Genomic DNA, 576,716 nt, shown 5'->3' with positions numbered 1-576,716 from the left:
AAACAGATATTTTTATTTATAAAAAATAATAGCATGTTTTATTTTAATATTTATTAGAATAGGGCTAGGCAGCGCAGTGGTTAGCGCGTGTGCAGCACAGTTCGGAGGTCATCAGATCGAACCTTCCTGTGTGGAGTTTGCATGATATCTTCGGCTTTCTGGTTTCCTCCCACATTTCAAAAACATGCATGTTAAGTTAATTGGCTGGTCCAAATTGTCCTTAGGTGTGAATGAACGAGCGAATTGTAGGTCCCTATGTTCCCTAAAACCGGCTGGCAACCAGTTCAGGGTGTCCCCTGCCCAGTGCCCAAGGACGGCTGGGATGGGCTCCAGCACCCCCGCGACCCTAATGAGGATAAGTGGTGCAGATAATGCACAGGTGGCAAACAGGCCAGAACAGGCCCGCTAAGGGATTGAATCCGGCCCGCGAGACAACACTCAAAGAAGCGCAAGAGGGAAATGAGCTGCAGGTTGAAATATGTCAACTTGATGTTGCCAAAGGCAGGTGCCTCAAAGACAAAGACACTGTACTTGTATTTCTTCTCTCTCTCTCTCTCTCTCTCTCTCTCTCTCTCTCTCTCTCTCTCTCTCTCTCTCTCTCTCTCTCTCTCTCTCTCTCTCTCTCTCTCTCTCTCTCTCTCTTTTCCACCCCTTTTCTCCCACTCTCTGTCTCTTACTCTTTCACTCTCTGTGTCTCTCTTTTTCTCTTTCTTTGTTGCTCTTCGTCTCTTTCTCTCTGTGTGTCTTTTAAACTTATTTTGCTCTGAGTTCCTTTTTTCCTTTTTTCTCTTTTCTCTTTCTCGCTTCCTACCCTTTGCGCTTTCTATTTCTCTTTGGATTTCTTTACTCCTTTCCCTTTCTTTTCCCCCTCTCTCACGACTTTTTATCTCTTTTGTTTCTCACGCTCTCTCTCTCTCTCTTTTTCTTTCTTTGTCCCGTCCTCTCTCCTTTTCCCTCCCTCTTTCTCTTATTTCTTTATCTTTCTTTTTCTTTCTCTTTAATCTACTAGTCCGGTCCCCGACAGAATGTTTGTTCTATCGCGTGGCCCCCAAGTAAAAATGAGTTTGACACCCCTTAGATAATGGATGGATGGATAGAATAGGACTAAAACCACAATTTGAATGGCATCCATCCTATTTGGCCTTATCAAAAATAAAAAGTTTATGATCTTGCATTAGCATTGTGATGACATTTTATCATTTCTTAGCAACAACTTTTCTTTTGAAAATACTATGAATGTGACCCCCTGGCACCGAGCGTAATTAGGGTTTGTGCAATAAAGTAGATGGGAAAAGTGGCAATGTAAATTGCAAGGCCACGGTGTTCATATAAAGGCAAACAAAGGCGCTACATGATGACTTTGTTTGCCATTCTTGTATGCAAGGCTCATATTGAACAAAGTAAATTGCCAAGTATTATTCCACATTTTGACACCTTTGACGTTTTACATCGCATGTCAAATAAGAGTCCCAAGACTAGAAGGACTTGGAAAATAACCAAACTAGCGCAGTTTTAATGTGAAACGATGTCAGCCATTTTGGGGTAACATGAACGAAAATTTATGACACATCCAAACATTATTTTTTCGTCGATATATGAGCGTTTTCAGGGTCCCTTGCAGTTCACGGCCCAAAGCAAATGCTTGACTTAGCTAACCTATTACAGCAGCTCTCAACTCCACAGTCTCCACATTTGCATAATGCTCAACCAACCCTGTGGTTTCAAGTCACATCATATCCGGTTGAAGGATCTAAATTCTTATGTAATGCTGTACACTTCACTGGACTACTACTTCGATGACGGTCTGCTTATTCACGTCATTTCCGCACTTTTATTCTCTTTCACTACATTTAACATGGTGCCTTTTAAGATTGACGTTATTTTCTAAGATATGGCGTATGTGGAGGTTTTGTAATTGTCAACGTGAATGGTACAAATGCTGAGGAACATTTTCATTAGGGAGGGAAAATCAATTTGGTTTACTAATTGTTATTTTGCAGATCCAAACATCAAGTATTTCTTCAACAAATAAAAGTACTGTACTTTACACACTTTTTTAAACAAATAACTCCTGTAATGTCAAATCTCATCTCATTAGCCGTACCGCTTATCCTCATTAGGGTCGCGGGGGGGCTGGAGCCAATCCCAGCCATCTCTGGGTAGTGTGATCATTTATTTGTATGGCATATATATATATATATATATATATATATATATATATATATATATATATATATATATATATATATATATATATATATATATATATATATATATATATATATATATACTGGACTGTCTCAGAAAATTAGAATATTGTGATAAAGTTCTTTATTTTCTGCAATGCAATTAAAAAAAACAAAAATGTCATACATTCTGGATTCATTACACATCAACTGAACTATTTCAAGCCTTTTATTATTTTAATATTGCTGAATTTGGCTTACAGCTTAAGAAAACTCAAAAATCCTATCTCAAAATATTAGAATATCATGAAAAAGTATACAAGTAGGCTATTCAACTAATCACCTGAATCATCTAATTAACTCGAAACACCTTGCGAGGGTTTCCTGAGCCTTAAAAACACTCAGCTTGGTTCAGTAAACTAAATCACAAGTATGGGGAAGACTGCTGATCTGTCTGCTGTCCAGAGGACCATCATTGATACCCTCCATCAGGAGGGTAAGACACAAAAAAAAATTTCTCAAAGAGCAGGCTGTTCACAGAGTGCAGTTTCAAAGCATATCCACAAAAAGTCTGTTGGAAGGGAAAAATGTGGCCGGAAACGCTGCACAACCAAGAGAGATGACCGCAGCCTTAACAAAATTGTGAAGAAGAGCCGCTTCCAGAATTTGGGGGAGCTTCAGAGACAGTGGGCTGAAGCTGGAGTCCAGGAATCAAAAGCCACAGTTCACAGACGTGTCCGGGAAATGGGCTACAATAGCCGTATTCCCACGGTCAAGCCACTTCTGAAATCAAGACAACGGAAGAAGCGTCTGACTTGGGCTATGGAGAAGAAGCACTGGACAGTTGCAGAGTGGTCCAAAGTCCTCTTTTCAGACGAAAGCAAGTTTTGCATTTCATTTGGAAGTCAAGGCGCCAGAGTCTGGAGAAAGGCTGGAGAGGAGCAAAATCCAAGTTGCTTGAAATCCAGTGTGAAGTTCCCACAGTCAGCAATGGTTTGGGGAGCCATGTCAGCTTCTGGTGTTGGTCCACTGTGTTTCATCAAGTCCAGAGTAAATGCAACTGTGTACCAAGAGATTTTAGAGCACTACATGCTTCCATCTGCTGAAAAGCTCTATGGAGATGAGGATTTCATTTTCCAGCATGATCTGGCACCTGCCCACAGTGCCAAAACCACCAGTAACTGGTGCACTGACCATGGAATCACTGTCCTTGATTGGCCTGCTAATTCCCCTGACCTGAACCCCATCGAGAATTTGTGGGGTATAGTTAAGAAGAAGATGAAAGACACCAGACCTGCAAATGCAAATGAGCTGAAGGCCGCTATCGAAGCATCCTGGGCATCAATAACACCTCAGCAATGCCACAGGCTGATTGCCTCCATGCCACGCCAGATTGATGCAGTAATCCGTGCAAAAGGATTCCCAACCAAGTACTGAGTGCATCAATGGACATTTTCAAATGTTTGATTTAGTTTTGCTGTTATAAAATTATTTTTTTACTTGGTCTGAGGAAGTATTCTAATATTTTGAGATAGGATTTTTGAGTTTTTTTCAGCTGTAAGCCAAAATCAGCAATATTCAAATAATAAAAGGCTAGAAATAGTTCAGTTGATGTGTAATGAATCCAGAATGTATGACATTTTTGTTTTTTTAATTGCATTACAGAAAATAAAGAACTTTATCACAATATTCTAATTTTCTGAGACAGTCCAGTATATATATATATATTTATATACAGTGCATCCGGAAAGTATTCACAGCGCTTCACTTTTTCCACATTTTGTTATGTTACAGCCTCATTCCAAATTGTATTAATTTAATCTCTTGTCTCAAAATTCTACACAAAATACTCCATTATGACAATGTGAAAAAGTTTTTTCTTTTACTTTCTTTGAATTTATTAAAAATAGAAAACTAAGAGATCACATTTACATAAGTATTCCCAGCCTTTGCTTAATACTGTGTTGATCCACCTTTGGCAGCAAATACAGCCTCAAGTCTTTTTGAATATGATCCCACAAGTTTAGCACACCTATCTTTAGGCAGTTTTGCCCATTCTTCTTTGCAATAAGTCTCAGCCTCAATCAGGTTGGATGGGAGACGTTTGTGCACAGCCATTTTCAGATCTCTCCAGAGATGTTTGCTTGGATTCAAGTCTGGACTCTGGCTGGGCCACTCCAGGACATTCACGGAGTGGTTCTGAAGCCAATCTTTTGAGATCTTGGCTGTGTGCTTTGGGTCGTTGTCCTGCTGAAAAATGAACCTTCGCCCCAGCCTGAGGTCAAGAGCGCTCTGGAGCAGGTTTTCATCCAAGATACTGCTGCATTCATTTTTCCTTCTATCCTGACTAGTCTGCCAGTTCCTGCTGCTGAAAAACATCCCCACAGCATGATGCTGCCACCACCATGCTTCACTGTAGGGATGGTATTGGCCTGGTGATGAGCGGTGCTTGGTTTCCTCCAAACATGGCGCCTGGCATTCACACCAAAGAGTTCAATCTTTGTATCATGAGACCAGAGAATTTTGTTTCTCATGGTCTGAGAGTCATTCAGGTGCTTTTAGGCAAATTCCAGACGGGCTTCCATGTTCCTTTCACTGAGGAGTGGCTTTCGTCTGGCCACTCTACCATACAGGCCTGATTGGTGGATTGCTGCAGAAATGGTTGTCCTTCTGGAAGGCTCTCCTCTTCCACAGAGGAACGCTGGAGCTCTGACAGAGTGACCATCGGGTTCTTGGTCACCTCCCTGACTAAGGCCCTTCTTCCCCGATCGCTCAGTTTTGAAGGCCGGCCAGCTTTAGGAAGAGTCCTCGTGGTTCTAAATGTCTTCCATTTACGAATAATGAATGCCACTGTGCTCATTGGGACCTTCAAAGCAGCAGAATTTTTTCTGTATCCATCCCCAGATTTGTGCCTCAAGACAATCCTGTCTCGCAGGTCTACAGACAGTTCTTTTGACTTCATGCTTGGTGTTTGTGCTCTGACATGCACACTCAACAGTGGGACCTTATATAGGTGTGTGCCTTTCCAAATCATGTCCAATCAACTGAATTTACTGCAGGTAGACTCCAATTAAGCTGTAGAAAGATCTTAAGGATGATCAGTGGAAAAAAGATGCACCCGAGCTCAATTTTGAGCTTCATAGAAAAGGCTGTGAATACTTATGTAAATGTGGTTTCTTAGTTTTCTATTTTTAATAAATACAAAAAAAGTAAAAAAAACTTTTTCACATTGTCATAATGGAGTATTTTGGGTAGAATTTTGAGATTAGAGATTAAATTAATACAATTTGGAATGAGGCTGTAACGTAACAAAATGTGGAAAAAGTGAAGCGCTGTGAATACTTTCCGGATGCACTGTATATATATATATATATATATATATATATATATATATATATATATATATATATATATATATATATATATATATATATATATATATATATATATTATTATTATTATTATTATTATTATTATTATTATTATTATTATTATATGGGTATTTATTCTTTTACATGTTTTCCTACATAGCAGCATCAGTCCTCCATAATTATGATCATATCTAATCAAAATGGTATTTCTTTTAAAGAAAACAACAGCATCAATGTGCAGGCAGCCTTGTGAAATTATGACTTCCTTTTTATTTTGCAGGTTGATTCGCTGAATCCTTTGCACTCGTTGAAAAGCTCATTTCAAGTTTCCCTTTCTACTGAGTCTAAAAGCATAGCATCTGGAAATTTTACCCACCTGCAGTGAGATAAAAAGGCCGACCAGCTGAGATGTCAGCAGGATTTGTGTTGCTCACTATGAGAAATTGCAGTGTCTGTACATGTTGATGTTGTAATACTGCCTGCGTAATATGCAATACATGTGAAATAATGAAGATTCAAATCAAATTCAGCCACTTAGGGATTTGAAAAATAAATAAATAAATACATAAATAAAACGTCTTCTGTGTATATGGAAAACTAAATGGTTGAAAAAGAAGAACAAAAACAAGTTCTCTATGATGCGGTCACAATCACGAACTTATTGTCTCTTGTTCACAGACCTCTTTGTCACAGTTTCCATGTCCGGTTTGGAAGGAATGAAAAGCAGTGCTCCAGGGTCCTTTAAGAAGTGGAGGGGAGGGGGTAGACTACCATGAGGGGAAATGACCTGCATTTTTGCCACATTAATGCCGGCCTGCACACAATCGGAAGCACTTTGTTGAAAGTCTGCACAATCAGCTTGTAGTATCTGAATTAGAATACTTTCCAAGAACAAGGGATCTGGTCATGAATGGTTTCCACTCTCAAACACACGTACACAATACACACAAATATGTATCTGTATATATGTATGTGCAGATATATATATATATATATATATATATATATATATATATATATATATATATATATATATATATATATATATATATCTCATCTCATCTCATCAGCTGCACCGCTTATCCTCAGTAGAGTTGCAGGGGTGCTGGAGCCCATCCCAGCAATCATCGGGCAGTGGGCAGGGGACACCCTGAACTGGTTGCCAGCCAATCGCAGGGCACACAGCAACAGACAACTCACTTGCTCATTCACACCTAGGGAAAATTTGGACCGGCCAATTCACCTGAAATGCATGTTTTTGGAATGTGGGAGGAAATCGGAGTGCCCGGAGGAAACCCACGCAAGCACGGGGAGAACATACAAACTCCGCACAGGAAGTCTGGAGCTGGATTTAAACCCACGCAGGAGGTTCCCATGACTTGAACTGTGCTGCACATGCGCTAACCACTGCGCTGCCGTGCTGCCCTATATATATATATATATATATATATATATATATATATATATATATATATATATATATATATATATATATATATATGTATATATATATATATATTTATATAAAGTATATATTTTGTGTACTATATACTATATACTATATCCTATATATTATATATTATATACTATATCCTATATACTATATATTCTCATCTCATCTCATCTCATTAGCCGTACCGCATATCCTCATTAGGGTCGCGGGGGGGCTGGAGCCCATCCCAGCCATCTCCGGGCAGTGGGCAGGGGACACCCTGAACTGGTTGCCAGCCAATCGCAGGGCACACAGGGACAGACAACTCATTCGCTCATTCACACCTAGGGACAACTTGGACCGGCCAATTCACCTGAAATAAATGTATGCATGTTTTTGGAACATGGGAGGAAACCGGAGTGCCCGGAGGAAACCCACGCAAGCACGGGGAGAACATACTATATATTATACTGTTGATATATTTTTTCTGAGTCTAATATTTGACACCTGCAAAAGAGATCGCATCAGATGTGAGATGTTAGTTATTTTGACTATCATGCACTGTTTATATTATTATCCTGTTACTGTTCTTAAGATTCTACTACACCTTTTAATCAAAAAGACGGGCTGAGAGGAGAGCTTTTATAACAGAATTGGAATTTGGCATTGTAATGGTTTCGTAGAGTCTTCCCCTGTTCATCTTGCAAGTTCAAAATTCATTGATGCCTTTTCTACTTAATTTGAATATCTATGAAACCATAAACCTCTGATTTAGACTTTTATCTAATTTTTCTACATTATTATTTTCTTATTATTAAATTATTATTATTATTATTAAATCTTCTTATTTTACTATATTTATATGAATTTTTTTAAGTGAAAACAAATTCTAAAAATAAATCTTAAAATCTTCAGATCAGAAATTTGCATAATTATTTGGCAGTGGAAATAATAATCTAATCAGACAAGTGATTACTCTACTAGTTATTGTACTTCATTTTTTGCATCAATCTTATAATGGGACATTTTGCACAATAATTAAAAGATACACATGACATACATTGAGGAAATGTATACTTAATTAAAATGCCTGTACTAATTGCAATTAAAAAAATCCCATGATATGGTAAAATATAAATAAATATTAAATATTACCCCCCAAAAATAATCAATTTTACTGCCTATCAATCATATTACTTTTTGAATCCGTCCGTTTAAATAATTTCTTATAAATTCATATTTTGCCCAGTTCTGGTTCTTAAATACGCTTTTCTTTGAATACACGTTAACTAAATGTCAAGATAATTATCAGCTCTTCAAAATAATAATAAATACGAATGGGTAAATTGAGCCCTATGTATCCTATTGGTAAGCAAATAATTTAATAGAGAGCAAAAATAACATTAGCAAACTTTGAATAATTTATATGCACAGTTTTTGCATAAGAAGAATGATTTTATATGACAAAATACAAACCCGCACAGTCAGGAAACAACAAAATGAAGCTTGGTGCGTGCTACCATCTGCTGGTAAAATTGCTGTACTACACCCCCCTGCAAACATTAACATATGAACATGAACAATTTGAGCGTACATATTCCTCTCCAGAAAATAAAAAGTCTGAACTCTTCCTAATACAAATTAAACTCATTAAATCTATTATGACGCACACAAACACTTTCAATAGTCGTGCTAAATGAAGGGATGCATCTTGCATATTAACTCTATTTCTGTCTCAATTGCATTATTTTAAGCACCTGAAAATGACGTGGATTCGAAAATTACGCACGAAGTACTTGAGCACAAGCAAAGACAAAGACTCACGCGTGGTAGAAAAATCACTGAGAGACCCTTTCTCTCACTCGGCTATTTTTAGTAGGCCTTCCGGCTAAAAAAAAAACAAAGACATGAATATGGATAGCATGCTCTGCTGTTTGTAAGATTTGACAGCAATATGGAAAAGATTCACACAGACAGGCAGCAAAAATGTAGTTTTTCCTTGACGAATATGTACATTTAACTCATCTTGAGTTAATCTTGTATTTTTATCTTTTTAATACTCATAATATTCTTTTATGTATCCATGTATATAGTTTCTTGGTTTCTATTTCTACGCTGGCAACTGTGTGGACAGCAAAGTAAGAGTTTCATTGTGCAGGGAAACGTGGTTTATGACGATAAACACTTTGAATTAGAATTAGAATTTATGGACACTGATTTTGGTTTGAAAAGCAGTGTGATCTATATCATATTCTGCTATTTACACAGAGACTGTGTGTTCGAAACAGTTTTCCTTGTTTGCCATTAAACAAAAATGATTTTAAAACAATAATCGTTATCATAAAAACAATAACAGCAGTGATGTTGTATTATTAATAATAATAATAGCCCCGCATTGCACGATTAAAAGATTAGGAACAGTGAGATTGGCTACTAAATGCTTACATTGGGGAAAATTATATATATATTTTTAATAGAATTTCCAAATATTTGCCAGGACTCTCTCACTTATTGTATTCACTTAAAAAAAAGAAGCAACTTTTCTTGCTCATTGTGTTCTTTTAATACCTAGGTTGTAAGACGGTCAAAATAAAAGCTGAGAAGTGCAGAATCCTTAATGTTTTACTGCAGAATATTCTGGACACAAATGAGCTAGAGGACAATGCTGCAGGATTTACATGTGCGGAATGTGACTTTTATACTGGGAGCACGCACCTAAGGCTTGAAAGAAAAAAAAAAGAAACTAATACTAAGCTGGAGTTGAAAATTCCCAAACATTACACAATCCCAAAATTAGGAAACTGAGAGCAGCTAATACTATATGGTAGAATTTTTAAAAATGCTATACAAAAAAGCAATGGGAAATCAATGGGGCAAATTTGAGCAAAGAATTTAGATTAAAGATGTTCTGAATTTCAGTTTGTAAAACTATTTTTGCAGTACACCATGCTTGGAAAAAATAAATTGTCTTGGAGAGTACTCAGCAGTTGAGGAAGAAGCACGGTCGTTTGAAGCACATTAAAGGAAACTCAAAATACAAGCATTAAAGGAAATCAAAATATAAGCATAGAGTGTTTTGTTAGATCATGCTGCTTATTGTATGAAAGTATGAGGATATCTGCATGAGCGCGTGACGGGTGGAACAGGATGTGTGGTGCAAAAAAGTGCAAGAATGGAATATTCTAGAACAGACGGTAACTACCACAAGCAGGGTGATGACTCAGAGGCAGTTGGTAAACAACTGCCAGGAAACCACAACTAGGAGGGGCGAACATGTGATCCTGCAGGGGAGGAAAGACCAATCAGAGCAAGCTAAGGATAACTGCAATATACACATAGCCAATAGAATTATGCTAGGATGTTTTTTGCATTGCATATTGTATAGTATAAATCAATGCTGGGCTACTCGGATGGGGTGTGCCTGCTGGTGGGAACAGAGACGCACAAGATTGTATTAAGAGGGACCCGAGACCCAGTTGTTTGTATTAGATTTGTGTGTTAGGAATAAATCCACTCGTGTGTGAAATGCCAGCTTCCTGATGCCTTTATATTGCAGAACAAGCGCGCATATTGTTGGATGAGTGGCATTTGGGGAAGGTCAGAAATTGGAGTCAGATTACTAATTTAAGTGTGTATTTATAAAGTAATAATTCCAACAATATAGACAAAAAGGATATGGAGTGTCTCAGCTAAGTGTTCATTATTACTTTTTAAATGGAGTAGCTGGAAATGGTAACTAATTATTTTTTTTCGGCATTAATACAGAGACCTGATTAAACACAGGTGGAATCAATTTATCATCGTTAGTCATTTAGATCAACATTGAATCATTCCGAGATCCCTACTATACTTTTGGACAGAGTTTGCTGCACTGAAAGTAAAGGGGCTGAATCATTTTGCATACCAACTTTTTTGTTTTTTATTTGTTAAAATTTTTTAAAATATCCAATAAAGTGTGTTCCACTTCATGATTGTGTCCCGCTCATTTTGTATGCTTCTCAAAAAATAACAGTTTTATATCTTGATGTTTGCAGTCTGAAATGTGGCCAAAGGTCACAAAGTTCGAGGGGGCCAAATAGTTTTGCAAGCCACAGTAATTCTCACGGCAGTTAGGAATCCAGTTTCCCAGAAAATCACATTGACCTATTGCTGGTGAACTATTTTCAGAACTGTTTTGCGGGCTACTAAGGTGCTCTTAGTGTGTTACCTGGGGTTTGCGAGCACCACGTTGGGGAGCCTTGATTTAAAGCTTTTTGTCGCGTTATATTTTAGCAGTTATTTTCTTATTTCTAAAAAGAATTTTAGACTTTTGACCACAAAACTGATGTTTTTCTCTCCATCATTCTTATGCCAGCAAGCTCTCTGTCTAGCTTCCTTGCCCTTGACCTCAACATACTTTACTAGTCAATATTATTCAAAGGCTGTCCGTGGTAATTCTCTTAAATAGGCCAGTTTAGGCTCGATACACATGCATCTTGTGAGACAGGTTTATTTTGGTGGGGCTCCATTTTTCGCAAGTCTCCTTGGAACCGGAGAACATCCTTGAGAAGGACGCCACAAGGTGTCTCCACTTTTTTGTGTGGGTGAAAAATATCGACATCCCATGTTTTTCTGTTTAAATAAGAATGCAGGTCCTGTAAGATTTACCAATGACCAGCAGGATGAGCCGCAACTCTTCTGAACAACTTCAATTAGCTCGAATATAGAATATTAAGACTATAAAGCTTTTAAAATTTTTGAGATGACATGTTTCAGTAGTATGTTAGGAGTGACAAGATTGGATAGATTGAGAAATAAAATTGTGAGAGACAGAACTGGAGTAGTAGCTGAACTGAGCAAGCGTGTGGATGAGAGAGTACTCGGTTGGTTTGGACACATGGAAAGGATGGATGAGGAGCGAATGTTGAAGAGGATCTACAGAGCAGAAGTCAATGGAAGGAAACCAAGAGGAAGGCCGCAATTGATGTGGATGGATGGTGTCATGAGTGTTTTGCAGGAAAGAGGTCTAAATATAGTGGAACCTCGAGCTCTTCTTGGTGATAGGAATGAGTGGAGAGGTGTTGTTAAAGGATAGTGGGATGTTTGGACGCGTTCTAGGGGATGGGCAGGGCACTTGTAGGATGCGGCAGGGGTAAACCAGTGAAAGCTGTCAGGCCCTGCTGTTGAACGGAATCAGTGTGTTGTGTCAACCTGACCCGAGTGACATGGCCGCTTTCTCGTGTTCCGTTTCATCTGGAGGGACGAAAACATGACCAACTTGGGTTGGTCATGGTCCAAAATCTTTTGTGTGTGTTTTTTCCCTTTTTTATTTTCTTTGTTTTTGTGTATGTGTTTGTCACCCCTCTCCAGAGATCTGACCAAGGTAGGTAGGTAGGTAGGTAGGTAGGTAGGTAGGTAGGTAGGTAGATAGATAGATAGATAGATAGATAGATAGATAGATAGATAGATAGATAGATAGATAGATAGATAGATAGATAGATAGATAGATAGATAGATAGATAGATAGATAGATAGATAGATAGATAGATAGATAGATAGATAGATAGATGGATGGATGGATGGATGGATGGATGGATGGATGGATGGATAGATAGATAGATAGATAGATAGATAGATAGATAGATAGATAGATAGATAGATAGATAGATAGATAGATAGATAGATAGATAGATAGATAGATAGATAGATAGATAGATAGATAGATAGATAGATAGATAGATAGATAGATAGATGGATGGATGGATGGATGGATGGATGGATGGATGGATGGATAGATAGATAGATAGATAGATAGATAGATAGATAGATAGATAGATAGATAGATAGATAGATAGATAGATAGATAGATAGATAGATAGAAGACAGTAAAATAAAGTTCATTGCACAGGAGTGGGTGCACTGCACTGTACGACATTATTATGAACTGTAAAAGTGTTAAGATGAGCCAAAACAATGCAAGAGCTTTCATGATTCTGTTAAGAAGCTTTGTAAACTGGCCTTTTCAGTCCATGCCAAATGATCGTTTCTAGCTTACCCATTCTCCCAGGGAAGAAAGGAAATGCCATAGAACGTGAATTAATCGCTTGTTGCAAAAGTTACGTCAAATCTGTAAAAATTGTTAAGCTTTTTTTCTGAGCATCTGCATTGCAGTAGCAGAGTAACAACAACCATCCTTGAGTTGAATTAATATTGTTCATTGTTTTTCTCAATGACTTTAACAGACTTTAAATTTTCAAAAATAGTTGTTCAATTCAAGTAACACTGTATTACTAGTACACACTTAAAAAGCAACTACTATTTTTTTTGTATGAGTTGCAAATGTTTTTGAGTATCCATGCAAATGATTTGGTCCAATTCTTTGGTGTTTTGGCTCTTTACCCAAATCATTTAGTCATTAGATCATTGCATCGCCTAATTATTGATCTAAATGCCGTGTCTTGTTTTCAAAAACTGCTTTGAATATTGACAAATGTAATATCACCCAGAGTGACTCAGTCAAAGATTTAGGTGTAACATTTGACCCCAATCTGTCCTTCCAAACACACATTAGGAATATTACTAGAGCACCTTTTTTCCATCTTCGCTAGATTGCTAAAATCTGTCCTATGCGGTCCCAGTTCGATGCACAGATTATAATTCATGCGTTTGTTACCTCCCATCTCGATTACGGTAATGTACTACTCTCCGGTCCCCCAAAGTCAAAAATCAAAAACTGGTACAAAATGCTGCAGCGTGGTTTTTAACTAAGACAAGAAAGTTTGATCACATTACCCAGATTTTAGCTAACCTGGTAGCTTAAGATGTGATTTTAAGGTTCTGTTGGTAATATACCAAATCATGCATGGACTTGCTCCCTCATATCTTTCAGATTTAATTTCCCCCCCATGTTCCGGTCCGGAGCGTATTCTCTATAAATGCTGGTCTACTTGTGATCCCAAGGGCCAAGAAGAGAATCGAAGGTTCGAGAGTGTTTTCCATTCGGGCCCCAGTGCTGTGGAATGCTCTTCTCCCTGAGATTCGATCTGCAACCGCAGTGGAAATGTTTAAATATAGGCTTAAAACACACTTCTATTCTATAACTTATGAATGACCTATATCTCATGTTGACAATATCTGTGTATTATTTGTTATTGGAACATCCATTGCAGCCTGGTCATCCTGGAAGGCGAGTTACCTCATGTGCGGTCCCTTCTCAATTATTCTTCATTTTCCTCATGTTGAGATTTTTGAGTTTTACTTTGCCCTCATGTAGGTTTCAGATCAGGGGATTGTGTAATTGTGGTGGGTGCAGCCCTTTGAGACTCCTTGTGGTCAAGGGCTATACAAATAAACATGACTTGACTTGAGTTGAGTTGAGTTGACTTGACCTATCGTTTGTTGATTTAGATAAAATTAGTGTTTCAAAATTATGTAGCAGAAACATTTAGTCGAGGATGTGTTAGAATAGCTTTGTTGTGTTTGAATTCTGATGATCCTAGCAAATTTTGTCGTTTTGTTTCTGTGCCCTATCCGATACCGACTCCTTTTCTAAAATCTCATATTTGTGTATGTTTATGGATCTGCTTTTTCCCGTCAAATCAGAACCTGACAGCATTTGATCTTTGTGCTGAGGTCCTGGGTTTGAATTTGGCATTTTTTGTTAGTTTGTGTGCTCTTTTTGTACTGATCCATTTGGCATGTTTCTTTATAATTTAATGTGATAGTCTGAATAAAAACAGTGGGTGGCCAAAGTGAGTAGTAATGGTATCAGGCCTTCATCCAGGTGACTCAAACCAATGACTAACATTTGTTTTCAGTGTAGGCAGGGGGTTTTATGTGTTTTTTATCATTGAAAATAAAACCAAATTATTCCTCCTTAAAGGTTAATATTCTCTTCTCTCCCCACAGCTCGTCATCGCCTTTATCTCCTTCACGCTCTCCGTGTCGCCCTCTCCCCACAGAATGGTCTTGTTCTCCTCACTCGCAGCTGATGTGCTTGGGGCGTCCGGAGCTGATGCAAACTGACAAGTCTCTCCATCATAAGAGAGAAGCTGAGGCCGGGCCCCACTTTCCCCGCGCTGGGCTGTTTTTGTTCGCCGCAGCTCATGCGGATAATTTGCCGGGATGCGGCGGAGGGCTGTCACAAGGACTTGGCTCAAGGGCTGTGGGAAAATAACAGAAGCGTCTTGCATGCTCCGGCCTTGCCTTAATGATGAGCATTAAATATGAACATCTTTGTGTAAGCGATGCATTAGGCAGCTCCGGCGTGTCCTCCTCCTTTGCCGCGGCTTTTTTTATTTCTTTTCGGGCCCCTCGTCAGCCTCGTCTCCACTCGTGTTTGCAAATCGGTCGAATAATCCGACTGACATGCCGCCTTGAGGTCATTGCTTCTCTGTTTGCGAAAATATTCTCTTTCTTTTGCACAAACACTGTTCTGCGACTTTGCAGTGGTTTTGTTGATGCATTGAAATGTGGATGCGTTAAATGGGATTGTGAATGTGGTCATTTGAACTTATTCACTGCGGGTAAAAAAAAAATCATCTTTGGATGTCCATGGTCATCAATAGCAAACTAATTTAGGGGAATTGGGTAGTCTTGCACCTGAGGATAAAAGAAAGCAGAACAATTTCTCATCAAGTAACTGTTATATTGTTGCTGTCATTTAGAAAAAAACAACATGTATATCTATTTTTTGTTATTTTTCTATTTTTCATACTAATTGAATGTTTACATGTGGTTTTACCAAGCTTTTTAAAGCTGAGAGCCTCTATTTTTTCACTGATTAGCACGAAGGTATACTAATTATATATGCATTTACAAAATAACACGTATCATATCATTAATACATTGTGTCTTTCTTAATATAAGTTATATGACAGGTTTCAATTATCAGGTGTAGTATTAAAATAGCTCAGTCAACAAATAAAACATTGTAGAGAACATTTCTTTAAATTATGTTTATTTGGGGGCAGCACGGCGGCGCAGTGGTTAGCGCTTGTGCGGCACAGTTCATGTCATGGGAACCTGTCGTGGGTTCAAATCCATCTCCAGACTTCCTGTGCGGAGTTTGTATGTTCTCCCCGTGCTTGCGTGGGTTTTCTCCGGGCACTCCGGTTTCCTCCCACATTCCAAAGACATGCATTTCAGGTGAATTGGCCGGTCCAAATTGTCCCTAGGTGTGAATGAGCGAGCGAGTTTTCTGTCCCCGTGTGCCCTGCGACCGGCTGGCAACCGGTTCAGGGTGTCCCCTGCCCACTGCCCGGAGATGGCTGGGATGGGCTCCAGCCCCCCGCGACCCTAATGAGGATAAGCGGTACGGCTGATGAGATGATGAGATGAGAGATGAGATGTTTATTTGGTTCAGAATCTAATTCGGTGGTTATCAATTCAGCCAGCAGGTAGTGCTGAAAAAAACTAAATAGCCTCATATTTTCCCACCTATCTCATGAAGCAAGCAAAACTCTAAACATATATATATATTTTTAGCTTTAAATTATTGATTTTTCAGTTCATTGATATGGATAAGAAGGAAAGTTATATCCACTCACAAACAAATAACGCACATGTTTGATACTAACAAAAACTTGTTGTTGAGTTATCTTCGGGGGTGTTAGAGGCAGCCCATGGCTTAACAGGAAAATGAAGAAAGCCAGGTCCCTTTTCCTTTTGCCGGTGGACTTCACCGCGGTTGTCCTCATCCAGGCAACATGTACGGGGGAGATCCACGTTTTCTCCAAGCCTCGTGGCTCTGGGGTAGCTTGGCCTCAAGCCTGGAACCCTAGTCGGTCATCTAGATCCAGGCCTCTGAACACCCCCCCCCCCTTTTTTTTTGTGGCCTCTTGGGCAAGGGCGCATGTGGACGACCACTGGTGCGGAGAGCACGGGCTGCAGGTGAATAGAGAAAGTAAGGTGTTCGCACTTCCCCTTCTAAAATGTGATGAGGACACATTCACCGGAGGCGGGTACCCTCACCGGTGAATTCCTGTTTAGGCTCCTCAAAACAAAGTTTTCCAATTACAATAAGTAACATTTTTAATAATAGGCAACATTTTCTTTTTAGACACTCAGTAAAATAATTCATGGCCCGAACATGACACACAGATGCAGATCATTGATATATTTTGACTACAAATGAGTAGTCGGGGGTTTTCAAATTGTTATTACACCACTGGAGAGTCCAGTTAGTTCCCATAGGGGGCAGTTCTGTGGGTGGAGTCGGCTGCAGGCATCATCCATAGAACATCATGCAAAATTTTCTAGAAAATCTCAATGACCCATAACTGGTGACCTCACCAATTTCAGAACTGACTTGTGAGCTACTCAAATGTTCTTAGAGAGCAACCCAGTGCTCTCGGGGAAGACCTCGATGACCCCTGGGTTACATCATACACATGAAAAAATGTCGGCCATCTTTTGGTCATTTTTCTACTTTTCACATTTATGGAAAGCTTCATAATGTAAATAAACCAAACAAAATGATTGCGATGATATGGGCAATATATGCAAAACTAGGGGCAGGACTTCCAAAAAGAGTGACTACTTCTTTATTCTTATGGAATTCAATGTGGGCCAAACTTCTTGAACTTGAGATAATCAAATTTGAAACTGAAAATGAATCTCAAACTGAATGTAGGAAATTGTTATTTAAACATTTAATCTCATGAACATATATTACATATATATTGCAGTCACAAAAGTTTATATATTTTTACAAACGTTTAATATGTAGATACATTTTTAATGTTTTACATAGGATACTAAGGATTTGGAACGCATTACTCAATTACCATATGTTTCTACCCCTCGCCATATGATACTTGCACCTTGCGATCACCACCTCAGAATGGAACCATCTTGGCTGGGGCCTATTGTAACAAACTACCTGATTTTTACCTTAAACACTAACACTATAACTCATACAAACACTCCCAAAATTCACATTTTTAATTGTTTAATGTTGCACACATGTTTGTCAAATGGTACTGTGTCATAACTAACTTTTTTACCGATCCAAACTTCTTTTACATTAATCTTAGAACTGTTTATTTCTGTCAAAATGATTTATATGATTTTAATTTCTTTAAATGACTACTTCATGTCCCAAAGACAAATTTCTGTACCTGGGGATCGGCGCGCCAATGACCCCTCCTTTGGCTGCTACCCAGCTCTTTGAGCACCGACCCCTTTGGCCCCTCCCACAGGTGGTGAGCCCATGAGAAAAGAGACCCACGTCGTCCTATCGGGCTGTGCCCGGGCGGACCAGTGAGCGAAGGCCCAGCCACTAGGCGCTTGCCAGCGGACCCCACCTCCAGGCCTGGCTCCAGAGGAGAGCCTCGGTAACCCGCGTCCAGGCGAGGGAAATCGTGGACCAAAGGTTTTTGTCGTCATAAGAGGTCTTTGATATATGCTTTGTCCGGCCCATCACCTAGAACCTGTTTGTCATGGGTGACCCTACAAGGGGCTTAAAGCCCCCATACAACATAGCTCCTAAGATCATTGGGACACACAAACTCCTCCACCTCGGTAAGGTAGCAGATCATGGAGGAGCCCCCAAAAAACATTTTTATATTTTTTACTGTTAAAATAGGTATAGAGAAGTAAAGTTATGCTGTGCAAAAGAAAAAAGAATCATATGAGCAAATCACCGTAGGTTTCTGTTCACCGCCAAACGACTAGTTTACCTTGTGACCCTTTCTTAGAACAGGTTAATCTTGTATCTAAAAGTCTTCTGATTATAAAAACTTTAACACACCTTTGCATTCCAGTTTATCACATCAAAATGACTGTTCATGGCTTGGTAGGTTATTGGTAAAACTTTGATTATCGATCTCAGTTCGATAACACTGCTAAAGGAAAGCATTGCAAAAAATATTTTTGCAAATAGTCGTTTGATCGTAGTTTGAAGGAAAATAGTGTCGGAGCAAAATTCCCGTCTCGTCTGTGGGCTCTAGCCCATTGTGACAGTCTATCTATTGCAGACTTCACTTCAGTATTTACAGTTTTCACCAGAAAACAATAAAGACATTCAAATTCGTTGCGACTTGACTCCAGGATGTTAATTTGTTTCACTTGGTTTCACCAACATGGTCTTTGAAAACTGTAGAGTGACTTCAGTCCTTACTAAGTTAAAAAAAACACCAAATGCCCTTATAACGAACCTCCCAGGATCTGGCTCCAAAGGACACAATGACTTTGTGAACGCTAACATCTGTGCAAAATCTTCTTAGAGAAAAATGCCCCTACCTCAAGTTTGAGCAGACTCCAGCGACATTCTCCAAGGAGCGACCTTTTTGGAAGGCTCTCCCGGCACAGATGTTACATATTGAAAATAAGATGGGGGTAAAAAACGACTGGAGGTAGTGCTTTGTCGAAAAGGGGGCTGTTCCTCGACGGGGGTTACCTGGGCCTTCATCCGAAAAAGCAAATCCAGGAGGGGCCGCTGTCTAACCAACCAAAAATAAAGTCATATTCATGAGTAAGTCACCCAAGCTCCACTTTGACCTTGCAAGATGTTCAGAGCCTTGCACAAAAGCAGATCATGTTGAGGATCATAAGCAGATCAAATATATGTGTAATAATAATAATTAACTGACCTCCTATGCAATCTTCTTTTCTGGGGTCCTATATTCAAAAGAGAAGAAACTTAACCCATTTTGTTATTAGTCTTTTTTTTGTTTTTGTTGTTGGTGTTTTTATTTATCTATTTATTTTTTATTTTTAATTTTTTTTTCCAAAATTACCCTACACAATGTTATTTTATCATGTAGAACCTAAAATCATAGGACAATGGAGATACTGTAGCTAGAATGATAGCATTCCGGCATACGCCGTCACGGTGTGGTATACTGGGAGCATGGAAGCAGACAGGAAACACATACAAAGAGTATTCAACACAGCCCAAATGATCATTGGCTGCTTTCAGTGTGGAGGACATTGCCGTCTTGCAATACCGCAGCAGTGCCGTCGTCAATTATAAAGGACTCTTACAAACTTTACGTGTTTAGTGGCTTATAAATTGCGCGAAACAATGAAATCGAATTTGTCACAAGCAGAACGGAATTAGGACCCATATGCGTAACGTTAACCACAAGTTTATTGAGATGAAGAAGAAAGGCAGCGCTCGCGATCCGATACTTGCTGGACGCGGGAAGCAAGTCGCTCACAGAATCGGAACGCGTTCCGGATGCGGAAGAGGATCTTCAGGAGCGAGAGATCGTAGAGTCGTGGGCAAAAAAACAGGTCGATAGCCGGGACAGGAGATCAAAACGTGGTCGGGGTCAAAAACAGGTCGTAGCCGGAGACAAATGGGGAAATCGGGAATGGACGGGTGGAAAACGGGTAAAAAAAGCGGGACCAACGGGAGTCAGAGTCGAAATGCTTGCCTTGTAGAAACAGAGGTTTGCTGACGGACTGACAACAGGCGAGTGAAAGGACGGCGCTTAAGTAGGACGGGGAACCAATCAGAAAAGCCAGCAGCGGCTGGCACCAAACCAGTTGGCACAGGTGAAAATAATCAGTCTTCATGACAGAATTTATGATTTATTTTTTCAGCCCTCAAGTCTTCCACCACCTCGTTGACCTGTTTCCCTCTGGTAGGCGCTACAGGTCCATTCAAACAAGGACTAACTGGTTAAGAGACAGTTTCTTCACCAGGACAATCACCACCCTAAACGAGCATGCAAAACTCAATATACACTGTATATTTTCCCTTTTAGGGAATATTTTGTTGCTGCTAATGTTATTGCCCTACTTCTTATTGAATTATTGTTATGATTCACTATTTTTTATTGCACTATTATTACAACTTGGGCCAATCTCTAAGCGCTACGTTGTAAATATTTTGCCTTTTTATTCTGACAATCTTATTTTTCTCTTTTAAGTGTTGATTCCATGTTTTAGTCTGAAGTGAATGTCTCATCTGGTTGCATACAATGTTTCATCATTTTGATATAAATGTGAATAAAGACTATTCTATTCTATTCTATTCTATTCTATTCTATTCTGTTCTGTTGAAGATAGAAAATAGAGTTCAACATAGCTTAATAGGATCATGTCCACAAGATGGAGATATTCACCAGTTTTTTCAGCGTCGAGAAAAACAAAATGAGAGTGAGAGCTGCACACGCTGATGCTCCTACATAGTCGAGTGTGACAGATTGTGTTTGCTTGAGACAGTATGTTATGCCCGCATAACGTCTGAGTGTGTCTCTTTGTTTATGTGGATGTGGTAGAGCGGGGGCGTGTTTGCAGACCGAGCTAACAGGGAGGTCCCAGGGCTGACGGGATCGGATCCCAGGGGGCCCGAAGTGGAGGAGCGGTCAAAACAGATCAGCTCCCGTGTTTGCGGCTGGGCCCCGAGGCCGGGGTCCACATGGGGGTCGACCCTCTGCTCCGAGGGAGGAGAGTTTGGGCACGTCGCTGGAGCCCCGGCCTGCACAAACGTCACCTCCACCTTTGGAGCCGAACTAATAGAAGAAAAAAACGAAATTGAGATTAATGGTGCAGGTAGAAATCGATGTCTAAGTAAATGGGAAATTTCCGTGGACTTATTTTGTATTGAAACTAATTGATAGTATTTGATGCCACTTTTGTTCGGACTGATACTGAGAATCATTGATTCAAAGGCAATACCAATACTACTTTTGATTGATAAAATTCATATTCAGCACTGTATAAAATCAAGTTGCTGTTGTTATTTCTAATTGTATTTATCCTGATTATCAAAGTGGCCAGCGGTTGCGGGTATCGATTATCGGAATCCGGCACACCAATTTCCCCCTAGAGGGCACCAAGCTGGAGGTAGTGGCTGGAGAACGCCCACCTATACCTAATCAGTTTACTTAAGTGCACTTCATTATTTCAGGTCTTCATATTGACTATGCCTGATAGCAGAGGTTGTCGGTTCATTGTTTTTTTACGGTTATGGCACGTCATGTCGTTTTTTTCCCGGGTTTGGACTCTATTACGTTTGTTCTGCGACCATATTTCTCGGTTTGTTTGTTCGTACCTGGATTTTCTTCTTAATTACGATCTTTTTTTGAGCTTGCTTGCATTGGTTCCTACCTCCAGGAAAATTGGCCCCACCCAACACTTGGTATACTGAGTATTCCTCTCAATGGATGATTAATCTGGACCATAACCAAGTCCACTTCTGGAAAGTAATAACCATATGTACATTAAGAGTATGACATGTAACAAAATACTAGTGCAAGTGTACATGGAAAGAAAATTCCAGCAAGGAAGGATGCTGCTTACAAACTACCAATCAACACCTGGGAAATAGAGAGCACTTCTCTGATTGGTTTGGGTGTACTGGCGCTTGTAAAGTGACATTGTTAATCAGTAAAGGAAGTTTTTATCCGTGCAACTTCTTAATAGAAAAATCCCTGATGCATCGAGGACGCGAAAGTCCAACCAGGAAATGGCAACAAAACTATACAGGTAACATCCAACCTACAACCAGTATCAGTGGTAAATCCATTACAATGTCCCAATTTCGCAATATCCTGCTGAAACTGTATCGAGTTACTAAGTGCAGTGGTGGATTGCTGTGCCGGATAGCTGCCAATATAATCTGCCAGGCTGCTATGTGTTTCTAGCAAGTTGTAAGTCAGAGACATTATTTTCCTATATTTACAAGAGGAATATAAATATGCATTAGATAGTGTTGTGGGTCTTTCTGAGAAACCAAATAAGAACAACAAAATATTGTGTTTTGCAAAATTAAATATCATTTTTTATTATTTTGTATTATTATAATAATTTTAAATTTTAATCTGCAACAGCAAATTAATTAAATCAGGTGAAAAAAAATTCTCTTTCTCTTTTTTTCATTTTCCAGAAGGATGAAATACACCATCCGTTTTATACTGACAGATTTTAGAAAAAATACTCTCGAAACATTTATATTCAACAATTGAGGTGTCAAGTCCAGAATAAATGGTAGACCAAATCACGTTACGTTTCTCACAAGTTTTATTGAAGGAAAGAGGAAGGGCTGCGCCCACGATCCAGGGCGCAGAAAGCAAGGCGCTCTTGTACGCGGATTGCGATCCGAACACGGAAGTGGATCTTCCGTAGCGAGAAATGGCGGTGTAAGGAACAAAAAAACGGGTCGGTAGCCGGGACTGTGTGAGCTAGGTGTGGTCGGGGTCGGAAACGAGTCGTAAGCCAGAACGGGAGAGTAGACGTAGTCGTGGACAAAAAGAGGTCGTAAGCCGGGACGGGAGAGCAGACGTGGTCAGGATCAGAACGGGTCATAGCCGGAGACAGACAGAAGCAAAAACGGGACAGCTGGGAGTCAGGGTCGAAAAAAGGCTATTCTCATATTCACTGAGGTTCGTAGACGGACCGACAACAGGGGACTGACAGGACTGGGTTCAAATAGTGGTGGGGAGCCACCCAGAACTCACGGCGGTTGGCGCCAAATGAGCGGGCGCAGGTGATTTCCGTTAGTAATCATGACATGAGGGACAATATAGCTAATGATAAAAAAAATGTCAGCAATAAAATAATTAGCCTGTTTTGAGTATTATTTTTCTTTTTTTTTAACGGAAAGAAAAAAATTAAATGCACTTATAAGAAGAAACAAATTCTAAAAATAGCAAAAATAGACAGATAACATAAATACTAGAATAATCATTGTGTTATAACAAATCATTTAGCTAACCTAAAGTATTTCCTTCTTTTGAAAGAAATGTAAGTCAAAATAGTAAAAGAAGATAAATAATACTTAAAATGAGCAAAAATATCTGAGGGATTCTAACTTTTTCTGCCGTGAATGCGATGAGATCTGTCACCCTCCTTGGATGGATTCCCCTTAAGTACCAAACTACTTGAAAAACAGTGCAGCCTTAAAGTGGAAAATACGGATTTAATATAGCAATCAAAGTCCTGTCTAGTCTGGGAACAAAAGCTGGAGGAAAAAAAAAATGACTAGCTTAAAAAAGTTTGAATACTAAATCGGACATTTTTTGCATGCGGCATAATGATGAAGAAGGCATTATAATGATGCCTATTTTTTCCCATGCTGGCAGTAACAAATTCATCTCTCTTCCATTGTGTGTCTCATTGGAGGATGCCAAGCGGCTAATTCAAGATAATAGTTGACGCGTGAACTAATTAACATTCAGGTTTATAAAACCTTAGCAATGAAGCCGAGCACAATGATGAACGAGGGCCAAACCGTATCGCTGCAACGGCACATGGTGCTCAACGGCTACCTTTGCTGCCCATTTACTGTGACTTAGTGCCCTCAAGCCCGGACCATCTGACCAGAGTAGAGGGCCCCAATAATAGTCGAGAGGACCGGGCGATGGGTCTTAGTAATTATGCCCCACCGCGGGACGTGAGAGCTAAGGATCAGGCTGGGAAATGAAACAAAAGAAAAACAGGGACAATGGCCGTTTGATGAGTTTTTATCCACGCCTCAACTTAGCGGGAATTTATCTGATGCTAGCGTGGGACCATTAATAGATTGCTCTCTTCTGAAGACAAAGTATCAGTAAGGTCGGCTTCTAGTTAAGAGGCATCAGTGATTTTTAACATTTACACGTTTATGTTAATTCGAAGGTTATGGAAAAGTCTTTATTTCTTGACGCTTAAGCTAATTCAGGGGAAAAAAACTTGCGTAAGACTATCATGATTACTGATTTGACTCATCTAACTGCCGCGGGTTCTGATTGGCTCCCTGTCAGTATTTGAACCCAGTCCGGTCTGTCCCCTTTTGTCAGTCTGTCTGTGAACCTCAGTGTATACTAGGCAAGCCTTTTTTGACCCTGATTGTTTTTGCTCCTGTCTGTCTCCGGCTACGACCCGTTTTGATCCCGACCACGTTTTTGCTCTCCTGTCCGGCTATTGACCTGTTTTTCCGTCCTTTAGGATCACAAACCGAGTACAAGAGCGACTTGCTTCCTGCGACTTGCTTCCTGCGCCTAGCGAACGCCGGATCGTGGGGGAAGCCCTTCCTCTTTCCTTTAATAGAACTTGTGAGAAACGTAACACAATTGGGTCCTGTTTCCGTTCTGGTCCTGACAAGGACATCCTTTTGAGGAAGATCACTTTGATACTCTGTGCAAGTAAGAGCTTCAATCATTTGATAATGCAGCTTTGAATTCTGCCCTACTATGTTGTCCTCTCCAATCAGGTTTTGTTTAGAAATACACCTTTTGTGCTTTAGACACGTGAAGCCTAGAAGACATATGTATGTTAAGAGTCCGTGTTCTGTTATTTTTGTCTTACTTTATAAGTTTAAGAGGGCGGAATGCTATGCTAATTTGTGTACTGTATGTGGACCTGCTTTACCATCGTATTTAACAGTCGGTATTGTGTTGTACTTTGTTTTCTGATTTACAGTTCCCAAAAACAATGTATGTGTTGTATTGCTATGTTTCTGAGACATGAACACCTCATCTCATCTCATCTCATCTCATTAGCTGCACCGCTTATCCTCAGTATGGTCGCGGGGGTGCTGGAGCCCATACCAGCAATCATCGGGCAGTGGGCAGGGGACACCCTGAACTGGTTGCCAGCCAATCGCAGGACATGAACACTTCACGAAATGATTAAAAGCACACCTAAGATTCATTTAGGACAGGATGTGCATTGGTGCCTTTTTTATTAAGGTTTGGTGGTAGATGGTGGATCCATGTGGGGGAGGCAGAAGCTGGAAACAGGGGTGCTCAAACAAGGACTGTAGTTATTAACAAGACCAAAGTACCAAACAAACAAGTCATCACAAAGCAGCTAACAAAATGTCAAAACGAGACACCAGAAACAAAAAAAGAACCTGGAATTGGAAAATAAGAGAAGTAAAGTAACAAAGAAACCACAAATAAAGACTAACCTGACATGGAGGTAGAAATAAACATTGTCAATGACCCAACCCAGTATGGTGTTCATGTATAAGGCTTAGGCTCACTAAACCTTAACATTTTTACAGTTAAGAACGGGAGAGCATCTATGTCTTTTTTGAGCATATTTTCAGGGACTTTGTCAATTAAATTCATCAAAATAAACAAATGTTAGTGTCATACTTCTTGTATACGTTTCTCTACTTTTGGGGAGCGTGTTTTTAATAAAGATTTGTAAAACGTTGAACCAGGCGTTGATTATTTTTTTGGTTAGAACATAAGTTTCAAACAACTAAGTTGTCTTACACTTGACACCATTATCACCCAAAGTAACAATAATCACCACCAAAATTCCTGTGGCTAAAATGGCAGAACTGTGAATCAGAGCTGAAGGTAATACACCCATACTTTATTTATTAGCAGTATTTAATCTGATTTATAATGTATTGAAAGACTATGATAGCAAAAATGAATGTCAGAATGCTGCTTCTGATTGGGCCGTGCTTCGCTTTAGTTGATTTGACAATAATTGTCAATGTAAATACCGTATTTTCACGATTATATGGTGCAGCTAAACGCTGACCATGCGCCTTATAATACAGTGAACCTTATATGTGGATCAATATTGAGTCGCAAGGTCTCGCAACAAAAGAAAGCAGCAGTGTATGCTGGGATATACATACCGGAGTTTCATTTGCTAACCAATTGATCAATCATCATTTGAATCGGGCACTATTTGTTAAAGTTATTCGGGGGTAAAGGGGGCGGGTCCTTTTAGCATTTACAGGCTCGCATAGGCTAAAGCGGGGCAAAACAAAGACTGCAATTGGCCGAAAATGATGAATGTGAATCGCATGTTAGGTTACTCTACGGCATGGAGAAAACATGTTTTACTCGTCTGTATCATACCTGTCAACCTATACGTTTTTGCCATACAAAGTACGTTTATTATGCATTTTAAGACGTGTACGACGTACAAGAAAAACTGTACGGAAAAACGCAAATTTGTCAATTATGGGTACCATCCGGTCTACACCGACTATCACGAAACGGCAAATCAATCGAGTCAAACAAGTTTGTCGGGGTAGCCTCTATCTCAGTATTTTTTTTTTCGTTGCAAACAAAACGAGTGGTTTGATGCTACTGTGCTCATGCATCTGCCGCCTGGGGATTTCCCATCATGCATCCTTCCGATCACACGTGAACAAAGCGAAACCAGAGCAGTAGGCCTACATTACAACATAGTTTTGGATTTTCTTTGGATGCAATCATCAAGTTGCAATGTCCGAATCTAAATTAAAACGCCGTAAGTCATTCTGATCTGAAAACAACAGGCGGGGTTTATTGAGTAAATTTGAAATACATGTGGTCTTAAAAAACATCGGATTTCATGTGGTAGTTGTGTAGTGAAAGGAAGTCCGTCTCTTTTTAGAGAACCGGCTTTTTTGGCTCAACTCATTTAAAAGAGCCGGCTCTCAAACGGCTCACTTGCTTTGATGCATTATATTATGAATTATTATGTTGTATAAATGAGTTAAGAAAAAAAGGAAGTATAAAAGGAGACTAGACAATTCCAGCGGCAATTGTAAGAGTTGTGATTGATCTGGAAGATATATATAAACCCGCTTGTTAGCATTATGAGTTAGCATAAAGTTTTACGTTTATTATTCCAGTGTTTTTCAACCAGCGTGCTGCGGCACATTAGTGTGCTGTGAAACATTGTTTAGTGTGCCACAGGAAATTTTCCAATTGTATCTTTACAAAAAAAGATTGCAGTTGTACAGTATTTCTGCTTTCTTGCAGCGATTAGCCAAGTATCTGTAACACTCATTCATATGAGCATGTGGAGGCAGAGCTACTTTTTTCTTTTTATACACTAATCATCTGATCATGATGTAGTTTACAGATCAATTGTATATTGACTAGATTATTTAATTCAATGAAGATGTTTAAGATTGCACATTAAAGATAAAAGAATGAAGATAATAAATTCAAAACCTTGTACAGTGGAACCTCGGTTCTCGACCATAAACCATTCCAGAACCCTGTTCGAAAACCGATCTGTTCGATCACCGAAATCATTTTTCCCATTAAAAATAATGTAAATCGTTTTAATCCGTTCCAACATCTTGAATGTTTACCTTGAATGTTTAACGTTAACATAAAGCTAACCCAGGCTAATCGTACGTTCGCGTTATCGTAATCTTCAGTACGAAAGATGACGCTAACCTGAACGTGTAAAAATAAAAAAATCAGGTCGTTTACAAGTTATTTAGCACCCGGGTCTCCACAACAAGTGTTGAGCAGGTCATTGGAAATGGGGCTGCGTTACAACACCCTGAATGTTGGGCTCCGTTCCAACACCCTGAATGTTTACCTTGAATGTTTAACGTAAACCTAAAGCTAACCCAGGCTAATCGTACGTTCGCGTTATCGTAATCATCGGTACGAAAGATTACGCTAACATGAACGTGTAAAAATTAAAAAAAAAGAATAAAGAAAATAAATATGCATAGGATTTCTTACTTTTGTGGTGGTCAGCAGAAGGCGCAGGTGGACGGTGGGGAGAGGATCAGACACTCGCACACCTCCTTCATATTTTGCTATTATTTCTTTCTTAAATGCAATAGTTGTACGCATTACTTTTCTTTTTTCACCTGTACCACTTTTGCTGCTTGCACTGACTTTCTTCGGAGGCATAATTAGTGGCTACACCTATATTAAAAGTGAAAGCAGAACGAAGCCCGTCCGCACGCGATAACAGTTGGTCACGAAAAGAGCGATCTACACCTGAACGCCGCTCAGGAACCCCCCCCCGGCGTTCGAACCCCGATTTTTTTGACAGAACAGCGAAGCAAGAGTTTCTCGAAATTTTTGGTCGGACTCCGATTTGTTCGAACTGAGAGGCGTTCGAAAACCGAGGTTCCACTGTACCTAAATTTGCTCTTTATTTTTTACATCGTACTTTAAAAAGTTTTTTTTTAAAAAACAGTTCCACCTGGAGATCAGTTTTGCTCTTTTTTTCAGCAACATTTTTCTATAATACATAGTAAAACTTGAAAAGTTACATCTGAGATTGCGACAAAATGGATAAACAAAATAAATAAGCAGCATTACATCCTGAGCCCCAGTAAACACAAACGATAAGAAAAGTGTTATGTCCATTAAGGCAACAGGATCATTTCTGTAGGAAAAAGTAAAAACATTTTAAAACATTTTGAATGGACGACAATGGATGGTGCCTAGAGATTTTTTGGAATGAAAAAAAAGTCCTTTGGTTAGAATAATCATGTTAATAAACACTGCAATATTCTTCGACAGAGCTTGCAAATCTAGTTAATTAGGCAGCCTTGAGCTCAGTCGATTTTGATACTTATGGGCTAGGGGTGACTGGATTTATAAGGCCAATCAAATAGCAGGACAGTATGTCAGGTGTAAAACCAGCTCATAATCAAGATTCTGTATCCGGGACTCTCCAAGACCTGCCCTTGAACCGCCTCCCTGGGGAATAGACTCAAAAAGTATAGAAAAAGGAAGCTATTAACTGACGCAGCCAGCCCACCTTAGACAAAATCAGGCCGAGGCGGACAAAGTTTGTTTGCGCGGTGACTTTCCGATAGTTTGTGTATTCTGCACCGTGTTCTTAATTTGCCGCGTTCCGGCATATGTGAGGCTTTCAGTGAAAGAAGGATGCAATTTACATTTATACCGCGCATGCACATACGAGCTCGGCGGCAAATAAAAACCTGCGCCTAAAAATAAAATGACTGGAGAATTAATTAAAGTCAGAAAGCGCGTGGCAACAAACAGCATCGTCCTATTTAGGGCTAATATCAACTTCGGCTAACTAGCAGCGGGGAACTTGTGATTGATGGCGTCTGTCACCGCCACCGTCTCCGCCGCACCTTAATCCGCCCGGATACACAATGCCTGATCTTTTATTCCTTTATTCAAATTTCCATCGATTGAATGGCGTGATTAGAGGTGTTGCCCTCTCTGGAAGAGCTTAATCTCTGGCTGACACATGGAAGACTTTCTGGACTTTGATGATGCAGCTGCATATCCTTTCGGGCTTTCAAACAACCCGGCGCGTACCGTTACCTCCGTCAGCTGTCTGGAGAACAATCATTCAGTACAAAGCACTGTCAAGGCTTCAGCAAGCACAAGCCTCACCCCGCCAGCCTCTAGTTCACCCACCCGCCTCCCTCTCACTCAGCTGCAATGCACCCTGGGATTGGATAAGAAATTCCCACATGCAATTAGCCGTGCTTTCCGAGGCCGCGGTTTCAGCAACGCCGCACCGGTGCGGTTGCGCTTGGGCTTAATGGCGCTGATTTAAATATAAATATTCATTTCTATACAGTCAATGTAATTACTCGATCAAAGTGCGTGCTTATCATGCAAAGGAATGCCGATAGAAGTATATGCACATGCAACTAATTACATTCCATGAAAGACAATTGTTTTTGTATGTATCTCATGGAATTAAAACCAGCTACAAGCTTTCCTGTGCGGATTTTACATGTTCTCCCCTTGCTTGCGTGGGTTTCCTCCGGGCACTCCCACATTGCAAAAATATGCATGTCAGGTTATTTGACTGATTCAAATTGTCCCTACGTGTGAATGAGCGAGTGAGCTGTCTGTCTCTGTGTGCCCTGCGCCCGGCTGTCCCCTGTCCACTGCCAGAAGACGGCTGAGATGGGCTCCAGCACCCCTGCGACCCTACTGAGGATAAGCGGTACAGATAATGGATGGATGGATGGAAGTCTATCTATCTCACACAGCGACATCTGGTGTTTAAATACTACACTATATCCCTTTTTATAAAAATATGGGAATCATTTTGGTGGTCAACATGAATATTTTTCCAATAGTCATCCCATGTAGAGGTAAACTCGGTCTAAAAAAATCCAGCCCTACCCAACCTCCCCTGCAGGTATTAAAGCCTGAACCAGCCAATTGGTCTGGCTCACCAATTGACATAAATTGAGGGACAGAGCATGAACCAAACCCAAATGTTCTCCTTTTTTTGTGAGGGCTCGGGAGTAGGAAGGGACGGTGATTTTGGCCAAGCGTCTCTTTTTATGTGTCCGACAGTTGCGACAACCGCATGCGCCAACCAGTGTGCATGCTCCACAAAGAAAAAGAAACATTGGACAAAATGACGGATGGATAATATAAAAACCAAGAAAGGCAGCGAGAGAGAATCCTGGCCGAGCCTGAACCTGAACGTAATGATTGACATTTTAGGGCTCGGGCCTAAAATCCTAACTCTAATTCCAGTTACAAAAAAAAAAACATCAACAAGCTTAGATACTTTATTTTGTAAGAATCTAAGGATCATGAATGGATAAACATGTTCTATATGCACAGAAGCCATCGGCACAAAGCTGTCCATTTGAGAATTAAAAATGCATTGCGTCTTCTGTTAATGTCCATTATCTTGCTGTATATCTTTCATGAGAGCGCACTCACACGGTGCTAAACGAACGCAGTCCAGGGAGCTGTTTTATTGATGGCCCTCTTGCTTCTTTGCACTCATTAAGCATAACATAATTACCCTCTTCATTATCCCTCTGCGGTTATGTTAAAGAGCTTGGGCATATGCGTGCGAAGGCTCACCGCTGTTGTTTACCGAATGTTTTTGTCGGCACGTTTGGGGCACAGCCATCGTTTTGAAAGGCCTTCCTGTCGAAAGAATAAGCCCCGAGATGTTCGGCGGAAGCCCAACGAGATGGTGATATATTTATCCCTCAAATAATCCTCAGGGGTGACGACTTCTCCATTAGAATGATAGATCTGAGCGAAACAACACCCACACGGATGAAAATAAAACGATGCTGTGTTGTCACAGCGGGGATGGAATGTCATCTGTGTATCAAATGTGATCATCTTCATGGGCGAGCCCGTCGCGGCGACTCGTAATTTCTTTTGACAGCCAACTCGTCCCTCGGCCGGCGCCGTCCTCCACCTGGGAAAAATGACCATCACCGTCTTACCTGTCATTTAACTCGTGTCGCTGTAGGTTCCACTCTTCTTTGCCAGCTAGCTGGCTTGGTTTTCAGAATCAGATAAACTGTATATAGCAGGGATGCTTACAGTTTTTCAGCATGCAACCAAGTTATAAAATGACCAAGTCAGAAAGTAAATCATCCACAAAAATGGAGATTTAAGAGCAATCTAGCATTGAAAAAATGCTCACAATACAGTGATCCCTTGGTTTCGCGGAATGGGAGAACAGAAGCCCATCTCGAGATTACAAACCGAGAGACACCAGTAGCAAAATAACAACTATAGATCTACAAATAAAAACAAAGAACACAGACCTAAAGTCAATACATTGTCTTTATTGTTATTTTACAAAAGACTTTTATATACATGATGCCTAAAATATTTGCTATTTAATATAATATGAATTTATTGAACTGCTGCCTTACAGTATTACTCAAAGCATGGGTACTTATTAGAGGTAAGATCGGGCCAAAAAAAAGCACCCGAGCCCGACGCAGGCCCGAGGGGTATTAAACCCGACCCGGACCGAGCCCGACTAATTAACTGGATTTGCTGGCCCGGCCCGAAAGGGGCCCGAAATTAAATATTTTATTTATAAGGAGGGGTGATTTATGATAACAAATTAAACTCTGCCTTTTGTTACAACATCTAGGCCTAAGTTAAATAAAACTGTATAAACATTTACATCTTTTATATTTCTGTGTCTGCACTGCAGATGTTACATTAAGCGACAATCTGTCATTGACGGTTTTTTTTTTTTGAGGTAGCGAAAACATTTAAGGGCGTCCGTCATTTTGACGACTTGATCATTGGGCCATAATCCACAGCAGCAGTAGTAGTACGTCCTTAAGATTTTAGCGCAGCACTTTCATTTAGGGGGTGTTGATGTGTTGTGCCATTTTCCGACTCCTATGCAAATCCCCCCCCCCCCCCCCCCTGATCGTATTCTATATAAAACGCTTATTAAAACAATAAAGCGAGCTTTTCTACTATCAATTTGAAATTGCTCCACACTTCACTCTTACCAGAGTGCGTTTTCCTCGTCAGTTCTCCTCTCTTGAGTTTATCCTTAACTTCTTGTTGGTCCGACTCCATATCGGGGATACCAGGCCAAAATCACGCGAATTTGCGGAGGGGAAGATTATTAAGAGGACAGCATTCACGTCACGTCACGTGCACAGAGCATGCTCTGGCTCCGTTAAAAGCAATTACAGCTCCTTCTCCGTTTTATCCAAATTATTTATTTTATAACAAGTATTCCTTGGTCTAGTATCCATACATAGTTTAAGTATATATTTTTAATGAACATATATTTATAATTATTAATTAATTTAAAAAAAAAAAAAAAAAAAAAAAGCAGGACCGAACCCGACCCGACCCGACCCGACCGTATGACTGACATTTCAGGCCTGACCCGGCCCGAAATTGCCTCGGGTTCGGGTTCGGGTTCGGGCTCGGGCCATAAATCTTAGGTCTAGTACTTATCAATATTTCATAGCTAGCTTGAATTTGGTCCCGATATCAGTTGGTGCCGGACAGCACGGCGGCGCAGTGGTTAGCGCGTGTGCGGCACAGTTCTAAGGTCTTGGGAACCTCCTGCGTGGGTTCAAATCCAGCTACCGGACTTGCTGTGCGGAGTTTGTATGTTCTCCCCGTGCTTGCGTGGGTTTCCTCCGGGCACTCCGGTTTCCATCCCACATTCCAAGACATGCATTTCAGGTGGATTGGCCGGTCCAAATTGTCCCTAGGTGTGAATGCGAGCGAGTTGTCTGTCCCTGTGTGCCCTGCGATTGGCTGGCACCCAGTTCAGGGTGTCCCCTGCCCAATGCCCGATGATTGCTGGGATGGGCTCCAGCACCCCCGCGACCCTACTGAGGATAAGCGGTGCAGCTAATGAGATGAGTTGAGATGAGATCAGTTGGTGCCAAAGCTAAATCAGCCGACTGAGATGGGAAGCTGTGTCGTTGCTGTTTTTAGATAATGTGACATATTACGTATATCTAATAAAAAATTCTATCCACTATGTTTTGTGTATTGTTACTGAATGCGATATCTATTGCAGCCTGGTCATCCTGGAAGGGGGTACCACTTGTGAGGTCCCTTCTCAAGGTTTCTTATTTCCCTCATGTTTTGGTTTTGAGATTTTCCTTGCCAGCATGGCAGTTTCAGATCAGGGGATGGTTTAATTGTGGCCTGTACAGTCCTTTGGGATCTTTTGAGATTGACGGCAGCGCAGTGGTTAGCGCTTGTGCGGCACAGTTCATGTCATGGGAACCTGTCGTGGGTTCAAATCCAGCTCCAGACTTCCTGTGCGGAGTTTGTATGTTCTTCCCGTGCTTGCGTGGGTTTCCTCCGGGCACTCCGGTTTCCTCCCACATTCCAAAAACATGCATTTCAGGTGAATTGGCCGGTCCAAATTGTCCCTAGGTGTGAATGAGCGAATGAGTTGTCTGTCCCTGTGTGCCCAGCGAATGGCTGGCAACCAGTTCAGGGTGTCCCCTGCCCACTGCCCGGAGATGGCTGGGATGGGCTCCAGCCCCCCCGCGACCCCAATGAGGATAAGCGGTACGGCTGATGAGATGAGATGAGATTAGATTAGTAGCGCACAGTTCAGAAGTCCAGGGTTCAAGTCCAGCTACTGTTGCCTACTGTGTGGAGTTTGCATGTTGTACTTGTGCCTGTGTGGGTTTAATCTGAGCAAAGTCACGCCTGTCAGGTTAATTGGCCAGTCCAAATTGTTCTTAAGCGTGAATGAGTGAGTTGTCTTTCTCTGTGTGCCCGGCGACTGGCTGCCCAAAAAGAGTTGGGATGGGCTCCAACACCCCCGAGACCCTAGTGGGTATGAGTCGTGCAGAAAATGGATGGATGGATATTTTCCCAGTAATCAAAATTGTAGTTTAGACATCTGCCTTTTTCAACTTTCAACTTGAATGTGTCTTAAAATTCCAAATTATGTTCTGTGATGCATTTCATAATCAATTTAAAATCAATTGACGTACTTCCCTCATGATGCCAAAATCTCACAAATCAACATAATGGGTTGCAGCCATCACATATAATTTTTTAATTGATAATTTCCCCATCAGCACAATTATTTTACAGTAAAAATGTGCACGGGTATATTTCTAGCTAACTAACAATTAAAAGGCAGCATTTTATATACTCTTGGAATTGAAAGTCCGCGAAATTCTCCTCAAAAGGTTATCAAAGTTTGGTCAATGAAACGATTAATTGCACATAAATCACAAGGCTACCACATTTTGTTCACATACGTTTTATGCATTCTGAGCATAAGCATTGACAAGCACGAGTATCAGCTGATAGCAAAGAAAAAAAAACAACAGATTGTGGGCATGTGAATTACTGGCTGATAAGACATTGGGGATTAGAATAAATTACAATAATACAACTCGAAATCCAATTTGGTGTAATACACAAGGAATCACACAACGGTGGGAAAACATAATTGTGTGTTTTCTTTTGAAGTGGATTTGCTCTTCTTTTTTATTGCAAAGGCTGCGTTTTCTTTTATTAAAAGCCGCGCTTTTCCGTTTCCCGGCCTAACTGGTGACATTCCGAGAGACATTCATATTCCTTTCGTTGTTTGCATTTTGCTGCGTTGATCATATTTAAAGATCCTCCGAAGAAATCGCACCTCTTCTGTCAAAGAACTTTGACGCGTAGTGTCAGGCGATGCAAAACTAATACAGCTCAGGTTTACAAAATAAACACGTTTCTCTCGGGCTGCATCGGTAGAAATTGTCTGTGCTGACTTTTACTCTTTTCAAAGGGAATTTTACTACAATTAAAATTGCTTTTTCTTGGCTCCCGGGCTCAAAGTGGGGACCTCAGCAAAGTTGTTGTTTTCTCAGTCTCCTCCATTTACCTCAATTCTATCATCACTGACACAGTGGCGGCAAAAAAAAAAAACTTCAAGGCCGAGCGAGCATAAAACAAATCATTCTTCGGCGTCAGCAGATAATGTGGGCTTGTGATGCAAATCTCTTTGCCACTTACTTTCTGAGTACATTCTAGTTGCTTTTGTGGCACATGCTTTGATGGCGTGTCACTGAGAAGAAAACACCAAGACATGTGTGCATGGGTGTGTGTTCCTGTGTGGAAGGGGCGGAAAATGCAGGGAGCGTGATTAAGTGGCTGTTTGTTTAAGCTTTTTATTTTTGGGACGATTTTCGACGGCGCGTTTGTGTTAGTGGAGGTTATCAGCATATTTCTGACAGTAAGGAGTATGTGGAGAGGAAAACTGATGGTGTCAACACTACAGGCTCTATTTACATCACGGATGCACCATGATTATAGGGCCAAGAGTTATTGGACCAATAACAGCAAATCATGATGTCACAGTTATTGTCCAGATAGGGCAAAAAAACCTAATAGTCATCAGCAGTGTTGGTCAGCAAGGCAGCGCCGTGGATAACGCATGTGCGGCAGAGTTCTGGGGTCATGGGATCAAACCTTCTTGTGTTGAGTTTGCATGTTCTCCCCGTGCTTGCGTGGGTTTCCTCCCATGTTCCAAAAACATGCATGTCAGGTTTATTGGCCGGTCCAAATTGGCCCTAAGTGTGAATGAGCGAGTTGTCTGTCTCTGTGTGCCCTGCGACTGGCGTGCAACCGGTTCAGGGCGTCCCCTGCCCACTGCCCAATGATAGCTTGGATGGGCTCCAGCACCCCCATGACCCTACTGAGAATAAGCGGTGCAGATAATAGATGGATGGATAGCAGTGTTGGGCAAGTTACTTTAAAAAGTTAATTATAGTTACTACTTCTTGCAAAAAGTAACAGTTATTGAGTTACTCTATAGTAAAAGTAAGTATTTACCAGGGAAAGTAACTATTTCTGTTACTTCAAAAATAAGTTGTATGTCAAAGAATTTGAAACTTTGGGCGCCATCGACTTTTATCAGCAGTATTCAGGTCAGTGGAATAGAGAGGAACAGACAGGTAGTTGTGTTATAGAACCTTGTAATATTTATTGCACCTCACTAGCAACAGATTTATCCTACACTTGAAGTGTAACTAAAAGAAATAATACAATAAAATAACAATCAGTAGTAAACACTATAAAGCGAGATCAGTAAATTAAACCTAACTTGAATGGTCAGTTGTAGAGATGGGAATTCCGACTATTTTAAGAAAACCAGCTTTTTTGGCTTGGCTCACTAAAATGAGCGGGCTCTTTCAGCTGACAAATGGCTCTTCAGGTTATTTAATCCATAAATTACCATTTATTATAGAAACAAAAACACATAACAGAACATGTACAAACACAATCAAACCTGACATTATCCAAACCATAAGCAAATGCCAATCCGGAAAGGGAAAGGCAAGTAAAGCTACAAACAAACCAGTTGGCACTAAAACTACTATAAAAAAAAAACAACAACACAAAAACTTGGAAGTGGAAATGCAATAAACAAAGTAACAAAACAAGTGGGTGCAAACAACTAACAAAATTTCCGGACCGGAAACAGGAAAAAAAAAATCTGTTGCAGCAATTACAGTGGAAATGAAAATGAACTGACCCCATTTGCTGTCCAAAGAGTCATTACAAAAGAAGAGGATAATTAGGGACAGGTGTGTGGTGATTGGACGCACCTGTTCCCAGTTACAAACCCGGTTATCGCCCTCTAGGGGAGGGAGGTGTACCAGAGGCGTGTTCAGGAGAGTGATCAGACATGTAGTCTCTTGATAATCGCTTGCCGCGCACTGCTGAACGTTTTGTAATCGCTCGCTGTGATTGCCTTACTGATCCAAAATGGCCGACGACAGTACAATGGATTTCGTTCTACAGCTTGCTTTGAGCGAGTTGGCTGATATGAGCGACAGTTCGCATATTGACACAGTTAAGGTTATCCTAAACGCAGTGGAAGGGTCATACCTGTCTTGCATTGTTCACAAACATTACCAGGCAATGTAAGACGATATATTACATCGCCAACAGCACTCGTCAGGGTGAGATCCTCCATCTTCTGCACTGTCGACGCCATGTTGGAAATCAAAGTAAGCGGTCTTTCTCCCGTGATTACTCGAGCACGCGAGCGCTCAATAATCACTGGCCGTTCAGAAGCTAGCGATAGCTCGCGATAGCAATCACTCACTCTCCTGAACACGCCTCAGATCCTAACAATTACATGTTTATCCTGGAGTGCCATGTCTAATCTTGCTGTAAACAATGTTGACTACGTTTAAATCACTGACAACAAAAGAAAAGCTCAATCCTAACTCTGATGTATATCTTCCTCTGCAATATAGATCACCAATTTATGAAAAAAGTGAGACTTGAGGTCTGCAAAATAAGGAAATGAATCCACCAGATGAAAGGTGTTCATAAAACAAATATCATTTTTGTTCGCTCTACTTAATTAATAAATATGATAACAGTGGAAAATTTGTATTAATTCACTAACTTGGTTTCATCACGTTGTTTATCGTTGAGCAACCTCATGTTTCGCCGCCTGCTCTTTAATTCTGATTAGGCTTCTTCACATAGCTCGCCCTCCTCATCACTCAATTACCGCACAATATTGATTTGTTCGCGCAAAAACCATCAAGGATGCACGACCAGGAAATCGCGAATAATTTGATGAATGAGCTTTAATCTAGTGTTACATTAAAATGCCATCATACAGCGCGATTTGTCAGCGAATTAATGAAGGGAATTAATCGGTTTGGCAGGTGGAACAAGACCCAATCTTTTTGCTTTAAAACTTCTTACAACTATTAAGCTTAGTTGTGTAGAGCAGTGTTTCCCGACCTTTTTTGAGTGAATGAACACTTACCTAATTGAAAACATACCCACAAAGATTTAGCTTTGGTTTCATATTTTGAAGAAATACATTTTCAAATTAGTCTGTAATTCAGCCAAACTACATTATGTTATTAATATTATTATTATCCATCCATCCATTATCTCCACTGGGGGGGAGGGGCTGGAGCCCATCCCAGCTATCTTCGGGCAGTGGGCAGGGAACACCCTGAACTGCTTGCCAGCCAGTCGCAGGGCACGCAGACACAGCACTTAGACAGTTATACTCGTTCATTCACACCTAGGGACAATTTGAACCGGCCAAATGACCTGACTTTTTTTGGGATATGGGAGAAAACCAGAGTGCCCAAAGGAAACCCATGCAGGCACAGGGAGAACATGCAAACTCGACACAGGGAGGCCTAGGTAGCTGGACTTGAACCCTGAACCTCCGCACCTCGGGGCTTCGCGCTAACCACCCGCCGTGCCGCCTATACTTGTTATTATTATCATTGTGATCATCATTTTTATTATTATTCAGATTCAGATTCAGATTCAGATCTACTTTATTGTCATTCTAGTACACGTGTATACAGAACGAAATGTCGATACATCTGACCCGCACAGTTTCCTTGAATGTACAGATATAAATAAAATGTTGTATTGAGTTGGAGTATTGAGTACTAATAATATACTAAATAATTATGGCTATGTATAGTATTTTACAGTAGCGCAAATAGTGCAAGAGGAGCAGCTAACCAGATGTGCAAAATGGTCAGTCAGGTAAACAAGTCAGGTAAACAGTAACAATAACACTGTAACAATATTATAATATTATTATTATAGTTAGTTTACAGTACATCTTGCAAAAAAAATGTTTGTCTGCTATCGTGAAAATGACAATCTGCTAGGTAGCTGGACTTGGTTGTACTTCTTTGTTGTACTCTCTACACAAAACGCCTCTCTTCATTCAATTCAGAATCGTATTTTCTTCATAAAGAAATAGCGAGTTACTGTGATACAATACAGTGATGCTAAAGGGAGAAGGAAAAACATGGAAACAAAGCTCTATCGAAATAAAGAAATACTAAAAAGGCACATCCTTCCTTAAAGCATGGGCATAACAAGTAAAACATCTGTTTTAATCCTAATCCGCCGTCTTCTGCTCCCTCTGCATCCACCCATTACTCCACTGTAACAGGTCAAGTAACATCACACAAAAGGTCAATACAAATTTTTTTTTCTTCCTTTTTATAAACATGAAATTAACTACTGAGCATTTAATTTAAATTAATTTATTAACTAATTATCTTATACTATTATGGGTTTACTCGTTTCTTTTGGTCAAAAACAAAAGTAAGAGTTTTGCTCCAATTGTTTTTTCTAGTAAAATGAAAATAATCAATACTAATACAGTATATACCTAAAATACTTTGAGTTAATGTTTTCATTCAAACTGTTGATTTAAAAAATATAATTGATTTATGAGATAAAAAAAAAATAATTTTGTTTTACTCATTTTGTTTCATTCATAGATCTACTTGTTTTTCAAGTTATAATTGATACATGGATTGTTTCTTTTTTTTACTACAATTGGTCTTTTTTAAAAAATAAAAATACTTGATAATATCGTTAAAATATAGTGATTTGCCTTTTTATTTAAAGGGTTTATTTCATCCATTTGTCAAAATGATAATAATAGCAATCAATGAAATGAATGAAAAGGAACAGAAAGAAAACAAGTCATACTTATATTCCGTACAAATCCTAATAATATCTTTAAATAATCTAATCAAAGTGTCACGGACCAGACAGACGAGGACCACAATTGCGTCACGTTAAGAAAGTTTATTTAGGGATGGGGGGATACGGGACAGAGGGTCATGGAGTGAAGAGAAATCTTGAAGTGGAGATTTGACTTTGAAAAAGACTGAACCACACAATACAGCAACATATATAGTGGTTAACACAGTGTCCCTTTAAAAGTACGCTTTGTTATTGCAGTTTTCTTACATGGTCGGGAGCATGTGGCTTTGTCAGCAGCCGTGTGCTAGGCCAGTTTTCCCGAGGCGAGGGGCCGTGCCGAGCTCCATACGGAGGGCCTGCGCCGGGAGCCCGGGGGCCACGCGGTCCCGGGTCAGCAGATGGGCCCATGATTATTATTTCCAGGCTTGTCTTACCTGACCACTTCCTCGCTCCATGAACAGCTGCTTCACTGGCTTCAATGAGACGCTACGCAAGCGGCTATTTTTCTTTTCTTCTTTTCTGTGTACATAATATAAATCTTACATGTCTTTATTTTAACCTCAGGTGAACATTTTACCCATGAGGGGGATGCGGCCTTATATTGTGTTCCATCTTTTTCTTTTACCCCCAAAACAAAACTACAAGGACTATAAGGAATAAAATATGTTTTCGGAAACATTATAAGTGTCGAACGGGAAGCACAAAAGATCAAGGTTTCACACCTAAGAAGTAGGTTTTGGGCTGCAACACATTTCGATCAATAATATCTGTGTAGCAGGAAGAGACTGGAGTGAGCAGTTTTAGTTTTTTATTACAATAGAACAAATAAAATACATAAAACAAACTATTCTGGGGTTTGAGTACTGTAGATAGATAGATAGATAGATAGATAGATAGATAGATAGATACTTTATTCATCCCCTAAGGGAAATTCACATTTCCAGCAGCATCCCTGAGCTGAGAACAATACAATAATAAAGCCAAAAGAAAACAATATACAAATACCCAGTGTGACGTGCAAATGCCCACTTTAGCATGTTATATAGATTAACTAAATAGTGCTACACAGAACACATAATGCAGTAAGATCCAATGTAGGTGGTGTGGTTTAATGTGGGCCTTTACTCTGCCGGGTGGAGTTAAAGAGCCTCATGGCATGAGGAAGAAAAGAACTCTTCAGTCTGTCCGTAGTACAAGACAGTGACAGCACAAGGCTGTTATGGTTTCAAAAATCCTGACAATCATTTTTATACCAAAGGGGCGTAACACTGAAGTTAGTGGAAAATTCCCAAGGCACCAGCTTCGCACCAGTCCTTCATCCAGACCGAATTCTGCAGGTGGCTTGATAACAAGGCCCCCCTCCCGACAGTAAATCAGAACACCACTGAGATCAATGTAAAGACTGTAAAACGACCAAATTTGGGAATAACGCCGTCAGTAACAGGGTGAACCAAATTTGAATCGCCTTTATTGGCTAGTGCTGTTATTAAAACTTGCCTCTGATTGGTCGGCACTTTTTCAAACAGTAACAAGTGTGGTTGGCCAAAACTCCATCACTCACTACAAAACCGCAGTGCTTTGTGGTTGCAATCGCGCGCTACGTCACATCGCGATGTTGCTTTGATTTCGGTTAAACGTATAGCCCTAGGAGCTATGACTCATTACTTTTTTTAAAGTAACGTCCCCAACACTGATGACTGCTAGATACGTGGATATAATAATGCCAACTAGTTAAGTCAAGTCAAGTCATGTTTTTTTTTGTGACGCCCTTAATTAAAAAGCTGCACAGACCACAGATTATTGCAAACTACAGACTATTATTTCACCATACACGAGGGAAAGGAAAAACTCAAAAACCTCAACTTGAGGAAAATGAAGAAACCCTGAGAAGGGCAAGTGAAAAAAAAGTTAAATAAGTACATTTGTATATATGATTGAAAGGTTTTTAGTTTGGTAGATACACAAATTTAGGAGAGAATAGATAAATGGATTTGGAACTTGCAAGGAGAACAGGAGATGACTATGCAAAAAACTCTCTCATGGCAAATTCTAAGTCTGTTCTAAAAGCCCTAGATACTTCCCAAAGGGTGTGGAAATAAAAGAACAGCAAAACCATTGGTCAAGAGTGACAGTGATGTAAACAGTGCATAAAAACTGCAAACAGTGCGCTAAAATACTTTAAAATATCGGCATCCTATGAAATCTGATTTGGAGGTGTCAAATATTAAAATCTGAATAAATTCATCATCCATCCATCATCTGCACCGCTTATCCTCAGTAGGGTCGCAGGGGTGCTGGAGCCCATCACAGCCATCTTCAGGCAGTGGGCACCCTGAACTGGTTGCCAGCCAGTCGCAGGGCACACAGAGACAGATGACACCTGCCCATTTACACCTAGGGACAATTTGGACACGCCAATTAACCTGACATGCATGTTTTGGGAAAGTGGGAGGAAACCAGAGTGCCCGGAAGAAACCCACACAAGCACGGGGAGAACATGCAAACTCCACACAGGAAGTTTGGTAGCTGGATTTGAACCCATGACCTCAGAACTGTGCCGCACACGTGCTAACCACCGCACTGTTGTGCTGCCCTAAATTCATCATGACAAATCATAAGATGTATTGATTACCATTAAGAGATTAACTCAATTGAAATATTGTTGTGATGATTTAAAAGAATAGAAAGGTTATAACTGAAAATATCACACAATTACAACATTTTGACATGATAATCTTATTGTGAGTTGTTGTAAAGTGGAACACCAGAAATCCTTATATCGTTTTTAACAACAAAAACAACGGCAACAATTTCACTTTTAGATGATTATTATTCCAACATTATAAATACAAGTTGGTAGATGTCATTTTGCACATAATTCATCGTGCAACCGATATTTTCACTTGACAGAATGCTCATGTTTCACCGTGATGTATCAGAGGTAGGGAGAACATTACGTTTCGGCGGATTTTGTCGGGTCGAACGATAGCGGTGAGGATGAAACCCCCCTTTAGTCAGCCAATTCGTCACACTGCAGGGGATGTTGTTGTACAGCACCTGGTGTTCATGCTATTTCTGTGTTCTAAGCGTGCTCGGTAAAAACCATTTGTTCTCGATCCCACAAAGCTTGCAAGGCCTCATTACTTCCCCATTATTCTTTTTCAAGGTTCTGGTATTATCTTTCCCCTTTCCCCTTCTAATTGCAAAGTAGTAAGTCATTTGAATGCTTATTTGAAATGAAAGTGTCCTTCCCGCCGTATGGTAAAGTAGGCCATGAACAAAAAAAAAGCATCAAACCGCCATTTGAGAAACAGCCAAGCGGCTTGAATTTTTTATTACGTCGTTTCTGAACCTTTTGAAATGGGTTTACAATGGAACATATCATGCTTTGACGTAACACACCAGCAGACGCAATCGCGGTTTGGTTGGTCTTCGGGAACTGCTTCAAAACTCATCCCAGAGATAAACATTTTTTTCGATAGATAAGATTTTTCAACAAAGACAGTAACTAAATATATTTGCAATATTTAACAGGTTTCAACAAAGTTTTACAAGTGACCGGTTAGATTCAGCTTGAATTTAATAGAACTACGTTTTGTCTGAAAAGAAGATTTATTTGAGCCATTTTTATTCTAACCCTAATCCTACATTAACGCCCAACCCTAATTCTACCCCGAAAATGTGTCGACAGCCTGCGTTGTCAGCCAATCACAGATTTAATAAAACCATTTTTATTCTAACCATAAACCTAACTCCTAACCTTATCTTAACCCCTTACACAAACCCAAAACACTAACCCTTAATTTAACCCCCTAACCTTCACCAAAACCCTAATTCCTAAACCCTAACCCGACCGAACTTAACTCTAACACTAACCCAAACCCTAACTGTAAACCCTAGCCCAAACCCTCATTCTAGACACTGACCTAAATCTAAACTTAAGCCCTTAAGAACTAACATGTAAACCCTAACCCTACCCTATATCGTCCGTTGACAGACTATGACGTTAGCCAATAACAGACTTATCAGAACCATTGTTGTTCTAAACATAACTACTGACTCTTAATCCTTAACCCTTACACTTAAACATAACACTAACCGTCAACTTAACCTTACCCTAACCTAAACCATATCCCTAACCCTAACTTTCTAACACTATTTTACCCTGAACCCTAACCCAAATCTTTAACCTAAACCCAAACCACTAAGCCCTACCTATCACCTAATAACGTAACCCAACACTAACCCCTAATCCTATCAATATTGGATTATGGCCCTTTTACAACAAGTACAAACTTCCTGAGTAGTCTTCAATATCGAGACAAAATACAAGGGAGTTTGGTAATGAATTGTTTCCGGTTTAAGACCAGCAATACAAATTTGATCATAGGTCTTGCTCCCTAGGACTTTGGAAAGAACGGCGATTATGGATACAAGTTATCTGTATTGACACTGATACTGATACCTTAGCCTTTTTTATTTAAATCATTGCAACCTATTAATATAAAACAAATTTTCAACTTGAAATCGGACTGGATTCCTGGCATATTGTTAGAATCGTGCATGGCACCTTCCACCAGATGGTGCCAATAGGCAGAATGATTGGAGAACCTTACACCTATTGATCATTACCCACACCTGACTCTAATCAGAAGAGGGGTATCAAGGACTGTGCCGACAGCAGAGGCTGTCAGATCATTGCATACCTTTTTTTATGTTTTAACAGCAGAGACTGTCAGATTATTGCCTATCTATTTCATTTGATTTGCATTTCATACTTGTAAATCAGAAAACGTCTACTGGATTGGCTTTTGTCTCTAGTCCTGATACCTCAAAAGGAGATTTTTTTTTTTTGACGAGCATACATTTTAAACATACGATATACGATAGGTGAAAATGACCCCAAATTGGGTAAAATTAAGTTGAATACACAAACATACGACAGATAGAAAGCAAGAATACGGTGGGGTGTATTTCATCTTTTCACGCAACCGCTACATTTAGATTCTGGGCCCCTCCCTCAAATCCCACAGTGTGCTCTCAAGGAAAAGCGTGGAAATGAATTATGGAAATTTTTGATGGAGGAACTCGCCGCATTAGCGTTTCATTTAGCATGCTCGTATCCAGAAGCGCCGTTCTGACCTGCGAGGAAATATGACTCTCCGTGGCACTGGGAGCCCCCAGGGGGGGGTAGGCTGGTATGCATCTCCCAGTCGGAGCACGGCTTGGTCCATTTATCTGCCAGTGGCCTGCTCCTGTCTGATACAAGTTCTCTCACAGGTGGATTTATCACCGCTGCCTGCAGCTGCAGGCCTACCGACTCAATTTGGGCCTCCATATTTTATACTGGCTAAGCGTGGCAACCTCTGCTGGTTCTCCTCAACCTCGTCACCTCCGGGTTTCCTCCTTTGGACATTCCTCCTCTAGTCTATTTTGAGGTTATGAAATGAATAGTGAAAAAATGACAGCTATAACTCCTTCTATCTGATGTTTTACCTGGTAATATGGTTAATCAATGGTTAGTTGTTGCTATTGAAAACCGATTGACAAGTGTTTTTTCCCAGTTATGATTAATGAGTGATTAATTGACTGAACTTCTGTCAATATTGACCCATTGCCGACTTGTGCATTCCAAATATTATCATAAGGGGTGCTCAATACTACAGTTTTGTGTAGACCAACTCTTTAGCAGTCATAGATACGATACCATTCACTGATACTACATATTGTCGCTGCTGTATCATAAAAACTTATCACTATTTTTGTGCTTTTTTTCTGGACTTTTTCACATTTTTGTACTTGGGTCATTGTAAACATCTAATGAATGCAAAAATGGAAAATAACCCAAATATGGAGATACGTGTTTCTGGAGTAGCAGCAATCACATGTGGTCTCCACTGCAAAAAAGATATTTTGGAATAAAAACTTTAAATTGGAAATGTTCTGCATTTATATAGCGCTTTTCAAGTCAATGAAGACCTCTCTAAGCGCTTTACAATGTGCTTCACACTTACCCATTCAGACACACACCAATAGGGAGTCAGCCATGCAAGGTGCCAACCTGCTTATTGGGGGCATTTGGGATTCAGTGTCTTGCCCAAGGACACTTAGACATATAACACGGAGGAGCCAGGAATCGAACCTGCGACCTCTTGATCCCAAGACGAGCTCTCTTAAGGAACGTTTTTAACCATTACCTTTGCGAATTTGTCTTATCTAGCAGTGGGAAGCACATTCCAAAGCGCTTTGAGAGGTCTTCATTGACTTGAAAAGCGCTATATAAATTAAAGCCATTTACCATTTAACTAACTAGAAATACAAATTTAAATATCTTGAAACAAGAAATATGACAGCAAAAATTATTCTTTTATAATGCTACAAAATAATTAGTTAGACAAGTGTGCTTATTTTAATGATAATGTTTGTTATTTTACAAGAAAAAAATAAGCTAAAATATTTTAAAATAATAAGAAGAACAAACTTATAATGAGCAAAAGGAGCTACCCAATACTAAATAAGACAAGTTTGAAAAGGTAAAATGTCTTTGAAAAAAAAGAAAATATATACCTTAAATGAGATATCATGTCTGCCAATAGGTATGCTGTATGTTTTGAAGTGCGGTGGGCAGCAAATACTGCTATTAAAGAGACCTTAAAAACGTTGGTTTTGACACAGATACCCGGTACTCCACCATCTTGTATCATCTTATCAAACGATGTTAACAGCTCACGTTTTAAAGTTTGTTTCTTCACCCGCACTATTTGTTCCACCAACCCACATGAACGTGCCATCAGCTCAATTTTCATACCAAATTAATCTTTTGTGGCTGACCCGCCTCAGCCAACCGGCGCCCGGGTAGGAGGCCAAGCCTTGGGCCGGGTTGCAAGCTGGTCTCAGCCTGCCGGCACAGCCCTGGCTTGCCCTCTTCATGCTTTCAGCGCACCTCCGCTCTCGGCCCTTTACGTAGTCCCGCCGAGCGTACCTGGCAAAAAGTCACAGCGGCGCGCCAAAGAAGATTTATACCCGGTGTTTGACCTACTTGAGTTTGTATCTATATTAGCAAAGGGAAATGCTCGATCGGGGGGGGGAAAGGTCAACAATGTCCCTGGTCTTCCTCTGATGCATGAGGGCGACGCTAGCGGCTAATTTACTACGCAACAGTTGTCCCTTTGGCTGATACAGATGGCGTACGACGGCTGCACAACATTCCCTAAAAGCCTCTAATGCCGCACAGATGCAAAATATATTGATGCTAAATTGTTTGGAGAATGTCCAAGAAATAAAAGAGCCAAATTAGATGGATATTGGACTGTTTATCTACCAGCCCAAAGAGAGGCACCGTTTGCATTGTGGACGGGCTGGTAGGACTGCATTTTTCGTGATGCTTGGAAATGAAAATATAATGATTTATGAAGTAAACACACCTCCGAGGGATGTGTAGTTGTCAAAGAATAGAAATGTAAAGTAGAAGTATTTGTAGAAAGCACATTCGCCTAACACCAAAGGTCCCCGGTTGAGACCAGGTCGAAACATAGGTTGGCCTGGAGAGAGATGGGCGCAACCAGGCTTTACTTGCCCAATCCTAGTGGTTAAGGGATACAACTAACCAACAACTATACTCTCAAGGGTAAGAATAGGCCTTGTAAGAAAGATCAAATTGAGTAAAAAATGTAAACATATTCAATTCAAGCATAAAAATCCCTAATGATTCGACTCCTAATTCAAAATTTAACATAGTAAACAAAAACCAACATAAGAAAATTAGCAGTTAGCTATTTTGCGGTTTGTCTAATCTTACATCAACTAAATGCCAAAGGAGTGCTGCATCTCGATATAGACAAAAGGGACATCATAACAAATAAAGTTTAAAAAAAAAAAGTGGGGGTGGGGGGTAACGTGTAATGCCGTTCTGAAAGTACTGTACAGGACCATAAAGTAAAGATAGGTGCTATTAGATGTAGTAAATTAAGCACAGACAACCCATCATAAATTTGCGAGTTAAGCACAGAATATTGTGGTCAGAAGTTAAAGATTTAAAGCTTTATCTTACCTCACAGTTATACTTCAAATCTGCTCTTAATTCATGAGTTAAAGCAGTTTTAACAATAACTCGGAGTGAAATCATAACAAAGTTAGCAGAGTGAACAGTAAAAGGTTTAGAGCTGCTTTAATTCCTAGTTTAACAATTTTGGAGATCAAGTAAAATAACTCTAGAGCAGTTAAATGTGCTTTAACTCAAAACTATCTCAAACCTTTGACTCTTGAGCTAAAGCAGGATTAACACATAAACTCACAGTGAAAGAAAACTACGCTAAATTGGTGATAAGTCAAAGCTATTGAAATCTGTTTTTAACTGAAAGTTAGCTGTCAAAACTCTGTTTAAGTAACTCAGAATGGAAGATTAATAAGGCAATGTACCAAAGAGTTAATGTTTCAAACATACTTTAACTCCTGATTCAACTCTTTCAGAGTTTTAGCAGTTAAACACGCTTTAACTCAAAGTTACACGACAAAGCTGCTTTACCTCAAGAGTGAACCTCAAGAGTTAAAGCAACTATAATGCAGTGTGTAAATTTAGGAAGTCTATGTACTGAGAAGTTAAAGCTTTAATCTGCTTCAACTTCTTCAGACAATCACTCTAGAGCAGTCAAACCTGCTTTAAACTCCAAATTACACTTCTAAGGTGATTTAACTCAATACTTAAGCTCAAGAGTTAAATGTGCTCTGAAGTTTAACTTTTAGTAAAAGCATGTTTAAAACAAGTCAATGTACAGGTGAGTTTAAGCTGGTTCAACTGCTTCTTCAACTGTTTTAGACAGTACATGAAATTAACTTTTGAGCAGTTAAACCTGTTTTAACTTAAAGTTACACTTCTAAGCTGATTTGACTCAAGAGTTAAGCTCAAGAGTTAAAAGTGCGCGTAACTTTTAGTTTAACGGCTTAACTCAAGGGTGTAAGCTTGATAAGCTAAGGTATTGAGGAGTTCAATCTTTAAAGCTGCTTTAACTCCTGATTAGCCTTTTTCAAACAGTTCATAAAAGTAATTCTTGAGCATTAGACCTTCTTTAACTCAAAGTTACAGAGCTTAAGTGTAAAACTGGTTACTGTAGGAGTTAAATCAGCGTTGGCGCTTTAACTCAAAAGTTAAAGCAGCTTTTAAGTTGTGAGTTGAAGCTTTAAACTTGAACTGACAGTACTAATATTGATGCTTTCAATGCATTTAAAAAGGCAATAAAGTCGTTAAATGTAACTTCACACCAGTGACAATTGATGTAGATATATTATTCATATGAATTCCTATAACAACAGCACAAGGCCAAATTAACACCTTTGCTAATGAAAAACATTACATATTAAAAATGGGACTGTGCTGGTTAAACCAGGACATCCATTCCTTCAAAAAGTTACAAGAACCATACAAAGAAAGAAGAGTTTTTACCTGTCACTGCACTTCAACTTGATAAATGAGGTTGCTACCTGATTTTAAGTCACCTGTGCATTATGTTAATCCTTCCCAAAAATTCCCAAATGAATAACAATGCTTTGCAGTTTTTATACCTTTTTTTTCCATGGCGGCATTAAATGACTACCGGTAAGTCACTTGGCACCGAAGCAAAAAATAATTTGACGCCTTCGGAACGAGACACAGGAGAACTGTGTTGGTGCGTTTCCTAATTTGCATGACAGAATAACCTTGCTTGTGTGTGGAAGCACAAGAAGCTAATGTATTCACTGTATTTGTGGTCACGCTCCTCAGTTTTTATCATCCAGAGACGAGCGTTAAATCACTTCACTGGGGGAATAAGTCGCAGGGAAGGGAAAGAAACCAAGCGGCTTCTGGATCTAATGAATTCCCCTGAGAAAAACACGCCTTTGAATAAAGCCCTAATCGCAAATTAAGTGGTTGTTGCCGTCATACCTTTGTAGAACATACCCACGGACGCTCAAGTTATTTCCTCTGTTTGAGCGGCGGCAACGGAGCTGAGATAAGCAAGCCTGTCCTCAGCCAGTCCGCATTTCCAGATAGGACAGGGCTCATTTCCCGACTAATCCCTTGTTTCAATCCCCACTTCATTTACCGCACGTGCTCCCGAGCTCAGAGGGTCAAATTAAAAGACAGAGACTGTGGGAAGGTCATCCCGGATTTTCCGCCCGAATCCTTGAAAATGTGTCGCTTATGTCCCTTTATGATCTATAAAGCACCCTTTGGATACTGTGTTTTTTCTTCTCTGCGATACTGGACTGGCTACCCTTAACAAGCTAGCGCAAACGGCGGGTACAAAGACGAGGCTAAGTTTCTCTTAGTGATATAATCCCACTGAGCCTTCTTTGAAGGAGTTCTTACACCGGGAAGGTGGAGAGGGCAGGTTTTAATCAATACAGGAAAACAAGAAGCTCAGGGGACGTGAGTAGCCTAGCGGTCGGGATGAAGATTAAACGCCTCTGTCTGGAGCACGTTTGCTTGATGTCAGAAAGCTGGGGTAGCTTCAAATCCATCTATCAAAGGGGTATCAAACTGTGTTTTTCCAACAACGCCGTGTTATATGACATGTATTCTCCCTTAAAGCTCTAGGTGAGCTGGCGGATCATAAATCATCGCAGACAAAGCTCAGCTTGACCTCTAAACGTTGTTATATCGGGCGCTTCGGATGCGGCGCGCCGGATCTCTTTTGGCCCCGATAGGCACGCTTGCTTTATTTGGAACAATGGAGACGTAATCCCACAGGGACGATTCTACATAACAAACAGTCTCTGGTTTGCTTATTTTTTTTGTACTTTTTGAAACCCTAAAAGTGAGGATGCGCTGCACCACTTTGCAACTTTCGTCATTTGAAAAACTTCAGCTCAGTTTTGTGTTTAGCTTATAAAAGTATACAGTTCAAATGTGACCAAGTGACAACATGAACAGAAGAACAGTATAAAAAGCTAGGTCTGTAAGATAATCGTTTTCTCAGTAGTAATTTATTGCACGGGTCACCAACTCTTTGAAGATTACAGCTATTTTTTTTACTACTAATTAATGCCGTGGGCTACCTTTATTACTGTTATATTGTGGTTCTGAGTTTGTATACTATCTATGAAGTCACAACTGTGTCGATGGCATGGATTTAAGTTTGATTTTTGCAATCCGGAGATGGAATAAGAGCTTACTCTGTCCACTCCACGCATCGGCCTGGTATTGCAGTACCTCCGGGAACGGTGCATTCACACTAATCGCTGCATGGCTATGTGGCTAGGACCTTGACTCGGCCTCTTGGCTGAGAGCAAGTGTCTCGGCCCCTTGGCTTTGTAGCGTATTGTGATTTGACCAATAACGGATAACGGATAATTGATTAAGAATATAGAACAATAAACCTTACAAACCCCCCCTCCCACTATTTAAAGCTTCATCACTCGAACATAAAAGCTAAAGCATTAAGGGAGCTGTTTCCAAGAGTAAATGTTTTGAAACAGCATTAACTGTAAAGTTAAAGGAGGTTTAATTTCTGAACGTTATTTTTAAAGCTTTAAATCTACTTTGTCTCTTGAATTATGGCTACGTAAATGGTTAAGGAGGGGGGGGGGGTGTTGTTGAGGTTTATTGTTCTATATTCTTTATCAATTATCCATTATCTGTTATCGGTCAAATCATAATACACTACAAAGCCAAGAGGCCGAGACACTTGCTCCCAGCCAAATGGCTGGGTCAAGGTCCTGACCTAACCGACACATGCCAACACAATTTGAATTCGAAGCCCTAACTTACTATAGATTTAACACTTAAATTGCTGACAGTGGCAGTTACTAGGTATATGAGGGTTAAAACTACCAACTCGGCTAAGATGACCACAATAGCTGGTTAAAATAAAACAATATATTGACTAATCATGTAAAGCTTAATTGGTAGACTGGTACTATGTAAGTGATTTATCACAACAGTTGAAAAACAATATGAATATGCAACATTTTGTTTCTACAAATGTTTTCCATTGCTCAACATACGGTATTTAATGCAAGTGGCTCAGGAGGTAGAGCGATCGTTTTAGGATTAAGGGATCCCAGTTCGAATCCCGGCTTGTCCGTGTTACTTGTCGAAGTGTCCTTGGGTAAGACACTGAACCCCCAATACCCCCAATAAGCAGGTTAGCGCCTTACATGGCTGCACAGATCACGGCCGCTATTGGGAAATGTGAAGCACGATGTAAAGCGCTTTGGGAAGTCATTGACTTGAAAAGCGCTATATATAAAATGCAAATAAAAAATATATATATAAATGCAGATCATTTCATTTCAAGTACATACTTTTCGTGAAAATTTTGTATATGGCAATCAACTTTAAGACTTTAAAAAACTGAATATCTTAACATTCAGGCAGATTCCGACTATTTCCTGTATTTCGATTATGTAAAGCCCTGTAGACACTCACTGAAATCCGATTGAGGTTTTAATCTGACTGCAAATGTTCTAAATGAACTGTTTGTTACTGTGTACCTGACTTGTTAACCTGACTGCCCATTTTGCACATCTGGTTAGCTACTCTTCTTGCACTATCGGCACTATGGTAAAATACTATACGTAGCCAAAATACAATACAACTTTATTTATATCTGTACATTCAAGGAAACTGTGGGGGTCAGATGCATCGACATTTCGTTCTGTATACACGTGTACTAGAATGACAATAAAGTAGATCTGAATCTGAATCTGAATCGTGCATGCATATGCATTTGAGTTATATGATTACTTGCGTGCATGCACACTTTCCTTTATATAGGTTTTTTTATGTCCGAAAGCACTGTGGGATTTGTAGTCAAATGAAGTCTGGCTTACTTGCAAAAAAAGTCTTGTGTGTATTGGTCGATTTTTTTTTTTTTTGGGGGGGGGGGGGGGGGGGGGGAATTTACATTGTATTTTCTGCCCCAATGGTAAAAATGCCAGAGGAATATCCAACTTTATGTAGCAGATGTCACAGTTGTATCCATCTTTATATAGTGTAAGTCTTTGATTTTAGTAAACCATGTACCAACAATCTTTGTAAACACGGGGGTGCAGCAATAGAGCTCAATTTTTGAGCATTTAGAATCAAGCACGGTTCTTTGTTGAATTTATATATGAATACTCGCTAACTCAATCTATATGGGGTTATTACTTTGTCTCTTACTTTGATTAGAATAGAATAGAAGGAATATACCTTTTTATCATTGTTACAAAATGGGTTGAACATATTGTGACAACAAAATTGGACTTGGCACTCCAGTCTCACATTTTACTGAGAGGATTAAAAAAATGTATATACTTTACTTCAAAATTACTTAAAAATACTGAATTCTGATCCCATCTGACTATGCTGGTCAACAGTGCTCGTGTTGGGAAACTTTGACGTTAACCCAAATTACAATGCCAACACAACAAAGGTCTTCATACTTGGCAATGCAATCCCCAAACTGTAACCATATGAATCAAACATTTCACTCACCAAAAATAAAACAAAAATACAACTGAAAGAGGCTTAAAAAGGCTGATGTTTTTAATTGACAATTGCATCAGTCAAAATAAATAATAAGGTTTATGGAGTTATTGGTTGTGAATTTCTGTTTTTTAAAAACATATACAATAAAATGTGTGCTACAAGCCTCATTTTTCCCCAGGCTTTCAGCATTGCGGCTTATGCAACAATGAGGTCAATTTATGCATTTTTTTCTAACGCCCGCCAGGGGGGCCTGAACAGTAAAGGCAGAGGTGGGTAGGAACGGAAAACATTTACTCCGTTAAATTTATTTGAGTACGTTTTGGAAAATTTTGTAATTCTAGGAGTTTTTTTAAATCCCTATACTTTTACTTTTAATTGAGTAAATTTGTGAAGAAAAAAAACGATACTTTTACTCCGCTACATTAGGTAACATTGAAGTGGTTACTCTGTTACTTAATAAATCACCTCCACGTAAGTATGCGTCTGTCTGTCTCCGCTAAGGCACATTCATTTTGACGCAGAACTCCGCCAGGCTCTACCCTGTTCAGCCAATCAAACGTAGTAGCCTCATCCCTTGATGATATTCAACCTCAGCGGGGGGAAAGTTGTTTACGGATAAAACAGATGGAAACTGTTGCTTTGCAATACCGACTATGAAAACACAGAAAAGGAGGAGCACGCCTGACCGCACATCAAAAGCATGTTCTCCTTAAAAAGGCTGCAAAACACTCGCTACAATATGCAATGTCTCCTTTGTTCGAGTTCATGGGCCAGCTTGTTGTTCTGCTTGCAGAGCCAGTTAAGATAAAAATGTGCTACTTGGTGCTACATGTGCTTAATTTATTTATTTGATATTTACTATTTTTATTTTATTGGTAATTAAAGAACTTGAATTTAGGTTGTTTTATTTAATCTACTTTTGAATTAAATGCATTTTTTGTCGATTGGATGGACTTTGATAATTTGATGATATGATTGTTTGTTTTAAAATAACCAATAAATACGATGTTGATACAGTTACTCAGTAGTTGACTAATATTTACACCAAGTATTTTTATTATTATTTTGAAGTAACAGTACTTTTACTTAAGTGAAGTTTTTAGCTACTCTACCCACCTTTACTGTAAAAGTGAGTATGAGACACGTGGAATATAACTGTCGAGGAAGATCCAAGTTTAATGTAACTTTGAATAGCATGAACAAACCCTCATCAAGGAAAATGTGTCAATCAAAAGGGGAGCTCTTACAGCCATTTTAGGAATAATTTTACGAGTCTATTTATTTTCAAACGGAAAAAATGTGGCGAAATGAACGTAATACAAGAAACATATTAATAAGGCGGATTCCTATTTATCTGTCAGCATTATCGTGTGTTTTGGGGTAAATATTTTACACGGTCGGATTCTAAGGAATGTCCTTGATGTAACAAAGCCATTTTTGCATACAAAGAAGTTGAAGACGGCCCAGAGGACCTACTGCTTACTTACGCCTGCTTTATAGTTTTCGGGCATCTTGTTTCAGACTGATTGTGATGTTTTCTTTGATGAGTATATTTTGAAACCATATCTTAAATCTCAACATATGTGGCATGACGTATTTCAGTGACTGGTGAAATCGTACCAAAACGTATTTGTTGATCAAAAGTCTGGCGGCCCACCAGCGGGGGGGCGGGGGGGGTGGGGGTATAAGGGTTATTGATCTTTCTTCGTTATTCATTATCCATTATCCGTTATCGGTCAGTTCTTAATACGCTACAAAGCCTAGGAGCCGGGACATTTACTCTCAGCCAAAAGGCCAAGCTAAGGTCCTAGCCCTATAGCCTTGCTGCGATCGTTGCAAATGCACCGTTCCCGGAGGTACTGCAATACCGGGCCGATGCGTGGAGTGGACAGAGCAAGCTCTTATTCCATCTCCGGAATGCAAAAATCAAAGGCCAAGCTAAGGACCTAGCATCAAGGCCAAGCTAAGGCTAAGCTAAGGTTCTAGCATTAAAGCCTTGCTAAGGCCAAGCTAAGGACCTAGCATTAAAGCCTTGCTGAACCACGACCAGAAATTTCTGGCCGTGAAGAGGGTTATTGTTCTGGAATTTTCGAAATGTTATTAAAACTCTTTTTGTTTAGCGTCTTTTTCTCTTAAATAGCTCATGTTTCAATGTGGGCATGTGCGCCTCGTAGTCAGGTGCAGCTTATGTGTGTACACAATGTTTTTTCCATTAAAAATGTACTGGGTGCAGCTTATCCTCAGGTGTGCCTTACAGTCTGAATTGTATGGTATATTCTTTGCCAAAGGTAATAATATGGATCATATGAATGGAGTTTCAATGAAAAAACTCAGCTGCTGCACACAAAAACTTAGCAGTCTTTTTTTTTTTTTTTTAAAAAGCCTATCTGGGAATATGGAGATATTAAGATGCGGTGATTGAGGCTGTTTAAGGACTTTGTGCAAGCAGTGTGCCTTCCTTTTGTGTTAATTAGAAGCTTGCAGCCATGTTGGCTCCGAGGCTGGATTTGCCTTTGATTACGGAGCACTCATGAGAAGAAGGCCTGTGCGATAAAGACACACTCAGGCTGCTGGGACCCCCCAGCTGTATAAAAGCAAACCTTCCTCCTTTGCACATCCCTCCACAGATTACAGCCGAACGAGAAGGGACGAGAACCTAAACAGCCTCGCCCCCTCTTTCACGTGTTTCGTCTGAATGATGGGAAACGTCGATTGAACCTGAGCAAGCTGCATCAAAGAGGTAAAGAAGATGTCACAGGCTGAAAGGACCCGGGGTCTTGGCGGACAACCTGGGGTCACACTCCAAGAGGCTCTCCTTGAATAATTGATCAATGAGTGCGCGGCGAAAACAGAAAACACAGCTTAGCACTATATTTCCCCTCTCCCTCTTGTAATGTGCATGGAATCCCACGGATCCATCAGCTACATGCAAAGCTCCGCTGAGCTGTGCTGAAAGGCCTTCAAGTTCACTTCAATTATTCAGCATCCCTCCAAGATTATGAATTATTGAGCTAAAAATATGTTCCATATACGGGCGCGGTGCTCGCTGTAGAAAGGCGCACTCTTGCTGATATGTGGGAAGTGTGTTTTGGTGAAACAGCAGGCAGATGGGAGCCATTAAAGCTGTGGAGAGACTTTTTTTGTTTTTTTAAAATGATGATGTGGCTCCCTCATAAAAGAAAAACCAGACAAAAAAACGCTGCATTTTGACTAATTCGATTGTTCCAAAAAACAGTATTAAACACTATACAGTATAGTCAAGTCTCAGTTAAGAGCATACTGGCATACAGCATTACAGTGTGGTATGCTGGGGGCACGTCAGCAGACTTGGGAACCTTACAGAGAGTCATCACCACAACCCAGAAAATTATGAGTTGGCAAGTAGTGGGGGCATTGATCGCAGGACTCCTCTCACCCTGGGTATATTCTCTTTGACCTGCTGCCCTCTGACAGAGGCTCCAATTCCTTAAAAGGACAATGAGTGTTAAAAAAAGTGGTAAAAAAAACCTTCATTCATTAAAAAACAGAATTATTTTGATTTGGCTTCCAAGTGCCTGAAGGTGGTGTCCGTAACTTCAAAATATTATAAATGTGAAGCACATTGTGAAGGTGCTTTGGGAGGTTTTCAGTGACTTGAAAAAGTGCTAAATACGTAAATGCAGACCATTTACCATTTACTTGCTGATGTCATTTGCTGGCTGAAATCATTAATGCAGCCTCTGTCAAGCTGCTTGTGTAGTGCGTGCACGTGTGTGTTTCTCTTCGATGCGTTGGGGGTTTTTGGTTTGGCATTTGGACTGTGTTTGAAACAGTCAGTTTCTTACTTACACCATTTTCCTCCTTGAATAAAAGTAAACCACAAGCATGCACGTGAAATCACTAAAAATACTGTTTCAAAAGAGTGTCTTTTCTGCTCTAGGTCCAGTATTAACAGCTGAAAAATCGAGCTTTATAAAATTCAGCTGTAAGAATATTTGAGTACTAATTTTTACATAGATTTTGATTGCAATGTACGATCATTGATTTAAAATAATCCATCCATTATCTACATCGCTTATCCCCAGTAAGGTCGCGGGGCTGCTGTAGCTCATCCCAGCTGTCTTTGGGCAGTAGGGACACCCTGAACTGGTTGCCAGCCAGTCGCAGTAATTTAAAATAATAATAATGAAAACAGTACCATGGCATTTTGTCTTATTTGTCCGCTTCCAAAGTCCGCTATAAACGTCGAATAATCAATACTTTATAGGATCAGTACTTCTAATTAGGATGACCAAATGTCTTGTGCCCGGACACACTCAGTTTTACTCATTTTGCCTAGCATACAACCCCTTATTTTATTTTCTCGAGAAGTAAAAGCTGTTGAGTTTTACCCGCCATCTGCCGTCAACCCGCCCAGCCAGCTCTCATCCCAACGGCCGTTCCGGCGTTGTGAAATCCGCCCAGACTTCAGTTCGTGAGCTTTTTTGTTTTTGATTTTGGCTAGCGCGAGGCGGGAAACAGATGATGATATTAATTATCAATAGGTCCTTCAGTAAATCAAAGCCATTTTGGCAGCCTATGACGTTTAAAAAAAAAAAAGAGCGAGAGTGGTGCCTGCAATTCGCCGCTGTGTCTTCATTGGCCATTCTCAGCAACTGCTCTCTGTCCACCAGCTTTCAGAAGTGTTTGAATAAGTTCTTCCAGTATCTTTATTTCTCATTTCCATACACCCTGCTTAAAAATCATTCCTGTTCCACTTGTTAAATGTATAAATGTGTTAGTGGATGTCTGATGAAAAAATACATCACGGTACCCTGCCAAATTTCAAATGGCGTGATTGAATTTTGCTCAAGTTAAAACGTCTCGCAATAAATAAAACAGTAAAATATTCATCTTTTCAAGTAAAACTTCTCGTATTGTTGGCACTTCTTTTATTGTTTTATGTCTTAGCAAGAATTCCTCAAGTAACTTAAGCAAATTGATACTCGAAATGAGCAAATTAAAACAAGCAGAATACTCACATGTAACCCGGTGCAGTTTTGTAACCTTTTCCCCTGACATTTAACCCTTATTTAAAACCTCGATGCGGATGACCCTACTGAATTATTTATGAATATCTTCAAAAAACACTGTTAAAAATGTATAAATCCGAGGTCAGACACATACGTCTGATTGTTTTCCCTTTTACTCAATTACTCTATTGCAGTTGAAAGTCAGGAAAACCCTTTGGAATCATTCAATCGTTTGAAACTCTCTCTAAAACCCAAGTTAGCAAATTTTGCCGGATGAATTTTTTTCCAAAGTGTTTTTTTCTACTTATGTAATTACTGTTAACAGTATTTCTTAAAAGCCAATGCCTTCATGTCGTTAAAGCCTCAGAGTAACCCCAAGTCTTTTAATAAAACTTCATTCATTTTAAAAACAGTTTCTATTTATCCATCTATCCATAATAAGCAGGTAGGCGCCTTGCATGGTTGACTCCCTATTGGTGTGTGAGTGTGTGTGTGAATGGGTAAGTGTGAAGCACATTGTAAACCGCTTTGGGAGTTCTTCACTGACTTGAAAAACATTATATAAATGCAGACCATTTACCATTATCTATCCATTAACTGCACCGCTTATCCTCAGTAGGGTCGCGGGAGTGCTGGATCCTACCGCAGCTGAACTGGTTGCCAGCCAGTCACAGGTCACACAAAGACAGACAACTCACTCGCTTATTCACACCTAGGGACAATTTGGACCTGCCAATTAACCAGACATGTATGTTTTTAAAACGTGGGAGGAAACCCACGCAAGAACATGCTAACTCCACACAGGAAGGTTTGATCCCATGACCTCAGAACTCTGCCGCCGTGCTGCATTTTGGATTTTAGATAACAAGCAAAACACATGTACTATCCCAAAAATATGATTTTTGCAAAGAGAAATAGGTTAGAAATTTGTAATTATGTTGCACATCATGAGACGGCCTGACATGTTTTGGCCGCCATCTTACTACTGCGAAGGTACCTTTTCCAGTGGTTGTTTTCACTGAAAGGCAGCCTTTCACCCTGCATGATTTAGTCTCTGAAACCTATGATTCTGGCATTGTTTTTTTCTACTGCTTCTGTATCTAGCCACTGATGTTAGCCACTGGGATACATGGTACGCTTGTTATTGCTTCATGTACATCCTGTTGCTGAGTTCCTTGTTTCAAGGTCCCAACGCCGCAGAAATGATTTGTTTTTGCATATGTTTACAGGCCAGTTTTTCCCACTGGCTACTATACCAGCTTTGACCAACTCCAACTATTCGCTCTTTTGAGCTGCTAAGAGTGTAACCAGATTTATTTCCTATTGCTGGCTTTCTGACACAAGAACATAAAGAAGTCACCTTCAGAAGTGGTGATAGGATGTTAATCTGTTTTTACTATTGGACACCTGTAAAGGAGATTGCATACAATGGCAGTTAATTATTTCAAATATCATTTTGCACTGCGGTTCATTGTTTTGACTGTTATGAACTGTTTTATTCAGGAGTCCCCAAACTTTTTCCTGTGAGGGCCACATAACTTTTCCTTTTTCTGATGAGAGGCCGGGGTCAGTTTGTAACAGAAAAAGTGTGATGATTGCAGGAGTGCCTAAATGTAAAAATTTATTGTACATCTCACCTGCAAAATAGATGGTAAATGTCAGTCTCACATGACACCATTTACTTGTTGACATTAAGAGTGATTTATTGAACAAGTCTCATTAAATCACGTGAGGTCCCGTGAGACTTGCCCCAAACACCCTTCTCTGACCTGTGAGACTATGGCATCTAGTGGTGATATACTGGTACTTCACGTTTTCTGCTTTACAAAACAAGACCAAAATCCCAAAATATAACATTTTAACTAGTCAGCAACCCTTGTTGCGCCGTATAAAATAGTTACTAACTAATAGTTAATAATGAAAATAGTTCATAACATTTTATTGCAAAAGTATAACTTTATTATCAAATACAAATACACATATATGAAGAAAAAAATCAAAATGCTTTCTGGTATTGTTCAGGGGGCCGGACCAAATGTGGAGGCGGGCCGCATTCGGCCCGCGGGCCGTAGTTTGGGGACCACTGGTTTGATTCATTGTTACTTTCGTTCAATCTTCGTGTTCTTTGGGGCGGATCTGCTTTTGTGACCTCTGAGATTTAATAAAAAGAAAGAGCTTAGGGGAGGGCCTTGAGAACAGGTTGGAATTTCTCATCGGGTGTTTCTTGTCGACTCCTCATTTTTCCTTGCAAGTTCAAAATGCATTGATATCTTCTCACCTTACTTCAAGTGTCTGGTAGGTAGGATCCCTTAAAGAGTAGGGTCGTAGGGGCACCATTTCCCGTGGTGTGTCTTTGTCAAGTACAGCCTGGTGGCACCCATGCCTCTCCAGGCCAACATGTGTTTCCACCCGGTCTCAAAGCGGGGACCTTTTGCATGTTAGAGGAATGTGCTAACCACTGCACTACTGAAACACTTTAAATCTATGAGGCATCCATCGGTCTTTTGTATTATGTCTTTTTCAAATTCCCACGTTTCAACTCAATTCTAAGCTACAACAACCTCTAGTGACGAAGTATTACACACTGACACTTTCAAGCACATGGCATATTTAGTTTTAGCTCATCATAATCCAGCTGCTGTATTGCAGCTTCGCTACTTTGCGGATTTCCATCATGAAATGTGCTCTGCATTTTGATTGGCTGAACAATCGCCCTGCCCCTTTCCTGCCTGTGTCTGCCTTTGAGACTATAAAGTTGTGCTCTCAACTGTTCGTTATGTACACGCACATCATTTTTAATTTTATGTTTTTAAAGCCACCATGTCAACAAAAGGCCTCGACCGATGATGCCTGGGCCAAAAACGCAGATTAACATGATTTCTACCGCCAACAAAGTTAGACTTCCCTACCCACTGAATGCAGTTTTCCATAATGTTCACATGATGGCGAGAAAGCATCAAGTAAAAACCTAGTGTCATAGAAATGTTTCTGCCCCTTAGTCCAATACAGCAAGATCATTTTTAAAATTATAATTTTATAGTAAAGAAGTTATTTGTAAAAAAAAAAAACACACACAAAAAACAAGTACAGTGCTTTTTTTTCTTAAAAAAATGCTTGAGCCTGTAAAAAGGATTTGTTGTTCGGTTCGTAAAATAAAGTATGACTATTTAACAAATAATTGAATAAAAGTTTCTACTTTGCGGGTTTTGACTAACCAGGTCGTTTTTAAGAATGCAACCCACCCCGCGGAAAAAGAGGGATTATTGAATGCACATGTAGCGCAAACAACCTTATGCTACACGTGACAATCGGCCAATCGGAAAAAGGAGGGAGCTCTGATGCAGGCAGATAAATAGTGGGCAAGTAGCGAGATGAAGAGAGGGATGGATGGCTGCCCAGTCTGCTGGCATTCAGACCCATCTGGGTTATTGGGAGGCAGTGGCTACCTAATGAGCCTCTTTTACCCCAGAGAGATCACCCCAGTGCATCCCCCCCTGCGCACTCCCCAGGCCCGTCACAGAGAGATGAAAGATCGCAATCCTTCCATCGCAATTGCATGTGTTGCTTTTCCAGCCACAATTTTTTTCAAGTATGTTTTGCAATAAGTGCCACGATGTTACCCCGGGTATCTATGTTCAACATTATTGTTAACACATTCCATTGCTTTATAAAATTCCCCGAAAAATGTGCCGTGTGTGTCATGAAAAGGCATTTAATGCCCTTTGCCTTAAAACCAGTGACTGTGATGAGGATTGCGTCTGGTGAGGCACAGTCTGATTGATAAATGAATAAAACTACATCTTATTATTAATCAATTGATTGTCAGAGGAAAGCAAAATAGAAACTGTAGCTTAGAAAAAAATGTTTTATTTTCATACTTATAAATGATGTATATGCACTGCTCGTTTTTTTATTGTTCCTGAACATGTGATGTCTATCAGGACATTCTTTCCTGTATCAGCTTCTGTTTTGTGTACCGATACTTTTAAAACACAAGGTATCAACCCCACGTATTACTAGTATTAGTACTCAACCACTGCTAACGTTTTGGTCCCTTGTTTGTAGAGCACTGAATAAATTAATCAAGGTATCAAAAATGCATATGTCCGCCTGTCAGTCTGTCCCTCTTTCTCTCCCTCCAACCATCAATTATCTAGTCTGAGAGAGAGAGAGAGAGAGAGAGAGAGAGAGAGAGAGAGAGAGAGAGAGAGAGAGAGAGAGAGAGAGAGAGAGAGAGAGATGATTTTAACTGAGTGTTTTATTGCTAAAAACAAGCATTTATCTAAATAGAGTTCGAAACCGAGTCAGGTTTTTGAATTAATGTTTCCAGGTAAGGAGTGGCTTTAATATAGTGATAGTGATAACGGTTGTGTGAAATTTGCTTAGCCTGTTCAAACCTCCGGGTTCATTTTTTTCTTAATTGAGTATTATAACTTGTCTGTCAGAAAGTGTGAATAGAACCTCTGGTTTTCAAACAAGATAAAGAAAATGTCAGAACCAGACCAGATGACAGACCCAAACGCGTAACGTTTCACAATAAATTTCATAGTGCAAGCTGAGAAGTCAGGTATTGGAGAGCAAGCGCCAGCAATCTAGCGATCGCTGGGCAGGGGGAGCAGAAAGCTCACGTGCTTGGAGCGTGGTCGGGAGGCGGGAACAAGTTGAGTAGCTGGTACGGGCTATCAGAGCGTGGTCCATGGGCAGAAAAGAGTCGAGTAGCCAGGACGGGAGATCAGAGCTTGGTCGGTGGGCAAACACGGGTCGAGTAGCCGGGGCGGAAATCGGAAGGAAAAAGTCAGGGAGCTGCAGATGATCGGGGGGCCAGCTGCAGACGAGCAGGATACAGGTAAGGACGGGACAAACGGGAGCCAGAGTCAAATAGTGCTTGCCTTGCATGTGCAGAGGTTCGCTGACAGACTGGCAAGGAGTGAATGGAAGCGTTTAGTTTAAATAGTAGGGTAACCCATCAGGCAACGAGCAGCAGCTGGGGCCAAATGAGCGGGCACAGGTGAGGGCAATGGGTAATCGTGACAGAAAACAGGGTTTACAAAGGATAGTTCTGTTTCCAAGCAAGGTTTTGATTATTTTATCAGTGATTATGTGTTTCCTGAGAAATATCTACAGGTTAAGGATTCCATTAAAAAGTTCTGGAGGAGCCACTGGTTACATGCTTGTTAGTGCTCTGATGAACCGCTGTGACTCCCCTCATGTTCTGTTAATTATACACTCAATTAGCAGCCTCTTGGAGTCTGTTGCCTTCAAGCCACTCTTTTATTATTGATACCCTCGCTATTACAACGCAGTTGCACTGCATTGGAATTAATGACAATCTGATGGAGGTCTTTGTGATCAGCTGTAAAGAAATCTTAACGAAAACACTGATCGTCTGCCTACGTAGCATCATGCAAACAGACGCAAGCACAAATGCCATAAAATTGAATTCAACGAGACAATCACACCAAATCAAAGAACATTGCTTGCTGCGACAAATTCCATAAAGGAGCCATGAAATGTTCTTGATGCAGCATTCCCGAGGGAACTTGGTGATGGGGGTCTGCTCAAATTACCGCCTCTCGTCTACCAAGGTTGGAGACTAGCATGTCTTCAAATTAAGGAAGCTAAGCGCCTGAGCCAAATTGGAATTCCCGTTCTATTAAGAAGTCATGCCCGGCAGCAACTAATGCCAAATGGGGCCTGTGCGAGAGGAAAGAAGACCATTATAGTGTAGAAATATGAACATACTGATCAATTTGCTGAAGATAAACTTAGCATACGTCTCCCAGTGCTGTCTTTGCAGGATCTGTAACAATAAAAAAAAAGTCCTTTTTGGAACTTGATTAAAACTACGCGGTGAGATCAAAGTGAGGAGCCTGGTGCAGATGTGATGAAATATTTTACAGAGAGAACAGGATAATACGTTGCCTTGACAATGGAACATTAAACAATGCAGACAGTCTGTTTCAGCAGTTTTATAATTAGCAAGAGGCTGCGAAGGGAACGTGGGTCCTTGCCCGTACACTTCCGGAAATACATGTACGGGAGGAGTTTTCTCATGTTTCAATTCAATGGCGTGATTTAACAGATGCTGGAAGGCATTTTTGGGGATACAGCAGCAAGATACTTAATATATCTTCAAGTCATTGATTTAAACAACAGTAAACACAGGGATTAATATCTGAGAATACAGTAGACCCCTGGGATACATTATTCCGTTCTGAGGTGGGGAATTCAAGGTGAAATTGTCGTATGGTGGATAAAAATCTATGGTGATTAGCTAATGCATTCCAGACAATAGCATATTGGCATATTCATCATGAAGTGACGCAAACCAATAGCAGACTAGCTCATACGACGTTGACCAATTGCAGACAGCTATCATAGAGGCGTATGAAAGCCGTAACACGCAGTCATACACAAGAAAACCCCAAAGTTGTATTTTTTACGTTTTTGGCACACAAAATAATTTGTTGTTGATGTCTTATAGTGGGAAAAACGATCTTCTACTGGCAATGGAATCCGGCGCTTCATCACTCTTGCTGCTGCTGGACTTGAGTGCTGTCTTTGACACTGTGGACAATAATATCTTACTAGAACGGTTGGAAAAATAGATTGGTCTCTCAGGAACCGTCCTCTTATGGTTCAGATCCTACCTCTCAGATAGAACGCACTGTGTTAAATATGGTGAAATGACATCTGAGCCCTTTAATGTTACCTGAGGGGTTCCGCAGGGTTCAGTACTTGGCCCCCTTCTTTTCAGCATTTACATGCTTCCATTACTTGATATTATTCACAAGTATAATATCAGTTACCATTGCTACGCAGATGACACTGAACTATATCTTCCGATGGAGGAATCTGCCACACGGACAGACTGACAGGCGGACAGACAAATTGTGGAAATTTGGAGGCCTGCCTCACTGAGATAAAAGAATGGATCTCACTCAACTTCTTGCGTCTTAACTCTGAAAAGACCGAAATGTTAGTTATTGGTCCATCTAAATGCCGTGACTTGTTCTCAAAAACTGCTCTGAACATTGACAAATATATCACCCAGAGTGACTCAGTTAAAAATGTTCGTGTCATCTGTGGTCTGTGCAGCCCTTTGAGACTCTTTGTGAAGGGCTATACAAATGAGCATGACTTGACTTGACGTAAAAGGAAGAAGAAGCATTGTATTCTACATCAGAACATGAGAGCACCATAGACTAAGGACAGTTTAACCCGGGTGTCCACTGTATTATTTCACCTTCAAAATCCCTGCATTTATTTTTCAGAAACTATTATTCCAGAGAACGACCCATGGAGGAACACCTGACATGACCAACAAAGTGTCAAATGAGGCTGAGAACAGAAAAATGTGTCTTGCATGATTTAGTCCATCTGAAAATAAACATACTTTCAGACTACAGGTAAACTTGTAGAGTATAATGAACTGTAATTTTAGATGTGCCGCACAGTGAGAAATCATTAATATTAGAAGAATGTACTGAAGCACAGTATACCCCCATCCATTGAACGTTGCAAGCTCTACTAAATGGGTGGCCAACCAGGTTCTCGAGAGCCGCATGTCCTGCATGTTTTGGGGGTTTCTCTGCTCCAACACAGATAACGCCAATTTTCAGCTTGTTAGCTGGCTTTCTAAGAGATTGACAATGATCCAGGTGATTGGAATCACCTGTATTGGAGCAGAAAAAACACATGCAGGACATGCGTATCTCGAAGACAAGGTTGGCCACCCCTGCTATTATATCAATTCAATCAAGGACTACTGTACATTTTGACATATTTTGGACAGGATTCGACTTTCAGTCACAAGATAGCAGTACACTGCAGTGTTTATCACAGTATACAGTGGTACGTCTTCACAAGATTTTTTCAGATAACGAAAAGCCTCTTTGATATTGCCTCCAGAAACCAAATTAAATCTAGGTTATGAACGTTTGCAGCTCCAGTACCTAAAACATACTTGTTTTTTATTTTGAAAGCAGCATGTACAAGCTGATCATTCACTTGGTTTTTGGTAACTTTACTTGAGTAAAGGGCGGTTTATTATTTCGTAAATAATATTATTTTGACCAACAAAGTGTCAAATGAGGCTGAGAACAGAAAAATGTGTCTTGGATGATTTAGTTCATCTGAAAATAAACATACTTTGAGACTACAGGTAAACTTGTAGAGTAAAATGAACTGCACAGTGGTTAGCGCGTGAGATCAAACCTTCCTGTGTGGAGTTTGCATGTTATCCCCGTGCTTGCGTGGGTTTCCTCCAGGCACTCTGGTTTCCTCCCAATTTCCAAAAAATACATGCCTGTCAGGTTCATGGGCCGGTCAAAATTGTCCCTAGGTGTGAATGAGTGAGTGAGTTGTCTCTCCCTGTGTGTCCTGCGACTGGTTGGCAATCAGCTCAGGGAGTCCCCTGCCCACTGCCCGAGGATAGCTGGGATGGGCTCCAGCACCCCCGCAACCCTACTGAGGATAAGCGGTGCAGATAATGGATGGGTGAATGGATATTTGCTGTTGACAAAGAGGTGGAATTTATATTCGTTCCCCTCTGACCAAATTCCTCTTTCTTTTTCCGTCATCAGACGTTAATGACCCATTCTTATCGTTTCAGGTATTGTTTTTTTGTTGTCATACGAAAAAGACATTTTAAAAAATGTTTTTGAATGTTTTGATTTGCTAATCGTAAACATTATATGGAAAAAACAAAAAATGACTTTTTCATATGCAAGAGACGATATATACAGTAATCCATTAAAAATATGCCTTACTTTGAGCACTTTAAAGCGGATTCGCCATTTATAGTTAAAAATGTGTTCCTGTTCATGACATTTTCCATAGAATATCCAAATTAGTTTTGTAAAAATAAGTAGCAATGCACCTAGAAGAAGAATAAAAATCGGCCTGAGACAATAAAATGTGTCAATCCTCTCTGCTCCTCCCTACAGAACGAAACAAGCATACATCATATAATGTGTATCTGGTCATGATTGATGTATTTTGAGAAAAGATGATTAAAGTTTGTCAATTTCAGTTAAAAATTGGATTTTTTTCCCATAATCACTGTTGATATTTCGCTCATTGTTTTGCTCTCTTTAAAAAAGCTTTAAATCGAAGAAATAATTCCCTCAACTGATTATAAGATTTTCCAATAATGGATTAATTGCAAGGTGGCCTGGAATATGACCTCGGAGGTTAACTATACGTTTGGATAAGGAAGTAATAAACAAGCCATCTTCCTCCCTCCCGAGTCAATTACGTTCCTCCTGTGCCACTCTTGTCTATCTCATTCAAAACTATTTGGAGGCTGACAGCTCATCGGGTCCTCATCTGCAGACAAAGGGATGCGCTATCACCCGACCGCATCAGGCATAGAGAGGCAATCACAACACGGGCCTTCGCTTACTTACGGCGCCTATTCCCCATGACAGCACCACTGGGAGCGCTGTTCTGCTTGCATTGCCAGTCTTTATTAAAAACAAGAGACATTTCCTCGGAAAGCGCACCCGGGCGGCGTTTCACAGCGGTCCGCTTTGCTATCAGCTCGCGCCGTGCTGAGAGATAAACCTGAGTACTGTCAAAAGATGGTGTGTGCCAGCGGATGGCTAATTTTGTTAGACACGGACATCAGAGCGATATGAGGCTTCCGTTTATTTCTGCGAAGGCCTCTGGTCAATCATGTGAAGAATTTCTCCCAAAACGATACGAGGTACTAATCATAGGTTTCCTTATAATGTGTTGGAGAGATTTGGTCATGGAGCTTGTTTTGTTCCGGATGAGTTATGTGCTGTGTGCAAGGATAAATTTAAGTCCAAATTGTAATTTATCTTACCGTACAGATGACCATCTATCATACAGTTCTTTTTATTTCATTCTGGTTTTCTTCATGTAACCCTGAGAGATCAGCCCTGCAACTCATTGACAGCCATAAATGTATAAAGACTACAAAAAACAATTAGATGTGTGACAATATCTGGATACGGCAACAAATCACTAATTTTGAACGATAGCTAGCTGAAAAGTCGCAAAAATTTTGATTAACAGTCACAGTGATTTATTGTTTGCATGCCCACAAACAAATGCGATTTGGCCTACTGTGTGAATGCCACAATTGGTCCCCATGCGCAGAAAAGGACGCGTGACATGCTATGTGCTCATGTTTGTGGAAGTACTGATGGATTTAGCTGGGATGGGCTCCAGCACCCCCGCTACCCTACTGAAGATAATGGATGGATGAATGTCAAAGATTCCTACCAGGACTTGATTATGCCGTTGTACTTATCGCTCACTTTCTCAAGATACTCTCCAGTTTTGCAAGACTTAGATTAACTAGTGGTTTTTCTCTTACCGACATAACTTTATACCGTGATGTCTAAATTCAGTGTCAGTGATCAGTAATCAGATTTTGTAAATATTGGCCAAAGGAAATGGCGTTTGATAAAAGAAGAAAGTTTTCACTCAAGGTAAGCAAAGTATCGTACGTTAATGAAAATCATATTAGTTTCGAAATATGACCGGATTGAAATATTTTAGGGAACATATGCATATAATTCCATAGACAAGTTCGTTTATAATCATTGCTTATTGAAAGGACAACAATGTTTTAGTATGCTCTTATTTACATCACACCGGTTTTGGCTAACCTGCATTGGCTCCCAGTTAGCCTTAGATGTGATTTCAAGGTTCTCTTAGTATTATACAAAATCATACATGGACTTGCTCCCTCTTATCTTTCAGATCTGATTTCCCCCTATGTCCCGGGCCGAAGCCTACATTCTGAGAGTGCCGGTCTTCTGGTGATCCCAAGAGCAAAGAAGTGTTCTGCTGGTTCGAGAACGTTCTCCATCCGGGCACCGCTGCTGTGGAATGCTCTTCCCCCTGAGATCCGGTCTGCAACCTCAGTGGAAATCTTTAAAACTAAGCTTAAAACTCACTTCTACTCTATAGCATATGAATAACCTACTCTTCTCGTCGGCTCCAGAGCAGGGGAATGTATAATAATAGTCTGAAAAATAGTCTGTGTAATATAGTGTAATAACCTGTGAAGCCCTTTGAGACTCTTCGTGATTTAGGGCTATACAAATAAAAATGACTTGACTTGACTTATTTTGAAGTTGAATCCTGGCCTAACAAGGACGTATCTTGTCGCTGGCATTGGCCTTTGTCGTCTGGAATTTAAGTAAGGTCAACAATTTTTACGCTTAAAATTGGTTAAGTTCTCAGACAATAGTTGTTACGAGGCAAGCCAGCATTTAATCAATTACAGCACAAACTTTGCTAATGCTAGTAAAGCCGTGGGGAAGGTGCGGGCACTAGCACTACCGCTCTAGTAGCTAATGCTATATTCCCGCTTTTTGGCTTGCAGCAGTACTTGTTCTTCTTGTAGAAGTTGTGTGTCGTCTCAGCCTGTAAGGATGGAATAGGTTATTATATAAATTTGACCCAAAGACCCATAAAAGAAAATATATTCAAGTGTATTTTTTAAAGCGCAATACCATATATGTTGAAATAAAATACAAATAAAATAGCCAAACCCACTCTCCAAACAATAGCTAATTCTTCAGCACATTTTATTTCACTGTGTGTCATTTGGTGTATTAATCAAATCTTTAAATTTATAATATTACCAGAAATATAACACTTACATCTTGGCTCCCTTCCTCAGTTACTTTACAATGTTGAGGCTCACTTTCCTGAATAAATGTTTCAAAAAGCGGGTGCAAGCAACGTTATTTCATAAAAATGTCACAAAATACTGCAAACATCAAGGATATTGTCGTTTTTACCTTTGGGGCAGACTACTCTGAGCGTAGAGTAGGGTGCCTTGCACTGTGTCCAGGGATCCGCCCACCTCTATTGCGCATCCAATAAAATTGTGACAAGTGGTTTGCTGTCGTTTTCAGGTATTCTCAGTTTGCTCTGTGAGTCTCATCTCATCTCTCATCTCATTAGCCGTACCGCTTATCCTCATTAGGGTCGCGGGGGGCTGGAGCCCATCCCAGCCATCTCCAGGCAGTGGGCAGGGGACACCCTGAACTGGTTGCCAGCCAATCGCAGGGCACACAGGGAGAGACAACTCATTCGCTCATTAACACCTAGGGACAATTTGGGGAGCACGGGGAGAACATACAAACTCCGCACAGGAAGTCTGGAGCTGGATTTGAACCCAGAACAGGTTCCCATGACATGAACTGTGCCGCACAAGCGCTAACCACTGCTCCACCGTGCTGCCCTGCTCTGTGAGTCTTCATCCTTAATTATCACAACAATGAACAAAAGCAGGGGTGTCAAACTCATTTTAGCTTGTGGGCCACATAATAGAACAAAAATTCTCTCGGGGGCTGGACTAGTAGATTAGAGAGAAATAAACAAAGAGAGAAAGAAATAAGAGAAAGAGAGGGGGAGAAAAGTAGAGTGGTGGGACAAAGAAAGAGAGAACGGGAGAAAGAGAGAAACAAAGGAGATAAAAAGAGAAATAGCAAGAGAGAGAAATAAAGAAATCCAAAGAGGAATAGAAAAAAAGAGAGAAAGAGAGAGAAACAAAAGAGAAGAGAGAGAAATAAAGAATTCCAAAGAGGAATAGAAAGAGAAAGAGAGAAGAGAAACAAAAGAGATAAAAAGAGAAATAGCAAGAGAGAAATAAATAAATTCAAAGAAGAATAGAAAGTGAGAAAGAGAGAAGGGGGGAATAAGAGAAGGGGGGAGCAAGAGAGAGAGAGAAAAATAAAAAAGGAAGAGAGAGCAAAAGAAGGTAAATATACACAGAGATAAAGAGACAAAGCAGAACAAAGAAAGAGAAAAAGAAGACAGAGTTGTCACGAGCAGACCGGACCAGAACGGAGGCAGAAAGGGAGAACTCAATTGCGTTGACGATCAAAACTTTTATTTACCAAAATAAAAGTCGCCCAAAACTCAGGGACAAGACAGAACAAACAGGCTTTAACAAAAAAAACGTGCAAACACAGGTTTCTTCCGACTCAAACAAAACAGGACAGAGCAAAACAGAACGGGGATTGCAGACAGAAAATGCAAAACAGAAAATGCAATGAGCCAGCACCCGCAAAACCCCAAAACCCCCCTTAAGAAGCAAACGCGCAAATTAGGCGATCTGCTTCAGCTGTTGCCCAGGGGGCGGGGCCAGACGGTTGCCACGGCGACCATGCTGGACACGACAAGAGTGGAAGAAAGAAATAGAGAGTGAGAGAGAGGAAGAGAGAGAGAGAAGAAAGAGAGAGAAAAGAAAAAAAAGGTAGAGAGAAAAAAAGTAGGTAAAAAGACAGAGAAAAGGGATGACAGAGAGAGTGAAAGAGAGAGCTAGAGAGAGAGGAAGAAAGAGAATAAGTGGGAAAGAGAGAGAAATACAAGTACACCGTTTATGAGAGGCTTTGGCAACATCAAGTGGATACATTTCAACCTGCAGCTCGTTTTTCACTTGCGCTTCTCTGAACGTTGTCTCGCTGGCCGAATTCAATCCCTTAGCGGGCTTGATCCGGCCTGCCGGCCGCCTGTTTAACACCCCTGATTCAAAGGGTTTATTCGCAACCTACTGCGATAACAAGGTATGTTAATGTTACAATCTGACTGTAAATTGTTGTTGAAAATGTGCCCTATATATAATAGACTGAACTGTGAGCCACTTCAGTTTTGCTTTGGCTTCGCATGTACCAAAATTGGGTTTTAACGCAGGCGAGAATCACGCATAAGCAAAAATGTATCTCCGAGCCATATGTAAACATAAAAAGAGCCATATACGACTCGCAAGCCTTAGGTCCCCGACCCCTGTTTTAGATTATAGTAGCTCGAATGCCTGACCAATTTATCAGAATTTATCATCCTTTCATCCTTTAGTGATAATAGTTGTCATAAGCCTTGTAATAATAATAATAATAATTTCCTTTGTATTGTCATTCTAGCAGGAATCATATTGTGTTGTCTGGGAGTTCCAAACCCCAATTTTATAAATGATTTAATATGTTTATAAAAGGCAATAAACTGACTCCAGGCTAGCAGTCTGACATAAAATTGTCAATTTTTATGGGGGTGCCAATCAGTGTTCCCTCTAAGCTGCACCTGCACATTCTCAGCGCACAAGAAAATCTATCCAGCGCAATGTTCCCTCTAAGCTGCGTGTGTAGGTTTTTAGTTTTTCGAGAACTGGCTTCTTCGGCTCGGCTCACTAAAAGGAACCGGCTCTTTCGGTTTCTAAACGGCTCTTCAGGTTGTTTTTGCTTCTTTCATCCCTATATGACCAAATATTATGTAAAATTATGCACGAAATGACTTAAAAGAAGGGGGGATAGAACAAAAAAGAAAAAAAATACCAAAATGAAAAAGTAGTGAAAAGCTGAGAAAAAAGAAACAAAAGGAAGAGAAAAAAAGAAGTAAACTTTCAGAAAAAAGCCAGAAAAAAAGAAAAGAAAGAAACAAAGAAAAAAAAGTAAATGGAGAACAAAAAGAAAACAGTAACAGCTAGGAAAAAATGAACACAATGAGATTATTTAAAAAGGGATTAAATTTATTTTAGAAAACAAACAGGGAAAAAGAAGAAATATATAATTTCCAATTATACGAAGTCAATTTTTTTGCCAACATTGTACTTCACTAAAAAATGTGATTAAATACTGTTGTGTATCGTGCAACTGACTAAATAATCCCCCCAAAATGTTAGTATTATGCGACAAAAGATACCAGGTAAAAAAAGAAATGGAAATCTTGTGAAAGAATTGTTGTAAAAACAAATGACGTTTGTAGGTACAATAATACATTAGTCAATTCATTCAAAAGTGAAAAAAAAATTGCATCGCGGGAAACTCAGCAAAATGTAACGTGATGTCAAGTTTTGGACATGTTTGATAATGACTTAGTTGCCACACTTGGGGTTGCTGTTGCTCACTGTTGTTTCAAGCGTTGCTCACCGACTTTGTGTGAACGCTCAGACCCGTGGAAAATTACAGGGAACATTGGTGCCAATCCAGCTCTGTATACAATCATATAGTACATGTGAAAAACACTCCAGTAACTTAGGTTTATAGCTACAGCAGAAGTAGTTTAGCTAGCATTTCACCTACAAAAGGTTATCACAAGAGGAACTCAGATGTACCGGGCGAGCGGTGTGGATTTCTTACTATTACTGAAAGGATTATAATTTCTTTCCACTGTAATAGAATGAATCTGAGTCAAAGAGGGAAACTGAGGCCGGCGGCTGTGTCTTTTTTTTTCTGGCAGACCGTTCTATCTGGGGCACCGCAGGTGAAAAAGAATATTATTTTAACTGGCTTATTCATGGTAACAGGGCTGTACGTTCACAGGCTATCAAAGGTTTGCGGAAAAACAGAAATAGGCAAGTGCGATTTTGAGCGGAGCGTGGCCGATAGCCAGGTTACTGTGAGCGTGTAAACACAGTTTTCACTCGGTGAGCGGTGTGTATTGCGCAGGTGTTTTTGCTCCAGCCCGGTTTTAGGGAGATGGATGATTTTCTGGGAGTGAGGAAATGGGCACAGATGAGGAAGATACATAATTTCTGTCTGCATGCCTAACGTTCGTGACTGAGTATTAAATTAGCAGCTAAATAAACTTCTTGCTTCTAAACTTGTACAAATATAAATAAATGTCTTTTTTTGCTAGTTCTAATCAACAAAACACCCCAGTTTGAAAGTTGGTGTTCTCATGAACTAGAACGGGACCGGGACCCAAACGAGTGACGTTACTCACACAAGCCTTTTATTTTACGGGAAATGGGGAGTCATATCGAGTTGATATCGAACAGATGGGGTCGATACCGGACAGGACGGGACATACAGGATAGCTAATGAAACAGGATATCGAAAATAAGCAGGACAAACTAGACGGGAACGAAAACTGGAGAAAATAAGAAACGAGACAAAAATACACAGAAAGAAAACTGGAAACCGAAATAAACGGGAACAATACAGGACAGGAAATAGCAACAGGAACAGGACCGAATCAAAACCCACGTCTTGCGGGGCATAGGTTCGTTGATGGACTGACAAAGAAAAAAATGACAGCACTGAGCTTAAATAGACGGAAAGCCAATCTGTCAATGAGCAGCAGCTGCCGCTACACGGGCGGGGCCAACTCAGCGCTACGGCAACTGTGACAGGTGTATGGGATCATTTCACATCAATTTGGCTTAACCGGCCAAAAACACTCCTCATCCTCGATTTTACCTTTAGTAAAGCTACATCCTGAAAAACCGGTAAGTATTTAATAGAAAAATTGAGTTATGAGTAGAAAGTCGTAATGAAGTCATTGCAAATTTAAGCCTGACAAACAGGCCTAGTAAGAATAATTTGCAAATAAAATGAAAATTTTTTAGCCCTACCTTTACATATTTTAGTCGCTCAGTGTTAACAAGTACGTTAGCAACTGATTGTCAATGACTAAATTGCTTCATAACATTTCATTATATAATCCATATCTCAATTGTTAGTCTTCACCATTTTTAAGATCAGATATGAGTCTGGAATCTTAGTCTGAAGTTGGAAAAATTCTTCAAAAGTCAAATACAACTTGTGAGTTATGTCTTTTTTTCATGCTTGATATCCGTCAAGTACATGGTGTGCTCAGTGTGAACATACTACATCATGATTTATTAATGCCTGCTCTTCAGATCACCTTCGCAGGCAAATCTGCAGCCTCATGGAAGCCACCTGGTGCAAAGTAAAAGCGTCCAATCCACAGAGTTTCACTTTCCCGAACATCCCATTACTTGTAGACTGACTTCTCCGTGGAAGTACCTGGGCTGCGGGTTTATTTTTACCCTCCCTGTGTCCCTCCTCATTCTTTAGCTGCTTCAGGAGATGGCGTTAGTTTGGCTTCATCTCTGACAAAAGATAAATGAGCTCTGGGTCCGTAGTGATCCACTACGGCTGCCAGGGGGTTCCAAAATAGCAAACTATTTTTCATACGGAAGCGGGTGATACAGAGCGCGGTGGCGCAGCCGCTAACGTTTACCTTATAACTGCAAACTAGAACTTACGTTTAATTTTCCACTTTTTCGTTCTTTTCCACTAAACTTTCTATTTACCTTGGACGGGTGCAGCAATTAAAATTGATGAAGTGGCTGCCCGGTGCAAGTCTACAGCCGCCTGGGTGGACTTTGGGGTAAACCGATCCAGTACCAGTTGAAATGTAAAACGTCGAGTGATATTTTACTCTTATTTCGTGCAACGATTGGGGTGGATTCCCTAATCCAAACAAAATCCACCACGTAGCTTGCCGGATGGCGGACACTTTTGATACTTACGTTCCGTTCACACAATAATTAACTCTATGGTAAATGGTCAGCATTTATATAGCGCTTTTCAAGGTGTCAACCGGCTTATTGAGGGCATTAGGGATTCAGTGTCTCGCCCAAAGACACTTCGACATATAACACGGAGGAGCCGGGAATCGAACCTGCGATCTATTGATCCCAAGACGAGCGCTCTACCTGCTGAGCTAATGCCGCCCTAATCTCCTTAACTTTTGCTTTCTTAGCATCTGTAATTAGTGCGAATGAACCTCTGTAGAAATTTAGCTGACAGACTACCACAAGCTGAGTAAACCTCTTTGGTAAAACAAGCAATGAAGACCTCCCAGAGCACTTTACAATGTGCTTCACACTTACCCATTCACACACACATACACACACACACACCAATAGCGGCCCTGCAGCCATGCAAGGTGCCTACCCGCTTATTGGGGGCATTAGGGATTCAGTCAGCACAGGCACTGCTGCTAACCACTAACATCGGTGAATATCGACACGCGTTACTAATGCTAGTGTTTCGAGTCAAAATACTATTCACTAGCTGCTCTTGTTTTTTTTGGGATAGCGGAATCACCAACTACACACGCAATAATGTAAGTCATCAATGGTAGCATTAGCTAGTGAATTATGCCGGTGGCTAATGCTTGTGGCTAGCTGCAATAACTGTGACAATTGAACAAAGGTAAAGTTGGCCTGTTTGGTCGAATGAGAATCAGCCAGTAGCACTAGCAAGTAGCGCTAGCTTCTCGCATTGGCAAATAGCGTCAAGAGTCGATAATATGAGCCATTAATGCCAGTGGCAAGCCACACTCCTTTTTGGTTTGAACCTTTACCAACTAGTAACAACCAGTTACAACTCATTAATTCCAATGATAATATTTGTGGCTATCAGTACCAGCTCCAATTTTGCTGACAATTAAGTAAAGGTAGGCTTGTTTGGATGAAAAGGGAATCAGCACATCCTGTGCCGCTAACCACTAGCATTAGCCAACATAATTTGGATCGGAAACATTGTTCATCACTAATGTCAGTGGCTAGCACCTTTATAAATTTGAGAACAAAGCAATAACAGTTGACTAAGCCTGGATTGTTAAAAAACTAATCATCACAGCCAATTCCGCGAGCCACTAGCATTAGTGATTTTATTAGGTTATATTTTATTAAATGAGAGGAGATTAGATTCAACTTTATTTATCAGTGAGGGGCAGAGTTCAGCAGGAAGACAGCGATGGGGAAGAAGCTGTTTTTAACCCCTGTGGTTCTAGTTTGTAGGCTCCTGTAGTGCCTTCCAGTGGGCAGGAGGGCAAACAGTCCATGTGCTGAGTGGTAGGGGTCCTTTATTATGTTTTTAGCTCTCCTGAGATAACGCTTCCTGTAGATGTCCCTGATGGCAGGAAGTGAGACCTCAGTAAACCATTGGGCGGTTTTACCACCCTCTGAATCGCCTTCCGGTCAGCGACCAAGCAGTTACCATACCAGGCTGTGACAAAACTTAGTGATACTAGCGTAGTTACTAATGTTACAATTTCTAGTTGGTTTCGCTACTAGTCACTAGCAAGTGCTGGTAGCCAGGGGCTTTAGCCACTGGAAAAAGTGGTATTGGTGACTCATTTGAGAAATTAACAATGGTAGTGGGTAGCATAACCTATAGTTTTGATGACGAAGAAGTAAAAGTTGAGTAGACCGGGTTGGTTGAAAAGGGAATCACAGCGAGCGTCGCGAGCCCCTAGTATTAGTAACTAGCTACTCGGGTAACTAACTTGTAGTCTGTTGTACTGCCAGTCATTAGCAATTGCTGCTTCCCACTAGCATTAGCCTCTGGCAATACCCGACCGGGAATGCTAGTTTTGGTGTCTAAAATTGTTATCCGCTAACGTTAGTGGTCAGCAGCAATTTCAACAATTTGGCTGACTAATCAGTAAAGGTTGAGCAGGCCTGTTTGGTCAAAAATGTATTCAGCACAGCAAGTGCCACTTACCTCAGTATGAGCAACTATTGACTTAAGTTGCTAATACTAACAGCTCTGATAGCAACGGATAGCACATAAGGTCAAGTCAAGTCATGTTTATCTGTGTAGCCCTTAATCACAAGGAGTCTCAAAGGGCTTCACATTAGCATTATTGACACTTGAGCATTCACAACCCACTTATAACAACGTCTGCTAGGGCTGCACGATTAACCAAAATCTAATGGACTTTGCGACTGACGTAATGCGATTGTATGACACCTTGTTTTTTTCAAGTATTTATGGATAGCAAACCCAGAAGAGGGTGCTGTTTAATTAGGTTTAACCCCTTAACATACCTGTGGATTATGGGAGTTTTCGACCGCTGAAAATCTGGAAATTACTAGCACAAAAAGAACGTTTCCGCTATAATACTAGTCGATTTGGGAGGTTTTACTTGTAAAGAAAAGAAAACGCTTATTCCCAAGAAGGAGCAAACATGGAGTTAAATCTATAGCCATCACTTTACTTGCGTTACAGAGGGATGGTCGCAATGTTTGGCCTATGTGCTGAACTCCAGGCCGCAGAGAAGGCCCGCATGGCCGAGCCGCGCGGCCGACGTGCAATGAGTCAGTCAGTTGGGAAAGAAAGAGGGCGAGCTATTGATCAGCCACTCTTTTTATATGGACCAGGGACGCTTGACCAGATCATGCCTCTTTGGATGACGGTGTTTGAAGTTGCTAATCTTGTTAGAAAGCCAAAAACGTGAGAAATTTGCGTAATATTCTGTACTTGAGAATGCCCCTCCAATCGACATAATTACCATAGGGGAACATTATTTTGTCAATACATTGCCTTGGAAGTTTTGATTACATTCAAAACTTCATGTTGTCAGATTTCATTATGGTACATGATGAATTGGTACATTCGGGAACTGTCCTAAAGGGGACGCCGTCGTTCCATCCATTCCAAAGTGAGTCATCACGAAACAAAGAAGGTGGAAGTCATTTTTGTGCTGGGCTTATTTGCTCTGCAATGCCTTTAGTATTTTAATATTTTTCCCCACTAAATACCGACTCCAGTCATTTAACAAGGTATGTACTGGTAGGTCATGCCTCCAAAAGTTGAGTACTTACAAAAATAACATTACTATCACCAAAATATTGGGAAAAATAATCAAAAATTGCATGGAAATTGCAATACTGGTCTGAAAAATCGCAATTCGTTTTTTTTCTCAAAGTCGTGCAGCCCTAGTGTCTGCATCAGTGACACTAGTGTACCAGCACTAGCAGCATGCACTTTCTCTGCAGCAGTATTCGCACGTTATTAACTAGTTGGATTGACACCACGATTATAATCATAAAACTGGTCACTAATCACTTCTAACTGAGAGGCGGGAAAACAAGTGTAGTGATGTTTCTACAAGGGAATGTCAACAGGAGGATCCAGCATCGCTCGCTAGCAGCCAAAAAAAACTTTCCCATTTAAATGAGGAGCTACACAACTTCTGAGGGGCTTTGAAGAGATGCGCTTGGCACAAACAAGAGCGGCAGCCTCTCCTGTGTTTTTAACGGGCGAAACATGGCTGACACCTGATGGCTGATCAAACAACAGCCCTCTCTCCTAGCATTCTCGTGGGAGCTCATCTTTGTACTGCGGTGAAAAATCTGCAGACCACGCAGCCGGGACACCCCTACACTCAATATTTACCAAAGGCTCCATCACCTAGCCGGCTGCAGTAGATTTGTAAAGGCGAAAATGTATTTGTTGGTTTTGTAGCTTTTGCACTTTTTTTGACGACAAGGCTGTCAGGAATGCCACCCACGGCATGTAGGAGAGACGATTTGCCGTCTAAATCACCTCGGGAAGGGGAAGGTGATGTCCAGGGAGTTTGCCGTCTGAACTCTCTGTGATGCTCGCGCAAAAGGTCAAAGTTACACTTTGCTCGCAGGCCTTGAGTATTCCATTCTCACTTCCCTAATGATGCCTTCTTGGTGCTCCGCGCAAACTCGTTAGCGTCGTATTAGCATGCCTGCAAACGGGATCGTGTGAAGTCAGACTGTCCACGGAGGACATGCGTCTACCCGAGGTGGGATGATTTATGATTTATTTTCCGATAACTCCCAGCTCGTGTGCCGAGCCGGGCCGGCGTTACAGTAGACATACGCCCCCAGGTTTCCCCCTTGAAGCCTTTTCTGGCGTCAACCTTTCAAGAAAACACATTGCTGATTGATAAATACACCAGACCATCTACATGCAAGATTAAGTCGTTCCCAAATCAAGTTCGTATAGAGGATTTCTCGTGTCTCGAACACATTTTCCCCATGAAAAAACACTGACAACAAATTAATCCGTTCCTTAACTCCCAAAATCATCCAAGTAATTTCTAACTAGCTCTCAAACACATCTTCCTAATCACTAAAAACACAAACGAACAGTAATTGAAGATAAAAATACATTAATAAGAAAAAAAATACGTAAAATGCAAGATTATTACAAACCTCTTAACCTCAGACAATTGCTCCCCTTATCACTGATTCTGATTACCCTTATTAAACGATAATAAACTTTACAAACACAACACGGAACCTATTTACTCACAGCAAGACAAACCATGTAAAATCCACAATAATATTAGCGATCTATGATGACGTTGTCTGCTACGAGTTAATTACAGCCAAAATGTGCAAGATAAGATCGGTCAAACAGAAAAACAAGTTCCAAAAGAAAAACCTTTTTTTTGTAAAAAAACATAACATACAAGAAAACTTGTAAATTAACTGGTGTGATATTATGAGAACTTACCATCGAGAAATTGGGCGGTTGTTAATGGGGGTGTAGGTTGGTAGAGGAGTGAGGTAACACGAGAGACCGTTGGCAACACGTTATCATTAATACACTTAAAATAAAAGTTACTGTCACTTTAAAGGTGTGGTCCTTAATATAAGGTGTCCTTAAAAATATTAAAATGAAATATTTTTTGATTAAGGGGAGGATGGACAGTGATTTCATGCGTGTGCTTGCGGCTTTATTTTATTCTAGGATGAAAATAGTGAAATTAAGAAAAAGACGTTTAAAATACAGTCCAGTTGTCAACCTTGCTATAATTAGGCTGGGACTAAGTGTCCGAAATGCTCAATTGCCTTGAAATTGTTAATTTGATTTGTAGCGCTTGCCTCCCCGCTCCTTTTTCGCTTGGCTAGTGTCACTTGGGAAAAAGCTGAAAAGCAAAAGTTTATTCGAGTGCGTCTAAGAATTTCCCATACTTACACGTGCAACAATAAAGCCTGACAGAGGCTGCAATGGTGATTTCAGACAGAAGATGGCATCAGCAAGTAGACTATTTTGAAGTTAGTCACATAAGCTTTAAATAAACTTGAACACGTTCTTAATTTCACTAATTTCATAATCCTGTTTCCTTTTTGTTTTGCCATTTTACTGTTTCAGTTTTTATTTTCCTTCATGTCTATCATTTCCTGCTATACATCATCCTCCTTTTCTCTCAGAACTCATCCAGAACTCATTGTAAGGTCACAAAAAAGCCACAAGAAAGGAATAAACGGAATAAAAAAAAACACACACACGGACACGCAACACAAGAGTGTCGGATCAGAGCTCTATGGCGTGCTAACTGGAATGAGTTTATTAACCCCTAGTAGTCTTGAGCACTTGAATCTCTATTGATAGTGTCTGGAAATTCTCGTAACTTGTATTTTCTCTCATAAGATCTCGTATACAGAGTAGTCACTATATGACTTATTTTACTTGCACGATTGGAACATTTGAAGGGATGATTAAAAAACGATGAATGACAGCAATCCAGTGGTGCCAGCCTCGCCAAGAGGCTGGCAGGCGCTGTGCACCTGGGCCTCCGGGCAGATGGTGAAGGTTGGGGGGTTACGTAAGACCAGATGAAGCCATATGTCTCCCAACCGCACAGAACCTTTAGGAGGCCCGGCGTTTGCCTCCAAATGTGCTCCATGAAAGACCTGAGGGCAAATGTGCGATGCTCCTTGATCTCAGACCAGGTGTTGAGCAACCGTTTGGTTTTGAAAAGAACCAGTGAAATGATAGCTGGTTTGTTGTGGTGATTTACCATCTTCTGCTTTATTTGTGATGAGAGAGATGGATGATATTAGATATTGAAGGACTCAATCAAGAGCCTGACTAAAAATGTAAAAACATTGTTCGATCGCTGGGATATTCGACTACGGTAGTTCCAGCCTAATTTTAGCAAATTTTTGGGTAACATAGCTGCTAACTGCATTAGCAAATAGCATCACAAGGCGTAGCCACTAGCATCACGTTCGTAGTTAATTAATTAAACAGCAAATACTAGTGTCACAGACGTTGACTGCGAATGCTATCATTCTCAACATAGTTGATAGATGCTAATTCTAGTTTATTTCTTTTAATAATACATGAAGGACAATAATCATAATTGTACTAATTAAAAAAAATATTTCTGCCTTATTGCCCACCCATTTTGCGATGCAAACTTTGACAAAGGCACAGCTAAACCCAAAACATTTATGAATTTTTTTGCCAAATTAAAGGTGCAGATTTTTTTACCTTTCAAAGACACCTCAAACAGAAAATCCAAGTTTATTTGTGAAATATGTGCAGGAGTAAGTTAAGGTAAGATAAATAAATAATACAAAATAAATGTAATTCATGCTGGGAGACATTATATGTTAATATCTATTGCTAAGAAAATTGTATATGAGAGAAATAAAGCCTATATGAAAAAAAATCTGTGACCGAAATATGCAAATTGCAAAACAAGTATCATGGTAACTAACGACTGTATCACAATGGATCAAAAAAACTCTAATTCATCACATCCACTACACAGCATCATCTCCAAATGGAAGAGCAGCTTCAGCGACAGACTGTTGTCACAGTCTTGTTCCACAGGCAGACTGAGGAGATCATTTCTTCCTCATGCCATGAGGCTCTTTAGCCCCACCCAGGGGAGTAAAAGCCCACATTAAACCACACCCCCACATTGCATATTTCCGTGTTTTTATTACAGTGTGTATTTTATGTAGCACTATCTAAATACTCTATATCAACACGTTACATTAGGTATTTATGTATTATATTCCTTTTACTTTATTATTGTTTTATTTTCAACATAAGGATACTGCTGGATGTGTGAATTTCCCTACGGGGATGAATAAAGTATCTGTATATCTATCTATCTAATGCAGAGTGGTGGATGGACATAGACCAGCTTGATGGGCTCATGATTGGCAGAGACTGGGATGTCACAGGTTCGAGCCTTGGTCGAGTCAAGACTTCAAATAATTTCTGTCCAGAAACAAAGGATTTTGACGGTTATGCTACGGATTATATATGTCTATGTGGCACAATCGGTTAGCGCGTTCGGCTGTTAACCGAAAGGTTGGTGGTTCGAGCCCACCCAGGGACGACCGTTCATTTTGCACAATGTTGACTATTTTTGCTCCAAATGTATATTGCACAAGCCTTACGATACCAAACTGTATTACGATACCAACTGTATGTAACATCATACATGCCGACATTTCTTTGTGTAAATTATAACTATAACCTTATCCTCCTTGTTTTTATAACCTTATCTTCTCTGTTCCTTTATCGTCTTGGTTCTTTTATCCTCACTGTGAATATGTGTTTCGTTGTCAGAATATGTTAACCCATTTTGTAACAATGGCAATAAAGGTATATTCTATTCTATTTTATTCTATTCTATTCTATTCTATTACCAGTAAAAAATGTGGGTTCCAAGCTGTTTTGCACCAATTCTTTTTTCTTTATTAGGTTTTATCCGTGTGTTTTACTCAATTTTGCTTCAGTTGTATTTTAAAGTACGCACATTTGTATGCTTGTCTGTGTTGATATAATACCACCGTAAGCAGAGGGCTCCTGCGCCCTATCGTGCGGTGCGCCATGTGTATGTATTAAATAAAGAATAACACCAGCAACGAAGACTGCGCCCTTTCACACGGTGCAATCTATGGCTAAGAAAATATGGTAATTTTATCCAAAACCTCACTTTCCTCCATTGAATTTTTTACGTGTTCGGCTGGGACATAGAGGAGAACTGCATGACGAGAGCCTGAAATTACATGATATTTTCACAGTAAACAGCAAGACGCCGTTCTAGGCCTATGATGATCATTTTTACATTTGTAAAAACAACTGTGGATGGCTCAATCCGACAGAGTTATGTAACGGATTACATTTCCAATCAAAATGCTACTTATACTCCAGTGCGATATGCATATGTTATTTCTATCTTCACCATGTATTTTATGGCTGGTACAACTTGAATTATAGTCTGTAAATACAGCAAAAACTTTTCAAATTGGGCACAAATGAATGCATTATGCTACTTAAACTTTTCTCGTGAACTGTCTGGGAATAACAAAAACATTTAAAACGCAAAATAATCCACAAGGCCAGTTGCGCTGGCTAACTGCAAGCAAACACGCACTTCAATCCTTCTTTCCACATTCATTGCATCGTTTACAAAAGCCCCAAAAAAGGAAACGCTTAAGAGGTCTGGAGGAAGTAAAAAAAATAGAAAAAAACACCTTCAGCAATCGGTTCCTCATTCTTTGCTAATTATCCACGCTAGATTTTTTTTTTATTGTGATACATCTCCCTCACAATAAAAGGCTTAAAGATACAAATGAACACAAGTGCTGTATCTCTCTCGCAAACACTTCCAGAGTGACACGCGAGACGTTTGGAGATGGTTATAATAAAGATTAGTCCGTTAAATGGGAAACAATAGAAGCCCCGAAGTGGGACAGGAGGATATGATTCTTCATTGTATTAATCATAGCCGAACAGCCCCGTCTTCTTGGCCAAACAATGCCGCGGGGATGCTAATGGCTACTGCCAGCCATGACGAAGAGAGTGCTCCAAATGATTGATAGTTGTAGAATGCTATCAAGGTGACCTTCGGTCGGCACCATCAGATTGATCAATAACCAGTGTGTCTTCATGTTGGCGTCACACGAAATATTTGCTCATGCACCGGTATAATATTTACCTAAGTCATTGAATGTATACAAAGTGCCACCGAGGTTTGCGGGCTGAGGTTTGCTGAGCCTAGCGCAGCACCCTGGCCCATTGCCCCTCCTAGCATGCTCAGCATGGTGTGCCCTCGGGCTACATTGCTAGCAAAGAGGACCACATGTGCTATACAGACACCATTCGCTACTTCACGCTTTGGTTATCACTGGTTCACTGTCTCGCTGATTCTGAATTTAATTGTCTCTACTGTCACATACCTGTCAACCTGTACGTTTTTGCCGTACAAAGTATGTTTATTATGCATTTTAAGACGTGCACGACGTACAAGAAAAACTGTACGGAAAAACGCAAATTCATCAATTATGGGTACCATCCAGTATACACAGACTATCACAAAACGGCAAATCAATCAAGTCAAACAAGTTCGCTGCGGTAGCCTCTATCTCGGTATCGTTTTTTTTCCCCTTGCAAACGAAGCGAGTGGTTTGATGCTACTGTGCGCATGCATCTGCGGCCTCGGATTTCATCTGGTAGTTATGTAGAGAAAGGAAGTCCGTCTCTTTTTAGTGAACCAGCATTTTCAGCTCAACTCATTAAAGAAAGACGGCTCTCAAACGGCTCACTTGCTTTGATACATTATATTACGAATCATTATTGTTGTATAAAGAAGTTAAGAAAAAAAGTAAGTATAAAAGGAGAAAATGAAAAAAGACAGATTTGTTGTTATCCCCTTAATCAGTATATTACCAACAATAATTTAATGCAGAAAATAATGAATGTATTATTCTACTTAATTATATTTGCATGTATTTTTTCCTTCTACAGTGAACGTCCAAGCTACTTAATTTTTGGACTTTTTTAAATAATAAACCTCATTCATGTCGAGCAACTCAGTATCTAACAAAAAATGTTAATTAACAATATATATGATATGACGAAACACATGTACAATATAACATGTTCAACTACATTTATAAACACGTTTGAAAAAAAAATGGTGTAAGATTATTTTGTATCTTGTAAGAGAAAATACAACATTTTGTAAAGGCATGGGAGCCGTGGAGGTTGACAAGTATGCTGTCATTGAGATTAACGTATCGTGTGTTGTGTTCAGAAAGCGCACTCAGCAAACGCCATCACGAAGGCGTGACTGTCTGTGCGCAAGACTGTGACAGGCTGCTGGATGCTGTCAGTCAAACAGCTCAGGTGGGTGGGCGTTCAAGTCAATGTCTCCGAACCTAAACAAACTAGAAAGATTAGCGACCATTAGCTTTTAGTGACTTGTTACAGTGAAAATAATTTCATCATGTAAATCAGACTCTTGGAAAAATTAGTTGAGGGTAAAGAAATGGTGCACCTTGGATTGTTATCACACATGGTAGTGACTGAGGCAGCGTCTTGAAGGGCAATAGGCGATAGCGAGGCTGCATGTCTGGCGTAAAAACTATCGTAAGCCACCCCTGCCAAGCCTGTATCCCACCAACGCCAGATCCATTACACATGAAACTGATGACCTGGGAAATCCCTACTGTACACATACATATTTAGATTGAAAAAAAGTATAACCTGAGGGAAATGTTTGTGGTTCTGGATCTGTAGTCCACCATAAGCAATCTCCGGCCCATGTCTGATCCCCGGCATGTGCTCGTGAGTGTTGTCAGGGATACAGGCTAGCTTGCTATGTTAGCACCAAGCACCAAGCATAAATGCCAGTATGCCTCCGAAGAATTAGAATTAGAATTTACTTTTATTGTCATTCTTTGTAACCATGCACACAGAACGAAATGTCGATACACCTGACCCTTACAGAGCCGATGCAGCCGTAGCCAAACAGGGCGCCGCCATTTTAGACCCAACTGCTGTGTTGGGAGTCATAAGGTGACCAAACCCCCCAATTCCAATCATTAATGCCGAGCGCCAAACAGGGAGGCAATGAGTACCAAAGTATGACTCGGCCGAGGCTTGAACCAGCAACCTCCCATTCTCGGAGCGGGCACCCTACCATCTAGGCTATCGAGCTGGTAGCCTGAAGAGAGGCCTTACATCCGAGGAGGTCGAGGACCTTAAAGCCTCAGTCAACTCGCTTTGCAGGGATGTGGCATCAGTCAGAGCGCAAATAGAGTAAGTTGCTTCTGGAACTTCTGATGTCATGTCATCCCTCTCTGCTCCAATAATGACGAAGGTAATTTGTCATATTTTTAGTAAGAAAAAAGGTTTAAAGCATTAAGTGTCTGTGCTTACATCTTTGCTTTTCTCAACACAATAACCCTACTTGACATGTGAGCCACCTACACACTCTCATTCGCCGGACATAGTAAGCAACACAAGGAAGTGAGAGCTTTCTCCACATGCGGACAAAGATTCCTGCCATCTAAAGGGGATTTTTCATACCAAAATAATTTACAGAGTCTTTTACTGTTGAGCTGTGCTATACACTTTCTAATTGTTTTTTTTTTTCAAACATTTTTACGTTTTGGCACTCAGGGACAACAGTTCTGAAAAATAAGTTAGATATGAAAACAATATGACAATAAACTATTTTTTGGGGTTCTGCCTTCTAGTCCGGTTAATACGGTATTTTATATAAATATATGTATTGTTCTACCATAGTTGCATACGAACAAAGCTTAATTAGTTCAATTCATTCACTCTTTGAAGGAGACAGACAAGTTTGATTTACTATCTTCTCCAGCTTCGCATTCTTCAACGCGAATCGCCTCACTTTCCTTTTTGCACCTGAGCATTTTTCAGCGGCGCTAATGCCGACATTGTTTATTTTGAAAAGGTCATTAGAGGCGTAGCGGTGAAGGAAGTAGGGCCGTGATGAGCTGGAGGAAGAGGAGGTAGATTCTGGCAAGCTGACTTATGGACATCCAAGAGAGAGGGAGCCTCTTCATTAGCGCGGTGATTAAAATTGATGGGAAGCTATGCGGCGCTGGCTCCCTTCAGCTCCCCCGAGCATAGTTCTCATTCGCCGCTCATTTATTTGGGATGTTGCGTTGATCAATAAGAAGGTTCCCTGCCTCCCGCTATGGGGTCCGGCTGGGGAGGAAAACAAAGAAAAGACGAGCATTACGGAGAACAAGACGGGATTCAAAACCCGCGGGGAGGGAAAACAAATCTTTGACTGTTGTCTCTGAGAGATTTTGTCACGACTTTTGATTTGTTTCACTTTATGAACTTTGTAAGGTGAAAACTTCTGAAGTTGGAATCATTAGAAGAGTTGCGGGGAAAATAATCAAAGTGTGATTGTTTTCTCCTTGATATTTCCTTTCGAATGGGTAAGTACTAATCAATAACATTTTATTTTATTGTATTTATTTGGTACTTTCCCCCTTTCAAGCCTGGGTTTAAACCCACAAATTTGAGCTTTAAATAATCCGACCATTATTTTGTACTACAATAAGTAATTACAAATAAAAAAGAGCATATAAGGAAAATCAATGTGAATACAGTGAACCCTCTTTTAACACAGGGGTTAGGTTCTGAAAATAAAAACCTGATAGGCAAATCAGTGATAAAGAAACATTTTTTTTGACGATTATTATACAATTAAATACTGTATTATACACAGAAACCAAAGAGCAAACTCTTTTTACAAGCAAAGCATTTATCTGACAAAAGTACTGTATATGTACAGGGTTGGGAGGGTTAAAAAAATTAAAAATGTGATCCGATACAATTATTAAGTACTTGTGGAAAACTGTAATCAGTACTATAATCTAAGTATTGATTGTTGATTCCCTTGCTACATCCATTGCAGCCTGGTCATCCTGGAAGGGGGTTATCTCATGAGCGGTCCCTTCTCAAGGTTTCCTAAATTCCTCATTTTGAGGTTTTCCTTGCCCTCATGTAAGTTATAGATCAGGGGCTGTTGCAATAATAGTCTGTAGTCTGTAAATGTCTGTACAGCCCTTTGAGTCTTTTTGTGGTTAAGGTATATACAAATAAACATGCCCCGACTTGACTTGAGCTAAATAAAATATTGAAGGATTGTAACTGGATTTATTTTTATTTATTTTGGATTACTCCAACAGCAAAACATGCTAATAAAAGACAGAAACAATGTAAATAAAATTACTAAATTATGTTTAACATAAATGAACAATGTAACCTTGAAAATATATTGGAGGACCAAAGGTTGGGTATTTGCTTCTAGTCCTACAAAAGAAGTGCTAAAATTTAGTTTGTTTTATTAAGCATAAATATATTTTCCCTTTCACATGGCCGACAAGATATGTTCTTTTTTGTCTACATTAAGAGGACATTTAAAACACAACAATATCTTAAACACACCAATTGTTCACTTTCTAAATTCCCATATTTTTTTTTCTCGTTTCAAGTGGGGTTGCCAAACCTCCTGAAAGTATTCAGATTGAAAAGGCTGAGTTCATTGTTCTTGGAACATAAAAACAGTGGATTATAAACAACAAATAAACGGGAAAATACGAAACGAATATAGTCAAATTTACTAAATGTCCGTGGACGCATCATTTTGCGGTGAACATTGCTGCTTAGTGCCCTATATGCACACGTCAGCAAAATGAGTGCTATAATGATTGATAATAGAATACAAACAAAAAGATTATTTATTTTACCCGTATTGGTCTATCTACAATTCTTTTTTGAAGGATTCGTATGTATTTTTCAACTATTTTCAAATAAAAAGTGCGCTGTAAAAATATTTTTAAAGTTTCTAAAATACTTCAACTCAAAAGTTGAAGTGTTGAAGCTTTAACTCATGAGTTAAAGCTGCTTTAGAGCTTTAATTCTCAGGTTTTAAGCTTGAACTCAAAAGTTAAAGCAGTATCTAAGTATTAACTCGGAGTCCAAGCCTTAATAAAATAATAAAAGCTTTGAAACTTTATTTCTTGGGGTAATTAAAATGTGTTCAGTATTAATAACTTTAGGCCTGGAAAAAAAACTGCCAGTTTAACATGATGAGTTTTTTCCCTAACCTCAAATTATAAAATCTGTGCGATTTGAAAAGATATATTGCAGTTCGAGTGAAATTATATTCATCATATCATTATTTTGGTGACAATTTCCTCATTAGATGTTGTATTATAAATTATATTATTTTTATGTTTTTGAAAAGGAATTGTAAGTAGTTGATTTAAAAGAGTTGCCCTTCTAAAAAAAGAGACTATCCTATTAAAAACTGCTGAAGAAGTCGGTCAGTTTCAACTTCACTATGAACCAAAATATCAATTATTCCAGGGAGAAGTAACGGTTTGATGAAATTCTATTTCAAAAAGATATGTGATTACACATTTATCTGATGGACTATGTTTTTTTTTACAGAAGAAAACACATTCAGTGATATTTATGATATATTGGAAATGAATCTTCTTCACTGCATCAATGTTTCTCTCCAATATGCTCCAAGTTATATTGGAGGAGGGCATGCTAATTAAAATTTGCTGCAGACTTGGTGGCTGGAGTAATATACTGGCAAGGGCACAACGCCACGGGAATTAATTTCGGAGCGCTGGACCGGATCCGGATAATATGCGGACATGATGAATATGGTCCAGACTGTCTGTTTTGCTCAAGTGGCCCTTTGCTCCCTGCCGCTCTGCCTGAAAAAACGCAGATGATCAGTGTCACAGGTCTGATGATCAGAGGGAATATGAGCTAGAACGGGCAATTTTATTGCAAGGCGACAAAAGTTTTTTTCAAAGCGGCAAGCTTTCCTTGTTCAACTTGATCCAGTTGCCAATTCTTGTTAATCAAGCACCTTTTGGATACACGTTCAATTCATGACTATTAATGGCATATACAACACGAACTGAAAGCGCCCAAGAAAGATCTAATTAGAACTGCAAATCCTAAGCTCGGTAGACTTGTCAGCATGTTTTTACAGTTTTGAGGTTTGTGGTTTAAATCTCAGATCTGGACCGATATGATAACAAAATAAGTTACAATACGGTATATACTAGCATGCATTATACACACATAACATGTAAGCCAACCCCCTAAACCTGCTTTAAAATAGATCAATCCATCTATTTACCTTGGTCATATCCCACAAGAGGGGTAACCGACCGCAAGACAAACACATACAAGTACAAAGAAAATAAAAAAGGGAAAAAAATAGCAAAAAACACTCACAAACATTTTTGGACCATGACCAACCCAAATGCCCAAACACCCAAACAAGTTAGGCACCGCTGCACCTAAGTTGGTCATGCTCTCGTCCCTCCAGATGAAACGGGACACAAGAAAGAGGCCATGTCACTCGGGTCAGGGTGACACAACACACTCTTTTGTTCAACAGCAGGGCCCAACAGCTTTCAATGGTTTGCCCCTGCCGCATCATACAGGTGCCCTGCCCATCCCTTAGAACGCGTGCAAACATCCCACTATCCTTTTACAACACCTCTCCACTCATTCCTATCACCAAAATTTAGATGGATCGTGGAGGGCTAGTTAGTAAGAGTGTGAGGGAAGAGGTGAAAATGTCAGAGTTGAATAAGGCAGACTGACTTTTTCTGGGAGATTGACACAGAGGAGGGGATTCCCAGCCCCCTCGCTCAACCCAACTGATGTGTTGGGAGTCATTAGGTGACCAAAGCCCCCAATTCCAACCCCTAATGCCGAGCGCCAAGCAGGGAGGCAGTGAGTACCAATGTTATAAGTCTTACGTATGACCCGGCCGAGGCTTGAACCAGCAACCTCCCAGTCTCGGGGCGGGCGCCCTACCCCCAAGGCCACCAAACTGGAGCTTATACACCACTTAATAATTACACTCGATCACTCTTCACCCGATCGTTCTTGTCACTGTTTTCCAATTTTCCTTCCCTTCCCCTTCCACTAACTTTCTTGGGATCCATTATTATGGGCAAAAAAAGGTGAATAAAACACATTAAATCAGAATAAAATGAGATGTAGTCCCTCTCCAACAAACCAGAATAGAATGAATAGGGAAAGAGATCAGGCGAGTGGAGAACCATAAGGATGTGGCTCAGTGGAGAGAAAGAGCTAAGGGGTCTCTGCTACCGTCCATTTTGTCTTATGCGCATATAAATCAACCCCCTGATTTTAGTATTGTATTTTATAGTTCAAATCTGTCTTGAATAGAAATATATACAAATTCATGTTCATAATACAATAAATGACCACCACCTTGCAATGTTTCTCAGCTGCAACTCTATTGACTCACCCAAACCTATTCATGGCTCTCCAAATCGAGCAAATGAAGCAAAGTCCTTTTTCAGTGGAAAAATTATTCAAAATTGTATCACTGCGAGTGGAAAAGAATAGCTCTATACTGTGGTTGTGTATACTTGTTATAATAAATTTGCTAATAAGTAAAGCCCCAATTCATCCAAACTCATAGTAAAAGGGTGTCAGTACACAAACCCACTAATGAACCCTCTCATGATTATTTTGAAATAGAGTTCAGCAATTGGGTGAGGTTTCTCCTAAAATTGTTTTAATATGCACGACATAAAACAGATCATATATTTTCTTGAATTGTACCAACATTACTCCTCTGCACTGACGTGGCCTGCTCACGGAGGGAGCAGCTACATCCCTTAAAATTGGGATAATCTGAACCTTATGGCATATCTTGTTCCATTTGGGGTTATTTTGGAATTTGTGATGTGAGAAAACATTTAAGACAAAATGGTAAGGGGGCTGATTTTTGAGCGTGTGCGTCCTTGTGTGTGTGTGTGTGTGTGTGTGTGTGTGTGTGTGTGTGTGCGTGTGTGTGTAAGCAATTTATATTGCAATTGGGGGAGAGAGATTTACACTAGGGCAGCACATCGGCGCAGTGGTTAGTGCATGTGCGGCACAGTTCATGTCTTGGGAACCTCCTGCGTGGGTTCAAATCCAGCTCCAGACTTCCTGTGCGGAGTTTGTATGTTCTCCCCGTGCTTGCGTGCTCAGGTTTCCTCCCACATTCCAAAAACATGCATTTCAGGTGGATTGGCCGGTCCAAATTGTCCCTAGGTGTGAATGAGCAAGCGAGTTGTCTGTCCCTGTGTGTCCTGCGATTGGCTGGCAACCAGTTCAAGGCGTCCCCTGCCCACTGCCCGATGATTGCTGGGATGGGCTCCAGCACCCCCGCGACCCTACTGAAGATAAGCGGTGTAGCTAATGAGATTAGATGAGATGAGGTGAGATGAGATGAGATGAGATTTACACTATTTCAATGTAAAAAATATCACTTCTTGGGTACACTTACTTCTATCAAAAAAACGAAAACCTGATATCTTATGAATGCATTTGTGAAGACTTGACGGGTAAACGCAAGTGCAGAGTAGTAAAGTGGTCAACAAAGAAAGGTATTTATTAACAAAATCAGAAACAATGTAACAAACATGAATAAATAAACAGTCAAACAGCAGTTAGAAAATTATTCAAACCAGGAAACAAAAAAACAGACCAAACCTGATATGTAAGTGGAAGACAAAATGCAAATGACAATGGGAGTGAAAGTCAATGACCTGATCCCTCCTGCTGTTTGAAAAGTCAATTTGAAGGGTTAGGCCAGGGTAAGGAGACAGGTGTGCTGGCGTGCCGGATACCGACATTGAAAAATGGTCGAAGGCCAGACAGCCCAAAAACTAACAAACACAAAAAATCAATCACAAAGGCCAGGCCTTCTCCGCTGGAACAGGGGCGGCCAAGGGTCCTTGTCCTTTCCCGCCGCAACAGGAATAGAAACGGCTGAGGGACCTTCTTTTGCCACATGGACAAGGACCATATCCTTGCTGTAGGGACAGGGGATGTGGAATCTTCCCACTAGGTCTTTTGGTAGAGACTCCATTTAGAGGTTTCATTTTGGTTCGGATAATCTCAGGTTTGTTTTTGGTTTGGATATTTTGTTATTTGTTTTGTGAGCACGTGTTTGTTTGTTACTTTGTATATGATTTTGTTAATAAATACCATCTTTTTCTGAGCACTATATCCTCTGGTCCTGTTTCTCTGCATTTGGGTCGGCCAGCCTTCTTGTGATTACTGTCACAATAAGTTTTTTTTGACAGACCAAAGACATGACAAAAGAAAATTGATATGAAACTGAATATTTGGAGTGGTTGAAGGTCAAATATAATTGGTATTTCCTGATTGTAGGTGTGCACTAAGACCCAATTACTTTGTACCAGTATAAATGATTCGTTATTTCCCTGCATGGGTTCCCAAATGACATTACAATAATGTTACTGTTTCAGTGTTTCAGCATTAGCTTAACTCCTTCCATATTCATAAATGAAATGATGAAAAAAAAGAAAAACACTGAGCTCCAAGTGTCATAACATCTAAATGTGGGGTCTCCAAAGTGGTGCCTGCTGGTGCCCCCCAAGGACAGCTAGGGTGTCCGTGGACCTGTTCTGAAAATGGATCATCAGTGCTGAGTTATTGTGGTTTTGTATTAAAATGATTTATTTGGTGACTGGCTGTATTTTGTTCAACCCTGTTGCCAATAATTGACCTGTTAATAACATAGTAGCAACATAGTAATAACATGATAAGTTCTTATTTTAAAAATGAATATTAAACAGACTGCCCTTTGAGCTGATTTGTATCCAAGAAAAAACTGAAATGTTAATTGTTGGTCCAGCTCATTGTTGTTGTTAGTTCACAAACACTGCTCTGAACCTTGACAAATGAAATATCACCCACATTGACTGAGTCGAAAATCTAGGTGTTATATTACATCCTAATCTATCGTTTATGTTACAGGTGAAAAATATTACTAGAATAGCTTTCTTCTACCTCAGTAATATTGCAGAGATTCGACCAATGCTGTCTCAATCAGATGGTGAAATTAAAATGAATGTGGATATTACTTCTTGGCTTCATTACAGTTATTTTTTGCTTTCTGGCCCCCCAATTTTTAGCAATAAAAGTTTGCAGAGGGTTTAAAATGTGAGAAAGTTTGACCATATTACTCTTATATTAACTAACTTATATTAACTAACTTGCACTGGCTCCCATTCTGCCTAAGATGTGACTTGAAGGTTCTCTTCCTATCATACAAATGCTTGCATGGAATTGCTCCCTCTTATCTCTCTGATTTGATTTCTCCCTATGTTCCTACACGGAGCCTCCAATCTGAAAATCCCGGTCTACCTGTGACTTCAAGACCAAGAAGAAGTCTGCAGGCCCGAGAGCTAACTTGCACTGGCCCCCAGTCCGCTTAAGATGTGACTCGAAGGTTCTCTTACTATCATACAAATGTTTGCATGGACTTGCTCCCTCGTGTCTCTCTGATTTAATTTCACCCTATGTTCTTACATGGAGCCTCCACTCCAAAAATGCTGGTCTACCTGTGACTCCACGAGCCAAGAAGAAGTCTGCAGGCTTAAGAGCGTTCTCCATCCAGGCCCCGGTGCTGTTGCATTCTCTGCCTCTGGAGATAAGATCTGCAACCCAAGTGGAAGTTTTTGAATCTAAACTCAGGACCCCCTTCTATTCAATAGCTTATGATTGCTGTAATGCAATTTCTGGACTTATTTCCAGACATTACCTATTGTTTTATTTTAATGATCTTCACTGTGTTTTGTGTACTGTTGCCAATGCAAAATCAATTGCACCCTGGTCATCCTGGAAGGTGGATTACCACTTGTGAGGCCCCTTTTCAAGGTTTCTTATTTTCCTCGTGCTGAGGTTTTGAGTTTTTCCTTGCCTGCGTGTTGGTTTAATATTAGGGGATGGTGTAATTGTAAGGCATGCAGTCCTTTGAGACATTTTGTGATTAAGGGCTATACAAATAAATGTGACTTGACTTGACTTGATTATCAAAAAGAAGCTTGAAAAGGTTGGGGATCCCTGATCTAAACAGTAAGCAATATTTCTTAAGGGTGCCTTCTCAGCGCGGACAATACAAGCCTGGCAAAGCCAGCGTCTTCTAGCGAGTGCGAGAAAAAGACGCAACGCGAGAAGGGGTCTTTGAGGAAGGTCTTTTTGTGTTGCAGCCTTTGAATATCTATTCCTTATGATCTCTATTCGCTCTGCTCAAGTTCGCCGTATGTGTGTGAGCGAGGGCAAGGCGAAGGGTGGAAATCATAACACTGATGATGAGATGACACCCAGCATACTTTGGAGAGCAATTTTGATTCTTTACACATTTTTTTCCTAAAGTCAGACAAATATATCCAGAAGCCACGTCTGTATTCTTTAGGGCGGTCGGAGCGGTTGTTATGACAGCGAGCGTCGTCAATCAGACACAGCGGCTCCAAGAAGTAAAATAAACATGAAACCAGCCGAGTTATATAAAGCTCTCCTTGATGTTCAGCATCATACCTCTTTACCCCTGGTGTGTGTGTTCTATAATGGCACAAAGTAAGGACGGCTCTGTGCCGTCTTTTTCATCTCTCGCCGTCTTTTGATAGCGGCGTCGGCTCGAGAGCGGCAACGAGCCAGCGACCGGCGAAGGAGAAGGAGAGGAGGCTGCTGCTTGGGATTGGACCCGGTCCCCGCACGCCCAATTAAAGGAATCTCGTGCTCGAAAGACGAGTCTGGCAACATGTGTTCTGACATTTGTCTTCCTGAGTGTTGTGATTTACCGTGCCGCGGAGCTAAAGGCTAAATTAGCCGCAGACCAACATCAGAGGAGCCGCGGCAACGTCGGAGGGGCAATGGTCGTCGGAGGATCGGAGAGCCTGGGCGTCTTTTTTTCATCATCGCCGCTGTAGCGAATAACGGTGGTGAATAAACTATTACAACAATTTATTGACCAATTGAATCAAAGAGCCGAGTATATTCTTTTCAAAACTCGTCTCGCCTTTTTGGAGCACCACATACGATTTTAGATCATTATGTCTGAAGAGTGGCTACACACACTTGAGGTGAAATTTTTATATCGTTTGGATAGTTAAACATGATTTAATCAAGACACGCACACTCATGGATTTATTGAATTTTCTTTTACTAATCATCTACTTAAGAAGCTTGAATAGAACACAAAACAGTAATAATAAAATAAAATAAAAACATCTAGAAGTTGAGAACTTAAACTGGCACCATTTGGATTGATTATTACGATATTGTGAATTGATAGTGTTCCCCATTTTTCGTCACACCAATACCAATGCCTAGCAACAACGAGATGTTCTGCGATGTTCTGCTCCAATGAAGATGATGGCCCAGTCTTTATGTCCTCGGCTGTAGAGCGATGAGGAATCCTGGTAGGCTTGAGAGCCGTTTGGGTTGAGGACCAAAGGATGCAGAGTGTTGAAACAGAGGTTGACTGCTGGTGGCCTGAGGCTCCTCTGAGGTAGCTGGCTTTGTCCCACTGGTTTAGCTGCTAGCTTGATCGAGCTTGGCTGCTGACTTGACAAGGTTCTCTGGCTGCTTGTTGAGCTGAGTCTTGGTCAGCACCGGCCAGGGTTATGGTCCAGTTCTGCTTGTTAGGATATGCGCTCCTGGCTTCTTGCTGGCCAAAATCAGACTGCCCTGTGACGTGTACCAGGTGAGACGTGTACCAGCTCTCGGTTTCGGTCTCCTGCGAGGGGCGGACCCCCCGTGGTGGAGTTGCCATGGCGACCTTTGATGTGCAAATGCAAGCTAACGCTCCACACCGCAATAGACAGTACTGATGAAGCTTTGTGGACTGATGAGTCCAAGCGGTGCAAAACACTTTTACATAGTGTAAAACACTTTTACATTTAAGAAAGCAGTTTTACATTTTGGGAAACAATGTCACATTTTAGAAAACACTTTAACATTTTAAGAAACAAAATCACAAGTTTTGGAACAAACATTTCAGAGAACAACTTCACAAGACACAAAACACTTTTACAAATCCCAAAACACTTTTAAATCACAAATTTTACCGGAAAGGCAATGTCCCAACTTCAGGGCTCAACCAGAAGTGACGGCAATGAGTGGCTGTTGCGAGGAGCTAATGTTGATGGTGAAACACGAACAGCAAGAACATGTTATGTTTCGCCCGTTTTGTGGTGAACACACTAGCCGCTTAAAACGGTTTTGTTTTTCTTGTGGTCCGTCCTTGTAGTTTTTAAATACTGTCGCAATACCACTCTTCTTTTCTGTATCTGTAAATTGAACACAAAACAAAGCAAATGATATGAGTCGGTTACGTTGGAGGGCAGAAATGTGCAAAGTGACATGCAGCTGAAAGAGTCAGGAAAAGAAAAAAAAACGCATTAAAAGAAGTACTGTTATCATTTATTGAACTCATCTGGTCCCTTTTGCCTGTCATCTGTGTGTCCCCGTTGCGTTATGCTACATGTTTGCAGGATTTAGCAGTTAACAGCCTTTACCAGTAAGCCCTCTCAAATGAGCACGTATAGATAGGAATTCAGTCTCTTTTTTCAGAAGCGGCTCTTTTGGCTCGGCTTGCTACAGAGAGCCAGCTGTTTTGGCTCTCAAAAGCCTATTCAGTCTGTTTTCGTTGCTTTTATCCATATATTAAAAATATAATGTAACAATATACAGGAAATTACTTTTAGGGGACAACTAAAGCTAAAAATAAGTAAAAATATGAGAAAAAGAAAACCGAAACAACAGACGAAAAAAATCAAATAAAGGCAAAAAGAGAGAAAAAAAGAAGAAACAATCAAAAATGAAGAAAAATAAGAATAAAGCTAGATGAATGAAAAGAATACAAAGAAAATATGAAAAAGGACCAAAAAAAGCAAAAAAAAAAATAAAATAAGAAAAATGCTAGAAAAAATAAAAAAACAGGCTTGGGAAAAAAGAAACAAAAGAAGAGAAGAAAAAATTAAAAATAAGAAAAAAGCAGGTTCTTTCCCAGTATAACCACCTTACAGATGCCCACAATGTCATTTGTCATTTTTCCTGTTGAACCTTTCCTGTACTCAGGTTGCATGTGATTGGAGCTTCTCTACTTTAAAATGGGTGAACATTGGGCTAAGAAGCTCACTGTCTCGGGAACTTTTGGAAGCCTTCATGCTGCTGTACACTGAAAGGGAAATTCTCATGTCTTTAGACAATGACATTCTCATCAACAAAGTTGCATAGACCAGTGCTTGACTTCAGATTATGTTGATGTTTTAAGTAGCCTACTTCAAATGTAGAGTAATACCACTTTAGTGTAAAACCACATTCTGTTGGGAAGGCATGGCAATTTTGATTTTGAATTACTCATACGGTACATAGGCAAAAAGTTTTCATCAATGGCAGAATCTTTGAATAACAGTATTTGTATTAAAATGGTAAAGTGTTTTCTGTTAATTAATCAACATATACCTGAATTTCTTCCTAGTAAAAATGCACCATAATAGCTCACTTCTGTTCCATTCAATCTAATTCCTCCTCTATCGCTAAGTTGGGCCGTAAACTCCCAGGCTTTTGTGCATCGTTCAGTGCCCCTATACAAGGCGGTTGTTTTTGTTTACTGGACCTATTGTAACGCTACTTCTTATAATAAAACACGGTAATAACATATTAAAAACAATGTAATAACACCATAAGTTGCAATTTCAGGAATGTATATGAATCTGGTAGCCCTTGGTGCTAATCGGTAACAAAAAAGTAGCATCTTTGCAGGGTCCATGTCAGGTAACAAGCAAAATTGAGTTGAAGCTCACGTGACGTTTGTCTCGTCAAGTTTTGGCTCCGTCTGAAATATTTCGTTGTGAACGTGGGATTGTTTTCCTCTTTCTCGCTACCTCTCTAGCACTAACAAAGATCTTCCTTCCCTAGACACTGCTTTGATGTCTTCCTGTGGGACGTGCTTGTGCCACACAGGCTCCTCTGCGAAGTCTTAGAACCAGGCTCTAATACCGCTACTAATTACACGACTACAAAAAAAAACCCTCGGCCTTGTACTCGATTTACCTGCAAAACCGTCTCAGACTTCAACTTTTGTGAGAGTTTTCAAAAATAACTATCAAGAAGAGTCGTGAAAAATCAAAAGTAGGTCCTCAACTAACCACTATTTTAATAGTTAACTACTCACCGGCTGTTAAAATTAGTCGAATAACCACGAAAGTGTTCATTTTTCTCTTAATTTAGCATTAATTTGATTTAATTGATAAAAAATACATCTTTTATTTAAACAAACTGCGTATTAATACAAAATTAAATAAAAATCTAAAACCAATTAAGAGCAGTGCTCAGTCAGTAGAGACATATGAACCTCTTTAAACCATTGTTTAGCTTTAGGCAGATAAATAATATATTGAAATCAAGTTAACATTGTTCCTCCCGGTAAACCAAACACAGGCTCTTTAGCAATGCTAGAACAGTACAGACGCTGCCCTACTTACAAACGAGGTTGTTCGTAAGCCGAATTTGTTTGTAAGTTGCTTCAGTGTCATATTTTTATGGAATGTATGTTTAAGGTTTATATAAGTATGCTTAAGGCTTGTATAAGTAACCTGTATTGTTTATTGTTTTACAAAAAAATAAACATTTTAAAAAATAATATGCACATGAAAGACAAAAAAAAGTTAAGTTTAACTTACTTTTGAAAGATAAGTTTAAAAAGTTGGGCGGCTTCCTCCTCAGTGGTAAAAAGTGGCCGAAAAAAAGTGTCCCGACCATTTTCTCAACCGCATCAAGCTTTCTTATTTTAAAAAAAAAAAGCTCGCCTCTTGTTGACACTTTACACCAACCATATTGAACGGATGCACGAGATATTAAACAATAAAAAAGTTATTAGCGGCTTGGAGATACAGTATGGAAAGTTTACACACATACTAGGAAGAGGAAGAGGATTTCTTCTTCGGGGTGGATGCTGGGTGACCTCTCACAGTGCCACACACAGGTAGCCGTCAAGATCAGAACGGAGACAGGACCCACTCGCATAACGTTTCTGCCAGATTTATTAGGAAGAAGGTAAAGGAGTGCACACACTATCCGGAGATCGCTGGTCACGGGGAGTAGCTTGCTCACACGCGGAAGTGGGACATCCGTGGCGAGCGATGGTGGTGTCGGAACGGAAAAAAGGGTCAGTAACCGGGATAGAAGAGCAAAAACGTGGTCGATATGAGAAAATGGGTCGTAATTTGGGACGGGAGAGCAGACGTGGTCAAACTGATCGTAGCGGGACAAAAACAGGAGCAAAAACACAGGACAGGCGAAAAAGGGCTTGCCGTGTAAGAACTGAGATTCGCCGACGGACCGACAAAAGGGGACTGACAGGACAGAGTTTAAATACTGACAGGGAGCCAATCTGTCAACAAGCTGCAGCTGGCGCGACATGGGGGGGGGTCAATTGGGCGCCATGGCAACCGTGACAGAAGCTGGCGCCACACGGGCGGGGCCAATTGGGCGCCATGGCAACTGTGACAGTAGCGGCGAAACAGAGCACTACAGTAATGTCCTGTACTCGGAAAAAGGTGCACACAATACACAATCTAACAGCAATGTCCAAATTTTTTTCGACATCCTGAAAAAATGATCGTATCTACCGTTTTTTGTAAGTCGAATGGTCGTAAGTAGGGGAGCGTCTGTATTTAACAAATGTGATGTGCTTTTTGTGAAGTACTTTTAGTGGTGAACAGCAAAGTGCATAACAAAATAACATAAATATTCTCAACATTTTGAGAGTTTTAACAACTGATGTATGTTGTTTCTAAGGTTTTAAAAATGTATGTTTACTCGTCAGATTGCCCGAGAGGTAAGATCTTGGGCCCGGGCCCGGCCCTGACCGGAACCCGCTTAGGTGCTGCACTTGCAGTGCGCACTTAATTTGAGGGACTCGGCCCCAAGTAAACCCTAAGGTACGTAGTTCAGCTGAAACGCACAGTTTAGCGCTGAAGTACGCACAGCCGAAGTAAAGCTATGTGTTTACTTTGGCGGTGAATTAAAAGTTCAAGCTTATTTCAGGCTCAGTTATCACATCAAGTTAATCAGTTGGTTCGGGCAGGTTCGGGTTTATATGCCTGCGACTCAAGTCGGGTCGGGCTGAGTTTTTTCTGCCTGATCTTACCTCTAGATTGCATGCATTTAATTTCAAATACGTTTGGCAGGTAAAGTATTGGCATAACACTCAAGCTCTCTTTTATAAAGAAATACAAGCATATTAAATGTACAAAATCGAATTAGCTTGAATATCACTTATATCTTATTGAAGATAGTCAGACTCTGTTTTATTCAACAGTCCGACGTACTTTAAATGTTTGCACGTGACCGAGGTACTGCCATCATAAGCAAGGTCTGCGTCATGAGTAGTCTTTTTTTTCCACCGTAGCGAGGCTGCAATAACTCATCTTGAGTTAATCTTGTATTTTTATCTTTTTAATATTCGTAATATTCTTTTATGTATACATGTATATAGGTTCTTGGTTTTATTTTGCTGGCAACTGTGTGGACGCAAAGTAAGAATTAATTGTGCAGGGAATCGTGGTTCTTTCCTGTGCATATGACAATAAACACTTTGAATCTTGAATCTTGAATCAACGTTCATGAACTTTAGAAGTTTTGCTATGCGTACTTAATGTTGACGCCACTGTTTCTGTATATTTATATTACCGCTCTGTTGGGCATGAGCGAATCTCAACAGAGATTGACATGTAGAGATGCCTCACTCTGTTGAAAAAACATGGTTAGAGATAGTAGTCGACATTGAAATTCATTGTCAACTACTTCCAATTTCGAGTTTTCGTCGACAACTTCACCAAATCGTTGCAGTCCAAGTCAGAAGGAAAGTTGGAGTCGGCGGAGAGCATCAACTTGGCAAGGTGAGAGGAAGGCTGCCTGGCGGTCAGCTAGGGGAAGACGACATCGAGCCTCGGGGAAAAAGCTCTTAACTTCTGTCAGGCACCAATAAGCACGCCATTTTTCACCTTCCCGTTTTTAACGGAGAAAATCACCCAACTCTGGAGTCATATGAACTTGATTCACGCGTCGCCGCGAGCCAATTCCGGTACTGACTTCTGGGATTGATGCCTCTCTCGGCCGCTAATCTTTACTTTTTGTATAATAATATTTTACATGAAGAGTATGATCTCTCTCGTGTGAATACATTTGCATACTTGTTTTGGTTCAACTTTATCACGTGTTGTTACAAAAAACAACAGTTGAGTTGCCTTCAACCAGATTACCGCTTGAATTCTATCTGCTTGAATTCTGAATTGTAGATTAGTCTATACTGGTAAAAATAAGTGAATAAAAAAATAAATGAAGTAAAACTAGAAATACATACGTATGTTTTTGCTTCTACTGACAGATAATTTTGTTTTATGATTTATTTAAAGAGTTTTTTGTTCCCCCCAAAAATTAATACTGACAATGTGCATTGTTATCTGTTAAGATACAGTGTCATTCTACTAAAGATATTTCACAATTATGTCATGATTTGCCCATTGCGCTCACCTGCGCTCACTCGTTTAGTCCCAGCTGCAGCTCGTTTCCTGATTGGTTCCCCTCCTATTTAAGCACGTCTTTCTCATTTACTTGTGGTCAGTCCGTCTGCGGACCTCAGCGCATGCAAGGCAAGCACTTTTGACTCTGGCTCCCGGTTTGATCACGGCCTGTTTCCTATATCGATCCCGATCCAAGCTCCTTTCTCCTGTCCCAGCTCCCCGTATGCTGATTCTGTTTCCTGTATCGATCTCCGATCCAAGCTCCGTTCCCCTGTCCCGGCTACCCGTATCCTGATTCTGTTTCCTGTATTGATCCCCGATCCAAGCTCTGTTCTCCTGTCCCGGCAACCCGTACCATGGTTCTCTTTCCTGCATTGATCCCCGATCCAAGCTCCGATCTCCTGTCCCGGCAACCTGTACCCTGATTCTGTTTCCTGTATGGATCCCTAATCCATAGTTTAAAAGATTTTAACAGAGAGACAAGTTTAAAAAAATGAATGAAAGTGAGAAACATTATTGACCAATAAAAGAAACAAATTCCGAGTCATGTTTTAATGAGTTTTTTTTTTTTTTTTTTGTAAAATAAGAACATTGATAATAAAAATTGTGCATTGTTGCGTGTTTAAATATTCTTCTAAAAATACTTTAAAATTAAAAAAATACTTGAAAAATGGGAACAACAGTTATTTTAAAAAACACTCTTATGTCACGCAAAGAAAACATGTTGAAGACGATAATAAATACTTCAAATTAGGAAAATAACATTACAACAACATATTTGTGCAGTCTAACTACAATCAATTAGGTGTACCTGCTCAATAAATAAGATGTTGACACATTTTATTTGAATTTAACATTTTTGAAAAAGAAAATAGAGGATTTGATAACGATGATGATGATGGTTTGCATTCATATAGCGCTGTTCAAGTCACTGAAGACCTCCCAAAACGCTTCACACTTACCCATTCACACACACACTCACACACCGATAGCTGCGTCAGCATATACTCCAAAACTTATACCATCAAAACTCTTCAAAATTATACAAAGGAAAAACTACAGAAACACAACAGCAGAAACAATTCAAAATAATACAAAATAAAACTACAGTAATATTACAAAAATAATACCGAAACACTACAAAAACTTGACAGCAGAAATACTGAATATCAATATAAAATATTAAGAGTATAATTACAGTAAAACTACAAAAATAAATATTCTAATTTAGTGCTTAAAACAGTGAGCTAGTTTGTCATCTTGATTTCATTGTGAGTGTTTCAAAACCAATTCGATTAAACTAATTTATTCAAAAACAAATGTAAAGAAATATATATGAGTGAATATATGAGGCGCCTTAACTCCACCCGGGGTAGTAAAAGCCCACATTAAACCCCATCCCCACGTTTGCATATTACCCTATTTTTATTACAGTGTGTATTTTTCGTAACACTGTTTAAATGGTCTTTATTAACACGTTATATTGGGTATTTTTGTATTCTATATGTCATGATTACTGATGCGATTCACCTGTGCCCGCTCATTTGGCGCCACCCGCCGCGGGTTCTGATTGGCTCCCTGTCACTATTTGAACCTGCTCCTGTCAATCCCCAGTTGTCAGTCCGTCTGCGTACCTCTGTTTTTCAAGGCAAGCCTTTTTCGACCCCTGACTCCTGCCTTTCCCGTTGCTGCTCCCATTTGTCTCCGCCTATGACCCGTTTTGATCCCGACCACGTTTTAGCTCTCCTGTCCCGGCAATCAACTGGTTTTCCATCCCTGACACCGCCATCGCTCGCTACGGAAGATCCGCTTCCGTGTTCGGATCACAATCCGAGCACGAGCGCGATTTTCTTCCCGCCTCCAGCGAACACCGGATCGTGGGCACAGCCCTTCCTCTCTCCTTCAATAAAACTTGTGGTAAACGTCACGCAAGTGGGTCCTGTTTCTGTTCTGGTCCTGACACTATATCTTTGATTTTATTTTTTAACACAAGGATACTGCAGGAAGTGTGAATTACCCTACCGGGATAAAGAAAGTATCCCCAAGTATCTATCTATCTATCTATCTATAACATTCAGATTTCTGCATGTATTTTTATTCATGTATGAAAATATTGGATTGGTTTCCAGGATTGGCCCTAATCTGGTATAATGCAGGTTTTTATTTTAATAATTACAAACATTACATTTTATAATGAAAGTCTTTAATGATCATTAATTAAACTTTTTGAAACAAAAGATTTATGATTAATTATTCCATTTATACAATAGTTTAGCATTTTCATGTTAAGCATTTTTATAATAAATATTAAAAATTAAAATCCTAAAATAAATATTATTTCATAGAAGAGACACAATATGCAGTATAACTTTTGCATCCAATTTATATCTGTTGAGGTTGAAAATGCTTATGGTCATCCACTGTGTTTAGGCTGCAGCTAGGTGGTGCTAATGAGAACCATTCCAATGAGTACTTCCTGATGAAAAGTTAAAGAAAAAAAAATCCCCAAATCATTGTATAATTGGTAAATAGTCTGCATTTACATCTCCAAATTGATATGCACAATGTGTACTATGGTTCCTCCTCAAATGGCTCTCACAATGTGCAGGTCTGCACCCCAAAGTATCTCCACGTAACACAAGTATGTTGCCATGAATGACAACGTTTAACCCTTTGAAGTGTCACCGACACTTCACGAAGCTTCCCTCTTGCCGCGTTCATCTGTCACACCCAAATCATAAATACAATCATTTCCCCAACGCTGTCCCTTTATTCTGTCAACGTTTCTCTTTTTTTCAAATGTGGCTGCGCCTCTTCATTTCCTACGCATGAATAAGTGAGAGGTCATTAATACGTCTCTTTCATTAAGCGGTAAAACTCTGCGTTTCTTGCCGAGACACGAGTTCGCAGGGTTTGAGGCCACTGATGTCCGATTTGTAAGGCTATGTCACCATTGCCTCTTCCGGATCAGTTTTTAAAAACAATCCTTCATGCAAGCATGACAGTCTATTTCATTTCACCGTCTTGCTTCTTTTCAATATTACATTGAGCATCCATCTTAAATTTGAGAACACATTTGTTCTGAAGAAAACCAATTAAAGATTAACAGCCCGCATGTGACTGAGCCCGATTGTCAGTTTGGATTTAAATTAAGATTGCCTTATGTAAATACGAGTTAATTATACATATATATGCTGAGTTTGCTAATATCATCTTCAAAGGAAAAATTAAAGACCCTAATTTAACTAGACTTAATCCGACTTTGCTTTATTGCAATTACAGGAAACAAGGTAATGTTGACGTTAGCTGGCTAGTATGCTAAAAACAGTTGAAAATACAGTTAGAGGCATTAACTGTCATGATTACCGACGTGAATCACCTGTGCCCGCTCCTTTGGCGCCAACTGCTTCGGAATCTGATTGGCTCCATGCCCCTATTTAAACCCACTCCTATCTGTCCCCTTTTGTCAGTCCGTCTGTGAACCTCAGTTAACAATAGGCAAGCCTTTTTCGACCCTGACTTCCACCTGTTTTTTGCTCCCGTCTGTCCCCCGGCTTCGACCCGTTTTTGATCCTGATCACGTCTACTTTCCCGTCCCAGCTCTCGACCTCTTTTGTCCCCGACCACGTCTACTCTCCTTTCCTGGCTTCCGACCCCGACCACGTTTTTGCTCTCCTGTCCCAGCTACTGACCCATTTTTCCGTTCCCGACACTGCCATCGCTCGCCACGGAAGATCCACTTCCGCGTTTAGAGCGACCTGCTTCCCGCGTCCAGCAATCACCGGATCGTGGGCGCAACCCTTTCTCTTTCTTCCAATAAAACTTGTGAGAAATGCAACGCAATTGGATCCTGTCTCCTTTTTGGTCCTGACATTAACACTGATTTTACATTGAATATTTCAACTTTGTTTTGTTGTAATTCCCAGAAAAATAAGCAAATATTTTGACATATAATAGTAACATTTAGCTAAAAAATGTCAAGGTTTTTTTTTTACTGTAAGGCCAAGGAAATACTGGCGAATTTTGACATTAGCTTGTCAGTCTTGCTAACAACAGTTTGACATAGAGTTAAATACATGAGAATTGATTGTACTTTATATTTTCTTGTAATACTAATTAAAAACGAGCAAATTAGACAAATGATTGAAACCTGTAGCCAATACCAACCCGATATACACTTAAACACTATACGAATATTTTTCTTCTGTTATTTTAAAGGGAAAGCTAACAACAAAAATGCTAAATTTCCATGATATTAGCAGCTCATACGCAACACTAACAAACTTTTGTGTGACATTTATGCATTTAAAATGTATGATTAAAGTGTAGTAGCTACATGGGAGAGGAAAAATCAATTACCAGTCAGTGCCTTTGCTAAAGCTAGCAACAAATTTGCTAAATTGGCATCAATTTAGAAGTTCTTTCGCAACACAAAAAATATATAATGTTACTTTTTAATCTATACCTATACATTTTAAATATATTCTTAAATTGAACTAACTAGATGTGCTGTAAAAAGTTAGGAAGGGGAAATAATTCTCCTGTTTACACAGTTGCTCAAACTATAAGGCAATTGCTGAAGTGCCATCAATTTAGCAGTACCTTTGCAACAATCCCAAGTAGAACAACCACGAGAAAAAATAACAATTTGGCTCCTGGATTCTCTCGGTGCAAATAAGGGATCAACATTTAATATATTATCGCCGAACGGTCGAAAACAGTGAAATTGTACGACCTTAAGGGGAATTATTGTATTGGTTTGACTGTGTTTGTGATAGTGGTCAAGCTTATTTTGATATTCCTTTGTTTTGTTCCTTTCTCCTGCAGCCATTGCAGACAAGATTAAAATGGAAGCTCATCATTCTCCTTGGCTGTTGTCTGATCAAACTTTTCATTTGAAGGGTGTCCTATCTGCTGCGTCTCTTGTGTCTTCCTCCAGTGCACAACCTGATTTGAAATATAGCCTTACATAATAAGGGAGAAAAATAGAGTGGTGTTGCGCCCGAGAGCCGGTGTCAGCTTAATCAATCATTTTTAAATGCGGGCAGGCGAGCTTACTTCGTTCACGCCGCATCCTTCCTCTTCTAAACAAAGTGACAGCAGCATAATTCATTTTTACTCAAAAATTAAAAGTGTGTCCTTGTGTCTTTTTGGTTTCGAACACGGGGCAGATTTGTGAGTGTCAGAGAAAGAAAACGTGCTCTAATTGTGAGCGCTCAAATGATACATTGCCTAACAAAAGTATTGCCCCCCCAAGAACTTTTGTCATATTGCTTGCTACATTTCAGGTTTTAAACTTAGAGATAAAAAATTACAAATATTTTATAAGAATCACCAACATGTAAGGCACAATCATCAAGTGGAACCAAATTATTTTAACATTATAGATAGTTACAACAAAAAATCTGAAAATTGGGTTTTGCAAAAAGATTGGCCCTCTGTTCTCTCAGCTTTTTCAAGTGATTTCTTGATGACCCCAATGTCGACCTGAAAAGCTAACAATGACAAACAGAGTACGTCCGTGTGTCATGTGCGGGCAATAAAAATGGAGAGAGCATAAAATCACTGCAATCCTTCCGAGAAGCGGCCGTCCCCATAATTTCAACCCAAACAAGGAGAAAACTAATCAGAGAAGCAGCCGAAAGACCCATGATGATGATGACCTGCAGGCATATACAGCGATGGTGGGACAATATGTATATGATACAACTAAGAGTCCCACTCTGCATAAATCTGCCCTCTATGGAAGAGTGGCAAGAAGAAAGCCCTTTCTGAAGAGTGCAATAAAAAGGCCAATTTGGTGTTAGCAAGAAGCCACAGAAAACATGTGGAACAAGTCTCTCTTGTCACATAAGACCAAATTGGAACTTTTGTAGCTGAATGCAAAGTATTACATTTGCCGTTCGAGTAACACTGCACATCACCCTGAAAACACCATCTCCACTGTCAAACATGGTGGTGGCAACATCATGCTCTGGGTGTGCTTTTCTTTAGCAGGGACTGGGAAGATTGTTAGCGTTGATGGGAAGATAGATGGACCCAAGTCTGTTGGAGTCTGTAGGAGACGTGAGAATGGGGCACAGGTTCACCTTCCAACAGGACAAAAAACATAAACATAAAGCTAAACCTATGATGGAATGGTTTAATACTAAGGTCTTAGGATGACTGAGCCAAAGTCCAAACATAAGCCCTATAGAGCATTTGTGAAAAGATCTGAATAATGCACAAACGATCACAATCAAACCTCAAGGGAATTGGGCTGTTTTCGAACAAAGAATAGGCAAATATTTCAATTTCAAGATGTGCAAAACGTATACTGACAAACTCAATAACACGTGCAAGTAAGAGCTGCTTACGGCTACAGCTTGCCCCTAGCTTTTAGCGGCTCATTACATTGAAAAGGAATTCATCAATTAAATCGGACTCTGAGGAAAGTCAGAAGGGCGCAAAGAAACGGCTGATCACCACTGGGGCTCCATAGATAGCTATCGGGTCCGGGAATCGACTGAGGCGGCGTCGGGTGAGAAAGCAATAACAGGCTTCACTTGCGGCCTACTGCTACGGCTAAGCTAACAACCCTCACAAGCTACCCCTGTGGAGCCTGTATTTCAGCAACACTAGATCCAAGAATGAAATAAATGACCTGGAGCTACAACTCATGAGAAACAGCAGTACAGTGGAACCTCGGTTCTCGACCATAATCCATTCCAGAACCCTGTTCAAAAACCGATTTGTTCAATCACCGAAATCGTTTTTCCCATTAAAAGTAATGTAAAATCGTTTTAATCCGTTCCAACACCCTGAATGTTTACCATGAACGTAAACATGAAGCTAACCCAGGCTAATCGTACGTTCGCGTTAGCGTAATCTTTCGTACAGAAGATTAACATGAACATGTAAAAATAAAAAAAAGGATAAAGAAAAGAATTATGAATAGGATTGCTTACCTTTGTGGTGGACGGTGGGGGGAGAAAAATCATCAAAAGTTTTTCAACCTCTTCCAAAACTTGCGGCAGTTGCTTGCTTATAGCGCTAACTTCCTTAGCCGCATCACTCGATTTCACAGCCTTCTTATTCTTTAGTACTGTACTGATAGCAAGGCTTTGATGCTAGGTCCTTAGTTTGGCCCGATGATAGGCATCTGCTTCACGGCCAGAAACTTCTGGCCTTGATGCCAAGTCCTTAGCTTGGCCTTGATGCTAGGTCCTTAGCTTGGCCTTCTTGGCCTTGCTTGGCCTTTTGATGCTAGGTCCTTAGCTTGGCCTCTTTGATTTTTGCATTTCGGAGATGGAATATGAGCTTGCTCTGTCCACTCCACGCATCGGCCCGGTATTGCAGTACCTCCGGGAACGGTGCATTCGCAATGATCGCAGCAAGGCTTTAGGGCTAGGACCTTAGCTTGGCCTTTTGGCTGAGAGTAAGTGTCCCGGCTCCTAGGCTTTGTAGCGTATTATGAACTGACCGATAACGGATAATGGATAATGAATAACGAAGATAGAACAATAACCCTTAAAAACCCCAAAACCCCCACTGATCGTAGATTTAGCCATGCTGTATTCACTAGCAAGATCAGACACTCGCCCACATTCTTCATATTTAGCTATTGTGTCTTTCTTAAAGGCAATAGTTGTACTAACAACTTGTCTTTTTTCACCTGTCCTGCTTGCACCGACCTTCTACGGAGGCATAATAAGGGGCTAAAACACCCGTACGCCGCTCAGCATCGCACCCTAGCGTACCGGCGAATTTTTGACCGAACAGCGAAGCAAGAATTTCTCTAAATTTTTGGTCCAACACCGATTTGTTCGATCTGAGAGGCGTTCGAAAACCGAGGTTCCACTGCATTTGTAACTGTTTTATTTTATTCATCGTGGGGATGAATCAAGGATCAAGGACACCCAATGCTAGCATGCAGATAGCCAGTTGCTCTCTAAATTACTTTCTTACCCTGAAAAGACAGGCCCTCCAATTTTGTTTTCTTTCCATCCATCCATTAACTGTATGTGCTTTGATTGTGAGTGCTAAAATTACACAAAACCACATTTTAATGGAGCTCGCTTGAAATTTGAATCGTGATAAAAGTGAAAACAGAGAATAATTGAAATCTATGCACCGAGCTTTACACTTAAAGCTTATTCAGCAGTTCCCTGTTTTCTTCACACCCTTTAGGGTGGATCTGCTTTTGTGACTTAAGTTATTTAATAAAAAACAAAGGTACACAACTGAGGACCTTGAGAACAGTTTGGAATTTTTTATCGGAAGTTTGAGCTATCTCCCGTTTTCCTTGCAAGTGCAGAATCGATTGATGTTTTCTCTCTTTATTTTCAGTGTCTACTAAACTTTTAACTTATCACCTATCTTTCATTAAATTCTTCCATCCGTCCATCCAACCATTTTATTCCGTTTTATCCGGAGTCAGGTAGCGGGGCCAGCCGTGGGTTGTCCACGGCGCCTCCTGTAGATGGGTCATATCCGTAACACCTCCATGAGACATCCTTATCCGATGCCAGAGCCACCTCAACTGGCTCCGCTCAATGCTCAAGAGCAGCAGCTCTACACTGAGTCCCTCCTTGATGACCGAGCTTCTCACCCTATCACTAAGGGAGAGCCCAGACACCCTGGGATATTGTTCTTTTGGTCATGGCCCAAAGTTCATAACCATAGGTGAAGATCGTAATGTAGATCGACCGGTAAATTGAGAGCTCTGCCTTTCGGCTCAGCTCCTTCTACACAAGACGGACCGGTACAGGGTCAGCATGACAGCAGACACTGAACCGATCCGTCAGCAAATTTCCTGTTCTATCCTACCCTACCTTGTGGGTCTTTATTTTTCACTGTCTTTTATCACATGTTTATCACAAAGGGGCATTTCTTACTTAATGGTCAAAAATATACACTATGCTGTAGTCAATGACATAAAAAACAATTTTATTCTAAAAACTATGATCACCATGTGATAGTCATCGAGACAGACATGTGTGTGGCATGTTGTAGTTTGGGTTTCCCACACACAGGCACACTAAAATCACACTTACCAGCACCACGAGTGTGGTCTGGAAAAAATTGTTTCAACAAACATAAGATGTAACCCGCTTAGCTTTACAACAACCTTTTGGGTTTTCCTTCGAGTTTAAAGTCATCTTTGATTCAATGGGTAGTTTGTCAGGGGTCACGCAGTCAAATAGCACAGGGTGAAAAGGTCAAGGCAGTTCAGAAGACTTTAGGTTAAGCAAAAAAAAGGGGGGGCATACTTGGCTTGCTTGCTTGACAGTTAAGTACTTCCCCTTGGCTGTTTGACAAAAAAGGAGGCCCTCGCCGCAGCGCGGCTCTCAAATTTAGGCCATAAAATGTCTTGTTGCTGCACTATACAAACATTTGACTGGCTATAAATTTAAAGAGCCTTCCTTGCGGTGTCCCATTTCCATTTCTTCTCAATACTTTGTCACTTTATAAGCAGGAAAAAGTACTCAAAGTTATGTTGCAAAATTACTTTTTGTGGTAAAGATTTGAATTTGATGATTTATGACAGCAGTCCTTCAGTTTTCCTGAAACATCTCGTATAACTCGTGAAAATGTCTGGGACCACCTCAGCGCAATGTTGTTGAACCACCCTAAAATAACCAAACTGCACGTGTGATTTTCTTCTATGGTTGCTGCGCTGTAAAAACATTGAACAGAAGGGATTTTCCCATTCGAGATCACTGTATGATAGGGACAGTGCTGTAACAGTGCGTGAAAGGTCGGCTCAGGGAACGAATGTCAGAAATGTGATGCAGAGGTGTAAACCTGTAGCTCGCAGTAGTGTTTTAAGAAGATATTCATTTGCATTAAATTCACTGCAACAGTGAGCATCCATGTTCCAAATACCAACCATTTAATTATTAAAGTACTGGTACCTGGTGTTAACCTTATTTCAAGGGCAGCTGTCCTCTTCTGGTCATAAACATGATATGGTCAACTTTAATTCAAAAATATAATATGCATTTTCACATAATTTCTAAGATAAAATGCCACAGTTTTCATTAAAATTGCTAAAGAAGGTGGAATTCAATACTTGGTATCAATATGGGTGACAAGTGTTTTCTCTGCATTCTGTATTTGCACTTGTAACATTTCAAACATTCCAAGTTTAATATTTCATTTCCAAATGTCTGCTATGATTAAAAACAGAGAGAATAAGGTGTCCAAAAAATACATGGATAGTTAAGTAGGTCAAATCAACAAAAATAAAGGGTGAAAATGAAAACCAAATATCAAAAATAAAAATCCTCACAAGGGGGTGTATATATATTCATTTTCTGTTTTTTTAAATTTATTTATTCATGCATTTATTGACATTATTCATTTGTGTATTTAGTTATTTTATTTGGGGCAATATAAGTCCTCCATAGTAAGAGCCATGAGTATGGATATTATATTTGTTAAAATACAGTAATTAGTCTGATAATATTTTAAATCTATCTATCACGGAAGTTTCACGGAAATTTCTCCCATTCAGGCGTTTGAAAATTATGTCTAAACTATGTAAAGAAACACTGTTTTGTTCTGCTTAGAATTCATGTTTTCATTGCCATTGATAACAACAGATAATAATAAAATGATTGCCGATCTAAGTTTTGATGAGGTTTAAATAAGAAATGTATTCAATAAAATATTATAATTTAAATATAGCAGAAATACCCTTATAATTCACAGCAGCCAGGCCATGATATAACACAATATTTTTCTTGATAAAGGTCAAACTTGGTTATTTTATATTTTACGGATCATAAAGGGTATCATTTTATGCGTGGTTGTTATTATGACTCTAGAACACAGGTGTCAAACAGGCGGCTCGCGGGCCAGATCAGGCCTGCTAAGGGATTGAATCCGGCCCGCAAGACAACACTCAGATAAGCGCAAGAGAAAAACAAGCTGCAGGTTGAAATATATCAACTTGATGTTGCCAAAGCCAGGTGCCTCTCACAAAGACACTGTACTTGTATTTCTTTTTCTCTCTCTCTTTTTTCCACCGCTTTTCTCCCACTCTCTGTCTCTTTCACTCTCTGTGTCTCTCTTTTTCTCTTCCTTTGTTACTCTTTGTCTCTTTCTCTGTGTCTTTTTAACTTATTTTGCTCTAACTTCCTTTTCGCTCTTTTCTCTTTCTCTCTTCCTACCCATCACGCTTTCTTTTCTTTTTCTCTCCCTCTGTCTTTCTATTTCTCTTTAGATTTATTTCTTCCGCTCCCTTTCTTTCCCCCTCTCTCACGACTTCCCTTTTTATCTCTCCTCTCTCCTTTTCCCTCCCTCTTTCTCATATTTCTTTATCTCTCATTTTCTTTCTCTTTTATCTACTAGTCCGGCCCCCGACAGAATGTTTGTTCTATCGTGTGGCCCCCGAGTTAAAATGAGTTTGACAGCCCTGCTCTAGAACCTAATCCAGGTGTCAAAATTTGACTCTAGTTTTTCAAAACATTAACAATATCAGGCAAAACTGTTTAGAAAACTGTCCCTATTTATTGAAAGTATACTCCAGAATAAACACTTCGATATATGATTTAAAAGAAAACAAAAACTAAACTAAAAGTTATTAAAATCGGCAATACATACATACAAGGTAATGCTTGTAGATGGTTCTAGGTTGTTGATGCATCGAAAATAGTGTCATGAAAATATTTAGCATAGTATAAATCGTTTTTCATCTTGTTTTTCTCCGAGAATTTCCCTCGAGGCGAGAAGCATGTCGCAGTCCACGTGCGCTTGCTTAAATGGGCGTGTCCGCCTCGTGATCACACAGAGCACCACGCTGGATTGAAACGTAGCAACAAGCCAAAAAACAGCCTGCTGGTTGCCACGGTGACGCTTGACGGCAGTCATTTACGACACCTCGCCTTGAGACCACACGCCTCCCCTCGTGTTTGACAGGCGGCTTCAAAGTTTGTAACTTATGTCACTCGCCACCTTAGGGCGGAGAATATGGGAGACAATTTTGCATGCTTGGTGCTAGTGGCAACACGAGTTGGAAATGTATTTCTGCTTTTGAAGGTTTTAGAGGAGTTGAGGAGAAAAAATACTGAATGCAAGATTTTTTTGAACAAGAAAAACAAAATACTCGGGTCTTACTTGTAAGGCCTAGTGTTGGTTTCTCATATCTCCTCTTTTTTTAATAGAGTTAGCATGAGTGGCGCGCTCACTAGCGCTACCAGTGGACAATCAGACGCGCACACCCACCTCCACGCACGCTCGCATTTCTCATTTTCCCACTTCTACTTCAAATTGAATCGCTGAGGCTCGGCGGCGCGGAGGAAAAGCAGAATAACAACCAAAAAACACCCCCTTCAAAAAAGCGGAGAGTTCGAAGTGCACACCGGCGCAGCGGAGGCAGCGAACCGCCACATCCAACATGGAGTCCCCGCCTGATCCAGCCAGCGACCCGGGCAACGGCGCTTCGGAGCCGGCTACCCCGCTCAGGGAAACCCCGGTAAGCCTGGAGACGCTCCGGAAAGCGGACCATCCGGCCCCGGTTCGGAGGCAGACCTGCTCCAGCACTAATAGAGGTGAGCGAAGCCGGGAGAAGTTCCGAATGAATTAAATAAAACCGGTGAAATCACCGCGCTCATCCGGAGCGGGTGCAGCGCAATGTCTATTTTTTTCTTTGCGTTTTTAATATCAACTCATATCATACGAAATATTAAACACATCTTGGATGTGATGATTTGTGTAAAATCCACGCGCGGTGTCAAAAGTTTGAAAAGTGTGGAGCCGTTTATCGATCTAACCCGGTTCGGAAGAGCTTCGTGATCCCAAGAGATTTATTCAACAATTCTTACGAGTGTTTAAAAAATAATAAAAATAAACAACTTGCATTTGGATTTGGTTGCATTTTACGCACCGCGCCTTTGGCGTGGAATATCTCCCACAGTGGGCCTTATTGTTGCTTTTGGAACCATCGTTACTGTACAGCCACCACACCCCCTTTGCACTCCAAGTTGAAATTTAATTTTTGAACCAATTCCTCTGTAAATACTGCCTATTTCTCATCAATGGACTCCACGGATGTTAAGCATCCACGTGCGCCTCCCTGCCGCGTATATTTAGATTGTGATATAGGAAACGTGGAACGCAAGCTGGTTATGTAACAGGTTTAGCCATAAACACAGCAAAGCGCGCACAAGATGAGTGTTAGAAAGCATAACATCAGCAGATCATTTTTTTGTCCACTTTACTGCCACTTTTGGAGCTTATGTTTGGTGAAGGAAACAAGAAAAAAAAAACACACCTCTGGTATTTACACAGCAACCAAGGAAGGGAGGGAGAAGTGTGTGACTTGTGGCTTGGCACAGGCTGACTCTCTTATGTAATAGCGGGGCAAAGGCAGGTAGTTGGGAAGCTCGGATTGATTTTTTTTCTTTCTTTCTTCTTTTCTTCACGGGTCTGACTTTGAGAGTCTCCTAACCTGCTGACCCACATTCACCCCTCACCACAAGCACTGCCACACTATTTTATGCACACGATTAAATAGTGTCTGGAAAAAGAGAAGGAAGGACAGAGGGAAAGAACGCCTCTTGCCTGTTATGTAATGCTGAGCAGGGAGAGGGAAAGAAAAAAAACAGCACACGCATGTTAACCCCCTCCTGCTTTTGGGTTGTCCTGCTGCTCACTTTAAAGAGGGGCTTGTCGAATGTGGGTACTTTAGATTTGAAAACACTTATAAAACGTAGACTTAAAGGAAAATAACAGTACTTGTTTTATATTTTCACCCACTTCTACAAAAAATATTGTCCACTGTTCTCATTTCAAGTATTTTTTCATAATTAACTACATCTGAAAAATATTTACCCAGAAAAAAAACAAATAAACTGTTTTGTAGGAAGCCCATTCCAAAATATATTATTATAATACAAGAAGAACCGGTTAAACATAGGGAAAATTAAAAACAAAACCGATCGTGGACATTTTATTTTACTATTAAAAATATTGTAATATATTTGAACATTTTACAATCAAAAGTGAGTACAGAAATGTGAGTTGAATAAAAATAAAGAGCGAACATATCTAACGTTAAGCTAATTAACAAAATATTTTTCGCAGACCAATAATTCTTGAAATTTGCAAGATTATCAGAAAATTTTCTGAATTTTGCTAAGCATTATTTTTTTATATGAAAAAAAAGTTAGATAGGACGAAAAAAAGAATACTCATAACGGCCATTGTATTTTACTGTAATAATATACAAATATAGTGTAAAAAAACATTTCTACAAAAGCATCTAAAAATGCAAATTAGGAAAAAACAGTGAGCTACTTATCTGCGAATTGGACTATTTTTCTTGTTTTCCTAGAAAAATGCATTAAAATATAAAAAAGAAAAGAAAAATGTAAATCCTAGAAATGCTTTAAAATTTGTATATTGAAGAGACAATAAATGCCAATACAATCATATTTTTCTCTAGTGTTCAATTATCTAAAACAAAAATCTTTACTTTTTTATTTTTTACTCATCTTGATGCTAAAATATTATGTCTGTTACAAGTATTATTTCCTCCTTTTACCTGACAAATAATTCAAAAGAATAGGGAAAAATGATATGCATATCGATCATTTTACTTGACTAAAATAGACATTAAAACATAGTTTAACTTTTTTCCAAAAGTATGTAAAAAAATTTTGAAAATCTTTAAGAAAAACAAAATAGGCAAAATGATCTGCCGATGGGACTTTATTTCTACTCAGTGTACAAATTTATTATTAAAAAAATATTTACCCAAAATAATAATTCCTAAAATCAGCCATTTTTTCCAGATAATATTCCTCGATTCGAAAACTCTGATTTCTTACTTACGTTTATAGTGAAGTAAATGAAAACTATTATGTACTATTTCTTCATTTTACTACACATGAAATAAAGGGTAAAATTATTATTGTTCTAGAATTTAGAAAAAATACATGTCGACTGGGTCTTAAAGTTGATTTGCTTTTCCAAAGCAAGTGATACATTTGAAATTAAGAAAATGAATAAGTACATTTATCTGCAACTTAGGCTATATTTGTTGCCATTGTTCAATGTCCAAATATCTTGAATTAATTGCTTGTTAGGTTGACTAAAATATTTTATCAATGCATCAATAAAAAAGATTAAAAAACATTGCATTAAAGGGCTGCAATAAAAAAGGTCATTTGGCAAGTACAACTTTGTTTCATACAGACGCTCCTCTACTTACGACTTGCCTAAAACGGTAGATACGAACATTTTTTTCGGGATGTCGTAAAAGTTAGAGTTTGTATTGTGTGCACCTTTTTTTCCGAGTACAGGACATTATTGAAGTGCTTCTTTCCGCCGCTACTGGTGTATAGTGGTTCTGTGAGAGGTCACAAAGCATCCACCCCAAAGAAGAAATCCACTTCCTCTTCCTAGTTGGTGTGTAGACATTCTACACTGTACTGTAGAATCTACGCTGAATCTCCAGCACTAAGAACTTTGACATTTTTATTGTCCAATATCTCGTGCATCCATTCAATATGGTTGGTGAAAAGTGTAAAGAAGAGGTGAGCTGTTTCATTCCAAATGAAAGTGTAATAAGAAAGCTTGATGCTGTTGAGAAAATGGTCGGAATGCTTTTTTGCGGCCACTTTTTACCACGGAAAAGGACTGCTTGAAGCGCATCTTCCAAAAACAAGTTAAACTTAACTTAATTTATCTTAATAGAGCATATTGTTTTATGAAAAGTTTATTTTTTTGAAAAAACTATGCAGGTTCCTTATAAAAGCCTTAAATATACTTATATAAACCTTAAACATTCATTCCATATAAAATAAAGCAACTTACGAACGATCGTCCGGAACCTTGTTCGTAATTAGGAAAGCGTCTGTGTGTGTGTATATTTATATATATATATATATATATATATATATATATATATATATATATATATATATATATATTCTGGCAAACTTGGAATGTCAACTCCTATGTGAAATAGCAATAGATCCTCTCGATTGATTGTTTTGCTTTCAGAGCAAAAGTCAATCACCCCTTTCTTTAAATGTTACACCGATTTGTGGATTTAATAGAAAGAGTAGAAATTGATTGGTAGCTCATCTCAAATGATCTTTAAATGGGTGTCTGCAAATGTGATGGCTGTAATGGCAATCTGTTGTTGTTGTGTCACCATCGCCCAATCGATAGTCTCTAAAAAGGTAAATTGCGCACATGTCTTATTGTAAGAGTCGGGGAAAAAAGCTTTGAGTATTTAGTGTTTTTTCTGATTGCTTCTTTTTGAGGGTTTTGTGAAAAGGCCATTAAAAGGACAGCCAGGGTTAAATGGTGGTTTCTGAACCAGACTTTTATCTTCTACACTCTTATCTTGTATACTAAAATTGTCTTGGGTTTTGGAGGTAATTGGATTGCAATGATGAGCCTCACATTTGTATTTTTTATAATTCATATGTACCGTATTTTCCGCACTATAAGGCGCACCTAAAAGCCTTTATATTTTTTAAAAGCTGACCATGCGCATTATAATACAGTGCGCCTTATTTATGGATCAATATTAAGTCACAAAATCTTCCAACTAACTTGCATCCGCCGACTAGATTTTTCCCCGAACGCCAAGTAGTCGGCGGTGTATGCTGGGATTTATTTACCGGCGTTTCATTGGCTAACCAATGTGTCAATCATCATTTGAATCGATCACTATTGGCTAAAGTTATTCGGAGGTCAAGGGGCGGATCCTTTTTTATCATTTACAGGCTGGCATAGGCTGAAGCGGCAAATCAAAGCCTGCAATTGGCCGAAAAAGATGAATGTGTATAGCACGTGGTTGACGGCATACAGAAAGCATTTTTTACTATTCTGTATTTGAAAATATTTTATTCTCCTAGATTTACTAAACCCACGGATATAAGAGGACCATGGCTGCACATTATTATTGAACACAATGACTTCGGTGAGCTACTCTGGCTATATATTTTCCCTGTATCTTGTTTCAGACTGAACTCGATGTTTCTGTAATAAGTGGTGCAGATAATGGATGGAATGGAGTGTCTATTTTTAAATTAAACTCAATTCCAAGTGTTTATTGTCATATGCACAGTAAAGTTGCGAGCAAAAAAGAAAATAGAAACTAAGGAATGGTTGGCATTTCTTGAATCCCAAGACTTTAGCCTTCCGAATGATGGAACGATGCATTTGAGTGACATCGTACAGACACCGCATCCGCACGTGTTCTCGACACGTATTTGCGTCTTTGCAAGCTTTGGGAATGTTAAGAGGGTAATAAGTTTGACTGAACTCTCTGACTGTTTTGTCGACGTTCCCATTGTAGCGCCTTTTAATCCGGTGCGTCTTATGTATGTCAAATATAGGACCAAAAACTATTTTTTGGGGGTGCGCCCTATAACCCGGTGCGCCTTATAGTGCGGAAAATGCGGTAATTAGAGCGTTGTATTAGGACGATACCTGCCACTGATACTGTGCCAAACACATGACACAACACTCAGTATGTTAACTCTGCACAATCATCGGAATCCGATTTTTTTTGTTTTATCAACATTGTTTTGTCAATCCTTAGTATTGCTGCATACTGAAATAAACATCCCAACCACTAACAGCCTAAAAATAGGATAAAACAATCTTTGTAACACCTACTTTTATTTAACTTTTTTATTTATTTTCGAATTTTCGCTAATCAAGCAATTGATTGGGTAAAATAAAATGGAGTTAATTTAAATGACTTTATCTTTTCTACAGCCCATTAGTTAAAAATGCAAATGCAGATTACTCAAATGAGACATAATTTTGTTTCTACAATGTCTCTAATTGTTTCCTATAACAGAGAAAATCGCTTAAATTTGAAAAAAGATCACTAAAGAGGCTGCCAAAATTTTCAATATTGAAAAATAATTTATTAACATGACCTATATTAGAGTAAAAAACAATAAAGTTACGCTAAGTTGTATCTAGTGAAGTTATGTTCCGACATCTGCAAAATAGTTGACTTCCTTAAGATCAATGCACTTCAGAAATGCCAATATTTACTGTTGAGTAGCTGTGATCATTCATTTTTGGACCAGTTTCGATTTAAAAGAGATAAAAAACATTATTCGATACAAAAAATATTATTTTTATCTGTTATTTGTCGATTTTTTTTCCCCCTGAATTACTTCTTTTCACTCCAGTCAAATCAAAATGAGCAGAGAAAGTATCAGATGGCAGTCTATGTAGTCATGTAGTCATGTTGTGGTTTAAATTACATCACCAAGTATTATTACGACTTTCATTGTGTAATCATTCCACGTCATTAGTCACAAATTCAGAATGTGTTTACAAACATGCCGTCAGAGAGATATGCAATTCATAAAAGAGTCATTGATTTTGTAATGTGGTATAACGTCACAACAGCACATCTAGTACTGCAATATTATCAATGGTCCATGTTTACTTGCAAGCAAAAATCCTATTGGAAACAGACTATTGCCAGTGTTCAGATTCTGTAGCGCCATGTAAACTCACACATAAAACCAATGAAATATTTAGTCTGAATTCGATTATTTTGATTATTAATTCAATTGTTTGTGTGCATGCGGAGTTCCTTCATCCAGGCGATTTAATGCTGCAAAGTACTGTGGGACTTGTAGTACAGAGACAAATGATACACATTAACTCTGGTTTATTCGTTAAAAAAAGGAATTGGTATATTGGTTGATATCCCCGGGACCCTAAGATTTTATTTTCTGCTCCAAAGTAAAATATGCCACGGGTGTATTCAATTTAATGTAATGTGGATGCTACCATTGTATCCATTCATATATAGTGTTAGCCCAAGTTTATAGCAAGTCACATAGAGGAGTGTTTTTCAACCCTTTTTGAACCAAGGAATATTTCACTGTACTACTTCATAAGTAGGTAATTAGTAGATACAAAGAAAAAAAGAATACTTAAATAAAGCACACCATTCTTTTTTATTTTATGCTTTTATTTTTTACAGTGCAATCTTACACTTATTTGTTAAACAAATTAAGTTATAAAATGTACTGTCCTACCTCAGGAGCAGATAATTAGTATATAAAAGTATATAAAAATCTACTGCCACCTACTGATATGGATGACTATTACAGTTCCTCTTCTGAAGATAGCAAAAATACTGAATAATGGCCTGATTCTTTTGAAGGATAAAATCGAGCAAATCCCAGCGGCACACTCTAGACAAAGGTTCACGGCACACTGGTTGAAACACACTGATATAGAGCATGTCTTAAAAACACACAAGTAGCAGCACACAAGCACCGTACTTGGTTGAATTTGGTGACATGAATGAAACCATTCTGGTTTAAAGTCCAGATTTAAACGAGGAAAAAAACCTTTATTTGCTTAATGAGGTTGCGCCACTTTTGCCCTTTTAGTCAGAATACTCGCAAATACGTGTATTCAGGGTTATTCGTATGTCTCTAGGCTTGTAAACAATCCATTCAGATTGCTCCAAAAATCCTACTCCTGATCCCAGTCGGACTATTGCCTGCATGTAAACGTAGTCGATGTAATTTCACGAGAAAGATCCCTCGGCACACCCTTAATGAATTCAATAAATCTGCTCGGTGTTCAACATCAGCTTGTAATTCGTATTCACGTTTCAAAATCAGTCTTAAGTGATTTCCTCGTAGAAAACAAATCAAACCTGACATTACCGCTTAGCGGCTGTTTGAAAACAAAATCACCTCCTGCTAGTGGACATATTGCCAAACTTTCATCCAGCTGTTTTTGGACTTTGAATTGAGAACCCCGGCGGCCAATCCAATTTATAAAATGTATATATTAATTTATATATATATTTATAAAAGATTGAGTAACATTTAGTAATTGTGTATGTTAATATTCACCTTTTTACTTTTGTAAGAACATCATGAGAGACCACAATAACAGAAATATCAAAACGTTGATGTGGTTTCAGTTGGGCTTTTCAGAGAAGACGTATGTCATAGGTCTAACCACAATACACATAGTAAGTTGAACCGAGACGTTCACTTTGGACTGGAGGTAAGATCGTGCCTAAAATCTTTAGCCTGACCCCAGTCACGGGTATATAAACCCAAACCCGCCCAAAGCTGACGTATTAACTTGATTTGATAAAGGAGCCTGAAATAAACACAAAGCTTTAATTTGCCGCCATAGTAAACACGAAGCTTGACTCCGGACCTGCGTACTTCAGCACCGAACTGTGGTTCGGCTGAACTACGCAGCTTGGGGTTCACTTGGGGCCGAGTAACTCAAATCAAATGTGCATTGCAAGTGCAGCGACCAAAATGAACGGTTTGGCACTGAAGTGCCAGTCTTGGCGACATGCAGTGAAACTAAAAAAAATGGCACCGAAAAGAAAATAAAATTCTGCAGATTACAAGCTGCAAATAGTCAAAGCTTTGGCCAGAAAGTATAAAGAAAGTTAGTAAAGCTTGTAAGCTATTGGAAAAAAGCAGAAATGACGTCTGGCGTGAGTGAGGTTGCAGGAGGAAGCCGTGCGTCTTCTACACCAACTCCAAGAAGGAAAATTTCTTTGGATTTAGTCATTTGGAGTTTAACCGATAGATTCGTAAGCATTTTATTTATCTAAATAATTACTTGAGTAAAAGTAAGTGGATGCTGCGTAGATCCTCCACAAAGGAGAGAAGAAAAAAACACAGCGAGAGAAGCCCGACCGGCCCGGCTTGATGGTTGACATTTTAAATTCGGGCTGGGTTCGAGTGGGGTTCAGGCCTGGGCCCAAGTGCTTACCTCTGATTTGGACCATGGCAAAGCATACATTCAATAAAAAGTGGCTGTCTGACCATCATTTATTGCCAAAGCTAAGTCTTTGCCAGGTAATGTGTACAAGAAATGATGCATTGTGTGCGAGAAATATTTTTTTTATTTTTATTTTTTATTTTTTTTGTAATTGTGGGTTTTCTTTTGTCAACTCGGTCTTACATTTGATTTAAAAAAATTCTTTAAAAGTCTTGAATTAACCTTGCCTAATGCTGTATGAACCCTGAGAGTGGTTAGCACGTCTGTGGCACAGTTCTGAGGTCATGGGTTCAAATTCAGCTACCAGACCTCCTGTGCAGAGTTTGCATGTTCTTCCTGTGCTTGTGTGGGCTTCCTCCAGGCACTCCTGTTTCCTGCCACTTTCCAATAAACATGCATGTTAGGTTAATTTGCTGGTCCAAATTGTCTCAAGGTCTTGGTGTGCCCTGCGACTGGCTGTTAACCAGTTCAGGGTGTCCCCTGCCCACTGCTCGAAGACAGCTGGGGATGGGGACCAGCACCCCCCTGACCCTACTGAGAATAAGCTTTGCAGATAATGGAAGTATGGAAATGAGAATTCAGGTGGCTTCAATGCCTTTATTTTGTTGTTTCCACTCCTCAGTGGAGCCTGAGCAGCCAAGCAGGAAATAATTTTTAAATAAACACTTTTTTCTTTCTCCCTCTCTGAAAAATCTCAAGGCTCACGGCAATGCCTTGGAGCTTTCACGCCACTTAACCAGACGGCACTTCGCTTGGTGAATACTCAAATTCTTGGCGCTAGTGCTAGAAAAACGATATAAGTGTAAGTTCTCACCCATGTGTCGATTTTCTGCACAAACCATTACGTCTTTTCTGTGTTTCCATTCAAAGAGGCTGCGAGCTCCTATTTTTTCACGACCTCTCGTGTCACACTCGCTACTTTTGAAAAGGATTGATTTGTGAAACAAGCTAGCAAACATCTGTTAGCTCACCTGAAAACGTGTTTCTGTCAGCTGGCTGTGTGGGCACTGACATCTGGTCTCAGTTTTGACTTTGGCAGTGCCCCTGTGGAGGGGAAAAAGAAGGTATTCTGGTTTTGCAGATTTCAAAGGTCAATTTGCATTTGAGCGGAGGAGTGCTTATCTAAGAAGGATGTGAGTTTCTACGTTAACATCAGAATGAAATATGCTGGGATTTATCTTTTTTTTCTTCTTCCTCCCACATGTGAGGAGCTCTCTGTTCTTTTCCTGTGACTGTTTGAAGACACAAATTTAGAAGTCTTGTCTGTGTGGCTGCTGTTTTACATTCATGAAGTTTTTAAGGCTTTTCTCTCATGTTTTGAGGCCTACATGAAGAAACAGACGTAATAATATGCTTGAAAATCTGGTGTATATGGGATATATACCATATATTGCTGTGTTTTGACCCAATCAAATGGTTTAAAAACTAACATTAAAATCAAGAATAATTTTGTAGAATTTATATAAATCAGGGCAGCATGGCAGTGCAGTGGTTAGCGCATGTGCGGCACAGTTCTGAGGTCATGAGATCGAACCTTCCTGTGTGGAGTTTGCATGTATGTTGCTACAGTCTCAATCCGGCCCCTTGGCAATACATGTAGACAAAATTATCCGATTTTTCCAATATATATTTATTAATGCACGTATGTATAAATTATGATGTAGAATTTTCTAATCGTATATTAACTAACCATTTCATCACATTGATTTTGATGCACTCAAGATTTAAAGAAAAAAATGATACAGACGCTCCCTTACTTACGACCATTCAACTTACAATAAACGGTTTAATACGAACATTTTAATTAGATTTTGTATTGTGTGCACCTTTTTCCAAGTACAGGAGAGTACTGTAGTGCTTCTTTCAGCCGTCACCGGCGTGTGATGGTGCTGTGAGAGCTCACCCAACATCCACCTGGAAGAAAAAAAATCTGCTTCCTCTTCCTAGTTTGTGTGTAAACATTCTATACTGTCTATTCTCCAGTTTTCACCCACATTCCAAAAACACGCATGTCAGGTTAATTGGCCAGTACAAATTGTCCCTAGGTGTGAATGAGCGAGCTAGTTGTCTGTCTCTGTGTGCCCTGTGACCATCTGGCAACCAATTCAGGGTGTCCCTTGCCCACTGCCCGAAGATACCTGGGATGGGTTCCAGCACCCGTGCGACCCTACTGAAGAAAAGCGGTGCAGATAATGGATGGATAAGAGACATTATTGGTAGCCTATCGCTGCTTTATAGTGTTCGGGTATCTTGTTTTGGACTGATGGTGATATTTCTGTGATTAGCTGTCGGAATGTTAAGAGGTTGAAACATCCCGCATGTTTATACACACAATGTTAACATGACACATTGGATCATAAAAGGAGATCTTTTCGCCACAGGATGCTTTTTCGGTCAATTTTTTTCAATCTCCCGTTAAATTCATGTCAGTATATTTCACGAATGATTGTGACTCTGCTTCCATGCGCTTCCTTCCTTATTACAGGCTGCATCCTTAATGAAATCGAGCCTTCAATCAAAATTATACATACATTACAGCAGCAGTTAAGCTGTTTTTACTTTTAAAGGTCAAATTGCTGGTGTCCGTTATTTTCCTATTCATGCTGCTGCAAAATACTGCCTGAGGATAATGTGTCATATAACCTTGTTTAAACTCTCAGAGAAAAATTCAGATATTCTATATCAAGCTTACTCCGTAGTGTACTTAATGTAAAAAGTTGTTGTCAGATGTGGGCCAGTTTATTTTTGAGTTGAAATCACCAAGCGGCTTCAAACTGGAGCTGGCAAGCAACTTTTGACTGCTGATAGACACCAGATTTGATGCGAAATCTCCAGTGGTGAATGACAGCTCAGATCTATGGCCCATTTCAAGAAGTTGCTATGCAAGATGAGTACGGGTGGGGGTAAGATAAAAAAAGTTTGAATAGTAATGACCGGAAAAACTCCAGATGCGGTGTTGGAGCGCGTTAAAGGCGTCTAAATTTAATGTGGTACACTGTGACCCGGCTGATGCGTGGCTCTGAAACAACATGGCCCTCTGGGAAGAAACTCCGCAGTGGGAAAGAGGTGCTGAGAAAAGCTCAATCAAAGCCAGGCTTATGTCACATCCCGAGCCGAGGCTTTCATAGATTCTGGCCTGGCAGGTAGGGAACGCTTGTGGAGCGCTCGCTTGCGACTTGGGACCTTTCTCAAGTCTTTGAACCGCATCTGACTGCTGCACATGTTCCGCACTATGTCGTATGTGTCGAGTCTTGTGGACTTCACGCCGACGTAAAATAAACCGCAGAAACTTGAGTAGCGACATGGAGGCTGCAAAACATATGCACATAACATTTATGTTTGGCTTTCGAAATAGAAAGTTGCGGTAAGTCTGAAATTATTTGAGACCTTTCGCATCAGATACTAAAAGACTTTCTAACATACTTAGATGAGTCATAATTAGGAATGAATATCTCAATTTGGTTATAACGGTTTACTTCCTGTTTATTTTTGAGCACTTTTTGGTCCCCTCCCTTTTAGTAAAGGGCACTTTTGGCTGTCTTCCTTTTGATTTTTAGACATTTCCTGGTCAGTGTTTCCTTATTGGGGGAATTCCTATGGAATTCAGGGTACTTGTGAGCAATGTTCCCTCTAAGCTGCGTGCATGCGCAATCGCGCACTGCCTGCACATTCTCAGCGCACAAGAAAATCTAGCCAGCGCACAAATTCAGGGCTCGAAATTGCTAATTAAGAAGCGAATTAAGTCAAAGTTACAATGCATGAATGTAAAAATACACAGGTTCCCCTGACGCTGTTTTCTAAATTCGGTATTTTGAAGTCAATGTCGAACGAAGTTGAAAAGTAAAGTCAGTAGAGTTTTTTGAGAACCGGCTTCTCCAGCTCGGCTCACTAAAGAACCGGCTCTTTCGGGTCCCAAACGGCTCTTCAGGTTGTTTTTGCTTCTTTAATCCCTACACAACCAAATATTATGTAAAATTGTGCACAAAATGACTTAAAGGAACGGGGTAATATCGAACAAAAAAGAAAAAAATACCAAAATGAAAAAGTAGTGAAAAGCTGAGAAAAAAGAAACAAAAGGAAGAGAAAAAAGAAGGAAAAATTCAGAAAAAAGCCAAAAAAAGAAAAGAAAGAAACAAAGGAAAAAAGGTAAATAGAGAACAAAAAGAAAAAAGTAACAGCTAGGAAAAAATAAACACAATGAGATTTTTTTAAAGGAATTTAAAAAGAAATGAAAAAAAAAACAAGGAAAAAGAAGAAAACGTTTGTGTTGCTTTTAAATAATTTCCAATCATACCAAGTCAATCTTGTTGCCAACATTGTACTTCCACTAAAAAAATGTGATTAAATACAGTTCTGTATCTTGCAACCGACTAAATAAGCCCCCAAAAATGTTAGCATTATGCGTCAAAAGAAAGCAGGAAAAAAAAATGAAAAACTTGTGAAAGAATTGTTGTAAAAACAAATGACGTTTGTAGGCCGTAAAACCTTTGCAATAATACATTAGTCAATTCATTCAAAAGTGAATTTTTTTTTTGCATTGCCGGAAACTCAGCAAAATGTAACGTGATGTCAAGTTTTGGACGTGTTTGATAATGATTTAGTTGCCACACTTGGGATTGCCGTTGCTCACTGTTGTTTCAAGCGTTGCTCACCGACTTTGTGTGAACGCTCAGACCTGTGGAATATTAGAGGGAACATTGCTTTTGAGTCAATTCCTGTATTAATGATTTCACTTCCAGTAAATTTCAGAAAACTTTTTGGTCATTTATTTTAATTGTACTCGATTTTCTAGACCTGTTTGCTTACTTACCGTCTTTTCTTCCTGAGTTTGGTCGTATACTTTTAAACTTACTATCAAACCAGTTTTTTATCAATTTTTGGGCACTTTTTGTTCATCCGTTGTCATTAGGTCATTTTTTCAATATCTTGTAGAACTTCCTACAAAATTACAGTTGGGTTACTTCCTGTTTATTTTTGAGCACTTTTTGGTCCCCTCCTTTTTAGTTAAGGGTAATTTTGGCTGACTTCCTTTTGATTTTAAGACATTTCCAGGTCAGTTTTTCCTTATTGGGTTCACTTCCTATGGATTTTGGGGTATTTGTGAGTCAATTCATGTGAGTCAATTCCTGTATTAATGATTTCACTTCCTGTAGATTTCAGGAAAGTTTTGGTCATTTATTTTAATTTTGGTCGATTTTCTAGACCTGTTTGCTTACGTACTGTCTTTCCTTGCTAAGTTCGGTCATATACTTTTAATTTAAACTGACTATCAGACTAGTTTTTTTAATCTATTTTTGGGCACTTTTCGTTCATCCGTTATCATTAGGTCATTTTTTTCAATATGTTCTGGAATTTCCTAAAAAATTCCAGTTGGGTTACTTCCTGTTGCTTTTTAAGCACCTTTTGGTCCCTTCCTTTTTAGTTAAGGGCACTAGTGGCTTACTTCCTTTTGGACATTTTTGGACATATTCAGGTCAGTTTTTCCTTATTGGGGTCATTTTCCATTGAATTTTGGGCATTTGTAAGGAAATTCCTGTGTTATTTATTTCACTTCCTGTAGACCTTTTGTTTTGTCACTTAAAGTGTTTCCTTTCTGGGGTTGGTCATATACTTTTAATTTAAACCTACTATAAGACTATTTTTTTCTTGGCTATTTTCGGCACTTTTCGGTTAACCGTGGTCATTAGGTCATTTTTTTCAATATCTTGTGAACCTCCTACAAAATTACTGCGGGGTTACTTCTTGTTGATTTTTAGGCACTATTCGGAACATTTTTAGAACAGTTTTTGCATTTATGAATCACTTTTTAGTAACTCCCAGTTGTCAGTATTTTGCTTCCTGTAGATTTCAGGACACTTTTTGGTCATTTACTTTTAATTGGAGTGGACTTTCAGGACAGTTTTTGTTTACATTATATCTTCTCCTGTAGATTTAGGTCACTTTTGGTGATTTACTTTTGATGTTAGTCAACTTTGAGGCCAGTTTTTATGTATTTACGCACTTCCAGGACAGATTTTGTTTATTCTAGGTTACTCGATGTATACTTTAGGGTACTTATGGGTCACTTCCGTGGTAATTAGTTCACTTCCTGTGTATTTCAAGACACATTTTGGTCAATAACATTTCATCTAGTCAAATTTCAGGCCAGTTTTTATTTATTTTAAGTCACTTCCTATAGATTTTGGGTCAGTCTTGGGGCGATTTCTGTTGCAATTAGTGTATTTCTTGTGTATTTCAGGACATCTGTTAATCATTTTCTGTTGATTTGGTGGCACTTTTGAGTTTCCTCGCTTTCGGAGTTGGCACTGTTGATTCCAGGGAACCTTCCGGGTCACGTTCTTCTGATTTGAATTCACTTCAAGGCCAAATTTAGTTTACATTGTGTCACTCTTTAAATTTTGAGGCCTTTTTTTGGAACACGCACTGTTGTTATAAGGTCGCCTCCATGTTACTTTCTTTGGGTTTGGGAACAGTTTTGGGTAATTTCCTATTGTACGATGTCATAACCATTCAATTTTGGAAAACTTCAAGGTTCGTTCCATTTGAGTCACTTGCTGTGTAATTTTCTGCATTTTCCATTCCCTAATTTTGATATTGGGGCTATTTTGCATCACTCACTGTTTTGGGGTGCTTCCAGATGAGATTCTATTGATTTTTTTTTTTTAGTAACGTCTTATAGATTTCGAGTCACTTTTCGGTCACTTCCTGTTGTTTAATCACATCCTATTGATTTCAAATGAAAATAACTTCTGCTTATTTTCGACTGTATCCTTCAAAGATGAGACAAAACTGATGAACAGCAAATCCACTTTATATTCAAGAACTCATTTTGTGAATTAATAAAATAAATTCATTTCAAACTTTTATCATTGAAGCCAAACTGATATTGTAGCATGAGTAGTGTACTATTCTCTTTACCCAAGTAAAAAAAAAATCTTGTTTTCCATTTACAGTAGGACAGTAATATAGCAACATAAAACAATACACAATAACCCTTATTGTAGTGAAAATCCATAAGTTTAACTGACCTTCATTATACTACAGGAGCATTGAGTAAAAGAGAAAAAAAAACACAGAAAAATATGTAAGTAAAATGCAGTAATTTATATTTCCTTGCTCTTTTAAAGTTACTTTTGCAGTATTGTTCCCAATAAACTAAAGGAATAAAGTCTACTTTTCATTCCATAACGTTTAAAAACATTGAGGTTGCATAATGCCTTTAAACAAGAGGGTTTATTTTCACTTATTTCGTTTTTGTCTTTTAGTCCTAAATTCATGAATCCTCACCTAAACCTAATCTCCAATCGCATCGTTGAATTAGCGCGATAATGAAATACCATCTGCCTTTTTCATCCGTGGTATTTGCATTTGTCACATTCTATACGGTCAATTTAAAGCTATTAGCGAGAGAACTTTATTAATCACCCGCAATAAACAAAAAACTTTGCGAGATAAAACAACTTGAAAATCAGTGTCATTTCTCTTGGCTCGATGACTTATATTGGAATAACAGGCGCGAGTTAATCTCATAAATAAAAAAGGGAAGCGATACCAATCCGTCCCCTCCAGGTACTGGCGCCACTTAATCGAATTAGCTCCACTGGCGGGCTTGACGGGCTCTTCAAACACCCCTGGTGACTTTTGAGTGCCGATTACAATCAGCAACTATTTTCAGCTTTGATTAAAATCTGAGGTTGGTCACTGATTTTTTTTCTCTCTGCAGCAAAGAATTGACTTATGTGGTTAAAGAACGGCACTGTTTAAGTGTAATTATGTGAGTCCTATTGTAAGACTTTATTTATGCATTCTGAACCCTGCATTGGTTCCCGTGAGATGAACTCAATAGGGTTGATTGTGTGCTTTATACTGTCAAATACATGCCAATCTCACACAACATTTTGGATTTGATTTAATAATTTATGTTGCAGTCTGTTTTTTTTCCACCTCCTATATCTTCTCTTCTTATCTTATAACTCGGGGTTTACAGGCTTTCTTTGTACTGTCTCCATCTGTTGGTCACTCTTTTTTAATTTTTGTGGTGAATTAAGCCTTTTACTTCCTTATTCTTATTTTTCCATCATATTTGCACTAATGTCATTACTGATGCACTTACGACTCAGGTCAGTCTACAAGGCAGTGCTTGTAATCTTGCCTATTTTATCTTTTTCCTATTTCATAAGTATTTTATTATTATTATTAAGTTATCCTGAAGTGCCAGGTCTAATCTTGTTGTGTACTATGCACATTAAGTTGTATTCGATGACAATATAGACTATTCTCCAGCCTTTTTCAAACTGAGAGCTACTTTTTGTTCCTAATTAATGCATAGGGCACCCAGTTTGGTATAATTTTCTAAAAAAGCAATTTGGCTAGACGGCTTGCTAAAAAAGGAGCCAGACAGCTTTATAAAAGAGTAAAAAGCTAAAATCAAAACTAGATAGCTAGCTAAAATGGGGCACAAAAATTAGTTTGATAACCAGCAACAAAGGTAACACGTTATCTATAAAGTTTTATATTTTTGCATGCTATCTAGATAGCTTGCTAAATGGCTAAAAATGTAGGAAACCAGATAGCTAGCTAAAAAAATGCTAATGTTTTGCTCATTCACCTTATAAAACTTATCAAATTCAGTTTTGTTGTATTTTCTGTTAATATATAAAAACGATTAATAAGTGAATTCGTTTAATACACTAATACATTCTCATTCTATTTTCTTAATTAATTAATTAAAAAACATATCAATACATGAGTACATTGGTTTTAGTCCATGAATGTATTGAATGTATTCAACTGGAATGTATTTTTTATTTGAATATCTAAAATAATCAGTAATCATGTTATTACTATGTTATCACTGTTATTACCAGGTTGATTTCTAAAATGGGGTTAAATAGACCCAGTCAACTAATAATAATAATTAAAAAAAAAATTGACTAGAACATAACAATGACCCAGCGCAAGTGAGCTATTTTGAGAAAAGGTCCGCGGGCACCTTGTTGGAGACCCCTGGTCTAGACTATCATCTTTGTTTGCACTGTACACACACTTTTTTATTGACGGACAGGACTCATTAATCTATTTATCCTTAAAATGTTTCATTTAGTCATTTATAGAATAAGGCAACTTCCTTCTCCGTGGTAAAAAGATGCCCGAAAAAAAGTGATTAAATCATTTTCTCAACCGCATCAAGCTTTCTTAATCCACTTTCGTTTCAAACAAAACAACTCGCTTCTTCTTTAAGCTCTACACCAACCATATTGAATGGATGCACGAGATATTAAACAATAAAAACGTCAAAGTTCTTAGTGAGCTGGAGATACAGTATAGAATGTTTACACATGAACTAGTAAGAGGAAGCAGATTTCTTCTTCGGGGTGAATGCTGGGTGACCTCTCACAGCGCCACCACACACCGGTAGCAGGGGAAAAAGCACTACAGTAATGTCTTATAATTGGAAAAACAAAATCTAACTTACAGCAATGTCAGGATATTTTTTGACATCCCGAAAAATATGTTCGTATCTACCGTTTTTCGTAAGTTTAATGGTCGTAAGTAGGGCAGCGTCTGTATTCACTATTTTTCTTTTTCCGATCATAGTCGTAAACAAATGCATCTCTCCCTCTCTGAATATGAATAAGTGATGTGATTATTTCGGAGCTGCTGTTTTTGAGACCTACCTGGGCGGTGACGCTGCGTTAACATGCTGTTTTCCTGACAGTGATTGAAAGAAGGAGCCGCCATTGTCAGCCCTCTTTCCCTGACGTAGCTTCGTCTGATCAATCACTCGTTGCCTTTTTATCAGGCTAATGCAGTACTTAAGAGGCAATCATTAACCACGTGCGGGGGTTGTCATAAAGCCCATTTTTACGTGACGGACAGAAATAGGCACACAAAAGCGAGACGGCGGAGGCCTCGGGGTGATGCCGATAGTGGCGTATCTCGTAGACAGTGCTCATGCGTCGCACTGTGAACTTATCAAGCGCTCGACACTCGGGTACTCGTTCACGATTATTGTGCTCGCTTTCAAGTTCCAATTGAGATGATGAGACTTTGGGATTGGAAGGTGATTGTCAAAGAAAAGTTTTCTTTTGTCATAATTTCTCAGGGAATTGTGTGGTGTGGAGTAGGGCTGCACGATTAACCTAAATCAAATCGATATTGCGATGTGATGACAATAAAAAATACATTTATTGAACTGCAATTCTGTTCTTTTTTTAATATTTATAGTTGTTAATTTGTTCCAGTTGTATACTCTTTTACTCTCGGTTTTTTAGGTTGTCATCTCGAGGTAATTTTGCATGACACCACGTTTGAGTTCTCCCCAAAACAAAATACGAACAGAAATATACTTTTCTTTTGAAATCGAAAGTCACATTGAAATTGCAATACAGGTCTGAAAAAATTGATATATTGACCATTCCATTGGCATTGTGTTGTAATAATGAAGTTTGTATCGTGTGCTTCATTTCTTACATTATCTTATGAAAGGCACACTTCATCTCCTTTTAGAAGAGAATAGAATTGTCTAATAGTCTGTAATATCAACGTTGCCTGGAGCGAGACAAGGTGCCACTAGGCTGTACTTGCCCAAAACACACCTCCAAAAATGGTGCCCCTACGGCCCTAGTGGGATGCAACCAACCAACCAACCAACCAACCAACCAACCAACCAACCAACCAACCAACCAACCAACCAACAGCAAGATTAGACATGGCAGTTCATGGTAAACATATAATAAAGCCTTTGAAGAGAAAAATAAAACACTCTAAGAATAAATATTTATTTTACCCGGGATATTTGCAACTATTCCTGTTACTAGTAGAGGTGCAGTATACCTTTGATGTTCCCAGCTAATCCGTACCATAACCACCTGTATTAAGCACATTTTCACCAAGTAAAAAAAAACCATTAGGGATATTGTTACAATGCTAACCATGGTGGAATTTTAAAGAAACAAATGATACAAGAAAACTCCAGCTTGCGCATTAAAAAGACTCATGTGTATTGGTTATTTCCTCTGGGAAATATCTATTTCATTTGTATTTTCTGCCCCCATGGCAAAATGCCACAGTTGTAGTCATCCATATATAGTGGATGTCATAGTTCAATCCATCCATATACTTTGTATTGCAATGTGTACAGAGGTTGCAAGTAAAATGGTCTCAACATGGTTTCGTAAGGGCTATCCTGTTGATTTTTATTTAAAGACACCAATATGAAGCAATACAATAATAACTTCATTTTTTTTTAAATAATTTTTAAGAAGTTCAATATTTTTTTATTTTATGGAACTACACTCTTCACAGAAAATTCATCTTATGGCACTTTTAGACAATTATGCTTCAGAATTGTTTTTAACATTACTGTTCATACAAGCCAAGAAACTCATAAACTGATCAGTATATTCACACATTAATAGCCAGACGACTGAGCGATTTAAAAAGTCAAAATACAGTAAAATATCCTTTTAAAAGTGGTGGTTTTGTAAGTAGAATTTTATACATTTTCTCCATCTGTTATATTGAACATTTAAATCCACATTAATTCATTTGTATTCTTTAATATTGTTTTCAAAGGGAGTGCAACAAACTAATTACAAAAAATCAAAATAGAATTGAATTAAAGGTATGTTTCAGGAAATTAATATTAATACTTGACTCTTGTATCGGTCTGGAACAATATTTGGGATCAATATCCACCCATCTCAAACTTTTACTCAATTAGCAAAACTTATGAAAGTTATTGAAAAGTGCTAAATGAATCGTACAATGTCAGCGGTAGATTGACAGTAGTTATCCACACATAACAGGTTAACAATATCTAATAAATACATGTTTTTCAAGTGAAAAAATATTCATTAAAAATGAATTTCAAATGTAAATAATATTTTAAAAGCTTATTTAGAATTAAATAAGCATTTTTACACAGCCAATTAGACAAATTTTAGTGTCCAATGAGGGCCTTACAGGGGAAAAGGTTGGTTGCAGGCAAGCTTGCAGGGGGCTCTAAGGTGCTTGCTGGAGCTATGAGCAAGACCTCCTTCTGATATGCAAACGTATCCTTGGATCAGTTCCTCCACTAACTGGTTGGAAATACTGAATCCCATTTAACCTACCCAAACAGCTCGGTGCCAGTATAAGACATGTTTAAGTGGTTGACTGATAACGTTTTAACCCATCTTCAAGCAATTTAAACCTTGTCATAATAATAACATAGTAACAATATGGAGATTACATGTTTAGTTTTTATTATGGAAATGTACATTCAACTGGTTGCCCTTCGCCTTAATTGGTAAAAAAAAGTAGGTCTCCCTTGGATAACAGCTTAGTGTATTTTGATTCTTTAACTTTGAGCTGAATACAGAAACTGCAATCCTTTGTTTTAGAGTTTATCCAAATGGGACAAAAGTTCACCATGATTTTTTTGCTATTTTGAACCTTACAATGACACGGGTGGGTTGACTTATTTCAATGTGGTGGTGAGAAGCCTCTACTGGTCACTGATAAGAAGCTTGTACAAAGATAAATACTTGACACATGGACAAACAACGTCAGGGCGTACGAGATCGCTATCTTGTCTGCATGTCATCGGTGCAGACAGGCTACCCCGAGCTGATTTTGTCCTGCGACTGTGGAACGCAGGCAGGAGTGACTGATGGTGTTGTCCCAGGTCAGACTGATAACACACTGTTTCTGCTGTGGGAGGGTCACGGGGACGTGCTAAGGAGGCAAGGCTTTCCCTTACTTAATGCTTATTTTTCCAGAGATGATCCCGACGTAGTGATCCCTGTATAACATGTTCCATGCATCAGGATCACTTGGGAGAGAGCCCCAGAGTCTTGGAGGATGGAGTGGAAGGTGGGGGACCGGTTGCATTTTTTACTTAACATAGGCTGATCTTGGACATGAAGTGCTCAAAGAAATAGGAACTGAACACTTCTCTGGGTACTCTCTGAGATTTTCCTCTTTATCCAGGCATTTGCTAATATGATTTTACTATTTAAGAACCATAATTCACCTCACATATGCCGTGAATTATATGCTCAATTTTGCCCTTATTATTTGGTTTGTCGTTCCTGTAAAAGCCATGGCCCTCTTTTTACGCGCTGCCTACCATTCCCAGCTGGGGACAACCAAATATGTGCATACAGTACAAGCTGAACCGCTGATTTGAGCATTTTATTGTATAGTTGTAAATCTGACTTGGACGTGAGTATATGCGGTAGGGAGAATATCTCCACGAAGAGAAATTCAGCATTCTCGTACACAAACAGTTTGTGATGGCCCCAACATAACTATATTTAATTGAACTTTGTGGATATAAATAAACACGCCCACCCTTCAGAGAATGTTGACGGGCTAAGTTATATTACCTATGATAATAATTATAATGCAATGAAGAATAGTGCATTGTAACAATAGTGCAATGAAAATAAGTGCAATAACATTTTGCAAAACAATTGAAAAAAACCCGAATATAATTTACAAGGTGTGTATATGTAGAAATCTATCCATCCATTTTCTGTGCCACTTATCCTCGGTAGGATCGCGGGGTGCTGGTGCCCATACCAGCTATCTTCAGGCAGTGGACCTGGGACACCCTGAACTGGTTGCCAGTCAGTCACAGGGATCAGAGACAGACAACTCATTCGCTAATTCACTTCTAGGGACAATTTGGACCGGCCAATCACCTGACGTGTTTATTAATTGGAATGTAGGAGAAAACCAAAGTGCCAGGATGAAACCTACGAAGGCAGGGGGAGAACATGCAAACTACACACGGGGAGGCTGAAGTAGCTGGAATTGAACCCTGGACCTTTGCACCGTGGGGCTGCACCAACCACCCAGGCGCCGCATACATACATTATATATATATATATATATATATATATATATATATATATATATATATATATATATATATATATATATATATTGATATATATGTGTCAGGGTGGAAGTAACGTGGCGGCCAAGTTTCACAGCCTGCGGGTAGTTTGAGAGGCAGTCCATAATGCAGTTGCAGAAGGAGAGCCCCAGCTGAAGGTTTCTCCACCAGGATCTCAGGGACTTTGGTTTTGAATGCAGAGCTGAACAGCATTCTGACATACCTCCCATGTTTTTCCTGAAAAGCCCAGCGCATGAGAAGCTATGTTCATTGCATCATCAGCGAAGCAGTTTGTCCTGTAGGCAAACTGATGAGATTCCAATGTGTGAGGTAGGTAACCTTTGATGTGTTGGAACACCAACCTTTCGAAGCACTTCATGACCACAGGCATACAGTGTAAGTGTGAAAGGCCTGTCGTCATTTAGGCAGACCACTGATGGCTTTTTTGGGGTGGGAATTATGGTGGAGGTCTTAAGGCAGGGTGGAATGGTGGCTTGTGATAGGGACCGGTTAAAGATGTTGATCGAAGACCCCAGCCGGCTCGTCTGTGCAGTCCCTTGGCATGCTCCTGAATTACCAGTGTGCTGTTAGTGGCTTTGGTGTGGCTGCTGGCGTCCTGCCAACATCAAATTGAGCAAAACAATGATTAAAGTTATCTGCCAGTGAAACATCAGCCCCAACAGTCACCCGTTTTTGGCCCCTGAAGTTCGTGATCTTATCTAGTCCCTGCCACATCCTGCTCGAGTCTTTTCGGCAAAGTGATGCTCAATCTTCATGCATAATCTGCCTTGGGAACCCTAATGCCTCTCTTAAGGACAACGCAGGCTACAGAGCAAAGAGCCTTGTTCAATGATCTGAGGGTGGTTCTCTCATGAGAGTTCGAACTGATTTTTGTGGCATTTTTCATACAGGTTTTGATTCATGATAATACAGTATCTGTATTCATGACTTTCAAACACCTCCCACCAAGTTATATGAGGAACTTGAAAGATTTAGTATTCTTCAGCAGTCAGGACATTGATCTGCATTTAATGAAAAGCTGACCAATATACAATAGTTATGTAATAACGACAGTATAAATACATAATCTTGTTAATAACTTGTTTCAGTACTCGTTACCAAGGAAAGTAATAGCGTTGCAGGAACGCGTTACAAAAGAAATCTTCTTAAATCTGGTAATATTTGACCTGTAGATGTCACCGCATTGTGTTGTTTAACTTAAAATGTGTTCTAAAAAGCACAAGGAAGAATACAAACTAGAGTGACCAAACTACAACATTTTCTTTTCCTTTATCCGCCAAACCTTTCGCGAAATTTTAGGTTTTTAGGTACCCGTAGCAGAGAGATGGCTGACAATAATGTCAGCTCGTTTTTACGTGAGTATCATGTTATGTGAAGTGATTGCAAAATTCCTCAACCCATCAGCGTTGGACATTTATATGATACATCATATATTCTTGCATATTACTCATACCATATATATATATATAATATATATTTAAATGAATTATTTTTTTTCCCACCAGCAGAAGGCACTAAATAACACTCATGTCCCTTTAATGAAATATCGTCCGGAAACTCCTGTTTTGGCCTGATTTTACAGCATAAAATACTTACATAAGAACAACCGTCCGAGTACACGTTGAGCAGGGTAAAGCATTTTACACGCCTTATCATTAATTAATTCTACATGGGGAGGGCTTGTCCAATTGGACAGTTTCACAAAGGCCATTCTCTAAGAGAAAACTTTAATTGTTTTGGTTTTACCATTAACCCATATGCCATAAAAGTATTCTTAAATTTCGATTTGTTTACTGAGTATAAAACACTTGAATATATATAATGTATATTATTAATTTAAATGTATTATTCTATTACTGGTAGATGATAAGGTTTTACAAAGGATTATAGTTCATATTATTTAATTACACTTCAATTTTCCATTTTTGAGGGTTGTTTTTCGCATATTGGTAGGAAAATGAGGTAAAAATGTAGTAACGATAATCAAAACATTGACAATTTAAGGATTTAAAAAAAAACAAACTAAATATATAAAGTTAAATAATTTCTTAAAATGACCAAGTTATCTTGTGATTCTCTGTTTTCATAAAATATATAAATGAATTGTTTCAATTTTACTCTAGTTTTTAAACTTTTTTCTTTTAAAAATATATCAATGCTCATTTTTATGATAATCCTTTTTTCTGAGAAAATAAGTTCTCCCTTATTCTCATTCTCTTTTTCTTTTTCTTTATTCTCCCTTTTCTTATATGAAAAAAAAAGTTAAACATGCACCTATAAAGTAACAAAAATGTCCCGTTACATTAATACCTTTGGGTCATTTTAAGTATTGGTTTGATTTAAGAGAAATGAGTTTAAAATATGTTAAAATAAAATGTATTTTTTTTTTATCGCAAAATTATTCGACTACATTAAGAATTGTTTTCCATACTTAGTTTGAATTTTTAGTGAATAAAATAATAAATATAGACAGAATTGAGTTATGAATGTTTCCAATAATATTTAAGAAAAAAAAATGTTGAAATTTTACTCGAATGTAAGAAAAAAAATGAGCTTAATATGTTCTCTCGAATATTGGTCAATTAAGCTTATTGGTGGTATTATTTTTTTATTTTATTATAGACATTTCTTATAAGAAAATATGTACTTAAGAGCCCTTTTCTAGTTAAATAAGGAAGTGCAGCTACATATTTTAAAATGTATTTCTCTTGTAAAATAAGACAACATAGGAAATATTGTTTATTTTTTCCAGTGGATGTTCAAAATCCTGTTCTATTTTGAATAAGTCTTAATCCATCATTACTCAATGTTAACATTTAATACGTGTCTCGTATAAAGCCTTACAGTGCAAGGATGAAACTGTACTGTTTTTTGTTTTTTTTGCGTCTCTGCTTTGGAGGAACGCAGACAGCAACGAACACAATATGAAATCTTTAAGAGCTCTTTTGACACGGTTACATCATATCCCATCCCTGTGTAACATCAGAGTGTCTTATGATCAGCGTGATTCAGACCACGCTTCTGCAGCCACGGTCGGCTCTATAGCGCGAGAGAACAAATTCCGTCTTTGTTATTCGATAACAAGTTTGGCTGTGCGGGCTCTCAGTGTGTGAGCAGATGGTGAAAGGCTAGTGCATAATAGATCTCCGTTTTAACCGCGGTGCACGCCGGGGGTGTCTGCGGATGTCGCCCGGCGGAGTAAAAGAGAAGTGGTGACCTTCTGTCCCCTCATTTACCCCCTCGCGCCCTTCATACTGCTCTCAAATTACTTTGTTTTAGCCAATTAAGGCGGGCGAGTGAGCGTCAAACGGGCCGCCGTTTTTCGCTCACCTGGACCCTGCTGACATTACCGCTCCGTCACGGGAAGCGATGGCCGCTCGCGGGGGCCCTTCGAAGTGGCACTGCGCCATGTCGCAGCCAACTGTGTTTGCTGAGATTAATGTGGCGGCCGCCTGCGAGTTGCAACAGTTTGGGTGGGATTGCTCACTCGCTTGTTTCCCGTGGTAGTCTCGAGCATGATCACGTTACTGTTCTTTTACTTGCAAAGTAAAATTCTATTAAAATTCTACTTTTCTTCTTTCAGAATTTACTCATGTTAGGCGTTTTCACTTTTACGTACAAGTGTTCTAAGGGATGGGCAGGGCACCCGTATGATGCGGCAGGGGTAAACCAGTGAAAGCTGTCGGGCCCTGCTGTTGAACAAAAGAGTGTGTCGTGTCACCCTGACCCTAGTGACATGGCCGCTTTCTTGTGTCCCGTTTTATCTGGAGGGACGAAAGCATGACCAACTTGGGTGCCGAGGTGCCTAACTTGTTTGGGTGTTTGGGCATTTAGGTTGGCCATGGTCCAAAAATTTCGTGTGTGTTTTTATCTCCTTTTTCCCTTTTTATTTTCTTTCTTTTTGTATGTGTTTGTCTTGCTGTCGGTCACCCCTCTCGAGGGATATGATCTGGGTAGGTAGATAGACGTACAAGTGTTCATTTTACACACCTAGGGCGATAACCAACGATTATTTTGATTGTCGACTAGTCAGTGACTATTGAACCGATTAGTCGAATAGTCAGATAATTATTATTTTCTTAAATATAGCATTAAGTTGCTCTTATTATGCTGCAAATGGAAATAAACACTAGAAAATTGTTGTATTTTAGATGGAAGATCAGGTCTAACGATCTAGCCAGACCTGACCAATAAAGTTGATTTGAGTTACCCGGCCCAAAGTAACCCAAAGCTTTACTTCTGTGCATTGCGTACTTCGCCGCCAAAGTGCATGCTTCGGCTGAAGTCCGCGGCTTCATGTTTACTTCAGGTCGAGTCCCGTAAATTATGTGTGCACATCAGCGCAGAAGTATGTGCAGCGAAATATAACTGAACAAAATCGCAATAATACATTACAGGTTAAATGATGCAAATAATACATAATGCGTCTGAAAAGCAGAAAGAAGTTTGTAAATCTTGTAAGCTATTGGCGAAAAGCGACAACGTCTGACGTAAGGGAGGTAGAGGTGAAAAGAGGAAGCGGTGCCTCTTGTACCGTGGCACCAAGGGTGAACATTTCTTGCATTTATTGATTTAGAGTTAAACTGATGGTTAAGTGAGCATGTTCTTTATGATGGAGTTATCTGAATTATACCACTTCAAGTGTGTTTCTCAAGTAAAAGTACTGTTACTTCAGAAAAATATGACTCAAGTAAAAGTAAAAAGCAGGCATCATTAAGCTTAATGATTGATGTTTGGCCCAAGATCTTGCCTCTTGTACATACTGTGAATTCATACAAATATTGAGTAAAAATGCCCTACCTAAAACCAATTACCTCTGTCAATTTTTTAGCAACAGACAAATAAATTATAATTTAAAATCAACTAAACTTTATTGTTTTTTGTTTTCCACGAAATAATAAAACCCACAAATGTCGCGATGTGTATTATATAATGCAACACTCAAATATTTGGAACAAAATAAAGCTTTTTAGTGATATATCAGTATAGTGACACTTCTGGCTCCTCTGCATGATGGAGCTGTGTCTGAGTTGGTTGAGGAGGCTACTCCTGCTACTGGTAACTACAGAAACCAGTACTGTGTATGTGGGGTAACAAATTCCTACCCCAAAAATCCGCCTGGAGAGTGAGTGATGGTCAACGCCAGGCTGTACTTGCCAAGACACACCACAGGAAGTGGTACCTGGACAATACTGGTCGTTAAGGGATCCATGAACCATGAAACATTTGTTTTAATGACGTTAAGCCATGAACATGCTCAATCGCAAGCAGTAAAACATTAATAAAACATATGTGTTGTGCCTTTTTTCAATTAGATTAAATGTTGAACTGCAAAGTCTATAACAAAGGACCATAACAATTCTCAACAGTTTAAAACAAATGGTTTAAACAACTGATGTTTGACGTTTTAACTGACGTTTTTTGTTTGGACTGCATGCATTTCACTTGAAATCTGTTTAGCGGGCACAGACTGGCATGACGCTCAAGCTCTCTTTTATAGCGAAATATACATTTATAAAATGTACAATACATGCCATCATATCACATTGGCTTGAATTTTACTTAACTCTTACCGAGACGATTCAGACACTTTTGCTAGGCAAACTTTCCAAAAAATCTTTTCATTTACGTCATCCATGCTAAAATGCTCCCAAACATCTCAAGTGTTGTTCATGTTGTTTAGTACTTGATGTTTCAGCAGTAATTTCTATATGTTACTACTCAAGACAGAGACGCTATTGCACAGGAGTGACTCTCCGCATACATTATATTCACGTAGCGATGATTCACTCTGCTGGAAAAATATGTCTGGCGACAAGAGTTGACAACAGAGATCATTGATAACCATTTCGATTATCGATTTGTATCGACAATGTCAAGTAATCGTTGCGGCCCTTTGACGCGGCGTTTTCGTCATTGACCAGTACGCTAGTTTGTATTCGTTCAGCATCACATTGCGTTCTTGCTTAGGTCTGTTTGAGTTAGTAAGTCTTCTCCAAAACACGAATGGGTCTGCTTTGACTGTATAACAACGTAGTGAACATCAACTAAATTAGATGTGGCACTCCTGGATAAACATCCATCCATCCATTATCTGCACTGCTTATCCTGATTAGGGTTGAGGGGGTGCTGGAGCCCATCCCAGCTGTCTTTGGGCAGTGGGCAGGGGAGACCCTGAACTGCTTGCCAGCCAGTTGCAGGCCACACAGAGACAGATGACACTCGCCCATTCACACCTAGGGACAATTTGGACCGGCCAATCAACTTGACATGCATGTTTTTGGAATGTGGGAGCAAACCGGGCTGCCCGGAGGCAACCCACGCAGGCACGGGGCGAACATGCAAACTCCACACAGGAAGGTTCGATCGCATGACCTTAAAACTGTGCCGCACACGTGCTAACAACTGTGCTGCCGTGCTGCCAGGATAAACATGTAAGGGCTTAAAAGAGAAAAATAAGATAACAAGAAATGTTAGGAAAAATGCTAAAACATAAGTAGTGCTTGGAGACTAACTTAAGTTGGAAGTGAACCAGAACAATTGTGGAATGAAAAACCAAACAGTCAATCCAAAGGTTCTCCTGACAAAAGTATCTGTTCTGTTATCTCCTATTCTATGATTACGTAAAATATGATTTAGTAAATATACTGTTCATTTTCCACATTTATTCTGCGGATTTCCGTTTTCCTGATGACCTCTGCAGTCCAGCAAATGAATTGTGTGGAAATGTGCATGGAATTTGGCATCTATCAAGAAACAGTAGTGATCAAGATACCATATGTTGATAAATGCTCATAGACGTAAATCCTTTTTTGGGCTACACAATGGCAGGAATGTTGCTAGACAAAACAATAGCAGGCGGCAGGGGATGAGTGCAGAATAGAAGCCAAGTGTGTGGGACTGCGCGTAACTTCATCGCCAAAACCAGCACAGATTTTCCACTTTAAGGGTTTGGACCCAGCGCCAATACTTGACAGTTGGGTGTGAAATTGCGTGCCGGGTCGGAATCACCTCTGGGTCCGAAGGGGCCGGTTTTGGCCGTCTGCAGGATCTTTTCTTCCCGGTTGCGACACTACGGTTCGGTTTTTACCCAGGGAACAGGCTTACCCCCAGCGCCGCTTGATGAGCTCCCGCTAATAGTTGCTCCTTTGAAAGCTGCCAGGCCCAATTGAGGATGAGGGTCTTTTACTTCCCTCCAGCTCAACTTGGCCGGGCTCACCTGCCTGGGGATGCCAGGGGCCCAGACGTCTGTCATTTGTTTCACTTTCAAATGTTGCTAAATGACCATTAAAAGTAAAAACAGCTTTTTGATGATGTTCGGCCGCACAATGATTCCAAGCTATAATAGTAGTAAATCGTACTTGACTTATGGAAGTGTCTATTCATGGTCAAGAATTACAGATTTGTTCAAGAGTGCAGGGGTCACCAACTTTTTTGAAGCCAAGAGATACTTTTTGCTACTGATCAGTGTGAAAGACTGCTCTTTGTGTATTTCTAAGGCAATTGCTTTTTAGTAGGGCAGCACCGCGGCTGGGTGGTTAGCGCACATTCCTACGACGCAGAGGTTCAGGGTTCAAGTCCAGCTACTGCAGCCTCCCTGTGTGGAGTTTGCATGTTCTCCCCGTGCCTGCGTGGGTTTCCTCCAGGCACATTGGTTTTCTCCCACATTCCCCAAAACATGCATGTCTGGGTAATTGTCCCTAGGTGTGAATGAGCGAGTGAGTTCTCTGTCTCTGTGTGCCCTGCAACTGGCTTGCAACTAGTTCAGGGTGTCCTCTGCGGCCCTACTGAGGATAAGCAGTGCAGATATGGATGGATGTTTTTCAACAATTACAATTGGAATTGTCTTCATTATCATTGATAACAATGTAGTAAACATTGCTTACAACGATATTAGGCATGGCATTCCAGGATAAAGACTTAAAAGAGAAAAATATATCAAAACAATGTTATGATCAAAGGATGATTTCTTACAAGTTAGGCAGCATGTATCAAAAAATTAAAGCAGAATATAACATACTATAATATATATTTGTATTAAATCCACCATTATTGATGGACATGAAGATTAAGACCCTAAATTTGAGCCGTTCGGTTCGGTAGTCCCTGAAGCAGCAATTTTCTAATCCTTGCCACATTCTTCGGTCCCTTCACAAGTTGGATTTGCCCTTGCAAACCTCCTTTTCGAAACTTTTCACGCCCCCTAAATGGAAACTGGAGCACAGGCCAAAATTTGAATTTGGTTCGGAGCACCTTGTCAATTAAAAACAATGCCTTTGCAGGAGCCCAATAAAAGCCTCAACTCCCAGACAAATGTCCCGACTAGACGTTCCCAAAAGAGAACGCGTGTCTGCATATATTTCTATAATTCCGACCATCCAATTCATTTTTTTTTTTACAATATTTTTTTTTAGCTCAAGTCACTCGGGAGCTCATCCACTTTAACAAGTGGTGAGATTTGATTCCATTACAACCATCTTATTCCACTCTAAGTGCGTTGTAAGTCTACACATTGTGTCGGCGGTAAGATAACAGATGTTCAAAGTAATGTAATGGAGAATGCAGTAAAAATAAACAGCTTGATCAAATAGTTTTATTTTGATCTGACCTCTTTATCGACAGGGCTGGTATGGGTGCTTGTAATCCTTGAAAATGCATGAATTTTAATGTGTTTTCAAGGGTTGAAAAGTGCTTGAATTTTCGGTGAAGTGCTTGTAAATGCCTATAATTGTTGCCATGTTTCTCAACAAGACTGCTTAAAATGACACTGATGCCGCTCTCTGGTGGCTTCACTTTGCCATTTTATTTCTTCTTCCCTTGTAAGTGACTACAGCTGGTATTAGTCTGTATGGCATTGTCCTATGAAGCGTCATCACCCCCTATGGGTCGTGCCAAAGAAGATATGTGCAGTCTACACCTAAAAAGGGCACTATGAAATGTGTGGAAGGATTAAGTATAATTTATGAATATTTATTATGGGCTATGCAGGGATTCATTGTAATGGGAATAACTTCCTGCAACTGAAAATGTAAGCCACATGTTACTGTCATTTTTACCCAGCACCTTTATGATGAGAGCACTGTCTCAAAAACAAATTTGCAATTTAATCAATGTCTAAAAACACCACTTCATGAATGTGCATACAAGACTATAAATCACATATGTAAAGTGCGGATATATTTGTGACTCTGCCAAATACACGATTCACACCAGATCTGATATGTTTAAGGTAGTGGAGAAAGTCCGTAAAAAAAGCCTGAATTTAGCCATAAGAAGTGTGTACGAACCCTGTATCTAAAACTGTCATAAAACAGTCGATCTTCAAAATCTCTCCAAGTTTATAAAAATATTTGCTCCTGAAATTCCTCAAATAGAGCAACAAACATGCCGACAGATCCAAAACAAAGCGGCTCTGTTCATTCTATTAGACTGTCATTGCCGACAATTTTATCTCTTAATGATTTTTTTCTGTTCCTGAGTTGTGACATTTTAATTGGAATTCTATTCCCGTTAATAGAACACATTAGAGGAATGGCTTCTGGGAGAAAGGTAATATCTTCATGTGATGATTTAGAATTTGCAATTCAAGGGAAAAAAATGAATTAAAATTTGATGTGTAAAATAGTCTCTGACAGCAGTCGTTGGTTTTTGAGGGCGCTCAGGACTCACATTGTCTTCATTAAGTGATTAAAGACATGGTTCAATTTATTGTGTTCACATGGTTAGATTTACTCATTTCCGCTTATAAATCATCTTAATCTGCCTGGTGTGCTCTGGCCTTGTGATCTATTTCATTTTTATGTGTTTAGATATAGTTAAATGTTATAGCTATACTTACTGTTTATATACATTATTTTGGGCTAGGTATTGATTGACATGCAATTTGTTTTATATGTTTTTTGAATATTAACGTCTCTGTCAATGAATGTAAATGTCTGCTTTTATATAGTGCTCTATGAAAACCTCCTTAAGCTCTTTACAATGTGCTTCACACAACCACTCATTCACACACACTCACACACACCAATAGCAGTGTTAGCCATGCAAGGCAACTACCGGCTTATTGGGGGCATTTGGGATTCAGTGTCTTGCCCAAATACATCTCGGCATATAACACGGAGGGGCCGGGAATCGAACCTGCAACCTCTTGATTTCAATACGAGTGCTCTACCTCCTGAGTTACTGTCGTCAATGTAGCCCAACATTCCATAGCTACTTTAATGTGGTTACTTTATGTCCATAACATTTGTTGACAATGGCCCAATGGCTTTCTGGCCAAGTAAGGTATACATATGAATATATATTTGTATTTGTTTTTATAACATCTAGGCCAAGTAATCTAATAATATCCAGTCTCAATTAATAGCAGTATTATCTTCAGTCCAACAACAGATACTTTCAGTTACCAAAAACAACCGTTAGCAAAAAGAAAGAGCATTTTAACCTCTTAATTGAATGTTATATGATACAATGCAATATAAAAGAATAGACTAGAATAGAATAGAATTGTTCGATCATTGATTACAAATGGTGTACATTGAGATTATACGTGGCACTCTATGATAAATAAATTTGTCATAAATGACTAAAGGAAAACACAAGATAACACACAATATTAGGATGGACTTGCACCCAATTTTTATTTTGTCAAAAGGAGAATAGCTGAGCCCGTTTCATTTAAACAAGTGTATCGATGTTGATATGTGTCTTTAAAACATTGAACATGTATTGTGTACTTGAAACTGATGTAGAGTAATACACAGAGATACTTATAGCGGAAACAGTTAAACGATGTATAAAACATGAAGAAGTTATTCTAAAAATAAAAATCACATTTTTGAGCCCCATTCAGTCAGTTCCTTTTGAATAACCTAGAAAAAATACCATTGCTAAATCAGAAAATTGCACTTCTAATAAAGTTCAAGTACACTAAAGGTGTAGATTTCATTTTTTAAATATAATTCTTTGAATTGAAGCTTTTCCACATCTTTGAAAGAGTTTAAAGTATAGCTGCTCTTATCAGTCTTATTCTGTCAACTAGAAAATGAATTGTGCTATAATGCGCTATTGTAGATAAAATAAAATGAGCCAAACAATGAAAACAGCTGATCTTGTTGGCATTTGATCCCACTTTCGTAATTTCCTTTTGATTAATCTTGTAAAAAATGTCTTCGCTAAATCAAATAGTTTTTGATTGGAGGCTTTTGAGCTCTCAATGTTTCAAAAAGGTTCCCATCAAAGGTATGCCTGTTTATCTTTCTTTTTTAAACCAGAAGATCATTTTTTACTCCAATGCACAAAGGGAAAGACAACAATAATGTTATTTATTTAAAAAAATATGATACCAACATAAAAACAAGCTGACTTTTTCATTTTTGTCTCCGTTCCCAGCTATTAATTCAAAAAGAGCTTTGCTAATTTAGAAATTTGCTCTTCAAATAAAGTCACAATATTACAACATTACTCAATGTCCAATAGTCAGGATATAGCAATGAATGAGTCGTCATGCAACCACCCAAAACAACACGGTTGGCTAGCATCTCATTTCAGGGTGGCCACCTGTCAGTTTAGGTCCAGCGCCGAGTCAGCCAAGTGGGGAAGCCCGAAGTGTAAATAAATGTTGCACAAACAGTATGTCAGCAACATTATATAGGCCATTTGCTATTTTTACTGAACGTTAAAGGGCAAAATTCCCAACTTGTGCCATGAAAAAGTCACATTTTTGCTTACATGTACTGACTCTATTTTTTGTCACCTGTGTTGCCTCTGATACTGAAGAACACTGTCTAAAACAATTTTATATGCGCGTTAATAATCTACCGTGTTCAACGTCAAAATATATCGGCAACCATAATCACACCAAGCTTTGTATGCAACAAGAATCAAACCCGGGTCACGCAGGTGAAAGAACTGACAATTAACCACAAGTCAAGTGAAGTCACATTTATTTGCACAGCCCTTAATCAAAAAATATCTCAAAGTACTGCACAGGTTACAATTACACAATCCCCTGATCTTAAACCAACATGCGGGCAAGGAAAAACTCTAAGCCCTCTGCATTAGGAAAATGAGAACCCTTGAGAAGGGGCCTCTAAAGTAGTTACTCCCCTTCCAGGAAGACCAGGGTGCAATCAATTTAGCATTGGGTTACAGTACACAAAGCATAGTAAACACCAATAAAAGCAAACATGGGTAATATGTTTAAATTTGTCCAGAAAGTGCATGACAGCAACAATGCCTCAAGCCTGTAGAATTGTCCAAAAATTCCATGACAGCAACGAGGCAGCTTCTATCTCTGCCGGCTGATCAATGCAGGCGTTGACATGCTTCATGTCCAGACGCTGGTCCACTGATTCATCTCGAAATGTCCTTCTTCCTTGTATCACCACCGGCCAGGCAGTCAGAAAGGACAGGAAAAAAAAAGTAGGAGGTGGACATCAATCATCAGCTATAGAAGTGAGTCTTAAGTCTAGATTTAAAAACTTCTACAGAGGTTGCAGATCTTATCTCCAGGGGCAGAACATCCCACAGCACCGGGGCCCGGATGGAGAACGCTCTCGTGCCTGCAGACTTCTTCTTGGCTCAAGGTGTCACAAGTAGACCTGCATTTCCCAAGCTGAGGCTCTGTGTTGGGACATAGGGAGGAATCAAATCAGAGAGATAAGAGGGAGCAACTCCATGCATACCTTTGTATGTTAGTAAGAGAACCTTAAAGGGACATCTTAAGCGGACTGGTAGCCGGTGCAAGTTAGCTAATATCGGAGCTGTACAGTCAAACTTTCTTCAGAAAGCAATGCATGACAGTAATCAAGCCGAGGAGTAATAAATGCATGAATTATAATATCAGCATCTGATTGAGCCACCAGACCACTAATAATACAGAATACATACGAAAGGGCATTTAATTGTATATATTACCACTGTTTTTAATCATGGTGCCAGAAACAAATGTTAGAGAATGTAGGAATCAGAAATATTGTGATGAATGATAGATATAAAGCAATTGCTCATCACATGCACCATAGAATAGTTTCCCTTATCATGCTTTTTTTTTTGCATTTATTTATATCTTTCTGGCCGACTTTCAGTTTTCTCTATTCTCTAACATTCATTTCTGGCACCGGGAGTCAAACTAGTGTGGTAATCTGAGTCAATCTAATGCTGATTCACAAGGTTATCTGTATCACGAGTGGTCTAGTGGTTAGGTTACGACTTTTTCACTGCCGCAACCTCTGTTTGATTCCGGTTGCATATGATATTTTAAAATTTTTCCACTGATCGATAATTGCAGCAATATATACTGTAAGTATATACAATGCGATACTGAATACGGTAGTTTTAATTCCATGTACCCTGCAGTCCAGTGTGACTTTTATGAAACATTTAGGACAAAAGATGATTTTTGGGGAGTGCACCATTAAATCCAGTGTGCCTCATAGTGCAGAAAATATGGTAATTCCGTGGCTCGCAGAGTAGTAGTGAGCCCTAATTGAAAGCAAAAGCAAAAGCAGTGGGTATGGTGGGAGGAGGACAAGTTGGACAGACGGGGCTTCTAGATTTGTTGGGCCGGGGGGATAAAGTTCCGGTCCCCCGGATCCCCACCCATTCCTGTCAGAGTTTGAGCAAGTTCAGAATTGATGGAGCCCACAGGCACCCCTGCTAATTTTAGTAAAAATCACCTAAGTGGTTTGGATAATTTATCCCGGGCTCCTGTGCTCTCCCCTCCCTTTCCTGATATCTGCACAAAGCGTGAAGGTACCAGGAGGTGACAGAAGCAACAGAAGGATATTTTGTGCCCAGCTGATTTGCTCCGTTTCCACTGTTTCGAACATTTGGATGGCGGTTGACCTTTAACAGCAGCTCCGGCTTTGCACAAATTGAGGACAGGGGAGAGGAAAAAAAAGCAATTTGCACTTTATTGAAATAATGCATTTTAAATGATGGAAATTAACTGGACTGATGACGTTTTTGCCCTTATTGTGGTGGCTCAGTTTGACAGCCAGGGAAAGCTACATGGTAGACAAAAATGTCATTTGAAACTGAGCGAAATACAAAATAAATGAATGTGTCTTGGTGTCGTCGTCATGGTTCACGGATCCTTAAACCGCTTGGGTCGTCTGGGCACCAATGAAGACCCAACTCTGGTCAGCATTCTCCACTGTTGACAGTCCCTGGCCTGTTCTTGGGTCGTGGCAAAGTTAGGACCAGTCCATTCCTTATTGTAGTCCTTTTTCGGTCTTCGTCTCCTCCTGCCCCCATGGACTCTGCCCTGGAGAATTATCTTCTCTAGTCCTGATGATCTTGTGACATGACCAGACCACTAAAGTTTCCGTCCGCGCACTAGACAACAGTTCTTCATAGGGTCCTGTGATGGGGTTGTGCACCGATTCGTTTTTCACATGGGCTAAGTAGCTGAGGCCTAGAAAGTTTCCTTTAGCATTGCATCTCCATGGCCTGGATTTTCTTTTCCAATTTTGCTTTGAGTTTCCATGTCTCACAAATGTATGGGAAGATGGGAGAAACCACCATTTTGATGAGTCTGATTTTTGATTTCACTGCTATGTTTTTGTCCCACTAGAATGGTTTTAATCCGGCAAAGAGCGGCTGTCGTTTCAGCTGTCCTGGTATATTCAATATTAAGTATATTTCTTACGTTGTTATAACAAAAGCAGCAAATCTCCACAGGTAAAAAGGACTCTTACTGGTCAGAATTCTTACAAACCAAGTAGGATCATGACACATTTTACTTACCTCAAATGCATTATTAAAACTAAACTAAAATAAAAACATTGGCATGTATAATTTTATTGCATTGGAATTTTTGCATGGCTATATTATAATAATTATCGGTTGGTCGGTTGGTTCCCTTAACCATTTTCTGTGTTGTGTCTTGGGCGAGTACAGCTTGGTGGCCATCACGTGTTCCAACCCATTCTCAGACCCGAGACCTTTTGCTCGTTTGAATGTGCTAACCACTGCACCACAAAAACACTTAATAACTATAGAAAATAATCTTAGAGTTAATTTTTCTCATTTTAGGAATCTGTTTTTGACTATATTTTTAAATTCCCCCCCCTTTACTTTTTCTAATTTCCCTGTAACTTACAATTTGACTTGAATTTGTTTTAACTCTAAAACTTGTAATTAAAATGAGCAAGTTTGTGATATCAGGCATGTTGACACAGAAAATCAAACATAAATGGGTCAGCAAAATACTCCCCAATTTTTTTTTTATCAATTAAAAGTATTTTTCTAAAGAGTTTAGTAAACCTGCATGTATTAATTTACAGAATGTATTAAACTAAAATGAATATTTAAAATGAGTAAAATGTTTAATTTGTAGTTAAATAAGGTAATTAAAGTATTTTTTCTTATTTTACTAGAATTTACTTATTTTTATTGTATATTTGAATATCCCGGAAGGTCATGCATTAGAAAGAGTATAAATCTTGAACTTTTGTAATTTATTTTATTTTAATTCAAATGTATCTTGATAAAAAAATTAAGTTAAAAAACAAAACACAAAAGATAACAACAACAATACTCATATTAATAACCAAATAATAATGATAAAAAATACATTATAATAAATGATATGAATAAAAGGTAAATGAAAAGATTGATAAAATAAAAAATAAAACCATTTAATTATTTTAACACATAAATAGTTTGGAATTAAGATTAAAAAATTATAATATATTCTAAAATTAGAAAACAAGATAGAAAACAAAACGTTTTTTTTCAGGCTGTATGAATATACATTTTTCAGGCTGTAGCACGCATTTCATATAAGAAATAAACGTTGTCCGCCGATTGTACGTCCATGTTACCAAATGAGAACAAAAGCAATTTCATCTCCTACGTGCTCAACAAACTCCCAACTATTTTCACCCGTCATCAACAAAATTTGCCAACATGAAAAAAGAAAGCTTGTCTCTCCTCGACGCTTCAATTTGCATTGAAATATTAATTAATGCTCCTTCTTGTAAGGAAGTTCAAACACATCCAGGGGCAGCATTCAAAGTAAACACAGCACAGGGCTTTCTTGTTAAATATGTATATTTATTTTTCTGCGCCGTCCTATGAACAAATATAGGCTAAGTTTTGCAAGATATCCTTTACAAGCAAGGTTGGTTATTTGCACAGGAGAGGCTGCTTGTTGGCGTGCAGAGTGCAAGGGAAGATGTACGCGGTTTTGGCATGCTAGCCAACACGTTTTGGCATGAAAACGCACATCGCGTATGTGCCAAACACCTGGTCAAACAGCAAACAACCGAGAGAATGATTGTCTTCAGCCGACAATGCTTGGGATGATCACGAAAGTCATCGCCCCCAATGTTTTGGGTGTGAATTGCAATAAGCTGTGCAAGTAAGGAAAAAATACATTTTGTTGTACAGTGTGCGGTAGGCCATTTGGATATAATATTAATCCTCTCTGTGGGGATCGCCAAGTGAAATTGTCTTTTGACAAACTTATAGTAATTTGCAAATGCATTTCAAACATCCTTCCCCAGGCCGTTTTTAGGGTTGGGGTCTTGCTTTCCCACATAAAACATACAGTACTGGGTTCCATGGTTATCTGTTACAGAAGAACCCCGACTAAGGAACACTCAGTAACCCAAGGAACATTAAAATGGGGTTCCATATTAAACGTTTGTAACAAAATAGTATGCAGTAAGTAGTAGTTATATGTAATATATGTGTATATGAATAAATAAGATTTAAATCGACATGTAAAGGAAAAATGCAATGCTAATTTCCCTTGGTGTGACCTGATTTGAGCTGGTACCTCGGAGTTAGTGGTGGATGCTGAAAGAAAGGAAGAAATGGTTATTATTAAAATTGTTTAAAACTTACACTTGTGCCATTACCTTAGGATATTTATTTGATGGAATCGTCTCATCATTTCATTGTTTTTTGCAATTGTCTTGATCATCCACTGGTTACGGCCATAGTCCTTAACAAGGGTAACGGTGCATGTGCCTGCTCTGTACTTCTAGACAAGCTTTGTTTACATGGTTAGCCTGTTTTGGCTTATTCCTTTACCATCACTGCAAGTCTTTGGACCCATTTCTGATAAATACAGTACAAAAAAATACAATATTGTACCGTACTAAGTCTCAAAGTATTTGCAAGGCATACTAGATTCTGAACTGAACAAATGGAGAAAGTCAATGTGGGAGAGTTTACAGCCAATAGCATATCTGTCAAAGTGGTGTGGAAGCACAGTACAAAAACACAGATCGAGACTGTAAACGGTCTGTAATTCAAACAGAGTATGGCAAACAAGGAGTCAGTTAAGGAGACAACAAGCGTGGTCCAAGATGCAGGTAAGGATTTGGTGGTCCAAGAGTTTATCAGGCAGTACTCTTAATTTGGAAGGGCAGGCAAGGTTTTGGTACACTGGATTAATAAAAAAACTGAGGCAACAGTGCTCGGGACCCGACGAGGAAGGTAATGAACTAGCACATAGCCAAGGGGACAAAGTGTTTTTTTTTTTTTTTTTAACAGAAATCAGGACATGTCACTGCAGCTGTGAGTAGGAAAGTTGACCCGGGAAATTAGTGACCAAACAAGGTAAGGTTGAGTGACATATAGGGGAGAATGTGAGAGGCAGAGAGCTGGAGAGGGAACCCACACAAGAACGAGAGTGCAGGAACGTTACAATATTAGCGGCTTCATAATGGCATGAGTAAACCAATAGCAGGCAAGCACCGTATGACGTTGACAAATAGCAGACAGGCACTTTAGAGATGCAATTTGCAGTCATATGCAGGATAGTCACACAGTCTTGCGCATTTTTGGGTACACGTAAAGACTTGTTGTTGTTCTATGGTGGGGGAAATGCCATAACGTCCAAAACAAAATACACATCATGAAACCAGGTGGGGATGCTGTAACCTGGGGTGTACTGAATTTGCTTGTCAGTTTTGAGAGAAAGAATGCAGGATCAGCATTTCGGGACATGTGCACGGCTTAGTTTCAGCGCACAGCCTCTTACTGGAGTCTTTAACGGCGATCCAATAATGAGTTCCACAGATGGGGTTATTGGCGGCAGTTCGTCCTCCGTGTACGTGGCGTAGAGTGTCAAAGCGTCTCCAGCGTGGGTCGGATCCACTCCAACTTCGAGGGGAATGGATGAAGCATGCCAGACAAGCTGGCAGTTGCGCCTTTCTCCAGCTCTCCTCAACTACCTGGTCTGGAGCGCAGCCAGGGTTAATTATAGGGGAGCTCCAGAGTTTGTGTCACTTAGGACGGAAGGTAGAATTTGTCACACTGCCATGTCCTATACTGACAAGACAACAGATTCTCAAAAAAGTCCACAAGCTCAACTTTGCACTCGACTTATCCCGATCTGCGTTCCACTCTGGTAGAGAAATCTCGAAAATCCAGATGTGTTAAAGCTCGGAGATACTTTGATGAGAAAAGCACGGCAGATCTGTTCTGTCGTCGTCGTCGTCGGAAACCTTTTGTGTCCAGTTTTATTTCCAAATGTCCAAATGTTTTGATTTATGGTTAATGCCATTATATTACCATGTAATGGTAGTAGTGTTCAGAAATGTATCTAAAGGCTAGGGTCATGCTGCAGGGAAATCAGATTATTTTTCACAGACGTGACCCGTACGCAATCTGTATGGCAATCCTTTACTGTTCATCTGAACGGTACATTTCCGATATTTTCATACCAGACAAAGGCTACATTTATATCTGATCCTAAATCTGGTACATATCTGATCTTTTGGAATGTGACTGCAGTTTTAACAGTCAAGACGCGATGATGCGACGTACATGTCATCGATAGGCGACAGACGTCACTATACAGCATTCAGCGAGGCGGCAGGAGGTGTAAAAAAAACTTGAAGAGCATTCAATGGAGGGAAATCAAGGCTTAGGATTTAATTATTTTTAGGGGTGACAACTTTGTGCAGCCTTTGATAGAACAACTACTTCAAAATTGTTAAATATGCTCCACTGTTAACATCCATGAGTACTTACTTCCGCAAACACTAAGCACATTGCGTGTGACATCACGTGCCCTCTTCTGCGCTTGTGGGACACTTGTGGGACACTTGTGGCATTCACACAATATGAATCATCTTGCAAAATTATTGGATTTCACACAAAAATCTGAATTGAGCATTAAGCTATGCAGTGTGAGCCTAAATGCACTGCCTAAAATAAACACACATAGAGACGGACAACTCACTTAGTCATTCACACCTAGGGACAATTTGGACCGGCCGATTTACCTGAAATGCATCTCTTTGGAATGTGGGAGGAAACCGGAGTGCCCAGAGGAAACCCACGCAAGCACGGAGAGAACATACAAACTCCGCACAGTAAGTCCGGTAGCTGGATTCGAACCCACACAGGTGGTTCCCAAGACCTCAGAACTGTGCCGCACACGCGCTAACCACTGCGCCGCCGTGCTGCCCTCTCATTTAAATATTTTATTATTAAAATTACCCTTGTTTTTAATTTGGCAGCACGGCCGCAGAGTGGTTAGAAGTTTTGAGGTCATGGGATCAAATCCAGCTACCAACCTCCCCGTGTAGAGTTTGCATGTTCTCCCCGTGCTTGCGTGGGTTTTCTCCGGGAACTCCAGTTTCCTCCCACATTCCAAAGACCCTAGGTGTGAATGAGTGATTGAGTTGTTTATATCTGTGTGCTCTGCGACTGGCTGGCAACCAGCTTCGGGTGTCCCCTTCCCACTGCCTGAAGACAGCTGGGATGGGCTCCAGCACACCCGCGACCCTGCTGAGGATAAGCGGTGCAGATAATGTATGGATGTTTTCAATTTGATTTTGTTGTGCGATAAAAATGCTGACTAGGAATTTAATATAACTTTAAAATCCTTTGAAGTAGCTCAAACTAAGCAATCACATGCACAGTTGGGAATTGATTAAGAATTTCAAGGTTTCAATTAATCAGATACTTATTTACGGCTAAAAATGAGAACGAATGACATCTTAACAAAATTAAAAAAAAACATCTAATCATGACCACCCAGTTATAAATGGATTCAATGATATCTTATCCGAAACTAAATCGTTTTGGTTTCCACACTATTAATTTAAAAATATTGCCATATATTTGATAAAAACATTTCACTGATTCTTTTCTGAATCAACATCTTATTTGTCTACAACTTAATTACAAGTAAATAAGTTATGCCCGTACAATAAACATTGACATTGTTACGTCATCTGGCTTTCTCTTTCATTTGACTTTTTACCTTACTTCTTTCGTATATTTTCCATCTCGGCTCTGTTGATCAGATTATTTTCATCCAATTCAACAGCTATCTGTATTAACAGGCTACACGCTAATTATGCTTTGACGTCACTCTGTGCTTGCCCTAAGGTTCCTGAATTATTCGCTTTAATTGCCGTTACATAAATTCTACTCATCAGAGTCAGATTTTTAATGGAATCGAGCAAAAATATTTAAAATGCACCGGAATAAGAAAATCTTGTATCTTGTGTGAAGAACATTTCTCGACACCACTGCAGTGTTGAAATGTTCAACTCCATGACCTTTATTTTAGCACACCCTTAGGCCAAAATGTCCACTTGTTCAAAACATATTTCAAAGTTTAAAGGGCATATTTCGTTGGACATTGTTCTACCCGGTTATATTTCCCTGAAGAGTTCAGTCCATTCGATCATTGTGTGACCTTTCTTCTGTTCCCACTCGTCTTTTAAATTAGCCAAACCAAGTGCAGTTAATGTAGCATAGTAACAAATAGCTCGAACTATTTGAGCTCTTTGAGGTTTTATTTAAAAACAATTGAAGTCACACCCTGTTTAGAGATCAGTCTGCGACTTATTATTAGTACGAGATGCTATTAAACCAGTTTGAGAGCAACATTGTAAGACATTTTGGCATGTTAAATACCAACTTGACTTTAGATTCTCATGGGTAAAACATGGATTTAACCTCTTTCCGTCTTTCAACAAACTTGTACCTTTTCCACCAAAAAGGTAAATTAATAAAATGTTCAAAGGTAAAACAAAGATTGAGCTACAGCTTCCCACCTAGCACCAGATTTTCGGCTAAAAACAGCCGCAGTCATTTAAGACATGACCTAGACCAGTGCTTCTCAACTGGTTTGACTTCTGGACCCACCTTTGCACTGTAATTACAAGCTGCGACCCAAATCATGTTCAAATTTCACCTGTAGTACTATTCCATAGTAGAGTATATTCACTTTTTTATAAAACAAAATGACCTGCAAAACCAATGAGACTTCAGTTACTGTATATACTTGGATATAAGCCTTCATCTCCCTTAATCCTAAAACGATCGCTCTACCTCCTGAGCTACTGCCGCCCCCAATTTTCCAACTTCTTTTTAAACTCTATTCAACCTCTTTTCCTACACTTTTTCGACCATTAAATTCTGGTCATGTTTGACAAACTTATCCCACATAAAATAATATTTAGATATAAATTAGTTTATGTTGCTTATCTAGTACGAGAGCCCAAACAAAAGTATTATTGAGCCAGTTTGAGAGCAACATTTTAACAATGCTGGGCATGCTAACAACTAGTTGGACTTTTTACAACAGCTTGTTTGTTATAAAAATGGTTTTAGTAAAGGCTATTAGCTTGAGTAAAAATTGTTTAAACATAGTAGCTCTTCTGACATTATAGATTAGTCTATGTTGTTTACTAATAAAACACCTACAAAAAACAGATGCTATTGAACCAGAAAGCTACTTTTTAACAATATGTGGCATGGTAAGTACTAGCCTGACCTGAGATTCTCATAGGTAAGAGTGAACTTGAGCATCCAAGAAACTTTTCTAAATTAATACTGAAGAGGAAGCTTCCTTGATCTTCCTCTGTGTGTCTGTTCATATCCGGGTTATCAGGCGACAGTTCGGGAAAACACACGCTGGAGACAAGCGGTTTGGTTGATGTTTTTACTCAGAATATCGTGGGCAAGAATGAACTACAAAACGATAGCTGCAATAAGTGTGGAGTCGAAATGGCTGAGAATAACTTTTATACTGAGAGGGCAGTCTATAAGTCGAAACAGAACTCAATGACAAAAGAGCACTCTGAGGAAAACGAAACAAATTACTATGTTAGTGGAAATTTCCGGTGCACAACAGCCCTTTTAAAACTGTACTGCTATGGTTCAAAGACACTTTCTAATTATAAAGTAAAATTCAACTGATACAATGGAGTTGCTAAATAAATGTTAATAGATGTTAATTATCTACGACTAAATAACTCACAAATAAAAAGTTTATAACAGACTAAAATAATAAAGAGGTTGAAAATAAAAACATGATACAATTGTGTCTAAATTTATGCAGTGACATATATAAATCTTACAAAAATACATAAAGAAATCAAGTACCCATTTTACTTTCTGGCAAGTTTCCAGTCAACACACTTTGACTCCATCTTGCCTTGAAAAGAAAAAAGGAAAAAAAAAGTGTGTATCATGAGTTTTTTCTCCCTTATCTAGTTAGTTTTACAACGACCTATTTCCGCCATTGTTGTGCCATTGTTCTGACCTTACGCAGAGCAATTTTCCCAAAGTCAAATTAGGTATAACCATTCAAACATTTTTAATGTAATGGTCTGCAAAATATCAAGAAATGGAAGTGTGTGCCAGCGGGGTTAATAATATTCCTTCTCTTCAACAAGTACCTTGGGATGCCAAGTGTCCTTGAAAAGAAAACGGCGTCTCACTTACGCTAGCTGGCGAACGGCTCTCGTGGGCTCTCCAACTTGTCAACAAGCGCCTTTAATAACCGCCGCTATCCTCCGGGCTGACTATCGTTCTAATTAATGGGGATACCGTATGAAGCACAGCAGAATATAAGGCGCAAACCCAAAGAATAGTCCATCGTTTTGTGTTTTTCATATAGGAGGCGCACTGGTCTATAAGGCGCATGGAATTATAACTACATCAATGGGTAGGGTTACACAAGAAAATTAAAAAGTACCATACTACTGCATTGATTCATCAGTCACCATATATCACTAATCAAAACTGAATAACATTCGATGCAACCAAAACCAAACCCATTCGTGACAGGGAATACAATGGATCTAATCCACTAGATCACTAGGGATAAGAGGTGAGGTCTTAAACCCGAGCCCGACCCGAAATTCTGGTCGAGTCGTACTAACCAGCTCAGTAGCCTAGATGGTAAGGCGCCCGCTTTGAGACTGGGAGGTCGGTGGTTCGCGCACCGGCCGAGTCATTCCTAAGACTTAAAAAGTGGTCGGCGGCGCCCTCTGTTGGCTGCGGCTGCATCGGCTCGCTACAACGGGTCAGGTGCAATCGACATTTCGTTCTGTGTACATTGTTACACAGAATGACAATACAAGGAAATATTATTATTATTATTATTATTAAATGTCCATCATTACGTTCTCTTACCCTGACTTCCACCCATCCATCATCCATTAGCTACACTGCTTATCCTCAATAGGGTCAACTGGTTGCCAGCCAGTCGCAGGGCACATAGAGACGGGCAACTCACTTAGTCATTCACACCTAGGGACAATTTGGACCGATTTACCTGACATGCATGTTTTTGGAATGTGTTATAGAATTGGAGTGCCCAGAGGAAACCCACGCAAGCACGGGGAGAACATGCAAACCCTGTAGCTGAATTTGATCCCATGACCTTAGAAGTGTGCCACAGCCGTGCTAACCACTCAGCCCTCACACAGACTTTTATTGAAAATGTTTAATTTGTCCACCCATCATTGTTCTTTGTTTCTTTTTCTATGTGTCTTGCGGTGGGGGATCCGTGCAATGGATTCAGTCGCCCTCTTGCTCGGTGGGCTGGGTTGGGCTTTAATACCCGTGGGCCCCAGTCGGGTCGGCTGGATTTTTTTTAGGCCCGATCTTACCTCAACTAAGGATAAATACAACACCTGAAAATGCATTAGGTCTCATTATCACACTATTTTCAGTCAGTCATGGTAGCAAATTGTTGATGTCATTTTTGGGCCTTTTGTGTGTCTTCGGAAAGTACAGCCCGGCGTTGCTCATCTCTCTCCAGGCTACGGGTAAGCAGGCATATCAGGAAGGGAATTGCCTAAGGACCCTTTATGGCTTTTTGATATTTGACTTGACCAAGATTTGAAACCTGGTCTCCTGCATGCAAGTCCAAAGACTTTGTCCCTGTACTACCAGCAGTTCTATGTTTGGTACAGTGACTAAAAACAGTGTGGTAATGAGATGAGACTTAATGCCTTTTCATGGGTCATCTGTATTCCTAGTGGTCTAGTGCATAGGATTCTACGCTCTCCCCACCGCGATCGGGGTTGAATTCCCCTTGCATCCAATGTTATACAATTGAGAACAACCGTCCATGTCCCTGTCGGCCTAGTGGTTAGTAGTGCTCTCACCGTTGCTATCCGGTTGGATCCCCGTTGCTACAATTTTTAAGCAATTGTGGTCAGCGATGAAATTCATCAACTGCTCAAAAATTGCACAAATTTCCAATTTTGTCCATATAAGGCGCACCGGAGTAGAAGGCGCCTGTTAAAATTTCTCGCAAATCCGGGTTTTTGGGTGCGCCTTATAGTCCAAAAAATATGGTAAAAGGCTAGCTTATTACGTGCTGGAGAATATTAATTCACTCCAATAGATCAATAGAGACTCATCGCTCTTTCTTATACGCCGGCGTGAGAAAACCAAAAGCGGCCCTCATGCAAGTCAATGAGCACCTGCGGTGTTTTTCCCAGCGGCCGTTTAGCGTGCGCGGTGAGGGACCAGAGAGGTACGGCGGCGAGGGGCCCCCAACCCTCTTTGATAGGACGGTGAGGCGTGGCGCCGAGACTCAGGGGCCCCGTCGGGCTTTGCGACGCCCGTTTGTCGCGCTTCTTTCCAGCTCTTTTACATGCCTTCCCGTGCCCGGCCTGCTGGGAATCGGGGCGTTAGGTACAACAAAAAAGGTGACTCAAGAAAGGAGAGTTTGCCTTATGATTTATTAATTCCGGGTCCCTTTAAATTCCAAGGTAGTGTGATGTACACTCGGGGGAGGCGTTTTAAAACAGTTCATATTCACCAAAACATGTTTTTTTCTTCAGGAAATGAGTCGGTATTGGGTAGGTGAAAAGATATCTGTAATCTCCAAAACCCCCAAAGAAAAAAAAGGAAAAAATATCGAGTTGCCAGAACATTTTGATTTTCTTAAGTATTTTCCTGATTTTCCTTTTTAACGTTTTAAATTCTATACATTTTCTGTTTTTCTTCCCATCAAACATTTTGACAGTGTAGACCAGTTTAGGAATACAATGTATATATACATATATATATTCATGATATGTATATAACAGTGATCATTTTACCTCTGAAAAGTGATGAGTCCCGGAGACTCGCATGCTCAAAAATCTATGGGTCCCAACAGAGATCTATGGGTTCACAAACGTTAGTGTTATCAAGGTTGAAATTGTAAATCGGTGACAAATATATAATAAAAATCTATATATTCATTCAGTTTTAATCATCAAATTATTAATTCATTTTATGCATCAAATTATTGTTGGTTAATATACCGATTAAAGGGATAACCACAAACCTGTCTTTTTTTCATTTTCTCCTTTTATACTTCCTTTTTTTCTTAACTTTTTTATACAACATAATAATTCATAATATAATGCATCAAAGCAAGTGAGCCGTTTGAGAGTCGGCTTGAGTTGAGCCGAAAAAGCCGGTTCTCTACAAAGAGACGGACTTTTCACCACACAACTCGAGATCGGCGTGCAGACGAAAACTCGAACCGTGAGACCAAAATAACATCTGCCGGATCTGCCTGACGAAAAGTTTGGTGTGCGGTAAATCTTTGTTTAAAAAAAATGTAATCGGGTAATAATGACAATTTTGTGTCAAAAAAGTTGCGTCCCGGGGACGCACGTCGATTTGGGACTATGCGTCTCCAGCAAAAATGATGCGTCTAGGACGCAGGGACGCGGGCAAACGAGAACACCGATATAATATCAAATAGAAAAATATAATGAAATATGAAAAAAACAATAGTTTTCAGAAAGACTATTTCAAATGAGAGTAATTATTTGCCAATGAAATAATTCATCTTTGGACTCGGACAAATTCTTTTTTTTAGTTTCTATTTTTTCCCCACCAATTTTTAAACTTTAGTTGTACGAACGGGAGTGGACACTAATTGCAGAATTTTTGTAGCTTGATTTCTTTTTCTTTTTTTCTTTACTTTTTCTGTTATTGTTATTTTTTTCATTTGTCAATTAAAAATCCGTATGATTTTTGTAGTTCTTTAGCGGAGTAAAAGAATGAGGAATTTCCCGCATGGTTTTATTCTCTAATGAAAATGGTGAAAGTAAGAAATAGACTGTTTCAAATACAATCCAAATGCCAGCCCAGACCCACAAAAAATGAAAAAGGAAAAGTGCGACTGAGAATTTAACATAGTTGTACGCGCAACCAAAGAAGACGCAATGATGATTTTTAGCCAGAAGATGGTGTCAGCCAGTACAATGTTTGGAAGTTACACACACCAACTTTGAGTATTATATATTATATTTTATTTAAAGTTGTTAGTTTATTGGTTAGTTGGTTGGATCCTTTAACCATAAGGGTTGTAGGTGCACCAAATCCCGTCGTGTGTCTTGGGCAAATACAGCGTGGTGGCACCCATCCCTCTTCAGACCAACATGTTTCCAGTCGTGAACCGGGGATTTTGCATTAATAATTTCCAAAATAAATCCTGTAAATTGTTAAGAAAGTGCAGTTACTGTATACCTTATTTAGGGAACTATCATCTGTTTGAGATTTAGTTAAATGCTCTCCAGGGATCCAGAGGTTAACGCACTAACCTGTGCTGCATGAGCTGGCCGTTCTCCCTCCAGAGCTTTGCTACCAAGACCCGAAGTCATGTTGCTCGCTTTGTCAGGCGTACCTCTGTTCTATTGCGATGCAATGGAGCCGGAGAGCAATACTTTTTACAGACGTTTCCAGATTACTGCCTTGGGAATCGTTTTGCTCCATAACGCCGCAGTCCTCCGGCTGAGCCAAGAGGATACTTAAGAAAAAGACACAATGATGAAACGTAAGAAAGAACTGTATATATAATATGTGTGTCTTTATCTTTTGAAGCTGTAATATTTTTTTTTATGGAGGTAGTAAGTTGGCGTGGTTTGGAGATGATTTATTTAAAAAAAAAAAGATGGTTGGCACAAACTGTAAAGATGAGGATTCTGATGCAGTATAATGTAAGCTACAGCTTGATGTTGGAATTATTTTCCCCTTACGTATCAGTGGTAGGTGTTGGCTGTCTCCACAACTACCATATAGCTTATAATAAAGCTGGAATTAGACCAATATTGATACTGTTATGTGTCACTGCATATATTTATAGTCATGACTGTGTAAGGTCTTCATTTATAACTTTTGACTTTTCACGCATTTATATCGCCATCACTTTTTTAGTTGTAATTATTGCGCTTAATGATGATTCATATATTTGAGAGTAATTTTTAACTTCTTAATATAGTCCAATAGCCTCTTGTTACATCCATTCATTCAGTTGTTACTCAGTCTCTACATTGTTTCAAGTGGTGCTGTCAATTAGGAGTCAGTAATAGTTTGGAGAAGGCCTTGAGTTTTTTTAAGTACTTAAATCAAGTCATGTTTATTTGTAAAGCCCTTAATCACAAAGAGTCTCAAAGGGCTTCACAGACCACATATTAATGCAAACTACAGACTATTACACCGTCCCCTTATCTGAAACCTACTAAGGGCAAAGTAAAACAAAAAAATCTCAACATAAGGAAAATGAAGAAACCTTTAGAAGCTACTGCACATGAGGTAATCCCCCTTCCAGGATAACCAGGCTGCAATGGATGTTAACAAATAAGACTCAGATATTGTCAACATGAAGTATAGGTTATTCATATGCTATAGAATAGAAGTGTGTCTTAAGCCTAGATTTAAAAATGAAGTTGCAGATCAAATCTCAGGGAAAAGAGCATTCCATAGCACCGGGCCCCGAATGGAGAACGCTCTCGAACCTGCGGATCTCTTCTTAGCTCTTGGGATCACTAGTAGACCAGCATTTTCAGAGCGAAGGCTCCGGACTGGAACATAGGGGGAAATTAAATCTGAAAGATATGAGGGAGCGAGTCCATGCATGATTGTGTATACTACCAACAGAACCTTAAAATCACATCTTAAGCTAACAGGGAGCCAATACAGGTTAGCTAAAATCAGGGTCATGTGATCAAACTTTCTTGTGGCAAAAAAAAAAAAGCCCATCGAAACGATTACTTTTTTAAAAGTGTTTCGTTACTTTGAATAAAGCGGTTTCCTGCTGTCTTCTGAGTTTGTTGCGTTAAATATTTTGGGAACATGTCACTATGTAAAATAGCGACTACTATATAGTAAGATAGCGATTACCTATATAGTATTTACAAATTTGCCGAAAGAAAGGGCGAATGACAGATGCAGCAACCGACTCATGTCGTTTGCAAACGAAACGGCTTTGTGAGCCGTCGCTTGGAAGTGGGAGCTGGCTACCCACCAATCGAGAGCCGGTTTCCTTCGAGACGCTATTTTTCTCTTGTGAATGGTCAAAATGCATTTTCAGGGATTCTTTGCTGTTGACTTTGGATTTTTAGAGTAAAAAAAAGGTTAACATTTTCGTTGTAGATTCATAAATATTTTATTTTACGTTTTCTGTGTTTTTCAATGTTAACGATTAAGTGTTAATTTTGCTTTTTTCCCCTCTATTAAGTTATTCATAATAACATATGATAAATGTTAATATATGGATTAAAAGCTACAACAACCCGAAGAGAAATTTGAGAGCCGAAAGAGCTGGGCTCTTTTTAGTGAGCCAAGCCAAAAAAGCCGGTTGTCTAAAAAGAGTCAGAATTGCCGTCTCTACAACGGACCATTCGAGTTAGATTTAATTTGTTTAACTCACTTTATAGTGTTTACTGCTGATTGTAATTTTTATTATGTTGTTTACTGTTTCGTTTTGTTGCATTTCAAGTCATAACTCAATTACTTTTTGGAAGAAGTAGTGAGCATCTATAACTACGTGCCCAACACTGTCCAGGACATCCAAAATTGCAAAGCTGACGTGCTAACTAGTCATCCGCCTAGTATTAAACACCTCTTCGAATGATGTAACATATTTCATCGGTAAAAAAACCCACTCCAAATTATGTTGATATTCAGCTGCTAAGCATCACCTCATCTGACCCAACCTCGCCGTCACCTCATTATTGGTCTACCATGTTTACATCATGATCATTATTTGTGAACGTTAGGGGTGGTGGATTTTCTCCAAAGTTAGCATAAGTGAGATGATTATCTTTCACCTAACACCGAAGGATAGTCATGTTTGGACTCATACTCGCATACTTCTAGAGCAGTCCTCTTTTTTTACACCAACAGTATCATTTGTGGTTAATTAGCTGGGTGAAACCCTTGCAAACACCCTGTGTTATATTGCTAAATGGTTTAATCTGTTATTTTATTGGTTTGCAGCAACCAGGTTTGACGGCGGCGAGTACCACTGTTCTATCAAGTCAAAGGACGGCAATAAATAAAGATCTGGAAAAGCTTCTTATGATTTGCATACGAGAAATAGTTCGATGGGGACACATTCTTGTTATAGACGGTAGAAATTAAGGAAGTGGTTGCCTAATGGGGAAAACTGCAGGCTTTTAACACAAAAAGACAACCTACTGTAAATTCCGGACTATAGAGCGCACCTGATTATAAGCCGCACCCAGCACATTTTAAGAGGAAAACCGATTTTGTACTTACACAAGCCGCACCTGTATATAAGCTGAATGCGCCCTCATTAAAACATGTAACACAATCACAAAATTTGCCCAAAAGCAGATTTGAGTCCCGCGATTGGAACTGAATATAAAGTACACAGTCCAAAAACTACAGCCGGCAAAATGAACAGAAAATGATACTGGTAATTAAAGTTTGATGCAGACCTGCAAAGTCCAGGTACCCGTTGAAACTAATCCAAGGAAAAAAAGTCTATATTCCCAAAGGTAAGGGTGGGAAAAATATATATCCACTATTGTCCGCCGTGACATCAGGTCTCACTCACCTTTACCCCACTTCCCGTCAGCCCGCGTTTGCTCCGCCCCTCTTTTTTAATTGGCAAAACATATCTGAATAAGTGTCTCAAATAAATACATTAGAAAAATATACAGGTGCAAATACATATTATACATCGGTTACACATATTTACAAAGAAAGACAGTACACCGAGAGAGTTTTCAAAGCTTTAATTATAATATTATAACTTTCATCCCAAACCGTGCCTGTGAAGGATAGCAAAACGCTACTAGCATCACGCTCGCAACACATTAAACGGGTCTGTTAAAAAAACAAAACTGTACTTCTAGAAACCACGGTAAACCGTCCTCATCTTCCTCCTTATAACTGACGTCATCAAAGTCGTCTTCCCTAATATGTGAAAGAGACTTTGTCATATAGACGTCGTCCCACGCCCCCTTATTCAAAAACACGCCAGCAACCCGCTCGGAAAGTGAAATTTATGTGCAGTAGCTGTTTCCTTTTTTATCGGACTGCTCCATTGCTTTTAGTTTGAAAGCTACGTCATGTGCCTTTCTTTTTGCAATTTGCATAATGTGGATATGTCTACGCTAATTTAATTTGTGCACAAGCTAAGAAGTTGCAGTCTTCCTCGGCGCATATATTCCACCGGTCTAAATCTTACCTTTTGTACTCGAGTGCCGCTGGCGGCCGTTAGAAAAATTACATAAATTGGCTGCATCTCTGAATAAGCCGCAGGGTTGAAGGTTTGGGAAAAAAGTAGTGGCTTATAGTCCAGAATTTACGGTAATAAACCAAAAGTGGACGGCCAATGGAAATGTTTGATGGAAACTCTCTGAATCATTTTAAAACCATTCTCAGGTCTTGACAGAAACAACAATTACTTGATCACTATTTACTGTGTCCAGTGATCAAACCGGCACAGTGATTGAAAAAGTGTGCCAAGACATTTTACTGACTTTTTATCATGTAACTGCTCTTTGCCCAGAAAGCTATGTATTGTACAGTAACTTCATCTTCTGCATTTTTTTAGCTGCATATGTTGTTTTATTTATATATCATATACTATAAGGTATATTTATGAACAACAATCAAACATTAGTGTTCCTACAGGGCAGTTGTTGTTGATTTAATGCGGTTTGGGTTGCATTTGATGACCTTGGAACGGATTAATCCCGGTTCCATTAATTTCAATGGGAAACATCTTTCAATTTACAACGTTTTTATGAAACAACGTCACTGTTGGAACCAATTAAATCAGTGAGTAGAGGTACAACTGTATGTCAAAGACTCCATTGGAAATTTCCAACTCTAGATATTGGTAATTGCGCAAAACAGAGATGCTTAGCTCAGCATTCAAAGTAGATGAGGCAAAGAAATAAATAAAGATAATCATCTTAATTATTGTATCACGCCCAAGCAAACTTTGATATTGTCACTAAAAATAGACCGTAGGGTCAAGAAATGTGGTTGCATTCAATGTTTATCGATCATGGTCAGCGATATTTTCAACTGATCATTCGGCAAATTCGGGAATATACCACTGTAAAAATGTGTCGATGAGGCACACCCCCATTTTGAGTTATGCGCGTTATAAAAAGAAAGGGCTTGGACCAGGGCCTTTAGAACAGGTCAGACTTTCTTAACTGATAGATTTTGACCCTCTTCCTGTCTTCTTTCCTATTTGACTGTCCACTATAAACTTATCAGCCAGGTTCTCATTTTAAAGAGCGGATGTGGGGGCAAAATGGGACGTGGCCAGAGGGGGTAAGGGGACTGTAGGGCCGCGAATAGAAAGCCTAAAATAAAAGTAGGCCCCCTCTGTGTTTCTGGCGGCAGATGGAGGCTCATCGGAAGAAGCAATGTCAGCCAGCGATCTTCAAAGCCAGCAGAGCGGGCCACCCGAGACAGATCGCTCTAAAAAAACCTAGCTCGAACCTCCGCTAGGTCAACCCAGTTGAAAACGAAATAAGTTGAAAGTGTCCCGATCATAATTTTTTCAAAACCCCTGAAATGTTAGTTTTAACGACACATTTATCCCGGTCGGTGCAATTTGTCGCCCGTTTTTTTCCGCAAAGAACTTCCAACGGCGGCGAAAGTTGGAAAAACATCATCGCTGTGAAGTTGGCTTTAAATGAGCTAGCGAGCATATCAAAGCGCAGAAATTAGCATGGAGGAAGTTTGGAGGTGCTAATGACTTTGAGGGTCCCTGTGGAAAGGCTTACTGTTCCCCAGAAGTTGCGTTGCACGGAGGGTGTGTGTGAGCAGGAGCAAGAGAATGATTCACGAGTTAATAAATCATGCCAGATGAGTTTATCATGGAGATACAGAAGCTCCTCTGGGTCCCGAGATGAGTGTCTCCAAGCGGGTACAACACATGATGAAATGCCGTTGTCATGTGTATCATTTTTATAGCTGCTAACTTCCTTTTTTTTTTATCCCCTTTTTATATTATTTATTTTTTACCTTGGTTGATTCGAAAAGGACCAGGATGAGAGTGAAATATCTCTGACGTGTTGCTTTAAGGAGCAGAATTGGCTCAGTCTCCGATCCACTGTTTGTTTTCAAATCACTTTTATCAGTTTAATCCCGTTTGATTATCTGCTGGCAACAAATTAACCTTTTTTTTTGTTACTGTAATTGAGTTCTTGGACAGGGAGTTGGCATTTTTGATAAACTTTCTCATCATCTCGTCTTTCGATAAACATCTTCCCTAGTGTCCTGGAAGACGCTCTTATCTTTGATGCTGATGATGCAGCTTGTCATCCAATGGGCACGTTCCGGGATAAGCATCTGTAAATTAAGTTGATGAGTTCCGATCAGGAACTTTTGACGGGGGGGAAGAAACAAAAGAAGAAGCTCTGGATAGGCCTTTTACAGTGATAACTGTCTTGTTGTAAACTGTGGGACATTTAAGTAAACAATTAATTTTCAAAGTAAAATGTTATCATCATGCAATAAACTAATGTTTTAATTTGATTTATATTTTTAACCCCTTAACGTTCTGACGGCCCTCCGGTGGGCTGCTGTGATATGTGACAAGTTAATGGAATATGTTATCATTGGAAAGCCTTAACTCTTGGGATTTAAGACAAAATGACTTTTTCAAAATATACTCATCACAGAAACATCACAATCAGTCACAAACAAAATACCCGAAAAATATAAACATCTTCGGATGTCTGCGAAAATAGCTAATCTATAGAATCCAACTGTATAAAATATTTACTCGAAAACACACGATATTGCTGACAGATAAGTATAAATTTGACTGAAAACCTGTCATGAACCGGAACAGGATCAGGACCCAAACGCGTGACATTACTCACACAAGCCTTTTATTTTACGGGAAATGGGGAATCATGCACGTTAGGCAACAGTCTGGTATGAAATGATAGGAAGCCAGAGGCCGACGAGATCGAGACCAATTGCCCGTGTTGATATCGGACAGACTGGGTCGATACTGGACAGGACAAACTAAACGGGAACGAAAACTGGAAAAAATAATGAACAGGACAAAAATAGACTGAAACAAAACTGGAAACTGCAATTAAACAGGACAAAATAAGCGGGAACAATACCAGACAGGAAATATCAACAGGAACAGGACAGTCGAAACCCACGTCTTGCGGGACAGAAGTTCGTTGACGGACTGATAAAAGGAGAGTGACAGGACTGGGTTTAAATGGCAGGGAAGCTAATCTGTCAACGAGCTGCAGCTGGTACCACATGGGCGGGGCCAGTTGCAGGCCAGGGCAACCGTGACAAAACAATTTTTCTTACTTGGACGTTCCTTATTGTAATTCATTCGTATCGCTCCAAAACTCCCAAAGCAGATTGGTAGAATTATTCCCAATAACGTAGTTTAACCTCCACCGCTCCCCTTTCGATTGATACCCAAAAGCAGGCTTTTTTGAATAGCCTCTAATAGGTCTGAATATCTTCAGGTAGTAGTAACCTAATTGGTTAGCCAATGAGATTTCTAACATAATTTTATGCCATTTTCCAGGGGTAAATTCAAATGACAGCCGAAAATAACAAGGCAATCGTTGATTCATTTTTATGCACCATTATTACATCCAAGTGTGCACAATCATTGATTTGACTACTGGAAAGTGAAGTCAAACACTTACAATTCTTTCACAAAGGCTAAAAAAGGCCAGAGTGAAATACAAGTTTGCAAACATTTTAGTGTAGTCAAGTAGTCGTTTCCAAATGGCTCTTTTTGGAAACCTAGAAAAATGGATAAAATACAATGTTTAGTTTTTCAGCTTGTGAATAAATTTGTCAAGGTAATGCTTCAAGCTATTGTCTCACCTGTTTTTCAGCTAAGATGCCCAAACTAAACTCATCTGCAGGCATTTATTTGAAAAAATAAATCCTGGCCAGAATAAAAACCTTTCCGTTTCTGTGTGTTCCAACTCCGATTACTCAATGTTACCAACACTTGCAGTGATTATTACAGTTTGAGACAAAACTTGAGAGTGCCACCTCTCAAAATCGAACAAAATAATCTGTATTCTGCAAAAGTCCAGCATTCAATTTGCTTTGGGTACGTCTTTGATTGGGATTTCAGGCAAATTGTGCAGGAATGTTAAGGGGTTAATTCTTGGTATTGTCAAATTCAATCAATGAAGAAAAAAGACACAAAAAACGTAGAAATAACAAAAAACAACTTCTGCTCATTTTAAATAATTTCTTTTTTCATATCCAATTTTTTTAAATATAAACTAAAAAACACTTTCAATATATATATATATACATAATATATATATATATATATATATATATATATATATATATATACAATATATATATATTATGTTAGCCCGTAAACATTTTATTTATATAAAAACAAGACAGCAATAACATAGACACGACAGCAACAATTTGAATGGTTTATTATTTCATTATTTCTGCTCGTTTTAAATAATACTTTTCTTTCTTAATTTTTATTTCTTTAGATAAAATAAAGAAAAAAAATACTTGCAATTTTAACATCTATTTTTCTCATTTTATGAATCAGGAACTGATTTTTGTTTAACTCTATACCTTTTAAACATTCTACAAATGCAGATAAAACAGAAAAAAATATTTTGATGTATCGGCAACATGTATAACAATATAACTGTTACTTAAACGGGTTATTTTTGCTAATTTCATTTTCCCCCAAATGCTTTAAAGTTAAAATAAAGAGAAAAAAATCCCACTTACAATTAAAAAAACATGTTTTTCTTATTTTATAAGTCAGGAATTCTTTTTGTTAAAATAAGAAATATTATACTTTTTTGACATTATATGATATGACAAATGTCATGTAATATTCTTCTTATTTTACGAGGAACCAATAATAAATAGAATATAGTAAGAAAAGGGAAAAAATAAGACTAAATATTTGTAAAAATTGGGATTAACAGTAACTCATTTTTGATCAATACCTGTTTCAATATAAGATATAATATAATTCTTAATCCTTGATTTGTACTCCTACTTGAGAAATTGAAACTGGTATCTGCCCCCCGTCAGTATTGCGATGCATTAAGTGGATACCAACAGAGATAGATACCATTATCATGGTATTGGTGCACGGTTATTCTCATTGAAAATTAGCATACTCATCAGTTATGGAAGATTCCAGAACGATTTACTTAATTTAGAGTATTATTTTCCTTAAATTACAGGGAAAGAGTGTTTATAATAGAATTGTTTTAATGTAATTGATAAAAACACAGTGGACACTGTTTGCAATGAGATTAGGCACTCCAGGTTAAACAAGATGAACATGTAATACAGATCGAAAAATAAGATGAAAGAATGTCATGCTAAATAGGCAAAAATATTCATAAAGTAGTACTTAGAGACTGGCCTAGGTTGTGCAATGTCTTTCATAATCATTGTCCAATGAAAAGAAATGTACTACTGTTCAATCTATTATTATGATGCACGATTATTTTGGAGAAGAAATAGTTAATGGTCAATACCAAATAAGACTTTAAGTTAGAAAACTAATATTTCTCTCATTACTGGTCATCCCAGTTCACTCTTTGATAGGCTACTTACATAAAATATTAATGATTAATATTCTATATTCTCAATGGCATTGACATTGATCATTGGCGTACATTGCCGTCATTGGTAGTGAATGTGTTAAAATACTTCTAAAATATATTTAATACATAATATAATTTTTGTTTCCAACACCTAGTCTGCAGCAATTTCCCCAAAACTCTTTGGAATGACTTTGAAGGCCATGGCCAGTGGCACATGTCCTTTTTCCTAACTCTGTGGGGAGAAAGGTGCAATGACTTGGGCAAACAAACCTCGGTCTCTTAATATCAAAGACTTCTTAATTTTAACTCTGTCCAGCGCTGAGCTTATTCTACTTTCGAGGTGCACGATCGGAGAACTCAGATGTGGAAATAACGGCTAAATGACCTCAGCCAACACTGCAAAGAAGCGGTGCTGACCTTCAATAAAGCAACAAAACTGACATACTTCTATGATTAATAGCTTTGTAAAATGATGCCTTTAAAGCTTCATTTCATGATTTTGTTATTAGTTTTTTGTCAGGAACCCTTTCAGTATGATGCAGAAGCAAAGATTAGGACATCCAGTTGTCCTTTATTAAGGCACGCAGAGAAGCAACTGTGTCCAGAGCACCAGAGGCAAAGAAGCGTTACCAAATAGACAGGCAAAAGGTGCGGGGATCTAGTGAGTCCAAGCAGCAAGTCGACAGTCCCAAAGTTCTTCAAGCGGTTATGCGTAGTCTGGCAGGGGTCCAGTACACAGGGTAGACAAGTGCTGCAAGAGGGGTGCTTGAAAAGTCACCAAACTAGCAAGGAACCAAAGGGGACTAAAGTACTAAAAAAGGGAAGAAAATGAGACATGTTCACAACAGCTGTGATGGGTTGAATAGAACCTGGTCAGATGTAAGATGGGGCTGATTAGAAGTAGATGGATAGTGAGAAAGAGGACATACAGAGAAGCAGAACTCTGAATGCAAGATTTTTACATTTTTGTAGTTTTGCTTTGCAGCTCTTTAAATGGTATCATATTTCACAATGTAGAAAATACCCTCACCCTTATTTTACAATCAAATGCCATAATTTACTTTAATCAGTGCTCAAACCCGCAGCCTACACACTGCTCAATTCGGGTTGCCGCTGATTTACGCAGAGCCCCAAACTAACACGATTTAAATTCATTCCCCGAGGGGCAGACTGTAAACAACAGAGAAAAGCAAACCTATGTAAAAGTATTAAATGAAACGCGCTCCACCGACATGCATATATTACACAAATTTCAATTTACAAGTGCAGACTGTTTCTTTTGACTAATGAATTTGAATAAACAAAGTGAAGTTTCAGCATTGAGTTGACAACTTTGGTTTATTACATGTATTGAGGGCACTCATTTCAATAATTCCTGAACTTTAAACGAACTGTCAGTAACTACTGTATTGTAACCCAAAACTTGCCACGTAATATGACTGTAATTTCTGTATATGTTGTGCTTTGTACCTTCCCTGATCCATTATCCCAAATGCATAATGCTGCTCTTTTTTTGCAGCCTATTTCGCCTAAAAAGAAATGAAGCCGCAAGCCATTATCCCCAATGCCATATCTCTGCGAGCTGCGCCTGGCAGAAGGCACTTTTCCCGGAAGGGATGCCCCTGAGGCCCGCTTAAAATGAAATGCTGAGTGCAGGGGCCAGCTGAGCACATTTTTGTTTTTGGGTTGGGATACTTAAGAGTCCCTTTGTGAGTCGCCTAAGATGATCTACACTGTTTAGGTCGTGGTCCATTATCCCTACCTGTCTCTTCCTCTCTCTTTATCTCATTCCTTCTTTCTTCTTCTCTATTTTCATTTCTCTGTTTTTCTTTGGTCTCTTACTTTGTTTATCTCCCTTTCTATATCTCACTCTTTTTTTTCTCTTTTTCCTCTCATTCTTTTTTTCTCTCTATATTTTTCTCTTTTTGTTATCGTTCTCTGTTTTTTCTTTTTTCTTTATCCTTTTTGATTTTTCTACCTCTCTATTACTTTCTTTCATCCTTTCTCTGTATTTCCTTCTCTTTTCTATTCTCTTTCTTTATTTTCTTGATCTTTCTACCTCTTTCTTTCTTTCCTTTTCCCATCTTTCTATTTATTCTTCCCTCTTTTCCTCTCTCTCTCTTTGTTTCTCTCTCTTTCTTTCTCTATCTTTCTTTCTTTGTCTTCTCTCTCTCTCTCTCTCTCTCTCTCTCTTTTTTTTTCTACCTCCTATCACTTTCTCCTTTATCCCTCTTTTTCTCTTTCTTTCTCACTATTAGTTCGGTCCCTATGAGAGTTCTTTTTTAGCATGCGGCCTCCAAACTAATATGCGTTTGACACCCATGATTTAAATATTTTTTTACATTCTGATTAAAATGATAAAAAGTCAATTTAAAACTTAAAAGCGCAAAGAAACATTATTTATTTTGTCTTGTATTGTGTTACTTATCCCGTTGAAGTCTGTGAGACCATTAAATTCACTTTAATTGCAGGATCTTTTTTAAAAGTTTCACTTTTTCACTTTTGTGTATGTCGCTCATTCTTTTCATGTTAAACTATTTTCTTCAAGTTTATTCTCTATTTTCTCTAATATCCTCACCAGGGCATTAAAGTCCTCCACGGCTGCTTTGGACTCCTTCTAGTAATGAGATGAAGTTTCGTCCAGCGGAATGAAGTTCCAATCCTCCGGATGCTTTTCCGTGGAGGGTTCGGAATAAATTTGGCCAAAATGTTTATGATGCTAAAGTCGGAGGCCGGCTTCTCATTAGTCCGTCTTCCGCGGTTCAAGTGCTATGGCGAGGCGAGTCTTTTGGGTTCTTCTTCAAAGGTTCTTCTATTTATCGCCATCAAATGGCAGTGAGTCCCTGCGACACCCCTGTGTGCGTTCGGAGGAACTTGCTTAGTTAAACGCCGCGGAAAAAAAGCGGAAATGTGAGCTGGAGTTGAGGAGATCAAACGCACGGGTGGCTAAGCAGACGCTGGCCACTGTTCTGAGTGTGCTGCATTATTTATGTTCTCCAACATGGGCTTCCTAATGAGAGTCTGATTTTTTTTTTCTTTTTTTTGTGTGAGGCGTTCCATCCATGGAATTCACTGGGACCCGCACTTAAGGGTTGTTGCCTTAAATGTGCGGTGAAAGTAGTGTAGAAGTAGACCAAATATCAGGTGGGCCGATTATCGGCACAAATATTTATTATTTTATATAAATATATTTAAAATTGGGTTATTTAGGCTCAGATGCAGCCAAGCCTCTCTCTCCCTCCCTTCTGCCTTCTGTCTCTGATGCTACCCACCCCACGCCTTCTAAAGGGATAGGGAACCAGTTGCAAAGTCAATAAAGCAGGAACAATAGCTTTAGAAGAGAGTAAACAGAGGCAGCTCTGCTAAATCTTGAGGCCCGGACATGTGTGATTAAGAAATGGCGTAAATGTGTAGTTAACTTGTTTTAGGTAAGCACGTTCGGGTGGAGGGTGAAATATTAGCTCTTATCATAGCATAGTGTGTGTTTGTGATTGACAGAGAGCATAAAAAAGCACGCTAAAGTGGAATGCTGAGTGATTAGCTGATACCATAACATTAGTTTGTCAATCTGGCTCTAAAATAGTATAGCCAAAGCGTTTCAATTTGCAAGTTCCATTGAAATCTCAATGCAAATTTTGTTTTAAGTCATGTTGGTTGTATCGACATTTTTTAATAATTGTAAAAGAATCTATTTAAAGTTTTAAGTGCTTTTATACAAGTTTCTGCTAAGCTTAATTTTATTTACTGCAGTTTTTTTTTATCATGTTAGTTGTGTTGAAATGTATGGTATTGACTGTAAAAGTTCTGTTCTGATCTTTGTTTGTTTTCTCATTATTGATATTTCTTAAGCCAGTTTCTAAGCTTTTACAGCAAATGAATATGGACTCCAAAAATCGGTTGTCTGTCTCTTCTTAATACTAATAATCGGTATCGGCGTTAGCCATGAAAAACAAATGTTGGTCTATGATTAAAGTAGTGTTAGATATTTGGAAAAGTTCATAAATACTGCCACATGGATTCCTGGAGATTTTTTCTTTCTTAATATTTTTTTTGCGACCATAGGCGGAGAGGAAGCCACTAGCATTGGTGTCATTTCATTCAAACATGCAACTCAAAGGTGGTCAAACTACGGCCCGTGGGGCAGCCTCTTTAAGTTGGCTAGCTAACGGAAATTTTAAAAATATAACTTTAATATATCTTTGCTTTAAGAACGGTGCATAATTTAATATTTTGGGCCATATTGAAATGTCTACCAAAACCAGCTTCCCATAGAAAGCTGCATGAAGTGCCCAAGTTGATCAGCCAATCATTTTGCAGAAAACAAAGAAAAAATACAGTATTTCTGCCTTAATCATGACTTTGACTAATTTCTTTAAAAAAAACATTTTTCTGAAAAGTCTTAAAAATGACTTAGGCATTTATGCTATTAGTGTAAAATGACAGTAAATAAAATGTGATTTTGGTGCCACTTTTGTCCCCAGTCTTCCTTAATGTTGGTCCACGCCTCATTAAAAAGGAAAAATCATTAAGCTTTTTTTCTATTCCTACCATTTTTATAGTGTGTTTCTTTTATCAAACCATTAATTGAATTCCATGGTCTGTCTTGTACAAAAGCTAGCATTATCAGTAGAGGAAGACCCAGTTAGCTGCACATCAATGATTATCATTAGCATGTAAAGGGTTTTTTTTCTGTCCCGTGTATTTGTGAAGATTGTGATTACACAGTACTGGATTTTCTTCGCTTTCACATTTAAAAAAACAACACAAACGAAGAAAAAACATATCTCGCGACAATATGAGGCGTTTTTGCCGTTATTGCGTCTAAAATGAACCGGACATGTGTGGTTGCGATCTATTATCCCCAATCGCATATTGCTGAGAATGGGGACCAGCAGAAGGCACTTTTTTGGGACAGGGATCCCGCGGATCTTTGAAAATTCCTAAAAGGCGTTGAATTCAATTTTCTATTAATAATGGCATTAAGAGGTCTTGAATCCAATTTTCGAAAGTCTTAAAAATGTGAACACATGAATAAGATCTATATTCATTTAAACTAAAAATAGATGTATATATTTTTTTAATATAGTTCGCCGATTTACTTTTGTGGCAACATCTCGTGACCACAATCACAGATCTATCAAAACGGTGATGTGGTTTCAGTCGTGAATTTAACTTGCCTTAAGCTGTAGAAACCCTGGGAAATGCATGCTGTTCTAGCCTGGTTAAAATGAAATTTGCGGTTGTTACAGTGATCCATAATCCTTTGTCAAATATTGCTTAGAGCAAGGGTCAGTGTAACGCTTTTTTTTGGTACTGTTTGAGGTCACTGAAGTGTGCCACCGTGAAAAGTGTAAAACGAACTGCACTGTTTTGGCCATGAACCTCTATCTCCAGTCTACTATTGCTGTGGACAAATTAAATAGTTAGTTGGTGAAGTGCATGGTAGTTCTTTTTTTAGTATTTTTTCTTCCTAAAATAAACAGCATCCATGCAGCTGTGCTCTGTTACCCCTGCTTGACTATTGCTGAGAGTGGGGGCATTTCTTTTATTCCCTTTTTTTCTGCCTTAAAATAAATATCTAGATCCATTATAAACTAGCAAAGTGCATTTTTGTCTGGTGTTTGTTTTTAATCCAATTCTGCCCATCAAAAAGTGGACAGCTCTCATGTGGCCGTGATACATTATCCCCGATCGCATGTTGCAAGAGACTGAGAAAGGCCGACTGCCCTTTTGTTGGTCTTAGCGGCTCGATTTTGCTGTTAATTCCTAAATCGAACTGCACTCTTGCGGCCATGATTCCATTTCCCCAATCCCATATTGCTACTCTCAGGAACCGGGAGAAGGCACTTTTGTCTTGATTTGGTCGTTCTGGTCCCTCTATTTTGCAGACTTTTGTATTACACGGAGATTTCTATGTCCATATTAACGACAATAAACAATGGAACACAGTATCCAATTTCATGTGTCGCTTCTACTAAATGTATTATACCTTAAAGGTGGCGTGTAAAAGAATCAAGCACATTTATTCGGGTAAAAATGAACATTAAAATTGCCAAGATTGAATCGCAAAAGTCTTCTTTTTTATTCTGTCATTATGATGTTTTAAACGTGACTCTCTCTGACCAAAATTTCGACATCATGCTTGTTTTTCCAAGAACGGGGACTTTTTACACTGAATCAGTCCCAGAGCCCCAATGTGTGATTCGCGGCCGACTCCACACCCCCTTCTGGAGTGTCTGGCACTCTCACATCACAAGGCAAGGGCCCTGTGGTTACATGCAAAAAATAAAAAATAAAATACTGCTGGCATTGTAATAAGCCAATGCAACAAAATAAGGATTATCACCCCGAGGCACGCCGGTTCAGTGGAAGGACGCTGAAGAAAAAAGCTGAGCATCCATCCTCTTAACATGGCACATCCCTTGAAGAGTAAGCAGCGGGCTGCCGTCGAGCATGTTGTCTTCATCCTTGAATCAGAGGCGGCAATAACATATTCAGACTGAAGGGCCTCAATTAGACACTTTCAAACTCTGTGTAATTGGTGTCTTGCTGCAGATTGCCCGTGGATACGGAGCGAGCAAATTAATGCAGCACAACTTTCTGTCTGTTCTGCTGTGATTGTAGTACGCCGCACTCTCAGCAAGGTAACGGACTTTTGTGTTCAGGAAAATTGGGGAGCTCAGCTTTATGGTCTGCGTTGATTGTGGGAGCAATTGGTCTCGGTATTTAGACACTGCATGGACGTTTTGTGCACGGCACTAATGGTTGGATTCAATGGGGAATTGAAAGGTAACTCTAAAGTATTGTGTTAAGCCCTTCTCACTTTTTTCATGTGCGTTTATTTATCAAATTAGCATCATTCTAAATTCAACATCTTCCCAATATTAACACAATGGAGCTTATTTGTTATCTAATTAATATTCTGGATAGTGAACCCCTCTTTTATTGTGGAGGTGAACCTGTGTTTATACTTAAACTATCTCGCCTTTTTTCTGATTCTACAATCAAATACTGTATTATACTTTGCAACCAAAGAGTGGACCCCTTTTACTGGCTCAACTGTTTGTTTGACAAATAAAATCTTTATATTACATATATAGATATATATAGATAGATATTTACAAATAACTACTTCACTGTCAAATAATAATTTTAATTCTCAATGTGAACTGATAGAGAGAAGACTGTTTAGGCAATAAGAATCCAGAAAACAATGCACTATAAAAATCAGGGAAGTAGCAAGGCCCTGAAGAGTTAACCGTGTTATAGCGAGGGTTAACTGATTCTTAACACGTCCACTCATCTCAATTCTGAATGAAACACTCAAAATACTGGACTGTCAAATAATCTTTTTATTCCTCATTGTGAACTGATAGCGAGGAGACTGTTTAACCAAACAGAATCCAGAAAACGATGCAAGATGCAAATCAGGGAAGTAGCAAGACTATGAAAAGTGAACTGCGTTATAGCGGGGGTTCATTGTATTTTAAACATCTCCACTCATCTAACTCCTGAATGAAACACTCAAAATAATGTACTGTCAAAAATAAGTTTCATTCTCAATGTGAACTGATAGCGAGGAGACTGTTTGGCCAAACAGAATCCAGAAAACAACTCTTTGACACCCATGATTTAAATCATTTTTACAAATCAGTAAAGTAGCAAGATCATGAAAAGTGAACTGCGTTATTGCGAGGGTTTACTGTATTCCAATTATCTTTATTTGCTGCACCGAGCCAGAAGCAAACCCTCAATTTCATCTTTTATTTGGACTCTGGAGGAGGAGAGGGGATTTATGAGAAATTGAGAATACAAGAATCTCTCCTTTGTTAAACATTACCGTATAAACAGTTATATATATATATATATATATATATATATATATATATATATATATATAATATAAGATGTATGTGTATGCAGAGGTTACATTAACTAACAAACACATTTTCATTATTGACATATCTATCAAGAGTTGAACATTTTTAAGGTTTTCCATCATTTTGACGGGTTAAAATTTCAGCCTTTAACTACAGCAGCAGTACATCCTGCAGAGTCTAATGTGGCACTTGTATGAGAGACTGAGAGAAAACAATATTGGATGGGTAGTAATAAAAGGCAGCGAGAGAAGACCGACCGGGCCCAACCCGATTGTAATGATTGACATTTTTAGGTCAGACCGTGACCCATTACTGGGGTCAGGCCCAGGCTTAAGATCTTGTCTCTAATTCAAAAGCAAAAAAAAAACAACAATTTTATCAAGGAAATTGGACAATTTTTAAGTGTCTACCCAAAACCATTACTCATGCTTACAAATCTGTGTGGATAAGCATTCCTCAAGTCATTTTCTTCACATGGTTAGTCCATTATTTTATTTACATATTTATCCATTGCTTCATTTCATTTCATAAAGCGGCTTGCCATACTCTGTTAAACGCCTTCTTGAATTCAACAAAAAACATGATAGAGGTTTATCTGGTGTTCTTAAAACTTCTTACATAGAATCGCAGATTAAAAAAAAACAGTTTCGTACATGATTTAAAGAAGAATATTGGAATTTTCTCTCGCTTCATGGGTGTTCTGACTTGAGACCAAATAGAATGAGCGATTAAAATGAAAAAAATATATTTTATTCCTCATTGTGAACATATGAATCTATTCAAATGTTTCTTGTTCGACGGACATAAGCGTATGGTTTCAAGACCTGATGGTTTGTTATTTAAAGTTCCTCATAATGAAGGGAATAACAGATCACATCCATTCTTCCACAATAGACACATGACTCACATATCCCAGAAAGAGTTTCACGATCAATCACTTGGTCGAATCCCGACAGATGTGAAAAAAAGAGAGTGACTGAATAAACTAATGGTTTTGTTATAAGTCAGTTTAGAAATGACTATTTCTTCCCAGGTCCCTGTCAATGTTTCATGGTTTGTGTTATTCTAACAGTATCCACAAGTTGGAATAGGAAAACAACCTGGTCTCGGTTTCCGCTGTCCCGACGGGAATGACCGTTCTCCAAACCAAACACATCGAGCGCAAAATGCTTCTCCGCTTGTCGCTCACAAACTGACCCGTCTGTAGAAAAGTCCCAATTCGGAAATACCACTGTCAGAAACTTCCATACATGGTTAGCCGTGTGGAGTTTTATGTGTCACCTTGGTTTAAGGAGCCTCTTCGGTTGCGTCTCAGGAAGTGTTTTTGGTGTTATGGCATTCAATATGTGTCTTATTAGTTAGTGATCCAAATATACTGCCCAATTATTTTCATATTGTCCTAACAATAACTCTTAATTCAATTGGAGTAGGTATTAGGTTGTGGAGTGGCTGGAAGCTAGGCTGTGGCTAATGCTCACACAAGAACGAACAATTCAATTGTTTTAATTTGTAATCTGTTTGTGCCAAATATCGATTGGCTGCTGCTAATCAAAAAAATGTAAACACTTTTGGTGAAAATAAAAATGTATAATAGCCTTATGTTGGAGTAGGTGAAGTCAAATCAATTCATGTTTATTTGGGATGCCTTTAACCAAAAGGAGTCTCAGAGGGCTGCACGGACCACAGACTATTGCAAACTACAGACTATTATTACACTATCCCCTGATCTAAAACCAACATGAAGTCAAGGAATAACTCAAAAACCTCAGCATGAGAAAAAAAAAAGAAACCTAGAGAAGGGATAGCACATGAGGTCACCCCCCCTTCCAGGATGACCAGGCTGCAATGGATGTTGCAATAACAAATAATACACAGATACTGTCAACATGAAGTATAGGTCATTCATAAGCTATAAAATAGAAGTGTGTTTTAAGCCTAGATTTAAACAGTTCCACTGAGGTTGCAGATGGAATGTCAGAGGGCAGCGCATTCCACAGCACTTGGTCCCAAATAAAGAACGCTCTCGAACCTGCGGATCTCTTCTTGGCTCTTGGTTTCACTGGTAGACCAGCATTTTCAGAGCGAAGGCCCTGGACAGGAACAGGAAAAGACCGTGGATCATAACTTGTACCCGTCGTATTTGGTTTCTGGATTCCTCAGTAGTTTTACTTTTTCTACTTTTTAGAGAATTCAATGGAATAAATTAAGAGGCACTATACTTTTTAGCTCGGGAATAACACCCATATTTAACATTAGTACCAATACCTGGTACTCATACCACTTTTATAAATACATTTATCCTTCGCAATAACACGGTTTACTTTTGACATTTTCACTAGTTAATGGATTTGTAATAAGCGTTGTTTTCTGCATTCTGAGCTAAACAGTCTCCTCGCTTATTATTACTTGATTGTACAGTAGTTATTGGTAAAAAAATCAAATTCAATAACAAAACTTGTATTCACTACTTTTATTTGTGAAACATATTCTTCGGCCCGTGTTTTTTCTTTGGTTTTAGTGTATAACAGTGTATACATTGTATGATAATTGTAAAAAATATAAACATTTATACTTTAGGGGCTTTATCAAGCTATGCCCCTCCCATGCATTTGATATGCCCCTCCTGCGACTCAAGTCTGGTGACGCCACTGTTCACTGATTCCGCCTATCGTGGGTTCTTTTTAACCGCAACAGTGCTAAAATTTGTCCTATACTGTCTCAGTCGGATGTGGAGATTATAATTCACGCGTTTGTTACGTCCCGTCTCGAGTACTGTAATGCACTACTCTCCGGTCTCCCGAAGTCCAGAATCGAGAGTCTTCAAAATGCTGCAGCGAGGCTTTTAACTAGGACAAAAAAGTCTGATCACATCACGCAGATTTTGGCTAACCTGCATTGGTTCCCTGTTAGCCTAAGATGTGAGGTTGTCTTAGTATTATACAAAATCATACATGGACTTGCTCCCTCATATCTTTCAGATCTGATTTGCCCCTATGTCCCGGTCCAAAGCCTACGATCTGAGAGTGCCGGTCTTCTGGTGATCCCATGAGCAAAGAAGTGTTCCGCTGGTTCGAGAGCGTTCTCTATCCGGGCACCGGTGCTGTGGAATGCTCTTCCCCCTTAGATTTGCTCTGCAACCTCAGTGGAAATGTTTAAATCTAAGCTTAAAACACACTTCTACTCTATAGCATATGGATAACCTATACTTTTCTTGGACAATATCTCGGTATTATTTGTGATTGCAACATCCTTTGTTGTCTGGTAATCCTGAAAGGGGGATGCCACATGTGCGGTCCCTTCTCAAGGTTTCTTCATTTTCCTCATGTTGAGGTTTTTGAGTTTTTCCTTGCCCTCATGTTGGTTCCAGATCAGGGGATGGTGTAATAATGGTCTGGAAAAATAGTCTGTGTAATAACCTGTGAAGCCCTATGAGACTCTTTGTGATTAAGGGCTTTTCAAATGAAAAGTAACCTGTTAGGGTCCAGTGAGTCTCTTTCCACCAGAGGGCACCAACCGGGTTTGAAACCGGGCACAGGTGTGTCCAATCTCCCCACAATTGTCCCTAATTATCCTAGCCCTTTATGTATGACTGTCTGGACAAGTTTTCTTGTTGGTTCATTTTCATTTCCCTTCCACCACCTCCGCTTGTTCGTTTATGTTAGTTCTAGTTTCTTTGTTACTTTGCCCCATGAATTACCAGTTCCAGTTTTTGTCTTTGTTTCTGGTTTGCACACTTCTTTGTTTTGTGATCCCATGTTTGTTTGTCACTTTGTACCTCCTTCAATTATTAAATGCAATCCCTCGTATTGCCTTAAATTCCTGCCTCCCCTACATGGGTCTATCATGTACTGACGCTGCCCTACTTATAAATGAGATAAGTTGAATTTGTTCGTAAGTTGTATGGAATGTATGTTTAAGGTTTATATAAGTAGGTTTAAGGCTTGTATAAGTAATCAGTATTGTTTTGTACTGAGAAATAAACATTTCATAAAATAATATGCTCTGTAAAAATACATTTAAGTTTAACTTACTTTTGGAAAATGAACTTTAAGAGGATCTCCTCTGTGGTAGAGAGTGGCCAAAAAAAAGCGATCCAACAATTTTCTCAACCGCATCAAGCTTTGTTTTTCCACCTTTGTTTCAAAAGTAGCGGCTCACCTCTTCTTCACACTTTACACCAACCATATTGAATGGATGCACGAGATATTAAACAGTACAAATGTCAAAGTTCTTAGCGCGTTTGAGATACAGTACACGTGGTATGTTTACACACAAACTAGAAGGAGTAAGCCGGATTTCTTCTTCGGGGTCGATGCTGGGTGACCTCTCACAGCGCCACCACATGCTGGAAGCAGCGGAAAGAAGCACTAGAGTAATGTCCTGCACTCTGAAAAAAAGGTGCACACAATACAAAATCTAATTTACACTAATATCCAGGAATTTTTTGACAACCCAAAAACATGTTCATATCTACCGTTTTTGTAAGTCAAATGGTCGTAAGTAGGGGAGCGTCTGCTGATGCCACTGTTGCTGTGTGTGTGTGAAGCACATTGTAAAGCGCTTAGAGAGATCTACAGTGTCTTGAAAAGCGATATATAAATGCAAACCATCATTATCATCATCACTCTTTTTTTGATGGTCAATAAACCGTTTCCAAGCATAATTTTCGGTAAATATATATTTTAACCTAGCATGATTGGATCAATGATTTTTTTAAAATTGTATTTTCTGTTTTTTTTAATAGGTTTTTTACTCCCTGTTCAGCAATTGTGACGAAACAGGGCTATCCTTGCCAAGTGGTCGCCGCTTTTCTTCAAAGCGGCTAAGATGTGGTCAAGCAAATGCAGATATCAAACCTCCCGGGGCCGCTTTCGTCTATTTCCTCTCATGAACGGATAGGCAATGAGGATTAAAGCGCTCGGGCAACCATCCTTCCTCTCCCCTCTCTCTCGGACTCTCTTTTAGACTCTCTCAGGCTCTCTCTCACACATAGAGAATGACTGACTGTTAAGAATCCCTTTATCGAAATCCTGTCAGCACACCGCTTTGTGTTTCCCATTAGCATTTTGTTGTGGTGTGCATCTTGAATGGCTCTTTAGCTTTCCAAAAGCTCAACCTGGCAGGGCTCTTTGGAGATCTTTTGGAATCGGGCACAGCGGCCAATACTAATGAAGGGTCTGCCTTAATAAACTTGCACGGGCACCTGTCACCGTCTCAGGTTTGGTTTGTTCATCCTGGGGGAACTTCTTTGCAGCATGACACAGGGCTGGGCAAACATGCATTTGTGACCTCACGTAGCTCAAATATTTATATGGGTGTTTATTCACTCAAGTAAATTGTTATCAATATTTTAACTGGCGTCAAAAAGTTGGAGGCGGTCAACTGGTTGTGGTTTTGCGAGTGGGCAAAATGGAGGACCCAAACGCAGGCAAAGTTCAAGTATGAATAAGTGTATTGTACACAAAAAAAAACATAAAAAGCATTACTTTAGTAATTTCACATTTTATTTTGATTTTTTTTTTTCATATTTTTTCTCAACAATGTCAGCGATAAACTGCATGAAGCAAAAGTTCTTGTGGCATGAAATAAAAATCAGTGTGCAGATTTCCAGGAGTGAAGTATATACATATAATGTAATATATATCTTATGTATGTAAGTGTTTATGTATAAGAGGTAAGACCGAGCCTAGAAAATTCAGCCCGACCCGACCTGAGTCGTGGGTACAGAAACCCGAACCTGCCCAAACCCGACGGATTAACTTGGTCCGATAAACAAGCCCCAAATAAACCCGAAGCTTAAATTTGCCGCCAAAGTGAACACAAAGCTTTACTCCGGCCTTGCGTACTTAAGCACTGAACTGTGCGTTTAGGGTTTACCCGGGGCCGAGTCCCTCAGCGCCTAAACAAACGGTTTGGCACCGAAGGGCACATCTCGGTGACGTGCAGCGTAAGAAAGTGAAACTGAACAAAATAGCACCGAAAACAAAATCAAGCATTAAGTTATTGGCAAAGCAGAAATGATATTTGACAGGAGGGAGGTGGACAAAGCAAGCCGAGCGTCTATTACCTCAACACAGAGGAAGAACATTTCTTCGGGTTTAGTAATTTTGAGTTAAACTGATTTGGTAAACACTTCCTTTTTCTAAGTAATTACTTGAGTAAAAGTAAGTGCAAACGGTGTCCTCACCGAAGAAAAAAAAACTGTGAAAGAGAAGGCTGACTGGCCCGACTTAATGATTGATATTTTAAGTCAGATTTGAGCCCGGCCCCAAGAACTTACCTCCAGTATGTATGTATATATATGGTGTGTGTGTGTGTATATATATATATATGACTACTATATATATATATATATATATCTATATCTATCTCGTCTCGTTAGCTGCACCGCTTATCAGTAGGGTCGCAGGGGTGCTGGAGCCCATCCCAGCAATCATCGGGCAGTGGGCAGGGGACACCCTGAACTGGTTGCCGGCCAATCGCAGGGCACACAGGGACAGCCAATTCGCTCGCTCATTCACACCTAGGGACAATTTGGACCGGCCAATCCACCTGAAATGCATGTCTTTGGAATGTGGGAGGGAACCGGAGTGCCCGGAGGAAACCCACGCTAGCACGGGAAGAACATACAAACTCCGCACAGGAAGTCCGGTAACTGGATTTGAACCCACACAGGAGGTTCCCAAGACCTTAGAACTGTGCCGCACATGCGCTAACCACTGCGCCGCAGTGCTGCCCTTTATATATATATATATATTGTATGTTTACAGTGTACCTGACTTGTTAACCTGACTGCCCATCTTGCACATCTGGTTAGCGTCTCTTCTTGCACTATCGGCACTATGGTAAATAACACAATACAGCTTTATTTATATCTGTACACTGAAGGACACTGAGGGAAACTGTGGGAGTCAGATCCATCGACATTTCGTTCTGTATACACGTGTACTAGAATGACAATAAAGTAGATCTGAATCTGAATCTGAATATATATATATATATTATATACATATATATATTTAGAGAGAGAGAGAGAGAGAGAGGTTAGTAAATGAGTGAATTGATTGCAAAAAAACCAAGCACTTACAGTATCTAAACACAGAGAGAGAGAGATATTTAAATAATGTGTGTGTGAGAGAGATGGTCGGAGTATTATAACTTATCTATTTTCTTTCATTTATTTTGCAAAATTAAAAAAAAAAAAATTGTTGTCCCTGCTTAATGAAGGTGACAATGATATTCGTTTGCGTGCAGATGAAAACAAATCTAGCCGGACTGGCGTCGCTCCCGTGAGTGCGGAGGTGGCCTTTGCCCTGTAGAAAATGCTTGCTGCGTCTGCTGCCCACTCGCTGACTAAGCAAAGGCTACATTTACATAATTATCTGTTTAATTGGCGCGCCTCTGCCAGTACAGCCCCTTGTCTCTCCCACCACCTTATTTTCCTTTTTTTTGTCCACATGAAAATTGTCACGTTGATATGGGGGCAGAGATTACACTCCAAACAAGCGTAGTGCCAACTCATGGCTTTCTTCCGCTTAACCTGATAATGCTTTGGGCTTTTAAATGCTTCTCTGCCCACGCATGTTTTGGGAGATAATTTAAAAAAAAAAACGATGATTAGATATTAATGTTGCACAGATATGGCAAGAGTTATTAAGATCTTACCATGCATTTCTAAAAAAAACAACGTATGTACAAGTTACTATGCTGTTACTGTTATTATTACATTATTACTAGGCTGTAAGTAGTAGAACTAAGATCGGGTCAGTGAAGTACTCAATTATCTGTCTACTATAAGGACTCTAAGCGCATCTAAAACTTAGCAGGGAATTAGCTCAGGAGGTAGCAGGTTCCATTCCCGGCTCCTCCGTGTTATATGTCGAAGTATCCTTGAGCAAGACACTGAACCCCTTATGCCCCCGATAGCCAATAGTTACCTTGCATGGCTGACGCTGCTATCGGTTAGTTAGTGTTCAAAGGGAAAAGTGTGAAGCACATTGTAAAGCGCTTTGGGAGGTCTTCATTGACTTGAAAAGCGCTATATAAATGCAGACCATTTACATTTACAATGTCTATAAATTGACCAAAGTAAAATACACGGATATACGTTTTAAGGGCTGTGAATAGGTCATCTCCAAATGGCCACTATTGGAAACGTCTAGACTTACCATTAGAATAATGTTTAAAACACAATGAATACTTTTTCAGATTATGAGCAAATTTGACAAGGTACTAGGTATGGCTTTAAGCTATTGTCTCGCCTGTTTTCCAGCTAAGATGCTCATGCTACACTCTTTTGCAGGGATTTGATTGCAAAAAAAAATAAAAAATAAGGCGAGAATGAAAACCTTCTATTTCCGTATGTTCCAACTCAGATTGCTCAATGTTGGTAGCAGTTGCAGTAGTTTTCTCTCAATAGACACCAAAGATGTCCATAATCTCCAAACAGTTCAAGAACAGCATTCAATTTACTTTGGGTACACCTTGGATTGGGATTTTAGGCAAGTTTTACAGGAACAGTCAGGTGTTAAAAACGTTTTAACTCCACTGATGTCTTCGAAGGCAACCGATTGTTGTCATGGAAATGAATACTTCGAAAAACATGTGAGAAGGCTGTGATCAAATTGTTCGGACCGGAGAGATATTCTCTCTTCAACGAGGTCCCATCTGTGTTTTACAGTCCAGTGGCAATGGTGAACATTAGTACCTCTAACCCCCTCCCTGAATCCTAAAAAAAAAAACACACAAATACACACTCCCCTTCATCCTGTTTTTATCTTTCAGGATTCAGCTGTGACCCAGGACAAACATGCTTTACAGCAAAACAAATGATTACTCTCATGTAATTACTATCCTTTGTAAAAAAAAAAAATAGGGAAAAACCCAAAATAGTCATGTAAATAAAATTGTACATTGTAAATAGTGTACACGTATCAAGTACATTATCTTCACATACAATAATGGAGTCGACTCTCATCTATCATTTTTAAGATAAAATTGTTTAAGCTCAAAAGTCCTTACACCATTTACACTAGTGAGTTTGTTGTTCTCTTTTTGGTCCCATTTTATATCTATTAAAACTTTAAATCTTAGCCCTTTTGAATGAATGAATCAATGAATGAATAAAACTTTATTTTCAGCGTGATCATTATCATCATTGCTGTCTCCAAAGTTTTTCAGTATACTATATTAAGAGTATCTATTATCATCTTAATAATTCTCATTGGGGCTCATGTTGACAACCCACTTTTTTGTGGTGTGTGATGTCCATCATACAAAGTATCTTTGGACCTGATGCTACAGGGGTCCGCCCGCAGGCTTCATTTTGTTCGTGCTGTTTTGAGTTTTTACCTGCCCTCCTGTAGGTTTTAGATCATGAGATGATGTATTACTAGACTGTTGTTTGTAAGATTCAGTGGTGTGTGCAACTATTTGAGACTTCTTGGGATTAAGGGCTATTCAAATAAACATGACTTGACTTGATTAACCTGTGCATTAAAGTTCGAGCCAGATTGCTCTCGCATTAAGCTCCCACTTGTCTGCCCTAACTATGATATATGCAGAACATGTCTGTTTTATGTTCTTATTAAAATGTATCTTTATGTAATTGTACACTGATATATTCCGTTTTTTTGGTTTCATTTTCACTTTCATCACCAACATATATAGTGTAGATGCCGATTGTGTTAAATGTGCTTCATATAATGATGAGAGCAAAAATAACTAACAAGGTTATTGCAGATTTTGTTCACTTTTTTTAATCACTGCTATTTTTATGATAACCATTTTTATTACTTATTACGAATGAGGACCAACAGGCCATCACCACAAGCACACACAATAATTATGTATTGACATTTTTCTTTACTCTTGTCAAAATGTTTTGTTTATTGTCTTTTCAGTATTTTCATTGGACTATTTTACCTACAAGCACTACCTTGATTATTTTTGTCTTGAATTTTATTTTAAGTTTTTTATTATTTATCTATATTTATATTTTGTCATCCATTATGTTTATCCTGGGATGCCGCATCCTAGCTCTTTGTAAAGAATGCTCACTATGTTGTTATCACTGGTAATGAAATAAAATGTTTATTGAAGGTATTGTTGGATACATTAATCAAAACATGACACAAAGAAAAAAAAAAAACTAATGCTGAGAGTGAGCATGGCCAAATATGGTCAACTTACGCCCCCTCCCCTAAGGAAATTTGACAGATCTGTTTCTGACAACCTTTGCTTAAAGGTTTGCACCGTATTTGCACTAATAACCCGGTCAGGCAAAAAATTCCAAATTTTTGGTATCCTGAAAGAAAGAAAGTTTCTGTGCAAGTTGCTGGTAGGTCTAGGCACCCGTAACTTATATCTGTGACCACGTAAACCATCAACACGACAGAACTCAAAAAATTGATCAAAGGGCACATCGATCATTCCATGCAGTACTTTGAACACAAAAATTAAATCAAATCGAATTCTACGGAGCTCCAATAAGTCCAAGTTCAGTCTTTGTAGTCTTTCCGGATATGACAAGCTGTGCATCCCAGGTATCCGCTTCGTATACCGTCGTTGAACTCCTTCCAGTAGGTTAATGAAAACCATTCTGATTCTAAATCTGTTATTTATTTTTTTACTATAGTTTAGCTTTGCTTTCTATTAAAACATTAAAAAAATGGACAAAATGATCATATACGGCGGTTTTAAGAATGATTTTAGTGACACACTTGTTTTAAAAAATGTGTTAACTATTCATAAATCAACTTTGTACTGTAATACAATTTTTTTTTTCCACTGCTGGTATTAGCTAACAATACCACTCGTAATGCTAAATGCTTATGCTTCTATTCATCCATTATCTTCCCCTTGGGTTCGGGCGGCAGCCTCAGACCTTCCCATCCTAAGCCACTTTACGATCATGAGACGTGCGCAGTGCATTTGGTTGGCTTTAGCAAAACTACTGTACCTAGCAGTCAAATTAATATCCTAGACAATTTCTCAAAAAGTTCAGCCATGTTATTTTTTCATTGTGTAAAAGTGGTAACTAAGCAGTTAATCCCAAACTTTTGCCCTCTCTAGTCATTTGGCTGCCCTGGTAGTTGCCTGTAAACTAATCAAATCTTTTCACGCCAATTAAATGTCTAAAAAAACCACACACACAATTAAGGTAGGAACTACAGTGGTGGTGAGACACACTTGTCGGCTATCATTGCTGAGGGAACTGAGTAGTGGATCTCAAGCTGCTCTTTCAGGGTCCGACTATTTCCCCTCTCTGGTCATTTAGTTGTCTTAAGCGTTGCCTGTAAAATTACAAAATCCTTTCTCGCATATTGAATGTATCAGAAAATACACAATTTAGTAGTTACTAATTTGGTGGTGATGTTGCGTTCGATCTGCGTGTCGACTATCAGGGCCAAAGGAAACCGCACAATTAATCTATAGTCCTACTTTTTGCCATTTCTTGTAGTTTAGCTGTCCTAGGCGTTGCCCGTAAAATGAAGAAGTAATTGTACGCCAATTTGATGTCTTCAAAAATACCCAATTAGGTAGTAACTACGTTGGTGGCGACATTAGAGCTCAATTTGAGTGTGGGCTATCAGCGTTGGGTCGAGGGCAGCTTTGCAACTGACTTCGGCGCCCGCCTGTGCTGCCTTGCGCTCTGTGTGCTGGGCAGCCTCTGATCAGCCTGAGCCTTGCCTGCAGAGAGCTGGCACACTCTCCAATCCTATTCTATGTTCAAAGGTAAAGCGGACATCTCGCAGAATCCCAACCGCCCCCCACCCCCTGTTCTCCTCCTCGCCTTTGATGTGCTCTTCGCCACCGCCATCGTATCTCCGCCACTGCACATCTCCTGGCAAACGATGCGAGCCAGTCCAAGGGATGCTGCAGGAAGCGGGGGTTGAGTAGGGGGTGCAACCCCCATTCCCTGTTTGAGAGCCACAATGCAATTCTACCGATGTGCTTCATATTCGATCGCCGTTTCTCAAGCTCGTTTTATACAAACAATAGCGGCCCAAAGTGGAGAATTAAACCGGTTGCCGCGTTTAAATCTGAGTTGCTGGTTGGTTGGAAAACGAGGTTGGGATTAGCGAAAGAACAATGGCCCCTATCACAATGAACACCCCCCTGCATCCAGCATGTCGAAATTAGCTCAGCGCACCCTGTTTGCTCATCTCTGCTGCATAAATGACATTTAAGAGGTGCGCAATAAATCACCTGATCTCATTTATTGCTTCCAACAAGCATTTTACGAGCCAAGAGTTGCAAATGAGCCAGAGCGCAAATGCAAATGATCGCAACAAGGGGTTAACTTTGACATCAAACAGCTTGTTATGCGCAGTGAACGAACAGAATCAAATAGCCCAAAAGGTGCCCGACCACAGTCGTATCTCTGAGGAGTTTCTGTCGTTGTGATTTATATCGTGCCAAAAACCGCTGAGAATTACAACTGAGGGTGATATTCATTGCTAATGAGACCCAGCTCTGGATGTCTAGTAAGTGAGGGGACTGGTTTCAGAAAGTAAAACCAGGTCTACTTTCAAAAAATGTTTTGCGTCACTGAACATTTTTGAAGGAATCTTGTATAAGTAAACCTGTTTTCAAAAAGGTTCCCTCCAATCACCTTGACAAACGGAACAGAAAGCAACCAATTGTTTTCCGGGCTATGTCCATGACTCTCTGTAAGATTCTGTATACCAGTATGCTCTGAAGAAGGACACCAGCAGCATCTGTTTTAGTTTTTTTTCTTCCGAACCCTGCACATCTGATGTTGGGCTGTGTTTTTAAAAGTGTTGGTCAATATTGAACTGATCTTCTTTTTGAACTATTATTTTTATTTTTTTTTGTTTCAAGGGGTTAAGGTTGTTATCCCTACTATTTCATTCTTAAACAACAGATATATTTAACATAATCAAAAATATTACCAGTTAACCTCTCTACTAAATCAATTGTTGGATAAAATAAGTTTAATTTCCTAGATAATAATCCAAGCCAATCCTGATAATATTGTGCCGGTGGACTATACCACTGTAGTTTTCGTCTGCACACATTTTACAGCAGGTCTTTATAGGGTCCAATGTGCCCTCTAATGGACTTGGTGGTTGATAGAGATGTTTGTGGCGATACCTTGAGGGTTGTTGGTTATTACATTGTTTTTTTCCCAGCTGATTTTTATTCCATACTGGGTTGATGCTTTGTCCATTATAAAGATCTCTGAGTTCCTGTTCCTCTCCAGGCAATCCAGCAATATCATTGGCAAATTGGAGGTTAGTGACGTTGTGTCCACCAATGCTTGACTGTTGGTCCAGGGCTTCGGTCATGTGAGAATGCAGCCTTATCTCGCACTGACTGTGGTTGGGAATTATGCTCCGATCGTACCATTGAGTAACAACTGTTGGCATTGGCATTGGCATACAGCTGTTCAATGGTCTTAACTAGTTTGTGGCCATAATAACTGTACCTACAGACTAACCATAGTTGTACTGATTCTAGCCAAATCGTGTCATTATTTTTGAATCATTTCTCATCCTTCGTTTTAAAAAATAGTTTAGAATTGACCTTAGTGGAGTGATTTATTCCTCAAAATCTGAGATTTCCTTGCGCATGGTCAATGAACCTACATTGAGTGGATCATTTAGACAAACCTAGTTTCTTAAACTGAACTGACTGGAAAAACATGCACTGTACCCATGGCAGGGGAGGTGTGTATATATATATATATATATATATATATATATACTTTGTTATAAGACGATGACAGATGAGTTGGAGAAAAAGGTTTGTTTATTATTTGTCACCATGACTACAGCTATTGCAAAGGCAGCTATTGCAAAGGCATTATTTCTACACATGGGGCACACCCAGGCACTTTTCCACAGATGACGAACGTCCTGGCGACACAATCGTCCGGTTACATAAAGTTTGTCATCACTCCGTCTGACGTCGCCAGGTAACGCTCGCCGGGGGTTAGTTTTTTTGTGGAATTAAAAAAAAAAAAACGCCAATCCGACTCGACACTTGACGTGGTGTCGTGTCGCGTTGGAACCGTTGTCAGCGGGATTTCGAATGAGTATTGTCTCCCACCACGCCCGTCTTCTTTGGCGGCCTGCCAAAATTCTAGTGGGAATGTGAAAAGCAACTGGTAATCCTCTGTGATAAACTCAGATTTTCAAGTCGGTGGAATTGTTGAGAGGATTGATGGGCATGTGCATTTATTATATAGTAGCAGGAGGATCTGGAGAGAATTTGGTATCTAATTGACAAAATGTGCAGTGAAAACCAACTATAATAGTGGATTTTCTATTTTTTTATTTTAATATTTTCCTTATTTTACAATTCGCACATACAGTTATACATGAATTATTTGTTTTCCAAATACGTAAGTTAATTTAAAGAGCATTTTTTTGTTTTTAATGATTATATAATCAACAACTTGTATATATATATATATATATATATATATATATATATATATATATATGAATAATTAACAGCCATTGGGAAAACGTGTTTTTCTACACTGACGACATACCGTAGTCCCTCTGCATTACGCTGTTTCACTTTAGCATCCTCAGTGCATTTCATTTCTTTTTCTGTTAATATTTTTCATGGATTAATGCGTACTTCCTGGAACCACAACCTAACCCAAACAATCGGAGAACTTCCTTCTGAATATTTTACAAGAACGGTGCCAAAAAACGTATCCAGTTTTTATGCCATTTGTGAGATATCTAATTGTGGGTTGGGGGCACCACGAGTAATATTGTTATGCAAATAGAGAGTGTTCTTCCATTTTATGCAACTAATGAAACTCCCAAAACAAGCGACATACTGTGCTTGTGTGCTCCTTGCTCCATTGCTGCTTTACGGCTTGTGAGTGACTTTTCAGAACCATGGACTTAGACTATATAAGGATGGATACAACTGGCATTTCCAAATTAGGAGAAATAAAATTGAAATGTCAAGGAGAAATCCTCTCTTACAATTTATTTAGCGGGGAAGTCGAAATTTGCCTGTATTATTTGTCTCTGTACTACAAGTCAAGAGTCTTGACTGCTAGGTAGTTTTGCTCTATGGTTCCCATTTTGTGGGATTTCACTCAAAACTGGAGCACGTTAATGGCGAAAACTGAGGCAATACTCTACTTGATTAAAACATGTTCACTGTCATGACTGCCATCACAGGAACGTGTTCAAAATTGTAATCTCCCAGGTCAAACTGATACTAATAATTGATTACATTTCCTTGTTTTATGTGCAAAAGAAAAACAAATGAAACAAGTCCCCACCTCATCTCGTCTATTTTATTATCTCCTAATCTATCAGGCAGGCTTTGCAGCCGCGTTTAGACCCTTTGGAACCAATTGCAGGAGAAAGGCCGTCTTGGGACAGCCTGGGCGGAAAGGAGCCAGGCTCATTAGTAAAATCCCACCGTGGGCTAATTCGGCCCTCCAGGAGAGAAGCAAAGAGTTTCCTTGACTTCTTTCCCACATTTTTTGTAAGTCTCAGCAACTTAGCGGGGATACACGTTGTCAGACGAATGTTTTTTGCACGGATTGGTGCTGTGTTGTGGGTGGTCACACGTGCGATACGGCTCACTGTTAAGACTAGGCAGGGGAAATGATCAATATCCATTTCAAGCAATGACGATTAGCGATTGATTTACTATTGGTAACTCAAAAATCAAAATTGATTTCATGTTTTGGTAGTATACATATTGGTAACAGTAATGTTTACCACGCAAGCTTCGAGTTTTGGTGCATATTGAAACTTAAAAACAATACAATTCAAATACACTGTTACCACATCTTACGATCCACCCATCTTACAAATTGTTTGCGTCTCACTAAAATCTTCCTATTTAAACAATTCATTTGCTAGTATCCGAAGTTAGCGATGACACCAACAGCGTGCGGTGTGGTTCATCAGGTAGGTGAAACCCTGGTAACACCTCTGCATTAAATTGCCAAATGGTGAGGTCCGTTAATTCATTGGTTGGAGCCACCATGGCCCATTACCACCATTGCGCATTGTTTGTGTTTCCAGCCACGGGTCCTACAATAATAGGAGAGAAAAAGAGAGTCAGGGCTCCAATTATGATAGGAATGAAGCAAAATGGTATCGCAAAATATTAAAGTGGGGGTAAGGTTGCAGATTTGGTGAGGGAATACTGGAGCATGTCCATTAACTTCAATGTCTAAAGACAAAAAGAGACCCTAAACTCTGTGACAGTGGCAACGCTAGAGGTAAGATATAGGGCCCGGTCCAGAAAGTGGGGCGTTCATAATTTTAACACCTAAAATTCAAACAGCCAAAACAAAAACAGGTGTTTTGATGAAATACATCTGTATATCTCAAGATTATAATTTTTGTTGTAAAATTGCGTGACATTTTCATCAAACTTGATGCAAAAAGTCTGACCAGAAATCAATGTAGCCACCAAAAACTCTTCTTTTATTAGTAATGCTTGAAGAGTTCGAGGCCACAAGGTAGGCGGGTCTCCCACTTAACCAGAATTTATCTTTCTGGCAGTAAGAGGTGGGGCCCTCAACTCTGTTATCTATGGCTTTCCCTTCCAATGAATAAACATCCCATTTATTATTAACTCAGGTTTAAGGTAGTGCATTAATCCTGCCTGACAGTTTTGCGACTTGTTAAGGCTCTGCCCTCTGAGCCTCTCAGCTGTTCGTTCTCTATTACGGCGCTAAATACGAGCCCTGAACATGTGTGAGATTCCCGTGGCAAAGTCTGGGGCTTGCTGGAGTTACAGGAAAGCAATCGGAGTGTTACGTAACAAGGTTCACTAGATTTGTTTGCAGGCCCCAACCGTGAGCTCATCTCACTGACCTGGTAATATGGGGATCGAATTCCAACTGCTCATAACAGCATTTGAGTACACACACCTCCAATATTTGAATCCTGGCTGGGTTTTGCTAATAAACTCATTCAGTGCTAAAACATATAATTATGTGCGCCAAAACATAAAAAATATGCTATTTTGTTTTATTTTAAGAAAAATATATTCTAAAGGTTTTGGCACTATAAAGCCTCTGGGAATGTTTTCAGTATGAAAAATCTCCACTAGATGGCAGGAATGGCTTTGATCAGATCTTTGTCCACAGATTCAATCTTTCAGTCACCACCAACTCAAAATCATTGCCTATATTTTTTATTAAGTTGCATTTCCTGGTATACAAAATGAATATTTGCAATTTGTACTTCTTTGTGGGTCATAAAATGTATAAGGGAATTGACATTTCGTGAACTTTATCGAAAGGTATTACTTAAAACATGGACAGCTGTATTTGATAAATGTATAAAAACATAAACATGTATAATATATACACATTTACATAATTGGATGCATACATAAAGACAGAAATAAAGAAAGAAATATTATCGAAGTGGCTCTGTATTTCTTGTCCGCGTACCCTTTTCGTCAAGTCAAGTCAAGTCATTTTTATTTGTATAGCCCTAAATCACAAAGAGTCTCATAGGGCTTCACAGATTATTACACTATATTACACAGACTATTTTTCAGCCGACGAGAAGAGTAGGTTATTCATATGCTATGGAATAGAAGTGAGTTTTAAGCTTAGCTTTAAACATTTACACTGAGGTTGCAGATCGGATCTCAGGGGGAAGAGCATTCCACAGCACCGGTGCCCGGATGGAGAACGCTCTCGAACCAGCAGAACACTTCTTTGCTCTTGGGATCACCAGAAGAGGCTTCGGACCGGGACATAGGGGGAAATCAGATCTGAAAGATAAGAGGGAGCAAGTCCATGTATGATTTTGTATAATATTTAGAGAACCTTGAAATCACATCTAAGGCTAACTGGGAGCCAATGCAGGTTAGCCAAAATCGGTGTAATGTGATCGGACTTTTTTGTCCTAGTTAAAAGCCTCGCTGCGGCATTTTGTACCAGCTGAAGATACTTGATTCTAGACTTCGGGAGACCAGAGAGTAGTGCATTACAGTAATCGAGACGGGAGGTAACAAACGCATGAATTATAATTTCCGCATCCGACTGAGACAGTATTGAACGGATTTTAGCAATGTTACGAAGATTGAAGAAAGCGGTTCTAGTAATTTTCTTTACATGCGTTTCAAAGGATAGATCAGGGTCAAATATGACACCTAAATTTTTAACTGAGTCACTCTGTGTGATGTGACATTTGTCAATGTTCACAGCAGTTTTTGAGAATAAGTCACAGCATTTAGATGGACCAATGTCTTTTCAGAGTTAAGACGCAAGAAATTGAGTGACATCCACTCTTTTATCTCAATGAGGCAGGCCTCCAAATTTCCACAGTTTAGTGTGGGAGATTCCTCCAACGGAAGATATAGTTGAGTGTCGTCTGCGTAGCAGTGGAAGCAGATATTGTACTTGCGAATAATATCACCTAATGGAAGCATGTAAATGCTGAAAAGAAGGGGGCCAAGCACTGAACCCTGCGGAACACCACAGGTAACATTAAAGGGCTCAGATGTCATTTCGCCATATTTAACACAGTGCGTCCTATCTGAGAGGTAGGATCTGAATCACGAGGGGACGGTTCCTGAGAGACCAATCCATTTTTCCAACCGTTCTAGTAGGAAATTGTGGTGCACTGTGTCAAAAGCAGCACTAAGATCCAGCAGCAGCAAAAGTAATGAAGCGCCAGAATCCATTGCTAGTAGGAGATCATTTGTTACCTTGATCAGAGCTGTCTCAGTAGAGTGGTTAGCCCTGAATCCTGATTGCATAGATTCAAAAAGGTTATTCTCGCATATGAAATCATTCAGCTGCCGTGCCACTACTTTTTCTAGTACTTTAGAAAGGAAAGGTAGGTTTGACACAAGTCTATAATTACATAAGATTTCTGGATCAAAACAATGCGCAACTGTGATTAATTGTTTGGTTTATTGTGTGGCTTTGAAAGTTAAAAAAAATTGATATAAAAATCAAGCATAAAAAAAGGTTGAAAAACACTGACATAGTGTAATGTGGTGTTTTATGTGGTGTGTCTTGGGCACGTACATCCTGTGGAGGGCTGTACCCTATTTTTTTTTTTTAAGCTAACATATCTTGTACTTATTCTCTGCTTCCTGTCACTAATTCATCACATGAATCGGTAAAAACGTGTGATTTCGGGAGAAGAGAGGAGAGGGAGCAAGGGAGCCTGTGCTTGACGGCATTCCCCTATTTGAGATTGTGGCAACACTCCCTCTGTGACAGTGCAAGCCCCGAGTGAAGGATGGGGAGGGCCCTTTTCTGACTTTTTTACCTTGCAGTGAACACAGCACCAAACTCATACTTTGAGTTTAGAACTCAACTTAAGCTTTGTTTGAGAGTTACTCATTTGGTTGCAGTAGCAACTTTTTTTCTGTTGACACAGCCGTGTGGCAAAACATGTTCTTCTTTTTACATACTCGATTGTTTTATTGTTTTGCTGGTCCTCCAACTTTTCCCTTCAAGTTTGTTGATATTGCCACCTAGAATCCCTAATTTTGTCATATATTGACTTGACTTGAGAGCTACTTATTGTGCCTTCTTTTTTTTTTTTCATCTTTTGCTTCTTTTTCTTCGTCATCCTCCTATCTCCCTTTTTATTTTCCTACTTGATAAACAACCTTCCTCTTCAAGATAAATTAGTATCATATAAGTTCACAGAAACAATGATAACCCAATACTGCACGTTATTGTCCTTAGTATTAAATTAAACCGATGGCTATTCTCTATTCCTCTTCTATTTACAACGTGAAAATAAATAAATAAATTAATGGATACAATAAAAAATACACTCTGAATAAATGGCCTCATTAAAATAAATTCACAAATTGTCCAAATAATATTTTTGCCTTTTGTTAAAATGTTAATAGAAAAAATATTTCAAATTGCATGAAGTACTGTTCGCTCACTCTTCTTTGTACACTGCAACAAAAAACACACTGAAATCGAGTTTTAGAAAAATAAATTCTAAATCGGCCAAATAATGACAGATAATTTTGCCTTTTTTAAGAAAATAAGAATCCAAATTGCCCAAAATTCCTGTGGTGTGTCTTGGGCAAGTCAACAAATTTGTTTTCTTTTGTTAAATCTTCGAATATGATCAACATTCCCAATATGAAAACAATATATAATATGCTTAAAAATCTGCCCCTTGTATAGGATAAATATTATTCTTTTTCTTTTTACTTAACGGTAATTTATTTTAGATACTTATTTTTGATTTTTATCTCTTTCTGTTCCCTTGAAAAACTTTGTTTCATGATGAACCAGCCAAACACTACAAATTTGAAACTTTCATGCACATTTTGTTCGTTTTGAGACGATGTTAAAAACAAAAACAAACTTAGATATATTATAGATGTACATATACAATGGAGATCATGCTTCCATTCAGACCCAAATAAATGCAATTCGTTTTCATCAGAGTTCTCTTCAGAGTTCACCAGTTTTTATGAGTCCATACAACATGCTCCTCAGCAAAGCTCAGTCTAGCTTTTTGAATTTTTGCTAATAAGAGGTTTGGTCACTGCAATATGAGCCCTCAGTCGACGAGACACTGTATGACGAGACATATCCTTACCATGTTTAGTATAGATCTTGCAAGCCATTCCATTTGCAGTGACGAATCGATTAACCCATGTCATCGTCCGCAGTTACCTGTCCTCACTTGCATTTGTCTTCTGTGGACAACCAGCCTTCTTGGGCTAATTTGAATAAGTTAGTAGTTTTGTAAAGGTTTAATATTCTTGAAATCCCAGATTTGGATTGAGCAACTTGTTTTAGTATGACTTAGTGTATATGGTCATCCCTTTTGTTTTCATCTGATTGGCAAAATCAGTGAAACTGGCAGTTCTTCTGAATGACCTCAACAAATTTTCTGAATGACCTCAACAAATTCTTTGGAAGGTTCGAGGCACAAAACGGCACCACTGCAGCGAAAGCGGTTCCAAATCAGGACGAAAGAGCACTCCACCTGGACTCATCTGACGTGAGGAAGACCCTGAGAAGGGTCAACACAAGGAAGGCTCCAGGCCCGGACAACATTCCGGGGCGGGTACTTAGGGAGTGCGCCGATCAGCTGGCTTGTGTACTAACAGACATTTTCAACACCTCGCTAGACCAAGCCATAGTACCATCATGCTTCAAATTTGCCAACATCATCCCAGTGCCAAAGAAACCCCAGATCTTATCATTCAACGATTACCGGCCCGTTGCACTGACTCCTATCATAATGAAGTGCTTTGAGAGACTGGTTAAAGAGCACATCACCTCCAGTCTCCCCTCCTCATTCGACCCCTTTCAGTTTGCCTACAGGACAAACCGCTCCACCAGGGATGCCATCTCCTCTGCGCTTCACCTGAGCCTGACACATCTAGAGGAGAAGAACACCCATGTGCGGATGCTGTTCCTGGACTTCAGTTCAGCATTCAACACCATCATCCCACAACATCTGGTAGACAAAATGAGACTCCTGGGTTTCAACACCCCCCTGCGGAACTGGCTGCTGGACTTCCTCTGTGACAGACCCCAATCAGTGCGGATAGGTCAGAACAGTTCAGATGTCATCTACCTCAGCACGGGCTCCCCCCAAGGCTGCGTCCTAAGCCCCTTGCTGTTCACCTTGATGACACACGACTGCGTCCCTAGGTCCGCCACAAACCACATCGTGAAGTATGCTGACGACACAACAGTGGTGGGCCTCATCAGGGATGACAACGACCTGGCCTACAGAGAGGAGGTGGAGCAGTTGGTGGGCTGGTGCAGGGACAACAGCCTGGTCCTGAATGTTGACAAAACTAAAGAGATCATTGTCGACTTTAGGAAAAACCAGCCCAACCATGCCCCACTTTGCATCAACAACAAGGCTGTGGAGGTTGTCAGCAGTATCAGGTTCCTAGGGGTGCACATTACAAACAAACTCACCTGGTCCGTGAACACTGCATCACGGGTTAAGAGGGCACAGCAGCGCCTGTACTTCCTGCGGAGGATGAGGAGAGCCCTCCTGCCCCCACCCTCCCTCATCACATTCTACAGGGGCACCATAGAGAGTATCCTGACCAGCTGTATCTCTGTGTGGTGTGGAGGCTGCAGCGCTACCGACTGGGGTAGTGTGAGGAAGGGAACGAGGACAGCAGAGAAAATAATCGGGACTACACTTCCCTCCATTCAGGACATTGGCCAGAAGCGCTGCCTATCCCATGCTAAGAACATTACCGGGGACCCCTCTCACCCCCATCATGGACTGTTCAATCTGCTAGCCTCTGGGAAGAGGTACTGCAGTGTGCGGTGCAGGACCACCAGGCTCCGCAATAGTCTAGTCCCCCTGGCCATTAGACTGTTAAATGGTCAATCTAACATATAGTTAACTTAAATCTAAACGGCTGCTAATCTGACTTTTTGCACTACTGGCAGTTTTTTATAGCTTGCCACTCCTTGCACATTGCTCTCTGCACTATTGTAATTACAGCGTTATTGTTACAGTGTTAATGTTACTGTGTACCTGACTTGTTAACCTGACTGCCCATTTTGCACATCTGGTTAGCTACTCTTCTTGCACTATCGGCACTATGGTAAAATATACGTAGCCAAAATACAATACAACTTTATTTATATCTGTACATTCAAGGAAACTGTGGGGGTCAGATGCATCGACATTTTCGTTCTGTATACACGTGTACTAGAATGACAATAAAGTAGATCTGAATCTGAATCTGAGTTAGAATGCCCGTTAAATAGGGGTTGAAAGATAATAAAGTACTTTAACAGAATATGCTAGATTAAACCCATTAAGTGGGGGACATCTGAAGGTGTTCTCTAATATTGATCAGTGTATTTTTTGCAAAATACAGGTTTGTTGTTAAAATACCTCATCTATTTGTGAAAAAAGTGTTGTCGTAGCATGGTAATGGACGGAAAAAATGCCCTTTAAACAGTTAAGTAGGGAAGATAGTATTATTTTTAAATTATTCATTTTTTTTAATAAGTTGTTCTCTAATGTTGATCTCCAGTGTATGTGTATATATAATATATATTTCTATGTACACGCACATTATATGTATAATATATATTTGTTTTTTTTATTCTATTTTTTACTCCTTGATATCCTACAATAGCCAAGACGGGCAAATTACGATTGCAAATACTGACTTTTTATTTTTATCCCAAGATCTATATTCATCCATCCTCACGTTTTATTTATTATATTTTTCTTTTTCACTAATAGAACTTGTGCCCCTGCGATTGACTGGTAACCAGTTCTTTTGCCTACTGTCCAAAGATGGCCGGGGCTAGCTCCAGCTCGCCCGTGACCCGAGTGAGGATGAGCAGTGCAGAAAGTTCATTAATTAATTTATAGAATGCTTACAATGCCCCGGAAATGTCAAGTTTACAATGTAAATATTCTATAATTGCAAAAACAAATAATAAAAGGACACAAAAGGGGAGATGGTTGTTTTTGTCATCAGACAAAATGCAATCACAATCGCATAGACGCTGCCCAAGAACCCATTCCCCAAAATCGTTCTTTAAAGTCAATAGAATTTTTCGATAGTTAATGAACGCAGTCCTAATTCTTTCCTCATCGCTGGTTATGAAGGGATACTTGAATCCCGGCCAGTGCTGAGAAAAATCATCTGGTATAAAAGGCCACACAAATTACAGCGACGCTTCTGTCGGATTCTCCGCCGTTCGATTCTGCTCCGTTGCTTTACGAGAAAGGAATTTCGCTCTTACACAATTCGGGTTGTGATTCCATTAGGCAACGTTTTCCATCAAAATATACTTTGTCTAAGCCACTCATTCACTTCCAAAGTGGCGTATTCAGCATTCACACCGTGGCAAATACTCAGCATTCACTTCTCTAAAGGTTTCTTTTCCCCCGTTAATGAAATGGGTATTTTCCAAGGTTTGAAGATCCTCATTCCAACGTGCTTTTGAGACTGTATGTTGGAAACTTATTCAATCCCTCAGAAATGGGATATTTTATTTTGTGGCCGCTTTTCATTTGGATTAAGCATATGAAAGCAATAATAGAGAGGCTCTCATTTCTAAAATTACAAATAGAGAAAATGGGACCCAGAAGGGTTGCCCATTGAAATTGAGAATTGAGGGTCCTGAGTGTGCTTCATCCGTGGGTGTAACCCCGGCATTGTTAACATACCCAAAAGAGAAAATGTTTGATTTTAAACTTTTTAAGGAAACCTCAACCTATGCACCCCACCTTGGAACATATTTTATTATATTTGATTTCCGTATTTTTACGACCATAGGGCGTACATTGTTTAAATGCGCTGCTGTATTTCTGGATTTAATACATACACCAGGCGCACCACACGATAAGGCGTGGGCGCCCTCTGCTGTGGTAGCCTTACAACAACAGACAAGCATACAAGTGTGCGTTTTTCAAAATACAGTGGGAGCAAAACTGAGTTTGGTTGTAGTTTATTTGAGTATTGATTACAGAGTAAAACACGGATAAAAGCTTGTCGGAGTTCGTTTTTCAGGTTTTTCCACTTGCGAACCATCAATTCATTAATTTGCTCAGTTTCCATGTTCGTGTAAATCAACAACCATGGCGGACAAAAACACGGAAAGCATTCAATGGAATGAAACTGAGGTTTTGTATTTACTTAATATTTTGGGGTACGACTCTGTTTAGCCACAATAACTTTCAAATTGCTCATTACGCAACGGCATCCATGAGCACTTCCACAAACAGTGGACGTATTGCGTGTGACGTCACATATACTCTTGCGCAATCAGGACACTTGAGCATTAAGCCCTGTGGTGTGAACGCTAGCTACGTCCGCCGCTTTATATCCCACACAGAGCGCAATGCACGTTAGGGTGTGCCGCACAATTTGAAGAAAATACAAAACATTTATGTGCGCCTTATGGTCGTGAAAATACGGTACTTTTATTTCAGCACATGTTTTTCTGTATTTTTTGCAGTGTGTTAAAGCATGGTTTTCTCACACTGCAAAATAATGTGTGCCTCTTAGTTCCCCATATATTAACGTTTATCCTTTGTAAAATAGGAAAAAAAAATACTTAAATTTAGAGAATTTTTGGTATGGTTTTTAAAGCTCATGTACGATGATTTGTCCAATTCAAACACTATTTTTTTCTCTTTTTTTCTTGAGAAATAATGTAGAAATCACATACAGCCTAGATGGTAAGGCGCCCGCTTTGAGACTGGGAGGTTCGGGTTCGCGCCCCGGCCGAGTCATTCCTAAGACTTAAAAAGTGGTCGGCGGCGCCCTCTCTTGGCTGCGGCTGCATCGGGTCAGGTGCAATCGACATTTCGTTCTGTGTACATTGTTACACAGAATGACAATACAAGGAAATTATTATTATTATTATTATTATAAAATGAGCCATATTTTCTCCGAATGGGTAACAATGTTTTTTCATTTTAATACTCATTTTTGTTTTCAATAGAATATAATATAATAGAATATACCTTTATTGTCATTGTTACAAAATGGGTTAACATATTGTGACAACAAAATTGGGCTTGACACTCCAGTGACACACATTCACAGTGAGGTAAAGAAACCAAGAAGATAAGGAACAGAGAAGATAAGCTTATAAAACAAGGAGGATAAGGTTTGTCTATCTTAATGTGTATTAGTAGTGTTATTAAGTCAATTTTCTTGCAATTATGTCAAGTTAAACAAGTGGAAATCTTAATATTGTTGTCTTCAATAGAGACAAAATAAAAATGAAGAATGATTTGAGTTCTATTGTAAACATGTACGGCAGCCAAACTGTTTGCGCCTGCGCGTCTACATGCTGTTTGACGCCATTGGTGTGTGTGTGTGTGTGTGTGTGTGTGTGTGTTGTCGGGCCCCGCGTACACTGTGCTGGGGGCCAAAACACTAGAGATTGCTTTGATGTGGATTTCCTGTGCCTGGTCCGATCACAGTCATGTCAGCGGCTCCCCACGGCAGGAGGGACTCATTCATGGTGAGGGGCGCCGTGCATGGGGACCTCCTGCCTTTTAGGACCCTTCTGCATCTCATGTGTACCCTGTTTACAGAAATGGAAAAAAGAACAGAGAAGTTGTTCAGAAATGAAGAAGGTTCTCAGGCCAAGACATTCAATTTATGTCGTTAAGTGTTATTGGTGTCCCGAGTTGGGGACAGGTTGTGAGATTCCCGTCTCTCTGAAGATCTTCAAAATGTCTCTTAAGGTGCTCCGGGGAAATGATTGGAAAAGTTTTGCAACGTCCCGCACTGAAATATTCATGTCTGGTTGTGGCTTCAGTCCTCCTTTGAGGACGTTTTTAAATTTGTTTGGTGGGGAAGAGTCCTCTTGAAAGTTGACGTCATATTTCCATGAATGGGGATATTTATTAGGTTTATATTTGTAGGAATGTGACTTGTGAATTGCCTGGATATTCAAAAATGTATGTAACAATTAATAAATCCTGTGTATTTAGTTACATTCAGGGTGTGTATAGATGTATGAAACCCTTTAAAATAAATGTTTTTTTTTCAAGGATTTAAAATTGCTTGAATTTTGTGTGACATGCTTGTAAATGTTTGAAATTGTCTCCATGATTTTCAACCAGTTTGCTTAAAAATGACGCTGAAATGCTCTTTGAATACGCTTCACCATCACATTTATTCTTCTGTCGTGATTAACGGCAGCTGGCATTAGTTTATATGGCTTCCTCCTAAGAAGGGTCATCGCCCCCAATGAGTCACATCCAAGTGCATGCTACACTTAAACAAAGCACTGTGAAAAGTATGTTAGAGCAAGTTATGGGCTACGCAAAAATACATGTACCGTTTCACAGTGGTGAATTGCAACTCAAAATTCAAGCTAAGGAAGTACGGTGGTGCAGTGGTTAGCGCGTATATGGCACAGTTCTGAGGCCATGAGATTGAACCCTCCTGTGTGGAGTTTGCATGTTCTCCCCGTGCTTGCGTGGGTTTCCTCCCACATTCCAAAAACATGCATGTCAGGTTAATTGGCCGGTCTAAATTGTCCCTAGGTGTGACTGAGCGAGTGAGTTGTCTGTCTTTATGTGCCCTGCGACTGGCTGGCAACCAGTTCAGGGTGTCCCCTGCCAACTGCCCGAAGACTGCTGGGATGGGCTCCAACATCGCCATCTACTGAGGATAAGCGGTGCAGATGATGAATGAATGAAAATTCAAACTACATATTACACACAAACTCCTCCACCATGATAAGGCAGCTGCTCACAAAAGAGTTACTTTAAAATATTCAATTTCTAATTTATACTTCCAGGCTGTAAATTGAGCGGAACCAAGAACTGTATTGGCTGACTTTATGGGTAGAGATCCTTTGAATTAGCCTCAGTAACGGGACGAAATTTGGCATCGAAATTTAGCCATTTGTAGAAGTTGCTCCGTGGTTGATGGTTATTTCTGAACTACAATATTGACATTTGGAAGTATTAGAGTACTGACTCCATGCATCAGTATTTTAATCATCTTTGGTCTGTGTAGCCCTTTGAGACTATTTGTGATTAAGGGCTGTACAAATAAACAAGACTTGACTATTTTCTTGGTACCATCTTTAAAAAAATCATGTCGGTTCCTCTTAGTGGCCATTTAATAGCCATGATCTTGAGAAATTAAATACATCATACAATGCCTTTTGATTGTTTTCGTAAGTTCGGGTAAAGTAATATCATCAGTCACTTTTTGCAGACGGAGGGGAATTTTTCATAGTAACCTAGTATAACTGTGATCATTGACTACTCAAGGTTAGCAAATTGGGAAGGGTATCTGTCTGAAAAAATGTGGTTTGAAAAATGGTTTATATTTTGTTAGGGAAATGTAATGACTGTGGTGAAAATAGTTTGATAATTTGCCACAAAGACAATTTAATCAACAAAACTGCATAAAATATCTCGGTTTCCAACAGTTCTCTTTGTTTAAATAAAAATATTGTCGTATCTTTCCCTTGGGTGATTCATCAGCAAAATTTGGTACCCAAACAGAGCCGGTAAACATTAAGCTTTTAAGCACCTCATCAGCTCATCTAATTTTCCTTGATGATGAAACAGCAAAACAAAATGATTTACTGTCCACGTGCAACATTAGACCTTTTTATTGGACTCATATTATATGATCACAGGAGAGCAATAGCCTGGAGCCAAATGATTAGTTCAAAGAGGCAGTGGGTAAAAGCAGGCGAAAAAAATAAAGAAAAAGAACTCCCAGTTCAGAGATCTCCTTGTTCTCCGAGAAGGGGACCCGCAGATGATGATAACCGTTGTGTCTAGTGTGGGGGTCGGCAACCTGCAGCTCTGGAGCGAATGCAGCTCTTTAGCCTTGCAGAATGAATCCCTGGCGCTTTTCGAGAAATGTTTACATATTGTAAAACATGGGGGTGGGAAATATATTTTTGTTTTCCTATGTTTTTAGGAGGACAAACATGAAAACACTTTGAACGCTTATCAATGATGTAAGAATGTGTAGAATAAATACTACATGCGGCACGGCGGCCGAGTGGTTCATGCGTCAGTGGCACAGTTCTAAGGTCATGGGATCAAATTCAGCTAACAGCTTTCCTGTGAGAAGTTTGCATGTTCTCCCCGTGTTTACGTGGGTTTTCTTTCGGGTAATCTGGTTTCCTTCCACATTCAAACTGTCCCTAGGTGTGAATGAGCGAGTGAATTGTCTGTCACTGTGTGCCCTGCGACTGGCTGGCAACCTTTTCAGGGTGTCACCTGCCCACTGCCCGAACATAGCTGGGATGGGCTCCACCAACTCCGCAACCCTACTGAGGATAAGCTGTGCATATAATGGATGGATGGATAAATATTACATTTCAACTAAGGGTGTAATTATGAAATGAAAGGGAAGATAAGCTGGTATGAGTTCACGGGTGGGAAATGACTGCTTTGACTGCCGCTCTCTCACTCGTATTGAGTGGTGAAAACATGGCATACAGGTTGTCGAATGCAGCAAAATCATATATTCTGACATGAAGTCGTGGCTCTCAGGCTTAAACTCCTGTCTTGAGAACTTAGCTGCAAAGCAAAACCCCGGCACCTCTCTCCTCTGCTTATTTTCCACCTTTGTTAGAAGACCTCTACCTTTGAAAGGTGCATCGTCTCCAGTCATGTAAGTGGCTGTTGTAACAAACCAGCAGCAGAGTGATGGGCCATGTACCCCAAGGGTAAAAAAAATAGAACTGCACAAAAATCAAACTTAAAATTATAATTGTATATTTTTACTTTTTCAAGAGACTATTTTATTTTTGTATTTGAAGGCTACAGTAGTTTGTTTTGCACTCTTTTTGTTGACCAGATAAGGGGCACGGTATGTATGTCTCTTTTTTTTGGGAATCCTCAAATTAAAAATGACATAAAAATGTAATTCCTTTATTGCATTTATTTGATTTCATCAAAGCGATGAAACCTACTGTAAATCATCAATATTGTTGTGGAGTTAACCTCGAGGCAGTATCCTACAACAGAGTCGTCACGTGGTGCATCATTCTCCACAGGATGCGCTTCATCTGACTTAGTTCTCTTCATAGTAGGCTTTTAAAGCTAATATAGATACATAAAGCATGTGTTTTATCAATTATAAGGCCTATACAAGGCATTTAGTTTTTGGTGCCTCCAGACAAGTTTGTTTTATTTTGGTCCAATATGACTCTTTCAATATCTTGGGTTAGCGTCCCCCGGTCTCGTTTTTGAACTGAGAGGCAAATTGAGGAAAAATCTGCAAATAAAACAAGTGCCTGTATCTCTAACGAGAAAGGAGGCTGTTTATGAAAGACGATTTTTGCATCTAATCACAACGTCTCCCCCCCACGGGCCCGCTGCCAGTTCTATTCAGACTGGTAGAGCACCTCTTCCAGGAGCTCTGTATTTTTAGGATGTTGTGAAGCTTCCTCCGCCGCATACGCAATGAGATGCTTGCCTTTAGGGGGATGTCGAGTCTGAAGATGATGTCCTTTGGATTTGATTAATTCAGCAATGCAGAGAAGCTGTCCCTGACTTAAAATAGACTCCTTTTTCAAATGACTGCGTCGCTGTTGTTTTCTTACGCTCCCCGTTTGCTGTCTCTGCCAGTGCAAAGCGGTATATATAATAATAATAAAACTATATTAAAAAAAAAGTCCCATCATCGAGTCAGAGTAAGGTGATTTTACTTGAATGAGAGTTCAGATCCCAATGGAATGCAGTACTGTACGCATATTATCGCAACTGGCAATATTGACTTTTATGGACATTGAAAATGACTTTATTTCGAATCCTGTTTCAACATACCGTATTTTCTGGACTACAAGGCTCACCCCAAATCGGCCTGAAATTTGAAAGTGCACCCTTTAATCCATTTTGCTTATAGACCAGAAAATACAGTAGACCAAATTGAAAATGGAGAGTTACAATTAAATGATAGTGTACCAGTATATGGCAACAATTCGTGAAATTTCCTGCATGTTCTATTAAAAAAGGTGATTTCAATTTATATGTGTTTGTGTTTCTCATGCATCCCTAGTTCTTACTGTGGTTTTAATTTCATGTGCCTTGTGGTCCAGTGTGTTGTCTTTTGTGATATATTTTTTAATATACTCTATACAATTTTTGGGAGTCTTTTGGGACATCTTATGATAGAAACAAAATACAAGATCTTAAAATATTAAAAAGGCACAATTTAGGCTAAGAACATGTTTACACTGTACATTACCACCTTTTGGTAGTTAATCTAAACATTTCTTATGTCCGACTGGGTTTTCATCCCAAAAATTATACATTGTCAACGAAGGTTGCATTTGTTAAACAAAATTCACTGGCACTCATTTCCTCTTATGTTCAGACTTTCCAACTTAGCTTCACCAAAAATATGTTTCACTATTTCTTACAGTGTCTCTTTTACCGGAACCAAACGCTTTCCGTTCACTAATTCAGCACCACCCTCCCCGAAAGTATCTACCACATCTTTCAAAAGCTAAATATATCCAATCCAGTTGAACTACAGTATGTCAATCACCCGCCTAATATTCTGTCTCATTTACTTCCATGTAGATCAATGACATGAACAGTCTTCCCAAAGATGAAAAAGCTCTCAAACAAAGAAAGTGTGCGGGCCCCTGACTTTGATTTGCTTCCTTACTAAGATGCTAATTAGATCACTTGCAGTGAAATCGGCTCTCGTTGTCTAAATGTAATGACAAGCCAGTGTGCAATAATGGGACACCGACTACATTATTTAAAATCAAAGCTGTGGACCGAGAAAGACTCAGAGTAACGGTCACATTTGGACCTCGGTGATACATTCTCTGAATTTGCCCCAAACAGCTGGTTAATGATTTATTTATTTATTTTTTAACTACTTTTTAAAAACATAACAAAAATGACAGAAAATTCAAAGAAATTATGTTTTTCATCAAATTTAGCACATGAATGATTTGCTATTTATATCCATTTATATTTTGTTTGACCCCGTCTTTAACTTTCTCTTGCAATTGTAGCTGTGTAAGCTAACTCCATCCATCCATCCTTTATCTGCGCCGCTTATCCCCAGTAGGGTCGCGGGGGTGCTGGAGCCCATCCCAGCTATCTTCGGGCAGGGGACACCCTGAACTGGTTGCCAGCCAGTCGCAGGCCACACAGAGACAGAAAACTCACTCGCTCATTTACACCTAGGGACAATTCGGACGAGCCAATTAACCTGACATGCATGTATTTAGAACGTGTTGGGAGACAGGAGTGCCCGAAGAAACCTACGCAGGCACTGGAAGACTGTGCAAACTCCACTCGGTTAGGTTGGGGTAGCTGGACTTCAACCCTTAACAGCCGTCGTGCTGCGTACGCTAACATTGTCTATACATCTATTTAGAGAATGACAGGGTTTTTTTATGCTTCTTTAAGACTAAATTTATGTGGTATGTGTTTTTAACATGACAACAAATTACCTAGCAGCCCACTAATGTTAGCAGCAGGGCCGGTAATGCAACTTTGCCCGTGCTAGTGTCCTCAATGTTATGTAGGAGCTAAAGCTAGCAACCATATTGGTGATGCTAGTTCCTAAAATAATAACAACTCTGTTAGCACGGAACTTCATTTCTGCAAATATTTTGTCCCTGTTATTTCCATGTGTGAGAAAACAAGAGGCAAAGACAGACGCTACAGAAAAAAATAACATAAAATAAAAGTTATATTATGGAATTCTTTGAGAGATAAATGCGAATCAGATCAGAAGGTTAAGGAAATATATTTGGTCATTATTTTATTTTGTCTGAGTTTATAAAGAAATGAATAAAAAATATAATCAGAGTTAAACATAGTTTTGAAACACATCATGAGACTATAATGTTATGTTTTTAAATTTTTTTTTTTTCTCAGATCTTGTAAAGCATCTTGAAGTCTATACCGTTATAAAAATTATATATATATATATATATATATATATATATATGTATATATATGTATCTGTATGTATGTATGAAATAAAATGATCTGCATTTATATAGCGCTTTTCAAGTCAATGGCTTCCCAAAGCGCTTTACAATGTGCTCCACATTTCCCAATAGCGGCCTTGCAGCCATGTACGGCGCTAACCTGCTTATTGGGGGTATAAGGGGTTCAGTGTCTTACCCAAGGACACTTGGACATGTAACACGGAGGAGCCGGGATTCGAACTGGGATCCCTTGATCCCAAGACGAGCGCTCTACCTCCTGAGCTACTGCCGCCCCATACATACATATATATATATATATAATACACACGCCAGCTCGGCTGGATGAGGTCCAGCACCTTTTTGTATGCCATGTATCAACTCGTGGTCTAGTGGTTAAGTGTCTCGGTCTCAGCGCCGCGGCCCAGGTTCGATTCCGACATTTTTGTTTGCCTTTTTTTTTTATTTATTTTTTTTGCTCATATACATACTGTTTACATTTCCAATCTTATCCACCGTATTTTGTGGCGTCTATTGCCCACTTTCAAATTGTTGGCCAATTTATGGTTTAAGGTGCGCCTTAGTTTGGAAAATACGGTTGTTTTAAAGGTATAAGACGGTGACGTTACATTTTGGCAAGGACTTGCCAAGTACTAACTACAAATAAGGATGGTAATAAATAAGGTAATTGTAATTATTAAGCCCGACGGGATCAAATTGGGATCAGGAAGTGAAGAATATGTGGCGAGAGCGTTGGGCAATTAATCAATTAAAAGGAGAAGTGAACAAACGTGGCAAAGTCAAGCAAAACAGGTCTGCAACGGCGGGGGGAAAGACTTCCCACCAGCGTTCGGCGGTGAGATGACTAATGAATCCTCCGCTCTCAAACACATCGTTCACCTCCTTCAGTGGTAATTAATGACTCATTGGAGGAGGACTGAATTTAACCTCGCTTTTTCTTCACCTATTATCCAGTCCTTTAAAACCGGCCTCCTTTTGCATAGCGAATGCACATTGAAGCAGGAAGAGCACCGGCACGACTGCTCAACACCCTCACCAAAGGTTTACGCAAAGTGTGTTTTTCTAATGAATTAAAGATGGCTCCCTTGCTCTCCGGCTGGTAAACATTGCCGTTCGCCGCATTATACGGCTCACACAAATGAGTGCCATGCTTAAATTCCAAAATTTGGATAATGCTTTAAAGTGAAAAACAGCGGATATGAATCGGATGCACTTCAAACTTCTTTTTAATCAGTGATGGCCTCAGTGCTCGGTTTTTAAGTTTGGGTTTTTGGGGTGTTTTTCACATATCTAATCTAAGGTTTGGTTTGGGCCTTAGTGACCTTCTGTAGTATTGCTCGCTGCTATCTTCAAGTAGATTCTGTGCTGGTAAAACCAGCAGGATATGTCAAAATGGTTCAAATATGGCAGTCATAACCTAGTTTGAGCGAACTTTTTTGTTTATATTGCTTCCGTATATTAAAATTATATTCATGGGGCCCTCTTGGGTTGTTCTCCTGGTGAATATTGAAACAAATCAATGTCTCCCTTTTAACATAAACTCAATTATCAGTCCTGCGGAAAAGGGCAAAGTAGGCCTAGGGTCTGGCACAGAAAACATTTTCCAAAAGGTTAACATAACATTTTATTAAAAATAAAGTGTTCCTTTTCCTATGGAGTTTATGTAACTAAGCCTAGAACTGTAAATTCACCTGTTGATATTATCTGCTACTGTATACAGCAGGGATCTCCAACGGTTTTTCAAGCCGAGAGCTACTTTTTGTTACAGCAGAGGCCACCTAGTTTAAATTGCATTTCTCAATTAACTACTCATCATGTTATGACTATGTTGTTACTATCTTATTATCAAGTTAAATATTGGAAGTAGGGTTAGATAGACTTGTCAACCACTAAAAATCAGTTTACTAGAAAATAACAACGATCCAGCATTGTATAGCTAATTCATAACAGGTCCACAGGCACCCCATCTGTGCCTAGGGACACCATGGTTGAGATCACTGGTATACAGTATACCTGTATAGAAACAGTGAGCAACAGTAAACAAAAAAGGCTGTGTTATAGTAGCTGGGAGTTAGTACACATACATAGTACACATACATAGTACACATGCGCCTTGGCATCGGTTAACACACGCTAACATAGAGCATGTCATATCGAACCAATATGAATCCTATTGGTAGACATGTACATCTCATTCAAATGTTTGGTTGTTATTTTTGTAAAGCCTTCTGCAATGTGAGAAAACATGACAAAAACTAAAGACAACTTTAGGGCTATTTTCTACCACCAGATATACTCAATAAAGCTCCCTTTAAGCATCAACAAGGTAAAACACTGTTTAAGGCTATTTTTACACAGTTAAACTAATGATTATTTTTAAACCATTTACTGTTTACTTTTGTCCTATATTATGAGTATAAGCTTTACATCATCATGATTTCAACCTCTTCATGAAACCAATCGTTTTGGTTTCAATGGATACCAGATAGTAGAGGAGCCTCCTGATCTGACTCAGATACAGCATCTTCATCATCTGGTCGCCGTTGTTGTCAGTGTAAAGCAGGTGGTCGTACAACCACTCAAGTCCTACTGGCTTCCTTGTTGGCTAATAGCCTACACTAGCAGTCCTTAACACTGTTGTATATACCAGACCCTTCCACTATCATACCCACATTCATCAAACCTTACTTTTGTAAAATAATTTTCTATTTTTTTTTATTTTATTTTTTCTAAAGAAAGTTTTTATACTGGTGAACAAAAGCAACATAGTGCATGGACTCGCTAATTAAAGAACTGCAAATCAGTGTGACCTTTTCTTTTGGGTTTAGAGTTGCCTGGTTTCACCATCAAAGTGTTGCTGTCATTCAAATTTCTCGGCAAAGTATATTCCTTTTCCTTATCTTGTGTGTTCAGCATCTTAAAACAGTGTTTGCAAAGATATGTTGTAACAAATGGTAAAAAACAATCTCCTTGCTTTCTTGATAGATAGATAGATACTTTATTCATCCCCGAAGGGAAATTCACATTTCCAGCAGCATCCCTGAGCTGAGAACAATACAATAATAAAGCACAAAGAATACAATATACAAATACCCAGAGTGACGTGCAAATGCCCACTGTAGCGTGTTATATAGAATATCTAAATAGTGCTACACAGAATACATATTGCAATAAAATTCGGTAATATGCAATGTAGGTGGTGTGGATTAATGTGGGCTTTTACTCTGCCGGGTAGAGTTAAAGAGCCTCATGGCATGAGGAAGAAAATATCTCTTCGGTCTGTCCGTAGTACAAGACAGTGACAGCACTAACTGGATACCTTTCTATTTTTTAGACACTAAAACGCTCAGACTAGAGCTTTGCTGTTCTGAAAAAAAAATGCTGTTGAACCCGGTCCTGCTGATTTTCAATTATTTTTTTCAAAGTATTCGAGATTTACTTTTGCTGCCTTAACATCAAATAGGAACAGCTCTCTATCTCGTAAAGGGAAGTATCCGTCAAAAGTGGTGCAGGTCATTGCCTATAGACATCCTGAGTCTGTTGGTCTTGTCCTCATTGGTAGAGACTCCACCAAACCAGAGACCGACCCAGGGTTTGATAGAACCCATGTTATGAACCACTGCCCTACACTGAATAGTGGGGCTCTCCTCCTCATCTAGTTATGGCAAGACACTTAAATCAGCTAACTTCATTCTCCAGGCTTCTGGATCTGTCTTTGGCGCTTTCCTTCATCTCAATCCCTTAAAGAAGTCACCTTCTTAGACTCCGTCGCTCAGGCACATAGATGTGCGCCACCAGGCTGTTCTTGCCCAACACACACCACACAAAGTGGTGCGCTGACAGCCCAGGTGGTTGAGGGATCCGTGAACCGTGAATTGTGAACATTATTGAAAATATCACCATCATTTAAGGAGTATTGCGACAAACATACAATGTCTCACCTGACTTGGACACATCTTCTCGGATGTCAAATCAGAATGTACGCAGACAAAGGATCACAGCGACAGACTTTGCTTTCCGAGGGCCTTTGCCTACGTTTGTGTCTCAGACAATTAATATTCGGACTGACAAGGGATGCCAGCGTTAAGAGATTTTGTCACAGGCAGTCCCAGCTGAAATCAGTCCTCCCCTATTTAAGATAGCCACATGATCTCCTCCTAGCTGGGAAAATGAAAGACGTCGAGGTATGTTCGTTTATATAACCCGTGTCAGGGTGCGTTGGACATGGACACCCTCTTCCTGTCTCTCGACGCCTCATCAGGGCCTCTGATCAGTCGGAGATGCATAATACATCAGACCGTCAGTAAGTGCAAGTAAGACATTCATCAATGTCCACCTTTCAAATTAGATTTCACAGATGTGGCAATCACAAAGATGCATCGGTATGCAGCCAGGGCGGAAGGATAAGTCCTCCATCACGCCTTGCTGCTGCAGCTTTCTTTCTACATCAAACTTACTTTGAAAAGGATCTTGAACACAAACATGCTAATTATTCTTTTTATTTGTGTATAGCGCACACTTGCGTATAGCACGCTCCCCTAATTTTTCGAATGTTGTTGAATACGTGCCGCCGTGATTAAAATCATCATTGACGTTGTATACTATGAACACAATACCAACATTACAATTTCCAATGTCCTTCAAACTCTGATTTATCCTTTTTATCAGTTCAACTTTACTTTTATTCCATACTTTTATGTTTTGTTCTGCATTTGTTTTTATTTTTATTTTCTATTTTTCTATTTCAATGTTTCCTCATTTGGGGGTAACCACACTGGTTGGGTGGGGTTCAATGGCTGAAAATCCAGAGGCCATTGGCTGCCTATCAGTGTGGATAAGCCTCCCTCAAGTCCCTTACTTACCTCACATGGCTAGTCTGTGCTTTGCCATAATCAAGTCAAGTCATTTTTATTTGTATAGCCCTTAATCACAAAGAGTCTCAAAGGTCTGCACAGGAATTTGCACAGACTACTATTACGGACTATTATTACACCATCCCCTGATCTGAAACCAACCATATCATAATTTTTCTCTCTAACTGCTTATTTAGATTTTATTGTATTTTAGACATTGTGTGTGATTGTGTATGAGTTTTTTGGGGTTGTTGGGGCGGGGGATTTTATATTAGTTGGATTTGACTGTCTTGTATGTTATGTTTTTGTACGTCACTTTGAGTGACGTTTTTTTTGTCTGAGAAGTGCTTTACAAATACATTTGATTTGATTTGATAAGATTCTATATATTATCCCAGATATGTTAAAATATGGTGACTTCTTTTTACAAATGTTCCCTTTTTCATAGCTCACACCTACAGGACAGACGGTGCCCTACTTAGGAACTAGATAGGTTCCAGACGATCGTTTGTCAGTTGAATTTGTTCGTAAGTTGCTTCAGTGCTATATTTTGTATCTTCAAGGTTTATATAAGTATGTTTAAGGCTTATATATAAGTAACCAGTAGATAGATAGATAGATAGATAGATAGATACTTTATTCATCCCCGAAGGGAAATTCACTTTTCCAGCAGCATCCCTAAACTGAGAACAATCGAAAATAACTGAGAACAATCGAAAATAACACGGGAGCTGCTGGAGTGGCTGCCATTCGTGACGGCGCCGGAGAAACGATTCAATTTGAATCATGTACAAACAAACAAACAATTGAATCATGTACAAGAAACGATTCAATCTGAATCATGTACAAACAAACAAACAATTGAATCATGTACAACAAACAAACAAAATATTTATGTTTCAATAAGTGGAGTGTTAATAAAATGGGGGGAAAATAATTTCTGATATTGTTTTCTACAAAAAAAAAACCATTTAATACAATATTATGCTCTATAAAGATAAATAATGTTAAGTTTTTCTTACTTTTACAAGATGATCTTCAAGAGTTAGGCGACTTCCTCCTCCTTGGTAGAAGGTGGCCGACAAAAAGTTGTCCAACCATTTTCTCAACCGCATCAAGCTTTCTTATTCCACTTTCATTTCAAATAAAACGGCTCTCCTCATCTTTACACTTTTCACCAACCATATTGAATGGATGCACAAGATAGTTCTTAGCGTGCTGGAGACTCAGTATAGTATGTTTACTCACGAACAAGGAAGAGATTTCCTCTTTGGGGTGGAGGCTGGGTGAGCTCTCACAGCGCCACACGCCGGTAGCGGCGGAAAGAAGCACTACAGTACTGTCCTGTACTCTGAAAAAGGTGCACGGAAAATCTGACAGCAATTTCCGGATATTTTTCGACATCCTGGAAAAAATGTTAGTATCTACTGTTTTTCGTAACTCGAGTGTTTCTAGGTAGGGGAGCGTCCGTACTTATCAACATTTTTTCCTCAACCCAACAGCAACGCGATTGTTTGTTGTTTTCAGTTGTATTAAGTTCCAAAAGTTTGACCTCAAGGTACTCCTTTTACACTTTACTGTTTTTCACATTAAGTATATTGCGGTACTGTGACCGTGGTTGCAAAAAAAAAAAAACAGTAAATCATCCCCACAGTTGTATGTACACGAGTATGTAATTGGCCATTTTCACAAAGGGGACGGGCTGCTAGTTAGAGTACAATTATGTCCTGGAATTGGAGCAAAACCCCATTCTTAACGATGTTTTAGTAAGGCATTGACATTTTAAAAGAGCCCTAAACTTGCAAATTTTGATAGATGTCCTGACTCATGAAAAATCGAATTCAATCTAAAACATATTTGGTTGTACAATAATTAACTTGTTTTTGTTTTCAAAGTCCCTCACAAAGCGGCATGTTCAATCAGTTTACTACAGCGTTATCAAATTCAAGGTATAATTGACTCTCTTACACTTGTGGCTTGTTGTTTTCATTAATGTTTTCAATACTTTTTGGATGAAAGCGTTGGATGAAAGTCTCAGATCCAACATCTGAGACTTTACAATGGTTTTCCTAATCAAACGTTTTCTCTGTTCTCTCCCCATGTTTCTCTCCTTTTGATGATTGCCTCCTTGTCCTACATCAGGTAAGAAACTTGACTTGTTTAGTGACTGATCATTTCATCTGTTTGTTTTTGAGTTCTGTCTTATAGGCTGGGTTGTATGAAGTGAGTCCGTCATTGTTTGCGTTACCCTCAAAACAGTAGTCAAAAATCACCTAAATTGGGTCATAAATCATCTGATCCTCAATTAGATCAATCTCTCTGGGTTTTATTGCATTACATGATCAATTATCTGGGTTATTCCAAAGAACAACACAATTGTTTCGGTTGTTATAAACATTTGTTGATTTGACACAACTTCTGCTTAACTTTTGCAGAAGCAGCCCCCCAAAAGTTTATTACTTTTTTTTTCATTTTGTAAATGTGAATTAAGCAAAAGTACTTGTGTTCAAAATAACACCACCCCCCAACAGGGGGTAATATCTTTCTTTTTTAACTAAAAAATCCAGGTCATTTGTTTAGAGCAACACAACATTTGGTTTGTTTTGTGTAAAATAACCAAGTAAATTGGGTCGAATTGACTCAAGTTATTGTGGGATTTTTATTTTGACAGGGGTTGTTTTAGTGTGGAGGTGGGAGGACTTCAGTGTTTGTTTTTTTTACAAACAAACACATTTTATTCTCTTTCAAAATTTAAAGACCTAGGTGTTGAGTTGGCGGCACGGCGTCTGAGTGGTCCGTGGCACAGTTCTGAGGGCACGGGATCAAAGCTGTCAGCCTTCCTTTGTGGACTTTGCATGTTCTTCCTGTGCTTGCGTGGGTTTCCTCTTGGCACTCCGGTTTCCTCCTACATTCCAAAGACGTGCATGTCAGGTTAATTGGCCGGTCCAAATTGTCCCTAGGTGTGAATAAGCGAGGGTGTTGTTTATCTCTGTGTGCCCTGCGACTGGCCTGGTAACCAGTTCAGGGTGTCTCCTGCCCACTGCCAGAAGACAACTGGGATGGGCTCCAGCACCCCCACGACCCTGAAGAGGATTATCAGTGCCTATAATTGATGGATGCATGGAGGTTTTGAGTTATTTTCAATCAGGGTTTACCAGCATAAGCCCCAGGGGCATCTGATAGCCCCCCGTCCTCACCCAACGCTCCTCTAAATCAAACACCTTAGTGCCCCACAAACTGGTTCTGAAAAGGGCTCACCATTGATGTTTTATTGCGATTTATAGGAGTTATATATCATAGTGACCAACTATTATTTATTTATCTATCTTTTTATCTAATCATTTATTGTATTTAAAATCATCTTAAAATAACTATTTTAAACAATATATCCTGATTTTAACGTGGTAGCTTATGCAAAACCACCCAAAGTGGCGGGTCACATTATCTTAAATATCGAATCAGTCGGGCAGCACGGCGGCGCAGTGGTTAGCACGTGTGCGGCACAGTTCTAAGGTCTTGGGAACCTCCTGTGTTCAAATCCAGCTACCGGACTTCCTGTGTGGAGTTTGTATGTTCTCCCCGTGCTTGCGTAGGTTTCCTCCGGGCACTCCGGTTTCCTCCCACATTCCAATTTGTCCCGAGGTTTGAATGAGCGAGTGAGTTTTCTGTCCCTGTGTGCCCTGCGACTGGCTGGCAACCAGTTTAGGGTGTCCCCTGCCCACTGCCCGATGATTGCTGGGATGGGCTCCAGCACCCTCGCGACCCTACTGAGGATAAGCGGTGCAGCTGATGAGATGAGATCGGATCAGTCCATACCAGTGAGGTATTTTGCACTCACTTTGTTTCAAGAATGTTCTTTTTACCAGCAGCACAGACTATGTTCTGCCTACTCTGTTATTCCTTTTGTTACGTCTCAATGTCGTCCCATGATTAATTACACGTCCTTGCTACAATCGTGTCACTTTGTCTCTTGTTATTTTCCATTCATACCACTATAAGGATGCTTTATTTTATTTTTAGTTTAGCTCGTCTGTAATGCTTATGTTGGGCAGCAATGCTAGGGCGCTGCCAGCGCACAGCAACAGAAAATACTCCGCGAGATCCAATCGTCTCTCAGTCACAGCTTGAATGTTTGGGTCCTCTGCATCTGAATGTTCCCCAAAGGTTTCATAATATTTTTTAGCGTTGTAGCTATTGGCGCTAGGCTTTGGCCTCTGAGTCCAAGACAAGTCATTCATCAAAGTTTCCTACGGCCTATTTTCAATTCTTGCGCCAGATAACTCATTCAATGCTGTTGACGGCTATAAACGCACTTTGTCTGAGCTGGGCAGCTAATGAAATAAAGAATGGAAAACTTCTCAATGCAAAAATCAGAGATTATGCCTCCCAGGAGCTTGTTAACGCCAAGAATATAACCTGCTTGTTGTGCAGTGACTTGAAAGCGAGTTTGCATTGGGGCTGTACTCGGAGCACTCGGAAGGTCTTTCTCGTCTACTCTCATCAGATGTGTGGTCTTAATTTGCCTCGGTGCGCCTGAGGAAAGGTCATGATCCACATGCTTTTACTATTGGTCTCCAACGCGGAGGTGTGACCAGGACCCAGCGTTTTCTTTAGGGGCACTGCCTCTTTTCGTCTCGCTGACAAAAAAAGTCCATCCTTATTTATAATGAGCGCGGCTGTCGGACAGACAGCAATTCATTGGTGGTTGGGGGACGAACCAGGTTGAATCACGGGGGACTTCCGGATGGTTGACGGGATCTACATACTCACTGTAGCGCTGAGGTTCATGCACAAGTCCCATAGCGCAGCTCGTTTCTGGGATCTTTCTTCCACATGGTGACAAGTGGAGCTTGTTCCTGCCATGTCTCTTCCTAGTGGGGGTTTAAGGTTGGGGCGCATGGTTTGAGGTGTCCTCAAAAAGTTCAAAATCAAATATTTTCTCTTATGTTTGTATTAACAATGCCTCACTGAGTTCAAAAAGCCTTTATGGTTTTTTTTCTCACCCCACCAACTTCTTTTATCTTACTTTCATCATCGAGGTTTCGGCCACAGAGTGCATTGGGCTGGTTGGAAGAGGGCTCGGGGGACGGGTTGAAATAGGTTGAAGTTGGCAGTGGTTATGGCTAGAGTGATTGAAAATGGTGAAAGTAAGGAACTGACTGTTTCAAATAAATTCTAAATGCTAACCCAAACCTAAAAAAAAGAAAAGTGTATGGTGTATATAAGAATATTATCCAGCATATATATATATATATATATCGCCATACAAGCAATACAAGGAGCTTGACCGAGGCTGCAATGATGATTTCAGCCAGAAGATGGCTACAGTAAGTAGAATATTATGAAGTTAGATTCACTATCTTTAAAGTAGCAGATGTTCAACACTGAGTTAGTGCTCCATTATTTGTGATAATAATAAGGCCATTCGTTTAATGTTTGTACAGGCTCTGATCTACAAACATGAATGGATTTCAGAATTATTGTTTCAGCGACAACTTTTACGTGTAAAGAACTACCGGCATTTTGTTGCAAGTATTAACTCATTTTAAGCTCATTACACATGCTTTTCCCATTCTCTTTTTTGTTTGTGATTAGCATGAAGGGCCACTAGTGTCATATGCATTTCTAAAATAAAAGGTAATCATGTTATTTCTATATTGAGCCTACAGTTTCTTCCCTTTATTATGTGTTGGTTAGTTGGATCCCTGAACCACTAGGACCGTAGGGGCACCATTTCCTGTGTTGTTTCTTGGGCAAGGACAGTCCGGTGGCTCCCATATTACCAGGTGGTAATTATCAGGAGTTGAAATAGGCTAAGCCAACCACCAAAACATATGCTTTGTATAAGGGAACCAAGTTATTTACATTTATAACTGTAGGCTAATTTTAAAACAACTTTTGGAAGAGTTGATCACATATTTAACTGTTAATTTTACACTCTGTAAAAATTAATATATGTTCACTGGCATCATGTTAAAATGTACTCTTTAGGTGTTAAATTAGCCCTGGGTATTTTACTGTGTGCATAAAAAACTAATCAATTAAGCAATTAAAGTAAGCAATATAACCCCTTGAGGGAGGAATGTGATTAACAACAGAAGGATAAATAAAATGGATGTGGTAATATTTAATGTGTCTGTCAATTAAAAACAAATCGATACAAACATAGTTAAACTTAGACTTTTAAAATGCCTTAGGACGTTAATGTAATTGTTTATGTTATTGTTTAATAGATGTTGCAAAGCAGTTTGGTTTTGACCGCCGTAGTAATGCTGTTTTTGTACGGAAGAAGAAGACACCTGTTTTTACCATGAAATAATGGTATGCCTGTTTTTCTTTGGGCTAAGATAACAACATTACTGTAAAACTTTAGATATATTTTTACATATACTTCATTTATTTACGAGAAACGCAGATTTTATTTATTTCTTTACCCAAAAGTTGTGTGTTGAACAAGTATTGGTTGTAACAATTTGCGGAAGTCAGGGTTTTATACTCGAACAACTGGACCACCAGTAATATAGATGACATATGAAAAGCCATTTGGGTTTCATCAAATTGTACATATCTTCGTTTTGCTTGGTGGATAGCTAGCATATAAGCTAGTAAACTCACTGGCTATCAGGGTGACATGGTGTACAATGTATAATTGAGTCACTTTTCTTACTGTATTTATGTGTGTATAACACGCACACCTCTATTATTTTATTATAAAACCTTATGTAAATGATCTGCATTTATATAGCGCTTTTCAAGTCAATGAAGGCCTCCCAAAGCGCTTTACAATGTGCTTCACACTTTTTCCTTTTGCACACTAACTAACCGATAGCAGTGTCAGCCATGCAATGCGGTTCATCGGGGGCATTAGGGACACTTCAACATATAACCTCTTGATCCCAAGACGAGCGCTTTCTCTACTAAGTTACTGCCGCCCCTTAGGATTATTTCCACCTGCTCTAGAGTAAATAGTCAAAACCCTACTCTGTGGGACTCCAACCCACAACCTTTAAACCTCTCTGATTCTAATGCTAGAAGTCTAATGCAATCTAACGACCTCTTGAACCCAAGACGAGCACTCTACCTCCTGGTCAAAGCAGCCCCTTATAAAACTTTGTGGTTGGACTCAATGGGAATCAAACCCGGATGACAGCGGTGACAGCACCCATTTATAACCACTGGTCCACCAGTGGTAAAGATTATACACAAAAAGGCAGGAGATTTCATCTCATCATACCACCATCTTAGTTACTGTGGTTTGGTGGGTGTATCCCTTAACCACTAGAGTGGTAGGGACACCATTTCCTGTGGTGTGTCTTGGCCAAATACAAACTGGTGGCGCCCATCCCTCTCCAGGCCCAGAGGGAATCGTTTTCATTGTGATTAATTGGTTGTAACAAGTCGCGGCAGTGAATCCGCCAAACTCTTAACAACTGGACCAGTGATTAGAAAAATGTGCTCTCACCGCCATGATCCACGTTTGATTCCCATTGCGTACAACCACAATGCTTGATACCATTTTCTAATCATAAATTAGGGCTGTGTATTGTGCACATATAAATACGGCAAGTCAAGTGACTCAACTGTACCTCGTATCTAGTCTGCCTGATAGCTATTTAGTTAGCTAGCCTATTTGCTACCGATCTACCAAGAAAAAGGAGGACGATAAACCAATGCCCTTTAACTAGTGTATAGGAAAGAAGAGAGAGGCCAAGGGAGTTTTAAAAAGCGCAAGTGTAAAAATAAGAAGCCCGGCAGGAGCGGCGCCACAAGGTCACCTCTGCCGTAGCGTCGAGGCCCGTCTGATCGAAGGAGCGGCCGAGGGGTTGCCGCCTTAGAGGCCAGTCTCAGAGGAATGCTTCAGGAAGATCTCCTGCCACGGTCCAGGCAGCCGCTCATTTATCTGGAATGCCGAGCTCGTACTGCTAACGACCAGCTCAAATTGGACTATTTTTTCCCATTTGTCAGCTGTGCCGGCTGCACCGACTCGGCATCTGTGCGGAACAAAGAAAGTTCACAAACTAATTTTTCTTTTTTTGTATCTCATCCGCAGTCAAAGGTCCTTTAAGTATTGCGCAACACTCTCCTGTGGTTGATGTGATGAGCGCTTTTGGCTTTTCCTGTGACATTTTTAGGGGGTCGCTGCACAACAGGTGGTGCGCAGCAGGATTTGTAATCTGCATGCTGTGCATTGTTATTAATATTGTATTGGAGCTTTTTTCATTTAGTTGTGCTACTGCTTGAAGAAAACATGACTTGTCTATTTAGCTTAGCTTAAGATTTCTATCTCATTAAAGTTAATTGTAGGACAGTAGAAACCTCTCCCTCCTCTCCATCTCTTGTTTCCTTCCATTTCTTATTCCCTTCCCTCTCTTTCTCTTCATCTTCTTCTCCTACTTTCTACTCTAATTTTACTTATTTTGCCCCTTTTCCATCTTTTACTCCTCTTCCTTCTATTTATTCCCCTCATTTTATTTTACTTCTTCCTGTTTTTCATTATATTGTTTTTCCATTTATTTTTTCATCTTTTTATTTCCCTCCCACTCCTTCTTTTTTTCCTCTCATTGTTCTTTTTTCTCTCTAACTACTTCTCCTTCATTACCTTTTACTTATCTCTTCTTCTTCTTCTCCTTCTCTCCATTCTACTAATTATCCAGCTTCACCTTCTCCTTTCTGTATCTTTTTCTTCTATTTCTTCCTTTCAACTTTTTTCCTCTTCTTTTCTCTATTTTTTTACTGCTGCTTCTCCTTTGTCACCTTCTCTTGTTACTCCTACCTTTTGTTCTTCTTCGATTACTTCTCTGTCTTCACCTTGTCATGTTACTTCTTCTTTCTCTTCTTGTTCTTCTCATCCTGTCACTGCTCCTTCTTTGCCTTCCTATTTTGTTTTTCTTCCTACTCTACTTTTTGTTTCTTCCAATTATTATTTCCTTCTTCTTTTCCTGTCTGTCCTTTTTTTTCTTTTTTTCCTTCTTAATTTTTTTTATTTCCCTTTCATTTCTTTGTTTCCCATTCTCCAACTTGTTCTTTGTTTCTTTTTTCTCTACTTGATCTGCTCTTCTTCCTCTCCTTTTCTTTCTTCTTCACCTTATTTATTTTCTTATTATCCTCCCTCTATGTCTCCATCTCTCCCATTACAGCTCATTGTTCTTTTTCCTCCTCCTTTCCCTCATCTTACTATTCTTTATCAACTTATTTTTCCTGCTCTTCTACATTTTCTTTCTCTACTCTCTTTCTTTCTCATCTTCCCTTTTTTCCTTTATAATCCTCTTCCTTTTCTGGTCCTTCCTCTCTCTTTCTCCACTCCTTAGTCTTCACAATCCAATTCTTCCTCTCCTTATTTATCTTCTTTCACTTATCTTCTTTCTCTACTGCTACTCATTTTTCATCTTTTCTTTTTACAGTTTCTTCATCTTCTCTTTCTACTTCTTCCTTTCTCGCCTTATTTGTCCTCTTTCTTTCTTCATCCTAGTTGTCTACTTGTACTGTGATTGAAGTGACAGGCAGTGTTAATCGTAGCATAGGTCAAAATGCAAACAAATAAATAACTTGGGAACAAAAAACCAGACATGGGGACTTGAGACTTAGTGACTTGGACTCGAGTCGACTCGAGTCGCTGTTTTTATGACTTGTGACTTGACTTGGACTTGGCAATCTAAGACTCGGGACTTGACTTGTGACTTGACTTGCCCAAGAAAAAAATACTTGGGACTTACTTGGGACTTGAAGGTGAAGACTTGAGACTTACTTGAGACTTGCACATGTGTGACTTGGTCCCATGTCTGCAAAAAACACAACTTGTTTTGTACTAAACTTCAAACATAATCATCCAGCAGCTGGAATGTAGAATATTCTCCGACAATTAAAAAGCAGAGGGATGCCGCCGCCTGTTCGCAAAGTGTCAGAGAGGAGCTCCTCTGACAAGGTGTGAAAAGTGCCGTGATCCTCTTGACTCAGCCCCTCAGATCTCACTTTGATGCAGCGCTTTGTAGTGCAAGCAGTTGAGCGAGTGGCCGCTAAGCTACGTTACAATATGTGGCCTGTTTGCCCAGCAGGTGCCATTTCCCTCCCTGCCTTATAATGAAAGATTTGGCATCGCGCAGCACACAGAATGCCAATTTCAACTTAGGCGTGGAAGATTGTGTGCTCCACCTGGCGAACAGATAAGCAATGAGCCACTTTAGAAACAGTTAAAAAAGCTGCTGTTTTGAACTTTGTGTGTGGTATATTAACAGTCTATGAAATCGATGGACTGAATTTTCAAACTAGGGTTCATGGAATTTAGGGGTGGGTTGCTGGTTGTTCAACGATGGCCCTTTTAGTGATTTTAGAATCTTAAAACACGTTATTTAACTATTGTGTTTTTTTTACGATTACAGTGAGTTATGCTGTTTATTCAATGGGGTCTTGTGTACATTTAAATAAGACTCGGACTGATCTTTCTTCTTTTTCTTTATTTTCTTATTTTTTGATTATCTTTCCACCTCTCATTCATTTTTTTCTCCTTTCTCTTACCCCTCTCCCATCTCTTTTACTTGTCCCTTCCCATTATTTCCGTTATTTTACCTCATTCTCCTTCCTTTTCCTCTCCTTCTGCTATTTACTTTTTTCCTTCCCAATCCTTCCTCCTTTACTTCTACCTTCTCTTTATTTTGTCTCTCCCTCTCCTTCACCTCCCTCTTCTTTCACCCCTCTTTCCCCTTTTTCTCCTTCTCATTTTCCTTCCTCCCCTCACCTTCTACTTATTGTCCTTTCTTCTCTATTCCCCTTCTTCTACCTCTCCCTTTCCTGTCCCTCCTTATTCTTCTTTTCCCTCTGTTTTTTATTTCACTTGTTTCACTCCCTCTCACCTTTCATTATTGGCGTTCCCATTCTCCTTATCATCCTAATATTCATTTTTTCTTTCATCCTATTTCCCTTTTCCTCTTATCCATCCTCCATTATTATCCCTAACTTCTTCTCCTTGTTCTCCCTTTCCTCCCTCATCCCCACCGTCTTCCCTTTCTCCCTTTCCCTCTTCCTCTCCTTATTTTCATCTCCTTTTCTTTCTTTTCCTGATGTCCCGTATTCTCATTTTGTATCCCGCCTTTAATTCTTCCTCTCTTTATTTATCTCCTTCTATGTTCGTTTTTGAGAAAAACATATTAAAAAAGTTGCTTGTACACTGTAATTCGACGAACACAAACTTCATGAAAACACAATGTTCAGAATGCAACATACATGGGAAGTATTTTGGTTGTGTTCCACTTCAATGATTACACCATGTATAATTCCACCCATTATTTTTAACATATCGACGGATTTGGGGGCCTCATTACTGTCTCGCAGCAACGTGACAAAGGCGCTTACCATTGTTTCGAACACATTTCACGTGTTTTTACCATTGTGTAACATCACTTTCCACGCGCTTGATGACAACTCAACAAAACACTCTCAGATCTCTGTTATTTGTTAGGTTTTGTCACCGTTATCTGTGTTTTGCGATTGTGGTGTAATGAGCGTGCGTGGAAGTGGAAGCTTGGAACTGAATATCAAGGTTAATGAAGTCAACGTGCAATTAACTCAAAGCTGGGCCTTGGCTTTACAGCGACTCTTGGTTAATAAGACTAGGCACTCATGTGTTCACAGTGGCAGATTATGCACCTCTTTAATTCCTTTTAAGTCCATCAAGTGGATGCTCGCCTCTCTGTTTGAACGCGTGTCTAATAAGTCTGATGTCAATATCTCACCGCAGGAGCCACGAAGATGAAGAAAAATCTACACAAGGCTAAGTTTCCTCATTCAAGCGCGGCACTTCTCAGGTTCAGGGAGAAGGCCAATATTCTCTCCACATTCTGTGGATGTTTACCAAATAATCCCACACAACAAGTGAAGCAGAAACTTAATTGTAACTAATTAGCTCCCTGGAGATTGAATTGGATCTGCGTTCTTTATTCCCCAGTTCACCTGCAGTATGTAAATCCAGCTTCCGTGTTGTGGAGCGGAAGGGAGTCGGAAGGGGGGTGTTAATGAGAAACACGAGGATGGATGGGAAGGGAGGCTGAATTAGGAACATTTGAAAATCGGCCTATAACGAGTTCAATTCTTGTCTCGTCTGCCTTTGCTCGTCCAATCGGCTGCCTGGAGCCGTTCCCGTCAGTGTGCGTTGCTGACAGGGAGCTCAGCTCAGCTCAAAGGTCTCTGATGGGTTGCTAGCAGAAGATTAAACACGACTTTGTAAGCACTGCTATTGTTGTGTTCACCTGGTGAAAATGAGCAACCTGTCTTTCTTTTTTTCTGGTTGTATCTCTTTTACCCAGAAAGCACAGTGGAGTCCTGTTCTTTCTTCGTGCACATCCATAACTGAACACCTGTTTTTTTTTGTTGTCACATAAACATCCACACTGCTAAGTATTATTTCTTACCCCATTGACATAATCTAATTTTAAGTAGCTCTCTCCTTGTTTTGAATAATTTAGTGTTGAAAAACAAAACAAACAAACAGGTGGTAGATCGATATTAATATTAAGTCTCGAAGCCCCTCAAAATAAGCAAAGAAGACGATTGATTTTGAACTTTCAAGGAGCACAGGGGATAGCTTAAACCTCTGATAAGAAATTAAAACTTGTTCTAAAGGCCCTCCCCTGACCCCTTTCTTTGCAATAAATATCCAAGTTTACAAAGGCAGCAAAATGATTTGCCGAAAGCAGGGTTGGGTAGGGTTACTTTAACTGGATTACTTTCAATTACTTTTGGATTACTCCAATTCCAAATATGCTCATAAAAGACTAAAGAAACTAAATATGAATAAAATTACTAAATTTTGTGCAGGCTTGGGGAGTAAGGTAATACACAGAACGGCAAAAATGATGTTGGCAAGCTGTTTGGATTGATTTTCATTTTGTTTCTGTCGGATTTTATGTTAGTTTTGTCAGAGATCAAAGCCAGGAGAGAAAGCTTACCACGTTTGTGAGTCATAATTTTATATTTAGTTTCTTTTGTCTTTTTTTAGCATATTTGGTATTGGAGTAATCCAAAAGTAAATGAAAGTAATCCAGTTAAAGTAACCCTACCAAACCCTGGCTGACAGTGACAGGGATGTAAACAGTTCATAAAAGTCAAAACAACAAACAACATTGGGCAATAATAGTCAAATTGATGAAATGCCATTTTGTATAATCTTCTTTGCAGGTGTCTAATATTTAAAACAGAATAAATGTTTTCGCAATTTTTGTTACAATATATAACTTACAACAAGACATGTATACTAGTAAATATAATTTTAAGTGTACAATGTTTCGGTTTCCCGGGGGAAAAAAGGAAAAATTGCCTATAAGAAGAACATTTACACTTATAATAAGCAATCATTTCTGCCAATAGGGTAGCAATTCCATTTTTTGCAGTCCAAACAAATATGTATTTTGCTTAATGTTAAACTTGCCAAGTAAAGGCCACACGGATGTTCAAACTTCAGCCAGGACAATCCTGTTATGTTTCTATAGCAGCAAAACCTTTGGACATGGCCTTAGTCAGGCTAAACAAGTATGATGTCGCTGAAGTAATGGGAACAGATGTGTGTAGATGGTGCCAAAAAGCATCCAGAATAGGTTTCCTTTAAACTCGTTTAACACTTCAAGTTATTTCCAACTTGCTGTAGTTTAATGTTGGTTTAAAACGATGCTTTAAAAATACTTATGCTTTGTAAACAGAAATGAATAGGTTTTTGCTTTGTTTGCAAACGCAAACCTAAAATCGGTTAGGGAAAAACATCTTCATGGAAGTCTGGCAAAAGAGAAAGGAGGTAGGCGTGGAGCTTAGGGTATGTTACATCACCAAACTTTTTCACTTTTCCATCGAGCCGAAATAACTTTGCCGCTGTCAGCCTCTCTACGACAGCGGTTAAACAGTCTTGTATTTGTGAATGATTTTGGATGACTCAGTAGCCACTAGGATCATATTGTAGTCGTAGTTTGTTGTCTGTACATGAGATCGCAAGTCCAGCCCTCGAAAGTAAAAATCCTGCCACAAATTTGCTCCAGCCATAGGTAATACTATTCTGAAGTTTTTTCTTAAATAATAACAGTTTCGGCAGCAAATTTAGTTCTGGTAAAAACCCTAACTACAGTTTGGCTTTAGTAACACGTGCTTCTACTCTGATATAATCTTCTACTCTTCCCCTGACCATTGCAATGTTAACTCAATGACAGCATAATAAACTCTCAGCCACAGTTAGGCTTACTCTACTCTGCCTTAGGCTTATATCAAACCCTAAACCATCTTTCAACACCTATTGGTCCACAATATTTAGTTAGAAGCTGCTACCCTAACCCTTGTGTAATTCCACCAAAGTCAGCTATAGTTCACCTTTAATCACTTGTGCTACTATTCTTCTAAAACTAAGTCAAACCCTAAGATTTTTGGTGTTAAATTCAGCTCTATAACATAAAAAACTTGGCCAAGGTCTTTGGAAATAGCTTATATTCTGCTAAAGCCTTAAACCCAAACCCAAAGCTTAACAAATCTAGAAGGTAATAACTCACATATGGCTCTGGACACACAAACACACACATATGTACGAGCTTTTAACTAAACCTAACCCTTCTGGGATCGGATTTAATTCCTGAACGTCTACCTGTAGTCAAAGCATTCTTGGATCTAATCTAAGTCAAAATACAAAAACAAAATCTCTGTTCCTAGAGCCAAACTGTGCAAGGGAATATATACCGTAAATTGTGGACTATAGAGCGCACCTGATTGTAAACCGCACTCACTACATTCCGGGAGGAAATCCGATTTTGTACATACACAAGCCGCACCTGTATATTAGCCGCATGCGCTCACATTGAAAAAAAAACGCAATAAAAACACAAAATTAACCCTTACCCGATACAGTCCAAAGAACACAGCCGGCAAAATGAACGGAAAATGATACCGGTACTTAACATTTAATGCAGACCTGCAGAGTCCAGATGCCCGTTGAAAGTAATCCAAGGAAAAAAGTGTATAATTCCAAAGGTAAGGGTGGGAAAAATATACATCCACTATTGTCAGCCGCGTTCACAAACACGTCTCACCTTTACTCCACTTCCCGTCAGCCTGCGTTTGCCCCGCCCCTTCTTTGTCATTTGCTCGTACAAAACATATCAGAATAAGTTTCTAAAATAAATACATTACAGAAATATACAGTTGGAAATACATATTATACATGGTTACACATATTTATAAAGAAAGACGGTACACCTAGAGAGTTTTCAAAGCTTTAATAATAATATTATAACTTTCATCCCAAACCGTGCCTGTGAAGGGTAGCAAAACGCTACTAGGAACACGCTCGCAACGCAGTAAACAGCTCTGTTAAAAAAATCATTCCGTACTTGTAGTAAGCACGGCAAACCGTCCTCATCTTCCTCCTTATAGCTGACGTAATCAATGTAGTCTTCCTTCAATATGGGAAAGAGTCTTTGTCACATGGACGTGGTCCCACGCTCCTTTACTAATAACACGCTATCATCTCGCTTGCAAAGTAAGTCCTATATCGGACTGCTCGACTGCGTTAAGCTTGCTCGACTGCGTTTAGCTTGAAAGTTGCGTCATGTGCCTTTCTTTTTGCAATTTGCATGACGAGGATATGTTTACGCTAATTTAATTTGTGCACAAGCTAAGAAGTTGCAGTTTAAATCTTACCTTTTGTACTCGAGCGCCGCTGGCGGCCGTTAGAAAAATTACGTAAATTGGCCGCATCACTGAATAAGCCGCAGGGTTGAACGTTTGGGGAAAAAAGTAGCGGCTTATAGTCCGGATTTTACGGTTATATATATATATATATATATTTGTGACAGTGATAACACTTCCTGGGCCTCGGTTTAACTACACTGGTATGGGTGTACTTCTTGCATAGAGTTAGGTATGAATTTACTGCATTGAAACACACACTCCACACACCTGAACCAAAGCAAGTTTGTACTTTAACGTTCGGAAACGTGCTGGTCGTAATAGTGGCAAGTGTGCAGATGGAGTCTAGAGCCGTCATTGGCGAGGATCTAGCTGCCTGAAAAAGTTCATGAGCTGTTAGACATGCCGGCGAAAGGCAGGATGTGATTAATCTGTCCTGCAGTGTTGCGATAAGAGACCTCAGTTCATGCAGATCACAAGAGTATGGCACTGCCATTCGTAAAAATAAAGAACGGGTGAAAGGACACTCATTTACCCATATTTCACTGGACTATAAGGCACTTTGGCTTATACGGCTCACCTTAAAAAAAGTATTTTTCAAATATGTTGACATAGAAGGACCACTGAACTCTTATTATATTTAACCTACTTTTAAGGGACACTGTATACTATCTTATCCTCGAGATGTCACTGTGTCGTGAAGTGCTACAAAGTACAAGGAAGATTACAAACTATGGAGACTCAAAGTGACTAAGTCACACTATATTTATTATTGTATTTTTCCTCCCTTTTGCAACGAAAGAAAAAAGAACAAAAAAAAGAAAAAGAACGAAAACAGCAAAAATAATACAAAAAAAAAAGAATTTCACGTCCTTCCTGACGTTACCAAGCATGTCAGTCATGTAACGTTAGTATACTGTACACTTATTGAGCCTGTTTCTCTCTATTTTATGTTGATTTTTAGATAACATATATGTTTTGTTTTTGGATTTTATTAAAAAAAACCTACCCCCAAAACTTTGTGCAACATACAGGACTGTCTCAGAAAATTAGAATATTGTGATAAAGTTCTTTATTTTCTGTAATGCAATTAAAAAAACAAAAATGTCATACATTCTGGATTCATTACACATCAACTGAACTATTTCAAGCCTTTTATTATTTGAATATTGCTGATTTTGGCTTACAGCTGAAAAAAACTCAAAAATCCTATCTCAAAATATTAGAATACTTCCTCAGACCAAGTAAAAAAATTATTTTATAACAGCAAAACTAAATCAAACATTTGAAAATGTCCATTAATGCACTCAGTACTTGGTTGGGAATCCTTTTGCACGGATTACTGCATCAATCCGGCGTGGCATGGAGGCAATCAGCCTGTGGCATTGCTGAGGTGTTATTGATGCCCAGGATGCTTCGATAGCGGCCTTCAGCTCATTTGCATTTGTAGGTCTGGTGTCTTTCATCTTCTTAACTATACCCCAAAAATTCTCGATGGGGTTCAGGTCAGGGGAATTAGCAGGCCAATCAAGGACAGTGATGCCATGGTCAGTGCACCAGTTACTGGTGGTTTTGGCACTGTGGGCAGGTGCCAGATCATGCTGGAAAATGAAATCCTCATCTCCATAGAGCTTTTCAGCAGATGGAAGCATGTAGTGCTCTAAAATCTCTTGGTACACAGTTGCATTTACTCTGGACTTGATGAAACACAGTGGACCAACACCAGCAGCTGACATGGCTCCCCAAACCATTGCTGACTGTGGGAACTTCACACTGGATTTCAAGCAACTTGGATTTTGCTCCTCTCCAGCCTTTCTCCAGACTCTGGCGCCTTGACTTCCAAATGAAATGCAAAACTTGCTTTCGTCTGAAAAGAGGACTTTGGACCACTCTGCAACTGTCCAGTGCTTCTTCTCCATAGCCCAAGTCAGACGCTTCTTCCGTTGTCTTGAGTTCAGAAGTGGCTTGACCATGGGAATACGGCTATTGTAGCCCATTTCCCGGACACGTCTGTGAACTGTGGCTTTTGATACCTGGACTACAGCTTCAGCCCACTGTCTTTGAAGCTCCCCCAAATTCTGGAAGCGGCTCTTCGTCACAATTTTGTTAAGGCTGCGGTCATCTCTCTTGGTTGTGCAGCGTTTCCGGCCACATTTTTCCCTTCCAACAGACTTTTTGTGGATATGCTTTGAAACTGCACTCTGTGAACAGCCTGCTCTTTGAGAAATTTCTTTTTGTGTCTTACCCTCCTGATGGAGGGTATCAATGATGGTCCTCTGGACAGCAGTCAGCTCAGCAGTCTTCCCCATACTTGTGATTTAGTTTACTGAACCAAGCTGAGTGTTTTTAAGGCTCAGGAAACCCTCGCAAGGTGTTTCGAGTTAATTAGATGATTCAGGTGATTAGTTGAATAGCCTACTTGTATACTTTTTCATGATATTCTAATATTTTGAGATAGGATTTTTGAGTTTTCTTAAGCTATAAGCCAAATTCAGCAATATTAAAATAATAAAAGGCTTGAAATAGTTCAGTTGATGTGTAATGATTCCAGAATGTATGACATTTTTGTTTTTTTAATTGCATTACAGAAAATAAAGAACTTTATCACAATATTCTAATTTTCTGAGACAGTCCTGTATATACGTTTTTGTCATGAACCAGAGCCGGATCAGGACCCAAACACGTGACATTTCTCACACAAGCCTTTTATTTTTCGGGAAATGGGGAGTCATGAACGTTAGGCAGCAGTCTGGCACGAAATGATAGGAAGCCAGAGGCCAACGAGATCGATACCAATTGCCCGAGGAGATATCGGACAGATGGGGTCAGGACGGGACGGACAGGATTGATAATGAAATAGGATATCGAAAATAAACAGGACAAACTAGACTGGAACGAAAACTGGAGAGAATAATAAACAAGACAAAAATGGACGAGAACGAAACTGGAAACCGATATTAAACGGGACAAAACTAAACGGGAACAATACCGAACAGGGAATACCAACAAGAAACAAGACTGAGTCAAAACCCACGTCTTGCGGGGCAGAGGTTCGTTGACTGACTGACCAAGGAAGAATGAGAGCACTGAGCTTGAATAGACAGAAAGCCAATCCGTCAATGAGCTGTAGCTGGCACCACACGGGCGGGGCCAATTGGGTGCCATGGCAACCGTGACCGTTTTATCCTTCTTAATGGTGCATTTTCTAGTGGGTGCGACTTATACTCTGAAACGACTTGTAGTCCGGAATACTCTGTACATATTTATATGTTTAAATCAAACAATCTTGAACTGAGCATTCCCCACCCCCCCACATATACGTACGTAACAAATGTCAAAGGCCGTTTGGAGTTTCAAGTGTTGCTGACAGCAAACGGCATGCTTGTTGAAAATAATGATGAACCTCGTGTTTCATGCATAATGCAAACACAGTAAGGACGAGCGTTTACAGAGAGAAAACGGTATCACCTTTGGACTTTATTGAAATATAACCTGGATTTGACATTTTCTAATATCTTACATCCAAACTTTTCTTCTTTTTTTCGGTTCAAAGAGATAGGGTCGGTAATTGCTGTACCAAAAGAAAGACGGAGGATCCTTCTGGGTATTGCAGGTGACTGCGGGGACGAGTTGAGATTGGAACATGGTAATTGCAAAGACAAGGGCTGAGAATAAATGGGAGTTGTAGCAGGAGGATTCTTTACTGTCAGGTTGCGGAAGGTCAGGCGCACAAGTGTATGATAGCGTTGCATGTTACGCCGTCTTAGTACACAAGGGACTGATACCTTTTCTTGGATATCCAATTCCTGCCTTTGATTTTCTGACAAAGAGGAAAGGAAGAAAATAGATGAAATGGCGTAAACAGGTGCATCGTTTCTGTGTACAGTGAACTCTCGTTTATCGCGGGCCTCCGTTTTAAAAAGAATCGGTTGTAGAAAACTTAATTTCCTTTGACAATTATTGTACAATTAATTACTTTATTACAGTGTTTTTAACCTTTTCTAAGCAAAGTGTTGCGAATATGGGTGGTAAATAAATTATTCTAAAACATTTCACTGACCAATTGAATTAAAGAGCTGAGTAAATACCTTTTAAAAACTCGTCTCACGCTTTTAGATCATTGTGTCAGGAAAATCTAAAGGGTGGTTACACACACCTAAGGGGAATTTTTTTTTTTACTGTTTTAGATGGTTCAATATACTTTGATCAAGACACACAGATGTTTGGATTTATAGACTTTTATTATACTGTACTTATCATCCACTGAAGAAGCTTGAATAAAACACAAAACACTAAAAAATAAAACAAAAACAACTAGAAGTCTAGAACTTAAACTGGCACCATTTGGATCGACAACAGCATTGGCTTGATTATTAAGTTATTGTATTTAGATAAAATTACCCCTTTAGCTCTCGATTCTGTTCTCCTGGGAAGGGCGGACCCCCCTGTGGTGGAGTTGTCACGGCAACCTTTGATGCGCAAATGCCAGCTAACACCCCCCTCTCCAACCTCACATTCCACCAGTATCAGTCAGATAACATATCTCTGTGATTGATTTAAAACACAGTATTCACTCCACATGTTTTGACATTGTTTGATAATTTTCTGACATTGAAAATTTGAATTCTGACCAAACGTTGAAGGACATCTTTTTTCTTTTTTGATTAAAAGAAATCGTGGTGCACCATGTCTTGATTGTCATTGATCATAACGTAGTAAACATTCGTTGCAACGAGATTTGATATCGCACTTCATGGTAAACACATTAAGACTCAAACGATGAAAGTAAGATTAAAAAATGTTAGAATTAATTGGCACAAATACTTACAAAGTAGTGCGTAGAAAATGACCTAAGTTGTGATTATAGTGCAATGAAAAATTATATTATGGTTAAAACATGTAGCGGCGGCACGGCAGAGCAGTGGTTAGTGTTTCAACGGCACAGTTCCGAGGTCAAGGGTTCAAAACCAGCTACCAGCCTCCCTGTGCTGAGTTTGCATGTTCTCCCCATGCTCGTATGTTTCCCCCTGTGCTTGCGTAGGTTTCCTCCGGGCACTCCAGTTACCTCCCACATTTCAAAAACATGCATGTCAGGTTAATTGGCTGGTCCAAATTATCCCTAGGTGTAAATGAGCGAGTGATTGTATGTCTCTGTGTGCCCTGCGACTGTCTGGCAAACAGTTCAGGGTGTCACTGCCCACTGCCCCAAGTCTGCTGAGCTGGGCTCCAGCACCCCCTACTGAGGATAAGCTGTGCAGATAATGGATGGTTGTATTGAGAAAACATGTAGCAGTAACGTAAATTCCCGAATATGTATGTGAACATTTATACCCATTTTTAATGCAACAGACAAGATATATATTTTTGTTTTTTTGCGCTTGTTTAGGGTGGTGATGGCACTGCAGAAAAAACTGACAATTTTTTTTTCCCCCAATGAAGAATAAATTATCATGTTGCGTTATCATTTTCTTATCATTTGTGGTCACCGCGTCTCAGGAGGTGATACAGGTTACTCATTTTGGTGAACCACGTTTCTGCAATTTAGATATTTTACTATGTTCAACCAAATATTCAGGTTTTACTCTTGTTGTTTTGTTTAGGGAAAGAACACAAAAAAACAACAACCTATAATTTGCAATTTTTTATTATTAGCACAATCTGCTAAATGGTCTTTATTTATATGGCGCTCTTTCAAATCACTAAAACAATTAGGGCAGTCACCTGTGGCACATCTCATTAGCGGTGCAGCTAATGAGATGAGATGAGATATATATTGTCTATCCTCAGTAGGGTTGCGGGGGTGCTGGAGCCCATCCCAGCAATCATCGGGCAGTGGGCAGGGGACACCCTGAACTGGTTGCCAGCCAATCGCAGGGCACACAGGGACAGACAACTCGCTCGCTCATTCACACCTAGGGACAATCTGGACCGGCCAATCCACCTGAAATGCATGTCTTTAGAATGTGGGAGGAAACCGGAGTGCCCGGAGGAAACCCACGCAAGCCCGGGGAGAACATACAAACTCCGCACAGGAAGTCCGGTAGCTGGATTTGAACCCACACAGGAGCTTCCCAAGACCTTAGAACTGTGCCGCACACGCACTAACCACTGCGCCGCCGTGCTGCCGACAATATGTATATATATAAGTATATTTCTAACGGGACAGTGTGTAATTTACAGAATAGCCCTCGTCGCCAATTGATGGAGAAGTTCCAAAACCCCTCATTTTTTTATTTTTCTTGTTTTTTTTCTCTTCTTTTGTTCTTCATTTTTAGCTATTTACCCAACTAACATATTTTTTTTTGGCCTCCTTTATAGATAGATAGATGGTTAGATACTTTATTCATCCCCGAAGGGAAATTCACATTTCCAGCAGCATCCCTGAGCTGAGAACAATACAATAATAAAGCAAAAAGAATACAATATACAAATACTCAGTGTGACGTGCAAATGCCCACTGTAGCGTGTTATATAGAATATCTAAATAGTGCTACACAGAATACATATTGCAATAAAATTTGGTAATATGCAATAATAATATAATAATAATAATAATAATAATAATAATATGCAATAGCCAGCCATCTAACTTTCTGTCAAGTTATTTAGATGGCTTCCACTCTTTTAGCTAGCTATCTCAGTTTTAATGTTTCACCAAAGTATAATTTTTACAATATAGTATTATTATCATTGATACAATCATATTTGGCATTTGGATTATATTTAAACAAAATTATATTTTTTCATATTTCTGTCCCCACAAAATATTTTATATAGCTGATGTTATATTTTACCAGTGATTTTGTTGTTGTGCTCTGTAAAGCCCTTTTTTTACATAGCAGAATCCATACATAGTAGTCGCTGCCATGTTTTTCTGGCATCTTGCCGCTACGCTGTGCTCATTTTTGTTCGCATTAGACCATTTAGTGCCGTCTAGTGGTCAATTACTACACAATTTAGCTTTACCAAATAAACGTACTCCATACAAATACCAGATTTACTGTCTAATAATCATTTTAATCATAAACGTGAACTAAAAGCTGAGATACTGTTTAGCTAATCATAACAAAGAACACAATACACGCTGCAAATCAATGCAATATCGAGACCCTTGGAAACCTCTCTGGTCTCTCCTCACTCGAATCATTATTCCAAAGCATATGATTAATGCTTTTTACGCTCTTGTCAGCATACTTTTACACTTCCTCAAAGATGAAAGACAAACAGGGGCAATTTATTTCCCCAGATTAGATATCGATCTCTGTTAGTGCGCCGGGCGTCCGATATCTTCTTTGAAAAATGAACGTCAAAGTCTCTGTATCATACTTCTTTTTTCTTAAGAGTGTAGAATCCCAGATGCTCCCGCTACTGACACTATCAGGCATCCATCTACGGGCTTGTACTTTTCCTCTGCCACAACTGAATCTTTTTGACACCATGAGACCACAGCCTCTTTACTCATGTCCTCCCCCGCATCTCCTCAGCGGAGTCATAAACTATTTTCTTCAAATTCTCTTGATGGAGCTGTCGTGTTTATAGACTTGAGAGTGGACTGAGAGCGGTCCGACTCCGGCTGACTGGAGGGCCCGGTAAATAATAATAAAGACAGAAAGGAACACAGTGAGCTGGAGCTTCCCCGTGTATGTACAGTTTGTTTTTTGGAGAACCACAGTCTTAGTAATTGACTGTTACACTCAGTGAAGAATCTAAAGTGGAATGACAGCCGGTATACTTCGAAAGTTTGCGAAATATACTCATCCAGAGTTTGCTTAAACCAATGACTGGATTGAAGATAGGGCAGAAGAAGCTTTCCGGGGGAAAAATTCAGATCAAATCAGGGTTTCTTAATGTGAAGTAACGGAATATCCTTACCTCATTTTTTAGAGACAGTTTGTTTCATGGGTTTACTCTTCCTTAGTTATATACTTTATGCTCTATTTACTCTTTCATTAAATGCCGCAATTGTCAAACGATAAGCCCCACCCAATACATTCTTCTAAAGTTATACACATTTTGTTCTTACCTAGGCTGCACCGGACTATAAGCTGCATGTGCCGATGCGCACTTTTGAAAAACCTCGGCAGTCCTTCAAGAATCTGTTCTAGTTCGGGGCACCTGCTTTTGTTACTCTTGAAGTCTTTTTTTTTTTTTTACTTTTTGCTTTTCCAGTTATTCCTGCTGTCGTTTGCTCCATCTTACATCAATTTCTTGATGTGAAGCTTAGCTGCAGCAGCTAATTGCCCTTCTACTAGTGATCCCAAAATCCAAGAAGAAATCTACATGTTTGAGAGTTCTCCATTAGTGCCTCTGTGCTGTGGAATGTTCTGCCCTCAGATTCAATCTGCTACCTCAGTGGAAATGTTTGAATCCAGGCTTAAAACACAATTATGTTCTTCTGTTTATCTCATGTGCGGCCCCTTCTCAAGGTTTCTTCATTTTCTCATGGTGAGCGTTTTGAGTTTTTCCTTGTCCTCTTGTAGTTTTTAGATCAGGGGATAGTGTAGTAGTCTGCGTCAGCCCCTTGAGACTTCTTGAGATTAAAGGCTATACAGATAAACTTGATTCCTTAGACAGATTGATTGCTTTTTACCTAAAAGCTGCAGCATATGCTTTTATTTTTGCATTTTCCATGATGATGGTCAGTTAATACTTATTTCATTTTGTGCAACGTGGCCTAACAAGTCAAGTCAAGTCAAGTCACATATATTTATATAGCCCTTAATCACAAAAATGTCTGAAAGGACTGCACAGGGTTACAATTACACAATTACCTGATCTTAAACCAACATGCGGGCAAGGAACAACTCAAAACCTCAGCGTGAGGAAAAAGAGAAACCTTGAGAAGGGACCTCACAAGTGGTAATCTTCCTTTCAGGATGACCAGGGTGAATTACATTTAGAATTACATTACACAAACATAGTAAACATTAGGTAACATGTTGAAGATTTGTCCGGAAACTGCATGACAGCAACGACGCCCCCAGCCTGTAAACTAGTCCAGCAAGTCTTTGACGGCCACGACGCAGCTTCCCATCTCTGCCAGCTGGTAAATGCAGGCGTTGACATGCTTCAGGTCAGACGCTGGTCCGCTTAATCATCTTAGATCGTCCTTCTTCGTATCACCACCAGGCAGGCAGTCGGAAAAAGACAGGACAATACAAAATATGAGGTAGGCATCAATCATACGCTTTGAAATAAAAGTGTGTCTTAAGTCTTGATTTAAAAACTTCCATTGAGGTTGCGGATCTTATCTCCGGAGGCAGGGCATTCCATAGCACTGGGGCCCGGATGGAGAACGCTCTTGAGCCTGCAGACTTCTTGGCTCTCGGGGTCACAAGTAGACCGGTATTTTCCGAGCGGAATATAGGGGGAAATCAAATCAGACAGATAAGAGAGTGCAAGTCCATGCAAACATTTGTATGTTAATAAGAGAACCTTAAAGTCACATCTTAAGTGGACTGGGAGCCAGTGTAAGTTGGCCAATACAGAAGTAATATGCTCAAACTTTTTTGTCTTAGTCAATAGTCTAGCTGCCGCATTCTGAACCAGCTGCAAACTTTTGAAGCTAGACATCGAGAGACCAGAAAGCAATACATTACGGTAATCAAGCTGAGAAGTAATACAGGCATGAATTAAAACCTCTGCATCTGATTGGGACAGCATCGAACGAATCTTCGCAATATTACGGAGGTGGTAGAAAGCTATTCTAATAATATTTTTCATGTGTGACTGAAACGACAGATATGGATAAAATATAACACTTAGATTTTTGACCGAGTCACTATGGGTGATCTTACATTTGTCTAGGTTCAGGGCAGTGTTTGAAAACAACTCACGACAATGAACTGGACCAATAATCAACATTTCAATTTTTTCTGGGTTAAGGCGCAAAAAATTAAGTGACATCCATCTTTGAATATCAGTAGGGCAAGCCTCCAGATTTCTACAATTTAACACATTGAAACTTCTACCTTTATGTTGTTTATTGGTTGTTGTGACTTGCGACTCCAACTGTTCTACTCTTACCTGTTCTGCTCGGATGCCCCTGGCGTCTATTAGAAAAGAATGCAAACATACGCTAATTGTTTGGCAAAAGTCTAATCTTATAGTTTGGAAATTACGGTACATAAATTACAGACAGGATTACATGCAGCGGATATTTAGTATGTTTATTGAGAAATCCAATACTAGCAATTTTGTTGTTGATCTGTGATGTTTGTGTGTCTTAATTTACATACTGGTACCCATTCAACCTTTTGGTATTCCTTTCTGTTTGGACGATTAGATAAATTGTAATCCAAAATATGCGTCTAAGACATTTTTTGTATGATAGATTAATAAAGAAGTATTTTGAATTTGTATTATGTTGGGAACAAGCATCATGTTCTTATGAGTCAGAAACTAGCTCCCAAAAAATAACTTTTTCTTTGTCTACCCTAAAGTCTAGCGTCATCTTTTGCTGTGACTTTATTATTCATATTTTGACTCACATGTTCGCATAGTGTGTGCCATAATATATTCCCAAGAACTCTGTGACACATTTAAGTCATCAAAGAGACACATTTCACTGAAAGCACAAAAACATGAAAACGGGACACGACAAAACCAACAGAACATGACAGTTTTCCCTTTTTCTCCTTTTTCCCCAACTTTCCCTTTTTTTCTTTTCCTCACGTATGTATCGCTGGAGACGATGAACTGATCCGTAAAAGGTTTTATTTAAAACATTTTACAGACACTAGCTGTACCAGGTCACACGTTCAAAGACAAAATGGCTCAAGATCCTTCTTTCATTAAAGGGGCGGTCATGAAGCTGAAAAGAAACCTCTACTTAAACGAAACATTGGAAGGCATGCAGCGAGGCAACAGTGTCCAGAACACAAGAGGCAAAAAAACCCGTTACCAAATAGACAAACACATGGTTTGGAGATTCAGTGAGTTAAGCAGCAAAGTCGACATTCCTAAATTTCTTCAGGCAATATTTGTAATCTGGGAGGTTTGGTAAACTGGGTTGTCAAGAGCACTGTGAATGGGATGCTTAGAGGCAAAGAACCAATGGGACAGAATACTAAAAAAGGAAAGAGGACGAGTCGTGATAGGAGAAAACACATAGAAATATCTAGAAAAATGCTAATTGCTGTGAGGGGGAAAATGGAACCCGGAAATGAGTTACCAAATACGGTGAGATTGAGCGAGGAAGAGAGAGATAACACACACAAAAATGGTCAAGTCTGTGTTTGGGGTAATGTCACTCAGAGTTCAAAGAGTTCCAAGAGTTTAAAGTAGTGAGGTATCAAAAAGTTCTAAGGAGCATTTAAGAGGACTTGATACCTTCACTGCTTTGCCGGATTATTTTCATCCACTCTTGCTCACTGCCAAGCTTTGATAACTCATGCAATTAATTATCCTGTCAGCATGGCATTGGTGTCTTTGTTGAATCCGATCTAGCCCCTAATCACAAAATATCTCGACGGACTGCACAGGTTACAATTTTACCATCCCCTGATCGTAAACCATCACGTGGGTAAGGAAAAACCTCAGCATGAGGAAAATATGAAAGCTTGAGAAGGGGCCTCACAAGTGGTAATACCCTATTCCATAATGACCAGGGTTCAACAAATTGTCATTGGGAGGCAAAGCATTCTACAGCACAGAGGTCTTGATAAAGAACGCTCTCCGGCCTGCAGACTTCTTGGCTCTTGGAGTCACAAGCAGACTGGCATTTTCCGAGCAGAGCCTCTGTGTTGGAACATAGGGAGAAATAAAATCAGTGAGATAAGAGAGATCCATGCAAACATTTGTATCTTAGTAAGAGAACCTTGAAGTCACATCTTAAGCTGACTGGGAGCCAGTGCAAGTTAGCCACTATAAGAGTGATACGGTATTATGGAGGTGAAAGAAAGCTATTCTAGTAATATTTTTCTTATGTAAAATAAAATACAGATTAGGATCAAATATAGCACCTAGATTTTTGACCGAGTCACAATGGATGTTAATACATTTGTCAATGCTCACAGCAGTGTTTGAGAACAAATCACGACGATGAGCTGGACCAACAATCAGCATTTAAATTTTTCTGGGTTAAAATTTAAGTAACATCCATCTTTGTATCTCACTAAGGCAGGCCTCTAAATTTCTAACTCTTAATGGAGTAGTTATCTTCAGTGGCAGATACAGTTGAGTGTCATCTGCATCACAATGCAAACTAGTATTATAGTTGGGGATAATATGACCAAGCGCAATCATATAATACTAAAAGAGGTGGGCAAAGTACAAAGCTCTGTGGAACGCCACATGTTACATCAACATTTTCAGAGGTTTAGATTGCCGTAATTAACAATACCCGAGCAGAGTGATCTATTCATCCAATTTAAAACTCAATGTCTTAAGATCCCAAACAGATCCTTCGACAGTGAAGCCGTAAACTGGTCAAGCAGGCAAGTAGTTCATTTGAAGCAACTGACCATCTGTGTTAGACTATTGAGGGATCACTAAAACTTGAAGACATTTCTGAACAGCTGCTGACACGGAGTTTATCTTTTCGTTTAAAATTTTGTTCCAGATGAGTTGTATCTTTTTATTAAAAAATACCACAAAGTCATGGGCAGAATACGTAGAGCTATTGGGGTAAGTTGCTGTCTAGATAGATAGATAGATAGATAGATAGATACTTTATTCATCCCCGTAGGGAAATTCACACTTCCAGCAGTCTACCCTGTTGTTTATTAACAGATGAACATGATGCCCGAGGGGTGCTTGTAGCGAAGTGGATGACGTCAGGCCAGTCCAAAAATTCGACATCCCTGCGGCAAATGGAGAACTTTTCTTTGCGAAAATCCAGGGATACACCACCTCGTGTTAGCAAGTCCGTCCGCCTTCTCTCCGATTCCCCCCGGCTTTCGTGTCTCTGTTTAGCAGCGTTGAAGCCGGATTGCTCCGGGTAGCTCCGGGTGGCTACACGTTAGCGTCCGGAATGCTAAACGTGAGCCACGTTTCCGCAAGAACACAGCAACTGCGCTCCCTGTGCGCTTCGATGTTTTCCAAAAGCACTCGATGATCTTATTTGGTCGTGAGTTCGCATTTACCATGATTACGGATGGTACCGAAGACTTATAACGCCGCTAGCCGCTTCGCTAGCTCCGGCTTTTCCCCACGATGGGCCCCTTCATCACGCCGGCACGAGAATTCTTAAGGGCACGCATTTCTTGTGCGTTAAAACCCATGTCCATAGGATAGTAGTAATCCATAGTGTAGTTGTCAAAACGGGAAGAAAAAACACCGAAGATAGGAGCAAACAATAAAACAACAGGGCAGTTGCTGAAAAAGGCAGCCGCTCGTGGCAGCGCCGCTTTGATGAACTAAGTAAGTCAATCTACGTATGTACTTTTCTGCATCACTTTGCTATTTTGTTTTTGTTTGTTTGAGTTAGTGAGTAACTTTTTCCACCTACCCTTCTGAAAAATAGTTTACCAAAATCTTATTTTCGTGTCTACTTTTGTGGGATCTGTATCAGAAACATAACTGAGAGTGCAGGATCGTGACGAAAGCTAAGCATTACTGAAATAATGAACTTATACTATTATGACTACATCTCTCGTAAAATTATCGTCACTCCATTACGTCATTTGCATTTTATATTTCTGCTTCCACTTACCAGTTTTAAGCATTATTATTGTTCCATTTTCCTCTCAGAAGAACAAAGCCGCTGTAGACGAACACGTGTTCTGAATAATTGTGCGTCTTTGTGTAAGAAACGACTGCGGAGGTGAAGTCACTGCTGCACATATGGCGAATAACACACAAGGTTCCCCAGATGCACAAATCAAATGTACATTCATGTGTGTTAAATGGGCCTTTGGCTACACTGGGTCACGCCTGGAATCCAATGCGCTGGAATGCGGATTGATCATGTGGATAATGGGCACTCGAATGAAAAATAGTCATGAATCAACCCCCTTTTATCATTTTTATTGTCTTATTTTACTTTCACTGCTGCTGTTCAAAGAAACATTTGATTTCCAGTTACGCCTTAGTTAACAATTTCTTCAGCTTCGTGGCACTCTTTGAAATAAAGCCATTTCCTCGCGGTCCACGTCAAGAGAACGTTCCCGGTTTCCTAACCGGCGCTCGCCACCTCATCACTTTGCAAATGCTTTTCCTTGGTCGGCCTCTTTTATTCCGTGCAGTCAGGGGAAAAAAAATACAGTCGCTTTGTACGCCGTGCCAGCGTGACAGCCGAGTGTGAATTATCTCACCCGTTCTGTCACAGTAAAAAAAACACAAAAAAAAACAAACAGGAGACGGCCGAGCCAGACATCAATTACTGAAGCGACTCCGGGGGAAAATAAAAGCATTGGAATCTAATGAGTTGGTATCGTTTACCTGCTGTTATATAATTTATACGCTGTTAACCCATCCATCACCTCTGTATGTAGTAGAGGCTGAGTCTACCAGTGAACGGGCCTGGAAAGTGGAATTTGAGTTTGAATTTTCTTCTTCATTTCGCCTCGGCTCGCTGTTTATTTGGCCGGGCTCTCATCTCATGCAGATTTAAATCCCGCATTCCTCAAGTCATGCTGCAAAATTTGAAAAGCTCCCATCAAACACAGAGGAACGCAAAGGACGCTTTGCACCGCGGGCTGTGCTGTGAGTCACCTCGGCTTGGCAGGCCCGACCGCTCTGACAATCCTAATTGCTGTTTTGGGATCTTTATATAGATTCTTACTGCAGTATTTGCATTTTTTTTAAACATATTTTAAAAAATGAATGTTAAATATTTGGATATCTTCTTTAAATAGTGAATTCATAATGGATTGTAAAAAAATGGAGGTTCAAAAGTTATCAAGAATTGGTACTCTACCCCTACCCCCCAAAAAAAATCAGTCAATACATCTCTAAAATGCTCAACAATTGGGCTTCAGCATGCTAACTCAGTTAAGTCTCACAATATACAGTATTTTTAAATGGTGGTGGTTTTTGCCCAGTTGAAGGGTGTATTTTTTGTTCTCTTAAAATGTTTCATTTCTGATAAATTAAGAAAAAAGTTACTGGGGAGAGCACACATAACCTAGGCTAAAAAAAGATACTACTTAACAACTATTTTGTCACATTTTTTACCAATGTTTTTTATATTCTTTTTAAAAATTATTATACACATGTTTTCTTTGTACTATTGACACACTTTTTGCTCTAATTTTTGTTATTTTCACGAAAAATATATTACAGTAGTTTTATTCTAATTTTTACGATGTATGTGAAATGTTTTACTAGTATTTTTTTTTTTACTTTGTCAAGTCGTGTTTATTTGTATAGCCTTAAAATATTCAAGATAAGATTCAACATTCAAGATTCATATAAGTAGTTTTTGTACTATTTATGTAGTTTTTTTATTTCTTTTTTAAATTCATCACTTGTTTTCTGATAACAAATAACAAATATATATATATATATGTGTGTATATAATCTTTAAGTCGAATTCTAAGGTAAACATAAAACAAATTTTGCCATGTATACCCATTTTTGTATTTTTTGGTATTTTTGAAAAATAAACATTTATAAAAGAAATTCTTATCAAACATGAGTTTTCATTAAAAATACTATGTGAATCACACTTCCAGTAGATGTTAACTAATTATATTCATTATTTTTAATTAACTATATACTTGTAATTATGTTGAAATTATGTTTAGAATCTTTATTTTTTTAAATGCGCATACCTCGTTCTTTTTTCTTCCCATTATTTGGTATTTTCCACTTGTTTTCTTATTATATATATATATATATATATATATATATATATGCTTTTTTAAAATGATTTTTAAATACATTTTAACATATATTTTATATTGTAAATGTTCTGCATTTATATAGCGCTTTTCAAGTGAGTGTCATGGCAGACTCTGTAAACATAGTCCCAGAGTCAACAAACGAGAAGCAAACAAAGCTTGCTTTAGCCTTTATGCTTAGTAATGCTAACTAATAAAGCGACTAATGCCAGTTTCATGCATTTTAAGACTAATGTTAGCATTGAGGACCCAGCAAATGAATATTTCTATCCTCTGCTTGCATTATCTTTAACTTTAATGCTAAAAATGTAGCTAATAATGCAAATACCAATGCTTGCATTAAGGACACGGTCACTCGTCGATAAAACAATGAATTTATTTTTGTCAAACACGATAGGGGAATTGTCAGAAATGTGTCCAAATATTTTGCTTGCACAACCACATTAGTTTATGTACTTTTACAATTGTTCTTGTTTTTTAATGCATTATTGTGTTTAAAAATAATACTCAAAATTGTAAAGAAATAGATACAAACATGTTTTTTTGAATGAGGATTTAATTGCCTTTAGACGTGATACTTAAGTTTTCACACTTAATAAAAATATAGCCAACATACATTTACAATTCCCACTAACATTACCATCCAGTTGCAAGTTTTTTCAACCAATTATTTTTTTCCATTTTTTTCCATTTTGCTAGAAGTGATAACAAAACTTACAGCGTTGTCATAACATGGCCCCAACAGATTGCCATTAATAATAATTCAAACTCCACTCAGTTTGCACCACGGACGACGGTTTCTTTCTGATCTTTTCCTCTCGACTTCAATCACTCTCTTCCCGACTGCAAAATTCTCCTCACATTCTCATCCCACTCCTTTTTTCATCGTCATTCAACATGTCCACTTATAGATGTTCTATTATTTCTATATTTATGTATTCCACATTTGATACGGAATCACATGTTAACGAAGAGCGTCATTATCGACCTTTAATATTTAATTTTCCGCTCTGCAGCTGAAGACGATGGAGAATGGAGGGGGTTTGTTTCACTGTTGCATCCTTATCTGCATTTTCTGCTTTAAAGTCGTCCGACCGAAGAAAAAGCGAGTGTCTCCATGTGAAAGGGAGGGTCTCACTTCCCAAACTTGGTCTAACCTCTGATTCAGGAATATCAGCTTAGGTTGAGATAGGGCCTAAAACAATCCAGCCCGACCTGACCTAGGCCCGCTGACCAATTAACTGGATTTGCAGGACCAAGCCTGTAGCAAAGCCACAATTTCACATTTTATGTGTGGGGACGCAGGAGGAGGACAGCGATTTATGATAACAAATAAAGCCTGTTTTTGTAACGGAATCTAAGTTAAAGAAGACTCTACAAATAAATATTTTCTATTTTCTTTTTACAATTACAATGACAAACAATTTTAAGTCATTGACATATTTCTTAAGAGTTGACAAGAAAAAATTAGGGCTCGCCATCATTTTAAAAATTTGGCAATGAATTAAATTGAAAATTAAAGAGATGAACTTTAAAAGAGAGAGAGGCAGAGACAAATACGAACACTGAAGAGTGATAATAGACAGAGACACGAAGGAGTCATTTGAATTCACATGGCAAAAGTTTAATGTGACATATAAAGGCTTTCTGTCATTTTGGCTGGTTGAAAGTGGGCCATAGACCACAACAGCTGTACGTCCTTAAGAATCTAGTGCAGGACTTTTAGAAAGAGAGAGGCAGAGATAAAAATAAGGACACTGACGACTGAATAATAGACAGAGACATTAAGGAGTTCTTAAAATTGACTTGGCAACAGTTTAGTACAAAGGTAACACTTAAGGCCGCCTATCATTTAAATGGGTTAAAAATTGGGCAGCAAACCACAGCAGGAGTACATCCTTAGGAATTTAATGTGGTACTTTAAGAGAGATAGGCAGAAACAATTAAGATCACTAATGGTTGGATAAGACACAGAAGGAAGGAATTCTTTCAATTGACATTGCAAGATTTTAGTACGATGGGAACATTTTATGGTCTTGCGTCATTTTGACAATTTGAAAATCGGGCCCTAAAAACAGTTAGACTTCCTTAAATAAATAAATACCTTAAATTAAGTGAGAAAGAGACGGAGATAAAAAGAAGAACAATGATGGGTGGATAACAGACAGACAGGATAAAGTTCTTTGAATTGACATTGTAAAAGGTTGTTACCATACGAGTTGTGATAAGGCGACTTCTTGTTTTTTGGGGACCATGGTCTCTTGTGGCCAGAACTACTTACTCACAGCCTCGAAACACCTCAGCGAATGGTGGTGTTAGCGTAGCAACATCACAGTGAAGTGACAAGATTAATTAAAAAGTCAGAGAGAGACAAGCCCAGCCTGAACATAATGATTGACATTTAAGTGTTTCCAATATAATTTTATGGGTGGACAGTCCGGCGGGGAACGTGGGGCATGTTCCCCTGGAAGGAAACTTTGTACATTTTAAATTAGAACACATCAATCAGGTGCATTTTTAGAGCAGAATCAATAAGTTAGATCTATGATGTATGCTCTTGTAAACTATTGAATCATAAATACACTAGTTATAAAAGACAATGACACAGCAAACAAGTCGCACCCCCAAAGCATGGAAAACGAGACAGGAGTTAAATGCAAAAAAAAAAAATGCTAGTTATCTTATTGGACTAAAAATAAATAGGTTTGTTCTGATTCTGTGCTATATTAAAGTATCGTATCAGTGTGTAAACAGACCAAATTAAAGTTAATTAAATGTAATTACAGTGTCTGAAACTCATGACAAAAAGTTACCGGACACCAGGGCTGACAACTCTGAAAAGTGTCCTTCCCAGCCATAACGTTGCCGGCCCCGTTTTTCACAACTTGAAACACAATAAGATGACTAATCACAAAAGAAAACATTGTTGCAAAATATTAAGGATTGATAATCAGAATAAATAACAGACCAACACTTTGAAATTAAGTTTTTTGTGAATCTACTTATAACATTCATTGCATGTATATGACATCGCTGTTTTCCATCTGCCATCTGTATGTACCTGTATTTGCTCGTCTTCATTCATGTAATTTTTGCGTTGCGTCGTCTGCTACAGGCCACGTGAACTCCTCTTTCCACGATGCTTTTAAAGTATGTTTACGTTTTGTAGCGTCATAAATTTTGTTCGCTTCTTTTGAATATTTCTTCTGGGGCTGAGTTTTTGGCTTGATTCCTAACCACTCATCCATTTTTTCTTGTGTTCTCTGTGCTTCTCCTTTGGAAAATGATATGCAAATGCACGACCTTATAACGCTCGGGAAAGTCCGGAAGCATGAAGTTATTCGATGCAGGCTTCTGATTGGCTGCTGACTATGCAAATTGCCAAACGAACCGAAATTCCCAAATTTCCAAACCGAACGAAGATTTTAAAATCGGAATAAATCAAACATTTGATTTGAACAAAAATCTTTCTTTGTTTTTCTGTTTTGGGTTTTTTTTCCCCCTTAAAAAAGATGCACGCCCCTGGCGTCCGGGCACACGTTATTTTAGACACTGGTAATAATCATATAAGATGATTTGGTCAGTTACAGTATTACATACCAGTACAGTTGAATTCATGAATGCTGCTATGAGAGGATGTTGGTTCTTCTTCCATCATTGACAGGAAGTTATTGTAATGTACAACTTTGGAGCTACAGTCAACGCCCGTGTCCATCGAATAATTTTCCTACTCTGAGCAAAATTTTCTAATTGCAGTTTTCGCACTCAAAACACCAGCAGTGTGACCGGGTGCTAGGCAAGTTGTCTTCACAGAAAATATGGCACTAAACCTTTTTTTCTGGTCACTAAGCGGTGAAAAAATGTAAACTTGGGGAAAACGCAACATTCGTCAATGTTACATTATATCCAGCTGTCGAATCCCAATGCAGGCGGGGCGGGGAAAACATGTCATCTTTCCATCTTTAGACAGAGATACATAGCACAAATACAGACCATAGCGTTTGTAATCTTTATATAAAATTACATCTATGAGTTCTTTTATTTTTTTACTAAATTTTTCTTTCATTTATTTTTAAAGTTTATTACATGTTAAATAATACACGTTTATGACCAGAGTCTTCCCTTGATTCGGAAACACTTAATTTTAAGCCCGGCCCTCGTTAAAATTTGGGTAGGTCTCAATTTTGGGCTTGGGCTTAAAATGTTACCACTGTTTTTTATCATTGTGGAAACCTCATCTGAATATACTGCTTTAAAGATGCCAGACCAACGAAGAGGTTTAGCAAGTGTGTCCCTGTGAAGTCCTCGTTTTCCAAACTTGCTCTAACTTCCCATTCGGGTACAACGCACGGGTTTTCCCCACAAACCGGATCCCTGTCCCCAGCGTTAGCTCCGGAGAGGCGAGCGAGTGCCCTTGTGATAAGGTATGAGGCCTGTCTGCCCTGACTGACAAGCTCGCTCTCACCAGGCCAGCGCCTGCCGCTCGATAAGAGAAAATGTCAGTGTGATTTGGGGAAATGTCATTTATCGCGGCTTTCTGGCCGTGTCTGTAACTCGGACTGATTATAGTTGCCGGACATTTATATCACTGGGGTGGCTGGGAAAATTGTATAAATGCTATGTTTTTTCGCGATAACGGCATCCGTTGTAATGGATTTGATTCCGCTCCCTTGGCTCACCTCCCGCAACCGAGTGGCAGGGGACGTCGTTTGCGGAGGTTTGTTTTACGTGGGGTGAATCTGCGGCCATCTGCAGGTGTCTGCTCACATGTCCCCGTGTCGGTTTTATACCTGATCGAAATCAACATAATTTGGAGGAAGTCACATTTAAAAGTGTACTTGTGGAGGCTTCTGATATTATTATCTGCCACGTGTTTGTGGCCATTCTGTGATCAGGCCTGCATGCCTGATCAATGTCCCATTAAAATGCAATTTCTCAAAAATTATTAATCTAAATTGATTATTGGTATTATACTTTAATACACTGTACTTACTATATTACACTTGTGCTTTTTTATTATGGGCTTATTGAAAAAAAGGGAATAATTCATCATTAAAGACAGAATTAAGAAATTGACAAGTGCCAAATTTGCCACGACCCAAAAACACGCTAGGAACCGTCAACAGTGGGGGAAAGCTGTACAGAGTTGCGTCCTCATTGGTGTCTTTGCGACCCAGGCAGTTCACAGATCTGTGACACTTATCGTGTCAATGATTTTTATATATGACAGCTAGAAATTAAATGTTCTAAAAAAATCACAATAAGCCTGGTGAGCTATTTTTTAGACGCAGTCCGTGGGCTACTCAGTGGTTCTTTGGGGGCTACTGGTGATCATGTAAGTGACTCCTATTTTAATGTAAACACCCCCAAAAACTTCATATTACAAGTTTTTTGTTGTTGTTGTTGTTCTTTATGTAGTGCATCCTTGTTTCATTTTAATGGAGGAAGACAATCTTTTCAGCTTATCATTTCCAGCAACAAGTCCCAGCAGAGATCCTTTATCAACAGTTGAGTAGTCACTCCTACGAACAAATTCTTATGTTTGATGCAGTTGTCTTGAGACACAAATCAAAACGATGTCCGTTGTTTCAGCTTTCGTCTTTTCAAGCTGCCTGCAAGTGATGGCAACCGCAGTTCATAAGCTTGCATATTCTTCGACTTGTCATTATTGCGAGGGTATGTGATGACAGAATTTTCCTTTTCAGCTGTTCTAGGTTTGATTGGTGTATTTGCGATAAAGAATCGTAGATTTTGTACTCTCGTCACAGTTTTGGTGTCGAATCCTAAAATCCAAACTGTCATCTATTATTCAGTATCGCTATCCTTACACAACCTCAGTTAAGAAAACAACTTTGGTTTAGTTTAGTTTTTTCTTCCCCACTATGGACTTGGAATGACATTTGTGGGCCACCTTGATAAAGCAATTCTTCTCGCTACCTCGACCACGCAGATATTTCCTGCAACTTCTCTCATTCGTTTGTAATGCGTGATCCACGGCCCCGAGTCGACGTGGACATAAAGAAGCGTCTTTAACATGGACTTCTCTCCAGCCTCCCGGGAGCTCGCCGGGAGTGTCGCTCCTCGCTCTTAGCTAAATTTATTGCTAGCTCGACTGCAAACGTCCCGGCATATTTGTCAAACGGCTGCACCTGTGAGAGTCCAGCCGCAAGATACATTTTCTAGGTTGGGGAGCGTCGTCCCAGGAATAAATCTCCCTACTTTTTTTCAGTTGTTGTTGTTTGTTGCATTGTCTTTGTTTGCGGCTGGGAACGAGCATTATGTCACATGGAGTGGAGTCTGAGAAAGCTGTGATAAATGGTGCTCTTTGCTGACACCTTCATTGGGTTATTTATGGCTCATTAATTGAAGTGAAAAGAAAACTTGTCGGTTCAGTGGAGGTTGGGGAGGAGAAGTAAAGGGGAAGGGGGGGTTGAAAAGAAAAGGGTCTTCTGGAGGAGAAAGAAAGAGGCAAAAGTCTGGTCCTGGCTTCCTTCCTTCTGCAGGCAGTGACCTGTTCACTTCCAACGGGTCGTGAGCGTGTCAGGAAGCTTCACTCTAACTGTCCACTGCTTGATTATTGCACTGTAATTTTTATAAGATTATAGCTATAATATGTACGTTTTTGAAAGCCTGAAGGATCAAAGTATTGATACAATTGTGTTAGAATCAATACCGTACATTTATTTACAATTGTGATCATGTTGAGTCTAAATCAGGGCTCACCAATATGGTGCCTGGAGGCATCAAGTTGCCCCGTAAGAACAGTTGAATCGGCCACAGAACAATTCCGAAAATAACTCCCCATTGACTGGTTGTTGATTTACTATGAAATGGGATTTTTAACTGGCATGAGAAATCATCGGCATGATCATTGTTTTTACTACATGGTCAACTTTTACCAAGTTATGTTTAAAAGTGGATCACTCAGTGCCCTTTTACAACGCACATATTTCAGTGGTTTACTGATCTTATTTTAAACTGACTTCTAAGAATTGTAACCTGCTAGTAACCTAATAACATAGTAATAACAGTCTTCATTATTTGGGAAACTGAAACTTTGCACTACTACTCAGTCACATTAAAGCTTTAAAAAAAGCCAGGAACTCTGGTCGAAATTATATGCACAGTATCGTTACCCTTTGTATCGTGATACCGTCATAAATTGACTGTTTGCTGGCTTTATCAATGTTTCTTTTGTAATTTAATTAAAAACATACATGTTTTCAGTCCATTTTAGATAAATATTGAACATTTGTTGTAAATAAAAATTAGATTTATAGTTGTCTTTAATGTTATTGATAAAACAGCATGCCACTCCTTGATAAATACACAATACATAATTAAAAAGGGAAAATTATAAGATAAAAACAATCAAATGATATATTTAATCAAACTAAATGAAATGTATGTGAAACCTGTTCAGGGTGTCCCCTGCCCACTGCCCGAAGATGGGCTCCAGCACCCCAGCGACCCTACTGAGGATAAACGGTGCAGATAATGGATGTATGGAAGGATGAAAATGTATGTGAGCAGTTATTGGTCAAAAGTTTTTTTAATCAAAAATACAATGCTATCATCTATTGAGTGTATACACAAACCTTCCACTTCTTTGATCAATTCAATTTAATACTGTAGTTTACAAATTTTTCGTAAGTTTAAGAAGAAATCCTGTGAACGAGTACATATCATGATATCAGAAGTTTGGGGTCAAAAAGACAATAGCGTTTCTTGGTAAAAAGTTACTTTTTTATTAATCATATGAGTTTGAAATAGTAGTCGAAACATTGGAAAGGTTAAAAATACTGATTTTCTTTTGAAAAGAGAAGTACCCGCCATCATTGGTTTTCTTCAAATAATGGGAATTTCTAAGCAACCCCATACCTAATAAGTAATGTAAATTTTGTATTATCAAAATAAAACTATTTAATTATTGATTATTCAAGTTCATCTTAATATGTATATTGCCACAAACTATTTATGCCAGTGTGGCAATACGTGAAGTGCAAAACAATTTGAAGACGAGGAATTTCTTAATGGAACCCTGCCCAACCCACCTGCATGCTGTCGTTCGAATCTTCTGTATAAGGCAAACCTTTACTATAGTGCTTTTTCTTACCTTCTTGTTAAACGCAAAACAAACCCTTTAATAAGCTTAGTCACCGTGTGTAAAATCATTCCGAACTCCCAATTGCTGTTGATATGCGCTTAATATATCAGCGAAGTTGTGGTTGTATGTGTTTTGGCACATCCGCCCTTGGATTTGTCTGAAATTTCAATAATGTGAAATAATCATCCCCCCACCGGAGCACAATTCCCTTTGAACGCGGCGAGTCTTGCGAGGAGAGGGAGCCACTTCAGACGCGTAAGCTCACCAAGCGCACTTGATTAACAAGTGGATTAACTATGCTGGTTTCATGCCGCCGTGTACCTCAAAGCACTTCAAAGGTTGCGGCGAGGTGCCGTAATGAGGGCTTCCTTGACGCCGCCACAAACGTGGCCGCCCTGCGTTGCGTGAACCTTGTCGGTTTTTTGTTTTTTTTTCTCATCGGGTGTGCTCTCTTGATTTGGTGGCTCTTTTCTATTCTTTTACTCATCACTGTCGTTCTTAGAGCACATTGTTTGTTTGCTGTTATTAGTGTCAATGAATTTGTTCAAACCGGACGGATCTATTGACACTATCAAAGATGTTATATAACGAAATTGTGAATATGCTTGATTGCTGTTAAGATTGTCGAGAAGAGTTGTTAAAACCTCACATTGGTTGTTTGCTGTTATTAGTGTCAATACATTTGTTCAAACCCCCCAAAAAATTGGTAGAATCTCATTTTATAATACACAGGCATAATTGCCGGGATTGCCGTTGTCGGGCATTCTACTTGGGCGAGGTTGTTGGGTCCTTTGTTTGTTGAAAAAGCTCCAGGGAGCCTCTAAGGCAGGAGTGTTAAACTCATTTTAACTCGGGGGCCACACGATAGAACACACATTCTTTCGGGGGCCGGACTAGTAGATTAAAGAGAGATGAATAAAAGAGAAAGAGGGTGGGAAAAGGAGAGTGGGCAGGACGAAGAAAGAAAAAAAAGAGAGAGGGAGAGAGCGCTGAAAAACAAAAGAGAAACAGTCGTGAGAGAGTGGGAAAAGAAAGGGAGAGGAAGAACAAAATCCAAATAGAAATAGAAAGACTGAAGGAGAGAAAAGAGAAAAGAAAGCGCAAAGGGTAGAAAAAGAGGAAGAGAGAAAGATAAAAGAGTGAAAAGGAAAAAAGGAAGTTAGAGCAGAGGAACAGAGAGAGAGACAGAGAGAGAGAGAGAGACAGAGAGAGAGACAGAGACAGAGAGAGAGAGAGAGAGAGACAGAGACAGAGACAGAGACAGAGAGAGAGACAGAGAGAGAGAGAGAGAGAGAGACAGAGAGAGAGAGAGAGAGAGAGAGAGAGAGAGAGAGACAGAGAGAGAGACAGAGAGAGAGACAGAGAGAGAGAGACAGAGAGAGAGACAGAGAGAGAGAGAGAGAACTTCATTACTGTCATTAACTAAATTCAACAAAATATTGTATAGATTAATTGTGTTACGTTATAGTAGACATAGAAATGTACTCAACATAATATCAAGGGGACACTGGATATATTTCTTTGCTTGCAAATATTTTACAGGGACATTACATCCTTAAATGCTTAATAATGTCTATACAACTTAAATGTTTCTTCCTGAATTGACATCTGCGTTGTCACTAATTCTCATGAGAATGAATTAAAAACCAAAAAGAAAAACATTCCAAAGGTCAGGCAACATTCCGGAACAGATTGTGTCAGCCCATAGAGGTTCGCAGGGTAATCTCGGTCTCCTTCATGGATTACTCTTGTTTATTTTGTTTAGAACGAGTACTCGCCCATATTATCCCCCACGTCCTTGAACTTCCTAGTCCGGTGTCGACTCTTGTGCGGCCCGAGTCTGACGCTTTCACGCTGTCATCGCCGTCAATCACATTTTTGACACTCTCCCATCAGAAAGGAAGGGGAGGCATGTCTCGGCCTGTCATACACTACTCCAGAATGTATTTTGGTGGATGGAGACAGTAGGGAATGTGCGGATTCAATTTCCTGGCGTGACTTCTTCAACCCCCACCTAAGACCGATAGCGATTAAGGGTAAGCGGATCGATCCAAATATCAATATTATCGATACGGAGCGAATACTTAGATCAAAACAATGCTTCTGTCTTGGGATTGATATTCTCTTCTTATTAACTAGCAGTATACTAATATTCTTAAGGGGTCGTAAGATTATACATAAACTATAACTTTTACATTTTATCCAATTGTGTTTCCACCTTATTTGCTCACTTTATTTTCAAAATATTGTGCAATTGAATGACAGGTGCTACACAAATTGACAGTTGTAATTTAAGATTATTTGAGTGTTTCTAGCTAGGTTTCATGTCAAGACAACCCAGATAAATACCAAAGCAATCAATAAGGATTTGTTTTTATGTAATGGCGGCTCTGGAGCATCGTGCGGCTCTTTGGGTCTCCCTAGTGGACCTCAACAACCTTGCCCAGATGGAATGCCTGGCGATGCCGAGCCCGGAAAAGCCTAGCCAATTTGCTTGTTTAATCGAAGTTAAATTAGTTTAGTGCCTAAAATCATGGTGCAGTGTTTCTTGTGCAGTAATTATAAACTAACACAAAGGGGGATAAGCAAATGATTCTGCTATTCTCAAGCAAAAACTATCTGGATTGGATCTGTACCAATCACTACTACCCTGTGTTTACTCGTATTGAATCAGTTGCAAAATTCCAAGTATCGCCTAGTAGCTAAGTTTCATCCATCAGTGCTGGGGTCTGACACAGTCGACTCAAGTTCCAGCAACGGCTACTTTTTTATTTTTTTTTATTCTGATCTGACAAGCGCACAAGAGATAGTAATCTACACTTCAATTACATCGCACAAGTCATCAGATGCTATCTTGGGCTGGTGATAGAATGTGCTCTGAGGCGGCCCAGCGCCGCTCCGAAACTGCCTCTGGAGAGGTGCAATAACACACAAACACAACGTAGGAACACGGCGTAGAAACCGGGAGTCTCTGTGTATTTGTGAAGGAGAAACGACGGTGAGGGCTAAAGGAGCCAAGAGACCAACAGGCCGACAGGAAGCTCCACTTTATCAGTACGGCACACGTATTCGCCGGCAGGATTGACTATATAACCTCAGTTTGTCATTGAGACGATCCTTATCAGAACATTTCATTTACTTTTGCAATGAGGAGACTGTAATAAGGAAATGCAGTTAAGTGAGTTTGAGGTTTTCATTGTGGTTGAAAGATGACCGATTTGGATAAGTTTAAAGGAAGGCCAAACTTTGATTTGATTGCATTGAATTAATTCCACCATTGTGGTCTAATTTGTCCATTTTCCTCTTGTTTCCGGTGCTGTCCTCGGCCTTCGTCTGTATATCAACGCATTCTGAAGGTAAGTGCTGCTGCTTGATTGACTTTCTCAAAACACTTCTCAATGTTCATATGGTTTTACTAACATGTCCAACCTTATCCAAGACGTTTTGTCCGGGAAAAAATATGACAGAAATATATTTATACTGGGTTAGTATTAATGGAAATTTAGGAATTTTGTCAGTGATCAAGTGTTTGTTGCTAATATTTTCATTAAAAACTATTATTGGGCTAATTTACATCATGCATGTTGTTGAGCAGCTTCAGGCTTGTAAAATGTTTTGGGATGTCACAGTTTTTGATATTTTGAGCCGTGTTGTGATGAATTAATCATATCCCTGAGACACATTTGCTTTTTACTTTGTTTACAATTGAAGTTTTAGTAATCTGGGATTATATTACACAATTTCTGACTGACATGTTTGGCGACCATATTTTTTTTAAACGACCAACAAAGCAGTTGGTTCTGGCCTAGCAACTGCGGTCTCCCCAAGACAATATTGCGCTGCCAACATACGTTTATGCATCCAATAAATCACTAGATGGCACTATATTTTCGTACTTGATTATGTGATGTTAGAAATGACAGTTTATCAGTTTAAACTTTTAAAATGCTTTGTGAATTGTGGTTTTATTATAGAGATCACAGATACAGTAAATATCCGTCAAGTGATTTTCCTATTTAAGCACAGTTTTCTTTGTCCAGGCGGTTTGGCTGTATAGCCAGTTTTAGAGAGTATAACAATTCATCTTTCATCAAAAAGAATACCATAACCTGACAAGATCAGCTAATTGTTAATGTTTTATGACTGGTTTATTGTTTTAGTACCCCCACTCAAATGAGTTGAGGAATTAATGTGTTTTTTTTTTTCCTTTTTTTTTTGTTGTTTTTACTTTAGTTTTTTTGGGTTTGAACAAATTTATTGACACTAATAACAGAAAACAATCATGACAATCTCAACAGCAATTAAGCACATTCACAATATTATATTCCAATATGACGCTTTTAACAGCAAACACAAAAGTCAATTTCTGACATTTCTGGAATTCTATCATTTTTAATCTATCAGTTCTGAATGACGTATGACCTGTCTGTCATGATATACAAATTATTTATGACATTTTCATTGCTCTTATGACAATTTTATGACAGGCGGGCGTTGTAAAACAATAATATGTGGTCATAAAGCAATACATAAAAGCTCATCTTGCCAGGTTTATGACCCTTTGATAAAGCCCAAGTTGTACTATCTCTGATCTGGTAACGGTGCATTCACAATGATCGCAGCAAGGCTTTAAGGCTAGGACCTTAGCTTGGCCTTTTGGCTGAGAGTAAGAGTCCTGGCTCCTAGGCTTTGTAGCGTATAATTTGAAGTGTAAAATAAATAACAATAACCGACTTACTGATTTCTGATTACAGTTAGATTCTGCTGGAACCAAGCACATATTGACTAAAATAGATATGTGACTGGATCGAAGAATGAAGGACCAGCACATGTACTGACATGCCCAGTTCTGTCAAAATGTCCCAGACACTAATATACACATGGTTTATTTAGTCTATGGTCACTCTGGAATCATTGACCACAGCCAGTTAAGTGTCTTGAGACTCATTGAGACTTGAGATTTTCTTGCGTCATCTCATCCACCTACCAATTTGATGGTTTCAGTTGGGAATGCACTCATCTCCATCGATACAATTTTTTTATTTTTATTTTTTAAAGAGCCGACCCACAGTTGCACGACTCCTCCACAATGTGGCAGCTAGTCTGCGTTTAAGCTCCCTGCTTGTTTAACACGGACAGATTTAGACATGTGGCTGGATCCTGAACACTGACTGAAGACTCTCTGAGAAAGTGACTGATTCAAAGTAGAGGAAACATCTTCTGAGCCATGGACATTACCTCACACAAAGAGTGTGTCTGTTTTGCCTTGCATTTCCTCTGCTAAAAGTCAACACAAGCAGTAGATACTTTTGTCAATATCTATTTGATTAGCGAATAGCAAACCTAGTACCTCCCTTTCAATTTGATAGCTTGCTTAACTATTTTCCATGCTCGTGCCTGTAAGGCTTGCTAGCTCTGTCTGGCAACGAGTTGGCCAAAAACAAGTAGTCTTTAATGAAGTTCAGAGTTATCTTTATTTATATCCATTGGTTGTCTTCATACATTTATACTATTTGGTGGAATGTTTTTATATACATTAAGTACATTCATTAATATAAGTGTTTTCATTTGCATGCAGGAAATTGTTTGTGCAGGAGCTACCCTTTTGGAGAAATCCAAAATAAATTGTTTACATGCCCAACAAAAAGAAAAATAAACCCATGTGCAAATATTCTGAATACAATTACAAATTGTAATTGCAAAGAAGTACTAGAGTTTGTGTGTCTCTATATCTGTATATTGTATTTACACTACAAATCCCACTGTTCTTTTAGTCATAAACATTTTCCAGATGAAAGGCACCGTGCATGTGCACAAAACATCAGATTACTTAATCACATCTGTTTGCACGAGTCATCAGACAATGAAACGCGTAACCTGACGAAGGCAAGTTGAACTCTACCAGACGGACTTAGACCTGAATTCCGTGAGCCTTTACATAATAGAACAATAGCATTAATCAATTTCCGATCACATAATTGCCTGCATGTAAACATACCTACTGTTGCATTCCTATCTATATTACAGTTTTTCTCAAATCCAATCCTAAACAATTTTTTTAATCCAAATTAGTATTAAATTTTTTAGGTATTGATTATACAGCCATATTTTAAGGAAACAGAATCAGATAAAACCTGTTACACTGCTATGCTTCTTTCTGGAACTATTTGTAGTTTTGCACCACACTATACGGCGGCACCTCTTAGTTTTGTTGTAAGGCTGGGATATTTTCCCCAACACTTTCAGTTCTACTGTTTTGTCTGGACATGACACGACTGGGTTTTTGGGTTTACAGTAAGGCATTGTTTTGTTCTTTGTCAACAAAGGCTCACATGCTTCCACGCTGTCGTTTTTTTAGCAGTGCTGGTTTCCTGTTTGTCTTTTGTCCATTTGCGGCCATGAACAAACTTAAAAGACACGTTGTAGTTTGTTCTCTACGTCTTTGAAGCGCCACTGAATTCTGGAAACTCGAAGTGTAGTTTCAGTTCTTGTTGGCTGGTTGTCCAAATAAGTATTCACATTCAATACGGTTGACTGCCAGTAACCTCTTTTGATCTGAGTTTTTCATCGGCGGTTCGCCGGAAATGGCTCCAGTCTGTTTCAGGGGAGGAGATGGCAGTGAAAATGTGTTCCCTGTCTTTTGTCTGTGCATAAAAGCACCTTGATGTCGGAATATCTAACCGGATGAGAAAACGTAAATATTTCGGAGCTGCTACGGTCTCCGGAGCATGCGCCTGTCTAAATGAGTGGTTATTGACAGACCCTTGGCGTCGTGAGAATCGGGCGCTCTTTGAACGCTAGCAAATGCAATCCTCTCTGATGCTCGCATTTGAACTTATTTTGATGTCCCTGAGCATTAAGGGAAGTGACAGCTTACAAATAAATCCATAATTATCACATCTGAAAAAGCCACCAACCCAAACTTTATTTGCATACCCGACACATGGAGAAAGACGAGTAATAAACCCTAAGGGTCTCCCCAAATCTGCCAAAGTTGCGACTGTCATCTTCTCAGCCCGCAGGTAGTCAGTCGCTCTCTGAAGCTAGCAAAGGCGGACCAGAGTGAGACAATGCAGCTACGTTATAGAGAGACAAAAGTAAATGGGCAGCACAGACTAAGGTTCAACAGAGTACAAAAGAAACTGAAGGACAAGATTGTTCCCATTGTGTTTCCGCCGCGGATTTCCCCACAGAGCCCGACGTGCCGAGGCCTCACGGGCTTCATTTCACCCCTTCAAAACCCCAACATATTTCTTTTGAGTGTCCTGAAGATAGTAACACAATGACTGGCTGTAGAATTTCATCTTAATTCTACCTGGGAACACAAAAGACTAATCACAGCCATCACAAAAGCGCAGTTCCTGCAGCTCATTGTGCGATAGGACAGGCTCAGGACGCATAAAGGCCCGACCCTCCAGAGAGCCGGGAGGCGGGAAGAGGCGGTCAAACAGGAGAGCAGACCAGACCAGGTGACACAGGAGATTACCGTCTGCTCCTGGGCTGGCATGTAAGACCAGGCATCTATCAACTGAGGTCATAGCCGGGAAGGGACCAAAATCACTGACAAGACCAGATAACTATTCAAATGACCTTTATCTGATCAGCACTTGTACTGTAATTAGCAGTTGTGACATATATTACAGTACCTAATACAATCTGTCTGTAATTCAGGCTTCCTTAGCAGCTAAACCAGACACTTAGATATAATATAATTGTCTTTATTGTTTTTGCTTACAGCGTGATGTAATTTTGTTTACAGTGTGATTAAACTGGGCACTTGATGATAAACATTGCAAGGTAGTGGTTGTAGACTAGTCCTTAATGTATTTGCAGAAAAAAAAAATAAGGCAATATCATAAACATCAGTTTTATTTTTATTTACTATTGTTTATCATTATTATTGGTGTTATTGTTATTATGATTCATATTATTGTTATAATTATTGTATTTGTTATTTTTTGTCATTCTGTGCCCTTGTTTAGGGTGGTGATGCATCTGGTAACCAAACTGTGTCTGATCCTTAACATTTATTATTCAGTTTTTTTTTTTAAATCAAACTTTAACTTGTCACAAAGAGGGTTAATACAACAATCTGTTATAAGATCAATGTCAAAATCAAAACTGACTTTACCAATAACATCTGAGAATCAATGCCTTGCCACTAAGTCTAAAGATTAAGGACAAAAAACTATTGACAACAACATTTTAAAATTTGGACCAACTGTCTTTTTCAGGATTCTGAGAATGCCCAATCCAATGGGTTAGCTAATGATAAACCAATTGCAAAAACAGTTTTCAATTACTTGATATTTTAGTCGTTATTGACGAGGAATGGGAGAGTGGCATTACTAGTTGTCGGTATCTATGCCTATACATGCTTGGTTTCAGGTATGCTACTTGAGATCATAGCTGATACTTGTATCGACTGCCTTCTAGTGCCATTTAACAACAAGTTAACTACAGTTAATTAAAGGAAAATCAATCTTTGTGAGATAAATGCAAGATGAAGGAAACTATTATAAGGGTTCCTGATCACCTTGCAACAACTTGACTTTCACTATTGTGTTTTCAATAAATAACACTGCTTTCTGGGGGTTTGCTATTGTATTTTTGATTAACGGTGGCTGGTATTAGTTTGTATGGCATTGTGCTATGAAGCGTCATCGCCCCCTTGTGTTGCGTCCAAGAGTACAGGTGCATGCTACTCCTAAACAGAGCACTATGAAATGTGTTTTACTGCAAGGATTACGTTTAATTTATGGACATTTATTACGAGACATGGAAACAATTATGGGAGCGTTTCTCAGTAGTCAATTGTAATTAGAATAACTTCCTGCAACTGAAAATGTAGGCTAGATAGTATCGCCATTTTACCCAACACTTGTATGGGGAGAGATCTGTCTCAAACATTTCAAGACAGGTACTGTTCTGATTCACACATATATTCACAATTTTCAAGATCTAAAAAAACATACTTTTCGTAATACAAACACAAGATTAAGTGCAAATGTAAATCACATATATTTCACAAAATACATGATTCACACCAATATTCTTCTTTAATGATACTTGAGGAATTGGAAAATTGGCTTTGGAAGTCCTTAAACAGTGCTTGAAAATGACCATGAAAAGGGCATACAGACTCTGTATTATGTATTTTTCTTCATCTATTACAGAGGGAAGAGGAATAGTACTGAAGTATTCCTACTATTGCTAGATAAGCCACTATTTTGTAGATGCTTCTCGTGACTGAGACTCTTTTAGTAAGATTGAGCAGCTCCACCTTTCAAGCATATCCCCCTCCTCTTTTTCTCCGTGCTAACCCTCCCCGCCAGGTTGATCTCAAGCTCATCTAATTGCTAGCTTGGCTTTAATTAGCATGACTTGTTTGCATGGCAGCAATTAGGAATTCAAACAGGGTGGAGTGACAGATGACATCCACCCCCTCCTCCTCCTTCACTTCCATCCTTGCCCAGAATCCTCCCCTCTGATTCATCTCATCCTCATTCCCCCAGATCCTGTTTTTAAAGTTTTATTTAGGGTGTCATTTATTTAACAAGGGATTATTTATTTAGCGCATCAAATCATTCTGGAATGAATATTTATATATTTGTGCGGGTTTTAAATATTTACACACTCGCTCTGCATTTCTGGTTGCAGAGCCACCGTAATGAGCGCTGTTGTCGGTTGTCGAGGGGAATAACAAGGCGACTTTCAAAGCGGAAAGCCCTTTGAATATATTTCTTGTTTAATTGCTACGAATCCATTAGCGACCCTGATGCTCTGATCGTTGTGTAATTGGAGGTACGTTATTATAGGGCCGCGTTCAGGATCCGTCGGCCATCGGAACGCCGATGAATGATTCATGTCTAGGGGGCGGCATGGGAAAACGTCGGCAGTGTCGTGACCCCGCGTCAGCCGCTCTTAATGCACTCGCTGCTTTCCTACTTGACTAAATTCAGTTAATCCTCAAAGAAGCTTAGCCATTTTTGCCCTAATGCTTGCTCTCTTCTTGCATCTTGTTTTACAGAGACACCATTGTGTAAATGTGGGTTTATAGAAGCGGATGAACGTAAAGGGGAATATGCTCTGATTTAGAGGCCTTTCGCAATACACTATCGACATTTAATGATTCTATTTTACTTATGGCAATGTCTTTGTTTTAGTGTTATCAAAACCAACCAAAGTTGTTGGGTTGTGCTTGATCCTCAAAGGGACATTGTATATTACTCAGTGCCTGATAGTGGTTAAAAACCTTAATTTATTAAAAAATATCATTTTGATTCAAATAATAAGCAAAAATAGATGACCTATCATACAAACATGTTGCAGAGTCTGAGTCAGAACCAGCAGGCTCAAGTACAGTTCCTCCCATCAGGCTGTCATGGCTCTAAACCCCTCTTTGCCCTACCTGCTCATACCATTCTGCCTTCTGCAAAATCAATGCAAAACTTACATTCCGGCTATACTTAGCCCTTTTCAAAAAAAATGTGCATTTTGTTTTTTGTTTTTTCATTTTTTGGTCTTGCTGCTATTTGTTATTTGTATTTTTTCTTATTTGTTACATGTTTGCATCCATAGCGTATGTTAAGCACATAGCATATTTCCCCCAAAAGGTTAAAAGTATATATTTACATATTACAACAATAGCATTGATCAATTTCCGATCACATAATTGCCTGCATGTAAACATACCTACTGTTGCATTACTATCTATATTACAGTTTTACTCAAATCCAATCCTAACTATTTTTTAAAATCCAAATTAGTTTTCAAATTTTTAGGTATTGATTGTACAGCCATATTTTACGGATAAAACCTGTTACAATCCTATGCTTTTCTCTGGAACTATTTGTAGTTTTGCACCACGCCATACGGCGGCGCCTCTTAGTTTTGTTTTAAGGCTCGGATATTTTCCCCAACACTTTCAGTTCTACTGTTTTGTATATATTTATTTATTTTTTAATTCGTAGGTCAACCAATGTGTACTTAATATACATATCATGGGACTTAAAGAAGCTGACATGATTGTCTGCCATCTTGATGCTACTGGTACCTTACTAAAACAAAAACCTTGTGAAAGGCTGGGCAACAAAAAAGAAAGGATAATGGTGTGGCTTAGTGACTTTGAGTCTCCATAGTTTGTATTATTCGTCTGCTTTGTTGCATTAATTGTTCCGTTGCACTCCACAATACAGTACTGCCGTCAAATATACTACTTCCCCTTTAAGATTTTTTTTTTTTCCTAAACAGCGGTTTTGTTTGTCCTGTAGCCCAGCCTCCTTTGGTTTAATTGACAGTTGACATTAGGCGTCAATGGTTTGGAACAATGACAAACATTCTTTAAGCATTTTTAATAAAATTATGGGTATTAAATGAAAAAAACATAAAGTAAGTATAATGTTCTTAAATATAGACATTTTATATAATATAATTCTATACAGTTATGATCAAACATGTAATTATTCGATTCAATCGATGACAATAATCACACCCTATTTTAAAACTGAATAGTTATATAATTGATTCTTATCTTTTTTAGTTTTTCTTTCAAAATGTAGGTTTTATTCATTGGATTTTAGCACTCTTAGGCCTCCATACTGCTCCAGAAAATAATATGTTCTGTTGAAACCACGCCTCTCCCCAGGCAGAGCAAATAGTCATGTTCTGGAAATGATTTGGGATGTGTTTAAAAACAAGTCTCGTAGTCCGAAATTTAAAATATTTAAAGATAATCTGGCGTATATTATCATATTTATTTATTTTTGGGTATTTTGGCAGTTATGACCAGAAGTAAGATGCTTTTTTTTTACGTGAAACTCACCTCTCCCCGGGCAGAACAACTAGTCGTGTTCTGAGATGGACTTGTAGTGCATCCAAAGACCGGCCCCGTCGTGGGAACTTTCCCGTTATGTTCCAGAGGTTTTATCCTTATTTAAAAGTATTTTATTTTATTCTATTGAGCTTTACACAGTAAACACTTATTGTATCACTATGACGAAAGGGTGAGGAAACAAAGTGTTCCCACAGTTGTACCTATCCAGCTTTTGGGCCACTAGTCAGAGCACTAGATTCTAGTAGAATTTCACAGACGGGTTTTTGGAGCAAAACCCCACGTTGAGTGTTCTGTCAGTGGAGAATTGACATTTTAAAATGCCGTCAAAACGTTGTTCCAGCTGAATATGTCTTCTTTTAACGAGGTTGGAGATTCAAATCCTTGTCCCGGCCTTTAAAATTCTCTGGTTCCGGGACAGATCTTTTTAACAAGACGATGGGAAACCTGGGAAAAGGCCTCTCAAGCACAAGCTCTTCCCTCTTCGCTTGTCTTAATGACTAACCAGAACGGGAAGCGGAGGAGAGGAAGAGTCTGGAAGAGCCTGATTTGTTCTGCATGCTAAATATGGCCTGTAATCTTTATTCCGCCGAGTCCCTTATTAAAAGTGAAAGGAAGATGAAATCCCAGCATCCGGCCCATCCTTTCTGCTGTTTATTAGAGGGGTTTTTCCTCTGTTAATATTGAGGTTATGGTAACCTTAGGGGTGATAGATGCATCTCGTGACTTGGGGGTAATAATAGCCATGATTGATTCCCACCTGAACCCTGGAGGTGTAATCTAGCAGGATGGAGAAGATAAAGTGTCAGGCGGCGAGGAGGAGAAGACACGGTGGCAAGCGCATTGTCGTCCCACGTTTTTCATCCCGCGGACGGTGACGCCTCGTCGCGATTTATGACGTTCCCCTCCCCTCGTCTCAAATTCATCATTCATTAGCCGCTTCCCTCACCGCTCCTTCAAATCCGTCTGTATTTGTTATCAGTAAGGTTAGGGTGTAAAAACAGCGTCGCGTTAGCGCTCGGTTTGTGCGGGAGGAGAGATGCGTCACATCCGTCGGATCAGATTTGTTAATCAAAGATGAATTCCTCCCGCGCTCGCCGGGTTTGTTTTGCTGCATCGCGCGGCTGTGCTGCGTGTTCAGGAAGGATGATTTCTTAAGATGAGTCCATTGAGTGTGTTTGGTTGCAATTAGATCTTGCTGGGGCAGCATGGTGGCTGGGTGGTGCGCAGTACCTCGGTGCGGTTCAACGTTTAAGTCCAGCTGCCGCAGCCTTACCCCGTGTGGAGTTTGCATGTTCTCGCAGTGCCTGCGTGGGTTTCCTCCGGGAACTCCGGTTTCCTCCCAGATTTCCAAAAATAGATAGATAGATAGATAGATAGATACTTTATTCATCCCCGAAGGGAAAATATGCATGTCAGGTAAATGGACCAGTCAAATTGTCCCCATGTGTGAATGAGTGAGTGAGTTGTCTGTCTCTGTGTGGCCTGCGACTGGCTGGCAACCAGTTCAGGGTGTTCCCTGCCCACTGCCCGAATATAGCTGGGTTGGCTCCAGCACCCCCGCGACCCTACTGAGGATAAGCGGTGCAGACAGTGGATGGATGGATGAATAGATCTAGTCTTAAACTTCGTTAGCCATTCAGCCTTTTTGGCCCTCCTCCTCATCATGATTACAATTCTACTCATGACTCTGTTTTGAACACTTGTCAAAGAGATTACAGATGATGCACTTGACTGTTGGGAAATGTTAACTATAAACCAATAACATTTTCATTCTTTGATAGCACACTCTTTAAGGTGGACCTGCTTTTGTAACCGACTAACAGATTTGAAAAATTATAAAAATATATTCTAATATTCTCCTAAATGAACTGATGAAAAGGCATTATTCATTACTAGAAATGCTTGATAGGGTACTTGATTTCCTTTATTTTAATAGTGTGTATTCAAGAATTCCAAAGTGCTTGAGTCCTTGGGTGAAATGCCTGAAATGTTTGCCTTGTTTCTCAACAAGTTCGCTCAAAAATGATAGTGCCCTCCTGTGGCTTCACTTTGCCATTTATTTTCTTCCTTCGTGATCAACTGCAGCTGGCATTAGTTTGTACAGCATTGTCCTATGAAGCGCCATCGCCCCCTACGGGCTGAGCCCAAGAGACAGGTGCGTGCTACACCTTAGCAGGGCACTATGCCATGATAAGACTTGAACTTATCTAATTTTGTATATTTTCCAAATGTTTTCTCACTTTTTAACTGGAATTTGTGTGCTGCGAAGTCACAATCACAACCAAAAATACATTAAAATGAGTTTGGGGGTGTTGCATAATGGACTCATGAAATGTGCAAAATCTTACCTAAAAAAACCTTAATTCTTCACAAACTGACTTTAATAGAAATTCTGCTGTACTGTGCTGAGGGGGAAATATATATATTAACACAATAATTAAAATAGAAAATGAAAAAAATAATAATAATAATTAGGTGGTAACATAACTTGTAATTCACTTTGAATCACTATTTTATTTAATTTTTACTTAACATTTTGTTTAGACTGTCAAGCTCTGGTGAACATATTTGGTGAGAGACGTAAAGGGAGGTGTATCAAAAAGTAAAAAAAAAGAACATTATCTCTGTCTAGCATTGATTCTACTTTACTACTTTTATTAAATACTGTATTTTTTATGTCATATTTTCTCACATATTATACTTCAGCATTGCTGGGTCAAAATATGAATCATATCTTATTGGTCAAGTATCTTAATGTTATTTTTAATAACATGGTTTTGGTTGCGATATCAATCAATTCTCTTTTTAAAGAAACTCTCCAGTGGTAATAAAATTAGCAAAATATGTTTACCAGAGCTGCCATTTGAAGAAAAAATAACATCCTCGGATAAATGTAAATACATCCTTTTGATTTTGTATTCATTAAAGAGACTACACGATTATTTTCTAGAACAATTCAAGCAGCTCAAGGATATTCTTCTGTGCGTTTGTGTGTGTGCCCATGATGCATGCTAGCGCCTACGTTATCGTGCTAATTGACGCTCATTCAAAGTATAGTCCCAGATATTCCCTTCAAGCCTCACACCTTCTTGGTCGTGGCGGTGCATCTATTATACCATTAGCAGGTAATTAATGACACTCATTTGCTTAACTGTTATTAAGCCCTTTGAAAGATTGTTTGCGCTGGGATGAAACGAAACGCATCCCCCAAGCCATCCGTCGTGGCGGTGAGATTAAAAGAGCAATAAGGACCTTTGGAAAAAAAACAACTTTATCAATGGTGAGTTTTTTTTACCGTACCTCAGGGGAAGCCATGACAGGTAAACACAGCAGTCCTCCTTTATGTTGATATCCTCTTTTTTTCTCGTCGAGTCCCGGGGGGCGTGCACTAAGTGTGATTTATTCATCCCTTGACCAGTAAAAGGTGTCAGCTGGGTGAACATGGATGCAGCGAGAGGAGTATTGACAGGCCAAATCGCGCCCCAGCTTGTAGTGCTCTATCGGAGCATGTCGAGGCGAAAGCAGCCCTCTAACACTTTGTACTTGACCATCGTATGCATAAACAGGATTATTATATTAAAAAGCAACTATAAATTCCGTGCACTTAATTAAAAGCCACATCGACAAATAAACCCAACTTTATTTACAGTATTTACGAGCCGCTGCGTAATTTCAGCAGCAGACTTAAACACCCACGGAAATTAACTCACTCGGGTCCGTTTCTTACATTGTAAAAATATATCAGCGGGGAAATGTCTAGTAAAGAAGAATAACACATTTTGCCACAATAAAGACAATCCAGCCACTGCCACTGTATCGCAAACGGAGCAAAATGTGGCAGCCAAAACAACAGCAAGCAGCTATTTAGTACATAGTTGAATAATTTCTTCCCGATTATTCAAATTTGTCTCAAAAGTCAGTAGAAAATAGTAAATTATTAAGTGAGTTATATTCATTACACTAATGTGTTCAAATAAGCTAACCTTGTAAGGGTGGGTACAACATTTTGGCGATCTATGAGGAAGTCAAAAGCTCTGTAGCAACTACACATAGAAATAGATTCAGATTTATCACCTCTTACAAAACTCTGACTTCAGATGTAGAGCAGGGTATGTTTTACTGTTTTATCTTCTTTCAGACCTTCATGTGTTTTAGATATGTCACCTCACTCTTATTTATTGGCACATCTAATGCTATAAAAGAAGCAAAGTTTTCTTTAGGCTGTCTTTATAAGTCCATAACCTATAACGGAACAAACCCATACCGAACATTTCTAAGGTGTGCCCAGGTTTCTATTTCATGGTAATATACCAAATTAACGTGACAGGGAGGAGCTACACGGAATGCTGTGAGGCTGATAGGGTGCTGTGTTATAAGGAATTAGTTGAAATCGTAAACAAACGATTTTCCCAGCATGTTACTGTGAACGGGGGTTGGCTATATAAGTAGCTACCTTGATGGTTGATTTTGCATAGAATAACAGTAACATGTCGGGTCATATCTAAGATTTTATATGAAAATGCAACAGCCTATCAATCATAGGTGATGTGGAACGTGGATTCAAACCCATTCTCTGACAGGGAACTTAAGTATTCAGCGATCTACATTACAAGTGCACCGGACACATCGTCGGACCATTTTGATACAAAACACTATGCAAGCGTGTCGATCACATATGCGTTGTTTGAGATACAAAGAGGGACGAACTAACTCGGTATCCCTGGGCTGTCATCTTCTTCACGTTGCGATTGGCTGAAAACAAGCGCTGTCGGTTGTGTGAATTGTTTGCGGCCTGTTTTCTGCGGCTGTCAATTTGAAGCAACTGGCACAGAACTCTAGATTAATGAAATTTGCAATAGCGTATACACAGGAGTGAGACACAATTATACATGCTTGGAAAATTTCTAACAAGTAGTGTCGGCTAATTAACTACTTTTTTTGGGGAGGGGAAACATACCGGATAATTGGTCACCTACTTCCAATCAAGCCAAAAACTGTAACGCCACATTAGGCTGTTATCAGTCTGATATCTGTTAGCCCGATAATCATTGTGTATTCCTCCTTAGTTATTAACTAGTGTTGGGATATATGATGATTGTGTTATTTAGTAGTATCAAAACTTGGTCTCCGCTATGTCATGTGCAAAAAGGATGGGAGAGTTTAAGATCAGTCGCAAGGCACAGCGAATGTACAGGCTTTTTTTGATGGTACGGGCTTCTGAATTTAAGCCAGTGCAGTTCATTAAGTCTGTTCTTGTCACATTCCTGTGTATATGTTGAAGCAGATATGAATAATATTTACTGCTGGGCTAGTCTATTAAGATTGAGGACTGCGTCTTAATCTTGGCACAATGTGTTGCTTTCCTGTCCTAGACATTTCCCTGCCTAGGGACAGTGGGAATCTCGTTCATCCATTCATGCGCCGATCAGCTGGCTTGTGTACTAACAGACATTTTCAACACCTCGCTAGACCAAGCCACGGTACCATCATGCTTCAAGATTGCCACCATCATCTCAGTGCCAAAGAACCCCCAGATCTTATCATTGAACAATTACCGGCCCGTTGCACTGACTCCCATCATAATGAAGTGCTTTGAGAGACTGGTTAAAGAGCACATCACCTCCAGTCTCCCCTCCTCACTCGACCCCTTTCAGTTTGCCTACCGGACACACCGCTCCACCGGGGATGCCATCTCCTCTGCGCTTCACCTGAGCCTGACACACCTAGAGGAGAAGAACACCCATGTGCGGATGTTGTTCCTGGACTTCAGTTCAGCATTCAACACCATCATCCCACAACACCTGGTAGACAAAATGAGACTCCTGGGTTTCAACACACCCCTGCGGAACTGGCTGCTGGACTTCCTCACTGACAGACCCCAGTCAGTGCGAATTGGTCCGAACATCTCCAATGTCATCACCCTCAGCACGGGCTCCCCCCAAGGCTGTGTCCTGAGCCCCTTGCTGTTCACCCTGATGACACACGACTGCGTCCCCAAGTCAGCCACAAACCACATCGTGAAGTTTGCGGACGACACAACAGTGGTGGGCATCATCAGGGACGACAACGACCTGGCCTACAGAGAGGAGGTGGAGCAGTTGGTGGGCTGGTGCAGGGACAACAGCCTGGTCCTGAATGTTGACAAAACTAAAGAGATCATTATCGACTTCAGGAAAAACCAGCCCAACCATGCCCCACTTCTCATCAACAACAAGGCTGTGGAGGTTGTCAGCAGCATCAAGTTCCTAGGGGTGCACATCACAAACAAACTCACCTGGTCCGTGAACACTGCATCACTGGTGAAGAGGGCACAGCAGCGCCTGTACTTCCTGCGGAGGATGAGGAGAGCCCACCTGCCCCCACCCTCTCTCATCACATTCTACAGGGGCACCATAGAGAGTATCCTGACCAGCTGTATCTCTGTGTGGTGTGGAGGCTGCAGCGCTTCCGACTGGGGTAGTGTGAGGAGGGTGACGAGGACAGCAGAGAAAATCATCGGGACTTCTCTCCCCTCCATTCAGGACATTGGCCAGAAGCGCTGCCTATCCCAAGCCAAGAACATTATCAGGGACCCCTCTCACCCCCATCATGGACTGTTCACTCTGCTAGCCTCTGGGAAGAGGTACTGCAGTGTGCGGTGCAGGACCACCAGGTTCCACAATAGTCTTGTCCCCCTGGCCATTAGACTGTTAAATGGTCAATCAAACACATAGTAAATCTAAACTGCTGCTAATCTGTACATCTGTTGGTTTTGTTTGACTTTTTTGCACTACTGGCAGTTCTTTATAGCTAGCCACCCCTTGCACATATGTTCTCCTCTGCACTATTGTACTACAGTGTTATTGTTACTGCTTACCTGACTTGTTTACCTGACTGCCCATTTTGCACATCTGGTTAGCTGCTCCTCTGCACTCTTTGCACTACTGTAAAATACTATACATAGCCATAATTATTTAGTATATTATTAGTACTCAATACTCCAACTCAATACAACATTTTATTTATATCTGTACATTCAAGGAAACTGTGCGGGTCAGATGTATCGACATTTCGTTCTGTATACACGTGTACTAGAATGACAATAAAGTAGATCTGAATCTGAATGCATCTCACTAACTAAATGTCGAGACATTTGGTTCCCGAAGAGAGTCATAGTTTCTCTTGCAATTAACTAGTACTTCATTGAATTTCTTCATTTTGACATTCAGAGCACTTTGCAGAAATCACACATGTTACATCAAAATGCTTTGTGAATTAAACAGTTTGTTTCCTTGGTCCGCACCAATTCTAACCCTGCTGCTTGGTGATGGCCAAGGAGACTCACAGAGGATGCAGAGGAGATCCGTGGGAAAGGCCTGGCGCACGCCTGAAGCCGCCACCAACAATTTTGTGACCATCAGCTTTGTGGAAGGAAAAACAAGATAAAAAAATCAAAGAATAAGCATCATCATTTTGAACACAGCATTGTTTAAAATGTTGGGAAAAAAAGTAGAGACTTGTAGTACGGAATTTACAGTAAATCCGGCTTCATCTCTTTATCTGTATTGTTTTGGAATTTCGCATTTGTGTGTGGATCAGATATATGTGGGAATTTAATTCCCATTTTTTCAACAGATGGATTTACCTGTTTTGTTCAAGCTTCCTATGTGCTGATGGATACGAGGAAGAGAAAAAATGGCAAATGAATCCAAGCTGGTTGCTCCTTTTTCATTGAAGAAAAGATGAGAAATGAGATGAAAAAGCATCTTGTGAACAAACAACCGCCGCGGCCCCAGTTGGAAAGGCACCCAGAGCCTCTCCTCTGGATTTATATTTAGCATTAGCTATGCTACTTATGGAATATTTCATAAATAATGTGAATACATTAGATGGAGAAGTGTGGCGCTCATTCCATACGCACTTTCATAGCAACATGATGTTCCACCTTTATCTGTTTACAGACCGCCGTTCTTGGACTGATCGTTGCCCACGTTTGCGTCTTTTTTTTTTTTTTTTTTTTTAATCAGAGTGTGTTTGGGATATCCTGCAGCTGGGATCTCAATAAAAGGATTAACTCCACCTCAAACTAGTTAACCACAGTTTGATGTTAGCCAAGGAATGAAAATGAATGCCTCCGTCAAAGAGGTTTCATTGCGTGGCATCGGAGTAGAATGGGGCTGGGACTTCTGCTTTAAAATTGACGCCAATAAAGGTGTGCATTCAAAGTTTGGGCATTTTTTTACATTATATATGAATATCATACATAGTTCGGAGGACCCAAACTGCCAAATTAAAGGAAAATAAAAAAAACAATTCTGATTAACTTTTTAAAAAGTGAAAATAAATATGTTTGGAAACATGCTTTGAATCTAAATGCAAATGATAACATACGTAAAAATGAAACAGACATAAACATAAGTGCATACATTAGGATGAATATGTAAATAAAATAAAGATTTCAAACATAAATGAATAATTAACAAATGTCAACAAAATTATAATCCATAAATTATATATACATATCTGCACTGACCTTTATTTCATACCACAATTTTCAGCATGCTTTTTGTCATAAATCTTATTCAAATTTGGGAGTGGTCTTAATATTTAAGGGGGGTAATAGTTATTTTCAATTGGTCTGATGTATAGACTTATATTTAATTTCAAAATTAACATTTATTTTTTATGGCTTCTTCATTTTTGTATTGACATTATTTTTATTTCAATTTGTTTACTATTTTCTTATTGTAATTATTTGTATCAATTTTCCCTTATTTATGTATTGTTTTTTAAAAATGTCCTCTGATTTTTGTATTAATTTTTATGCATGCATTTTGATATAAAACGTTTTTGTTTTGTATTTATGTACTATTTTCACTATTATAATTTATTTTTTTAATTAATTTCCTTGCAATATATTTAGTATTTTTATTTTTATTTAATCAATTATCCATCCATCCATTATCCGCACCACTTATCCTCAGTAGGGTCTCGGGGGTGCTTGAGCCCATCCCAGCTATCTTCGGGCAGTGGGCAGGGGACCCTCTGAACTGGTTGCCAGCCAGGCGCAGGTCAGACAAAGAGAGATAACTCACTCCTCATTCGCACCTAGCGACAACGTGGACCGGCCAATTAACCTGCCATGTATGTTTTTGGAATGTGGGAGGAAACCGGAGTGCCTGGAGGAAACCCACGCAAGAATGGGGAGAACATGCAAACTTCAAAAGGGAAGGTTCAATCTCATGACCTCAGAACTGTGCCACACACGCGCTAACCACTGCTCTGCCGTGCTGCCATTTAATCAATTATCAATTCATTAAATAAATTATGTATTTATTTAGTATTTTGTATTACTTGCATTTCATTTTTGTATCATTACAAATACTTACAGTACATCGTTTTTTATTTCAATTTGTTTACCATTTTTATCATTGGAATTTATTATCGTGGTATCAATATTAATACAAATACATATTTTGTTTATTTTGCACATGTATGTCCATTTTTCTTGGCATTTTTGGTAAATTCGTGACATGAAAGGTATTGCTTTGTTTCTGGGTAAAATAACAAGATAATAATTACCACTCAAATTTAGCATTTATTTTGCTTCAAAAAAATTAGGAAGTGTGGAACAGCATCCTGGGCGCGATCCAAAACTCCATGTCGGAATCTTGGAGGCTTCCTGTCGGCCACTGCACGGGCGGCTCAAAAGTGGAGAGAAGAACTGGCTCCTTTGTCACTGCTGTTGGCATTAGCTGCAGATTTGCATATATTTCTCTTGGAAGCATTATCGCCATATAAAGAAGAAGAAAAGAAAGGCAGATTCACTATTGAATGTCTCTGTTGCAAGATTAAAAGAGTCCCATTAGGAATGTATAACCGCTCTTGTAGTTATTAGTTTTTGCTCCTTTGATTTTATTGTTCGGAGCTTTGGTTATCTGCTTGGTTGCCAGAATAATAATAATAATAATAATAATAATGATAATAATAAATATATATCTCAGGAAAGTCACTTTACACTAAGATTTATTCTCTTAAGTCGCTGATTCTTTCTCGATAAAAGCGATGGCAGCAATGCTGCTTTAGATAATTATTCCGGGTGTATTAAGGTTAGGTTTATCTAATAGAGTTTTAGAACTGCTTCTACTATTTTTGTAAGGCTAAAATAATATAATTTCCTTTAATACTGCCAAACATAATAAAATTAAAACAACTTTTGGTCGTCAAATATTTGTGTTTCTAAATTTAGGTCTTTTTTGAATTTTAGGATATTATCTTTTTTAACAATTACTTTTAAAAATTGTTTTCATTCAGTATTTATCTACAAGCATTTAGAGAAAAAATGAGGTAAACACATTCGGTAAAATATGAAAATGATGCCTAAAATTTGCCAAATACAACAAGAAAACCTTTTTATTTCCTTCATTTTGCAAGTAAGAAAATTCCAAATCCCTTGGGCACCTTTAAGGATTGCCGTTAAAGTTAGTGACTCCTGCAGGGCGAGGCCCGGCCGGTAGGCCGTTCGTCGACGAAGCGTACCGGGCCGTTTTCTGAGCGAGTGCACGTGCGTAGTTTTACCGGGGGGATGTGCCCCCGGCGCTTATCACTCTGACCTGAATTTCTGCGACGCCAGACAATTTTACAAACAGTCGGAGATCAATCAAAGCCCACTTGAAATACGCCACCTGCCACTTTTACATTAGGAAGCACGCTGTTCAAAATGGAACATTTTTACTTTTGTGTTTGCGATTATTTTGCAGGCAAAGTTGGTCGCCTCATGGGGCCCGCCGGTGCCAAATGATTCCCCTCTTCCTCCTACGGCCCCCCATCTCAAGAGCTGCAACAAAGTGAAAGGGGTGGTGGGAGAAGGGGCTAAGATTTACTTTAAGTTGTCTTAAAGCCTGCGGATGCAGTCAACAAGAGTGGGGAAGGGTGGGGGAGTTTAGTGATTGTATTTAAGCAAATCCAAACCACAAGCCCTCCCTCCTATATCACAGTGAAGCGCATGTGGGTTTAAGAATCGACGACACACTTCTAAAAGAAAGTGAATGATGCTCGTCAGTTGTTCGAAGGCCGGAATCTTCGGAACAGGTATTTAAAGCACATGCTTGATTAGTGCCTCAAGGGGGAATACAATACAATTGTATTAGCTTGAACACACACACACATCCTGGTAATGCACATGGCCATGCACTAGTAGTGGGAAGTAAGTGTGAGGGGGATGCAGATGAAAAAAGTCGCTCCAAGCAATTGGAGGAGGTTTTCAATCCGTACTTTTCGGGTGTTTTTGTTAAGGTATTTAGTTAGCTGATGAGTTGTGCCTGCTTGTTTTAGTGAATTGCAATACAGAGGATTTTGGTCCCAACTCTCAAAAAAGTTTTAGACTGAATTTAAACGGTCGGTGGTAGTTTAGTGTATTATTTTTCTTTAGGAAAATCAATTATAACCTCTAAAAGCAGTTGTGTTTGTCAGAACCAGAACAGGAGGAGGACCCAGATGCGTAACGTTTCTGACACAAGCTTTATTTTACGGGAATGGGGCAGTCATGCACGTTAACACAAACGGCAGTGATTCGGCGATCGCTGGGCGGGAGAAGAAAGTACCAGATACACAAGCAGATGACTGATGACTGACGGGGTCAATATGGGACAGGAAGGGACAGACAGGATTGATACCAGATACACGAGCAGATCCCGGAAAGATGGGATACCAGACAGGATACACAAGAAGGATACCGGACAGAGTCAAAATACACTTCTTGCGGGTGCAGACATTCATTGACGGACTGACAAAGAGAGCACTGAGCTTAAATAAGAGGGAAGCCAATCAGTCAACGAGCCGCAGCTGGTGCCAAACGGGCGGGGCCTATTTGGGGCAATGGGCAACCGTGGCAGTGTTTGGGTCAAAATCGGAGCAACACAATACTGGATATGGGTCAATTTGACCCAAGGTCCTGTGTTGCAACCAGCACAAAAATAGTGCCATGTTTTTATTTTATTTTATTTATTTATTTATTTTTGCACAAGAGAAATTTGAAGAGGATATCTTTGTTTGAAAAAAATGGTTTGGCTTAAACTAGACAGTCGAGTAATTTTATTTAGAATAAGCCCGACCGATTTGGTCGTTTTCTGTATGACAGCCTGGTAAAATGGGTCAAATTGACCCAACAATTGGGTTGGTCCCATTCTTGTGCAGAATGCCCAAACAAAACAGGGACCGGCGACAAGTCAATATCAGGCTAGTTTGGGGCTCACCAACCTTTTTGAAAATGTTAGCTACTTTTTGTTTATAGATTATTGCAAACGGCTACCACTTTGATATACATTTCTAAAATAAAAAATGATGTCATTATGTTACTTGTATGTAATTACCAACTACAAATGATCAAAATAGGGTTATAATATAATCAGCCAACCACTGAAACATTCAATTTGTTTAAGGGCACTGAGTGATTATATACATTATAGGCTCATCTCATCTCATCAGCCGTACCGCTTATCCTCATTAGGGTCGCGGGGGGGCTGGAGCCCATCCCAGCCATCTCCGGGCAGTGGGCAGGGGACACCCTGAACTGGTTGCCAGCCAATCGCAGGGCACACAGGGACAGACAACTCATTCGCTCATTCACACCTAGGGACAATTTGGACCGGCCAATTCACCTGAAATGCATGTTTTTGGAACGTGGGAGGAAACCGGAGTGCCCGGAGGAAACCCACGCAAGCACGGGGAGAACATACAAACTCCACACAGGAAGTCTGGAGCTGGATTTGAACCCACGACAGGTTCCCATGACATGAACTGTGCCGCACAAGCGCTAACCACTGCGCCGCCGTGCTGCCCACATTATAGGCTAATTTTGAGAAAAAAAAAGGAATAATTGATCATGTATTTTAAGACATTGTATCATTTTATAGGATTCTCATGTTAGTTATGAATATAATTTCCTACAAAATCACAATGACCCATAATTGGTGAATTATTTTCAGAATCGTTTCGCAGGCCCCTATTTTTGACCCATGGGCTAGATGATATTTACGGTAAAAAATAAATAAATAAAAGACACACCAGTGACGATGAACATGTTGTATTTAAGCGGAAGTTGATAACCAGAAATGTGAAGTATGTTGCCTTAACATAAACATTTGTATAAAATAAAACCTGAACTTAAAATCCTATTCATGAATCAAATGTGTATTTATTCTTCAAACAAATTCAGCTTTTGTTTGATGACAAAACATATGTTTTAATTAAGAACATGTGAGTATTGATACCGATAAGAATCCCTATCATTGTTAATAGGTTCTGTATCTGTCTTGTAATGGCCGTTCAACAACCAGGAACCTGAAACTAAAGTAATGGTACATTTCTATTAAATAGATGAGATATCAAAGGCATTTCATGCAATTTAAAGGCATTTCTTTAGAAATATCAGGTTCTATGTGGAATTTAATTTAGTAATCATATTGATATTAGAAGTCTGAACAAATGTCTTATTAACCATTTCCATTTTTAAGGTTCAAAATCGTTGGTTAACACAGAAGGATGTAGAATGTGTTACCTGAGTCTACCTGGCGATTCAAATTAATGGGCAAGCCAAATTAAAAAAAAAAAACATCAATAGCAGTTTGTAATAAAGATCATAAAGGGAGGTCTTATTATAAACGTTCCATTATTTTATTTTGGTCTTGTTTGACTGACAGATAATGAGCCATTTTGCCTCAAAGTACAATCTCATGACTTGTTTTAATTTTTATTTTATCATTTTCAACACAACTTATGCAACTTGTGCCAAAATCCATCCATTGTCTGCACCGCTTATCCTCAGTAGGGTCGCAGGGTTGCTGGAGCCCATCCCAGCTATCTTCGGGCAGTGGGCAGGGGACACCCTGAACTGGTTGCCTGCCAGTCGCAGGGCACGCAGAGCCGGACAACTCACTCGCTCATTCCTACCTAGGGACAATTTGGACCGGCCAATTAACCTGACTTGCATATTCTTGGAATGTGGGAGGAAACTGGAATGCCCGGGGGAAACCCACGCCAGCACGGGGAGAACATGCAAACTCCACACAGGAAGGTTTGATCTCATGACTTCAGAACTGTGCCGCTCACGCGCTAACCACTGCGCCACCGTGCCGCCCTTTGCCAAAGTCATTAGATCCTAATGATAAATGTAAATATTCTGTACATCGTAACACCAAGTTAGCAACCTTGTCTTTACCATTACATGCTGCTTTTTGGCATAGGCTATGGCATATGAAATATTTGCCATCCTGGGGAGAATGAGAGAAATTTAGTTGTACCTGAAGGGAAAAGCAGACATTTTGCCAGTAATATGTATTTGTCCATGATAGTGTCTCAAACATTCTGGCTCTTACCCATCTGCTGCATTGCGTGTTGGTCCTCCTGAGAAATGTCGGACAAGAGTAGCAGACCACCACAGACCTTGTTGCGTATGTTTTTTTTACAAACTGTCACTGCTTGTCGGGGAAAAACACATTTTATTCAGGTTCAATCAGATAATTAGCTTTTTGGGGAGTCATTCAGTGCGGCAGGTGAGCCAGGGCAACGCGCGGCATGAATAATGTGTCCACAATTCATGACGTGATGATAAAAGCTGGCGTCTTTCCAACAGCTCATTTCCACTTGGAAATTGGCCTCATTGTGGATGAAATATTAAATGGCCACACGGCTATTAACACTGACATTTATGGATTGGATGCTGTTGTGCATCCTACGCGGGTTTACGTGTTGCTTGTTATTCCTCAGTGCTGGTCTTTGCACCTGTGATGTATTGAACTGCACAATAGAGAATTGGAAATGTGGCTGGAAAAGGTTCAGAGTCAGGCGCAATTCTATGTCGCACAGTTTTAGTATTGCCTATTCAGTTTTACAATGCAGTGGACAATGTGAAATGTTATGTGATTTTATATGCTTTGTTCTCATTGGAGTTTTAAAGAATAGACCAAAATGATGGCAATTGCAATTTCTTGTGACTCATTTCATTATTATTTCCACATAATTTGCCTGATCCTGCAAATTATGCTTAAGTGTGACTTGTCAAGGCCCACACAAAAATGGATATCAATGAACTATTACCCAAAATCCCTGCTCCCCAATTACCATGTCAGAGGCAAATATTATCCGCTAAAATATAAAACTTTAGGTTTAAACATGAAAATAAGTTGTATGTATTTGTTTGTGAAAAAAATCTGGGGTATGACATGTCTAATAATGCGAAACAAAAAATAATAGCACTGCTATTCGAAAATCATAACCACAAAAAAAGAAGAAAAACAATGACAAAAGGATAAACTAAAAGATCTATGCTAATACTTCAAAAAACTAGATGAGGAAAAAACAGGTAAAATAACTTTGAGAGGAAGAATTAGACGAGCAACTACAGGAAAAAAAACTTGAAGAACTAGGATTTGAAAATATGTTAAAAAAAACACCAGTTTAAAGAATGAGGACCATATAAATAAAAATCAGAAAAAAAACAAACAAAAAAGGAAGCATCAGGAAGAACGAGGGAAAAAAAGTAAATTGAGACAATTTAAAAAAAGAAAAAAAAGAACCAGAAGGCCACAAATTGTTTACCGGGTAAAAAAGCACAACCACAAGATAAAGATCCACATGAATTACCAAATGGAAAAGACTAGAAGAAGTGTGCTAGTAAAAAATAAAGAAAAGCAAAAAAAAAAATGACTTCAAGAAGAAGACCCAGATGAGCTATTCCAAGAATAATACAAAGAACTACAACCAGAAGAAGCATTATAAGACGTGCTAAGACCATATTGAAAAAATAAAATGAAATTTAACCAGAACATAAGAAGAAGAGGAAGGAGAACAAGAAGTACCAGAAAAGTTTCAACCAGACAACACCTGCAGGGCCACAACAAGAACCACAAAAGGAAGATCCAGCTGATTAACTCGAATAAGAACTATAAGAACAAAAACAAGTACTAGGAAAAGAGAAAAGATAAATGACAACAAAAACTGACATAGCGATAAGGCCCATATGAAAAATGACCAGAAGAAGCAAAAATAACAATAACCAGAAGAAGCATCGGAAGAACCAAAACCGGAAGTAAAATACAGTAAAACAGAAAATGAGAAAAAGATAAAGGTGAATCCGAAGAAGTAGAACCACAAAAAGATCCAACAACTACAGACATATAACTTGATGAAGAACTAGAAGAAGTAGTAGAACAGGATAAATAAAAACAACAACAAAAACTGAAATAAAGAAGAACGATCACATGAAGAATAACCAAAACAAGAAAGAAAAAAAACATACAACCATAATTAGCATGAGAATAATCACCAACCCCAGAAAAAAAGTAGAAGAAAAGCAAAAATAAAAAGAGAATGGACCAGAAAAAAAAGTAAAACAATTAAAAATAAACAAGAACCAAGGGAACTAGAAGAAGCACCAGAACCAGTAGAACCGGAATAAGAACTAGAACCACTACAAGAACCACAGGAGGAACTAGAAGAACAAGAGGAGGAACCAGAAGCAGTACCATAACGAGAACCCCGAAAATAACCCAAACCACAAGAGGATCGAAGAAAGTAATGAGAATATCAACACTTTTGGACCACATTTATCTAAAAATGTTTTTCTCAAACATAAGTTAGAAATTTGATCATTTATAAAACTTATATAATTTTTTTCATGGAACCAATGTATCCAATTAATTTCACTTTATTTGCAAACACAATGTGTGAATCCTACAAAAGCACACAACACCGAATACCCTTTTGATAAAATGACCATGCATTTATTTATTTTCACATTGTTTTGGTCTTCCAGACACTTTTAAGCCGATCTCTTTCGATAAATACTCGAGGGGGAAGGAATGTTGGGGAAAAAACACACACTAGAAAGGACATAAACCCACCAAGAGACCGCTCACTTACCAAAACACATAAACAAAGCAAATAAACAACAGTTTCAATGAGTAAGCTTGATCTTAAGAATTCATTTTCTGATTTTTAGATCAAACCGAGTGACCAAAGACGAAAAAGAACAATGCTCTTCTAAGGGGAAATTGCGAAAATAAGCCGTCGGTGTGTTTGCGCTTCGAAGGAGCAGCCCAAAGCGTCCGCGTAGCGCCAAAAAACATCTTTTTGTGAATCATCTGCAGTTTGGGAGGATATTGCTGTTTGCCGTCTCAAAGGAAGACGTTGGCCGGGGACCATAATGCCTGCAGCCGCCAGCTAGCAAAGCCCCTTAAAATATTCATCAGATAACTTTTTTTTTTCCTGTGTGAATATATGTTTTTAGCAGATGGTAACATTTTGGAAAGGAGAACAAAGTTGTAAGAGGAATATGATTTCACTTGTTGCCATGGGAACAGAGATGGATGAAGATGTTTTACGCTCGGTGTGAGTGAATTTATCTGGAGGAATCACCTCAACTAATATGGCCTGAATGCATTTGAATGTGGAGTTGTAGGGGAAAAAATGGCTGGCAGTCCATATTACAAGTGTTCCTGGAGGATATTAACTCTGAAACACAATATGACAAACTCGCTGTATAATGTTAAATCGAGTTACGGGTGACCCAACTAGCTTGCGTTTATTGAGATACAAGCCTGCACTTGTGGTGAGATTGTATGCCTGTTTTGTATTCTTTTGGGTTGGTTTTGATGAATAGATTTACAGGTGACACACCTAGCTTGGGTTTATTGAGATAAAAAACAGCACTTGCGGTAAAAATCAAGGTTATGGCAAACTTGGCTCATTGTGTGGAAATGTGTATGCTTGTTTCATATTTTGGGGGTTGGTTTTGACACACACATTCAAAGGTGACCCACCTAGCTTGAGTTTATTGAGATAAAAAACAGCACTTGTGGTAAAATTCAAGGTTATGGCAAACTCGGCTTATTGTGTGGAACATTGTACGCCCGTTTTATACTTTTTTGGTTGGTTTTGACACGCACTTTCAAAGGTGACCCACCGTGCATAAGTTTTTCGACATACAAACCGGCACTTGTGGTGAAATTCAGGGTTATGGCAAACTCGGCTCATTGTGTGAACAATTGTATGCCTGTTTTATATTATTTTGGGTTGGTTTTTGACAAATAGATTTACAGGTGACCCACGTTTTTCGAGATACAAACCAGCACTTGTGGTGAAATTCAAGCTTATGGCGAACTCAGCTTACTGTGTGGAACACATTATGCCTGTTTTATAATTTTGAGGGTTGGTTTTGACAAAAATATATACAGGTGACCCAGCTAGCTTGAGTTTTTTGCTATACAAACCGGCACTTGTGGTGAAATTCAAGCTTATGGCAAACTGCTTACTATGTGGAACACATTATGTCTGTTCTATAATGTTTGGGGTTGGTTTTGACAAAAACTGAACTCTTCTTGTGTGAGTGTGTGCAAATACTTTTAATCAATAAAATGTTCTCCCGGTTGGAAACTGATATGCTTATTACTATTGGACGAGTACAAAGTATATTTCAGGGGATGCCAGTTGTTATCTGGACTCACTGTTGTTCGTTGTTTTGTCTTTTGTATCATTCTCATTATTGGGCAATCGTGTTGTTGGTCTTTGATCCTCCACCCCCTTTAAGCTTGATTTGTTTTTAGTAACCCTAAAGATTGAATAAAAAGAGGGGGCTCAGTGGAGAGCTTTAGGAAGGGATGGCATTCAATCTGAGAGCTCTACTCCTGATCCAATTTGCAAGATCAAAATCCATTGGTGTCTTCTAGCCTTATTTTGAGTGTCTATTCAAGTATAAACTTATGAAAAATAATAGACAATAAATTAAGTTGGAAAACACACATCAGACACATACAAACCAAGGTATCTAAAAGCAATTCAATAATTAATAACGCCAAATTTCTTTTAAATTATAATGCATTGTATTTATTATATTGTTCTCTCGTTCTGCCATATTTAACATATTGTGCAGAAGTTTGGGGCAATAATTACAAAAGTTCACTACAGCCCCTTTTTATCCTTCAAAAACGTGCAATAAGAACCATACACAGGGTAGGATATCGGGATCATACCAATATTTTATTCATGCAGTCCAAAGTATTAAAATTGGATGATTTAATAAAATTTTTCACTTCTCAAATGTTATTTAAGGTCAACAAAAACATAGTGCCAGAAAACATACAAAAATTATTCACTCGGAAAGAGGGAAATTATAACTTGAGGGGCTGTGGTGAGTTCAAAATCTCAAAGGTGAGAACCACCAGGAAAAGTATGTGTGTGTCTGTGTGTGGAGTCAGACTTTGGAATAATTTGCAAAATGAGATCAAACAATGTCCAACTATCCATGTGTTCAAATTTAAATACAAAAAAGCATTACTGGCGAAATACAGGGATGAAGAAAATGCGATATGAGGGAGATTGGAAATACTGCACTTCAAACTATGGTTAACTTGTTGTTATTGTTGCTATTATTATATCAGAACTGCTATTATAAGTATTGTGTTTATTTTTATTGTTATTATCACTGGTGCGGCAGTGACATGATGCGCATTATGACGTTGAGGGATGGGTATTGCGAAGATTAGTGTATAACATATGTGATTATTGTAACTATTATAATTATTGATATCTGACCTATGTAATAAGTATATCCATGAAATTTTGTTGTATTGGACACGAGGAGCTCTCTATAAAATGTATTTAATAGGGAAGATAAAGGGGTAGGAAAAAAAAGCATCTGCTTCTGACTACCCCTTTTCGAACATGTTATGTGACATTATTCTGTTGTTGACTCATTGTTTTTGTCCTGTTTTTATTTTTATGTTTGAAATAAAAGTTTTCAATCAATGCCATTAAAATAAAAAAGACCAGTAATTCTAAACTACAAAGAAAAAAAATGCCATAGTCACAATATTTTAGTGCAATGTAAAATGTTTACTGGTATGTCATTATTTAGCTTACTTGTATTTTCTATTCATTATCTGCACCACTTATCATCAGTAGGTTCGCGGGGGTGCTGGAGCCCATCCCAGCCATCTCTGGGCAGTGGGCAGGGGACACCCTGAACCGGTTTTCTATTCAAATAAGAAAATATATAATTTAGGTGTATTAAGCCAAAATCAAAACAATAAAATAAATAGTTAGTTTTAAATGTCAAAATGAAAGAAAAAAAAAACTGAAATATATTTTTTACTTGTATTTTATCAGATAATTATGATTTAAGTGATAACTTTGCTCTTTTTGAGAATATTATTTTAACTTAAATGGGAATGATTTTCAAAAATTATGCTCAAAATCAGCAAAGTGATCTGCCATTTGAACAATTACTGAATGTTCTGATTGCTCTATAGCAACATGATTTACTCTGTTATTAAAAAAGTAATCATTTTGGCAATTTATTTGGTCTTTATTTTACTTATAATTAATAAGAAATAAGAACAAAACACCCATTCTTATGTTTATATTTTTGATAAAAATATAGGTTGATATAGTAAAATAAGGAACAATAATTACACTCTGTCACATGTTCAGCTCACCCAATGAGACAAGATATGATTTTTTTTTTAATTATTATAATTATATAATTATTATTTGTTTTTACAGCATAACATGCTTCCTTATTTTTTTTTTTAAATAAAATTTGATAACACAACATTTTTCTCTGCTGACTACACAATCACTTGCTGTTTTTTTTTTTTTTTTTTTTTATTTTTTTTTTTAGTAGTATTACTTCAAAATAAGGCTTTGGTTTAAACTGAAACCTGCTATATATACGTTATACATTTGATGTGTACTAAACCGGTATTTTTTGAAAGGTGGGTGAACATACCGAGCGTAATAACAAAAAATAAAATAATAATAAATCCGCCTTTGTTGACCTTAATCTGTATGGATAGCATTACAGAAACGACTATTTAAGGAGAACATTACTGGTTAAACACAAAGGGTGGTGCAACATGTAGACAGCAGAAGACTCTTGCAGATATTCTTTATCATCTGTGGAGAATATTTGTCAAAAATCACTTCTTAGAGAAAAACAAAGACAACTAACTCATTGACAACAAAGGAAAGCAGCTTAATACACATGTTTCTGCAAACCTCCACACATAAAATAGAATCTACTCTTTCTTCTGGCTCCATTCAAAGTAGGATTTATTTAGCTCTGTGACGATGATGTACATTGCTCATTTCACAGTGTATTAGCTGACTGGGCAAATAGCGAAGATTGTGTAGTACGGCGCACATGAAAGGGACGGATCTTCCGATAAAGGCGACACCAACAGATGCGTGAGTTAGCCTGCTTTTAAAATGACTTCCATTGGAGAGGAGCTAATTACATTGTGGGTTTTCACGCGATATGGAGAAAGGCGAAACTTCATTGCAAAGATGGATTGCCAGTACGCTCACAAAGAGCTGATAGGGCAGCACGTACTTTTAATTTCGCCCTTCTGAATCACATCCTAATTGGCTTTCTGGTTTAAGTAACTGGTTCTGCAATTTAAAGACAATTACTTTTTCAAATGTAACAATTCCGTTCCTTTTTTCATTCTGTGCAGTCCGATCAGGATAGCATATTTAGAATCGTTCACCAAGTTCCATAGAAGCTTGGTAATGACCATGATGATTTGAATCCGGTGTGTTTGAAAAGCGAAAAATCCCAAATGTGTTGGTTTTCTTCATATAGAAACAAAATTATTTCACGTTGAACTGTGACATTAGTTGGCTGCTAAGCTTCATTGACAACAGAAAAGATCAAATCAAAATACCATCAACAGAAATCAGTCAGAATAACCAAATTTATTTAGGATTGTTCCCCTCTCCGACACACCTGAACAATGTGATAGCAAGATCCATAGACGCGTAGTCATGATCATTTGAATCATGTGTGTTTGAAGAGGGAAATATCCAATATTTTATATGAAAACTAAATTATCACATTTGTTGTCTTTATTGGTTCCACGAGAAGATAAATTACCATCAACAAAAATCTGTTAAAATAATCACATATATTTTATGGTTAGCTATCGAACAATAAAGGTTCCTGATATCATGTAGTATATTTGAATGTTTGCTATTGCTTTAAAATTTACCTAGACACATAATTATGCGTCAAATAGACATTTTCATTTTTTTATTCTTAAAAGTCCAGTCATGTGTAATAATTGATCACTCGATGGCAGTGTTGCCTAATGTGAAGACAAAACGGTGCCAAATGATCTTTGCTTAGCAACTAGATGCCAGAAAAGCATGGCGGCAACTACTATGTATTTTCTTACTCCCAGAAAGCGTAATACACTCTGTCCCTTTAAGAAAAAAAATAATTTGTCTTCTACTTTTGGAGATATATAGATGCCTTCAGCATTAAACTATTCATACTCTCCCTCATTTTCGTATTTACCCACTGCATCCATTATGCAATGTAACTCACTTGCTAGACTGCAGATTGGATTATGCACCTATTCTGCAGTAAAATTGACTTCTCTAGTAATATGTACCAACATAATCCTTTCCTCGGCTTATATGGGAAACAACATGCAGCGTTTTCAAAGAAGATCATCAATTGACAAGATATACCATACTTATTCGCGTATAATGCACACTCGTATATAACACGCACCTTTGTTTTTTATAATTAGAAAATTGTCATTTTCTTCTCTGCCCAAAATTTGCAGTGTGGATACAACAGGGATCAAACCCAGGTCACAGGGTGAGAGCACCACGTTCAAACCACTATACCACCAGTGGTTTATCAGATGTATGAAAAGGCAGTGGATTTTATCTAATCATTATTCTTTCGCCATGGTGCCAGAGACAAATGCTAATTATGGTCGTTTATTTCACATTTTATAACGACAATTAATTGTATTCTAGTTTTTAGTGCTATTCCAAGGATTATAAGTGACACATTTATTGTCATTTTGACATGTGAAATGCATAACTGAATTAATATTTGTGTCTGGCACCATGACTAAAGAATTATGAGATAAATCCCAATGGTTTTCTTTACCACTTGTGGGTCAGTGGTTAGAATACGTCACTCTTACCGCCGCGACCCAGGTTTAATTCTTATTACGGTCGAACTTCTTGTATAACATGCATGCAAACTTTGATTCCCCTTTTAATTAAAACTAAATAGATGAAAAAAAAATACACATACATAGGTACATGTATTTCCCTAACCACTAGAATTGCAGGGGCAACATTTCCTGTCATGTGCCCTAGGCAAGTACAGCCTGGTGTTGCCTATCCCTGTCCAGGCCCACAAATGTTTCCACCCGGTCTTGAACTGGGGACCTTTCACATGTTAGCAAATGTGCTAACCATTACAGAACAGAAATAATATGGTACATGAATACCAATACTTTATTCCCAAATCCAAGTATGTGATAAGACATTCCAGTGAATTGCAAATAAATTATTGCATGAGTTAAATAACTCAAAGCAGCGTCACCTACTGGCAAGTATTTGCTGTCAGTCTGTGCATGTATTCATGCACGGACTGATTCATGACCAGAATAAGGGACAGGACCTCCATACCGGGGGCATGTGTTCAAGTGTAGCTTAATGGGACGGCTTTATTCATCAAGCAGGGGTCTGAACACTCGTCCAACGCCAAGCTGCCTTCAGGGACAGTGAGTGATTCAGACCACTCAGCCTCATTACGAATCGTATTAATATTTAAGGGCTTGGAATTGAGGAATAAAAATGGTAATTGATTGCATCAAAATGGAAGTGTTTGAACCGGGCGGTATTATTTTAATAAATCGCTGCTGCGAGAATACATGCCGAGAATACGGTTGTTTTATGTATTTATTTATTTTATCGTTTTCTTTAAGCCTAAAGGTGCATTGTGTATTAGGGACTCTTAATGATTTAAAAAGCAAACAAACAAAAAAATTCACTTTCAAAAAAATACAATTGTTTGAATAATGAGCAAAAATATATGAATTAGAAGTTGTTTTTTTTTTGTTTGTTTTTTCAAAAATACTTGTTGGTCAATAATTTTCTATTCATTGAAAACATTACCCTCACATTGAGGAAGTTGACGTGATTGTCACTCATCTTGCTGCTTTGTGCACTCCTAAAAAACAAAAACAATATAAAACTCTGAAAACAACTGAGGAGAATAAAATGGTATGGCTTTTACACTTAGTCTCTGTAGTTTGTATTCTTCGTTGTTCTTCGTAGTACTCGTTTTTGGTTGCAAAAAAACAAAATACAGCGACATCTCGTGTTTAAATATTACACTCTGTCACTTTAAAAATGAAAATACTAAAATAAAAATAAATATTAAAAATAAAACAAAACATAAATTAAAAAAATATTTAATAATTAAAAAATAAAAACAAAATGCTTTGTAAATAAATAATACTAATATTAATAATAATTCATACTAATAATTAAAAGCATGGGTAAATATGTAAATCAAAATGCACACAAGTTGCTATTTATTGAACAACAGGAATTGGTGAGAACTAATAAAAGGTCTTGATATCTGTGCCGATATTAACCGTTTCTAAGGCTTTGGTATGTCAAATGGGTTTTAATAGCCATATACAATCAGGAACCTGAAATAAAAGTAATGGTAAATTGCCTTAAAATAATTCCAATTTGAAGGAAAGATACGATCAAATTTAAAAGTAATCAGTAAAAATATCAGTCATTGTTTTGCAAAGAAAAAGGAAATTTTATGTTGAAAACTATTGGTAGGTGGTACCCTCATAGCTTATTACTACATTTTCAGTTTTGGTATACCTATCCAATACATTGTCCTGAAAAAAAGTAGTATAAACATCCTTCTTATTCCATTTTTGTCTTTTTATCGCCCCAAAAAATTCACAATAAACAACAATAGATCTCTATTTCACATGATCAATTATATCAAATCAAATTCATTTTAAAGCACTTTTCTGTATAAAATATTCAGCATACTACGAATGGTAAATGGTCTGCATTTATATAGCGCTTCTCAAGTAAATGAAGATCTCCCGAAGGGCTTCACAATGTGCTTCACACTTACCCATTCACACACTCACCAATAGGGAGTCAGCCATGCAAGGCGCCTATCTGCTTATTGGGGGCATTAGGGAATCAGTGTCACTTTGACATATAACACGGAGGTGCCGGGAATCGAACCTGCCACCTCTTGATCTAAAGATCAGCGCTCTACTCCTGAGCTAATGCCGCCCTACAAGACATTACAATACAATCCCCGCCACGCACCCCCACCGGCAACCCGAACCAACTTATACATATGCACACACAATGGTCGAAATACAAGAAGAACCAAATAAGTGTTAGAGATTAAATATGATTATGGCAAAGCACAGGCTAGCCATGTAAGGAAAGGGACCTGAGGGAGGCTTATCCACACTGATAGGGATGGAAGCCAAGATAATAATTGGTTCGTTCAGTTTGAGTCTCTTGTTTGTATTCTTCCTAGTGCTTTGTAACACTCGTTTTAGTTTGCACAGCAAAATGCAGCGACGTCTAGTGGTCAAATAATACATAGTCATGAAGCCCCACGGTGCAGCCTCCCCGTTTGGAGTTTGCATGTTCTCCCCATGCCTACATGGGTTTCTTCCAGGCACTGCAGTTTCCTCCCACGTTCCAAAAACATGCATGGCAGGTTAACTGGTAGATCCAAATTGTCCCTAGGTGTGAATGAGCGAGTGAGTTGACTATCTTTGTGTACCCTGTGACTGGCTGGCAACCAGTTCAGGGTGTCCCCTGCCCACTGCCCGAAGATTGCTGCGATTAGCTCCAGCACCCCCACAACCCTACTGAGGATCTAAGCGGTTCAGATAATGGATTGATGAAACTGGATGATAAAAACTGGAAGCGGCAAACTAATGTGATCGTTAGTCTTGCTTCAAATTAAAGTAGCAATGGATTAAAATACTAGTCTCAAGTCCCAAAATTTGAGAAAGTTTCTCTTTTGTTGTTTTTTTTTAAGTCAGTCAGCATTTTTAAAAGGAGAAAAGCGGTAGTCCAACACGTAAAGTTGTTTTGTTGGGGAGTATAGAGTCATTCCGAGCATGGAAGCTACTGGAAATTCCGATTTTGTCGCAGAAAAACAGCACAGGCCGATTTAAATGTATACCCTGTTTATTTTCATCCAAGGAACCCTGCACCGGGTTATGTAGATTAAGTGGCGGGGATGAGAATAGTAACCTTTAAAGACTCCATTGTGTGCTGGTATATACGTGTGCGTGAGTGTTTGTGCTAATCAGCTGATTAAAGCATCCAGTCGGAAAGTGACAAGTAAGCACAAATGAGTCTGCGGGCAAGTAGCCTGTGAATGATAATGACGCTCAGGAGTTCTACTTAGCATAACATAAGGGACTGCTGATTGTGCTCATGGCATTTTTCAGCACGCAGTCCGTGGACTTTTGTTAGCGAGTCGCGCTAATTAGGCCTTAGCTCGCTTAGCCAACAGCTCGACAGAACCGGCATTGTGGTTATTTTCTGGATCTCGCGCTCGATTTAGCCCATGCGTTGCATCAGCCAGCTACGGAGATGAATGCTAACACACGACTCTAGCAACATATGGAATTCTTAGCTTAGGAAATGGATTAATCATGCCCTTGAATGTCTCAATGTTACTTTTTCACTGCCTATACCGACATTGCAATCGTGAGTATTTTCTGATACTGTATTAGCTAATTCTACTTCAATAGAAACTATGAATGCTGCTGCTTTTACTCTACAAATTGGGTACAACACAGTTTGAATATGCATAGATTATTTTCTGGACTATAAGTCACAAATGTTTTTTTTTTTTCATAGTAATGGTTTTTTTATAGTTTAGCCAGGGGTGTGATTTATACTCCAGGTCTGGCTTATATGTGAAACATTATAATATAATTGAGTTTTAAGTTTTTAATTTTGGTATATTATTTCACATGGTTTTCTCACTCTAAACCGCAAGAGGGCACTCTAGGCCTGTGTCATAATTTCAACCTTGCACTGTTGTGAGGGAGGGGGAATATTTTGGCACAAGCTGCAAAAAGTGAACTACGCAGCCGGATAGCTCTTTATGTGTTATGTCGTTACTGACATCACCAGGCATGTCAATCATATAACGTTAAGATACCGTACACTTATTTAGCCTGTTCTCCATTTTATTTCTATTGTGAATTGACTTTCAAAATAACATTCATGTGTTTGGTGTTGAATTTTATCAAATAATTGTCCCCCAAAAATGCGGCTTATACTCCAGGTGCGACTTGTATATGTTTTGTCTTTCTTAATTATGCATTAATTTAGATTGAGCAACTAATACAGACGCTCCCCTACTTACGACTATTTGATTTACAAAAAACAGTAGATTAGAACATTTTTTTGGGACGTCGAAACCTATGCGGACATTGCTGTAAGTTAGATTTTGTATTGTGCGCGCCTTTTTCTGAGTACAGGACAGCACTGTGGTGCTTCTTTCTTTCTGACTGGTAGCGTCTGAAGGTAGCGTGCATATATTATGGGATCAATTTACTACTTTAAGCCTGCATTGGAGAGAAAGGCTAAAATTAAGGTTACTAATGCTAACTTGGATCGAGTTGAGGAAAGATAATTGGCCTAAAAACAAAACAAAATGAGTTTGTCACAATTCACAGGTGGACCCCTATGCGGTGAAGCAGGATGCAAAGAAGGCGTGCTCAAAAAAAGATTGTTTAATAGCAAAATCAAAGTACAAAGTAACAGACAAAAACAAACATGAAACGAACAAAACATGACATGACGTAAAAGGGGTTATCCATTGATCCCACAATATTACGAGTTTCAGTATCGGTATTGTATCAGGTCCATACTATTAAAACTGAAAAAAAACGGTTTAGGAAAACCCACTAAATCTTCAGCCAATACGTTCTATGTATTGCATTTGAGGAACGGAAACAAAAAATAATTAAAACAAACATGTTTCACATTTAAAAAAAAATGAATGAAATTGTTAATACACATCTCAATGTTTCATCATATCATATTATGATAAGTTTCTAGTTCAGTAGACACTCATACAAATGAGAGAAGACATCACTGCATTTTGAACTTGCAAGGAGAACAGGACAAGACAAAACCCTCAATAAGAAAGATGCCACCTGTTCTAAAGGTCTACACCCGAGCGCTTGCTCTACACCTAAAATTAAAGTTACTGTAACTTCAATTAACTTACGCTCACAATTTTTACAGCACCATTTATTTTTATGTTTGGCCTGTTGTAGGTTGCATGTGCAAACTGGATGAACCGATACTGGCAGTGAGCTGTCACGAGCAATGAGTGGCCTCGAGCGATTTCTAGTGGTAGCCTCTGGGACTGCTCATAAACTGGATTATCATTCATATAGCAAGCACAATTTTTTTTAACTCGTATACAGTAATCCCTCTATTATATATTCAAACCAAAGAACAAACCCACTTTGCAAGTATTTATTTAACAAATTAAAGTAAGGTTCTCTGTAAACCTCCACTTTACTTCACATGGTACTTTTCCTTTATTTTGTGGAAGTTATTGAAAACCGTATCTACTTTCCATTTGGCAATCCGAAATGTTGAACGAGCTATTTTGGATTAAAAATATATATATATTAAAGCAAGTTTTTGTGTGTGAATGGGTAAGTGTGAAGCACATTGTAAACCACTTTGATAGGTCGTCATTGACTTGAAAAGCACTTTATAAATGCAGACCATTTACATTTACTCCTTTTTATTAAATCTCTCAGGTTACAAAGAGTGGATCCGCCCTAAAGGGTTTGGAAATCACAAAACAGGAACGCTATTGGCTAATAGTGAAAATGCTATAACAGTCAAAATACCCAACCCGTATCGTATGCAATCTCCTTTGCTGGTGTCAAATATTAAACAGGATAAACATTTCAAATATGTATTTATTTATTTATTATTATTATTATTATTATTATTATTGCATCTTAGATATTTCTACCTCTAGTTCATTGTACGCAAATCTGAATTTTATTTTATAGTGCAGAATGTTGTACTGGTAAGCGTGTTGTTAAACAAGTGTGTGTAAACACACAGCAGGACCGCTGAAAACTAAGACTTCATGCTGACTGACAAAATGAAAAAAAAAAAAAAAAACCTTAGTGCACTGACTGCAGCCAGTATTTTTTCCTCTTGCCGAGTGCTTGTGTTGGTATAAATACATAGCCAATTTGTAAAATGGTCCTCCTGAACACAAGCATCTTGGGCCACTCTAATTGGTCAATTTCCTTGCTGTATTGAGTGCCTGGATTGATTTATTGCCTTTTTTAAAAGGCCACGGGGACCCGGCGAACAGCTGTGCCAGCCGTTCGCACCGGAGCCGTTATGAAAACAAGATAGGTTGCGAGCCGGACGCCGGACAGAGAGAAAAAACATCAGAGCGGCAGACAGCTGGCACGAGACGGCGTCTGCTCTCCGGCTGCATCACGAATTCTGGATTTATCTCCTCAGACAGCGTTGAGCGAAGAGGCTTTGCCCTTTTGCAGCTTTGCCTTTCTCAGGCAGACGCACAACCAGGAATTTGCTTGATTGCCACAATGGCTTAATCATAGCAGGCCCTGTTTGATTGCAGCCAGAGAATAGAGTTTTTTCCCCTCCCCCCTGCACAACACTTCATGATACCCCCTCTCGCCGAGTACTTGACATGGAGAGGGCTCAGAGAAGAAAACGGATTTGAGTGCTCTGTCTCTCGGGGCCTGAGTGATAGCTCCCCAACCTGAGCGCTTGTCTCGCCGCCGAACGAGGCTGTTTGTGAGCAATCACCGTGATTTACTCCGCCGCCATGATTCCAGCTGAAATGACTTCGTCACACTGGGGTCTCGCGGGCCCACATGCCGACATATGGGGCCTGTCTGAGCATCGTTGTTTCGTTGTGTGAGAGAAATAACGCATTGAATGCAACATGACCCTTTTTACTCTAAATTTTATTTTCTGCAAGTCACACATACTGTTTTCTAGAGGTGGGTAGTAACGGAGTACATTTATTATGTTACATTTCCTTGCGTAAGTTTTGGGAAATGTTGTACTTCTAGGAGTATTTTTAAATCCCTATGCTTTTACTTTTAATCAAATTTGTGAAGACAAAACTTTACTTTTACTCTGCTACATTAGGCAACTTAAAAGTTGTTACTAAATAAATCCCCTCCTCCCCTCTGTCTGTCTCCGCTAAGGCGCATTCATTTTGACGCCAGGCTCTACCGTGTTTAACCAATAAAGCGTAGCAGCCTCATCACGTGACCATATTCAACTTCAGCGGGGGAAAAGTTGTTTACGGATGAAACGGATGGAAACTGTCGCTTGGCAATACCGACTATGAAAACACAGAAGAGGAGGAACCCCCTTAGCCTAACATCAAAAGCATGTTCCCCTTAAAAAGGGCGCCAAACACCAGCTACAATATGTGCCGTCTCCTTTTGTTCAAGTTCACGGGCTAGCTTGTTGTTCTGCTTGCAGAGCCTGTTAAGATAAGTATTGGGGATTTACATGTGCTACTTGGTGTTAAATGTGCCTAGTTTATTTATTTAATTTGTAAAATTTAATAAAAAAAAACGTAAATTTATGTTAATTATTTTAATTTACTTTTAAATTAAATGTCTTTTTTTTTATTCATAGGATGGACTTTGATAAATTGATGATCTGATTGGTTGTTTTTTTCACCAAGTACTTTTTTACTTTTACTCAAGTAAGTATTTGGATGACTACTTTTAGTTTTACTTGAATTAAATAATTCTGAACTAACAGTACTTTTACTTGAGTAAAGATTTTGGCTACTCAACCCACCTCTGCTGTTTTCGTAGTTTGCTATTCCTACAAGGTTTGGTTTTGGAATTGGTGGGGGACATGTTTTCAAATATCCCATAATATTGATCAGGACAAAACTGTGATTACTCTATATTGGTGGGTGACAAGTTGTTTGATCAAGTTTGATTCTCTCCTCATATTGCACTCCAACTTGCAAGTATTTTGGTCACGCTAGAAACAAATCAGTATTTTCCCCCTTCTTTTTTTTTTTTTTTTTTTTTTTTTAAATTCAAGGTAGTGATGAAGCGGTTTCTATGGGCTTGGTCTTAGATCTCTGATACTTGCAGTATTGAGTGACTATCTTTGAATTTGCTAAACTTGTTAGAAAGAAGTAAGAAACTTACTTAATGTTCTGTACTTGAGAATGCCCCTCAAATCGACATAACGTCCGGGGCGTGCATCTTTTACGTCGGGCATACAACTTGCAAAATGTTTCCCCCCGGGTTGCCGACAACTTCTCTCTCATCTCTCATTAGCCTTACCGCTTATCCTCATTAGGGTCGCGGGGGGGCTGGAGCCCATCCCAGCCATCTCCGGGCAGTGGGCAGGGGACACCCTGAACTGGTTGCCAGCCAATCGCAGGGCACACAGGGACAAACAACTCATTCGCTCATTCACACCTAGGGACAATTTGGACCGGCCAATTCACCTGAAATGCATGTTTTTGGAACGTGGGAGGAAACCGGAGTGCCCGGAGGAAACCCACGCAAGCACAGGGAAAACATACAAACTCCGCACAGGAAGTCGAGCTGGATTTGAACCCACGGCAGGTTCCCATGACATGATCTGTGCCGCACAAGCGCTAACCACTGCGCCGTGCTGCCCTGCCGACAACTTTTTTAGGCAAAAATAAATTTTATATATATGTTTTTTCAAATCAAAAGTTTGCTTTATTCCGATTTCGAAATCTTTGTTCGGTTTGGGAATTCCTGTTCGTTTGGCAATTTGCATACTCAGCAGCCGATCAAAAGCCTGCATCGAATAACTTCGTGCTTCCGGACTTTCCCGAGCGTTATATGGTCGTGCATTTGCATATCATTTTCCAAAGTAGACGCACAGAGAACACAAGAAAAAAGAATGGTTAGGGATCAAGACAAAACCTCAGCCCCAGAAGAAATATTCAAAAGAAGCTAACAGAATTTATGACGCTACAAAACGTAAACGTACATTAAAAGCATCATGGAAAGAGTTCAAGTGGCTTGTTGCAGACGACGCAACGCAAACATTGCATGAATGAAGATGAGTAAATACAGGTGACAGATGGAAAACAGCGATGTCATATACATACAATGAATGTTATAAGTAGATTTATAATAAACTTCATTTTAAAGTGTTGTTCTGTTATATAGTCTGATAATAAATCCTTAATACTTTGCAACAATGGGGTTTTTTTTGCGATGAGTCGTCTGACTGTGTTTCAAGTTGTGAAAAATGGGTCAGGCCACTTTAAGGCTGGGCAGGCAACTTTTCAGAGTTGTCTGCCCCGGTGTCCGGTAACTTTTTCTCATGAGTTTCAGACACTGATGAGTACGTACGGTGAGAACATTATTTCATCAATACATAGCCTGGGATGTTTTAATTACATTCAAAACTTCATGTTAAAGGATTTCATTATGATACATGGTGAATCGGTACATCAGGGAACTGTCCAAAAGGGGACGCAGTTGTTCCATTCTATTACAGAGTTCTGAGTTACTTGGAAGTCAATTTTGTGCTGGGGTTATTTGCTGTACAACTGTTTTTTTTTTCTAAATCTGTCAACATTAATGTACCATTGCTTTCATGTACAAAACAAAATTATATGTATTTGAGGGGGTAATAGTTTTCAATCCCCTTGATAACAATAAATTCCAGCCATAATTGATGACAACTGGATCATGGGTTAATTTTTTTGTTTATTGAGGTACCGGTAATCGGAAACTCTTTCCTAACATCTCTGGCGATGCTCTTTTAGTGAAATATTTGAGATGTTCTGCTCTCAAGTATTCCAGCCCCATTTACTCTGCTTCTATCGTCAAATAGAAGGAGAGATAAGTGTTTCATTTTTTGAACTGTGATTCTTAGAAATGCCTGCATTTAGCACTGGGGATTGGGAGCTCGAGTCTTCCACAGGCATTCTGAACGCACAATTTTTGCGATTCCTCCTCCAAAGGAATGAGATAGAGCGCGCCGAAGAGAATGAAAGTGAGAGAGCGGGTAATCGCGCTGTCTTCATCTCACGCTTAACTTTAGGAAATATGAGTCTGGTTGAAGATGAAAGGGGTTTAATCTCAAACGCCTTTCGCCATTGCTCTTTCTCTGCAACTCTTTCTCAGTGCCAGCCATCCAATGGGACCGGTTTCATTCCGATATAGTGGGGATGCGTTATGTAATTCCTTGCAGGTATCGGGCCTTGCAGTATAGGACGCATTCAGGGATGCATTGAAATTAAAATTTCGGGCCGGAGTGGAAAACTGAAAATGTGAACTTCCTAGCTGAAAACGGATAACGAATACTTATTTTGAACTGAATTGCTAAAAAGGTGCACTAAAAATGATGGATAACTGAAAGGCATATATCAGAGGCAAATTGTTGCATCAGATGCAAGTGTTTCGAAAATTAAACTCTTAAAAACATAAAAAAATAGATTAAAAAATAACACCCACTTTCGAAAATCATCTAGTATATGACCGTTGGATTTTGCTTCTTTGTCTATTGCATTAGATAATAAAGTGATACAATCCAAAGGAAGACTACATATTACGAAGACTCAAAGTGACCAAACAACACATGCTTTTGCCCAGCCTTTCAAAGGGATTTTGTTTTATTGGTGGTACACTTGGTAGAAAGATGGTGGATGAACATGTCAGCTCCATTTTATTGAGCATCATGTTCTGTAAAGTAAATACAGATGCTTCCCGACCTATGAACGAGTTAGGTTCTAGACGATCGTTCGTAAGTTGAATGTGTTCGTAAGATGCTTCAGTGCAATATTTTGTATGTCTAAGGTTTTTATAAGTATGTTTAAGGCCTCTATACGTAACCGGTATTGTTTTTGACTTAAAAAATAAACATTTCATAAAATAAAAAGCTCTATAAATATCAATAAAGTTTTAAAAGAAAAAAGCTCACCTTTTCTTTTCACTTGACACCAACCACATTGAATTGATGCAGGAAATATTAAACGATACAAATGTCTGAGTGCTAAGCTCGCTAACGGTACAGTACATGTTGTTATAATTACACACGGACTAGGAAGTAGGAAACGGATTTCGTTTTCGGGTGAATGCTGGGTGAACTCTCACGGCGCAAAGCGGGGGAAAGAAGCAATTCAGTAATGTCCTGTACTCGGGATAAAGGTGCACACAATACAAAATCTAAATTTCAGCAATGTCCGTATATTTTTCAACATCCCAAAAGAAATGTTCGTATCTAACGTTATGCGTAAGTCGAATGGTTGTAAGTAGGGGAGTATCTGTACACATTTTTTTGACCTACAAGTATTTAAATAATTCCAAGTTTATGAGATAGTTGTGTATACTTGCTTTTTTTTCAAAGCAAAACTATTTTTTTTAATTGATGTAAAAAACGTTTGTCACTAAAAGATGCTAAAAAACTACAACTTTCCTTAAAAACAAAATAAACAAAAAACTCTGTCAGCAAACTGATACAGACTCCGTGAAACTAGTTAGAGATTTAAAATGAAAATAACACAAACAAGTTTATTACAATTTGACTAAGGTAGCTGGTTAAAATGAAAAATAAGAACATATGTTTCGGGCATTTTAGCCTTTAATGGACAGGAAATGAATGATGACAAGAAAACAGTGCGAAGGAGTCCATTATCATTATGGTGTAGTCAGCACAATGCAGAAAACGATAGAGGTAGCCGGTTAAATCCAAATATCATTATTATCGCTTATAATCAAGTACCTTGATCAGATTGATAATACTGTTGTTGGATGGATATGTCTCTCCTCCACCATTCCCTTAAAGTTATAGTTGTCAGGTTGACATTATTATATTTGTATTTTCATTACATTGTATACCTTTTAGGGTTTTGACACTGTTGACTTTTGTTCAGAAACAGTTTTACTAGAAATATTTATGTTTATTACTTTAGGGTTTTGACACTGTTGACTTTTGTTCAGAAACAGTTTTACTAGAAATATTTATGTTTATTACTTTTAACGTTTACATTGTAGTTATTCAGTAAAATTTATACCTTTTTAATGCCTGATTTTGTTTGCTGTGTTTATCATGATTATAATAAAGTTTATCTAGAGGAGGGGTCAACTTTTCAATTTTCATGACATTTAAAAGCAAAAGGTATTGGTATTGGATCAGTATCCTTGATACTACCCTGTATTTACTTGGTTCAGATCAATACCAAAATTCCAAGATTGCATAGGCCCTCCAAATGAGTCACACTTGCACATGTGCCAACAATGATTTATCTAGTAATCCTTGTGTTGTGGTCTTTTGAAATCAGACTAAGTGTCACTCTTAGCGCCAGTCAATGGACTTCTGGGACGAATGGACTGAATGTCACACACAAAATAGTGTTTATGCATTAGAACAGCTCAGCTGTAGTAAGCTAGCTCTGTCGTGTTAGTTTGTAACCATTAGCTAAATTCAAGCTAGCGGCTTAAATTAATTGGTGTCTATCGTTCTCTTTCCTCCGCTGCTCATCTCAGCTGTTCTCCGAGACGGAGGTCAGAAGGTGAAACGGACATGTCCGATGTCTTGCCACTTGTTCTTTTCCTGAACCAGACCGAATATTCAGACTTTTAAAAAAATAAAGCTGGAGAGAAGCAATGCAGTTTAGGACAATGATTATAATGTTTAAATAAAGACAAAATCAGAGTGCACTCCGGACCAATCAATGAGAAGCGCTTCTCCCACAAAAAGACCAGGAAGGACGTTTCGGCCGCTGTCTTATAAGGGAAGAGTGCAGATTTGCAAACCGGAATATGAACCAGGCACATCTGCGATATTGCATTACAAGGCAAAAGAAACAATTCCCTCTACAAGATTTAGTAATATACAGTCCTGAGATGTCAAAGGCTGTATAAGACAAGTGCGGAAGAACATTGTTGGGAAAGTACTGATAAGAAAGGATACAGCTAGTAAAATGTGGATAAACATGATGCGCATCTACAACAACTACATGAACAATGTGATCATCAAAACAATTATGTTATGATCAAACAATAAACTTACTATAGCTTTTAAGAATTTAACAATATTCAATAAATACTTTTCAGCACTGACTTGACCCTGAGTGAAAGCTAGCTTAGCATTAGACGAAAGATCATTACAAGATAATTGTTTTGGAAGCCATATTTTGGTTGTATGTTTTCTTTCGGACAAAAGAGAAAATGCTCTTTTGCACATTTTTGGCAGGGACATTTTTGATGCCAAAATTTTGTTAGATTTGAGGCAAAAAGAGGCGGGACAATCATCGTAGCATCCCAACCGCCCTCTCTTCTCCAACCTCCATCCATCAGCATCCACTCAGGGAAGCCTAGCATGCCCTGTGTCTTTCCAAGATGTTAGTTTTTCGTCCGCTAGAGTTTTCAGAGACGCCAACACAGCTCGCTTCTTCACTTTTGTCTCCTTTCCTTCTTCCTTTCCCCTACATCAGGCTCTGCCTCGGTCAGTCCCTGTGGCCTTCAAAGCCATTTTGTTAGCATTCTCCGACATTAACTCAGCAGCCTTGAGTATTTGAAAGGAAAACAAGAGGTGGACACTTAGTGAAAACAGAGCTCAGATTCAAGTGGGGTTTAAAAAAAAAAAACAGCTGTGGTGTGATGTAACACACTCGTCCATTCAATGCAGGTCAGCGTCCGGGTTCAATTCCATTGATGTGGATAATACACATTTCGAGACGGTTAAGATATTGTGTTTATACTTGTAACACAGAGTTTACATGAGCTGTTGAGAGATTGCCGTTTTTAAAGACACATTAACCACTGTTGCTGTTGTTGTGGTCTGAAGAAGTGGAGTTTGTGTTTCACATAGTTTCACTTAATCGCTGCGTTCTCTGAGTTGAATGAGTTCTAGTTCATCAGTTTAAGTCTTCTCGAGAGCTCCAAGTGTTTCATTTTGGTAGATAATCATATATTATATCAAGATTCAATTTCGGAAGTGACGATCCATTAAAAAATAAACAGCATTGTGACTATTGTTTACTTTTAAATTAAACATAATTTCATGTTATACTAGGGATGTATAACCCTCCTCAAAAATTTGTTTGGTTTAGTGTTTGATACCCACGGTGTAAAATGGTTTAGCGGCTGTTTGACTGGAAAGAACGACAATCTATTTGTTATTGTTTGCAGTAGCTGTGGTTGTCTCTTTCTTTCATTTTGTTTTTCTCTTTTTTTCTTTCTCTGTCTTTTTATCTCTATCTTTCCATCGCTCTCTCTTTATTTCTTTCTTTTTTCCTCGCTGTCTTTCTTTTGTTCTTTCTTTCTCTGTCTTTCTTTCTTTCTTTATTTTTTTCTTTTTTTATACCTCGATTTCTTTCTTTACTACTCTATTTCTTTCTGTCTCTGTCTGTGTCTGTCTGTCTTTGCTCAACATAGAATTAACATGCTTTTTTGTTTGCTTTTTAGCAGATTTACTGGTGTTATTTCATTCATTCGTTCATTCATTCATTTTATTTATTCATTCAGGCTTTGTTCTCTTAGATTTTTCACTTTATTTCACTCTCTTTCGTTCTCCTTATTTCTTTATTTCTCTTACCTCATCTTTTTCTTTCATTTTGTTTTTCTTTGTTTTAATTTTTATTTGTCTTTTTATCTCTATCTTTCTGTCTGTCTGTCTGTCTGTCTGTCTGTCTGTGTCTGTCTCTCTGTCTGTTTTCGGTCAAAGTAGGATGAATGTGCTTTTGTTATTTGCATTTTAGCAGCAGATTTACTAGTGTTACTTTATTCATTCTTTCATTCATTTTATCTATTCATTTCAGGCTTTGTTCTCTTAGATTTTTTAAGCACTTAAATGTTATTTTTGTTCCTTAATGAGAATGAGACATGACACTCGTATACATTAGTAGCTAGTAACATGCCTGTCAGTTATTTATAATTTTATATTGCACTACTTTTATCAAGTGAGTGCAAAATAAGAACCTATTTTCATTTTGGTGCATACATATGATATAGAAGAACTTATAGCTTCAGATCAGTTTTCTTAAAACCCTTAGATAATGCATGTTACCTGCTCAGGACATTTTCCAGTTACCTCGCCTACTGATGTTGAATTTTTCCTAACATAAAGTTTGTGCCTGGCTGTTGACTGAAAAACACTAAAACCCTTATTACCATTTCAATGCTCTTTCTATTCTCAAATATAGAATTGCAAAGTTTTAATTGTGCCTTGGCAATAATAGCTTAAGCTCTATGTGAAGTGCTTATCAGTAGGAACGGAGGCCAGGCCCACTCCGGGGGTAGAAATCTGCTTCTCTCAGGAAGAGAGACTATCCTTAGGTAGGGATTCACTCCTGGCACAAACTCATGGGCACTAAAGAAACCGGATTTCTGCACGGCTCTTCCCCGAGTGCTCCGCCACTGCCGAAGGGTTACCGTGGAAAGCTGAATAGAAGTAGGCGGCAATTGATAATGACTTATTAAAAAGTGGGACTGAATAAATGAAGTGTGTTGTGTAGCCCATTAGAGGAAGGGAGGTATTACGTTAAACGTTTTGATTTGTGAAGCGGGGTGTGGACTTGCTAATCCGCAGACAGTTCAGGGGATGCTGGAGGAAGAAATCAAGCCATGCGTGTAATATGAGAACATTAGCTTGATGCTCACAGACGGCTGCTTCTGAGCAAGACAAGTAGGCATGATCGATGAACTCGAGAGGGAGAAAATGATGACTGCGGGATGAGATAATTCACCTCTGATAAACTTCAGCCTGTCTGAGATTTGGTTTTTATGATTGTGATCAGCAGCAGACCCTTTTTAACAAGATGAGGCAATGTATTGAAAACCGGTGTAAGGATGCTGGAATGCTTTATAAAAATATACCCAAGGGATACAATATCAATCTGTACAAATGTGGGTATCTTAAAGTTAACCCCTTGTTCAACGGGTAAATATATTACAATTTTATAGATACAGTGAAGAAAATAAGTATTTGAAAACCCTGCTATTTCGCTATTTCTCTCACTTAGAAATCATGGAGGTGTCTAATATTTAGAGGGATAAACTAAAAAGAAAAATCCAGAAAACAATGCATGCTTTTTTAACACTTTATTATTTCCATATGTTTAATGCTGCAACTTTTCTAATCGATTATGTGTTTTTCATTGAACCGAATCAATCCGTAAATTAAAAATAAGACAACAAAACATTTCAAAGGGCACTTTTTGGGGACCAGGAGCTTTAGCACCACACACTGTCTATCTATGTTCATCAATGCTCCTGTGAATTCAAGTAACATTTTGAATTTTTAATATGGGATATGTTGGATATGTAAATGCTTAAATTACAGTTAGGAGACATCTTATACCTCAAATGTTGACATTTTTAAAATGACACATTTATTCTAGTGAAGCTAATGAAATCTACTGAAAACCTAAAAACATGTTCTAGTTTGATTATATAAATAAAAGTAGTATTTTCATATGACTCCGTCAGCAATTATTTCAACAGGCTAAAAAAAAACACATTATTTTTGTATGAAAAGTACCAAAATATACATTCAAGAAGCACTTATTATTCAATAACCTTTTGTTGGTTAAATTTACTCAAAAAATAAACAAATGAAAAAATCTATTCTTTCCACTTCATTTTTTTTTTAAAAATATAACATGTTTACAAAACAAAAAAGGACAAACATGAGCAGTAAAGAGCAGTAAAGAAGACGCAAGTTCAATGTAACTTTGCCCTTTGTGCATGAATAAAACTAGCATGAACAGACCCTCGTCATGGAAAAAGGTGTTAATCGAAGGGGAAGGGTAACAATTATCTTGGGACTAATTTCACGAGTTTAGTTGTAGACGGAGATACTGTGGCGAAACGAACATATTACAAGAAGCAACGTCTAACGAAGAAGATATGTTTCAGGCAGATTCCTAATCATCTGTTGGCATTATTGTGTGTTTTGGAGAAAATATGTTGGATTCCTCGGATTGTCCTTAATGTAACAAAGCCATTTTCACGGACTTTCAAATAAGTTGAAGACAGCGGGGGGACTAATAAAGAGTTATAGGTTTTGGGTATCTTGTTTCAGACTCATCGTGATGTTTCTCTGAGAAGTACACAGTGGTACCCTGGTCCTCAACGGCCTCAATGTTCGACCAAAAAATGTTCGCAATAAATGTTGAGATTTGGCGTGTAACGAGTGGAGCCGAGATGCACTCCGCGGCGCGAGTTAGCCTAGCTAGCGCCACTTCTATACGGACCGTGAATGAGTGAAGGGGGTACGTTATCAGAAGAAATCGTGCAAAAGAGGAAGAAACAGCTGACAATGCACATGTTTCTTATTTAAAAGAGAAGAGGAAGGCTAAGCAGTAACCTTTCCACACCCATTCCTGTATGCCATCACACCACTGTTCAAAGGTATGTAATCTTACAAACTAGTTAATATTTCTTATTTTTTATGTGTATTTAAATTATGTACATTAATGGTCTTTAATCTTGTTTAGATACATCTTTTCTTAATATTTTAGGTATTTTTGTTCTGGTTGGAACGGATTAAAATACTTAACATTGTCTCCAATGGGAAAAATGTCTCGCTACTCAACCAAATCGGTACTCAACCATTAACCAGGAAAGTATTATGGTTGAGGACCGAGGGACCACTGTACTTTTAAATGGTCATCATAGCTTTAATCCCAAGAGTTTAAGATTTCCAATGATGTGTGGCATGCTATATTTCAGTGATTGTTTATGAAAAGTTTGGCCCGTCAGAATGTTATGGGTTTGAGGTACCGTATATTTACCGTCTTTCTTTGTTAATGTTCCAATGTTGGCACTAGCGGCTAATATTTAGGTGTGGCTTATGCATGGACAAAATGTTTCTTCCTTTAAAAAAAAATGAATGGGTGCGGCTTATTCAGATTCAGATTCAGATTCAGATCTACTTTATTGTCATTCTAGTACACGTGTATACAGAACGAAATGTCGATACATCTGACCCGCACAGTTTCCTCGAATGTCCAGATATAAGTAAAAGTTGTATTGTATTATGGCTACGTATAGTATTTTACCATACCATAGTGCCGATAGTGCAAGAGGAGTAGCTAACCAGATGTGCAAAATGGGCATTCAGGTTAACAAGTCAGGTAAACAGTAACATTAACACTGTAACAGTAACGCTGTAAGTACAATAGTGCAGAAAGCAAATGTGCAAGGAGTGGCAAGCTATAAAGAACTGCCAGTAGTGCAAAAAGTCAGATTAGCAGCCGTTAAGATTTAGGTTAACTATATGTTAGATTGACCATTATAATCAGGTGTGCCTCATAGTCCGAATTTTACTGTATGCAAGTCAAGTAAAGTCATGTTTATTTGTGACGCCCTTTATCACAAGAAGTCCCAATATTATTGCAAACTACAGACTGATATCACACCATCTCCTGATCTAAAACCTACATGAGGGCAAGGAAAAACTCAAAAACCTCAACATGAGAAAAATGAAGAAACCTTGAGTGAAAATATTTAGTTGTAAGAACACTGTTTGTGGTTCCTATGGCCAAATTAACAGCCAGCAAAGTGGACTATTTTTGAGAATGCTGAATTTCAAATCGTTTAAAACGATTAGGGAAGGGTGACCGGCAAAAGCAAGGTTGATTCAAAAATACCGTAAGAAAACCATAGGTAGAATAAAAATGCCTTCACTCAGTTAAAGCGCTATTTCACCTAGGCTAATTCTAACTGAAACAAGTCTTAAATGAAAGCAAGCTCTATCTTTTCATACAGATGTTACAGTATAAATGGCTTGGCCCCGGCAGAAGTATGGGGATGGAACATTTCCCCTCTGTATTTTCCAGGCCCGACTGCCAGACTTGCGCCCGAGACTGATAAATCACCCTCCCTCATCCTTCCTCCTGTGTTTTTCTTTTCAAATGTAGAATCAATGGATTTTCCCTTCATTTTATTGACCCGTGCATAATGGCGCTCTCGCCGGGACGGGGCGCCGAACTGCGAGAGCGCTCGGCCGGGCAAAGATGAAGCGGCCCGGGCTTTGTGTTGCTTATTGTTCCGCCCGGAGAAATTAATGTGCTGTGAAATTAGCATTTTATCTTACCGCAGATACAGTAATGGAGGCAATTAGAGCCCGGGTGGAGGGGGGGGATGAGCGTTCGGGTAGCGGAGAGGTGAGCGACAGTCTCGCGGAGCCTGGCGGAGAGTCGCTGATAACGCGATCGTCTCATCTGGGAAAAGACAAAGTCTGCTGGTTAATAGTTGTTACAGTTACTATCCATTATCCGCACCGCTTATCCTCAGTAGGGTTGCGGGGGTGCTGGAGTCCATCCCAGCTATCTTCGGGCAGTGTGCAGGGGACACCGTTAACTTGTTGCCAGCCAGTTGCAGGACACACAGAGACGGACATCTCACTCGCTCATCCACAAATACGGACAATTTGTACCAGCCAATTAACCTGACATGCATGTTTTTAGAACATGGGAGGGAACCAGAGTGCCCGGAGTAAACCCACAAGAGCATAGGTAGAACATGCAAACTTCTCACAGGAAGGTCTGATCCCATGACCTCACAACTGAGCCGCGGGTGGGCTAACCACTCAACCGCCATGCTGCCGTTAGTTATTAGTTACTTCATTTAAAAAGCAACAGAGTCAATAGCACCCTCCCCTCCCCCCCACATCCTCCTTCATACTGTCACCCCAAAGTATAGTGTTACCCTCCAAATGTTCTTATTCCTCGATATACCTCATTTGTAATGTCATGTTTTCAAGGATGGATAAGTGCATGCATTTGGTGAAATGCTTGTAAGTGCTTGACATTGTTGCTATGTTTCACAACCGTCTACTTAAAATGATGTTGACAATGTTCTCTGGTGGCTTCGCATCGCCATTACATTTCTTTCTTTGTGATTAAAGGCAGCTGGCATTAGTTTGTATAGCAGTGTACTATTAAGTGTGATACCCCCATATGGGTTGCGCCCATCATTACAGTATCTCTGTGTGGTGTGGAGGCTGCAGCGCTTCCGACTGGGGTAGTGTGAGGAGGGTGACGAGGACAGCAGAGAAAATCATCTGAACTTCTCTCCCCTCCATTCAGGACATTGGCCAAAAGCGCTGCCTATCCCAAGCTAAGAACATTATCAGGGACCCCTCTCACCCCCATCATGGACTGTTCACTCTGCTAGCCTCTGGGAAGAGGTACTGCGGTGCAGGACCACCAGGTTCCACAATAGTCTTGTCCCCCTGGCCATTAGACTGTTAAATGGTCAATCAAACACATAGTAAATCTAAACTGCTGCTAATCTGTACATCTGTTGGTTTTGTTTGACTTTTTGCACTACTGACAGTTCTTTATAGCTAGCCACTCCTTGCACATCTGTTTCTCTGCACTATTGTACTTACAGCGTTATTGTTACAGTGTTATTGTTACTGTTTACCTGACTTGTTTACCTGACTGCCCATTTTGCACATCTGGTTAGCTGCTCCTCTTGCACTATTTGCGCTACTGTAAAATACTATACATAGCCATAATTATTTAGTATATTATTAGTACTCAATACTCCAACTCAATACAACATTTTATTTATATCTGTACATTCAAGGAAACTGTGCGGGTCAGATGTATCGACATTTCGTTCTGTATACACGTGTACTAGAATGACAATAAAGTAGATCTGAATCTGAAGAATCTGAATCTGAAAATGGGCACAATAAAAGATTACACATTGTTTGTATGGGCCGTGCAAAAAATGAATGTAGCGTTTCCCAGGGGTAAATTGTAAGGGCAAGAATTTCCTGCAACTGAAAATGTAAACTACATATTACCGCCATTTTACTCAACATCTTTATGGGGAGAGATTTGTCTCACAAATATTTTCACACATATTGTTTGGATCCACAAATGAGAATTTGGGATAAATGCATACACAATATTTCAAAATATGCGACTCACTGATGTATTTGTGGATCTGCAACATTCTTTCATGCTACTCAAGAGAATGGAAAATTGGCTTTAAACGTTTTAAAAAGTGCTTGAATTCGGCCTTAAAATGTACGAACATTGTTAATACCAGTGTTGGGCGTGTTACAGATAAAATAAATGAGTTACAATTACAATTTACTTCATTTGAAAAGTAATTCATTTACTCATTTTCTTTCCTTATAATTCACTCTATTGATTTTTTTCTCTTATCTTTCTATCCCTTTTCTCTCTATCCATGTCTCTCATAATTTCTCTTGTCTTTCTTTCTCTTTGTTAATTTTTATCTTTCTCACTTTCTTTTTTATCATTCTCTTTCTTTTTTTCTTTATCTATTTACTGTATCTTTATTTGTTTTTCTCTCTTTTGTTCTCTTTTTTGCTTTCTTTATCTCTTTCTCTCTTGCATTATTGTTATATATATTTCCCAATGTCCTTTTTTCATCTTCTCTTTCTCTTTCTTTCTATCTGTCTTTTAGAACAAAAGAAACCAGACTACCTCTCTCTCTCTTAATTTCACTCCTTCTTTACTTCTTTTTTTCCTTCTCTTTCTTTCTTTCTTTCTTTCTTTTTCTCCTTTTTTCTCTCTTTCTTTCTTTCTCTCTCTTTCTTTCTCTATTTCTTTCTTTCTTTCTCTCCGTGTCTCTGTCTCTATGTGTTCCTTACTCTCTGTGTCTCTCCCTCTGTGTCTCTCCCTCTGTTTCTCCCTTGATCTGCCCCCTTTCTCCCTTTCTTTATTTTGATCTCATGCCCGTAGGTTTTCGCCTTCTTTCCCTCTTTCTATCTTTATTATTCAGGCCCCCCTCCTAATGTGGCGATAGCATCCGCCACCGGTAACACACACTCAAATAATCGAAAAAATAGTCGACCGATTCATCGATTATGAAAGTAATCGTTAGTTGCAGCCCCTACGTTACACTACTCGTTACCGAAAAAAGTAATTGCGTTCCACGAACGCCTTCCTTAGCAACGTGTTACTCTCAACATCGGTTAATAGAGAACACGTTCAATGTCATTGTGTCTGGTACGGGAGCTTGCTCAGACACATCTAGTGATCGGGTGTCTCTTTATGTCTTTCGGGCTGCGCTCCGCTGCCTTTCATCCTTCCGTCCGCCAAATGATGAGGACGGGCCGAGGCGCCGCAATCAATGCTCGTGGTGAGCCGGGATCGTTTCTCATCACTTACTTTCAGACATGACATTGTGTATTTACAGCTGCAGGGGCGCCTTGTCAACTCTCTTTATCACATCTCCAGATTGAAATTGATCCCTCCGATTGCCTGCCACAGGCGAGGAGGAGGGACCCGACGTTGTCACCTCCAGCCTCCTGAGATTATTTATTTGGGCTTTAGTCGGTTTCCGTGATGACGAGGAGGGTACCGGCTTTGTGGTTTGATCCTGTTTCATCAACAACATAGGAGTCAAACTTAAATCCTACAGAGCATCAAAATAGCGGCGTGCTCAAAAAGTTTGAATTTCCATCTGAGTCATCAAAATTGTCTTCATATTCTGTTTCACCGTCTCTGTGAAATTGCAACAGGAGGCGGGGCCGTTCATATGTATGTAGCGAAAAAGGGTGGTAAATAAATTATTCTAACACACGATTTATTAACTACCGTAAATTCCGGACTATAGAGCGCTCCTGATTATATGCCGCACCCACCACGTTAAAAAAATGTAACACAAATACTAAATTAACCCAAACCAACTTCAAGTTCCGCGATCGAAACTAAATGTCCTTCATTAAAGTCCACAGTCCAAAAATCACAGCCGGCAAAATGAATGGAAAATGATACCGGTACTTAAGGTTTAATGCAGTCCTGCAGAGTCCGGGTCCCGTTGAAAGTAATCCAAGGAAAAAAGTGTATACTTCCAAAGGTAAGGGTGGGAAAAATATATCAAATGAAGACATTTACTCACGCAACTCCTTTTTCTTTAACCAACTTTTTACCCCCTCTTCTTTCCTTGTCTGTCCCTCACCTTTAGCGGTCCCAACTTAAACTCGACACCCCGCGTTTGTTCTGCCCCTCATTTTTCGTTCACCCGTCCATAACATATCAGTATAAGTGTCTAAAATAAATACAAAGACATACATTACAAAAATATACAGTTGCAAATACATATTATACATGGGTTACACATATTTACAAAGAAAGACGGTACACCGAGAGTTTTCAAAGCTTTAATAATAATAATATAGCTTTGACAGGGCAGTTAATGGTAGCAACACTCGAGCGCCGCTAGCGGCCGTTAGAAAAATTACATAAATTGGCCGCGTCACTGAATAAGCCGCAGGGTTGAAAGTTAGGGAAAAAAGTAGTGGCTTATAGTCCGGAATTTATGGTAATTGAAGAGCCGAGTTTATTATTTTCAAAATTTGTCTCGCCTTTTGGAGCACAACATATGTTTTTGGATCCTTATGTCAGGAAAACGGATAAAAAACCTTGTTGAGTTAGTCTGAAGGATGGCCACACACACTTTTGGTGAATTCTTTTTACCGTTTTTGATAGTTCAACTTACTTTAATAAAGACACACACAAACTTGGATTTATGGACTTTTCTTTTACTGATCTTCTACTGAATAAGCTTGAATAGAACACAAAACACTAAAAATAAAATAAAATAAAAACAACTCGAAGTTGAGAACTTAAACTGGCCCCATTTGGATGGATAACAACATTGGCTTGATTATTAAGTTATTGTATTTTGATAGAATTCCTCCTTTTGTGTTACATCAATACCAATGCCGAGCAACAATGAGATGTTCTGCAAAGTTCTGCTCCAATGAAGATGACGGCCTAGTCTCTATGTCCTCGGCTATAGAGCGATGAGGAATCCTGGTAGGCTTGAGAGCCGGTTGGAACAAGGACCACATGACAGTGTTGAAGGAGATGTTGACTGCTGGTAGCTTGAGGCTTCTCTGGGGTCGCTGGCTTTGTTCCACTGGTTTGGCCGTTAGCTTGATCAAGCCTGGCTCCCGACCTGGCAAGGCTTTTGAGCTGCGACCTGGTCAGGACCGGCAAGGGCCATGGTCCAGGTTTTCCTGTCAGGAGATGAACTCCTACCTTTTGGCTGGCCAAATTCAGAATGCCCTTGCAAGGTGAGATGTGTACCAGCTCTGGGTTTCGGTCTCCCGGGAGGAGAGGACCCCCTGTAATGGATTTGTGACGGCAAACTTTGATGCGCAAATGAAGCCAACACCCCCGTCCCGAACCCCACATACCAGCAGTATCAGTCAGATAACGTATCACTTCAAACACAGTATTCACCTCACAAGTTTTGACATTGATTATTTTCAGACATTGCGAAACGAGATTCTGACCAAACGTTGAATGCTCTTCATGTGTTTTCAGAAATAAAAATTCAATGTGTTATTTTGTTCGAAACAAAGATGACGTGTGTTCTTGCATGTAGACATTGGGGAATATCATTTCAACTTGAGGATCTAAAATTCCTCAACTAACAGGCATGTTATTTTAAAAATGTAATCAATGGTTAACTAGAAACACTTACTTAACATCTTTGATTATGTTTTCTTTTAATGGAACACATCTCAGAAACAAAGAATTGAAAGAGCCTGCAGTAAAAAGACTGGAAAAGCATTTTTAATAGAAAATGCTAAATGAAAATAAACACATGAAAAACATTGTAATTCTGAATGTTTGTTTAAAATTCATGATAACAACAAAATTGGGAATAATTTTCTCAGTCATTCATTTCATCATAGGTCTGTATACTGCAAAAACCCAAGTACTAAGAAAAGAAACATCAATAAAAATGAATTGAAACCATACATATTAAAACGACAAAGTCTACTCCTAATTTTATTTTGGGTCCCTCCACTGAACAACAAGAAACAAGAAAAAAAAATAAAGAAAGCAATCCAAATGAAATTAAATGAAAACATATACATGAAATGTTCTTATTTTACAATTATTTTCTTTTCAATCATTTTTATATTTATTTAGCTTTTTATTTATTCATATTTATTATGTTTTTTTATTGTTTTCCTATTTGAGTATTCACTGCTCCCAGATCCAAGCAGTAAAAAGCCAGAGAAAATAAAATAGCAAGATATAATTAAAAATATATATATAGATCTCACAATATGTTAGAGGAAGAAACATACATTTTTAAATAAGTAAATTTGGTGCCAACACAACCCGTTTTCCTTCAGTGGACTTGTAGTCAAAATGAAGTTTGGGTTGCTGTGAGGGATATTTTTCGGTCAAATTACATCAAAATAAATGTTAAAAAAACATCAAAAAAACAAAACAACTTATTATAGTCATCCATTTCTTATGTGGATGATTTTCAATTAGTTTCCACCACTGAGCACTTTTTATCCTCTATTTCCAAGCTTGTGAAGTTCTTGACACACATAACACTGCCCCCTGGTGGACTGGAGTCTGAATTCAAAAGGTTCAAACAAGGTTTTATTTTTGATTTTTGACATTTTTAGTGCGAGTTCAATTCAGTGTCTTTCAGTCTTTGCTCCTTAAACCAAACACTTACTGTCTTTTTCCTTATTTTTTGGAGGTCGGCCCATACTTTTGCGTGTTTTACCTGGCAAATCTATCAGCGCATCCCTCCGGCTTCCCATGCAAAGGTCTGAGCCAAATATTGACACCCTTTTACGGTTCAAACCGAGAACGTTTCTCTGCAGTTTTCCATGCGGAGAACAGATCAAATGTTTTCCCCCTTCGGTCCGCACCGTCTGCTGAGTGGTTTGTTTGTCTGCTGTGTCAAACGGCTGGCCTTTTCAACGCACGTTTTTCTACAAAATATGTCAGTTCCACGAAAACTTGAACTTCCTGTAACACTCTACCGCTCCTTTAGCTGCCTCAAATTGCTCCTTCTGTTGTTATTAAACCTCCGATTTTCCGCGAGTGAGCGCGTTGAAAGGCAAACCCGCCTAGCGGGAACTTATATTTTGCTTCTTTCTATTTAAAAATCTGCTTGAGCAAAGTCAACCACCCGCCTCCGGTCCCACCCTCTGTTTTTCTGAGTAAAGACAGCATGACTTCTGCACTCGGAGGATCACGCCCAGTAGGAACATTATCCCAAAAAGTGCATTGGGCTGGCAAAAGGCTGAGATGAAACCCTTTTCTTAGAAAACTCTTTTGAGTAGAGCTGCAACTACAGTAACGGCTATTTTAAGTCGACTAGTCACTGATAATTGGAACGATTAGTTGACTATTCGGAATGGAAAGATAGATAGATAGATACTTTATTCATCCCCATAGGGAAATTCACACTTCTAGCAGTATCCTTGTGTTGAAATAAAACAATAATAAAGAAAAAGGAATATAATACATGAATACCCAATGTAACATGTTGATATAGAGTATTTAAATAGTGCTACATAAAATACACTATGTGCAAATGTGTGGGTGTGGTTTAATGTGGCCTTTTACTCCCCCGGGTGGAGTTAAAGAGCCTCGTGGCATGAGGAAGTAATGATCTCCTCAGTCTGTCCGTGGAACAAGACTGTGACAGTAGTCTGTCACTGAAGGTGCTCTTCCGTTTGGAGATGAAAATATCCATTCCATTCATTCATTTCATGTATTCATTCATTTTGGGCAGTTATACTATTTTTATACACATGTAAATATAACCTAAATATAACCTAAATCATAACAGAATGCCTGAAAGGGAGTGGGGCAATGGAGACTTATTAATTCCCACCCCTTTTCTCTCATTTACAAAGCAATTTAAGCAAACTTCTCAAGTTTTCTTCATTTTCTTCATACTGAGGTTTTTGAGTTTTACCTTGCCCTCATGTCGTTTTCAGATCAGGGGATGATTTAATCGTAGTCTGGAGCCTGTACAGCTCTTTGAGACTTCTTCCCATTTAGGGCGAAACAGATGAATACGACTTGACATGACTAGTCGGCAACGGAATTCATTGTCGAATATTTCTATAATCAATTTATGTCAACAACACCGACTTATCGTTGCAGCCCTACTTCTTGAGCGGCAAAAAAGGGGGAGTTTACAAAACGACACCCACCAAACCAATTTTTTTTCTGCCGCCTCTCGTTTCGGGGAGGGAGTGCAAAAGGTCGCCGAGGGTCTGCATAATACCCTTATTCTCAAACATGAGGCTGTAGCCCGCGTGTCCATTAGTGTCTAGGCGTCGGTGCTAAATGGGCCCGGGCTGTCTTTTTCTCTTAGCCGAAGAGGCTTGGTCTGTCTGTGGAGATGCCAGTAGTTGGTCCGCAGGGGATTATCTTTCCCGATTGGGAGGCTGCGTTTTCTCTGAAGGGAAAAAGATGGATGAGGATGTGCCGCATCCACTGAGCTCGGCGTAGGATGAGAGAGGCGGCCTGCGTACCTGTCGCCGAGAGCGTGTTTTAGCACTCCTAAGTGACGTTGATCAGACGATGAAGCTAGCAGAGCAGTTTGTTAATGACAGGTCTTGAAAAAAGAGTTGAAAATACTGTCTTTGGGATTAGCAAGTTTGGTAATTTCTCAGGGTGTGGCAGTTTCTAGTGGGCTTCCTAAGGATCAGCTTAGTCTGCTAAGGATGATTTAGACTATTCCTTCTGCATGGTCCGAATGACATAGATTGACCTTATGATCAATGTTTTCTTAATGGCTCTCTTAATTTGGTCGACATGCAAGGAATGGTCGGATTAGGTATGATATTTTGCAGATATTTGAGTTTTGTAAAAATATGTTAACACGCCCACAAATCTGAATTATCATGGTATTTTTTGAACTTCTAATAGAACTACCAAATACTAATACCAATTACAGAATAAAGATGCTTCCCTACTTACAAACATCCGAGTTACGAAAAACGGGAGCTACAAACTTTTTTTCAGGATGTCGAAAAATATCCGGACATCGCTGTTAGTTAGAATCAGTATTGTGTGCACCTTTTTCCGAGTACAGGACATCACTGTATTGCTTCTTTCTGCCGCTACCCGCGTGTGGCGCTGTGAGAGCTCACGCAGCATCCATCCCGAAGCAGAAATCCACTTCCTCTTCCTAGTTCGTGTGTAAACTTACTATACTGTATCTCCAGCGCACTACGAACTTTGATATTTTTATTCAATATTGTTAATGTAAAGTGTAAAGAACAGGCAGGACATTTCTTTTGAAATGAAAGTGGAATAGGGAAGCTTGATGAGGTTGAGAACATGGTTGGTTTGCTTCTTTTTTTGGCCATTGTCCACCACAGAGGAGTAATTCACCATACTCTTGAAGCTCATCTTCTAAAAGTTAGTTAAACTTTAGGTAAACTTAAGGTAATAAATCCTTTAGTTATTTTTCTACTTTGCTGATACCCAAATAATCTTCGTCTTTTGATACATACAAATTAAGCAGGCAAATATGAATTGGTTGATTTTTTTTTTTTTTCATTTTTTTTTATCAATGAGGGAAAAAGCCAGTTTTAGTGATACGCGTGTTGATAATTTTGCTCATTTCAAGTTTTTTACCTTGTTTTGCAAACAAAAAAAGACAAAATCATTTTACTTAAATATTTTCAAAATATTTTTTCCTTTTTTTATATGAAACAGGTTACAATTTTGTAAAGTTAATAAATAAAATATACTTTGAACAGAAACATATCTGCCAATTATTTTTCTTGTCATTATTTGATGTTATTGGCATATTTTCAGGCTAAAAGTCATGTTAAAATTGTGATTTCTATTACTTTTGTGGGCACCAGGTAGCCCCTTAACGACACCTGAGCAGCCCACAGACTGGTTCATAAATTATGCAAAAAGTGATGAGTGATAGTTATGTTCTAGGAATTTGGGTTTTAAGCTATTCAAGTCTATGTTAACCCTACATCTGATTATTGCAACCACTAATAAGTATAACATTAACATAGTACAACAGAGCAATTACATGATAACATATTATTTTATACATGCATATAATACTGGTATCTGTTTGAGCTTATTACTAACACAAAAATATCTCTCGGCTTCCCAAATACGTTGGTGACGTTTGCTGTATCTATATTGCATTTTTTGCCTTGTCGCCAGATCAAATATGCCAATGATTGATGAGGTGGTACTGTTTTTTGAAGGGTCTGTTTATCTGAAATATTTATGTACTATAATTTCCGGACTAAAGGCTTAGACGATGCACCTCTTACTCTTCCACGTCACTTTCGTTAGACTCATCACCTCCGCGTCTCGCTAACTGCAAACTTTCTTTCTGATGCTTGTTAACTATTTTCAGCTGCGTATTTTACCATTTGCAGCTTGTAATTTGCAAATTACAATTTTCTTTTCTGTGCCATTTTTGTTCAGCCTCTTCTCAGTTGTTTTTTTTATAAATTACAGGCAATGGTGAAATTACCAACGCCGGCCTAGAGCACCCTCTTGTGGTTTAGTGTGTATATGACATGTGAAATGATGTGATAATGTGTTAATAATTTCACACATCATGAGGTTTAGTGTGAAATTGTATAATAATGATTTAATAATGTTTTATCACATAAGGTTTAGTGTGAACATAACATGTGAAATGATTAAATTGTAAATTAAAATTTCACACCGAATAAAAAGTCTCACCCCCGACCAAGCTGTTAAAAAAACCCTGCAACTTAGTCCGTAAAATTTGGAATGGTCACTATTGTGATGCTTTTCCGGTTCCACATTTAACAGATTCCTTGAAATCGGTGGTAAAAGACTGCCTCTACTTCGGTTCCCCTATCAATCCCACCTGGACTGGAGTGATAACATAGCAAACAAACACACAGCAATGCGGGGTCAGGTGACATCGGTCCACGGGCTATTTGTTGTTGCTGCTCGACCAATCATATTAGCCGCAGAGATGTGGCTGGCACGCTGTAAACGGTCAAAGGTATAGCTGTATCTCGCTCCAAAAGACGATGCAGGAACATGCCATACTTGCAAAAAAGCCACCTCAGCAAAAGAGCGTAACACTACCAACATGCTCAAACACCTGGCTGGATAACATGGCATTAAACTAATGATAATAATGCATTGTGTTTGAGGCGCTTTGTAGGCAGGAGGACAGTGTAGCCACAACAGGTAAACAACCTAGCTAGCCTGCTAACGGTTTGCTAGTTACATTAGCTAAGTTTTTAGTCGTGACATGGGGTTATTTTGTGCCACTGGTTTTATCAAGCTCTCACTTTTGAATACAGTTGTTTATCCATGCAATTTAGATAACCCAATTGGCAGTCGGAATCAGGCTGCAGGTAGCCAGTGTGCAGGTACAGCAGAATCCCTCTCGTCCAACAGTTGCTCCGGTCCCCATCATGTCATGTCAAGTCAAATTTATTTATATAGCCCTTAATCACAAAAATGTCTCAAAGGACTGCACAGGATTACAATGACACAATTACCTGATCTTAAACCAAACATGCCATCAGTCTATGTATATCTATATAGCTCTCTCTCTCTCTCTCTCTCTCTCTCTCTCTCTCTCTCTCTCTCTCTCTCTCTCTCTCTCTCTCTCTCTCTCTCTCTCTCTCTTTCTCTTTCTCTTTCTCTTTCTCTCTCTTTCTCTCTCTTTCTCTCTCTTTCTCTCTCTTTCTCTCTCTCTCTCTTTCTCTCTCTTTCTCTCTCTCTCTCCCTCTTCCTCTCTCTCTCTCTCTCTCTCTCTCTCTCTCTCTCTCTCTCCATGATTAGACGCCCTGTCGCAGAGAAAATATTTAAAAATGATGTATTTTCATTGACTGAAAACTAGATACATTCAATTACAGTGTAGCCTCTTCATACAAGCTTAACCAGTACCAGGATCAGATGTCATCAGTGAGGCAGGGAGGAAAATGCCAGAAGCAAAGGAGATCCACCGTCAGCTCACTCGGTTAGTGGTTAAGTCACATAGTCAAACTTATTTCTCCGCAGTGAGAATTGATAAGAGAATCAAGAAGGAATTGGAGCAATAAGCAGGGATCAATAAGGATTTGGAATCTCTAAAACCTTATCAATACACAGCCCCAATTCTTACCACTGCAAATTCGTCTAAATGTTAGGGTTAGGGGTTAGGGTTAGGTTAAATTTAAATCGTATGTATTCTATTGACGGCAATCCATAGATAAATCTCATGGCAGGCGAACCCCCCAGGTGCCGTGGCTTAGCATCCACCCGAGCGGGATGGAGCTTGCAGGGGAAGTAGAGCCTTTCCAGAGTCCAGCCTAATCGCGGGCCCTCAGGTTGCTTGCAGACTTGGCCCGGGGCCTCACTTCTTGTTTGAGTTAACAACACAAGCCCGACATTCTGTTTACAATCTCCACAGCAGGAGCAGAAAACCTCACTCACTCTTGTGTGGATGGCTGTCAGATGTGGAACAGATATGTTGAAATAGAGGAAATTATGTCACTTCTTTTTCCCTTCGCTCATGTGACCATGATGACTAAAGAGGCCTGATGGGAGTGATGTGATTACGCAGAGGGAGAATTGCGCTGCGGTGACACTTCTGCCATTTTTTTTCCCTCTTGTCTCCTTTAGAAGCTTCTCTGGGTTGGCTGCTTCTCATGTGCTTTTTATCGCCCTCTGCAGGCAAAAATCAAAATACACATTCTGTTGTTTCAAATTAGAATAATAGTTTTTAATTATGGTTATTTTGCTAAATATGAATACACAATGAAATTGAATAAACTTAAGCAGACAATTGTTTGGTTCAAAACAGCTGTCATTAGTTAGTGAAAAGGGAACCTCAAATATTTAATCACCTTCAGTAGCTTAGAAAGCTTTAACATTGAGTAAAGGTGGAGTGGAAGATTAAAAAAAGAAAAAAAAGAAAGAAAAACACCTACCTGGTCACACTATTCTGCACTTGCCTCTCAGGCACATTCATCTCAATAATTAGTTTTTGTTCTGTTGTTTTCATTAGGATAACAACAGAAAATGTCCTGAATACATATCTTAAACTGCTAGTTATTTTTTAGATTGTTTACATAAAATCAACAGTCATGCTGTATAGTATATATGTATGGTGCATATTTTAAAAAGAGGTTTAGGATATAACCTTCCTGTATATGTGTGAATTAGTGATTACGCTGATTTATCAGTCTTAAGTGATGCTTTTGAATGCATTTTAAGTCTGGTTGGTTGGTTGGATCCCTTAACCACTTGGGTCGTAGCACAATTGTTGAGTGTTTTGGGCAAGTACAGCCTGGTGGCGCCCATCCCTTTCCAGGCCAACATATGTTTACACAATACTTATAAACTTTCCCTAAGCATGCCAATATACCAGTTATATATATTTTAGGACATATTAAATATTGTTTATTTTAAGATATGTTTTAGTGAAACAAGATAAACTAATGCTTGAAACCACTAATATGTTTCAATCTGTTAAAAAATATCATGAATTCCAACATATTAGGGAGCAGTGTTCCCTCTAATTTGCGCACTGCTCGCACATTCTCTGCGCACAAGAACATCTAGCCGGCGCACAAAAATGAGGGCTCAAAATTATTAATTAAGAAGCGACTTAAGTCAAAGTTACAGTGCATGAAGGTAGAAATACACGGGTTCCCCTGACGTTGTGTCCTAAATGCGGTATTTTGGAGTCGAGTCGAAGGAGAACGAAGTTGAGTAAAGTTAGTAGAGTTGGTCGAGAACCGGCTTCTTTGGCTCGGCTCACTAAAGGAGCCGGCTCTTTCGGGTCCTAAACGGCTCTTCAGGTTGTTTTTGCTTCCTCAATCCCGACATGACCAAATATTATGTAAAACTATGCACAAAATGACTTAAAAGAAGGGGGGTATAGAACAAAAAAGAAAAAAATACCAAAATCTGAGAAAAAAAGAAACAAAAGGAGGAAGGACATTTTAGAAAAAAGCCAGAAAAAAAGAAAAGAAAGAAATGTAGGAAAAAAGTAAACAGAGAACAAAAAGAAAAAAGTAACAGCTCGGAAAAAAATAAACACAATGAGATTTTTTTAAAAGGAATTTTTTTAAAAAAGTAGAAAAAAACACGGAAAAAATAAGAAAAAGTTCGTGTTGTATTCAAATAATGTCCAATTATATCAAGTGAATCTTGTTGCCAACATTGTACTTCCACTAAAAATGTGATTAAGTACAGTTCTGTGTCTTGCAACCGACGAACAAACGACGGTTGTAGGCCGTACAACCTTTGCAATAGTACTTGAGTCAATTCATTCAAAAGAGAAAAATAATTTTGCATTGCCGGAAACTCAGCAAAATGTAACTTGATGTCAAGTTTTGGACATGTTTGATAATTAATTATCTTGCCACACTTGGTATTATGGTTGCTCACTGTTGTTTCAAGCGTTGCTCACCGACTTTGTGTGAACGCTCAGACCTGTGGAAAATTAGAGGGAACATTGTTAGGGAGTATTTTACTGTTTTGTTGTATGCTACATTTTTATACCACACTTTGAGTGGCAAATGTTTGCCAACAAATAAAAAAAAACATCAGCCGAGAAGCATCTGCATCAATAGACGTAGCTTGTTGCTAGCTGTCTGTTTAGCCCCATAATGCCTGTTTACAAATACAGACTAGTAAAACATGTTTTCTCCATGCCGTAGAGCAACCTAACATGTGATTCACATTCATCTTTTTCTGCCAATGGCAGTCTTTGTTTGGCCCCGCTTTAGCCTATGCAAGCCTGTAAATGCCAAAAAGGACCTGCCTCCTTTACCTCCAAACAACTGAAGCCAATAGTGACCGATTCAAAATATGATCGACACATTGGTTAGGAAATGAAACGCCGGGATACATATCCCAGCATACACCGGGGACTACTTCGCCTTTCGGGGGGAAAATTAGTCGGCGGCTGCTTGCCTTAGCTGCGAGACTTTGCGACTCAATATTGATTCCAATATAAGGCACACTGTATCATAAGGTACGTGGTCAGCTTTTGGAAAAAATAAGGTGCGCCTTATAGTTGTGAAAATACGGTACTCAAGCGTTGATAGGACAATTATCACGACAAGACCTTAAAATACGGAATTTACCAGATAAAAGGCACGCTGGCCCTGAGCAATCAAGATAGACATGGCCGTGAGGAAACAAGGTACAGAGAGATAAAATTATCTGAAAATGCTGTGGAAGCTGATTGTGCCTTAATATACTCAGAGGAACTCTTTGTGATATCTTTATTATATCAACAAGCATAATTCTACTGGTAACACCAAACCTAAGATCTCGACAGTATCTAAACAAATGATTTGATTGATTTGATTGTTGCAACACCAACATTAAGATCCACATTTATCCTCTTCCATTATTATACAGACGCTCCCCAACTTACAACCATTCGATTTGCGTAAAACGGTAGATACAAACATTTTTTCGGGGTATCGAAAAATATCATTGCTGTAAGTTAGATTTTGTATTGTGTGCACCTTTTTCCGAGTACAGGACAGTACTGTAGTCCCTCTTTCCTTGTGGTGGCGGTGTGAGAGGTCACCCAGCATCCACCCCCGTAGAAGAAATCCAGTCTCATTTCCTAGTTTGTGTGTAAATATACAGTGCTATGTGTACTGCATCACCAGCACGCTCAGATCTTTTGACATCTTTATTGTTTAATATCTCGTGCATCCATTCAATATGGTTGGTGTAAAGTGTAAGGATGAGAATGAGAAAGCTTGATGTGGTTGAGAAAATGGTCAGAACGCTTTTTTCGGCCACTTACTACCACGTAAAAGGAAGTCGCCTAACTCTTGAAGCTCATCTTCAAAAAGTAATTTAAACTCAACTTTATTTATATTTACAGAGCATATTGTTTTATGAAACATTTTTGTTAGTACCAAACAATACAGGTTACTTAGACAAGCCTTAAACATATATAAACCTTTAGCATACAAAATATAGCACTGAAGACACTTACGGACAAATTCAACTTACGGTCGTAAGTAGGGTAGATAAAAAAATTGAACATGTTTAGTAAATGTACACAAAACTATTGCTTAAATATTAGCTTGTAGTTAAAGAAGTGTGTTGGGAAAGTCGATTACGGGTGCCTGGTGAGTGGAGAAGATGTATGCCTCTCAAGAGCTCACTTGCAATTTAGTGTCCACGCGAGCACACAGAAACAACCGATAAACATGGACCAGTAAGGCTTTAATTACAATAATGACATGGCCGCGAATGCTTTTGTCAACTTTCCATCTCGTTTACTGGCACAGTGAGACATTTCAGCTCAACAATGAGCCGTTCTGCTTGCACTTCGGAATATTCTTAATTCTCTTATCTTAATAATCTTGAATTAAAAAAAAAATCTTCCTTGCCGCAGGCGGCAGAGAAGGAATTTGTGTTTAGTGGATTCCCGTTCCCAGATGAGAAGAGCTAAATGAGTTTGGAGGCTTCCTGAATGCTCCATAATTGTGATGAGGCTCGATTCCTCCGAACAATTAAAGATGCAGGAGCCCCCCCACACTCTCTCTTCTGAGATCCATCCTGAATCGCTCTCGTCTAGATTTTTGTGTAACTCACACGAGGGTGTGGCTGGTCCAGAAGACCGGGATCGTCACGCTACTAACTCTAGGAGAAAAACTCAAGGTCGGCATCTCGCTACGATCCATTTATTACACGCTGCAAAAGCAATAGAGAAGAGAAGGAGCTGACTTGCTAGCCTCCCCAGTGTCCAACCCTTTTATTTTCTCCACCTTTTCTCTCTGTCTCACGCTCAAGAACAATGTCTTCTCGAGAGGTCCGATCCCAGGCTATGCTTCCACAATTTACCATTTTTATTTATCGTATAACACACATTTTTTTAACCTAAAAATAAATCAAAGTTTGGGTGTCTGCTTTACTCGAGGCTTTATGACAGTACATTAACGTATTTGTGCAATGATTGATTAGTCAAAAACAATCGCTGAACACAATCACAAAACATTGAATGCAACAGGAATTGAACTCAGGTTGTGGTGATGAGAAGGCCAAACAATAACCACACTATTTCAGTGTTTCTCAACTAGAGGGTCCTAGCCCAAAAATAGGTTACGGACCCAGTTTCAGTGGATCACGTGCCTTTTCCTTTAAAAAATAATATGAATAAAATAAAAACCACACAGTCAATTGCACTTCTTAAAAGTGGATGGCGATAATGCCCTTCTAATATGAGTTAACACCTGCCATTTCACGACAAAAGGAAAACAAAATAATAATAATAATAATAATAATAATTTCCTTGTATTGTCATTCTGTGTAACAATGTACACAGAACGAAATGTCGATTGCACCTGACCCGATGCAGCCGCAGCCAAGAGAGGGCGCCGCCGACCACTTTTTAAGTCTTAGGAATGACTCGGCCGGGGCGCGAACCCGAACCTCCCAGTCTCAAAGCGGGCGCCTTACCATCTAGGCTACTGAATGGCAATGTTTGTTAACACATGTTGAGCATGACCAAATTCAGATAGAGCGGAGATTATAATGATATGTATTGTATTAAACTGAAGACAAAGTTACGGAAGTGAAACATTTTGGATTATGTTAAAAATACAGCTAAATGAGCATGTGTATCTGTATGTATGTGTGTTTTGACCACTAGATGTTGCTGGCCCACAATTTCGTAAGGCTCATGATTTGTCAAATAAATGCATATTTCTCAACCTTTGAGTATTTAAGACAATATTGTTCTTATGTATTCTAAGTATTGTGCTCATTATTTAAATCTATAATGGTTTTTAGGGTATATTTGGGGTTGAAAGGATATTTTTGTAGCACACGTCACTCAATATCCCCTGTAAGGAATTATTATTGTCTTATTATATCTGTTTTAAACTGTAAACATTTTCCTTCAATGCATTTGAGAGTGAAATTTTTTTTTTTTTTATTTGGGTCGTGGTTTTTAATTAGGGTGGGATGGTTGCTCCTGAAGTCAGGCCACTTGAGAACCATTGCTTTAAACCACCAGTAAAATATACCACATATGAATAGGCATTCAATGTAATCTCACTGTCACACTTTTTTTTACTCACAGTGTCGGAAACAACATTTATAAATGGATAAAACAAAAAGTCATCCCGAAAGATTTAAATAAATGCAAAAAAGCATCACAAGGTAATCAACTTTTTGGTGTATCTGATGATGAATCTGACTTTGAAGGCCATTGAAGAAATTAATTATAATTGTATGTTTTTTTAGGTTATTTTCTCAATTAATTATTTGAATCATGGCCACACACATTTAACAATATTTGATATAAAGTGGAACAAATTTTGATACTGATTTTTAATCTAACGTTATACACGAGTCCGACACATGAATAAATACGACGTGAATCTGCGTGACAGGACAGGTTGAACGAGATGAAGTGATTGTGTTTTCTTCAGGGTCAACCTGTTAACTAGAATTTGAAAAAAAATCAAACTTCACAATCCCGCCCACTTCATTCAAACAAGACGCTGAACAGTAAGATGATTCCTATCCTGCGGGCGAGTCTGAAAAGCAGAAGCAGGACGAAGCATTTGTGGGTGGAAAAAGGCAGCAAACAAACAGTGACGTGAATCTGACTCACTCGGCATTCGCCTTCACAATGCGCAGATTAGAGCGGCGGGCTTCTTTTCGGGATGCGGATTTCGTCCCTCGCTTTTCTCGGGCTTTCATCCTCGCTGCGGAATTTCACACTGTCGCAGCCATTTCCTCAGAGGGTCGCCATATTGCTGTTTACCTCCGGAACGTTCTCGGGGTTCTCGGATTCATTTTTCATGATGCTTTGATAAATAAAACACAGTGTTATTTTAGAGACACTCAGCTTCCGAGATCAGAGGGTGGATGGCGCAGTATTTATCACAAGAGATGCGCGATAATCTCATCTGCGAGTCTGTATTAACAATTGCGCTTTCAAGTGAAAGGCTTCAATGGGTAAACTTCTCACTACAGCGCCTGGCAGACAAGATGCGAGAGCCTTCAACAACTTGCGGCGTATTATCCTGCACATCTGTCTAATCAAAATACTAGAATCCCCTCATCTTGTGATTTTCTTGCCTGCTAAGTGCCGCAAATGGATTCCCGAGGAAGATTCCAACCATGTCCTCCGCTGATTTTCTTTATCTCAGTCATGCCGCCAGTCGAGGAATGCCGGGAAATGCCGTGGTGCGGACACTAGGAACGCTAATGACATGCAAGCAGATGGACTCGAAACAACACACCTGCCAGTGTTGTTGAACGTCCATGGGCTGCAAAGTTTTCTTTGCTGAAATTCGAGCGGTTTAACATATTTGGACTACTTAAAAGAAGGAAAAACAGAGTTAGCCTAAACTGAACTAAGACACTCTATTTAGCTGTCTGGCTATCAACTGTAGTTGGCTACCTGGCTAGCTAGGTACCCACGACGGTGGGCACCAGCAACGCAGCTTGCTAATGACATGACTTAAAACACCCTTTAACATGCTGTCTTTGAGTTTAGTCAAACAATCCTGTCATGGTTTAGTCCAGTTAGGGTGTATCCACTTATGACATTCTACTCTTTGTGCGTTGTCTGAAAGACTTGCTTTACACAGTACATTTACACATAGGGGATGGTCGGATTAAGATGTACTGTATATACCATTGCCAATATTCAGGAGTTTTAAGACCATGTAAAGCCGGCCCTGCAGAAATCCATATATGTTTTAATAAAACATACTGAAAGTCAATTTAGCAGGAAGGCAAAATATCAGGAAGTAAAGCAGTTCTAAGCAAATGAATAGGAGGGAAAAGAAAAACAGTTATCCGCAATTAAACTGAAAAAAGAAAACAATCTATCAAGCTATCGGGCTGCCTGGCTCTCCACTGTAGCTGGCTAGCTCGTTACCTAAATAGTGATTCAATTAGCTATCTAGGTAGGTTGATGTTTATTAATGCATCCATCGATCGATCGATACATCCATCCATCCATCCAACCAACATAACATCTAAAATAAAAAAGGGTTCACCGTATAGATAAGACACTGAAATTACATAAGCATTGTTGTTGCTGCTATGCAAATTTTGTATTGTTTGTGAATTATCTAAATTGTTCCTTACGTAAAGAGCAAATGTCATTCAGGTATCTTAAAAAGTATGTTGCTTTATTTCTATAAGAAAGCAATAAGGTGTTTCATCCTCTTGCAGAACACAAAAATAGAACTGAGGTTTTTTTCGCATGTCAGTGAAAAAATTATGCTTTGCGTAGCGACTACTTAGAAGGCTTTTAGTGAGTTAAAAGTACATATTTGTTTCCAATTAACAAGCTGCAATGGATTACGGACCATGATTATATACTCTATTTCCTTTATAGCTATTATTTTGTAGAATTCCAACTGCAATTCTTTATTGTGATGCCCTAAAGAAATGCTAATGCAAGAAGTCCTGCTAAGAAGAGAGAGCAGGCAGATTTTTATGGTGGATCCTTACTTGTGTGAAACTTTGAAACATGTCAAACCAAAGCTTTCGTTTTCGGGAGATCAATTGCCTGACGCCGACATAATCAAGATCATATTTTTTTCTACAATGCACAGTATGTTTCCTGCTTTGCTCCTATATAAAACTTGTATCTCTTTTTTTGTAAGACGTCAAAGAGTAAAGCTAAAGCAGGCATAGTTATGATTCGTGTCTTTGTCAATTCAAATGAAAACTCACAACATGGTTTGTTATATTTGCTAACACATACATGTGGGATTAAAACTAGGTAGCAACAGCAATCTCTTGATGACTCATTTAACAGCTAATTACACAACCCTGTGTTAGTTCTTCACATTTCTTCTCATATGGTGTCTGCACCCAGCACGGATCAGGAAATCAAATAGAATTTAAGCATTAGCTAATATTATATTTATATTTAAAGCTATGTTTCCCTTGCTCTGAAACCCCGTAGATACCTTATGCTCCATTAGTGAAGAAGATTCCTTTGAGAACTTGGCACAAGGGACGTCCCCGCGCTCCGATGTCAAACCAGCTCATTGCAAGTCCTTCTCCTTGCGATCCTGTGGTCATCGGGGGAGGGCATTAAACACGGCGCTACAAATCCCTCCGACTTTGGTTCGACTGCAGCTTTGCGGGCCGGCTTGCACTTTTAATCATCGCTGTCAACCGAATCTGTCGTCTTTTGAAAGATTAGCACCACAATGCGGAAGGACGGCAGAAGGAAAAAAGCAGTTTTGAAGCAGGGAACGCAGGACGGCTTTCAACAAACGACAGAAATTGGGAAAATTGATCATTCTAAGGCTGCAATTAAGATGCATTTTAGTATTTGATTACCCCATGAATGAATCATTTTGTTCAGATTCAGAATACATATGCAGTGTACAAATAGATTGCCCCATCCATTGGTAGAAAATGTTACTCATTCCTTAATAAATGTCCCTTTTATTACTCCTATTTTGCTGATTTCTCTAGCTACCTTAAAATCTCAATTCTAACTATATTTTCATGTTAGTATATTCAAATAAATAATAAATATTGATTAAAATGAGTAAATATATGATACAGCTGATGACTTATCTCATTGCATTTTAGGTATTATTTGGTGTTTTTCATGTAATATTTTCAGTATTATTTTTTTTATATTCCAGTGAAAAATAAATCTCAAAATGAGAAGAAAAAAACACATTAGACATATGACATATCATTTTTATCAGGTTTTTGGACATTGGAATTTAAATAAAGCTTACAATTAGAAAATTATGTGGCATCTCTTAAGTGTAGAGATTTTTCAATGCAAGGTTAACATTTTATATTATTTTACCAGAAAAAAATATGTAAGTTTAAAATATAACCCTCACATTAATAATTAATTGGCCAATGGCACAATGATTACATATGAATTATGTTCAAGTTGCAATTACTATATCTATAGTCTATACAGCAATTGCAAGTTCTTTCCTCCTTTTTGTCTTCATAAAACAACAACACAATCTCTATAACTGTAAGTAAATCGATTTGAATATAAAATTATATTATTTATATTAACTTCACATTTCGTATAACGATGAAACCCGACATGCATTATTTGTTATTGCTTTTATTCATTTTTATTCTCTTTATTATTATTATTAGGATTCTTTTTTATTAAATGTGACCTGAAACGAGTCACAGTGAGGCAAATATCAAATGTGGGTTTTTGGTATCAATGGACATATTTGAAATAAGTTTTAAAATGATATTTTAGTCAAAGCTTTATGATGACCTTTTTTAAAAGATATGGCCATTAGAATTCGGCCTTCCATGCAACTTTTATATGCAATACGTTTGATTCCGGGGCAGCACGGCGGTACAGTTGTTATTGCGTGTGCGGCACAGTTCTGAGGTCATGAGATCGAACCTTCTTGTGTGGAGTTTGCATTTTCTCCCCGTGCTTGCGTGGGTTTCCTCCGGGCACTCTATTTCCCTTCAACATTCCAAAAAACATCCATGTCAGGTTAAATGACTGGTCCAAATTGTCCCTACGTGTTAATGAGCGGATGAATTGTCTGTCTCTGTGTGCCCTGCGACTGGCTGGAAACCAGTTCAGGGTGTCCCCTGCTCACTGCCCGAATATAGCTAGGATAAGAGAGAGTCTTCTGTAAGTGCACTACATGTGTAAATCAAGAATCAACATCCGTTGTATTTGTTGTTCTGCATTCAATAATGTCCAAAGAAAAGGGCCCATCCTTCTCTAAATTGTTATTGTGTGTGGCCATCTTGTCCGGTTATCAATTGTGTTTTATGAACAATTATATTAAATGTTTGGCCAATGTGTTTTGATAGATAGCCACAACAGGTGAGCAAGGAACAAGCTAGTAAAATATTTGTTTAGTGATGCTCAATGACCTTTTCATACCAAAATATAAAACACAATTTAATTTGTTTTTTATAATCGTGGTCGAGTTTAAGCACAAACACAGCACTCCTGATTGACGGGAACATCACATCGCTTTTAAGACTCCCCACCCTCATTTTCCCTGCTGGGTTTCCAACCCACAGCAAAATCCAATTGCAATGCTCACTTTGAAAAATCAGCAAAATGCTTCGCCATAATTTACCGATCGGCAATCTTTTGACTGGTCTGTTTTTTGATTTTTTTTGTAGATCGTGTTTTAAAAATATGATCATACAACAAGAGAAGACAATAACATGAGCTTGGTTTGAGCAACCGTTTCATTGAAATTGTGTTTTTATTTTACCAGGTGTCCTTATAAACATTGGCAAATTATATAATATATTCATCGTTTTTTATTCAATTCATTTTTCCCGATTAAATTAATTGTCTGGCAAACCTCTCATTGGAATCCAGGCCAGATTTTTAAAAACAAAAACATTTTGTAGAAGATCCAGTCTTTTTACCATTATCCTGTGTCTTCTTTGTCAAACTAATGGCCTGGGGGCCAAAACCAGCCACTCACATTATTTCATGTGACCAGTGATAGCTGAAAACAGGGGTCGCCAACGTGGTGCCCGCAGACACTAGAGAGCCCTCTAAAACACCTGGATAGCGCAGGGACTGGTTCTGAATTAAACTCAGCAGATGGGGTATTGGGATTTTCTAGTAAATTTGATTTCTAACTGACATGAGGTATTGTAGTGGCACTACTTCCCGTGGTGTATTTTGGGCAAGAACAGCCTGGTGGCACATTGACAAGAAAATATTGACAATAAAGTGCTTAGAAACTGGCATCAATTTGATAAAAATAATGCAAGGAAACCAAAAAGTGAATTGTAGCAATAGTGTCACATGTTTACACAGTTTTATGCAATGGTATATTTGATCAGTTTCGTGTAGCAGAAAAAAAAAAACAAAAAACAATATAAGTCGCAAGCTATGAAGAGTTGTGGTTAGCTCATCTCTGACACAATTCTGAGGTCCAGCTACCAGCCTTTCTGTGCAGAGTTTCTTCTACCTGTGCATCTGCTGGTTTCCTCCGGAGAATTTGGTTTCCTCTCACTTACCAAAAACATGCATGATAGATTCATTGGTGACCTAGGTATGAGTGTGCCCATGGATGGGTTTCTGTCTCTGTGTGCCCTGCGACTGGCTGGCAAGCAGTTCAGGGTTTCCCCTGCCCAATGCCCGAAGGTAGCTGGGAAGGACTCCAGCACCGCAGTGACACCAGTGAGGATAAGCGGGTCATAAAATGAATAAAGTCACAATGTGTGTTTTTACACTTGTGTGCGCTCGCTTAGGAATGTGTTCGCCCTGGGGAAGAAACTCTCTCTGAGCCTGTTTGTCCTACTATGTTGTAAATATGGTTTACCCATTTGTCCAGATAGTCTTATATATTTTTGTTTGTTTTCTCTTAAAAGTATTTTTTACATGTGTACCCTGGAGTGCCATGTCTAATCTCATTGCTTACAACATTGATATTAATGATGAAATTGTATGCCTCATGTTGTGTGAGAAGTAAGTATTGGACTTATTCAGCTTCCAGGGGGCTTCTTGTCTGCTTTTCAGGTCTAGAACATGACTTTAAATAGAGCTTTCTCATTGGGAGACACGTGATGACATCATAAACCGCCACCAACTCGGTCTGTTTTCCAAGGTCGTTTTTGTGACTTACAACGTGTTGTATTGCAATGTCCCCCTGAAATACCCCACTGACCTACTTCATCTTAATCCCCCAAAGTTAATTGACTAGATGGAGGCGCAGTCTGATGAGACGGGCGTGGCCTTGTTCTAGGAGGGGCGAGTTGGCGGTTTGGGGTGACAGGGTGCAAAAAGAAGCCAGCAAGAAAAAGGCAGATATAAAAGCTTGGGTGATTTCCTACGGCTGCTGATGTGTTCAGGCCACAAATTAATTCGATTTTGTTATGTAACTGTAATCATCATCCTCTCTAATCACATCAGCGGCTTTGTGAGACACCCAAAATAGAAGGATTGGGTGGGACGGCCTAGAGTAGTGGACTGCAGCTAAAGCTCTCATAATGTTGCACGTTATGTCCAGAACATTTAATCATTTGTATACAGTATATGTATTTAGCAAAATTATGTGGTCCTTCATGATAAAAGACCAATAGCATTTGTGTAGAACTATAGTAATACAATAAACTGTCACTGGTTTGAAATTTAGCCGTTGACAAATTCAGAATTTTGTCATTCTTTTATGCCGAATACAAGTATACTGTCGTTGTTTCTTGCTTAGGTAGCATAGTATTTTCCTAAAAGTTATTTGCATCCTTTGTTAAATAAGCTACAGAAAAACGGTGCCTTACAATGGAGTCTAGCTTCCCTACACTACACATTAAACAAAACACAACATTTAGCACAATAAAGAAACTCAAAGAGGACTTGATACATTGATATATTGTGGTGACAGGTGAATCAAACAAGACATAAATAAGCAAAACAAGTACATTAACATATATAAAGAACCTTATGGTACAATAATTACCACTAAAAAATATAATTGATTAAATCGTCAAGGTGGCGATTTAACAGAATACAAATTATATAACTGGAAAATGTACACAATTATGACCATATGCAGTGTTACATTTGAATCTTATGATAATTACCAGCGTGGAACAAAACTTGTCTTTAAATTTAGGACAACATCTGTGACTACTAATGCAGACGCGTGCAATCAAATATTTTAATTTTATATAATCTTATTTTCTTGTTATTTAGAAGCATTAATGCCGTAACACTTGATTAAAGTATGATGAATGTGATGATTTAGCAGAATAAAAATTTCGGACTATAGAGCACACCCAGTACATTTTTAAAGGAACAAACATATGTGCATCTATAAGCCGCACATGACTATAAGCCGCATGTGCCCACTTTGAAACATGATATATTTACAGACATAGTTTTAGTAATATACGCTACCTTAATCCCTTAACAGCCCACCGGTGGGCCGCCAGACTATTGATAGACAAACATGTTTCCGTAAGATGTTACCGGTCACTAAAATACGTCATACCATTTATCATTGGAAAGCTTAAACTCTTGGGATTTCAAAATATGGTTATCAGAGAAACATCACGATCAGTCCGAGAAAGGATACCCGGAAACTACAAAGCTGGCGTATCTCACCAGTTCGTCCCCTAGGCCGTCAATAACTTCTCTGAATGTCTGCGAAAATGGCTTCATTACATCAAGAACAATCCATTGAATCCAAGAGTGTAAAATATTTACTCCAAAATGCACAAGAATGCCGACATAATAGTAAGAATCCGCCATAAACATTTCTGCTTAGTTCTCTGTTGCTTCTTGTAATGCGCTTTTCCCCCACATTATTTTTGTTTACAAATAAAAAGACTCATACCTTTACTGCCCCTGGCGGCCGTAAGAATAAATGCATACATTAGCCGCATCATTTGATAAGCCGCACGGTTGAAAGCTTGGGAAAAAAGTTGCAGTTTGTAGTCCGAATTTTACAGTAACTGGAAAACTTATGACCATTTGCATGACACATATTAGTCTGATTATCACTAGCATGAAACATAACTAGTCTTAAAATTTAGGACACATTTTGTGACAACTAATGTAGATTCATGCAATTTAATATAATTGTGTCATATTTGTTTTCTGTTGTTGTTATTTAGAAGTATAAATGCCGTAACAGTGATAATGACTAAGTAGAAAAAGTCAGCTAGTATGTAAAACAAGGGACCCTGAACAGCATCTTGCTATTATATCCTGGGCAGCATCTGATGTCTTCATAGTAGAAAGCTGCCTCCCCATTTTCCGGCTTGGACAAGCCCCAGCCAATCAGGCGTCACATAGCAATCAAACCGAACGTAATGCGCGGTGTCTTTCGGCTGGCCGGGCCCCGACTCCTGGGACCCGAGTTATTCCAGGGGGTTCAAAGGTTAACTGATTCTCTGCGACTTGTCTCCAGGGGTCTGATTGGAAGCAATGCGAGTGTCCTCTGTAAAGTGCAGTCTTGTGTCGCATACTGACACTCTCATGTTTGCTTTGAGTGCCACTGGGCCCTGGAAAAAAGAAATAAATAAATGTGCTGTCTGTGAAAATCTCTCAGCGTGTCTTGTTCTTTGTTCTACCCGTCAAAGCTGGATATATTCAGTCAAGGTGAAAACACGAGCGGGGCGTAGCATCTCTTCTGGGTTTTTTTTTCCTTCGGATTGTGTTCATGACATGTCATTTTTTGTCTTTGGTACTACCGACCGTGTAGCTTGTTAGCACACACTCACGGGACAAATTATGTACATTTTTATCCCCAGTTTCAGGTTTGCAAGAAAGAGTGAAGGAGATCGCATAAGTGTCAACCTATACATGTTCCCCATATTATGTATTTTTTTTTTTTTTTTTACTCTTTCAACTTGTGTACTTTGTACAACAGTTTATATACGTGAAAAAAATAGAACCTCAATCTCATTTTGCCCATTTCAACTCCAATCCGGATCGTCTTTCACTGATAGAAGACGGCAACGTCACCGTAGATTGCTAATATTTTTGTTGTATTCTACATACATATTTTGATGGAAGTAAATAGGTGCCATGTTGTGTTTTAAAGGTTTACTATCGTCTAATAAGGAATATTTGCAATTGTTGGCTAAGGTTGACAGCAAAGCGACCCAGGGATGGTTATTGTACATTTAAAAGTTAAAGTATATTAACTTTAAATGAACATACACAGCACAGTTTTTGTTTCGTGGCCTGTAGTAGTCTGGACAAGCTGATGTTGGTGGGGATCAGTCAAGGGTGCATTCTCTAGTACAGGGGTCGGGAACCTTTTTGACTCAAAGAGCCATAAAAGCAAAAAATATTAACTTTATTTTGGGAAAGAGCCACACCATATATTATGAGACAAATTTACTAAATTGCTAAACCCGCGCCCCAGACAAAAGCTTAGTCTTCAGCACATTTATTTTTGATGATTTGATAAAAATTATGAAAAGAGAATAATGCCAGAGCCCCTGTCCCAAATTCAACAAACAGACCACTTTAAACTTGTCTCTTTCTTGCAATTACTCAAGATCGGTTAAACTCCTTTTGACCCTTTTTTCATACATATTGGTTTCAAAACCAGATGCAAGCATTTATTTTGTAAAAACGTCACAACATTCTGAGAATAGGGAGCCTTATCTGCTTACCTTTGGCGAGAGATGGGAGGGAATGCTTGTACTTTTTGCATAGCTCCACCCATCCCTCCCACTCACCCAATCAAATGACTAAGTTCTCTTCCGGTGTTTTGGCGTATTTACAGTTCTGTGGATTCATCATAAAGTATCTGAACACTGAACACAGATTATATAGTGAACTTTTAAATAAAGGATTCTTTAGCGTTGTACAGCGAAAACGAGTTTTTTTTCCCCTTTTTTGTGTGACACCTTGACTGTAAATTGTAGTGAAAAACGTGCCCTATATATACTGCGAAGTGTTTCCTTTGCATTTAGCTTTGGTTTGGCTTTACGTGTACCTGAATAGGATAGACAATTCCGGTTTTGAACAAGATGGAGAAATTTTGCATGCAATCAAATTGGTCTCTGAGCCAGAGATACTCATCGAAAGAGCCATATATGGCTCGCGAGCCATAGGTTCCCGACCCCTGCTCTAGTAGTAGCCTCTGGGACTGCTCGTGAACTGGATTTCCGTTCGTATAGTGAGAATGATTTTTATTGCAAATAAAACGTATATGCCAGATTATTGTGTTTAAACGTGCTCATATAGATTACTTCTGTAGTAATCTTGTGGACATTGTCATACTTGCCCACCTTTTGACATTAAAAAGTGGTATATTTTATCACATTTATATGCACTAAACACAATCCATCTCCCCCCAAGAAAAAAATAAACAAAAGAAAAAAAACAATGTTGCAAACTTTTACTAAAACACAAATGTAATCATTAGAGCGGTTTATTCAGACTTGGCACACTAATTACTTGTCTCGAGTTAAATATTTTTGGTGTTGTTTACATTTGGAAAAGCGGCAACCGTCAAGATGACGTGCCTATAGAAATATTTCTAGTGTCTTCTTTACTTTGTTATAATACACCTTTTATTTGTTATACTACATAACCTCTCCTCCTCTCGAGTCCTTAAAAATGAAATATTAAATTTTGAATTTGTTACCGGCTCTGTCCTGCAAATCAGGCTACTTGGGTTGGGTTAGGCTTTAATTCATGCAGGCCTAGATCCGGTCAGGACGTTTTTTAAGGCCTGTTCTTTCATCTGCTGTAGATTGAAACACTTGTCTTGAGTCATTCTGTTGTTGTTTTTTTTTTTTGTTTACATTTGAAGAAGTGGTAAATTTATTTTCTGAACTGTGGTAACCGTGTTTACTGGGCTAAGAGCGGTAGTCTTATCCATAAAGCGGTAGTTTTAGAAGGTATGGTATTTGTAGTCTTCTTTTGGTATTACTGACTGTGCGGCTTGTTAGTGCACACTTACGGGACTAACTGTACATTTTTGTCCCCAACGGCTCCCGCGCTCCAATCCTTTTCACGTCACTGCAGTTTATTTGTGTGTCCTGCATTTGTTGTTGTTCGGGAGCTTTAGGCTGGCGGTGTCTCTTCTCCCTCGTAGCTAAAGCTGTCAGTCCCCTTCAGGACGCAAGCTCAGGTTCACTGGACATTCCTGACAAGGCGGGCTTGTCTCCTCGCTAGCGAGGACCAATGCCCGCTGCCAGGACGGGATTTGTTCCCTTCCTGCCACTTTACATCCGCAAGCCCTACATTTAATTAGAATCCCTGTCATGTCTCGTATATCACCTGGGCCTCTCGGTGTCAGCTGTCAGCCATCAAAATGCGATAGTTACTCAGCATTCAAGGTCGAGGGGCGCAATGCCAAAGATTGACCAGGCTAAAGCCACGTTTGCGTAAAAAGGGTCGGGTAGGTTTAGGCTCCCGCAATACAGAATGGGAGTGTGCAGTGAACGTGCCATAGATAAGTCAAAATTGATGCAGTTTTGCTTTATATCAGGGTTACCAACCTTTTTTAAATCTGATAACTACAATATTTCAGTCTATCAGATGCACATATAAAACCCCCAAATTGGCCAGAAATGTCAAAGTGCGTTTTATAACCCGGTGCACCTAATGTACCACAAAACACTGGTGGATGAAATTGAAAATAAATACAGACGCTCTCCTACTTACGACCATTCGACTTACGCAAAACGGTACATACAAACATTTTTTTCGGGATGTCGAAAAACATCCGGACATTGCTGTAACTTAGATTTTGTATTGTGTGCACATTTTTCCGAGTAGAGGACAGTACTGTAGTGCTTTTTTCCGCTGCGCGGCGCTGTGAGAGGTCGCCCAGCATCCACCCCGAAGAAGAAATCTGGCTTCTGCTTCATGGTTCGTGTATAATCCTAACAATGTGTACTGTATCGCTAGCTCGCTAAGAAGGTTGACGTTTTTATTGTTTAAAATCCCGTGCATTCATTCAATATGGTGCATTCATTCAATATGGTATAAAGTGTAAAGAGGCGAGCCGTTTCTTTTGGAACCAAAGTGGAATAATAAAGCTTGATGCGGTTGGGAAAATGGTTGGGACACTTTTTGGCCACTTTTTACCACGGAGGAGGACCTCTTGAAGCGTATCTCCCTAAAGTAAGTTAAACCTCACTTTATTTGTATATAGAGCAAATTGTTTTATGAGCTGTTTATTTTTTTAGTAAAAAAACAATACAGGTTACTTATACAAGCCTTAAACATATTTATATAAACCTTAAACATACAAAATATTGCACTGAAGCAACTTACAAACAAATTCAACTTACGAACGATCTCATTCGCAGGTCGGGAAAGGTCTGTACTATATGAATTTGTCTGACCTATAACCTATGCAGACAAAGTAATAATCATGGAGGACTTTAACATTCACATGAATTCCCCACGGAGTTCGCTTACTGTTGCATTTCGGTCTCTAATTGTCACATTTGGTTTCAATCAATTGATTGATTTGCTGAATCATAAAGATGGAAACGCACTGTACTTGGTTCTCACTCGAGGAGTTTCAACCTCACAAGTTACCGTATGCTACCAATATTTCTGATCATTATTTAGTTACATCTGAAGTGCTGGGTAAATGTTGTATTAAAGAAACTAAGGAGGTCTGTGCAGCCCCTTGAGACTCCTTGTGATTAAGGGGTTATAAAAATAAACATAACTTGACTATTTGTGTGCTTTACTACTCAAGGTTTTATGGTATACTAGTGTGTGTGTGTGCAGTGATAAATCTAAAAAAAAAACAATCGCAACCTAGGTGTTTATGATGATGAACCAGCCTTTGCATTAAAGTATATCTTTTGGAAGGTTTTCCTGTTTTCTTCATTTTTTTAGCTTGAAAGGAAAACAGGAAAGGCCCATACAAAAGGTCCAACCTGTTGACATGGGTTTGTTCAACCACTAAAACAGTATATTCAGTCAATCCGACTTTTATACCATACTTGGCCAGATAATGTGAACATTTATTGATCATGATGAAAAATTGAACACTTCAGTTCTTGGTTACCAAAAGAGTTTTCATAGCACAATAAAATAAACATTATAATGTTTCCCTGTAAAAAATGTGCATGCATTTTCAAGTGGGCCGGAACATATACTCTTCTTTTTAACGCCCTCACAAATAACAAGTACTTAATACAATATCACACTTGAAGCTCCTCTGAAACTAAAGAACATATGTAATCAAAGTCAACGGGTGGCAACTTTGAGGGCGTGTAAAGCCTTGGTTTGTTTGTATTATTTTATTGTATACTCTCCTGCTGAATTGGAGGAATCCCAAAAACTTTTGCAGACTGGAGGTATGCAACTGTCTGGCCCGGGGAGCTAGTTGACTTTACTTCAACTTAAATGTGCGCTAAGGGTAAAGGCAATGCTAAGAGAGACCTTTGACCCCAGGTTTATCCTGCTCCATTCTCAAGGTCAAATTAGAATCACATGCCTTAATGGGGTCTCTCAGAGAAAGCGACGTCATGTTCCGTGTTTGTTCTGACTTTGATTGTGTTGTCCCTGTCACTTTAAATAGTGTATTTTCAAGTCCCTTGCTCACTGTTTTTGCCCCCCACCCTACATGTGCTTGAACGTCCTGCTTATATAACTTCCCCTTTTCTTGTCTGAGACATCCCAGAGCTCTGGCAGTCAGCTGACAGCAACCAAATGTCTGCTGGTTAGCAAAGGGCTTCTAGTTTTTTTCTATTTTTGTGCCATTTTTTTCGGTCTTCTCCTCCATTGGTCGGGCTTCACGCCCCCCCAGGCCAGTTTCCGCATATTAGCACCCGAGGCCAACGGAGGCGGGCAGATACGCATTGCCTGCCACGGCCCATGGATCCTGCAAGCCAGTGAAAAATGAGCTTTGGAAAGGCAATAAATTGCATCCAATTTAAAGATGAAGGCAGAAATAAATTTAGTTTTTCTGAAGTCTGAAGAAAGGAGTGGGGGGGTGAGTGTGGAAAAAAAGCCTCTAGATAATTTCTGTTCCATCTTTTTCCATGTGAAGATTTCTTTGAAATGTCGGTTTTATGATGTTCATTTGAATTCATTTTACATCTGCGCATTAGATTCCCTTTTCATGTCTATGCAGGTTGTGAAATTAATCGTACTTTGCTGACGTGTTTTGCTTCTTCACGTCGGTGGGCTGACTACCTTAGCCGTGTTTTCATTGTTATGTGAACAAAAACGGACCGGCCGGGAGGTTCGAAGGGAAATTATGTTTTAGCACAAGACATGTTATGTTTCCATCATGTGTTTCACATATAATACCTGCACTCATTTTCAAAATGAGCTTGAATTCAACGAGCTGCCATCAATATTTTGCAAGAGACGATACAAATAGAAATGGGACGTTCGTATAAGATGCTTGCTTGGCTTCTTTCATCAAGGTGTTTGAAATGACTTTTATTATTTTATATTCCTTTTGAACGATTCATTACGTTTCTTCGTTCAGTTTTTTTAAGCTAATAACTGAGGTTGTGAGTGCACTAACTCCATGTTTTTTCTTGTTTTTTTTGTTGTTGTTTTGATCTTGTAGGGTTTACAAACAAAACTGTGTTACTTCAGAATGCAAACTTAGTATTGATTTCCTCATGTTTCTAAGATAATCCGTACAATAGTCAAGTCATGTTTATTTGTATAGCCCTTAATCCCAGTCTCAAAGGGCAGCACAGATCAAAGACTATTGCAAACTACAGACTATTATGACACCATCCCCTCATCTAAAACCTACATGAGGGCAAATAATACACATATTATCAACATAAAATATAGGTTATTCAATAGATAATACGTGATATTGTTTTTATTATCACAAATATGTTTGTAAATAGGCAGCACGGCGGTGCAGTGGTTAGCACGTGTGCGGCAAAGTTCTAAGGTCTTGGGAACCTCCTGTGTGGGTTCAAATCCAGCTACCGGACTTACTGTGCGGAGTTTGTATGTTCTCCCCGTGCTTGCGTGGGTTTCCTCCGGGCACTCCGGTTTCCTCCCACATTCCAAAGACATGCATTTCAGGTAAATCGGCCGGTCCAAATCGTCCCTAGGTGTGAACGAGCGAGTTGTCTGTCCCTGTGTGCCCTGCGATTGGCTGGCAACCAGTTCAGGGTGTCCCCTGCCCAATGCCCAAGGATTGCTGGGATGGGCTCCAGCACCCCCGCGTCCCTACTGAGGATAAGCGGAGCAGTTAATGAGATGAGATGTTTGTAAATAATAAATTCAAATAATGATTATCATTGCATTATTTATTTGAATTAAATCAAGAAAACCCCAATAAAACAGGGAGCCAATCAGAGTCCGAGGCAGTTGGTGATTCACATCGGTAATCATGACAAATACAATGCATTCATTAAAACATTTTAATCACCATAATTGGTATGATTTATCTAACTTAAAATGTTATTGTTAATATTTTACAACTGATATAATGAATCATAAAATGACAAACATATCATTAGTCTTTTTTATGTTTGTTAATATTGTTGTTGTTGTTATTACTATTGTGGAAAATAACGAAGCTTGACTTGTTACTGCATGATCTATTTAAAAGCTATTATTTTAGTTATACAAAAAAACAACTATTGTTACTTAATTCATGTAAATATCAATTCACCATAATTCTTCCAGTTCCTCTAATTTGAAATATTATTTTTACATTTTTCATTTATCATGGATCATACGATTTGTTTTGATAACAATATTGATACGCCAAAAAAACCTACTCCCATCTACCAAACAATTTTACCATCTATTTTGATTATTATATCATATGAAACTGGAAAAAAACAAGATCTATAATGATCAATTTCATATACAATAAAAATAACCTGTTCCTTAGAATTATGAGTAGATTTTTATGTGTTTTACATTGCACAGACATTTTAAAAAAAACCAAAAACAATCTGCTTTGTTTACCATGAACCCTTTTGGTTGTATGGTCTGCACAAGACTAAAGGACATATTTTGATAGGTGGAAGGGGGTTGGGACTGTAAAGCTTGCATCAACAATACAAATTGAATTGAGAGCCAAACGATCAGGTGCAAACCTCCAATTAGTTCTCTAAGCTCAAACTCCTGGCGGGGACTCTTGCATTCCTCTTCTACAATGGAGAGAGAGAGAGGAAGACCATGTGTGCCAGGGCTTTCTTGTATATTAGCCACCTTGCCAAAACAACAGTGAAAAAGACACCAGGGAAGGTGTTGGTGGTGATGGTAGGTGAGGGGGTGCAGAGAAGTGGGGGTACATTGTCTTCCATTCTGTTTGTCTGTTTTTTAATTTATTTTACTTACATGTTTCTTTTTGCTTGAAAGCGCAGGATTTTTAACACTTTTCCAATTGTGCTGACATCATAAACTGAATGTTGGCATTGAACTGAAGAAAATAAATAGACAAAAAACAAAAACAAATATAAACAATATATGTGCCGATTGTTGTTTGGCCAAATTGCAAAAATACCACTCTACTTGATTGTGTTGGTGTCTGCTGACAATGACGGCAAGCGGTTACTCATCACGACTTCCCTCAAGAGCAGTAATGTCTGAAAATAAGCAAGTGTTTGTTTAAGGATTTCTACAGGCTGTTGTTAACACATATATTTATTTATATTCAATTTGTAATTACTTATTTCTGTTTTTTCCTGACCTATGGTAATAGGTCTGAATCCTGGGTACTCTATACAGAAACATTAAGCTATTCATAAAACACGAAAAGGAAAAATGAAATTTCATTTACCATTGGTGTACATGTAATCCAAGTGTCTCCAACGTGGTTCCCGCGGACCTTTTCTAAAAATAGCTCATCAGTGTTAGAACATTGTGATTTTCTAGTACATTTCATTTTTTTATTGTAGATTTTAGATGAGGGGATGGTGTCATAATAGTTTGCAATAGTCCTTGATCTGTGTAGCCCTTTGCGACTCTTTGTGATTAAGGGCTATACAAATAAACATGACTTGACTTGACTGATTCTATTTAACCCCACTTGCTATAAATAACCTGGTGATAGCGCAGTAACAACAAAGTAATAACTTGATCTGTCATTTCAGAAATGCTTGTACAATTGGGGGCACTTTGCCCTAATCAGTGATAAAACATAAATCTCAGCTTGAAAAAAGTTGGAGACTCCTGGTGCAATGTTACTTTAGGGATTTAAATTCAAACTGATTTTAAAAATTACATCTCCCTTCATTTAAATGCCCTTTTAATATCTCCAAGCTTTAATTGACTACTTATTATCAATAATAGTCCCAATCAACCGTCAACCGTTAGAGAGCCATTTTTGTATCTTCTTTGTGTTCCTTGATAATTAAGTTCCATTTAGTTTGTCCCTTTGTCATCACTGCAAGCCTTGGAACTTATATCAAATAAATCAAGTACAAATTGCAGAATTGCATTGAACAAGGTAGTTCAGCTCATAGCGTATCGGCATTTCTGTGACATGGTAACTTAAACCAATAGCAGAACAGCACATTACAAGATGTTGACCAATGGAAGAGTGGGACCTTGGAAAAGTAGATCTTGGATGGGTCATTAACTTGCATAGTAATTTACAAGAACACCGCACTGTTACAATGCTGTATGTTTTGGGGCACACACAATGATCTGTTGTTGATGCCAATAGTCAAGAGTGAAGTGAAATGCTGCAAAGACCACTGTGCTTCACATCGTTTACGTGGAACAGCTAATGATGCTGAACACCAAGGGTCTATCATATGACTACCTTTTTACTATCTTTCAAGTTAAGTCAAGTTGTGTTTATTTGTATCGGCCTATATCACAAAAAGTTTCAAAGGGCTGCACAGAGCATAATGACAACAACTACAACAATAAGTAGTAAAATATAACATCAGCTATTTAAAATTTTTTTGGGGGGAACAGGAATATTTTAAGCTAAATATGGGAAAAATAGATATGTAATTTGGTTTACTTAGAATCAAAATGCCAAATATAATCGATGATATTAATATTGTAATGTAAAGTTCATACTCAGGTAAAAAAATAAAATAAAAAATAAAATAAATATATATATATATATATATAAGGGAGCTAGCTAAGGGAGCCGGACCAAAACTAGATGGCTAGCTAGAAAGGCCAAAATTTAGCTTGATGACCAACAGAAAAAGATAAAATATTCGCTTGATTGCTTGCAGAAAAAAATGTAAAAAGAAAAAGGTTTGCTAAATATAGTTGAAATGCATTATCATATCTCAATATAAAATATATTTTTTCTTACCCCCCTCCTTCCCTCCCTAGCCCTCAACGTCTACTGTAATTGAGCAAACTACGACTAAGGGGTCAACTGGGGCTTAATGGCATGTGCCAAAGGAAAGTCAACTCAATAAAGAAAAACAAATGAACAAGTGATGAGTAGCAAATAATGGGGCAGATAAAAACATCACCAACCATATTGGTAGTGATGAGATCCCAAAACTCCCAAACCACAATACATTCCCCCTTATTACCCCCTGTACCTGAATGCCAAAGGGTGAACAAGGGTTGACATTGCATTTTGTAGGACAGTAAAAGGTAAATTCAAACAGCAGTCCCTCTTTGTTTTTTTCCAAAACATATAATTGATGCCTAATCAAATACTTGGTATGCTGATTCAAGAAGCTTAGTAATTCCTTACATCATCAAACTAAAATTTGCTCTGTCACCACTAGTTTGACTCGATACATGCTTCATGATTTCGATTCGGTCATCGCTCTCTCCTACTTTCCTGACTATGAGACAGAATAAGATTTATAAAAGACAGATGGTGGATCATCAGGCGTGCCTAATAAGCCGCCAAATGTAACATCCACAACTTCCCGACAGTGGGGATAAAAATCAAGCAACATGTCGGCATCGAATTAGCCGGCGCGATTAGCTGACGCCAACATATAGCGATCGCATCATCAGCGGCGTTGCCGTCTCCGTGTTGCTATGTGGCAGGGCTGCGCTGTTTATCTAAGCAGGCAGTTAGCTAAGCTCAGCTGATTAATAAATAACCACACCACCGTCTTGGATCAACGCACCGCTAATGCGCTCAGACTCTCTGCCGAGTTTCTGTTGCGTCTGCATTACGCTCTACTGGCCCAGGAGGGGCAGGGCCTCTCTGCCACATGTTAGCATTTCTAAAACCAGTTTTGGGTGTGTAACTGAAAATAGTAATGTGTTACAGTAAGTAGTTACTTAATTTAAAAAAAGTAATTCCGTAGACGTGAGTATATACAGTGGGCGGTGCAGCAGCACATTGGTTAGCGCGTAAGCGGCACAGTTCTGAGGTCATGGGATCCAACCTACCTGTGGGGAGATTGTATGTTCTCCCTGTGCTTGCGCGACTTTCTTCAGGGCACTCCGGTTTCTCCCACATTCCAAAAACATGCATGTAAAGTTAATTGGCCGGTCCAAATGGTCCCTAGGTGTAAATGAGCGAGTGAGTTGTATGTCTCTGTGTGCCCAGACTGGCTGGCAACCAGTTCAGGGTGTCCCCTACCCACTGCCCGAATATAGCTGAGATGGGCTCGAGCCGCACAAATAATGGATGGATGGAGTATACAGTAGGGAAAATATCAAAATATCGGCAAAGAGAAATTCAGAGCCATCATACTATGTGCTTGAAACGGCACCACCATGACTATATAAAGTTGTATTTGTTAGGTACAGTAGATATAAACAAACCTACTCTGTATTATTGTTCTAAGCGTCGTGTTACTGGCGAGTTCAATGTTGAAACATGAGCAGGAGGAAAAGTTGACAATTTGAAGATGTTGACATTCTGAAGTTATTCTAATAAGTAGCGGAGTAATGCACCATTTTGTAATGATAGTTGAGTTACAAAATGTTATCAAAGATGTTGGGTGTGTTGTTTGAGGTTTCCTTAAAAGGTTGAAAATTGTCTACTGAGTATCTGTTATAAATACCCACTGAGGTTTAGGAGCCCTTACACTTGTTTTTTTGTTTTATTTTCACTACGCCTTTTTGTTTTTATCCCACTTTTAGCAAAGCTATTGATGCCAAACAAGAATAAGGGACTGAGGGTGGAATGGACAGTGACACATGTTTCGTCCCCATGCTTCTTTTTGTCAGTGTAGCAGGAACATGCTGAAATCAAGAAAAAGTCCTGATTCCAGTCCAGTGCAAAATGTCAGCCCCAACTCCAAGAAAAAATAAAAAAAAGAAGAATGTATTTAAGTGCATCTAAGAAATGTACGTACTTGCACACACATCATGTACAAACTGACGAAGACTGCAATCCTGGTTTAAAGATAGGAGATTGTGGCAGAGTTGAAAAGGTCCAAATTCCGTGCACCTCCTTACAAATATGTTACTGTACTCGTTACAAAGAGAAGTTTTTGCGTTCCAGGAAAGCTTTCCTTTGCAATGTGTTACATTCAACTATGGGCGGAACTGTGTGTAGTCAGCATCAAAGCTCAGGGACCCTCTTACGGCAAGATTTTGGTCTCTCCACATGACAATTGTATGTCATGCTAGTCCTTCCTCCACTCCCTAACCTTCACCTTTTGTAAATTATGTAAGCAGCCGTCGTAACTTTTCACCAGGAGACCGCCCGGTGGTCCGCAGAGCGTCGGGCACACCCGATGCATTTTTAAGCGGGTTTCCCAGAACAGCCCGGCTAGACGAGGCAGAGTCACCAGGGTTAGTGGGTTCGCCTCAGAAACGTTTTTCCAGTGCCTGGCTGACATCTCCAAATGTGTTGTCTGTGTATTATGCGGCCATGCGGCAGAATTTGCCTCCGCCGCTCAGACGGCGGTTTCGTGCACGACCCTTCTCATGAAATAACAATAGCCAAAAGCTTTTAGGGTCGCGCACATGACAAGAATTCCTCCAGATGCACAGTAGCTAAGAGAATTGACTTTTTTTTTCTCTCGCCTGTGCTTTTTCGTGGACATATTTTGTGGTATGGTGATCGGTTATGGTTAGTTCAGCTGCCTCAGTGTTCTAGGTTGGTGCTTCGAACCAGGACTAAAGCCTTAGCTAGTAGTTTGAATGCTATCCTTGCGCATCAGATCAACTATTCTGTTTTTGATAGTATACTGTATGTGATTCAATGTGATTGTTTGTTGTTTAATAACAAAATCCAGGTACAAAGTAAATTGTTTTTTTTTTTAATAATAATAATAAGTTTCAAATTCACTCACCAAACCTGAAACGAACCTGATGTAACATGAACACTAGGACTGCACGATTAACCAACATCGAATCAAGATTACGATGTGACATAGTGCGATTGTGCTATCGCAGCACACTGCAGTTTTGAACCGTGTGTGAGCAGACAGAAACCCTAGCAAAGCACCCCCAGAAGTGGGCGCTGTTTTCTTAGTAAAGCATGTCAATATGATTAAGACTCATGTTTTCTTCATTTTAAGGACCATTTTTGTATTTTTTTTTTAATGTATACAGCCTCCATGGAATTAACGTTGTAGTTTTTTTGCTGTTGGGACCTATTTAGGAAATTAACATCTAAAGGTAAATTAAATATAATTCCAGGGTATTTTCCGGGTCTTTAACAACACCGTGCCAGGTCATCTTGACGCAAGGGCAACAGGAGGGTTAAGTACTCAAAATAAATAAACAACATTTCAAGTCAAAAATCACATCGGAATTGCATTACTGGTCTTAAAAAAATGCTATAAGGTTATTTACAAAATCGTGCAGCCCTATTGACCACCATGACAACCACTGCTGTCTGGTACAGTCAACAGGGTACAGTCAACTCCGCTACTTATTAGAATAACTTCAGGGTGCTTGGAACCCTTAACATGCTTGAATTTTAATGTTGCGTTTTTAAACATTGAAAAGTGCTTGGATTGTGGCTGAAGTGCTTGTAAATGCTTAAAAGTGTTGACATTTTGCTCCACCTGTCTGCTTAAAAATGACACAGACACTGTTCTCTGATGGCTTTGTTTTCTCATTGTATTTATTTTCCCCTCATGATAAACTGCAGCTGATATTAGTTTGTATTATATTGTCCTATTAAGTGCTATCGCACCTGATATGATGGCAACATGCTGTACCAAATCAGGCCACTATTAAATGTGTATTAGTATCAATTAACAAGACTCATTATGGCCCATGCAAAAAATAGAGTAGCGTTTCCCAGTGGTAAATGGTAATGGAAAGTACTTCCTGCTTACCCAACACCTATGTGTGGAGATATTTTTCTTAAAAAAACACAGTGGAACCTCGGTTTTCGAACGCCTCTCAGTTCGGACAAATCAGTGTTCGACCAAAAATTTCGAGAAATTCTTGCTTCGCTGTTCGGTCAAAAAATCGGAGTTCGAACGCCGGTACGCTAGGGTGCGATGCTGAGCGGCGTACGGGTGTTTTAGCCCCTAAGATTACGGTAACGCGAACGCACGATTAGTCTGGGTTAGCTTCATGTTTACGTTCATGTTAAACATATAGGGTGTTGGAACAGATTCAAACGATTTTACATTACTTTTAATGGCAAAAACGATTTTCGGTGATCGACCAAATCGGTTTTCTAACAGGGTTCTGGAACGGATTATGCTCGAGAACAGAGGTTCCACTGTATATATATATATATATATATATATATAATTTTTTTTTTTTTTTTTTTTTTTTGCGATTTACTCGAGATCTAATAATTAATATGTCTGGATAAATGTATACCCAAGTATTAAAAAAAATGCAGATGAAAATCACAGATATATTAGTGGCTCTTCAAAATAGACAATTGACACCATTTTTCTTTTTATCGTACTGGAGGAATTGGTTCTTTCTAAACGTGCTTGAATTCGGGCATGAAAAAACCTGTGCGTACCCCGAGTCAATATAAAAACCTTGAATAAAGAACTGCAGTGTGGAAACATATAAGCCGCAGGTGTGCGTTTTACAGCCACTCCCCCCTCATCCCAATGGCGGTGGAAATAGTGTGGCAGATCTGGACAAAACTAGTGGGTACACTTACTTTACACAATAACAGCTCAAAGCAAGGCCACAATTATTTGACAACAAATATGTGATTTTATCTTGATTCACTTACACAGACAAAATGCAAACATGTAGGATTACACAAAACACCAATGTGTTACCTAATTTGCATCTCTGTGTAAATGTCTCAACATGTTTTGTACCTATAGAATTCAAGTTATTGAGGGGAGTTGTTTATTTTCATGTGTTGGTAAGGTTTTATGAGGAAGAGGTTGTTAAAAAAAAAAAAAAACAGGTTCCTCATGCATTTTCTGAGCTATAACATACACACATTGCCGATATTGTTTAATATTCTTTAATAATTGCTAGCCATCCTTCACATTTATTCTGTCTATTTCTGAGATTTTCTTTTTTCATTCCTGGCCAATGAATGCACCCGGAATACCGTCCCAAACGTGAGTAGGCACAGTAGTTTTTCATCTTTAAGGAAGCAGCTAGCATTTGTCTGTGCCCCAAAAACATCACAGTTACAGACTGTCTTTGGTCTGGAGCGTTTTAAGATGCAAGCATGCGAGTTTGGACATCAATAATGTAAGTTTTAAGTTTTATGACTGTGTGTGATGTCATGCGAGTGTGTTATGTTTAACAGTTTAGGCTAGAACGCTAACAGGGCTCATGAAGCATTTCCCCTCAATGATTGTTGTTTGGTTGCTTGTATACTGAATCAGGTGGCAGTTGGATGGTGTTGTTTTTTGTTTTTGTTTTCTTTTCTTTTTGGTAAGAGGATATACTTTTGGTTTGAGAAGCTTCTCCATGCTATCGAGTCTTACGAACAGAAAAACGATAAGATAGATTTGTTTTGATTTTAGTCAAGGCGCCACATTATATCATTGCGGCCTTTGCTTTTGCGTGCCTGTGGGTCAGTATGTCACCGTGTCGCAGCCGTGATGCTTATACGTTTGGACAACCTTGGGTCAGAAGGGAAAGGAACACAAAAAAACAATCAACTCTTTCCTCTGAAAATGGTAAGGATAAAACATAAAACAGTTGTTAAACACATTATCTGTTTGCCTTTGGGGAGGGTGAGGGGGGGTCATGGCACATGTTCATTATACAGAAGACCACCGGGATACATTGTTTTGTTATGAGGTGGGGATTGTAAGGTGAACTTTACGTATGGAGGGGTAATAAGCCAATGTTTTTTTCAAATCCCTAGTATCCAAGGTAAAAACATTACTAATACTGTACATGTATATCCTAAACATATTTAGTAACAAAACAGTATATTGTAAACACTCCTTATAGGCCATATACAACTAGATGATTAAATAACATTTGAAATTACCACATGCAAGGGGTTAGAAACCTTTGCTGGCCAATAAAATTAAAACAACAAAATACTTTATAGTAAATGGGTGTAAACTATGCTAAACTTATTAAAAAAATATATTTTTTCGAAAAGTTACCATCTTAACCGTTCAAAAGTTCACTACAACAGTTTTTCATAAAATGGATGTGGCATTTCAACCCAAAAAAACTGTGTTGCCAAAATTCTCTGATCAAATTTTGAGAACATTTTCAGGTTCCTCACACATAATGGTGCTAATCTAGCTCATGTTACTAATGTCCTTGATTATCTTTCAACCCTTATCTAGCTGGCATTCTAACTGCCAGTTTTACTGACTTTGCAATATGGTGGGCATTTCTAAAGTTAACTAAAAGCCTCTGGCAGCATGTTTTCCGAAGGAAAACAAAAGGGATGACCCTATCAGCCACAGCAAGACAAGTTGATCGTTGCTAATACGTTATCTCAAGAAAATCAAATCTTTAAAAAACTACTAACTCATTTAAGTCGCCCAAGAAGGCTGCTCGTCCACGTAAGACAAATGCGGGAGAGGACAGGTCACTGTGCAGGGTGTCAATGGGTTATTGTTTCCACGCTGCTGATGAAATTTCTCTCCAGTTCAGTGCTGAACATGGTAAGGATCTGTATCGCCTTACAGTGTTTTGCCGTTTAAGAGAATTTGGCCTGAAGGCCCACACTTCAGTGGTAAAACCTTTCAGTGGCAAAAACGAAATAAAAAATAAAAATCCAAAAGCTATACGAAGATTTGGTAAGGAATATTTTTTTGTGGACGGAGGAGAACTGGTCCAGAGTTCACTTCAGTAATAAAAGCAAATGTAATTTATTTGAGTCTAATGGATAGCACGATGTTAGCAGGGTTGGCTAGGGTTACTTTAACTGGATTACTTTCAATTACTTTTGGATTACTCCAATACCAAATATGCTAATAAAAGACAAAATAAACTACCGTATTTTCCGCACTATAAGGCGCACCTAAAAGCCTTTATTTTTTTCAAAAGCTGACCATGCGCCTTATAATACAATGCGCCTTATTTATGGATCAACATTAAGTTTTCCAACTAACTTGCAGCCGCCGACTCGATTTTCCCCCGAACGCCAAGTAGTACGCGGTGGATGGTGGGATTTATTTACCGGCGTTTCATTGGCTAACCAATGTGTCAATCATCAGTTGAATCGATCACTATTGGCTAAAGTTATTCGGAGGTCAAGAGGCGGATCCTTCTTATCATTTACAGACTGCCATTGGCTCAAACGGCAAACAAAGCCTGCAATTGGCCGAAAAAGATGTGTCAATCATCAGTTGAATCGATCACTATTGGCTAAAGTTATTCGGAGGTCAAGAGGCGGATCCTTTTTATCATTTACAGACTGCCATTGGCTCAAACGGCAAACAAAGCCTGCAATTGGCCGAAAAAGATGTGTCAATCATCAGTTGAATCGATCACTATTGGCTAAAGTTATTCGGAGGTCAAGAGGCGGATCCTTTTTATAATGTACAGGCTGCCATTGGCTTAAACAGCAAAACAAAGCCTGCAATTGGCCGAAAAAGATGAATGCGTATAGCATGTGGCCGATGGCATAGAGAAAGCATTTTTTTCTATTCTGTATTTGTAAATATTGTATTCTCCTGGATTTACTACCCTCACGGATATAAGAGTACATTGCCTGCACATTATTATGAACACAATGACTTCGGTGAGCTATTCCCGGTTTTATATTGTCTTGTTTCAGACTGAACTCGATGTTTCTGTGATAAGCGGTGCAGATAATGGATGGAATGGAGTGTCTATTTTTAAATTCAACTCAATTCCAAGTGTTTATTGTCATATGCACAGTAAAGTTGCGAGCGAAAAAGAAAATAGATACGAAGGAATGGTTATCATTTCTTGAATCCCAAGACTTTAACCTTCCGAATGATGGAACGATGCATTTGAGTGACATCTTACGGACACCGCATTCGCACGTGTTCTCGACACGTATTTGCGTCTTTGCAAGCTTTCGGAATGTTAAGGGGGTAATAAGTTGGACTGAACTATCTGACAGTTTTGTCCACGTTCCCATTGTAGCGCCTTATAATCCGGTGCGTCTTATATATGTCAAAAATAGGACCAAAAACTATTTTTTCGGGGTGCGCCCTATAACCCGGTGCGCCTTATAGTGCGGAAAATACGGTAAATATAATTAAAAATATGACTCAAAACACGTGGTAAGCTTTCTCTCCTGGCTGTAATCTCTTTGATCTCCGGCAAAACTAACATAAAATGCGACAGAAACAAAATTAAAATAAATCTAAACAGCTTGACAACCTCATTTTTTCCGTTCCATGTATTCCGTTACTCCCCAAGCCTGCACAAAATTTTGTAATTTTATTCATATTTGGTTTCTTTTGTATGTTATTAGCATATTTGGTATTGGAGTAATCCAAAAGTAATGGAAAGTAATCCAGTTAAAGTAACCCTACCCAACCCTGGATGTTAGGTGACACATTTTAGAAAGACTACAGCCAACGTGTGTAAGGAAGTCAATGAAAAGTGCAGGGGGAATTGGAATCGTATGGGTATTTTTTCTGCAGCAGGAATTTAGGCCTCTTGTACAGCTTTATACTCGAGTGGATGCAAATGTATACCAACCAACCTCTTCTGTAACGGCGCATGGTTCCTTACTTGTGTTCATCAACCAATAAGTTTGCATGCATGACAATGCTCTGTGTCGCACAGCAAAACGTGTTAATAATCCATCTGAAGGTGAAAACATTAAATTAACGGCATGGCCTGTGCAGAGACCTCATCTGAACCCAATAAAGAACTTGTGGAAACTCTGGTGACAAAGGTTTTGTCAAGAAACTCGCCACAAACACCAAAATATGGAGAAGGCTGGAAGAAGAATGGACCTAAATCACACTAGTGCAGTGTTAGAGACTAGTGCTACCCTGTGGTCACAGGTGTCCTGAAGTCATTCGCAGCAGAGGCCTCTTACTAATTGCTGACTGTTGTAACCTTCAACATAATTTTTATATGCCAAAGTCATTGTTGTTCTCCAATTTTGATCAGTGTGTTTTCTGATTTTTTATTTTTTTTTCCGGAAATGCCTTTAGTCATTTAAAAAAAAAAACATGTTTTGACAAACCAAATTGTCCGTAACTGTTGAGCAGTGACAATATTATTTCAAAATTGTTCAATGTTTTATAAGTGGTTTTATCTAATTTTGATCTCCAGCGTACATTACAGAAAAATCAAAATGTAAATGAGGAAATGGAATATGATTTACCTTTGTTTGGATGTGACTTGAGCTTGTACAGTAAAGGTAGAGGTCGGATGCACTTACCGCCTGTCAGGATAATCATGCCCTCAAAGACTTTGTTCTTTAATTGCCTCCTCATTCTTAATCATTATCCCAATTGCCAATACATTATGGAAATATTCCTTTTTGAAGGTACTGTAAATGTGTGTGTGCCTTCTTCGTGTTTCTTGATTATCACAAGCTTTGTTTCCATTGTCATCATCTTCTTCCTTCTTTTTTAACCATCATTCCATGTTTTTGGACCCATAGATTAAAATTGATTACAGATAGTTCTGAATTAAAAACAAAGAGAGAAAAATAATATTGTTTGTGGAAGAGAGTTCAACTAATCGCATATATGCATCTTCATGATTCTGTGACGCAGACCAATAGCAGACTACCATGTTATTTGACATTGACCAATAGTGGGCAGGTCAACTAATAGCATACATACATTTCCATGATGCTGTGACACAAACCATAGCGGACCTGCTTGTTATTTGACATTGACTGATAGGAAACAGGCATCTTAGGCACATAACAGTTAAACGAGATACAGTTTAAATTTTGTATGCTCAAATTTTGTTGTTGATGTCTTATGGTGGAGAAGACGGCATAACGAGAGGCCAAAAAACTTAACATGGAAACGTTGTAAGGTAGGAAAGCTAGGAATGTTTCTGTAGTATACCCCCACACACCTTTACTATCCCTCCTCTTCGCCCAAGCTCTAATAGGCTGTCGTAATTGAATAAAACATGGCTGCGCTACTAACGGCCCACCGGGGGTAAATGGCAGTCGCTAAAGCATAGAATCCAACTCAATAAAGAAAAGCACATGAATAAGTGATGAGAAGCAAACGAAGCGCGTCAAGCAAGGGAGCGAATGACTCGGAAACAATATTGAAAAAATCTCAGCCGACGGCAGGGCGGTAATTATATCAAAGAAAGGGAAGGAGCAAGAACATATGATTGTGAGTTATTTTATTTTTTTTCATTATGGGCAGCTCAATTGATTAGAAATACTTGGGAATTATCCCCGTATCAATATTATTGCAGAGCTGTTGCACAGCATCCGCACTCCACTGAGGGGAAAAAAAAAAAAAAAAAAAAACAGGAGAGTGCAGTGTTGAGGGTGTTGCAGTGGGATACGCTAAAATATCCTGAAGGTCCTTGGCAGCTTTAGAGAAAGGCCCTGGGAGGTTAGGAAACATCAAATCAATGCATTGTAATGTGAATTGACTGCTGACTTTGATCATGCGCCTAGGGAGTGCTTTAGCATTGAGTGCTGTCACACTGGCTCGGTTAAGCAAATAGAGTGCTGGCCGGGAATGGAGAGAGATGGTGGGGCATGAATGGACAGGTTTGGATGGTAAATTGTCTGCATTTATATAGCAGTTTTCAAGTCAATTAAGACCTTCAAAGCACTTTACAATCTGCCTTACACGTACCCATTCACGCACACACATTTTCACGCACCGCTATCGGCAACAGCCACACCTACTTGCTTATGAGAATGGAATGGATGTGGGCTGATAACGGAAAAGAGAAGGGGGCTTTGTGTGTGTGTGTGTATGATGGCTGTTTAGCATTGGAAAGTAATGGCCACATTAAAATTAAATGTCCACTCACTAAACGGCATATTGTAGCTGTTACCAAGACATAAGTGGAGACCTGATTGCAGTATATGTGAGTCCACCTCTGTAATTTGATAATAGAAGCAGAGCTGTTGGCTTTCACTGGGGTCCCTTTTTTATACCCTTGTCTCAGCTGTTTCCCTTCCAAAATGTTGGGTCAGCTGTACTAAACGTCATACACTTTTGATAGCCAAGCTCAGAAAGGGCAAATGCTCTTAAACTGTTGTGCTGCAATGACTAGGACGTTTTAATCTTGCCTCTCAAAACGGAACACTTCAGAGCTACGGGACTTGCTTTGACGGGATGAGACAGAATCATGTTTTGTGCTACCTTCCTCTCACTATCCTTTGTGGAAAGCTGTTTGTTGTTCTCCCTCTAAAAACAAAGACTATTCAATTTCTGAAATTGTTTTTGTTATACAGTACACCCCCAGGATATGACATGAATCAGTTCTGAGGTCGGAATCTTAAAAGTGAAATTGCCGTAAAGCATGGGATAAAAACCTACGGTAATAAGGTCAGTACCCCAGATAAAAACATTACATTACCAAAATGTTATATATTAACTACTAATTTTGTGTAATATACATGTGTTTGAATGCATTGTATTCTGAAGAAACACACATGTAAAGGAAGGATGACATGGTAATTACCTTTTGTGTGGCATTACCTGAGCTAAAATAGGTGAGTAGAGAATGGATGCAGAGCAGGGAGGGAGACAGTGACGGCAGATCTAAAACTGATATTAAAACGTCCACTTGCGAGGATTGTCCTGCCCTTAAAATATTACACTGCTTGTATCATTCCTTCTTTTTAATAATAGTCCAGACCATTGATTAGTTGCAACTATATCCCTTAGTTAAAGTAACACTGTGTGTCTCTTCTCTGTATTTCTTTATGACATCAAGCTGATCTTTCCATTGATATTATCTTTTTGCATATCCTATATCATCACTCAAGTATTGGGACCAGTACATATTGAAGTACAGAGAATACATCATTGTATGGCCTACTCGCAAAGTCTTTACGAAGCACACACGATTCTGAAACAGATGAAGGGAGAAAGGCATTGTGAAACCAGCATTTTGATTGACGCCGACCGATAGCAGACAGACATCTTGGAGGCATAACTACATATGCATGAAAACCGCAAAGAATTGTTTACGTCTTCGGACACACAAAACTATCTGTTGTTGATGTTGTTAAGTGCGGACAATGCTTAAAAAAATGGCACAAAAACATCCCATTGCACACCATAAAGTGAAACTTTAGTAAGGTGGGGTCACTGAAACCCGGGGATCTAATGAACAGCATTTTAAACTAGCTATGTGTGGTACTGTAACGTCATATGACACACGTCTAAACATCACACTATCCTTTTACAACACCTCTTCACTCATTCCTATCACCAACACTAGCTCTAGCTTTCACTTTATTTAGACCTCTTTCCTGCGATGCACTCATAACACTATCCATCCACATCAATTGCAGCCTTCCTCTTGGTCTCCTTCCATTTACTTCTGCTCCTTAGATCCTCTTCAACATTCACTCCTCATCCATCCTCTCCACTTGTCCAAACCAACCAAGTACTCTCTTATCCACACGCTTGCTCCGTTCCACTACTACTCCAGTTCTGGCTCTCACAATTTCATTTCTTAATCTATCCAATCTTGTCACTCCGAACATACTCCTCAAACACTTCATCTCAAAAACAATTAATTTCCTTCTCAAATCTGCGTTCAGTCTCCAGGCTCACACACTTTTGGAGCAAGTGTATTTTACAATTCTTAAGAGGATTGCAGTGAGTCTCTCAGACTCCTTTTTTATCAACTAAAAATCACCATCGCACATCACATGACCAAACCTAGAAAATTTAATATTTGTGATTAGTTGTCTGGCGTTCTGCTGAAATGCCCTACCCTTTCAAGACGTCCTATCATAGGCTGATCTGACAGCAATTCTGCTTTCCCTATAATCAAGTAAAACCAGCAACACTGAAACTCAGAATTATTGCAAACGATAAATGTACTGATGTCATAAATAGAAAGTTGACTTGGACACTTGAATATACATACTTAAAAAAAAATACCATGCTAAAAATCTACCTAAAAAAATGAACACACAATACTTAAACAAGACGTCAGAAAACAGTATTTTGAGAAGCCAAAGCGTCTAAATACAGTCGAAATAAAAACGCAAATTTGGAATTACTCACCACATGCATTGGTAGGATGTCTCGATGAGAATAATACCGGATCTGTGATGTATTATAGTCGAGTGGAAACGATAGAATGTCTTCCTTTTTTTAATATGGGAAAATGTAATACTTAATTTATGTCTATTAAATGGAATATCGTCCTGAATCCTCATTGTAGTAAAGTGGTATAGAGCATTAGTTGGTTTATAGCATCTTTACTTTGCCTTCATGATGGTTAATCCAAATCCAATTTCAGACAACATTAGTTATTCACTGATTTTCACAGATAGGGGTCCACTGTACAGTATAAAGAAACATTTTAATAACATCTAACGGTAGAAGGGGAACATCCCAGTGAGTAATCATGTTTGTGAAAACAAAAATAATATCTTAATTTCTCATGAGAAATAGATTCCCTGGAAACATGGACAAAGCAGGCAAAATTGCAGTGTTTAATCTAAAAAGAAGAGAGGCGTGATGACTATAAAGAGCGTCGAGTGAAGCCTGAGGAATTCTTGAAGCGAGGGTCCGAAACCTCTTGTTGCTATCGTGCTGCAGAATAGCGCTCAGTCTGGCTGCTGTTGGCCTGCTAGGTGCATCTCTGAACAACCTGACTGTTCAAAGGCTTTTTAGTGCTCTGGAGAACATGAAAGGCGTGTTTAAAAATTTAAAAGCCCGATCTGTTCCAGCGCTATGGAGCGGCAGAGGGAAGCAGATTTTTACGTCGCCAGAATTCCCTAGCTGCTTGCTTTGTAAATTAATTAAGATGTTTATGACAGCTGCTTGCACCTAATGGAATGCTTATAGACTATGCTATTAATTATTTCTGCCGGCCACAGCTACATGCCTTCATATTGCTGACAATGTATGGCCTTGGACGAGGTACGGACTTCTAGCCTCTGTGTCGGACCCTTTAGGGCCCCTTCTTGAGTCAGTGATTGAACAGAACGTCGGTGGGCTGTTGCCAAAATATCTTTGTGTAGTACAAATTGAAAAATTACAATTAAGCAGGGGGTTACCAACGTGGTGTGCAGGCACCCTAAGGACACATGAGTATGTCGCAAACTAGTTCTGAAAACAGCTCACCAGTCTTGTGTCATTGTGATTTTCTTGGAAATTAGATCTCCAACTGACCTGTGAAACCATTGACGTGATTAGTGTCTTTAAAACCATGATCAATGCTTCATTTTATTTAGCCAAAATTCATGGATTTTAATCACTTAGTGCCTTTAAACAAGGCAGATATGTCTGTGGTTGACTGAGCCTATTTTAACTACCATATTTTTTGTGTATAATGTGCATTTGTTTTCCCCCAAAATAACTCAAAGTTTGGGTTTGCATCATTTACATGCTTTTACCTTACTTGTGCAATGATTGATCAGTCAAAATATTGCTGACCACAATCATTACAACAGGAAAGGAACCAGGGTTGCAACAGTGTGAGCAACAAATCCCAATCACTGGACTACCAGCTCAGTAGCCTAGATGGTAAGGCGCCCGCTTTGAGACTGGGAGGTCGGTGGTTCGCGCCCCGGCCGAGTCATTCCTAAGACTTAAAAAGTGGTCGGCGGCGCCCTCTGTTGGCTGCGGCTGCATCGGCTCGCTACAACGGGTCAGGTGCAATCGACATTTCGTTCTGTGTACATTGTTACACAGAATGACAATACAAGGAAATTATTATTATTATTATTATTATCAGTTATACCAGTTATCTTTACTAAACCGTACCCTTTGCTATGGTACCGTAAAACTTAACATGTTCATTAGATCAAATTGTATGCCTTTTCATGTGCCATGTACAATACTGGTGGTCCAGTGATTAGGTTTTAGCACGGTCATCGCCACAATCCTGGTCCGATTCCCATTGCATCCAAATGCCAAATTTCAGCTAAGAATTAGTGTAACAAAAGTGTTCAATAATTTTAATTAAAAAAATTAGGGGCGTGTGTAATAGATGAGTAAATGATATACACGAATAAATACAGTACATAATATGTTTATTCTGTTTTTATTATTGAACAGCTTCAAAGGAGATTGCATAGGAATCCTTTTTATTTATTTATTTATTTTATTTTTTATTTTGACAATTTATCTGCACTATTGTGCACTGTTGTTCATGATTTTGACTACTATGTCACTATCCGCGAGCCATGTAGGTGTTCTTTGAATCCCACACTGCTGTTTTAACCTAAGGTTTTTAAAAAAAGAAAGGGCTCTGGGGAGGGCTTTTGGAAGAGGTTGTAATTTATTATCTAAAGTTATGGATCACTCCCCTGTTCTCCTTGCAAGTTTAAAATGTGTTGATGTATTTAAATACTGTATATACCATTGTAACATGTGAATGCACAACTACATTGAAACTGATGGAACAAAAACATTTTCAAGGTATAAAACCCACAGCTTGAAATAAGAAGCGGGCCGTCAGTCTGTTGATAAACAAAGTAGTGTCTCAATTAGATTTGGAACAAGTTAAGGTTTCAAGCTTTTGTTTCAGCTGTTTTCCAGCGAAGATGCCTTTGCTAGACTCATTCGCTGACAATTTATTGCAAAACTAAATAAAAAAAAAAAGCTAATTATTAAAACCTTCTTTTTCTGTATGTTCCAACTTAGATTACTCAATGTTAGTAGTTGGGGACAAAATGTCTGAGTCCTACCTTCCAAAAAAGACCAAAACTGTCTGTATTCTCCAAACAGTTCAAGAACAGCATTCAATGTACTTTGGGTATGTCATTAGGGGTTCAGTGTCTTACCCAAGGACACTTCGACATGTAACACGGAGGAGCCGGGATTTGAACTGGGATCTCTTGATCCCAAGACAAGCGATCTACCTCCTCAGCCACTGCTGTGGGGTGTACATTTCTCACATATTCTGTCTGAGCTGCATGCTTTAAATATAAGAAAAATAAAGATGCTGCATTTAAGGCTGAAACAAGTGCATACTCTATCATGAACGCCATCTTTGTGGTGAAGCCATTCCTCTCGGCTTGTCTATTTGTTATCTCGCAGAACCTTCACCGTGAACTGTATGTGACCTTTTGAGCTTGGAAGAAGTTCAGAACTTTGCTTTCCGTATTATTAAGTTGGCTCCGAAAACTTGAGAATTTTTATTGTTTTCATTAGGAAGGCATAACAAGTCGAGCGCCTGTGAGCGTGTAAATGCTACTGCGGCTAATTATAGTTCTTTCATGCAACTTCTGTGCAAGTTTGTCTTCTGATGCTGCTGCGAAACTGCCACATAGACACTGAACAGAAGAAAGATAGATTCATACAGTCAGCAGTTTTCTTTTTTTTTTTAATAGACTCAAATTATTTTATAGCGTTACGGGAATAGTGATTGTTTTCTAAGTCGAAGGGGTGCCTATATTTGTCCGCTTAGGGCCACTTAAGTAAACTAAATAAACAATTAAGTTTCATTTAAATGTACTTGTTCAATTGTAATGTACATAATACACACGATAAGATCGGAGCTCTGTTAAGGTTAGCTTAGCATTTAAGGTGGTCAAACATCCACTTAAATTTATTTTCCTTTTTAATAAAACAGCATCATTTTGGGGGGATATTGTATGTAAATACATCAATTTTCTCTGTAAATAGTTAATTTAATCCTTGCATATTTGTAAAATGTTGCAAACAGTATGTACAACTTTTTTTGTCTGTTGCATTCTCAATGTGTGTTGTAAGCAGCCCAAAAATGGTTTTCTTATCTGCCAAAGTGTTTTTACACCCTACATTTTTGTAGTCATCAATAAATGTAGCAATCATAGCAATCCATCATCACGTCAAACATTATTTACAGAGCATCTTCCTTTACATTATTAACACTACAGTACTCAAAAATATCATCAAAATTAATAAATCAAGAAATAATAACGTTAACAACAGAAATGATAATAATAAAACAATATTTAAAGAATAAATATGCTAAGTGCCCAGAAAAAGAGGAGGCACTGAGAAACTGAGAAACAACAGCATTATTGTGGGGGTGTTAACTTTCACAATACACCACCCAGTTGCTAGTACTATACAAAATGCTGTGAATATTTTTGTTTTCAAACTATATACCTTTAAATACAATATATACCACTGATGCTTACCGTATTTTCTGCACTATAAAGCGCATCTAAAGGCCTTTTTTTTTTTTTTTTTTTTTTTTCAAAAGCTGACCATGCGCCTTATAATACAGTGTGCCTTATTTATGGATCAACATTAAGTCGCAAAGTCTTCCAACTAACTTGCAGCCGCCGACTAGATTTTCCCCCGAACGCCAAGTAGTCCGCGGTGTATGCTGGGATTTATTTACCGGCGTTTCATTGGCTAACCAATGTGTCAATCATCGTTTGAATCGATCACTATTGGCTAAAGTTATTCGGAGGTCAAGGGGCGGATCCTTTTTATCATTTACAGGCTGGCATTGGCTTAAACTGCAAAACAAAGCCTGCAATTGGCCAAAAAAGATGTGTCAATCGTCAGTTGAATCGATCACTATTGGCTAAAGTTATTCGGAGGTCAAGGGGCGGATAATTTTTATCATTTACAGGCTGGCATTGGCTTGAACGGCAAAACAAAGCCTGCAATTGGCCAAAAAATATGGATGTGTATAGCACGTGGTTGACTGCATACCGAAAGTTTTTTTTACTATACTGTTTTTGTAAATAATTTATTCTCCTGGATTTACTACACTCACGGATATAAGAGGACATTGGCTGCACATTATTATGAACACAACGACTTCGGTGAGCTACTCCGGCTATATATTATCCCTGTATCTTGTTTCAGACTGAACTCGATGTTTCTGTGTTAAGCGGTGCAGATAATGGATGGAATGGAGTGTCTATTTTTAAATTAAACTCAATGCCAAGTGTTTATTGTCATATGCACAGTAAAGTTGGGAGCGAAAAAGAAAATAGAAACTAAGGAATGGTTGGCATTTCTTGAATCCCAAGACTTTAACCTTCCGAATGATGGAACGATGCATTTGAGTGACATCGTACGGACACCGCATCCGCACGTGTTCTCGACACGTATTTGCGTCTTTGCAAGCTTTGGGAATGTTAAGGGGGTAATAAGTTTGACTAAACTATCTGACTGTTTTGTCGACGTTCCCTTTGTAGCGCCTTATAATCTGGTGCGCCTTATATATGTCAAAAATAGGACCAAAAACCATTTTTTCGGGGTGCGCCCTATAACCCGGTGCGCCTTATAGTGCGGAAAGTACGGTACTTTTTTTTTTATTGTGAGAGAAACTATTTTCAAAACCTTAAAATGAAATACATAAATTCAAAATACTGATCATCATTTTTTTATTTTTTGCCATGTGGGAAAGAATGTATTCTTTGTTTTGTGTACCTAACCATAGCATATGTCATTTAGTCTGAAGAGAAATAGTCACTCTCACAGTGATGTTAGATTTTGACTTTTGCCAAATTACATTTTTGTTTATTGATTTAGATTGGGGCTAACTGAATTGGTCCCTTGATATCAAATTGTGATATCAATTTGCCAAACAGTCAAAACAACAAATCAACAACGTAATCGGAGGTTACGGCGCTGTAGACTGTGTTGAGGAGTTTTTGTATTTCCCTGCAGAAGAAAGGTGTCATGTTTTTGCTCTGCAGAGCTTTATCCGGTGTTATCCTGCGATTACATTTACATCGTGAATGCAGAACGGTAGAGAAAGGAGGTTGGGCAAGCAGCAAACTTAAGCGTAACCCACCTGTGCCACAAGAGCTGGCATGGGAATACGTCCTCAATGTTTCATTAAGTCCTTTAGGAAGAAAAGCACAGACTCGGCTCAACTATTCATCAAAGGGGCTGTGTAAAGAGTCCACTCTTTCAAACTCTTGGGTGTGCCGATCTCAGATGACCTCTCCTGGTCTTACAACACCAGTGCTATGGTAGGGAAAGCTCAGCCGTTGCTCCATTTCTCCGGGACCTGGAAAAAAAGCCACAACTTTTCTTCCATAGAGCCACAGTGGGCAGGATTTTGGTGCACAGCATCATGGTGTGGTATGCTCATACACGGCGGCTGAAAGGAGAAATCGACGGAGTCATCCACAGAGCCTATACAATAATCGACTGCTCCCTCATCAATCTGGAAGACTTTGCTGGCTCTCGCCATTACATTATTAAGGACTCCTCTCACCTCAGCCACAACATCTTTGAACTACTGCCCTCTGGCCGACGCTAATGGTTCCTTAAAACAAAGACCAATAGGCTCAAATACAGGTTCCTTTCCAGAGTGGTCAACGCCCTATACATTCACAAAAAAAACAAAAACGGAATAAATTATATCTCCAAATAATCTAAAAGAAAACACAACTTGTCCTTTATTCCTATTCTTGCATAGTGTTGCGGCTAGATGCATACACAATCACAGTTTGATATGTTGGGAGCACGGCTACAGACAGAAAAAAACATAAAAGAGTACTCCACACAGCCCAGAAAATCATTGGCTTCTCTCTGCCCAGTCTGGAGAACACTGTCGGCTTGCGGTACCGCAGGAAAGCCATCAACATTACAAAGAACTATTCCTACCCTGGCCACCACATATTTGACCTGTTGCTTTTGTAGTAGGCGCTACAGTTCCCTAAAACATGGGCTAACAGCTAACAGTTTCTTCTCTGAGGCCATCACCACCCTAAACAAGCATGCAAACTAGTGAAAAAAAAACCTTTCAATCTCCAACGAAAATATGGTTTGCCTTTTTATCCTGGCATTATTTTGTTTTATTTTTTTTCTCTCCTAAGCCTTTATTATTTGTGTATTCTGAGGTGCCATGTCCAATCTAGTTGCAAAAATTGTACACTATGTTGTAATCAATGGCAATGAAGACAATTATATTCTATCTTACTCTGCTCTATGATGTTGTATGTTGTGTTATTATTTCCACGAAAGAAGAGACGAGAAACTGTGATCTGTGTCCTGCTAATCAAAGGCCAACTCTGCGACTGTCGCCTGATCACATGCGTGTAATTACCGTGTATTTGTGCTTTGAGCGTGACTGTGTTGCTTGAAAACGGAAGAGGGACTCCGCTGAGTTACGAGTACCTTTGATCTGAGCCTAGCATGGCGGGCTTGGAGAAATTGCACATTTTAATTATCGAGTGCATGAAAAATAGATGCGGCTCTAAGTGGCGTGGTGTGCTCGACAGTAGGGCTAACAACTATTTTAATCCTTGACTAGACACCGACTATTGAAATGAATAGTAAAATAATCAGATAATTATTATTTTTTTCTTAAATTTAGCATGAAATTGGTTTAATTATGTGGCATTTGACAATTAACTCAAGAAAAGTGGGTACAATGAAATATCCTCTTTTTTTAAACATGATTAAGAATAATTAAGAATTAAGAATACACATATAAAACCAATAAGGCACTACCGTGCTCAGTCAATAGAAAGACATGAGTCTATAAATACACATATGTCCATTGTTTAGGGACTTGCAAGTAACTAATGCATTTAAATGAAGTAAAAGATATATATATTATTTATTTCTGTAAACCACACGCATGACTCTTGGGCGGCATGTGTATGGCTTCCTCACTAAGGGGCCAAGGCCCTGGGTTTTGACCTTCTTTGTCCCCATGCTTTAAAGGGGGAAAGGCCAGCCTGCCCTTTTAAATGCAGATGTTGTCATCAGTCCTCTGAGGCGTGTCCCATGACCGGTTGGAATTCCTGTTGATGCTTTTCAAAATAAGCTTCTCCAATTAGGTGTTTGATTGATAATAGGCACATTTTCATTTAGACACTCAACAAAATAAATGTATGGCATGAATCATAACAAAATACATAAGCACCTAATTCATTTTTTGATTTCAAATGACACTTTGGTGGTTCAAATATTTTACACAGCTGAAGTGTCTTGTCACGTCACGTAGATGTGGGGCCCTGGTGTGCATGCTCTTGTGTGCACCTTTTGAAAAACAAAAAAATGAAAGGTCTTGTGCACAAACTGTGGGTCTTCCGAGGCTCTTCCTTGTTTTTGCAGAGTTTGTGGTCAGGAACGGCTAGTTGAAAATGTATTTGTGGCAGTGTAGTCCTTTTACATTATATTCATGTAGAGATGCCACTGTTGGAAGACTGTCTCAGGTGACAATAGTCGACAACTAAATGTAATGTTGACTATTTCCATTATCATCTGACATACTCCTCATGACGCTTCGTCCTCCCAAAAACACTGTCATTTTGTCTTACACTCCTGCCCGGCAGCAAAAGACGCGTGCGATATTAATTAGCGAATTGACAGACGTGTAATTCATCTCGGAGGAAGTTTTCATTACATGGGGGCTTCATCAGGGTATTTTGGCTTATTGGCAAGTGCTAAGGCCGGACCTAATGGGGCCTCCGTTTCCTCCCGCTTTAGCAATTAGAGCCGAGTCCTCATCAGCAGCGGCCACGAGTCCGCCGTTGTGGGAGTCACTCTCGCCCATCGAGATGTTTCCCTATAGGCCGGCGTTCATTAGATGAGCCGAGGAGAATGAATGATTTTGATGAAAGGTTTTCGATATTATTCGGCGTCAGCCGTTGTATACGGGTTCGTGATGGGAATTACGGCTATTTTTCGAGAACAGGCTCTTTTGGCTCGGCTCACTAAAAAGAGCCATCTCCCAAACGTCTCTTCAGATGGTTTAAAGGGACATTGTGTAATATTTACGGCCTCCTAGTGGTTCAAAAAATGTTCATCCAGTAAAAATTAAATATAAATACAAGATAGAAAATCGATGTATTCACGAGCTGGATCACCGAGTTGACGTATGCCATGGCTCAGGCGGTGCACATATTGAAAAATATTACAAAATCCACATGTTATTGAATTTCTGATTCAAATTCGGACTAATGCATTTCATGACCTTCAATATTATTATTTTTTTGAATTTTATTTGCCTTAAATATTTACTTCCTGTGATTTCAAACACCCTCTATTTACTGATATACCATAGAAATAATCTTAACCTGTTTTTGGGTCCGTACGGGCACTTGAAGTCCTTAAAAATGCTTCAATTTAATGGGTTTTCAAAGTTTGAAAAGGGCTTGAGTTTTGGGTGAAGCGCTTGTCAATGCTTGAATATGTTGCCTTGTCTCTCTGCAGTCTGACTTGATAAACCATAGATTGAATGAAACAAAAACAAAACAATAAGTCTGCCCCAAATTGGGACCGTCACTCTTCTCTGGTGGCTTCGCTCTGTCATAGCATGTATTATTTCCTTCTGATGGCAGGTGATATACTGTATATAGCGTGTATGGCGTTTTCATGGAAATCGTCATCGCCCCCTACGCGTCACACCCAACAGGACAGGTGAAAAGACCAAGAGGCCACGAGGCTACTGTTAAATGAACGATGGCAAGAACTTGGATAATTAAAGCTTTTGCTTGTACGCGGAACAAATCCACGCATGGCATCCTGCAAATTATGCAAAAAAGAGATTCAACTCTTCAGAATGAAAAGGTCGGTTCACTCCAGACATATGAAAGGTCATTTATGGAGATGACTAGATAACTATTTGACTGGTCAATTAATTATTGAAACAAACGTTTGATTGACCATTTCAATTAAAGAGCCAAGTTAATTATCCAACTTGTTTCGACTTTGAGGAGCACCACCTACGTTTAGAGATGATTGTATCAGGAAAACAGATGAAAAACATTTAAATCTGAAGGATCAGTTGCACAACTATTTCAAGTGAATTGTTTCCACCGTTTTTTAAATTTCAACATCAAAACACCCACTCTCTCATTTTTTTTTTAATTGTATTTTTTTCCACTTATAACCTACAGAGGAAACTTGAATAGAACAAAAAAATAAATCGGGATAATAAAACGACATATAAAAGAAATATAGACCTTGGTGTCACGGTTGCCATGGCGCCCAGTTGGCCCCGCTCGCGTGGCGCCAGCTGCGGTTGGTTGTCAGATTGGCTTTCCGTCTATTTAAGCTCAGTGCTCTCTCTCTTCCTTGGTCAGTCCATCAACGAACCTCTGCCCCGCAAGACGCGGGTTTTGACTCGATCACGTTTCCTGTTGGTATTTCCTGTCCAGTTTTGTTGCCGTTTAGTTTGTCCTGTTTAATTTCGATATCCTGTTTTGATATCAATCCTGTGTGTCCTGTTGTTTAATATCGGTTTCCAGTTACGTTCCCGTCTAGTTTGTCCTGTTTATTTTAGATATCCTGTTTTGTTATCAATCCTATCTGTCCTGTGATGTCCGGTATCGACCCCATTCGTCCGATATCTGTTCGGGCAATTGGTATCGATCTTGTCCGCCTCTGGCTTCCTATCATTCCACGCCAGACTGCTGCCTAACGTGCATGACTCCCCATTTCCTGTAAAATAAAAGGCTGATCCTGTTCCGCGGTTTATGACACTTGGGATCTTGACTGGCACCAGTTGGTATCTTGACCTGGTGTTTGGCTTCATTGTTTTCACTTTATATAGAACTCAAGGCAACTGGGAATTATTGTAGTTTTATCTATTTCCCCTTTTATTCTGTTCTTGAGTATGTTAAACCCGAATGCTGTCCCCAAAGTTGATTGCTCTACAAATGCTACTGGAGACATTGGAAAATGTTTTTTTTTTAATTCCTTAAGAAGATCTTGAATTTGTGCGTGAAAAAATGTACAATCCCCGTTTTTTATCCCTACAAATTTGATGCAGACAACAAAGACTCCCTGGAAAAAATGTATATTAACAAATCACAAGAGGAACAAAAAACATCTCGAAGGGAACTGAAACTTGATTGACAGGGAGCCGGCTCCCGTCATCTACCTCCAAGAGTTGTTTGGAGCTGTTTGGCTAGCAAACGATACAGGTGATAACAGCTGAAATGGGTTTGTCGTGAAAGTGCAGGTCGCCTATCCCCCTAAAGGTGGTTACACAACGCCAGCTTGCGCACATTTTGTCGACATAGCAGCACGCCTCCGCTAACAGATTGTCACTAACTGTCAGAGCACACATCAAATCTTCTAATCCTACAGTCTGCTAGCTCGCAGATGACATTAAACGCCAGTAAATGAAAAACACGTAATAATGACTAGCCCGGCCAAAAGCATCGCGTATGAATCACCGAGCAACCGCGGCGCATTTTTAATATTTAAATTCCTTGTAATAGGTTAGCCTGAGGGGGGAGGGAGCATCTATATTGGCCAATATTACAGCCCATTATTTTAAAATGAGTACAACTGGAGCGTAATCCTCAAGAGCTATATAAATGTGTTCCCTGTTTAGCTTTCGACCTGTGTAGAGATCAAATGATGTATTATAATGCGAACGGGGATGCTCGAGTGTTGTCTCTGGGGGGAAGTACAGAGCAACGGTGGAAGCGGAGCAACTGCTTGCTTGTACTGAATTATAAAAACAGGATGTGTGAAATAAACAATACGGCAGCTTTTATATAAATAAATGCGGGGAATAGTCATTCTTGTGCAATTGGAATTTGGAATGAGTCCAGTCAAAATTATCTTATTTTGTTCATTCTGCTCAATTAGGGTCTGCTTATTCCTACTGGAAGTACACCATTAGAGTTTGTAATAGCATAGAGCACGTGCTATTTATAAGCCACTCAACCGGAAGATGCTATGCTTGCACACAAACCAATCCTTTTACTGCTCGTTTTCTTTGTCTATATATTTGCTGTCATGATAAGAAAAAATATATCTACCATAAATTCCGGACTATAAGCCGCTACTTTTTTCCCCAAACATTCAACCCTGCGGCTTATTCAGTGATGCGGCCAATTTATGTAATTTTTCTAACAGCCTCCAGCGGCGCTCGAGTACAAAAAGTAAGATTTAGACCGGTGGAATATATGCGCCGAGGAAGACTGCAACTTCTCAGCTTGTGCACAAATTAAATTAGCATAGAAATATCCTCACCATGCAAATTGCAAAAAGAAAGGCACGTGACGCAGCTATCAAGCTTAATGAAATCGAGCAGTCCAATGAAGAAGGAAACAGAGCTACTGTACGTAAACTTCACTTTGCGAGTGTGTTGCTAGCGTGTTTTTGAATAAGGGAGCGTGGGACGACATCTATATGACATAATCTCTTTCCCATACTGGGGAAGTCGACTTTGATAACGTCAGTTATAAGGAGGAAAATGGGGACGGTTTACCGTAATTATTACAAGTACGGTATGTTTTTTTAACAGAGCCGTTTACTGTGTTGCGAGCGTGTTGCTAGTAGTGTTTTGCTACCCTTCACAGGCACGGTTTGGGATGAAAGTTATAATATTATTATTAAAGCTTTGAAAACTATCTCGGTACACTGTCTTTCTTTGTAAATATTTGTAACCATGTATATTATGTATTTACAACTGTATATTTTTGTAATGTATTTATTTGAGACACTTATTCTGATGTTTTGCGAATTAAAAAAGAGGGGCGGAGCAAACGCGGGCTGACGAGAAGTGGGGTAAAGGTGAGTGAGACCTGTTGTCGCGGCGGACAGTAGTGGATATATATATATTTTTCCCACTCTTACCTTTGGAAATATAGACTTTTTTTCCTTGGATTACTTTTAACGGGCACCCGGACTCTGCAGGTCTGCATCAAACCTTAAGTACCGGTATCCTTATCTGTTCATTTTGCCGGCTGTGGTTTTTGAACTGTGTACTTTATAATCCGTTACTATCGCGGGACTCAAAGCCGGGTTTGGGCTGATTTTCTGACTGTGTTACATGTTTTAATGTGGGCGCATGCGGCTTATATACAGGTGTGGCTTGTGTAAGTACAAAAGCGGTTATCTTCTTAAAACGTGGTGGGTGCGGCTTATAATCAGGTGCGCTCTATAGTCCGTAATTTACGGTAAGTGTTTTAACTCGTTTTTTAACTCGTTCGTAAGTTGAATTTGTTTATACGTTGCTTCCGTGCTATATTTTGTATGTTTAAGGCTTGTATAAGTAACCTGTATTTTTCGTACTACAAACTAAACATGTCATACAATAATATGCTCTATAAACAGAAATAAAGTTGAGTTTAATCTTACTTTTCAAAGGTGCGCTTCAAGATGTCCTCCACTATTGTAAAAAGTGGCCGAAAAAAAACGTTTTCTTATTCCACTTTAATTTCAAAAGAAACGGCTTGCCTCTTCTTTACACTTTACACCAACCGTATTGAATTGGTCCACGAGAAATTAAACAATTAAAATCTCAAAGTTATTAGCGCGCTGGACATTCAGTACAGTATGTTTACACACAAACTGAAGAGGAAGCGGATTTTTTTTTCTTCAGGGTGGATGCTGGGTGACCACTCACAGCGCCACTTGCGGTAGCGGCGGGAATTAGCCCTACAGTATTGTCCTGTACTCGGTATTAAACTCGAACTTACAGCAATATTCGGATATTTTTCGACATCCCGAAAAAATGTTCGTATCTACCGTTTTTCTCAACTGGTCGTAAGTAGGGTAGTGTCTGTATCCCAAATAGGTACATTGAAATACAACAAAAAGATGGAGATTAAATCGGAACCTGTCCTGATGTATACTGAGAGGAAAAAAAATACATAATACAAATAGCTACAACAACTCTGAGACCGGGTAGCAAAACTATTCCTGACCCCATTATCAACCAAAATTAGCTGTTTTTTATGTCTTTTTTGTAAGCTACCGGACTTCCTGTGCGGAGTTTGTATGTTCTCCCCGTGCTTGCGTGGGTTTCCTCCGGGCACTCCGGTTTCCTCACACATTCCAAAGACATGCATTTCAAGTGGATTGGCCGGTCCAAATTGTCCCTAGGTGTGAATGAGCGAGTTGTCTGTCCCTGTGTGCCCTGCGATTGGCTGGTAACCAGTTCAGGGTGTCCCCTGCCCACTGCCCGATGATTGCGCACCCCCGCGACCCTACTGAGGATAAGCGGTGCAGCTAATGAGATGAGATGATATATAAATAAATATATATATATATATATATATATATATATATATATATATATATATATATATATATATATACATTAGCTCGTACAAAGTTCTTAGCACCTGTCGAGGTCCTGCTTTTTATTGGCTAAACTTGTTGTCTATGTCAGGGCTACTTGGGAGCTCAGTCTTACATAGCATTAGCTACAGCCCTGAATATAACTCTGGTTGGATTGTGTCATGAATTTAAATTACAGTGTCACCCAAAAAACAAACTTGGTGCGTCATGGAGTGGATAAAATCGGAAATGCATAACTTTGGTTTTTCGTTTTCTGACATGTTTTATTTTATGCAACCCTAGCCCCTTCTGTAGTTTTATTTACATGCACCTTATAGTTTAGTGAACCTTTCATCTGAAAAATATTGAACAAAGACGATTTTTGAGAGGTTCTCCTTATAATCCTTATAGTCCCAAAAAGGTGTTATGTTTGGGGACATGTTTCGTGCAGTAGACCATTATTGTTATTCATGTTTTTGTTTTAATTTCAAAGGGTATACATTTTTTGTCATCGTTTGAGGATAGTCAGGGTGGTCTGCGAATGAGGTTTGTCTTTATTTACAGTGCAGGGTGTAAAGCTATTGGGTTTCATGCTTGGATGAGACTGGATCCCAGAGAGATTAGCATTAGACTGGGAAGCATCCGCGGGGAGGACACGCAGAGGTCTGCATGTGCCCTTGGTCTGGCTTTGACCATCGCCCTGGGCCTTCCAGCATCCGCCAGGCCCCCCAGAAACGGGCTCGGACGCATTCGGGAATTAACTCCTTTTGTGTAGTTAGAGCCAAGATCAAGAGCGAGCAACATCAGAGAAGCGTAAAAACTCATGTTGTTGCTGGTCACCTTTGCTGCTGGATTGTGGTGCACAAGTATCTTGAATGACGCCAGGTTCTTTGGTTGGATTTAAACTTACTGCCGGTCCAAAAAAAAGACTGTTTCATTGGACTGATCTGCGTAGCCATTACCTCTTAGAATATCATTTTTTGGTACAGCAGTAAAATAACAATGTTGTTAATAGTTCATCCATATTTGACTGTGTGGGCATTTTATTTAATGCCAGTCTCTGTTCTCGTGAACATTTCAAAGGGCCCTGACAATAGTTAGTTTGAAGTGACTATTCAAACGCTTCCTGAGAAAGAACCACAAGGTGGATTTGTTGAAGAGGAAAATAAACAAAAAAAAAACGAACAAAATCTGAATTGTTTAAAACCCCTATGGGAAATTGATAATCAATAAAGATGTTCAATACCAGTTTTTTTCTCACTAATATTAGTAGTCAAAATACCTATAACAGAAACAGTAGTACTAGTATATAAACCCCCCTTGTCATTATATCCCACCAATGATCTCACCCCCTTCTATTCTGTAGTCAGAAATTATGTCCCCTAATTTCTTGTTTCTTATCTTAAAACAGCAACGAGAGGGAAAACAATATTTGTATTTTCCACCGATGTGAGTACCGATTTATTGAAATAAGGCTGATTTCGGCATGCATACGAATGGTATCGACACTTAAGAATTGCTAATTGTTTTAAAAAAACAATGTTTACTTTTCAAATGGATGAGTACATAATCATGGTCATGGAAGCGAAGCTTTCGGTCATCAATAAATACGGAAAAGGCACAAAGCACAGTCACCCTTGCTAAGGAATTACAAATGGGATGATTGTTATGAATAAGTCGTCAAGGCGATACTGGTGAGTTTTAAAATCAGTTATATATTTGTAAAAAAGTAAAAGTGGAATGCCAGTGTAAGCCGGATAATCTTCACTATATAAATGATTCTCAATAGAATACAAGAATGCACACCAATAATACATGTTTGTTTAACAGCAGCCACAAAACGCATTCTTTACTTCAACCTTGAGCAGAGGACTGTTGATCTAATGTCGAAACATCGGACCTTGTAGCTTCTGTTGCGCGGTGCCATTTATTTAGGTAAACACGTTTGGCGGTCTTCCCAATCACAATAGCACTTATCACACGCGCTCCCCAAGGTGCAATTAAAATTCTGTCGGAGTCTTCAATCTGCCTTGCAGCCATGCCTGCTGTTTGTCGGCCCTTCTGGGCCGCGTCAATTCCTCCGCTAACATGTATAATTCACGAGCCACCAAACAACACCCTGGTCTCACCTGGAGACTCGCCGGCCCAGCAATGCAGAACTGCTTGAGAGCTCCAGAGACGTGCCGTTATGTACGGATGCGTGGGGAGATTGTGAGAGGCATATGACGTATTGAGTAAACTCAGCAAGGACTTTGACGGGTTGTCAGGGTCACCACGAAAATATTGCCTCCGCCCTCGGGACACCTCAACTTGCTCTGTGGAAGTTGTGTGTGCTTAGATTCCCCGTGTCTTTTCTCCTTTTGGCTCACAAAAGACAATGGTCGTGTCCTCTAAAACTAATTTGGATGTATATCTTTCTATTTGCAGACAATTCCATAGTGATACGTCAAAGTAACCTGTGGAGTCGTTGAGTGGTTGCTTGTAGTTAAAACCAATTAGAAATGACCAGAAATAACAGCGCCTGGAGACAGATAATTCATTGTTCCTCTTCCCCCCAGAGAGATGGCCTCTCCGTGGATTTCGTGTTTTAGTATATTAAGGGGCAGCTGATTAGAATCACTGTGCTTTTTAAATCATTATATTCTTGCACATATCGTTGATAGTCGTAAAATAGCTAATAAGTGTGTCAGTGCTGAAGGGAGGGTGTCTTAACTTAATGTAATAATAGAAGGCCCTTCTGTAAAAATTAGAAAATTGGCTTAACGCAGAATTCTTTGAATGTGCTTGAAGTTCTGAAATGGCTACCAATTGGCAAAAAGTGCAACTAGATAAATACACATCTTTTAAATAATGAATGTGCTCAGATTATTTTCCAATGGTGTCATATACAGTATTATATTTTATAGGGATGCTGACTACAAAGAACATATTTTATTTCTGGCCATATACCAAGCCATATTTTAAGGTATCATACTGAAACTGGTATAGGCTTCTAAATATTTCTTCATTGAGCTGAAGGTATTACTGGCTGAGGGCAGGGCAGCCCATCAATAATTTTTCAAATTGTATACAGACGCTGCCCTACATATGAACGAGGTTCCGCACGATCTTTCGTAAGTTAAATTTGTTCGTAAGTTGCTTGAGTGCTATATTTTGTATGTGTAAGGCTTGTATAATTAACCTGTATTGTTTAGTACTAAAAAAATAAATATTTAAAAAAATAATATGCTCTATAAAGATAAATAAAGTAAAGTTTAACTTTTTTTGGAAGATGGGCTTCAAGAGTAGGCAACTTCCTCGTCTATGGTAAATAGTGGCCAAAAAAAGTGATCCAACCATATTCTCAACTGCTCCAAGCTTTTTTATTCCACTTTCATTTATTAAAAAAAAAAAAAAAAAAGAAAGAAAAAAGTCTTGCATCTCTTTTACACTTTACGCCAACAATATTGAATGGGTGCATGATGCATTAAACAATCCAAATGTCAAAGTTCTTAGCGCGCTGGAGATAGTAGAGATTTCTTCTTTGGGTGGATTGTGGGTGACCTCTCACAGCGCCACCCGCCGGTAGCGGCGAAAAGAAGTACTACAGTACTGTCCTGTACTCGGAAAAAGGTGCACACAATACAAAATCTAACTTACAGCAATATCTGGATATTTTTCGACATAGAGGAGCGTCTGTATTCTATTAAACAGTGTGTCAAAATGTTTTTAAAGTTGTACCTACCCATTTTTTAAATGGTATTTTCCCAACAACTACCCCTAACCTTTTGAAAATCATTTTGATTAAACTTATTAAAATAAATAGATAGATGGATGGATGAATATTACTTAAATACAATAAAAAAAAACAAGTTGGTTCAAAACGCAGTTTTGATCAAATATGTCATCACTACAGTTCTAAAAAAGATGTATCTCGTTTTTGCATGAATAGAATGTTGATCATTAAAAAAGGCAAAATAAAAAATAGAAAAGAAAATACATCTATTTACAATAGCAGCGACATTTTTTTGATTTCAAAATGACACACTATTTTAGGATGATTATTTTGAGACGAGCCAATTATCTGAGGTTGTTTTAAAAAATAAACACAATTTTGGCGGTTTTAATTTAGGCAAAAAAAAGACGGATTTTTGGCGTAGTCTAAAGCTAAATGGCCCGAAATCGAGCAGTTTAAAGCAAACACAGTGAATTGTACTCATTTTTTTTTCCGTAATTACAAAATATTTACATTTTATTTTTACTTTACTTTTTTTTACAAATGAAACGAAGTAAAATATGGCTCTGGTCTTGACTCAAATGTGGTTGTTTTGTACCCAAACTGTCTTTAGAGACTAGCCTTTTGAAAATAATCATTTCATTATTTCGGCTGCATATTTCACTTTTTGCAGCTTGCAATCGTCAAAATACAGTTTTCGATTCAATTTTTGTTCAGCTCATCTGAGTTGCTTTTATAAATTACAGGCAATGTTGAAATTATCAACACAGGCCTCGCGTGCCCTCTCGTGGTTTAGTGTGAAGATGCATGTGAACTGATACAAAAATATATCATTAATTTCACACGTAAGTCGCACATAGTCGAGCATAGGTCGCACCCTCGACCATACTATTACGAATACTGTGTCTTATAGTCTGGAAATGACGGTACATTGGTGACCCATACCTATATTCACTGGCTGGCAGAAGTTTTCTTATAGTCCAACCTGAACAAGTCCATAAATCGTAGCAGAACACGTCGTACATTTTGGGTGTGCGGTGCGGTGGTCACAGGCAACACATTCATTGTTTAAAATGATTTCCTATCAAGAATGTTGCATTAATCTGCAAAGCAAGACAGCCCACTGCGGTCAAAGTACACACTTGTGAAACGAGCATCACTCATCAACTCCCCCAGGAATTGGGTAAAATTTAGAACTGTGCAAAACTTCAGAATAGGCTGATCAAATGTCTCTCATCACGTTAGAAAGAAAAATTGAAATATGATTTTTCTAAAACATAAATATGACAAAAGCTATGCCATGCCATTGGTAAAACAGTGTATTTTTCCTCAAATAGGGGTATGTGTGCCCTTTGGGGTACGTGAGACCACATCCAAATTCTAATAAACATGTCAACGGTAATTATTAATTAATCTATTTTTTCCCTGTAACTAGTATACATGTAATAATGTTCCTTTCAGATGGCTTTTCAATTTTTTTTACTAGACCATTACGAGTCAAGTCAAGTCACATGTATTTGTATAGAAATACAAATCAGAAAAAAGTCTCAAAGGACTGCACAGGCCACAATTACTGGCATGATGCATGCACTCACTATACTAATACTCCATTTCTTAGAACATATATTAACTAAGAACCCATGATGTTTCTGGTTGGTTGCTTGTATCTCTCAACAAGTAAGTTTGTATGGGCACCATTTCCTGTAGTGTGTCTTGGGCAAGTACAGCCTGGTGGTGCCCATCCCTCTCCAGGCCAACTTATGTTTGAAGTTTATAGGTATACTAAAAAATATATGTCTGAAAGCTTTTTTTTTTGTTTGTGTTGTTTTACCGTTTAAATCATTTACTAGGAAAACTCAAATGTACTTGATATTCTACTTAATTTAAGCCATTTTTCTTCATCCATCCATCCATTGTCTTCCGCTCATCCGGGGGTTAGTCGCGGGGGCCAGTTACAAAAACAAGTAACTGGAATTTAGTTAGTGTACAATATGTATATTTAAATCTGTTGTCCGTTTATTCACAACTGTTAAAAAAATTAAGACTTAATTTTGCAGGAATCAGACCAAATGTATCGATATATATTGTTAATTGGAATTTAAGCAGGGCACCATAGATTTAGTCCTAATGTTTCTGTTCTGTTATTTTATCAATTTAAAATTCTTGTAATGATTAGAAACTATTCAGTTAATTATTTAGTTGTTTTTTCTAAATCTGATATTACTTTTTTATTTATCATTATCTTCAACGTATTAATTTAAACTGTGATATTGTATCTCGTAAATGGTTTTGCACCTCTAGAATGCCACTGTTATTTTAAATTGTGTTGCACATTTAACGTGCTACAATATAACATTATATTATATTCTAAAATTGAAACATTTCTGAAATCAGATCAAATAATTTTATAAAATATATCAATAATTACTTGTATTACTGTCATTTTTGTATTTGTATTAATTATTTAATAGTATTCCTGCTGAAAACATACATGACTATCACACAATTGAGAATTAGTGGCTTGCATTGTTGACTAAGCTGGCATGAATTTCAAGTACATTGCTATTCATGAGCAATTCATTATTTTTCATCCTTAAAACTTTCCCTCCCAAGGCTCCTTCGTTTCCATAGTTCTGCGCTCCTTCATCGGTTCCTCCGGCACATCGGGTCCCGTTCCGCCGCTCGTGTCCTTGTGTTTGCCGGCCGTGCAGCTGCAGAAAGTGCGCCCGGCCGTCTCCCCAGACTGAACAGTGAATGAGGATAAGTGAGGAGCGCCAGTCAATGAATCAAGCAGTAGGAAGGCTGCAGCCAGCAGGGGGGAAGGTGGTGGGCGAGGCGCGTGACGTCCCCCACGGGACAGCCTCGCATTAAGAACTTCCTCGTCTGTGTGTTTCTGGCACAGGTTAAATGGATCGCTCCCATTAGTGCGCTGAGAGGACAGCTCCATTATATGAAGGAGACTGTAACTTTGAATGTCACGGTGCAACAAGCCCAGAGCACGCCTCGTCTCCCGGGGAGGCAGGGTGACAATAACCATCCATGATAATCATTCCCTGTCAAGCTTTAAGAAAGCCCAAATTATGACGTACAGCCCACCGCTCGCCTCGGAGTTCATTACAGGCCTGTCACTTTGAGTCGCTGGCCGTCTGCACTCACTCTTTTCTTGTCTAAGTGGCATGTTTACAGGATGTGGACAACCCAACAACTTTGGTCCCCCCTCACAGAAAGATGTGATGGAGGTTAACCTCCAGTCGCCTGCGTAGATCCATGCTTTTTCCATAGGTGGGCCGAGTCCCTTATACTGATGCAGGGAAAATATGACTGATCAAAGGCCACTCTGTGACAACTAACCCCCCTTGCATAACTATAGTAATAATAGCAATACTTGAGTAATAATATTGAGTGTTTTGATGAAAGTTTTGGTAGATTTAATAGAAAAGGGAGTGGCGTTGTTTTGCATGTCGATGCAATCAAAGCAATAATGGTACAACATGAGGATGAGTAGTCAAAAAGGGGCAGACTGGTAAAAAAAAAAACATGCAACGAGCCGCCAATGGAGACCTAACTGGGACCGATCAATGAAAGGTGGTCGCAGCATTGCTGGAAAAATGTGAGGCCGGCTGGCCAAAAAACACGTAGTGATCAGCCGGGTCTACCAGGAACCAACAATGAAAAGCGGCAACGACAATAAACGTGAAGACAGCCTGGAATAAACAAACCAAGGAACTGGACCGAACAGGCAGTTAGCCAGGCTCGCTCATTAAAAAGCACGTGGTAAGCAGCCTAGATAAACGTTGGTCATAAATGAATGCGGTAACGGTTACTGCAATAAACACAAAGACTGCCAGGAATTAATCCAGGGACAATGCAAAACCAGTGCTAATGTCAGGCTAGCCGGCCACAACACACAACATTACAAAGTGGGCAGCTGACGAGCGCCAACCGGGGAGAAACAAAACAGGAAAGTCCTCGGCAGTCCTGACGCTAATGGGGAGCTAGCCGGACCCGAGACACACGCGGCAAAAAATACAAATAAAAAGCCAAAATCACCTACCTCAAAGCATGAATGAGTAGTATGCAATCATGGTTCACTACGACTCTCTGTTTCGTAGCTGGACTCGTATGTTGTGGGATTTGACATTCTAAAAGTGCTCTGTTTCTTAAATGCCCTCAAAGCTCTAAAGCAAACAGCCGATATGGGTCAACTTTGAGACTACATTTCTTGAGTCTTCTGGCGCGTGGAATATTTTGCAAGATATTCACATATGCATGGGGATGAACAAGAAGCGTTCTGTGCCAAATAATGTTAAGGAATGTCTTTACAAAAGCCCAAATTAGGACGTACAGCCAACCACTTGCCACAGAGTTCATTAGAGGCATGTCATCTTTGAGTTTGCAGCCGTGTGCGGCCGTGAAACACGTACTAAGTCTCCTTTTGTCTAAGTGACATGTTTACAGGATTTGTGCCCCCTAGTAACATCCACCCGCTCCTTCCAAACCGATATAATGGAGGTTAACCTCCAGTCACCTGCATAGAACTTAGCTTTTTCTATAGGTGAGCTGAGTCTCATGGGACTGATGCAGGGGAAATGCGTCTGATCAAAGGCCACGCTGTGACAACTAACCTTCCCTTCCAGCGTGACACATGCTAATATAAGAATATGAATTCAACAGTGGCAAAGTTGCATCTAAAGGCGGGGGGCACTCTTGCTCTTGCTTTCTAATACATATTGGATGTCAAGTGACTGTGTGATGCTATTGTTAGTTCCTATCACGTAATCTCCATCCGGGCACCCAAAGTAAGGCACCCTTACTAGATGGGTGTAAATTTACCTTGACATTTGAAATTCGGCAATCAAAGTTATAGTGTGGCTGTTGTTAAATGTACTTGGCTAAGTTAAGAGAACCAATGTTTACATATGTACATATCTACAAACATACTTACACGCTGTAGAAAGTGGTGTGCAGGTTAGGGTTCAAATAAAACACTCTCTGGGACTCGTTTCAGCATATGAACGACAAACTCTAAGTAGGGCATTTTCACACAAAATACAACATAACACCTCACACATTTTTCTTTTATTTAAACATCTAACAGAATTATTGTAGACACGTGAAAACGCTAAACCACGTCTGGTGGACTCATCCAATATGTCCGACATTTCACATTCGGGGTTGCGCGTCCAGTCACGCAAAAACTATCAATAGGTGGGCCGAGTCTCACAAGACTGATGGCCCTGTGGCTAGCTTGACGGCTGCATATCAAATCCATCTTTATTCATTTCAAAGGATGAATAGAATAGAATAATCATTGATATCAACCTGTTGCAACATTGTATGTAACAAGATTAGACATGGCACTCCCGGGTAAACATGTAATTGACACTTTAAAGAGAACAATAAGAAACAAGACTGAATGAATAGACAAACAAAAAACAAAAACGTAGTGTTCAGAGGAAGACGCATGTCATAATAATAGTTTTATTAGTAGAATAGTGCATAATTAGGCAATGTTGTAAGTCAGGGGTGTCTAACTTATTTTACCTCGGGGTCCACATGGTAGAAAGACAGAGGCCAGACTGAAAAATGAATGCCATAAGAAGTGGGCCCTAGCTTAAGTTAAATTTGAGTGAACGTACATTCTACAATCATGACATGTTGTGTTTATAAAAGTAGGGGTCCATACAGCAGAACTATTTTTATGGAATCCGTTGGCTAGACTTCCGCTTTAAGACAAAAGAAAGAAATAAAAAACATTACCCAGCTCTTGTCATAGCCATTTTGCCATGTGTTTCAATTGTAAATTAAAAAAAAAACATTGTTGCTCAGCTTACAACCAATCACAGTTCACCTGCTTTTAGAAGCAGAGTTGTGATTGGTCACTAGGAGTTTGAGCAAAATACTTAAACCCCCAAAAACGGACTCACCTTACCCACTACTTCCTCACCTACAGACTGCAAGCAGTAAGGGTGGGTTCAGCCACATCCCTGATACTCACTATCAATACTAGGGTTACACAGGGATACGTGCTAAGCCCTTTCCTGTACACACTACACTAATGACTGAAGCAGCATTTTACGAACCACAACATATCTAAAAGCCATTCTTGCACTCCTATCTGACAGTGAATCAAATATTTTCATACCATAATACAATCAAACATTTCACTGAATCATGCATGGGCAAATATGTGCAGATGTGGTATGTATCTTGTTATCCATGTCAGTAAAACAAAATAAATATGGTTCAACCCCCTTACCCTGCTATTCCATCATCATAAACACAGAATCAGTTAAAACAGTGGACACCTTTTACTTTCAGTGGATTAAAAACTCACATTTGATCAGCTCACAAAGAACTTTCAAAATAAGAGTCAACAAAGACCACACCTGTTATTACTGTACCAAAGCATTGCTCAACCCATCCTTCCGTACTGCTCCACTTGTCTTTTCCCCGTGCTCTGTTACAAACCGTACCAAACTAACAAGTATCCCATGCAGAGAAGCTAAAATCATTGGTCTACCCACACCCATCTTACACATAATGGGCCCATCATCCGACTAGCAAACCCAATATTCCAGGATATTATTTACCCACTCAACCAATACTTCATCCTGGTACCATCCTGGTGCATGAAATGAAATGAAATGATCTGCATTTATATAGCGCTTTTCAAGTCAATGACTTCCCAAAGCGCTTTACATTGTGCTTCACATTTCCCAATAGCGGCCGTGATCTGTGCAGCCATGTAAGGCGCTAACCTGCTTATTGGGAGTATTGGGGGTTAAGTGTCTTACCCAAGGACACTTGGGCATGTAACACGGACAAGCCGGGATTCGAACTGGGATCCCTTAATCCTAAAACGATTGCTCTACCTCCTGAGCTCCTGCCGCAGATGCGAAACAACAATATTGGAGCGGGCCCGTCTCAGGAAAAGCCCCATCCTCTCTGCCATTACCTTTCTAAACTTGTGTGTGTGTGTGATGTGATGTAATGTAATGTAATGTAAGGTAGCTCATTAACCTACCATGCAGAAGGTCCCAGTTCGAGACCGGGTGGAGACATGTGTTGGCCTGGAGAGGGATAGGCGGCACCTGGCTGTACTTGCTCAAGACGCACCACAGGAAATGGTGCCCCTACTACCCTAGTGATTAAGGGATCCACTCACCCACCCACTCACAGTTGTTGGAAATAAATAATGGTTGGAGTCGTTGGACCAATAAATTAAATCTAAATTTAACATTAATGTCTTAATCCTTTGATAGCTTTCTCAAATTCGAATTTGCAATCAGAAAAAGGTTGCTGAGGGGACAAACTGTAGCAGTTTACCTGTTTTCTGCGTCTGGTCATTCAAAATTATTTTTGTCATTCTTTTGTATTTATTCTATTTCAAATTTTAAAAGCTGCTGTTCTATATAATAAACCACTTTTATGCTTTATAGCCATTCTGCCTTTCGCAAATGAATATCCTAGAATCCCCCACCCCTCCAAAAAGAAATAACTTGAACTACCACTTGCCTTTTATTTTTTGACATTTTCTTTAGCTATTGTAGCTAAAATTCTGACATCTATTTTTTTCCCTTTAGCAGCAAGCCTGTTTTTTTTCCCCTAAGCTTGAAATATCAGGCAAGGAGAGTTTCACCTCCAGACTGACCTCTGAACCTGCCATCCAGTGGAGAAGACATGAGCTGGCAGCCATTGCCAATGTCAGCGCCCACAGCTAGCTCCTTCTTTCTCGCCGCCTGACTCATTATTTGGCTTTGTGGCCCTTTCTCCTTGCCACCTCCAATCACATGGCTGTGAATGACACTTAGAGGAGGAAGGGACGCACAATCCCCCCCCCAAAACCACCTGCTCTGCTTTCCCTTATGCTCAGCAACAGGCTTTATGAATTTTACTCCTAAGTTTATTAATAAGATAGGGATTTCACCAGGTGGTGCTCGCAATATTGTTGCATTTATGGACAATAGTTTTTAGTTATTCATTCGCACATTATTTTTGGGCAAACGATCCCTAAAAAAATAACATTATTGTTGTCTAGGTGGAAGGGTGAGTGCAGGCACGACTGCCGTGCATAGATGTGATGTCATGCCGGGACAGTAATAAAGGACTGACAAAAGAACACATTTCAGTTGACAGTGTTTGTCAATAACTCAGGAATAAACACTACAATGTGGAATAGTGTATTGTTGGGAAAGGTTACCTCAGGACTAAGTACTTGGAGAAGCCTGGTACGCAACATTAATAAGTTCTGAGGTGGGGATCACAAGGTGAAATTGTCATATGGCAGGGGAGAGTGTGGTAATTAGCTAATGTCTTTCAAACCCCCAGTGCCCCAGGTACAAATATTTATAATTGTATATACATGTGAAACTGTAGTAGCATATTATATACTGAAAATACTATGATATATAAAATAACTCTGAAAAATGTTATTTTGAAAGTTTTTGGTCACTCAAACCAGTCTGTTGTTGCTGTCATATAGCGGGTAATATACCGTAATGAGTCTGTATATGTCATAACGTGATAGTATGGTAGGGTCGCTGTAACCGGTGGAGCAAATATATAAGTAAAATGTGCTAACTAAATATGTTTTCTTACTTTTTCCTTTGTTCCCGGACAATGTCATACATCATAGTTTAATTCATTGTTATTGTTTTTTTTTTCTTTTTCTTTTTTAATTTCCTACCATACAAATCAATGTCATCAATATACATGTCGCTGTTGTGTAAAAAGGAAACATACTGTATATCCATGTTTTGGCTAGTTTCAAATACATTTATAGATTTTTTTACGATGTAAGCATCCCATTTCATCTGGCAGGTAATTATGTAATTTTATTTCATTTTTCCCATTTTACTAGAAAGCACGTTGCACATAGATTTTTTTCCATTGCTAAATCATTTGGTTCATTATATTATTTTTATGATATTCCCATTTTATTTGGTATTGTTTTTCATTATTATAATTATTTAGTTTTTAGTATTTTATTTTCTTCATGTTTTCCTTACTTTTCTTCCCATTTTTGTAAAATCTGAACATAATTCATTGACAAAATGTTTTAACCGAAATACCGTGCAAGCCTAGTCTGACACATTTTTTGGATTCTATTCAATATTTGTTGATTTCCTAAAATGGACAAAACAATTGTGATCAACACAGTCTTACAACATTGGGGAAACAAAAAAGTAACTGTCTATGACACAAACTGCTTTTGTTAGTGGTTTTGCATACATGCTTTGCTGGATGTTGCCTATTTTCGCTGTCTTTTTTGTTTGTTTTTGTTGTTACAATCTTTATGTGAGTCGCTTTGTTGTCTTCATGTATTCAAACAGTTAAAAAGAAGAGCATCTGTTGTCCATGAGCTGTGGGACAGTGCTAAAAGTCTACGAGAAACTGTCCTACCCTTCTTTCTGCTCGTTGGAGTTGCCATCAATTCGTTACTTAGTGTCCGTCTATAGTAGCCCCAGAGCCTTATTTATTTTCCCCCTTATTACACCTCAACTCGTTTCCCCTCAAACGTGTCTGAAACGTTGTTATCTGCGGCCAGACGCCTTTTTCGGGGAGTTATTGAATCATGTCAGCGCGCCCCCCTGAGTTTGCAACGCAAGCGGTTGAAGAATTAGCCTTAGCTTCCACATGACAAGTGGGATCTACTGTATTAGTGTGCTCTCGCCCCGCGAGGCATGAGCATCAAGTGGGACTGCCGTGCACTCGTCTACATCCGGCTCCCGGGGCAGTCGAGCGGTATTGTGGAGCAGAGGAACAGCCGTAAAAAGCGAGGGGGTTCGTCTGGAAATCTGAAGAGGGAAGGAATGAGTTTTGCAGTGATTTTATTGTTTGTTAAGATTTGACGGGACCGAGGCCCGGGTTACTCTTTGTCGCTGTTCTAATAATCTCACCAAGGCAAGTACTCTCTCTTATCCAAGCCCTCAAAGTTATTACAAAATATACATAAATTAGGCAATAGTGTTCCTCCCTAAAATTATGCAAATATGTTGGAAAATATTCCACGTATCGATAGACTCGATACATTCAATTTTAAAGTCGACCGATGTAGCTCTTTACCTCTAGAACTGTATTTTCATTGAATTAAAACACCATTTTCAACATGGTGAATCCTGTTAACACAACATGTAAGTCAGCTCTGAAATCATGACTGTTTTGTTTGAAATTGTGCACGTTGTGGGGTTAGTTAACCTGGTATTGTTACAGCCTTCCTTGTTGACTTTTACCTCATTTCAGGTCGACGATAGTAGCTTTTTGTTTGTGTTTTCACGTGTCTACAATCATTATGTTAGATTTTTAAATAAAAGAAGAATGTGTGAGGTGTTGTATTTTGTGTGAAAATGCCCTACCCAGAGTTTGTCGATCATATGCTGAAAGGAGTCCCAGAGAGGTGTCGCTGTCTGTATAATTTTGTCCAGCCAGCTCCGCGTTAGCGTCAGAGCTGCTGAGGGCTTTCCTGTTTTGTTTGCTCCCAGTTAGCCCCCCTTAGCTGTTGGCAAGCCTGCCATGTTCTTTGTGTTTTTTTCCTGGCCTTTTTCACATTTGTCGGCGTAGCGATCATTCATTGTTGGTTCCCAGGCAGCATGGCCGCTCGCCATTTTTTTTTCTTTATATATATGTACCTTTTTAAGTATTTATATAGTATAACCATATTTTCACAGGAAAATATGTCTCCTAAAAAATTAGTATTGTTGTTTTGTATACAAAGCTTTTGGATTAACCGACACCATCATGAAGGATTTTGTAGTACAATAGATAGCATATTTGATCATACGTGATGTCAAAGTGATTATGTAAATGCACTGTTTTCCATCATATGTTTGGATAATCCATAGAGGACAGTGATAATTTGGTAAATACATACATTGTGACAGTCACCTCGTTGATCTCAAAAGCCAGGAGGGTTGGACAGCTTCAGGAAATACTAAAATGCTAAATGCTTACAAATTAATTGTGTTGGGCTTTCTTTAAATGTGTGCAGGGTTCCTACGGCTGCGTGAAATCCTTGAAAATGTAGTTTTCAAGGTTGAAAAGTGATTTAATTTGGTGTGAAATTTCTTGTAATACTTAAAATTGTTGACATGTTTCGCAACAAATCTGCTTAAAAATGATGCTAACGCTCTTCTCTGGAAACTTTACTGCGACATTGCATTTATCCTTGCCTCTTGCTTAATGGCAGCGTGCATTAGTTTGTATGGCATTGTCCGATGAAGTGCCATCGCCCTGTGCATGCTACAGCTAAACAGGGTTCTATGAGATGTGTTTTAGTGTATGGATTACTTATTAGTTATGAACATTGATTATGGGCCATGCAAAAATATATAGTAGTGTTACCCTGTGTCATTTGGCACGTCTATCCAACATCTATATGGTGAGAGAGATGGCCCGAAAACAAATATGTTCACAATTTGCTCAAGATCTAAAAATAATGTCTTAATAACACTAAATATTTAAAATGGCAAATGTAAATCACAGATGTATTTGTGGCTCTTCAAAATACATGATTTATGATTTACGTCTCTGAATTTGCTGAAAAATTGCTTGAAAAATGTTTCAGCTATATTCAACGTGCAGTTTCTCAATAAGTTAGTACTCTTTTTGCACTTCATTTCAACAAATTGTTTATTTTCACATGCATGACATTGTGTTTTTGCTTTTGTGGTAATAATCCAATTGACCTTGTGTTTGCAGGCATTTCCGTAACAAAGAAGACACACACATGTGAGTACTTTCTACATTGTATGAGTTGATTCCTAGAACCTTATTTACACAGAAGTTACCGATGTTTACTTCCATGTCATCAGATTCATTATTAGGTATTTGCCTAATGTGATTTCACCAAAAGAATATCTTGTTGACTTTGGTTTTCCCGCACACAATGCAACAAAGCGGAAATGAAAAATGTTGTCATATGACTGCCTGCTAATCATGCAGAGGGCGGAAGGCGCCTCACTGAGGCGTCTCTTTGTTCCCTCAAAGAGGCCTTGCACCCTAGCAACCGGATGTTCTGTTGCATTGTGGTCTCTAACCTTCCATTGCTCGCCGATTCAGTCACGTTAGCAAAGATGAAGGAATTGAATGTTTAAAAAGGAATATGTATATTATCTATATATATATATATATATATATATATATATATATATATATATATATATATAATTTGGTTCCTCTGTGTTTTATGTCAAAGTGTCCTTGGGCAAGACACTGCCCCCGATAGGCAGGTAGTTGCCCGGCATGGCTGACGCTGCTATCGGTGTGTGAGTGTGTGTGAATGTGTAAGTGTGAAGCACATTATAAATTGCTTTGGGAGGTCAGTGACTTAAAAAGCGCCATATAAATGCAGACCATTTAGAAATGCAGACCATTTGCACAGTACCAAAAGTATGAATATGTATTTTTCGATAAAGATGACGGCTAAAGACTAAAAATTAGATCATACATCCCTAAAATGTATTATGTAATTGTATACCTAAAATATTGCCCCGAAAGTTGCAAAAACAACAACAAATCCCCTTTTGACATTATCACTCGCAGTTAAGAAACAACAAATCTCGCTTCGACACCATCAATCATAGTTGAGAATTTTTGTCTTTTTCTTTTTTTTTTTATGTGCCGCCAATCATCACTGCAGCCTTTCCTCATCAGAACGCAGCTGCCTTTTCAATTTTCAGAACGCTGGTGAAGAATTGATGAACAGTCACACGTGTATAAATCGATGTTTTGCAAAATAATTGCTCCCGATTCCAACACGGGTTAATCAGGGTTGGCAGAAAGGGCCCGTGGCGGGCCGACCGTTGCTCCTGATCGCTCCGATAAAACCTAAGTCCAAGAGAAGCCAGAGGGCTCTTCCTTGAGATCCTTCCCATTATAGGAGATTGCATAAAATTTTGCTGCGCCTTCCCAAATCAGACGCAAGGGCAAATTATTTGATACTCTACACTTCTACCTTACTGTGGAAAACACTGTTACACTTTTTGCTTCTGTCCAGGCGTATTGTTTCTTAGAATATAAAAAATAAGCTGTTTCTCAATGTGTAGTGTAGACCCGTGATAACATCAAACCGCATCCGTTGGGCCCATCCAATATGGCCGTCTGTCTACATACAGGTATGCGTGTAAGTATCGGCTGAGGTTGACACGTATAAGTGTTGAAGGTGAAATAGAAACGCCACAACTCCCCCTACCCCATCCGCCGTCGGACTATCCGTTCTTAATTAGCGTAGCGCTAGGCACCTCCACACCGGAAGGAGCCTGGAATCAAAGAGCATGATATAGGAGTGTTGGGTTCAAAGCCCTGGGCAAAAACTGGACTATTCTGTCTCATTTTCACTGGGAAATATTCAAATCTCGTCCATGGGAGGAAATCAAAGTAAAGGCCCTTAACAAGTACTTGATTGCTGTGCCTGGCGGATAGGAAGCAGCTCATCACAAGTGTGTCCACAAGACGTACTTGAAGGGCCAGTTAGTGGGAGTAAAACATGGTGATTATATGACTCGCGGAATCAAAAATGATCATCCTGCAATGAGAATAACGAGGCGGAAACACTATCGGAACATGGTCACAAATGATACGTGTGGATGTATGGACATATGTGTTTACGGGGTCTTACCGCTGTTTACCACCGGGACGGACTTCTGTCTGTGCTTAGTCTCCCACGCGGCCCCTCGGAGTGATCAAACTGCTGCAAGCTTCTCTCCATGCCAGTCCCCTCATCAATATAAATTACAAGGGCAGCTGTTCGCTGGCAGTCTCTTCTCCATTTCGCTTCCATTTCCCACCCACCCGAGTGGACTCATCATTGAGCTATCACAAGATGTAGTCGTCTAGATGAAAACAGATACTCATGTGGCCGAATCATCCTCTCCTTAATGGGTCCTTTTTTATTGGCTTAGACTTTTATATCAGACATATCATACTCTATTTTATAGCACACTAAACTTAAGTGAGTCAGTAAGGTGTTAAGCTGGGTGGCTACATAGTTGGCAGGTTGGTCATTGTGCGGCCCTGAGAGTTTGGTAAGTTAGCCAGGTAGGCAGGTCAGTCGGAAGGTAGGTAGGTATTTTCCAGGGTTACTGTCAACCTAAAGTTTATTACTAGTCACTTCAGAGAAAGAGTGAGTCAGTGTGATTCAGTGTGAGTCATATATTTACCCTTGATAGTATGAAAGATAAGTGACTTTGTTACCGTTAATGCATTGTTAGTTGCTTGCAATTCTTACTGGGTAAAATGTTTAATCAAATGCATTTGTTTTTTTCCGAGTTTGTTAGTTGATTAGTTTTCTGACTGACCATAGGCAGTTTGTATTTTTGAGTGAATTATGTTTCTTTATTGGACTCCTATCAGACACATTATGCACTCTTTAATAGCTGAGTGAGTTGGGTGCTAAGCTAGTCAACTGGTTGGCTGGTCAGTGTGTTGCTGAACGAGAAAGCGAGCTAGCGACCGACCAAGTTAGTTTGTTCATTTGTGTAAGTTGGTTACCTAGGTACTTAGTAGTCTCTCACGTCACTGAGTGAGCTAGCTATTTATTTACTTAGTGAGTTTGTCACTTAACATTTTGTCTTTTAACCATTCATTTAGTTATTTGTTGGCTCCTACATTTCAACACCCTAAACTTAGTAATTTTTAATAGATTCCTTGAAGGGAGGGTTAAATGTCAAATGTTAGTGTACACCGTCATAGCCTTGAAAAGTGGATGGTGTGTTACAAAAGGCCACTGAGTGATTGGTTAGAAACACTTGTTGAACTGTGTTAGGTATTTAGTTAATTTGATAGCTAGTTGTGATTGTTTAGAATCTCAAAAGTACGTTTTTTTGTAATAGTAGCAATGTTGAGAATAATGACATTATAAATGGCGCCATTACATAACAGTGTTATTTTTTCAGTAACTGGGTGATGTAACATTTTTATTTTTCTGCAGTTACCGCGCTGTTCCCCTTACTGATGGTTAAACGTGGTGCGTTACTTTATCTAGTAAGATTCAACATAGATAAGCAGGACATCCTGCTCAGCCTTTTGGCATATTAATTCACCAACAAAATACAAACATGAACACAGATCTCATTCAAGCTGACACAACAGTTAAAGACAATAACACAAAACAATGTGTGTGTGATGACGTCACACAATGGAGAACGTCCTACCGTAATACCACGAGTAATAGCGCTATTGAATTTAAAATATTTAACGCCTCATTTGGGGAAACGACTGTAGGATTCTCCCTTAATGGTTCATGGCCCTTTAAACACTAAGTCTTCCAAAACTGCAAGATATAGGGATAGAGAGAGTGGGAGGATATAGATTGAGAAAGTGAGAGAGTTAGAGAGAGGGATTATATAGTCACTTTATATTGCTTTAATTTTGACTTTTGTTGTGAACAAAATATTTTAAATGCACTTGCAGTTATCTACTTGACTAGTTGTCTTGGGTTGTAAGAGTTTGATTTATTAATTTTACACTGCAGTGTTAAACACACTTTATATTGTTGAACTGTTTGTTTTTGTTGAATTAAATTACAACAGTTTATGTATACCCTAGCTGTTGCCTGACAAGAGATTGTGATTTATTTTACAGAGTAAATCTTAATTTCGTTTTTTTTATGATGTACTTTTGTTGTGGACAAATTACTTAAAGTACATTAGGCTTTGTCTACTTGACCAATTGTCTCAGGTTGTAAATGTCAGCTTTAATTCATTAAACCCCCCCTTTTTTTTTTACAAGGTCTTATAACAAGGTCTTCTCTATTAAAGGACTCAAATACTGCTCAGAAAATGTTGACTTATTTGACATACAACATTTTTTTTTTTAATTGTGTGAATAGTTTATTTCCCTAATAACTAGTTTATTTTACTATGGAGTAAACGTGGTTACTTTTGGAAGAAGTATTGTGTAACTATAACTATTTACATTGTTTTTAAAGTAGAATAAATGTTTGAATAATACTTGTTTGTCTTATGAATTCATATTTGAGACATTTAGCTTTTAAACTTTACTGTTTAGACTTTATAGATCTTCCTCTCAAATTGCCCTTACCGCATGCTCTGGGCAGAACGATTCTTCTGTCAGAGGACTTTGTACTTGGCGTGAGAAATGTTCTGCTGCAGCAGATAATATGCTGGGACTGACGTTTCTGTCCTAATCTGGCATCTGATGCAAGAACTGTAGCCACAAGGTGGTTCGTACACACCCAGAGGTCACGTAGCCAGGATGCTCTTCTCAAACAGAACCGATCTCCCGATTCCAGGAATTAATCACTTTTTTTTTTTTTTGTCGTGTGGTTCAAAGGAGACTGTTATGTATTATGGTTTGTGTTACAAATAAACTTTTTAAAACTAAAAAGTTGATCGGTAAGAAAAACAAATCAATTATTAAGGACCAAATCCGGTTGCAAAATGTCCCTTCTCCATTTTCCTACTTTGTGTTGACGGTCATCGGTCACCCTTCTCGAGGGATATGACCAGTCAAACAGCAAGTAGTTTATTTACTTGGAGCCATTTATTAAGGAATTAAAAGTGAGGTCCAGCCTCCATCTTGGTGGTTTTGCACACCCAACATTTTGTCCTTAAAAGTGGGTATTGAGCTTTGGTCTCTGTGATTGTTGTTTTCCCTTTTGGTAAGCCACATCAAGTTCCAGATAAAAAATTAAAAGGATGGATGGGATCTAATAAAATCTGCTCTGTAATGGTTTGATAATTTTGTGGAAGCCAGTTAAAGCCATTTTTGTTGTTTTTCAATCATCTTTGCATGTGATAATAACTGGTCCAATCTTAAATAATTGTCACTTTGAGTCCAATTAACTGTAAACCCAAAAATGCAGTTTTGAAAAAGGTTTATTTTTCCGCCATATGGCATGGTTCCTTCTTGTGACTTATTTGAAAATGTCAATGATAACATCTAAAACTACTCATCATCATTCCTCTATTTCAGTAACAAACTGGAGCTCCTCCCTCCCTTTTGTAATGTGTTGTTCTATTTATTGTGTGCTGACAGACTCCTTCACTGACTGTGAAGCATGGCCCCGCTGCTGTATCTTCATTTATTTGCCGAAGCGCGTATCTACTGTCTTTTTTTTTTTTTTTTTTTTTTAAGGGAATGCGACCCACAGAAATAATTCCGCCAATCTGCCGCGATATAACCTAATGATTTACGTTCATGTGGCACAGCTAAAGTTTCTCAGTCAGTCAGTTTCACTGCTGGGATTTTTTGGGGCCTGTAGAGCCTGATCAAACCTGACCATTCCTCCTGCGACATATTGCCAATTTAAGGGAATAATATGTCCCAGTGGCTGGCTAATTTTTCTTAGCAACATGAGCACTCCTGTGGAATAGCCCAGGGCAGTCCACGCTGACTTGGCTTGGCTTTTGGCCGGCATGTTGTTTGAGGGTGTTTCATCACATCGTTGCCTTGATTCCGCTCTGCGGGGATTTGCTGCTTGCGCTCAAGTGGGGAGCGCATCTAGTTGCGTTGTCGTGCCTGGGCTGATTATGAAGATCAGCCAGCGTCGGGTCCCCGGAGCTGCTGAAAGAATCCGGGAAAAGATGCTCGGCGAGAAGCAAACATACGATACAACAAAGCAGAATTAAAAATTTTAAAAAATAGTCTTTATTGTCATTGATAATAACTTAGTGAACATTGTTTGCAACGAGATTAGTCATGGTACACCAGGATGAACATGCAATGAAGACCGAAAACTGAAAAAAATGAGTCAAAAGAATTTCAGTATAAGTAGGCAGAACTATTAACAAGCTAGTGCTCAAAGACTGACCTATATTGTGAGTGCAATTTATTTTCCTAATGAGAAATTGTGCATCGTAACAATAGTGCAATGAAAAGTATTGCAATACAATTTAGCAGTAAACCACATTTCCGATACAACTGCCAAGGTAATTGCCCTGGCGAATTAACTGTCCCTGAATATGTTATTCCTTGTCTTAAATGACCTTTGGGGCCCAGCAAAGGGCAACAGGTCAGAGAGGTGGTGGCCAGGGTGAAAGGAGCTCTTTAAGTTATGTCAAGTCACTTTTATTTGTATATCCCCTAATCACAGAGTCTCAGTCATATTTACAAGACCTTCTGATCTAAAACCTGCATGAGGGCAAGGAAAAATTCAAACAATCCCGATATGAGGAAAGAAACAAACCAAAAGGAGGGCCACACATGAGCTAGTACCCAATTTCATAAAAAATATTGATTTGTTTGCGGTATCGAGAGCTAGTAATGTCCTCTAACCTGGGAACAGACCAGCCAATGATTTTCTCGTCCGTGTTGCTAACTCTTACAGTTGGTAGTACTGTTTAAACTGACATCCGTGTTATATTGCTTTCATTATGTTCAAATAACTCATTTGAATGTCATTTTTATTTTTCATATACTTGACAATGCAGGACCGCACAAAGCGCTGACGCTCTCTCTGTGGAAAGTTATTTCGCTCCCAGCAGGGTGCTTTTTTTTTCCCTCTCTCAGACATTAAATTGTCTTTTTTTTTCTTCTCCTCCCCCATTGAAGGTTATGTTTCATCACCCTCTTTTTTGCCTGTGCCACAAAAGGAGCATTTTCTTTTTGGATGTTTTGGTTTAATCTATATTTTTTTCAAAAATAGGTCAGTGTAATCACAACAGTGAGGAATGGACAGTGGCTGTTAAAGGGAAATCAATAAAGCTATCTATTTGTCGTAAACCAGGCCAGTGTGATTTTTCTCCATTTTTCCTGGCGGACATCCTTTCTCCACTCCCAACACAATATGGCAGGCCTTCATTTTTCAGTAAATGCGTTACGAGTCGCCAGTTTGTGAAATTGCAAATGGCCTTTGTGCACGGACTTTCTTTACATAAGTTGTTCCCGGACTGCTTTTGATCACCACCTGGGGGTTCTGGAATTCTTCGGAATGAAGCGAAAGGGGCGCTTAACAGCTTTTTGCACCGACCGAGGTACACCTGCCTTTGTTGACACTGAATCTGCTTATTCTCTTGGTCTTTTAATGAATCCTACAAAGGCCTTGTCAGCCCCACCTATCATGTGTCATGCCAGGTCCACCGCATAGTGTTCTCAAACTGCAAGACAAGTGCACCGTCAATTCCGGACTATTAGCCACATGGACTTTAAATATGGTGCGTTGTTGCTTTTTGTTTTTGTTTTTTCTTTTTCTTTGGCGGCATTGAGAAAAAACGGCAAGCTGCTCTTTTCCACATTGTATGCGATCTAATAACAAAATACTGTGGAAACATCTATAAGACCTTTCAAAAGTGTGTCCATGTGTTGTCCACGCTTTGATATAATAAATAACAGGAGCAAAATTCAAAGTTTGAGATTACTTTAGATAGATAGATAGATAGATAGATAGATAGATAGATAGATACTTTGTTCATCCCCGAAGGGAAATTCACATTTATTCAATATGTACAACATACACGTATGATGTCCTCAATTTTTACATATGAATTTAACAGCAGTGGAAGTTATTAATAAAAAATACTGCACTTCTCTTTCCGTAGCAATCGAGTTATTGGCAGTTCAATGGAGTTGTCTTTAATCCTCGAAGAACTAGCAATTTGGTCTATTGCCCCGAAAACTACCAATGACAACTTCACAAAATAACATGTTTTTGTTGCAATCTGGTACTATTCTCCACAATATTGCTGCCTTAGCACTGTTGTCTTGAGCAGTTGTCCGCAACCTTTTCGGTATCACGTACTGGTTTATTTTTTGACAATATTCTTGCTGCCCGGCCCAAGAATATAATTCATAATTCCAATGATAACAGTAATAATGATAATCATAATAATTATAATAAAAACCCTAAATACACTGTGTAACCACTAGACCACTAAGGATCTTGATGACACAGGCATTATATTTTGCAAAGGCCCTATATTGTATCTCATCACACTATCTTGAATCGTTTTAGAACGTTGTTTAACTTGGCCTTTTCTTTTAATTCCCTAGAGGTCTAATGATTACGATTCAGTGCTCTCAAATCTACAATCCAGGTCTGATTTCCAAATGTATCCGATACTAAGCAAACACGGTCAGCTGCATATGGTATATATATATATATATATGTATATATGTATATATATATATATTTCCACATCTTATCCTCAGTAGGGTCACGGGGGTGCTGCATGCCATCTCAGCTATCCTCGGGAAGTGGGCAGGGGATACCCTGAACTGGTTGCCTGCCAATCACAGGGCAATATATATATATATATATATATATATATATATATATATATGTGTGTGTGTACTTTGGGTTGTTTTTTTTGTGGTAAAAAAAAAAAGAAAAAAAGCACGTCTATACAATAAGTATTGTTTAATCCAAAAATATGCACACTTTTTCAGTACCAAACAGCCCACGAGGCGGTTCTGGTCTGCAGCTCGCTAGTTGCTGACTACTGGTCTAGAGATACAGGGATCTGATTTTACATGGCGTAGCCCTTATTAGCCTTTTCTTCCTGCATAGTAGTAAATATCTATGCCATCTTTGCAATTGCCACTTTGGATGGTTCTGAAAACACATGACATAACTGAACAGAACTGAGCAGAACTGAAAACAGACACAACTGAAACAGTGTCAGGTGTAGGGGGCGTTGGCAACAGGAGTACATCTGGCTTAACATGTAAGAAATGGATGTGAATTAGTTCATTTTTGCAACTTTTTAAGACCGCGGTTTAAAATCCTTTGAGGCTTGTACAAAGAAAATACAGAGTTGGGCTCTAGATTTGAGCATAAGGCTTTTATGGGATGCGATCTGCAGTCTGGAATATACGGTAACACAATGCCTGGAAGAGGCCTGCCAAAAAATGAGCCGGCTCCATCTGCAGCCTACTGTTTCAGTTCTCTTGCCGACTCGGGCGAGGTCGTGGGCCGTGGTCGGACGGGACTCGAACGAGTGCACGTTATCAATCACGCGTCAGGTCGTCCACGTGCGCAAAGTCAAACACAATCTGTGTCAGTTCGGACGGTTTGATACATGGAGGGACGCGGAGGTCATGGAACAATATGGGCGGGGCACCGCCCGCCGTCCTTGTGCCCCTGGCGTCCACAGCAATTTAACACTCGTAAGACGTAGAAGAAAATCAATTTTCAGCAATATTCCTTGGTGGCTTTTTCCAGACGCTGATGCAATATTGGGCACAAATTAAGCCAAGGAAAATTCATATGCATAATTTAGCAATTCTTGAATTATGCAGTAAGTGACTGAACGAACCTTGTGTACAGCTAGTTGTCTCGTTCTAAGCATCGTTCTAAACAAGAGACTCAGAAATTCAGACAATGCTTTCAATATCTTAGTTGTATACATTTCATCAGTCTTTCAGATATTTACATTCAGCAGGGTCGTCAATGTCAAACAAATGAAAGCGGCAATTAAATATTTTTAAACTACAAGCCAAAGGCCGGACTGTTCGATTGTTAAAATGTTTAAAACTGACGCATGTGTTCTTATAAACCTAAATGAACCAACTTGATGAGGGGGAAATCATAAGTTACTTCTGTTTTTGATAGTGAACACCTGCAAAGGAGATGCCATAGTATGCCAGTTTGTTTTTTGGACTGTTATTGCGCACTGTTGTTTGTAGTTTTGACTATTTCATCATTGTCACTATTGGCCAATCACGTTGCTGCTCTTCGATTTCCATACAGTTAAGGACATACTTTTTTTTAACTTAGAAGATAATAGAAAATAATAAAAAGAGAGAGCTCAAGGGAGGGCTATTTGAACAGCTTTCTTACATGAAGGTTTCTCTACATGTCTTCCTTGCATGTTCAAAATCCATTCTCTTCTCTTTATTTTGAGAGTCTACTCAACTGTAAATGTATCACTACTGTAAAATAAATTATAGCAATTTTATTTTGCTCACTAAACTGCAATAAAACAAAATGCGAGAAGACGTTAAAAAAATTGTAACAATTCGTAGTCTATGATACAATAATTATCAAGCTCATCAGGGGCCAGATGTAGCCCACGGACCTTGACTTTGAAACACCTGAGAAGGAAAGGGATCCAAAATGAAGATAAATATGATTACATTTTATGGATATATGTCTCTTCATCACAAAAAGCAAGGTTTTAATCGAGAAATTCATAACTTCACAATACAGTTGAGGAAAAGGGCTGAAGGGAAAAAGCTGAACCTAATCTTGGTATTCTTCCCTCAGTGTACTCACTTATTTCACATTAGTATATAAAATAAACGGAAAAATTATAACAGATCATTAAAAAAAACACATGATATCACCATAAAAAAAGATATATATATAGATAGATACTTTATTCATCCCTGCAGGGAAAATTACATTTCCAGGAGCATCCCTTCGCTGAGAACAATAAAATAAAAGAATACAATATTCAAATACCCAATGTGACACGCAAATACCCACTGTAGCGTGTTCTATAGAGTATCTAGATAGTGCTAAACAGAATACATATTGCAATAAAATTAGGTAATATGCAATGTAGGGGGTGTGGTTTAATGTGGGCTTTTACTCTGCCGGGTGGAGTTAAAGAGCCTCATGGCATGAGGGAGAAAAGACAGTGACAGCAGTCTGTCGCTGAAGCTGCTCTTCTGTCTGGATATAATGATGTGTAGTGGATGTTATGAATTGTCCATGATTATATCTATATCTATATCTATATATATATATATATATATATATATATATATATATATATAATTACTGGAATCGCCTTGACTCAATCCACATATTGCTTAAGATTAAATCAAATATAATTATATAACTATATATATACGAATTGGAATTTTCACGATTCACAAAAATAAATGTAATTGAATTGGAAATTAAATAACCATGATAAAAAGTCAGCACAATTATAGAAATATTAAATAAATGTCTAAAGTATAACAATATACTTCATATTAAATATTATCGAAACATAACAGGTGATACTAATGATTTTTTTAATAGGCAACTAACAGAAACCAGGTACCAAATGTCACAAAATGTTAGGAAATAAAACTCAGCAATAGGGATCATTTGAAATAATTGAACCTTGAAGTGGTGAGGGGAATACTCAAATCATCAGGAATATATCCAATACTTAATGTTTGTAAGGAGAAGCAAAATATTTGAACAAATCGAGCAATTATATTATAATGTAAAACAATATATATATATTTTTAAATGTCTTGTGTTGTTTTTTGCCAAACTGAAAATCAACAGACAACTGTCTGAATCTGAAAAGAATAAAAGAATAATGCTTCTATAAGCTTTGGAGTCATATTATAGTGACCCGTGTGATAATCACATTGTGCACAATTTGTTGATTCTGCCATATTACAGAGAAGTTTCCCCTACCCCTTTTTTGTCTGTTTTCTCGCTGCTATCAATTTGTGTTTCTGTGGGTGTGAGAAACAGCGAGATGTGGTAGTTAACCCATTGTGAAGCTTGCCGTCATCATTAAGATTCTCCAGATAACAGGCATGCGGATTTCTACTGCTCAGCATTATCGGATCGCAGACATCAAAGGCGGGTTTCCATTCAACTCCGTCTAAGGCGGCGCGAGTGGAAAATAAAGAAACGGGGTAGAAGTTATGGAGTCGGGAAAATAAGCACCAGAGTGTTGAGGGTATACCTGCTTTGTATTGGGTCCAATGGCAACCACTTTGTTCCTGCAAATATTCAGTGTAAACAAATCAAAGAACTTGCTTTGGTCTTTTTTGTTTCTGTTAGAAAAACATATAGTTTTATTTTGTTTTGAACATTTGTTACAACACACTGGAAACATATTCTTAAAGAGACCCAAATCAGGCATGGAAGTACAGCCGGGGGTCAGTCAGAGGCCCGTGATCATTTTTATACCGACCCGCGGCGTCCGTCATAAAATCAATAATATGTGGCCTGCTAGTAATGTTAACCGCAGTGTAAAATAAATCTGTACAAAAATGATAACTATTTCACCAGATGGTGTCAGTAGCCCCTTAACTACCTTGGCCTGGCTTTCTGTGAGAATTGTATCCCGCCCCATTTTTAGCATGGCAACTGTAAATTTAAAAAAAAGGAAAGTTGACTGTGAGGGCCACTGCTTCCAGGAAAGTGGAAATCAGAGTATTTTTTTAACTGAAATTCAAAACAACTGCGGCTGCCTAATTTGCCAAGAGATTTTGGCTTTTGTCAAAGAATATACTGTAATATCAAAAGGGCACTGCCAGACAAAACATGCTGACTACAAAAAGCTAACTGGAAACAAACACTGTGAAAAGGCGATTGCTTCACCTGTTGTAAAGGCACAGCAGCGATTTTTCACAAGATCCTGCGAGTCAAATGAAACGATACTATGGCGAGCTACAAGGTAGTGGCGCTGATTGCCAAGCACTGCAAACATTTCACAAAGGGGGAATTTATTAAGGACTGTTCAAAGAATATCTGGTTGAATAATCGGCCCTCACACATTTTCAGCTCACCAAATATTGTTGGCTTTCTGGATTGATAAAAAAGTAAAAAAAAAATCCTAATCTAAAAAAAGTTAAGATAAAGTGAACAATAAATGTTTGTTTTTTTTTCTTTCACGTGTTTGTTGTTACATCCGGGTCATTAGACGAAATGTCGGTCAAAATACTCACTCTGAGATCAGTTATTTTAAAGTATTTATTACAGAAAATTCTGGGCACAAATAGGTAAACCTTCGGAAACAGACAAGCACTCTTATATCACCGTATATTTAAGGAACACAGAACACTCACAAAGTAGTAGTGGTGGATGTTTCCACTCGAAAATGTGCTTTTGTTCGAAACCAGTTCTAACAGAAACTGATATGACGAGCCCAAGCCGCGTTCAACTCCAGATAAAATACAACCGAAACAATACAAAAACTATACAATTATGACCGAATAAATGAAAATGTAAGACATTGAGCAAATATGACTTAATTTAGGCAATGACACATTACAATATTCCAACATAAAATAATCTCGTTTGCATTCATTTAACTGTGAATTAATCTGTCACTGCATAGTATGCATTTCCTTGTGTTTACAACCATTCATTCTGTTGAATTTGAGTCTAACTGTTAATAATAACGACAATATTTTGACATCAGCAATAAAATGACACCATTTTGCATTACATCATACAAAGATAGAACTACTGTGCACAACTATTGAACGTACAAGCGAGGAAAATACGCCTCTACATTATTGTGTTGGATTACAGAATCAAGGTCGACTCACAAGACACAGAGCAGCATTATCCCTTAATCCCGTGTTTTGGTTTCAAATAGCCTTTTTACACCTAATCTGCAAAGGTAAAATGACAAACATGAAAACCTAGGCAGGTGTTTAAATGTGAATTATGTGTCATGTTGAGGTCAGCGGCTTATACACTGACTACATGTGGTGAAATAGCAGATGATCAGGTGTTTGTGGCTAATGTTGCGCATATTTAAGAGGACTTGTGAGTCTTGTGTTGGAATGGCTTCTAGCGGTTTGAGATGGATGAGACTGAGAACTTTTAATCCAAACTGTGACTATTTTTTTGTTTCATGTTTGCTCTTCCTCATGTTTACCCTCTCTCTTTGCAAGCCAGTAATAATTTACTATAAGGCCTCATTAAATTTAATCTGGTCTACTGCACAGATTGCACAGCTCCTATCTCAAAAATGCTTAGTGACATGCATGAGTCCAAAAGGGCTGCTTTTACATTAGGTTATGTATATTATGAATAATACTATTATTAAGATATAGTCCGTAGAAAACAATTATTAATTAATTTATTTTTTTGCACCGCTAATCCTCACTAGTGTCGCAAAAGTGTTGAAACCCGGCCATCTTCTGACAGTTGGCAAAGGACATGTGGGAGGAAATCCAAAGTGACCCGAAAATAACTCAGGAATTGGGAAACAAAACCTGCATCATAAGGCCGATTTTAGGGATTGAACCCAGGACCTCTGAACTGTGCAGTCAACAACCGTGCAGCCTGATAAATGGTACTACATTTTAGATATTTACCATTTAAAAATTGTATGTATAATTGAAATGATGAAATCATGAACGCACTTTTGAGAAATTAAGCAAATGAGTGAATTGTTTTTAAATATAAATAAATAAATAAATAAATACACAAAAAAGCGAGATTTAGATTGCAACGGCATTCGAATGATCCACTACCGTAGTCAAAAAACAACATAAACAATCATTTGCAAACAGCAATAAAGCAAACAAAGACAAGAAAAATATTATTTAAAAAATATTATTTTAATAACTTGTTATAAATACTCAAGTCCATTGTTTTTTTATTTGTCATATTAGATCAACAGGCAATATAACATAGTCTATTTTTATGTGCAAAGTCTTTTTTACTGCATTCACTCTTATAATAAATTCGAATTTAAATTTTACTCATTGTCGTTGATAACAATTTAGTAAACATTGTTTGCAAAACGACATGGGAGATTGATCCAGCATTAAATCTCCCACTTGTCTGACCTAACTATGAGTTGTGCAGATATGTCTGTTTTGTTTTATTAAAAGTTACTTATGTATGATATGTATCACCATTTATTTATTTTTATTTAGTTTTCACCATTGTTTGGTCTATATAGGTCTAGATTGTAATGAGTTTGCATAATACAATTGTGACAGCAATATAGTAACACTAACACGTGTAAACAAAAATAACACGAATAGTCATGAAGTTGATAATGATGATAATAATAATATATATATATATATATATATATATATATATATATATATATATATATATATATATATATATATATATATATATATTCATGTTAAAAGTTATAACAATATCTGTCAGAATTTGTTTTATCGTAGCAAGAGGAAACTTAAAAGTGTTGTGAAAGACTAAAAGTGGGCCAGCTGTGGCTGCCTCCTGTTGACCTACCTTGTTCAGAAGGTCCAAGTACAGACTGATGACAGGACTCCTCCTCAGCGGACCACATTACTAATGTGTGAGGGTGCAAGAGGAGCACACCTTGTGATGAATCACTCCCCTGCACCTTTGGCATCCTCATAAGTCTAAAGTAAAAGAGCTGAGCGAGTGCATGGTAAAAAAAGAAATAAATATATAAAGATACCTCGGTAAGATCCACCATGTGCAGTCGAAACTCCATGTATGGGGGGAAGCTAAGTGATGCATGTCGCACATTGCCTCAAGATCTCCCTCAATCTTCAAGGAACCATGCATTCCCTATGGTGGGTCAGTTGTTTTAAAAAGGACAAGAAAGTAGCTGGCTTTGTAATAAATGAGGGTAATCGGCATTGTGTTGACTTGTTTGTCTCGCTGGACCTCTAAATTAAGTCACACTGAGCATTAGGTGTTCTTTAAAGCCACGAGTTCTTCTTGAAAGTATCCAAGCAGTTACAAGGTGGAAATGATGGCCTTGTTATTCACAAAGACAAAATAAAGGTGGTGAAGGTCTTACGTACTCGCTGGAGAGGTGAAACCGTTTTCGAAACAATTTTGTTCGGGTGGCAATCATGAAGAAAAAAATCACTCCATCTTTTTGAAAGAATACAGTTCTTACTGTTTATTTAGCGACTACGTTTACATGGAAGCAACAATCTGATTGGAAACAGGCAATTGCTTGTACAAGTGCATCCCCTTATGGTCTTAGTCCCATTCCCCACCCCAAAATGTGGACCATAAGGCGCACCGAGTACATCTTTAAAGAAAAAAACAATGTGCAGATACACAAGCCGCACCTAACTATAAGCCGCATGTGCCCACAATGAAACATAAGATATATACAAAAAAGACGGTACACAGAAAGCGTTTTAATTATATACTGTACCTTAACCACTTAACATTCTGACGGGCCGCCGGACTTTTGATAAGCAAGTACGTGTTTATACAATGTCACTAGTCATATCACTGGAAAATTTTAACTTTGACCATTTGAAAATATACTCATCCGAGATCCATCATGATCAGTCCGAAACAAGATACTTGAAAACGTTAAAGCTGGCGTAACTCACCATTACGTCCCTTGGCCGTCTTCATCTTGTTCAAATGGCCACAAAAATGACTTTGTTACATCAAGGACAATCCATTGAATCCAACTGTGTGAATTATTTACTCCAAAACACAATAATGCCGACAGATGAATAGGAATCCACCTTAACCATGTGTGCTCTGTTGGGCGTTGCTTCTTGTTGCCACATTATTTCAGTTTACAAATAAACAGACTCGTAAAATTATTCCCAATATGGTAGTTACCCCTCCCCATTCGATTAACAACGTTTCCGTGACGAGGGTCTGTTCATGCTAGTTTTATTCATGCACAAAGTGCAAAGTTGCATTAAACTTGCGTTTTCCTTGATACCTATATTCCCCGTGCCTCACTCTTACCTTTAACGCTTGGGCTCCCTTGGCGGCTGTAAGAAAAGTTGCATAAAGCAGCCGCAAAGCACAGCACGGCAGCACAGTGGTTAGCCCGTGTTTGGCACTGTTGATAGGTCTTGAGATCAAACTTTTCCTGTGTGGAGTTTGCATGTTCTCCCCATGCTTGCGTGGGTTTTCTCAGGGCACTCCGGGTTCCTCCCACTTTCCAAAAACATGCATGTCAGGTTAATTGGCCGGTCCAAATTGTCCCTATATGTGAATATGCAAGTGAGTTGTCTGGCTGGTTGGCAACAAATTCAGGGTGTCCCCTGCCCACTGCCCGAAGACTGCTGGGGTGGGCTCCAGCACCCCCGCGACCCAACTGAGGTAAAGTGATGCAGATAATGGATTGAGGAAAATTTTATAAAAATATGTCAAGCACTATTAGGCTGATATTCTCAATATATCCCACAGAGAGCTTCTTTCGAAGGAATTAAGAAGACTAGTTTTAGCTTTACTTCTTTGAAATACAGGGAAATTGTCAACGTTCTGTTTTGTATCTTTCCATTCCAGGATGTTGTAAGGAATCTTGGATTCCCTTTTTTAAATGTTATATTAAAAATATTTTAAAAATAAAAATCTGTTTTGGGTTCTATCTTTCTGTTTGTTGCGATTCGTGCTTGAACTGAAAGAAACTACGTTTGTTAGCTGCCTACTTGGCTGTTCTTGTTTTCTCCTTTGTTTCTTTCCACAAGGCAGAAGGTTAACTATTTTAGTTTACACGCCTCCCGCCCCCCATTAGATTCGGCATCAGCTATATCGGTGATATCGGGGAGGGTGTTGGTCGGAGACTTGGTAATACATCACACACTCCGGGGGTCTCCCCGGTATGCTCCTCAATAATGAAGTTCATTCGTTAACTTCTCCCTCAAAGGCCAAGTCCCCCCTCTGCCCTTTTCTACCTCCTTTGCAACTCTTGAGTCACCTGACCAACAACAACAAAAAAACACATCATCATGCTTTTCCCCTTGACAGGCCCAGCGGTCGGTGTTGCGCGGCATGAAGAATAAGCAGGTCCATTACCAATCCCTCATGCCTGGTTATGGGCATAATTATCGCGGGTAGAATGACCCGCTCTGTTTGCTTTGCCGAGGACGAGCCTCAGCTTCCTAATCACCACCTACCTCCGTCTTATCACCCTCACGCCAAGGTTATGGAGCTGTTTTTTTTGTTTGTTTTTCGGGATGGGTGGTGCAGTTTTTGCCAGTTCATTAGGATTCACAGGGTTCCACCTCCCCGCCTAGCCTAAGCCTCTCACACGGGCTGCCGTGCCTGTGATAATCTCCCCCACCTTCTTCCCTCTTTCTCCCATCCTTTTCCCCCTCCGTCCCCGAGGGCGGCCTCACACAAAAGAGCTCGGGAGCAATTCATTGTTAAATCTTATTCCGATTGATCTATTGAAATATTGTTCCACGGGATGTGCCGTGGCACTACAGCGGCGCCAGTGATCTCTTTTCAACGACCGTGTAAACAGATTTTTTCCACGAAGTGACAACCTTTGTCGGGTAACTCGACACGCACATTGTTCGATGCGGCGGTAATCAACACCAGTACCCTGCTGAAGTGCCCCAAGACAGAAAGAACTCACTACAAGCAGAGGGAACATAAGAAACAACTCTGCAGCCCCTAAAACCAAACGGTGGGCGTAGTAATAGGACTTGATTGTTGTTGTTTGCTTTGCACTTGTCCTTCCCTTTGCCACAAACATCCTTGGGACCCACCATAAATGTCAAAACAGCAGTAAAACACACCAAATCACAACAAAATGAGATATGGCCTCTCTCAAACACAATCAGAACAGCGCCATTTGACTGAACAAGAAGATATCGGGGAAGGGGTGGGGTGGTTATCAGGAGACCAGAATTACAGCGGGCCAACGGGAGGATTGAATGGCTATGCCTGTGTCACACCTTCTTGTGTTCATTTGGTTCTATGCACATATAAGCCTGATACCAGTTATATTTTAAATGTCAAAATGTGGCTGAATAGTGTATATACACAGTATACAACAAGTCACGGAAATGATTTGTTCAGGCTAATATTTCTCAGTGATCTCTTCACCAACTGTATTATTTACAGCTTGTGACATCCGTTGTCTGGTAACTCAACTTGGTTCGAGGCGGCGATAACGCCAGAACCGTCGCGATCCGTCGTCGAACCCAGCAAAAGTGCCCAAAGACAGAAACAAAATCGCTACAAGCCAAGGGAATGTCTGAAACAACTGAGCAGCCACTAAAACAAAACGGTGGGCGTAAATAATAGATGTCTTGCCACTATTGCCTGCAGGGGTCATTTAATGTAAAGCAGGCGTGTAAATCTCCGTAAACTCGCTATGGCCACGCTGACTTTAATGCTAACGCCTTCCACTCAATTGATTTGGAATAACCTGGGGCTCGAATGTTAGTGTTTTAAGAGGAAAAATGCATTTAAACTCAATACTATAAATATCCGTAAAACAAAAAGCTACGACCTTGTCAAACATTAAAAGTCTTGTTGATTTGGATTAGATGACAGTTGACGCGACTGCACTTAACCTATGTAGGCGCAATATGCTTTGATATCGCGCTGTTTGGATCCTTTTGTTCTATAAATATTTTGTGTGTATGACAAATTCAAAGAGAGCGGCCTCTGGCAAATAATGTAAAGGATCTATGGTGGCATGTGGTCAGGTGTCATCAGATTGGATCGCACATGGTTCTGCCTTCATTCACTCGACACAGAAAATTGGAGTCAAACTTGTCTTTCATTCAACCATTCATTATAACCAAGACTACTCAGTCAAGAGTACCGAAATAAAGTGAAAAATAGAGGATAGATACGGGTAACTATGAATCAGTACATTAGGTTTGCAATTCATCCAGTCTGTTGGGTCACGCCAGGTGAAGATTTACATCCATATTTCGACCCAACAATTGTTACGATGCAATATTTTTCATTGCATTATTATTGGAACTTTGGCCAGACCTTGTATGTTTTTTTGCTATTCATTCTGACACTCTTTTATCATATTTTTCCCTTTTAGCACTGTATTACTTGTTTATCCTTAATCCTGGAGTGTTATGTGTAGTCTTGTTGCACAAAGTTCATTATGTTGTTCTGAAATGCAGTAAAGACATTGCAAATTCAGTTCAAATTCAGCATAAACTCAGTTCAAATTCAATTCAAATTCAATTCAAATTTAACTCCAATCAACTCAAATTCAACTCAAATTCAACTCAAATTCAACTCAAATTCAACTCAAATTCAACTCAAATTCAACTCAAATTCAATTGTTTGTTCAAAAGTAACCCAAAATAATTGAAAAACATAGAACAGCACTGGTTTTAAAATCGGTAAAAAACTGCAGAAAGAAATGAATGTATAAATGAATGCAAGCATATCATTTTGATGTACATGCTGCATATTTAAGCTTGTTTAAGGTATGTGTATGTTTTTCCTGAAAAAAAAATTCAAATCTTGTCAGAAAACAATTTCCTAATACATGACAAATTCTGCTTAAAACTAGCAAACATTTCTTCCACGGGTGTAAAATGTTTTACAGTGAAGGTTGTCTGTTTTAGCTGTGGTTAAAACTAGCTGCCATTTTGTTACAGCCATTCATCCATCCATTATCTGCACAGTTTATCCTTAGTAATGTTGCGGGGGTGCCAAAACTCATCCCAGCTATATTCAGGCAGTGGGCAGGGAACACACTGAACTGGTTGCCAACCAGTCACAGGGCACTCAGAGACATACAACCAATTAACCTGACATGCATGTTTTGGGGATGTCAAGAAAACTGCAGTGCCCGGAGGAAACCCGCGCAAGTACAGGGAGAACATGCAGGCTTTGCACAGGAAGGTCTTATTTTTATTTTCCCTCGCTCAAAATAATGGCAGCCAATTCCCATCTCAATACTGATCCTATGACTTGACCAAGAATGAATCAATCTGTGTGTTCAATATTCCCAATCAACTCTCAATTCAAAGCTACCCAGGAAGTTGGTTAAGAAAACCCAGATTTGTGAATGCATTGTTGTACTGTATTTGCACCTGTGGACGTATTCCAACGTCTCTCTTTTCATTGTGTATATTTTCCAGCGTGTTGTTTTTGTGATTTATTGAAGTCTTCCCACAAGCCCGCAGGAAATTGTTCGAGATGGCCGTAAATTGGTTTAGGATTGTGCAGTGTCGGCCGGTGCTATTACGGCTCTTATATTATACCCCACACTCTTCGGCATCTATATTAAATTGATCTGTTTTGTTTTTCATGGTGTGCTTGTTGCAGCTTGTTAATTCTACCACTGCCGAGGGCATTCTGTTGAGTTTACGAAATACAGGAATATGTACCTACCCTACAATGTTTTTACGATAGGAGCTGGAATATGATGTTTTATAGACCCTCATAACGACATTTTTCCCAGCATACGACATTAACAACAATTATTTTACCTGCACTAAAACGTAGATCATTCAAACTTAGAACATCACTTAGATGCTTTTCTGCTATTGGTTGACATTATAGAAGATGCTGGTCTCTTATCGGTTTCGGTCATGGCATCATGAAGTTGTTAATATAGTCACAGCTGAACTCCCTCCCACAATGCCTTTCTCTTGTTTCATTTCAGAATTGTGTGTGCTTTTAAAGTAAAGCAAATCTGTATTGTTTTGTACTCTATTTGTTGGATATGGGTTCCTAGATTTGAAGTGATTCTTAAGGGAGAAGCAAAAATATGGTTACCGTTGAAAAACACTTACAATTATCAATAGATATAAAGAAAGCACGCACAACGTTACACTTACTAAGGAATATGACCGTAACCAATCAACTATCGTGCCAGTCATCTGGATGAAGGAAGTGACTAAAGCAATGAACAATTATTAGGGTATGACAAATTTCGCAAGTGGAAACTTTGGAATCAGTTTTAATTTGAATCCGCTGTGTCCTCCCCTTTCTGCATCCTCTCACTATCTCCACTGTACCAGCTCAAGTCACGACACACCAAAGTGGAGTACAATTTCATTTTTCCCTTTAGATGTATATTCATCTGTGATGTTGTCTAATTATGTACATGTATATTATCAGGACAAAAAGTTACCGGACACCAAGTTGCCTGCCCCATTTTTCACAACTTGAAACATGGTAAGAAAACTAATCGCAAAAAAAAAAAAACCATTGTTGCAAAGTATTAAGGATTAATAATCAGAATATATAACAGAACAACACTTTCAATTTAAGATTATTATAAATTTACTTATAACATTTATTGCATGTATATGACATCGCTGTTTTCCATCTGCCATCAGTATGTACCTGTATTTACTCATCTTCATTCATGCAATGTTTGTGAGCCATGTGAACTCCTCTTTACACAATGCTTTTAGTTGACGTTTACGTTTTGGAGCGTCATAAATTTTATTAGCTTCTTTTGAATATTTCTTCTGTGGCTGAGGTTTTGGCTTGATTCCTAACCACTTATCCATGTTTTTGTGTTCTCTGCACGTCTCCTTTGGAAAATGATATGCAAATGCACGACCTTATAACGCTCGGAAGAGTCCGGAAGCATGAAGTTATTCGATGAAGGCTTCTGATTGGCTGCCGAGTATGCAAATTACCAAACAAACCGAAACTCTGAAATTTACAAACCGAACGAAGATTTCTAAATAGGATTAAAGCAAACGTTTGATTTGATTTTTTTTTTTTTTTTTTTTTTTTTTTTTTCCTGAACAAGTTTTCGGCCACCATTGTGTAATATGTACGCCCGACGTAAAAGATGCACGCCCCAGGCGTCTGGGCATACATTATTTCCGACACTGATATTATATATAAGTATTATTAACTATATATTGTTTTGATATTTTAATGTTTCTTTATAGAAGGCATAAGCTAATAGCCATATGATTCATACGACATCAAAATTAAAAGCCAATGGTTTTTTTTTTTGCTTTTTATCCACAAACAAGCAAAATGGCCCACCATTGCACTCACAGATAGAGATCAAGGTCGCATTTGACTGCCGGGAATGGTCAGTGGTTAGGAGTTGCAGTACCAGATTCGTTCACCAGAGGACGTTAAATACACCACAAAAGCACACCACACAAAATGGAGTTTTTTTATTATATTGGTAGTTTTTGATTTGGCCTTGACACAAAACCTTGCCAAAGGCACTCGCAGAGGACTAATTTACAACAGTGTACATTTTCTCAAAAATCGGTTAAGCTGTTTCTGAATCCACAAGTCACATACACACACACACACACAAATCGGGATATATAGAGTAGGTTATTAACAGATTTGAAGCCAAGAGTCGGAATGCAAGGCTCCACAAATGACAAGTCTCTTGTTTTGGACACGGTGGCCGAAAAGTTAGTTCTGCTGTGCCTGCATAGTCACTAAACGTGTGTTTGTGTGGAGAACGACTACTGACAGAGCGCTAATGAGGCTATTATCAGTTGTGGTCCGCTCCACCTCTCGGGAGGGCGGCGGGCCAATGCCGCAGCGCCTCATCACAATTGAATTCAATTCCAGGAATCTTGTTTACAAGAAATACATTTGCGTGAAGGAATCTAAAGAGGAGGCAAGGCGCGATAGATCGAAACGGAGGCACACTTAGGGTTTATATGCAACTCATAATAAATTTCATGCTTGAGAGCGTGAAGAAGAGATCGACTGCTGACACGCTGTTAAATACAGGGGGTTGGCATCTTGCATATATCATTTATACGGGAGAGTCAATACCTTTAGGGATAAGTCATGCATACTTATTTGAGCAGCTTTTTCAATGTTGACATTTTGCAAAGGCTTTTGTTGTATTTGTTTATTTAATTAGTGTAAATAGATACATGCAGAACTTACAGTTTTACGGTCTGTTTAGAGAAATTTTGGCAATTTATAGATGTAATTATTTCATTTAGCCTCCTAATGTTCCTGTACAATTTGCCCAAAATCACAATCCAAGATGTACTCAGAGCAAATCCAATGCCGTTCTTCAACCATTTGGACATGATGGACTGTTTTATTCCTTTTTGAAAGGTAAGACTCTGGAACTGAAATGAGCATTGCTTGTGCTACTAACATTGAACACTCGTAGTTGGAACACAAAGAAATAAATGTTTTTTATTCTCGCCCGAATTTACATTTGCAATTAAATGCCAGCAGATGAATGTAGCATGGCCACCTTCGCTGGGAAACCGGTGAGACAATGGCTTGAAGCCTTACATGGTACCATGTCATATTTGATCACAATAGGAAATACTAAACATTGTATCTTACACATTTTTTTAAGTTTTGGACATTTACAAAAGTGGCCACTTAGAGACGACCACTTTACTACACTAAAAATGTTGCAAATTTGTATTTTACCTTTGCCAATTCTTAGACATTTTGCAAGTGTTGTAAATGTTGAACTTCTCTTTGCAGAAGTCAGATCAATGATTTTGCTCACTTGTGAGTGATAATGGTGCATGAAAATGAATCACTTATTGTCTTATTTTCGGCCCTGATTTGAATACAACCCTTGGAAAAAGGCATAAAAATGTTTGTATTTTCATTGGCTAACCAATGTGTCAATCATCATTTAACTTGGTTAAAACTGGCTGAAGCTATTCAGACTTACTAGCGGTGATATCCGTTTTATCAAAGTTGGTATAGGCTAATGCTAACTGTGGACCATGAAAACGATGCCTGCTATAGGCCGAGGAAAGTGTCAATCGAAAGGGCAGAAGGTAACTACCATATTGGGAATCATTTTACAAGTCTGTTTATCTTTAAAGGGGGTAATGCTTGATATACATGTAATGAAATTAAAACAAATTTAAACCATTTACTATACCTTCTAACAGTGCTTCAACTGGGGACACTTTTACATAATTTTTGTAGTTTACAATACTTTCCTACTGCTTTTAATTCACCTCATCGTGAATCATAATGGGCAAACAAAGCAATAAAACACACAAAAATCGCAACTCAATGAGATGTGATCCTTCACAACCACAATCAGACTGACTCCAATTGGATAACAAGAAGAGATAGGGTGACACGTCACCATTGTGGGCCATTGGGAGCTTGGGCAACTATGCTTTTCATGCCCCCTTGCCTACTTTTGCTTTATGTGCATATAAGCCGACCCCATGATTCCAATATTCCAATATTGTGTTTTATGGTTAAAAATATGGCTCATATGCGTGTATATGCGTTATATGACAAATCATGAAAAGGCATAGCGATACCGGCCTCTCCCCCAAGGAGAGATTTTTTTTTTTTTCAGCATTGTTCCCTGTGTGCTGCACATTGCTTGTGACAGAATGCCAATAAGCTTCTGCTACATGTTCATTAGATCATTGATTAACCTCTCAAGGATCTTGATGGGCTCGTGTTGTTAACACCCTACTGCAATCTTCAAGTCATAGCGCTAAATCCTACTGCATTCCAACAAAAGCTAAACTGATTGTTATCATAAAAAAAACATAAAACATGTTTCACCAGGTCTTGTATGTTTAAGGTGAACCTAATGTTGCGGCTGAAATGTGTCTGTCTACTGGATGAAAATCGTGAGCACAGAAACTCACTTCCTGTATGTGACCACACACAAATACAAACACTTTCAAATTGTACTTTAAAGTGTCATCTGATGTCTGCTTTGGCACAATGGTGAGGTTCTTTTTTGGCCACAGACTGCATATTCTCATGAGACATTAGCTTGTGATGAGGAAAAGTCTGCCCGGCAACATGAGTGCCTCTGCTACTGAAAATAATACCACCGTTTCTGAAGAGATTTTTTTTCAGTGTAAATAGGCTAATTTAAGCCAAATGATTTCAGAAGCAGTTAATCAAATATCACTACGGAACAAAATACTTTACTTTTTACCATTACTTTCAAGCGACTTTATACACATTTCATTTAGATTGAGTATAAAACTATCGTCACTATCTTTAGATGGTAAAGTATTGTAGTAGTCAAGTCAATCATGTTTTTTTGTATAGCCCTTAATCACAAAGAGTCTCAAAGGGCTGCAAAGATTAAAGGCTATTGCACACTACAGACTATTATGACACCATTCCCTGATCTAAAACCTACATGAGGTCAAATAATACACAGATATTGTCAACATAAAATATAGTTTATTCATATGCTGTATAATAGAAGTGTGTTTTAAGCTTGGATTTAAACATTTCCACTGAGGGTTGCAGATCGAATCCCAGGGGGAAGGCATCCCACAGCATCGGGGCCCGAATGGAGAACGCTCTCGAACCTGCGGATCGCTTCTAGGCTCTTGGGATCACTAAAGTGATTTAATATAGCATTATACTCGCACCCCCTAGTTTAAAAAGTAAACACACTGACAACACAAATAAACAACATATCCATAATTATGTTTTTTACCGTCAACATAATATTGATATTGAAATGTGTCACCACGTAGGATCATATAACTTCTCAATGTTTAACTCTTTTATCATTTCAATCATTTATAACTAGTTGACATATTTTGCCGTAACAAATGTACTCCATGATTATGCGTGTATTTATGTGTAATCATGTATTTCTTAATATAATTACCGGACTTCTCGATAGATCTATTCATTCTGCTTTTATTCAGTCCCTATATGGTTTCAAGTTGTATTTTTAGTTTGCAGTTGGGAGAAGGCCTTTATCAGTACTCGCCAGACAAAGAATGGGTGTGAAGTAGGGATTTTCTACTACATTTAAAGTTTTGTTTTCATCATAGCCTGCCCTTCCTGTATAAAAGTAATTGTCAGCCATTTTGACGACACGCTCGTGAATCTTTCACGCCATTGTACTGTAGCTGATTTTGTGCCCGAAATATTCTGTTATAATAAACCTTTGAATATTATGCTATTCTCAGCTCCAACGCTTGATATACCCGTTTCTCAACCGGGTTGTAAACAAACATGCATAGGAAGAAAAATAAATGTATATACAAATGGTGACCCCCAACGTTCTTGTAGACCTAATATTTATGTATTTCGCTAAAACAATAAATCTGTCTGTTCCCTTCTCATTTAATCTATGCTAGAGCAGTGTCGCTGTTTTCGGTTGGTTTATAATACTGGCATTTTCATCATTGTAATAGAAAATCACAAATTGCTGTGAGACAATCCTTGCACCAAAGGGACACAGTGTATTATTTCTATCTATCTCTCTCTCTCTCTCGCTACTCTCGCTACTCTCGCTACTCTTGGTAAATGTGGTAGTTTCCAGAAAATGTGCTTTGAAAAGAAACTTAGACTCATTGGCCGACGACTCCGGCAACTACAAAGCTAATTTTGATACACGGTTAGCACCCGATTATTTTCTATCTCAGGGCCTTCCTATTTGATGCTATCGTGTCCGGCACTGTCTATTGTTCATTACATGCGGCAAAATAAGAGGAGTTTGTTGACACTACGTAAGTTAATATGTTTGTTTCCCTAATGGATCCTAGGGGTCCTAATGAAATGTTGTCACGGAAAGATTTATGTAGCAACTGCTGTTAAGCCCCTCATTTCCATATTGTATACGGTTAGGCATACCTTTATTCAATTATTAGGACACAGTCGACGGCTTCAAATGAATAATAAATACATCCAGAATTGAAAATGGGAATAAATAAATATTCAAATCGTCTGTAACAATTGCATAGTTAATGTGCAATCGGGTCCCGGCGGAAGCATCATCGTTCTCTTGCAAATACACAGCGAAGCAGTCATGTTGTTAACGTCAGACGCACCTAAAGAGAATGTGAAATGAGCCTGCACAATTTCTAAATTTGAAATATTCATGCTGTAAACAAATATTTTTTTTTTTCGTAGCCCTCACCTTTTATCCTTACTTTTTTATTTTTTTCACAATTTTTTGATTTGGACTACAGTTTTACCTCTTTATATGATCTTCTATTCCCTAAAATTTTGATATCCAAGAAAAATATTGCTCTATGGACAAGAGTAAATCCAAGCTACGGGCAGAAGAGACCGCTTACAGCTTAAAAGTGCTCACCACCAGCAGCAGCATTCCAGTTTGTGCATGCAAACTACCACAGGCAAAACAAAAAATGCTGGAGTTTTTTTATTGTATGCCTGTTCATTTAAAATAACAATAACTATACTTTTGAGGGTACAGTAATTGCTTCCGTATCATAAAACATTTTTCCATCTCATTCCTGTCAACCTTAGCATTTTGCTCCCAGTTTTAATGCTAGCAATTGCCTTTATTGAAATATTAATACAAATCTAACAAACACAACACAGCACCTATTTACTCACACCAAAACAGACAATGTAGATTACCACAAAATCTCTGATGACGTTGTCTGATACCAGATGCCGGGCCCATCCGGAATTGGAGCTGAAATGGGCGAAACGGGATCGGTGTTTTTTATTGTTTTTCTCATATATTGAAATTGTGATACAGCGTACACATTTTCAAATACGGGGAAAACATATAGTTTGACGGTATTATCTCCCTCACTACCCCCTTCAAGCTTTGCCCCCCACCTTTTCCCCACATTCCATGTGGCACATCTTTCTAAAGGGTGATTGCCTCTGTGATAAGTGTTCCTAAAAAAACTCATATTATATTTCATTTCATATCATCTTGTGCATCTCGTTACTGTATTTTTCATGTTTCGTTACAATTTGAATGTCTTTGGTGATCAAGAAAGTACATTTCATAGTTATTTAGGGTTCACTTGGATGCTTTCTGTAGGACGAAGAATTTGTTTTGGATTACTTCATTTCTGGAAAATGAGATTGTTACACGAGCAAATCGAGCTACGAGTACGATCCTGGAACGAATTTAGCTCGTAGGAAGAGGTAACACAGTATTGTAAGAAAATGAAGCCTGGCACTGTTTGTCTTTAGATGATTTGAAAAAGCAGCTTGTTGGGGTAAAAGCCAAATGCAACGTGGTTTTTGGCCAAGGCTTGGATTGCACTAAAACCGGAATAATGTATCGGAGGGAGGCAGCTGGCTACGAGTCAGAACAGATTATCATATGAGGATGAGCGAAGATGTGGGGGTCGGCGTTAGAAGGGGAAAGGAGAGAGAGCGACAGGGACGGAGATGGTAAGCAGGGGCCGAGACCGATGCCTAAATGGACAGTATAAAGTTGTTATCATTTGTGGTCACTGTGGATCATGAAGTTCATTGTTTTGCTTCAATTATGGATTTTACTATTCAACCAGTTTTTCAAGTTTATTTATATTTTATTTTTCAAGCAGAATAACAAGAATAATACTTAAAACTAGCAAGAATTATCTGCCTGTAGAACAAAAATATAAACACTATGATCCACATTTCGTTTTTGGGAAAATAAGAATAAAAATCAGCAAAATATTTGCAACTTTCTTACTTAATTGTTTTGTTTTATTATTGTTTGCAATACATTTTTAAACAGCTTCCATAAATAAAGAACTCAAACTTCAAATGAGCACAAATCATTTGCCAGTGGAACAAAACTATTTCTAAATTTTAATTTTAATAAAATATCACAGCAAGAAATCAGCAATGTAGGATGCAAAATGTTCGGCATATTTGATTTGTTTTACTATTTTTTGTTGTGCACTATTAAACAGCTTTCATTCAACAAAATCCATCTCTCTATCTTTCTATCTACCCTGGTCATATCCCTCGAGAGGGGTGACCAACAGCAAGACAAATGCATACAAAAACAAAGAAAATTAAAAAAAAGGGCAAAAGTAGCAAAAAACACTCACAAAGATTCATGGACCATGGCCAACCCAAATGCCCAAACAGCCCAAAAAGTTAAGCACCAAGGCATCCAAGTTTGTAATTCCTTGGTCCAGATGAAACGGGACACAAGAATGCGGCCATGCCACTCGGGTTAGGGTGACACAACACACTCTTTTGTTCAACAGCAGGGCCTGGAAGCTTTCACTGGTTTACCCCTGCCGCATCATACAGGTGCCCTGCCCATCCCTTAGAACACGTCCAAACATCCCACTATCTTTTTTCAACACCTCTCCACTCATTCCTATCACCGACAAAAGCTCTAGCTTGCACTACATTTAGACCTCTTTCCTGCAGTGCACTCATAACACCATCCATCATAAGTTGTTAAACATATTGTACTACTTTTCAGCTGATGATTATTGCACAAAAAGAAAACAGTAGTCATCTATGGATGAATGTTAGTTTTTTGGCTGATCAGTGGAGCAAAGAAACATTTACATCAGAGTATTAGCTAGGATTTTATTCCTGTAAACCTTGTATTAAAAGTCGTTATTTTGAGTGGCATAAGTACCGTGACTAGCACACTAAATTTCTGCTAGCAGTTTATTATAATTTTCAATTGTGTGCTAGCATCTCAGCTAGCTGAATTAGCGGAATCATAAACAACACTCATTTGTTTTCCGTTAAGCTTTCCAGTTTGTTCTAATGGGTTAAAATTCAGTTATAAATCCCAGTCTATGGAACACTCTTTCAAAATGAAGTGTTTTTGTTTTTTTAGATACTGAAGTAATACTAAAGTGAGCAATGCAGGAGGAATTGACCTGGATGTCACACCGAAAGTCATGGTAAATTAATAATCATTTACTTGGATTACCAGGATTAGGCAACTATATGTCACAAAAATTCACGTAATACCCGTCTAGATTCAAAGAAAAATAAATATGTTCAAATCATAGCATAAGTATATTAACGATATTCTCTGTCAATTTTTTTTTTCCTGTTACATTTTTCCCCCTTTGGGCAGGCTAACCTTAGAGGGATCGCATAACACATACTACTTTTATGGTAGGCTCTAAGAACAATACAACTGCTAGGGGATCTTAACATGAGAGATTTCTCTTCACCTCACTTTCCTAGGGTATTTGTAGTTTTTCATGTTTTTTGGGGGTTTCAATTTCTCCTCTGAACCTTTCTTGTGAAAACGTTGAGCTTGTTTCAAAGAGCAGCTTAAGGTAAGTTTATCTTTTACAGTCTGGTTGTAGCCTCAACAAGGCTCAGCGTAGAATCTGTTGTCTCTGCTTGGTTTCAAGTGTGTGTACTGGCAAAGGAGCATTTCCAGTTGTGTTTTGCACTATATACAGGTACAATAGTTAAAAATTTTGGTGGTATTTTTATTTTTTTTATCAAAATATTTGCGACATTGTAGTTGTTATAAAAAAGCACTAAAAAGGCAAGCAGTATTTTTATACTACATATGGTCGCATATAAGCCAAATTTAGGACTATAAATAGAATATTAAAATCAGAAGGTCAACTTATATCTGCATAAAACAAAATGAACCCCAGACAGGCATAAGAACCCAGGGCAACCATTGCCTCACAGCTGTTTCCTCATATTTCCCCTGCCGCTTTCCTCTTCCTGTTGAGTCATTTGGTGCCATTCTAGTTGTTCTTGATTGGGACCACATCTCATTTTATTGTGATAGGGTCCATTTTACTGGCTTTTTTGCCGAAAAAGTTGGTCATATGGAAAGTGGAATAACATGACAATGATCAAGTCAAAGAAGTCAAGTCAAGTAATGTTTATTTGTATAGCACTTAATCACAAAGAGTCTCAGAGGGCTGCACAGACCACCGATGTTTGAAAACCACAGACTATGAATGCACCATTCCCTGATCTAAAACCTACATGAAGGAAATAAGTGTGAAATACAAATGTATATGCATTTGAAAAATTGTTCAATGGTAAAGTAAGTTGTTTAAAATGTTTTTTTTGAAACCAGTATATTAATATTTACTATCTACACATCTAAAAAATGATTGGTCTTTAGGTATATGTTAAATATCAATGCATGTTTAAATTTGAGGGTATACAGCAATTACATTTATTTTAATTATTGGGTAACTCATGTTATTTGTTTGTTCCTAGCCCATTAAAACATATGTTCTTATGGCTCACTCTGTGAAATGACACATCCTTTCTTATCATCATATTATTTTTTCACTTTTTTTTTTCTTTGATGTCTCACACCACAACTGACACCTTCCCTCCACCCATTACTCATCTGTAGTTAGCGATTTGCCCCCTTTTTACTCCCCTTTATACTTGACATTGCACCACAGAGAAGAAAAGTGTGAAGCGGTGTCTGCTAGTTTTGACTCAAATGATAAGAGCACACTCGGATAAGTGTGTCTGTGTGAACGGGGACGGTGGGGGTAATGCTATGTCTAGCAGAGGCGGGTAAAGCAGGGCTCAACCGCAATCAGCAGGAAGGCGGCCAAGCATCCCAGCCTGAGCTCTCAGCGCCCCTACTGGCTGCACGCTGTGCCAATCAAAGGCGGAGGAGAGAAGTAGAGGATGGGGGAGGGATGCTGGGGAGGAGTTAGAGCCTAGCGCTGATGTCACAGTCACATGGATTCTGGTGTGGTCATGCTCCAAGGCTGAGAGGCAGAGAGCTGTGCTGGCCAGCTGCTGCTGAAACAGCAGTGCGCGGGGTGATAGTTCTTCTCTTATGGACCCGAAGCTTAATGATGTATTTTGTGATTTCAGCTATGAAAGGTAAGCCAGAGCGGGAAACAAACGAGAGTGAGAGAGAAAATATAACAATTCATGCTTGTGCGAGAAGCCAGAGTAACAAGTCGACAAGTACAGCCTCGCTATTCAGAGGCAGCCAACTCTTTGCATTTCATTTGCAAGTCAGAGCGTTGCTGAAGAATGCATGCTGATACTTTTTGCATTGTATTGATTTGCATGTGGTGGCACAGTGGGTGAATGGTTAGAGCATCAGCCCCACAGTTCAGTGGCCCCTGGTTTAATTCTAGCTACCAGCCTTACTGTGTGGAGTTTGCATATTCTCCGTGCTCCTGCGTGCATTTTCTCCGGTTTCCTTCCACAATCCAAAAACATGTATGGCAGGTTGAGTGGGGAATCCATATTGTCGCGAGGTACGAGTGAGCATGTGCGTGATTGTCTCTGTGTGAAACTGGCTTCAGGGTGCCCCATGCCCACTACCTGAATACAATTGGAATGGGCTCCAGTACCCCCGTGACCCGAGTGAGAATAAGCTTTGGATGGATGGATTTGTTGCATGGATCTTTTCAATTTTGAAAGTTGATTATTTCTCAGGCTGCATCCCAGCTACTCTGTTGGACTTTTTTTCTTGGATGATGTTGAGTGGCACTGTCCGGTGACAAGATGATGGAAGTGTGTGGGTGTCATGATGTGTGTATGAGAGTGCTCCAGTGACCCATTTTTTGGGGAGGTGGGGGGTTATCGTCGGGTTTACATGTGCGGCCATGAGACCCTGACTGGGTCCTCCCCCGTCTGTGTGATGATGATCTAGGATGCCAAATCCCAACTCTTCCACCCCCTCCATTACACAGACTGAAATGCACTCAAAGGCAGACAGTGAAAGTGTAGTCATACATTGAGTGCAGCACGCACTTCTCTCACGCATGGTTTCACACGTGCACAAACACACACTCACTGTGCGCTTCACACATTTGGATGCGCCCGTCGTCTTCTTCAGAGCAGACAAATGTTGGGACTCATTTGGCAGACACGCTCACGTGCACACGCCATGCAAATGGCCCAAGTAACAAGTCAGGAGGGACCAAGAAGCTGTCGTTTTGAATTAACTGCAAAACAAAATGAACCGAACAATGATGCCGTCTTTATGCCCAACTGCTAAATTTACATTCTGCATAATAGCCCGAAAATGAGACGTATCTATACAGGAACAAATGGTATTTAGTTCATAGACTTCTGTCGGATTGATTGAAAGCACGTTTGTATCCATGTGCCTTTATCGTTGTTGATAAGCATGATAATGATCGAGCTTTCATTAAGCGTGGCTTCTGTTTTTAAATTCCTAAAGAAAAGAAAAATATCCATAAAGAAACAAATGGCATTTAGTTGTAGACTTATGCAGGGTTGAATGAAAGCATGTGATGTTATCGTTGATTGATTGCATGATAAGAAGTAAGTTGTCATGGGTTTCTTCTTTTTTTTTTTCTGCTCGACCTTGTATCATCTATCTTCTGTAATGGGACATTAACATTTATAAATATTTTATGATTTGAACTAAATTGTTCCGACCCACACGTCTTACAAATTTGGTATCGTTATTAGGCCATTATGGAGGATTGGGGTGATGATGCCTTATCCCACAATAGTCCGCCCTCTTGTGGCTGTTTATAGTCATTAACATTTACTGTGGTCTTTATTTGAATACAATTGCAAAGGGAAACGGAATTCAGCAAACCTTCGATTATCGTGGAAGTTCCAAAAAGAACGTGATAGGCGAAAGCAGTGAAGTTTAAACCTGATATTTGTTTTCTTTTACAATTATTATACAATGTAATATTGTGTTATACATTGAAACTAAAAATTAAACTCCTTTACAGGCCCAAGCATTATCTTAACAAACACAATTAATGCATACTATAGCTCTGAACATGTATTCATTAGTTTTTAACAAGTACCTACCCTATTTGTGAATTTTAAGCCCGGGGGTCATCAACAGGTGTCCCCAGTGGCACCCTGTGTGTTGTTCGAAAATGGTTGATAATGGGAAACAGTATGTTTTCTGTAGGAGGAAATACATGACACAAACGTTTTTCAATGAATATGGATTTGTATAGTACACATACACACAAACACGTATATACTGTATGTGTTATATTGTATACAATTTTTTTTTTTGTGCCTCCAAACATGTCTTTTTTTAATCCAATATGGCTTTTTCAACAGTTTTGGTTGTCAACGACTTGTTTAGCCAATTAGAATGTAGATCACAATGCATAATAAAAATCTATGAAGGAGTGAGGCTGTGAAAGGTTACGTGCTTGTATGTCTGCTTGGTATCATTCTTTGCGATTTCTCAATTAAATCAGAAGGAAAGCTGTATCAAAATGTACTTGACTTCATAGTATATATTTAAGGACAGCATACACTACTGTCATGACTTATCTGCTAATTTAACAATTTACCAAAGTCCACAGTCAACTATGAGAGTATTTCAATAGATTAAGAGACACTTCTGTGTTTTGCGTCCTCCCTGTCCCCCCCTTCATTTGTACTCTGCTTCCCTTTCCTCACCAAGTACCTAATTACCTGTAATGGAAACATCCCTCTCATTACCCCATGCAAATGAGGCAGCCTACTCAGCACAATTAAAATGAAAAAAAATAATAAATAAAACCAGTTACATCATTAAAGAATCTCCTTTGATGTGCTTATTGACAGAAAAGTGGTTTTAAAAAGGAAAGTCGAAAGCCATCCGTGCGGTTAACCCCTTCGTTAGAACAATGAGGTCTATTTATATTTTTCATTTCTCAGACCACGCCAACGAGTTTTGAGCGCGTGCAGACAGTGCATAAATATGTGATTTGTGTGTACTAGACTGTAAAAAATGTCGGGGGTCTACTCTTCAGACGAGGTAAGGCCAAACGTCTCGTGATAGGCGCTCTGAGGTCCTATCAGCGGTTCTAAATATTTGCTGTTGATTCGCTCCTCATTGTCTCTCTCCATTAGCGACCCATTGCAAGGCTGCAAGGCTTCGGCACATTAAAGCAGAGGTTAACAAGATTCCCCATTATCCACTTAGAGCGTCAGGACACGGAAAGCCCAAGGAAAAATGGCCACAGATTAGGGTGAAGGCAAATATAACGCGGGTTACCTTAAAGGATTTAAAATTAAGATTAACAAGGAGGGTTTATTTAGGCAAGTGCATCTATGGTGAGGTTTTATGAAGTATAGATTATAATATAAAATAAGGCCAAGTCAAGTCATGTTTATTTGTATAGCCCTTAATTACAAGTAGTCTCAAAGGTTGCACAGACTATTACAAACTAGAGATTATTATGACATCATCCCCTGATCTAAGACCTACATGAGGGCAAGGGAAAACTCAAAAACCTCAGCATGAAGAAAATAAATAAACATTGAGAGAGGACCGCACATGATGCAATCCCCCTTCCAGGATGATTTAGTAGGTTTTTTTTAGAACGAGCTCTACTCAATATTTTAGGCTGTTATACTCCAGAGCCATAGGCTTCAACCAAGGTGCACTTCAATTCTGATCAAGTCCATTGTGGTCGCAAGTAAGGCTGCAACAAATGGTTATTTTCATTATCAAATTAAGCAATGAATCAGATTTCTTAAAGACATTATTTTAATTGCGTCCTCTTTATTCAAATGTTGAAGTTTTCAGCATACAGAAAAATTGCGCACGAAACAACAGAATATCCTGTAATATAAAACAATAAAAAACCCTGTTGATTCATTAGACAATAAACAAAAATGCATACAAATATATGCTTTACACCTGCAAATGTATAAGATACTCTTTTCCTACTTAATTAAAATGTCTTAAAAATATGTACATCCTCCTTCTCTCAGGATTCAATTTCCACGTCCAAGTCAAATGTTCAAGTTAATAATGTTAGACAAAGACCAACAAACTAATCCTAGCTTTGTAATGGTAATGTTGGTCTTTATAACAACCGCATGTGGACTGAACAATATCAATGAAATGAAAAAAAAACAAAGCGACAGAGGGAAAAAAGAAAGAGAAAGAAGAGAGAGAGAAGAGAGACATAAAAAAAAATCAGGAAGAAGATAGAGAGACAAAAAAAGGAAAAGAGAGAGGGACAGAGAAAGAGAGACACAAAGAGAGAGAAGAGAGACAGAAAAAAGGAGATAAAGGAAAACAAGAAAGAAAGAGAGGTAAAGAAAAAAGAGAGTGGCACTTGGCTCAGGTGACATCTAGCAGACATATTTAAAACTGCCGCTAGTTTTTCACTTGCTCTCTTCTTGGCTTGTCTTGCGGGCCGGGTGAAAACCCTTGGTGAGCCTGATCCGGCCCACGTCACGCAAGCTTGACCCCACTGGCTTATTGTTAAAGTTTGTGTGTTGATTTCTTTTGTAGTAATTTTTCTCTGCGCACACCATTTTTCCATCATGCATAGGTCTGCTGGCTGTGTCAGTCGTCCCATTTCCTCGTTCACACCTTGGGGTGAGAACAGATCGGTCCAATTGCCGGCCAGGTTAGGCAATACTCTCACCCAACCTTCAATCACGCCGCATGGAACAGGAAAGCTATGTTAGATAAGCGTTACGCTTCATTTATTTATTTATTTATCACCGATTCCATATGTCTTATGTATTTCCTCCTTCCTTTGTAGTTGTGTCCTCCTGTCACGTAACATCGAACTGCTGACACACGACTTCCGCTGTTAGGAATGCTTATATCATCATTTACCACAGCTATGGTATTAAAGATGATTTTTACCCTTCTCCTTTTTGAGCCAGCTCCTTTTGACTATCACGTTTGCTTTTATGTTTTCTGTCCTGCGGTTTATTGATAACATTGCTAAATTCAGGGTGCATGAAATCCTTCAAATTGCTCGAATTTTGATGTTGTGTTTTTAAGGTTTGAAAAGTATTTGAGTTTTGGATACAGTGCTTGTAAATGCTCATTCATAATTGTTCCTTGGCAGTCTGACTCTATAGACCTCATATTAAATGAATTAAAAAAAAAGAGTCTGCTTAAAAATGACGCTGATACGCGTTAGTTCACACATAAGTCAAACTTTCGAAGAATTGTCTTTCTCTACTGTTTTACGTCTTTGAATGTTGTCAGTAAGAAAAAGAACAAGAAAATAAGATATACACCAACCAGGGTAGACGGCATGTACAGATGAAATGGGGCAGAAAAACTTGGTTTCATGTTCTATTCCGTGTTTAGTGAATTATATTTGCTGGTTTAAAACTTAGCTTAGTATTTATCAAACTATCGGGTTCTTTTTCCTACAGGCAGTGCCCAGTGCCCTCAAACAACAGGGCCATCTAGAATTGATTGACTTTTGACTTCCTCTTTTAATGGTAATGGGGACATTGAAAAATCCTTAAAACCTGCTTGAATTTGGCCATGAAAATGGTGCAAGAACCCTGTAAATTGTGTCACTTCCTTTTTTGCACCTGTTTGGCTTCGTAAACTGTTCAGCTTAGAAGTTGTTGTTACAGAAAAGTTGTTTTCCCCTCTTTCTAGTTTAGTTTTTTTATCATGTTTCCCCTGCGCAGGGCCTCCGGAGGGCTGTCTGTCCATATGTGTTTTTGAAGTTGCATCAAGGAGGAAATGGGGAGAAAAAGCGTTATTGATTTTTCGTTTTGTCTGACTCAAACACGAGGGGATGTGAGAAAGCGCATGAGGATTTCAGGTGCCGAATGCGTCGAGTCCGAGAGAGTGTTACGGGGGTGAAGGAGGGACCGCTAAAGGTTGAAGCTGAGTAGGAACTCCAGACCTGTGTTTTTCAACTACACGTGTGCCGTGAGACCTGGTCTAGCGTGGTGCAGGAAAATGCCCAATTTTATATTTGCAAAGAAGTGTGCCATTGTTTAGTAGTTGGGTGGCACGGCAGCTGAGTGGTTACCGCATCCGCCGCATAATTCTGAGGTCATGGGTTTAAATTCAGCTCCCCGCCTCCCCGTCCGGAGTTTGCATGTTCTTTCCGTGCTTGGATGGGTTTTCCTCCCACATTCTAAAGTCATGCATATCAGGTTAATTGGCCGGTCTGAATTGTCCCTAGGTGTGAATGAGCGAGTAAGTTGTGTGTCTCTGTGTCCTGCGACTGGCTGGCAACCAGTTCAGGGTGTCCCCTGCCCACTGCCCAAAGATGACTGAGATGGGCTCCAAAACCCCCTCAGATAATGGATGTTTGTTTAGTAGTTTTGCTTTCTTCCATTGTTGAGCTGAGTAAATGTAACATTCATCCAAATTGGTAGATGGCAGCAGATAACTATGTATATTTTTTTTTTAGAAAAATCTGCCCGTGAGATAGTACAAGGACATATATTTAATAATTTCATTCTGTTTCTTGAAGCTGTTTAAGATTGTGATAAGTCGTAGATGTATATATATCAGACATCAATGAATTTTGAACTTGCAAGGAGAACAGGAAAGGACTCAAACCTCTGAGAAGAAATTCCAACTTGCTCCAAAAGCCCTCCCCTGAGCCCGTTCTTTTTTATTAAATCTAAAGGTTTTAAAAGCAGATCCTTCCTTAAAGGGTGTGGAATATAGAAGAGCCGCCACATTAATGGCTAATTGTAACAATGATATTAACAGTGCATAATAGTTATAATAACAGACTGGCACGCTATGTAATCTACTTTTTAGATGTCCAATATTTAAAACAGTAAAATATTAATGAAATAAAGTAAAAGTCTTGTACATGATTTTGCTTAGTTTTATCATTTTCTTATTTTCTTGAAGATAAATTGAAAAAAACAACAACAAACTAGTTAAACGTGTTTTGTTCCAATGATGGATACTTTTTGCCTAGTTTTAATGCTATTTTAGTTATTAATTTCAAAACTAAAAATGAAAACTTCAAAAATAAATAACTTTTATTTCTACCTGAGCAGTGATAACCACAAAAATGGTATACTGTTAATTTAGGCAATATAGCAATGTAAGCTTTGGAGTGACATTGAGTACAGTGTGCCTCAAAACTGTTTGAGTTAGTCCATAAAGGTTAGAAAACACTGCTTTACCTTTTGTTGACGCTCAACTCAGTACTCTGATCCACTGTTACCAATGGAAGTCAATAAAGTGTCTTGTTGTGGAAGTGAAACCTTTGCTGATTTGTGAGACCTCAGATTGTTGTCCCACCTCTCTTTGAAACGCCAATTTGCTTTCTTGTAATTGTAATCAGAGCTCATTCTGTAGAGAAAGCGCATTGTGAACAGCTTTTATTGCCTCGGTCTCCTCATGTGTCCAACCGGCAGAGGTGTGGTGAGCTCAGTCTGTTTAGCCACATTACACAATTTAGAAAAGCACTTTTACGGCAACAATGGGAAGAATATTCAGTTCAAAGTGAGATGCATCCCAAAATATCCTCTTCTCCGCTGCGTTTGGCAGGTACTGTAGTGCGAGAAGCGCTGCCGTCCTTTGATTGGTCAAATGAATTTGCTTTCAAGTTAATAATAGAAAATACAGGAGAAGAAATATGATAGCCCTTGAAAATAGCTTTCCAAGGTGAATTCCTGTTTATACAAACTGTCGACAGTCTGCACTGTCCGTGTCGTGTTTATTTTCTTTGTTGAATTAATTAACTTGTAAATATGGTGAGATGCTGTGTTTACAAAGCCTGATCTGGGTTAAACAAAGGTATTTCGTGAGGGGGCAAGATGGACTGTTGTCTGAGGTATTTTGACTGTGTAAATGTGTTTCTGTTCTTCGTAGTTTGACCTATCACTTTGGAAAAAGTTGTTATTATCGGTAAGTCACAGGCTACTGAAACATATGTAGAAATGATTCCCATGTGTGTTTTTTTGCCCACAAATGCCAAATATGTGCGATAAAAAATATATATAAAGTGTCCTGGTTCAGGTCTTCCACCAATATGATCATCCAAAAGGTCGCTGGAAAATGTCCAATCAGCTTGGACAGGAACTGGTTTAAGTGGGAGAAAATGCTTGTTTGCAATTGGTGTTCTTTTCCCTATAATGAACGTGTGCTTGATACCTAACTTTTGTTGTACCGAGATAAGCTCACAATAGATTAATCATTATGTTCCTCTGTGTACTTCTCAAGATGAGTTTGAATTTATTGGGATTTAATGTTTGTTGTTTATAATTTGTTGTGACTGATGAAACCCTGACTGAAAATCTTTACTGGTGTCAAAGAACAGACGAAATACAAAATGTGTGGTTTGCTGTGGTTCATGCAAGACTTGAATTTCACATTTCAATGAAAAATATAGTTTTTTAATGCTAGTTATTGCTTTTTGAAATGTCACCAGATGGTGCCAGGGCCGTGACTGGTAGGAAAGTAGTGGTTGATCTCAAAGCACAGAAGATATATATTTTTTTAGCTTAATAAGTTAAATGATGTATAAAAAAATACTGTATTTTACTATAAATCACATTTTTTATTGGGGGAAAAAACATATTTCACAGAAGATGAAAATTAGTGGTTTATTTCATGAATAGTTACCAAATGTAGACTCACGTCATTGTAATTATACATTTCTGTTTGTCTTTACTGTATTTCTTGTCAAGAAGGTACACATTTTAAGGAGCACTTTTAAATGTCTGGAAATGTTTTATTTATTCATTTATTTTTGGGGGGTGGAGGGGCAGACATTGCAGTAATTTATTTAAAAGAGTACTATGATCATAGGTTGTGTTGATTTCAATCGAAAAAATGTTTTACTGTAAACTTTTTGGAGATGGGGTTATGTTTGTTGTTGTTTTGTTTAGAAATAAACAGATTATACACAAACTGTTTACCCAGCCTCACCACAGATTGAGTCAACACCAATTAGGTCCTAAATTGGTCAAACTATTTTCCAGGTAGCACTCAAGAAAAAGCCTGCATGCTAATGGCACTGTCAGAAATGCAGCGCTAGAAACCTGCAAACTCGGGGCTAGAGGAAGGGTCAGAGTTCAGGACATACAAAGTCACCCTTTCCTCTGCTCCGAAGAGACGGACTGCCTCATCCTGGGACCAGGGCAGTGAGGAAGGGATGAAAAATGAGAGGTGCCTGGAATTCTGATGAGCCCTGGGCACGGGCGGAACTGTAGCAAAGGTCGCCGCTACAAGCGCTCTGCCACTTTATTACAAAGGGAGAGAAGTGCAAAGGCATTTTGTCAGGGTTTGTACGGGTGCTTAAAATCAATGAAAATGCTTGATTTTTAATGTTTTGTTTTTAAGGGTTGAAAAGGACTTGAATTTTGGGTGAAGTGGTGGTAAAGGCTTGACATTGTTGTCCTGTTTCTCAACAAGTCTGCTTAAAAATGGTGCAGACACTGCTCTCTGGCTATAAAGTGCCATCACCCCATACAGCGCCCAAGAAGACAGGTGCATTCTAAGCCACCGTGAAATCTGTATTTGTACAAAGATTACGTATAAATTACGGGCCATGCAAAAAACTAGGTTTGTGTTTCCAGTGGTATGTAATAGAAGAACTTCCTGCAACTGAAAATGAAAGATACACATTACTGTCCTCTTTACATCTGTATGGGTAGAGATTTGTCTCAAAAACAAATATGTTTGCTATTTACTCAAGATCTAAAAATCGTATAGCTTGATAACTGCACAGGCAAGATTGAAAATAGCACATGTAAATCACATACATATTTGTGCCTCTGCAAAGGATATGATTGATACTGGTTTTCTTCGCTAAATGATACCGGAGAAATTTGAAAATTGGCTTTGAAGGTCCCTAGGAAGTGCTGGAATCTGACCATAAAAAAGTCTACAAACACTGTTTTGAGTATGAATCTTCAAGTAAGGTTTTGCATTTTGTCGGTGCAAATTAGGAACCCTCCTGAGCAGCAGGGGGTGCTGTTCTAAAATAGTCACACAATCAAAAGATTTTAAATCTGCGAGCCTTGAGCTTTAGGGAGCAGTGCGTGTACAATTCCCGAATGAACTCTCATGTGCTTGCAAAAAAAATAGTTGAAGCTCATGCTCAAGGTTAGCGTAGAAAAGCACTCGCCGTCCCGAACAAAGACGCATTAAATGAAACGCTGTCATCATGAATAACAAAGAAAAATAGCCTTGCCGGAACAGTCTGTTCAAGATTGATTTTTATGCTCATGCATACATTTGAAATGGAAGAAATGCTGCTTCGGTACTAATTAGCAAGATGAAAGGAGAAGCAATGTGCAAGGCAATGAACTTTGTTTAAAGGCACTGCATTTGGCTCTTTCAGGGACAAGGCGTTTTAATGAAATCCAGCCCTGTTGACTAACTTCACCAGTGTGTGTGAAAATGATACTTTGAAACAGTTTTCTCAGAAATTATGTTTGATGGAATCGCAAGCAAACTTGCTGACGGACTCCATTCACCAGGAAAAACCTGAAGCATGAAACCAGTCCTTTACGGCCATCGTTTAATGAAGTGAATGTAAACGTTTAGAATATATTATTCTTTTTATTCAATTTTTTGTCTAGCAAACTAATAATAATAATAATAATGCATTTTATTTAAAAGCGCCTTTCAGGCCACCCAAGGACACTGTACAGACAATGGAAAAAAATACAATTTAAAAAGTTGTAAGCGAAATAATAAATAAAAACAAGACATAAAATCATAAAAACATAGGAAATGGAGAAGCTATGTGTTGTAAGCAGTCCTGAACAGGTGTGTTTTTAGACGGGACTTAAAAGTGGAGAGAGGTGTGCAGTTTTGGAGGTCCGGAGGTAGATTGTTCCAAATCTTGGGAGCAGCGCAACTGAAGGCTCTGGCTCCCATGGTGCTCAGATGGGCAGGGGGCACTGACAGTCGGAGGGAGGACGAGGATCTGAGGGAGCGAGTGGGGACGTGCACCTGGAGAAGGTCGGACAGGTAAGGAGGAGCCAGGTTATAAATGGCCATATATGTATATAGGATCAGTTTGTAGCTGATGCGATGCTGAATAGGAAGCCAGTGTAGCTGTTGGAGAACGGGGGTGATGTGCTGCTGGGAAGATGTTTTTGTGATGATGCGAGCAGAGGCGTTTTGAACCAGCTGAATTTTATGGAGGGACTTTTGAGGAAGGCCGAAGAGGAGAGCATTGCAGTAGTCAAGGCGGGATGTGACAAGACTAGTGATATCTTATTTGCTTGTTGTAGTGTGTGTTGATTTACTTTCTAGCACCTCATATCTCCTCTGTTGGGCTTAAAATAATAGCAGATCTCATTTTTATTTATCAACTATATCTATCTACTTTATTTTGTATAGATAGATACAAGATACATAGAAGAAGATAAATGTCCCAATATTAAGTGTAACAAATAGGTTAAATAAATCAAAGTAGGGTTCCTGTATTCTATATCTCAATTAAATAAAATAAAAACGATTCCCTAAAAAATAGTATGTGTTTTTTCAGACTTTTATTCTCCAAACTCTCTGTCTTGTATACAGAGTAATTTAACGCAAATTCTGCCTTGCATTAACATATGAACTTATTTGGAAATTGCACACAATAAAACACATTACAACTATATGTGCATATCAAAACTATTAGTAAAATAAACTGTAAACACTCTGTATATGTAATATACATTTCTACAATTAAGTAACATGTTAAATTATTATACATTAGGAATATGTGAATGACATAGTAACAATGTGCGAGTTTTCAGAGGTGGGGAACTCCTTGACCTACCTGAGACGAGCCCCTCACTCCCTTCCTTGCAAGGTGGAATATCTCATTGCTGATTATGTGTTCATTCCCCATCGTGCTGAGCAGGATCTGTTCCTACACTGCCTGATTAAAAAGCTGGAGATGGTACTTCAGCTCCCAGCGATTGCTCAAAGACTGCCTGTAATCTGGAATGCAGCTGGCAATCACCCATAACCGTCTCCTATGGAGGGGTGTGGGAGGAGTGTTTTATTGTTTCAAGTTTTTTTTGTGTCTTTCGAGGGGGGGTTATTGTTGTCTTTGCTCCCTTTGGGCTTTTCTGTTTTGAGAATAAGAGCTTTCTTCGTGCTGAGCGCAGGTCCTCGTCAAGAAAACCACTCAGCTCGGCCCGGTCAGCAAAGAGAGTCTCGAGATGCGCTTATGATCGCTCTCTAAGAGGAGCCTAATTTGGGCAAAGGGGAGCTGCTTGACGTTTATATTTAAAAAAAAAAGCTTAGCTCATTTTCAAAGCTCCCGGCTGCAGTACGCGGGACAAAAGCATCAGCTAAATTGAAGGAAATAGCTCCACAGTTGCTTGGAAAATGTATCCTTATGTAAACTTTTAAGGGCTTATGTGCTGTTAAATGGATTTGTGTCAACGGGAAACACATTTTCCCAGCAAAAGACGGGCATGCCCGCTTTATTTGCTTGCGGGGAGCTGTCGCCCGGCTACGAATCAGCAGCTGTCATCTCAAAGTTTTGTTTTGTCAATAGTTGCAGGGGAGAAGAAGACAGCCGCATCCCAACGGCACTGATGGCTGTTTTAATGTGTTTAATGTGTTTCTTGGGGCAGTAAAGGAGAGTGCGCCCAAACAGAGCGTTCTCAATTACTATCAATCGTGCAGAGGCCTCCTCCCAATGCAGCCCCACTGTCTGCATCACAAAGGTTTATACGTGGAAAGTTCTTTATTTTGCTAATACTGCTGTATTTTTTTGTAAATTTCAGTTGTTATGGAAACTGTGCACCTTTTTATAGTCTAGTCAAGTCATGTTTATGTGTGACGCCCTTAATAACAAGGAGTCTCAAAGGGCTGCACATACCACAGATTATTGCGAACCACATACTATTATTACACCATATCCTGATCTAAAACCTACATGAGGGCAAGGAAAAACTCAAAAACCCTCAACATGAAGAAAATAAAGAAACCTTGTGAAGGGACCACACATGAGGTAATCCCCTTCCAGGATGACCAAGCTGCATCGGATGTTGTAATAACGATTAATACACAGATATTGTCAAAAGGAATTATAGGTCATTCTTAAGCTATAGAATATAAGTGTGTTTTAAACCTAGATTGAAACAGTAAACACTGAGGTTGCTGATCGAATCTTAGGGGGCAGAGACTTCCATAACACCCAAATGGAGAACGCTATCGAACCTACGGTTGTCTTCTTGGCTCTTCGGATCACTAATAGACCACCATACCAACATAAAATTTACAACGTATTTATTCAATGTCCTTCAAAGTCGGATTAATTCTCAGATACACCAAATAGTTGTTTTCCCTGCCATGTTTTTTTTTTTGCATTTGTGTATGCCTTCCAGAACGACTTTGTTTTCTCAATTCTCTAACATTCGTCTCAGGTACCGTAATGATGACATAAAAAATAAAACCTTTTCGTTAGTGAAGCTCTGTATATCACTGGTGGTCTAGCAGTTAGGATTCAGAATTGCGTAAACAAAATTGAGGAAATTGTAAAGGAGCTTTTTTTGTTATTGTTCCCTTTGTGGTGGAATGGGAATTAGATACCAAGCGGTGGGTGCTGTGGGTATGGCCTCCCAAGAAGACGTAGAGACATATGTTTCCAAATTGAACTTGGCCAATGCCCATCGTAGCGACTCTGGTCAGCGAGGGGAATGTGGACTCTTTTGAAACGACTAAGGAAAATGACTGACGAGTTAATCGGAGCACAGACTGGGGGCACCAAGATATTGCTTCAACTGTTTTTACAATAAAATAAATTACACATTTAAAAAAAAAAAAAGCATTCATTTAATTTTTGTAGAGTATTTCTCTTTATATTACCTGACTACCGCATACCTTAGGTCAATGTCACGTGAAAACATAAAAACTAAGAAAAATAATCTGGGTTTCCTTTTTTTAAACTTCATTTTTCCTAAACCAAATGCTTACTTTATTTCTATGACGTAGTATTGCAGTGGAATTTTAAAAAAAGGCCCCTGAAAAAATACCGTATCTCCCAAATGAAAATGATCAAGCACCTAATGAATACCTTGCCCATTTCGGCAGAGGATTACATTCATATTTTGTTTGTTTGTTTTGATCTTTTGACACATGTTTGCATTGCCCGCTCTGCTTTGATCGCAGCATTTTTTTCCCCCTTTCTCTTGATGTGGGATTATTCTAATTTATACATCAGGGATTTTCTTTTTTCTGCTCAGGCTTCATCTTGAGTAAACACGATATACATAGTAGACAAACTATATTTATTTACACAGCCTCATTAATGAACCCTGGGGTAATTAACCGGAGGCCGCCGAGAAAGTGGAGGTGGACACTGTTAAAATAATAAATTCATCATTTTGGTTGTTTTTCATACCTGATGCGAGGGGAAAGTTCTCTGATCAATTCCCTCTTCGGTTCTAGCCCTTTGAAGACCTGCTGTGACTTCTGAGAACAAGTAATTTATTTTATACCCTTAAAAAGCCGAAGACCTTGTGTACAGTGGATGGTTTTAATTCATACAGTAGCTGCTTGGATCTGTTTTAATTGCCAACTACTCCTTCCAAAAATAGAAATCCTTAAAATCTCATTTAAACCCAAACAAGAATGAGTGCTTGTTCAGTAGGATTTCTGGCCCGAACGCGATCGTGAATGTATTTCAAAAAATCATAGGCAAATGATTGTTTCTTTTGTTCAAAACACTTGTGGCCACATTAAGTATGTTCTCGTTTTATACTGTTTAAATTCAGCTGAAATTTCGAATTCAGTCCGCTTTGTGAGCTGAATGTTATCCATAAGCAACAGATATTTGGTGCGTATTACGGATGGATGTTTGAAATATAGATTTGATGTCACAATAGTACATCCCCCGAGCGAGCACAAAAGCCTCCAATCACGGAGGGTTTATTTTTATAACCACAGGAGCGGCTTTCTGTGGATTAATTCCAGTGTATGGTTCCCATTGTAGGAGAAACAAATTGGGCTTTGCGGAATTAGTGTGTTTGCTGCATAAATCTCAAATCTATTCCTGAAACATACAATTGTGTTTAATGTGATTGGATGTATGGGTTGCCTTTGATTCAGTTTAAAAAAAAAAAAGAATATAAAGGAAGCTGCTGGATTAGCAAGTACAAGTGGGTTGGCTGTTTTTTTCTTCACGGAGCCAGGTGTGTTGTGTTGATCCAATATGGATGTGCAGGGAAGTCTGTGTACGTGTGCACGGGTAGACTATTTGCAGAAGGTCATTGGGGATCATGGTGTGCCATTAATAATTCCTGAAAATATCCAACATCTCCATCTGCTCTTCCGCAGCTAAAAAAAAAAAAAAAAAAAAAAAAAAAAATACTAGATAAAAGGTGCATTTGTAGGTTAGCGTCACACAAAGTAGCCAGAGTATGGAAGGCAGTGTTGGAACTAACACGTTACCAAAGAACATCTTATTGATACATTTTTGTAACTCAACTTAATATGCAGCATACTGCATTTTACCGCAACTTATTAAGAGCAAATAATTCATTTCAAAGCCCCATGATTGCCAACTGTCCCTCCTTTGTGCACAATGTAGTGTGCGCGTTTATATCTACCTACAAAGTATAACAAAATACAATTACAGTTGCGCCGTCTGAAGCACAGAGTAGAAGGCCACTGAATTTATCCCTAATGATATTATGATATCCCCCTTACCATATATACTTGCATCTGAGCCGTATTTACAACTTTAAAATAAAATACTGAAATAAAGGAAATGACAAGCAGTGTGTATGAAGGGGATGTGTAACAACAATGTGGTAAGCGTGAGCTCAAAATGTACGGTAAAATAGTTTTGTTTTATTTTCAAAATTATGTTTGCAATAAACCATACCTGAAACAAAATTCATAACCTATTGGACAGTAACCAGATATTGAGAAGTAAATATGTACGAAGCTCATAAACAAAATTCATATGGAGTGTCTCGGCTAAGTGTTTGTTTGCAAGCTCTCAAGCTTGCAGAAGCCAAGAAATATGAGGAGTTGACAGCTTTCTCAGATGCACATGTTTCCTTATCTTAATATTTTATTATAGGGCTATTTTAAAGCAGTGTTAGGGTGCCAGCTTCAATGTGAGCATATACAGTGATTTGTAACAAAATACCATATTTATTTGTGTATAACACACTATTTTTAACCAAATAAAATAATTCAAAATGTGGGTTATACATGAGGTTTTACGGTAGTATATTACTGTATGTGTGCAATGATTGATCAGTCAAAAATACTATTGACCACAATTGAAAAACACTGTATGCAACGAGAATCAAAACTGGGTCGTGGCAGTGAGACCATCGAATCCTAACCAGTAGACCACCCGTGATATAGATGGCATGAGAAAAGGCATTCGATCTGATTTCATTATCACGCTATTTTTATTCACGGCAGCACGAGGGAACGAGGGAAATAACTACTTGTTTTTTTCTTTCTGTTGATGAATTGGACGTTGAAAGACATAAAAAAAATAGATATGGTAAATTCTATGTTGATGTTTTGTTCATAATTTATATTGTCAATAAATTATTGTAATCATGTCCTCACTTATTCAATAGAAACTGTTACTGGCAATGTTTAGTTTGAGCTGAGAAAAAGTAAAACAAAGTTTTACACAAATCTTTAATGAAAAAATAAGGGCTGTGCTTTAAGCATGAGGGCGCGTTATTCACGAACAAACACGATATAAGTACGTATTACACTACAACATTTTTGATTCGCAGGTAGAGAAGAAGCCACAAGACTGGTTAGCCAATAGGAATGCAGAATGCACGATGGAAATCAGTCAAGTAGCAAGACGCGTTATAGCAAGATTTCTTGGATATTATGGACAAAGAAATTTGGTTACTTTCAAAGCTTATTGTGGGTGTTAGTAATCTAGGTTGTAACGCAATTACTTTTTAAATGAAGTAACTCGTAACCGTAACTAATGACTGTTTTCTAGTAGAGTGCACAACACTGGTCAAAGGTGAAGAACTTATCTGGTGATTAGGGCTTGCTATTCATGTGTTAGCCAATCCATGAGTGTCTTCCCGGTGTGCACGGAGTGCCTCCTGTGGGCGTTAGGTTGTGAGTCTTTTGCCATTAATGGTCTGAATTGAGTGGACATGTGTCACCGAGCAATTCCCCACCTTTCCCCGCGGGCTCCAAGCCTCTCCACAGGGATGCAATTACCACCCTCTACCGTGTCTCGTCGGTTAGCTGGACCAGGCGGCGCCGGAGAAGTGATCAAACCCAATTTAAATCCAAGTATTGCATTCCATCCACGCGCAGCTGGGCATAAAAAAAAAATCTCACAGGTGCGTCTAGAATTCGAGTCTCGATGACAAGCCTGCTTGAGATTCGGTGGAGTCCTGCAGGGAGTAAATGGATGTTTGGCAGGGGTGCACGGCACCTGGGCCTCGTGGTTGCACGGTAGGCGAACGGTAGGTGATGATTTGTACGGCGGCCTGAGTGAAAGATGGCGCTGTGCACGCAGAGCAAGTGCACACAAGCTGTGGTGGTGACAGGGAAACAGCTAGAGCGCGGCTCCTGCTGCTCCGACTTCCAACCCTGCCGATTAGTTTACGACAAATCGCAATCATCTTTCTGTACAAGCTAAAACAAACCGTGTCTGTCTTCATCATTTTTCTTCTGTAAAGGCTGTTTTTACAGCAGAGTGTAAGTTGTGTCCCGGCTAACAGTACCGTATTTATTTGTGTATACCATGCACTTGTGTATAACGAGCACCCCTAATTTTTAAAATTTGTTTCACTTTTTTCTGCTCAAACTAAGCATTAGAAGTAACAGATGTTGAATATGTGCTACCGTCATTAAAATAAATTGTTAATTTGGGTTTGACTCAAGGTTTTGCAATTTGGGTCAGTGACATTTTCCAAGTCATCAACCATTGCACTAATATATAGTGTGAGTGGAAAAAATGTGCAACGGTTATCTATCTATCTATCTATCCTGGTCATATCCCTCCAAAGGGGTGACCGACAGCAATACAAACACATACTAAAAAAGAAAATAAAGAAAGGGAAAAAGTAGTAAAAAAACACACACATTTTTGGGCCATGGCCAACACAAATGGCCAAACACCCAAACAAGATAAGCACCTTGGCACCAAAGTTGGTCATGCTTTCGTTCCTCCAGATGAAACGGGACACCAGAAAGCGTCCATGTCACTCGGGTCAGGGTAACCCAACAAACGTTTCTGTTCGACAGCAGGGCCAGTTTTCACTGGTTTACCCCTGCCGCATCATACAGGTGCCCTGACCGTCCCTTAGGACGCGCCCAAACATCCCACTATCCTTTTACAACACCTCTCCACTCATTCCTATCACCAACAAGAGCTTTAGACCTCTTTCCTGCGGTGCACTCATTACACCATCTATCTAGGTCAATCGCGGCCTTCCTCTTGGTCTCCCTCCATGTACTTGTGCTCTGTAGATCCTCTTCAACATTCGCTCCTCATCCATCCTCTTCATGTGTCCAAACCAACCGAGTACTCTCTCATCAACACGCTTGCTCAGTTCCACTACTACTCCGGTTCTGTCTCTCACGATTTCATTTCTCAATCCATCCAATTTGTCACTCCTAACATACTCCTCAAACACTTCATTTCAACAAACATTTAATTTCATTCTCAAATCTGTGTTCAGGCTCCAAGTCTCTGCAGCATACAACAAACTCGGCACAATCACACTCTCATACAGTCACCTCTTAACATCCATACTTATACTCTTGTTGCTCATCACTCTCCTCAGAGCACCCAAAACCTTGCTTCCTCGATTCTTTCTGTGCAATACCTCGAACTCCATTCCACCAACTGCAGCCACATCACAACCCAAATACCTTAAGCTTTCAACTTCTTCCAGCACCTTTCCATGCAACCTTATTTCTAACGTTATGCCCACTCATCACTTGAACAATTGATCACCTTACTCTTCCCAACATTCACACATAACTTTCGCCTATCACACTCTCTTCCAAACACCATTTCAACAGTTATACACGAATAAATACGGTAGATCCTCCTGTAGTTTGATTTCAATGCACCTAATAGTCCACGGTCCCTTGTGTATGAAAACATATTTTTGGGGATTGTGCCTTACTCTCTGGTGCGCCTTGTCGTGTGGAAAATATGATAATTAATTCATGCTTGGTTTTCGGTTTGCTCTCACTGTTAGCGATTATGGATACCTCATTTGTTTCATACCAATACGATGTTCAAATCTTGAGGCATTCTCGATAGATTCTCCATTCGAATAATATTTGAATATTAAGATTTCTTACCCTTACCAAAAGATTTCTGGTTTATCAAACAAAAAAACAAACACAAAAAACGTTCAGGTACCTGTTTTTTAAATAGCATCTAGAAAGCATATAAGTACTGATGCAAAAGCTAGTGTCTACTCTGAAACCAATAACTCTCATTGATACTAACCCATCCCTACTGCAAAATGACTGGCCTGGCTATTAGAAAATTGTTTCCATGAAGTATGACAAAGTGACAAAGCACATTTTATGAGGAAAAAGCTAAGTATAGCCCTGTGTAAAAGCTTTTGTTCTGCTTAAAAGTACTACAAATCTTCCGTAGTTTTCTACATAGGTTGATAGCAATTCACGAAAAAACTAATTTTCTATCAAAAGTACACAAAATAATAAGCAGTGCTCATTCTTGCTGTGACAATCTAGACTCGTCTTTGGTAATTTTGGGTGAATTAGATCCATCTGCTGGACTTTTGCAGAAGGCTTGTTGTGCGGTCTAAGAACCAGGTAACTTCAAAAATGGCGCTCTTAAATGCTAAAACCTCCTCATCCATATAATTTTAAATGATTTACGGCTTAATCATCAAACTTTTCTCCTTTTGGTTGCACAATATTGAACAAAGGCACCAGGTAGCCCTTTAAAAACACCCGAGTAGGCGGCGGACTACGTCTCAAAACAGTGCACTAGTCATTGTGATTTTCTAGTAAATTCGATTTTCGACTGTCACGAGAAAACATTGACATGATCAATCATTTTAATAATTGACTTATAAGTTATACATGTAAATCAATAAGGGCTCTTGTACAAGGAAGCGTTTTAGTGGTTGTCTGGTTGTCTATTTTAAACCTACTTCCAATATTAACCTGGTACTAGCATAAAAAAACGTGTGAACAAAATAGTAATAACAAATCAAAACAATCGCAATTCAGACTAAATTGTGACAAAAAAAAAATATCCCTCTACTTCAAAAGGCTTGGGAACAGGTGATATATTGTCATAAAACCCTAGATAGTTATTAAGTGGGAGTAGTTCAGGTATCATAAAACCACAAAGTAGCATAAAAAGTCAGTGTTAATACTTCAGTATGAAATTATTTCTATGGACTACAAGTGACACATTACTTGTATCGCGTGGAATTCATCAGGAAAGGCCAGTAAGTCCTGTCAAATAAAGTGTTTTTTTATTTTATAATGTACTTTATGGAATCATAAATCATTCCGGGTTTCCCTTTGTTGAGATGTCTGCTGATGTAGCACCTGAACGTAGGCGTGTATTTGGTATGTACGTATGAGTAACAGCCATTTCAGAGCCACAGGCTCCAGCATTGTACTGCAGGGCTGACCAGCGAGTCGGCTTGCATCACCGTCATCTCGGAACTGCTTTGCCTGGCCAATTTGAATTTTACATCTCTGCTGACTCATAACCCTGTCACAACCTTTCTGCTTTATAGTATCGCCGCCTCCGGTGGCGTCTGGGCATGCGATAGGAATTAACAATTCAGATTAGAAACCCGGTTACAATTACTGTGATTCTGTCAGAGGCTTGTTTAAGATAAATGTTTAAAGATAATTCCGCCCGCGGCTTTTCATTGGAAGGTTATCGCAGCGTCTGTACGAGCTGGGGGGTGCGAACCAGTTGTAGCACCTATGCTGTTAAGTAGTGGGAGGAAAAGCTAGTGGACTTTGTCTAGGTTTGATGAGTGGTTAAATTAATAGAGAAAACACCAGAGTCAAATTAACAAAAGCTGGCAATTTCATGAACAGTAAACAACATTTAACATGAATTACAGTAAAACTCTTATTTGGTTTACGTTATTCTAAATTTGGTTAATATTAGTTAACTAACCCTGTTTTATTTCTGTCTCAGTTAAATGCCGTGTTATCTACTTTAATTTTGGTTGAATAACCTATTGAAAATGTCTTCTGATGCACACAGATTGATTTTAGAATCAGCCGAAATCTGTTTTCGGCTCAGAATTTAATGTCACACAATAATACACGTCTAATTCCAATAACAATTCAAATGTACAACAAGAAGCTTCATCAAATAAGCAAAGAAAACACAATTCAGATGTTTTCCAAATCCAGGAAATCCCAATCCATTGGGATTTGCTGGTTTCTCAAAATTCAGGAGTGCACAGTCAAGATATAAGAAATAATCCCATTCTTACTGTGACCTTGATGCAGAGCTCTATGATGAATCAGATACTTTTTGGATCTCTGGTCGTGGTAGCTCACAACTCCGATCAAGATTGCCAATTGTCCCAAGGAATTGAATATTTTTCCCGGGAGGGAAAAAAATTCCTTGCCTTCGAATAAGGCAAAAAAACGAAATATATTAAGTCTTATTTTAAAAATAAACTTTGACAACATCGATCCAACTGTGGCTACATGTCAAAGAACAAGAAAGGGGGTGGATACTTGTAGCCTAAACCAGTGATATTAACTTGTAAATGTAAACAGAGATTAGGCAAGTCAAGTAACATGATAAAATATAATCAACAGAGACAGCAAATATTAAAAGGAGAACTCAAACTGGATTTAAATGATAATATATTATACCATGAGCAATGATTTCTTACTGTGCCAAAGCAACCTTTTAATACTGCAAAGAGAAATCCAGTAGAGTTATAAGGAAAAAAATGAAAGATTTGGTTTTCTAAGCAATGTCTTGTTAACAGTTGCTATTGATAATCTAAGGTCCTATCTGTCGTCTACGCTGGTGTGCATGTTCTGCCCTCAGCGAGCAATAATTATAGACTTGCTATAGGTTCTTGCTATGATGTCTGTGATTTTTTTTTTTTGTTTTTTTTGTTTTTTTTACAAAACGTAATTCGAAAAGGGAATAAATGGTAAATTGTCTGCATTTATATAACGCTTTTCAAGTCAATGAAGACCTCCCAAAGCGCTTTACAATGTGCTTCACACTTACCCATTCACACACACACTCACACACCAATAGCAGCCATGCAAGGCGCCGACCTGCTTATAAAAAAATCTTTGTTTTGTTTTATATGATCACATTTTTCACTCCAATGTGTTTCCTATCACATTTTTATGTCAAATTATCCTTTCTTTTATCAAGTTTGAACTTGCATTTTAACAGGGTTTACACAGTTGTCTTGGTGTCATTTGGCAGCATTTGATGATTAAAGGGAGCGATTGAGCAACATACATCCACAGGAATTCCGACACCGGGGGCTTCAAGGTTATCTGCAAGAATCAAACTCCTGTTAGTGTCCGTTCCCTTACTCCACCACCAAAGCAACAAATTAGCAATTCCGATGTTGCGAGCAGGTCTGGAAAGGGGGATGCCTGTGAATCCTAATGCCGTGATTAAACTTTCATAACCGTCCTGGGGGGAGTGTTGCTTATACAAAATAAGCCATCCCGTTTTATTTTTCAGCACTTTAGGTAAGGCTGTCAAATCGGTAAACATAACACTCTTCAATAGGGTTAAATCGACAAGGCGAGTTTGGGGGTAGCGGCAGGTGAGAGAGCAGGGAGTAGAGTATCTTTTTTCCGTGGAGATGCTTGCTCTTGATATACTTAGTGTTTCAGAGCTATTACTGTCAACAAAGAACTCTTGGTTCTTTCACAAAGAAAGTCTTCTCAAGAATCTGTTTATCTGCCAGTGTCTCTTACATGCGCTGAAACCAAATAATTATTAAATTTTATGGCCCTTCAACCAAAAATGTCCTCATGATAACTGCTTTTGTGTGCAAAACAGACAAACCAGCTAATACAAGTTCCTCATATTAGCCCTCTTTTGACCACCACTATATTTGTATTAATTCTACGATTGAACGGAATGCTAGAGCTACTTTTAATGAACCGAATAAACTACTCCTCTTTAAATCTACTTAATACTTATGCAACCATTGACAGCGTTTGTCAAATAATATCATATTGTTTTTTTCTACTGGCACATTCAAATCCACTACAAAAGACAAACTCCTATCACTGTTCTAGTTCTTATTATACAGTGAACTCTCACTTTTACGCAGTTCACTTTTCACTGTCTCGCAACTTCACTGATTTTCATTGTGCATTGTGTTCTGTATTCTGAGTGGCTAAGCAGTCCCTCTCCATTTCTTAACTACCATGCCTCAATATTGTTTTTAATACGTATACATATGTAAAACTTATTTTCAAATCTACATTATGGACATGCAAAATACCTTGCAATTGTAAAACATATATCTAGCTATCACGGGTTCTTTTGGTAACCGAGCCTTTACAATAATTGAGGGTTTACAGTGTCAGATTGTCACTAAAGTAGTAAAGAAATACTATGAACTATAAAACGAATATGATATGAGCAAACTAATTATTCCTACCTTAAAACTACTTTTATTAATTCCAATCAATTGTGGTGTACTTCAACCTATTCTTACCAGTTCTACCGTTCCTATGATTACTCCAGACTTTTTGCAATATTTGGGAAAATTCCAGGCGAATACTAAATGTTTGATTTAAAATATTCAAGTGTTTTGCAATAGAATACACAATGATATTAAACAGTTTTAAGTGAGATTAAATTAAAAAAATATATATTTGTTGTGCAATTAGACAAATTTGTTTTTGAAACCTCAAATTTCACCTGGGCCAAGTTTTGATAGTATTGATTTCTGGCCAATTAAATGTATGTGTTTTTTTAACAGAAGTAAATAAGTTAGGTATTTTGAAATTAAAAATTGAACATTGTTATTATTTTCATTTTTATTTTTTATTTTTTTTGAGAAAATACGTGGATTTGGTTTGAATTCGATAAATAATAGCTTAGAAGTCCTGATTATTTGAAAGTTGTCCAAATCAGAATGAGAATTGTAGAATCCCTGCCCTATTTCTTGGACCATTCATTGTCTTTACACTATGGTGTGAGAAATGGACAGGCGTTCAGGTAGGAGATGTCACTTGTCACAATAGCTGTGTATTTTTTGTTATTGCAACATCCATTGGAGCCTGGTCATCCTGGAAGGGGGATTGCCTCATGTGCGGTCCCTTCTCAAGGTTTATTCATTTTCCTCATGCTGAGGTTTTGGAGTTTTTCCTTGCCCTCATGTAGGTTTTAGATCAGGGGATGATGTAATAATTAGTCAGTGGTTTGCAATAATCTGTGGTCTGTACAGCCCTTTGAGACTCCTTGTGATAAAGGGCTGTGCAAATAATCATGTGGAAGTAGATACATGTCAAAATAATAGGCAACAAACGAAAAAAAGCAAGACAAAATATGTAAAAAGCCAGGAAAACATTAAAAAAAACAAAGAAAAAAGGGTAAAAAAAATAAATAAGGAGAAAAAAGCTGGTGAAAACAGGTTTTGGGGTTGTTTGATCATTTCTGAATTATTTGAATGTAACAGTCCATAGTTTTGCCAACAAAGAGTTATTAAACACAGTTGTTTTGTGCAACCAAGTAAACATATCCACAAAATGTTAGTATTATGTAACAAAATATACTTTTTTTTTTAAACATAAATCTCATGTAAAGTTGATATAAAAACAACACATTTGTGGTTTGTGCAACCTTTTCAATTACATTAGCAAATTCATTAATATGTGAAAAAAATAATGTACTATTGCCGGAAACTCAGGGTTTTGGCCATGTTGGAAATTGATTTGTTTGCCACACTTGGGATTAATGTTCCTCACTGTCCAAAGCAACGCTCAGAGTTTTAGTATTTGCTTAGAACCGTGGAAGCGTACAGGGACCATTAATTACAACTAAGGCCAGTCTCCAAACAGTACCTTGTGAATAGTTTTGCCTCTCTCATGTCTTTATTACTTGTTTATCTTCTATATCCTCGAGGGAAATGTCTAGTAGTGTCGCAAATGATGTGCACTATGTTGTTATCGTGAACAATATTGAAAATTATTGCAGTCCCTTCTCAAGGTTTCTTCATTTCTCTCATGTTGAGGTTTTTGAGTTTTTCCTTGCCCTCATGTAGGTTTTAGATCAGGGGATGGTGTAATTATAGTTCGTAGTTTGAAATAGGCCGTGGTCTGTGCAGCCCTTTCAGACTCATTGTGATTAAGGGCTATACAAATAAACATGACATTCTAACATTTTTAGTAGCCATAGCAATATTAGACAGTAATCATCCACTACCAGTTTGACCAACTATTGCCCTGAAACAACGTCTCTTAGTAATATAAATGCTTTGCAAAATAAGATTGTGTCTTTCTGCGGCAATACCTTTCCTTTTTTTATTGCAGAATTAAGTTAACTTAAATTGATTAAATGTCACTGCAAGTTGGTGTTAGGTACAGCAAGTGTCATTATGTAAGAAGCTCTTATCACTGTCTACCGCCTGGCTCCCGTTTTTCCTCTACACTACCCATTGGTAGTGCTTCCTAAATATGGGCCTTCATTAGCAGGTCTAAATGTCTCGCTCCTCGGCAATCTCCATCATTTCTTGCCTCGGGGCAATCCGATAATTACCTAGTCTCATTTTCCCTCCTTCTGGCCAGTAGCGAAACGTTGCATTAGTTTGCATGGAATATTATCAGAATATTGCACATTTTTCCAGCCGCCAGCCTCTGACACAGGAAATATGAAGTCACAGGAGCTGTGATTGACAGATGTCTGCTTTCTGCCTCCCCCGTGAGAGTAATTCTTTTGTTCCGTGAGTTAGAGCAGAAATTTTAATGGAGGAAAAGGTGCAGAGCATTATAAAAGCTCTGACGCTTTGTTTAACCTCTGTCTGCCATTATTTCCGAGCGCTATTGTTATTCGTTGCTCTTTGTTATCTACCGTATTGCCGTGAAATAATTTGCTGAATTGAAACTCCGGGCTAAGTTCACTTGGATTTCTAAATGAAGAACTAATAGCATGGCATGGGAGTACTGCTTTTGGAGAAGGTTGCTTTGAAGGGATATTGAAGGAGAAACTAACAACTACTGTATTTTCTGTCTATAAAGTGCACCTGAAAACCCCGAATTAGCCGGTAATCTAAAAGTGTTCCTTATAATCAGGTTTACTTTTACCGAAAAAATGATGAATAAGATTTGAAATGCAAACAGTATTTTTACATTCGCGTTACTACACAAATGTTTTACATCACTCAAAATCGTAAAACATTGTACGCAACGGGAATCAAACCCCGGTCGCTTTGGTAGCGCTGTCAGGTAATCACTAGACCACTAGTGATTTAGATAACATGTTAAAATGAATTAGATTGAATCTCATTATCACACTTTAATGTAATATAATGTGATATCAACCAGAGTGACTCAGTTAAAAATGTAGGTGTCATGTTTAGTCCAAAATCAAGAGCCTTCAGCTGGTACAAAATGCTGCAGCGAGGCTTCTTACTAAGACAAGAAAGTTTTATCATGTGACCCTGATTTTAGCTAGCCTGCATTGGCTCCCTGTTAGCTTAAGATGTGAATTTAAGGTTCTGTTGGTATTATACAAAATCATGCATGGACTTGCTCCCTCATATCTTTCAGATTTAATTTCCCCTTATGTTCCGGTCTGGAGCCTTCGCTCTGAAAACGCTGGTCTACTAGTGATCCCAAGAGCCAAGAAGAGATCCGCAGGTTCGAGAGCGTTCTCCAAGGTTATTCATAGTTCTTTCTGTAGTTTTAATTCTGTTAGGTCTATTATCTTACATCTCTGAATTAAACACAAAATAAGATAGACAAGTGACACCCATTTTTTTCTCATGAGGATATGCTTCATAGTCAAAGCCTGTCACACATCTGACCAGAACTGTACCAGCTCCCCGAATGTATCGAAAACAGTTGAGTCACAGGGTCGATGGAGGAGGAGAGTTGAACGTAGCCACCGGACCCCATCATAAAATAAGAAACATCAAACAGACATTCGTAAAACAAAAAACATCAAAGAGAGCAGAGAAAAATAAACATGGCAATGCAGCTTCTCCTCTCAGGCGGATGGTTGAGTGGTTCACAAGGTGATAAGTCTTTGAACCAAGGAAAACATCTTACTCAACTGTAGAAACCATATATAATTATGGTAATTCTAATTCTGACATTGTAGTAAATGAATATTAAATGTATTTACAATTATCCCATCAAAATCCATGCCCCCTATTGTCCAGTGTGCCTTAAATATGAATAATATGTCATATATTTTTGGGAGTGCGCCTTATAGTGGAGAAAATACATTAGATTGCAGAAAAAAACGGTGTTGGGCTTGAGAGTTCAGGGTTACAACGAGGAGGGAGAGTCTTCCATCCAGCTGCACGTAGGCTATTATTAATTCCTATCAGTAATAAAGTCCCACCAGATGTGGATTAGCAGATGGCTAAGCTTCACTATAAAAGGCGAGGAGCTCCTCTGAGCCTAACCTTTGAGGTCACTGGAAATTGTGATGAAATATATTGAGCTTTCAAATGATGCAAATTGCGTTCGCCTCAATCACGTCTTCTAGACAGCAACGTGTAAATCAAGTTTTGTATAAAGAATACCATGTGTTAAGAATCAATGTAATGTAAAATGCCAGTTAAACAAGATCTCGAGTTAGATACCATCAAAGTAGTATCTCCGAGCAGCCTCAATGAAATTAATAGGTTATGTGACCCATTCTAAAACACTTTGAGGACAACTCAGTGTAAAACAAAGTAAAGTAAGTCTAGTTTAGACACGCTGGAAGTGTTAGCAAAAGACTATGACACATTCTTCTGAGTGACAGCAAAAAAAAACTTTGCTTGCCTAATTCATAGGAAGGTGTCACACCCATTTAGATGATTTTAAATGCAGTAAGTAGTCAAAACTACACAGTTTTAAATCTTCAATTCTTACCCATTGGCAGAATATTGCACCCATTTTAAGTGCAAGATATTTGATTTAGTTTTTCTTTAATAAAGAAAAAAGAATCATCATTTAAAATCAGGAATCGTCTTATCAGTCAGATGACATATATAAGTATTTTTACCAAGATTAAAAAAAAAATACTTAAACGAGTCACACAAGCTACTATCTGCTAGAGATCAATGTGGTATAAGCATAAATGTTCTCATAATACTAGGAAAACAATTGAATATGCCCTATAGAAAATGAAAAAGTTTATTATATGCACATGGGAGTTTTTTGTGAGCATGCATCTTAAGTATCTTGTACTGTTATTCCATTGTTATCACTGTCTTGATTCCCCATTTACGATCACTTTAAGTATTCGGACCCATAGCTAAACATTTTTTTTACACGAGATTCTAAATCGATCAGAGAGATTGGTAGGATTCTGGGAGGGATTTCAATCAGTGGGATATCTGCATTTTCTGAAGCTCAAGGACATAGTTTTTGCATGGACGGAGGGGATTTGTCTTCACCAATAGTAAGCAATCATTGCTTTGTCCCCACCAATATTATGTGATCACTTAAAAAAATGTCCCCACCAATGCAAAGGCTAAACTTGCGTCTGTGACCGAAACCAACAGCAGACCAGCATCTTTGACAAAATTGACCAATAGCAAACAGGCTCCCTAGAGAAGTATGAGGAACAGATGTCACACAGTCATACGCACGAACACAGCAGTATGCAAAACAATTTGATGTCATAAATGTCATAGAGAGGTGAAAAAAAAAAAACGTATTCCACTATGTGAAACTATCGTAAACTACGGTACCCGTGAACTAGGGATCTACAGTGTTTCGATTTGCGAGTGTCCACGATAGCATGTGCATGAATTGATCCCTCTATATAATCATATTTTTGTTACATTGGCAAAAAATGTGATCTCGCTCAGTCTACTACCAATGTTTATTTCCTTAAGCCCACTGAGTGTCTGGTCTTGCCTCGGCCACAGGAGGCGGTGATCACTTTGGACTTTTGCGGCCATCACTTTAATCTCTAATGAAGGCTGCGATGGCGAAGCACTCATTTACAGTCCTGTCATGGGGATTGCTGTGCAAAGACTACAAGCAGCAAAGAAAAACCCCGGGGAGCAAGCAACGCCAGCATTATGGTCTAATTCAGATGAAGCTTTAACAAGATGGGCTTTCACATGAGAGCGTTTGTCTACTGTGGCTGGCTTAATGTAGCATACTATTGGACGCCCATCCCCCTCCTCCCTCTATGTCCGTTTGAAATGAAAAGTGCCCGTTGCATTCCCCTGCTGTCAGTCGACCAAATGGGGTACTCTGAAATAGGGCTACGACCTTTAGTCAATGTTGTCAAAAAATATGGATCATAGAAATAGTCGAAAATGAAATTTGTTTAAAACTTTTGTTGCCAAACAAGATTTTCACACAGAGAGAGGCATCTACAAGGATATCACCTCTGCTGAGAGTCGTTCATGCCCAATAGCCAATTGTGTCTCTGTCTTGAGCAGTAACATACAGAAATGCCATCGGCAACATCAACTATGCCTACCAAAAGGTCTAAGGTTTGAGAGCATTTTAGCTTGAATACAGTCTATTTGTAAAGCAGACCTTGGATACCATGCCACTAAATAGGTGACACACGAGCATTTAAAAAGAGCCGTCGAACAGTTGAACGAAACTGAGTTTGACTAGCCTCAGGAAGATATAAGTGTCAGGGACCAGAGACGGGAACCCAATTGCGTTAGTTTCTTAGTTTTATTGAAAGAGAGTGAGTGTAAGGCTTGCTTGATCGCTTGATCCGAGGACTGACGGAGAGCGGGAGCGAGCAAGGCGGTAGTGACACTTCCGTGTCGGAAGATGACAGGCGGGAATGGCAAGTTGTTTGACCAGGGCTGGAAATCAGAGGCGATGTCAAGTTCGTAATAGAGGTCGTAGGCAGGCGGCGGGCAGAATAGGCGTTGTCAGGTTCAGAAACGGGTCGAAAAACGGGAATCGTACGGGAGTCAAAAACAGGGAGTCAGGTTCGGAAGGCTTGCCTTAGCGGGATCTGAAGGTTTGCAACGATCGGACGCCGGTAACAGGGAGTTGGGGGGTTTAAAAAGTGGCAAGGAGCCAATCAGCGACCAGGGCTGTTGGTGTTACCGGGGCAGCCACAGGCGCCCCGAATCAGTAATCATGACAATAATTAACATTCTATCCAACATGGGTTTGATGACATAATTGTACATGTTATATGAAAATGTTTTGCTATAAAAGAGAGTTTGAGTTATCTGCCAGGCTGTGTTTGACAAACGTATTTGAAATGTATTGCATGTGGTCGAGAGAACAAACGTCTATTGATAAAAGCTTACAAACAACATACATTATTTGTCAAAACTGTTCCAGGCCTACCCCACCGGCAGAGGCCCCAGAGATGATGTCTAACTACAAACTTTTGAAAATATTTTAAGTTATCTTGTTACAGACTTTGTAGATAACCAAGGAATGCAATCCACAAAATGCACATATTTGTTTTGTTTTTTTACTGTTTTCCTGCTGATAATAAATATGTTCCTTGTTTATAAGGATAAATATGCTTGCTTGATTATTATTTATCATTTATTTGCCTGTCACTAAAAAAGGACAGAGGTTTAGTTCTGGATTTATGTCTACTGACAGCCACACGGGGCTAAGGTCCAGGGTTCAATTCCAGCTACCACAGTCTCCCAGTGTGGATTTTGCATGTTCTCCCGTGCCTCTGTGTGGTTCATATTTCACATGATTTAATAAACATAATGCTACATTTAAGAAAATAATAATGAATATCCGATTATTCAACAAATCATTTCAATAGTCGATGACTAGACGACTATTAAATAGTTGTTAGTTGCAGCCTCACTCTGAAATAACATCAGTGCAAGCGGCACTAGAGATAGCATCACAAATTAGCCATAAAACGTACGTTTCTTGATTCCGCCGCGGCCCGTCAAGCGTACGCGCCCCCTAATTTTACGACATTACCATACAAATGAAGACAATTTCACGTCTTAAGATGTAAATGTGCGCTAAAATGATTGCGTGAAACTGATTACGGGTTGCGGCGTGTAGTGACACACGCTGCATGTGTGACAGCTGTTTAGTAATTAGAATAATCTTCTCCCTGGTAGTGATTTAGCTTTCACGACGGCAGCTTACCTCAAATTGAAAATAAATTTATAGATAAATGCCTACGCGGTTGGTGCAAATTACGGCAGTGTTAACTGAAAGGAGCCAAGTTGTTTATTTTGGTGGTAAAAGAGCAATCAGAGAACGCCACACAAAGCACTTAACGGCGGTTTACAGATTAATGGTGTTGCTTTCTGTCTGCATTCAAACTAATTATGGTACTTGACACTCTACTCGACTTCATCGCCGCAGTTACAGATACTATATTGTCATTATATCAAGTCATTGCGGATGATTGAGACAAGTGAAGGTTGCATAATGAGTCTCAAAGCATAGTAGCTACAGTAAGTGCTAAGCATGTATTATTCGCAGTTGACTGGTTAAGGGTTAAAGTCAAGGCTTATTATAGAGTCGGAAATAAAATAGACTCAAATGTTTATTCAAAATAGACTCACAACAAAGAATAATATATAGATGCATAGATAGATTGATAGATAGATAGCTAGACAGATAAAGATAGATGGAAAAAATCGATGGATGGACATACAGACTGGCACAGAATGGCACAGACTAACAGGAATTAAAAGATTACAAATACAGTATTTCAATCAATTAGTGCAAACTTCTAATAAATGGACCCACAACTACGGTATTGTCTGCACCATAAGGCGCACCTATGAGCCTTCAATTTTTTTTCAAAAGCTAACCATACGCCTTATAATACAGTGGACCTTTTACTGTATAGCTATCAATATTGAGTTGCAACACGTCTTGCAACCACGGTGAGCAGCCGCCAACAGTTTTCCTACCATAGAAATAGTGTGCAGGATATGCTGGGATATACTGAATATATTGGAGTTTCATTTCTTAAGTAATGTGTCAATCATCACTTGAATTGGTCTTGATTGGCTAAGGTTATTTAGAGTTAAATGGGGCGTGTCTTTTGTAGTATTTACATGCTCAAATAGGCTTAAGAGAGGTAAAACAAAGATTGCAATCGGCCCAAAAAGATGTGAATCACAAGGCGGGCTGTCGGAACGTTAAGGGGTTAATGAAGTTTGACTGACCTATCTGACGTACCTACTGTAGCGCCTTATATTCCGGTGCGCCTTATGTATGGAAAATACATGACAAATTACTATCTTTTGGGGGTGGGCCTTATGATCCGATGTGCCTTATAGTGCAGAGAATACGGTAATCAAATCTTTTAACAATGGTTGTCATTCCTTGTTACCAAAACCACAGAATCCATCTTGTCTTTAAACATAGACCGATTATCTTACTGTTCAATGCAAAATAGTTAACTTGTAACGAAATACTTTGGTCACAATTGTATGGTCTATTTTTTATTTTTTTTTGCCGTTTTCTGAAACTGCATTGGTGAAACGGTAGACCAAATTATGAGGAATGTACTTTAGTGTTGTCTACAAAAGAATGTATTCAACAAATATTCCGTTTTGAAGGTTTTAAGCCAAAGCATTTAGTTGTTTCTGACAGATTTATCCAAAAGTAATCATTTGTTTTAGCCCTACAGTCAATACATCTTACTTTTAAAGATGGGACACTTTGATGATTTAAAACATGTTGCTCACATCGGGATACAAACAATTGAATTGTTCCTCCCACTCCAAGATGTATTGTTTGAGAGCCCTTATCTATTAGCCAAATGTTAGGCTTTTTTTCCACATTTGTAACCCTTGAAGTAGCTAACATATTGCTAGCATGTGTAAAATAGCACTGGGATACAAATAACCTGATATGTTTATGTTGAGATTTGCATTGGATTATATATTTCCGAAAAGAATATATTTCTTTATTCTGTTTTTAATATTGGACACCAGCAGAGAATAGTTCATATGATGCTGGTTTGCTATTTGGGCTAATACTGCATGCATGTTTCTTTTGACTATTACATCATTGTCTCTATTCACCAATCATGTTGCTGCACACTCTTTAGGGCTGATCTGCTTTTTTAACCTCGAAAATTTAATTTAAAAAAAAAAAGGAAAAGGGCCTTAGAATGTGTTGGGATTCCGTAACTAGTGGCTTCTATCCCTGTCGTTGCAAGTTCAAAATCAACGATGTATTCTCTCCTTATTTTGAGTGTCTACTAAAGTCTAAACGTATAGATGCATGGAATTCATTATATGTGTTTCTTTCAAAATCAAAGAATCCAACAATTCGAAGCCTGAAGCTTTTGGTCCCATACCCCACCCAGTGCTTGCTAGCTTCAATGCACACGCAATGCACATGAAGATGCATGCATATCATTTGACAGTGTTTAAAATGCGGCAGCAAATGTATTACGTTGTTTTTCTTTCTGCTTCTGTTGCGGAGTGTTCAGGCAAATCCCACGGTGATGAAGCCTTCAATCTGTCATGGAGAGAGTATAAGCCTGTCATATGCACAGACGCGATAAAAGGCGGCCATTTTATCAGGCGGACTGTCGCCGCAACATGCTTGCGCCTCCAGAAACATGTCCATTAAATGACATGGCCCGCGCTTGCCAAAAAGGGACGCCTCCGTTTTGTTGCGAGCCGCAGCTTGACAATTATAGCAATTACGCAAGCCGCTATGTTGACAAACAAGCGTGGAGAATCGCCTGCCCGTCGATCGGTCGCTGTGCTCTCAGCTTCCCCCCGCTGTGACCCCTTTTGTAAATGAACTAGCGTGGAGGGGAATTGCAATGGTTTTTTTCAGAAAACTCCCCAAGCTGTTTTGCGCTTTCGTAAGGGGGGGTCGACGTTTGTGCCAAGTCAACAGGCAGAGAAATGGATCCAGTGTGGCAAAAGGACAGAACAGAGGAATAATTCTTCCTAGAATTTTGGTCTGTTTTGCTGTCGGGGTTTCTCAACTTGACGTCACGGAGAAAAACATTGGTGGGCGATCGTGAATAGAGAGAATCATGCTCAAACTTATTGTAAGGTTTGGAGAAGATCAAATTGGTCTCATAGTATTGTTTTAATTTATTCCAAATTGAATTTAGCACATAAAAAAGTCAACACAGTACAGTAAATAAATGGTGTACACAAGGGGTGTCAAAATCAAATAGATGGAGGGCCAAATCCCAAATTTGACTACAAGCCAATGGACAGACTGATGGAATGTTGACAATATTTCAAATTTGGCATATGCCAGTAGTCTAGTGAAGCTATTTGAAGATACCTAAAACCAGAGAAATAATCAGACAACAAAATAATATTGTATTACTGCTCTGTCAATTAGCTTGACTTTTCAACAGGCACAAAAATAAATTTTCTGAACATTACATGAAATAATCGGATGATGCTAGTTGCTAATACTGTGCTAGCCATAGCTAACGACCCCTAAAGCGAGTGAGTGTTTGAGATGTCTGCTGCTAAAGATACACTAGTTGCTATTGTGCTACTCGACGTAAGAAGATTTTTGAAGGTGCAGTAGAAAACCTCATGGGACCTTTCCAACCCCTGGACCTTGAATTCTGGCGTACACGGTAGATACACAATGGAATACGATGTGAAAAAATGATACAGGGGACTTAGACAAAATGAAGCAGACTTGGAGAATGGGCAGCAAAAACTTATAGCTGTCCCCGGTGAGTATAGTTACTTGATTAAGGCTGTTGAAATGCCAATCAAGTCAACATTTGGCAGCTAACATTATACCTTAAGTGTCTGTTTTTTTCACTCTCCCATATTAAGCGATAACATACCCTACAAAAACAAAGCAGCACCCACTTACTCACAGCAAGACAGACTATGTAGAATAAAAAGAAAGATCATTTGTATATGTAAACAGGTTTATTGTATTTACCAAATAAATACTGGATCTATGATAACATTTAGCTGGGTACCACAACAATTATAGCAATCGACGATGACGTTGTCACTTGCCACCAGTGACCGAAGTGATCCGGATTAAAGTTGGAAAGTTGGAAAGATGTCATTGGTGTAACAAATAAATAATATTAAATTATTTCAAAAGATAAATGTTTCCGTATAAATATATATATAATATTGCTGTGCAAAATGAAATGGTTGAAAAACAAATATAAAATATATAGTAAAGGTAAATGTATGCATTGATGCGTACGTAATACCATAAAGAACCAGTCATCAGATTGGCATTGTGCTAATCTAACAACGTTCATGCTGTTTTTATCCTGTCCAAGTTGGAGGGCGAATACAGACCCCCACATTTCCCTGCCACACCCCCAAATAACACTATGAAACCTTGGGGACAAAAACGATATTTCTAATGTGGTCTCAAGCTAGCATAACACCTGATATTGTCTCTTGATAAATATTTACAAACAATAGACAGACAATATATTTTCAAATCAACATCTGCCCATAAAGTAATGTTTAAAGTCGCAATTGAAACGCATTTGGGAGGTATTTTATATGCAATATGTATTTAAAATAATTGGCTAATAAAAGGATGAGCCTCCCCCTTGCCCAAAACTTAGTAGAATAATTTCCTCTTTGGTTGATGCAAACTTCCTTCTAGCACATCAATGGGATTTCCCAATGATTTGTAAAAATCCTACCATTTGGCTGTTATTTGGGACGTCAAATTTTCTGAATGTAAAATATTTTTGTTTGTCTCGATTCTTTCAAAAAACAGAACATATTCGCCTATTACTAAGTTAGACTTGGTGTTAGCCAACATGCATTATATTTTTTTGGCCCGAGTTGTGTGTCATATCAAAAATATTTCGTCTCATTATATCTCTCTGCTTCGAGGCAAGAGAATTGCGTGTCTCACTCTGCATCTGCATGTAATGTAAAATTTAGCATTTTGAGAAAAAAGCCCCAAATTGTGAAAGGACCTAAACACTGAATACATATAACTCTTAAATTAGTCTTTGATTTTATATTTTCATGATGACAGGTGAGGCAGTGCCTCCCATGACTGCACGTCACTGCATCATATCATGATAAAAAGACACTGGGTAAAATATAATTTTTCTTTTCCCAAACTTATCACAATATTTTCTCCATGCACGAAGCTGCAAAACTATCTCCTTTTTTTTCTACTTAATACCATTCAAAACCTCAGATTTTTCTTTCTCCTAAAGAGTAGTGTTTTATTCACAGCAGAAGCACCTTGTAGGGAAATTCATAGGCAATAACAACTACAGACAATAGTCAAGCAAGCGAGAGCAGGGTCGTTTTTTTAGATTGAACGTTGGAGAACGACCAACCGGCTGACATTATGAATGTTGTTCCTGCTGACTGCTCAAAAACAGCTAGTTAGCTTGCTAGCCCTTGGTGTGCAACGCTCAAAATGAGCCAGGCTCAATCCCTGTGTGGTTCCACACAAACACACGTCTTATGTAACAGAGTGTAAAGCAGGAGTTAGCAAACATCAGAGGTCAGCTGGTTATTAGGACAGGGGAAAAGTACTCATTCACTGGAGCACTGTTTACACGAGATGAATTAGATCAGTGGGATGTTGGATAACACTACTGTCACACTAATTAATCACTAGCGGTGAGCATGCCTGCCAGACAGTGGTTGGATTCCCGGCATATGATTCCCAAATGTATTAAAAGTATTTATTCGTGTATAATGCACTTTTTATTTTACTTCAAAAATAACTCAAAGTCTGGCTGCACGTTATACAAGAGGTTTTACGGTAATATATTACCTTATTTGTGCAATGGTTGATCAGTCGAAACTTATCACTGACCACAAACCCATTATGTTGGTATTGTGTTCATGGATTACATTGTCAATAAATTATTTTAATCATGACTGCACGTGCACTATAATTAAAAAGTTTGGGGTCACTTAGAATTGTTCCTTCTTTGAAAAGAACAAAGTTTGAATGATATATTTAGGTTTTTTTCAAATAAAAATAATTATTTTTATCCTTCTAAATGTCGTGACTATACTTTCTACTTATTTTTCAACTCATTTGATTAATGGAAAAGAGTAACTTTTCATGGAAAACACACGATTGTCTTCAAACTTTTGAACAGTAGTGTATCAACGTTTGTTGCTTACAATACTTAGCGTAGCAACTACATATATTGCTTACAATACTTAATTTCAACTCAGAAAACGTGAAACAAAATAGACAGTATACCAATTTTTAAGAAAAAAAAAACGTAGAGGGTGCACATTTTACCTGAAGAGATATGTTCCATGTTCTATCCAGGTTCTTGTGGCCATCTCCTGAAAATACGCTCATCCATGAGGGCAAAAGCTGTATAAATTGAATAGGTAGATTTAAGATAAAATACATATATACAAAATTACGATTTCCTTCGCAGCCGTGTATAATTTTTATAAATGTACCTATTTTTTTTTCAAAAGCAAAAGTATGAAGATTGACACCTTTACATTGGCCGGCTCGAGAATCTATTAGTATCCAATTGAATGAAACCAGGCTGCAGCCTCTCTAGTTCATTGAACCAAGTCCAATGGCAGTAATGTCCCAACGCAATAAATCAACAATATTACCCCTCCTTTCTGTGTTTGGGTTCAAAATTAGCAGAGAGGAATACAGTTACATGTCCAGTCGTAAAGGGAGGAACGAATAGATTAAATAAGAGCTTCCAAGAGTAGTCTTTTTTTATAAGGCCAGTGATTGCCCTTTTATATGTGTAATTGAGTAATGTAGAGGTTAGGTAATATGGTACATTTGTACATGTCTGCACTGCTGTGTATTTAAAAATACAACATGGCTTACACAGAATTTCTTGTATGTAGTGTATATACATAAATGTTTGTAAATATGATTGAACTGTTATATTGTTAATTATATGTTGACTCTGCCCCAAATATTATTATGCGTAATTCTGCATCATTTTGCCAGTGTAGAATATGACACCAAATATCGCCATTTTCAGTTTGTTAACAACCAATCACAGCTTTCTAAATCCGACCAATTACAGATCTACTTTTTATGTAAAGCCGAGTCAAGATAGGTCATTATCAGGGGACAGCAATAAGCAAAATAGCTGCCCCCTGATGTTGTATGAACAGCTGGAGGATGTTAGTACAATAAACCACAATAACATTATTATTTGTCGAATACATTTCAGACAAGTAGAAATAATTACTTTTAATAGGGTTTCTCGAGTGATGTTTTTTTTTTTTTTTTATCAGGGGTTGAGTAGGGGTGTGTACAAGGTTACGAGAATATTATTTTAAATGCAAAAAATGTGTAACTCCCAGAACTGAAAAAGAAAAACTATTTTTGGTAATTGTATAATACTTTGTTATTATTTGTTGTAAAAATCCCAACTTTGTATATATTTGTATACACTGTATGTGCAGATATCATGTTATGATTCCCTTCATGGGATGCGAGTACCAATACCACGTATCGGTCCCGAAATAAGCCTTTTTTTAATGTAGTGCTAGTCGTGACAGTAGTCAATGCCAGAATTGAACAATAAAGAACCTCTAATTAAAAGAATGGTAAATTTGCGTTAAATACATGTAATATTTTGGAATACATGTGTATTTTCTTTTACAGAGGAATCAACTTATGTTGAGGAAAACTTCGACTTACAACTGGGATCAGTTCTGACCAACCGTTTGTAAATCCATTACAATTATGACGTCTGCTGTTGAGACATATATAGTATTTGCTTGTCGTGGTATACTTGTGTGCAGGCTTGCTACCACAATCGTCATACGCAATGCCAAGCTGCTATGTGCTGCGATGTTGGACATTGAAATAAAATACTCAGCATTTTCAAGAAAAGAACAAAAACATTTCTTAAAAAACTTGCATCTTCTGGCCTTCGTTTTGTTACTTAATGTTGTGGTGTATTGTTGTGCCGGTTAGCTGTCACAATTGTCATACCAGCCTACTAACCTCTGCAGGTCTAGGCATTGAATTTAAAGATTTAGAGTCTGCTGGGAAAAAAAAACTTCCGTAGTGGTCGTTGTATGCCGCATGCCTGCCACAATAGTTGTACGCATTCTTGGGCTGATGCACACTATAGTGCCAGACATTGATTTTAAATAATGAGTATCTTCTGGAAAAACTGAGCATCTGCTGAAAGAAGGGGAATCTGCTGGCCTTTGTTGTAAGTACGGGTGGGTGTAAGTCGACCACGTCGTAAGTTGGAAGTTACTTGTACTAGGGGTTTGGGTACAGTACATGGTGTCTTTATCCATCGCAACTAAAGATTTGGGTAATTAGTATTGGTCTTAACCGGAGGTGGTAGGAACGGACTACATGTACTCCGTTACATTTACTTGACTAAGTTTTGGGAACTGTTGTACTTTTAGGAGTATTTTCAAATACATATACTTTTACTTGAGTAAATGTGTAAAGAAAAAAACGGTAATTTTACTCCGCTACATTAGTCAACATTGAAATTGTTACCTTGTTTCTGAATAAATCCCCAACACGTAAGTAGGCGTCTGTCTGTCTCCGCTAAGGCACATTTATTTTGATGCAGTACTCCGCCAAGCGCTACCATGTTTAACCAATCAAACGTAGCAGCCTCGTCAGGTGACCATATTAAACTTCAGTGGGGAAAACGTTGTTTACAGAGGAAACAGATCGCAAATGTCACTTAGCAAAACCGGCTATGAAAACACAGTAGAGGAGGAGCACTCTTAGCTTAACATCAAAAGCATGTTCCCCTTAAGAAGGGTGCCAAACACCAGCCACAATATGCAAAGTATCCTTTGTTCGAGTTCATGGGCTAGCTTGTTGTTCTGCTTGCAGAGCCTGTTAAGATAAGTATTGAGGCTTTGAATATGCTACATGTGCTTAATTTATTTATATAATTTATACTATTTTTATTGTATTGACGATTAAAACACTTAAATTTAAGTTGATTACTTTAATGTACTTTTAAATTAAATGTATTTTTGTTGTTGTTGATTGGATCGAAATATTTAATTTGATGATCTGATTGGTTGTTTAAAAAAGAATCATTATATACGACTTTGCTACAGTTACTCAGTACTTAAGTAATTTTTTTAACCAAGGACTTTTTTTACTTTTATTCGAGTAAGTTTTTGGATGACTACTTTTACCTCTACTTGAATAATATTATTCTGAAGTAACAATAGTTGAATTTTGGGCTACCCCACCCAACTCTGGTCTTAACACATTTGGCATTGTGCTTCTAAATTTCTTGTAATACAGAATAATATTGCTTGTCAAGTCAAGTCATGTTTATCTGTACAGCCATTAATCACAAGAAGTCTCAAAGGGCTGTACAGACTACCGACTACCATTACCATTTTGATTGCTAAAGAAAAAAAAAGGATGGTGCTGAAAGAAAAATGGCAATTAGCTTATTTTTCAAACGTGTTCAACTCCAAGCCAGGCGGCACACTCATCCCTCCCTCAAACCTTTCCAGGCATCAATCCATCAGTGAACATTTAAACTCACTCCTCCGCTTCTGATAAAAGTAGAAACCTCTTCTCAATCAGTCAGTAGTGAACGTGCATTTTGGAATTTCACCAACAGAGAACGAAAAATTGAAGAGCTGCAACCTTTTAACACGAGTCGGCGCCGAGAGTCGTGCTCCCTTGTTTGACAGCTCGCGAGGTTATAAATAACAGTGCTAGCAGCAAATTAGACGTATCATTTGGCTTCTAAGTGAGAGATGAATCTTTATGTGGATGCCCCCGCCACGCCGCGACAGCGGGATGATACATCAGCGTGTCTTTCTCATAAACTCCGAAATGGAATTGTAAACAGATGAAGCAATTTCACAGCAATGGCGTCCCCGCTGCGCGCCTCCGCGCTTTCCCGGCCGGGATTCATACACTCTACTGTACGCTACTGTCCCGTGCACTCCAGCCAGAGTACATAAATCATCATTTGGGGCTGCTCGGCGGGTTATTGCTGCCGCTTAAAGTTGGCCCTCATACTGTTTTATGTTTTTTTGATCTTATAATAAATCTGACGTTATTGCGCTCACGCGGCCGGGACCGCAACCGGGCCTGCCGTCTTTTATTACGACACGCATCATTTTCCGCCTTTCCTGAGATAATAATCCTACGTTTTACCGACACTCGTATGGCTTCATTTAACAATATTTGATATACATTCAAGCACACTTATTTTACATTGATGACTTCCTTTAGCTTCACAAGAGTCGCCATGTATTTGAAACAACTCTAAGCGTGATGCAGTGCAAAATCAATTAAGGGTGTGATGTTAAAAGGGCATTGTGTATTATTCAGCGCCTCCTCATCGTCAAAAATAAGTAAAGTCATCAAAAAAAACTATGTATTTGAATAATACACAGAAAAAACATCAACTTTTCACACAAACATGCACTCAAATATTTAAAATGTGCATTTATTTTATATAACTTGAGCCTCACCTAGAGGGGGCTGTTGTATTTGTACCCCATCTTGCTGCTACATGTACCACAAAAACAACACAATCCTGGCGAAAGGCTAGTTAAAAATTGAGAGAGAAATGTTTCAGTCTGGTCACTATGAGTCAGTTCTTTGTATTTTACTTTGTGCTTTATTGCACTTGTTTTTGGTTACAAAATACAGCAACATATAGTGATCAAATAATACAAACTGTCCCTTTGAGGTACTCAGTAAAAGTGTTAATTTACCACATAAAGAGAAAACTTAAATATTACTGAGTACCTTAAAATATACAGTGTTAAATTAACACTGATTAATTTTAAGTACTCGCAGTTTATCTTAAGGTAAGGTTAAAAAAGAAACAGTGTTAGATTAACACTGTTTATTTCTAGGGAGTTTATTTTAAGGTACTCAGTAATATTTAACAGTTTATTTTAAGGTACTCGGAATTATTTGACACTGTGTTAAGGTTTTCAAGGCAGTAATTAGGGTAACTGTTTAGGTGTTAATTTAACACTGTTCATTTTAAGGTACCGTATTTTCCTCACTATAAGGCGCACCGGGTTATAGGGCGCACCCCCAAAAAATAGTTTTTGGTCCTATATTTTCCATACATAAGGCGCACCGGATTATAAGGCGCTACAATGGGAACGTCGACAAAACAGTCAGATAGTTCAGTCAAACGTATTACCCCCTTAACATTCCGAAAGCTTGCAAAGAAGCAAATACGTGTCTCAAACATGTACGGAAACAGTGTTTGTACGATGTCACCAATCACTCAAATGCATCGTTCCAAATATCATTCGGAAGAATAAAGTCTTGGGATTCAAGAAATGCCAAACATTTTTTAGTTTCCATTTTATTTTTTGCTGGCAACTGTGTGGACAGCAAAGTAAGAATTTTATTGTGCAGGGAAACGGGGTACTTTACTGTGCATATGACAATAAACACTTTGAATTGAATTTAGTTTAAAAATAGACTCATCACAGAAACATCAAGATCGTTCTAAAACAAGATACCGGAAAAATATAAAGCCGCATAGCTCACCTAAGTTCTCTTGCAGCCATCACGTACAACAATGATACATAACCATGCCCTTCTTACAACCGTGAGTGTAGTAAATCCAGGAGAGTAAAATATTAACAAACACAGAATAGTAAAAAAAAAATTCTCTATGCCGTAGTGCAACCCAACGTGTGATTCACATTCATCTTTTTCGGCCAATTGCAGGCTTTGTTTCGCCCCTTTAGCCTATGCGAGCCTGTAAATGATAAAAAGGATCCGCCCCCTTTTCCTCAGAATAACTTTAGCCAATAGTGACTGATTCAAATGATGATTGACACATTGGTTAGGAAATGAAACGCCGGTATATAAATCCCAGCATACCCCGCGGACTACTTCGCCTTGGGGGAAAATCTAGTCGGCGGCTGCTTGCCTTAGTTGCAAGACTTTGTGACTTAATATTGATCCATATATAGAGCGCACTGTATTATAAGGCGCATGGTCAGCTTTTGAAAAAAATAAAGGCTTTTAGGTGCGCTTTATAGTGCGGAAAATACGGTACTCAGTAATAGGATTAATTTAACACGTAACAAGTAAGGCTTTACCACTACATCGAGTACCTTTGAATAAAATGTGTTAAATATTACTGTTTACCTTCAAAGTTCGGCTTTCGAGTCTATGGAACATCATGGATTTTACCCGCGAAGTAAAATTACTAGTATTAAGTTTGGGAACATATGTTCACTGAGATTGTGTTAAATTTCCTCATTTCTATCAGCTCCTCAGATTATCGCTGAGGTGTAGCGTTCCCCTTTTAAAAACAGCCATTGTTCATTGGTTGGCGGACCGATGCAAGAAAGCATGGTCTTTGTCTGGTGTTGTTTCTCAAGGTAATCTCTTGTGTTCTTTGGCCGCTCTCAATTTGTCATCGGGCGCACATCAGCGCCTTCACCCTTGACTGGCGGGATGACTTATTAGCCGGCATATGCATCCGGCACAGCGCGGCCTTGCCTCAATCTGCCTGACGTGATTCATCTCCTCCTGCTCAACTGACAGCTATTGATGTGATACACGGATAAATGCGGCAGATTGATGGAATTAAAGCCACCCCGTTGTTCTCACGCTGCTCATCCCTGACACATGTGAGACTCGTGTCTCTCATTAAAGGAAATAAATGCTTCGGGCCTCCTCCCTGTGAGTTGTCAAGTTAAGAGTGTGTGTGTGAATGGGAAGCGACTGCACTTTTGTCCCCTTTTTTGTAATCCTCCATCTTTGCACAATAGATCTGACTGTTCAAGGTGATATAACTATGGATCCCTGAAACACCTTGTTTGCTTTTCTCCCTTTCTAAAGATCTTCCAGTCAGACAAAACAAGTTTGACATCCAGTCATGTGCTTATGCACTTATTGATATTTTTCTAAACTCACTTTTGACACGGTAGAATGAAATTCTGCAGTAAAGGGGTTAGCTTTGGCCAGTGTGAGGCTCCACTGAGCACGAAAGCCCTAGAGGCAACAATACGTTTACTGCAGACATGATACTGACTGCGCTCAACAGATTAACACATAATTTCGAAATTTTCAACCTTCTCATGTTGCGCTACAAAAAAATGTAGTTTCAGCCCACTCTTGAACATCGGAATTGTTTGGTGCAAATTGCAGCCGACTCCCAAAAGCAAAGCATTTAGCCCGTTGACAGAACGCCAGGCGTGTGATTGAATTATCGTGATCGATTATTTGATTACCTTTCAGTGTCTGGCAGTGAAGAAGACAAGATGACAACTGTAAACATGCTGAATTATAGAAGCATCTTCGCGTTTGCAGCCCCCAAACCCCCCTCGCCTCGCCCTCTCACATTACGTGCAGCAGAAACACGTCAAAAAAGAAAAAATGGAATCGTGATTATTCTGGGTATTTTAAACCAGAACAAGTTCCACTTAGTAGAAAACCACATTGCTAGATCACAAAACTGCAGGTTCAGTGTTTAGATTTTTGATATTCTTTAGAAAAGTTATGATAAAGACAAATGGACCATTTCTTTTTCTTGCAAACAACTTTATCCCAATTTTAAAATGCTAACGTGTGTTTATCCTCCTCACTCTCACTGACTAGTGCTAGCTCCATTGGCAAATCTAGCTGCAAATGCTAGTTTAAGCTAGCTTCTAAATGCACTGAATCAAGACCCGAGACCTCAAAATGTATAAACTGAATTGAATGGACCGTATAAGATAGAATAACAATCTTTCCGATGTTTGAATTCAACATTACCTTGCGATCTAATATCGCCCAATCGTAGAGATAATCCTTATTACTCACTTTTTTGACTGCTCCTATTGTTGCTGTTTGGCATTCAGAACCTTGACCATAAACATGTTTAGCATATAACGTGGGGCGAAACAGAGTAGATCATGAGTTCCAAACGGCCCCCAGGCTATATTTTTGACCTTCCCCATATAAAATCCAAACGTTAAAACTGCGAGTACATCAGTCTCCTCTGGCACTTGGCTGTGCATCCCCCTTTTCGTGGCTCACTATATTTGGTCTCTACTAGAGTGGATTAAGTGTCCTTTAGCGCAAACCCACAGGATTCTGGCGAACATAAAAGACGAGACTTTTTGCATTCACGCCATACAAATAATCGCAGGTTTTCAACGAGCAAAATTGCGAGCCCCCATCTTTATGGCATACTTGGCCTTTGATGTACAAAACCACGATTCAAATGGGATTAGCACCCCAAAGGTTAGCGGCTTGCTAATTACATGAAATTGCATATACGTATCAAACATGACAGGCTTATCGAACATGAGGGTTCGTTAGGTTTTTTTCCCCACTTGTTTTTTATGCTCTACGGCAATGTTGGGCAAACTACAAACCGCGGGCCACAACTGGCCCATCAGGCTTTTTTATCTGGTCCGTTGAATGAGAGTATAAAATATATGATGAAAAAAGGTTTAAAATGGTTTAAAAAAAGAACTACTTATAAAAATAGGTTGATCTGGCGCTGTTCTTGCCCATGTGTCCTCCAAATTCATATACAGGCTACATTTTTTATTTGCTTTGTTTTTTTAGGATAGGATATAGGATAGGATAGGATAGGATTCATTGTAACATGTGAAATGCTCAATATATTCGAAAAATGTCATCCTGATGGTGCAAGACAATTTACAAGACAATTGTGAAAAGTAAATGATTAATAATTTTCAACAAGTACTTATTTATCAAGACACTTTTCAAATTTGATTAAAAACAAATCTGAGCCAGCCTATTGCATTTTGAACATATTGAACAATTTAGTGCAATAAAATGGGATGTGATAAATTACTTTACTTTATTAGGAAATTTATTGATAAGCTTTCTGTTTTTTCATAGACACACAAAAAAAAGAAATACGACATGTAAACATCTGCATATTGTCGCTGCTATTCCTAAAAGATGTTTGTATTTTGGTCTTTTTTTTTTTAATGTTGCCTTACTGAAATGTGCAAAAATGCCCTAAAATAGACGTACATTTTTTTTTTTAAATGACAGAATGGATACGGGAAAATGTGGATAGGCCAACATTATCTTTTCCTCTATGTATTGCAGATCCGGCTTGAAAGACCAAAAGTTATAATGTTCTAGTTTAGTAGACACTCAAAATAAGGAGAGAAGACATTTTTAATCAAATACATCTAGGTTGTAAAACAAATTATTCAAAGGTGTGGAAATCAAAGAAGAGTAATTTCATTGGCTGATAGTGTCGATGAAGTGTAAACAGTGCATTGTAGTCAAAACAACAAACTACAGAGCACAATAGTAGTTCATGAAAAATGAATAATGAACAGGCACTGTGCAATCTCCTTTGCAGGTGTCCAATATTAAAAACAAAATTGAGACTATCAATAGACTGAAAAAATAAAATAAATATTTTCCACTTTACCCTTTTGCCAATGTTTTAATCAATTGCAGGCTGCTACTCAAAAAAGTTTACCGGCCGCTGCGCTACATTATTATTTGTCTACGCTTATGTCCTTCTCCAAATATCCCACCTGCTGCAATGTCATTTTTAAGATGCATCAGCGAATGAGTTTTATACAATTCTATAAATGAACCTCTCCTGTTCTTCCCAAAGCTCTGAATGCGGCTTGTCTCTTTTTACTGTATTTGGCTGCCAGCGCCGGCTGCCGCATTACCATAATCCTCGGTTCCCTTCCACAAACCACCACTGGCTAAATGAATCTATTATTTTTTGCCCACAGTCGTAAAGATGCAACAAAATGCAACCGATTTCTCATGGGGGGAGAGAAAAACTTGAGATGGCAGTGAGATGTAGGATTTCTCGGAGAAGACGAGAGCGCGCTTGACCTTCGCTAATCGGATTGTGTAAGCTTCAAAGGTGGCGCCCGACGCCGAACGTCACTCCGGTTTGCCGCTTTGTTGCCGGCTCCCCTCGTGACCTGGTCGGCGGCAGCATCGTGTTTTCTCAGCGCTTCCCTGAATTAAACATGTCCGAACGGAGGCGGGCCCTCGCGCCGCCACAGGAAACACTTTTTCATCTGGTAATGAATGTGCCCGAGGTGGTCCCGCGGGGGGTTTCACTTCACCCCTCATTAGGCAGGGTGCTGCCTCTTCCTTCATGCTGCCGACTGACCTCCTGAAGAGGGGGTGTCCTGCTTCCTCTCGACATCCCACGCTCCCCTGCCAGGGCGGACGAGGGGTCGGCTCTTTCAGCCCCCCTCTTCCAACCCCCAGCCTCTCAGATCAACCCCTCCCCCAACCTGCCTCAGCCTCTCCGATTTCCTCTCATCACAACGCAGCTTAGATTATTTTTGCAAAGCAGAGCCCAAGCGCCTAATGACATTTTAATGGCCTTGTTGTGTCCACTGTGATGTGATTTATCACCTCACGCATTTTCTTTGGTGTACTTTTAATATCTTGTGAAAACTTTAGACGACTCATCAGTTATCTAATACATCAGATATAAATATTGATAGGTTGGATAATATTTTGAAGTATGGATGATAAGAAATTCTCAAAATCCGTAAATATTTTTCATTGTTCTCTTTGCATATGGTGCATGGGAGTTTGCCCATCCAGTCTCCATGTATGTTTTGGATTTGGAGAAGGAATTCTTCTGTATTCCTCGGCGAACCCTGTGGAGGGAGTATGGGGTAACGGCTTTTAACGGGCTGTTGGTCACCAATTTTATTCATACCTCTGACCGGAGTGGTTTGCAACCGAATGTGGCCAGGTTCAAGATCAGCACCTCTAAGTCCGAGACCATGGTTATCGGACAGAAATGGGTGGCATGCCATTACATGTTGGGGATGATATCATGTCCCAAGTGAAGAAGTCTCTCAGGGTCTTGTTCACGAACAAGAGTAGGACGATCCGGGAGATCAACAGACAGATCGGTGGCGTATCTGTCGTCCTGCTGAGCCTGTACCTGTCCGTCATGGTGAAAAAGGACCTGAGCCAAAAGGCAAAACCCTCAATTTACCAGTCAATCTAAGTTCCTCCCCTCACCTATGGTCAGGAACTTTGGATCATGACTGAAAGAACAACATACCGGATACAACTGTCAGAGTTTCCTGCACAGGGTGGCTGGGCTGTACTATAGAGATAAGATGAGAATCTCAGTTATCTGGGAGGGATTTAATGTAGCGCCGCTGCTCCTCCTCATTGAGAAGAGCTAGCTGGGGCGGCTCGGATATCTGGTAAGGATGCCTCCTAGACTCCTCCTTAGGGCCCGGTCACACAGACATTTGCGGCTGAATGACGGCTAAAATTTTGGGATTTTTTTTCGCCCGTGTTTACCCGCAATGGAAAATGCGCAAAAATGGCCAACCCGCTTTTGACCTGTGGTGTGGCCGGAAAAAAGACGCCGGCGACTGTTCCCCTTCCTCTCATCGCGTCATTTGCGCGTCATTTCCGTGTTTAGACCAACAACAACCAACCAAACCGCCCTACACCCTCACGTGACTTTTCCTTCCATGTTAACAAACGCATTTTGTAAAATAAGATCGCAATTTTTGGTTTAAATAAACGCGTTATATAGACTAGGATCTCCCAATTATTATAATTAGCTCGCTTTATAGTTTTAATAAGTGTTTTATATAGAATACGTTCGCATTCGTTGGGAGCGCAGGAGAATGCGCGTTCACGCGAGGGGGGGGGGGGGGGGTCTACCGTCAATTTACGTCCACAATAATAACAATGACGGAACGGTTTAATCTGTACTACATTTCCAACAAATGAATAATGAGGAGGTTTTGATTGTATATTCGTCATTGCATTCCTTACTTCATTGTGAGATAGGATGATGTAAACATGGTTGAAGTAGCGGGGGAACGCTAATTTTGGAACCGGGCTGTAGAAGAACATGATGGTACAAATCACAATCTCGTGAGGAACAAGCTTACAAGCTATGGCATCATTCTTATTTTACTATCGAGTTAAGAAATGTCAAGATATTAAAATGGATTAAGACCAAGTTGTCATGATGATGGAGAGGGGGTGGGGCTGAAGGATTTAGTGAGGATTTACTCATTATTCAATATCGATCAGAATCAAAATGTGTATTAAGGCATAATAGCTGGGATTCTTAATCTCTGCCAAAAGGCAAAGTTATGGTCCTAGCTTCACAGCCTTACTGCTACCATAACAGATGCACCAAATGATTTATTCGAAATTAAGAGAAACTACGCTGACGGGGATGTTCACCCCTTTGACGTCACGAGCACGCTCGGCATTTGCGCTGTTTATACGCAGAGAAAGGCGTTTGACTGTCACACGCGTAACACGCTAATTTCACGTAATAACACCGCGATACAGGCACAGTACATGCTATTACCATGCTCCACCCACGATTACCCGCTGAAATTCCCCGTCCTACCCAAGTGTAACTGCGCCCTGGCCGCGACCATAGCACGTCATTTCTGCGTCATTAACTCGTGTTGACCACGTGTGCGGCACGCGTTTTAAACACGTGCTCAAACTTTTGAGCTGCTCAAAAGTTTTGAACGCGCCCAACCACGTGAAAATTTGCGACCGCGAGTAAAGCACAGCTCTATCTCGTGTATATTGCGGGCTCAAAACGTCTAATAGCGTCCTGGCGGCATCTGCTTCACGACTGGATATTTCTGGTCGTGTTCGAGCCTCTCTACGCTCGTTTAAGGAATTGTACCCGCGCTCTGAAGAATTAACCAGGGTAAAAGTAAGTCACGTTGCTACCCGCGCGCGAATTCCCGAACTCGAGTCAAGCACAGCTCCATAACGATTCAACGGCGAGCTCAATACGTCCAATTGCGTCCGCCTCTAGGGCAGAAATTTCTGGCCGTCATTCAGCCGCAAATGTCTGTGTGACCGGGCCCTTAAGGACGTGTTTCATGCATGTTTCACAAGGAGGAGGGCCCAGGGCACGGCCCAGGACATGCTGGAGAAATTACTTCCCTTTGCTTACCTGAGAACACCTCGGGATTCCGTTGGATAAGACGGAGGAAGTGGCAGGGGATAGGGGGGTGTAGGCTTCCCTGCTGAGACTGCTGCCCTTGCAAGAAATAAATATTCCGGCCAACTTTTTGACATGTAATTGACTGAATGATTTAAGTTACTACTTTGGGTATGGGTAGTGGTCGAGGGCATTGCCTGAATTAACATCTGTCAAGGTGCAAGAAGTCTGGTTAATCAGGACGTTGTTACCTAGCTGTCTATCTGGCAATAATAGTGACACTTTTGAGGACTGCACAATCTCAGTGAAAGATCTGAATGAATTGCTCATCTTGGCACCCTCCATTAGAGCGTGTTTTTTTCCATGTGGAAAATATTGACAGCGCCATGTTGGTGACGCAAGCTAAAAGGCGGACAATCGACGGCTGTTGTGAGACTGCACAAAGCCAAAGGGGCAAACGCTGACTGTCAGCTGACTCGCCGAGCTGCCGTCTGGAAGCCCAACAGGCCCTCGAGCTGATTATTCCAAGGCTTTCAGGATGGCTTTATGCAATCATTAATCTTGGCACTTGTTTATTTGCCAGGGATTAGCAAGCACGGTGCGTTTAGGGACACTCAGTCAAGGCTATTGTTCACCAAAAGGTACCTGTACGCACTGCTGTCTTCCGCTCAGCAATGCATGCACGCAAAGGGGAACTGAAGTTTTGCGCTTGGCTGCTTCGTCTTTCTGAGTTTCGGCAAAAAGGGGCCGGCACATAACGAGCAGTCTGCGAGCTCCCGGCCCTCGTCGCTCCTCGTGTGCACTCGTCCTGTCTAGGAATACCTTTTGATACAAAACCTACCCCTGCACCTGGCAAGTGGCGGTCGTATGCAGTTTAGTCTTTGCTGTTCATTTGAAGATTTGCAGACATCTGTGACGTGTGCAACACAGTCAATAATTGGGAGAGTCAGTAGAAGGTGCTAGAACAACACAGGAATAAAATAGTAATTTGTGATATTTTAGATTATTATTTTCAAACCACTTCGAGTACTAGTCCTTAATTTAAAGTCTACAAGACGATGAAAACATATTGTTAAATAAATGTTTTCCTTGCTATTGAAAGCTGCCACAATTGCTCAAAAACTGACAGGATAAAATAAAGTGCTATTCATTTGATTACAATTTATTTATGCAAATAACTGGTTAACCAACCTAAGATGGTGATTGTGCATTTAAGACAAGGTATGATTCAGTTCTTTATTTTGTAATTACTAGTGTGTTTGTATACTCTTAACTGAAGGTAAGCTCTGAAGCCCGAGCCCGACCCAAACCTGGGTGGGACCAAAAATGTCAATTATTATGTTCGGGTTCAGGCCGAGCCGGGCTTCCATCCTAGCTGACATTTTTTTATTGGCTCTTATTGGCTCCTGACTTTGATGAGCCACTTCCAACATGGTCGCCACTTTTACATGGCGGTAAGTATGTGTATTGGGCACCCATAATGGATGTGGCTCAACCACGGAGTCTTACACAAAGTCTCGTCTTTCTGCTTCATTGTTGTTGACATGGACAATTTAATCAAGGCACTGTTGCCGACATGTATCCTACTACTAGTGCAAGACTCCTATTCCCTTTTAAGCGTTATCGTGCAATCTGAGATTAAGGAAACTTTTCCTTCCAGCACGGTGAGCAGAAAGATTGAGCGCTTAGAGTTTCAGCTTTATCGTGGCGGCGAATCTTCAAGCAGCAGTTTCAGTCTGACGAAGCTCATTTGTCTCAAGCGCACATTGCGGACTGAAGGTATCAGATTGCCAGTAATGGCATTCAAGCTCTGTCCTCATACTCTCCCTTTCAAACGATGAACATTTTCCAGACTTTCGAGAAGAAGAGGAATGATTTTAGGCTAAAAAAACTTTGGAAAAAAGTGGTTTATCTGGTGCTCAAGTAAAAGGAGAATTGTTCTTTAAATTTAGATGTATAAAAAGCAGGTTGCATATTCGGAATGTGAAATACTGTACTTTACGAACTATAAGGCGCACCGGATTATAGAGCGTATTAAATCTAGACTACAGTACAGCTACCGTATAACAGTTGATCCACGTATGGTATTATAAAACACAAAATTATTATATGAAATGGGAATCCAATCCAGATTGAAGCGCTGGGGTTTGGGGTTTTTAAGGGTTATTGATCTATCTTCGTTATTCATTATCCATTATCCGTTATCGGTCAGTTCATTATACGCTACAAAGCCTAGGAGCCGGGACACTTACTCTCAGGCAACACTGACACATTACCACTAGACCACCAACGTTATATATTACACTTGAAAAGGCATTCAATCTTATCTCATGAACACACTATTTTTACTCATGGTGGCAGGAACACTGATTTGCATAGTGCATTCTGATTGGTTGAACAGTCTCTCCACTTCATCAACAGTGCGTCAATAACTTTTCAATTTAAACTGTATACATATGTAAATGAGCTTGTATTGTTTTTTGTTGAAATACTTTGTTTTCTGTTTTTGTTGTTTGCAACTGCATGGTGGGTATTTATTCTACGTATCTCTGTCAGTCAGGAGCCATCTTGGTCAGTCAGACCCTGTCCCTGTGCTAAAGGGGGCAAGATGACATTCAGTTGTTGCTATGCCTGTCCCGCCCTGCCTGCTATGTGTTTAGACGGCTGAGTAAACATTGACATTGACGACCGTAGCGCTTTCCCCAAGTTAAACATTTTTCAACTCTCAGCGACCAGAGAAAAAATGTTTAGCTTCGAAGGTTCCACGTACAAAACCTTACTAGTGTGTCGTACAATGTCGCTGTTTTCAAAAGAGTGCACTGATCCGGCATTGCTGTTGCAAGCAAATAGAAAAATTTGTTAATAGCAGGAAGCGCTTAAGTGGATACGGCCCCAACTGTAGCTCATAACTAGGCATTACGACAACTTCATGTAAACCATCGAAGAAGAACGCCATCCTGTCATAGAAGCAATCACAAGATACTGCAATACTGTAATTTTCAATCGTTTGAGGACACATATTCCTTATAGATCTAGGCTTCTTGATTTTGATCCAAAAATGCACCGGATCAATTTGTTTGGATTTTAAATGCACAAAATGTTCATCTGGCGGGGGCATTCCCCTTATTCCCCCAGACTGTCCACCCACTAGGGTTATACTGAATTGTATGGCAAACACTGCATATCTCACGTCGGTCATGGTCAGCAACAGTGACGGCACTGCCCGTTTGTGTTGTCGGGGAAAAAAGGTTTTCTTAAAGAGACCGCAGAGGGACAATTACTGTCGCCTGAAATATTCAGCCTGCTCACCATGTGTGTTCTGGCCATGTGCCTGAGACCCAGTGACCCCAAGAAACAGCATGAGATGCCCCTCTCTCATCCCTTCGTCTGCATCCACTACAAGTGAGTGATGCACTGAAGCATGCACTTTAGAAAATAAAACACATGGAATCACATATATTTGTTACCCTTTGGGCAAAAAGATCATACAGGAAATGGTGGAATGTAAGTTTTGATTGTCTTTGTATGTACCATTAGAAATATCATGTTGAAAACCCCACAGCCAAGTTTTGGTTGTCTTCCAGAAATGCATACTAATACAGCAATTAGAGAAGGAAGAAAGTCGTACAGCGTGGTGCTGGAGAATTCCCTGGCGAGCTCCGACAAGGCCCTTTGTTGTTATGTAAAGGTTTCTGCATGTAATTGCGCTGGATGTTTTCGAGCCTTCATTATTTATATTTTGCCGTGCATTTCCGCTGCTGTCTCCCGCGGCTGGGAGAGCAGTTGGAAGGGGGACGACGAGGCGCTCGTCGCGCAAGTGAGGTGTGTCGTCCTTGCTCCGGTGCTGGACGGCGAGTGATTCGCGGTGCAAGTGGACAATTTGAAATTCAAAGGGAAGCAGGCAGTCAATCAGTTTACTCCTTTGTGAGTTCGGCCTCAGTCAGTTTGAGTTTTAGTGCAGCATAATGCGAAGAACAGAAAACAATGCAACAGTCAATCAATATGCCGAATGTTTTATAAGACTCAACTTTACACTGTTTTTAATACTTTTAAAAATGTAGTTCAGGCCTTGTTTGTTTTTTTTTTTCATTTGTTATGATTCCTTCTCTTATGCAAGAAATTCAGGACACTACATAATGAACCATATAGGCTTCTTATTTCTTCATGTTGGTTTGCGCATGTGCAAATTCCTTTTGTTTTTCCACACTTGACATATAAATCTAATTTTGAGTAAAACCCAAACTGACTGTAGATGATTTACTTACACATTTTTATATATCATAACGTAAATACATTGAAAGAATAAATTAATAAATAATAGTACCCTAGCAGAAATCTCTTCATCAATATTGTATTTTCATATGGTGCTATAGTTTTAACTAATTTTTAGTTTCAACAAAATTGGTTGATATATATTGTTATAGTTGGATGGATGATTGATTTAGAAAATGTTTTTTCCACGATAAATAGAAACTGTATTATAGTAATAGTTAGTACATGAATTTCAGTAAAATGAGATTTTGAAAAGTCATGAATAAGCAAGCAAATTTGATTTTTCTTGTTTAATAAAGAAAAACAAGGTAAAATTGTACTATAATCAGACAAATAACTACAAGCATCGGCATAATTGTCATCACTATCATAATCTTCATCTATTTTTAATGAGAAAATATGTTTAAAATTTAGTAAACTAAAAAAGATATACTTGAAATGACCAAAATAGTCTGCCAATAGGGCAATATAAAGTATTTCATTATATCTGATTGTATATTTTTCTTTTCTGCCATTTTAAAATATGTTCCAGGTTTAACCCCACCCTTGTTGTTTCCTTGTTAATGACAAACAACTTCTGAATTAAGTATTATAGTAACTATCCACAGTTAGACCCACCTCAAGATCCTAACCCCTTCATATCGGACTGTTGAGAAGCAAAGTCGTGTCTTCATTATGTCACCAGTCACTGAATTAGTCATGCCACATAAGATTGGAAGGCTTAAACTCTCAGGATTCAAGATATGCTGACAATTTCAAAACATACTCATCAAAAAGATTGCGATCTGTCTGAAGTATGATACTCAAAAAACCATAAAGCCAATAACTACCCTGTTAGTCAGCTAATGAGATATTCTTTTGCAACATGGAGTCGTTAAATCTAGTAGAGTCGAGTGACTCAAATTGCGTAAAATATTCACTCCAAAACACACGTAAGTAACGACAGATTAAAAAAAGAAAATAATTCCGCCTAAAAGTGTTTCATCAATAGACGTTCCTTGTTGTAATCCGTCTGTTTCGCCACAAAATTTCCAATTACAAATAAACAGCCTCGTATAATTATTTTCCATATGGCTGTTACCCTCTGACTTTTTGATTGACACCACTCTCGGCCAATGGCAGGCTTTTATTTCACGGTCCACAGCTTGCATTAGCCTAAAAGGGTCTGTATTGATAAAACGGATATCAACTACTTTAGCTTTGAATATCTTAAGCCAGTAGTAACCAAATCAAATTATGATTGGCACACTGGTTAGCCAGTCAAATTCGGAAAAGAATGATGTACAGACATATACTGTGTGTCCCAAAATAAACATGCGTAATGCAACTTGTGATTCATTTTCCTGCACAATTATTAAGCGAAAGTGTACAAATCATCAATTTATTTTGGGTACGTCTTGGAATCGGGATTTTATGTGAATTTCACAGGAATGTTCAAGGGTTAAATCTGTGACTCCTGACCTCCAAAGTGTTTTTACAGATTTTTCTATCCACTTTATAAAAGGTCAAATAAATAAAACACTTAAACTTTCCCAATAGTTAAATTTCAATTATTTGTAATTCTAAACAAACTGAATCGTTGCACAAGTCTCATGTGTATTGTTAACTCTCTTGTATTTAGCACTACTCACTAAGTACTCAAAGCGGCGCTGCCACGAGCGGCTGCCTTTTCCAGCAGCTGCCCTGTTGTTTTATTGTCTGCTCCTATCTTCGGTGTTTTTTCTTCCCGTTTTGACAACTACACTATGGATTACTTCAATCCTATGGACATGGGTTTTAACGCACAAGAATTGCGTGTATTTCAACTCCTTGCCCTGAGGAATTCTCGTACCGGCGTGATGAAGGGGCCTATCCTGAGGAAGATTCCGGAGCTAGCGGAGCGGCTAGCGGCGTTATAAGTCTTCGGTACCATCCGTAATCATGGTAAATGCGAACTCACGACCAAACAAGATCATCGAGTGCTTTTTGAAAACATCGAAGCGCACAGGGAGCGCAGTTGCTGTGTTTTGCGGAAACGTGGCTCACGTTTAGCATTCCGGACGCTAACGTGTAGCCACCCGAAGCTACCCGGAGCAATCTGGCTTCAACGCAGCTAAACAGACACACGAAAGCCGGGGGAATCGGAGAAGAGGCGGACTTGCTAACACGAGGTGTTGTATCCCTTGATTTTCACAAAGAAAAGTTTTCCATCTGCCGCAGGGATGTCGAATTTTTGGACTGGCGTGACGTCATCCACTTCGCTACAAGCACCCCATCATGTTCATCTGTTAATAAACAACAGGGTAGACTGCTGGAAGTGTGAATTTCCCTACGGGGATGAATAAAGTATCTATCTATCTATCTATCTATCTATCTATCTATCTAGCCTTGTCAATGAAACCATATACTGTAGACAAACAGCCCTTTTCTCAGATTCCCCCGTATGAACAATTGATAGTTTTCAATAAAGTAATTATAAACAGTAGTTTCAGTGACGTGAATGGAAATATGAAATCAAAAAATGTAAATGGTTACACTTATTTAGTATTAGTTATGTCTTATTAACTTAAAAATATGGGGATATTCTTTTATAAGATTACTGAATTTTCACTGTTTAAATACTGAGAGCGAGAGCCCTAAGAGGTGCGATGGGTGAACTGCATGCCTCAAGTCTGAGGGACAAATATGAGGCTTCGACCAGCACTTTGGATTTAGCGAATTCCCTCATTAAAGCAAGTAGTATCAGCAAAATCCCATTCAGGAATTGTTGTCATGTTCCGTGGCCTTTATCCGAAATAATGGAGGTTTTCATCTCGAAATTGCTGGAGGTGTTAAAATTAATACAAGTCATCCCGGTTAAAGAGCGATATCAGGGTTGTGTATGATTTTTATTTAGGATGTTTTTGACTTTGGCTCTAAAACATTTGTTGCACGTTGACTTTATTTCCAAAATATTGTACAAATAAGAGGTATTATAGTTGTCATGCTGACTTAAAAAATTCAAGTGCAATGTTTGTTTTTCTGTTTCAAAGTGCAATATCCCGGTTTTAAATTGTTTTTTTTTAGATGTGAATACAGATGAATACCTTATATGTTTCTATTCATAGTCTTTATTTAGCCAACTGAAGATCATCCGTGATTCCAATGTAGCATTACAATGATAATAAAAGTGATAATGATTCCGATTCTAACGGCAAGATAATAACACGTTATTTCTTCTATGCTGTAGTTTGTATATGGTTATGGAAATAAGTGTTGTTTTTTTTAAACAATGCACAACAAATGTTGACCATCAAATGGCATGTAAGCTGCACAGTAGGTTCATCACATAAACTTCAGTGCAGGTCACTGAGTATTTCATTGTATGTTTTGAACAGACAATAGCACACTCATAGAACATGTAAAAACCACACCAGATGACAAACTCCCAGATATGAACCCAAAACCTTATAACCGGAAGGCAGCAAATCGTCACGCAGCCCATTTAAATATTCTCTACATATTTATTTTAGTCGACTCTTGTGGCGCTCTGACTAGCTTGGAGCTGTGAGGATGCTGTCGACACATTGCGTTCCGCTTTCAGCGCAAACAGCGTGAGTTTTTCTGCCTGCTGTACATAAACACAAGGGCCGCGTCCTCGGGTGCCCAATAGACAGGTGTACCCTACCTGTCAGTTATGTTGCAGATGAGAAGCTTGTGTGGTCCAGCAAAACACATATACCATATTTTCGTGACTATGAGGTGCAACTCAAAATCAAACGTGTGCAACAAATTTGTAAATGCACTTTATAATCCAGTGCGCCTTATAGGCCAGAAAATGGTTTAATAAAATTGAAAATAATAACAATGAAATGCTACTGATAAATTTAATTTCATAGAAACTAAGGGGAGAATACATCAATGGATTTAAACCTGCAGGGGATGACCCTCACAAAGCATGATTCCAAATATTCTCTAAAAGCCTTCCCCTTAGCCCTTTCGTTTTATTAAATGCCCTGTGTTTAAAAAACAGATCGGTCCTAAAGTGTGTAGATAGCAAAGAACAAAAATAGGGCCGCAACAACAAATCGTTAAAATCCTTTAAAACCGCTTATTAGATTTAAATGTATTTTCTCATTAATTTGTGTCGTGTGATTTATGAGCCACTAACCAGGTTAAATTAATGCAAATGTGTGCTTTGCATTTGGTTGTCAAGTTAAAGGGCTGTAGTACCACTTTAATCCACAGAGGGTGACCTAAGAACCTGATCCTACAACAGGTAGGTCCTCTCGTGGCCTGCTTCGATGTGACCCCCTTTGGGGCCCACGCCTGGTTCTTGTTAAAAGATGGTTCGAAGTCAGGCTAAGTGATGCGACAAATGGGGGGAACCAATGGTTTTTGGGAGTCATAAGGTGCCAACCAGTGACCTCATACCCCAAGGCCACTGATCTGGTCTATTATCTCAATCCTTGTTTAGACTGTTATTATCATCTTGCTTCTTGCTTTACCATCACAGTAAATTGGAGCATTGTTGGAGGGAGTTCAGCCAATAGCATATGAGCATCTCAATGATGCACTGACTTAAACCAATAGAAGACCAGGATCTTATATTGCATCAACTCTTAGCAGAGAGGCATCTTAAAGACGTCCGAGCCATGGGACATTGCAAATTCTATACCCACAACACTGTTAGGTTTGAATTTTGTAAGATTTGAGGCATGCAAAATAGTTTTTAAGTTTTACGGTGGGGAAATCGCCCTAACGAGGGACCAAAAAACATTTTATGTAACGTGGGCTAGGGATGCCATAACCCAGAGGTTTACTGAATATATGGGCTGTACGATTAACCACAATCTAATTGATATTGCTATGTGACGTAATGTGTAATCTCAAGACACTGCGTTTTTTTTGTTGTTGTTTTTCAAGGATTTATAGTTCCATGTTTGTATATTTTTCCCAATTGTCATTTGAGTTAAGGAGTGTTTGGCCAACCAAAGTTGTCACAGTTCCGGTTTTAACATCGCCGGCCAATAAGAGGCAAGTTTTAACGACACTAGCCAATAACGGCAAAGCAAAGTTTGCGAGCAGCATGCTACGCTTCCCACCCACCGTTTGAGCCTCATTGAGTCATTATGACAGAATCAAAAAACAAAATGTTTATTTACTTTGTAAATTGTGTAGATCACTATTTTCCTGAGCTTGAAGTGTGATTTATTGCATTTAGATGAACCAAAAATTAAATGATGTTCAGCAGACTTTAACCCTAACCATGTTCCCAAGAAGAGGGCGCTGTTTTCTCAAGGTTAAGGCATGACGCTATGATTAAGTATTCAAAATAATACAAAACTAGCACAAAATACACCTTTATTTTAAAATTGAAAATCGCATTGAAAAAGCGCAATTTGCTTTTTACCAAAATTGAACAGCCAGACTGTGTGTCCTAATTGTTTTTTTTAATTTATTTGTTTGTTTGTTCGTCTGCATTGTCCCGTTACACAACCTTGGAAATGGGTGTGTACAACCCCAAAACTTATAAAAAAAAAACAAAAAAAAACATAATATATTCATCCAAATCCTTATCAGTAGACCACATCGGCCCCATGTCCGATCTGGAGACATCCCCACTTCTGACAATTTCAATCAAACTCCTTGATTATGTCATCTATAATTGACTAGCTTCATTTTAGAGGTGACCGAGGAATGATTGACAGAAATGCTAGGTGTGAGGCGCATTTGGCACATGCCTCCCTTCATCGTCCACCGACACTGTCTAGGATTTCTTGCACCATTGCCGCAATGGCTCACGAATGAACGGCAGCTTGACGGATCTTCATCCATCCTATGCGCCTTTTACTTCTGCTGGCCCCTCGTTGAAGATTTTGGAAGTGCTCTTCAATAAAATAGTCGAGTAAATACTGGAGGAGACGATCTGAGGGAAACGCTGCTTTGTTGAACAGGCATCTGGCGCTGGGCAGTGCTGAAATATTAATAGGCCTCACACACACACAAACAAACACACGCATGAGTTCATCCAACAAGAGGCCCAGGGCAGCAGCCTGGATGCTAGGAAGAGAAAATGTAGAATAACACATGTCCAAGGAAAGACAACTTAAAACTGACGTATTTTCCAGGCTATAAGGTGCACTTAAAAACCGCAAATCGGACAGAAATTTAAAAGCGCGCCTGATAACCCAGTGCACCTTGTATACCGCAAAATACAATAGAGGTTGGAAATGCATACTGTATTTGTATTTATGTGTTCCTGCATCAGGTCTTAAGGTATACAAGCGTATATGTGCACTGATAGATCGTTAAAAAAATCATTGCTAACCATCATCGCGGCAATCGAACCCAGGTCACTGCATTATTATAAATGCTGACACTAAACCACTAGAGCACCAGTGATACAGTTAATATATAAGGCATTCAAATTCATCTCATTTACACACTATTTTAACTCCTCGTGCCAGATACAAATGTTAAAGAATGGAAAAAACTGAAATTGCATCCTGAAAGATATGAACAAACGTAAAGTCTGATTCATCATTAGATACACCAAAGAGTTGTTTCCCCTTATTGTGCTTTTTCCGTGTATTCATATCTTTCAGGGTGACTCTGTTTTCTCCATTCTCTATCATTGGTTTCTGACACCCTGAGTAAAAATACTGTGATAATGTGATAAAATAAAATGCATTTTTATGATATCTGTATCACTAGTGGCATAGGAATTATGTTTTGGCGCTCCCTCCGCCGCGACCCGGGTCTGATTCACATTGCATTCAGTAGTTCATAATACAGGTCAGCAACAATTGTCGACTAATTATTCATTGCGCTAGTTGATACCGTAAGTGTATAAATGCAACAAATAAATACGGTAGCTTTTACTCTATATATATTGTGGGGCAACTCAGCATTTAGTCAACCACCAACTGGGCAAGTTTTCCTACATGGTAAACCTCACCCATTAAAAACAGTATGTGGAAAACAATTGAAAATCACATTGCTTGATTTTTCATTGATATACTTTATTTACATGTATTTAATTGGAGTGGGAAAAAAGTATTTAGTTACCTAAAAACAACCAAGATTTCTTGCTGTCTACGGGGTCTAATTTCTTCCAACAAGGTCCAACGAGATCTATCAAGGCTCCACTAGTTACTTGTTTTAAATGTCTATTGTATAGAAGACACCTGTCGACAAACTCAGTCATACTCCAAACACCACTCTGGCCAAATGGTAAATTGTAAAAGGTCTACATTTATATAGGGCAGCGGTGGCAAAAACGCGGCTCTAGAGCAGCATGCGGCTCTTGGCCAATAAGAATGCGGCTCTTTGCCTCATCATATTTTCTATATACTGTGGCTCTTTGCCTTGTTTCATGTTTAGGTTTTTTTTTGTGTGTATTGAGGGTGGACACTTTCCTTGAAATCAACACAACAACAATATTTGTTGTATTGTAAGGAGAGGAGTGTGTTATGGGAAATAATATGTTTTTAACTGTGTGTGTTTGTGTGTGTCTGTCTGTCATGGCAGGCCAGTGCGTGGTGTGGTTCTTTGACTCTCACAGTGAAAAATGTCAGCTCTTTATGTCAAACTGGTTCGCCACCCCTGATATAGGGCTTTTCAAGTCAATGAAGACCTCTCAAAGCGCTTCACAATTTGCTTCACACTTACCTATTCACACACACACACTCACACATCAATAGTGGCGACAGCCATGAAAGGCGCCTCGATGCTTTTTGGGGCATTTGGGGTTCAGAGTCTTGCCTGAGGACACATCGACATTTAAATTGGAGGAGCCGGGAATCGGACCTGCAAACTCGGCCCCAAGACCAGTGCTCTACCTCCTCAGCTACTGCCGCCCAAGGAGCTGTCGAAGGACACAGAAACAAAATTGTAGACCTGCACCAGGCTGAGAAGACTGAATCTGCAATAGGTAAAGCGCTTGGTGTGAAGAAATCAACTGTGGGAGCAATTATTAGTAAATGGAAGACATACAAGACCCCTGATAATCTCCCTTGATCTGGGGCTTTATGCAAGATCTCACCCTGATAACAAGAATGGTGAGCAAAAATCCCTAGGGAGGACCTAGTAAATGACCTACAGAGAGCTGGGACCATAGTAACAAAGGCTACAATCAGTGACACAATGTGCCACCAGGGACTTAAATCCTGCACTCCCAGATGTTTCTCACTGCTGCAGCCAGTACACGGCCTGGCCCGTCTGTGATGCACTGGAAAGCATCTGTATGATCCAGAAGAGGACTGTGAGAATGTCATGGTCAGAAAAAAACAAAACATACTTTTTGGTAGAAAACCCAGGTTCTCATGTTCGGAGGTGAAAGAATACTCAATTTCATCCAAAGAACACCATACCAGAGTTAAGCATGAGGGTGGAAACATCAAGCTTTGGGGCTGTTTCTCTGCAAAGGGACCAGGAGGACTGATCTGTGAAAATAAAAGCATGAGTGGGGCCATGTATCGATAAGTTTTGAGTGAACATCTCTTTAATCAGCAAGGGCTTGTAGATGAGACGTGGCTGGGTGGTTCAGCATGAAAATTATCCCAAACACACAGCCAGGACAACAAAGGAGTGGCTTTGTAAGAAGCATTTAAAGGTCCCGGAGTTGCCTAGCCAGTCTCAAGATTTCAATCCCATAGACCATTCGTAGAAATGATATAAAATACTGGCCAACGACAGCCCTAAAACATCACTGCTTTAGAGGAGATCTGCATAGAGGAATGGGCCAAAATACAAGCAGCAAGTGTGAAAAGCTTGTTAAGAGTTACAGAAAATGTTTGGCCTCCATTGTTGCTAACAATACATAACAAAGTACATAAAAAAGTATTGCGATAAACTTTCCATATTGACCAAATAAGTATTTTTAGCCATGATTTGCACATAAATTATTTATCAATAAAACAATGTGATTTTCAGGTTGTTTTTTTTAACTTCTGTCTCTCATGGTTAAGGTTTACCCATGTTTACAACTGCAGGCCTGTAAAATATTTTCAAGTGGAAGTACTTGCACGATTGGAGTTTGACTGAACACCTATTTGCCCCACTGTTATTCCATGCGTCTTTTAGTCCAATGTTTCAATATGAAAAATATATGTTAAAAGACAATTTTTTGGTTTGCGCCTAGTAATCCGGTGTGCCTTCTGGCGCGTAACGTACGGTACATCATAGGAGCGAATTAAAGGCACGGCGCATGCCCAGCTGAGGTGTCAACTATCATATTTCAAATTCCCCATGGTTCGAGTATTGTGTAGGCATGTGGAAATGACGATGGCTCCAGGTAAATTTGTGGGCCGTGATGTTTGCTGTCTTTCGCGCCACGACGAAATGCCATTCCAGCAGCTCCTTTGCAAATATACCCAGAATCTATAAACAAATAACGCATATGTTGTGCCGGCGTGGCCTGCCACCGTTGTCCTTTGCCGCTGACATTCACGTAACCTTTGTTACGACGCAAATGTGACTTGATCCTGTAACAAAAATAAGCTAAATTGGGTTTGTCTTGACGATTTGTATTCATCTTAGAACATTGTGTATTACTTGACCACTAGATGTATGACGTAGTTCAACCAAAAATGAGCACTAGAAGCACAAGGAAGAATCTGAGCTAAAATGATTCAAAATGACTCAAACGCACTTTACTTCTTTTTTTTGCCAAGCCTTTTTGAGTTACCCGTAGCAGCAATATGTTGAACAACTATATCAGCTATCTCCAGGTGAGGCTAATGGTTTTTTTTTTATAATAAATGCTAATTTCTCAAGCTAAGAGTAGCTCAGCAGATACATGGTTATATAATACTAAATATATATTTTACTTAATATTTCAATCGACATGTTTTTGTTTTATGAATGATTGTTTTTACCACTCTGAAGTGGTAAATAATATACACTGACCCTTTAAAAAAGCAAAACAGTGCTCTACAATGTGCAGTATCAACCCAAAACCAGTTTAAACAACGTTAAAAAGACACAAAGATTTAGTCTAAAAGACATCTTAGTTTGCGTGTCAAGTAAAATGAAAAATAACTTTTTCAAGAAGTTAGAAATTTATTTTTAAGACTAAATTTGTACCACATGCAATACTGAGAATACAACAATGACTATTTTTTACACAATATGTAGACCACGTTTGAAGGGCTGAACCAAAACTCAATAATAACCATCTTTTTTTGGACTAAATCAAGTGTATAATGGACCACACTAGATTAGGCCCAAAATCCAATGTCCCCAAAAAATATCTGGTGCTATGTGGGATATAACTGGTATTGTCTTTTGTATAAAAAAGATGAATTCTATCTTCTCATCTCATCTCATTAGCTGCACCGCTTATCCTCAGTAGGGTCGCGGGGGTGCTGGAGCCCATCCCAGCAATCATCGGGTAGTGGGCAGGGGACACCCTGAACTGGTTGTCAGCCAATTGCAGGAATTCTATCTTGTTAAATTATTTTATAGACCAATAATTGAGAGTTAAAAATTGAAATCAAGATCTTCCCATTCAGCAACCGATATATTTTAGACATTATGCCTGTTTTTGGGCTAAATCCAATAATCGATGTCAAAAATTGGGTCGTGTTTAGCCCATTATTTCTGGTCCATCGTTTTAACATCCTTAAAAGAATGTTTTTTCAACTTTCACGCTTCAAACCAAAAAGGCGTCTTTTCGACAAAACGTTGGCATGTTTTTAACGTCTGCTTAACGGCTATCAAACTAGTTTTTTGCTGGGTGGCTATCTAGCTAGCTCGCTTTGTAATAGGTTTAGCCTTCCCACATTTGAGATTTTATGTTTTATTTCAAACAGTTGATGATGAAAGAAGGATTGTTAATCTGCTCATGGATCCATGTTCCGTCTGCTTCTTACATAATCTATGACATGAGCTCGCTAGCATGCGTCACGCTGTCATTGACAGATGTCACGTTAACGTACATGCTAACACACACAAATTTCAAATAGGGCAAGGGTTTCTCAAACGTTCTTTCATTCTAAATGTTTTTGACAGCGAACCAATGGAGGGCGGCAGCGTTAGCCTTCAACCTTTCTTATTTCAACGGGAGGCGTCAGGCGGGGGAAATTATTTAATGGTCCGATCGGCGATTGGTTTAAGCTCTCAGCGTTATGACAGTGGCTTGAGCCGGAACGTTGGGGATAATCTTAATCCTTCAACGTCACCAGTACCCAGCGTTCAGTTGAGAGGTTTTCACTCTTTATTTTCTTTACACCAAGCTCAACGTTGGGTGCATGTTGGGTAGTGTCTGTATTTCACCCCTTTTGTAACAATTGTAAATATGGAAAGTGTTGCTTAATAGCAGTTATTAGACACTAACCTCTTTGATGGTGGTTGCCTACACCAGTGTCAGCTGCCATATAGTAAGTAGCATGTCAACAACCTAGAATAAAGGAACAGTAAATTGATATCAAATAAATGCATTGTTAATGGAAAATGTTATGTTGAGATCTAATGGTATTCGTTTTAAAATATTTTTTAAGCAGAGGATAATTTTTGAACTAATAATATCAGTTTGTGGCATCAATGTTGATAACTATCTAAAGTTTGGGTATTGGTGTGTAAAAAATGTGGTATTGTAACCTCCTTACTAGATATGATCGATTGATTGATTTTAAAATAATCTAACCAGGAGTATAAAAAATGAGGTTTTTGCAGTATTTAATATGTTACACCTGATTTTAAACCCAGAAGAAGTCACTGATCTAATTATTTGTTCCGAATGCTCTTTGCATGCGATGATAGTGGGAGTATCACTGCCATCTACTGTAGTGGAGGTCTGATTGCACTCTGTTGTAACACTATTACTGTCAGGCAGACATGGTGACACCGACCATTTTTTTTTACTTTATCAATTTAATCCTTATCTGAAATCCTATTTTTGATTCAGTGCCGCCATGCAAGCGATTGTGACTTTGAAGTATCCTTTTTTTACAGGGCTCTCTAATTTTAGATTATGGTGTGTGTGTGTGTGCATGTAAATTGGTGTAGCGATGACCTCAACATTTCACCAGCGTTTCAACATATTTCTCATCTTTGCGTTATTCTTGATGCCACTGTACATCTGTAAATGAGGCGTTAATGTGCCTGCAGGGCACTTGGAAGGGAATATTCGGTCCTACGGTGTTGTGTCTACGCAACGAGGCTGCTAAAGCAAACTTGACAGGCCCCTTCCAAGCTGTGAGCGCGTGTTTGGCAAATTGTTGTGGGTGTTAGCAATCAACTGTCACTCTCCCAGCCTTTGATAACGCGGTGTACTTTTAGCAGCAGGCAGATCTCAGGGCTTCGACAAGACAGTGAAGGTCACTGGGTGAACATGCGCTAGCCACGCTGGCCTTTTGTTTATGCGCCTTGAATGACGTGTCATCCTCACCCGAGGAACCGACTGGGGATGAATCGGTGCCCTTGAACAGCTCAAACACAAAAGAAAAAAACGGGGGGTAAAGATTCAGCCTCTGCTATAGACTGGACTAAATGGTATCATTTATATACCCATATATAAGCCTACATTGTATATAAGCAGACCCAATCTGCTTCAAAATAGCCGCATACTAAAAGAAATACCTACCCAAGATACATGTTCACATTTCGGTTATCCCTAAAACATCAGGATTGCCTGGGCACCACTTCTTATTGTGTGAATCCGGCAAGTACAGCCTGGCGGCACCTATCCCTCTCCAGACCGTTTTTCAGTAAAAATGAAACAGATAATAAAGGTTTCCATAGTTACTGGTAAAAAGTGAATCTTCCTGATGTGATTTGGATGCAGCACCTTCATCGTGTGCTCTTCATTGTGCATTGACGGGCAGTGACATGTGACAATACTGATACTAGATCATAAATCACTGTTTAAAAAAAACAAAAACATTTTCATCCCCAACATGGACACAAAAAAACTGTTTGGTTTTGGGGTTGTTCAATTGTACTTTCTCTCCTTACTAAGTCAACAATACAGCTGAGCCCCAGGATACGAGAAAACCCCCTTCTTTCGACATTTTCTTTTTGTCGTGTGGAAGTACCTAAACAATATATTTTAATTGTGTAAATAATGAAGATTAATATACTGGTAACAAAGATAAAAATAAAACCATTTTAAACAGTTCACTTTACCTTCAAGTAGCGCTTCGACAGCAGACAATCACATAACATTCACATAACATTTTTGAATTCCGCGGTACTTTCTATCTTTTCTCTGTCGTTGTCATTGTTTTCCATTTTTCCTTATATCTCACTTTCTTGGGATCTATCATGATGGACAAAAAGGCAGTAAAACACATCAAATCACAATAAAACTAGATGTGGTCCTTCTCAAACACAATCTGGTCAGTGCCAATTGAGCAAAATGGAGAGATCGAGTGAAGAGTCGATATGCTGCTTGCTGTGGTCCTTTTGGTAATAATACCTGTCTTATCCCCTTTTGTTAATTTTGTTTTATAAGCTTATCAGTACACCCCATTATTACAGTTTTCTAAAATAAATGAGAGTTTATCCAGTTAGTGTTATTATTTCCCCTTAGTAAAATAATTGTAACTACTGTTATATCTTCAGCAACTTTATATACTGCATTGCAAAACATTAAACAGTAACTGATACGCATTACTCATTTTAGCAAATGACCGGTTAATCACAGATCCCCCAAAAAATGAGAAAATCAAGGTTGACAAATCATCCAGACAGATTAATCAGTGAACTCTTTTTTTTTTTACCATTATGTCAGCAAGTATGCATGCATGGTAGCTGTAATCATAAATCACTTATGCTATAAATTCACATATTACAATTTAAAATCGATTTGGGATACACAAAAATATTTATCAGATGGGTAATGGCAAAAAATACACTACAAAATTACCTAACCATTATAAGTCTGAAGAAATGGACCGATAACTGGCTATAACAATTAGACCCAACTTTACTTTCTGAGATGTCGTGAAAAGGACATTGTGTATTATTACATATTATCTGGTGTTTAAAAAAATATTTTCATTAAAAACAAACACTATATTGATTTGGATAATTATAATATCATATAAACAAGCATGTTTTAAAAATACCCATAGTTTGAGTACTATTCCACTATATCTCTTTCAAAAATAAATAAATAATCATACTAATAACATTTTTTTATGTGTTTTTTCCTCTTTTTTTTTTTTCCTCAATAGCCAAGAATCCTCTCGGGGCAGTGCGTAAGCAGAGTGCAGAAACACATATTAGTGTAGTAATGGAGGTCTATATTCTGACAGGGTTTGGTACATGGGAGGTCAGGTAGCAAAGTAACAATCATAGTCCAAGATGTTCCAGTAAACTCGATCAGCAGAAGTCAAGAGAAAGAGGGAGGGAGAGAGATAGATGGATAGATAGATAGATAGAGAAGGGGCACGGGGACACAGGGAAGCGACACCTAAAGTAAACACGTAGCATATGTTACCAGTTATCAGTATTTCTAACAGTTACCAATATTTGTAGGAAAAAATGGTAATCGTGCATTCCTTAAATGTACGATTGTCTACATAATTAGATCGTTTACCGATGTTTCAATGTTGACACAAAATTTTGTATCCTCGCTTTGGCACTCCAATTTGATTTTGATTTTACATGGATTAAAGGTACCGTATTTATCAGATTATAAATCGCACCAGACAATAAATTCAGAATTAAGAAAGAAAAAAAACTTATATAAGGCGCACTGGAGTATAAGTTTCATTTTTGGCAAAATTCATTATATGTATAAAACAGCAAAAACATACATTGGCATCTTGAAAAGGCAATTTAAAAATTGAAATAACAGTGAACAACAGGAAGAATAAGAGTACAGTATACTAGCATTATATGACTGACATGCCTGGTAATGTCAGTAAAGACTTAACATATTGAGTTATTCAGATAATTCTGCATAAAGAACATGATAACAAGTTTACCAAGCTAGCCAGTTTACCAAGTTTCACTGCAAATCACTAAAACCTTTGGAATCTTCATCCTTGTGTCACTTTTAAACAACTACCCCTACTTTGGAGGTAGACATTGCGCCGCTTCTTCTTCTATGTCGCTTGCATCAGACTTATTGTCAGTTTCGGTTCCAATTATTCCCGCCTTTCTGAATCCCGGCATAGTGTTTTTTGTTGTCACCAGAGCCTATGCTTTGTCAATCCATTCAATTACTTCCAAAAAAGTTGCATTGCGCATCTTCCCGGGTGCCATTTTTGTTCCACCTTGTTCACTTGTTTTTGAGATAAGATAACATAAGATAAGATAACATAATCCTTTATTCGTCCCACAATGGGGACATTTCTTTTGTTACAGCAATTAAAGTCAATGAATAACAGCTAAAGAATATCGACAATATAAACAAGGAGTATTAAAATATATGTAATATGTATGTGTATGTATATGTGTGTGTATCTATATATATATATATATATATATATATATATATATATATATGTGTATGTATATATGTATGTATATATATATATATATATATATATATATATATTTATGTGTATGTATGTATATATATATATATATATATATATATATATATATATATATTTATGTGTATGTATGTAAATTATTGGCAATGTCAAAATCATCGACACAGGCCTATTGTGCCCTCTTGCGGTTTAGTGTAAAAATTACTTGTGAAATTATATACCGTAAATTCCGGACTATAAGCCGCTACTTTTTTCCCAAATTTTCAACCCTGCGGCTTATTCAGAGATGCGGCCAATTTATGTAATTTTTTAACGGCCGCCAACGGCGCTCGAGTACGAGAGGTAAGATTTAGACCGGTGAAATATATGCGCCGAGGAAGATCACAACTTATGAGCATAAACATACCCTCATCGTACAGATTGCACAAAATAAGGCTCATAACGCAGCTTCCATGTTAAAGGGAACGGGCATATTGCTGGGGTGTATTAATGCAAGGGAGGGTGGAACGACGTCAACATGATAAAGATTCTTTCTCACATTGAGTAATACAACTTAGACGTCATTATCGAGGAGGAAGAAGCGGATGGTCTACCGTAATTCCAACGATTACGTCATTTGTTTCCTTAACAGACTAATTTGCAGGTATGCGAGCGTCTTGTTAGTAGCGTGAGGCTTATATTATTATTATTAAAGCTTTGAAAACTCTCTCAATGTACCGTCTTTCTTTGTAAATATGTGTAAATATGTATTTCCAACTGTATACTTTTGTAATGTATTTATTTGTATTTATTTGAGACACCTAATCTGCACGAGCAAATAAAAAAAGAGGGGCGGAGCAAACGCGGGCTGATGGGAAAGTGGGGACCGGTAAAGGTGAGTTTTTGTGGACACGGTGGACAATAATGGATATATATTTTTCCCACCCTTACCTTTGGAAATATACACTTTTTTTCCTTGGATTACTATCAACGGGCACCCAGAATCTGCAGGTCTGCAACAAATTTTAAGTACCTATATCGTTTTACGTTCATTTTGGCAGCTGTGATTTTTGAACTGTGTGCTTCAATGAAGGACATTTAGTTTCAATAATGGGACTTGAAGTTTGGCTTGGATTAATTTTGTATTTATATGATGTGGGTGCATGCGGCTTATATACAGGTGCGGCTTGTGTATGGACAAAATCGGTTTTCCCCCTGAAATGTGATGGGTGCGGCTTATAATCAGGTGCGCTCTGTAGTTCGGAATTTACGGTAATAAATATTAAAAACGCAATTATATAGTTCTGTATTTATAATTTCACACATAAATCGCACCAGAGTATAAGTCGCACCCCAGGCCAAACTATGAAAAAAACTGGACCTATAACCCAAAAATACGATATTTATTTTTTTATTTTTTCAAAAACTTAGGTAATACATTTGTCTACGCCCTCATAAAAGATATCAAACTACTCATCCTGCCCTGGCGGTCAATTGCGTCATGGTGTGAATTACACATAATTTGGCCCTCGCAGCAGGTATCTTTGAAGTGGTCAGCTTACGGAGGCCATCTTGCAGTTGCGCAAGGTTCCGCGGACCGCTGCGATGAGGTTTAGCGCCGATGCCGTCGAACCATGCTGGGCTTTGATGTTGTAAACAGAACGGGTTTGGAGTGCATTGAACGGAATCAGTGCCGTTGCAATGGTCAAGTTGAAGCCAGCCGGCTGCATCCCGTCTTGCACCACAAGGCATTTAACTCGGCGGCTCTCGTCAATAAATATTGACTGTTCGACTAGGGAGTGCTTACGAGCGCTGGCCCTTTATTTCCTTTTCTTTATTTATTGAAGGTGACTGACAGATGTCAGACGGTGACTGACTTTTTTGGTAGGTATCGCAAAGTGAAATTGCCGTACTGCGAGATAAAAACCTATGGTAATTAGCTGATGCATTTAGAAACCTCAGTACCCCAGATTAAAACATTTTAAACAAACAAATAACACATTAAGTATGTTTTTATAATTATTAAATAGCATAATAAACAGACATAGGTGCGAAAGAAAATTTACATTTTATATTCCTTGGATGACGTAAAGAGCTGGCCAAGTGGAGTAGCAGGTGGATGCTGGGGGATGGGAACAGTGGGATGAAATTACATTGGTTTTAAAACTTCCCGTTGCGAGAATTGTCCTGCCCTTGCTTTAATCAGGTCCTTAGTTTTAGTGATATATGATCAAGACTGAACACGATTCAATTCAAAGTCCTAAAGCGGTGTGCCAGCGGTGACCGAGGTGCGAAGTAGAGAGGGGTCTCTGTATCCTATTCCCAATATAGAAAGTAACTAGTTTTAATCATATTGATGTTTTTGAGTTTTTCCTTGCCCTCATGTAGGTTTTAGATCAGGGGATGGTAGTCTAGAAACTTGAGAAGGGACTGCACAATACACAAAGAGGTAAGTATTAGTTTCAGGAGCGAGCAGCAGGAGAGAGAGTGGGAAAGGTGAGAGGAGAGAGAGTGGGAAAGGTGAGATGAGAGAGTGGGAAAGGTGAGATGGCACAACATTCATTTGGACAGGTAACTTAAAATTAGTTTTACCTGGTTATATCAGTATCAGAAATTATTTTCCCCCCATTTTATTAACACTCCACTTATTGAAACATGAATATTTTGTTTGTTTGTTTGTTTGTACATGATTCAATTGTTTGTTTGTTTGTACATGATTCAAATTGAATCTTTTCTTCCGGCGCCGTCACGAATGGCAGCCACTCCAGCAGCTCCCGTGTTATTTTCGATTGTTCTCGATTGTTCTCAGCTCAGGGATGCTGCTGGAAATGTGAATTTCCCTTCGGGGATGAACAAAGTATCTATCTATCTATCTATCTATCATAAAGATGCCGTACCTGAGTCAAATCTGGAGTCTTCTCTGCCTACTGGTAACCATGGAAACCAGTAACATCTGTTTTATCCGGAGAAGCAAACCGCATACTCAAAAAATGGGCGCCGCCAGGATGTACACAATGGTGCCTCAACAACCCTTGTAGTTAACGGATCCATGTACATGAACCTGTTTCTCACTTGGCTATTGACATAAAACTTCGTGATAGTAGTGATTTGTGTGCCTCTTAATGTTTCTTGGCAATCGCAAGCTCCGTTTTCATGTTTATCATGTTATTTGCTTCTCCCTTTATCTTCACTGCAAGCCTTGAACCCATATCGAACAAATGCAGTACAAAAGTACAGTAGTGTATTGCCAACCAGCAAATTATTTATGAAACACTCTGGATTCTGAACTGAATCAAGAAAAATACATTGTGGGACGAGTTCAGCCAATAGCATATCTATTTTTTATTCCGTGCTGATCTAAAAAAATGTTGCATCTGTTGCATTGCTCAAGGATAACTAACTCAAATTATGGTTAATTCATGTTAACCTGAATTGACTTGAGAAAAGAACAGTCATTCCGATTTAAAAAAAACGATCAATCCCTTTAATTAAAATAAATAAATTAAAAAAAGATATATACGAATATCAGTATCAGATGATACTCCCGACTGTAATATGGCTATCAAAATTGTTAAGGTTGTATCATTTATTTGTGAAAATATCTGCTTTTTATTGAAACATTTATATGTTGCACGACAGAGAAATACTCGTTTTGATGCATTCCTAGCTACAAAAAATGCAAATACAATAACAAAGACCTCCAGAACCACAACATTGAAGGCAGCAGAAGGCCTTTGAGCTGAGTGCAAACTGATGCCAAGACCAAATGGTAATGCCAGTGACTACTGGCCATGAGAGAAATGAAACAGCCCAGTGTGCAAATAAGCCATTTGTAAAATGATGCTGCTCTGTAAATATAATGTTTTGTAAGATATTAAATTTGATTATCTTTCAAAGGTGGTAAAATGAAGATGACTTAATGACTGGACTCTTAATTATTCTTAACTAGCCGGTGCTGTGTGATACTGATAAAAATACAGTATCTCAATTGCTTTTGATGCAATATAGATTTTTGTCAAAACGGAGTCCAGTTGATCTCAATCCAAAGACTGAACTTAAGCTTATTGTTAGATTGCAAGGCCAAGTCAAGTCAATTCATGTTTATTTGTATAGCCCTTAATCACAAGGAGTCTCAAAGGGTTGCACAGATCACAGACTATTGCAAACCACAGACTAGTATTACACCATCCCCTGATCTAAAACCTACATGAGGCCAAGGAAAAACGCAAAAACCTCAAAATGAGGAAAATGAAGAAACCTTGAGAAGCGACCACACTCAAAGTAATACCTCTTCCAGGATAACCAGGCAGCAATGGATGTTGCATTACCAAGCAATACAATTATAAATTAAATGTAAAATAATGAGAGAAGATCTTGTCAAAAACAAGCACACGTTTATTAATGAGCACACAACTGAATATTTTCAAACTAATGTCAATCATCAAACGTCAAGTCAAGTCACCTTCATTTGTAAAGCTTAATCACAAGATGTCTCAAAGGACTGCACAGGTTTCAATTACACCATCCCCTGATCTTGAACCAACATGCGGGCAAGGAAAAACTCAAAACTTCAGCATGAGGAGAATAAGAAACCCTAAGAAGGGGCCTCACAAGTGATAACCCCCCTTCCAGGATGACCAGGGGGATTTGACTCTACTTGACTTGAATAATCAAACATTTTAGCAAGATGAAAATGGGAATGAGATGGGGTTCTTGTGAAATATTGGTGGATATATTATGGAAAGTGAAAGTAGCTTAAGAAAGAAATGAGCAAAGATTTTCTATGGCATGTTTGAATCTGTATAACCCAGCACCGAATTGTCAGTTATGTTTTTGTTTTGATTCTACGAGTACATTTAGAGAGAGAAAAAGATGTAGCGGTCATTCGGTTCAGCTGGATTTCTTTTTCGAAATTCGGTGTAATTTGGTTGAGAGAGCAAAGCATGTGGGAGAGGACTCATCTTTGAGAGGGTTTATGGCGCACGTGGCATGAGGGTGGGCACCTGCAATTCTGATGTCCTGGGAAAGAGAGCGAGGCGATGTTTGCTGGCTGCTTTTAAAGCGACCTTGAGACATCAGCGACCCCTGGAAGCGCGTAGTATGAGCCTGCAATGTGACTTGATCTCAAGGCGAGGCTTTTTATGTTAAAAATAAAGTTCTCATCGAGACGGAAAAATACGGCCGATTTTTAAAACATACCATGATAAAATATTCAAAATTAAAGTCTTGCAATATACTCCTTGCATTGTAGGCATAGATCATGAATCCTCACACCAGTCTTTTGATTACAAGCTAATACTTTGGCGATTTAAATCTTTACTATTTATCTGTCTCGGTACGTCATTTTCCTTGAATTTGTACTATGTTGTTCTGATGCACACTCGTAGACTGGTGTGCATTGTTTAAGCTGTTCATCTGTGGCGTAGAGTGAGACGGATGTGTTTCTATTCATTAGGGGGGGGGTAAAGAGATGGGTGTACTTCTGACAATCACGGGCGTAGTGAGACGGCCGTGGGTCAGTCGATCAGAGGACTTAGGTACTCGAATAATCCGAGAGAGGAGCTGTCTTAGGGGACGGACGCTATGTATTTTGAAGTTTCTTGTTTTTGACACAGTGTCTGTACCTGAATTGGGGATGGAGTGTCATTATAGCAAGGGCATCACACTAGATATGACAATATAGGGTTTGTGTCCGATGTAGCCTGGCAATGTATTCCAGAGGTGTGTCACATTCCGTTTTGCAGTGTTGAGTGAGTCTTCATAGTGTGTTTGATTTCAAATTGTATTCTTCTTTCCTTCTCCCCTGCATCTCTTTGGAAAAGCAGCTTATCCTTGGGTGGAAATAACTAAATGTTCAGACAAGGAAGCACAGAGCCTCCCTTAGCTGGTCCAAAGACAAATCTTTTTTTTTTTTTGGCTTTACTCTTGAGTGCCCTCCTCATCCAGCAGCTTATGCGACACCGCCGTGAGAGGGTGTTAACCGGCAAGGACGTGTGGACCGACGGCCTTTCCCGCTGCAGATAGCGCCTTTGTTTGCGAAGGTTTTGCCTTTGCGAGCGCTCACCCCGCCCAAGTTTGACACCGGCGCGCCCCGTCTACTCCCACTGCTTTCACCTGATACGGCACGGCGTCGGCCCGAGTGAGCGGAGAGATGAAGGCATCTCGGTGCGGGTGTGGGGGAGTACCGTGGAAGGATTGATGGGGGTTAGCTCGCAGCAGCCTGAGCCCGAAGCTATCGCAGAGCCCAAAAAGCCTGTGGGCCGGAATGGGTGGGCGGATGCCTGGCTCAGGGAATGAGAAAAGGAAAAGCCAGCCGCGGCCCTGCACTGCCACCCGCTGGCCCGGCCCGCCGCTGCATCCTTTGGCCGGCCGCAACCGCAGCTAGTCATAATTACAGCACGCTTCACTTGTTGTGAGTGCATGTCAGAACAAATTACGTAAGTAATGAGGCTGAAAATGCTAAAGGAGTTGAAACACACTGCGCGGCGAATGCTCACGCGGGGAGAACACAGAAACAAACAATGGCGCTCACCCACACGGCGACAGGCCCCATTTGCCGTAACGAGCGACCGTTGACTAGGAGGGAAAGATTAATTATGAATTAACCCTTCTCAGATAGGGTTTCAAAGCTCGCCTGGATTTCACAATAAACTGCGGCAGCGAGGTGCACCGCCCTCCATTGTGCGCCGGAATCACAAACGGCAGGACATTTCGTCTGGAGGAGGGTTAATTGCGGGCCGTCCACACTTGCTTTTGTTCATTTCACTAAAAAATGTAGGCTAATGCCTTGTAAACACGGTCGTTTTTTTGTTGACTCCAGCAGCGCACGGAGAACAGACACAGATTGTTGAATGAATAGAGCTTGGCTATTAGTGGATTAAGAGGCTCTGTGTTAAGGGTCTCTAGCGGGCGAGCCTCAGGGACAGACGACATTATCCTCATGACACACTGCGGGCTCTTGGGTGGCTGATTAAAACGGGCCAGGATTTAAGGATTGAAAACCCTAGCAAAAGAACTTATTAAGTGATCAAATTGACACAAAATATTGGGCGGAATGATCCAAATATCTATATAATCGATACTAAGCAAGAAATTGGATCAGATCAATATTTTGTACTGGGATAATACTTTGGTTCTCCACCAATTTCCTCAACGCACTGCCTCTCTCTCACGTGGCGCTCTTGGCCACCCTGTTTATGCCCGAGTGTATAACTGACAGGCACACTTTTAGCAACTCTCCCTACCTGGCCTGCTGCTGCATCTCGCCTGTCTGTTAAAAGAGAAGGCAAAAAATATATGCCCTCCCGTACCAGTAGCTAAAAATGAGAGGTAAGCATGAAGAGCAGATTGGTGTGGACATTTTTTCAACTCCATAAAAGAACAATACCAGGTATAATTTGTATGCTAAAATGGTCTGCAATTGCGGCGTTCCCACAAATTTACATAAACATACGGAAATAGCTCAACCTGCATGTTACTGTTCCTGAACAATAACCTGTTAATCAGTTGTACCTATAGTAATGGAGCTAATGAGAGACAATTGACTCTTCGTTTACAATACTGACTTTATTTTTTTAAATATTCTGCAATGAAAGGTATTTTAATTCTATTGATGTCAGTGATATACAGGATTCGTTACATTCCCTATTTGGTTTGGTGCTCTTGGCTTTTGTCAGTTGTAATATAAATACATCTACTTGATTTATTGTACTATTAAAGTTTGCAATGTAGTTACTTGATGAAAATAAAAAGAAGCATTTTAGTGCCAGAAATATATTAATGCCCCTCCCTAGTTGCTTGTTAAGGTGCGCCAGGGCTCTTCATATAGAGCGTTAGGCATAGCTGGAAGGAAAAGGCTGATGTAACGCCTCGACATTGCCTCCAGGCCACTTTATAATTATCCTTTTTTTATTGCATCTTATTAAGACAAAATCATTATATCCCCTCACGTTTGGAAAAAAGCTGTCAGAAAACATCCCGAGGTGAAGTTTCCCCAATTTTGTCTGGCGCTGTACGGACACCAAAAAGGAGATGTTGGAGATATCAGAAATCTCTGCTTGGAAGTGGAAGGGCCTAATTTGGAAATAAAAGGTGGGGTCATGAAAAAGCAGTACGAAGAGTTTACTCTTAATGTTTTGTTTTCGTTTGACTCAAAAAGCATGCGACTGGAAGGTTATAATTTTCGATTTTTTCACGATTTGTAAGGACTTAAAAGTGTCCATTGTTTTTGCTCACACACACTCAGGTACACAAGTGTCAATATTCTGCTAGCTCAGTACATGCAAACATCCAAAAGCTAGTGGATGAGATTTTTCCAAGAGCGCTGTACTCTGTTATGTATTCTGTTATGCCAAATAACAAACAACAGTAAAAAATATATTTATTTGATTTTCTCACCCTCTCTTTCCCTCTTTTATTCTGTTTGCAGCTCAAATCGAAATAATTCCTTGCAAGATCTGTGGAGACAAATCATCAGGCATCCATTACGGTGTGATAACATGCGAAGGCTGTAAGGTAAGCGCCAAGCACCAGAGCTAAAATAAGACTTTTTTTTCATTTTTTTTCTTACGTAACTGAAGAGATAAATATTGTAATTGTAAGCACAGGTGGACATAAATCGAGCAGGTTGTAAGTCAGATATTACCTGTTGGTAAATAAGTAAAACAAATTAATAAATAAATCAAACATTTTAAAGCCGCAGTGTGTAATATATAAACCTATAGATTGCACACTATTTTCTAATGTGAATGAAATCCAGTGCCTAGAGTCCAACATAACAGCAAGATGCCAGTCAAACATGGTAGCGACTTCTTGGTAGGGATTCTACAATGTAAAAGAACTTTATTATTCAACTTTATCAAAACAGAGAATAACCAATCATTGTTGGGTAATTAAAATAATGTATTTAGTTATGCAATCAAATATTTACAAAAATGTGTTTCCTGTTGACTTGTAATGTTTTATTTAAATGTAAATGTTTCTTTTTTTTATATTTTTTCTAACTTACTTTTCAACGGGGTTACCCCTGCATGGGACTTATGAGAAAGTTGAGGCGATAAGTGGGAGAAATCAGTTTAATCTGCTTTCATGACGAGTTTTTCTGCTGAGAGTGTATTCCTGTCCCTGCGCTGTTCACCCGTCACTTGGTTAGCATTCCTCAACCACCCTGAACCTTTGCTGTTTGCTAGCGCGTGTGTTCGCATATAATTTTGTATTTGAAGGATTTTGGCCAAAACTGGGAAGAACATGACACTGAAGAATGAACCGTCTTTAATGATTACTAATTAGTCAAAGCCATGAGATGATATGTATGAGTAGAGAAGTTTGGACTATAAATCATAGCATTATTAGTGTGTCACTGGCATTAATAGCCTTTTCCTAAAATGGCTTCCATTATAAAGCAACTTGGCAGCTGTCAGCTGTTTTCTTGTAATTAAACAGCCAATGAGCGGCTAATTAAGACATATGCGTATAGAGCAGTAGAGTGGGGCATGTTAATGATGTGCTGGAATCAATTCATTAAGTCGGGATGAGGAATCCAGTCGGTGTGCAATGTTTATGGTCAGAGAATGCCAGATATTAATCCCAAAGAAGGACAATGCCATGGTATCGTATCCAGCCCAAACACGCCGACAATCTAGATGCCAGAACTGACACCAAAAAATACCAGTACAATTATTAGCAAACCGAAAGAGGTTTTTCAGAGAATAGCTCACCAGTGCTGGGTCATTATGATTTGATTTCTAACTGCCACGAGAAGTCAGTCTCATCATCATTGTCTTTAAAGACATAATCAATTATTCCAAAAGTATTTTTAAAACACCCTATAATTCATATATGTTAATCATCACCCGTGTTGTTAATAACGCCATTATAAAAAATGCCGTTAATAACGGTGTAGTTTAACTAATTATGTTTTCCGACGTTACCGTTACTGATGGTCAAAAGTGGTGCGTTCCTTTGGATAAACTCAGATGACACGTTCAACTATGACGTTTAGGGACAAGCCGCGCATGCTCAGTGACAATGGGGAATTTTGGTAAGGTAATTTAATTCTTATATTATTAAGCACATAACATCACATAGGGAAAGGGATTGGATAGTGACTTTATCTTGTTTTATTGTTGACCTTTGTTGTGAACAAAATATTTGAAGTGCAGTTGTCAGTTTCTACTTGACCAGTGTTTCAGGTTGTGAGAGTTTGATTTATTAATTTTACACTGCAGTGTTCAACGCACTTTATATTGTTGAACTGTTTACTTTTGTTGTGTGAAAATATTTAAGTACACTAGCATATTTCTACTTGAGCAGTTGTCTGACATGAGATTGTGATTAATTCTAAAAAGTGAAACTCACTTATTATTGTTTTACAGTTGACTTTTTTTGGCAACAAAGTACTTGAAGTATATATATATATATATATATATATATATATATATATATATATATATATATATATATATATATATTATTTTATTTTTATTTTTTTTATTTTTTTTTCGTATTTTGCTTGTTTATTTTTTCTATTTAGTCACCTAAACAAGCATCTCATCACAAAATGAACAAATACCTGAAAAGCAAAAAGGGATGACAGTTTGAAGCCAAAAGCTTATGAGACCCATCCACTAAACAACTTTGGACGCTTCTTCAATCAATCATGGTAACAAGTTATCATATCTTACATCATTGTAACAACCATATGTTAATCCATTAAAAAAAAATGATTTACAGTTTCTTTGAAGTTATTGTTTTCCCATCCTTTTCCTCTTCACTCTCTAATAACAATCTAATGTGTGAAATCTTAGAAAAACGGATTTTAACATTTAAAGTGAGACTGGACGCGCACCAAGAGTGAGCCAGACCAGACCATGTACTAGTTGTTGTAAAAACAACTGACATGTGTGGACCGTTACATTAGCCGATTCATTAGAATTGTAAAACCTAACTAGTGTTGCCGGAAAGCGAGCAGAAGGTAATTTCATTTCATCTCAGGTTTTGGACAAGTTTTATTATGATTTTTTTGGGGGGATTGATGTTGCCCACCGTTCCAAGCGACGCTTTTTTTATGTTTCTCTGTGATATGACCAATCAACGTTTCATTTTAAAAACAAATCATTGGATATAATGAAAATTGGCTACGATCATGTTAAGATCCTTTGAGAATCGACTCGATCTGATTAATGACACATTTAGTCTTCATCTACACAGTGAGGACATATTTCTTAGAAACAACAACATTATTATGTCAAGTCGAGCCAAGTGACATTTATTTGTATAGCCCTTAATCACAGAATGTCTCATAGGACTGCACAGGTTACAATTATACCATCCCCTAATCTTGAACCAACTTGCGGGCAAGGAAAAACTCAAAACCTCAGCACGAGGAGAATAAGAAACCTTGGCCCTCAAAAGTGGTAATCCTCCTTCCAGGATGACCAGGGTGCAATTTATTTAGCATTGAGTAACAGTACACAAGACAGTGAATGTCAATAAAAGAAAACAGGGGTCCAGAAAATGCATGACAGCGGCGAATCAAGCCTTTAAAATAGTCCAAAAATGTCTCTGACAGCAAAGACGCATCTCGCCATCTCTGCCGGATCTAAAGACATAGTTTTTACTGGTTCGTGTTTACTTGCTTCTAGATATAACCGTGCCTGCATCCGCTTCTTACCAATAGCCAATATTTGACTTCAAACCAAAGACATTTCTCTCCCCCCCACGCAGGGCTTCTTCAGGAGAAGTCAGCAGAGCAATGCTGCCTACTCTTGCCCCCGTCAGAAGAACTGCCTGATCGACCGCACCAGCCGCAACCGCTGCCAGCACTGTCGGCTGCAGAAGTGCCTGGCCGTGGGCATGTCACGGGACGGTAAGTACTACACGGGTCAAGATGCAAAAAACTGGGCGCTTCAACATCTCTAGCAGCACTGGGGTGAAAACACTTAAATCAAAGATTAGGGGGTGGATTGAACTTGTTGCCGTTTTAGTTGTGTGGAAACATTGACCTGGAGAGGAATGGGCGCCATCAAGCTGTACTTGCCAAAGACACACCACAGGAAATGGTGTGTGAGGGATCCATTCGCCCACCCACTACAGTTGTCATAAATTAATTGCAGAAATGACACTGGGCTGGTCGGTGGTGGTTTGCGCTAAACACTCAAATTAGCTGCTTTTATGCTTTCCAAACATACATGGAGCTCGAAATTACATTTGTACGTCTTATAGTCGTCAATGGATGTGGGCGAGGTTCTATGATAAAGTCTAAAAGCTTGATTTTTTTTCTTCGCTCGACTTGCTTTTTCTTGTCTTTTTTTCTAGTCCTGTCTTTTACCTGTCTTGTCTTCTGTTTTGTCTTCTGCCTTGTCTTTTGTCTTGTCTTCTGTTTTGGTTTTTTTTCTTGTCTTCGATCCGGTTTTCATCTTGTTGTTTGTCTTCTTGTTTGTCTTGTCTTTATTCATGACTTATATTTGCTTTTGTCTTGTACTTTGCATGTCTTTTTTCTTTTTGTTTATCTTTTCTTTTGTTTTGTCTTTTGCCATGTATTTTTTCTTGTCTTTTAACCTAACAGGACTGGACCTGTGATTTTGTCTTGTAAGTTGTCTTATATTTTGTCATGTCAAGTCCCTGACTTGGCTTTTAATTTGTCTTGTATATTGGCAGGGTTTTTTATGTGTGTTGATTTGACTTGACTGGACATGTTTTCTGTCCCTCCAGTTGTCTTATCTTTTTGTCTTGTTTTTTTACCCTAAATTTTTCTTAACTTTTCTTGCACTGTCTTGTTTTCTGTCTTGTCTTTTGTCTTCATTTTTGTCTTCATTTTTGTCTTGATTTGTCTTTTCTTTTACTTGTCTTTGCATATGTTTTGTGTTTTCTTTTGTATTTTTTCTAGTCTTTTAACATGACTTGAATGGACCTGAGTTTTGTCCTTTTTTGTCTTGTCAACTGTCTTGTAATTTGTCTTGTCTTTTTTTTCGTCTTTTAACTTGACTTGACTGAACTTGTCGTTTTTGTCTTGTCTTATCTTTAACTGCTCCAAAACAACACAAAAAATGCCAGAAAAGACCCATTAGCTTATTTCTTTCTTTAATCGTGGTGTGTCATCGTGATTAATGTCCCTATATTTAAAATTGACCTCTTGTTTTGTTTAGCAGTTTTTAATGAGGACTTCAAATATAATTTTAAATCATAATAGATAACTAAAATATATTGTACAAAGTCATTCTTAGAACCAAGAACAACAAACAGGTCAAACAAAAATACAGGAAATAGTAATTAGTTTGTTGTATTTAATTTGGGTGTGTCATCATGAATAATGTCCCTTTATTCACAATCCCCCTCCTGTTTTATCCTCTATTCTTAGGTAACATTAAATATCAGGTAAAAGGTAGGTAGAAAACAACCGATTAAAAAAAATATATTGTACAACACCAAAATAGTGTACCAAACAAGGTTTGAATTTAAAAAAAAAATCCAGTTCAAAAACATGAAAGCTTGTGGGTGTAAAAGCAGGATTTCAGAGGATGGCATAATGTAATTTTTCCCACAAATATGACTGGGTTTGAGATACCCTCGTCCTTGGCTTGATTGGACTGAGTCAGGCCTTCTGTGACTGTTCTCCGGGTAGACTGTTTTCACACTCAAGAGCAAAGCAAGAACGGAATGCAATTTCAAATACAAATGTCATCTAATGTGTGCCTGAGATTCATTTTTATATTCCAGATTTAGACATGCATGCATATTCATGACCATCATAAACGGGAGGTACTTATGAGTGCAAAAAAAACTGTCAGGACAAAAGAAGGTGACTCTGGTATTTGTTCAAACATACTAGCCCGTCTGCCTGCATTCTCCTCTACATACATAAACACACAATGACCAGCTGATATAGTTTCAAGACCCGTAGCAGCAACGTCTAGCATAAAAGTATCTTTCTCCACTATCCTCATCTCTCTCTCTCTCTCTTCTCTCTCTCTCTCTCTCTCTCTCTCTCTCTCTCTCTCTCTCTCTCTCTCTCTCTCTCTCTCTCTCTCTCTCTCTCTCTCTCTCTCTCTCTCTCTCTCTTTAAAGTGATTTTATCTCCAGCCTTGACGTGAGATTTATTTTTTCTTCAAAGGAGAAAGGGTTCAGCCAAGAGTGTGACATAATATGATTTGTTCTCGCAGGCATTTCTTGCACGTCAGTGTTAGCAATCTTAACAGGAGAGACAGCCACATTAGAACAAAAAAATAATTCATTTTTTTAACGAGATTTAAAAATTAATCAACGTATTGCCATTGAGGCTTAGCTGGATAAATCTCATGTGTACATGACAAATTATTAGGTACACCGTTAAAAAAAATGATGCGTGTATATTTCGGGTTTAGACAAGAATGTTCGAATAGTAATTTTTAAAAAGCGTGTTTTTAAGCCACACAAATATGTTTTGGCTTGAATAACTTAGATAAAGGGTGTGATTTTCTTTTTTGTGATATTGGTTAAGACTCATTACAGTTTATCCGACAGATAACTTCCAAAAAGCATTAAAAGAGTGACGGAATATATTTGTGGAAGAAATTGGAATTTGAAAAAAGAATACAGTGTCCCTTTAATGACACATCAAATGTCATTGTGGTTGACTTTCAGCGGTGAAGTTCGGCCGCATGTCCAAAAAACAGCGAGACAGCCTGTACGCCGAGGTCCAAAAGCACCGGCTTCAGCAGCAGCAACGCGACCACCAACAGCAGCCCGGGGAGGCGGAGCCTCTCACGCCCAGTTACGGCCTCTCTGCCAATGGCCTGACGGAGCTCCACGACGACCTCAGCGGCTACATGGACGGTCACACCCCTGACGGAACCAAACCCGACTCGGCCATTAGCAGCTTCTACCTGGATATCCAGCCCTCCCCGGACCAGTCGGGCCTGGACATCAACGGCATCAAACCCGAGCCTATCTGCGACTTTGCACCTGGGTCCGGCTTCTTCCCTTACTGCTCTTTCACCAACGGAGAAACCTCCCCCACAGTGTCCATGGCAGAACTAGGTGAGAAGCAGAACACAGGGTTCGTAGTGTTGTTTAAAATGCTTGAATTACAATGTTGTTTTCAAAGTTTGACAAGTGCTTGGATTTTGGGTAAAGTGCTTGTATATGCTTAAAATTGCCGCTGTGTTTCTCATGGGTGTTACTCGATAAACCATACATTAAATGAAAAATATAAAACAAATCTGCTTAAAAATAATGCCGTCAATGCTCTCTGGTGGCTTAACCTTGCTATTGCATTTCATCATCCCTCGTGAGTAACAGCAGCCGGCATTAGTTTGTATGGCGTAGTCATGTGAAGCGTCACTGCCCCTTAGAGGACAGGTGCATCAGACCATGATGCCAAGAGGCTACTGTTTAAAGGAGCAATGGCTATAAAACGGAAATTACAAACAGTGAATCAAACACAGAACAAATTCACGCACTGCATGCTATAAGGTTTTAGAAAAGGACACAGTTCTTCAAAAAAAAAAAAAGGAGTCCACTCACTTCATTCATCTCATCTCATTAGCTGTACCGCTTATCCTTATTAGGGTCGCGGGGGGGTTGGAGCCCATCCCAGCCATCTCCGGGCAGTGGGCAGGTAGCTGGATTTGAACCCACGCAGGGGGTTCCCACGACCTCAGAACTGTGCCGCACACGCGCTAACCACTGCGCCGCCGTGCTGCCCCACTTCATTCATATAATAATAATAATAATAATAATTTCCTTTGTATTGTCATTCTTTGTAACAATGTACACAGAACGAAATGTCGATACACCTGACCCGTTGTAGCGAGTCGATGCAGCCGCAGCCAGAGGGCGCCGCCATTATACCAATTAGGTATGTCTCGGTCGAGGCGCGAACCAGCGACCTCCCAGTCTCAAAGCGGGCACACTACCATCTAGGCTATATTAAGGGTATTTCACAGAGATGACTAGCTTAACTATGTTTGGTATATGTTATGCTTAAACATGGTACTATAACATATGTAGAAGTGCAAATATTATGTATCAACTCTTCTTATTAAATTCCATTTAAAGAATTAAGATGGTGTTCCTAATGGCTAAGTCTTAGTAGGAACGACTTCTTGCAACAGAACATGTAAGCTACAAAATACCTTCATTCTTACCCAACACCTTTGAGGGGAGAGATCTGACTAAAAATATTTACACACGTATTTTTCATGGAAGAAATAGATTAATACAGTGGGTCATGTTTACAGAAGCTTCGTTCAAATATAATTTAAACTTTAGAAGAATTGACTTTACTTGCTTTGTACCTTAGATACAGTTAGTGTTGGTGGGATGAATGATCATGATAACAACAATTAATGAATAATGACTATTAATAATATTACTAAAAATTTAAAATAATAATATAAAATAATATATAAATTATCTCCTACAAATGGTACTAGAGAAATTGGAAAATTGGCTTTGAAAGTCCTGAAAAAATGCTTGGTTTTGGCCATGAAAAGGGTGTACGAATCCTGAGAACAATGAAGTAGGGGGAATTAGGGAACTGGGGTCTTTTAACACAACCATGGGGCAAACCACACAATAGTTGCTTAAAATAGCAGGAGGTTGGAGACTCATCTCCAACACTCATTAAAAGAGCCTCTCTTCTTTTTTTTTTAATTAGTTTCCATTAATTAGGGCCAATCAGGATCCAGCAGGGCAGGCGTCGGGGGAAATCATTTTTTTAGGCTCCCCTGTGTCTAGGAACTCCTTTTAACAGATGTGTTTTCAAATCCATTTAAATTCCTGCAATGGCAGCTTCGCTTAGAGAAAATGACCTTTGTTCGATTGAGCAACTAAGTGTGCACACCTATCGATCCAACTACAGCAGATTTACATTCATTTTTATTATAATTTTCTAATTCAGATACTTCATTGTCATTTTAGTACACATGTTAGGTTGCCTTGAAGAAGTATTTGCTTCAGTCCTGAACACAATGCAACACCTAGTAACCAGCAGTGGTTCTACACTAAATTAAACCCTGTGCGAAACCACCCCTAAGCGTATCCAGACCCCCCTTCCCCGCCAAAAAAGACACATAATTAACACGAATGAAAGAGGTAGATATATTTGTCAATTGCACAAATCAAAAGTATAAATACGCTAAATACATAAGAGTACATGTACATGGAAATAGCATATAATTATCCAACAATTTCTTAAATAATAAAGACAAACACGCGAGATGCATAAAAATGGTGAACTCCCCGCGCTGCCCCTCCCCTTTGTGTTTCCTTTCTCTAAAAGCCTCAGTGTCAAGTCTCTCTGCACACCTTTGCAGCAAGCAGGGGTGTCAAAGCTGAAACAAAGGGGCGCCCATTTGTCAAAAGGCAAAATTATATGTTTTTAGATCAACCAAAACCGCTTTGTGGCGCACATTTATCCATTCCATCCATCCATTATCTGCACCGCTTATCCTCAGTAGGGTCTCAGGGGTGGTGGTGCCCAGGCCAGCTGTCTTCAGGCTGTGGGCAGGGGACACCGTGAACTGGTTGCCAGCCAGTCGCGGGGCACACAGGGACAGACAACTCACTTACTCATTCACACCTAGGGACAATTTGGACCGGCCAATTAACCCGACATGCATGTTTTGGGAATGTGGGAGGAAACCCGACTGCCCGGAGAAAACCAACGCAGGCCCGGGAGAACAAAAAAAAACACATTGGTTTAAATAATAGGCCACATTACATGAACTATTACACCAGTGTTAGTTTTTATATCAAGTCAAGTCATTTTTATTTGTATAGCCCTTAATCACAAAGAGTCTCAAAGGGCTGTGCAGGTTATTGCAAACCAAAGACTATTATTACAGACTATTATTACACATTCCCTGGTCTAAAACATACATGAGAGCAAGGAAAAACGTATATTCAATTCTCAAGAATTTTGTTTTTTTCTCGATTCATTGATAATTACCCAATACTCAGGATTGTTGATATCGTCATTAACATCAAATTCTAAGGACCTTTTGGTTGCAGCTTCGGTGTACAGTGTTGATAAAAAGAAGTTTAAATTGAGATATCCTAGAATCGGCAGCACAGTTCTGAGGTCATTGGATCAAACCTTCTTATCTGGCATTTGCATGCTCTTCCCGTGCTTGCGTGGGTTTCCTCCCAACACTCCGGTTTCCTCCCACGTTCCAAAAACATGCATGTGAGGTTAATTGGCTTGTCCAAATTGTCCCTAAGTGTGAATGATTGAGTGGATGGTTGTCTGTCTCAGTGTGCCCCGCGACTGGCTGGCAACCAGTTCAGGGTGTCCCCTGCCCACTGCCCGAGGACAGCTGAGATGGGCTCCAGCACCCCGCGACCCTACTGAGGATAAGCGGTGCAGATGTTGGATGGATGTCTTAGAATGGACTCCAAGCACTTGTACTGGTCTGAGACAAAAAAGGGTATGGAAAGTCCTTCAAAAACATGACTTTGTCCAACTTGACTCTGTTTCAGAGCATTTGTCCCAAAATATCTCCAAATCTCACATGGAGACATGTCAGTACCTGCGAGAGGAGCTGCAGCAGATGACTTGGCAAGCCTTCCTGCAGGAGGAGGTGGAGAGCTACCAGAGCAAGGTTGGTTAGCTTTGCCGACCACACCGCGCATCCGCTCCCGATTTTAACCCGCCGCCTGTTTTTTTCCAGCCGCGCGAAGTCATGTGGCAGCTGTGCGCCATCAAAATAACTGAGGCCATCCAGTACGTGGTCGAGTTTGCCAAGCGTATCGACGGCTTCATGGAACTCTGTCAGAACGATCAGATAGTGCTGCTCAAAGCAGGTACGACAGCATAGCAACGTGCATGCACGCACACATATGTTGACAAAAAAGGAAGAAACATTATCATTTGAAAAATGTTGCTAAAAATCAGTAATGTTTTCTGTGATGGCAGTGTATCTTATTCTTAAAATTTGGCTTTTCTGTTGTAAGAAAACATATTAATTACTAATCTGTTTTATAAAATATTCTATTTAAAATCATTTTTAAAGGGGCAATGTGTATTATTTAGTACCTTCTCGTGGTAAAACAACAAAAAAAAGAAAAAAAAAAAGTATAATTTGAAAAATGTTACTCAAAATCAGTACTCCAATGTTTTCTGTAATGGCAGTTTATTTTAATTTTAAAATATGTTTTTCTTTTGTGAGAAAAAAATGTATTATTAATTACTCATCTACGTCATCAAATATTATATTTATAATCCTTATTTAAAGGGAAAATGTGTATTATTCAATGTCTCCTTGTGGTCAGACAACCTCATTATTTCACAAAAAACAAGATTGATTTAAATGATAATCAAAGACATAGAAAATATCACATTAGCATGTATTTTCTAAAATACTTGACAGTTCAGAAATGGCATTTATTGTACATACAGTAACAAGAAACTTACCTTAAGAGAGCAGACATAATTGTCCTCCATCTTGCTGCTAAGGGTACAAAACAAAAAAAAAATTGGTAAAAGGCTGGGGGGAAAAGAGAAGAAAAATCATGCATTTCAGTCACTTTGATTCCCCTTAGTTTGTATTTTTCCTTGTTTCTTTTTAGCACTTGTTTACAGTTGCGCTATAGTATGAGTGGTCATATAATTTGCACTGCCCCTTTTATAATTAAAATTAGCAACATTACCTGCCATCTACAATATTAGTCAATTTTGCATTTTGTATTGGAATTATTGTTTTTACTCAAAATTAAAAATAATCATTAAGATTCTTTAAAAACTAAATATATGTTTAAAAAATACTGATAAATAATTTAAGCCACCATACCTGCCATTCGCCATAGCAGATCATTGTATTATTTTTTTTGTTAATTTTTAAATTCTCTTATTTTACCTTTTTAAAAAGTAAATTAAAACTGTAAAATAAAAAGAGCAATATTTAAAATCAGCTTAATTTTATGCAACAACAGATGATTATGATGTATAATCTACTAAATATATATTTTTACTCTTATATACTTTTATTTTTATTAGTTCTAAATTGTTTTTTTACAAAACTAAGAAAAGTGATAAATAAAATCAGCCAAATCATCTGCCATTTATGTCACTTTTTTTTAATAAAGTAAAATGCAATATACGGAAAAAATAGTTATCAGCAAGCTTACTTGCAATATCAGACTAATCTGTGACTTTCAAATATTTATTAAATTATCTTTCTTATTTCAGTCAAAAACTATGAAATAAAAACCCATAAACTAAAATATACCACATTTTCTGCCAATTGGGCAAGGTATAGTTTTGTTTGTTTGACTAATTACCTATATATTGGTTCATAATATAATTATTTCTATCCGGCCATATAATTTAGGCGTCAACTTTGTCAATTCATATTTAAATCATTTTGTTTTTTTGTTTCTTTAAAGAAAGGCTTGATATCAGTTTTTAAAAAAATAAAAATAAATAAAAAGTCACACATCAGTACTACTAACGGTGGCTGCTGCGCTTGTCTGGTTATGTCCTCTCCCTCACTTGGAAAGTGACAAATTACAGGGCAGACATGATAATACCCCACTATCTGTTCATTAAAGGTTAAATGAATACGCTCTATCGCCACTAAATGAAGCACGTTTGTTATCCGGCATGTCATTATAGCCAACTGATATATACATGTTATCGTATAATGTGAAGGTATATTTTTGTTGCATTCCATCATATTGACAGCTGGATTCCTTATAATAAAGTTGCCTTTTTTGTTTCAATGCGTAGCAGGTGTTTTTGCTTTCTGACCTTAGGGTAGAGTAGCCAAACATTTGAGTCAAGTAAAACTACTGTTACTTCAAAATAATATCACTCAAGGAGAAGTAAAAAGTAGTCATTGAAAAATATCCAAAAATCACTTTAATAGAAGTAAAAAAGTAATTGGTGAAAAAAAACTATTCAAGTACTGAGTAACTGTAGCAATGTCTTATCTCTTGATTAAAAAAAAAGAAAACATTCAATCATTAATAAATTACCCTGCTCACAAATGCCACTTGGTGGTTGTTAGGGTCACTGGTCAAATCTAAATAAAAGAAACATGACAGCGGTGGCAGAAGTCTCTGAAAAAATAAAGGCACCTTAGCAAAGACAGACAGACGCATACCTACATGGAGTGGATTTAAGTGACGGTTTCCATGTAGCCTAAAGTAGCATACAGTTTCTTCTTCACGAATGTACTCAAGTCAAATCAAAAGGAATTGGTGGTTTAAGAATACTCCTAGAAGTACAAAATGTCCCGAAACTTACTCAAGTAAATGCAACGGAGTAAATGTAACTCGTTACTACCCACCTCTGCGCCTGACTGATGTTTTAATGTTTAAGGGGGAAGGGGGGTAAAGGAAACAGCAATTCAGTGTATTGTGTCCATCTGTTTCTGCAGGCTCTTTGGAAGTTGTGTTTGTCAGAATGTGTCGTGCCTTTGACTCGCAAAACAACACGGTCTATTTTGACGGGAAGTACGCCGGGCCAGATGTGTTCAAGTCATTAGGTAAGTGGACGTTGTGCCTGTGTCTTTGTCTGCATGTGTGTGCACACCTCTCCCTCCTTTTTCCCTTGATGTCCAAGCCAAAATTAGAATTTCCTAATCTGCTCCACACAATACGAAAGGCCTTGAAGCGAACACTGGGCCTTCATCCTGCTTTACCTTGCATCGCCCGTCTCGTGGCACCTATGTATGCCAGAAGTGAGATGATAGCAAGGAATGCTCGCATCTGACTCCTGTAACTGTGGAATAAATAGAGCCAGACATAGCGCTTTTGGGAGAAAGCTATCAAAACCATCAGCGATAGGCTGACATGAAGAATTTTTGTAGAGCTGTCACAGAGCCTTCCGCCACGGATTTTACAAATCTTCCCTTTTTCCCTTAGTGGTTGTAGACATGTTGAACTGTCTTCCTTGATAAAATTAGCAATGGAATTTGTAGGTTTCTTGAACCGGATCATTTTCAAGTATACAGTATCGATACCACCACTGATCATATCAATCCCAACAGTGTGATATTTAAATAAACCAAAACCAACCAATTATCTATTATCACATGGTTCTACATTCACTTCCTACAAAGCTTGATACTGCTAACTACTTGATCAAAATCTTTATTTTACCGTAACATCTTCTATCAGAAAGTATATTGATGAACTGTTCAGAGCTAGCTGTGTTAAGAAAGCTCAGAAAATTGTTAAGGGCACTTACTACCCGGGACATTTCCTGTTTGAACTGTTGCCTTCAACTAGGCAATTCAAGAGTCAAGCACTAACGTATTGAAGCTAGCTTCCACCCAAAAGATCTTGTCTATCAGAATCCCTGATCTTTTAGAAATCCAAATTATTTCTTTCCACAGAACAGGACTGTGTTTAACTTTCTTAAACCAATGACTAGTATAAAGATCACTCAATCCCTGATCCTCCAACATTTAAAAAACTGTGGACGACTGATAAATCAATGCCCCTTAAAAAACAATATCATAGTTTCTTATTTCCACCAAATGGCGACAATTCAACTTACCTTAGTACGTGTTCTAAGATACAATTCAAGAGCAGTTTATTTAAGTACTGAAGGATACACGTTATTTCAAAATGGTCCCAAATCCAAACTCATCTGTTCATTTAATGTAAAAAAATAAAAAATAAAACTATTTGCATCTGACTTTTTATACTTAAAGAGACAGTGTGTATTGTGTAGCTACTCCTAGTAGTTTAGAAAAATTGAATTTATAAAAAAGCAATATTGGTTTGAATAATAAGCAAAAATACATGAAACATCATAAAAATATACATTTTTTTGAAATGTTCAATGGTAAAAAAAATGTATTTAGTTTACATACATGAAGCTCTCCTTGAAGGAGTACAATTAGGAAGGAGAAAGAGCCACAAAATTTGCCCTGTCACATTAATCGCAATTTTTCGTCTTGTTTAAAATTGATTTTTTAAAGACATTCCTTTTTGATGCAGATTGTCTGCCATCTTGCCGATATGGGTACACCAGAAAACTAAAACTCTACTAAAGGCTTGGGCAAAAAGTGGAAGAAAATTCAGCATTATGGTCTCTCCGAATCTCCGTAGTTTGTATTCATCTTTGTGCATTGTAGCACGTATTTTTGGTACTCAATGCAGTGACATTTAGTGATCAAATATTACGCAGTGTCCCTTTGATATCTCAAACTGATTTATAATTAGTACATTTGAAATTGAATCATCCATTAGGCTGTGATTATTATATTTTTTTATAGCACGAAGGTCTGGTTTGCTAAAGGCCAACAGGGGTGATCACCAAGCAGATAATTTATAGAAGGTCTGAATTGTGACCTAACTTTGCCTTGCCTTGCATAACACCACCAAAGTGAAGGAACTTAGTCAAAGCGGCACCTTTTCTGCCGAAGACGCTCCCGTTCGCTGTCAACTCGCAGCCCTGTTATTCTTTACGTCTTTCCTGCTCTTCCTCTCCCCTTCCCTTTGTGCCTCTCTGCCAATAAAGATCAAGAGCGAATGTTGTTCTTTGGTCCTCCCCTCGTACTAAGCTCTCTGGCGATGTCCTTTGCTGTCGCAGGCTGTGACGACTTGATCAGCTCCGTCTTCGAGTTTGGGAAAAACTTGTGTTCCATGCACCTGTCTGAGGATGAGATCGCCCTGTTCTCCGCCTTTGTGTTGATGTCTGCAGGTAGGTGTCATTCGCGGTGCGAAGAAAAAAACAATATAAGACAAAACAAAACAACCTCTGAATTTTTCGTGACAAGGAACAAATGTGCCTTCCGCCTGTTTCTTTAACAGTTTGTAGGTAAAGTGAGAACCCTGAATTCAGTTTTTCATTTAATTCTCTGACCTCACAGATCGATCTTGGCTTCAGGAGAAGGTAAAGGTGGAGAAGCTACAGCAGAAGATCCAGTTGGCTCTCCAACACGTCCTGCAAAAGAACCATAGAGAGGATGGAATCCTTACAAAGGTATTGAATATATCACGATCACTATGTCTAAAACTTTGCAGTTATATTTATGATCGGCTCTCAAAAAACGAAGATGTGATTGGGACAAGGTCAACGCTCTCCATCTATTGTTTCGCTCCTAAACAAATATAACCTACAAATCAAGTAAAAAAAGTACATTGTAAAGAACCACTGGATCAGTGTTCCCTCTAAGCTGGGCGCGTGCGTAATTGCGCACTGCTCGCACATTCTCGGCGCACAAGAAAATCTAGCCAGCGCACAAAAATGAGGGCTCAAAATGACTCAGTAAGAAGATAGATTGATAGATAGATAGATAGATAGATACTTTATTCATCCCCGTAGGGAAATTCACACTTCCAGCAGTCTATCCCGTTGTTTATTAACAGATTAACATGATACTCTAGGGGTGCTTGTAGCGGAGTGGATGACGTCACACGCTAGTCCAAAAGTTCGACATCCCTGCGGCAGATGGTAATCTTTTCTTTGTGTCCAGGGATACAGCACCTCATGTTTGCAAGTCCGCCTCCTCTCCGATTCCCCCAGGCTTTTGTGTCACTGTATAGCGGCGCTGAAGCCGGATTGCTCCGGGTAGCTCCGGGTGGCTACACGTTAGCGTCAGGAATGCTAAACGTGAGCCACGTTTCCGCAAAACACAGAAACTGCGCTCCCTGTGCGCTTTGATGTTTTCCACGTCAATTCATTCAAAAGAGAAAAATAATTTTGCATTGCCGGAAACTCAGCAAAATGTAACTTGATGTCAAGTTTTGGACATGATTGATAATTACTTATCTTGCCACACTTGGGATTATGGTTGCTCACTGTTGTTTCAAGCGTCGCGCTCTGACTTTGTGTGAACGCCCAGACCCGTGGAAAATTAGAGGGAACATTGATTGTAATTATCATTCATACTTTCCTAAAAAATTTCAAGTTTTAACAAGTGTTAGAATCGATCCTACCACGGTTATTACGTTAAACAAAATTTGCGTTATACACAGATAAATATGCTAGATGGTATTGGACAATTACTGTATATACTTGTATATAAACCGGATTTAGAAAAGAGAATGCACACCAAACCTGCTGTTACTGCAAGTGTCAAGCAGATGGCAGTCACTGACAATAAATAACCTAGGAACGGTACCGGGCTATTTCATTGCAGTTTTAAGGGGTCGGCTTATAAGAAATATCAGCGTATATGCAATTATATACGGTGCTTTCAGCCCACCAGACAATAATGTATTGAAATTTGACAATTGAAGAGTGGTTTGGAATGAAAAGTCCACAAATGTGCAGCTCTAGTCATATCTCTTTAACAAAGGCAAATTCGTTTTAGTTTTAAATCATGGATTTTAGTAATTGAGAACTGTTTAGGAATCAGTCTTTTACAACTGCTTATATGTAGTCCTAATTGGCTCCCCCTGCTTTATATACAACACCACTTGAGTTGTCAAATATGTTCTCCTTCCCCGGTAAAGTGTTATCCCAAACGCTTCTCAGGGGACTGTTTCCTGACGGCATGCAAAATCCATTTTTTTATTATTAGAACTGAAGCTGCGCCTTATCAATCGCAGTGTCAGGCTTCCTCATGCCTGAGCGCCTGTCTCAATATTTACACGTCAAGTTTGCCCCCCACGTGGGAGTCAACACACAGCGAGGAAAGGGTATAGGGAGAAAAGCGTTCCGGCAACGTTGCTCTGTGTCCTCCCTGGTCTTGCTGCGAATTTAAACAGCTTGTCTCTTCTGTCTCTCCCCACAGTTGATATGCAAAGTGTCGACACTGCGGGCGCTGTGCAGTAGGCATACAGAAAAGCTGACGGCTTTCAAAGCAATATACCCAGACATTGTGCGTGCCCACTTCCCTCCCTTATATAAGGAGCTGTTTGGATCAGACTTTGAGCAGTCCATGCCCGTTGACGGGTAACGTCCCCGCCAGGTGCCCGAGCGCCCACCAAAGGGGGTAATGTGGTGGAGGAAATCTGAGACAATTTATATCGGTGCCCAGCACAAAAAAATTCAAACGGAGTGGACAAAACGGCGTGCCGCTGAAGATCTTCTTTGAATAGGTGGAGTTGTTTCTCAAGGTTTACTTTGACGGTTCTCTTTGGCCTACCGTCCAACACGGGGACCAATGATTCCTGCCCGCTTGAACTTGACCATCTTTTGCGCATTTCCAGGACAAAAATTGATGTCAGTCTCTCTTCGCCAGGATTTCTCTCGACTCCATTCCTTGAAATCGTAAAGATCTTTCATTTTTGTGTTGGGATGTTTTATTTAGCACTGAAACCGGCAATAATTCTGAGCAAATGCACACCTTTAAATATGAAATGCGCACATTTTGGTCACGTTCTACTGCCCCACCCCCCCTCCTCGTGTTCAGACATATTTTTACGGATGCATCTGCTTGGGACGTCGACTCACAGCGACTCCGTCGGCACGGCGATGCAATCGCCGCCTCTCCGTGGACAATCGTTTGAAGATATAAAAACAAAAACAAAAAATATGAAGAAGAAACAACATAGAATTCTGGTAATTCTACTGAAATGAAACTGAAATTTTAGCTGTTCAAAAAAAAAAAACTCCATCCGCCATTGTCGCATAGTGAAATCATGTAAGGCCATCTGCTATTAATCCTTCTCTGGACGGGTGCCCTCAAGAAGTACGGGGCATCGACACAATGAAAAGGGTCCATTCCACCTGTTTTATAATGTACTACAGGGTATATGGTCATAAGTACTTACTATACAGAAAAAAAGTAATGTTTATAGAATCTATTTTAAATAACATGTATGATATTCGTAGTTAGACGATTCTTAATTGTTCAATTGATAAGGCACTTTTTTTCTTTACACCTTTGTTTTAATTTAAGACTTGTATATATACTTAGTGATGTGTTGCATGTGCACAAGAAGAAATACAAGTCGACCCGCGGCCGAAGGGGTCGGTCTTGGGAGCTGTAGACGGTCATTTGCCAATTTTGGTGCCGCTGCTTTGGCGAGAAGGTGGATCGGACAGATTTCGGGTTCACCTGGCTAGACGGTAACTCGCAATGTTGATTCCATTGGAAACGTGAGCACCTGCAGAATAAGATCCACAGTTTATATTTTAATTTTATAATTTTTTTTATTTGAGTTTTTCATTCTTAAGTCAAAATAACGAGTGTTTTCAATGTTTTCATACACACGTATAAACTCATTATTTTGCATGAGTTAACTTTCATAATGTTATTAAATAGTTTCCATATGATGATCTTTGTTAATGTAACAATTTCTACACACTATTGAATTGTCTAATGATCTTCAATTTAATGTAAAAAAAAATCATCCTCTGTTGGTATTTAATTTTGTGCGTTTTAGATATTGTTTTGGTTATTTCATGATATATTTTAGGTACTGTATGGTACTTTTTAAAGCCAAACAAATAATGCAATCAGATAAATTGTAGGTATCATTTTTCTTACAACATTTTTCACTTTAGAAAAATAATACTTCCAATCAGGAAAATTGTAGGTATTCCTTACTTGAAAAAAAATGTTATCTTAATTTTCACAATAAGAACATATTTGGGATTATATGTATCTTACATTAGATAATATACTGCTTACAATGAGCAAAATATTAGGTTTTGTTTTGCCTTTTATATAAAAAAGTGTACTTGTTTAAAAAAAAAACAATACTCACAAGAGGAAAATGTTTGAGCTATTATTTTCTTTAAGAAAAAAAATGCGTACAAGATATTATGTGCTTACTTTGGAAAGAATTGTTTTCACACTTTGGAAAAATAATATTCGCTGTGATAAAATGTTTTAGGTATTATTTTTCTCCCTTTAAACAATATCATGCTTTCAATGAGCAAAATTGTTGGTATTTTTATCCTAACTTGAAAAAAAAAATACAATTAGAAAATAATATTAGTGACAAATACTGTAGGTATTATTTTTCTTACTTTAGAAAAAAATATTTAAAACAATCCTACTAAAGAGCACACTTTAGGTATTTTCACATAGTCAAATATGTAATCTCTTCCACCGAAAAACGTTTTTCTATTGCAAAAAAATGTAGAAATAATTGAATATAACAAATATAACTATTTAAATAAAGGCAAATTTTCGCTGACCAGAATGTTTTCCCAACATTTAATGGGGTCACCATTATGGTCTTCCTTAATTAATTTATGTATTGACGTTGATGAGAAAAGTTACATTTTACTTGGAACCAAGCATTGAAAAATGTACATATTATTGTCCAATTAGATCAGTGACATTAAAAAAAATACACATGGCAAAATATGTCATTTAAGTTGACAAATTCTGGCCACGGTGTGAATATTTATCGAATCAGCAGAAGCCTATAGTAGACATTCTTGTCTTGTGGGACATTTGGCATCTTCTCATTTTGCAGGTGTTCCAAAAATTGTGGGATTTTAGTTTGCAAACAAAGCCCGGTGCTCCCTTACAAACCTATTGTCCCATCTAGTAGAAAGGCAGAAATAAAGCAAGCTACCTCACCACCAAAACGAAACCAGACTGAGACGTTTTGTATGGTGTTCCTGGGGTGTCTCGATCTGTCTTCTCAAGTCAACAACAGCAGAAGAAACAATGAAGGGAAAGTGACTATTCAAAGCCTTGTCTGGTCGTAAAGCTTCTATTTTTGTAACACATTTTTTGTTGACAAACTCCAGAAAACAGGAGAGGCAAGCGAGGGGAAAATATGTCAGATAGCACTTAACTTTATTCCTGCAATAATTAGACTAGCGGTTGTTTGTACAATTAGAGAAGCATAAAACGCTAGGACAAGTGCTATTTTCAGAACGCTTTGTTGTTGTTGTGCTTCTGTGTTTTTTTTGTTGTTGTTTTTTGTTTTTGAGTCTTTCTTGTTGGTGTGGTCGTAAAGTGATAGAACAAACAAACAAAAACCCGATTGTGCCAAAACAGTAGTCCGCTTTTTGGTCTGTTGCATTGAATGCACTCATGACACATTCCAGCCAATTCTGTAGCGACTTAAAGGAAGAACTTTATTTTTTACAAGGCAACAGAAAAAAAAAACCTGAAAAATTCTATGAAAAAAGAAAAAAAAGAGAATCCCTTTAGATGCATGCCACCATTGTCAGCAAGCATGACTTGGAAGCTTTGCTGCTTGCACCCCTAACCATTATTCATCCGCCGTGCAATGTGCACAAGGTACTGCTGCCTTGTGCTATCACCCCTCAGGGAAAATTTTGTTTTTGCGCTTTCTTTTTTGGTTTCCGTTTCATTGTCGCATTATTTGTTTGTGGTAGGGCTGAATCGTGTTTTAATTCAAATATTGGGTTAGGAATCTGCACCACTAACCATTGTTAGCGGGTCAATTTAGACCTGGGGTCTAATTCACTTCAGACCACCAAAAAAAAAAAAAAGAAGTATCATTCAATATAGTTAATACCACATCCTAACAAACATTAGATGCATCCATAACCATATATTCCAGTGTAATTTGATTTTATGGCGCCTATGATACATCAGTTTTTACATTTTATAATCTTGAAACGGGTCACTGGAGACCCAAACAAAACATAAGGGTTCCTTTTTTGGGGAGGAGAAAATATTTTATTTGCAATTTAATATGTCATTGTTAGTTTTACTTTTATGTTTACATACCTGTCAACTTCAGCCAATGGCTCCCCTTATTAATGAATGCAATTCTTCTTATTAAGCGATGATAAACCTTAAAACATCATCCGGCACCTAAATACTGACAGCAAAACAGACTATGCCAGGCATGTCCAAAGTCCGGCCCAGGGCGCAGTTACAGCCCGTGATCAAATTTTTACTGGCCTGTTGCCTCTGGCATAATATTATTTATATGTGGCTCGCCAGTGATGTTGACCGGAGTATAAAATAAATTTGTGCAAAAAAGAAAATTAGCATTTCCCAAGATGATGGCTGTAACCGTTAGGCCACCTTGCTGGCTTTCTGTGAGTATTGTAGCCCACCCCATTCCCGACATGGCGACTGTAAATAAAAAAGGAAACTTGACTGCGAGGGCCGCCACTTCCAAAACAAGTATTTTTTTCAGCGAAATCCGAAACAACTGCGTCTGTCAAATTTACCAAGATATTGTGGCTGTTTTCTAAGAATATAATATCAAGAGGCACTGCCAGACAAAACATGCTGACTATAAAAAGCTGACTGGAAACGAAATATGCAAAAAGGTAAAACAAGCCCTTTATCACGGGACCCTGTGAGTCAAATGTAAATGCTACAAAGGGTCGCGATGCTGATTGACAAGCGCTGCACATCTTTCACATAGGGTAAATTTATTTAAGACAATTCAAATGATGCCAGGCTTAATGGCCCTCACACATTTTCAATTGACCAAATCTGGCCCGCTTTCAGAAGAGTTTGGACAACCCTGGACACAAAAATTGTCATATTTCATACAAAATTTGAAATGATAAAAAACCTGCACTATACGGGGAAACCATATAAGTTGACAGTTACAGTCTGGGGTTACACTAATTTAACAGAAAATATTATAAAACTAAGAACGTTTTCCCATTTGTTAGTCTAATAGTGTGATGTATTGCCGACTGCCATTGCCTGGAAACAATTGATAATTCAGTATTGTGTTGACTACAATTTAATCAAAAGTTCCTTTTTTATTGAGACCTTTAGATTTGTTCTTTTTTTTTCACATAAATTGTTGACGGAAAAGTAACAGTATCAGGCTACGGCCAGAACCCATTTAAATTACATTGTCGATTATTGTTGTATAGCCTGATGTATAGGTATTAATTCGAGTAGTCATAGATACCAGATAACAATATCACTAGTACAGTATACAAAACCCCTTACCACCAAAAAGACTGATAGAACCTACAAATAGCAAAATAATACATTTTCCTTTAAATAGCAATAAATTATTCATGATATATTCCTCTAATTTCGCAACTTGTATCAGCCTTTGTCCTTAAAGGAAGAGTGTATATTATTTGTTCACTAGATGTCGCTGTATCGTGTGTACGCTAATGAATTTGAAATTGAATTCTAAAAATAAAAACTGTGGAGACTCAAAGTGACCAAAAAGCATAATTGTTCTTTTAATATTTTTTTCCAAGCCTTTAGTGAAGTTCTTTGGTTTCTGGGCACCCGTAGAAGCAAGATGTCAGACATTTATTTCAACCCCTGCTAGGTGGGGCTAATGTTATGTCGAATAAATACAAATTTATTGAGCTTGGAGTGTGTAAAATGCATGTTTATGTAATAATTTATGAATTTTTCCTTTTTTTTTTAAATTAAACTTGTTTGCTTGTTTTTAATTTGCAGGTGCTAAAAAATACACACTGTCCCTTTGACCAAGGCTGAATTCAGAAATTATTTTATCCTCTGTTTTTTCCGTTTTTGTTTTTTTTAATCATGGACTTTAAAATTTGTATTTTTATTTGATGAATAGTTCGGGCCTAGTTTGTGTTCAAGGATGCTCCAATATGAAGAGTTCAGATTCATGTGTGAATATACCCTTTAGTGGGCACTCATTCATTACTGAGCCTCTAAGGTCACAATACGCACAGAAAAACAAACATATATAGATCAGTAACCATTAACCCATCTCTCTCTCTCCAAAAATATGTTTTTTATTAAGAGCAATTTAAAAAAAAAATACAAATATCTGTTTCCGACAAAGGTGTCATCAGGGTCCCTCTCTGTTAGCAAAACCAAATATTCTTATGCAATACAAAATCTGTTTGGGTCGTAGTATTTATGCTGTACCGAAGTAATAATCTCTGTTGTGATGCACAAGCCCTGTACCGCGAGTAGAACCTCAGCAGAACAAAACTTTCCCAGTCTATAAACGTGCTAGACAATCCAGGAAGGAGAAAGAGCGAAAACTGACCCAGGGGAACAGGCGTGTCCGCTCAGGGAGGAAGACACACACATGGGATAGGTGTCATTTTGCAGATATGATTTATTCTATTTCCTTAATCTGCAGGAATGAGGAAAATAAATCAAAGGAACTTGTGTTTGGGTGTTTTTATAACCCAGGATCATACAAGCAATATGGCTTTGTGGTGTCGTTACGGGTTCCTTTCCGAGTAATAATTACGCCGAGGACGCGGTGTTATTTTTGTTTTACTTTTGTCCCCTGTACATTTGCGCTCACCCAAGGGAAAGATTAATGTGTGCTTAAATACATTGGCTTTTCAATGGGTCGTGTCGTCAAAAGCTCCTCCTCCTGTCTCCGCTCTGTTGTCTCTTTGTACAAAGCAATAGCTTGTGTGTATGTGCGTGCGTGTTTGTTGTCAATGTGAGTCAATAAATGAAAAAAAAGAAAAGAAAAAGAGAACCCAGACAAGGCTTTAATAATTACAAAAGGAACAGGGTTACATGGATGGGAAGGTCCTGAGTTTGTTTGTTTTGTTTTGCGTTAAAAAAAAAAAAAAACGCTGAGCTCAATCCATCCTCAGTAGGTAGCAGTTTTTAAAGTGTGACGTCATGTCTTCAACAATGCAACTGGACTCTTGGAAGACAAAGTGCTCATATTGCTAATGATTTCTTTGTATTTATATAAATATATATAATTTTGTTCTGTATTTTGATTCAATTTTGGCTGCAAGGATTGACAGTTTGAAGATTTGGGTTGCTTTTCTTTTTGAAACGTGACGCTGACTGATTGTGAAAATGTTACGTCACGTTACCACCTATGCTTTTTTTTTCAAAGTTAAAATTCAAAGTTTGACAAGTTGATTTTGTTTTTAATTTTGAACATGCAAGGAGAACAGCAGAGGACTGTACAAAACAACCGCTTACAATGCCAAATTACAGATCTGTTCTAAAAGCCCTCCCCAGTGCCTTTCCTTCAATTATTTAACTTATTTTGAAGATTCAAAGTAGGTGATACATTAATTCGGTTTTGATTTTAAATTATTTAGGAGCTCTTCTCAGGCAATGAAATCTGAAAAACCCTTAAAATGCCAAATTTTAAATCTCAAAGCCCTGCCCTGGGCCCTTTCATTTTATTGAATATCCTTGATTACAGAATCAGACCCAGCCTAAAGGCAACATGATCGGCCTATTGGAACACTAATGAAAACAGTGCATAGTAGTCAAAACATCAATCTACAGTGAGGTGTAATAGTCAAAATAACAAACTGGCACCCTATGCTCTCCTTTGCAGGTGTTTAATATTAAAAACAGAATAGAATGAATCAGTAGTAAAATATTTTTCTTGGTTTTTGAAGAAAAAAAAACAACTTTAGCCATAATTGAATGTCAAGCAATAATTTACAATATGTCTTTGTGCGTATTTTTTTCTTTAAGCATCTTCATGTAAATACACGACTTATTTATCTTTTTTTTTTTAATTTATCTTTTTTTTTAATCAATTCGCATCTGGATTATCGACCAGAATCAAGAAGTTGACACGGCCTTTCTCGCAATTGCTCGCTCTCATCCTCTGCTGTCCACACACCGTATTTAAGATTTATTGATTATACGTGTATAAGGGTTGCTTCTGTCCGTTGAGGTAAAAAGAAAAAAATCAAAGGCCTACCCGAAGAGAACATTTACGCAATGAGCTGCGCCACGTTGTTATAATTCTGCTTTGCTTCCTTAATTCAAGATAAGTTAGTGTTAGGGTGCGCTGATTTGTTCGGTGTGGTGCTAGGTACGTTTGTGAACACTTAATTGATTACTAAACCTGGCAACCGTTTTAGTTGATTCATTTCACAGTGTGCAGTAATAATCTTGATTTTGGGACTTGATTAATAATAATTAAGTGGTAAACAATATCAAGCTTGTACCTGTATCAGAGAGCTCGACTTAGGATAATTACATAGACAGTCTAAATTGCTTCATGTGTCAATATAAGTATTGCAAGTAATGTCATTTTTATACTCATGGCTGCCACCTCTGGCCTAAAGTGTAACTGCAATCCCTGTGTCTGGAAAACGGGTATCCAACGGCATGCCCGCGGACACCAGGTAGCTTCCTAATAATACAGGTTCTGCAATTAGCTCAGTGGTTTTGGGTCAAAGTGATTCTCTTGAAAATTTAAATTCTAAGTGGTATGCGAAATCATTGACATGATCACAGTCTTTAAAAACATAATTTATTCTTCCTGAATTATTGTTTTAAATGGTTTATATATGTAAATCACTCAGTGCCCTTACACAAGGGAGATGTTTTAGAGGTTGACTGAGACTATTTTAACCCTTTTGTTGCTAATTACAACCTAGTAATAAAATAATGACAACATAGTAAGTAATAACACAATTTTTTTATAGTCATATCAAACTGGTAGCCCTTGCAGTTGATTGGTAAAGAAGTTGCTTTCAGCATCAGAGAAAAGAGTAAGGGTTTTAGGATTAAAAGTCATTGTTACTGATTTGATAGCGATACTTTGCGCTCGGAAATATCATGGTCATTGAATAATTGAACCCTTCCCCCACAGGTTGGTTTATAATTGTGATAAACACAGCACACAGAGACACTAAAATGGGTTTGATTTTACTGAGTAACTACAATGCAAACTGATTCAGAAAAAAACAAGAAAACAGCCTCGTAACAAAATTACAAATACAGGTATAACAATGTCAAATAAAACTATACTTTCCATTGAAAAGAAGTTATAATGGGCCAATTGTGTAAACAATACAATGTAGACGGTATAAGATTAAATAATTCCCTTACAACAGTTTTAAAGCAAAAGTCAAGTGAGTCAAAAAAAAAACATTGTCACTAAAAGACAAAAAATTAAATACGAGTGTCAACAAGTTCATTAAAATACCTTCCATTGAACAACAACAAAATGTTTATCAGGATTGTGTGATCATACAAGTGAAGAGTCAACTGATATATTGTTAAGATCCTCAAGTTTTTTGGACCGTCCTTATTAAGGGACATATTTTCTTTAGCACGTACCGGCGAACAAGCTATTTAATGACGTTTTGTGATTTAAAAAATATGTTTAAACGGATGCAGCACTTTTTTATTTCTCTTAGACTTGTTTTAAGTTTCAAACAAAGCGACACTTTGAGGCTGTAGTTTGATTATTAATCTCTGGGATCGGGCAGTCTCGCTTTTTATTTTTTTATTAATCGGGAAAGGAGAAAAATTGAGCACGGAAGGCAACGTTTCTTCTCCATTGTAGCAAATTCGAAGATGCTGGCAATAATACAAATTGTATCACACTGAGTGCCTCTCGGTGTAGCAATAGCGCATATTATGTTTTTTTTTTTTTTGTTGTTTTTTTATTTCTGTTTTTTTTTTCAGTTTTTACATTCACATTGTTATTTTTAACAGATTTTTTTGCAGTGTTAAAAAAATCCTTATGTGTCAACTCTTTCCTCTTACTTAAAGTGGCAAATAAATGTTAAATTTACACAACGGTTATCTGAAAAGAAAAAGAAAAAAAAAGTCAGTCCATTTTGCTTTTGTAAAAGTTTGAACTGTTATTTTCACGTTGTTTTGTATCGGTGGTGTTACAAAAGGATTGAACCAGAGGCGACGTGGGGTTTTTTTTCCAAGCGCGAGCAACGCAAATTTGAAGACGGAACCTGGATATAGATTTTTCAGAGTCCCATGTTTGCTACTGATGTGAAATTTGGGGGGCCAGATGCTCATGAATCTTTTTGAATCCAGCTCTTTCGAACTCTCTTTAGCAGGTAGTCGATTCACAAACGTAGTTTTGCTCCTTCTTGTCTGATGATTCTTAAATATGAAAATAAGTATTTTGATTCATTTTGTAAATACGGCTGTAAAGAAAAACAAGAACTTTAATGTTGTCTTTTAAATACTTTTCATTCTAATATGAATGTTGTTATATTGTACTTAGAAACTGTACCTTTAATATTACCTTTATTAAAAGTGCATTGGACACATCGGTTTTAGATGTGCTTTATGTGCTGTTATCCCATAATAAAATTTACCGCTTGTAATGGGCTTTTGCTTGTTTTGTTATCAGACACAAGAGACACAAAAACACAAAAATGTGTGTATAAAAAAGATGTTCTACAAATGAATTGACCTGCTTTAAATATATCAAGTCAAGTCAAGTCATGTTTATTTGTATAACCCCTAATCACAAAGAGTCTCAAAGGGATGCACAGATCACAGATTATTGCAAACCACAGACTATTATTACACCATCTCCTGATCTAAAACCTAAGAATATCTCAGTGAGGCAGGCCTCCAAATTTCCAGTTTAGTGTGGCAGATTTCTCCATCGGAATATATTGTTGAGTGTCATCTGCATAACAATGGAAACTGACATTATACTTGCAAATAATATCACCTAATCAAAGCATGTAAATGCTGAAAAGAAGGGAGGCAAGTACTGAACCCTGTGCAACACCATAGGTTACACTAGATAGATAGATAGATAGATAGATAGATAGATAGATAGATAGATACTTTATTCATCCCCGCAGGGAAATTCACTAAACGGCTCAGATGTAATTTCACCATTTAACACATTGCGTCCTATCTGAGAGGTAGGATCTGAACCATAAGAGGACAGTTCCTGATAGACCATTTTTCCAACCGTTCTAGTAAGATATTATAGGTTTACAGTGTCAAAGGCAGCACTAAGGTCCAACAGCAGCAAGAGTGATGAAGCGCTGAAGTCCATTGCCAGTAGAAGTTAATTGGTTACCTTTAACAGTGCTGTCTCAGTATAGTTGTTAGCCCTGAATCCTGATTGCATATTCAAAAAGATTGCTCTCGGATTAAATATAATTCAACTGTTGTGCCACCACTTTTTCAAGTACTTTAGAAAGAAACGGTAGGTTTGACACAGGTCTATAATTACATAAGCTTTCTGGATCAAGGTTGGTTCTTTTCAGTGTATGTTTAATAACAGCGGACTTAAAAGCCGTTGGAACTACACCTGAGGAGAGTGATATGTTTATAATATTTAGGACTGAAGGTCTAAGGACCCCAAAAAGAATCAGCAAACCGGGAAGCGGGCCAAATACGCAAGTCATCGGTTTGGCCGTATTCACCACCTTTTTAAGATAATCAAGTGACAGATCACTAAATCGGGAAAAAATCCCTGTAGAGCCACCATGTCGCGCATCTATAATTTTCAGGCCTTTAATATGTGACGTATTTACATTGTCTTTAGAAACCTCCTAAAATACAACCGGCCAGCAAGTGTAAGTAAGTAAAAATGTAGTAAAAATGACATATAGAGGACGCAAATTTACCTACAAACCTGCAACATAAACCAAAGATGATAGTCATTCTTAAACAGGATGGTGTGTATTATTTGGTGCCTCTTAGTAGTCATAAAAAATGTCATTCATTAAAGGAACAGTGTGCATTATCTGACCACTATTGACCCTTTGCACACACGTGACCTAACCAAGTGACAACACCATGACGGACGGTAGTAACCCGTAGTAAACAGTGGACGAGGCCAGTAAACAGACAACAACAACAAAAACCACTATACTATTCAACACCAATGGCAATGACTCATCAAACAATCATTGTACTGCTGTCAGATGAGGTGGCTCACCTTGTCGGAAAGCACAAAGGGCACTATATAGAAAAACTGAGGATATCATTGGCAATGCTAGTGACCAAGCCATACAGTCTTCCTTCTGACATATTCACACATCTAAAAAAATTGTCCAGTCTTCCTTACTTGAGTCCACATGATCTTTACCACTATATTGTAAATGGAGTATCCTCATACACATGTGCTGATCTACAAGCATATAAAAGTTTGAATACTTACCAGTTCTTCATAGGTGGTAAGCGTTACTGTGCTTCGTTTTGTCGACAAATGCTCGGCGTGAAATGTTCCTGGTAGGTCTTTTACCTTATATCTCTAATAAAACACACAAAAAATACGAGTGATGCCAATTTTTTGCTTATGAGAAGATGCTTCACAGTCAAAGCCTGATTCACATCAGACCAGAACTGTAACAGCTCCCGTATTTTATTGCCAACAGTTGAGTTACAGGGTCAATGTGGGAGGAGAGTTTAACCTAGCCAAAGGACACTATAAAACATCAAACAGACCGTCGCAAACACAAAAAAATTAAACTGAACAGAGAAAAATAAACATGACAATGCAGCAGCTCATCTTCTCAGGCGAATGGTTGAGTGGTTTAGAAGATGATAAAACACTTTGAAGCAAGGAAAACATTTTACTAAACTGTTAGAACGCAATATAATGAAGACAATTTTAATTACAGTTTTAATTCTAATATTGTGGTAAATGTATGATAAATGTTTTTACAATCATCCATTCAGTTCCCCTCGGGCCAATGTTACTCCATGACTTTGTACCAAATTTTTAGGGAAATGTAATAGAACAGTAAAGCACAGGACATTTGCAACTTGTATAAAAATCACTTTTGAGCATGTTGAAAATAATTATTTTAGCGAAATTTTATCCGCTGATAATTTGGCAGTTAATTTTGGCGTGATAAGTTTTATGGTAGAGCACATAATAAATTTCAATGCATGCAAAATTTGGAAGATCACTGTTCTGAATCCCTGGGTAATCACAATAAATCAGCTCTGTAGTAAGAAATGGCAATGTAGCTAGTTAGAAATAGCTAACTTTATATATTAAGTGTATTTGACGATTGAATTTCTCGGAAATACATCAAAACGTACCCTGTCAAATATGTTCGCTGCAAATCCTGGAATACATGAGAGCTGCCAGCCAATCAGTAGTGTGCTTCAGCACAGCACCAGCCCCTGTATTTTACTGCAGGTAAATATTGACATTTTCTATCTTCATCCAAAAAGAGATTGAATTCCAAATCAGGTCATAGAAGCTTACCCACCTTGAGGCAATTAATCACCAGGGTAAAAAGTTCTGGTTATATTCTCTTTTCGTGGTTATTGGTATTCGTTTCACCTCAACTGCCTAATTAACTGCCATGCGCTAAAGCGTTTCCTGCCATCCGTCATGGATCTCATTATGCCAGAAACGGCACCACGATGTCATTTGCAAAGGATCATTATGTAGCGCAGACCAAAATAATTGCTAAAATGCACATGGACAATACAAACTACGGAGACTCAAAGTGACCAAAATGCATCATAATACTTCTCTTTTGCTTTTCCTGGTCTTTTTTTTTTTTTTTTTTTTTTTTAAGTACTTATAGCGGCAAGATAGCGGACAAAGATGTCTGCTTACTTCAGATGGGGCTCATGTTATGTAAAAATTCTAGTTTCGTGACAAGTATTTAAAAATCACATGATTATATGATAGTTCATGTAATTTTGCTTATAATTTTAATCAAAGTAGTTTTTTTCTTCAAATGAAATCAGTTTTTTTACCAGAAGGCTGCGCTAAATAATGCACTCCATCCCTATCCCTAAATATTTGTAGGTACAGCAATGTGCATTTACTTTACTACTAAAATACCCAAAAAGCTTGCGAACCACTGAGCAAAAAAAAATCATACAAATTGTGTTATATGATCATTTTAATTCTCTGTAGTTTGTATCTGTCCATGTGCTTTTTAGCATTTTTTAATTTTGTGTTTGCGCTACACCATGCAGTAAAATTTTGACCTTTTGCACGTGACGTCTCTGGCAGAATAAGAGCCCTGAAGGACGGCAAGGGGCACTTAAGTGCACGGCAGTCGATAAGGCAGTTGAGGTGAAACAAATACGAATAACCACGACAGAGGAATATAACCACCACTTATTGTGCTTTTTAGCTTTCATTTCATTAGTGCTACACAATACAGAGATATATAGTGAACAGATAATACACACTGTTCCTTTAAGGTACTCACTACAATTGCCGATACAAGTATTGGTTGCCCTCTAGTGGCTGTTTTTCCAAATAGGAACAATAAATGTGAGGACTATATTATCAATAACGTATTGCCATGTAATGAAGCATGTATTATTTTGCTATTTTTAGGTATTAGTATTATCAGTGTTTTGGGGGTAGGGGATTATATATTCTAGTAGTATCCTTATTCTTATATATTTTCTCAACCACACAACACAGTGACATAGAAATAATACAGTAATGTAAATTATTATAAAACAAATAAAGTTCTGATGATTGGTGATGAGTGTGTAATTATTAGACTATTGGCATCGACTGGAAAAAGATAAGGGTTCGATATTTTGTTGACTATAATCAAGTATTGCAACAAATTAACCAATTTGGATGTTCTTTTTTGTATATGAATTGTAAAAAGTAACAACATCAGACTAAGACCATAACTTATTTCAATTGCTTTGTTTCTCACATTGTTTTTGGACGAAATGTATTTCTGTAGCGGAAAGCATATAGCCAGACAAGTAAGTATAATTTAGAGAATTAAAATTTAAAAAAAAATCTCGCAACACAGAACACCACTAAAATGTGCTGGTTCTGTCCCTGCATTATATGACGACGGGCAAAAAAGTATCAAATAAACTATATCTTTAATTAAATTCTGTTTCTTACTAGATCTAAAATTAACCTGGGAATCAACTTGAAAACAAAAAGCCTGACGACGAATGGACCTGGTCAGTTTGTTTAGAATCCGCCAGGGGGCAGCAGTTAAACAAGAAGAAATAACGCTGACGTTTTTTTCAAGTCGAAGAAAATCAACTGGCGTGTTTGTTTTGGTATGACTGCATCAAATGCTATTTTTCTACTGGTGACGAGCCATTAATTGTTATGGACGTGCATTGGTGAGTATTGATGCAATTTCTTGCTGAAAATATTGCTACTTTTTGCCATATTTTAACTCAAAACTGTGTTTGTTTGCTAATAAGGTAATTGAAAGTAATTTCGAGTAATGTAGCAGATGATGTGTAAACAGGGATGTACAATGCTTGTTGTCGTTGTCACGTGTTTCTCCTTTTTTTTCCTAAATTAATGTATTATTGTAACTAGTAGGGGGGATGAATGTAAAGTTTCGTCTTTATCATTCTTTTGTATGTTCACGGTTAATTTGTTTAGCAGTCAGACCCTGTAGAGTAGCCGCTACTCGAGTCAAATTTATTTTACTAGTTGTGCATGGTTTAACTTTCAAGGATACACAAATGACATTGATTAAATTATGACTCTCAATTTGTGTATTTGATTTTATTTATTGCGTTTTAAGCAGTAAATCAAATGGTTTAGTTACTAAAATTCACCTTAACCTTCACTTATAAAGACTGAAAAAAATAAACAAATATATAAAACATGCTTCCCTGTCCTGGTATTTAAGGATCAGAGTCCAGCATATTTTGGATGTTGCTCTCATTCACCCCTGCAGATTCATACTGTAAATACATCCCCGGGATACGACATTAGGCAAGGCAAGTTTATTTGTATAGCACAATTCATACACAAGGCAATTCAAAGTGCTTTACAGAAATGGCAAAGAGACAGGTTAAAAACACACAATTACAGTTAAAACATAGAAGAAAAGACATTGACAATTTAAAATGTGGTTTTTAAAATGCATTAAATCCACAGATAAAACTTGATAAAATCAATGAATTAAAATAAAGTAAAAGTATAGAGTGCAGATAAAACCCTTTCAGTTGTATGCACAGTTGAACAGAGCTGTTTTCAGCCTGGACTGCATTCATCTGTGGAACTAAATTGCCTGGCTGGGTTGAAACCTATAGTAATTAGCTAAACCTATAGTAATTAGCCCCAAGTATCTGATAAAGACATTAAAATAAACTTCTAGTACACAATAAATTATATGTATATAGATGTATACATCCATCCATCCATTATCTGCACAGCTGGAACCCATCCTAGCTATCTTCGGGCACTGGGCAGGGGACACCCTGAACTGGTTGCCAGCCAGTCCCAGGGCACACAGAGACCGATAACTCACTCGCTCATTCACACCTAGGGACAATTTGGACCGGTCAATTATCCTGAAATGCATGTTTTTGGAATATGGGAGGAAAACTGTGATGCACATGCGCAGCTGTGATGCCCTAAATATATACATGTGCAGGAAAAAACCACATTCTATTTAACTTTGGTGTGATGTGACCTGAGCTGGTACACTGAAGTTAGTGGGTGGATGCAGAGGAGGGAAGAGACTGCGAATTAAAGTAAAAAGTGATTTTCAGACTTCCACTCATGAGGATTGTCATGCCTGTAGATGTTTTTGCTTCAATCGTCTTTTTATTCAAAATAATCGACCCAATCACTGATTGGTTATGCTCATATTACCTAGTGAGAATAATGATGCATGTGCCTTCTTTGTATTTCTTTATCTCAAGCTTTGTTTCGGTGGTTATCATCTTCTTGCTTCTTCTTTAAGTATCACTGCAAGCCGAGGGACCCTCAGCTAAGTGACACAAGATTCTGAACTAATCTAAGACAGAAATGGAGCATTATGGGAGGGAGTTCCAGCCAATAGCATATAGATATATTTATAAAACCATGATAAAAACCAATAGCAGACCAGCATCTTGTATAACGTCGATAAAAAGCTTGTAGGCATCTTAGAGTCGTTTAAGGCAGTTATGCACAAACACTGCAAACTTTGCCTTTTTGCCACATAAAATGATTTTTGTTGATGTCGTATAGTGGTGGAAAAGAGGCCGACAAGGGGGCCAAAATAAACTTGAATTAGGGTCGCCATTACCTTGGATCTACTGTTTTAGCTTGTCACACTAGTTTATGGTCACGCTAATTCATTATTTGGTTGATATTGTATGTTGGAGGAAGTTCCGTAACTAGTGACTGAAAAAAATAGAACTAGGCATGCCTTAACCTTGGGTTTACTGTATCAGCTTGTCAATAGTCTGATATGTTGATAACAATCTTGATTGTGTTCAAGGAAGTAAGCAACATTTTTATTTACATTTTTTTTAGGGAAGACCCTCCAGTTTCCAATGCTCCCTTCTTCACCAAAGATGTTTATGACCAATACTCCCTTGCACCCAGTGTTAGAGAGCTGTGGGATTCTCTACAAAGGTAAGCAAATGAAATCAACTTCTCAGAGAAATTCCCAGTTTATGGATCCCCCATATGCTTTCTCCACCACATAGCAACCAGTAGTTTGAGAAACCCTCTGGTCTGACCCAGATACAGCACCCTCATCATCTGGTCGCGGTTGATGTCAGTGTAAAGTGTCCTCTTGCTCTTCAGATATGAGACAATACTGATACCAGATCCTAAATCCCTGAGGAAAAAAATGTGGTGTTTTTTGTTAATAATAATAACAAAAGTGTGTGTAATCCCTCAGTTATCGTCGTTAATGGGAATCAGAGAAGTGAAAATCTACGAAGTAGCATCGCAGCTTCTAAAAAGCCCCCAAGGGTCAAATTTACTTCGAGATGACGTCCTTACTGAATGAGAGTAAACGACTGTGACAACATAACAAGTAAATATCTACACATGTAGACACGGAACACAGAATTGCAAATGAATGGGCTTGATTGTCATTATAAAAAGTCCAACACAATTGGAGGGTTTCTCCTTTCAAAGTAAGAAAGCGAGAACTGCAGCCAGCTTTGGAATTTTGAGTTATGACCGGTCTCCGAGATGATTAAAATACAACCGGCCAGCATGTGGCAATTTCCAATGTGTTGTAGCTCCTGGTAATCTATTTCATGGGTAATGGGTCTTTTGTGATGAGATACAGGCTCGGCAATAGTGGCTTAAGAGAGTTAGCCTAGCCGCAGCTTTAGGCCTGACCTGCAGCCATGCTATTAGCTTCTCGAAATAGTGAACCAGCAATAACAGAAGCGCAAAGTAGCGAGTGGTCTCTGTAACATGCTCTGAGTATTTAGAAAAGTAATTATATATATAAATGTTGTGTTTTTTTTCACATTTTTATTATATGCCTCTGTGCAGTAGTTTGGCTAAATTTCAAACAAAGTGTTAGCTAAAACGCTAAACAAAATACTTGATTGGAAATTTAATATTTGGGAAGAAAAAGCTAAATAGTGTTAGTTAACATGACACATCTTATAATGTAACTTTCCACTACCAAGTCCTGCTGAAGTTGGCAGCACACAACCAGAGCACAACATTCCGTCTGGACCAAAGTCTACAACTTCCAAAGAGAGCTTGGACAGCAGCAAAGATGACTCCATCGTTGACAGCGACACAGATCCCGTAGGATGTCAGCATCCTCAAAAATTGAAGTCGCCCAAGCAGGCAGAGAACAAAGCAAATGACGTTTTTCCTCAACCCAAGCTGCCTTACCCGTGTTACTCCAGCCTGACCGACAAAGAACAGAGGACATACATGATCTTTTTGTGTAGCAAAAATCCCAAGGATCCTCCCCAGGTAACGGCATTCACCTTGAACTGTCTTTCATCAGCTTAATCCCTGTTGCATTCATTCACTTTGCTCTTATATTTCAGCACCTGAAATCCCGAGTTGACCGCGAAGTGATGCAATTCCAGACGTACTTGCAAGACGTGGCCAAAAAGTGTCCACAGGACTACAGTTTCATACCACAAGGAGCACTGCAATATGCAGAGGTACAACAATGACCGTACTCAATTGATATGCATATGTTTTATCAGTATTCTACAGCAAATGTGTCAAACTCAAGGCCACAGGGCCAAATGTCTGATCGTCTAAGAATAAACAGCTCAGGAGTGCTTTGACCAGAAACTAACTTTTTTTGCAATGCCTTTGGTCTATGATATCTACAAAGCGATGGCTCAGTGCCACCACAGTATTTCCATATCGACGCCAATGAGTAGAATTGAGAAAAAAATGATTTTGTTATACATTGATACCACTATATACGGGATTCATTTGTTTTTTCCCCAAAACAGAATACCTGAAAATTAATTTGTTTCTAGCCTCTTAAGAGCATCCAGATTATCCCTAAACAGGTCTAAAACACAAGTCGATCACTACAAACACATGGTAATTGAATATAAAAATACAGTGTATGATACATATGATAATAATGAAAATACTTTAAATGCCTGGTCTCTTGTGATTATGTCTGGAAATCCTCATAGATGGGGTTTTCTTTTGTATGTCTTGCAAAATATCTGCACAAAAGACGTCTCGTATCTTGAATTTCTCGTAGCTCATATGTAGAAGTATCACTGTATTTAATTTGTAATGTATGTATGTGTAGCGACTTTTTTGTATATATTGCAAATGTATTGTTAATGACTTGAATAATTGATACATTCAGAGTTACTTTACATGAAGGAGTAGTTACCTTTATTTAATATACTGATTGCATTTAGTAATATTATTAAGTTACATAAGGCCAACCATTACACTGATGTGGTTATCACTGAAAACTAGTTTAACTCTCCTGTTGTACAGTGATAAACTTTTTTGTTGCCCTCAGGAATATCTGCGTGCCCGTTTGGAGCATATCCAAACGTTACCTCAACTCTATCAGATTTGTGAAATGACCAGTCTGACTGGCGGGACGTACAACCCAGGACTGTCTTTCACCTTTGAAAAACAGCTTGTCGTCATGGTAATGTGTTTCTTCTCACCCAAAACGTTTTTCATGGAGCCATTCTATATGGTTTGCTCGCACGGCTGTGGGTTTAACCTCAACTTTCGGTCTCTTGAATTGCAAAAGTCTTCTTTTTATGTCTGTTCTTTTCTTTATTTCCGCATTTGGACCCGTTTTTATCTCCCCAGGGCAGTGTGGATATCACAGGCGGCGTGATAATGCCTGCTGATGCTCAGCTTGCAACGGATTATCAGAGTGTTTCATCAGAAAATCCTCCAGCCAAAAAAGCCATGGACATACACGCTGTAAGCAATTGTTACACCTCCCCCCCTCTTGTTTTAATTACTATGCTCTGCTAAAGTAAGTCATAGAGATTCTCTTTGAGACACTTAAAAGTGCGAATTTATAACCGCAGGGTCATTTTGGCTGCGGTAGTTCTCACAAAAGACACCGGGGGGCGTGAAAGTATTCCTCTCACTGCATGATGTTGCTTTGCAGGCAATAATCAGCGACAACAATTTGGAGAAGTTGTGTGCCCGCTACGAGCCTCATGTGTGTCTCACCCGAGAGACCCTTTTTACGTTGCTGGACAACCATGGCCCTGACTTTGCTGAGAGATGGGAACTTCCTGTTTGCATTCAAGTCAACCACGTGAAAGGTGATGTCCTCTATATGGGAAATTGGAGTACAAGTACCATCGGGGAATTGAAATCCTAGATGAAAGTCAGACCGTTCACCAGACATCAGTCTCAAGGAGGGCATATGAAATGCATTATAATGTGTTTATTATTATTAACTACAAAAAAAACAGATCAGGCTTTCAATGCGGACCACAACGGCCCGCCCATTGTGACCGTTGTGACGAGAGTAACTGAGTAACTACAGCAAATACAACCCCTTTACAGCTGTGTTTCCGTTCAATTTTAAATAAAAAAAAAACATTGTTAGACTTCTATTTATGGGGGGTAAATATTGTCGCTGTCATGAAAAAAACTAATCTACAAAATAGCTTTTCCTCAGCTGGATGAAAAAACACACTCATTCACCCTAAAAAATATTATTTTTTTTTTTTTAAACATGAAAGCAACATTACATTTACCATTGACAATTAGAAATAGATTACTCTTAAAATCCGTGTTTGCCAACCTTTCTGGAATGAAGGAACCTATTTTTTTATTGTATTTTTATGGGGGGTAAAAAAATCTCAAGGCACATCGTCCATTGAAAGTGTTTGAATATGAATTCCTGGTACAAGTTTTATATTATATAGTTTAAATTATGATGTCCATCCATCCATCCATTATCTGCACCGCTTATCCTCAATAGGTTCGCAGGAATTATGATTTCATTTAAGAAAAAACGTTATTCTGTCAATTTATCATTTGTGGCCATCCGTCTCAGGAGTTAATACCAATTAGGTTAATATTTTGTTGTAAGTTTCGATTGCGCTATTTATTTAACTTATGTTGTTTTTTGTTTTTTACCTAGAAGAAATATACCTAAAATGATCTGCCCGGAAACTTTTTTACTATGTTGTAACTTTTTTGTCAACATAATCATTAAAATCAGCACAATAATATGCATACTTTTAATGGTATTTACTCAATTTCATTATTTTTAGTGCAATCTTGAACAGCTTCATTAAACAAAATAAGATATTAAACATACTGTACTACCTCATGAGTAGATAATTGGTATATAAAATGAAAAAAAGGTAAATTGCTGCCACTTAAAAATGTAATGTCATCTTATCCATTGCCAGTTCTACTAAAAAATCTGGGTAATTTGCTCTTAAATCATCAAGCTATTACCTAGTCAATCTGTCATCAAATTGTTTTCTAACTTCGCCCACAGGTGTGCCTCAGAAGACTGTTTACATTGAATCACCACTAATTGACACTGAAATAACCATCAAACAAAAGAGTTTTATCTACCACGAGGAGAGTTTGAAACTGTCCATTCTGAAGACGGAGCAAAAAAAAGTGTTTAATTTAATGACAGAGCGTCCAGTAGATGATTTGGAGCCAACGCGGGTACCTGGCAAAAATTTCCCTTTCACATTTGTTGTTATGTTTATTTTGTCATGAAATAGTATCTTATTTCCCATCCAGGAATACTCCAGAAGAAATGTAAAAACCAGTGATGACATGGACTTTTTGGTGGACCTCACCGAGCTGGAGACTTTTGGAGAGGAGACGCAACACAAGCAACTGAAACGTGCCGATTTGTCACCTCCGTGCAAAGTGAAACGGCTCGCTAATCCCAGGTCACAAGAGGAAACGCGCAGCTCCGTGACCAGGCTCAAGCAAAACCCGGCAACCGAGCAGGCCATTCAGGAAGAAGCCAACGAGGCAAACGCAACCAAGCTTACGTATGGCTCCGATAAAGAAAGCGATAAAGAAGACGACAGGCTGATCATAGATGACGTGGTGTCGCCATCCCAGAAATTGAAAACATTGAAAGTGCCGTCCGACCAGCTAGGAGAGATCTTGCGCATGCAGACAGCCATGTTTAGCAAAACCGGAGAGGAGGCCGCCAAATGTCCAAAGCCATTCCAGGAGGTTCTGTCGCCCAGCCGTGCGGAAGTGCCTCGTCACACTGCCCAGCTGTCCCTGGTCAAGCCCTGCGTGACCTCTTATTTGGAACGGAGCCGAAACCAGGGTGAAGAAAACTCAGCGGCTCCCCCAGTGATTCAAAACACCTCTCCAGAGAAAAAAAGTTAGTAAATGTGTTTTATTTTTTCCTCCAATAAGGAAAGTTATCTAATATTCTCTGCACTTAAAGGTATTCCCAAACAGAATGTGTTGTCAATTAGGCACAGACTATGTAGTGTTCTTCCCCACATTTAGGCAAATATTTTTCAAAATGTCCCACGCCCTGAGGGCCTCGAGAAATTTAGTTTCAAACCTGAACCATCTCGTTTGTATTCCTTAGAGCTGTGAAGCCATTGAAGTAACACAACTATTTCAAATTGGAAAATCCTATTAACACAACATATGAGGCAAGCTTTAAAACAGACAGGGATTGTCATGAACTAATTTTCTCTGACCCCAATTTTATGGCCGATTATCACGAAAGAATGTCTCTGACAGATACTTCTATAGAGAAAAAACAGTTATATTGGCAGAAAATGTTATATATATATATATATATATATATATATATCCTTATTATTTCCAACAACAGTGTGCCTTTATACCTGCGGATTGGGCTGGATTTTTTTAGGCCTGATCTTACCTCTAATTGGAATGTACTCTGTGAAATATGCATACAATTTGCGCAAAACATGTACTATTTCGCCACATTTCACTTATTGAAGAATTTGGGATTACCTTTATTGCAACAATGTTTTCCCTCTTTGAAAGGTGTTAGTTAATATGTAATCTATCAGTAGTTATTATATTTATTATTTTATTGATCAACCGTACTGTTTTATGTTTGCTAGCTATTTTCTGGACATATACTAAGAAGAACTGAAAACTTGAAATTTCAGGCACAAAGTCGTAAGTGTTTATTACACTCACAAAACACTGAAAAACAAAGGTACAGTGATCATGTTTCAAAATGAAGCTGTGTTAGGTCAAATCTGTGAAGGAGAACCCTTTTTTTTAACAATTCCTGTACAATTTAATACAGTACTAACAGAACAAAACACTTTTTACAGGCCCAAGCATTTGTTAACAAATAAAAGTAGCGTATACTGTAAACATGTATTTATTTATGACCAATAACTACTTTCTTTGGGACTATTAGGCCAATCAGAATGCAGAACAAAATGCACGATGCAAATTCATGAAATAGCGAAACCGTGAAAAGTAAACTGTTACAGAAAGGGATGGCTGTAATGACATATAATATATTAGTTCAAAATGATTACTTTTGATTTTCATTCAGATAAATTTAAACATTATCTTGTTCCTGGTGCTCAACAACAGAACTTGTCATGTGTGGTGAATAGCAAGAGCGGGGAATAAAATGATTGTTTTTGGTACTTATAGTTTTTTGCCATTTAATGCTTGGTACCTGTATAATTTTAACTTAGGTAATAGAAACAAATATAGATTTCACATTTTGAGGGAACCCCATGCAAACTAAAACGCGCACCAGTTTGTTTATTTGTTTTTTGCTAGGGTTCCCTCTTTTTTGTGGGTTTTCAGTTTTTTTATTTATTTATTTATTAAACTATCACAAAAGTATTAAGTTGGGGACTTATTTTGACTTTATTACTTCGCTCAACATACAATATCCCTTTCAGCTTTTCAGTGAAAATATCTTTTAAATTCGCATAGTTGATAACAATCCTATTTTTAAAATTATTTTGTGGAAACTAGTAATGTTTGTTGGAAAAAGCTCCAGAGTTTTTCTTTTTCTTGCTTGCTCTTTCACCTTCTGGCCATAATGTAGTATGTATTTACAAAGCACTGCAATAATATCTGTAGTTTGAACATAACTGCTGAGATTTTGTGACACAAAAGGTATTTAAAAGTTGTTGAACTCAACCTGATGATATTGAATTTTATCAAAACATGACAATGCATGTAAAAAAAAATGTCACCATATTCATAATAATTGAATGAGTATGAAATATGTGGAATTGTGCTCATCATAAAATCTGACATTATTTTTTGCACAGAAATCCTGTCCCAGGACCTGCTGGCCGGCGCCGAGGACGAACAAAGTTATGCTTCCCCAGAGACAGGCAACCTGCTGTACAAACTCTACAGTCTCCAAGACCTTCTTCTCATAGTGCGCAGTTCTGTCTCCTTAGCCCGACAAGGGAAAGGGAGCAACAACTGCAGTGCGGTATGCCCATCAAAATATTAACCATGATTCAATGTGGTTCAAGCTAATTAATTTTTTAACTTTCTCTCTTAACAGTTTGTGCCAGTGCATGTTTTGCCCAAGCTAAACTACCAGCTGTGTTACGGGCTGGAGTGTCTGAGCAGCAGCGAGGCATGCAATTTGTGGACGGAAACGGCACTTCACTCCAGTACAATTTCCTTCATAGGTAATTATGATAAAGACAGCTCCAAGTTGTTTGTTCATGTGTTGAAGGTTGCATGTGGCCCTAGCACACGCCAATCAAATAACCGTCCAGTGACTCATTGCGTTCTTCTGCTGCCACGTCAAGTCACATTTATTTGTATGGAGCTTAATCACTAAGAGTCTCAAAGAGGTGCACAACAAGGGAGATTTTAGGTTAAGAGGTTTGGAGGTGGTGAGGACCCAGAGAGTTTTTTTTAAAAATTTAACTTGAAGTGATTTGGGATCATTCAAAATTTAATGCAATCAAAATGAGCAGTGGTATCTGTTGATAACAAAGTCATGGTCAAATAATTGTACTACATAACCATGGTATAACATGCTCTCACCGTAAAACACCACAGACTCCCCTGCTATGCCGCAAGTGACCTAACTGAGCGGGGAGGGGGCAAGAGCAGTGCAAGAGCGATGCTAGGTGTTTTTCATATTTTTGTTTCGTTTTACTTTTTGTTTGTATTGTTTATTTAGCGTTTTCATCATATTCAAGCTTATTCTTTGCTTTATAAAGTGCACAGATTATAAGGCGCACCCTAAAAAAATAGTCTACTGTCATGTAATTTTCATACATAAGGCGCACCGGTCTATAAGAAGTGTTTGTCTATAACTGTTAGGGTCTTTTTTCACTTACGGCATACAATAGTGCAATGATTGATTAGTCAATAAGTGTCAAAATTAAAATCGCAAAATATTGTTTGCAACGGAAATAGAACCCGGGTTGTGGTGGTGAGGGCGCCCACACTTTACCACTAGACCATCAGTGGTACAGATGACATCGAAAAGGCATGAGAGCTCATTTTATTATCACACTATTTTTACTCAGGTGCCAGAAACACTGATTTGCATATTGAATCTCTGCTTTCCGATAGGTTAAACAGTATCTGCACTCTTTCAGCTGTGAGTTAATAGTGTTGCGTTTTGATACGTATACGTACATAAAAGAGCTTGTATTTTATTTTATTTAATTACTTTCTCTTTTCTGTTTCTGTCTTTTGCGTCATTATTGACGCAGGTGAAGATGTGGAGACTGTCTGACCAACTATTAAAATCAGGGCTTCTGGCGCCATGGGTAAAACAGTTTGAAATGAGATAAGCAGGGATCAGAATTTTCCGCGGATCCGCGGATTTCCGCTGTTTTTGAACCCCAAAGGTCATTCCCGTAAATCGTCTAAATTCGATGAGAAAATATTTTGGGAGGGTGAGGTATGATACGTGACTGTTTCATCACCCCAAGTTAGCATTTAGACCATTGGTCGACAGGTTCGCTGATAACCAATCAGCGGAGCTTTTGTTCAGAGAATTGACTTTCTCAAACATGGCGCTCCTTCCGGTCTTTTCAAACGATGAAATGAGTGTTTGAAAAAGTAAATATGAAAATACTAAGAAAAGAAGACGAGGCTTTTGTCTCCGAGATTGATAAAGGAATCAAGAATAAATTTAAGTGGTCATGGCTGGAGAAGACTGTCACAGTAAACGTTAAAATCGGCGCAAAGATCGAGGAAGTTACAGAAACTTTGAGCCAGTTCATCGCAAAGTGTGATGTTCCAGGGAAAGCAAAGTGTCTATACTGTGTCGATCTGATCAATTATGGTACGCGAGGTTGTGTGGCACTGATCGATAGTGCTAAAATGAACAAGCACAAAGCAAAAATAGCTTGCCGGCGATCAAATTATGCACTCGGATCCGCATTTAAAATCGGCAGTGAAACCAACAGTAGCACCACCGGTTCAACATTATTGGCCGTTCCAAATCCTTCCACACCAAATACTAGCAGCAGTCAACCACTGGTTCCCCTGTGTGACAGAAAATCCCAATCTGAGGTATTTATAAATCTATTTATCTATGAAATGATTTTATCTTTTGTGTTTATACAATATTTAGAACAGGATAAACAAAATTTTAAATTTGTTATAAACATGATTAAAATAAATTATTTTGTATCCTCATGATCATGTTCAATATTACAAATGCTTTTAATGTCAATATATTATTATTTTTTTAATTTATATATATATATATATATGTATATATATATATATATATATATATATATATATATATACATATAAAATACATGGTTTCCGTTTTGTTGGACTTAATTCATTCTAGTGCAATTTTCACATAGCAAATAAGATAAATGCTGTTGGCTTCGGGGGGGCTTCGCCCCCCTGAGCCCCCCACCGGGCTCCGCCCTGGACCTGGCGGGGGCCTGCGGCCCCTGGACCCTGGCTATTTCAGCTGAAAATGAAAATCTCCATTCTGATCCCTGGATAAGCTCCAATGTTTTTTCATGTTATCCGTACCACTGGTGGTCTAGTGTTAGAGTGTCAACAACCTACCGCCAACCCAGGTTTAAATCCTGATGCATACAATATATTGCAATTTGGACCAGCTATTATTAGAGATCTGTCAATCATTGCTCGATCCCGGTAGTATACCGTAAAACCTCATGTAGTGACGCACACCTTTGAATACTGTATGCATTTCCGATCGTATCCACCGGATTCTGCAGTATATAAGACACACCTTCATATTTCAGGCCAATTTGGGATGTTTATGGGGGCCTTATAGTCCAGAAAATAAGGTAGTAACTGAAATTGTACAAATGACAGCAAAATGCTTCTAGTTGACAGTGTTGCCATAACAACAACCACAGTAATAAAACAGCTTCAGTCCTCAAGTTGCAGCAAACGTCTTTATTTGATGTGCTTTAGTTGCTCATCTTATGGTTCAACCTCTCAAAATGTAGTCCAAAGTTTACTTTGAGGTCATCGTGAACGTTGTGCAAATAGGTTTCAGCATAGCAACCCTCTAACAACACAGTGATGGGGGTTTAAACCAAATTGGAAAAAAAACTTACGTAAGTAGCCCGGCTGATTCAAGTCTTCCCCGTTCGTGGCCGATGGCTCATCATGTGGCCGTCGCCTGTTAGTCTATTCGTAGCTGAAATCCAGTTTGTGGCTTTTGTGGAAACTTGAAGATGTCGAACATCTTTGTCAGCAGGGTTGTTGATGGAGGAAATCTCTTGTTGTGTACGCTTGTTAGCTTCCTTCAATCTTGTTTTCTTTCTGCGCAGCTCACATCAATCCACAAACTTCGAAGTTGGTGCTCCTCCAAAGGTTGCCTGACGCGTGGAGAAACAACCCCCCCTCAAGCTTCAAGTGAGTCATCGGCCTTGCGGGGTGATTAAACAGAAAGTCATCATCCTTTTTGTGTGACGATTCCACTTAAAATCCTCAGTAGAAACACAACAGACGTGTTTTCACCACAATCAGCCTTGTGTTTTATCAACCACATGAGTGTCATTCATGTCCACATTCAACTAAAGTGACACATTCTTATTTTTGTTCGCAGCCCAGTCAAGTCTCTCAACATTCTGCACCACCTTTTGAAAAAGCTGACAAAGTAAGTCGCTAATAAGGCCCGACATCGTAAAGACAACAAACGCAGGGCCCCGCTGCAGCTCGTTATTTCTTTGCCTTGTCGTTTTTCAATGTTTTTTCATATCCCCCGACTCGCAATCGACTGTTCGGAAACCAACTGCAAGAACATTTGATTACATTTGCAACAAATGGGGAGTTGACTAGTTTGACCTTTCTTCAGCGTTCTGTTTTAATCAGACAGCTTCTTGCCTTGTGTAGTCAAGACAAAAGCTAATACAAAGTATTATGATGACCTATAGTAGTTGACCGAGCAGGAAAGTAAGTTACTGTAGTTTCACGAGCATAGGACACACTGTGTTTTAAGGCACAGTCTCCCTAGCTGATTCTATTTCTGTAGTTAACACATACACAGGGCCCACAGCTTGATAGGGTGCAGGCGCCCTCTGTTGTGGCTGCCTTAAAACAATACAGTGCATATTTAGAAATACAGAAGCAGCAAAACTGAGTTTTGTTGTGGCATATTTAAGTATTGATTACTAAATAAATCGCACGGATAAAATGTGTCGGAGTTCATTTTTCAGCTCCCTTCACTTGCGAACCATTGATTCATTATTCTATGATTTTCTCGCGGATGCTTCAGTTTCTATGTTCTTCCGTGTATAGCATGAAAATCAACCACCATGGCGGACGAAAAAACGGTAAATATTCAATGGAGGAAAAGTGAGGTTTAGGATTTTATTAATATTTGAGGGGACAACTTTGTTCCGCCTCCGATAGCACAATAACTTTGAATTTGCTAGATACGTTTCGGCGTTTGCATCCATGAGTACTTCCGCCAACAATGGACACATGACGTATGACGTCATGTGTCCTCTTCTGACACTTTTGGTTTTCAAACAGGAGACACTTGAAAGTCACAGAAGATAGCGTACAAGTCGTATTTAGTTAGAAATGTGAACGACCTGAAAACATCGGATCCCATCCAAAAATCGGAATTGAGAATTAAGCTACGCAGTGTGAACGGCAGCCTCTTCATGTCCTCAGTAATGTCTGTCTCATTACATCACACACGGTATTATTTTTCTTAGGGTACTAAATGTTTAACTTTTTATATCAAAACAATGTTTTTTTAGATTAGATTTAACTTGTTTTTCTACTTGTGTGAGTAAAATATTTTACAAGAAGAAAAGATATTGTAAAATCAGATAATTTTGCTCGTTCTTTTTGTTTTTTCTTACCGTCCTATATTTCTATTTTGTTTTTTCTACCAAAATCATTTTTCAAAAAATATGTATTTCGTTCTACTAAAATGAAAATATTGAGGATGAGTGGTTAGCGCGTCTTCGGCACAGCTCTTGAGGTCATTGGATCAAATCCAGCTTCCAGCCTTTCTCTCCCGAGTTTGCATGTTCTCCCCGTGCGTGGGTTTCCTCCAGGCACTCCGATTTCCTCCCACATTCCAAAAACATGCACATCAGTTTAATTGGCCGTTCCAAATTTTCCCTAGGTGTGAATGAGTCCCTCTGTGCCCTGCGACTGGCTGGCAACCAGTTCAGGATGTCCCCTGCCCACTGCCCGAAGATAGCTAGTATGGGCCCCAGTTCCCCACGACCCAACTCAGGATAAGCAGTGTAAATAATGGATGGATGAATGGAAAATCTTGACACGAGACGAGTATTTTTGTTTGTGTTTGCTCTGTTTTGAAGTGAGACTAAGTCTTTGTGCTTGAATAACCCGCGACAATGACCGCACACAATTTCCAAATTGGTTAAAGACGGATTGTGTCTCATGAGTCAAATTAGAGTGCGCAATAACATACCGCTTTTAATTGTCAAAAAGTATGTAGTATGTATGTATTACAAGCATGTGTTGGCAATCGGGACAGTGTAATATTTAGTGCATATGAATAACCTATATTTTTATGTTGATAATATGTGTATTATTTGCCCTCATGTAGGTTTTAGCTGAGGGGATGGTATCACAATAGTCTGTAGTTTGAAATAGTCTTTGATCTGTGCAGCCCTTTGAGACTTTGTTACAAGGACTATACAAATAAACATGACTTGACTTGACTAAATGGTACAAAAAACGTTCTTAGTTAAAAAAAAACATTTACTAGACAAAAATACATGAACTATCATACCAATGTCATTTAAAAAAAAAAAAAAGCATAGGTTGAGAAATCTGTATTTCTTTGGCATAGTCCAATACCACCAAGTAGTCGCCACTATGTTTGAGTGTCGTCTTGCTGCGCTCTGAGACTGTTTTTTGTTCACATTAGACAACAGTGCCATCTCGTGGGCAAAAATTACAGACTGGGGCTTTAAATTCTAAAACAAGTCAAGTCATTTTTAGACTGGGTGAAATAATCTGCAATTATCACAAGACATGTTTTTCTTTGAATGAATATTTTTGAGTGGTTGGCATGCTGATTGATAAAACATTTTGCATGTTTCTTTTTTAAGGATTATATATATATATATATATTTTATTTTTTTTTTTTTGGGTCCAAATCGATGTTTTTGAGGGCATCTGACTTCGGGGGTTTCAGACAAGTAATTAATAGAACTTTAAATAGTTGTTAGTTTTGTGAGCATGTTTTAAATTGATGAAAACTTTGAGTGATATATATATATATTTTTTAAATATTTGACAAATGCATAGAGATTAATACGATGCCCGTTAGTACATCGTTGTCACTATAGGCCATTCAATGTTGATGTTTTTTGATAACCACACCCCTAAGGTCTGATCTCTATTTTGTGACCTTGAAGATTTAATAAAGAGAGTTAGCTCAGGGGAAGGCTTTGGAACTGGATGGAATGCTTTTATCTAAAGGCTCCTCTCCCAGTTTTCCCTGCAAGTTTAAAATCCATGGATTTCTTTTCTCCTTATTTTGACAGTCTATTAAAATTTAAACTGAACTGTTAGGTTTGGCACTTAAAACTGACACTTCTACTTTCCGCATTCCAGTCACGTCGAATATGTTGATTCACTTTTTATGACCTAATGTGTTTGTAGAATGGAGGAAGGCCAATACCTGCTCACCCACAAACCGGGAGAACCTTTCGTCACCTTGTTAAAGGCGACTAATGAGAAAGCTTGCCGGACTGGCTACGACTTGCGCGAGGTCCACAGCGGTCTACCACAGGAGCCTGCCTCGGGTCCCGTGCTCTGGTTGCCCGTGGATCCTTCTCTGCCACAGTCCTTCCACAAAAAGCATGGCCGCGTGCCCTGCCTGTTCCCGCCAGGTTCTGCAACACAGGTGACAAATACTACCAAACACATGAAATTTTGCAGTGCCACGTGTCTTAAAAGCAGGACAATCGTTCATGGCAATTCAACCTGCGCTACTCCGGTTTGTTGATATCACCCGAGTGACATTCAGTAGTAGATTTAGGATAAGCCACTACACAGTAGCTTTAAATACGGTGCGGCTTATTCTTTTGGGTTGTTTTGTGGCTGCACCGAGAAAGACAGCAAGCTGCTCCTTTCCACAACGCATGCACTCGAAATACAAAACACTGCAGTGATGTCTGGCAACATACGACAACCTTTTACAGAAATGCGTTGATATTTTTGCAAACACTATTCATATAATATGTAACAGGGACTTTATTGAATATTTACAATGTACTCACAATATTTCAACTTTTTCACCCACAAATCCATACCTCAGTTATTACATCCAAATCAGAGGGAGATCTTAAGCCCGACCCGAACTTTGCCCAGGGTCGGGCCTAGAATGTTAATCACTACATTGGAGTCGGGCCAGCCTCTCTCTTGCTTTTTTATTTTTATTATCCACCTTTCATTGTTATTATTTTTGTCTTTGCCTATCCCTTTTTTTAAAGTGCTGCGCTAAATTCTTGAGGAAGTACTGATGGTATGGTTTATGGCCCAATTTTCAACCAGATGGCCTTAAAATTGTTCCGTCAACTCTTAAAATGAATCCCCTAAGGATCGGTGTTTCTCTGCAGACACAGAAATCTAAAATATGTACATTCTTCTATGGTCCTGTTTAACTTAGATTTTTTTTACAAAAGACTGGCTTTAATTGTTATCATAAATCACCTCCCCTACTCCAGAGTCCTAACAAATAAAGTACGAAATTTCAGGTTTGCTTTGGTCTCAGTCCTGCAAATCAAGTTAATTGGTCGGGTTCAGTCTAGGTTGGGCTATGATACCCGCAACCCTGGGTTGTGTTGGGATAGATTTTTTTAGGCTCGATCTTACTTATGATCCAAATTGAACAGAAGTGATTACTAACCAAGAATGCTACACTTTTCTTTCTGTATCATCAGCGCCACTATCCCCAGACAACACACAAAACAGCTTCCACATCTGTGTTGGATTCTGACACTATTCTCCTCAGTATGCTAGCCTTGGCGCTCTCGTTTACACCACACAGCCTTCAATCAAGTTTTGTTTCGGCACAGTAGTATTTGTTCGTCTTTTTTAATCGCCATCTTTAAATGTCACATAATCAAAGACAAAATCGAGTTTCATTCTTAAATTTGAGCATGCAGCTTTTGAACAGGTGCGCGTTGTAGTCCAAAATTTACCGTTAATGGCACATTCAGTTGTCAGCAGTTGTTTTGTTCTTTGCATCTTGCAGCAGGCTGCAAGAGCTGGAAAAGCAGTATGGTCGTTCAAGCCAGGAGCAAACAAGAACAAGAAGAAGAAGAAGAAAAAGAAAAACAACCGCTCGGAAAATCGCAACAACTACATTCGGAAACTCATCCAGAAATCGGTTTGAAAAAGGAAGTCAACCCTGAAATGTTTTCGAAATGTTCTATGCCACCACAGTTTTATACACACAATTCTGAATATTATGACGGATGTTGATTGTATTATATTTTTTATCCACCGCTGCAGTGGTGGAAATTGTCTCACTTGGATGTCAAATGGAAATCACATCGAAGTTGCTCAAGCAATCAGAGGTCAAGATTGTTCTAGAGCTTAGCTATAATTGGTTATCTGAGCCTGGTTAACAGAAAGTTGCAATGTTTGTCTTAGTAGAGGGGCACTTAAAACATTGTTAAACATTACGAATTTACTGTAGAACGGGGGTCGGAGGTCATTTGTGATCTGCCGTCCATTTTGTTTAGTTTTGTCATTTTTGTTATAAATATGTTTAAAAAATGTTTTTTCTTATGTTATTTGTTTCTTTTTTGTAAGTATGGCCCATGGGCCATTTGCAACATGCTGACATTTTTGTTCAGTTTTGTTACTTTCCTTTTTTTTTTTTTGTTTTTTTTTCCCCCCCGGTCTTTATTTATGTCCAGATTTCTTCCTTTTTCCTGCTCCCCCATTTTTATTTTTATTTCCCCCATTTTTCTTTTTTTGCCCTTTTCGCTTATTTTCTTTTGTTATGTATTTTTCCTTTCTGATTTCCTGTTTTTTTCTCTTAAATCAATTTTTTTCTTTTTTTATTGGTTTCTTTTTCTTTTTTCCCTTTTCATTTTTTTCGTTTTCTTTTTTACCATTCTGCCTGCCTGCTTTTTTTTTATCTTAACTCCTTTTTTTTTTTTTTTTTTTTTTTTTTTTTTTCCCTTTCTTTTTTACCCATTTTTTCATCTATTGTATTTAACTATTTCCATCTTTTACCCGAATCCCTGGCTGTTTTAAGAGGCCTTTATCACATAATAAATATGCCACTTGACATTGAAAACTGTGTTTTTTTTTAATATGCAATAGAAGAATTCTTAGTTTGGAAAGTAACTGTTTTTTGTCCTTTCATTAATGGAAAATATTTTTTGGGTGAATTGCAAACTACCCTAACAAGCATTGTGGGTTTCTATTTAAATCAAAGCAAACAAATAAATTAATTTTCGTGTTCTTGGTAAAAAAAAAAAATCCAAGTGGTTTTCAATTGTGATTTTTCTGTCTGTCTGTTTCCTTCATAAGAAAAAGTTGGGACCACAATCCACTTTTTCTTTTTTTTTGTTGACAATTTAATGTATTTTTGTAAACATTTTTTGGACAAATGTAATTTTGCAATAAAGTTATTCACATTTAGACACTTGAGTCGATTGGATCGGCATGTGAGACAATTGTACTGTAGTTTGACTTTGTCTGGAACAGCTCTGCAATGGCTTTTCAGCTCAACTGGGTGGAGTCAACAGCAGCAGTGGGTGGAAAGACGAAGAGTGGGAGGAAGGGGAAGTCCTCCCTGTCGGGCAGTGGCGTTAAAGCTCCACACCCTTTAGCCTGAAACATCAACAGGACTGCTCGGTTTCGTCCAACTGCTACAAGTTTGGTAAGTTTCACAATTGAGTTGAGAAGTGATTTAGTCGTAAAGGCTTTGAAAAAATCTGCTCATTCGTGATAGCTTTGTTGTGCAAAAGTGCTCCTGTGGAAGTTGTGTCTGGTGTGTCATTGAAAAACAATGCAGTGATCTCGCTTTACCTCCACATGTGAGACTGTTGTGTGATTTCATACCACAGCCCAGGGCGTGTCCAATGCATGGTGTCAATGATTAGCAAGTTGTTACGGCATTAGATTAATCACTGCCGCGGGTAATTTTTTTTCATCCACCCATTGTATTGATAACAGTAGGTCAAAGAATGTGATTACATCAGGAAACTCCACAAAGGCGTCCCCGCTCTGCCTCAGCAACGGGATTACTCCTGATTCATGATCACATGATGTGTCACTTTTTGCAGGGTGGTGAAAATGGCGATGGTGGCAGAATTTCTGGGGCAGCTCACTCTTAATAGCGAGGTGATTTAACATTTGCACCACTCCATCGCTTCACTGATTGACAGATGTGCTTTATTTTTTCCCACAGTCTTGTGAACCCAAGTACCCCACTGTCACTCCCGCTTTGGATTTTGACCCTGAGAAAGATGCTGCCAGGATTGAGACTGCTATCAAAACCAAAGGCAAGATATACTGTGGAATGTCAATTGGAGATCCTAGATTGAGTCCACAGTCGGAATTTTTGAGTCACAGTCATGGCTTTAAAAACCATTGGGAAGTGGTCCAAGTTTCTGACCTCAGTGTTGCCCAAAGCAACGTGCAAAACACATTCTAGAAGCGCCTGCAGTGAACCAGCTTTCCATTTTGTCTGAATAGCATTTGGTTTGTGTTGTTGTTTTTAATGTATATGTGTTGTGGTGGGAGGGGGATGTAGGTGCCAAGCTTTTCTAGATCATTTCCTTTGGCATGATAAAGACAATATTGTTTTATCATTCTATTTTAGTTCCAAATTGACTTATTGTTCTCAGCTCAGGGATGCTGCTGGAAATGTGAATTTCCCTTCGGGGATGAACAAAGTATCTATCTATCTATCTATCTGTCTGTCTGTCTGTCTGTCTGTCTGTCTGTCTGTCTGTCTGTCTGTCTGTCTGTCTGTCTGTCTGTCTGTCTGTCTGTCTGTCTGTCTGTCTGTCTGTCTGTCTGTCTGTCTGTCTGTCTGTCTGTCTGTCTGTCTGTCTGTCTGTCTGTCTGTCTGTCTGTCTGTCTGTCTGTCTGTGCAAAGAATCCGGGCTGTTGAGACATGACACACTGAGTGAAATAGTTGACAGCTCATCTCAAAGCTCCAATATGTACTATTTGACCAGTAGATGGCACTGTGTTGTCTGGTGCGAGCAAAGGCCAGTGACACACGTGGCGGCAAGATGTTGGAAAAACATGCCGCCGATCCAAAAAGGGATTTCATGGTGAAAAAGAAATACACATTCCTTGACCTATGATTTTTTTTTTTTAAATTAACATGAGTATTCAAATCAATGTTTTGTTTTTTGGGGTTTTTTTTTTTACGGATGAAAGTTTTGTTGCACCACCATGAGGCACAAACTATTACAGACTGTCCCTTTAAGTTTGCAAAATCAGCTGTGTCTTTGCTTGGCTTTGAGAGTAGCTAGCTGCTGGCATGGTAGGAGGAGTCAGCAGATTCCTCGAATTTGTATGTGACTAGGGTGTTTCTTGAGTAAAAGGAAATAAACAATACTTAATTTTTCAAAAGGTCTACAATGACTCCTAGCATCATTTAGCTTATTTAACTTATGTAATCCTAGTGTTTGTTCTGTTAGAAAAAGGTACTCGCTTTAAGAATTATTTACCATGTCCATAGAAACAAGTTATAAAGGTAAAACAAGACCAATCATATTCAAATTTGGCAACTTTTTCTGCAGAAGGTACATAATTTTTTTCATCTACAATAATTTTCTACAAATATTAGAAAAATATGGTAAATTGAATGAATAAAAATAATAGAATTTCAGGCAGCATGGCTGCACAGTGGTTAGCGCGTGTGCGGCACAGTTCTGAGGTCAATGGATCAAACCTTTCCTGTGTGGAGTTTGCATGTGCTTGCTTGGTTTTCGTCCGGGCACTCCGGTTTCCTCCCACATTCCAATACCATACATGTCGGGTTAATTGGCCGGTCCAAAGTGTCCCTAGGTGTGAATGAGCGAGTGATTGTCTGTCCCTGTGTGCCCTGTGACTGGCTGGCAACCAGTTCAGGGTGTCCCCTGCCCACTGCCCGGAGATAGCTGAGAAGGGCTCCAGCACCCCCGCGACCCTACTGAGGATAAGCTTTGCAGATAATGGATGGAATAGAATTTCAAAACCTTTTTAAGGACATATGATATTTTTACAAAAACTACTAAGACAATCATATGGCGGGGCAATTTTTTTTCACAAAAGAGATGGTAGACATTTTTCTTATTTTAAAACAAGTTTCTACTTAAATTTGAAATTTCGTATTTATATTGTACCGCCCAACACCTCAGTTGGGTTAAGCGAGGGGGCTGGGAATCCCCTCCTCTGAATCAATCTCCCGAAAAGAGTCAGAAATGACTCTAGCCACCTCCCACCAGGGGGATATGGCTGTGGTATTATATATATATATATATATATATATATATATATATATATATATAATATTGTACCGCCATGATGGTTGATTTACTCGCTACACGGAAGAACATAGAAACAAGCATAATGAATTATTTTACATTATGAATGAAATGAAAATGTATTTTATAATATTCGCAATGATTTAAAGATGTTTTACTTATTTTCCAACAGAAACAAGTTTAAAAAAAAGCTTCCTTAAAACGAGAAAAATGATCTGCCAATGGGGAGTGTAGATATCGTTTGCATATGTTTGAAACATGAGATGAAGCTGCCCATTCACAGGAAGACTGAACAAGATGTTAACTCTTTATTGTTCTAATAACACCAAAATTCCTCAATAATGAATTTAAATCCTTCTTTATCTCCCTGTAAGTGTGTCAATTCTTTTTTTATTTTCAGGTGTGGACGAGCAGACCATCATTGATGTCTTAACTAAGCGGACGTACTCCCAAAGGAGGGAAATTGCCTTTGCTTATGAGAGAAGAGCAAAAAAGGTTAAAGAAGTTTCTTGATCAGAATTGTGTTCTAATTATTCAATCTGGATAAGGTCTAATATGCTGCTGCTGTTGCCTCTCAGGACATGATTTCCGCTCTGAAGGGGGCGCTCTCTGGCTCTTTGGAATCTGTCATCCTTGGCCTTATGAAGAGCACACCCCAATATGATGCCTCAGAGATCCGAGGATCCATCAAGGTACAGGACACACTGCAATTTTCTGCGACACAGCCTTGTAGTGAAGGAAGTTTTTACTTGCGAGCATCTATTGAATTACCATATTCACCAGACTGTCAAGTACACCCAAAAACTCAAAACTGGCCAGAAATTTGAATTTATGCGCTTTATCATCTAGTCCTATTTATAATCTGGTGCACTTTATAAGCGGGATCGAATGGGATAATAATAAGACAATCGGATAGTAATGATAAGAACACTGACCACCAGGCTCCTAGGGCCATAAAAGGGTGTCACGTTTATAAAATATTTGATGCAAGAGGAATCGAACCCGGATCATGGCAAAGACAACGCTGTATCCTATCTTACATACATTTTGAATGTGTGCGGACATGCGTCTATACCTTTCAGGATTACAATTACAATTACTTCCCACAACGCCTTTCTTATCATTCAGTTCAGAATTTTGTGCTTTTTTTAAAGACTTTGCGAGTCGGCGATACAATACTGTACATCCGGTGGCCCGGTTCAATAATAAACTCAAAATAAAATTTAAAAAAAAATGTGTGATGATGAGATCATACTAAATGCCTATCATGTAGTTTAGTAGATAGGATAGGACCGGATGCACACCCGGTCACGATCTGATGGATGGATGGATGGATACAACGATCTGTTGTATCCATCCATCCATTATCTGCACCGCTTATAAACAGCAGGGTCGCGGGGGTGCTGGAGCCCATCCCAGCTATTTTTGGGCAATGGGCAGGGAACATCCTGAACTGGTTGCCAGCCAGTCGCAGGGCACACAGGGACAGACAATTGGCTCGCTCATTCATACCTAGGGACAATTTGGACCAGCCAATTACCCTGACATGCATGTTTCTGGAATGTGGGAGGAAACCGGAGTGCCTGGAGGAAACCCAAGCAAGCACGGGGAGAACATGCAAACTTCACGCAGGAAGGTTTGATCCCATGACCTCAGAACTGTGCCTCACACGCGCTAACCACTGCGCCGCCATGCTGCCCTGTCGCATCCAATGTTATGCAAATGTGATTAGTTATATATTTCGACTGATCAATTATTGCCCAAACAATGCATTTTTTTTTTTCTCGAGCTGCCCGAGTCCTTACTGTGATTTTCAATTCCACGTGCCTTATGGTCCGGTGCGCATCTATATGAGACGATATTACAAATGGTTACTTTTGGGGGAGTGCACCTAATACTCCAATAGTCTTTTAAGTGCAGAAAACACAGCTTTTCAAACAAGCTTTGGACGTTCTTTTCAGGGCCTGGGTACTGATGAAGAAACGCTCATTGAGATTCTGTGCTCCCGCAACAACTCTGAGCTGCAGGAGATCAAGCAAGTCTACAAGGAGTGTGAGTAAGAAACAAATTGTGAACACATGTTTTTTTTCCCTCATGGAGAATTTTCCAATTCGGAGCCAACCTTGATGGTTGTGTTCCAGGCCAACTACATTAAATTGCATTCAAAGATGTAGAGTGCATCTGGGTTAGCAGGTTTCAGGAAATTCCTACAGTGTTTGATACAATAAATGCAGCACACATTGGAACCTGATTAAGAACAAACTTTTTTGCTGTTTTATGATTATTTGGGTATGCATGAAGTGACCATAATTACTATTTTAGGACCTTTTAGTGCTACGTTTATTTTTCACAAAATGTCAAACCATTTAAAGAGTGTATATAATGTATTTTCCCATCACTGGCGGTAATTGACTGGAAAATAGTGATAATTGAAACTATATGTTGGATTTTTTGGAATATATTTACTGATTCAATGGTTAATTATTTAAATCATATGAAAAAAGAGCAAGAACACCAAGCTAAAGCGTTTTTTAACTTTCTTGATTCACAATCTACACTATTACTTGCTAGTTGCTGGTGCTATGCAAGCAAAGTGATGCCTTTTTCTTACCTATTGGGACACCAACGTCCCAAGGATTAGGCGTCATTTTGCCAAAGTAAATATTTTCAACCCACTGAAAAGTTATTTTTATACAAGATGCCATTGCTCTGTGTTTCACTGTTCTAACACATTCCCCAAAAATGAGATACAAAGTTGTTTCAGTAACGTTTGCACAAGGGACATATGCCAGGGCGGCATTTTTATCTTAAATTTCCTTTTAAGATGACATATATGTTTTTTTTTTTTTTTTTGCGTTGGATTTAATTAAATAACAGTGCGACTTATACTCCAATATTGACTTATATATGTTTTTTCCTTCTAATTATGCATTTTATGGCTGGTGCGCCTTAGATTCCGGGGCTACTTATAGTCCGGAAAATACGGTAATGTCATCAGATTGGGAAAGAATCAGGCGATTCTTTGCAATATTGCATAGATGGGGAAAAAAGCTATTCTAGTAATATTCTTTCACGTAACTGAAAAGACAGATAAGGGTCAAACATGGTATGCACATTTTTGACCAAGTCATTCTGGTTTTATTACAGTGTTCAAGAAGGACTTGGACAAAGACGTTAAAGGCGACACTTCGGGAAATTTTGCCAAGTTGCTGCTGGCCCTGGTGGAGGTGGGCTACCACTCGATTACTGCCGTTATGTTTTCCCTTCTGTCCTTTTCTAAGAACTAACGTCCTTCTCACAGACCAAGCGGGATGAGCCGTCCTCTGTGGTGGACTATGAAAAGATTGATGACGACGCCAGAGTGAGTCGCAAAAAAACATTTTTGTTTACACTTAAAATGTTGTGATTTTTTTTTTATTGCTCCGATAATAAAATATGTTAAGCAGGCTTCATAAACACCCTTGGTTCCTAATTGCCAGACTTAAGAGGAGCCTAATTAAAATAAATGTAATTTCCGAATGACTTTCCAAAGGAACATGCTATCATTTGTCATTTTCCCAATGTCAATTATTTCCAACACTATTTTTAATGAAAACATTATACTGTAATTTCCAGACTATATACTGCACTTGACTATTCGCCGCACCCAATATTTTTTTTTTTACAGAAAGAAACAACGTTGTATATGCATAAGCCGCACCTGACCAAGTATAAACGTGAGATAGTCACAATGGAAGGACGGCACACAGAAATAGTTTTTTAAGTTTTTGGGAAAAGGCACCGAGAAGCAGCAACACAAATGACACAGCAGAAAACACAGAAGAAACACAGCGCTAATAGGGCTGGCTAATAAACACATACTGACTAATTTTAGTGAGTCAAGCCAAAAGAGTGGGTTCTCTCTTAAAAAAAAACAAAAAAAAAAAGCAAGTTTATCCATGCTTCAAAATAGTCTCAAGTCAAGTTTTTTTTGTAGTTTAAATAAGAAGTGGTGGATCATTTTTTTAAAACGGGACGTGATTTTAACAGGCGTAAGCGGTAGTTTTGCATGTAAAGTTTTAGTGTTGGCAAGCCTGTGTAGCTCATAAGGTGTGCGTTACAATAACCTCCTGTAAACCATTCAAGAAGAAGAACCAGCATCCTGTAATAGCAGCAATCACAAATGCAACTGTTACTGATATTTAATGCTTTCATTGATTAAATTACCAATATACGTATTACAATTGATTACATTTAAACCGCATATCTGTAATGTTGGTCTTAAGTTAATATCAGCATCTGAACAACATTAGTTAGATTTAGTCTAAAGAGACAACAAGTAAAATTTTTATTGCATTAAATTCCTGTCTCATGCTTTTTGGGTGGTACTTGTGTGCTGTGTCATTGCCTTTCTTAACCAGTGTATTTATGATTTAATAGTTCACAAGGGCCCACGTTCATCACAGAACTTGCTTCTTCAGTTGTTTCTAAAAATGAACCAGATCGATGCGTTTGAATTTAAAATGTACACAATTTTCGCCTGGGGAGTGTGACCCCGATCCTTCCAGACCAGTGGTTCTTAAAGTGGGTTCAATCAAACCCTCGGGATTCGGGGAGTCAGTCTCAGGGGTTCGGTGGAGCCTCTGCTGCGGAAGCCAGGACACATCGATTCATCAGGTCTATATGTAATAACATTCCTTAGGTGGCCATCACTGGCTGAAAAATATACACATTTTGTTATACACTTAAAGTAGGGTTCGGTGAATGCGCTTATGAAATCTTGCAGGGTTCAGTACAGGAGCTGCCCTACTTACGAACGAGTTGAATTTGTTTGTAAGTTGCTTCAGTGCTATATTTTGTATGTTTAAGGTTTATATAAGTATGCTTAAGGCTTGTCTGTATTGTTTTGTACTAAAAAATAAACATTTCATAAAATAATATGCTAAATAAAGGTAAATGTAACTTACTTTTGGAAGATAAGTTTCAAGAGGTCCTCCTCTGTGGTAAAAAGAGGCCGAAAAAGGCGTTACGACTATTTTCTCAACCGCTTACTTATAGCTTCTTTGTAATTTCTGTAAAGCACTTTGGCACACTGAAAGGATTTTTGTAAAGGGCTGTATATATAAAGTACATTTACTTCACCCGCAGCATTGAAATTGTTTGACAAGTTTCAGCTAATAGTCCGGAAATTAATCGTTATCGTTTTCCGATGTTTTATTGACCAGAGACTGTACGACGCCGGTGTGAAGAACAAAGGAACGGACGTGGCCACCTGGATCGCCATCATGACTGAGAGGAGCGTCCCCCATCTGCAAAAAGGTTATAATACATTTTGTTTTTTTCTTCAATTGGAACTTAAAACAGCTCACCCAATGTCTGATGACTTGCTAGTGTTTCAGCGGTACAAAAGTTACAGCCCCTACGACATGCAGGAGAGCATCATGAAGGAAGTGAAAGGCGACCTGCAGAAGTCTTTCCTAGCTCTGGGTACTTCACTAGCATTGAATATGTGAATCCCTTTACAGGATTATTTGGAGGATTTTTAACTTGTGGATTTCCCCCCCCAGTGCAGAGCTTTGAAAATAAACAACTGTACTTTGCTAACAGACTCCACGACGCCATGAAGGTAAAATGGATAGAAGAGATTTCAAGTTAAATTGAGGTGTACTTGAATTTTTTTTTTCAGAGAGACTTTTTCTGCCACACACACACACAAAGAATGCCATATAATAACGTTGAATGATAATTTTAACTTGTTTTAAGGTGTTATTACATGATTTTACTATGCAAACAATAAACTTATATTAGCATGTAAAATATTTACTTTTAATGTTTTATGTGATGATTGAGATGGAAAATATTAACTGTTACAATGTTTTAAATATGACCCATGTTCGATTGAAATAATATACTAAAACGAGATCAATTTGTGTACAATCATATTTTTTAACATAAGTTTCATATTCTATTGTAATTATGTTAAGATGTGAAATCATGTAAAAGTAAAATGTGACTTATTTATGCATATAGATATAAAAAACATTTTACATGAGTGTTACGTTTTCACATGGTTGGATTCATATTTTAATGAAATGGTTAACATGTAAAAACATTCGATTTAATGTAAAAATGTGAAAATTATTCATTAAAAAGTATTTAAAATGTAACTCATGAAAGCCTTACCCAACGTCCAACAAAAGCCCTAACCTTTGCTCCAAATCCCTAACCCTAGCTCAAACATTTAGCCAACCCTAAAATACAAACTCACCAAATAAATTAATAGCGTGTTGGCGGTGATTTCGGCATAGCATTTAATAGCATTACCAGCACTGGTGATTAATACCAACACTGTCCTCTGGATGGCAGCATAACACTAAATATAAATCAAATAACCTTTTGTTGAACATGGTTACTCATTTTTCACTGATTTTCATCTTTAAATTTGCACAACGGAACAAATATAATGGATTCACATGTTTACACTGCCCTTTTGGTCAGAGTAAAGGAGCCAAGGAGAAGGTAGTGAGCAGAATCATCGTGTCACGATGCGAGGTGGACTTGAAGAAGATCTGCTCGGAATACAAAGCCCATCACAGACAATCTCTTCAGAAGACCATCATGGTGAGTCCATTGCTGGATGACATCAGTGTGTTGTATTACTATTTCGATTTTAATTACTCTTTGTACAGGAACACACTAAGGGAGACTACCAGAAGGTTCTGCTGGGACTCTGTGGATCGGAGGAGTAAATTCTTGCAACTTGACAAATAAAGAAAACTGGACCTCACATGTTCAAGCAGCAATGTGTTTTGTTTTTGCCATTATTAATATTAGTGGGCAAAAAAAATCTCAATAAAGCAGCACATCATTATAAAACCCTTGCTTCTTGAGACTCTTTGTGATTAAGGGCTATACAAATAAAAATGACTTGACTTGACTTACCTGTAGTTTCCCCAAGACCCTAGTGGTTAAGGGATCAACCAACCATATATTGAATGGTAAGTCCACTCATGGGTGACGTCATTGTCTTGCATTACTATTTTGACCATATTTACTCTATGCAGGAACACACTAAGGGAGACTACCAGAAGGTTCTTCTGGGTCGATGTGGATCAGAAGTGTAAATTTCTTCGACTTGGCAAATGTGGGAAACTGGACCCCATATACTGAGGTAGCAATATAAAGTTAGTTTTTGCCTACCTGGGTTGTAGAGGCACCACTTCCTGTAGTGTGTCTTGGGCAAGTTAGATTAGATCCAAAATCATTGGGGAGTAAACGATTTAGCTTAGGCCTTTTTGATTTGTATTCACGTGATACAATACGCATTGTGTGGGAAACTGGACCCATACTCATACTCAGGTATCAATGTATTTAGTTTTTGTCTACCTGGGTTGTAGAGGCACCACTTCCTGTAATGTGTCTTGGGCAAGTTCAGCCAGGCATCGCCCATACCTCTCCAGGCCAATTTTCACGGGTAGTGGTTTGCTGGTCCACACGAAACGGAACCGGTTTCCGTGGTTACCAGTAGCGGGAGAGGCCTCCTTATCTGACTCAGCACCTTCATCATATTGTCACCTTTGTTTTTTAAGTGTAAAGTGTCATCCATGTCTTCAACCGTGAGCTGACTGTATAGGACAATAATGAGACTAGATCCAAAATCACTGGGGAGTAAACGATTTAAAGTAGGCCTTTTTTATTTGTATTCAGGTGATACAATACGCATTGCAGCACTTGTAGTCTCCATGCTTTCCTTGGAAAATCAAAGGTGGCAATGACATTACATCTTTTGCTTTTGTGACACATTAACATTTGAAACTTTGTGCAGTGTGTATATTTTTCTAACTATTTTTAATTCTTTGATGTATTTAAATGAATACAATTAATTATCAATCACATAAACAAGATCTAATTTTTTTGTTTTTTTGGTTTGAACAAATTTATTGACACTAATAACAAAAAAAACAATCATGACAATCACAACAGCAATGAAGCACATTCACAATATTATGTTACAATATGATGTTATTACCAGCAAACAAGTGAGGATTTGAACAACCCCTCTCGAAAATCCTATTAGCAATCAAGCATATTCACAATTTCATTATATGACATCTTTGTTAGTGTCAATAGATTTGTCCAGGCCAAAGTTGATTGGCCTGAACAAATCCCCCGACACCAACAACAGAAAACAATTATGACCAACACAACAGCAATCAAGCATATTCACAATATTATATTCCAATATGACGTTTTTAACAGCAAACACAATGTGAGGTTTGAACAACCCCTCTCGAAAAATATATTAGCAATCAAGCATATTCACAACTTCATTATATAACATCTTTGTTAGAGTCGATAGATCCGTCCAGGCCAAAGTTGATTGTCCTTGGTCTGAACAAATCCACCGACACCAAAACGCCAAGCTTTTTTTTTTTTTTGGTTTGAACAAATTTATTGACACTAAAAACAGAAAACAATCATGACAATCTCAACAGCAATTAAGCACATTCACAATATTATATTCCAATATTACGTTTTTAACAGCAAACACAAAGTGAGGTTTGAACAAACCTTCTCGCTCATTAAATGAATTGATATCTAATTTCATGGCACACACTATCCCTTTAATATAGAATCTATTTAATAGCAATTCACCATTCCTTTAATTTTGGGTGACTGGTTTTAAAATGGACACTATAGACAGCCAATACTATTATCATTACCTCATTCAAGTGTAGTATATTCACCAGGTATCAGTATTCAGGGTTAGGGTTTTATGAATGAAAAATAAATGACCGTCTGCTTTCTGCTCAGTCTGGTGGACATCACCAGCTTTCCATACCACAACAGAGCCAACATTAAAAAGACTCTTCTCACCCATCCACCACAACTTTGACAGTAGGTTCTACCGATCTCTTAAACCAAGGACTGACATTTTTTCCCGTCCAGGGCTACCACCATCATAAACAAGCGCAGTTCTATTGAAAATTTCGTATTGTGAAGGGAAAAAATATGTTTTAATTTCTTATTTATGGTGTTTGGGAATTTGGTTGCTATTAAATGTTATTGCACTATTATTACTATGCACTGAGATAAGTCCAAGCACTACCTTGTAAATATTGTGATCTATCCTTTTCTATTTTAAGCCTTTATTACGTGTTTTCATAATGGTCAGCTTTAAATTGTTCCATTAAAAATACATAGATAAATAATCGGATAAAATGGTTTTATTCAGAAATAAAAACATAAATAAATGAATACAATTCATATTTGAATGTATAGAAGGAAAATGGAATAAAGAAGCACATTACAAGAGACTTGCGTCCTACCTATAGTTTCTTCTTACATCCTGAAGAGGGCGGCATTGTAACTTTAAAAACAAATGTTTTTAGTGAGGCCTCACACAAATGGATGCGTCCGCATCGACATTCGTTTCCATTTATATTATAGACTGAAAACCGCATTCGTTTATAAACACATTAAAATCGTATCAAATGGTAAAAATCAAAGTATTTTATATCATTTCAATGAATGCGGATTTGATAGATGCGATTGCAAATATTTTACATTTTACATAATTAATAATGCATAATACACAACACATTACATGCAAAAATGTAAAAGAAGGTACAAATATCCTTCCTTTTCCTCCTCTCCGAAAATGTATGACTATGATTAAATCATTAGTGTGTTTTTCCGTGTTTGTTTGGTGCTAATATTTTAATTAAAAATGTTAATTTTACCTCCGGCAAAGACGATTTGCATAGCACTAAACAAGCGTATATACACTGCTTCTGCTGTTTAGTTTGCGGTCTCTCAGGAAGAAAAAGCAGCACAGCGTTATCCAGGCATTTCTACTGAAGTATATTTAAAAATATAATTACAAAAAAATATATTTAAAAAAAAAAAACATCCCCAACAGGCAACTCGACTTGTGCTGAACACAGCGATGAGGAAGAGGAAGCTAGTGAAAATAAGTCCTGAAGATCAAACACTCTCGTTTATATTTTATTTTCAGAGACTAAATCAAGTTTCCGTCAGTTTGTTTGGAGGGGAAAGGGGGCCTAAAATTTTAACAAGCTGCGTGATTTATAGTCATTTTGTAATAATACAGATGAGAGCGTTAGCCCTTTGTGACGCTTTATGTTTATAGGCAATAAGAGAATAATATATAGCATAAAGTAAGCTAAAAGAGTATTTTTCGTGGAGTGTGTGTGTGGGGGTGGGGATTTATGCAGCAATATGCCTGACAGATTAATCACTCCATCATAAAGAGGAAAGTACCGCCATATTTCCTCCTTTTTTATATGGATGTACAACATGCTGTTCTGCTCAAGGCCGGCCCTTGGGGACCCGGTGGGCGACCCGAGGGGAAGTCGCGTCTCAATTTACTGTCCCCGAAGCTGACGCTTCATCATTCAGACAACTTTAACCCCATGAATGTCAAACAGCTAGCGTAGACGCTAACGTTACCGTAACATCCGCAGTTTGGTCCCCCCAAAAAGTCTAGAGGGATCATAATCTCGTTTCCCATCGTCAATGGGGTATACACAAAAACGCACCAACTGCAATCTATTTTATTAAAAATGGATATTTGACGTCTCTAGCCATCAGTGGCAGTCAATGTTATCATCTATGGCACTGGTTTTCAACTCCTCTGACTTAAGGACCCACCATTCCACCCTAAAAACCAGCTTTGACCCTAACTAGAAAAAAAAATCCACTTCTCAAATGTATCCAATACACCTTTTTTTTTAAAACCCAAAAGACTTCATGTACCATACCCCTTAAAACTGCTTTAAAATAGCCAAATACTAAAATGAATTCAAAATATTAATAAAGTGTGTCCCTAAACATCAATATTATTCAATTATGTAGTTAATAAAGATTATTATAATGGTAAAAAGCTAAACATGTAACGTATTTAAATCCTTGACTGTACATTACAGCAGGGCTTCAGACGCAGAAACTTATGCACTATTTCTATATTTGGCAATCGTTTCCTTCTTAAACTCGTCGTTGTTGCCACTATTTGTTGTTGTCACCAATATTTTTGGGACTCATTATTATGGGCAGAAAAAGGAAATGAAACCAGCAAAAGCACAATAAAATAAGATGTGGTCCCTCTTGAATGCACCTATTGACTGAACAGAAGGACGTTATTATCGTCATTTACTGGTAATGTGTGCAATTGACTGTTTTTTCTTCTTAACATCACTTTGTCAAGTCAGGGCCTGCTACCCACTGAAAACAGGTCTGCAACAAAGTTTTTGGCCCCAACCCACCAGTTGAGAAACACTGTTCTACGGGATGTACTTGTTAAAAAAACAAGAGGAAGCAAAGAAGCATGTCTAAGAAAGGACAACCGAGGAAAACGTATGATAATGGCGAGCTCATTTATTCCAGCAGATGTTCCTTTTTCAAATTCAAAGTATATCACTGGAGCTGTAGCAGTCCGGCAACACAATTTTGTCAGCCTGCTGGCACAGCAATCTACCACTACACTCAGTGCGGCAACTGGATATTGTCCTGGCACTATTGTAATGGATTCATGAACAATTCCGGTTGTAAGTCAGGTGTTAGCTGAATATAATTGCTAAATTCCCATTCGTCTTAAAGTGGAAATAGCACTTTAAAATTCCTGTGTACAGGAAATATCTAGAACATTGATGTATATATAGAACATGTGATCTTTATAAAGCATTTTTAGAGATTTTTGATTCCCGTCTTGCCCTGCGATTGGCTGGCAACCAGTTCAGGGTGTCCCCTGCCCACTGCCCGATGATTGCTGGGATGGGCTCCAGCACCCCCGCGACCCTACTGAGGATAAGCGGTGCAGCTAATGAGATGAGATGAGATGAGATTCCCGTCTTTTCAGACCGAAAGAATATAGATTCACAAATCTTGAGTAGTCATGTCCAGAAAAATCCCTCCCCTGTACAAAAAAGAAATAGCTTTAAATCCCCCAAATCTCTTTAAGGCATGAGTGTCGATCTCATTTTAACTCCGGAGCCACATGTTAGAAAACAAAACATTCTCACGAGTGCTGGGCAAGTAAATGAATGGCCTAAAAAGTGTACCTTAGATGGAGGGCTGGGGGTCTTTTCTGAGGCTCACAATTAAATTATGATGTAGGGATGTAATATTTGATTATAAAAAGAATATAAAAGTTTTTTTAACTCAATATTTTTATATTTTCTTTCACTAAGTTACAATCATTTGAACTAAAACATAACAAAAAACAACAAACCAATTAATTAATTTTCACTAGTTTGTTTCACTTGGGGATACTGGAAAGTGACAAATATAGCACACAAACACGCTTTTAAATGTTTTTTTGATATATTTAATTAAGTATTAGTTTTTTTGTGATTGGCACGGCAGCTGGGTGGCTAGCAAGCAGCCCCACGGTGCAGATGGTCTTTCTGCAGCTTCCACGTGTGGAGTTTGCATGTTCTCCCCGTGCCTGCGTGGGTTTCCTCCAGGAAATCCGATTTGCTCCCACATTGCCAAAATCATGCATGTCAGGTAATTGCCCAGTCCAATATTTCCCGAGGTTGGAATGAATAAGTGAGATTGACTGGAGTTGCTGGGATGGGCTCCAGCAACCCCGTGACCCTACTGAGGATATGCAGTGCAGATGATTGATAAGTGGTTGGATAGTTTTTCTGTCTGTAGTAATTCTCTAGTAGAGGTCTTTCTACCTTACAATGGAGCTGAAGTGTGTGCAATAAAAAAAGACACAGTAGCTCAGGGATACCACTTTGAACAATTTGGAAGCCGGCTTCCATATTGTGACCAAGGATGAATTTTATCCAGCGACAGGTCATGGAATCTGGTAAGAGACAACAAAAGCTGGATACACCTGGAGCGTCTGAAAAGGGCGACTACCTAGAGTTTGTCAGAGCTGGTAAAAGTGGCAAAAAAGCGGCTAGAGAGAGAATCTTACAAAAAAAAGCCAGCAAACGATTGCAAGAGCAGACCAGAATTTTCAAACGTCTGCTTCCCATATCACAGGACCAGGTGTGGAAGACAAGAAACTGAAGGATGAAGCAAGATCTATTTGAACGGACTCGCTTACAAGCGAGGCATAGCCTGTGGCCGAGTGGCTAACAAGAGTTGCTCGAGAAGAAAACGGTGAGAAAAAAGTCAAAGATGACAAGCAGTAGATGCCTAAATCAGGGGACTCGGCGACCATCACATGCAGGGCTTAGCAGTCGATGGTTAGTGGCCATTAAGTGCTAGAAGGGCCTTCCAAGACAAGCTACCTTCGGATTTTTATTTGTACAAATGGATATTATAAATCGTTTAAATGAAAAAAAAAATCAAACCAAAATAATCACAGGTATTTTAAAGTAAATAAAGAAACAATATTAAACGTAGTGAAAAGGAAAAATAATGCGTATTCCAATTATTGCTTTTATTTTTCAACTAGAAAAGCAAGTGAATATGTACTAAAATACATTCTCATGCTGTAGTTCGGGTCACTAGTTTTGTCTTAAAATGACACTTGAGTTTACACCCAAAAGAACAAACAAAACCCATATACCGTAGATTCCGGACTTTAAGCCGCTACTTTTTTCCCAAACGTTCAACCCTGCGGCTTATTCAGTGATGCGGCCAATTTATGTAATTTTTCTCTCGGTGTACCGTCTTTCTTTGTAAATATGTGTAACTATGTATAATATGTATTCGCAACTGTATATTTTTGTAATGTATTTATTTTAGAGACTTATTCTGATGTTTTCCACGGGCGAATCAAAAAGAAGGGGCGGAGCAAATGCGGGCTGATGGGAAGTGGGGTAAAAGTGAGTGAGACCTGTTGTCGCCACGGACAATAGTGAATATATATTTTTCCCACCCTTACCTTTGGAAATATAGACTTTTTTTTCTTGGATTAGTTTCAACGGGTACCCGGACTCTGCGGGTCTGCATCAAACCTTAAGTACCGGTATCATTTTCCGTTCACTTTGCCGGCTGTGGATTTTGGACTGTGTACTTTATATTCAGCTACAGTCACGGAACTCAATGTCGCGTTTGGGTTAATTTTGTGATTGTGTTACATGTTTTAATGTGGGCGCGTGCGGCTTATATACAGGTGCGGCTTGTGTACGCACAAAAGCGGATATGCTCTTAAAATGTGGTGGGTGCCTCTTATAATCAGGTGCGCTCTATAGTCCGGAATATACGGTAGTTTTCCACATATTGTAAAAAAAATGTCTCTAAAAATGTTACAGTTGTCAAGCATTTTGCAGATTTTTTGTATTTTATCTTATTCGAAAAAAAGAAAATTAGTAAAATCAAGAAAAACTAGGAAAACAGAATAAATAGTATTGTCAACTTAGGCTTGATTATAGCCTAATTTCAAAGCTAAATATTCTTCTTTATTTTCTACATGCGAGGTTCCTAGATATTTTTTTAATAGAGAAAGGGTTCCTTCACTCGAAACAGGTGGAGAAACAGTCAATTTTGTTTATTTTATTATCCTCGTACTGAAGTTTTTGAGTTTCTCCTTGCCCTCATGTAGGTTTTAGATCAGGGGATAGTGTAATAGTAGCTTGTACAGCCCTTTAAGACTTCTTGTGATTAAGGGCCATACAAATAGATATGACTTGACTTTCTGCTTTTTATTTTTTATGAAAAGATTTACCTGAATTTGTGTTACTGTTGGATCAATTGTCTTTTATAGAAAGGAGCCAAAGCTTTTTTATATGTCTGCAAAGACACCCAAGTTCTATTTTTATTTTTTTTTTTCATATTGACTTGAACAGCGCATTCCGTAAATTTAAAATATCACCGGGATGGCTTTCCTGAATGTTCTCAGGTTGATAAATGGTAGTAAATACAGCTACAATGGGTGGTTTGCGAGTGGCGCTTTGCTTTGGTGACATCCAGTGGAACTATTTAGAACTCCCAAGTCGTTGAATGACGCAATGCTCATTTTTCACTTATGCTTCTCTCAGCCTTGTTTTGAATGGTAGACAAAATTGATATCAATACCTCAGAAAAGTATAGTATCAGCACATGGTATCGATACTTAGCCATTTCTATTGCTTGATGAATCTATATCGAGACATGCACAGGAAGATCGAGTTTCAGGAACAACCCAGGTTCAACCTGAGGTTCCAAACCTTACATGAAAGCGGAACCATCTGCCGGGGTTCCGCCTCCAGTTTGACATCCAGGGGCCTCGTCCTGCCCAAAATCTTGTCCCAGTTAGCGGGAACATGTGGAACGCCCCCCATACCCTCTCCCGACCGCAGAGACAAAACTGGCTCAGGCGGTGCCGGCGGCGCGCGGCATTAAAGTTTCACCGAACAGCTGGAACAGCTACTACCAGGCCACCAGACAACGGGAAGGTTCAACTTTGCGCTCGTGACTAATTCATCCGACTCAACTTCCAGGAGGGGACGCCACTCCCCTCACACTGACACCGGCAGAACCCCGGCTCGGGACCGGGTGGGGGAAACGCCGAAAGGGGTTTCTAGGCTTAGCGGGGGGGCACCGAGGTCTTCTTTTAATTGCGCGCATCTGTTTGCGGGCTTTACCCCGAAGCTCTGCGGAGGTCGCAGGCCGAACCCAAATGAGAAGGTCCTGAAGGCGAAATTAGAGCATGAAGACGCCGGTTTGATTAAGATTTTCTTAATTATCGTTTGTTAATCCAGACTTGATATTTTCGGGTTGAAACCGAAAAAGACGTCTGCTCATTAGGGCAGCAACGAGATGCTTTTCGCCCATAGGGGGAGCACTGTGTTAAAGGTAGGGGAGGGTGATTCTCATACCTGTCAACTTATGTTTTCCTTGTTTTTTAAATTCAAATTGTGTACGCGGTGTAACAAAATTTGGACAGGAACATTTTTAGAAATGAAAAATAAAATCCTTTTTTTGTTAGACTGATCTCGTCTCGGGCAGCACGACAGCGCAGTGGTTAGCGCATCCGCCGCACAGTTCTGAGGTCATGTGATCAAACCTTCCTGTGTGGAGTTTGCATGTTCTTCCCGTGCTTGCGTGGGTTTCCTCAGGGCTCTCCAGTTTCCTTATGGGGACAGTGTGTATTATGTAGGGCTTCCTAGTGGTGAAAAAACTTCAACTGTTGAAAACAAGACAATTACTTAAATAATAAGCAAAAATACATAAACTAATATATATATATATGTATATGTATCAAATTTTAATACTCGTGGAATCAGAAATTTGCATTTATTTTACACAACTTGAGTCTCACTTAGAGGGAGGGGACATCACTGTCCGCTATCTTATTGCTACGGGTACCCCTTAACCTCTCGAAAGGCTGGATGAAAATAAAAATGAAAAACAGTGTGGCAGCACGGCAACACAGTGGTTAGCGTGTGTGTGGCACAGTTCTGAGGTTGTGAGATCAAAGCTTCCTGTGTGGAGTTTGCATGTTCTCCCCGTGCTTGCGTGGGTTACCTTCGGGCACTCCGGTTTCCTCCCACATTCCAAAAACATGCATGTCAGGTTAATTTGCCGGTCCAAATTGTCCCTAGGTGTGAATGAGCGTGCGAATTGTCTGTCTCTGTGTGCCCTGCGACTGGCTGGCAGCCTGTTCAGGTTGTCCCCTGCCCACTGCCCGAAGACAGCTGGGATGGGCTCCAGTACCCCCGCGGCCCTACTGACGATAAGCGTTACAGATAATGGATATATGGATGAATGATCTTGTAGGGTAGCAGGCAAGAACGTCAGAGTAGGTTGCTAACACATACTTGTAATACATACATACCACATACTTTTTTGACAATTAAAAGCAGTATACTTTATTGCGCACTCTATTTTGACTCGCGAGACAAAATCCGTCTCTAACCAAATTGGAAATATTGTGCGATCATTGTAGTGGGTTATTCAAGCACAAAGACTCACTTCAAATCGGAGCAAACGGAAACTAAAATACTCATCTCGTGTCATCCATTATGCGCACCGCTTCTCCTCAGTAGGGTCGCGGGGGTGCCGGAGCCCAGCGGACAGGGTACACCCTGAACTGGTTGCCAGCCAGTCACAGGGCACACAGAGATAGTCAAGTCACTCGCTCATTTGGACCAGCCTATTAACCTGACACGCATGTTTTTTGGAATGTGGAGAACATGCAAACTCCACACAGGAAAGTTTGATCCCATAACCTCAGAACTGTGCCGCAGACGCGTTAACCACTTAACTGCCATGCTGCCCATTGTCAAGATTTTTATTTTTTTTAAATTGAAACAGTGGTAAAAAAAGTATTTTCTAAGCGGTGGCCATTTTAAAAGGGAGAAAAGCAGTGGTCTAATGCGTGAAGTGGTCGTGTTAATCGGTAAGGCTAATATTCTCGCAGTTGGGTTTGTAAGGTTTTGCTATTGGTTAATAGGGAAATGGCAATCACTAATAAGTGGGGTAATTGGCTGAGGTTTACAGGTTTGGATACTAGGACATTTGGTATCAATGCCATCCAAGTTGATGATAGTGGGGTGTATTATCAATACTAATCCGAGACTGATACTTTTAAGAAGTCATGGACATTGAAGAATAGAACTCTTTCCCATCGAGTCGGTTTATAATTACAATAAACACAATGCACTAAAATGATTACATTTTTAAATTAAACAACTATACATGGTGAGTAAAAAATAAATATAAATATTACACTTGTTTTGGATCAAAATCCAAGAGAGTCAAACCAAAAAAAAAAAGCAGAAATGTAACAAAAAGTTAAATACTGTACTGTATTACAATGTCAACAGGATACCTAAAATAAATATTCAATTTGCCGACATTTTGAAAAGAAAGTCAGTAAGAAGCCTTTTTGAATCAGTTGCCATAGTGACACTGGATATGCAGCTCTTTGCTTAGGAACACTAACATGTTTATATTTTAGTGGCTACTCGTTGCTCTCTGCTGGGTGAGATTTTAAATTGTGTTTATGTACAGTTGTGGTGTTGAAACAGTAGCATACCACTTTACTCCACAAATTAAGTCAAGTCATGTTTATTTGTATAGCCCTTAATCACAAAGGGACTCAAAGGCCTGCACAGATCACAGATTATTGCAAACCACAGACTATTATTACACCGTCCCCTGATCTAAAGCCTACATGAGGGCAAAAAAAATACAACAAAGAAATTGCTGTATCTAAGTGATACCGTCGTCACACCAACTACCTAGCTAGATAGCTCACAATTAAACCATTGTGGCTAGGCCACACCCCCTATAAACATGACAGTGGATGAAGACAGAGAATAGCTGACTAGGTAGTTAGCTACTAGGACAGGTGTGACAGAACTACGCCTCCTCCAAACATGCCAGTGGATGTTAACGAGCTAGCACACTCCAAGGCCAAATGTGACTCGGGCATGCCCCCTGCAAACATGAGAGTGGATGAAGATGGAGAATAGCTAGCTAGCTAGCTGCTACTAGGCCAGGTGTGATGGGGCAATAGTGGATAAAATCAGAGACTAGCTAGCTAGAGAGTTAGCAGACTGCAAGCCACACCCCTTTGCAAACATTTCAGTGGATGAAGACAGAGAATAGTGTTGAAGCTCTAACCAAACACCTTGCTAACCAATAGAAAGTCATTCTTGAATGAATGTGAGTAAGATATAACCCATTTTTACTCAAAATGGGAAAAAAATGCTAACATGATTTTATCTTTATTTAGTTTTGTTTTTGTGTTGACTATTTCGTGTTTATCTGGTCTTGAAGACTCCAACTTTAACGGGAAGAGAAGCCATGCTAAACGCTAAAATAACCTGAGTTTAACATACTATACACCTGCCCATGTAGCACGTAGCATTTAACACTCTGCTAGCTCGATAGATACAGATAACACCAATTACATTATTTATCAGACCTAGAAGTACTTCTAAAAAGTCAAACTAATTTAATTCCGAACTAATACACACGTCTTATGTGCTTTTTGTTAGCTAACAAATAGTTAGGAAAAATGAAGCTATCCTGGGCAGGTTTTCCATTATTATTCCACTAATGTGTGTACTGTTGAAGTCCGGTGGCCCTCAGCCAGACGCGCTGATGCTAATTCTCGACAAAGTGCTTGTAATAGCGCGGCCCCGGCTTGGGGTGTGCGCCGATGCTAATATGCAAAGAAGGCGGGGGAGCGGCGTAAAGCCTTCCCATTTATTTACATCTCGGCTAATAAGATACACGGTGCGTTGCTAGCTAAGACAGAAAGATGTTAGGTAATTAAACTGCTTTGCTTTCCTGTTCATCCATTATCCAAACTCACGCCTGCATACATAATGTAATAATATCAAATAAGGCGCAAATGGATGAGGCGGCCATTTTTAGCGCCGCCGCAGGTCGTAAATCTACGAGGGAGTGTCACTGCGTGCAAAATGTGCTGAAAGTCTTGTGATGAATTTCGGAAGCGCTAAAACGTGCGTTGAGGAGGACGAGAGGAGGATTTTATGCCGACAACTCTTTACATAATGCGGCCGTGCAAGAGCACAAACAAGAATGTTGCGCACGATGTGTTCGACCTCCAAGCGGACGCTTTGCTAATCCGCGTGGTCATGTCACTTAATCCCGCCGACAGAAGCGTGGACGACACGCGGAAGACAAAAGAGGACGTTCGGGGCCTGGAGATTGGAAATCGGCTGGGCAGACACTCGAGCATGAACCAAATGTCAGCAGCGAGCCGTGTTAATTATCACACCGGCTCACGTTAGGGGCTTTACCAGGTCTCGTACCCCTCCTGGGAGATGCTGATTTCAACAAGTAGGCGCTGATTAAATCCATGATGGATGCAGTTTTGACGAACACATTCTCTATTGGTTGAATCTGATTTTTTTTTCTTTTCTTTTTGATAAAAATGTAATGATAAAGTGTTGCATTTACTATATTTATTCATGTTGATAGGATAATTGTAAATACATTTGTTATTCATTTAGAATTTAGAAATATAATTGTCTCGCTGCATCGGCTCACTACAGTTTAACTGTACGGGTCAGGTGTATCGACATTTCGTTCTGTGTGCATTGTTACAAAGAATGACTATAAAAGTAAATTATTCTTCTTAAATATATAGGGTTTCTACAGTTGAGTAAAATGTTTTCCTTGCTTAAAAGAGTTTTATCACTTTGTGAACCACTCAAGCATTTGCCTGAGAAGAGAAGCTGCTGCATGTCATGTTTTTTTCCTTCTTTGGTCCGTTTGATGTTTCTGATTAAGGTCTATACAAATAAACATGACTTTACTTGTTTTACAATGATGTCCTCTGGCTATTTTAAACTCTTTTCCCCCATTGTCCGTGTAACTCAATTATTAACGGTTGCCATATATAGTTCACTGGCCATACTTAGTGATGAAAAGAGTCGTATATGGCTCACGAGCCCTATGCAGTTGTGAAAAGAACCATTAATGGCTTGGGAGCCATAGGTATTCATAAAAAGAGCCATATATGGCTCGCCACCCGTCCGTACTCATGAAAATAGCCATATATGGCTCGCAAGCTATACATACTCATGAAAAAATCCTTACAGTATATGGCTTACGAGCCCCAGATTCTAGACCCCCGCCTTAGCATGTTGAGAAGTCCATTTTTGTTGGCGATAGAAAGCATCCATCTCTACCTTTTGGTGCTTTTGATCGTTCAAGATCACTTTGTTGACATAATGGCTTTAAGGGAGAAACTAGAAGTTCAAAACAATTTAGGCATACATAATGTAGGTTCGTCAAGCCATTTTACATACGTGTACAACTTAGACCGCAACATCATTGACGCACAAGCAGACACAGGCTCAAAACACTTTCTTCCTTTTCTAATGAGGGTAAGAAAAAGAGAGGAAGCACCTGTCTGATATTACAAGCTTGACTGACATTCTTACGTTTTTTTCTAATCATTCGTTTCTCACCGTCGGAGATTTCCCCTCCTATCTCTTTGATTCGTGTTAATTAACCTCGAGGACCCGTCAAAGAGGTCCGAGCGCCAATTGAGACGATTCTCCGTGACTTGCGCTGGCGAGCGTTGCCAAGGAAGCAGAGAAGACGGCTTAACGGTCCACGTTGGCCGGCATTACTTGACCTCCCCCAGGGGGTCATGGATATGCAAATACGTGCAAAAATAGGAGCTCTTCCTTTTCAGGAACTGCAAAGAAGAGGATTCTGGGGGTTCACTTTTTGTTCATTTTGCCTGCTGGCAGAAATGCTGAAAATACACAAAAGCAAAGTTCCGGGTGAAAAGGAGCACCGGTGGCAGGATGGCTTCATATCAGGTTTGCGCGTTAAAAGCGTTTACTGCCTGTAAAACGGGCCTGTTGGTAAGAGCACCTGCCTGCTACAAGACCATCAGGGTTGAAA

At 38.9% G+C, this 576,716-nt stretch overlaps 3 protein-coding genes, 1 long non-coding RNA gene, 1 other non-coding gene and 3 pseudogenes across 10 annotated transcripts; 6 read left to right on the top strand and 2 right to left on the bottom strand.

Moving 5' to 3' along the window:
• The first annotated feature begins 51,369 nt into the window (after positions 1-51,369).
• Positions 51,370-51,549, top strand: LOC148362720 (U2 spliceosomal RNA; annotated as a pseudogene).
• Positions 51,550-55,623: 4,074 nt separating this feature from the next.
• On the bottom strand, positions 55,624-55,803 carry LOC148362719 (U2 spliceosomal RNA; annotated as a pseudogene).
• Positions 55,804-83,357: 27,554 nt separating this feature from the next.
• On the top strand, positions 83,358-83,431 carry trnan-guu (transfer RNA asparagine (anticodon GUU)). The gene has a single exon. It is a non-coding gene; the product is annotated as a tRNA-Asn (tRNA).
• A 27,046-nt stretch (positions 83,432-110,477) lies between these two features.
• Positions 110,478-110,637, top strand: LOC148362717 (U2 spliceosomal RNA; annotated as a pseudogene).
• Positions 110,638-115,114: 4,477 nt separating this feature from the next.
• Positions 115,115-528,697, top strand: roraa (RAR-related orphan receptor A, paralog a). Of its 2 annotated transcripts, XM_088340218.1 has the most exons (11): positions 115,115-115,810; positions 391,346-391,375; positions 501,299-501,384; positions 504,595-504,736; positions 507,490-507,885; positions 511,330-511,451; positions 511,521-511,653; positions 514,230-514,337; positions 516,395-516,505; positions 516,675-516,787; positions 518,544-528,697. In XM_088340218.1, the coding sequence occupies exons 1-11, from the start codon at positions 115,657-115,659 to the stop codon at positions 518,706-518,708; spliced, it is 1,560 nt and encodes a 519-aa protein (XP_088196344.1). In that variant the 5' UTR covers positions 115,115-115,656; the 3' UTR covers positions 518,709-528,697. The 2 variants fall into 2 exon arrangements, with proteins under 2 accessions (XP_088196344.1, XP_088196346.1); XM_088340220.1 differs by lacking the exons at positions 115,115-115,810; positions 391,346-391,375 and adding an exon at positions 422,719-423,464.
• LOC148362716 (uncharacterized) lies at positions 324,057-347,488 on the bottom strand. Of its 5 annotated transcripts, none has more exons than XR_015850890.1 (4): positions 347,385-347,488; positions 333,147-333,251; positions 330,824-331,019; positions 324,057-324,888 (listed from the first exon to the last, which is right to left on the bottom strand). It is a non-coding gene; the product is annotated as an uncharacterized LOC148362716 (long non-coding RNA). The 5 variants fall into 5 exon arrangements; XR_015850891.1 differs by lacking the exon at positions 324,057-324,888 and adding an exon at positions 326,337-326,661; XR_015850892.1 differs by lacking the exon at positions 324,057-324,888 and adding an exon at positions 330,122-330,746.
• A 4,646-nt stretch (positions 528,698-533,343) lies between the features above and the next one.
• Positions 533,344-551,714, top strand: ice2 (interactor of little elongator complex ELL subunit 2). Its single transcript, XM_088340209.1, has 15 exons — positions 533,344-533,426; positions 535,570-535,671; positions 536,694-536,991; positions 537,069-537,188; positions 538,028-538,162; positions 538,333-538,449; positions 538,643-538,802; positions 539,999-540,177; positions 540,256-540,862; positions 542,778-542,947; positions 543,023-543,152; positions 546,261-546,345; positions 546,539-546,589; positions 549,589-549,832; positions 551,186-551,714. Exons 1-15 carry the CDS (start codon positions 533,413-533,415, stop codon positions 551,324-551,326), a joined length of 2,553 nt encoding a protein of 850 aa, XP_088196335.1. The 5' UTR covers positions 533,344-533,412; the 3' UTR covers positions 551,327-551,714.
• Positions 551,715-552,686: 972 nt separating this feature from the next.
• LOC148362713 (annexin A2-A-like) lies at positions 552,687-562,200 on the top strand. The gene is made up of 13 exons (XM_088340210.1): positions 552,687-552,829; positions 553,236-553,293; positions 553,361-553,454; positions 555,835-555,929; positions 556,013-556,126; positions 557,396-557,486; positions 558,582-558,661; positions 558,736-558,795; positions 560,639-560,732; positions 560,805-560,900; positions 560,981-561,039; positions 561,912-562,034; positions 562,103-562,200. The coding sequence occupies exons 2-13, from the start codon at positions 553,246-553,248 to the stop codon at positions 562,160-562,162; spliced, it is 1,014 nt and encodes a 337-aa protein (XP_088196336.1). The 5' UTR covers positions 552,687-552,829; positions 553,236-553,245; the 3' UTR covers positions 562,163-562,200.
• Positions 562,201-576,716: the final 14,516 nt, after the last annotated feature.

Source organism: Urocampus carinirostris, chromosome 7 (genome assembly GCF_059441175.1).
Source record: "Urocampus carinirostris isolate Australia breed hairy pipefish chromosome 7, RoL_Ucar_1.0, whole genome shotgun sequence".
Classification (NCBI taxonomy): domain Eukaryota; kingdom Metazoa; phylum Chordata; class Actinopteri; order Syngnathiformes; family Syngnathidae; genus Urocampus; species Urocampus carinirostris.
The sequence above is the reverse complement of the archived record's forward strand: the minus strand, read 5'-3'. Positions and strand labels throughout refer to the sequence as shown.

Coding starts and splice junctions, on each gene's coding strand:
- LOC148362713 (XM_088340210.1), top strand. CDS start 553,246: ATGGCGATGGTGGCAGAATTTCTGGGGCAGCTCACTCTTAATAGCGAG. Junction 560,901..560,980: donor GAAGTCTTTCCTAGCTCTGG/GTACTTCACTAG, acceptor TTCCCCCCCCAG/TGCAGAGCTTTGAAAATAAA. Junction 561,040..561,911: donor GACTCCACGACGCCATGAAG/GTAAAATGGATA, acceptor CCTTTTGGTCAG/AGTAAAGGAGCCAAGGAGAA.
- ice2 (XM_088340209.1), top strand. Junction 535,672..536,693: donor CTGTGGGATTCTCTACAAAG/GTAAGCAAATGA, acceptor TCCACTACCAAG/TCCTGCTGAAGTTGGCAGCA. Junction 546,590..549,588: donor CTTTTGAAAAAGCTGACAAA/GTAAGTCGCTAA, acceptor ATGTGTTTGTAG/AATGGAGGAAGGCCAATACC.
- roraa (XM_088340218.1), top strand. CDS start 115,657: ATGGAGTCCCCGCCTGATCCAGCCAGCGACCCGGGCAACGGCGCTTCG. Junction 504,737..507,489: donor CGTGGGCATGTCACGGGACG/GTAAGTACTACA, acceptor GTTGACTTTCAG/CGGTGAAGTTCGGCCGCATG. Junction 516,506..516,674: donor CTTTGTGTTGATGTCTGCAG/GTAGGTGTCATT, acceptor CTGACCTCACAG/ATCGATCTTGGCTTCAGGAG.